Genomic DNA, 574,028 nt, shown 5'->3' with positions numbered 1-574,028 from the left:
CTGCAGAAGCAGGCTCACCACGCTTGACTTGGGGCAGGGCGACATTTAACACGGGCGAGCCGGCCAAAGAGAAAGATGACGTCATCCGCATCTGCTGATTCACGCAGAAAGGGGGGGATTAGGAGGAGCAGACAGTGAAGCCAAGAGCGACGTGGGAATTGTGATTACATTTTACTGGAAAGTAGGCTGCTGAGCTAGACTGCTCAAAAAGGTTACTGGTAGCCAATGAAGAAAGAAGGAGAAGGCAGCTATTTTGTGAAATGAGATTAAAAGAATCTAACAACAACAACAAAAAAGAATCTAATAGAATTGGTTAAGCAGGCAAGTAAAAGGCAGAGTTTTAGCCATGAAAGACTGAGACTGAGTATCCCCTTTTCTTTCTCTTAGTGCACATTTCCCATATCTACCCTGCTTTCAGAAGACAAACTTTAAAATCATCTGAAATCCACTTTTGTCCAAGCAATCATGCTAACACCTTCTTAAAGGTCACAAAATAAAACTTTTTAAACAGCTAATGCACAATATGTGGCAACAGAATTTCTAGAGTAAAATGAGGATCTGTGTTTAACTGCCTGAAATATAAACTTCTACACTGAATAACCACCCATGCTGAATGCCATTGGGACATTTAAGGCATCGAAGAAAAATGAATTAAGGATATACTCACAAGCCATGCCCATTTTCATAGAGCTAAATGCCTAATGTGAAGAAAAAAAGTTTTTTTAACCCATTGCTGCCATATCATTAATTCCGTAATTGTTTCTTCAGTACCTACTATGCTCTACGTGTGAGACAATGAACAAAGTAATCAATTATTTTCTTTTAAGGTTTTATTTATTTATTCATGAGAGACCCAGAGGGAGAGGCAGAGACACAGGCAGAGGGAGAAGCAGGCTCCATGCAGGGAGCCCGATGCAGAACTCGATCCCAGGACCCCGGGATGACGCCCTGGGCCGAAGGCAGATGCTCAACCACTGAGCCACCCAGGTGCCCCAAGGTAATCAATTACTGAACCAAAATGAAGACACTGAGAAGTACGAATGGGCCCATGGGGATAATCACTAATGACAATGGTATAGAAATAATAATAATTAACACTGACTTTGAATAAGTAATTATTATGTGACTGGTTCTCCGCTAAGCACTTTTTTTAAATTATTATTTTTAATTGTGGTTAAAGACACATAACATACATTTGCCATATAAATCATTTTTTTAAGATTTATTTATTTATTTTAGAGATAGAAAGCACGTGAGGGGAGAGGGGAGAGTGAGAGACAGGAGCAGACTCCCCACCGAAAACAGAGTCCAATGTGGGGCTCAATCTCACAACTCTGATATCATGACCTGAGCTGAAATCAAGAGTCAGATGCTTAACTGACTGAGTGACCCAGGCACCTTGCCATCTAAATCTTTTTTTTTTAACATTTTATTTATTTATTTATTCATGAGAGACACAGAGAGAGGGGCAGAGACAGAGGCAGAGAGAGAAGCAGGCTCCCTGCGGTGAGCCCAATGCGAGGACTCAATTGCAGGACTCCAGGATCACGCCCTGGGCCAAAGGCAGGTGCTAAACTGCTGAGCCACCCAGGAGTCCCCATCTAAATCATTTTTAACTGTATGGTACAGTGGCATTCAGTACATTGACATTGTTAGACAACCACTACCACCATCCACTTCCAGACTCTTTTCATGTTGAAAAACTGAAACTCTGTACCTACAAAGCAATAAGTCCCCATTGCCTTCTCTCCTGAACCCCTAACAACCACCATTCTACTTAAGAATTATGATTTCACAAGTATAGCCAATAATATACTTCTTCTATATGAATCCACATATTTGTGGGGTATCTTTTCAACTAAGACAACATTAAAATCAAGAATCAAAAGAAACTCTACCTAGGTTTCTGTATGACAAAGTATTAAAACTGGATTTTAAAAAGGGAAGTATATTAAGTTATTAATATTTTAAAGAACATAAAGGGTTTACTGTAAAATTTTACATATTAATTTCATCTTCCCTATCCTTTGCAAAATTTCTATTTCATGTTTTAAAACTTAACACTATTGTACATGTATAAAATTTATTAATAAATATCCTACTTTGGATATAACAGGCACAAAAACCTTTTTAGCGATGTGGTGTACAACCAAAACGTTTGAGGAACCACTGAAATAAAGGTCTGTGGTCCTGTTGGAAGGAGGGAAGGTGAGAAGTTTGTTTTCAAACATGTGGAAATATACTGAGTTAATGTGTCAAGTAGAAGATCAGGTTGAGACATCCAAAAGGCAAAAGGACACATAAGCCTAGAGTGCAGCTGAGAAATGGAATCTATATTTAGAAGTCATCTGCATAGCAGTGACCAGAAGAGACAGGAGAAGGGATGAGAACCATGAAAAAGACGACAGCAGAGACCTACACAGAGGGGAGTCCCTATATTTAGAAAGTCTAGGAGAAAGGAGATCTAAAGGAGACAGGGAACTAGGAGGAAAGCCAAAAGAATACATAAGATGGATACCATTAAATGAGGCCACAGTGTCAAAAGTTGCAGAAAATTAAGGAACTGAGAAAAGGCCAGTCACTGGATTTGGCCGCCAGGAGGTCATTTCAGTCCTCTGAGAGCACTTTCGGTAATGGGTAGTGTCAGAAGCCTGATTCAGATCTGATTGAATGGTGAGGAAGCAAAGATAAGAAGTGAGTGGTCCACAGGGAAACTTGGTGATAATGGGAATGAAAAGAAAAGCAGAAAAGCGATGGATGGAATGGCTTGGTTGCAAGAATTTTGCCCCTATAGAGATATTTGGCAACATGTGGGAACCCCCCAGACTGCTCCTGGCATCTGGTGAGCAATGGCCAGAGTTGCTGCTAAATAACTTGCAACACACAGGACTGCCCCCTATAACAAAGAATTATCCAGCATAAAACATTGATGGTGCTCAAAATATCAATAGTCAGTCACTGAGAAATCCTGCTCTAAAAGATCAGAGAGGGTCTCAGCACATTTTCATATGGTAAGAAAATATCAAATTTAAGTCACAAAAAAGAGAAAGGATGTAATGACAAAGCAGGGTCTCACAAGAGTGGGAAGGTATATGACTAAGGGCAGAAGCAGGTGGATGAGCCCTGGAAAAGAGAAGACCTTTTCCGTTTGAAACAGGGAATGGGAGCAGAGACCACAGTAAATACAGAGAACTGGAGATCAAAAAGATGAAAGTTGAAGGAACTGATATCGGATGGCCTTGAAGTATCTCCTTAGAAAAGCAGCAAAAATTCTACAGTGATATGGGGATGGAAGTAGGGTCTTCAGAGGGGAAGTCACTTGGAAAAGCCCCTATGTGGGTGAAGCAGTTAGAGGGACATGAAAGATTTACCAAGCATCTATAAGGGTTTGGCAGGAGAAAAAGAAAATCCATCAATTTCCTGAACATTTATGCAAAAAAAGTCATTTATCCTTGGAGCAAAAGATAAAAGAATAAATAGCATTAGGGTTTACTCAAGGTCAATACTGGCCAGATAACTCAGAGGAGGCCAAAACATAATAAAAATCACACTCCTGCTAGATTGGCCTACTTGAGGTCCAAACTAAGGCAATGAAACCTAAACCAGATGAACTGACAAGACAGAAGGGACGCTGGGGACCAGAGCAGAGGCAAATACCAGGTTGGGTGGTAGGAAGAATGAGAGGGAAAGGAGTGATAGGAAGTCAAGGTCAAGAGGGTCTCCAATCTTGCAGGATAAATTGTTTCAGCTTATGATGAGGTCCAAGACCAAGGCCTGCCTACAAACGGCTAGAGACTACTTCTGACATCCAAGGGGGTTGGGGAGGACTCAAGCTTCCTGGACTGCTCCATTCTTAACATATTCCTACCAGCATGTTCTGGTGACCACTTACTTAACAGTATGTCTCTGTTCAGGCACACCAACCACACTGTCATTAGATCCCCCTGTATTAATCCACGGCACCTGCTGGCGATGTGACCATCTGAAGTTAGTGGAGACTGAGTCACCAGAGCTAGCTGGCCCACATGGAAATCAAATCTCTCTGTCATCAACTCTCCTTGAGAGCTGCACATATAAGAAGACACTATCATGATACAGTAGCCCAGGTTGCTCCTTATTACAGGATGGACACCACAGCCTAAAGCTGTCACTACTCTCTACTCCGGTAATAAGTGAATCCAATTTTACAACCAAGACAAAATCAGCTTTCATTTCTTGCCGGTAAACCCTAATTGACTGTACTTGCTGAAGACACCAAGACCGGTAAGCGTTATTTTCGTAGACTGATCATTTTCTTCCAAGATCCACATAAAAGAAACACGGTTTCACTTCACCATCATTTTAGCTGCTACCTTTTAGCACAAGGCCTGTTACAGCGTGCCCTATCATCTTAAAGGGATAATTTAACTTTTAAGGGACTGCAGCAATCAGAAACATGGATTAAATAGAGCAAATGACTCCAGAGAACACACAACATGAGAATTTAACTTATAATAAAAAAATTAAAAAACAAATAAATGAGACTTTAACCTATAAAAGATAAATTTTTTTATAAAACTACTTTAAACAAATGATATAAAATTGAGACATTCTAAATTGATGTTTTAATAAAGGTTCCAATTACATTCCAAAATCAAATAAAATATCCAGACATGCTATTGTCATTTTTCAGAGGGCTGTTAAAGACACCCAGGGAAGAGTTCTCCATGCTGATTAAAAAAAAACAAAAACAAAAAAAAACAAAAAAAACTTAAAATTGTAAAAAGAGCAACCAAATATCTGAATATTAGGTTGTTCAATCACAGAAATCTTGATATTCACCAAATGCTGTGAATTATTCTCCAAATAGAGATTATATCAAATTATCTGCTCTAATGAAAGGAATAGGAGATACAAGTAAGACCAAATAACAAAAGAAACAACCCCAAGATTATTTATATAACTAGATCCCTCCTCCCCAAATATTATATAACTAGGTAATTTCAAGCATCAGGACCAATGTCTGGCCTTTTTGACAATCTATAAAAAATAATTAGGATGGCTCTTATTCTATTACATCCTATTCACAGGGGTCCTGGAAAGTAACATCTAACCAATAATCCATTGATTAAAGGCTTTCTATGTACAGCAGCAGAGAGCATCCAGCAGGGCACCTAATTGAGAGCCCATCAGAGGGTTGTGTGGAAGTTATCACACATATTTGATAATACGAGTGGTAGGAATGAACGCGATCAGTTATAGACAAGGTAGAGAAAGAGGGAAAAAAGATTCAAGGTCAAATTCTCTGAATAAGCAGTTCTCAGATCTCAGAGTTTCTTAAATTAATAGACCATCATACCCCACCCCCAAGAGTGTGATTCAGAATGTTTGCGGTGGGGCCCAAGCAAATAGGCTTTGTAACAAGCACTTCAGATGATGCCAAAGCAGGTGCTGTGTGGACCTGCTTTTGAAAAACACAACCCTAGGGTGCGCCTGGGTGGCTCAGTGGTTGAGCTGAGGCTCAGGTTGTGATCCCAGGCCCTGGGATGGAGTTTCGCATCAGGCTCCTCACAGGGGACCTGCTTCTCCCTCGGCCTGTGTCTCTGCCTCTCTCTGTGCATCTCTTATTAATAAAATTAAATAAATAAATAAATAAATAAATAATAAATAAATAAATAAATAAATCTTTTTAAAAAAACAGAAAGAAAAACACAACCCTAGACCACAAAAAAAGAAAAAATTGATAAACTTGGACTTGATAAAAAATTAAAACTTGCGCTCTACAAAAGATCCCATGAATAGGATAAAAAGACAAGTTACAAACCGAAAGAAAATATTTACATATCTGAAGAAACTCTATGGATGGTACCAGGGTCAATTTCCTGTTTCTGCTCTGTGCCACGGCTACAGAAGATGTTACCTTTGAGGGAAACTGAGTGAAAGGTACACAAGACCTCCTGTACATTTTTGGGCAACTTTCTATGAATTATAATTATCTCAAATCAAAAAAACTTAAAAAAAAAAGGCTATCTGTTTAGCTATCTAGCACTTTAGTAGCAAGCTAGTGGATTATACTACAGCCCCAAATACTACTGGATAGAGCTGAAGTCCAGGAAAGTTGACACTTCATAACTTGTGAATTCTCAACAATGTTAATCTGAATTGGACAGGTATTCTCTCCTGCTCCATAATAATTCAGATGTAAGTGCAAAGGTTGAGGCTGTTGTTGTTGTCGTCATCATTATTACTCTCCAAAGCAGTGTTAGGTACCACAGAAACTGAGTAAGTGACATAACTTCAGATATATAATTACCATTAAGAACTGTTAGCAAAATATTTGCATTTTCTCCTTTTAATCTAATACTGAGTGAATATCATTTTTTAAGACTATAAGATTAGTATTATTCAAAAGCTAAATAAAGTAAGTTTAGAGAAAAGGAGAAAAACTAGCCCTGGAGAACTATTATTGTTTAAATATATAAACTGTACCGGCAAGAGTATTTTCAGTGTCTCTAGAGCTGCACCTACTACTGTGAATAATAATACTAATTAATTGCTGGTACTTATAAGGTACTTCTATGTGTTAGATACTATGCTAAGCTCATCATAAGTGGATCATCTTACCTAACACTCCCAACAACCCATGAAGTAGGTTATCGTTATGAACGATGGGAAAATAAGGAGATTAAATGGCTCATCTGTGACCAGGTGTCTTAAGATGCCAAAGCTCCTGCTACAACCACTGAACATCCAACCCATCACTGCTCCCACATACATCATCACCACCTTACTTATATCCAGAGGGCAGAGGGCTCCCCCAGGACAGCTCTAAAAGTGTGAGAAAAATTAAGGGCTTGGGGTTCTTTGATGAGGTTTTTCAATCTGACACTAAGCATTTTAAGGACCAACTGGAGTAAGTTATAATAGTCACCATAATTCCAATTATTCTGGATGAATTAACACTGAAGAAAGAGGGATGCCTGTGTGGCTTCAGTGGTTGAGTGTTTGCCTTCAGCTCAAGTTGTGATCTTGGGGTCCTGGGATCGAGTCCTGCATCGGGCTCCCTGCATGGAGCCTGCTTCTCTCCTCTGCCTGTGTCTCTGCCTCTCTCTGTGTGTCTCTCATGAATAAATAAATAAAATCTTTTAAAAAAAAATTGAAAACAGAACTGCCGGAAATGAAGGTGTCCTGCTTACAGCCCATTGAGAAGCCTTAACCAATTCAGAGAAGTAGCCATGATAAAATAAGGCAAGCAACAATGGAAATGGCCACAAGTGTCAAGGGAGCAAGGCCACTTCACAGGAATTAGAAATTCATCAACAGAAGTAGCTGTTAATCTAATTCCCAGTTTCACTTTTTTTAAAAAAAGATTTTATTTATTTATTTATGAGAGACAGAGAGAGAGAGAGAGAGAGAGGCAGAGACACAGGCAGAGGGAGAAGCAGGCTCCATGCAGGTAGCCTGATTCGGGACTTGACCCCGGGTCTCCAGGATCCCGCCCTGGGCTGAAGGCAGGCGGCGCTAAACTGCTGAGCCACCGGGGCTGCCCCCCAATTTCACTTTTACCACGTATTTCATTTCTGAAGGCAATTCAAGGATTCCTTTGGAGTGTTTTCTCATTTTTTTTTGGTTTTGTTTTTACAGGAGAGGTCCTGATTTCAAATCTATCCAAAGACTGAAGCAGCAGCTCTTCCTATTTCTAGACTCATAATATCAAACATGTTTCTTGGATCAGCTGCTTCTAAAGTGCTTCGAAGAGCTATAAAGAGTGTAAAATAATTTTCAGTTCCCAATATTAAGAAAATGAATACATTCCAGGCACGATACCATAGACTGTTTCTATTCAGGCCATTAGGAAATCTCTTTATATAATTATTTGTTAGCCAGTGTCAGCTCCAATTATAAATCATATGCTAGTTTTTTGTTTTGTTTTATTTTGTTTTTTTCTAAATCACATTTGCTGAGTCACTGTCAACTGTTTCCTAGTGCGAGAAGTAAGTTAAACAAGAATACTTGAGAAAAAAAAAAACAAAAAAAACAAGAATACTCGAGGCTCGGGACAGGATCTCCCTCCACCGTATAGCACAGAAAGGCCCTGAGCAAGGGTATCGCTGGGACTACTTTGGGAAGGCGAATTGGGAGCTGTTGGTCCCGAACAAAGTAGTGGGCAGAAGGGAAGCTTGGTGTTCTGGGAAGAAGGAGCACCACTCGGGTGATTTCGAGACAACAGAAACAAGAGCAAAATGTAACACATTTAAACCCTGACAGTAAAAGGCTAAGCAACTTAGTCCATGAATATTACCTCTTCAGAGTGGAACTGAAAGGATCATATACCTGTCCTTTGAATAATCTCGCCTAGGGGTAAATTCTGCTGTGCCCACGATGGACCACACACAACCTCTGCTTCAACGAAGGATGGTCAGGGGCTGATCTTACAGGCTCAAATTCTCTCTGGCACCTTCCAGATTTACATAGTTCATAGCACCTTTAAGACTTCCTTCGGTGCATCTGCATTTGGTCTGTTTGCCGTTTCCAAGAAACCCAATATACCAATGAAGATTGGATAATGTGTAATAATAAAACCAAGGCTAAGCTCTAGGTCACCAAATAAATCAAACAGTACCTACGCGTTGTGGTGAGGTTGGGCTCCAGGATCCATTCCCCACTTTTTTTTTTAAAAGATTTTATTTATTTATTCATGAGACACACACAGAGGGGGGTGCGGGGACACAGACACAGGCAGAGGGAGAAGCAGGCTCCATGCAAGGAACCCACTGTGGGACTCGATCCCGGGACTCCAGGATCACACCCTGGGCTGAAGGCGGCGCTAAACCTGAGCCACGGGCTGCCTCCCACTTTTCCCTTTCAGAAACAGAACTCCCTCCACAAGCTTTAGCTGGCACATGATCGGCCAGCTAGTCTACAATTCCCAGCCTCCCTTGCAGCCAGGTGGTAGTGGCTGTTTGGCTCTACCCAAAGGGATCTGAGAAGGAGGTATGTAATTCTGGGTCACCAACTTTAAAAAAGGAAATTGCTTGCCCACTCTATCCCTCCTCCCCAGTCCCAAACCTGCCTACAGGTCGGATGCAGAAGCGGTTCTAGGTGGCCAGCTTCTACTCTGCAGAGGAGGACAATACTATGATGGTAGTACATGATGGAGCCTAGGCCTCTGAATGGCCTCTCTACCAGCGGTTCTCAAACTTCAGTGTGCATCAGAATTTTTTGGTTTGGCCAGCCTTCCACGGTTTCTGATTCACAATCTGCATTTCTAGCAAGTTCCCAGGTGATGTTAACACTGCTGATCTGGTGCAAGAGACTAGGGAGCCTGTCTTGACAACTAATGAACTGGACGTGCTCTTTCACTAAGATGGACACTAGCCACATGTGGTTACTGAGCACTTGAAAGGTAGCTAGTGAGACAAAGGGGCTGAATTTTTAATATGATGTAATTTTAATTAACTTAAATACTAATACTTGATTTAGTTAATGAAAAACTTAAGTATGTTTAGAACATCTTGGGTATGTGAAATGACTTTGTTCAATTGTAAATTCTGTGACATCTAAATACAGATCAAGTATTTCTGATGAAAATTTAGTGTCCAAGCTGAGATGTGCTGTAAGTATAAAATACCCTGAGCTTTGAAGACTTAGTAAGGTAAAAAGAATAGAGCATATTTCATTAGTAATTTTTCTACTGAGTGCATGCTGAGTACATTTTGACTGTATTGCGTCAAATAGGATATGTCATTAAAACAAACTCCAGGGGATCCCTGGGTGGCGCAGCAGTTTGGCGCCTGCCTTTGGCCCAGGGCGCGATCCTGGAGACCCGGGATTGAATCCCACGTCGGGCTCCCGGTGCATGGAGCCTGCTTCTCCCTCTACCTGTGTCTCTGCCTCTCTCTCTCTCTCTGTGTGTGTGACTATCATAAATAAATAAAAAAATTTTTAAAAATAAAAATAAAATAAAACAAACTCCACTTGTTTCTTTTTTCCTATTTTAACATGGCTACTGGGAAATTTAATGTGACACACGTGGTTCACATATTTTTACTGAACGGCTATGATCTAAACTATTATGCGAATGAGACAGAGAAAGCGGGAAAGAGATCATCTATCTTGTTTGGGCAGTTGGTTTTACTTGTGTCTCTTTGTGATAGCTTCTTAGCCTAAACCCTGATGATCCTATGTATAATTTCCAAATTCCTGGTGGTAAATGTACTATGCTACTGTTCCCTTTCCATTTATCCTAATCCTCCTTTCTGGTTTTATTCAACCTCAATTGCACAGAGCTAGATTACTCACCCTCTTGAGAGGAGACACATTCACATCTCTGGGCCACATGAGCTGCCTTCACTCACTCATTCTTCATTTCTAAGCTCTAGTTAAGATGACCACAAATCCATCACCTGCTGCAAAAATTAGACTTTACCATAACTTATCTATCCAAATGGCCCTCCCAGTCTCATCCTCCTGGTTCCTACTACCTGAGGTAGCAACCACCCTGAATCCTGTACTCAACATTCTATTGCTTTCCTTTCTATGTATTATCTCATCTATATGTATTCCTAAAACCTGGAGTAATTATTTTCGTTGTTTTTAAATTTATAGAAAAGGAAACTGTAGGTAGTATTAAAAATTTTTTTCATTTTATATTGGTAAGACTCATCTATGACTCATTATACTTTATTTTGATTGTGGTATGCGTTCCATTGAGTGCATATCCTATAGTTTATTCATCCACTCTCTTACCCACAGATATTTCGGGTTTTCCCAGGTTTTTGATGTTGTATACAGTGCTGCCATAAATACTTCTGCACATATTTCCTGGTGCATATGTGCAAGAATCTCTTTCATATATATACTTAGGAGTAAAATGTTGGAAATACGGTCATGAGATAATGCCAATACTATTTTCTAAGGTACGTGCACCAATCTACTAGCAGGTGTGAGATCCTCTGGATCTCCATCTGTCCTAACATTTGACATTAACATTAATAGATCTTTCAAATTTTCCAACTGAATGGGTATAAAATGACATTTCATTGGGGCTCTCAGTTGTATTTCAAATCACAAATGATGTTGAACATTTTATACATATTTTCTGGCCATATGTACTTTCTTATCTGTATCTATAAAATACCCATGCACACCCTTTCCCATTTTTCTAGTGGCTTGTTCATGCTTTTCTTCTTGATTGGTAGGACTTCCTTGTACATTCTCAAAAATGATCAGTTCATGGCCAATCTTGTTTCATCTATACCCCAATTTCCCCCCCTTCCACAAATTATACTGAAGCAAATCTCAGGCATCATACAATTTCAATAAGCTTCATTAAATGAACAAAATTCTTAATTTTGATATAGTCCAACTTGTCAATCATTCATATTAAATGTTCAGGGAGAGGTATTGTATCTTAAGAAATCTTCTCTGAAGACCGAAAGTATAAAAACACTTAGGAAATCCTTCCCTAACCCCAAGTCTTAAGGTTTTCTTCCTGACATTTAAGACTTTGACCTTCTGGAGTTGATTTTTTTTTCTTTCTGTATATAGTATAAAAGTGCAAGGTGAAGCAGCAAGTGCTAACATACAAGCTGTAGCAAGTTATCCAGAAGATCCAGCTAAGATAATTAACGAAAGTGGCTATGCTAAACAAGAGATTTTCAGTGTAGACAAAACAGCCTTATATTGGATGAAGATGTCATCTAGAACTTTCATAGGTGAAGAGAAGTCAATGCCTACTTTCAAAGCTTCAAAGGACAAGCTGACTTTCTAGTTAAGGGCTAATGCAGCTGGTGATTTTATTAGAAGCCAATGCCCATTGACCATTCTGAAATTCTAGGGCCCTTAAGAATTATGTAACATCTACTCTCCCTGTGCTTTGTAAGTGGAACAAAAAAGCATAGATGACAGCACATCTGTTTATGACACAGTTTACTGAATATTTTAAGCCCACTGCTGAGAACTACTGTTTAGAAAAAAAAGATTCCTTGAGAAATATTACTGCTTACTGACATCACATCTGGTCATCCAAGAGCTCTGATGGAGATATACAATGAAATTAATGTTGTCTTCACGCCTGCTAACAAAACATCCATTCTGCAGTCCATGGATCATGGAGTCATTTCAACTTTCAAGTCTTATTATCTAAGAAATATGTGTCATAAAGCTACAGCTGCCATAGATAGTGATTCCTTTGATGGATCTGGGCAAAGTAAATTGAAACCTTCTAGGAAGGATTCACCAATCTCGATGCCATTCAAAACATTTGTGATTGATGGGAAGAGGTCAAAATATCAACATCAACAAGAGTTTGAAAGAAGTTGACTGCAGTCCTCATGATGATTTTGAGCAGTTCAAGCCTTCAATGAATGAAGTAACCTCAATGTGGTAGAAATACCAAGAGAATTAGAAGTGGAGCCTGAAGATGTAACTGAACTGTACAATCTCATGATAAAACATGAATGGATGAGGAGCTGCTACTTCTGTACGAACAAAGAAAGTAGTTTCTTGAGATGTAATCTACTCCTGGTGAAGATGCTGTGAAGACTGTTGAAATGACAACAAAGAATTTAGATAGAATATTACATGCTTTCAAGCAGCAATGCATGCTACAGAGAAATTATTCATGAAAAGAAGAGTCAGTCGATACAGCAAACTTGTCTTATTTTAAGAAATTGCCACAGCCACTCCAACCTTCAGCAACCAACATCCTGATCAGTCAGTCAGCAGCCATCAGCATCGAGGCAAGATCTTCCCCCAGCAAAAAGATTAGGACTCACTGAAAGCTCAGAATATGGTTAGCATTTTAGCAATAAAGTATTTGTTAATTAAGGTATGTACACTGTCCAATTAATAGACTAGTATACAGAGTAAACATAACTTTCATATGCAGAGGGAAACAAAAAATTTCATCTGACTCCCTTTATCATGATATATGCTCACATTTCCGAGGTATGCCTATATACTACAGAAGTCAAAATTATCCTGAAAGGCTAGGAAACAGTCATTCCATCACCTACTCAAGACATAAGCTCCTACTCAATGGTAGGCACTAGGCTAGATGCTGGAGAAAGGAAGTTTGTAACTGAGGTCCAGGGAGGGAGACATACATATAAAGAAATAACAGCAATTGTACAACATGCACTAGACTCGGTGGAGCACAAGGGAGTGATGAGCTGGGAAAATCATGAGACTGACTGGTGTCTTGGTTCTGTTACCCAGCAGAACCTTCTTCTATAAATAACTTCTCTTCCAAATGTTTATGCTTTCAAAGGGCAAGGAGATCCTTAGAGAACAGAAGATTTACACACTGGTTGGTTATTCTCCACTTGCCCCTCCCCACTCCACATCCACGACCCACCCTTCTCTGCCCTTCTCTTGCCTCCAGGAACTGGAGCCTCTATAAAATGCATTATCCAGAATCCCTTACTCTAGCTCTCCGATGGAGCTGCCTAACAGAAGACACCAGCGAAAGACTAGAGAGGAGAGAGGAGAGTTGACATATTTGTCAACTCCTCTCCCAGGCTCCCGTCTCCCCGCCTGCCCCAGTCCTGCCTGTAGCTGGATCTATGCTTACAGTTCCAGGGGCAGTTCTCACTGGGGCCCAGGAATGCGGCTTCCTCCCTCATTCCTTCTGGCCTGGAGACAGAGTCAGCTCCTACCTCGGCTACCTGTGGAGTGCTTTGCCATCACCTGGGGTCTCCCTGAGTCCTCCCCTCAACTCTTTAAACATTCCTTCAATTAAATGCTCCTCAGGTAAACTCAGACATGCCATCCCTTGCCGGCCAGAACTCTAACTGAAACCACAGTTTTCTGCGACTATGAAATCCAATTTCTAAAAAATATCTGAACAAGGCTCACGTTTTCAAAGAGTCTGAAATCTGGACAACGTCATCAATGTCCAACATTTATCAAATAACTACCTTGGATAGCTCTGATCATGCGCTAGGTATGCCAGTTTTGACTAATGTTTGCATCTCTCCTGGACTTGGTTTGAGATCTTCAAAAAAGGGAATCTTTTTTTTCTTTAAAGATTTTATTTATTTATTCATGAGAAACACAGAGAGAGAGGCAGAGACACAGGCAGAGAAGAAGCAGGCTCCCTGCAGGGAGCCCGATGTGGGACTTGATCCCAGGACCCGGGGATCATGACCTGAGCCAAAGGCAGATGCTCAACCACTGAGCCACCCAGGCGACCCAAAAAAGGGAGTCTTAAGAGCAGTTGTAGGTATTTTAGGAGTGAGTCAGACTTTTTTTTTTTTTTTAATGTAATGGGATGAATTAAGCACCTGACTGAGGGTTCTGAGAACAGAGAATGGTCAGTTCATTGATGTTCCCAGAAAAGCTTTCATCCCAGGGCTATACAACGCCTTTCTGCTCAAATCTGCATTCTAATCATTCAAGCAGCCAAAACACTGCCACCTGTCATAATAACCATCTTGGCATACTATAGATTTGTTTTGTTTAAGAGAAAAACCAAACTGACTTTAACTACACTAGTTTCAAATCTGCAACAGCTCTGATTCATGGAATTAACAAGTAAAAGTGTGTCCTATGATTCTGAGTGGCGTCATTCTGATTCCAGAAAAATCACTCATGATTTACTCAGGCTACAATGACGAATACAAGATAAAAACAATGTTTGTTCCTTAGACCGAGGTAAGCCAAACACATTAGATGAGTCTGTTTCAGCGAAAAATATTGTTCTTGTGTATGCTTTTTAGAAGTCTTCACCATTCTTTTTTCCCTCACCAGATATTCACTTACTGGCCATGGGATGTTTTGTTTTGTTTTGTTTTGTTTGGCATTCATCTTGAGTGCCTGTGCTACAGTATTGTTGTTGTTTTTATGCTGGTATTTATTTTTTGATTTCTATTTATTTCAATGTGACCTTCTTCTCCTTGCCACTCTTCTACCCCTGTTCTTGCGTTCTTTTTTCTTTTTTTTTAGATTTTATTTACTCATGAGACACACACACACAGAGGCAGAGACACAGAGGGAGGAGCAGGATCCCTGCAGAGAGCCCCATGCGGGACTCAATCCCAAGACCCCGGGATCATGACCTGAGCTGAAGGCAGACGCTCAACCACTGGGCCAGGCAGGCATCCCACCCTTGTTCTCTTGATGCACTTTTCTTTCATTCTCTCCCTTCCCTGGTTGTCAGATCACAGCATAACCTCATCTCCCCACAACATTAGCAAAGTGCCCTAAAATTGACAAATGCACTTCCGCTGCTAAAGACAGAGTTCCTCCCTTCGGATGAGGCATTCCCACTGGGACTTGGGTTATCCTTTGGGCATTTGATTAGAAGCAAGTGAGGTTGCCCAGGCAACCGCTCCAAACTGTCCTAGGATCCCTGGCAAGCATGGTTTACGCAGCCTGATGTGAAGGTCACACTAGCCAACCCTGCGACAGTTAAAGTCTCTATGCAATCAACCAAGGGCTCAGGGAACATCCATCAAGATGAGCTCAATAACATTTGCATAATCATAAAATTGTCAGACTCTCAAAGCCATAAGGACCCATGTGAACAATCTATTTCAAAGAGCCAAAGATATTAGCTTTGAAAAGGAATAACAATAGATAAGTGTGGTAAAATCATTAAAAAGAATATATCAAAAACCAACCAGATGGAATCCAATCACTTAGCTGGTAAAAATACTTAAGCTACTCAGTTTTCTCAAATGATTTAAAAACAGTTCTACTCCGAGGCAAGGCAATAAACTGAAAGGCCTGGAAAAAAATCACTCCATACCTTTACTCCTTATAATTTCCTTAGATCAGAAGTGTTTAAGATATTATTCTCAAATAGTGAGACACCCGCATCAGGCTCCCCCTGGGGAGCCTGCTTCTCCCTCTGCCTATGTCTCAGCCTCTGTGTGTGTGTCTCATTAATTAAAAAAAAAAAAAAAGGGCAGCCCCGGTGGCGCAGCGGTTTAGCGCCGCCTGCAGCCCGGGGTGTGATCCTGAAGACCTGGGATCGAGTCCCATGTCGGGCTCCCTGCATGGAGCCTGCTTCTCCCTCTGCCTGTGTCTCTGCCTCTCTGTCTCTCTCATAAATAAATAAATAAAATCTTTAAAAAAAAAAAAAAAAAAAAAAAGAGGGATCCCTGGGTGGCGCAGCGGTTTGGCGCCTGCCTTTGGCCCAGGGCGCGATCCTGGAGACCCGGGATCGAATCCCACGTCGGGCTCCCGGTGCATGGAGCCTGCTTCTCCCTCTGCCTGTGTCTCTGCCTCTCTCTCTCCCTCTATGTGACTATCATAAATAAATAAAAAATTAAAAAAAAAAAAAGAAAAAAAAAGAAAAGAAAAAAAAAGCAAGACTCAATATTGAAAAACATGCCCATACCCACTAAGTTAATGTCACATTTGACTAAATCTTAATCAAAATTCCAATCCACTGGGCAAAATACCTATAGTGCAGAGAAGAAATCCATGTCCCTAAAACACAAAGTGCTCTCACAAAACAACAGGCCAAAACAGGAACATTTCTAAAGAAAAATGGGAAAAGAGCACAAAGGAGCTACAAAATTCAAATGGCTAATGCATTATAGAGAAATGCTCAGCCTGAAAAAAACAAGGATGCAATTTAAAAGAAACCACTTTTTAACATAACAAATTGATGAAGAATCAGAATAAACTTTGGGGATAAGTAACATAGTGACAAGTCTCACAAGCTTTCAACATCTGTTCCACATTGATCTAATAAATTCTAGTACATTAAGATTTATTTTATTTGTTTGTTTATTTTACATGGGGTTCAAACTCATGACCCTGAGACCAAGACCTGAGCTGAGATCAAGAGTCAGAGACTTAATCAACTGAGCGACCCAGGCACCTCTCTACATTTAAATGTTTATCTTAAGTACATAATCAACCAAGTGCCCAATTATATGTACAAAGAAGTTCTTCAGAGTATTGCTTATTGTAGCAAAAAATCAGGACATAATCTACGTGTCCAGCAAATCTCCACAGTCATTCTAAATGATGTAAAAATATAGTCACCAATATGGAAAAACTGGCTCAAATATTTTCTCTGGTTGGGGAAAGCATAAGGAAAGGGAGAGGTTTATAAAGCATCATGTTTCTATTTTTGTAATATATACATGTAATAACTTGTTTATAGGAATATAAATCTAGTGAAGAAAATCTGGGTATTTAACATCAAATGCTATTTATTTCTGGATAATGGGATTATGGGTGATTTTTGCTTTCTGGGTGAGGTTCTGCTTTAAGGTTTTTTTCCGCCATGAACAAATACTACTTCCCATAACAACATTTAGTTTTGAAATGTTAAAAGGACCTGTAATTAATTTTCATACATACCAAGTTTTATTTTTTCAACAAACTTTTACTTTAGGCTAAGATTATTAAACATCTTTGCAGTATCCGAGTCTCTATGAATGAGAGCAAAGACGGTCTTTAAACATGTATGGATTTTAGGGAAATGGATGGACAAGAGATTAAAATGACACCACCAGCATCAATTCCTGGAAGCCAAGCTGGTTACCCAGGAAAGCAGGAGCCTAGGGCTGCTTCTAACATCATCACAGAATCAGAACTTCCTGGGGTTGGACAGGAACACGCTGCAAGCCTCTGGTTTCGACTCCACAAAGGGTGGTGTCTTCGGCCGATGTCTTCCCTCTTCCCCTCTATTCCCAGCGCATCCACACAAAGAGAGGAAAGCCAACAATGCAACGGAGATCATGGGATCCACGCAGGTGCAGGTTTTCAAACACAGAGCTCCAGGGTGGTTTACTCCATGGGGATGATTTGAATGCTGTGTCTGTGGGACGCCCGGTGGGGTTCAGCGGTGGAGCATCTGCCTTCGGCTCAGGGCGTGACCCTGGGGTCCCAGGATCAAGTCCCGCATCGGGCTCCCTGCAGGGGCCTGCTTCTCCCTCGGCCTGTGTCTCTGCCTCTCTCGCTCTGTGTGGCTCTCATGAATAACTAAAATCTTTTAAAAATAAATAAATGCTGTGCCTGTGCGGGGTCACTTGATGTACAGATCTGGGCTCAGGAAAGTAAAATCCATCCATTTATACCTGGTCAGCCAAATAAAAGTATCTAAAGCCTGCTACTTCATGTTTCATCAACTGTGAAACCAGCCCCCTTCCCGCTCCAGAAAACTTGGCCCGTTGACTGAATCGGTTCTCCTGTGAGTATTGCTCACTGATCAAAGCCACACCTTTGCAAACTCAACCCATGTCTCTGTAGAAACAGACTGTTCTTGACTGATGGACACTGTTAACTTTTATTCCTAAACTGAGGCTTAGCCAATATCATTGTGAAGCTATTTAGATGTTTGTGACTCAGGAAAAAATTTTATCACACACACACACAAATCCCTCAAACAGATTTAGGGCCCAATAATCTTAGAATTTCACTTATATTTCCTCAAAATCATGTTCATAGCTTCAGCTCCCCTTGCAGGCTGCTTGTTTTCAGTTTCACTCGGTAATGACACACTCACACACTTACGCAGTACTGTGTGTTTACCAGGTATTTCCTAGCAGTGTTTCCACCTTCCACTAAAATAATCGACAACATCACGCCCGACCAGATTTAGTAAATGTCACTCAAGCCCTACGTAGGGCTCGATCTCACAACCCTAAGATCATGACCTGAGCTGAAATCAAGAGTCAGACACCTAACCGATGGCGCCACCCAGGCGCCCCTCTTCCCCCTCTCTCTCTCTCTTTTTAAGGCATAAGCTAAGTGGCCATCTCCTAGCTGTGCACAGTTGGGATTTCCAGAGACTGTTCTTCAGTGGTCAGGATTTACAGTCGATGGGAACAGTCCAGTTGAAACAGCCAAGGCCCAAGAATGGAGGGGGAAACAAAGAGGTTCTTTAACCACAGACAGTCGTGGAGCAGCCTCAGTGGGCTCAGGAGTCCATTACCTCCGAGCTAAGCCTATAACAGAGCCGGCATCCCAGGGCAGGACCTGGCTTAATGGATCCAGTCCAGTTATCCCACGAGGACAATTTCTTTCAGATGCTTTCACTGCTCAGCCACACTCTTAGCAGCATCCAGTCACTGCATTTCCCCATGTAGTGTCTCAGCAACATGGTAAAAATCCAAAACCAACAGGAAGATCCTACTTCGGGAGATAATCCTAAAGTCAGCAACCTACAGACAGCCTGCATACCCACCTTCTCTTCTGCAAATGCTTTACTTCCAAAAGAAAAAACTACATTTGAATTTCACATTTTTCTTTATAAAATAGAATCAGGACATACACCTGTGAGAAATATTTTATAAGGATTTCAAGTTCCAATTAGGAGTTTGTTCATTTTTTAGCTTTAAGAAAGCTAAAGGAGAAAGTAGAAAGGATCTACTTCCCATTAAGCCAAGGTAGTGAATTAGCATACCAGTACTTGGTTTCTCATGCCTTGGCCAAGGCTGTTTGCATATCCGGGCATTTGGTTACGTGCACACGCAGGTGCCAAGGTGCACAGCAGCTATTCCATCAGGGCTGCAGGAGAGCAGAGGCCCCAACACCAGCTCGCAGATCATGCAGCACGGCTTTGTCCTGGCTCTGGCCCCTTTCCCGGGCACTCAAAACCTGAAAACTATCAGAATTAACTGTATTCTCACATTTCTGCAATCCCTGGAATGCTAGTTAGGACAATGTCCAGAATCTGTTGCCCTGCAATAGCTCTGCTCAGAGAGCGCCGTGGTGATGGTTATTTCAAACTATCTGAGCTCAGCCTATTGAAGATGACATGTCACAATGTCACTAATTGCTTCTGACACGTGAGGTTTACCACTGGAACCTCTGAATATGAAATGGGTCTTGGATTTAATAGCACGTAATTAGTTCCTGTTACATTCCAAAAGGAGGATCTTGCTGGAAAGGGGTCCGATGGGACAGCTTTCAGCAGCAACATGCACTGATTATAAATAATGACTCGCGAAGAACCAGCCATTCAGATGCTGACATAGAACTCGGCTTCACCTCTCCTCCCTGCTAGGGTAATCAGCAATACAGGACCGTTATCCCTGGCTCCTTTTTTGATACTCGGATATCTAAATGTCCCCCTTGACCCCTAAGGCACTAACTGTAGAACCCAAATGGAATGGAACTAATATCCTTGGGCCACATCGTAGGTGTGAAGCATCCCCAGTTCTGAAATTCACTTGGGTTTTGAAGCTCGGCTTTACCACCTACCGTTTTTTATTTTGGGTTAAGTTGTTCAACATTTGTGCTTCACTCTCCTATTCTGTAAAGTGGGGATAAAGATACCCACTGCAAAATGTCCTTGTGAGGATTAAATGTGAATACAGATAATGCAACCAACAATCCTCGAGCCCTAGTATGCATTCAATGAACAGTAGCTGTTAACGCGAGTTCATTTGTCAACCAATAGTCCATTGCTAAGAGTCCAGTTCACATTGGTCTTCCTCTTGAATACAAGCACATGGAAGCATTATATCTGGAATTCTAGAGGCTACAACCAAAAGGGCAGGGAAATAAGACTACACAAGGGGGAAAGGAGAGTAAGAGGCAGCAGGAAAAAAAATAAACAACCAAAAAATTTTGCATGAGGAAAAAATTATGGGAGGAAAGAAGCCAGTGAAGGAGGACGTTGAAAGAGAAGCTGGGGGACGCCTGGGTGGCTCAGTGGTTGAGCATCTGCCTTCGGCTCGGGGAGTGATCCTGGGGTCCTGGAATCGAGTCCCGCATCGGGCTCCCTGCAGGGAGCCTGCTTCTCCCTTGGCCTGTGTCTCTGCCTCTGTGTGTGTGTCTCTCATGAATAAATGAATAAAATCTCTAAAAAAAGACAGAGAAGCAGGGATAAGGAAGAGCCACAAGGTAAGTGTGGAAATATTCAAGAAGCAAAGGAGGAAAGAAGAGAAACACAGGGAAAGGCATTCCCATTACCACACCCCATTACTAACGGGAATACTCCTCTTAGTAGTAGTACTGAGGTATCAGAAATCAGAGCACACATCTCTATACGCCATTTGGTCAATAACAGATTACATATCATTAGCATTCTCCCTTTTTAGAAAATGTTTACCTGTTTGTCTCATTTTGCTCTAGGAGGGACCCACCCTGCAAGACAGGCCAGGCCGACGCTGTCACCCTGGATTTACATTTGAGGGCAAAGAGTCAAGGGGCTGCCTTGTCTATAAATGCATCACTTGGGCATGTCCTACTCTTAAAATCTTTAACATTCTCTAATCTCCTCACTAGAAGCACGGTCTGGTTGGCCTCTGACAGCAGGAACAAATCCTATCCTGTCCTGATCAAAGAAAATGGAAGTCAAAGTTAGTTTGGATTTCAGAAAAGCACCTGCTTTTTAAAAAAACAAAAACAAAACTTTATTTCAAAGCAGTCTGAAACCTAAACTGCCAGCACAGAACATACAACACTCACCCATTCACCCTCCTGAAATTTTGCCAACCACCCCGATGATTTCCATCTACAGCAAAAGGATTCGATCCCGATCACTCATTGTATTTACCGCATCTCTCAGTCTCCTTCCATCTACAACAGTTCCTTGGTCCTTTCTTGAGTTTCACAACTTTTTAAAATAATCTATCTTAAAATAATTTCAAGCACACAAAAAAGTTGCACGAACTCTTGTTTCCCCTTGGCCTGCATACCCAACTGTTTTGTCTTCAGGTGTTTTCCCGAACCATGTGGGCGTCAATGATGGATATGGAGCCCCTTCATTCCTGTGTATTCCAATAAGTACTTGTCCCAACAAGGACACACATAACAATCTCAAGTCTCCCTCAGCTGGGAGAGAGTTCCTCTGTCTTTACCTCTCTCTCACCCTTTTGACAATTTTAAAGAGTCAAAACTCTTTCAGGTGACCTGGGTCACCCTGATTTTGGCCCATCTGGTGTTTCGTCATGCCCATATCTGAACCACGTATTCCCAGCAAGAAGACCCCCAAATGATGCTGTGCTCTCCTGAGCACACCACACCAAGAGGCACAGGATGTCAGATCGTCCCGTCACTGATGGTACCGACCTCGATCACCTGGACTGGTTTGTATCTGCCGGTCTTCACTGTGAAGTCCCCATTTCCTCCTTTGTAATTATGAGTATTTGTGGAAAAATACCAGAAGCCTATGCCAACACCCTGCTCTTCATCAGTCATCCACCCACCCATTGACAACTCCTGTAGTCATCAAGCTTCACTGTGAGGCTCGCCAAATGGTGATTTTTCAATTTTCTTCCCTCCTTCTATGTTTATTTGTTGGCATTCTCCTACAAGGAAGAGTTTTCCCTCCCCCATTCCCATTTATTTACTGATCAATATAGATTTGCTGAATCTTATTTCATCTAATGGTTTATAAATACATTCCTAACATCATTTATTTTGATGCTGCAATTTTCCCAGATTAGATCAGCGAGAGCCCCTTGCATTTGCCTTTTTGGAAAGCAGATTTAGTGAATACAATTTCATTTACCAAGAGGTACGTTAGAGGCCAAAAAAAAAAAAAACAAAAAACAAAAAACTCTTTTTCAATTTGCTTTGGGAGTTGTAAGACAACACAAAGAAATCACTGACGAATGTTAGCCTTTTGTTTTCTTTCCCAATAGCTACTAGCTGACATTCATTTTTAATTATAAACAGACATCCTCTTAGAATCAAACGTCAGATAATTTTCAAAATGAAGTACCTATATTATCCTTTATAAAAAGACTGAACACCTAAAAAACAATCTTCAATATGAAGCACCTTCCTCAAACTTCTCCCTTGGGTCAGGAGACTCCCTGGGTTACCTCATACAGGCTAGAGGTCACACCAGCACCTCGAATGACATGAGATAACGTGTATCGATACACCAGACCAGCACAGATGCTCAGTACTTAGTGGTGTTACATTTTGTCCTTCAACTGGCCTCAGAACTAAACATCCATCCCTCCTGATCTTTGAAGCAATAAACCTCAAGGTTTCATCTTCAAATCTTCTCTCTCCCTCATTCAACTGATAAACTCTGCTTATGCTAGAATCCAGCCTCTCTTTGGACTCCTACTATGAACACTCTCTTTCCCTCACTTCACCCCCCACCTCAGATGCCTCTTCCTAGGTACTAGAAGCATGGCACCCCTAACAGAGACTCTCTTCTCTCCCTGAAGAATAAAGCTGGATCCCTAAGCTTGGGGCTCAGGGTACTTCAGACCCTGCCACCAAACCACGTCTCTTTCTCTCTCTCTCTCAGATTCTATACTACAACCCCACTAAGCTGCAGGCCTGCAATTATTTCTTTACTTATCTACTTAAATCCACTGCAAGACCTCAAGATACAGGCACGCCTGGGGGGCTCGGTTGGTTAAGCGTCTGCCTTCAGCTCAGGTCACAATTCCAGGGTCCTGGGATCAAGCCCCACATGGGGCTCCCTGCTCAGTGGGGAACCTGCTTCTCTCTCTCCCTCTGCCGCTCCCCCTGCTTGTGCATACTCACTCTCTCTGTCAAATTAATTAATTAAGTAAATATTTTTTTGAAGAAAAGACCTCAAAATACAGGGTAGCATTCTGCTTCAACTTGTATCTCGACTGCCCAGCTCTGTACTCAGTAAATGTTTGCTGGGTCCCTTTAATAAATAAAAAGGGACCCATGAAAGGCATTGTTGTCTGTTCATTAAAAGCACTACACATGAAAGCCAATTTTCCTAGAGTTTTATTACTGATTCACATTTGAAGTAGTTACATATTTGTTTTGAAAAGCAGAGTAATTCGGTTATTTGACATACTTCAGCAAAACAGGCAAAAACCTCTTTAGGAGAGCCATTACCTCCATAGCTGATAAGCCCATCAAATAAGTATTTAATTACCATTCTCAATTCCAGAAGTGCCGAGTTGTTTTTCTTTAAGGTTTACTCTGTTTTTCAACTGGTGTTTTGTATCAAGGGTTTATCTGATGGTCCACTTAATGTGTCAACTCAGATGCAGGCTACAGTCTCCAGTTATTCCAACAAACACTAAACTGAGTGTTGCTATGAAGGCATTTTGTAGATGTAATTGAAGTACATAATCAGTTGACTTCAAGTATGGGGGAGATTATCCTAGGTAATCCGGATGGGCCTTCTTTAGTCAATCAAAAGACCTGAAAAGTGGAACTGGGGCTTCCCTGAAGAAGAAATCTCACCTGTGAGCAGCAGCTTTGCCCTCCCGACGTCCATGAGTCCCAGTCCACCCGACCTGACCTCCTGCCCCACGCAGTTCATACATGCCCTAAAGCCTCCTCAATCTCATTAGCTGATTCCTACAATAAATCCTTTCTCTCCTACTGGTTCTATTTCTCTGGCAGAACCCTGACCAATACAGTCTACTTCAGAATAAAGGGGGGAAAGAGCATGCAACAGCTGAACAGTTAACAAGATCTAAATAAGGCTTTCACAGTATTGCTCATTATGGAGTGGGAAGTGTTCAAGTCCTAGAACATCAGATACCCCATATTCAAACATAAGTACAAATACACATAACATATGCCACAGCTTCTGTCCAACTGCATTCATTATACATTCATTTGGCAAATATTTGTTATGAAAGGCACCGGGGAGAGAATGGTGAGCCAGACAGGCATGGTCCCTGCTCTCAGGGAGTTTACAGGCTAGTAGGATAATCAGGCATCAAAATAGTAATTATACAAATACTCATTTAATTACAATTATGATGAGTGCTAGGAAATACAGGATGCTGCTAGCATACTTAATAGGCGAATCTAACCAACTGGGGAGGGCTTTTGGGAAGTCACAAAGAATTATACTGAAGCTAAAACTAGAAGGGCAAGTAGGCAGTAACCAGAGAGAGCATAAAAGGAAGAGCATCCCAGGCCCAGGGAACCCTCTGTACAAAGGCTGCGCACAGGGAAGCATCCAGATTAATTCAAGCACCTGAAAGATGGCCAGCAACTCCAAGCTGTTATGAATTAGGGATGAAGGGCACATGAGATCAAATGGCCACACGAGCGAAAGATGTTGATGTTTACAACAGGAATCACTCCACACTTTAAAGCAGATAGCGACACGACTGGATTTGTGCCTTAATACTTTTCTAGCAGCTGTGTATAATTTGGAAGGAAGCAAACTGGATTTGGGGAGACCAGTTACAAGGGTTTTGCTACAGTCCAGGAAGGAGACAACAGGGCCACGGAAGAGTAGGGTGACAGGGATAGACCGAAATGTTCGGAAGAGGACCCAAAGGACAAGGAGTTGTGTTGGATCACCTACCAAGTTGAAGAGCCAGGGTAGGTGAGAGAGGGCAGGTTTGGGAGAGGAGATCACGGTTCTGTTTTGGGCTTGCACAGCTTTGCAATTCCTACAAGATAGATATCCCCACGAAAATATCCATCTGGAATCCAGAAGATACCGGGTCTAAATATAAATGTGGGGAATTTGCTGCATGGAGTCAGAATGTGATGAGGTCAAACAGGGAAGGAGTACAGAGTGAGAAGGAGACCTTGGATAGAGCCCTGGGACAGAGATTTCAGGTGGGTGAGAAAAAGAGCGTGAACAGGAGCAGTCAAGAAGATCCGTGTTCACAGAGTATGCACTTATTTATACAAAAAACTTCTCCGTGATCTATTCTGGTTCAGCCTCCATGTTCAAAAGCGTATGCATTTTCACAGACAAGGAAATAACCAAGTGTAAGAGTAAGATCTCTGGGAAGAGTAACATTCGAATGGACGTAATTTCCACCTAAAGGTGTTTCACACAACAAATACAACCTCACTGATTACTGTTTGCAACAGTTATTCAGTCTCTGGGTCAAAATGTACTTTCCGAAGTCACTTCTTATTAACACTAATGGCTTGGCCCTTTATGTATATAATTAGTTCAGGCAATTAGTTGTAAGGCTCACATTAGAACACACTGCTTTAATCTTTTGAAACTCGCTATGTGTCACATTATTCTAAAACTGTCTCACTTGAAAGAAAACACTGAACCGATAGAAAGTACTAATTTTTAAAAGTTCTCAGAGTGCCCTGGCACCCAGAAGAGTAACACAAGTTAGTGCAGGCTCGTTGGAGAAAAGAACCCGCTCTAGGAAGGACCACGTTTAAATTAAAACTGCACTTTCTCAGGCCAGGAACGCTTCTTGCCTTAACCCTCCCCATCAGTCTGACACGAGATGTGTCAGAGAAAGCTCTACAGGGTGCTGAGGTGCAGGGAGCAATTTGTAAGGCACCCTTATTATAACTTATGAACACAACCCAGCAGAGGCCCATAGATCCAGCTGTCACAACAGCATGATGTGCAAGTAAAAACTTAATGAATATTTCATGACATTTTTCCTCCTTTGCGTGTTGTTACAGGCAGCCCCCAACTTACCAATGGGATTTGTGCCAAAAGGTTGGTTTTTCGAACCTATCACCTAGAACCTGAAACAATTTTTTTCTTCAAAATTGTGTTCTATGAATAGTGGAGCCCAGGGTATATGCTAACCATTAACAGAGTGTAACTAGAGTTCCTAACCACCATTTATCACAATGCTTTGGTGAAGAAAATACATTGAGCGCAACTTAGTATTCATGGATGGATCTTCCCTCTGCAGCAATCCCAGAATGGACAAAGATGCCACTCCTCACCACAGGAAAAGAACCCAACTGGCTCCAAGCTGGGAAGCTGGGCAGAAGGATAATGCATGGCAGCAGCTGGGAGTCTTGGCTTGTAGCTGCCATGTGACATGTCCAAATCCAAAGACAAGGATGTGCGGGGTACTTAAGAGAATGGTAAGGCAAAGACTCAAGCCCTGGAAGGGCTACGAGGGTAGAGGAGGTTAGGGATTCCCTACCAAAATGACATCAGGCTGTGGTCAGGAAGTAAGCAGCAAGTGCTGGAAGCAACCATGCTCTGGCAGGAGCCCTAAAGGGAATGGTAGTTTGGGGGTCAGGGACAACCTAAAAGATGAGTCCTAAGTAAGGTCAAATATTAATCAAAGACTGAAGACCCTTGGGCTTTCAGGACATAGTGCTATTCAAAGTCTCTGAAGCCATATAAAATCTACGCAGCTACTCCCCTATTTGTACTCAGGCACTTACTTCCTCTGCCCAACCTTCCTAGAATTTACTAGGTTCAAAACCTCCTGGACTTTGTATCTTGGTCTAAGCATATAGTCACGCCCCATCTGAACTTAGCAGCTTGGCTCCAGATAACCATCTTCACTCCACTCCCTGTCCTGGCCTCTGCTCTATCCTAGGAGAGAGACAGTGGTCATTTATATGTCCAGTGTACCTAAGGCATAGTGTGTCTACCTTAGTCTTCCAAAACTGATAACCAAATGTGAAAAGCCATTAAGCCATATTATTCAAAAGATGGCTATCAAATAATATCCTTAGGTTGAATCATCTAACAGTAAAATACTAGTGTGTCCTAATTTCAAATGAAGGTGAGTTTGAAAGCCCTTGTTAACTTTTCTATTTTTAAATTTACTTACACCTTTTACTTTCAATACAGTGTTATATTTACATATAGCAATAATACAGAAAGGGACAAAAGAGGAAAAAATGTGTTATGTCTTAAAAAGTTAAAAAGTCATTTAAGTTGTTTAGTAGGTAGGAAGAAATGGAAGAAGCCTACAGCCTTCAGGTAAAAGCTCAGGAAATTGTTCTCTATAAAATCTGTCCTGACCAACAGGAAAAACCTAAAAATACTACTATGACAGTGGGGGCAGGCGTCTTCAAGGAACTCAACTGGTTCTGCCTGCAGTCTTCACTTTAGAAGCCCCACCTGAATGCTGGGAGATTCAAATCAGCTCACTTTTAAATAAAAGTAAACAATGAAGGATCACCAGATGTTTAAGGAAAAGCTCTAACATGAAAAATAGACCAACAAGTAAGAACAAAGGCAGCAACTTGAAGCAATTAGAGATTATACAAAGAAGAGAAAACATCCTTAGAGGATTAAGAGAAGATACTCTATCTGCAAAACAAGAAAGGTATGGTTAAGGGGGAAAGAAAAGAAATCAAGATATAAAAAATTAGATGGCTGAAAAATAAGCCTGAGGAAATCTTCCAGAAGCTAAGCACAAAGATTAAAAATGAAGAAAAATAAGAAAAGATAAGAAAATTAGAGAACCGTGAATTCTGGAAGCCCAATACTCAAATTAAAAGAATTCCAAAAAAAGAGAGAAAGAGAAAATAGAGAAAAATAAGGGAAGAAAACCATCAATAAAACTAAAGATGTTTCAAATCTTAAGGTTCTAAATTTTCCAGACTGAATTAGCTCACCAAATACCAACAAAAACAGAACAAAACAAAACAAAAACAAAACAAAACAAAACAAAAACAAAAAACACAACAGGATTCAAAAAAAGAACATACTACTAACTGACAGACAAAAAGTACACTGGGTTTAGATTTTTACAAATGAGGTTTTAGAATAGCTTTTGTCTCCTTAACAGAAACACTGAAACCTAAGGAACAATGGACGAATAATGCCTTGAATATTCTGAAGAGAAATTTTCCAACCTAGAATTCTGTGTCTGGTCAAATCTGCAATAAAGAATGAGAATAGTGTAAAAATATTTATAGACATTTAAAGTGTCAAAACTTTGCCTAAGGAAGCTAATAAATGTGAAAAAGAAATGGAGAAGAGTAGGGAATAGAACAATAAAAAAAAAAATACTGGATTAATGCAAAGGAGGCTAACTAGAGAGAAGAGAAAAAAGATGTAGAAATAGATTTAATTCCAAATATATCAGTAATCACCTAAAATGTAAATGGATTAAATATTCAAACTAAAAGACAGATTTTTCAGGCTAAAAAAGAAATCTAACCTTATGTTGCTTACAAGAAATACAATTTAAATACAGAAAAGTTGAATGTAAAAGCCCATATTAAAAAAAAAAAAAGATGGTGTAGCTAGATTAGTATCACACAAAATACACTTAAAGGCAAAGTTATTAATAAAGTCTTTAAAAAGCATTTCTTACTGATAAACAGGTCAATCCACCAGAAAGATAGCACAATCATAAACTGTATGTACCCAATAATAGTGCTTTAAAATTTACAAAGCAAAAATTGATAGAACTAGAAGGAGAAATTGATAAATACAGAATTATGGTGGGAGATTTTAACATAACTCTGTTAGATGGGAGAAAGAAGCAGACAGATTTACTAAGACTATATATCTGCACAATACAATTCAGAAATTTGTATCCAGACTTGATCGTACTCACATTGTTAGAAACAGTTCTTTATATTGTACCTATTAAATGTGGGGGGGGGGGAGTAGGTGGAGGGAGGAAGGTGAGAGGTGAGGGAAAGAGAAGGAGGGAGAGAAAGGGACAGAGAAAAAAGAAAGAGCGAGAGATATGGAGGGAGAGTCCCTGGAAAACACAAGAGAGAATGGGATGACAAGCATGCCCTGCTGAGTACAGAAGGCAACTCAGCTGGAGAAGTTAAAGCCAGAAAGCTGTGGTGATGTCAATAAGCACCTTTAGAGGAAATGTATACCAGATTTCTTATTGTTTAATGTGGAGGGATCTTGTTAAAATATGGATTCCGATACAGATGGTCAGCCTGGTTTCTGTATTTATACTCTGCTTCCAGGTGATGTCAAGCCTGCTAGGCCAAGAATCACAAATTGAGCAGCAGAGACTTAGATAACTGATGAAAAGCTGGGGTTAAATTCATGATAAATACACAGAAGACTAAGCAAAGCACAAACAAAAACCACAATTATCTACTAAAGTGAAACAAAAATTCTATAGAAAGAGAAAAGTAATTATGGTCTGTCTACTCCACGGCTCAGCAATGAAGTGTGTTTTCCTAGTCACAGCAATAGAGGTACTGAATACTGATCTAAACAAAATATAACTCTACTGAAATGATAGATGATGGGAAGTTGGTGGTGGGGCAAAAGTGTTCGGAAAGAAATTGATTCTAATGTTCCCTGGTAAGAAATTAACATGTAATTCTTACAATTTAAAAATAATAAAATAGCAATATATTTAACTTAGAGATATGGAGGTTAACATCAAAACAATTAACTAAAGAAGGTGACAATGGTCGTTTCTGAGGAGGAGGCAAGAGGATGGAGGAGCCTACAAAACTATTGTTATTTTTGGTTAAACTGTAAGGCAGCGCTCAAAAAGAAAAGAGTTCCCAGTAGTCAAAGTCTCAACAATTTGAGAAACAAAGAAAACAATGTTAGAACTGAATTATAACCTATGCAATCAAGTAAAATTTCAAGAGTCTATACTGACATAAATACTTAAATAAATGAGGGAGAAGGGCTAGCTGTTTGTCACAGAAGGAAGACATTTCTCACCATCAGTGAAACACAGTAATAACTGTATTTGGTATCTATCAGCAGATGGACAACGTGTAAAAGGTTGAAGAGAGATAGGATCTGTGCCTACTCTCAAACTATCTCCCCCAAGCTACTTACAAAGGGAAAAACAGTAACTTCACAATGGAGAAACCCAGCAGATAGTAGATCACTTTAGTCCAGTAATAAAGGTCAACATTAACCTGTAAGACATGCTGACACCACACATCTCCTGATACGATGCTTGGAGAAAGGCACAACCCCACTTCTATGGTATTCTTGCCTATTATTCATAACCTTGTCATCATTATCAGAAAACATCAGACCATCATCGACTGGAGGGCACCCTACAAAGTATCTGAGCAAGTACTCTTCAAGGTAATCAGAGATAAGACAGGAGCTGTCACAGATTGGAGACGAAGGAAACAATAACTAAATGCAATGTGAGATGATCCCAGGTTGGATTTTTTTTTACATATTTATTTATTTATTTATTCATGAGAGACACAGGTTGGATCTTTGAACAGAAAAAAGGAACATTTTTTTTTAAATGGTGAAATTCAAATAAGGTCTATAGTTTAGCTAATAGCACTACAGCAATACTATTTTCACCTATATGCTCTAGCGATGTGAGACACTGACATCAGCAGGAACAGATGAAGGCTGACCAAGAAATTTTATACATGTGTAACTTTTCTGTAAGTCTGAGGTTATTTGAAAATACAAAATTAAAACAATAAACAAAAAACATGTTCGTACAGCACAGTGCAGAGGCTGAAAAACTATGGACCACAGGCTACACCTGGCCCACTGCCTGGTTTTGGGAATAAAGTTTTATTGGAACCCAGCCACCTCCATTCATTTACATATTATCCATGGCTGCTTTACTACTACAGCAGCAGAACTGAACAGCTGCAACAGAGATTTTATGGCCTGCAAAGCCTAAAATAATTACCATCTGGCCCTTTTTAAAAAATTTTGTCATCTTCTGCCATATAGTTAAGAGTATAGACCCTGAGTTCAAATCCTGCAATCCATTACTAAATGTGCGACCATGAGAAAGTTACTTAACCTCTCAGTGCCTCAGTTTCTTCACAGATAAGTCTGTAAGGCAGGCATAATAGTTATTGATTTACTGGTGTTATTATGAATTTTTTAAATGAAAAAAATAAAATATGATAAATGTAAAATTAATTAGTAAACGTAAAAAGTCCCTAGAACAAAGTCTACACATTTTAAAAGTATATGCCAATAAAAAGAAGAAAAGGTTTAAAACCAACCTGTGTAGTAACAGTGAAAGTATTCTATTGGACAATGCTTTGTTTCTGATAAAAGCTTGTTACTCATCACATTGGCATATAAGTTCCCTAAACTCAACTTCCATATTTTGATTAATATTCACTAAACATCAAATAGTTGAAAAAGTATTCTCAGTATTAGCCAGAAGTCATCACCTCTTAAATTAGACCTTTAAAAAAAAAGAATTTTATTTACTTACTTACTTACTTACTTACTTACTTATTTATTCATGAGAGACACAGAGAGAGCAAGAGGCAGAGACACAGGCAGAGGGAGAAGCAGGCTCCATGCGGAGAAGCTGATACCGGACTTGATCCCAGGACCCCAGGGTCACAACCTGAGCCAAAAGCAGATGCTCAACCACTGTGCCACTCAGGCATCCCTTAAATTAAGACTTTCTTAAACTAGTTACTACGTAGCTTTAGAAAGGTCTCTGAACATATGATACTTCCTCTTAAGATTCTTTCAAAATATTCCCTCCACTTCCATCTTTTCCAGCCCTCAAACACCTAGGAGCGACAGCTCCAGCCCAGCACACCTGAGGTTCTTACAGATGACTTCCCCTACATACTCATGGCATCCAGATGTTTGCTAATGTACCTCTGCAGGCATCTCCTGGTGGCAGGTGTACCCACAGCTGGAAAAACCAACTGTAGTAGGCTGAAAAATGGCTCTCTGAAGATAGGTTCACTTCCTAATCCCCAGAACTTGTGAATGTTACCTTAGATAGCCAAAGAGAGAATATTATCTCATACAGGAAAAAAATATGGTTACAAACATTGGGGGTGCTTGTCCTGGATTACCTGGGTGGGTTCCAAATGTAACTATATGTATATTTATAAGAGAGGGGCAGAGGGAGTTCTGACACAGACATAAAAGGAGAAGATGGACACGCAGGAAAGAGTGATGTAAAAATGAGCAATGAGTTGGAGAGATGTGGCCACACGCTAAGAAACACCAAAGAATGCTGGTGGCGTGGAAGCTGGAAGACGCAAGGAGTGGAGCTAGGGCCTCTGGAGGGAGAACAGCCCTGCCAACCCCGTGATTTTAGCCCAATGAAAGTGATTTTGGACTTCTGGCCTACAGAATTATGAAGGGATAAGCCTGTGTTGTATTAAGCCACCAAGTCTACTGTAATTTTTTACAGCAGCCATTGGAACCTAATATACCACGGCACTACGCCAGCACACACCTTTATAAGCAGGACCCACCAACTGGATCCATACCATTTTCTCAATGAAAAAAAAGAAAAACCAACTCCTATAAGGGCGAGTTGGTAAAGATGTGCCTTTGGTGGGGCACCCAGGCGGCTCAGTCGGTTAAGCGACTGACTCTTGATTTCAGCTCAGGTCACAATCTCAGGGTCATGAGACCGAGCCCCAGGTCTGGCCTCTGTGCTCATCAGGGAGTCTTCTCTTTCTCTCCCTTTGCCCCTGCCCCCAAAAATAAATAAATCTATTTTTTAAAAAAGAAAGAAAGAAAAGGAAAAGAAAAGAAGAATGATAGTATCACTTGGTATACAGCTTGAACTACTGTTGGCCTCATGGTTTTGTGCTCTTGACTTTCTGTCCCACTGGTCTGTTGTATATAGAAGAAAAGTATCACTACTTGATACGTTTCCTCACATGAAGTTAATGGATCCAGCCTCACCGCTATGTCTTACCTCACGATCCCTGAGTTCTCACTTAATCTATGAGTTCTCACTTTTCTTTGTGCTGACATAGTATACAAAAGCTCTTTACCTAGACAAGAATCCAAAAGGAACTGTTGCTGTTGTTGCCTTCTACCTACTGGAAAACACTATAATTCTTCACACGGGACAAAAATTAGATGGTAACTTTCTCAAAATAGCCAGTAAAGGACAGCCCAGGTGGCTCAGCGGTTTAGTGCCACCTTCAGTCCAAGGTGTGTTCCTAAAGTCCTGGGATCCTAAAGTCTTGAGATCCCACGTGGGGCTCCCTGCATGGAGCCTGCTTCTCCCTCTGCCTGTGTCACTGTCTCTCTCTCTTGTGTCTCTCATGAATAAATAAATAAGATCTTAAAAAAAAAATAGCCAGTAAGGTAAATCCTAATCACATGGCCTTCACTTATTAACAAGAATTATCATGGAAAATTAGAAGCATACTTTGACTAACCAGCACACTGAATAAACTCAAACTGAAGGTTCCATACTGACTCAGTTGTGACTAGTTTTTACAGTTTGAAATAAAACTTTAAAAGATGGCAGCATTAATACTTCTTTGCCCAGCCTTTGATACTTCTATAGCCAAGAGCCAAATGCTTCCAAAGTGTGACAAATGATCATTCTAATTAAAACTGATCAAACACTTAGCTGTGCTGCTTAGTGGCATAATGTCCTTAAGAGGATTAGACAAACAATTGTGGAAATATACAAAGCCACTGTGTTTGTTAATGAATTTCTGATAGAAAGAACGGAACATATGAGTGTTTCAATAAGTGACTGCCTTTAACTTCCCATCTGTCCAAGTGACTGACCTAAAAATCATTTGTATATGAACTTCTACTCTGTCGCTTGTTCTTTTGCTCTCTGCCAGCGTTTTTGATACAATAACTTTACTACAGTCAAATTTATCAGTTGTTTTCCTTTATGATGGGAGTACTCTTTATATCTTTTTTTTTAAAGATTTTATTTATTTATTCATGCAAGACAGAGAGAGAGGCAGAGACACAGGCAGAGGGAGAAGCAGGCTCCCTGCGGGGAGCCCGATGCGGGACTTGATCCAGGGACCTCGGGGTCATGCCCTGAGCCAAAGGCAGACGCTCAACCACTGAGCCATCCAGGGGCCCCTTTTTATGTCTTTTTTTTTTTTTTTAAATCTTCCTTATTTCTTTTTGAGGAGCATTGTTGTTTTATATTTTTTGAGATATACAATCTAGCTGCAACTGTTATTAGAGATCTGGGATGAATTAGAAGGCCAGGTACAATTCTGGAAATGTCTTTCTTCCACCTCCCTCCCTCTCACTGCCATAATCCAGGGCTGCCTACAGGATTAGACCTCTGGAACTGTTCTTCACATCCACCAGTCTTCATCTTGGACACTCTCTGTCCTGATCTAGTTGTCAGGAGCTGTCCCTGCAACCTCTCCCTTTTTAGCACACTTAATTCCCCTATCACTCTCTCAACACAAATCTCACTGTTGGCAAGGAGAAAGTAATATGGACCAATCGGTTTGGAAGCTCCAAGAATGGAGCTTGAAATCTGATGATACAATCTACGGGCTGCAGGACTTTTGCAGTCACTTCACATTTCTATTTCCTCATCTCTGACACTGAGAAGGGCTGGGTCAGAGGCTGGGAAGAAGGTGGGGTGGGTGTGGAGGATTATCCACAACAACACCTTCCAGGCTTATTGGAGAAATAAGAAATAATGTATTGTAAGGCTCTTGCACAGAGCAGACACTAAACAGATAATGGCTACAGAGCAATAAGTAATGAATCAATACAACCAGTAGCCAACTCAGTCACTTCTGAATATTCCCGAAGAAACTCTTACCACGTCAGCTATACTTTCCCATTCACCATATTGTCTTTTTTTTTTTTTTTTAGATTTTATTTATTTATTGGAGAGAGAGAGAGAGAGAGAGAGAGGAGAGAGGCAGAGGGAGAAGCAGGCTCCATGCAGGGAGCCCAATGTGGGACTCGATCCGGGGTCTCCAGGATCACACCCTGGGCTGAAGGCAGGCGCTAATCCGCTGAGCCACCTGGGCTGCCCTCACCACACTGTCTATGTAAACTTTTCCCACAACCTCTCACTCTTCTGTCAGCCTCCTTAGTTTCAAAAGACCCAGGGAACTTCCACATCTGGCCAACATGAACTAACAAGGACCAAATTTATCTTTTTATCTGAAACAACCAAAAAGTGGACAAAAACATATGAAAAAATGGCTTTCAGGATAGCAGCTAGCAACAAGAAGAGGGAGCTCTGGAAGATGGGAAAGTGAGATGCGTCCTAAGATCGTACCAGCTTACTGCCTTGAGAGTTCCGGCCACAGTAGAGGAAGGGAGAAGCCAGGCAGGGACTGGCAGCTTACTGAGTTGAAAGTCCAGAAAATCAAGGCAGCTATGGTTCAAAGGAAAGGAGAGAAGTTCACAGAGAGAGAATTCTGGAGATATGCAGAGAGTTCTTGAGAATTCAGCTGAGTCTTGCTCATGGGTATAAGGAAATTAAGGAGGCTGAAGGAAAAAATGTCAAAAAGGATCAGAGGTTACAGTGCTGTGCCCGCAATCACACAGAATCAAGAACAGTGCCTGGTCCCACCTGCCACATTGGAAAATCTTATGATTCGGGGGACACTGGACAAAGTACATGGCAGGGTCTTACCCAGTTCCAGAGAATAAGTAGCCCTAAATTAAGCACTGTTCTAGTCCTACCTAACCAATCTTAAAACAAGACCTAAAAGAGTCAAGCTACTTCCAAGTAAGTTAACTGCATTATAGAACAAAGGTGAAGAATATTTATAGGAATTCAAAAATATCAAACACAAACAAGAAAAAATTCACAATATTTGGCATCCAATCAAATATTACCAGGCACAAAAAGATGCAGGAAATAAGAACATAAGTCAATCAATCTCAACCCAGAGTTGATACAAATATTAGAATTAACAGGCAAGGACATTAAAACAGCTATCACTGTATTCTATATGTTCAAAAAATTAAATAGAGACATGGAAGATATTTCAAATGACCCAAATATCACTTCTAGAGATCAAAACTTCAAGGTGTAAGATGAAAGATACACTGGACCGGATTATTTTAGACATTTCCAACGAAAAGATCACTAAACTTGAAGACATAGCAATAGTAGCTATCCAAAGTGAAACACAGAGAAAAGGGAATATTTAAAAATGAACAGAGCATCAGTGAGCTGTAAGACATCTACAAGCAGTCTAATATACAGGTAAATATAGACTCCCAAAGGAAAGGAGAATGAAGAAGGGGTAGAAAAAATTTGGGGGGCAGCCCGGGTGGCTCAGCGGTTTAGTGCCACCTTCAGCCCAGGGTGTGAGTCCACATCAGGCTCCCTGCATGGAACCTGCTTCTCCCTCTACCTTGTGTCTCTGCCTCTCTTTCTGTGTGTGTGTGTGTGTGTGTGTGTGTGTGTGTGTGTGTGTGTGTCTCATGAATAAAGAAATAAAATCTTAAAAAAAAAAAAGAAAAAAATTTTGAAGAAATAATGGTATAAATTTTTCAGACTTTCTTGAAAGCTGAAAACCCACAGATCCAAGAAGCTCAATGAACTCCAAGCATAAGAAACATGAGGAAAACCACAACTGTTTCTTCCATGTAAGGACAGGAGATATCTACTGCCTGAAAGATGCCCTCACGAGACCTAATCATGCGGGCACCCTGATCTCAGACGTCCAGGCTCCAGAACTATAAGAAACAAATGTCTGTCATTGTAAGCTATCTAGTGTTTGGTACTTTATTAGAGCACCCTAAACAGAACAAAACAGGATCTACTTCTGCCTACAACGTGACTTGATTTTAGAGTTAGCATCATATCAGAAAAGGCACTGTAAGAACAGCCATGAACCCTAACCAGTGGACAGATTTCTCAGAATGAGGAACAATACCACTGGTCCCATCAGCACTTTCTCCACATCTGTATTCATATTTGCAAACCAACCCGAACGTGTACCCTGTACCAGGTCTGGATGGATGAGTAGCCAGACGAGTGATGTTAAGTATAAGACTGGCCCTGGCTTGGACACCTCCCCGAACCTCTCAGAACCTCAGGTTCACCTACAAAGTGAAAGAGGTAGACCAGAAGATTTCTAAGGTCCTTTCTGTGATTCAGATAATGCTGGAAAGATGAATGTGCTAGTTAAGTCTCAGGTATTGAAACAAGAGAAAATAATGACAGACACTTTGGGCATCTGTTTGTCACAAAATATTCTCAAACTAATCCTCCCAAAACTGTGATTTTGAAGCGTGGCCATTTTTCCCCTCTCGAGTTGTCAATTCTGATTTTATGGAAATCTGCTGTCTACCACCCACCGACTCTCAACACTGCCTACCAATATTTTCTTTAGGCACAGGACTAACCATGATTCTTAACTATCTTCAAATCAGAGAGATGGATTTTAATTCTCAATAAAATAATAATATATGTACAGCATACAATTTTAGGAATGTTCCCCTAAAAGCTTTCCAGAATTCCTGAAGGAAATCCTTCCATTTTAAAAAGACAATCCTAAGGGAGCATGATAAACTGCATAAAATTATCAAGTAACTCCCCCTCCCTCAAAAACACCAGTAACACATCCTGGCACAAAGTACTTTTAGATGTAATACTATCCTCCAAGTTGCATTTTTAAAGTAAAACTTGGGGACAGATGTGAATTAACTTGTCAAAGTCAACGTTCTAACACCACCATCAAAAAGAGATTACTAATTTCATCATACCAGAGGAGGAAAAAGGAAAGAAGTTTGTGGATAGTTTTTTAAAGTATCTCAAGAAACAGAACCTTATGTGCATTTAACTAATAAGTGACTGCTTTCCAAAGAAATGTCAAATGGACTGTTTTAAACCAAAAAGAAGCAATTTAGAAGGCTCTGGCATCTTCAACGTAAAGAAACGCAATAAATAAATAAATAATAAATAAATAAATAAATATTTAAAAATGTAAAGAAACGCATGTTAACTTTTATTTATTTTATTGTTGGCTTTGAAAAATGTTATCTCTAAACCTGGTCATTTCACATTATGTGGCCTTCTTATGAAGAATAGGCATTTTACTCAAAGTGGCTTTTTTAATATATCTCTTACATAGAGAAGCAAATAGTTGTCAGTTAGATATCCTATAATGGACATTTGAAAACAGAAGTTCAGCCCTGATTTATCAAACAGGTGTTTTCCTTTAAAGTTTAAAGGAAGGGATCCCTGGGTAGCTCAGTGGCTGAGCGTCTGCCTTCGGCTTGGGGCATGATCCTGGGTCCTGGGATCGAGTCCCACATCGGGCTCCCCGCAGGGAGCCTGCTTCTCCCTCTGCCTGTGTCTCTGTGTCTCTCATGAATAAATAAATAAAATATCTTAAAAAATAAAAATAAAGTTTAAAGGAAAAACTGTACAAGCTTTTTCTTCAATACTCCCACAGAGTAGAGTGTAAATACAAACTAAATAAACCCGTAATTAGCATTTCTAATAGCAAACAAAAATGTACAGTGTAATTGTATATGAATCAATTAACAGAAATTATATATTCAACATCACTTACTGAATGCCCACTATGTACAAGGCTATGTGATGTGGGAGTTAAAAAGATGAATAGACAGAGCTTTCTATTTCTATGAAAAGCCCTCTAATAGCATTAGTTTTGGGGATTTAACATGTGAAAATAAAAAACAACCCTTAAATGGTTATCAGTCCCAGAGGCTCCCCATGACATCGGAGCATTCACTCAAAGGCAGCTAAAGATTGAAGACTCAATATCTCAGTGAGCCAGGAAACCACAGGACAGAGCCCCAAACCTAGGCAATAAACCAGGCTGTCTTTTTCTAAAAAGGCCCAGAAAAGCACTTAGCAGCAAAATGCAAGCATCCATCCTTGGGAGCAAATCAACAGAAATACTAAATGTGTGCAAAGGGTAGTGGTTGAGGTTTGGGGAAGAACAGCGGAAAGGAGGGAAAAGAATATTTCTTTTTATTTGCTTAAGGCAGAATTTCCAGAATAAAGCCAAAAATTAAAATGCTGCCTTTCCCCGCTGTCACAAGGAACCTCTCACTTGCTTTAAGGAAACTGGGTTTTTGTCTATGTTTGTTTTAACAACCAATTGGGATTAACATTTTTGGTCAAAAAAAATAATATGGGTCATATTTTACTATTTGTTGGAGAACATTTCTACTTAAAAAAAGAGCGGGGGGGGATCCCTGGGTGGCTCAGAGGTTTGACACCTGCCTTTGGCCCAGGGCGCGCGATCTTGGAGTCCCGGGATCGAGTCCCGAATCGGGCTCCCGGTGCACGGAGCCTGCTTCTCCCTCTGCCTGTGTCTCTGCCTCTCTCTCTCTCTCTATAATAAATCAATCAATCAATCAATCAATCTATCTTTAAAAAAGAGAGAGAGAGAGAACATTTCTATACTGAAAATAGCAAAGCCAGACTTAAGAATTCAAAGCATCCAGTGGACACATGTTGACATTCAGTTTCTTCTAAGAAAATTTTAAAAAAAAATTATAAACTGTCATTAAGTAGTAGTTCCTTAACATGAATGTTGTAGTAAATGCCAAGTGAGTTACGTAAGGTTGAAATTTGAAGGAAAGAATTTCAGGGAAAATTCTAGTTGAGTAATTACCCATTAAATGAAAAAGCAGGAAGAGCCAATAAAATTCTCTAAGATCATTTTAGTTCTCATACGTCTTTGATGCTACCTACTACTTCTACCCTGAATACTACTGGTCACATCTGGTGAGTTTGTACTATGGACCAGAAAAGCACAGAGTGTGTGACACAATAACCTGAGGTTTAGGGCTGACATTACAGTGAAGAAAACCCCTGGGTGGTGCATGTGACTATCATGAATAAATAAATAAAAAATCTTTAAAAAAAAAAAAAAGAGGGGCATGGATAAAAATCTAGAAACTGATGACATTTTTAGGGGGTGGGAAGACTAGAAGGACAAATCAGGGGTAGAGGAGGAACCGATAGATCGGTAGGCGAAAGATTGAGAATCATGTCCCTGAGTCAAGAGGAAAGAATTTTTGGGAAGAAAGATGGGCTATCACAAATGTCAAGGACAATGAGATTTTAGAAAGACCATGAAAAGCATTCCGTCCTCATCCTCCTTGGGCCAGAGAAATTTGATTGGGGAGTCATCAACTTTTCTTGACAAAATGCATATATAGAATTTCTGGGATATGACATAGAACTGAAAGAATCACAGGTCAGATCAAATATCATTTATTCATTCATATTGATGTGATTCAAATACAGTAAAATTTCTAGTTGTGTGTGCTTTTTTATACTCTGAAGGGCGCTTTTAAAACTAGCTACCATTTGTTTAGCATTTTTTTGTCTGCCAAGCATTCTCTGAAACATTTGAGATGATTATCCTCTTGGTTAAAGCCTTGCAAATGCTCTTGTAGTTGATACTGTTACTTTTGTTTTGTGGATAAGGAAGCCGCGGGCCAAGGCGGAGGTGACCAGCTCACAAGCTACCTTGTAGTAAGTGACCGAGGTGGATTCAAACCCGGCCTGTCTGGCCCTGAGGCCTGGGCTCCTACCCAGTTTTAGATAATAATTGTTGTGTAACTTCAAGGTATTTTAGAGGCGGAATTAGATCCAACTTTTACTGATGACCAGCCGCCCTGGCCTTGTTGGCTGTTCGTTTGTTCATTCATTCATTCATTCATTCGAGACACGGAGAGAGGCCCAGACACAGGCAGAGGGAGAAGCAGAATCCTCGTGGGGAGCCCCATGTGGGATTGGGTCCCAGGACCCCAGGATCATGCCCTGAACCAAAGGCGCATGCTCAACCCCTGAGCCACCCAGGCACCCCGGCTTTCCTTTTCAGTAAGCCTGGGTTATTCCTACTTCAAGGTCTTGGCACTTGTTCTTTCTCTTTCTATAGGACACCTTTCCCCTCTGGGCTCCTCCTCACCTTTCATGTCAGCTCGAATATCAGAGAGGCCCCCCAGGACTCCCAAGTGATGTGAAATGTGGCCGCCACCCCCTGTGCATCCCAGTCCCAGAACACCTTCCTTATGGGTTTGCTTGTTGTTTCTCGGCTCCTAACTTTCATTGTCCAGCTTTGTTCCTGCTGTATTCCCAGAACCTAGTTCATGATGGGCCCTTCATATTTGTGGGGTGAATGAATGCAGGATGTCTCAAAGAGAGAGGATTTTAAGTCATTGGTGAGATCCTGCAGGTTTGTGGAGATGCTGGAAGTGTCGGTTCATGTCAGTAGTTGTTCCTTTTCTGTTTAACATGTCTTTTTTCCAATAACTTTGAATTGAAAACTAGGTGACATTTTAAAAGAAAGTACGAAAACTTTTTGTTGTATTTAAAGTGATACACGTTCATTGTAGAAAATTTTGCGAACACAGAAAAGCACATTTTAAAATCACCTTTAACATTGTTTCCGGAAGCTGAATTTTAGCATTTGGATATGTTTTTCCAGTTCTTTACCAATCGCTTTCTTTTTCTCAGCAGTGAATCATGATTATTTCTTGTGTCATCGAATATTCTTCTAAACTTAATTTTAAAAATAGACTTAATTTTTTTAGAGTAGTTTTGGGTTCATGGCAAAATTGAGCAGAAAGCATAGGGATTTCCCATATAGCTCCTTCCCTCAGACAAGCCTAGTCTCCACTGTCAACACCCTGTACCAGAATGGCACGTGTTAAAATGGATGAATCACCTTTGACACATCATCATCACCCAAAGTCCATAGTTTACGGTGGGGTTCACTCGGTGTTGTACATTCTGTGGATTTGGACAAATATATAGGGCCATGTGTTTGCCATTAGAGTCTCATACAGAACAGTTTTACTGCCCTAAAAATCGTCTGTGTTTCACCTATTCATCCTCCCTGCCCCCAATATCATCCTCTAGCAACCACTGATCCTTTCACTGTTTCTGTAGCTAAACTCAATTTTTAGTAGGTGCAGAATGTTCCATTTTATGGGCATAGCCATGTTTTACTTAATCCTAGTTGGACAGCGAGGTAGTTTTTCTGCATTATAAATCACCTGATGAGTGGTGGCCTTGTATACAGATTTTTGTTTACAACTCTGATAATTCCCTAAAATGGCCATATTGAGGATTAGAGGATATGAACACTTTCAGGCCTTTCTTAGGTATCCTCTGACAGCCTAATCCTTCAGACGTTTTTTAAAGCCACTTTTTCCCTCTGAACCAAGAATGTATGAAAGGGCTTTAGTAGGAAGAATTATCCTATTAGCTGTGAAAATAGAGACACAATAATAATAGTGGAGGTAGGTACAGCTCACTGTGTGCCAGCCATTGTTTTAAGTGCTTTTCTTGATTTAACTCCTTCGACCCTCACGATAATGCTGTTGCTTAGTACTATTATTAGCTCCATTTTAGAGATGAGAAAATGGATACATGAAGAGGTTAAGTACCTTGCCCAAATGGTTTTCTTCACTGTAAATTTTTTTCTTTTTTTTTTTTTTTTAATTTATTTATTCATGATAGTCACACGGAGAGAGAGAGAGAGGCAGAGACACAGGCAGAGGGAGAAGCAGGCCCCAAGCACCGGGAGCCCGACCTGGGATTCGATCCCGAGTCTCCAGGATCACGCCCTGGGCCAAAGGCAGGCGCCAAACCGTTGCGCCACCCAGGGATCCCTATCCATGCCCCTCTTAACCACAAAACTTCCTCGGATACTTCACAGCCTCCACAGGTACTCACAGCACTAAATCACATTCTTGGTGTCACACTTACCTCATCACACTTGGTATTATACTAAATTATATCCCATCTCCCCTATTGGATGAGCAGGTTCTTGAGAGCAGGATTGACAGCTTAATCATCTTTCTTCCTGAAGACCTAACAAAATCTCTTGACCATAGTCACTGCTATCAGTAACTAAGCAGGTCAGCACATAAAATACTTTTGACAGATTAAGTAACATTAAAACAGAGCCTTACAAATACTGTTGACAATTTTCTTAGCTCTCTCAAATTAGTTTTTGATTATAGCAAGACATTAAAGACATTATGACTGTATTTACATTTTACAAAGTAAGTTTCTAACTGAAAAATAATACAGTTAATTTTCAATTAACATGGTAAAAATAATAACAGATAGCACTTACATAGCACTTACTACGTGACCTGTTCTTAGAAACGTATATGCATTAACTCACTCTACCCTCCTAACAATTCTCTGTGTTAGGCACCATTTTTATATTTCCCATTTTGGGAAACCAAAGCAAAGTAGAACTAGCTTACTTATTCAGAGTCATGGAGCTGGACAAAGCCAAGCCAGGATTTGAACCCAGGCAGCTGTGGCCCTCACCTACGCTTATAACCCTAAGCATCACCTAAACAGCCATCTGTATAAAAATCTAATTTTACATAAGCACTTTTTAACTCATTCAGAACTTTTTACAGAAGCTTGTTATTTATAAGTAATATTTTTTTCTACAATATAAACAAGTATATCTGTATTCACCACATCAAAGTCCTGGCTAAAATATGCATACATAATAGACTAGTGCCAATATCATAGTGCCAGTTTTGCAATATTTTAAATTACCTCATCTTAATTTCTAAATGCTAAAAGATGTTAGCAGTCTAACATGGAATCTGCTCGACTAACTATCCTAGGAAATTTCTATTTCCATAGAGATTTTTCTGTACCCTGAATCAATTTTTAAATTCAAGAAAACTAAGAATTTTCATGAATATGTAATACAAATCACTATTGCTAATGGTACTTAGCATTAAGTATCAGAGAGGACAACTACAATAATGTTATAATCTTGTAAAATGACAATTTAACATATGATATTAGGTTTTTAAAGGTAATATTTAGCCATAATTAATTTATCTCTGGAAAATAATCTCTATTACAAAATCTGCTTAATTCTCAAATGTTGTTACACTTAAAGTTTTTAGGTTAATAAACCCAAAACCAGTGATGGAGAATAATTCTACTATTATAGTGCAAAGCAAGCTTCTAAACAACAAAATTCTTAAAACGTGGTAAGCCCACTGCTTGTATGCCTGATTTCTCAGTCATTAATTTTGGGGGGGGGAGGGGGAGGGTAGAGGGGGAGGGCGAAGGAGTGAGAGAATTCCAAGCAGGCTCCGCACTGGATGTGGATCTCACAATCCTGAGATCATGACCTGAGCCGAAATCAAGAGTCGGACACTTAAAACAACTGCGCCGCCCAGGTGTCCTCTCAGCAGTTAGTTCTTAAGGAAAAACCGTTTCGGTCTTTGCCTCCCCAAAAGTAGAAACATTCAAGAGTGTTCAAAAGTAAAATCCTATTGACTTTAACCATAAGAGTAACCTGCCCAAAGCAGACATTCTTTTTGTCCTTTTTAAGAATGTAAAGCCTTGAACTCCAACGGGATCATCTCCCCGGTCTTCGTGCTTGCTGTTCTCTCTGGCAGGAAAGGATCTGCACCCACATCTTTTCACGACCTGCTCTTTCCTATCCTTGAGGTTCAGTTCAAATATCTTCACCTAGCAAGGCCTTTTGCCCAGTCAGTTCACGCAGACATGCCCATTGTCATAGATTGACCCACAACCCCTCAAAAGGTATGCTGAGTTCCTAAACCCCCCAAAATCTCAGAATATGACCTTATTCATAGATAAGATCGTTGCAGTGTAGTTAAGATGAGGTCATGCTAGAAGAGGGTCAGCTCTTAATCCATCATCACCGGTGTCCTTTTACAAAGAGGAGACACAAGAACACAGAGACACAGGGAAGAAGGCCATGGGAAGAAGGTAAGCAAGACTGAGTTATGCTACTGCAAGCCAAGGGATGCTGGGGGGCTACAGAAGGTAGAAGAGGCAAGGGGGGACCCACCCTGACTTTGGACTTCTAGTCTCCAGGACCAAGACAACAAATTTCTATTGTTTAAGTCACCCAGTCCCTAGTACTCTGCTCTAACAGTGCTAGGGAACATACACCCACCACTACCAACTGCGCTCAGCTCCATCAATCACTTTTATTGTCCTTCCAATTCTTAATAGTATCTAAAATAGCAATTAACTGTCTTTTACCTTTTATTGACTTTTATTGACTGTCTTCCTTTATTAGAATGTCAATTTCATGAGGACTTTTTGAGTCTGTGGCCTTTTCTGACGGCAAAGCAGAGCCTGGCACATAATAGGTGCTCAAGAAATAGATTTTGTGGGACGCCTGGGTGGCTCAGTGGTTGAGCCTCTGTCTGCCTTTGGCTCGGGGCGTGATCTTGGGGTCCTGGGATCGAATCCCGCATCGGGCTCCCTGCATGGAGCCTGCTTCTCCCTCTGTGTCTCTGCCTCTCTCTCTGTCTCTCATGGATAAATAAATAAAATCTTTAAAAAAATGGATTTTGTCAAATAAATTAATGATCCTGAGAAAGATGACAGGATTAAAGAATGTCAGAATGACCATTCACTTCCAATGCTCTGAACCAGTGTAAACTGGCCCTAAAAAAGGAGCTTCTGCTCTGCTGAGGACAAAATCCACAAGGGGCAGCCAAAGAAAGCCTTAAATACATAAGGAGAAGGAGGCCCTGAGTTATAGGGGATAGTGACTGCTGTGGGGTTGCAGGAATGATGAGGTAACAGGGGGCTGAAGGAAGTGATGGGATAGGGAGACCTGGGTGTGCAAAGGGCAGGGGCCAGCTACTCTGTCCCAAAGGGTAACCGAAAGTGGTTTCCCTCTTCTTTGGACTTTAGCCTGTCTCCTTACATCAGATCGGAATGAGCCCCAAAGTGGCAAAGGGATGCTACTGATTACAACAACCAGTTGTTACAACCAGTTGGTTACAACTACTCAACAGTCTTCATCGGAAAAAGTGATGGTCAAGAATTTTTTTTAATTGAAATATAACTGACAAATAATATCTTATTCATGTCAGGTTCACATCATAGTGATCTGATATTTTTATACATTATGAAATGATCCCCACTCATTAGTTAACAACCTCTCGCCATACAAAGTTGTTACAATATTGGTAACCATATTCCCCATGCTGTACATTTCATCCCCCTGACTTAAATATTTTATAACTGAAAGTCTGTGCCTCTTAAAGAAATTTTAAAATGATCTTGGTTTGAATAGACAATATGTTCACAGGTTTAAAAATTCAGACGGTAGTAAGGGGGTATGCTAAATAAGTGTCCTAAGTGTCCTTCCCAGTCCCATCCCAACCATCTGGTTTTCCTCCTCAGAGTCAATCACTATTACCAGTTTCTTGTGTCATCTTCCAGGGAGAGTCTTTACACTAACATGCATAAACACAGATTTATAAACTCATATTGAACACCTATGGCCACAGATCACTCTGTACCTTGGTCTGTCCCGTATTATATCTTAGAGAGCATTTCGTATCAGCAAATATGGAATGATCTCACTCTTTTTAACTTCAGTAATTAATAAAAGTTTGTTATTTGTAGCTACCTAGTTTTATTTCCACTCCTAATTATTTAACCAATCCCATACCGACCGACAGGTATTAGCTTTCCCTAAGTCTTTTGCCGTGACAGACGATGCTGCCAATGGACATCTTTGCGCAAGTTCCTTTTGTGATGTACAGGTAGGTCTACAGAAAAATTTCTTAGATTTCCAGCGGTGAGGAGGTAGGTGAACTTTTAACTTTGCTATCCGCAGATGCTGTACCATTTTGCATCTCTAACGATAACGCATTAACCTGTCAATTACCCCAAAGCCTTGCCACCATAAGGGACTAACAAACATCAAAATCTTTTTTAACTTACTGGGTTAGTTTAAAATTGCATTTCTCTTATGAGTTGAGCATAACTTCATATTTGTCTGTGCCGTCTGTAATTCCTTTTCCATGAACTGCTTGTTCATACCCTTGTCCCCTTTCCTATGAGATTAACAGTCATTTTTCTTTTTGATCTATAGGAGCTCTTTGGATATAGTAAGGAGTTAAACCTTCTTTGTGACCCGTTATAGTTTCTTTCCCATGTGGTAATGCTTCTCTTCTGCCCGTACAGATAATATTTTTCCTTAGACAGAGTTTAATTTATCAACCTTTTATCTCACTCATTTTGTCTTCAAAATATTAAAAAGCCTTTTTCTTTTTCTCTTTCTTTTTTTTTTTTTTTTAAGTGTAGAGACAGATAGCTTCCCTAGTATCTGATCTCCATCAGACGGGATTGGATGAGACTGGAAGGGACGCCTGGGTGGCTCAGGGGCTGAGCATCTGCCTTCAGTTCAGGGTGTGATCCCAGGGTCCTGGGATCGAGTCCCACATCAGGCTCCCTGCGAGGAGCCTGTTTCTCCCTCTGCCTGTGTCTCTGCCTCTCTCTCTGTGTCTCTCGTGAATAAATAAATAAAATCTTAAAAAAAAAAAAAAAAAAAGAAGTGAGACTGGAAGACAAGCTGGGATAGAATATCCATCTACTTCCTTCCCTAACCTTCCTCTTCCATTACCCTGAGCCCTTGCAGATTTTGCTCACTCCTCCTTTGCTTTTATTCATGGAGTTTCACATGAACCCTACATTTGCTTGGCCTACCTTGGAGATCATACTCTTTTTATAGTTCTTGCTTCGATTTGAAGTTTATTGAGATCAAAAAGAATTTCATTAATGTCTTTTCATAATCAACATGCCATTCAAACTGTGCTACTTTTTCTATTCTAGGAAAATTATACAACAAAAACTGCTCAGATTGTTGCCTGATGGGGTGAGAATATGCAAAAGATTGTCTAGCTGCAACAGATAAACAGAAAGCAAAAATGTTATCTTAATTTAAAACAAAAATCAGACTTTATCTCTAGAAATGACATGGAACAATTTTTTTAAATTCTGATGTTCTCTTAGATACTTTTATTCTTTAAACTTTATTTTTTTTATAAATTTTTATTTATTTATGATAGTCACACACAGAGAGAGAGAGAGAGAGAGGCAGAGACACAGGCAGAGGGAGAAGCAGGCTCCATGCACCGGGAGCCCGATGTGGGATTTGATCCCGGGTCTCCAGGATCGCGCCCTGGGCCAAAGGCAGGCGCCAAACCGCTGCGCCACCCAGGGATCCCTATTCTTTAAACTTTAGTAATTGATCATAGTCTCCTACTTATAGCAACATCATATTATATATTTAAAATACCAGAGTAACTTCCTCAAATGAGAATAAAACTTAGGCACTTGGTATAGGAAATGTGAAATAAAGCTATTGCTAAAAATTGAGGCCAGGTTTATTTTAGGTTTGACTTTTTAAAGAAAGATTCTAAAAATATACACTGCTGTTGTTCTCCCTTCTACTTCCACACTCTTTTCAAAAGGTGGATAGGTCTGTCTCAAGAGCTATGGTGAGAATTGCCTCAATATGATGCAAGATAAAAAAGTAGAAGTTAATGTTCTATTCCTGACTCAATTCCCTGTATGCTTTGATTTTCCTCTTATATTAGCATATGGAAGGAGAATGTCAAAGGAAAAGGGATAGAAAAGTATCTAGCAAGGGATAATTTAATTTTTTTCTATCCTTTTCTGCCTATGGAGTTAAAAGACAATGCTATGGGGAGCAAAATAGCAAATAGCAAAAAATTTTAAATAGTGATATTTGTAGTATTCATTCCTCTTATCATACCTTCAGAACAAAGCAATTTCTCTGAAAACCCAAGAAAATAAAAAAATGTATATATATGATTTCACTTTCTACACTGGCCACTCAAGAGGGAGAATGATACAAAAGAAGGTTAAAATTCCACTGCAGAGCTTGCTAGTGGTTCACTCTTTCATTCACTTACCCATAATTTAGGGAAGAACACTATTTCCTGTTATTCCTAATAGAAGTAAATTATCTGGCCCATTATCTTCTAGCTATACTTGTTCATGGGGGCTTGCACCTCATTGGGCAAGTCTCCAGGCCTCAGGTTACACAGCTGGAAAATGGGAGAGGATGGAATAGAAGATTTTTTTTTTTAAGATTTTATTTATTTATTCAGGAGACACAGAGGTTGGGGAGCGAGGAGGCAGAGGTAGAAGCAGACTCCCCGTTGAGCAGGGAGCTGGATGCTGGGCTTGATCCCAGGACGCCAGGGTCATGACCTGAGCAGAAGGCAGATGCTTAACCTACTGAGCCACCCAGGCGTCCCCGGATTAGAAGATTTTTAAAACCTCTTTCAGGTCTAACATCTTATGAATCTAACATAAAGGTCATCCAAGTACCAGCCATTAAGCAAAGATGAGTATTTTTACTGCCTGAGTATTTTTTCCATCTATTTTTAAAATTGACTATAGGTTTTCTTGAGCTGAGAAAAACACAACCCATCATCTCTAAAGGAGAAGATAATTTTTGGTGTATTAATTATGAATTCTTTGTACTCAGTGTCAACACTGGAAAAACAGTCAAATGACCACCTATCTGCCAACGTCTATTTTGAATGTTACTTACTTGAACTCACTTGTACTTAAACTTGTTTACATATTTATTTAAACTTCTTTGAGGTTTATGGGTTAGGTCACACGTGTAACCCTCTCTCTCACTCAGTTATCCCTCAGATAGTACTGGAGAGTAAGCTACTTGGTTTGGCCTCCTTTTGAGCTCTGCTGTTTGACAGCTTACTACAGGTTTTGAGACACTGGCCTGGCTGGCTAGAATTCTCTCACACGGAGTAGGTTTTACTTTCAAGTAAACTGCTAACCCAGTAGCAAAGTCACTGAAACTTTCTACTTCCTAAAATTACTGTAATCCTTACAATTTAAAGATATTCAACATTTATATTGATTTATTTTAATATAAAAACTACACTGGGGCACCTGGGTGGCTCAGCGGTTGAGCATCTGCCTTTGGCTTAGGTCATGATCCTGGGGTCCTGGGATCGAGTCCTGCATCAGGCCTCCCCTACAGGGAGCCTACTTCTCCTTTGGCCTATGTCTCTGCCTCTCTCTCTGTGTCTCTTGTGAAAAAAAACTACCCTAAGGGGCACCTTGAACTCAGGATCCTGAGTTCAAGCAGCACACGGGGGTAGAGATTACCAAAAAAAAGATAAATAAATTTCCAAAACAAAAGAACTGATTTGAAAAACGATACTACTACACAAAGTAAGTGAACCCAAACTCAAAGGGCAGGGTTCATGTAACCCACCAGGAGCCTCCTCTTGAGACCATCATGATTCAATAGTCAAGTCCCTTAATACAGTTGGATCTTTTAGTAACTTATTTTTGTCTATTTTCCATTTTTCCCTTTAAAAATCAATTCAGTACTAAGACACATTCCATGCTCACAAGTCTGACTTCACCCACCCAGCTCTCCCTTCCCTGACCTCTGTCTTTCTTGTTTGACAGCATTTAAGTGTCTTCATGACAAAAGGACTTACCATGAGTTTAAAGCCTTCTGCTTTAAAAAGCCAAAAAAACAGAAGTGCATTTAAAGTAACTGTTCTTGCAGGGACCACATTTTTTTCCCCATAACACTCTCAATTCAAGGAGCTTTTCTAAACATAAATCTGGAAAAAGTTTAAGGAACAAAAGAAAAAATAGATACTTCATGCAAATCCTAAAACCAAAGCCAGATCCACCCCACACACATGCATACATATTCAATAGTGATTTGTTTTCGGTAGATTCTGTTTTGGGTAGACCCGAGGCCAGACAGGTTTATGATCCGGCACTTAATATGCGGTATCTGGCACATAGTAGGTGCTCAATAAAGATGGGCTGAATGAAGAAGAAAGGCATTCTCCGGCCCACGTCACCTTCACACGAAGCCCACAGACTCTGAGCATCTCTCTGTAAAAATGATCAGTGGGGCTTGGTAATGGAATAAATGGGTGCGGAACTGCTGGCACGGTTCATGGAAACTCAGAACCACGCCAGAAGGGCAGGCTACCAATTCTACTGTGAGATGTACATCGTGTCAGTTATCCCTAAAATTAATTTTAGCTCATTATTTTGACCAAGCTACTGAGTCCACTCTGGATTTCAAATCATTAAATATTTATATCTATTAAGGGGATGTAAGGAATGTGTAGCTGAAGCGAGGGATGTGACTAACCATCCCTGAACAACACAGGCTTATGGAGAGAGTCCTCTACTCTCTTAGGAACCTTCTGATAACTTGTGACTATAATGGTAAACAACAAACTTTTTCCTTCGGGAGGTCTGTTTTTCCTCTTTTTCTTTTTTTTTTCTTTAAGATATTGCCACATTTCCATTCAACTGCTGTTGGAAGTACCAGCAAGATGTCAAGATGTTCTCCAAATCACTATGCCAAGGAAAGGGAACTGAGGATTAGATAGATGGTCTTGGAGACGACTATACAGGCCCTAATCATTCTATCAGCCGGTGCGAAATCAGTGAGAAAATAACATTAGAGGGGATGTGAAGATATAGAAGCAAAATCAGAAAAGGAATTTTATTCTTTTTTTTAGGATTTATTTATTTATTGATGAGAGACACAGAGACAGAGAGAGGGGCAGAGACATAGGCAGAGGGAGAAGCAGGCTCCCTGCAGGGAGCCCGATGCGGGACTTGATCCGGAGACTCCAGGATCACGCCCTGGGCCAAAGGCAGGTGCCCAACTGCTGAGCCACCCAGGCGTCCCAGAAAAGGAATTTTAGAATATGATGAGAATATGCTAAAACACCTATCATAATATATACAAATTAAAATGTCAGCTAAAACAGTATTCAATCAAAACGACACTATACATTATTCCAGAATAGCCCTGGAAATAAAAAGCCTTATCCTGTCCCCACAAGAGAGCATAAGCAACTCTATATTATAATGAAGAGAACGTCAAGGGTTTATCTTTTCCAAGGGAGTATGCGTCAGAGAATATAAATGCATGTGCCTTTACTCTGCAACATTAGATGGGAAACAGTATGAGACCAAACATCAGCCCTAAAGGCCCTAGTCCCCAATCAAGTGGCTATTAATATCCTCATTTTAGATGTGCTATGGCTGAGACTCAGAGCGGTGTCCCCCCCCCCCCCCCCCCCCCCCCAGCCAAATTACACACAACTAGGAAACGGTCAGGAAAGATTTGATTCGAACTCTTCTGACTGTGAGGCCGGCACACTCTCAATTCCACGACCCCTACTTCCCGTCAAGTCAAAGCACCCTCGCCCCTTAACCCACTGATGGTTTACCTCCTTTGTACAAGGAAATAAAAAATAACACAAATGCATTTCATGTAGGCTTCCCTCCACATGCACCGGACGCATCATTAGAAAATCACCTTCTTCACTTAGAGTGTCCTAACTGCCCACCAGCTCCATGTTCACGTCCTCAAGCACGAGCTTGAAGACCTATGGCCCTGCTCTGACATGTCTGAATCACACTGAAAGCTCCTCACCGCGACTCCTCTATTTCTTTTAATTAAAGTGAAACATCTTTGACTCCTTCCTCCTCTTCCTATTAAGCCTCGGATTCTTCTCCCAGTGTCTTTTAAAATCCATTCTTTCCTTTTAGTTCCCTCCAAATGGAGAATTCTCATCTCAGTCAGCAGCTTCCAAACCAGGGATCCCACCTTGAATCTCTCCCCCGGCCCCCCACCAGTTCTCTAGATTTCTTTAATAAACTCTTGGAATGGTTCATTGTTGGAAAATGTCCCATGGCTTCTTCCACTTCCACTCACTTCCTCTTCTTCCACTTCCTCTGTCCAAGATGGCTGAGGTTCCGCTTCTCAGCAAGGCCGCTTCCTGCTCATCCTCCCTGGAAGCTGTGGACTCTACACATTACATGTCCACACAGGGGCTGCTTCCTCACCCCTCCACTGACATCTTGTGGGGTTTTGGTACAGGAGACTGCTCTGTCTTGTGATGACTCTATATTGTCCTTATTTTCTTTTTCCTTAGAATTTTAAATTATTACTGATCCATGCATGACCCCCTTGCCTTACTTTTTTTTATAATATGATGATCACCTATGAACTTACTCTAGCTACTAGATCATTACCAATAACTCATACCCACCCACATGTCTTCCCCATGCCATCCCCTGGTCCTCTCAGAAGACAACTGCTGTCCCAGGTTTTAAGTTTATGATTGATGTTTTTAAAACTATTTATTTATTTATTCATGAGAAACACAGAGAGGGGAGAGAGAGAGAGAGAGAGAGAGCGGCAGAGACACAGGCAGAGGGAGAAGCAGGCTCCATGCAGGGAGCCTGACGTGGGACTCGATCCCGGGTCTCCAGGATCACGCCCTGGACTGAAGGCGGCGCTAAACCTCTGAGCCACCCGGGCTGCCCTAAGTTTATGATTTAAAAAAACAAAAACAAAAACATGTATTTCAACACACACCCCTGTATAAATGCTTGTTTGTACCTGATCATTTGTGTTTGCTTATTTCCCTGGCTTGTGTAAATTAGTACAATTCTGGGAAATAATTTGGCAATACCTAGTAAGTCGAATGCTCACACATCCTAAAAATCAAGCACTCTGTTCCTTGGTATTTCCCCAAGAGAAACACTTGCACATATGCCCCAGGAAACATGAATGACCAGAGCAGCACTCTTGGCAAATTTTTTTTTCAAGTGGGGGGAAAAAAAAGCCATTGGCAGAACTGGGAAACATATTGCTATAGACATCATGTACAGCAATGAAAGCCAGTGAACTACAGCTATATACAACATGGATGAATCAGAGTGATGTAATGTTGGGTGGCAAACAAATTCCCAGAAGTCAATGGGTAGTAGACTTTCTTTGCGAGATTAAAAACAAACTTGAAAAAAAGTATTCTATTACTTAACCTTTGCAGTTAAAAAAAAAAAATCTTCTTTGAGAACTCATGCCTTCTCCCCCAAAATTAGACTATAAACTCTTGAAGGCAGAAACATCTTTTTATTCTTATTTATATGTCCCACAGTACCTAGACCAGCGTCTGGAACAGATGGATGCTCGTAAGTATGATTACTGAATGCTACCTAACCAAGGCATTTTAATGAAACAGAAATCTTCTCCTCAAACCAACGGTTTCATAAATAAAGGCACCTAAAACTTTTACCCACTTATGCACTACCCTAATTCTGCGTCTGCAGTGGTACTAGAGATCTCCAACCACAAACCTTTCACCTCTGAAGGACTCTACCCTTCTTCTCTGAGTAGAGTTAACATAGGGGTAAAGCAATCTAGGGACAAGAAAACTTATGAGATCCTGTAAAAGTTCAGCAGAATCACAGCACGCCATACCAAGAAACAGCTGAAAAACCACCATAATTTGAGTTCCCAACAACGAAACCGAAAATATGAGCAAAAACAGGATTTTTAGGTTTTGTAAAAGCAAAGATTTTAAATCGAAAATACCTTGTTTCTACACTGAGGAAAAAAAATGATTTTCTTAGGAGGAAACACAAGAAATCCAGGGGTCCAAGAATAATAGGAATAATATTCTACCAATCAGGGCCTTCCTTATAACTCAATGAAGACCATGCATATTCTCTATAGGTGATTATAGCAGAGTTGCACTGCAGCTTCCCTTCGACCTTGGGAACTCTGCTCACTGAGTTACTGTGAGGTCTTCTGTTTCATTTATTATTAGGCTTTGTATCTGCAATGCTGTAGCATTGGATGGGAATATCAACATTGTGAGCTTGCAGTACCTTAAACTGTAGAAATGCTTCCAAGAAAACAAACGGGGGTGGAGGAGGGAGGAAAAAAAAAAACACAATCAAGAGGAAAACACAAAGTTAATGGTATTAAGGTGGGACATTTTTAAATTTTACCTTTGGCGAAAGACTACCTTCATGAATTAGCTCCGTGATATATGACTATCCGCTAGCAGGCGATTTTTTTTTTTTAATTTGACATTAGATGTCAAAGAGAAACTATTTTCTTATTTAGGAAAAAAAAAATCACAAGTGCATACAACATACAATTCGCTAAAACTAGTTCGGTGATTTTGAAAAGGGGGAGGAAAAAGAGAAGAAAAAAAACCTATGGGACTCTGCATGTCTGGCAGAAAGAAAGACTGTGGCAACCCAGTGGGTTCACTTAGTTTCGTGTCATTTGCTTCATGTCCATTATGTAATGCTTTCTCCAGCTTTGGGTCTCTGTGCTTAAGCTACCGTTCAGGTATGTCACAGGACTGCCACAAATCAGTGTCTGGCCAGAACTTTCAAAAACAGCTCCAAAGGTGTCGTGCAGATGTGTCCTGTCCACAAAGGTGGAGGCTGGAGAGGGAGGGGGAATGTGCTGGTGTCATGACTTCTTGCCGGCTCCCCCCCCCCCCCCCCCCATCCCCGGCGATGCGAGCTGCGGGCCGCTCCGGGCCGACGCAGGGCAGCTCGTCCGGGCTGCGATGCCAGCGCCGTCCCGGCCCGACCCCCCGGAGGCGGCCCGGCGGGGCGGGGGGTGCGGCGGCGGCTGCAGGGGGGCGCGCGGGGGCGGCGGGCGGCGGGCGCGCAGGGGCCCCGCGAGGGCGGACCGCAGAGCACGCGCACCACCGGCCCCGCCGCTCAACTTCCCCGCCGCTGCCGGGGCTCCCGGGCTCCCGGGCTCCCGGGGTCGCGGGGTCGCGGGGTCGCGGGGCGGCGGCGGCGGGCGCGGGCTCGGTCCTCCGCCGACAATTGCACCAGGGCCCCTCCCGGCCCCGGCCTCGATCCCCGGCCGCCCGGCGGAGGCGAAGGGGGAAGGGGGAAGGGAGGGCGGCCGCGGGGACCTTGACCCAGGCGCCCCCTCCCCGCCCAGCCGCGCCGCGCCCGCCCCGCATCGCCGCCCCCGCCCGCCCGCCCCGCGCCGGCCGCCGGGGATCCCCCTCGGGCGCGGCGACGCCTCCCGGGCCCGGAGCCCCCGCCCCCCGCGCCCCTCCGAGCCCTCGGCCCGCCGGACGCGCACAATGCCGCGGGCCCCGGGCGCCGGGACACCTACCTGCAGGGCGGCGGCGGCGGCGGCCCCGGGCGGGAGGCGGCCCCGGGCGGGAGGCGGGCGCGAGCCGAGGCGCGGGCGGGAGGCGGCCGGGAGCCGAGGCGCGGGCGCCGCCTGCGCCGAGCCGCGGACTCCGGCACCGACAGCGGCGGCGGCGGCGCGGCGCCCCCAGTGGTCCTCGGCGCCGCAGCCCCTCCTCCCCACGGGCGGGGCGCGCTGGCGGGGCGGTGCTCCCGGCGCCCGGCTCCCCGCCCCCGGCTCCCGCCCGCCCGCCGCCCAGGCCCCGGCGCCTCCGCCGGCCCCGCCGGCCCCGCTGCTCCCGCGGCGCACCCCTCGCCGCAACCCCCGCACCCGCCGCGCCCCCTGCACCCCCTGCATCCCCCGCACCCCCCCGCCGCACCCTCTGCACCCGCCGCGCCCCCTGCAAACCCCCGCAGCCCCCGCCGCACCCCTGCACCCTCCGCACCCCGCACCCTCCGCGCCCCCCGCACCCCCCTCCATACCCCCGGCACCCTCCGCACCTCCCGCCGCACCCCCCCGCATCCTCCGCGCCCCCCGCACACCCCGTACCCTCCGCGCCCTCCGCACCCGCTGCACCCCCCCGCACCCCCTGCCGCACCCAACGCACCCCCTGCACTCCCCGCACCCGCCGCGCAGGAGCATCGGGCTTCCACCGCCGGACCCCCCCCCGGGGGGTGGGGGCCCTGCGTCCAGCTGACCCAGCTGCGTCACCGGGCCGCCCCCGCGGCTCTCAGGGGCTGGCCCCGGGGGGGGGGGGGGGGGGCGGGGGCCTGGAGCGCATCGGCTCCGAGCGCTGCGGGAGCGGAGCACCCGGGAGCACCCGGAACGGCAGCCCGGAGGCCTCCCCGGAGGCGCCGCCCAGCCCTGTCCAGCCCCCCGCCCTCCCGCCCGGGCCCTGATACCCCGCAGCCCAAACTTCCCAGGCCCACACACTTAGGTTCTGGGGGGCGGGGGGGGGGTGGATCCGTTGCTTAGAGCTCCACTCCCCTGAACTCTCCCACCTTTGGACGGTTCCCAGCCTATGCCCTAGGGCCCATTAATCTGGAGGCAAATTTGCTCCAAGGACGGCGTAATTTAAATATTTGCACAGACGTTTCTTCTGTGAATGGATGACTGAGGAAATGTCAAAAGTATTTCAAGACATTTCTGTCACCACCATCTTCGGGGGGAAAAAATCCAGACAACACTGAATGAGCCGAACAGGAATTAATACAAAAAACCCAGCGCTGGGGCGCCCCATGGGCTGTCTAGGCTTTCAGATTGGATTGGGGGGGCACCTTCAGAAATTGAAGACGCCTGCGTGGCTCATTGGTTAAGCCTCTTGCCTTTGGCTCGGGGCATCATTGGGGGAGGGCCTGGGTTCCAGTCCCGCATCCCTGCTCCCCGCTCTGCCTGTGTCTCTGCCTCTCTCCCTGTGTCTCTTATGAATAAATATAATCTTTAAAGAAAAAGAGACGTTGAAGACACTGCTACCCACTGAGGCAACTAAGTGATGGCATTTCACTGTTCCCATACTGTCCTGTTACGTAAAACGATAGGTGCTGGACCCTGTGACACCTCATAAGGTCACCTGAACTCCTCCCCTGTGAAGAGCGTCCCCTGGAGGGAAGGCTCTGCGCCTCCCTTAAGCACCTTCTTACTCCTTCCATCCACAGACAGGAGCTCCTGAAACCACTGTAGCTAAAAAGAGGGGAAACGTGAAACCCCATGTAGGAGAAAACACAGAAGAGTGAAAGGAGATGAGAGAGCACACACAGGGGGGCCTTAATCTAAAGAAGAGCTTCTCGAAGGTTTTCCCTTCTAGCAGCAGAGAACCATAAACTGTTGAGGGGGGCGAGAGGAACTACCCACCCCGGCTCCCACCTTCAGAATCTTTGCACGCGCTCCACTCTATTCCGTGGTATCTCCGTGTGTCTCACTATTTCAAAAATAAGCTTAAATATCAGGAAAAAGTCTCCTACCTGTCTCATTGATTAATGATCGAATAAGATGCGATGGCACTGTACCCGGGAAAGAGGCAGATTGAGGAGAGCCCCCCGCCGCACCTCCAGGCAGCTTCTCCACTCTGCGCATCACAATATTTTGAAAACTTAGACCGGCTTAGTTATATAAATGTGAGTAACGGGCTTCCTCTGCCGTTTGAGCTACGGCCTGGTGACTGCCCAGACCTTGCCAGGGAGCAATGTTCTCCTGAAGTGCACATTCTTTTTTTTTTTTTTAATTTATATATTCATGATAAACAAGGGGTGGGGGGGAGAGAGGCAGAGACACAGGCAGAGGGAGAAGCAGGCTCTGTGCCAGGAGCCCGACGTGGGACTCGATCCCGGGACTCCAGGACCACACCCGGGCCCAAAGGCAGGGGCTAAACTGCTGAGCCACCCAGGGATCCCCTGAAGCACACAGTCTTGCTCAGAGTTTAGGTCACTGATCGTGTGCTGGCTGAAAGGATCTCTGCTCCCGGATTCATCCCTTTTGTTTGTCTGAGAAACACTTGTCCATGGACCTTTTCAGCGGAGGAAGTTAATGATACTATTAAAATACGATTAATGCTATAGTTTCATCACTCACAAATGAACTGAGCTTCACGTGAATCGCAGTCCCCACCATCGATTCACTTCATGCGACCCCCAGTTCATGTTCATTACACGTGTTCCACGGGTACTCTCCTGGCTGGGGGTTCTCGGGAAGGGTGACGGCCTAATGCTTCATGGAAAGGTGCAACCCCCGGGCATCAAGAGCAAGGAAAAGAAGACATGGGACAGGGGAGCAGGGGAAGCAATCACGTGGTGCTGTGTCCCCAGCCTGGTCGATGCTTCGTGAACCTCGGAAGACACAGTTGCTTGGCCGTGGCAAGTGTGGACCAGCTCTACAGGAAGCTGTGCCGGGAACGTCTCTGAAAGGGAGGACCCAAGAGGAAATCGACCTGCAGCTGCGTCCACTGCCGACCTCCCAGCGGCTGGAACGTGCCCACCGGTGGTTCCCACCCCGGCTCCCTCGCAGGCTACATCATCGACTCCTTTGGCAGCTACTGAGCAGCAGATCGGAGCCGGGCAGCCGCGCTGCGGGAGCTGTGCTGGATGGGGCCAAGCCGGGCTGGGCTGGAAGCTGTGCTTCGCAGAATCCTCTCTTCTGTGCGTTCCAGGCCTGTGTCCCCATGGATTAAGCTGACGTCGCTGGAGACCACGCGGGCCAAAGTGAAGCAGCAGCAGTTCCGCTCTGAAAGCTGCCCCTGGTTAGACATGGCAAGAGACGAACGTCCACATGCAAGAGGGTTCTTGTTTGTTCTCAGTCTCCCGTGCTCTGTGTCCCCTTCTGCCCAATGACTGTGACCGCAGTTGGGCTGACGGACTCTTGACAGACACTTCCAGAGGTGGCAGCTGCAAAGGCCACGAGCTTCTGTGGACTTCCATAGCAGCCCTCCTCGTGGCCCCCCTGCAGCGGCTGGAGGTGCCCAGCTTCCAGATTTCCCCCAAAGCTCGGACTGCTTCGTCTGTGTGAGGGCAGGTGTCTGATCTTGGCGGCCCCTTTCCAGACTTTTACCTCCCCCCACCTCCTTCCACAAACGTGGAGGTCTAATTCCATAGGAAATTCCTTATTCAACACGCTTAGGGTGCTTCTGCTTCCCTGATTGATCCCTGTCTGTCGAGGCTTAAACTTGTGGCTGATCCACACCCCCCCGGGGGGATTGGGGTGGGGGGCTTGCACAGGGTCAGTCACTTGTGGGCAGTTGAGGCAGGGCGAGTAGCTCAGAAACCTGGAGAAACGTGAGGCTGAGAGAACCTGAAGAGGTACCCTAGTGGTGTCTTATACGAGCAGCAAAAATATTCACAGTTTTGCTTTGTATTTGTTCGTTGACAGTATTTAGCCTTGAAAATACTTTTATTATTACTAAATTAACCTACTTTGGTGAATCACTCTCACAAAATGGAATGAACAATGGCTTGCTTTCTTTTTTTTTTTTTTTCTAACCTTTCTTAAGACATCATTTTGGCTCCTTGAGTGGAAAACAATAAATCAAATCTCAGCTGGAAAATTCTGACCAGTGTCTTCCCCCAGCTATGGAAGCATCCTGCCTGAGGTTCCTGCTTTTGTTATAAGCCTGAACATAAAGATTGTCATCCCCGTTGTAACCTACTCTCTGTAAAGTTGATTTTTTGAAACAAATTTACCATTTTACAAGACCAAAAGAACACAGTGAGAAAATCAAAAGGCCACTCTGAAGCAAATCATTCTTCCAGGAAGGGTGCAATGTTAGCTTTTAGGGTGAGGGGCCTTCAAGTACTCGAACCTCTAGCCTGTTTGTCTGTTACAGTTGGCACTGCCTCTGAACATGGGCACACACTTCCCCCAATTTCTCAACGCTCCCTATAAATCACGATGCTGTTGAAACTCTTCTTACCAAGAATATTGCCATCTAAGAACATCTGGCAAGATCAGAAGCCAAACCTCCAGGTACCGAGCTCCATTTGGTCCTATATCCTTCATCCCCACATTGTCATGGTTTGCCCAAATGAGTTGCTGATCCCCCCCAGAGAACAGTGTTACATCTGCTTCAGAGTGAGCCTTTCATTCAGAGGGCCGATCAGAGTGCCTGAAGGATAGAAAGAATTGGGGGGATCCCTGGATGGCTCAGCGGTTTAGTGCCTGCCTTCAGCCCAGGGCATGGTCCTGGAGACCCGGGATCGAGTACCACGTTGGGCTCCCTGCATGGGGCCTGCTTCTCCCTCTGCCTGTGTCTCTGCCTCTCTCTGTCTCTCTCTGTCCCTCTCTGTATCTCTCATGAATAAATAAATAAAATCTTTTAAAAAAAGAATTGGGGTTTTGCTGAACTTATTGGCTGCAGAGGGTTTGGGGGTTTCAATACCTCTTTTATTCATTTAATCCAATAAATATTGATTAAGTATCTGCTATGTGTTAGGCATTATTCTGCGTATTTGAGATACAAGTGAGTCAAACAGAGCCTACTCTCACAGGGCTTACATCCCAGCAGAGAGAGGCAGACAATAAACAATAGACCTAAGAGATAAGGAAATTGCACAGCATTTTAGAAAACCTTATGTGGGGCGCCTGGGTGGCTCAGTCAGTCAAGTGTCCGACTCTTCATTTCGGCCCAGGTCATGATCTCAGGGTCGTGAGATAGGGGACAGCATAGAGTCCTGCCCCAGACTCTGTGCTCTGCAGGGAGTCTGCTTGAGATTCTCTCTCTCCTCCTTCCTCTGCCCCTCCACACCCACCCCATCCCTGGCTTGTACTTGCTCTGTCTCAAAACTAAAAAAAAAAAAAAAAAAAAAAAAAAAAAAGGCAAGCCTCGGGGTGCTCGGTCGGTTAAGTGTCTGCCTTTGGCTCGGTCATGATCCTGGGGTCCTGGGATCGAGCCCCAGGTCGGGTTGGGCTCCCTGCTCAGAAGGGGATCTGCTTCTCACTCTCCCTCTGCTATTCCCCCTGCTTGTGCTCTCTTGCTGTCTCTCTCAAATAAATAAATAAAATCTTTTTAAAAAAGCCTTAAGAAATACAAAAAAATTGTAGAAGGTGAGTGCATTAAGAGAGATGGAGGTGGGCTGCCATGTTGCAATATTAAATAAAGTGCTCAATCTGGACCTCATTGAGAAGGTGGCACTTGAGCAAAGACTTGAAGTTGATGAGGAAGTTAGTCAGGCAGATATATGGGAATAGGAAGTTCCCACGCCAGTCAGAGTGACCAGCCACTGCAAAGCCTACGGAGTAAGGATGCCTGGTGTGTGTTCCAGGAAGGGCAAGGAGGCCAGAGTACCTGGAACAGAATGAGGGCAGGAAGAGTGTGAAAAGAGAAAGGGAATGGGGGCCAAATCATGTAGAAGCTGTAGTTGACAATGAAGATTTGAATTTTATTCTGAGTGAGATGGGCATTGATCACAGGTCCACCGAGTAAAGTGATTTGACCTACGCTATAAAAGATCTCTGGCTGCTATGTCATGAACAGGCTCCTAGATAGAAGGGCAAGAGTGGAAGCAAGGAGGAGTGAGTGAGTGATAACAGGGGTGACTGATAACAGTGGCTCAGGGCCAAGTGGTAGAGTGGAAGGGTAAGAAGACGTCAAATTTAGCCTGTGTTTTAAAGGTAGAGCCACTTGGGTTTTTTGATGGATTTTATTGTACTTGCTGACAAGTGTTTGCATGAATTATGATTGAGGCTTATTTTTATTATACTATTTACTTGGTGAGGTTGTGTTGGGGGGGGGGAATACAGGGCCCTACTGCCTCTAGATACTGGGGAATGGTTATCACTGGCAAAGATTCTCATGCCTGAGAGTGACCGTTACAAGTGTTGATATCATTATTTGCCCAGCAACCCAACAGTACTCCATGGGCCTTTATGAAACAGACATAAGACTTTCATGTAAGCAAACTCAAACCCAGAACATACTTACTTCATCCTCAGGCCTTTTGGGAGGGCCTAGATCCTTAAAATACCCTTGCTATTTCGTGAGTCCTTACACCGACTTACTTGCTTTCCAGAGGAGCTAAGGGAGAAGGAACCCAACCTTCCGAATGGGCAAGAATGCTAAGGGAGCGGTAAGTTCTCTAAGGATAATTAGCATGGTGATGGATGCTGCTAACATAAAGCACTTGATATCTTTCTTCTGATTTCCAAAGAGGGTTATTTCTGTATGTTTACCTCTAAATCTTCTACTACAAAGAATGGGGCATGTACCAAAGGTATGTCATTCTCAGACATGCATTCAAAGACATTGAATCACAGAGAAAATAACTTCCTTCTTTGTCTCCCTCTTTCTTTCCCTCCCTCCCTCCTTCCTTTCTTTTTCTTTTTTTCTTTCTTTCTTTTTGTATGTGGGGGGGGGTGACCTCAGGAAGCAAGGCTTAATTTGATGCTTATATGTTTTTTTATAGGTTTAAAATTTGCAAATCTCTCATTTTAACAAAAAGCAAGCAGAGCCCAGGCTTGGGTCTCTGATCCTAGTAGGATGGTTCCAGAATTTAATGATGTTTTATTTGTTGATCCTCACTGTATTTATTTTTCGAGTTATTTTCTGTTTGTAGATTGTGATACAATTGCGATATAAAGTTTGTTTTTAGAATGCGTTCATTTATATTTTTTAAATGAAGTCCATTCAGAAACATACTAGATAAATAATACCAAAGATGGCAAACCTATATGGCCCCCAAAATCGTTAGAGCAGTAAGAAAACAATTGAACATTGTTAAAACGTGGTAAACTAAAAAGAGCAAAGTCAGAAAGGGCGAACTCCTAAACCCAGTCTTAATCTTTTCCTGCTGTTTGACTTTGAACACATTTTTTAACACATTTTTGAACCTCTAAGCTGCAGGTTCTTCCTTTATAAAAAGAGTTAAAAAGAATTTCCGAATCCTACTAAGGTTGTGATGAGGGTTGTCACAGAAACATGTAAAGTGTGTCCTGCACAGAAGGTTCTGGACAAATATTTAGGTTATCTCTGCCTTTCAAAAGCCCATCCTGCCTTGGAGATGAAACACAAATGTCACGATCTTCATGAAACCTTTCCTAATCCCTGCCAGGTTTGAATGCGACCATTAATCTTCACAGAGCTCCTTCCTTTATTCTTCCCACGTTCTGCTGTTCTTGTTGGTATCCTTTAGACTGGCCTTGTTCCCTCTCCTTGATCATAAGCTCCATGAGGGCAGTTCTTTGCCCAAAGCCTTGTATGTCATGGATGATTAATATATATTTGAGTAGCATTGTTCAATTAGTCACTTACTCAGTGACAAACCTGTGCCCATCGCCTATACCTTAAATCAACCTGTCTGCTGACAGGCACTGAGAAGCCTCTGAGTCCTCAGTGCACAGCCTGAGAACTGCACACACAGAAGGTACTGTCCCTAAGCAGCATCGCTGTCTTACACATCACGCGGCCAACGCCGTCAAGAGTAATACAGAAACATTTAGTTAAAGGAATGACTAAGTTTGTAGTCGGTTTTGGTTATGTTTTTCCTCAACTGATGCTCTCATGAATGAGTCCACAAATTCTGCTTTGTTTGCTTTTAATATTAGGAGTGTGTGCACTGAGAGTGGTAAGGAAACACTAGGGGAAATGGCACATAAAGCATTATATTGTCCTTAGTTTACACTCTCAGAGCTGGTATAAAGATAGGTTTCGGTTGATAACGTCTCTTAAGATTGTGCCATGATATCAGACTAGTTCATGAGTTCTAAGTATTTCCTGCCTGATACACAATAAAGGAAAAAGAGACTACCCAGTAGTGTTAGGTGTCTGGCTAATACCAAAAGCAGCAAAAACTGCTTTGCAAAAAACAAAACAAAACAAAACAAAAAGACAAAAAAAAAAAAAAAACTGCTATGCATTGCTACAAAAATGACATGTGGCAATATTTAGATATAACATTTCAAGTTCACTTTCTTATTTTACTATGTGGCCACTTTGTGAAACATGCAGGTAAGATATTCATTTGATATAAGAGGAAACAGGCACTGGAATGTGACTTGCCTGTGGTCACACTCACTAATGGAGGTTCTAGAACTCTGTTCTTGGCCTCCAGTACTTTCCCACTCCCTGACAAGGCACACTGCCTGCGGATCTAGGCAGGTGTAAATGGAGACCCACACACTGTATGCATAAATATTCAAAAGTTAAAAATCAAACAAACTGCTTAATAAAATGTGTTCTCGGGCAGCCCAGGTGGCTCAGCGGTTTAGCGCCGCCTTTGGCCCAGGGCATGATCCTGGAGACCAGGGATCAAGTCCCACGTCTGTCTCCCTGCATGGAGCCTGCTTCTCCCTCTGCCTGTGTCTCTGCCTCTCTCTGTGTCTCTCATGAATAAATAAATAAATGAAATATAAATAAATAAATAAATAAATAAATAAATAAATAAATAAATAAATAAAGTGTTCTCTTCTCCTACTTCAACCATGATACTTTTGTAATGATCTGGAAGGTATTCCAAATTTTCAAACTCCTTGTAATTCTAATCAGATGCCTTAGCAGTGCAGCAAAGTATGGCCCTGGCTCCTACCTCCATCCTGTACCTCTTCTGTCGCCAACTTCTGGCTTTGTGGCATCTTGGGAGGATCTTTGTGCTCACACATGAGGACAATCCCAATACAGCCCCTACATCCAAGCTCTGCTTAGACTTCCCTCAAACAGTGGCCCTCAGGCACAGGCTGCTGACTGTCCTGAGTGGGATACAGAAGAGGGGCAAAGGCTCCGGTGGGCATGCCACCTGAAGCCTGCACATCTCATGCCTAAAGGGGAGATGCAAAGCTGGAGGAGGACGGGAAGGGACCTCTAAATCACAGGCCTAGAGCAATGGCTCCCTCACTGACACAAGGACAGTTCTCATCTGCACTTAGAATGCTATTTTGACTTCAGCATCTCCTGGGAAGAAAAATCCTTAAGCTATGCCACATAGCTATAAAAACCTCACAATCTTCCTAGTTTATTAATAAGCTCCATTTCATAATCACAGAACTGTAAAAATATTGAAGGTACTCTATACATCTCAACTTGAAAAACAAAAACTATTGCTTTATTTATTTATTTATTTATTTATTTATTTATTTATTTATTTATTTATTTATTTATGATTCTGCCTTTGAATCCATGAGAGACACAGAGAGAGGCAGAGACACAGGCAGAGGGAGCAGCAGGCTCCCTGTGGGGAGCCCGATGTGGGAGTCGATCCCAGGACCCCAGGATCTTGACCTGGCCAAAGGCAGACACTCAACCACTGAGTCACCCAGGTGCCCCCAAAAACTATTGCTTTAAATTGGAGATATGGATAAACAGTGGTAGTCAAATTCTTCAATCTAGGACAGAGAGGGGAGATTGCCAAAAGTAATTCATAAAATACATATTCTATTTTATTTTTCATTTTTTTCCAAAATCTAACTCACAAACTTAACAGATGGAGATCAATTTCCCTTTAGGGAGGTGAGCCTTTGACATCCAAGGGTTAAATATAGGTAGATGAGCAAAACAATATATCATATCCTCCAGGCTTTTCTTAAAGAAGACATCCAGAAATGTGTCAATATAAGGAAGTGTCCTGGCTATGTCTCTCCAAAATTCACCTTCCTTAGGGTTTTCTCATTCCCGTTCCCTGACCTATCCACACTTGACTCCCAGGAAATTTCCACCCTAACATTAAGTTCTTTCCTTTGGTTCCATTTAACACAGCTGGCTCACGCTGACATTTCCAAATTTCTTCACTGAAGAAAGAGCAAGGTAAATGGAAATAATTAACTTAAATATGGCCTTGCTTCCAGAATAAGCTTTCTGGTCCTCAGTTACTTAACTTCATTTTAATACCCACAGGTTATAATTTCCCAGGTAGCTCACATGGTTTGTTTCCCTAAGGGGCCCCTGACTCTCTTGGTGTGTGGGGGAGTGGGGTGGGGGGATCTGCTTACCATCTCATCTTCCTAGCCCCCCCCCAGGAATCATGTAATCATCCATTTAGTCCTGTCCTGGCAATGAATGTGAAATACCCAGATGCATGGTCATGGGTTTCTTTGGAACCTGTTACACAGACTGTTTTCAGCTGGAAAGAAAAATCTCTTGTGAAATTGTGAGGACATCATTGTTTGATAGATAAACCTCAGTGATCAACACTCCATAGCTGAAGAACTCAGAAGAGACTTTTCTCCTTTTCCCAAATACAGAGCCATGAACTCCTCCATTATCAGCCCCCCATGAGGATATACTGACCACAGAACAATGTGCAGGCATCAGCATAACATTAGTGTAGCCCGCATGGGCTCTCAGCTTAAAATAGTTGAGAGAAATACCCTGAATTACTGCAGCCAGGGAGGACATTTAAAGTTATTATGAAAAATGTATAATAGCCCTCTCTTTTTCTGACCAATCAGAACCTGCTTTTAAAGTGGAATACAATTTAGAACTGCACTGATCAGCAGAGTAGCCACTAGTCACATGTAGCTATTCAAATTGTAATTGATACCAGTTAAAATTAAATAAGATTTAAAATTGAGTTCCACAGTTGCACTAGCCACATTTCAATGCTCAGTAGCCATATGTGGCTCGCGGCTACTCTGTTAGCACAGAAGAGAACATTTCCATTAATGTGGCAAGTTCTACAAGATGATGCTGATCCAGAAGATAATCTTGCTGCTAAAGAGGAATAAAATTTAAAACATTTTTCTTGTTCCTGCAATTCTGGGCAGAAAATGAAGCTGAGACTCAGGAGTAAAATAAAAACTGCTTCTTTCATTTACTACATAACAAGTTTTAGGACATTTTCAGCATTTTGGAAGGAAGAACCACCTATTTAACAATCAACAGATAGTAAAGAGAATCTATGCGTAAAGTGAATTTTAAAGGTGCGTGAGTGGAGAGTAAAAATAAATATCCTAATGTTAAAAAAGTGGAGGCTCAATACAGACAAATTTAGGTGAAACCAAGAAGAGAAAATTGGCAGAACCAAGAAAAAGAGATTAGACCACAACAGATATGATCGTCTTAGTAGCCCTATCTGGCTAAGAGACCTAGCAAGTTTTTCGGTGAGAAAAAACTATAAATTTATATCAGAACTCTGGTACCTGTCTTTTATAATTGGCTACCTATAATTGTGCTTAATTACATAGTAAAATTGTGTATGGTGAAAAATGATATGTGCTAGCACAGCGTGTTCTAGCATGGCAAAAAGATCAGATGGCTTGTCTTTATGAACACTGAAGCTAAGAAGAAAGCAGACAAAAAATATAAAGAAATTTTAGAAGCAGATAGACCTACATTTAATGCTACCTAGCTTTAATTATTTTATTTATTTTATGTTCCCTTTAACTATATATTACCTATTTTATATAGTTCAGATACGTAAGATTTGGTTAATTCATCCATCCTTCCAAAGGTTTCTGTCTGGGCAACTGATTCTTTTGAGGACTGGCTATGACTAGCTATGCTTTGGCAGCTGTTGACCATTTAATCTCCTGCACATTTTTTAAACCTATTGCTACAGGATGAGTCAGACACAAATCTGTTCCAGAAGTAGACTGGTCATGATGAAGGACCCAGAATTTGATTCATTGTAAGAAGCAGGGTAGTAGGGGCGCCTGGGTGGCTTAGTTGGTTAAGCATCTGCCTTTGCTCAGGTCATGATCCTAAGGTCCTGGGATGAGCCTCACTTTGGGATCCCAGCTCAATGGGGGAAAGCCTGCTTCTCCCTCTCCCTCTGCCCCTCCCCTTGCTTGTGCTCTCTTTCTCCTTCAAATAAATAAAATCTTGAGGAAAAAAAAAAAAAGAAGCAGGGTAGCATTTTTTGTTTTCTTAAATAATGAAATCAAGAAATACACACAAAAACACATGTACACACACACACACACACACACGATCAATTTTGAAGCCACTCACTCCACCTTATGACATAACATGTTTAATAGCATATGTATCTTCCAGTCCTCTGCCCTCAATTTTAGGTAGACTTCAGCAAAACTACTTTAGGCCCATGGTGAAGCAAAAAGATAAAGTTCAGTTTACATCAGTCTAAGTGCCACAGGGAGATCAGCAGAGTTTGATTAAAATGAGAAAAAAATTATTGTGCTCCTCCCTGCCTCTTCAAGGATGGAGGAGGCCTCTCCCACAAAGCCAAAACAAGAACGAGCTACCAATTCTGTCCATGCCAGCACTTTCTCACTATCCCTTATTTCCCTCCTGTCCTTCATGCCCCTTTTTGTCCAGTTTATATTCCAGGGCCCACCATTATAATTTTGTAACAAAATATTTCCAATTCCTGTGCTGCTTTCCCTGATTTGCTAAATTCCAGCCCTGTAAGAACTCAACTACCCCACATTCTCTTGTTCTGCATCTGAGCAGCTAAATGATGACAGAGAAAATTATACACTGGTTTCAACTTTACCTTTGGAATCTTAGTCCTCAAAAGTGCCCTTTATACAATATGGCTGTCAAACCACTTTCCTTGTAGTTTTTTGTGCCTCAAAAATACTATTTCATGCTTTCTTTTCCATCCTTACATCCACTACCTCATACCATGATAAAACTGTCAGGTGATGATCTTGCTTCATTCTTTGTTGAGAAAAATAGAAGCCATCAAACAGGAACTTCTTGTTTTCCACCTTGAGCTATCCACAATCCTGGATTCCTTCTCCTATCAGAGGCCAATGCCACCTGTGCTTTGAGTCCCAGATGCCCTCCCTAGCTACCTCAAGGACTTTGCTCCTTGAGTTATCAACCACTCCCTCTCTCTGGGATCATTTTCAACAACATACAAATATGTTCTAGTGTTCTAAAAGGCCTCCCTTGATCTGATCACCTCTCCAGCTGCTGAATGCTTTGCTGTTTCCTTTTTGTTTGTTTTGTTTTTTTAAGAAGTATTTTAGGAAAAAAAAAAAAAAAGAAGTATTTTAGGGGTGCCTGAGTGGCTCAGTCAGTTAAACATCTGACTCTTTTTTTCTTTTTAAAGATTTATTTACTTATTCATTCAGAGAGAGCGAGAGAGAGACAGAGACACAGGCAGAGGGAGAAGCAGGCTCCATGCAGGAAGCCCGATGTGGGACTCGACCTCGGGTCTCCAGGATCACACCCCAGGCTGCAGGCGGCGCTAAACCGCTGTGCCACCAGGGCTGCCCTCTTTTTTTTTTTAAGATTTTATTTATTTATTTATTCATCAGAGAGAGAGAGAGAGAGAGAGAGAGAGGTGGAGACGTAGGCAGAGGGAGAAGCAAGCTCCACGCAGGGAGCCCGATGCGGGACTCAATCCCGGGACTCCAAGATCACGCCCTGGGTGGAAGGCAGGTGCTAAACTGCTGAGCCACCCAGGGATCCCTTGCTGTTACCTTTCATAGCTAAATTTCTCTACCTCCTTGCTTCCTATTTTCTACAAAGTCTTCTGCAATCTGGATTGTGCCCTACACTCCACCAAGACACTCCACCAAGATTGCCATTATGAAGTACCATGGGTTGTTCTTAGTAACCTCAATGTGGCCAAATCCAATGCACACCTTTTTATCTACATCTTAGTTGACCTTTTAGCTGCATTTGACAAGTTCATTACTTCTTCTTTGAAGCATTCAATCTTCTTTCTCAATTTCTGGGAGAATTTCTTTCTATCCTTTTGATTCACTTCTCTTAAGTGAATCTTTTACCAACTTTTACCAACTCTTTTACCAACTTCTTTTTTCATTTATTTATTTATTCATGAGAGACACAGACAGAGAGAGAGAAGCAGAGACACAGGCAGAAGGAGAAGCAGGCTCCATGCAGGGAGCCCGATGTGGGACTCGATCCAGGGTCTCCAGGATCACATCCTGGGCTGAAGGCGGCGCTAAGCCGCTGAGCCACCTGGGTTGCCCTCTTTTTTACCAACTTTTAAACATTACAGTTCTCTAAGATTTCATCCACAGCCTAGATGCTTCTCTTTTCTAGGTAATCCCTCCAGTCCAAACTTCTTCTCTGAGCTATAGATATTGTTTTCCAACTTCTGACTTAACATCTCCATCTAATGTTTCCAGTATTTCAAACTTAACCAATGATTTTTGTCCCACCAAACCACTAAGGTTTCCTGTCTCAGCAAATTATACCACGTTCCACTTAATTGCCTAAGCCAGAAATCTCATTTCTCATATCTAATCAATCGTCAAGTCCTGTTGTTTTTCCCATCAAAATATGTCTAAAATGTCAGTATGAAGTTGTCCTTTCTTTCTTCTCTCACCTCACTGGAAATCATACCAAAGCAGAAAGAAAGAAAGAAAGAAAGAAAGAAAGAAAGAAAGAAAGAAAGAAAGAAAGAAAGAAAGAAAGAAAGAAAAGAAAGAAGGAAGTAAGGAAATAAGAAACTCACAAGCTGTATTTCCCATTATATTAAGAAAATAGCTAAAATCTCAAACCATGAAACAAGCAGAATGGTTCCTCCACAGCAAGGAAGATCATGCAGGGCGCACACTTAGCAATAGTGGTAAGAGGGTCTATGGAAGTAAATCTTAGAGACAGCAAAGAATGTTTCTTAAAGGTGACAGGTAGACCTTTATCTCCAAAATTGAAATCCCTTGTTTATAACACTAGGGACAAGGCCCAGATGCTGTGTATGAGAGTACCCTGGACCTAGGTTGGTTCTGAGAAGTAGGGGAAGAGGATCTAAATAAGGAAGTTTAGAGACAAGCTATATTTACAGGAAGCAGTCTGTCTCTTTGGCAGAGCAGAATAAAAAAATGCATTGTGAAAATTCACTGCCTGTCACTATTGACTGAGGAGAAGTAAAGGCTAAACAAAATTACACAAAATCAAGGTTATAGAAAACCTTTCAATGGGGCACTTGGGTGGCTCAGTGGTTAAGCATCTGCCTTTGGCTTGGGCCATGATCCCGGGGTCCTGGGATCAAGTCCCACATCAGGCTCCTCACAGGGAGCCTGCTTTTCCCTCTGCCTATGTCTCTGCCTCTTTCTGTGTGACTCTCATGAATAAATAAATAAATAAATAAATAAATAAATAAATAAATAAAATCTTAAAAAAAATTCAGCTGGCCTGTGACTGATCCTGATCCTTCTTGCAAGTAGCATTAAAAAACTCAGCTGCTTCAGAGATAGGTCATCCAAATGGAATATCTATATTCCACTATCTATAAGACAGTATCTAGGGACACCTGGCTAGCTCAGCGGTTGAGCGTCTGCCTTCGGCTCAGGGCATGGTCCCAGAGTCCTGTGATCGAGTCTCACATTGGGGTCCTTGTTGGGAGCCTGCTTCTCCCTCTGTCTATGTCTCTGCTTCTCTCTGTCTCTCATGAATAAATAAATAAAATCTTTAAAAAATAAAATAAAATAGTATCTATACAAAGTTGCTACACAACAAAAAGAAGAAACAAAGGGTTGATTAAGCATACTTACTAGAAAAATGTTTCCATAGAGTAGATGAAAATTATGATCACACATTTTACCATGAATCTTAAGAATGGAATGAATGAATCTCCTCTATGAGGAAATGCCATAAAGCAGAGATACAAGAGCTCATGGAGCAGATGTTAACATAAGAGGAAGAAATGGAAAAAAAAAATAAGAGGAAGAAATGAGATGATGGACCATATGGAAGAGTAGAAGAGAAAAATGTAACCATCAGGAAAATGGGAGCAAAATGGAAATGAATACATGGGCAAATGAGTCCTGCTGAAAATACAGGAAAGGACATAATTGTATGGAAATGAGAAAGTTAAGCAAAATGAAATGGAAACTCAAAAAATTTTAAAGGATTAGAAAGAAATGATAGATATATAGGCAAGCAAAGGAGAGCCAAATGCATAATTGAAGTGTGAGAAAAACAACGATAAAGAAATAATACTCATAGATACAACTATAGAAAGTTTTCCTAAAATAAAAGAATACTTGAACCTACATCTCGAAAGGACTCAATATATCCAAGAAGAAACTCCCTCAGAACAGACCTAGCTTATTAAAGTTGCTAAATTTCAAAAAAAAAAAAAGGGGGGGGGGAAATATAAAGCTTCTACATAGCAATATTCAATGCTAAAGGATCTTCAAAGGAAATCAGCATCCAAAGATGCTATCTACTTGTTGCTTGAGTGTAAAAGCACAAAACAACATTGTAAGCATGCATATTATTCCTCTGAGTACTACCTAATGATCCTATCAGATTACAAGCATTGTTAAAACAAAATATGGCCTAAGAAACTACTACAGAGGACTGTCAGGGAGCAATGAATATATTTATCTAGGAGTAGAACAGTATAGGGATGAGGGTAATAGAATGAATTATGAATTTCATATGCCTGACAATGCAAAAATGAAAAACTAACAAGAGTCACAAGGGGGAAAGAAAAAGTAAATTGCATATAAATATGCTGATTTCCTTATCTTTAATAGCTCAAAGTCAATGGATAAATACAATATAAAATTATGTAGTAGAGAATAAGTAGTAGGTGGAGAAAATATTCATTGAATCAGTGTTTATGGTAGGAAAACCATTTAGCTATCTAAAACAAAGTAATTTAGTAAGGGTAAAAATAAAAAGATGGGGCAAAGTAAATTAGTCAAATGCAAACAAAAAGAAACAGAGATGGTTATCTTATACCAGAAAAGGTTGGATTCAGGCCAAAAACTATCAAATGAAAAAAGTACAGCCCTTTATAACAATCCAGGGTACAGTTCATAGGAAAAAATAAATAATTTATATCTATTATCAGATAAAATAGCATTGGAATTTTTAAAGCAAAAATAGAAGGTGATGCAATAAGAAATGGAAACACATTAGTGGTGGGAAATGAATCACTTCAGTCCACAGCAGATCAAGAAGACAAAAAACCAGTAAAATTATAGCATACTTATAGCATGAGATAGTCCTCATTGTGAAAACAGAAAATATATCCTCAAGTGTCCATAGGAATTTTATAAAAATTGATTGTATTAATTCATAAAGAAAAGCTCAGTAAATTGCAGAAAGGAAGAAGCTGGACAATGTTGACTGATCACAAGGAAGGAAGAATAAAAATGAAGAGCAAAAGCAGAATACACAAGCTTCTACCACTACTATTACCTAGAAATTTGAAAAGAGGGAGCTCTCTTATACTTGAGTGCTAATAAAATCAAACTAAATTGGATGCTATATAGGAAATAACAACAATGAAAAGCTAAGTCAGAACTACTGAGATTCAGGTAAGGCAGTACACAGAGGTAACTTTATAGTTGCAAGATGCTTCCATTAACAAAGATGAAAGAATATAAATATACCAATTAATAAGTTAGAAAATTGACCACAAATTAATCCTAAATCTTAAAGAAAAAGAAGGGTAGACAGAGATGAATCAAAAATCCATAATTTTAAGAATGTAAAAATAGTAAAACTAATATATATGCAAAAACTATTTTCAAGAAACACATAATAACAATATAACTGTTAATGTTAATAACAAATAGAGAAAGCATAAAAACAAAGAATAAGACACGAAAAGAAAGAACTAACTTCTGTAAAAGAAATCAAGAGAATCATGAGTCTGCTTAACCCTCCCAGAGATGACTTTATAATCTATGAAAAGAAAGCTGACAACAGGGATGCCTAGATGAATGGACATTTGCAAAGAAGTTATAATCCTTGTTTTAGCAACAAGGACTATCTTATTCATGATATTATTTAGGTATCCTATAGCCAGGTAAATGTAATTTGCCAAAATTAATTACAGAAGATACAGGAAATTCAAATAGATCAATTCCCAAAGAAGAAATAATGCAGTGAAAAACCTAATCCTCTTTTCCCTTCTTTTGATAAACAAACAAACAAACAAACATGAAGCCCATAGGCTTCAGAGAGAATTCATAGGAAAACAGAATACTCTTATGCTCTCTAAGATGTTTTAGAGCATTAAAGCAAGGAAGCCCCTCAAATAAATTTAATGAAATGCAATGACTACATTAAAAACACCCACAAATCAACCTCACTTATGACTATGGGTGCAAAATTCCTTTTAAAAAGTTGCAAGTAAAATTCAGTAGTGCAGTAAGATTATAATCTATCAGGCCAATTAAGGTTTATTTAAAAATGAAAGAATAATTTAACATTAGGAAATCTAAGATACAGTAATTCATTATATTAATAAGTGTAATGATAAAAATCATAAAATATCTTTTATAAATGCCATTAAGGTATTACTGGTTTAAGGAAATAAACTTCCTAACAAAATAGGAATAGAAGAAAACTTCTTTAACATGATAAGATATGGTAAAGGTAGCATTTTACTGAATAAATAAATACTAGAAACATCCTCACTAAAGTCAGGTTAGGGATGGCTTAAAGGTTTATATTGATCACTATTTAGCATTCATTTAGAGGTACTAGCTAATGCAATTAGAACAAATGAGATAAAATTGCTACAATTATCATAATTTATAGATGATATGATTGTCTACTTGGAAAACCTGAGGAAAACAATTTATAAACAGTAAAAGAATAAAGTAAGTTCTTAGCTACAAAATTAGTATCCAGCAATAAACATATCTATCACTCCCCCTAATCTGGTCCGAATAGCAAAGCGGTGGAGTTACAATTATTATCATGACAATAGGGCTACCTACCCCTGCAGTCACAAATAAGGTAAATCCCACTCAAACAGCATGGAACATTTTCCCCCCAAGAAAATCTAAGCACTGTTTGAAGGGAGAGGATGGAAGGGATGCCTGGTAGGCAATAAACAAATGTCCACTCAGCCAAAGAAAGAGAAGATATTTTCGCTCTTGACATTAGTAACTGCTATTAATCTCCTGTCATAAGATGGAACAATAACCAATAGTATAGTGGATACTAAACAGATATGTTTAAAGAGAAGCTAGCGAGGACAGTAACAGTGCTGGGATGTGTTTCCTTCTTCCTCCAGCAATATTTAAAATGAAATAATGACTCTCAAACCCTGATAAATCATAAAATGCTATCATTCCTTTCATCTCCTTCCTCCTCTTTCCTGTTCTTTATTTTCTCTTTTTGGCATCTAAAATTATCCAGATGAGTTCTCTAAGAAGGGGACATTAATTCATATGGGCATATGTGTATTAAGGACTTCTGCTACACAGTCATATAAAGAATGCTGAATATATGCTGGACTCTATGAATTCAGGAACTTTTTATATACATCATTTGGTTTATTGCAGATTATGGGATCCCAAATGCCTTACTCATTAACAGAATGCTCATATATTTCAATTACTCTCATTCTCCTTGGATGGTTTAAAATAACATTTTTTTTAAAATAATATTTTTTATTAAAAAAGCCTAACACCTAACTCGTATACTTTTATCCCAAATAGCTTTTACAAAGCCTGTACTTCTGTTGTATTGATTATGTATTCATGACTTTCACATACACAAATTATTACAATTGTACAAAGGTATACTTTGGAGGATTTTTTAAAAAATAAGTAACTTTGGTATTGAGAGATGACTGAGAATTTCTTCAAAATGGATTATTCTTCACTAGATTAAACTTCAATGACTATTGAAGATGGATTTTTTTTTAAAGATTTTATTTATTCCTGAGACACACGCAGAGGAAGAAGCAGGCTCCACGTAGGGAGCCCGATGCAGGACTTGACCCCGGACCCCAGGATCACGCCCTGGGCCGAAGGCAGGCAACAAACCACTGAGCCACCCAAGGATCCCCTGAAGATGGATTGAAAATAGAACCTTTATGATCCACAACTGACTTGACAGTCATACAGCAGTGGAGAGATGACAGGTATCATTTGTGTGTGGGAAGGGCACAGTAGCATGTTTTGATGGATTTCATTGTGACATGTATTTCTAGCAAGTATTACTGGAGTTGGAATGAGAAACTTAAGAGTTCTCCCCCACCCAGATTTACGGAGATATAATTGACATAGAACATTGTGTAAGTTTAAGGTGTACAATATGATATCTGATACATGTACATATTGTGAAATGATCGCCACAATAAGGTTAGTTAACACATCCATCACCTCACATGGTTACAATTTGTGTGTGTGAGGATCTCTACTCTCAGCAGCTTTCAAATATATGATATAGCATTGTTAACAATAGTTACCATTTTAGAGGTTCTATTAAGCATTGATATAATTATTAAGGTAAAACGATTAAAAGAAATCTTGCATTTATAGTAATGATGAAGGAAAATAAAATAAATACATTGAGTTTGTGGAAGCATATAATTTAACTGTTGCTTACATTTTAATGACTCAAACTTTAAACTACAAATATGAAAGTTTCACAGAAAAACATGCATTTGTACTTTATATTTATTTTTTTTATTCATGATAGGCACACAGTGAGAGAGAGAGAGGCATAGACACAGGCAGAGGGAGAAGCAGGCTCCATGCACTGGGAGCCTGACGTGGGATTCGATCCCGGATCTCCAGGATCGCGCCCTGGGCCAAAGGCAGGCGCCAAACCGCTGCGCCACCCAGGGATCCCTGTACTTTATATTTATAACGCAGATAATGCATATACCAATTTAATAAATTAAAATGACTATACTACTGTTTCAAATGCAGAATATAAAAATTACTGCATGCCACAACACATACTGATATGATTCAGACTCAAATAAAAGCTTTTATTTTTAGAATGATGTAGAACACTATTTTCTGTCCCTTGTCCCTTTTATTTTTTTTATTTTTAAGATTTTATTTATTTATTCACGATAGATATATATAGAGAGAGGCAGAGACACAGGCAGAGGGAAAAGCAGGCTCCATGCCAGGAGCCTGACGCGGGACTTGATCCCGGGACTCCAGGATCGCGCTCTGGGCCAAAGGCAGGCGCCAAACCGCTGAGCCACCCAGGGGTCCCCTCCCTTATCCCTTTTAAAGTCAACATAAGAACTAATCATGAAAAATACTTTGGCTTAAGCTAAAATAAGAATATGTTAAAACAATAAATTATTTCTTGAATAGTTGATGCAAACACTTTATTAATATCCAAAAGCTAAGAAAGAATATCAAGTAAAAATAAATCGTTCTCTTTCCTACTGCCAGTGCAATTCCCCTCCCTGGCACAACTGTTGGTACCAGTTTCTTGAGTCTCCAAAGCTGTTCGATATGCAAAGAAGCTAATATAATAATAGAAATTATATAACAGTATCATTATCCTGAAGTTCAATACTGAAGTTTTTGTGTGTGTTTTTTTTTTAAAGATTTTATTTATTTATTCATGAGAGACACAGAGAGAGGCAGAGATGTAGGCAGAGGGAGAAGCAGGCTCCCTGCAGGGAGCTCTTTGTGGGACTTGATCCAGGACCCCGAGTTCACGCCCTTGGCTGAAGGCAGACGCTCAACTGCTGAGCCACCCAGGCATCCCAATACTGAAGTTTTTAAATTGAAGAACACCTCCAGGAGTATTATTAATATTCTATATTAATACCATAGAAATGCTGTATTCTGCACCACAATTTAATTAATTCTCATGAGTCAGCGTCCTCCAGAGAAACAGAACCAATAGTGTGGACATGTAAACAGAAAGAAATTTATTTTAAGGAATTGGCTCATGCAATTATGCAGGCTAACAAGTCCAAAATCTGGGTGATGGGTTGAAAGGGCTGGAGATCAGGGAAGAGGCAATGTTGCAGTTCAAGTCCAAAAGCCATTCTTGTTCAAGGGAGGTCAGTTTTTGTTCTAGTCCAATCTTCAGTGATTGGATAAGAGGCCCACCCACTTTATGGAGGACAATATGCTTTAAGTCAAATCACTTAAAGTCCAGTGATTTAATGAAAATCTCATCCCAAAACATCATCACACAACATCCAGAATAACATATGACCAAATATCTGGGCACTGTGGCCAGCCAAGTTGACATATAAAATTAACTGTCACAGGTGGTTATTGAACTTGTTTACAGTTTTTAGATAATATAACATGTATCCTAATATATGAATTAATTCACAGACATGCATGTAAATCTATAAAATAAATTCCCAGAAGTGGAATTGCTAGCCTGTGGGTGTATGCTTTTAAAATTTTGATAAATACTGCCAAATTGTCTTCCAGGTGCTTGCACCAGTTTATACCTACAAAGGATGAGAGAATGGTTTTCCCAACCCTTTCCAACATATGTGTGTTAGGAAATTATTTGTTCTTGGGTATTTTAATAGGTGTGCTGTGAGTTAGGTAACTAATGAGAAGCCATTGTATGTGTCTTAGCTGGGATGGTGTTCCTCATCACATGCACAGATGCAGGATGCACATGCTAGTGTTATCACAATAATGATAGAATGCAATTTATTTTAGTATTAGCATAATTAACCTAGGATAAGAAACAATCAGTACAGTAATCAATATTATTTATTTAATTATAAATGGTCATTGAAATCATAAATTTCATAATTGTCATATGTTAAGATACCATGTTAACAGAACTCTGGTGACACCAGTTTAAAATGTCTAAAATAATATGCAATAAAATAGTTGATTAGTGACATTCAGTTTTGAGCATTTGTTTTTGTTGAAAATATGTTGTTTCATTTAAAAATAAATCATATGATTTCGTCTCCTATCATGGGGGTTTTAAGTCATGATACATAAAAATCATATTCTTATTTTTCTTAGTTACAAAAAGCTCTTTTCATCAGAAAATGTACTTTCTGTTCACAGAAACAGATGGTATGTAGTATTTGACCTTCTCAGAGAAGATAGAATTGAAAAGTACATGAATAAGAGTATAAACACATGTATTTTGAAATGCTACAGGTGAATACTCAATTTCTAGTTAAAAAAAATTTTTTTTTAAGATTTTATTTATTTATTCATGAGAGACACAGAGAGAGAAGCAGAGACGCAGGCAGAGGGAGAAGCAGGCTCCATGCAGGGAGCCCAATGTGGGACTTGATCCTGGGTCTCCAGGATTACGCCCTGGGCCGAAGGTGGCACCAAACTGCTGAGCCCCCTGGGCTGCCCTAAAAATTTTCTTTTTTTCTTCCTTTCTTTCTTCCTTTCTTTCTTCTTTCTTTTTTTCTTTCTTTCTTCTTTCTTTAAGATTTTATTTATTTATTTATTCATGAGAGACACAGAGAGAGAGAGAGAGAGGCAGAGAGAGAGAAGCAGGCTCCACACAAGGAGCCTGACGTGGGACTCGATCCCGGGACTCCAGGACCAACCCCTGGGCCAAAGGCAGGCACTAAACCACTGAGCCAACCCAGGGATTCCCCCTAAAAATTTTCTTAAATAGAGTACACCTCTCATCAAATGTTGGCCTTGTCTTTAGACAATGGGTCTAAAAGAAGATAGGCAGCTTAGAACCAAGGAAATCATTCATCAAAGTACTCTGCTTTTCATACAGATCTCTTGTGGAAAAGAGGAGAAAAATAAGACAGCAGGGAATAAAGAACTCAAACTCTAGCTATCAAGGTTTCAAACATGTAGCAGACATAATTATCAAGGCTACTTTGTAATTAGTGGGTACACATTGGTTGGCTACCCAGCTCAGAATGATTCTCCAAGTGGCCATATTTGTCCTACTCATCTCTTCCTTCATTTGCAGTAATTGTTCATCCTTTTTATGCTTCAAGGGAGTTTTTTAACCCATCACAGAGTAACCTCCCACCTCCCCAAAAGATATGCATATAGCTAAAAAAGAGTTAATCACAGTACACCCCTTTGACCATTGTGATTGGCCCAAGGCATGAGTGTATGATTTAGTTTATGCCAATAAGTGTCCTTCCCTGATATTTTTCAGGTTGAAGCTAATAGGAGGCACCTCTATTTCTGTTTGGTTGCTAAGCTATGGGGATGATGAGTGTGGTTTCACTGGAGGCCCTGTTTCTAGTTTTATGTGGATGTCAGGTCCCAAGTCATAAAGCTAACAATCAGAAAGAAGCAGATTCAAGATATGGAGAGAGGGAGAGAAGGAGAGAGAGAGAAAAGAAATTTAAATCATCACTTCACATCCATCAGGAGGACTGCTAAAAAACAAACAAACAAACAAACAAACAAACAAAAAAACACATGCTGGGGAGAATGTGGAGAAACTGGAACTCTTATGCACTGTTGGTGGGAACATGAAATGTACAGCCACTACAGAAAATAGTATGGCAGCGCCTCACAAAAATTTAAACATAGAAATACTGTATGATTCAGCAGCCCCACTTCTGGGTATATACCCAAAGGAAGTGAAAACAGGGATGTGTACGGATATTTACATAGCAGCATCATACAAAATAGCTAAAAGGTGGAAGTAACCCAAGTGTCCACGGACGATGAATGGATGAACAAAATGTGGTCTATACATACAATGGAGTATCATTCAGTCTTAAAATGGATGGAAGTCCTGACATGTAGTACAGCATGGATGAACCTGAAGATAATATGTGAAGTGAAATGAGCCAGTCTCAAAAGGACAAATGCTATATGGTGCTACTTATATAAGGTACTTTGTGTAGTCAGATTCATAGAAACACAAAGTAGAATGGTGGTTGCAAGGGGCTCAGGGAAGAGGAAAAAGGGGAATTGTTTAATGACAATAGTTGTAGTTTCACAAGATGAAAAAGTTCTGGAGATTGCACCACGATGTGAATGTACTTAACGATACTAAACTGCACACTTAAAAATGATTAAGGTGCGAACTTTATGTTACTGTTTTTTACCACAAGTAGAAGCTTTTAAAATTTAGCAAACTCTTAAAATCATTAGAAGAAAACATAGGCAAAAATCTAATGGAAGTATGATGTCAAAAAAAGGTAAAAACCATAACAGAAAATGTCTATTCAAAGAATGTGTTTAAAAAAATGTGTTAATGCTGCTTATCTGTTGCTCTTGGCATAATGACTACTTTTTTCATCTTTAACAAACGATTTTTCTGTAATGAACATCACATCATTCCTAGCATAATTAGGAAATCTGATAATTAGGAAAATGAGATACTAGTTTTTTCCCTTCATTCTGTCATTCACCAAAGATTGTAAAAAGTTATGAAATTCAATGTTGGTGAAGATACAGAAATGGGTATTCTTGTACAATGCTCATGGGAGTATCATTTAGGTATAAGCTTTCTGAAAGGCAATTTGGTCATATATATCAAAAGCCTGAAAAATGTGTGTGTTCTTTCATCTATTAATATTGCATGTGAGAATTTATCTTAAAAAAAAAAAAAAAGACCTGTAGCTACAAGCTTTCTCATTGTCAATCTCAGTGTGGTTCATAACACTAAGAAATTGAAAACAAACTAAAAGTCCAACAACAGGACAGTCATTTTAAACAAATTGCAGTCATATTGATAGTAATATACTTTAGAGTCATTTAAAATTGTGCTGTAGAATAATAATAAGCAACATGGAATAATGTTCATTATACAGTGAAATTTAAAAGTAGATTTTAAAATTGTATGAGTGGTATGATATCACTTGTATAAAAAATATCTATATATTACAAATAATATGTAAAACTAGAAAAGACTAAAAAGGCATATGTTAAAACATTAACTGTTTTTTTGTTAATGAGTTATAGATGCTTTCTGGCATAGTGTAGTAAGTGAAATGCTTATGAATCCTCTTAAGTCAGCTAGGTCCAGAAGAATGGTGTAGAATTAAAGAAAAAAATCTAAAATCATAAAATTTGCTAATTTTTACAACATATCCAAAACTTAAAACACCCCAAAGTTCTTTTTCTCCAGTGTTCTCATAAGATACATAACACATATGAAAAAAAGAAAAGAAAATGAAGTCATCTTATTACCTGGCAAAACAAAGTGACTTTACTGACATTTCTGCTAATGGAGGTTAAGGTTTTTTTTTTTTTTTTAAGATTGTATTTATTTATTCATGAGAGACACACAGAGGGGCAGAGACACAGGCAGAGACACACAGCTCCCTGTGGGGAGCCTGATGTGGGACTCGATCCTGGGACCCTGGGATCACAACCTGAGCTGAAGGCAGACGCTCATCCACTGAGCCACCTAGGCGTCCAGGAAGTTAAGATTTAAACATGAGTCTTGTGTTACTAGTAAATAGAAACATGAAAAGATTATAAAGTTATCTGAAAGTAAATTATTTTATTTTCCACTCCATCTCAATAATTGCCGTTTCCATAATTTCTACCCTATTTCCATAATCATCACTTTTTGTTCTAACCCCCTTCTTAATCCTCATTTTAATTCCAATTCTTTTTCTATGAACGCTTTCTCTATAAATGTATATATTATGTGCCCAGTGACACACATTGTTCTGCCCTATAACTATCTAAAACCCACTTTTTAAAAGTGACTCATTTGGACAATGAGAATTAGACCCTACAGATTAATTTTGTGCTATACATGTGATTCTACTTACACAAGTAAGTAGAAACTCTTTGGGGAAAGGTCTTTGACACTTTCCTTTAATGGGAACACTACATGCATAGATTGTTAACAGAGGAGGAAAAAAATTGTCAATCAGTTGGCTCCTTTGGAACTGTCCTAGAATATAAAAATCAATGTGATACCAGATATTACATGAATAGATCTAAACTCTTGTGGACTGAGAAAGATTCAAATAACCCCAACTTTTAAATAGAGCTAGGGATATAACCTTTAAAATGAAAGAGCTGAGGCTAATTCATATTTCAAACTATAACAAAGTTTTACATCATGGATTTCTGAGGTCTATGATTTGATAAAACTCATGTCCTGATTATCAAAAAGGACACCAGAGGACACCAGTTATCATAGTGGACACATTAGCTACCACTTGTCTCAATCTTGCCTTCCCAAGACAGAATCTGGCTCCCACTTATGCTCTTTCTGTTCTCACCCTCTTAGTCTCTGTACCTCCCCGTTTCATGCTAGCTGATCAAGAAACAAAGTGGAGCAGGCAAGAGGGAAGGTCAGGATCTTTTCCATGTGGGGAAAATAAAAAGAGGGGAAGTCATAAAATCTTAATCTTATAAATTATGGCCTTTTTAATAGTAAAAAATTGAGAAGTAATGATCCTTTTTTGGCTCCAGAGAAAAATTGTTGAGAGATTGATGGTACAGGTTGACTTCCCTGAGGAAGCTAATCTCTGAGTCAGAGATTAGCAGGCAGGAGGCTCATGAAGAAGGTTTTAGGGACCATCACCTAGGTAAGGGTCAGGAGAGGTAAAGGGAAGTGAAAAGAACTGGCAAAGGGAGAAACTGAGATGTGATTCTCAATGGCCTTTGTCTTCTGGGATGTTCTTTAGATGGTTCAACTCTTCTAAGGTATCTTGAATTGAGTGGGGCTAGAGGGCCAGGCGTTTATACCTTCACACTGACCAGTGATTAGATGCAGAACACCTTGGGAAGGGAGTGTACCCTTAGGCAAGGGCACTCTCAGAGCTGAAGCAATCCCTAAAGGGGGCAGAGGTGAGGGCTGATTGGTCTGCAGCATTCCTAAAAGTGAGGGGAATAAGCCCTTCAGTTCTGAAAGGGGATTTGGGTAGTGTACCACAGTTTCCACCACAGAAAGAAAATCAGTACCTACCCCAGAGTTTGATATATTATCCAACAAATATTTGCTGAAGAGATGAATTTTGTTTTGTCTTTCAAATTGCTTGCCTCTTCCCAACAGAAAAACAAATGTGGTATTATTAAAGCTTTTACAGACAAACAATTGTCTTTGATGTAAGTTTTTGTCAAGTACAAAGACTGGCAAGAAATCTTTATAATGAAACTATACCTGTGGCCAAGGAAAATGACATTATGTAACAGACATCTGTGAGAGTCTGCTGTAACTCTATGCGCATCTAGTTTTGCATTTTTGTAAGAAATATTTCCATTTTGAAGCAATGTCAAACATACAGAAAACTTACAAAAAGAGTACAAAGAACTTCTGTTATGTGAACAATTTGAGAATAAGTTTCTGACCAGATGCTCCATTACACCTTTTAATACCTTAGTGTGTATCTCACATACAAGGACATTCTCCTATCCAACCATGATACAACCAACGAAAATCAGGAAACTTAACATTGGCACATTATTACCATTGAATCCATAGACTCTGTTCAAGTTTTGCAAATGTTCCATTGTCATTTACAGCAAGAGGGGTCTAGTCCAGACTTCATGTCTCTTTAGAAGTCTTTATTCAGTCTCAAATGGTCCCTCAATCTTTCCTTGACTTTCAGGACCTTATCACTTTTGAAGATTATGGTCAGTAATTTTTAGAATGTTCCTCAGTCTAGTTCTGTCTAATGTTACCTTATGGTCAGGTTTTGCTCCTTTGGCAGACATCTCACAGAAGTGATGAAGTGTTCTCATTTCATACTATCAGGTGGGGGTAGGCTCCACATCCTCAATTTGTCCCACTACTGGGCATTTGCTTTGATCACTTTAAAAGGATGTCCTGGGTAGCCCTGGTGGCCCAGTGGTTTAGCGCTGCCTTCGGCCCAGGGTATGATCCTGGAGATCCGGGATCCAGTCCCATGTCAGGCTTTCTGCATTGGAGCCTGCTTCTCCCTCTGCCTGTGTCTCTGCCATTCTCTCTCTCTGTGTCTGTCATGAATAAATAAATTATTTTTTTTTAAAAAAAAGGATGTCTTCTGGGCCCCAGTATTATTAAGTAGCCTCATTTCCCTTTTGAATCCATATTTTGTAGGGAGATCCTTTGAGATAATGTAAATATCTCATTCTCATCAAGCTTATAACGTATCAGTATGGACTCATGAATTCATATTTTATTCAATGGGCTATAATTTATTACTATTATTTATTTTAATGCTCAAATCATCCCAGATTTATCTAGTGGTATTCACTTCAAGCTGACATCTGTGTCCCTTTGACATGTTCCCTTCCATCATTTTGGGAAGCATTTCTTTAGTTTCTAACACAAGATGTTCTAGGCTTAGTTTGGACTTTCTCTGCCCAAATCCTAGAATGAGCCATTTCTCCAAGCCTCTAGGACCAGCTCTCCACTAATGTTCTGGACCCATCATGAGAATGTAAAAGAAATGCTCAAAGGAGTTTATTAAAGCTGTATAATGGATTATTTCTTGGTCTTTGATTTTAAAAGATACAATACTCTGGGTTTGAAATCCTAAGCTCCAAAGGTACAGATTTCCTAAGAGTTTATTGCAATATCTTCACTGTATAGATATACCTTTAACATATCTAGGAGATAATACAGTTAAAATATTTATATAACCAAGGCCTATAAAGGGTGATAAAATCTGTTTTAAAATGCTTTGTGGTAAGATCTGTGACTGCCAGTTCAGCAGCATGGTTGGTGGACTTTAAGCAGATGACATGGATTTGTGTCTCAGTGGAACCATTTAATATGAAAATAAGCTCTCCCTCACTAGGATGCTGTAAACATTAAATGAGATAGTTCCTGTAAAACTGCCATGTAAACTGAAAAAAAAATCTCTTTTAATATAAAGTTTTATTTAGAAATGATAACAATCACTTCACTGTTAAAACTTCTGAAAGTGAACTCCTTGGTTTTTTCAAGAACAGAAAAACTACTGTGCTAGAAATCTCGAATACCATTAGACTTTCATAATGTGAGACTGTCTTTATACGTCATATTTTTTCATAGGATCTTTAACATACCTCACTCAATTTGCAGTTTTGCTGAAATCTCTCTAATGACTACTATATTGTTGCTTATTAACTTTTTCACATGCTTTGTTAAATTCAGAATATTTTCTTCTTTGAGGTCATCTACAGATAAAGTGTTAAGCTGTTAAAATTACTGAGAATGGACTTCTAACAAAAAAAAAAGTCTGCAGCTTTTTCAAAGGCAAGAGAATGGTTTGTTAGACTATGGGTCGTCTATGGTGGACCTGAGTAATGTCTTACAAAGAAAAAAAAATATTAAAGAATTCTCACTTGTTCTTCAGTGGGAGACTTGTAGAAGAAACAAAATTATGAATTACTGCCAATTTTTCAGTATAAGAATGGCATTGTTTTTTAGAGTCCTCATGTTTTAGAATACATACTGAAATATTTTTAAATGAAATATCAAAGATATTTTTGCTGATGGGAGTGGGTGAGGATATACTTCAGGGGACAGCAAACTTTTTTCTTTGCTAAATCCTAGGAAATAAATATTTTAGGCTTTGCAGGCCACACAATCTCTGTTGTAACTACCAAACTCTGCTATTACAGCATGAAAACAGGCAGAGACTACATGTAAACAAAGAGCATGGCTGTGTTCCAATAAATTTTATTTACAGAAACAGGTGGTAGGCTGGATTTGCCCTGCGGGTCATAGTTTCTCAAGCCCTTGTATAAATGAAATAAGATTTATCATGATTAATAATTATGAAGCTGAGTCATGGGTACATAGGTAGGGGTCATTAAACTATTCTATGTATGTTATATATTTGAAATTTTCTGCAATAAATTATATACAGTAAAAAGTCAAAAAAACTAAAGAAGGGATAAAAATTTGTAGGGGCAGCCCCAGTGGCTCAGTGGTTTAGCGCTGCCTTTGGCCCAGGGCCTGATCCTGGAGACCCAGGATCAAGTCCCATGTCTGGCTCCCTGCAGGGATCCTGCTTCTCCCTCTGCCTGTGTCTCTCTCTGTGTGTGTCTCTCATGAATAAATAAATAAAAATCTTAAAAAAATTTGTATAAGGCACAGAGAATGGGATAACCAGGCTGTGATAAATATTTATATAATATTTAATACACACACTTGTAAGTAGTTTATCTTAATGATCAGATTTACTGGTAAGAATAGAGGGCTATTTCCTATTTTCCTTTTACATAATTAGTCTGATCATTTTTCTAAACGTACTGAATTTGAATATTTATGTCTGTCCTTTAAGAAACTGGTTATTTTTTATAATGGTCTAAATTTAGGCATACTAAGTACATCAAGAGACATTAAAACAGATTTTATATTTAAAAACCATCACAGAAATAAAAGAGAGCCTTCATATCGTATTCTACATCTCTAGGCGGCAATGCTGTTAATAGTTCAAGGTTCAAGCCTCCCCCTACTTCAAGTCCATGGCAGTGATACATATGAAAGAAAAAAATACACAGCTTAAAAAAAACAAAAGACACAACTTTGTTCAGTAAGATACAATATTTCTATGAGGTGGGAACAGAAAAGAAATGCAATGAAGAAATGGGGCTGGAGCCATGGGCCTGCTGGAAGATGTCATGAAGTAGGCAGAAGCAATTGAGAATCTGCATTCTCTCTTGGGGAGTAGAGAATAAAAGTGCCCTAGATGAGATGGAGATGAGGGACAGGTCTGCTGCCTAAAACGAGGTGCTGGGCTGGGTGATTCTAGCTTACTTCTGCTCCCTTATAAGGAAACTTTAAAAAGCTGCTGTTGGCTACTTCTTGGTGCTGTGGCTTGATTTCTTGGCATATGTTCAAAGTTTGAGCCAGTTACTTTTAGTTCTATTTTATAAAGTGGTATAAGAAAAAGGTAAGTTCGGGGGGAAGAAACCCTTGCCAACCTGCAAGAAGAATTTAGAGAAATTTAGAGTCCAGAACTTGGCAAATACGATTCCTTATCTCCAGCCAGTAAGGGAGTCTCAGGTTCAGCCTGAGGGGAAAACATTAAACTAAGGACACTGCTGTAACATCCTGCATTAAGACATCTGAAAGACAAACATTATATGTTCTCATTCACTTGGGGAATATAAATAATAGTGAAAGGGAATTAAGGGAAGGGAGAAGAAATGTGTGGGAAATATCAGAAAGGGAGACAGAACATAAAGACTCCTAACTCTGGGAAACGAACTAGGGGTGGTGGAAGGGGAGGAGGGTGGGGGGTGGGGGTGAATGGGTGATGGGCACTGTGGGGGGCACTTGACAGGATGAGCACTGGGTGTTATTCTGTATGTTGGTAAATTGAACACCAATAAAAAATAAATTTATTTAAAAAAAAAAGACATCTGAAAGAATTAATGTGATGCTTGGTAGAGCCTCTCAATTGGACAGATAGGTTTCTAGAGAGCTTGAGGGCAGGGTCCCTCAGAAGCCTACTGGGTGAAAGTTCCTCATAATGAACTCTAGAATAAGAAGCATGTTCCAAAAAGAATCATAGGGTGGCTCTGTCAAAGAGAACTTACTGAAAACAAACACATAGAAAGTCTATGTTTTTGAGAGAGCTGTATTGATAAACCACCAGCTAAGACTAAAAGAGAATGAGACTGAGATATAAAAAGACCTTTGGGCCAAAAACTTTCTAGAGGCAGGAAGTAGCTGAGAAAGCTTCTTAGCATCAGAAGGGGCATATTGTCTAACTTCAGAAGTGACCAAGGAGGATGACAGAAAACTAAAGAATTCAACCTTTTGGGAAGGTGAAACCAAGAGCAGTAGAAAACAATGGATTGTAGACACTATTAGGGAGCAGAATTAGAGTCTTAATCAAGGAAAATTCTTTCTTCTCAGAATAGGGGTACCTTGCAACATTTTCCCCATGGTATTTTAGGAGTGAATGCTAATGCCTTTTCATCTCTCCCTTTTGACTAGGAGTTAACTGTAGTTATCTTACTATAGGTTCTAAGGAAAAAATATAGAGAAAAATATTAAAAGTTACTACCAAGGAGGAAAAAAATAATTAAATATAAAGGAATGATAAAGAATTAAGCCAGTATCAGATTTCTAATTTGGAAATACAAATGATAGAACACAATGGTTGGGTGTCTGCCTTCAGCTCAGGGCCTGATCCTGGAAACCCGAGATTGAGTCCCACATCGGGCTCCCTGCATGGAGCTTGCTTCTTCCCCAGCCTGGGTCTCTGCCTCTCTCTCTCTGTCTCTCTCATGAATAAATAAATAAAATCTTAAAAAAAAAAAAGAGAGAGACTAAAAAAAATAATAGATCAATGAAGCCACAAGTTTGTCCTCTGAAAAGATAAACACAGTTGATAAACCTTTACCCAGACTCAAGAAGGAAAAAAAGAGAGGACTCAATTAAACAAAATCAGAAATGAGGAGAAATTATAGTTGACGCCTTGGAAATGCAAAGGATTATAAGAGAATATTATGAAAAATTATTTGCCAACAAATTGGACAACCTAAAAGACATTGATAAATTGCTAGAAACATGTAACCTTCCAAAACTGAATAGGGAAGAAATAAAAATTTTGAACAGACTGATTATTAGCAATGAAACAGAATCAGTAATCAAAAAACTTCCAACAAACAGTAGTTCGGGACCAGACGGCTTCACAGGCAAATTCTCCCATTTAACCATCATCCTTGCACTGGGGCCATGTTAAACTTCTCTAGGTCATTCCACTTTTAGTGTATTAAACCATGCTTGCATCCCTGGAATAAATCCTACTTAATCATGGTAAATGATTTTTTAAAATGTATTGTTGGATTCAGTTCACTAATATTTTGTTGGGGATTTTGTGTCTATTCATAAGAGATACTGGCCTGTTGGGGTTGTTTTGTTTTGTTTTGTGGTGTCTTTATCTGGTGTTGCTTTCAGGATAATGCAGGCTTCATAGAATGAATTTGCAAGTTTTCCTTCATCTTCTTTTTTTTTTTTTTTGAAATAGTTTGAGAATGTTTAGTAGGTGCTTGTTTTGGTAGCATCTAAAATAAACATAAGGTGTGATCCTGGAGATCCAGGATGGAGTCCCACATCGGGCTCCCTGCATGGATCCTGCTTCTCCCTCTGCCTGTGTCTCTGCCTCTCTCTCTCTCTCTCTCTCAATCTCTCTCATGAATAAATAAATATTTTTTAAAAAAGGAAAGAGTCACAACATAGAGAGTCCCAAATCTATAATAAACCTCACCCCAATTTTTAGCTGACTCCTTTGGCTGTACTTGTGCAAGACAGATTCCAAGGGGTCACAGTGAAAAACAACAGGTGGAAGGCTGAAAACTATGATAGAAATTTCAGCTATAGCCCACTGCAGAAGAGATGGAGCTGGAAATTTGGATCCAGATAGCTTATGTACCTTCTAAGACAAATATGAACAATCCTGGGGTGCCTGGGTGGCTCAGGTGGTTAAGCATCTGCCTTTGGCTCAGGTCATGATCTCTGGGTCCTATGATCAGCCCCACATCAGGCTTCTTGCTCAGCAGGGGGTCTGCCTCTTTCTCTCAACCTTTCTCCCTCCTACTCCCACTTGTTCTCTCTCAAATAAATAAAATCTTTTAAAAATGAAGTCTTCAAAAGCAGATATAAAAATCTGGAGCCTCTACAATGATTTGTTCCCAATATCCTGTATACAATAGAACATTACTGGGATGCCTAAGTGGCTCAAAGGTCGAGTGTCTGCCTTCAGCTCAAGGTGTGATCCTGGTGTCCTGAGATCGAGTTTCATGTAGGGCTCCCAGAGGGAGCCTGCTTCTCCCTCTGCCTGTGTTTCTGTGTCTCTTATGAATAAATAAAAAATCTTAAAAAAAAAAATTACTAAACACGTGGATGTTTATAGCAGCTTTATTCTGCAAGCTGAAAACAACCAAATGTCCATAAACAGGGGAATGGATAAATTCTAACAATGGACTACTGCTCAGACATGAAAAGGAATGAACCACGGATACACACAACAGCATGGATGTATCTTACAGACACGCTGAGGCTGGGAAACACAAGAGTACCTGTTTGTACGATTCCACATATGTGATGTTCTAGAAAAGGCAGAGCTACTTTTATGAAAACAATCAGAAATAGGATCATCTCTTGTGAGACTGATGGGAGAGGGGTGTGAGGGAACTCGCTGCTCCATTGGAAGGGTCCAGATCTTGAAGGAGGGTGGCTGTCAAGAACCGTGAAGGGTCTGAAGCTTTATCCTACTCACAGGACAGCACGTTGGCATGCCAGTCTTGTGGATGCTGGCAGAAGACGCTTCAGAGATGAAGAACTTTATTATCCACAGCACAATAAGCAGTTTGAGCATCATGTGAGCATTGGTTCCTCTAGTCCCCTAAGCCTTAAATCGGTAACAAAGGGGGTCCCAAATTGATGCTGTGTGTGTAGTAAGCTTCTATCAGAACTGAAGATCCTCAAGCTTTGGGAATCTAAATCTTTTATAAAGGGCAGTGTGCCTGCCCTTTGCTCTGGAAAAAGACATTATCCTTATTATGCTGGAGGGTACAACAAATCTGCCTTTTGCTTTAGAGGGGACACTATCTTCCAAGACAGTTCACTATAAAAACATTCCTGAAAAAAGAGTGCCTCTGCTTGCAAGACATACAGAAACAGTCTCCAACAGTGAATTACAAGAGTACGTGCATTTGTCAAAACTTATTGAATCTTCTACTCATTGCTTACACACTGTACTATAATTTTTCCCTCAAAAATAAAACAGAACAAAAAGACCTGGAAAACAAACAAAAAGAATTAGGTGTGCACAAATTAAGGGGGACAGTAAAAGGGGAATTCTTTTGTTTCGGTGAATCCTTTGGAAGAGGGAGGTTTGGGAGGAGTCAGTGTGGTGGACCTAGATGGCAGCTGAACCCACAGAACACTATTTCTTCAAACTACATAAGAATTAGGCTAATCTACGTAAGGGCAGGGAAGCTATTTTTTTCTTCTTCTTACCATCGTGTCCCCTGGCACTCCATACACAGGTGCTCAATACAGTTGTCAAGCTTGTGCAACCAAGGTCAAAAGGGAACCAATGCTTTTTCTGTCACCTGTATTCCTGGTCTCTTCTGCTCATCACTTCCTCTCATCTCAGGTATACTTTTCTCTCCACTCCACTCTCTCTCGAGGGGCCACACAATGGAATAAAATTCTCTCTCCATGACATGCTCCATTTTTATGACAAAGATTTTCTAGTTCATTCTTAAAGAACTGTGTTTAAATTTTTTATTTTATTTTATTTTTTTGTGCTTATAGTGTGTGAACTTAAGCAAAGGCATGGAGTATCCTGAGTGTATCAGCAACATTTCTTACTTGCTGTGTGTCATGGTGAAGTCATTTAACATCTTTGTGTCTCATAGTATTAATTCCCCAGAACTGTTAGAACTGCTAAATGGGACAATGCCTTAAAGTGCCTAGGACAGTACTGACTTGGTAAGAGTTCATTAGATGTTACCTGTTACTTTTATTTTTTTTTAATTTTTTATTTATTTATGATAGTCACAGAGAGAGAAAGAGAGGCAGAGACACAGGCAGAGGGAGAAGCAGGCTCCACACACCGGGAGCCCGACGTGGGATTCGATCCCGGGTCTCCAGGATCGCGCCCTGGGCCAAAGGCAGGTGCCAAACCGCTGCGCCACCCAGGGTTCCCCTGTTACCTGTTACTTTAAAATATCACTAAGATTTGTAAGTGGACTATGATTTAGCTACTAATACATATATAAAAGACAACAGACGTAAAATGGAAATTAACGTTAGAATCTCTAAAAATCAGCCTAGTCAAGTCAGCAGGGCCTCAATTTGAAGAGATGGCATCTGAACAATTACCAGGGTATTTATAGAAAATACAGATTTGTTTATGGCATCTCTGTAGTAAGAACCCTTACTATAGAGGACCCTTTATGTTGTAATCCAAATAAATAAACATTTTGTGCCTATGTATAAAGTGCACAGCTGGGTTTGAGGTTGCAAAAAAAAAAAAACAGGATTTGATCACAAATAGCTTTCAATCTCGTAGGGGATACAGTATCCTTTTTAGATTTAAAAAAACTTCACACATTCGCCAAGGAAAAACGGCAATAGTAAAAAGCAAACACACACATACATTGGCTTCTTTTCAAACTCACTCTAGCTTAAAAATTTATAAACCATACTATATGCAGTTTTGTAATACTGCTTGCCTTCACTAAATAGTAAGCATTATTCCCATGCTATCCCACAGTTTTGGAAGGATTTGTTGTTGCGTGATATTCAATTGGTGTGTATGAGTTTCTGAATTGTTACAGCTGTTGATATTTAGTGTACTGGTTAAGAATATGGTTTTCCGTGAAGTCTGTGCCCAAAGTGCAGCTTCCTCCTTCACTGGTTTGTGTGATCTTGGGCAAGTTACTTCATTTCTCAAAGCACCTTACCTTTCTTCTTCTTTTTTTAAAAAAATATTTTATTTATTTGACAGAGAGAGCGAGAGCGTGCGCGAGCAAGCACAAATGGGGGTTGGGGAGGATAGAGGGAGAAGCACACTCCTCACTGAGCAGAGAGCCCAATGTGGGACTTGATCCCAGGATCCTGGCATCATGACACTGGCTGAAGGGAGATGCTTAACTGACTGACCCACCTGCCCTCCCTTTTGTTAAAACAAGAACAACAGTACTTCATAGGTTTTGAGATATATGTAGAACAATTAGCTTGATACCTGACAAATAGTAAGGGCTCAATAAATCGAATTTTTTTTTTTTAAGAAGCAGTTTTAAATATTTTGGTTCCCTCACCAATATCCATCCATACTTTTTCTCCATTTTACAGCAATCATGTAATTAGAGGGGAGGGTTGGACACTGATTCACTTACACACATTAGCCTAATCCCATTTCTCCAGCTAGTGATTGTATCAAGTAAACCAAATATGATCTGAAGTGTCCACGACATTTGCGCAATCACATGAATGGATAAGTTATCAACTTGCAGGTCTCATTATAGTCCTATGAAGATCAGTATTATAGTAATAATTTTTCTTCATGTGAACTCCTCTTTCATCAAAGGATAAACCCTATTAAGCATGGTAAATCGTTCTTTAAACATATTATTTGCACTAGTATCTTTAGATTTGTTTACATCCATATTCATGGATAAACTAAGGATATATAAGCTTTCATTTTAATTGCTTTTAAAATTTTGGTATCAGAGTAATATTATTTATGCAAAATGGACGGGTGTACTCACCTTTTTCTTGCTGCATGGAAAAACTTAAAAATCACAGGAAAGTCTGGAAGAATGGATAAAGTGAACAGGGCTTATTTAAGAATCCACAATTCACTGATAACTGCTTCAATTTTTTCTTTGGTTATTGACCTGATTAGGTTTTCTTAATTATTATTGATTGGCTATTCTAAACTGCTGTACTTGACATTTTATAACAAATGTTTAAATAAAATATATAGTTGAGGATGGCGCTTAAGTCTCTTTCCATTACCTGTGTTATTTCTGATTTTCAATTTTAAAAAAATGCATGTTAGGTTGCCTTTTTACTTTTTTTTTCTCATTTACTTCTAATTAGTGTTTATTACTTTTGTTTCTAGTGTTACATGTTTAATTCATCCATTTCCCCTTTTTATGCAACAATCGCTATCAATTTGTCCTTTAGTATAGCTTTAAATATATCACCCTCCAGCTTTCTGCCATTTTGTTTTCAATTCTATTGCATCTTTTGACAAAATAATTTAGAAGAGGGCTTTAAAATTATTTTCCAGATGACTGTGCTTTTATTTTCTGGTTTTGTTACCTTGTGATCAAAGAACACAGCCTCTACAATTTCTGCCCTACAAAATGAACTTCAGGGGAATTATCAGGCTGTAGTGGTTGTTTTCAGCTTTTACAGTCCGCTCAGATGCTGATCCAACGTCCAGCAGATGGGCATCGAATGCTGAGCCATTTCATTCTTCTAAGATTGCTGAGGAGGCAGAGGGTGTCTAGGTTTGGAATAGAAAGTGGTAAGTGATTTCCTTGCAATTTGTCTTCAGGACAAAGAGGCTAAACAAACTTTAGGACAAGTTTGAGGGGTTGTTTTGTTTTTGAATCTTGCTGTAAATATTCTAAATCAGCTGATATGCAGAAGTCAAGAGATGTTTCTGGGTCCCCCACGCTGCCTGTTACTCAATATTGCTATCGATTTGTAAACTATTGCATTTGAGAAAAAAAAATTGTATCTTTTTTAAATAAATGGTATTTTTTTTTTCATTTTTATCTCCCTTTTACTTGGTTATGATAGTTCACAGAACACCTGTTAAAGGTCTCCACCATAATCTACACTATTTATTTATTAAAAAGATTTTAGTTATTTGAGAGAGAGCGAGCATATACAGAGGGGAGGGGCAGAGGGAGAGCAAAAAGCAGGCTTCTCATGGAGCAGGGAGCCCTATATGGGGCTCAATCCCAGGGTCCCAGAATCATGACCTGAGCCGAAGGTAGATGCCCGACTTACTGAGCCAAGCAGGTGCCCCTCTACACTTTTTAAAGGCTTTAGTATTTCTCCATTAAAAAAAAAAAAAGATTTTATTTATTTATTCATGAGACACACAGAGAAAGGCAGAGACATAGGCAGAGGGAGAAGCAGGACCCTGGGATCAAGCCCTGAGCCCAGGGCAGATGCTCAACCACTGAGTCACCCAGCCATCCATGTATTTCTCCAACACTGTATTATTCTGCATATAAACTGTAGAGTTTGTTGTCTTCACTACTAATTGTAATTTTAGTAGTGAATATGCTATTTATACTTTAATTGTACTCTGAAATACTTTAATATTAGCTGTTATGTGACAGACTTTGATTAAAGGTAAGTCTTCTGGAAGAAGCAATCATTTCATTCTGTTTTTAAAATTTAAACAGTTTTGATCTTTTTTTAAAAAAAGATTTTATTTATTCATGAGAGACACAGGGAGAGAGAGAGACAGAGACACAGGCAGAGGGAGAAGCAGGCTCCATGCAGGGAGCCCGATGTGGGACTCAATCCCAGGACTCCAGGATCACACCCTGGGCTGAGCCACCCAGGCATCCCAAACAGTTTGGATCCTAAGTGCTATTCTTATTTCTTTCAATTTTTGTCAAATAGGATTTCATTTTTGTCTTTTTCAAGCTCTGGACAGGAGGAATGTCTGCACGGCTCAATGGTCAAGTATCTGCCTTTGGCTCAGGACATGATCTCGGGGTCCTGGGATCAAGTCTTGCATCCGGCTCTGTGTGGAGAGCCTGCTTATCCCTCTGCCTATAACTCTGCCTCTTTTTTGTGTGTCTCTCATGAATAGATAAAATCTTTTTTTTTAAGATTTATTTACTTAGAGAGAGAGAGAAAGAGAGAGTACAAGCAGGGGAACAGAGGGAAAGGGAGCAGCAAGCAGATTCCCCACTGGGCAGGGAGCCGGATGCGGGACTCAAAACCAAGACCTGGGATCATGACCCGAGTTGAAGGCAGATGACGCTTAACCATATGAGCCACCCAGGCACCCCATAAATAAAATCTTTAAAAAGAAAAGTATTTGGACAGGAGACATTGTTATTTATTTTATTAATCACCTTAACAGATTTCGAAAGATGCTTTTTTTTTTAAATAAGTAGGCTCCATGCCCAGCATGGAGCCCAATATTAGGCTTAAACTCACAACCCTGAGATCAAGACCTGAGTTGAGATCAAATTGGACCCTAAACTGACCAAGACACCCAGGCACCCTTTAAAAGATTCTTAAATTTACATTTAAATTCCAAAGTAAAAAACAGTTAAGCTTTAATTTTTTTTTTTTTTTTAAACAGAAGCTAGAATTTTGCCCTTCATTTTACCTCCTAAGAAAAGACACTGTGATCCTTTCCTGGCCTTCATTAATTTAATCTGGGGTTAATAAATCCCATTTAAATTTTTTGAGATAAATCATTTAATAAATCTGCTTTAAATATAGTTACCTGCATTATCATAATAGTTTTACTGATTTCAATACTTACCAACTTTCTTTTCTTCTTAATTTTGGTTCATTTTGGTAATGCAGTGATTATTTTCAGGTATTTCTTTCTATAAAGGGCAAATAAGTAGTGTGGTGCAGATCACAGAATGTTTTTGTTACCTTCACATGTGGATGACTGGACACATTCTGAACTAGAAAACTGCTCTATTCCAGCTGGCATTGACGTGTAAAAGAGGATCTTCATGTAGACTACAGCCTTTTCCTTAGATGAAGATTCCTCCTATTAAAACTATATATTGTTTAATTTGTTTTCTTTGGGAACACCTATTGTTCAAAGGATAAATCTTTGTAACCAGCCTTTTAAATCTGTACCTTTTCTCACTAAATTCATCTGAAGGTGCTTTTTAAAGTTTATCTTCCACTCTGGTGCTTTTGGTTTATCGTAACATCTTTTAAGTTGCAGAATCCTTTAAAGGAAAGCTTATTACGCACAATATAGCACACTGAGGAAGGCAGCTCTGATCTCTGTTGGCTCAGGAGAACCTGCATACTTCTGAAAACCAGTTTGATATTCACCTTTCTTCATTTGGGGTTCGATTCTCCTTAGCACTATGACTATTTACTGTTTCTGACACAAATCTTAATTTGGCCTCTCCCTTTCTTGGCCCACTCTTACTCTTCTGCCCTCATTATCATAATGTTCTGTTGCACCAGGGTGGGAGCTGAAGCAGCTATTTTCTAATATTTCTTGCTATGCATGTGCTGGAAAAATAAAGCCCTTCATTCTAAATGCCTCAGGATATTTACTGTTCTTTTCTCATGCTGCAGAAGTGTCTGTCCCATTAGCCTCATGCTGATTTTGCTTAATTCACTAACAAAAACTTTAATTCAAGTGTAAGATAAATTTTTTAAAATGTGTAAACTATTTAGAGTACAACTCAAAAAGTTATCGCCACACTAGTGAAGAAAGGCAGGATTACCAGCACACCATCAGGCCCATTTCTGACTTCTCACTCCATTCTGCCTACAGGTATATTTTGCTTGTTTTTGAACAATTTTATAGCGGGAATCATACAGCACATTTTTTGTTGGCTTATCAACATCATGTTTATAAGATTCATCCAAATTGTTACATGTAGCAAGTTAGCTCACATCCTTGTCCTTGTTTGAGCAGTAGCTCACTCTATGCGTTCTGTTGGCACTGGAGTTGTTTCCACTTTGAGGTTATTATGAATAATGCTAAGAATATTCTTCTATATATGTTTGTGTACCCAAATGTTACCTTGGTTGGATACATGCTTAGATGTAGAATTACTGAGTTGAGGGTGAATGTATGTTTTAATGTTAGTAGGTTTCTGTCAAACATTTCCAAAATGGTTGGGCCAATTTACACTACCACCAGCACAGTTTATGAACAATAGCCAGTTCTTGTCTGCTCCACATTCTCATCAGCACTTGGTATTGTCGATATTTTAATTTTTGCTGTTAGTAACAGTGTAAGGGTATCTGACTATAGTTTTAATGTGCATTTCCTTAATGACTCATGTGGCTAAACATTTAATAGATTTAAAAATTAACTTATGTTACTTATTAAAGTAAAAAAGAATGTTTTAGTGTTTCTTTAAAAAAGATAAGGAATTTACCCAATTCTCCCTTCTTTTGCCCCAAAAAACAATACACAAACACACACACACACACACACACACACACACACACACACAAACTGTGATCCCTTCTCCGCCTTCTGTGTGAAATGCTGGTTCAAATCTCTTGTCCATTTAGTTTCTCATTTCTCAGTGAGGACAGGTTTAGCTAGACCAACTGGAGAAATGGCAGACTCTGAGGATTGCTTCAGCTCTTTTTCAATCCACTCAAGTGCGGATGCTTATCCAGCAGGTAGCCAGAAATGTTAAACCCATTTCATTTCTCCAAGGAAACCCAAGGAAGTCCATCAGATGTAGGCTTATTGTAGACGAGCATAATAAATTTCCTTGCAGTAAGACCAAAGTTCTTAGTTTTGAAAAACAGTTAGAAAGAATATCTTTTCAAAAAGAATCTTGCTCTAAGTACTCTACATCTGCTAATAGGTAGAGGCTAAGAGATCTTTTTGGGTTGTTTTGCTGCTCTTGTCATTATTCTCCCCTTTTATGACTACCACTCCCTACCCCTGGGTGAATGCCAGCGGTGGTTCTCTGAGTTAAGGAAAAGCTCCAGGATAGTTACACCTTCAGTGCCACTAGTGAAGAATCCAGAAAGCCTCTTCTGATGGGACTCTTTAACAGCTGCCTCAAGTGTAAGTACAGCCTTCTTATACATAAGGTAATAAGCAATGTTAGATGATGGGAGCACTAAGGTGTCATCTTGCCTTACTAACAAAGTTACTTATGCAGAATTTGAATTCGCTATTAAAAAAAAATTATCCTTATGGCTTTACCTAGTAAGAATCCTTCTAGTTTCCACTATTTTTACCTAAGTCTCTATGAATAACATTATTATTTTTTTATTTGAATGTTTCATGGGTATTTTTGTAGAAAACTGGCATAGGAGTATTGCAGATGTTTGTTACTTATACTGCCTTTAACTTTTTTATTTTCTAGATGAAAAAACAGGTCCAAAAAGGCAATGCTGCTATCATGTATGAAACTTTGGGGGGAACTGAAGGTTAGCAATATCAGTATGATCTAGAAGACATGATACATTCCTATATTATAAGTAACTGAAAGCTATTAAGTAGAAGTACATTGCTAATCTTTCAGGATGACATAAAGGAAATCTACTTTCATTTTTTCTTCCTCCCACACTTTGAGTTACAGCAGTGAAGAAAGACTGGGCTAGGTAAAAAATGAGCCTATATCACAGTGCTTAGGATCTCCAAATTCAGGGTAAAAGTGAAAGGAAATAAGCCCTGCTAGGAGTTTCTGGTGTAAAGATTAAGCCAAGATAGTATCTAAATGGTAGATGGGCCCAGGCAGGAGTTTGTGATAGTAAAACAAAGATGTGTGCTACCTCCCCAAGTATGTTCTTTTTTTGCCACTGTTGGTCCAATTTTGGCATTGCCAATGCAGGTCAGCCAGTTCCAGTTTTCAGCAATCACTGCAGATTCTTCCTAAAGTCAGTCCTATAAGTAACAAATCATGATCTCCTTCTACACTGTCCCCCAAGCGTCACATTCTTAAGTTACTAATGTACTAATGTGAAAGAGGAAAGAAGTCTCTTGTGCCAAAGGATCAATGATATAAGAATGTAAAAACTATTTTCTAGTGCCAAAACACAATATAACAGACTTTGTCAAGGATGAAAGGAAAAAAAAATTAAATGATGTATTTTTGTATACCAGATCTTCCAGTAAATGAAGATGACTTTAATTAGATGACTTTAAAGTAGATGACTTTAATTCTTCTTTTAGCATTAAACGAAAAAAGAACAAGCCCCAAACCCTCTAAGAACTCTGTACTAATGAACGCTGTGACCTGTGTTTTACTGATGCTGAAAATTGATGATAATATATGAGCAAGAAAATCAGTTAGCAGCAACAGCATTCACCTACAAAATCAGGCAGGAAAATGAAAAGAGCATAGATTCATATGAGTTTCTGTGAGTATGCACTTTGGTTATCCGATTGTGCTCAACAATTTTTCCAATTTCTATAGGAAACAGTACTTGTTTTTTGATATGGGTCCTGAGTTTTGCATTTCAAATACAAATGATTTTCCTAAAACAGTCTCCTGATGTCCTCCCTTCGCCACTTCTGCAGCAATATTGTCAGAAAGGCGGTCTCCAGGGTTCTGCAATGGTTGTAGCCTTAGTTAGCTTGAAGGTTAGCTAGCTTACATGGACCTTGACATCTGGATATTGACTGCAATTCATCTAAGACAGTCATAGGGACTCCCTTTCCTGTGGTAGATAACCAGGCTAATGGATTTTCACAGGGCCTGGCAACTTTGTCAAAGTTTAGTATTAGGGACCTCCATATTCTACTGAGGACAAGTCTTTTCTACCTCAAATAAAGTCAAAACATGGTCATTATAATGAACGAACTGCAACTCCATATGTTACTAAATGTTTCTATCTGATCCCCTAGCAATACCATACCTTCAGTTCCCAGGATCCATGTGTCCTTGAGTTACTGTTTCTAGAAAAGGAAATAATGCAATCCATTTATTAGAATTCAGATATTAAAATGAAACTTATCTAATAAGGATGACCTTTATGTTTTCTCTCTTTACTGAAATCTTATATTTCAGTCAAGAGTTCAGTTTCATAGTTGCTATGATTTTAATAGAGCTTACCATCCACATATGGAAATAAATAAAATTTGCATGTGGCTATACCCCAGGATGAGAAGGCCATATATATATTTCATTTGTTCTTGACTTTACTGAGTTTTAGTTTTATGCAAATAATTAATAAGTTACTGAAAATTAAACTGTACCTATAAATGAAGAGATTTGCGGATGTACCAAAAAAGCATTCATTTTGTAAGAATATTCACTTTAGGATTCAAAAGCTGATGAAAATTCATTATAACTCATTTCAAGATAAATGTAAATAAAAAATAAAATTAGGTAGACACTGAGTGGCAAAAAAGCAAATTACCATCCTATACAAACATCAAAGTATATTTACTAACATGAAAAAGGTGGCCTGTCATCTTGCTATTTCTAAAACTGCTTGTGTTTCGCTTTCTTACTATAATTCATATTTACTGATACTAAAAGCAAATGCTTAATCGTAAAACGTGCTTAAGATAAAAAGACTTAGGAACTTCTCAATGTCTTACTTCTACAATAGTTCAATTTAAGGTCCAACATATGGACTCTCTTAAGGCCAGCATACTGCAAAGTCAATGCATTGACAACCCTATCAAAATCACTTAGGGAGAAGGGAGAAACTCAGCCCCAAATCTGCAGACTCAGTGTATCTGTATTTTAAACAGATTTTTGTGAACACTAAAGTTTAGAACCACTGCTTTAGACAATAACAAATCCTATCATTTCATGCTCAATGCCTTAAGTCATATTGGAATGCTACTGTTCATTGAGTGACGGTGTTTATCACCACCTAGTGGTAATATCTTTTATTTCTATTTTCTGTCTGTTCATTGATCTCATGTAGGTTCCAATTAAGAGAACAACATTCAGAGAATGTGAAAATTTTACAGTAATTTCCTTACAGAAAAGCTACAGTAATTAGCTTTTTATCTATGGTGGGATTAGAAAAGGATAAAAAAGAAAACCACACCACTACCATTGAATAGAACAATATATACTGTGGAAGAATCTCTCCTAAAATACATTTGTTGTAGTATCAGTGCCCCGTTAGTAGTGTAGCTCTAAAAACACATTTCACAGTGCAAACTATGGTATTCTTTTGTAGATACAGAGGTGATGTATATTAGCATATCAAAGGTTCTAAGAAGTTTCATGACCAAAAAAAATCTGCAATAATAACATTTTCTAAATATATTTGACCATGAAAACTCCTTCCCTAAAGAACACTTACTGATTCCTCTCAAGACACTAGTATTTCAAGGAACAGAACTTAGGACATAAAGCTCTAGAAACAGCAAATCTGGTAACTGCTTTCAGCATCTGTGATCTACCATAAAAGACCTGACAATGACTTCACATGAAAGTTTTGATCAGGATTTTTTTTTTTGATGCTATTTATATTGGAACCACATATCTGAGAAATAAGTTTATTGATCTGAATTGTTTAACTTTTTCTTTTTTTCAAATTAAAGAAATACACACCTAATAAAAACCCCTCTATGCCAGCCATTTTAGTAACTGACATATGCAGAGCATCTAGGTGTCTATATGTTATGTTCTTATATCCAGAATGCATTTGAGAAGTAAACATTTAAGTGAAAAGATGAGCACTAGATTATTAGATGCTATTTTCTTAGGTTCTAAACCTCTTCATTTTAAGAAAAATGTGCCATTTTAGTTTTTAAAAATAAACTTTTAAGGTTCAACTACAAGCGACAACTGGGACACGCTGCTGGAAAACACAATAGAACGGTGCCATCATAAAAGCAGTGTTTTGTAGGCAGAGAATACAAATCACTGTAGAATTTACTATGAAGGAATCAAGGAGATAAATCTACCTAAGACACCTTACTGAAACCACAACTGTTTGCTGAAACTGGCTCTCTGACATTAAATGCAGAATGGAGAAATTGGGAATATTTCATCCAAATAGAAAATTTGGAGGGCAGGAGGGCATATGGTAGCTATCACCTGAAAGATTTAACTTCTTCTATATGGCACAGTGAAAAACTTAAAGACTAATAGGTAAAAAGTGTGGGGAAATCAGATTTTGTCAATTAGGAGGATAATCAAAGATGTAATGGCCTCAGCTATGCGTTAAAAGAGCTCCCTATTTTTACACCATTTAGATTAACCAGCTGCTAGATATATTTCTGGGGGGAATTCAAGCATTTCTTGAGTGGTACAGCCTGATAACCTGTAGGGCACAATTTGGTTCCAATCCGTGAAAATGGAACTATGTGCGCAATAAATGAGTGTAGGACGAATAAATCTACCTGTTGGTAATTAATCCTCAACTCTCTTCACTTAGGTTTTTCATTTTGAATGAGTACATTTACTTTCTTTTCAAAATATGCCCTTTGGTTCATAAAGATTCCATTCTCATTCACTAAGTCCTGCCTGGGAAGATGAGATTAGAAATTTTCTCATCTAAATTTACTAAATATTTTGATTCAAAAAAAGGATTTCAATTTTTCAATGGAGAGATGTCAAGCTGCAATACTCTATTATGCTCAGTGAATTTAATCTTTCATTATTTTTAGTTTAACTCAGGAGGTGAGAGGCATAATGAGGAGGTAATTCAGTGGTTTTCATAATTACATACCATTCATAATATCCTTAAGATGCTGAGTTTCTGATTTAGATATACCTTTTCTGATCCATATTATTTACCTTAACAGCGGCTAAAAATATTTTCTTGGATTTTCAAAATACAAGCAGAGTAGGATCCCCAACTTTTAATATTTTTTTGAAATGACTATTCTATCATAATCTGTTCTGAAATTACTTGCATGTCACATTTTGCAGTGACCATTATATCCTGTATTTATAAGGGAAAATGTTCACCCTCCCGCCAAGCCACTGACATTTATTTAAACTTATTATCAACAACCTAAAACTTTTTATTACCTTTGCCCTATAATCTTCAAAGAACTTTGTAATCACCAACAAATTTTGGTAGAACTATAAAAATATAGTATAAAATATTTCTACTGATGTCTTTTGGCTCTTACCTCAGATTAAGTGTAAGTATGTAGCCAATCTGCATGTGTAGGTTTAGCAGCAATTTACCATATTTTATTGAATCTAAGATGCAGCTGATTGAAGGAAGTACTTTTATTTTACATTCCATTAAGAAATGAAAATAGATTGTCAATTACATTATGGCACACCATCGATACCAAGATGTTTACAATTTCAGAAGTATAAAAATATGCATCTCAAAATCAATGAAATATGTCATTTAGTCAAATTAACACTGTCGATTATGTTTTATTCTCTTCTTTCACATAAATAAGGCATGATTTAGTCAAGCAAAGAAAACTTTATTTCTGCTACATATAACAACATATTGCTCTAAGAAACAACTATTAGTTTTAGCACTGACGTATGAATTCAAAAATACATGTCAACAATCCGTGCTCCCCAGACAAAACAATGTTGTGCACAGACTATAAGGTATATGAAAAAAAAAAGCTGTCAACTGTCCACAGGGAGTGCGTCCAGTCACATTTTCAGTCAGTCAGCTGAGGATTATGTCAGTATTTAGTCTTTGTTCTGTAGAAAGAACACAACAGAAGTATGAAAATCATCACCTGAAAGGAAACAGCTGTTGTATATATAGTATTCCTAAAATGTTAGGAATTTCCTTTATTTCAAAAATAAAGGAAAAAGAAGCAAGGTTATCTGCTTACTAAATCATAGATGCCCCCAAATAAACAAAACCAAACTTACTCAGAAGTATGATGCAAGCAGGTACTGAATTTCTGGAGGGAAAATGCTGTGAATTAATACAAAAATCAGGATACTCTGAAATACTAAAATTTTTAATCTCTTCAAATAGAAAGAGAAACCTAGTTTGTACAATAAACCCAGTTCAAAATAGAACTCAATTACTTTCAAAGTTATATTCTTAGACCGGTTTCTTTTCCTATTTCATCAATGTAGCTCACTTAACCCTTAGGCCTGTTTTTCAGAGACAAAAGAAACCAGCCTTTACGAATGGTGCCGATGTTCCTTGAAATCAAGGGAACAAGTAAAAAAATACTGCCCTTCTCAAAGAACTTCAATGGCCATTATCATGTAAAATTTGGGAAACTTTCATACTATTTTATTGAACTTTAAGACAACACATTTATTTAATATACCAGCAAAGGAGGAGAATCTCATGGAGTCCACAGTAAATAGAAAATCTACAGCAAAAATAAATCTAAAAACCATGCTGTAATTTAGTGGAAGACATCCAAAACCAATACAGCTAGTTTTGACTTACCATTTTCAGCTAACCTAAACCTACTTTATTTTTGCTCTGAATAGGTACAACGATTCAATAAAGGGAAAAAGGATAGATTTTGTGAATAGTCATTCTGAAGAATATGCACTTCCTCTAATGTAGGGAACAGGGATTAATGTACATCACTTTTCTAGGAGAAAACGTGGTATTATAAAGCTTCATTCTCACAGCACCAGCTGGCCACATTTTGTATCATTAAACTTTTAGTTTCTGACTATTTTGATAAGGTGACAACTCAAAGATTTCACTAAAATCACCAATGCAGGTTTCAGCTCACAGCTGCAAAACATTTATTTATTTATTTATTTTTATATATTTATATATTTATTTAGATCTTATTTATTTATCATGAGAGAGACAGAGAGAGAGACAGAGGCATAGGCAGAGGGAGAAGCAGGCTCCATGCAGGAACCCGATGTGGGACTCGATCCCAGGACTCCAGGATCACGCACGCCCTGGGCCAAAGGCAGACGCTCAACTGCTGAGCCACCCAGGCGTCCCCATTATTTTATTTTATAAGGAATTCTGCTGATTCATTTTTTTCTTACTAGCCCTATTAAAAAAAAAAATCAGCCTCAGAAAGGTGAAGAGATCTGCCCAATCATCCAAGCATCAGAACTAAAATTCCAAGCCAGATCTTCTGATTTTGAAGTTGAATATTTTTTTACTGTATAACCACTAGGAAAGGCTCAATCACAGGGGTAATTCATATATTTTCTCCATAAGAACTTAGAATTACTGTCCTTTCTTAAGGACAAAGGTTTTTTGAATAAAAGAATTGTTAGGTATATATCAAAATATTCATAGATACCAACACACACATTTTTGTGTGCTATTTTAGAAGATAGCTTGTCTAACCAGAATTCAAGTCTTAACATTCTATTTGTAAAAATGAAAAGACAGCTTTGTTTTAAGAAGGACTTGCTAATTCTTTTTCACTGGTATTTTAATAATTCTACATTGTATAGGGTAATGAGAATGAATTTTGTAATTAAAGAAAACATCGCAAGACATCTCTAAATTAGGATTATTCATAATGGCCCAATGGACCTTTCCTATCGCCAATTGCCTTCTAGAAGGAGAAACTAGTTACCTGACTTACTGTAATAGAAAAACGGTCATCAGCAGTAAGGGTTACGACAATTCACTCTGGTACTTGCTACTCGCCATAAGTGGTCAGAAAGAAAACTAAGGTAAAAGAAATTTGCTTTCAAGTCAGTAACTTTAAGGTCAATCTAAAGTGCTTGCCAACCACTATCATTTTGGCCAACAGTGGAAGCTGGTGTATGTGGGAACAGGGACACTGAAATTCAGTCCCTGAAACTCAGAATACATTTCCAGAATAAGAAAAGCAAAAGAGTTGAATACTTCTACTTTAAAGAATGTTTCCCTAAGGCATGGAGATGAGTCGGCTATCACAGAAAAAGAAATATAAGTTTCATTTCTGGAAATGAAAAGAAAATGGAATTCATATTGCGTATGTACCATTATAACAGACAAGAGATTTTAGTAAACTGTCAGGGTTCCTTTTTAATACATATACGCACAAGAGAATACTTTCTTTTTTTTAATATTTTTATTTATTTATTCATGAGAGAGAGAGAGAGAGGCAGAGACAGGCAGAGGGAGAAGCAGGATCCATGCAAGGAGCCTGATGTGGGACTTGATCCCAGGTCTCGAGGATCAGGCCCTGGGCTGAAGGCGGTGCTAAACCGCTGAGCCACCTGGGCTGCCCAAGAGAATACTTTCTGAATATGTGGTTTTAATGCACAAACTCACAAATACAAGTCCAGATGAACACTAGTGTTTAGGTTCAAAAGGTCCATCGAGACATATTATTTGATACTGCTTTTTAAGCATTTCACTAGTGAGATGTCAAACACTCTTAATAGAGATTATTACAAATTACCTTAATTTATAACTCAAGATGTTAATCCTTCAAGTTAAAAATCTTTAGAACTATTTCAATTTTAAAGTTATGTAAGCAAAAATAAATAAATAAATAAAGTTATGTAAGCATATGGTAAAAAGTCCAATTCTTAACATTTAAGACATTCACAAACAAGAAAACCCATTATTTAATTTTCTACATTAAAATTTGATTTTACTTTGTTTTCCTTTGTTCGTTTGTTTTTTGTTTTTCCTTCTACAAAGTAAAATCAAATTTTAATGTAGAAAATTAAATAATGGGTTTTCTTGTTTGTGAATGTCTTAAATGTTAAGAATTGGACTTTTTACCATATGCTTACATAACTTTATTTATTTATTTATTTTTGCTTACATAACTTTAAAATTGAAAAACGTTTTCCTGGTAAACATGGTAAACATTCATTTTAAGTGTAAAAAGTTCAAGTTTAAAAAATATACTGTGAAATTAACCCAACCTATGGTTTTATTAGCTAAGTTTTAAGTCATAATGCTTTTAATTGACAACTTCCAAATCCCTAAAAAGAAACTTGATACATATTCCTCTTGCTATAATATTTAGCCAGTGTGTTTTTAAAATTTAGACTAAAAAGGGCTTACCTCAAGAATCAGTAAGTTCTCTGTCGTTTGTTAGATTCTTCTCTTGGGGAATCCGCCAGCATAACTTTAAGTCTGACTCCATTTAGGATCTTCCCATGTAAAGTAGTAATGGCATCATTGGCGCTTATTCTATCTGCATACTTGGCATACCCCACATTTTTTCCTGACACAAGGTAAACTTCAATCAGGTTACCAAAACGACTGAAACAAAGTGAAAAAAAAAAAAAAATCAAATGAAATGGATAAAAATACAACTGCTTAGGTCCAAAAACTGGGGTCCATTCTGGACTCCTTTTCCATTCCTCTCCCCACATTCAATCTTCAAGTCAATTTTCCTTCTCAAACACGTCCTCTATTAAAGTTCTCTTCATTCTCAGGTCCCTTTCCTCATTCAGCCAGTCATTATCTTTTCCTCGGAATGCTCTACTATCCTCCTTGCTTGTTTCCTTGCTCTCTGGGCTTGTCCCTCTGTAATTTATTCCCTACCCTGTCTTTGTAGTGACCTTTCTAAAACAGATATGATCATTTCCTCCCTAAAAATCCCTTCCAGGGTAAGGACAAACTCCCTAACATAGCTTGTGGGCCTTTCCTGACATGAGCCTTTTCCTCTCCTGCCTCACCCTCCCTCTCCCAGTCTCTCAAATTCCATATTCTAACCATTTCCTTTCACATTCTCTCTTGTAGGAATAACCACCCACATGCCCTCCTTTCTACTCTAAGTTATTTTTATCTGTCAGGTCTCTCCATTATATATTGCTTCTTAGGTATTTCATAGCCTGAACATTCTTTTTCATGACACCAACCTCTAGTGATGTTTTCCTATTCACTTGTTTATCTCCTACATGAGACTAACCATCAGAGGACAAGGACTCTTGTTTAATATACATATTACAATTTCCCTTGCACTTAGCATGGTGACTGCCTGGCACAAAGGAAATGTTAAAGAAACAAACTACACAAATCAGTTAAATAGGGATCCCTGGGTGGCGCAGCGGTTTGGCGCCTGCCTTTGGCCCAGGGCGCGAATCTGGAGACCCGGGATCGAATCCCACATCGGGCTCCCGGTGCATGGAGCCTGCTTCTCCCTCTGCCTATGTCTCTGCCTCTCTCTTTTTCTCTCTCTGTATCATAAATAAATAAAAATTAAAAAAAAAAAACCAAATCAGTTAAATAAAAGTCAAAATATCTGAACTACTGATGTTTTGTGTAGCTCTTCAATGAGCTTCCTATTTTTTTTTAATTCACGAACACTTGTTATGAGGCAAATAGGAAAAAGACTGAAAAGTTAAGATTAAAGGAGTTCTATTAAAAACACAAAAATAAGCAAGAGCTTTCCTTTTTCTAGATTTATTGTGTACTCTTCCTTACAATCAAGTAATTGTCTACTCTATATAATCCTTGAAGATCCAGCAGAGAGCTGACAAAATAGAAGATGTTTAATAAACTGTTCAGTTGAATTAAAACCACAAAGGAAATGATATGTAAAAAGAATTCTAGAGGATAGGTCTACACAGATGCATTTTCATCAAGAAACAAATGATTTGTCCATTTTATGCATGCAACTTTTTAAAACAATACTTTATGTTTTATGTCTTCAAAACAAAATAACAGGAAATTCTGTGTGGAGACTTAGAATACATAAATAATAAAGAAGAGAAGGAAATGATCATGCATTTTAAAAGATGATATAAATAAGGAATTTTTAAACTACAGAACAAATCATTCCTATCTGATAAGTACTGGATATAGGAAGTTTCAAGATTGTAAGAGGGCTTAAATAAACTATATTATAAAACAGAATTTTGTGGAATTGAAATCTTACCAGAATATATCCTCTAATACATCTAAAGGTAAAGGATGAGGATTAAACACGATAAAAAGTCTTTCTTTCACAGGAGTTTCAGGAGGGGCTTTTTTTTTGCATGATGGAAGTACAACATCTGTCTGGATTTGAGGCAACTGTGATCCAGAATTTCCTCCAAATTGCTGTTGAAGAGTTAGGTACAAAATAAGAAAAAGAAAAACTGCACTTTAAGGATTTTAAGCCAAGAGGTAAAGAGATCTATATCATGGCTTCTATGTGATCTTGTACTGTAGCTCTGAAAATTTTCTTATAGGCTAATAAACAAAGGCCACATTTATATTATCCTACTGATGTCTTACAGAGGTTAAATTTTTGCCTACTTACCAGAAATTGCTGCTGACTTGGGTTATTCCACACCATTGATGCAAGCTGTGCCGCTACCATCTGCGTTGCCATTTTTCTAAGGAGACTAAAGATAAAAACTGGTAATTTACAGAAAACTTGAAATGTTCAGTCTCTTACCCACAACTTGTTTTATGTGACTTCCTCACCTAAGAGGTCGACTGGTTTCTATTCTTATTCTTCAAGTTATATCACATACACCCAAAGCCCTGCTTTACACCCTCTGGAGATGGTACTTACTCTGTTGCGTTATTTCCATCATCAATGAAGGAAACACCTATCCGATTCCCAGGAGGGTACTGAAACCCATGTAACTTGTATTTTGCATAAATAGCTGATGCTACATTAAAATACTGAACCACTCCATGACCTAAAACAAAGTAAAGAATATCAGGAATTAAAAAGAAAACAGAGAGGATACCTAAAGCCTAGAAAGTGAAACAACATAAAAATAGCCTGGTATCACACAATTAATTAGTAAATACAGTCAAATGGGTCAGAAAACAAAGTTTTCTATACATATGTGCAACAGCTATGTTCCTACAGAGTCTAAAAGATAACATATTTTAAGGAAAATATAATTATTAAAGTAAGGTCTAATGTATTTAATTTTAGGATATTGGTATTTCTTATATGATAGATATACCTAAAACCAGTGTTACTTAAATTTTTGTTCTTTCGAATCTGCTTTGAAGTGCTAAAATTTTCCCTATCATACAGAGCAGGAAATGATATGAGAATATATAGTCTAATAAGAACAGAGTCATCTGGTTTGTTGCGGTGCAAGATAAAGGAAAAGTGGCACATATTAAAAACAAAAGGTAGGGAACAGAGGCTCTCAGATAGGAAATCATGAATTTCACATTCCTTTGGAGAGCTTTCAGTTAAGGAAACAGATTTCAATTTAGGAGGGTGATGCTGAAGCAGGGGGGTAATTTTACACTAGAGTCCATATATGGATAGCCCATGAGCTAAAAAACTAAAAAGTTCATAATATGTAACCAATTTGGGGTTTTACATGTATTTATATACATATACATATACACACAATATAATACTATATAAAATATATAACCCATATATATAATATATCCCACTAGGGGAAAAACACTAAAATTTCATGTTATTCGCCAAACCCAAGCACTCCAACATCTTAATGAAATTAAAACTCTGAAAGCAAATGAACATATAAAACTAATTCAGATAGAACTCTATGATGATAACTCTACTAATAAAAGGTGTCCCAATAACACATATATTTATTTATTAGATGCAACAAACAGAGAAACAATATAGAAGATAAAGGAACAAATACATTTCAACATACCAGGTAAAAAGGGAAAGAAATACAAAACAAATAGAATTAAACATAACAATGAATCCACCCCAAAATACAAAATGTGTGCCTTAAAGCCAGCATAAAGAATGATAGTCTAAGGTTGGATTGGGGTTGGAGATGGTCCAAAGTAGGCTCAGATGGGCAACCTTGCTAAAAGACCAGTGCTGGGTAGAATAATAGTAGGTGAGTGTTTGTGTCTGTGGGAAGAGTGGCACCCCTCTAGGCCTATCAGCCCATATGACCTGACTCACTTTCCTACTTCTCCTTATAGCCATGACACCCTAAAAGGACTAAATCAAGTGTATCAATAGTACTAGAACAGATGCCAAGTATGACTCTTCTAGAACACTCCTCACCTCCAATTCTTTAAAACAAACCAATAAGCTCCCAAGATTTACTGAGTGCCTATTATGTGCCAGGACTTGCAGTAGGTATTCCACATACAGTATTTCTAGTTCTTATCTAACCCTGGCATAGAAGGTATTAATAATGCCCTTTTACAGATGCAGAGAGACTCAGGATAAGCAAGATCTCAGAGCTACGTACCAGTGCTGGGATTTGTACCTGAGACTATTGCAAAATGGAATGCCAACCATTTTCCATTATGCCACAATAACTCCATTTGTAAAAAGCCTTAAAAAAAAAAAACCTTAAAAAATTACAAAGATGGTTAAGCCAACACTAGATACTAGGTTTAACCAATTAACCAGTTAATAAGTTCAAATAGCTGATATTAGAGCATTGCTTCAATGTTTTAAGATTTTTATTTGTTTGAGAGAGAGCACAAGTGGAGGGGGGGTTTGCAGAGGGAGGGCTTGATCCCAGGACCCTGAGATCATGACCTGAGCCAAAGATAGACACTTAATCACCTGAGCCACACAGCTACCCCAGCTTAGCATCAATTAAGACTGGAAAGAAGCAGAGAGAGGGGAAGAACAATCAAATGCTTGAAATAAAGGGAAGAAATTTAATTTTGAGGCATAACGTTTAAAAAAAAAAAAAAAAAAAAGAGGGCAGCCCCAGTGGCGCAGCGGTTTAGCGCCACCTGCAGCCCGGGGTGTGATCCTGGAGACCTGGGATCGAGTCCCACATCGGGCTCCCTGCATGGAAGCCTGCTTCTCCCTCTGCCTGTGTCTCTGCCTCTCCCTCTCTCTGTGTGTTTCTCTATGAATAAATAAACAAAATCTTTAAAAAAATAAAAATAAATAAAAAATAAAGAGACAGACTTTAGGATGAGGAGGAAACTTTATGGGTTTTAGAACTTTGCCTAGTATTAATCATGAGTACTGAGACCTCCAACCTAGGGTATTTTGGTTGTAGAACTAGAAACAGAAAATGCTCTATTCTATGGGAGTTAATACATTTTTAAAAAATAAATGACTTTGTGAAAAGGAGATGTATCCTCAAGGGTTTATTTCTTAAGGTATCACTGTAATTTGAAAGTTTAAGTGGGAGAAAAGAAAACATAAAATTGTCAAAGAAATAGTATCTGACATAAAAAGTGCCACTGGAGAAAAGACATTTTAATCAAACACAGTATATTAAAAAATAATAGACATTACTGTACCATAATTAGAATAAGGATCTCGTTGAACTTCACAGTATTCCAATCCTGGTACTATATCAAAAATACTGAAAAGCTGCTCTTCAGTGAAAGGAACTCTTGATACAACTGACAGACGTTTGGAGATGGCTTCTTGGCCTCTGTTGTCATTCTTGTCAAAACTTGAAAAGTCAGATTGTTGTTCTCCAACAATGTAGGAAAAAAGTGCATCTTTTAATTTCTATACATTCAAGAATTCATTTAACATTTCAGGTATGAGTACATAAGCTGAGCTGTCATTGAGTCCACAGCATTGGACCAAGGCACTGTATTTTGTAGTATCCTCTTGGTCATTAGTACTATCAAAAGGGACCAATAGTGAGAAAACAGATAACTTTTCCCACTCTCCTGCCTTCGACACAGAAATACAAGCAGAAATGTGTAGTCTAACTTCAGAGGAATATGTTTAGTATGCAAAACTGCAAAATATGGCAAGTGTTTCACCTATAAGAAAGTTTGTGCCAAATAACACAGGCCTTACTTTCATCACTCATTTCTCCCTTTGGCTAACTTCTACTTTTGTCATTCCTCTCTTTTCTAGCCCTAATTTTAAAGCAGCAGTACTTTAGGTATAAAATCTTAAGACTCATACTGAGGGGATATCAGCATATGTTTTTCATACTGTTTGGTCAGCTACAGAGGCAGAAGCTCACTCAAAAAAGGTGGCAGTGATGTGGTTTAATATTTAGATAATACATAACTAACCATAAAAGACGGTAACTGGAAACTATTTCCAATTATAGTTATAATTGTGATAGTTACAATTATAATAAAACTTTAATTACAACTATAATACAGTTGTAACGCTATGTTACACGGTGTTAAATACTAGGTATGCAAGTGTTAAATATTAGGACCATGAGGAGTCATGACAAATTTCTCAAGAAACCCCACATTAACTTTTCTTCACTGAGATTTTACAGACTACTGATAAAAGAATATTTTACAAAATCCCAATCAGATTGTATATACTACTTATACTATTAAAATAAAGGACAGCTTACTCACCAAATGGAAACATATTTACTCTAGGTTCATGTCCCAGTGTCTCCTGCCTCATGTTACTGTAATAGTCTTGTTCCGAGGATTCAGAGGCTTTATTTTTAGGTTCAGCCAAGATTGCCCTAAAACCTGAAAAAGAGAATCCATGACTTTCAAACTTCATAGCAAATTTATCATACCTGCCAATATACTTTATTGATAGTGCCTGACTTAGCTTTATAACCGTAATTGTATAAAATAAAACGTACACAAAAGCCATCTGTACCAGACCTACTTCTTCGCTTTTTGGAAAACAGCAAAGAATAAATAAAAAGAGCAAGAATCTCAAATTATGGGTCAATGTAGACATGAAAGATCAGCAATTCTATCTTATCCTGTCCAAACTCCCCCTATTACAAATAACATCATGTTTCCTTCTCTCCGGCTCAACATCAAAATCCTACAGGGCTTTTCATATTCAACTTGTGAGCAAGAGTCTTCCTTTGAAACACACTTACAAGATGTTATTTTTTATTCTAGTTTCTCTGCCTTTGTTTCTAAGTCAGATTCTCTTCAATTAATTACAGTTCTTTAACTGGTCTCTTTGCCTCTGGATCAAAGGTGTTAAGTAGGGTTTCAAGGATGAGCTTCAAAAGGTGGGAAAGTTCCATGAACTCTCTGAAACTTTAAACAAAAATGCTTATGTCTATGTGTACATGGGCATATTTCAAAGAAGGTTCATGGCTTTCATCATATTATTCAGTGGCTACCAAAAGGAAAAAACCAGTCACTTTGAATTCTTTCTCTGGAAATCCATCCCTGATACTATTTTTCTTCTTTCAAACAATCTACAGGGGAATCTTAACTAAGTTTGAACTCTTCATAACCTCCCATACATGGTGTCAATGTACTTAGTTAACTTTGCCTCCTAATTTCTCAACAGGATTATTATGCTTTATTCAGACTGCTGCCTTCACAATATTAAGCAAAGACATGTTTATTCCTAGCTCTGTGCCTTTGCTTACACTGCTCTCAGCTTTTGTCTGGCCTACTCTTTATCAGATGTAAATCTTACCTCTAGAGGTATTCTCATGCTCTCAGAGCAGTTGTTTCTCACCACTATTGGACCATACCAAATATTTTTTAATATTTTCTCATTTGGCAAATTTTTATGGAGACTATTATAGATGGCAGTATCTTTGATAAAGATCTCAATATATCTTTACAGAGGTCCTATAACTACTAGGTACTAGGAATGACAGAAACAGATAAATAAAACATACTCTCTGCTTTCAAAGAACCTTTTAAAAGTCTTCTATTATCCTTAACGATTTTTTTGCCTATTAGATCTTGGCTACCCAATATAATTAAATTCCTTAAAAGCTATATATTTATTCCCTTTGTATCCTTTTACTTAACATATTGCTGAGTATACCATAGGTACTCAATTAATGCTGGCTGAGTGAGAAACATAGAAGGATCTGAAAGGAAATTTTGGTATGTACCTTAAGGTTATTTAAGAATTCCACTGATTAGCAGTAATTCTTTCCAGTATGTATAGATCTTTATAATATCCTAAAATCTACTAATTTAATTATTTCTTATTTGTAAAGGTCAATGTAACCAGGAGTATGACAACAAAGGATATTTTCCTTAGCTTCTTTAAAATTCTTATTCTTCACTATGTACACCAGCAACAGCAAAAGATCCGTTTAATGTCATTCTAGGTAAAAACTAACCCAATAAATATTTCATTACCTATGTGGGCAAATATTACATGAAGTCCCATCCTTAACCTTTATGTTTATTAGTATATACTTAATTTTGTTTAAGGTTTAGGTTATATATAAACACACATAACAGAAAATTTGAGTTTTTTTAGTATAAAAAATATTTTTTAAAAAGGCCTGAAAAGGTCAGTTTTTTTAATACTTAAAAATTTTAAATTACTATAGAAATAATAACCAAAATGTGGCAATAGTATTTTCACTTACTAAGTTAATATAGTTGCTCATATTTCTCTTCAAGACAGTGCCTCAATAAAAGCTTAACCACAGCCCCAAAACTAATTATCCTAGATATATACATATGTGTGTGTATATATATATATATGTATTAAAACTCCCATTGCTAGGATTAAATTAGCAGGTATGGTTATTAGCAAAAACCAGCATTAGATTCAGTTATTTAGAATAATTAAAAGTTTTCAAAAAGTCTTTAACATGTTAAATGAACACATCCTTACTTCGGTCACAGTTTTCTATTGCTTGGGCAGCTTGTGATGGTTTTAAGTATCGAACATAGCCCAACCTTTACTTTCTCCAGTTACTTTGTTCTTAATAATGCTGCAATACTCGATATCTCCATACACCTATGAGAGTTAAAAGAATGATCTTAGAGGAGTCAAAAATCAGTAACTGAATAGATTATTTCAGAACTTCAAGTTTATTTGTGCCCCTTATTTGCAAAACTAGAAATCAGAATTAGAATTTATAGCCATTTTTAATAATAGAATCAAAATGTCCACAAACTAATGAGAAAAAGAACCATAATAATGATATAAGCAAATAATAACCACCAAAATAATAATTTCCATCTTCACTTTCTGAGCATCTGCTTTACATATATTACCTTATTGCTACAACAATCCTTCAAGGATATACATGTGTGTGTGTCTATATATACATATATGTATGTATACACACCCCAATATCCATATTATATATATGTGCATATATATATTATATTATTTATTTCACAGACAAGGAAAATGAGTCTTAGAGAAATCAGTAATTTGCCTATGTCATGGAGGGAGAGTAAGAGTGTGTACATAGTTTGGAAAGATCCAAAGTCTTGCTCAGTGGCGATCACAAGCTGGAACTGAACCTTCTATATTCAAATCTTGGCTCAGTCCCTTATTCACTGGACAGTTTAGTTATCCTCTCTGTGGCTATCTCTTTACCAGTTAAATGGGGCTAAAAGCTGTACCTTCTTCAAAAGGTTATTGTTAAGAGTTAAATGAACTAAGAGACCTAAAGGGTCTGGAACACATTAAACATTAGCTACAGCTCCCTGCCTTCTAACAGGACATAACTGATTATGTATTCTTCCAAAAAGGAGCCTCTCAAAGTATATCACTAAAACACATCAGCTTTCTCAGAAAGTCAATTCTATGTAAAAAATAAGGGTAAAAGTTTACTTTTTTTAAAAAAAGATTTTATTTATGTATTTGACAGAGAGAGCACATAAGCAGGCAGAACAGCAGGCAGAGGGAGAGGGAAAAAGGCTCCTCACTGAGAGAGAGCCGAATGTGGGGCTCCATCCTAGGACCCTGGGATCATGACCTGAACTGTAGGCAGATGCTTAAACGATTGCGCCACCCAGGCAACCCTAAAAGTTTATTTTTAATGTTGGTACAAATATAGCATATAAATTCTTAGCGCTATTTTTTTTTAAGACTTATAAGTATTTAGAGAGGGACAGTGTATGTGGGGGCAGGCAGCGAGAGAGGAAGATATAATCTTAAGCAGGCTTCTCACTGAGTGCAGGGCAGCATCTCACAATCCTGAGATCACAACCTGAGCCAAAATCAAGTCAGGCACTTAACTGACTGAGCCACCCAGGTGCCACCTTAGTGTTTATTATTTATTTTATAAAATTCTCATGTAACCAATTAGCAACTTAATTATTATACATTTGGATAAAAATGTCATACTTGTTCAAGCAGAAAAAGATAAAGATTTATAAGATAAAAACTTTCTTACTATTGGAGGAAGTATGGAATATATATTTTTGGTAGCTGTTACTTTTGAGATATTTTGTATTTTATATTTTACTCAACTCTTACTTCAGGTAGGACAGAGATTTTGAAAATTACTTTTTACTATTTGTTTCTTTTCTTTCTTGCATGTTGCCCACCTGATTCCTAGTATTGGGAAACATTGAGAAAGGAGAAAATTTCCAACTCAAATTTAAGAACTGCTTTTAATAATTTTTGTGAAAGTATATCACTGCATATACAAGTGAATGGCTAAAAGGATTTAAAGTTATCTTCAAATTTCATGGACTACACATATATATTCTTACTACTTGCTTCAGTGCTGTAGTTTTTTTCTTTAAATAGAGAACTCTTTCAAAGGCTTATTTTTAGGACAAAAATTCTATAAAGGATGAGCCTTTCTGCGAATAAGTGCATCAATATGCTACAGTTTTATAATAAATATTAGGGAATATAGTTCACATACTCAGGCTTCCTTGACTCACCTCAACATGAGAGCAACAGAGTGGTAAGAGGGTACTTTAAAATTGTAAAGACCAAGAGCAGGTTCTGGATTCAGACAGCCTGGATTTAAATCTTGGTTCACCATCTATCAGGTATGTGACCTAATTTAAAACTCTGGGTTTTATACTTTATTTTCCTGAATCTGTGTTTTCATTATATGGAAGAAAATGCCATCACTGATATTTTCCAGTTTTTGGTTTCTAAAAAGTTAGTTTATTCTAGGCTTAATATTTTAGAACTGGATGGAAGTAGAAAACTTAAAAGCAGTTATTTAATTCTCTACCACCAATATAACTTAAACAACACTTAAGATTTAGTAACTTATACAACCAATTTAGGATTAGAAGTTATCACAGATGCTGCTGATGAGTAAACATAAGTACCTTAAATTTTTCCCGCAGATCTTCTTCTGTGTAGGACTTTGGTATCATTACAAATATTCTTGTGAGTTCTTCATCTTCAACATCACGGTGACTTCCAGATGATCTGGACTGAGCAATGAAAACCTAAGAAACAAACAAAATCCAAAAAAATAAAAGAATCAGTTAACTGTTTTCCTATTCCTTAAGTATACTTACTTCATTATTAGTATGAGATTCATGTTAGGTTAAATGCAGTGTAATAGGGTTTTGTCAAAAGTTTTTTTAAAGCAATCTTTACTGCAATGACTTTTTATATGCGATGATACCAATGTCTGCATTGGTTTTTCCAAATGTATTTTTACATTTGCCTTTTTGTTTACCAAGAGGCAAGTCAGTGCATTGATAAAGAATGTACAGTTGAGTACAGTGTCCAATAAATGCCAATTACAGTTGATTAATAGTGTTATTTAAATATCACATATTTTAAAGATGTTTGTTTATTTGAGAGAGAGCGAGAGAGCGCAAAAGTAGGGAGGAGGGGCAGAGGGAGAGAGAGAAGCAAGACTCCCCACAGAGCAGGGAGCCAGACTGAGGGGCTAGATCCCAGGACCTGAGATCCTGACCTGAGCTGAAGGCAGACGCTTAACCCCATGAACCACCCAAACACCCTAAATATCACGTTTTTACTGATTTTGTCTAGCTGTTCCGTCAGATACTAAGAGAGGAGTATAAAAACTTGACTGCGAATTTGTCTTTCTCCTTTCAGTTCCATCAATAATGCTTCATGTATTTTGAAGCTATATTATTGGCTGCATAAACATTTGGGAGTTATGCACTTTTGACTGATATTTTTATTACTGTGAAATTACCCCATCTCTGTCAATACTCCTTGTGTTGAAGACCATTTCATATGATATCACACCAGCTTTTTCTATCCTTTAACTTTCAACCACTTTGTATCTTTATACTTCACATGTCTCTCTTATATAGTATTTAGCTTGGTCTTTCTTTTTTTATAAAGCTTGATAATCTCTGCCTTTAACTGGCACGTTTAGTCTACTTATGTTTAAACATAATTATTTATATAGTTAAGTCTAGAATGTCATATTTTTAATTGTTTTCTTTCTAATATTAACTCTTAAAAAAAGGTAACATAACCATATTCTGGACCATCTCAGTGACCATCCAAATGATCTACATAAGCACATACTCATATGTGCTTTTCTACTATTGGCAATTCAGTTTTACTGAAACATCATCTGTGACATTAGATTACTTACATTATTATTATTACTTGGATTATGATATTGGGTTATTATTACTTTATAAATTTTTTCTGAAGATTTTTATTTATTTACTCATGAGAGACAGAGAGAGAGAGAGAGGCAGAGACACATGCAGGGAGCCCAATGTGGGACTTGATCCTGGGTCTCCGGGATCATGCCCTGAGCCAAAGGCAGATAGATGCTCAACCACTAAACCGCCCAGGCATCTCATTTTGGTTTTATATTATCCTAGAAGAATGTTAAAATCTCTAACTAGGATTATAGATTTGTTCATAGAGCTCTAAGGATAAGAGTTTTAATGGCTAGTTTTTTTAACTTGAAGACCTGTAATAAAATTAATCCACATGAAGCCCTTAAGGTTGCTTTTTTGCATCTTCTACTTTAAAGGGGGGGGAAGGCCTATATACTATTCCACTATGAGAAAATCTGAACTTATGGAATTTCAGAGTAGCAACTCAAAGGACAAATAACAGTTACTCCTTCAATAAACTTACATTATATGCCAAGTAATGTATAAAGTATGAGTACTGAGAAATACAGAAATGACCCACTAGAAAGTCAGTCTAGTGGACATATCAGTAATGAGTGATCAACGGAAAAATAAAACAGGAAACCTTTAAGAATATAGGAAGACGCTAGGTGGAAAAAGTTCAAGTAAGATTTGAGACTGGAGGGGTCATCATATCACAAATTTCTAAATTTTAGAAGACTAGAATATTTCAAATTTCCAATAAGGCAAGCAGTGTCTGAGCAGAACACATATATAATAATTAACCACTTAATGGGCAGTTTTTCCTAAGACTTTTGTTTAGACTATAAACTCTAAATAAGAGTCATTCTTGCAAAGCTAAAAACCAAGACTTTACCCCTTTCCTCAAGATAATGTAGTTGGTCACAGAATAACTCTTACTTAGCCAATCTTTTTTCGCTGTAGGCCTAGGGCTATAATTTTCTTTTTTGTCTTATAAATCCTTTGGAACTTTGCAAAAGCAAACTACAAGAAAAAAGTTGAAGCTGAATTAATTTAACTAGAAATACAGAAAAGACAAAAACAGAAAGAAACAAAACTATATTCCAGGGGAAGACAGACCAAGCTGAACTTGCTAAAGAATAAATTTATGTTTTTCTAGGACCTGTAATGTAACAAACCTCTGGCTGAGAGGTGTGGACCAAGATGTGAAAAACAACTTAAACTTGTTTTGGGGAATAACTTCTCTGCAGCTACAAGGGAGGGTACATTTCGGCACTGGCACTTTTACTTCTCTCGTAAGAATTTAATCAAGGAAAGCGGATTATACAGGTTTGAGATTTGGGGCATTTTGGGGGTTGTCCACAGATCTCTGTGGTTCTACTCAAAGCATAAAAAACTCTCTCCCCTAATTCAACTGGAAGGAGATACAAATTATCTATCTAGGGTAGGAGTCAACAAACTACAGCTTCCTGTTTTTCCACAGCCCAGGATCTGAGACTTACTTTATATTTTTAAAGGGCTGTTAAAAACAAAGAATATGTGGCTCACTATGCCTAAAATTTACTATTTGGACTTTAAGAGAAAAAGTTTGTCAGGACGCCTGGGTGGCTCAGCGGTTGAGCATCTGCCTTTGACTCAGGGCAGGATCTGACTCCCAGGATGGAGTCCCCCATCGGGCTCCCTGCACGGAGCCTGCTTCTCCCTCTACCTGTGTCTCTTATGAACAAATAAATTAAAAATCTTAAAAAAAAAAAAAAAGGTTTGACAACCCCTGATGGAGCATACACTGTGGCCTGACAATTTATTTGGCTGGTGATCAGTTCTGCTGCATTTCAGAGTGCTGGGGAGGTGGAAGTAAAGGGAATGTCTATGGCCTACTGCATTTTTGGCACACTCCTCTGCTCCTTCTCTTTTGTGGATGGAAATACAGAGAAGACCTCCAGAGATAGAAATATCTTTCAGTCTTTCATTTATGTAACTCAGCATAAATATTCTTACCAGTTTTCTATAAGTCAATGGGAGAGAAAAAAAAAAAAGAGGGGGGAGGGGAAAGTCGAGGGAGGGAAAAGAGAATTTTGTGGAAATCTCCAACAGAATTAGAAACACGGCAACTATCTCTACAGGACAGGTGACAGTAGGTGCTCGGGAACTGAGTTCACAGTCAGTTAAGGGATGACCTGTTGGCTACGGCTGACCGTAAGGTATGTCCAGGGCCTGCCTACCTTCGGCCAACCGCTGTGCTAGAACATAGATGGACCCAAACAACCCTCCAGATCACCCCTTCCTGCCACGCATGGGGTATCTTAATTTCACACAAGTGCAGAAACAATATAAATACCTTCAGGGGGAGTGAACTAAGAGGATACGCGGGGGTGCTTAGTAATAGCACAACTAACACTACCATCACAGTGATTTGGCTCTTCTTCTTTATTTTTAATATTTTATTTATTTATTCATGAGAGACACACACAGAGAGAGAAGCAGAGACACAGGCAATGGGAGAAGCAGGCCCCATGCAGGGAGCCCGACGCAGGACTCGATCCCGGGTCTCCAGGGTCACGCCCTGGGTCGCAGGCGGCGCTAACTGCTGAGCCACCCGGGCTGCCTTTTTTGTTTTGTTTTGTTTTGTTTATGTATTTGAGAGAGAGGGAGGGAGAGGGAGGGAACCTGCAGGGGGAGCGGCGGCAGCAGCTGCCTGTGCCTTGAGAGCAAAGCCGCGGAGTGACAAGCCGCAACGCGGGGGGAGTTGGGGGGTACAAAGGCCGCAGGTTCAGGCACCGCCGCCCCCGCCCTCCGTGCACGAGCGCCCAACACCAGAGAGGCCACAGTTTCGTGCACTTTGAGCACGTTACGAAGCTTCGTAGCAACGTGGGAAAAAAAAAGCAGAGTAACCGTTTTTTTTTTCTTCCCTTCCCCAACCCGGTAGACGGGGTTCCGAGAGCGCAGGGTCGGCGGCGGGCCCCGGAGGCCGCGGCTCCCCGGCGGCGTCGCGGGCGACCGTGCTCCCCCCTCCCCCCGCCCAGGGCCGCGCAGCCCGCGGCAGGCCCCTCCCCCCGGGCACCTGCACCTTGATGGGCTTGGTGTCGTTGGGGCTGAGGCACTGGCCGTGCATCTCCTCCATGGCCCTGCAGGCCTGCGAGCTGCGGGCAAACTTGACGAAGGCGATGCCCTTGGACTCCTTGGTGTGCTTGTCCCGCACCACCCAGATGTCCTGGATCTCGCCGAAGGGCGAGAAGCGCTCCCGCAGCACCGACTCGGGCGTGTACTTGCTGATGACCAGGAAGATGCGGCTGTTGGGCGGCTCGTCCAGGCTGTCCACGCCCGGCCGGAAGCCTCCGCCGCTCGCACAGCTGCCTGCCTCGTCCATGGCGCTCCACGCGGCGCGGGAGCCCGCCCCGGGCCCCCCGCAGGTCCCCCGGCCGCCGCCGCCGCCGCCCACCGGCCGTTGCGGGGCCGCCGCTCGGCTTCCGGAGGACGCGAGACGCGGGCGCCTGGCCTCTCCCGCCGCCCCGCCCACCCGCTTCCGGGGAGCGCCCTGCAGCGCCCCCTAGCGGCCCGGGGCGGGGAGGCCGGCCCCACCCGGGGGGCGGGGGGTCGGGGGGTGGGGGGGGGTCGGGGGGGGGGTCGGGGGGTGGGAGGCCCGCGGCCGCTAGGCTCAAACGTCAGGTGCGCCGTCCTCCTTCCCGGTGGCCACGAACAGCCCCATCTAGCGCACAGGCTTCCCAAGGCTGGCTTCGCCCCCACGCCTCGACCCAAGCATGCCTCCCCTAAGACCTGCCATCTTGGCCAGAAGCTCAATAGAAGACCACTATAGGATAAAGTGAAAAGCCCTAGAGTCTTAAAGTTATAAAGAACTTCTGAGGTCATCCAATTTCAGCCTCGTTGGCCGAGATTGAGATGAGGAAATCGAAGTCCTTGGGATAGCCAAAGGCAGTAGTAGACATACAAACAGAGCCCAAACCAGAACCAACTCCATCCCCTGATGGGCTCCACGCCCACAAGCACCCCTGGGGGTGTTGAGGGCTGAAAGGGTGGACTGCTCAGCTACAGGACTAGGAGAAATCTTAATGGCAGGCAAAGTGCGAATGTGTGCTGACCTCTAAGGGTTCTTGTTGAAGGGACACGAAGAGAGGTCAGTGGGAAACTAGCAGAAGTCCAGAAACAAGATCTGGATTATTTTTTAATTTAAATATTTTATTTATTTTATTTATTTATTCATGAGAGACACAGAGAGAGGCAGAGACACAGGCAGAGGGAGAAGCAGGCTCCCTGCAAGGAGCCAGATGTGGGACTTGATCCCAAGGACACCCCCACCCCCCAAGCTGAAAGCAGACACTCAATCGCTGAGTCCCCCAGGCATCCCAAGATCTGGATTTTTGTAGTGGAGTTGGAATGAATTGAAAATAATGAAATAGAAAGTGGTGCAGGAGTAGAGCAATTTGAATGTTCAAGTCCAGGCTGCTGAGATCTGGGTTGCTTTGAACTCAAACAGATAAATACTATTTATTGGGAGCCAACTGCATGCTACCCTCTGTGCGAGGGGCTAGACACACAATGAAGAAAAGGAAAAAACATGATCCCTGTTCTCGGAGAGCTTTCTTTCTATTGTGGAAAACTTACACGTAAATATATAAGGCAAGATAATGTCGGATTGTGTTAAATTTTTTTTGTCACTGAATTGTGTGAGTTTGGACAAGTCACTTCATATTTCCAACTTTAGTTTCCTCAATTACAAGTAGAAATAATATTACTCACCAAATGGGGTAGTTGGTAAGCTTAATTCATTCATTTAAGCACCAAATGTTTTTGACTGTCTACTATGTGTTGGGCACTGTGCTGTACTCAAGTGATAGAGTATTAAACAAAATTGTCACTTTCTTTTATGAAGTTAATGGATTGGGCTTGTATAGGTAGGATTTTATGAGATAATATATAGAGAGAGCTCATAGCTTAGGGATCAAATGAGTAATATGTGTACGATTGCACAATGGAGATGAATTTTCTTGTTCCCTTTGACTAGGGAATCCACTCCCTCACTTTTTGATATTGTATACTTATATGATAGCAACTAAAAGTCAGGGATTGTGGGTTCTCACTCTGGCTTTTGCACAAGATTGTTAAAATTTCTCTTTGCATTACATTCTGTATCTGTAAAATAAGGACTCTGTTTACCCTGGAGCTTAGCAAGTCAGGAAGTATCTTGTTTTAACTTTCCATTTCTCTTCATCTTAATCAGACCAATCAAAGTGAATGAAAACAATGTGGCAGTGTTAATAATTTTATTGATGTGAGAATCTGCAGATTCTAGCAACACTATTTGCACACCAGTGCCATCTGGTGGAAAAATGTATATTTTTCTTGAAACGTACTGACTGAGCAATTTCTATTTTGTAAAACAAAATTACTGATAGGTATCCTGAAAATTTGAGGCTGATATTTAGAGCAGTTAATTTTTTTCTTAAGGAAAAGATAGAAGATTGCATAAAACAAAACCAGGAACAGAAATATTGGGAAATGCTAGGAAAGTAATATTTCTTTATCACTCCATCATGTGAAATACCACATATGCAAGGAAAATAAGAAATTTACTTTCTTTATGACTTATCTATTTTAAACAGATTCCTTGAGATATGATTCATATATTATACAATTCACCCATTTAAAATGTTCAGTTAAATGGTTTTTAGTACCTTCACAGCATTGTGCAACCATTACCACAATTTTTTATCACTCAATAATGACAGTTTTGCCTGTATGTTTCAAATCATATAAAATCACATTTGAACATGAATCACATGTAGCCAAGACAGCTGAAAATTCTGATATCTGAAACAATGATTATTAATTGGTGTTATATTAGATAAAAGATGTGCTGTGCATTGCAAATTAAATTTTTTCTAGGCTTTACAACATGTAGCCTATAAGGCACAATTATTAGAATGACAAACACTTATTTCACACAAAATCCAGTTTTCCCTTGACGTTTTTCTTCCAAAATTCTTATGAATTTCTTTAAAAAAAGACAAGATGATATTGTAACTTATTTTTGAAATGCAAGGAGAAAATAGTAAATTCTTGTCATTGTCTTCCAAAATTTCTCAAACTATGATATAATTACAATGATATTTACTGGTTATCAATATTAATACATTATATTTAAGAAAAATGTTTGCATTAAGTAAAAATGTTATTTTAACTTAAAAAATTTTTAAAAACATTTTATTTATTTATTTGACAGAGAGAGAGGGAGTACAAGCAAGGGGAGGGGCAAAGGGAGAGGGAAAAGCAGGCTCCCTATAAAGCAGGGAGCCTGATCTGGGGTTGGAGCCCAATTGGGGGCTCTATTCTGAGCTCCATCCCAGGACCCTGAGAATATGACCTGAGCCAAAGGCAGACATTTAACCAACCAAGCCACCCCGGCACCCCTTGCCTTATTTGAAAAAAAATTTTTTTAAAGAATGGGTTTTTTAAAAAAATTAATTAATTAATTTAAGATTTTATTTATTTATTCATGACAGAGAGAGAGAGAGAGAGGCAGAGACACAGGAGGAGGGAGAAGCTGGCTCCATGCCGGGAGCCTGACGTGGGACTCGACCCCGGGTCTCCAGGGTCATGCCCTGGGCTGAAGGTAGGTGCTAAATCACTGAGCCACCCAGAGATCCCCCGTTTGAAATTTTTAAATAGGTTTTACTACTGATATTTATTAGTGACCAATTAGTAATTTTCAGATTGTTCTGTATGAATGAGGTCCAGCATCTCCATTTTTCCCAGTTGTAAGGCTACTAGTTACTGATTACGTATTCATGCACCTATGCTGGAATGTGGTAGGTACTTGCATAATGGTAGTTTCCTTCTTGTTCTTCTTGAGTTTTGCACATCTTTGAGTTTGAGAATATTATTTAACACCTAGCCCCCAACGCCCTCTAGAACTGGTCCTTTTCATTCAACTTTTAAAAAAATTATTTATTTATTGGAGAGAGAGACACAGAGAGAGACACACACACCCACATAGAGAGAGAGAGAGACAGAGAACAAGCAGGGGGAGCAGTAGAGGGAGACAGAGAAGCAGACTCCCCACTGGGCAGGAAGCTGGATTTGGGGCTGAATCCCAAGACTCTGGGATCATGACCTGAGCTGACTCTTAACCCACTGAGCCACCCAGGGACCTCCCTTTTCCTCCAAGTTGATGACATATATATTTTAAATACCTTGATTGAAGAACAGATTCATAGGGGCCGCACAGAATAGTTTCATTCAACCATCTGGTACTTTTGGCTGTTTAAATTAAAAAGAAATTTAATTAATTAAAATGAACTATAATTAAAATAATAAAAAAAATTCCGTCGCTCAGTTGCATTGGCCGCACTTTGAGAACTCAAAGCCACGTGTGGCTAGTAGACTGTGCCCGTGCAGAACATGTCAATCACGGCAGAAAAGTCTACTGGACAGAGCTCTGGAGAACATGAATATGGTAAACCTCCCACTGACCTAAAACACAATATTTTCCCGATTTTAAGTTATTTGTTGAACTATTTAAAAATTATTTTAATATTCTTATTTCTGTCTCCTTACAACTCACACCTCACTGAAGTCGGCATGTAACCACGGGTAAGCTACTTTTCCCTTCTCACGTTTTCCTAAATACAATTTTAACTTTGACCTTGTCTTAGTTAATTTTAACGTAGACCTTTGCCTACCTTCAATACGCTCTCATCTTCTTGTAGCCTTTTCAGTCTTTCCCTCCATAATTCCCTTCCTTTGTCCTTCAGTTCTAATTCTCTTTGCTTTTTGTCATACTTCATGCGGCCTTTTTTTTCTTTCTTTTTTCTTTTTTTTTTTGGCAATAAGCAAGCAGCTTGCAACCTTGCTATGTTTCTGCTATTGTATTCCTTAAAAATGTAGTTCATTTTAATGCTTTAACGTATTTAAATCTCGTCCCAGCTGGATTGTAACTCGGAAAATTGGAGATCCGGTTCGGTTTTCGTCCCAGTTTCTTGGCGCGGCGCCTTGCTCATCTTAAGTATTTGTTTTATTCTTTTGTTGACACGACATGATTGCCGCAATCAAATGCTAATGCGCCATTCATAAAACGCTGAGTTGCTGCCTCAACCAAGAACTGGGACAGGCGGTCAATATACAGAGATTAACTCAGCTCTTCCGTTGTGCACAAGTTAAACAAAAGACGGGCTGGCGGCCTCTGCTTCGTTCAAAGGACGCTCACGTCAGCGTCGGCCCACGACTGCGCAGTAAGTACCAGTCTGTAAGCTCCTGCGAGAGTTGCGGCCTCGCGGGATCTGGGAGCCAATCAGCGGTGGGGATGGAACCTGGCCGGCCATTGGCCGACGTCCACCGGAAGCATGTGCCACGCTGGGCCTGGAGTACAGGTGTTTGAGGCGCAGGTGTGAGGCAGCCAACCTCAGGCTTGCAGCCCGGGTTCTGGCCCCGCAGAGGGTCGGGTGGCTGCTAAAGGTTCTCCCGGGAGGCGGTGGGAGGAGCTGCTGACCTGCCGGTAGGTGTGGGACTGGCTGGGAAGGAGTGGGCCCTGCAGCCACGTGATCTAAGCCTTGGTTATGCGCCTGCGCAGTTTGGGCTAAGGAGGATGGATGCACCTGACCTGAACCTCACTCAGTAAGAAGTTCCCCTTAGCCCCAGCCTGGTGGCGGGCATCAGTGGTCCCTAAGTGCCGTGTAAGACTGTTTCTAGTGAGGGAGCCTGTCTGCCGTGCTTACGAGGATTCAGGGGAGAGCCTCGCACTCACGACTGGCAGAAGTCGGCCTCCACGTCGGAGTGGTGGCATGGAGGACTCCAAGACTGGCAGTTTGGAAAGCTGGATTCTTACTCCAGTTTGGGAATGGGTTGCAGCCGATTGGAACAGGGAAAGGCCGTGGGCATTTGTGGGGATGCGTAGACATTTACCCAGTGTCACGTCGTTCTGATGCATTCCACTTCCGTACTTTTTATGCTACAACAGCAGAACCCCACCTTATCGTTTAGCCTGTGCGGTATTCATCCTCAAATTATTCTAATGAGTTCTTCTTCCCACTTTTATTATTTCAGTGACGTGGGCTTTGTAAATGTTGAATGTTTTATTGGTGATTTTATTAATGGTTTATTAATGTTTTCATGGCGAAAATTGGAAACCACAGTGGTGGGTACTAATATTTAGAAGTATTATGCTTACTCCCCTTTAAGCATCTGCAGTGTGTCATACATTCTGTTCAACCCAGGGCTACTTAGATCATTGTTAAAAGGGAATAGTTAAAAATAAAGGAGGTTTAAAATTGCTCCTTCTCTTATCTTTCACCATCTCTCTCCACTTCTCACCAATTTGTGACTTTAAGCTACTTAACTTCTGTGTGCCTCATTTTCCTCATCTGTAAAAATAGAGTTCTTAACAGTATCTGTCTCATATGGCTGCTGTGAGGAATAAGTACATTAATAATATATAAAGCATTTAGCTATGCCTGGTCCACTTATCCTATTTATCGTTCTTAGAAGAGTGATCATTCTCATACCAGGTGTCTTGTCTTTGCCTATTTCAGGAAGATATATAATTTTTTTTAATAAATTTTTATTTATTGAGATAAAACTAGCATGTAACATTATATAGATTTTAGGTGTACAAAATTATATTTCTCCTTAATAAGCAAATATTACAAGAGTGCCAAATTATTATAGGACAAAATAGATTTCCTTAATATCTTTCCTAGTCTTCCTGCCCTCCTCTCTTGCTACCATTGCTGAATCTATTGCTTTTTTTTTAAGATTTTATTTATTTATTTATGAGAAATTTATTTATTTATGAGATCTCAGAGAGAGAGAGAGAGAGAGGGAGAGAGGCAGAGACACAGGCAGAGGGAGAAGCAGGCTCCATGCAGGGAGCCTGATGTGGGACTGGATCCTGGGACCCCGGGATCACACCCTGGGCCGAAAGCAGGTACTAAACTGCTGAGCCAGGGATCCCTGGGTGGTGCAGTGGTTTAGCGCATGCCTTTGGCCCAGGGCGCGATCCTGGAGACCCAGGATCGAATCCCACGTCGGGCTCCCGGTGTATGGAGCCTGCTTCTCCCTCTGCCTATGTCTCTGCCTCTCTCTCTCTCTGTGTGACTATCATAAATAAATAAAAATTAAAAATAAATAAATAAATAAACTGCTGAGCCACCCAGGGATCCCCAATTACTGCTTTTTTTTTTTTAAGATTTTATTTATTTATTAGAGACAGAGAGAGAGAGAGAGAGAGAGAGAGGCAGAGACACAGGCAGAGGGAGAAGCAGGCTCCATGCAGGGAGCCTGATGTGGGACTCGATCCCGGGACTCCAAGATCATGCCGTGGGCCGAAGGCAGGTGCCAAACCTCTGAGCCACCCAGGGATTCCCAATATTGGAGTTTGAACAGTGACAATGGACACTTCCTTATAAGTAACTTGCATGTGAAATCTATATGATGGAAGGTTTTTTTTTTCTTTAAAAGAAAAGGTCTAGTTTCCTGAATTATCAGCAACATTCAATAGGTATAGGAATCAATCTTATTTTTTTGCTTTATATAAAAATTGGAAATGATTACTTAGCTAGTACTTAGATGACTTTTTGTATTATATGATATGACTTTATGATTATTGTGAATGCGTTTTGCTAAAAGGCCATAAATTTGTATCAGTGACTTAAGTTTCCTTTATGGCTTCTGTTCAAAGGTTCAGTGACTTCTCTACCTATACAGAGAATTGATAGAACTTGTATAACTAGAAATTTAATGCAGTGTTTGAAGTTTGCAATTTAAAAGTAAGCTTCTCCAGGATAAAGCGAGTTTTCTTATTCTGCTTTTTATCAGACTTAAAACATTGATTAATAGCTTAGTTGTTAGTCTGCCCAAAGAAAATTTATGCCTTCCCTTTAGTAAATTATTGACACTGTTTTGGGTTTCCACATAGATTTATAGAAACTGGGGGATACCAATCTTGCAGGTTAGTGTATAGGAAGTACTAGCCTCTTTCCAATTAATAGCTAGCTTTAGTTATACCATACTGTGTTTTTTAGTATTGTCAGAATAACACAAACAGGCAACATGGCAGAGAAGTAGGGGTCCTCAACTCACCTGGCCCCATGAACTTACCTAGATAGCTTTCAAACCATCCTGAACACCAATGAATTCGACCTGAGACTTAAAGAGAGAACTGCTGGAATGCTATAGAGAGAAGGGTTTTCGCTTCTAACAAGCCCACTCATACAGCCACTCTGCACTGAGCAAAATGACTAGAAAGAAGAACTCACCACAAAAGAAAGAATGAGAAACAGTACTCTCTGCCACAGAGTTACAGAATTTGGATTACAATTCGATGTCAGAAAGCCAATTCAGAAGCACAACTATAAAGCTACTGGTGGCTCTGGAAAAAAGCATAAAGGAATCAAGAGACTTGATGACTCTAGAATTTAAATCTAATCAGGCTGAAATAAAAAATCAATTAAATGAGATGCAATCCAAACTGGAGGTCCTAATGACAAGGGTTAGTGAGGTAGAAGAAAGAGTGAGTGACATAGAAGACAAGTTGATGGCAAGGAAGGAAGCTGAGGAAAAAAAGAGAAAAAACAATTAAAAGACCATAAGGAAAGGTTAAGGGAAATGATAGGCTCAGAAGGAAAAATCTACGTATAATTGGGGTTCCAGAGAGTGCTGAGAGGGCCAGAGGGCCAGAAAGCATATTTGAACAAATCATAGCTGAGAACTTCCCTATTTTGGGGAGGGAAACAGGCATTCAGATCCACGAGAAAAGGGGTTCCCCCCACCCAAAAAAAAAAAATCAATAAAAACCAGTCAACACCTCAACATTTAATAATGAAACTTGCAAATTCCAAAGATAAAGAGAAAATCCTTAAAGGAGCAAGAGACAAGAGATCCCTAACTTACATGGGGAGAAATATTAGATTAATAGCAAACCTCTCCACAGAGACCTGGCAGGCCAAAAAGAGCTGGCAGGATATATTCAGGGTACTAAATGAGAAGAACATGCAGCCAAGAATACTTTATCCAGCAAGGCTCTCATTCAGAATGAAAGAAGGAGAGATAAAGAGCTTCCAAGATAGGCAGAAACTGAAAGGATATGTGACCAGCAAACCAGCTCTGCAAGAAATATTAAGGGAAACCCTGTAAAAGAAAGAGGAAGCCCAAAGAAATAATCCACAAACACAGGGACCGAATAGATATTACAATGACACTAAATTCATATCTTTCAATAGTAACTCTGAACATGAATGGGCTAAGTTATCCTATCAAAAGATGCAGGGTTTCAGACTGGATAAAAAAGCAAGACCTATCTATTTGTCCACAAGAGACTCATTTTAGACTTAAGGACACCTACAGCCTGAAAATGAAAAGTTGGAGAACCATTTACCATTCAAATGGTCCTCAAAAGAAAACTGTTGTAACAATCATCATATCGGATAAGTTAAATTTTATCCCCAAGACTATAGTAAGAGATGAAGAGGGACACTATATCATATTTAAAGGATCTATACAACAAGAGGACCTAACAATCATGAATATTTATGCCCCTAATGTGGGAGCTGCCAAGTATATCAATTAATTAATAACCAAAGTAAAGACATACTTAGATAATAATACACTAATACTGGGAGACTTCAACACAGCACTTTCTGCAAATGACAGATATTCTAAGTACAACATCTCCAAAGAAACCAGAGCTTTAAATGATACACTGGACCAGATGGATTTCACAGATATATACAGAACTTTGCATCCAAACACAACTGAATACACATTCTTCTCAAGTGCCCATGGAACTTTCTACAGAATAGACCACATACTGGGTCACAAATCAGGTCTCAGTTGATACCAAAAGATTGGGATTGCCCCCTGCATATTTTCAGACCATAATTCTTTGAAACTAGAACTCAATTACAAGAAGAAATTTGGAAGAGACTCAAACACGTGGAGGTTAAAGAGCATCATGCTAAAAGATGAATGGATCAACCAGGAAATTAGAGAAGAATTAAAAATATTCATGGAAACTAATGAAAATGAAGATACAAGTGTTCAAAATCTTTGCAATACAGCAAAAACAGTCCTAAGAGGGAAATACATCGCAATGCAATTTTCAAAAAATTGGAAAAAACTCAGATACACAAGGTAACCTCACACCCAAAGGAACTGGAGAAAGAACAGCAAATAAAACCTACACCAAGCAGAAGAAGCTAGTTAATAAAGATTTGAGCAGAACTCAATGAAATAGAGACCAGAAGAACTGTAGAACAGATCAACAAAACCAGAAGTTGGTTCTTTTTTTTTTTTTTTTTTTTTTTTTAACAAAACCGGGAGTTGGTTCTTTGAAAGAATTAATACGGTAGATAATCCATTAGCCAGCCTTATTAAAAAGAAAAAAAACTCAAATTGATAAAAATCACGAATGAAAAAGGAGAGATTGGGCACCCCGGGTGGCTCAGCGGTTTAGCACCTGATCCTGGAGACCCAGAATCGAGTCCCATGTCAGGCTCCCTGCATGGAACCTGCTTCTCCTTCTCCCTGTGTCTCTGCCTCTCTCTGTCTCTCATGAATAAATAAAATCTTAAAAAAAAAAAAAGAAAAAGGAGAGATCACAACCAATACCAAGGAAATACAAGTGATTTTAAAAACATATTATGAGCAGCTATATGCCAATAAATTTGGCAATCTAGAAGAGATGGACACATTTCTGGAAAACCACAAACTACCAAAACTGGAACAGGATGAAATAGAGAACCTGAACAGGCCAATAACTAGTGAGGAAACTGAAGCAGTCATCAAAAACCTCCCAAGAAAAAAAAACCAAACAAAAGAAAAAAACCTCCTAAGACAAAAAAGTCAAGGGCCAGATGGCTTCCCAGGGGAAGTCTATCAAATGTTTAAAGAAGAAACAATACCTATTCTACTAAAGCTGTTCTGAAAGAAAGAAAGGGATGGAATACTTCCAAACTCGTTTTATGAGGCTAGCATCACCTTAATTCCAAAACCAGACAAAGACCCCACCAAAAAGGAGAATTATAGACAAATATCCCTGATAAACACAGATGCAAAAATTCTCAACAAGATACTCGCCAATAGGATCCAACAGTACCTTAAGAAGATTATTCACCATGACCAAGTGGGATTTATCCCCGGCATGCAAGGCTGGTTCAACACTCGTAAAGCAACCAACGTGATAGGTCACATCAACGAGAGAAAAAAACCTACAGAATGGGAGGAGATATTTACAAATGACATATCAGATAAAGGGCTAGTATCCAAGATCTATAAAGAGCTTATTATACTCAACAGCAAAGAAACAAACAATCCAATCATAAAATGAGCAAAAGACATGAACAGAAATTTCACAGAGGAAGACAGACATGACCAACAAGCACATGAGAAAATGCTCCGCATCACTTGCCATCAGGGAAATATAATCAAAACCACAATGAAATACACCTTACACCAGTGAGAATGGGGAAAATTAACAAGACAGGAAACAATAAATGTTGGAGAGGATGTGGAGAAAGAGGAACCCTCTTGCACTGTTGGTGGGAATGTGAACTGGTGCAGCCACTCTGGAAAACTGTGTGGAGGTTCCTCAAAGAGTTAAAAATAGAGTTACCCTATGACCCAGTAATTGCACTACGGGGTATTTACCCCAAAGATACAGATGCAGTGAAAAACCGAGACACCTGCACCCCAATGTTTATAGTAGCAATGTTCACAATAGCCAAATTGTGGAAGGGGCCTCCATTCTTCGAAAGATAAATGGATAAATATGTGGTCTATGTACACAATGGACTATTACTCAGCCATTAGAAACGACGAATACCCACTATTTGCTTCAACGTGGTTGGAACTGGAGGGTATTATGCTGAGTGAAGTAAGTCAATTGGAGAAGGACAAACATTATATGGTTTCATTCATTCAGGGAATATAATAAATAGTGAAAGGGATTAAAGGGGAAAGGAGAGAAAATAAGTGGGAAATATCAGTGAGAGAGACAGAACATGAGAGATACCTAACTGGGAAAAGAACAAGGGGTGGTGGAACAAGGGGCAGGGAGATGGGGTGACTGGGTGATGGGCACTGAGGAGGGTACTTGATGGGATGAGCACTGGGTGTTATACTATATGTTGGCAAATCGAACTCCAATAAAAAAAATACACACACACACACACACACACACACACACACACCAACCCAGAATCTTCACCATTAGGAGAAGTGGAAAAAAAAAAAGAATAACACAAATATTTTCTACTTCTCAGTAGAGTTATAGAGGTAAAACTATTCTTCCAACTGTACTGTCAGAGATTGAGGTATTTTCATGATTTCTATAATAATAATACGATCTCATATTGAAATCCATCCCCACACCCACCTCCCCTGCTCCGGTTTTTCAAATGAAAAGAGCAGGTAAACAAAACCCAGTTACTACATTCATTAACACTTTGAACTACATTTTTTTCAATAAGTTGAAATTATTTTCATGTTTATATAATTTTAGATGGAGGAGGCATTTATTTAGTTATGCAACAAAATTTTTGGTAGTTTTAACCAAAATATCTTTGTACAAATTTTATTGTGTATATCTATCACCATAGAATAAAATATTCCCTACTTAGAACAGTATTTTCCCCTACATTAGTGTTAAACACACACACTAGCTGACTGAACTTAATGATGTTATTTGATTGCTTTGAGATAATGCTTAATCTAATATGATAGATGTGTTTATAGCTGAGAATATAAAATAAATGAGAAATTATGTGTTACATATAGCATGCTGTGGCCTCATTCTTTTGCTTGATATTTAATTTTAAAGTTCTATTATTGTAGGCCTATGAGTACTTATAAAAATAACACATTTAAGTGCCTTTCTATTTTGTTCTATCCTTATTTTTAAACCAAGTTAGACTTACAGTTTTGCATCATTTTTTGCACATGCACTTTTTGGAAGTGGAAAGAAAAACTGGAATATAATTGACCTAGATAAATTACTATAGTTGTTTGAAGGCTGAAGCAAAACCAGGCTTATACCATAAGTTTCTGAAGTAGCTATAGCTCAAAATCTAAAATAAAATTGATAGGGATGCCTGGGTGGCTCAGTGGTTGAACATCTGCCTTTGGCTCAGGGCGTGATCTGGGTCCAGGGATCAGGTCCTGCTTCAGGTTCCCTGTGAGGAGCCTGCTTCTTCCTCTGCCTGTGCCTCTGCCTCTCTTTATGTGTCTCATGAATAAATAAATAAAATCTTAAAAAATAAACTTGATAGATGAGATGATTAAGTCTTTATAAAGTTGGATGCTATAATATTTTTGTGTTTTTGAGCACTCAGACTTTAAAGGATGCATCCTTTAAATTATCTTTTTGTTTAATATCAAAATTAGTATTGGAGCATCTGGGTGGCTTAGTCAGTTAAGCATCTGCCTTCAGCTCAGGTCATGATGTTAGAGTCCTGGGATTGAGCCCCTGCTCAGGAGGGAGTCTGCTTCATTTTCTCCCTCTGTGTGCTCTCTCTCAAATAAATAAAATACTTTAAAAACATATCATTGAGGGAGGAGCAAGATGGCGGAAGAGTAGGGTCTCCAAATCACCTGTCTCCACCAAATTACCTAGAAAACCTTCAAATTATCCTGAAAATCTATTAATTCGGCCTGAGATTTAAAGAGAGACCAGCTGGAATGCAACAGTGAGAAGAGTTCGCGCATCTATCCAGGTAGGAAGACGGGGAAAAAGAAATAAAGAAACAAAGGCCTCCAAGGGGGAGGGGCCCCGCGAGGAGCCGGGCTGAGGCCGGGGCGAGTGTCCCCAGGACAGGAGAGCCCCGTCCCGGAGGAGCAGGAGCTGCACCGACCTTCCCGGGGGAAAGGGGCCCGCAGGGAGGTGGAGCAGGACCCAGGAGGGCGGGGATGCCCTCGGGTTCCCTGAGACAGTAACAGAGCAACTGCGCGCCCAGGAGAGTGCGCCGAGCTCCCTAAGGGCTGCAGCGTGCACGGCGGGACCGGCGGGACCCGGAGCAGCTCGGAGGGGCTCGGGCGGCGGCTCCGCGGAGGGGGCTGCGCGGCCCCGGGAGCAGCTCGGAGGGGCTCGGGCAGAGGAAGAGGCTCCGTGCAGAGGGGGCTGCGCGGTTCCAGGAGCAGCTCAGAAGGGCTCGGGCGGCGGCTCCGCGGAGGGGGTTGCGCGGCCCGGGAGCGCGAATCCAACAGCGCAGACCCCGGAGCACAGGGCGCCGGGACACAGCCCAGGATCCGGCCTCCCCCGGGACAGGCAGAGGCCGGGAGGGCCCAGGACAGCAAGGACGCTCCTGCCCCAGCTGAGCAGATCAGCGGCCCCGCCCCGGAGCCTCCAGGCCCTGCAGACGGAGAGCTCTGGAGTTCCTGCCGGAGCTGAATCCAGGTTTCCAGAGCTGGCCCCGCCACTGGGGCTGTTCCTCCTGCGGCCTCACGGGGATAAACAACCCCCACTGAGCCCTGCACCAGGCAGGGGCACAGCAGCTCCCCCAACTGCTAACACCTGAAAACCAGCACAACAGGCCCCTCCCCCAGAACACCAGCAAGACTGACAACTTCCAGGAGAAGCCAAGGGACTTAAAGTACACAGAATCAGAAGATACTCCCCCGTGGTTCTTTTTTTGTTTTGTTTTGCTTGTTGATTTGTTTCCTTCCCCCACCCCCCTTTTTTTCTCCTTTCTTTTTCTTTCTCTTTTTCTTCTTTTTTTTTTTTTCGTTTTTTTTTCTTCCCTTTTTTTTCTCTTTCTCTTTTCTTTCCTTCTTTCTCTCCTCTCTTTTTCTCTTTTTCCCAATACAACTTGCTTTTGGCCACTCTGCACTGAGCAAAATGACTAGAAGGAAAACCTCACCTCAAAAGAAAGAATCAGAAACAGTCCTCTCTCCCACAGAGTTACAAAATCTGGATTACAATTCAATGTCAGAAAGCCAATTCAGAAGCACTATTATACAGCTACTGGTGGCTCTAGAAAAAAGCATAAAGGACTCAAGAGACTTCATGACTGCAGAATTTAGAGCTAATCAGGCAGAAATTAAAAATCAATTGAATGAGATGCAATCCAAACTAGAAGTCCTAACGACGAGGGTTAACGAGGTGGAAGAACGAGTGAGTGACATAGAAGACAAGTTGATAGCAAAGAGGGAAACTGAGGAAAAAAGAGACAAACAATTAAAAGACCATGAAGATAGATTAAGGGAAATAAACGACAGCCTGAGAAAGAAAAACCTACGTTTAATTGGGGTTCCCGAGGGTGCCGAAAGGGCCAGAGGGCCAGAATATGTATTTGAACAAATTCTAGCTGAAAACTTTCCTAATCTGGGAAGAGAAACAGGCATTCAGATCCAGGAAATAGAGAGATCCCCCCCTAAAATCAATAAAAACCGTTCAACACCTTGACCTTTAATAGTGAAGCTTGCAAATTCCAAAGATAAAGAGAAGATCCTTAAAGCAGCAAGAGACAAGAAATCCCTGACTTTTATGGGGAGGAGTATTAGGGTAACAGCAGACCTCTCCACAGAGACCTGGCAGGCCAGAAAGGGCTGGCAGGATATATTCAGGGTCCTAAATGAGAAGAACATGCAACCAAGAATACTTTATCCAGCAAGGCTCTCATTCAAAATGGAAGGAGAGATAAAGAGCTTCCAAGACAGGCAGCAACTAAAAGAATATGTGACCTCCAAACCAGCTCTGCAAGAAATTTTAAGGGGGACTCTTAAAATTCCCCTTTAAGAAGAAGTTCAGTGGAACAGTACACAAAAACAAGGACTGAATAGATATCATGATGACACTAAACTCATATCTCTCAATAGTAACTCTGAATGTGAACGGGCTTAATGACCCCATCAAAAGGCGCAGGGTTTCAGACTGGATAAAAAAGCAGGACCCATCTATTTGCTGTCTACAAGAGACTCATTTTAGACAGAAGGACACCTACAGCCTGAAAATAAAAGGTTGGAGAACCATTTACCATTCGAATGGTCCTCAAAAGAAAGCAGGGGTAGCCATCCTTATATCAGATAAACTAAAATTTACCCCAAAGACTGTAGTGAGAGATGAAGAGGGACACTATATCATACTTAAAGGATCTATTCAACAAGAGGACTTAACAATCCTCAATATATATGCCCCGAATGTGGGAGCTGCCAAATATATAAATCAATTATTAACCAAAGTGAAGAAATACTTAGATAATAATACACTTACACTTGGTGACTTCAATCTAGCTCTTTCTATACTCGATAGGTCTTCTAAGCACAACATCTCCAAAGAAACGAGAGCTTTAAATGATACACTGGACCAGATGGATTTCACAGATATCTACAGAACTTTACATCCAAACTCACTGAATACACATTCTTCTCAAGCGCACATGGAACTTTCTCCAGAATAGACCACATATTGGGTCACAAATCGGGTCTGAACCGATACCAAAAGATTGGGATTGTCCCCTGCATATTCTCAGACCATAATGCCTTGAAATTAGAACTAAATCACAAGAAGTTTGGAAGGACCTCAAACACGTGGAGGTTAAGGACCATCCTGCTAAAAGATAAAAGGGTCAACCAGGAAATTAAGGAAGAATTAAAAAGATTCATGGAAACTAATGAGAATGAAGATACAACCGTTCAAAATCTTTGGGATGCAGCAAAAGCAGTCCTAAGGGGGAAATACATCGCAATACAAGCATCCATTCAAAAACTGGGAAGAACTCAAATACAAAAGCTAACCTTACACATAAAGGAGCTAGAGAAAAAAGAGCAAATAGATCCTACACCCAAGAGAAGAAGGGAGTTAATAAAGATTCGAGCAGAACTCAACGAAATCGAGACCAGAAGAACTGTGGAACAGATCAACAGAACCAGGAGTTGGTTCTTTGAAAGAATTAATAAGATAGATAAACCATTAGCCAGCCTTATTAAAAAGAAGAGAGAGAAGACTCAAATTAATAAAATCATGAATGAGAAAGGAGAGATCACTACAGACACCAAGGAAATACAAACGATTTTAAAAACATATTATGAACAGCTATATGCCAATAAATTAGGCAATCTAGAAGAAATGGACGCATTCCTGGAAAGCCACAAACTACCAAAACTGGAACAGGAAGAAATAGAAAACCTGAACAGGCCAATAACCAGGGAGGAAATTGAAGCAGTCATCAAAAACCTCCCAAGACACAAGAGTCCAGGGCCAGATGGCTTCCCAGGGAAATTTTATCAAACGTTTAAAGAAGAAACCATACCTATTCTCCTAAAGCTGTTTGGAAAGATAGAAAGAGATGGAGTACTTCCAAATTCGTTCTATGAGGCCAGCATCACCTTAATTCCAAAACCAGACAGAGACCCCACCAAAAAGGAGAATTTCAGACCAATATCCCTGATGAACATGGATGCAAAAATTCTCAACAAGATACTGGCCAATAGGATCCAACAGTACATTAAGAAAATTATTCACCATGACCAAGTAGGATTTATCCCTGGGACACAAGGCTGGTTCAACACCCGTAAAACAATCAATGTGATTCATCATATCAGCAAGAAAAAACCAAGAACCATATGATCCTCTCATTGGATGCAGAGAAAGCATTTGACAAAATACAGCATCCATTCCTGATCAAAACTCTTCAGAGTGTAGGGATAGAGGGAACATTCCTCGACATCTTAAAAGCCATCTATGAAAAGCCCACAGCAAATATCATTCTCAATGGGGAAGCATTGGGAGCCTTTCCCCTAAGATCAGGAACAAGACAGGGATGTCCACTCTCACCACTGCTGTTCAACATAGTACTAGAAGTCCTAGCCTCAGCAATCAGACAACAAAAAGACATTAAAGGCATTCAAATTGGCAAAGAAGAAGTCAAACTCTCCCTCTTCGCCGATGACATGATACTCTACATAGAAAACCCAAAAGTCTCCACCCCAAGATTGCTAGAACTCATACAGCAATTCGGTAGCGTGGCAGGATACAAAATCAATGCCCAGAAGTCAGTGGCATTTCTATACACTAACAATGAGACTGAAGAAAGAGAAATTAAGGAGTCAATCCCATTTACAATTGCACCCAAAAGCATAAGATACCTAGGAATAAACCTAACCAAAGATGTAAAGGATCTATACCCTCAAAACTATAGAACACTTCTGAAAGAAATTGAGGAAGACACAAAGAGATGGAAAAATATTCCATGCTCATGGATTGGCAGAATTAATATTGTGAAAATGTCAATGTTACCCAGGGCAATATACACGTTTAATGCAATCCCTATCAAAATACCATGGACTTTCTTCAGAGAGTTAGAACAAATTATTTTAAGATTTGTGTGGAATCAGAAAAGACCCCGAATAGCCAGGGGAATTTTAAAAAAGAAAACCATATCTGGGGGCATCACAATGCCAGATTTCAGGTTGTACTACAAAGCTGTGGTCATCAAGACAGTGTGGTACTGGCACAAAAACAGACACATAGATCAGTGGAACAGAATAGAGAATCCAGAAGGGGACCCTGAACTTTATGGGCAACTAATATTCGATAAAGGAGGAAAGACTATCCATTGGAAGAAATACAGTCTCTTCAATAAATGGTGCTGGGAAAATTGGACATCCACATGCAGAAGAATGAAACTAGACCACTCTCTTTCACCATACACAAAGATAAACTCAAAATGGATGAAAGATCTAAATGTGAGACAAGATTCCATCAAAATCCTAGAGAAGAGGGATCCCTGGGTGGCACAGCGGTTTGGCGCCTGCCTTTGGCCCAGGGTGCGATCCTGGAGACCCAGGATCGAATCCCACGTCAGGCTCCCGGTGCATTGAGCCTGCTTCTCCCTCTGCCTGTGTCTCTGCCTCTCTCTCCCTCTCTCTGTATGACTATCATAAATAAATTAAAAAAAAAAATCCTAGAGAAGAACACAGGCAACACCCTTTTTGAACTCGGCCATAGTAACTTCTTGCAAGATACATCCACGAAGGCAAAAGAAACAAAAGCAAAAATGAACTATTGGGACTTCATCAAGATAAGAAGCTTTTGCACAGCAAAGGATACAGTCAACAAAACTCAAAGACAACCTACAGAATGGGAGAAGATATTTGCAAATGACATATCAGATAAAGGGCTAGTTTCCAAGATCTATAAAGAACTTATTAAACTCAACACCAAAGAAACAAACAATCCAATCATGAAATGGGCAAAAGACATGAACAGAAATCTCACAGAGGAAGACATAGACATGGCCAACATGCATATGAGAAAATGCTCCGCATCACTTGCCATCAGGGAAATACAAATCAAAACCACAATGAGATACCACCTCACACCAGTGAGAATGGGGCAAATTAACAAGGCAGGAAACAACAAATGTTGGAGAGGATGTGGAGAAAAGGGAACCCTCATACACTGTTGGTGGGAATGTGAACTGGTGCAGCCACTCTGGAAAACTGTGTGGAGGTTCCTCAAACAGTTAAAAATATACCTGCTCTACGACCCAGCAATTGCACTGTTGGGGATTTACCCCAAAGATACAAATGCAATGAAACGCCGGGACACCTGCACCCCGATGTTTATAGCAGCAATGGCCACGATAGCCAAACTGTGGAAGGAGCCTCGGTGTCCAACGAAAGATGAATGGATAAAGAAGATGTGGTTTATGTATACAATGGAATATTACTCAGCTATTAGAAATGACAAATACCCACCATTTGCTTCCACGTGGATGGAACTGGAGGGTATTATGCTGAGTGAAGTAAGTCAGTCGGAGAAGGACAAACATTATATGTTCTCATTCATTTGGGGAATATAAATAGTAGTGAAAGGGAATATAAGGGAAGGGAGAAGAAATGTGTGGGAAATATCAGAAAGGGAGACAGAACGTAAAGACTGCTAACTCTGGGAAACGAACTAGGGGTGGTAGAAGGGGAGGAGGGCGGGGGGTGGGAGTGAATGGGTGACGGGCACTGGGGGTTATTCTGTATGTTAGTAAATTGAACACCAATAAAAAATAAATTAAAAAAATAAAATAAAAATAAAAACATATCATTAGTAGTCATTTCAAAGTGATGGATTTTTTCCAGCTTTGCAAATCTGATATATATATATATATATAAATATATATATATATATATTTATATATATATATTTTTTTTGGTCTGTGGTTTAATGTTTCGTTGCAGAACAAAATGGGAGATGTTGAAGCAGTCAAGAAGATCTTTACTGAAAACTGTGTTCAGTGCCACACAGTAGAAAAAGGTGGAAAACATAAGACAGGTCCAAGTCTCTGGGACCTTTTTGGAAGAAAACAGGACAAGCACCAGGATATTCTTTTTCTGATGCTAACAAAAACAAAGGTAAAACCTAGGCAGTTGTGGGAAAGAACTAGAAACTTTGTAGCAAAGAGCAAAAGCACATGATTTGATATTTTAATAACTTTCTAGTTTACATTAAAAATGAAATTCTCATGTTTGTATACTGAGATATTGATTTATATAATAAAATCTATGTGTAAATAACTGGTCTCTTTTTGATCAGAGGAATTAGCAATTCTCTGTGGCATAGGTTTTTACCTATATAAGGTATGTCATTTTGTGCAATACACTTATGTTGAAAAAGCATGAGCTAAATTAAAAAGTTCAAATCATATTTTAATGGCATAATGGTAGTTTTCTATTTGTAGTAGTGATTCTTAGCAGAGTAGGGGGATTCTTTTTAAGATTTTATATATTCATTAGAGACACAAAGAGAGAGGCAGAGAGACATAGGCAGAGAGAGAAGCAGGCTCCTTGCAGAGAACCCAATGGGGACTCGATCGCAGGTGCCCCGGGATCACACCCTGAGCCGAAGGCAGATGCCTGAGCCACCCAGGTATCCCAGAGTAGGGGAATGTTATGTAAATAGTTTGAAAACATATATTCAATGATTTCTTTGTTTGTGGAAGGTAGATAGATGGCAGTTAAAATGAGAAAGCATTTTAGGGTTGAAAATAAAAATGGTTGGAAAAAACTATAATATCTTTGCAAAGAAAATTTTTTTAAGACTTTATTTATTTATTTGTGAGAGAGACAGAGAGAGAGAGGCAGAGACAGAAACAGGCTCCATACAGGAAGCCTGATGTGGGACTTGATCCGGGACTCCAGGATCACGCCCTGAGCCAAAGGCAGATGCTTAACCACTGAGCCACCCAGGCATCCCTTTACAAAGAAATTACTCCTGGGTATACATATACATACATACATACATATCATTAGCACTCACCTCAAAAATAGGTTACAACTCTAAATAGATTGCAATTCTATTTTGAACTGTTTTTGGAGGCCCAGCATTTCCTACTGTTCTGAATTTCAGATCGATCACTACAATACTACTATTTGGAAAGGTTTTTGTTTTGTTTTTGTTTCTTTTTATTCTTTTTATTGAGGTGAAGTTCACACATTAGCCATGTTACAGTGTATGAGTCAGTAACATTTAATGTGTTCACAGTATTGTATAATCAACACCTTTCTGTAGTTTCAAAACTTTGTCATTACTCCAGAACAACCTCCGTACCCATTAAATAATCACTCCCCATTTCCTCCTCCCCTTAACTCCTTGCAACATCTAATCAGCTTCCTATTTGTGTGGATTTGTCTATTCTGCATATTTCGTAAAAAGGAATAATAAAATATGAGCTTTTGTGTGTGACTTCTTTCACTTAGCATGTTTTCAAGGTTCATTGAAGTTGTAGTATGTATCAGTACTTCATTCCTTTTTATGGCTAATCATTCAGTTGAATGTATATACAACAATTTGTTTATCCATTTATCAGTTGATGAACATTTGGATTGTTTCCACCTTTCGCCTACTGTGAATAGTGCTGCTCTGAATATTTGGGAATAAGCATTTGAATCCCTGTTTTCAGGTCTTGTGGGTATATATATATATTTTTTTTCTATATATCTATATAATACATATATATTTAGATATAGATATCTCTGTATCTCTCTCTATATATATTGGGTCATTTGTTAAATCTACATATAACTTTTTGAGGAAAGCCAAATTGTTTTCTACAGTAGTTGTACCATTTTACATTCCCATCAGTCATGTAGGATTCCTATTTCTCTGTATCCTCTGCAAAGCTTGTTGTTTTCTTTTTCTTTTTAAAATTACTATCCTAGTGGGTGTGATCTTAGCTGTTTGGAATTCCTTTCTATATGCTGCTTGATTCATGCATCATTGAATAAAGTCAGTTTAATGATCCTTAACGATCACTTAAGGATCCAAACGATCCTTAAATTCACTTTGTTGAGATTTTTTTATTTAACAACTTGTTGACCATTTGTATATTTGGAAAAATGTCTATTCCTGTCCTCTGCCTATTTTTTATTTGAATTGTTGGTCTTCTTTATTGTTGAGTTTAAGAGTTCTTTATGTATTCTGGACACTACACCCTCATCAAATATGTGATTTTCAAATATTTTCTCTTATCTGTAGTTAGTCTTCATTTGCTTGATAATGTACTTTGATGCACAGAAGTTTTTAATTTGTATAAAGTCTATATTTTTGTTGATTTTGGGGGGGGAGTATCAAATCTAAGAATCCATCATCAAATCTGAGGTCATAAAAATTTACTCCTATGTTTTCTTCAAATAGTGTTATAGTTTTGGCTCTTATATTTAGGCTTTTGACCCATTTTCACTTAATTTTTTATAGAGAGGGAATAGTCCTACTTCATTCTTTTGCCTATGGTTATCCATCACTTCTTGGCCTTTTGGCTAAGATCAAGTGCATGTGGTTATCCAGTTATCCCAGGCCCATTTCTTGAAAAAACCATTCTTTCCCAGTTGAATGGTCCTAATACCCTTCTTGAAATTCATTTGGATATTTGTTAGGGTTTACTTCTGGATATTCAGTTCTATTCTATTGGTCTGTATATCTATCCTTATAACAGTACCCACTATTTTTATTACTGTAGTTTTGTAATAAGTTTTGAAATTAGGAGGTATGAGCCCTTCATCTGTTTTTCTTTTTCAGTATTGTTTTGGCTATTCAGGGCCCTTTGCAATTCTGTAAATTTGGGAATAACCTTTCCCATTTCTGCAAAAACGTCTTTGGAATTTTGATAGAGATTGCATTGTATCTATAGATTGGGTTTGGGAAGTATTGCCATTTTAGCAACATGAATGTTCCAATCTATGAACATAGGATGCTTTTCCATTTATTTAGGTCTCCTTTCATTTCTTTGAGCAATGCTTTGTAATTTTCAGGGTACAAGTCTTTCACTTCCTTGGTTAAATTTTGCCTAAGTATTTTATTCTTTTATATACAATTATAAATAGAAGTGTTTCAAATTGCTTATTGCTTGTATATAGCATAACTGATTTTTGTATGTTGATCTTATGCCCTGAAGCTTTGTTGTATTAATTTATTAGTTCTGGTAGATTCTTTGTGTAGATCCTTGGGGATATTCTATATGTAGAATAATATAATCTGTGAATAGATACAGTTTTACTTCTTCCTTTCCAGGTGGATGGCTTTTACTTCTCCCCCCCCCCCCCCCCCATTGCTCTGGCTAGGACTTTTAATGGAATTCTGAGTAGAATTGGTGAAAATGAGCATCTTTGTCTTGTTCCTGATCTTAGAGGAAAAGTTTTCAGCTTTTCACCTTGGGTATTAGTAGCTGGGGGTTTCCAAACATTCCTGTTTTCTTGTTAAGTGACTTACCTTTTATTCTTAGTTTAGTGAGTGTTTATATCAGGAAAGGGTGTTGGAATTTGTCAAATTTTTTCCTGCATCTTTTGAAATAATCATGTATTCTTTTTCATTTTGCTCTATTAATATGTTAAGTTGATTGATTTTCTTATGTTGAACCATCCTTCTATTCCTGGGATAAGTCTCATTTGGTCATAGTATGTAATTCTTTTCATGTGACTTGGATTTAGTTTGCTAGTATTTTGTTGAGGATGTTTCCATTTATAGTGATAAGAGATATTGGTTTGTAGTTCTCTTGTGGTGTCTTTGTCTGGTTTTGGTGTCTGGAGAATTAGATTATTATTATTATTGCAGCTTCATACGTGATTTGAATTTGGTATTTTAAAAAGTTTCTTAGTGAGTTTTATAATGCTGTATAGTGCTTATTTAAATGAGCTTTGTGGAGTATATTGTAAGAGAAGGCTTTTAATGAAGGGCTTTGGCATTTTGTGCATAATTTTTTTAGTGCAAATGTAGCTTGCATTTTGTCAGAAGAGGGATTCTGCTTATTTTAATATTTAATATTAATATTTTAATAATAATTTAATATTTCTAGGAAGGTAGTGTTTTGGGTTGCTCTCAGCCTATCCATAGTGATGTTATTGACTAGAAATGTCTGGAGACACTCCCCTGGGCCTATACTACTTGTAGTAAGCCACCACAGACATTTCCCCAACCAAAACTAGTGTTGTGGCTGGACCAGACCTTGTGGTTCTTATTATGATTGCAAGACATACCTCAGCAGCAACTGTCAGGGAACTTTGAAAGACATGATTTATTACTCACAAGTCCTGGATGTTACATGGTATGCCTGTGACCACACAGTGTGGTTGAGAGGAAAGAGAGAGAGTGAGAGTGAGCTAGTGAGCAGGCCTAGTGTTTTACTTTTATTGGAGTCAAGGGTGGGGTGCTTAAGATTTCACAGGTTCATTCTTTAATGGTGAATTTAAAACATAATTAAATTATGTTTTAAATATTTAAATTCCCATAATTAATGCGAATTAAAGCATGGGAAGGGAAAAACAAACAGTTCTCAAATGTAGTTATCTAGGTCTACCAGAGCATTCTTAAAAAGGGAGGCGGGGAACTTCATGAGTGAGGAAACCTGGCTCTATCTACTCACGTAACTGGCAGTGTGTTTATTCAGACTGGATGTGTTTGAAGTAGATGCCTTGGCAAACAAAAGCTTAATGTCAGACATTTATATTATAGTTGAAAAAGCTAATTGTCAGATGCCCATTCTACAGATAGGTAAGATATAGTGAAATTCTTGTCGTCTAGAATATTGGGGAAAGGGAAATGTATATAGTCAAATGATTTGGTTAAAACAAAATTAGCACATGTAGAATTTTCACAAATTTTTGTGTGAAAATAAGACACTTTTTGTCTTTCTGAAATGTTGAGAGCAAACAGTTTGGCAGGATGAAGAGCTAGTAAAGCCCTTGGTCCCTAGACTTCTCTTGGGTTTCCAAGCAAACCAAGATGGAATGGGGTGGGGAATATATGGTAAGCATTTGATAACTGTATTAGTTTCCTAGGGCTGCTGTTATAAAATATCATAAATTCAGTGGCTTAAAATAACAGAAGTTATGGTTTTACAGTTCTGGAGGATAGAAGTGGAAAATCAAGGTATTGGCAGGACTGCGTTCTCATTTCTTGTTTCTTCCTAGTTTCTGGTAGTTTGTCAGTTATCTTGGTGTTTTGGGCCTTCAGCTGCATAACTCCAATCTCTGTCATTTCATCATCCCTGTCTCTGTCTTCACATGACTGTCTTATAAAGGGACCAATCATATTAGATTGGGAGCCCATCCTACTACAGTGAGACCTCATTTCAACTTAACTAATCACATCTGCAATGGCCCTATTTCCACACAGAGACACATTCTGAGGTACTAGGAGTTAGGACTTCAATGTATCTTAATTGAGAGAACATCCCTAATAAAGAACTATATATATATATATATATATATATATATATATATATATATATATAATACATAGATAATCAATAAAATGCTTATATTAAAATAAAATAGAATAAAATTTAATCCTTGGTAAAGCATGCTTTAAAATCTTTTTAAACCTCAATGTCATTGTTATGAACACAATATAATTCTGTTTAGTATGTGCAAAAATCCTGTTAATAGATATTCTATAGTAAAGAATTTGTCTGGTCTTTGTCCTAGGTTTCTAGGAGGGAATCTCTAAAACCTTAGAATTTCCCAAGTGATAAGAATGTTTCTTTTATTTTAAGTTTGGGCCCTGGGACCACCACCTGAGTTTATGCTTGTGAGATGACTTATGGTAGGCTCCCAGATAGTTTCAGGATGGAGGTGGCCAACGTTGAAAGGCCAACTATGTAATTAGAGAGTTGGAGCTTTGGGCTATGTGACATATCAGTCCAACCTTAGGGTTAGGGGATAGGAGCTGGAGAATGAGTTCCATCACATGGCTCATGATTCAATAGGCAGTCTTATGTAATAAAACACCAATAAAAACTCTAGCCATGTTAATTGGAAACTCTGGTTAAGCTTCCTGGTTGGTGAGCACAAGGTGTACTAGAAGATTCTCTAGGGACAGGATCCAGAAGCTCTGTGTTTGGGACTTTCCCAGACTTTATCATATGGATCTCTTTATCTTGCTGGTCCTGATTTGTATCCTTCATATTAAAACTGTAAGGATAGTGCTTTCCTGAGTTCTTTAAATTGTTTTAGCAAATTATCAGACTTGAGGGGGTCCTGGGAACCCTCAAATTTATAGCCAGTTGGTTAGAATTTGAGGTGGTCTAGGACCCCAAACTTGTAGCTGGTGTCTGAAATGAGGCAGAATTACTGGGGTCTGTGGAATCTGTTCAAATTCAGGAAGTTAGTGTCAGATTCTAATTGCATGTATTGCAATAGGATTTCTAGTTGATAGACTATTGAATAAATCAACCTGAAACTTGGATTTATTATTTGAATTTATATGGTTCTTTAGTTTTTAAAGTAATATTTTTCTATAGTGTCATTTTATTATTTATTGACACATTACAAGAGCAGTTAGCTTTTGAGTTCTAACTTGTAGACTATTTATAACCTGATATTTGTTTCTCTAACTGCTAATATTTAGAGGATTTTATTGTTGACATCATTGGAAATAATATTAAAACTGATTACAAATCTTTTATTGTAGGTTGTTGTCAAATATTAAAAGCTGTATAGAAGGCTTGGCTTTAACATTATTCAAGAATTAGTAATAAAATTTCCTTAAGTCAGATAATTTAAGTAATCTTTGTGACTGGTGTGGGGATATAATATTACTATTTGTTTTACTGATTACATAATAATAAGTAGCAGAATGAAATTGAATCCCTATATACATCACTCATAAAAATTAACTTGAAATGAATTAGAGACCTAATTAAATTAAATATAAGACTTGAAACTCTAAGACTTCTAGAAGAAAACATAGGGAAAAAGTTCCTTGACATTGGTCTTTGTAATAATCTGGACATTGACACCAAAAGCACAAGCAACAAGAACAACAGGCATTAAGTGGGATTACATCAAACTAAAAAGCTTCTGCACAGCAAAATAAATAGTCAACAAAATGAAAAAGCAACCTATGGAATGGGAGAAAATATTTGCAAATTTTGTATCTGGTAAAGGGTTGATATTCAACATATATAAAGAATGGATGTAACACAATAGCAAAAAAACCCAAAACAACAAAACAATTAAAAAATAGGCAGAAGAACTGAATACTTTCCCACAGAAGACTTATAATTGGACAACAGGTACATAAAAAAAGTGTTCAACATCACTAATTGTCAGGGAAATGCAAATGAAACCACAGTGAGATATCACCTGATGCCTATTAGATTGCTATCAACAGAAAGACAAGAAATTGTCTTGTGTCTTGTGTCAAGTGTTGGCAAAGCTGTAGAGAAAAAGAAACACTTATGAACTGGTGGTAGAAATGCAAATTGGTGCAGCTACCATGGAGAACAATGTGGAGATTCATTAAAAATTAAAAGTAACTGTCATGCAGTCTAGTAATCTCATCTCTGGGTATGTATCCAAAGGAAATAAAAACAGGATCTGGGAGAGATATCTACATCCTATGTTCATTACAGCATTATTTGCAATAGCCAAGCTATGGAAACAACCTATGTGTTTGTCAACAGATGAGTGGAGAAAGATGTGGTAAATGTATATATGATAGAATGTTCAACTCTGAGAAAGAAGGAAGTTTAGCCATTTGCAAAAATTTGGATGAACCTTGAATGCATTTATGCTGAGTGAAGTAAGTTGGAGAAAAAAATATAATGTCACTTACATGTAGAATCTTAAAAAGTCAAATTCAGGAAGTTTTAGGAAGCTGGCAGAGTGAGAGGATCCTGAGCTCACCTCATCCTATGGACACACTGAGATAATATAGTGAGATCTCTGCAACTAACTCTGAAAACTGGCAGAAGGGACCTTCCACAGCCAATCACAAAAAGAAGTTCACATCAAAAAGAGTAGAAGGGGTGGGAACACAATTTGGAATCAAACCCCCAACACACAATAGGAGGGACATCATAAGCACAGAGAACCAAGAAAATCAGAATCCACACCAGGCACAGGGGGCTTGAACTGGAATAGAAATCCCCATAACATCTGGCTTGAAAATCAATGGGGCTTAACATCAGGAACTTCAACTTCAACAAAAAGGTATAGAATATAAAAGAACCAGTCAGAGGTGAAGAATTCAATAATTGAAATAAAAAATATGCTAGAGGAAATCAAGATTAGAGGAGGAAGAGGAACTACCAGTGATATGGAAGACAAGGTAATGGAAAGCCATCAAGCTGAACAACAAAAAAATAAAAGAAAAATAAAAGATGAGAACAGGTTAAGGGACCTCTACAACATTACCAAGCATTTTTTATTATGGGGATCCCAGAAGGAGGAGAGAGAAAGGGGGCAGGAAACTTATTTGAAGAGATAATAGCTGAAAACTTCCCTAATTTGGGGAAGGAAACAGACATCCAGATCCAAGAAGCACAGAGACCCCTCCCTAACAAGATGAACCCAAGGAGTCTACACCAAAACACATAATTAAAATGGCAAAAAGTACTGATAAAGAGAATTTTAAAACAGAAAAAAAGAAATGAAAACAGTTACATGTAAGGGAAACCCGATAAGACTATCAGCTGATTTTTCAGCAGAAACTTTGCAGGCCAGAAGGGAGTGAAATGTATTCAAAGAGTTGAGGGAAAAAACTTTATAACCAGAAATATTCTGCCCAGAAAGGTTATCATTCAGAACAGAAGGAGAGATAGAATTTCCCAAGCAAAAATTAAAGCAGTTCATCATCACTAAACGGGTCTTATAAGAGATATTAAAGGAAATTCTTTAACTGAGAAGGAAAGGCCATAATTCAAAGTAAGAAAATTATGAAAGGAAAAAAAATTTCACAGGTAAAAGGAAATATAGTTTATGTAGTAGATTAATCACTTTTAAAGCCAATATGGCTTGGGACACCTGGGTGGCTCAGCGGTTGAGCATCTGCCTTCAGCTCAGGATGTGATTCCAGGATCCGGGATTGAGTTCCACATTGGGCTCCCTATGAAGAGCCTGCTTCTCCCTCTACCTATGTCTCTGCCTTTCTTTCTCTGTGTCTCTCATGAATAAATACATATTAAAAAAAATAAAGCCAGTATAGCAGTTAAAGCTCAAAAGTAGTAAACTCAGTTAAATCTACAAAAACTAGTGAAGGGATGCACAAAATAGAAAGATAAAATATGGTATCATGTATATAAAACATGGAGGGGGGAGTAAAAATGTACTGTTTTTAGAATGTGTTTAGGACCATCAACTCAATATAGATTGCTATACATATAAGCTGTGATGTATAACTCTAATGGTAACCACAAATTGAAAACTTGTAATAATAAATAATAAAAAATAATTTAAAAATAAATAATAAAGAGAAAGGAATCTAAGGACTCTAAGTGTAAAAATAATAATAAATAATACTACATAATAAAGAGAAAGGAATCTAAGTGTAACACCAAAGAAAGCCATCAAACTGTAAGGGAAGAGAGCAAGAGAAGGAAAGAATAGAGAAGACCTATAAAAACACCCCAGAAAACAATTAACAAAATGGTAATAAGTATATATAACTTATCCTTAATTACTTTAAATATAAATGGACTAAATGTTCCAATCAAAAGGATAGGGTGACTGAATGAGTAAAAGGAATAAAGACCCATTTATATGTTACCTACAAGAGATTCACTTCAGATGTAAGGACACACATAGACTGAAAGTGGAGGGATGGAAAAGATATTCTGTGCAGATGGAAATCAAAAGGTAGAAGGCTTCTTTTAAAAACGGAATGTCTAAAAAAAATGGAATGTCTGTGTTTTCTTCTTCAATCATGGCTCCCTTGACCCTCCAGAGTGTCAATTTGAACTTAGGGAGACTTTCACAGCCAGCTTATATACACTCTCCTCTTTTTGGGCCAGAGGACTATGACTTGCTACTTAGGATATGTCACCTACTTTGGAGAACTTGTTTTCTTTTGAGATCATTAGTGATAGGTGTCCTCTTACTCTGGTCCAGGCTTTATGATTTTGGCAGTGTTCTAATTATATCAAGTTTGGAGTATAGGTGCTCCCTGAATATTTTATCAAAAATGGAGTTAGCATTTCTGTTTCTCTGTGTCCGTATTCTTTTTGACTGGTTTTAGAAAAGAAAAAAAGAAAGAGACAACCGTTCTCTCATTGTAAAACTGGATTCCTGAAATCATAGACTTTTGACAGAAATTTGGACAGAGGCAACATCCTATGATTGGAAGAAAAAATAAGAAATTCTTGACTTTAAGTCATCTTGTCTCCTAGGACAAATTCTCTGTTTGGATCATTTACTCATCTGCAATGTGAGGGGTTAGATTAATTTCTAAGATCTCTTCTAGAAGGAACTCTGTGATTCTAGGAGGGTGGGGGTACGGCTTTGGTTGGCAGTTTATTGGTGTACCTTGGATCATGCTGAACAGCATGTGAGTATTAGATTTCTATAGGGAACCTGGAGAGTAGAGCACCAAAGACTAATTTTAGAATTTTCTTGTAGGTCAGAAACTGTAAGTATTCCCAGTTATGGTGGCCTTCCTATTGAATCTAAGAGTAATCTTTTGTTCACATATGTGGGTCACATCAGAAAGTAAGCCTTACAAATATAACTACACAAACTTAAAACTTACTTTCACCTTTATAGGTATTATCTGGGGAGAGGAAACTCTGATGGAATATTTGGAGAACCCAAAGAAATATATCCCTGGAACTAAAATGGTCTTTGCTGGTCTTAGAAAGAAGAGTGGGAGAAAAAAGCTTATTCAATATTTGAAACAGGCAACATCTTGCAACTTAGAAAATATTAGTTATAAGCCAAAATTTTCCAATATCAAATATTGCATGTTTAAGTAAGTCATATTTGATCTTTTTTGATCAGCCTGTAGTAAGTTTAACATTTAAAAAAAAGGTTTAAATTTTTGATTGTGTGTAATCTACTAATCAGATGCCTTTCTGAGTTTGGACTGACTTTTGTCTGCTCAATAAGGTCAGCATGGAGGAGGAGAGGAAAGAGAACTAAAATCGATTGTGCTTCAGTAGTCCCTACAGGCACAAAATATTTTATAAGCCTAGAAGCTGCTATTGATGATGAAAATAAATTCCACATACTTATTTCTCTGTAACTGAAATGTAAATATGGCAGAACTTAGCTTTAGTTTTCAGTAAGCTATGTTTGGTTATACATTTGCCTTTATTATAACTTTATTGTATTTATTGTTATAGCTTTATTATAAGTAACTTTAAGAAAAAAATAAAGTCAATAATTGATCTTATCTTAGGAATATTATTGGAACAAAAGGTAATTTTTTGACCATGAGTGATATAAAATAAAACCTAGAGAGAAGGAGAAAAGTATGTTCTACATTAATAAGCATTTATGTCACATAACATATAGCATTTTTACATTAATCCTTTTATGGTACCTTTCTAATCCAGAGTAATGGAAGGCTGGACTGCACGGAGAGGTACCATGTACCCTGAGAAAGAGGAAGAAGAAAAAAATAACCCTTACCATTAATTGGAAAGACCTCCTACCTCACAGTAAGTAGCTATGAGGCATGGCATAGCAAGTCCACCACAGGGCCTGTGTGGAAGAGAATAGTGGTTCTGTGTGGTGTGAGGTGGCCCCTGAAATAGCTATGCAGTCCTACAAGCACTCCATTACCCAAGTGTATGGCCTAGTGCAAGAAAGAGAAGGTCTTTCCTTACCAAAGAGTTGGGTAATGGACTGGTCAGGAGTCATTATGGGTGAGAATAGGATATCCATTATCTAATTTCCACTTCACAACAACACCCCATAAGGTACATTTTTACCTTCTCATTGAGACTTGTGCCAGAACCAGCATTTGGATCTTCTGCCTCAATTCCTGGTGACGTTTTACCATATACTAGGGATAATATGTTAGTTAACTTATGCTACTACTTAGAAGTCACCCTAACCCCAAATTTTCAAAGTGAAGGGAATATTGAAAAAGCTGTGATTTTCAGAAGGTTTTATTAAGTCCACTCAGGGCTTAGACTTAATTTTAATGCTTCTGGCAAGTGGGAGCTCAGTGCCACTACTGAATAGAAGAGTGTGTCCCTGGGGACCAAGGTACACTTGACCAAGTTGAGCTTATTATTCTCTCCTTGGAGAAATTCTTTGATGAGGACCGAGACATCTGTAGGGACTCCAAGAGTGTGTTAGGGATGTTACCAGTCTCAGAGCTGAGTTGGGTTTGCAAGGATATAGAATTTGGTAACATACCTCATATTTTAATTTACATGGGACAGAGAACTCTGTAAGAAAGAACTTGAACTTAATTCATATTTGTAATTATAGGTCATTTTTATACAACTCTGACAGATAGGTTTGGTGGCTTTGACAAAAAGCCACATTGCAGGGAAGAGCAAGAAGGAAGCTCTTGTGTTTGGAGTTTAAATACTTTTTGCCCTAGGAGAAGCAGGAAGAAGATAATGTGAGGAGAACTGAGATGGTAAAGGTCAGTTGGGTGGAAATAAAGAAGTATTAAGTAGATTTTTTGCATTTAAAAAATCAAACAATGATAAGATGTTGAGTGTTGCTTTACATTTGTGTTTATCTTTGTAAGAGCAAAATAAATACCTCTTTGCTTGTAGTGATGTTTCTGGCATTAGAAAAAAGTTTGGGGACCCCTGGATGGCTCAGTGGTTGAGTGTCTGCCTTTGGCCCAGGACGTGATCCTGGAGTCCTGGGATCGAGTCCCATGTGGAGCCTGCTTCTCCCTCTGCCTGTGTCTCTGCCTCTCTCTCTGTGTCTCTCATGAGTAAATAAATTTTAAAATCTTTAAAAAAAGAAAGAAAGAAAAAGTTTTGGAGAAAATTTGCAAATAAATGCAGTAATTAAGATTCTGTAGTATGATAGGCTTTATTATTGAATTAATGTATGGGGTCTCTGAGAGGCTTAAATCCATCTTTGGGTCAATTTATATGAAGGGATTCTGGGCACTGTGTAATTTTATCTTGTGTCATCAACTGTGTTTGCCAGATTTCTGTATGGTTCTTGGTTAGGACTAGTCACGTGAGACATCTGCCTGATTCTAGAAAGCAGCAGAGTTAGGGAAAAGCCTTCACATTTGTAAGGTCAGTGCAGGGCGCCAGGTGCAACCCACACTTGTCGCTCATCTGTTGACAGTAGCCTTCATGTTGTTGGGCAGCAGCTGGGCCCTCAGTTTCTCCATCGCCTACCAGATCTCTTTTAGTTTGAGTCTTGGGCCATCCATGTAATAAAGGTCTGGAATGATGAGAAACAGACGAAACGATACCAATTTGTCATCACAAGTTTGTCCTTCCTGTGTCTACTTTGCTTCTGCTCCTTCCTATTTGCCCTACTGACCTATAGTAACTTTAGGCCCATCACCAAATGCAGAGTCAAACCTTCCACAGCCTTCCCCAGTTCTCCTTTGTGCACTTAGCAACTTTGCTCTGATCCTTGAGGTGCTCCCTTCGGGACCTGTGTTCCTCTTCTCCTCAAATTGTGTAAGGTCTCCTTTAGTAATCCCCTCATTCCCATCGCTCACAGTGGTCCAGCATTCCTGGTCAAACCCTAACTGATACGGGTAGTGTGTCTGTGCAACACACCCCCTTATGATAACAAGAACTTCAAAGGGGATTACTCTCTAGGTACTCTCCAACCTAAATTTGAGGTACTTTGATGAGCAAAAGAAAATATAATGAACTTGACAACCTGTAAGGTGGTCAAGTTACTGGAGTTTACCATTGTCTACTAAACTTGAATTAAAGATTAAATAGAAGAAAGATTCACATTAATCAGAGAACAGATTGCTATGAAATCTTTAAGAAGTATCCTTGTTTTATTTTTTTAAGATTTTTAATATAATTTTTTTTTTTAATTTTTTTTATTTATTTATGATAGTCACAGAGAGAGAGAGAGGCAGAGACACAGGCAGAGGGAGAAGCAGGCTCCATGCACCGGGAGCCTGACGTGGGATTCGATCCCGGGTCTCCAGGATCGCGCCCTGGGCCAAAGGCAGGCGCTAAACCACTGCGCCACCCAGGGATCCCTATTTTTTTAAGATTTTTATTTATTTATTCGTGAGACACACACACAGAGAGAGAGAGAGAGAGAGACGCAGAGACACAGGCAGAGGAAGAAGCAGGCTCCACGCAGGGAGCCTGACGTGGGACTCGATCCAGGGTCTCCAGAATCAGGCCCTGGGCTGAAGGCAGTGTTAAACCGCTGAGCCACCTGGGCTGCCCAGTATCCTTGTTTTATAGGACCATTAACAGGAACTGAGAAACTTCAGTAGAAAGGAAATGTTAATGCTGATTGCATATCAACAAAAATATATTTGGAAAGTATTACAGTTGGATGATTATATATGATTTATCACTTTTAGCATAGGCAATTCTAAAATATGTCTTGGTAAGGATCTGAAAGAATGAGTGTCATTTCATTTCATTAGAGTAAGAATGTGAGATCAGTTATCTTGGCAATTATTTGTGTGTTTCAGAAGGAACAGGGAACTCTTCAGAAAGCAGGGAACATTGTTACTTGCTGTGTTCTTAAAATTCTTTATACTAGCAAGTGAAGTACTTTCCAGATGAAGACCTCTAGTCAGTGGTTCTTGTGGAAAACAACATGTTATTTAGTTCAAGAAGAATAATTTTTTAATTGAACTCTCGTGTCCCACAAGATGTTGTGTATAATATAGCATGATTTTTAAGAGTATTTGCTTATTCTCCCTCAACATCACATTTTTCTAAAATATTAACATAGGGAAGAATTAACAATCAAATTTTCTTCTCTAGATTTTTCACTCAGTGATCATTATCATCAACTCGTGAGTTCAAAATCACATTTTCTTCAGTCCGAATTCTTCATTCTCCACAAAGCAGGGACTCATTTAAGCACAGAATATTATGGTTGTAGAGACAGGTAGGACTGGGGCACCACCATAGGGGTGGGGTGTTGCATGAGGGCATAAGGGCTGGTGACAGGCACTAAGAAAGCAGAGGAAAGGCTGCAGAAAGGGGCACTATTTATTACATTTGGAGGATTGGGCCAGATCTCTCATTTTCAAATATACTTCATGTACAGAACCATTTGTTTCTCTTCACCGAAGCCATAAATTCATTAGGCTTATCTCCTGTTGTTCAAGCCATTGTAGGTGACGATTTCACTCACCAAATATTTGATCCCTACTTAATATGGATCACCTTTTTGTAGCTCCAAATAAGCAGTTTCCATGTTACACTCTATCTGGTGCTAAGGACAGGGTTACAGAGCAGCATCCTACTTCTAGGTAGCAATTTCTGTATTAGTCAACTGTGCTATAGTAAGAAAATCTCATGGACTTGGGACAACAAAAACATTTATTGCTTATTCACAGAGCATGTAGCCTGTGGTCAGCTGTGGCTCTGTTCTAAGTATCTTCTCATTCTGGGACCCATGTTAAAGAGGAAGCACCTATATGGGACATTCCTATTCTCGTGGCAGAGGGAGAGATCAAAAGCCCTAGAAGAAGCTCCTGATGATTCTTCATAAAGCTTCTGCTCAGCTATGGTATATGTTATGAGTGCTCACATTCCAGTGACCAAAACATATTAAGTGGCCAAGCCCAATGCCAATGAGGTGGGGAGGTATGCTCTCCCTGCAGGAGGAATGTCAAGTCAAATAACAGTAATATGTCATCCTATTAGAAGGAAGAGGGTAGTGAATAATGGCAACGAAGATACCATCTACCGTAAACATGTGCAAGCATTTCCTTTGCTCATATTTTCACTTCAGACCGTCGCTCTGTTGGACCCAGCCTCTTTGCTCTTTAATTTACTTATTGCCTGGGCCAATCACACCCTAGGTGCTAGCTTTGCTCTATTTTTTAAATTTGTTTTTTATTGCGGTATAATTGACACCTATCAGTTTCAAGAGTAAAACACAATGATTCAATATATGTTGCAAAATGAACACTATTAGTGAGACTAGTTAGCATCCATCACCATGTGTAGTTACAAAAACTTCTTTCTTATGATGAGAATATTTGTTTATTCTCTCAACATCTTTCAAATATTCAATGCAGCATTATTAAACTATAGTCATCATGCTATACATTTCATCCCCATGACTTATTTTAAAACTGGAAGTTTGTACCTTTTGACCCTGTTCACCCATTCCCCCATCTCTGGCAACCACCAACCTGTTTGCTATGAGTTTTTGTTTGTTGTTTGTTTTTTAAAATTCCACATTGTAAGTGAGATCATAACGGTATTTGTCTGACTTATTTCACTTAGCATAATGCCATCCAATTCTATCCATGTTGTTGTAAATGGCAAGATTTCATTTTTTTTCGGGCAGCCCAGGTGGCGCAGCGGTTTAGCGCCGCCTGCAGCCAGGGTGTGATCCTGGGGACCCTGGATGGGTCCCGCATCAGGCTCCCTGCACGGGGCCTGCTTCTCCCTCTGCCCGTGTCTCTGCCTCTCTCTCTCTCTGTGTCTCTGTAAATAAATAAATAAAATCTTAAAAAAAAAGATTTCATTTTTTTCTATGGCTGGATGATACTCCATTGTATGTATATACCACAATTTTTTATCCATTCATTCATCAATGGGCCCTTTGGTTCTTCTGTATCTTGGCTATTGTGACTAGTTCTGCAATGAAGATGGGGATGCATCTTTTCAAGTTTGTGTTTTTACCTTCTTTGAGTAAATACCAGAATTGGAGTTGCTGGGTCATATAGTAGTTCTTTTTTTTTTTTTTTAAAGATTTTATTTATTTGAGAGAGAGAGAGAGTGTGTGCAAAAGCCATAGGGAGGGGGGCAATGGGAGAGGGTGAGAAGATGACTCTCCACTGAACGTGGAGCCCGATGATGGGGCTTGATCCTAGGATCCTGAGATCACAACCTGAGCCAAAGTCAGACACTAAAGTGACTGAGCCACCCAGGTGCCTCTTGATAGTTCTATCTTTAATTTTTTAAGGTACCTCCATACTGTTTTCCATAGTGACTGCACTAATTTACATCCCATCAACAGTGCGGAAGAGTTCCTTTTCCTTCACATCCTTGCCGTTTGTTATTTCTTGTACATTAATAGCCATCCTAATAAGTGTGAGGTGATATCTAATTATAGATTTGATTTGCATTTCCCTGATAATTAATGATGTTGAGCACCTTCTCATATGCCTGTTGACCATCTCTGTGTCTTTGGGAAAATATCTTCTGCCCATTTTTAAAAACTGGATTTTTTATGGGGTTTTATGTTTTGTTTTGTTTTTTTTTTGCTATATGAACTCTTTATAAATTTTGATGGTTAGCCCCTTATTAGTTATATGATTTGCAAATATTGTCTTCCACTCAGTAAGTTGCTGTTTCATTTTTTTTTATCGTTTCCTTTGCTGTACAGAAGATCTTTAATTTGATATAGTCAGACTTGTTCATTTTTGCTTTTCTTGCTTTTGCTTTTCGTGTTAGGATAAAAAAAAATCATCGTTAAGACCTATGTCAAGGAGCTTTCCATCTATGTTTTCTTCTAGGAGTTTCATGGTTTCAGATTTTGCATTCAAGTCTTTAATCCATTTTTTAGTTAATTTTTGTGTTTGGTATAAGATAGTTGTCAAGCTTCATTCTTTTACATGTGGCTGTCCAGTTTTCCCAACACCATTTATCAAAGAAACTGTCCTTCCCTACAGGTATTCTTGGCTCATTTGTCACAAATTAATTCACCATATATGCATGGGTTTATTTCTCAGCTCTCTGTTTTGTTCTGTTGATCTATACTTCTGTTTTTATGCCAATATCATACTTTTAAAATTATGGTAGCTTTGCAATATAGTTTGAAATCAGGGAACATGATGCCTCCAGCTTTGTTTTTCCTTTTTCAAGATTGCTTTGGCTATTCAGGGTCTTTTGTAATTCTGTACAAATTTTAGGATTATTTATTTGTCCTATTTCTGTGAAAATGCCATTGGAATTTTGATAGGGATTGCATTGGATTTGTAGATTACTTTGGGTAGTGTGGATATTTTAACAATACTGATTCTTTCAGTCCTTGAGCATGGAATGTTCTTCCACTTATTTGTATTTTCTTTAATTTTTTTTCATTAATGTCTTGTAGTTTTCAATATATAGGTCTTTTACTTTCTTGGTTAAATTTTTTCCTAGGTATTTTCTTCTTTTTGATGCTATTGTAAATGTAGTCGTTTTCTTAATTTTTCTTTCTAATAATTCATTATTAGTGTATATAGGTACAGCAGATTTTTGTGTACTGATTTTATATCCTGCAACTATATTAAATTTATTAGTTCTAATAGTTTTTTGATGGAGTATTTACGGTTTTATGTATAATATTATTGTATCTGCAATTAATGACAGTTTTATTTCTTCCTTTCCAATTTTGCTGCATTTTATTCCTTTTTCTTGTCTGTTTGCTCTGGTTACGAATTCAAAAATACTGTGTTCAATAGAAGTGGCAAGAGTGGGCATCCTTGTCTTATTCAAATCTTAGAGAAAAAGCTTTCAGCTTTTCACCTTTGAGTATGATGTTAGCTGTGTAATTGTCATATATGGCCTTTGTTATGTTGAGATACATTCCCTCTATCCCCACTTTGTTGAGAGTTTTTGTCATAAATGGATGTTGATTTTTGTTAAGTGCTTTTTCTGCATCTACTGAGATGATTATGTGGTTTTTATCCTTCATTTTGTTAATGTGGTGTATCACATTGACTAGTTTATGGATATTGAACCATTCTTGCATCCCGGGAATAAATCCACTTGATTATGGTATATGATCCTTTTAACGTATTGCTGCATTTAGTTTGCACCCTTCTTTTATATTAGTTCTTTAAGTAAAAACCAAAGCATTCACTTGTGAAATTTCCCCCATTTTTTTCTTCTTTTTGTTCTGATATTAGTAATTCTACACTTTGAATATTAATATTAATTGTGGATTATTATTGAATACAAACAGTATCATTTGGCATTTAAGAATATTTGTATTTTTTTATATAGATTTCATTGGTTGTTATACTCAATCAATGGTATCTTATGTTGTTATCACTTGTACTTTAATGTAAATATTTTATCTCCCTAGCTAGACTGTAAATGTTCTTTGAAGAAAGGGATATCCTTACATTATATCTTCAATGTCTGACTCAGCACTGATAATTTAAGAAATTTTAGCAAATTACCTTATAAAGATCAGGGTATTTTTAAAATATTGAATCTGCCCATATTCTACTAAGTTTGAGTTTCTAAATGTAGAGAAAATAGTTTGAAATAGTTAAAAGCCAATCAATTTATTTTATCAGCAAATCATTCTTCAACAAGATACTTTGATTATTGCTAATTTTTCTTCTGAGATAAAATATGTATTGATTTTAAGAAGAAAACAATAAGGCATTTATGGCGTGATATTGTAGTGTATTTTCCTCTCTCTTTTTTAAACTTTTTATTGGGTAAATTTGACATCAACATTGTGTAAATTAAAGGGGTACATCATATTACTTTGATATATTTATATATGATGGTTGTGGTTGTAATACTTATCATATTACATACTTATAGTACAACATTATTGTCTATGTTCAACAAACTGTGCATTATATCTCTGTGGCTATTTTAGTATGTGTTACAAGTTTGTACCCTTAAATACCATCAATCTTATCCTCTTCCTGCTTCCCTGGTAACTACTATTTTACACATACTCTCTCTCCCTTTTTTTTTTTTTAATTTTTGGTATATGTTTGACTTTTTTATATTCCACATATAAGTGATATAATACAGTACTTGTCTGGTTTATCATATGAAGCTTATTTTTCTACCTTCATTGGTCATCATTGTTCAGCTGGGTATCTTTGAAATTTTAAAAATTTGCCTTCTAGGTACTTAGTATTCTTTAATATAATTATGAATGCAAGTGGCTTATTGCTCAGAGTGGTTTCAGTTTCTAAATTAAAAAAAAGATAAAAGAATAAGGAAATGTGATTTAATGTAAACAAATTTTAAATGGAGAATTGAATGTATTATATTAGGTTGAACAAATACCAAATATTTATAGCAGGTATCTGACCAAAATGTGTGGAACCATGACAGATTACACTGGAAGACAGAACACAGCTTCATAATATGAAAGCAGGTAAAACTTCATAGAAGATGTGACTTTCAAATAGTTCTTTTTTTAAATTTTTATTTATTTATGATAGTCACACACAGAGAGAGACAGAGACATAGGCAGAGGGAGAAGCGGACTCCATGCCCCAGGGAGCCCGACGTGGGATTTGATCCCTGGTCTCCAGGATCGCGCCCTGGGCCAAAGGCAGGCGCTAAACTGCTGCGCCACCCAAGGATCCCAACTTTCAAATAGTTCTTAATGGAAAATAGAAGTTTGAGAGCCAGGAAAGGGGAGAAAGGCATTGAGGAGAAAGCCCAGAAGAGAGAAGGGATCTGTATGCTTTGAGAATTTTCGGCAGGGAGTAGCAGACGATAAGGAAAAGGAAAAGAAGAGATGGAAAATAGCAGTGATGAAGGGTCTTCCTCTTCCATTAGTTTCTCAGGGCTGTTGTAACAAATTACCACAAACCTGGTGGCTTAAGAAAACAGAAACTTATTCTCTGATAGTTCCAGAGACCAGGAACTCCAAATTCCAGGTGTTGGGGAAGTTAATTTTTTTCTGGATGCTCTGAATTCATTCCATGTCTCTTTCCTAGCTTGTGGTGGACGGCCAGCAATCCTTGGTATTCTTTGGCTTGTAGGTTCATCACTCCAACCTCTATATACTTCTGTCTTCACATGACTTTCTCCTCTATGTGTCTCAGTCTTCTCCTCTGTGTCTTAGAAGGAAAAGTGTCATGGGATTTAGGACCTACTCTGAGTTTAGGATGATCTTATCTTGAGATCCTTAATTAAATCTGCAAAGACTCTCTTTCCAAATAAGATCACATTCACAGTTTCTGGGAGGACGTATCTTTTGAAGGTTTACCATTCAACCCACTGCACATCTTTGACAAGGACTTAATCCTATAAATAAAAATTTATAGGCTAGTCTGTGCCATTTATTACACTTGTGGAAGACAACACTGTTTGGTAGAGAATGGATAAATGAAGACTTGAATTAAGTTGAGTGAGTTTGGAGAAAAGCTAGATTCAAAAAGAGATTTCTGAGGTAAGATAATCCTCACATTGAGTGTTTAAGATGGAGAAGAATGAGAGTGATCTTGAAAATGATAAATTTGAGGTGTCTGTGAGACATATAGGAGCAAATGCTTTGTAGCAGTTGGAAATGTGGGTTGGGGATTTAGGAGGGAGCTTGTGTGATTAACTGTTAAATCAGTGGCTCCCAATAAACCACATCTGTAAATATTCCATTCTTGTCACTCCTCTGACTGCATTTGTCTATGATTGGCTTTGGCCAATGGGACATTAACAAATATGATGCAAGCTTGGTAAGCCTTTGTACAGAAGGGCAGCATGGCAGCAGTACCTTTTATATGATGGAGAAAGTAACTTTCACCTTATGCTAATCTAATTTACCCTTTGTGGCATATATTCATCTACCCAGTTACTTTGTAAATTTATTATTGTCTTGTCAGTTACTGTGGGTTACAAATTTGTACTAGATTAAGATGAAATCACTACTAGGATAGAGAATAACAATTTAAAACATAGACACATGTTAAGATTCTACACAAATAAAATGGGGGAAGAAAGTGCTTACAAAATTTAAAACCAAGTAAGACACCTGTGATGCTTAATTTTGTGTCCTCTTGAGTAGGCAACAGGGTACCCAGATTAAACATTGTTTTGTGGTGTCTGTGAGGGTATTTCTAGATGAGATTAGCATTTGAATGAAAGACTCAGTAGAATGCCCTCTCCTGTGGGATTGGACACCAACCATTCATTCCACTGACATCCTAAATAGGACAAAACGTGGAAAAAAGGGAAGTCAGCCCTTACCAGTTGAGCTGGAACACCCCATCTCATCTTCTTCTGCCCTTGGACTGGGATTTATATTATCACTCCCCTTGTTCTCAGGTCTTTGGACTTGCACTGAATTATACCACTAGCTTTTCCGGATTTCCAATTTATAGACAGCATAGCATGGGACTTAGCCTCTATAATCATGTAAGTCCCTCATAAGAAATCTCTATATGTATGTATGTATGTATGTATGAATATGGACATAATACTTTTTGGTTTTATTGGTTCTGTTTCTCTGGAAAACCTCAGATATACAGCTCCTCAGGTTTTGGATTTGGCATAGACCATGACCAACTTCTGATACTAAATTCCTATAAAGATAAAATATAAATATCTCCATAGAACTTACAGTTTAGAGACTTTTAATCTTTTTGGAATTGGAATAACCTTTTTTTTTTTGTTTGATCCCATGGACCTCTATTTCCTAAAATAATAATATGCCAATTTTAATTTTTTTGAAGTGAATGTTTCATTTTGAAAATTGCATCAACATATCTGATAATGCCTATTGTTGATATAGTAAAAATCTGTTTTTGGAGATGGAATGATTAGGAGACAGAAATTCATTGGGCTTCAAGATAATGGTTTTAAGTTGTGGGATGTTCAGAAGGATGGGATGAAACCAGAAGCAGATCAGCGGTTGTGCTAAGCAGATGACTTTGGAGGAGTTATGTGTCTGCTTTATTTATTTATTTATTTTTTTTATGTGTCTGCTTTAGATCTCAGTTTCCATGTGTGCAAAATGAGAGTGGATTATTAAATGATCTCTAAAGTTCCATCTCATTCTAAAATGTAATAGATCCCCTTTGGAATGACAAAAGTTATCTTGCATGTAAGCCAGTGCTTTGACAGAAAGAATGATCAATCAGTAAGGAATCAAAAAGGAAACCCTTGATCTTAAAAACTACAAGCGAGAAGGCCCCTATACCTTCTCTATTCTTCAGTGAGAGGCTACTTGGGCAATATTTCTGGCTTGGTGGAAGGGAAGAAGGGGTAGATACAGAGGGAGTCTGTAGAGCTTCTTCCTTGAGCTGATTGATTTGTCATCACAGTATCATACTTTTTCAGGGTTAGTGCCCTACAATAGGGTTCTGTTGGCTGCAAATGTAGAATCTGTTACAGACAGTTTTGGTGGAATTTACAGAATTACACAGAGAGGAGGGCATAATTGCAGAAAATTGTTTGAGCTTATAGCATCCATTATTTTGTAAGGGGATGTCTTCAAGTTTCCATATTGGGCCAGATATTTTCCATTTGTCCCTCCATAGCTTATATAGATCCCTCTTTGTACCTGATACTCTCTACCTAGGAAGGGTAACCTATATGGATTCTTTCAACAAGCTCCAGCACACCTTCTAGCTTCTAGTTGGGTCTAGCTTCTAGTTGGGATAGGAGGGAGAGAGAATGAGTTCAAGCTATTTATTCCTGATGCCTCTCCTTTGAGGTCAATTTGAGCTGTTGATATCCTTTGACAGGCTGTCACTGCTCCTCTGAAAGCAGTTATTACTATATAAGCCTCTTTTCTTTTGGGTCCTGGTGACCTTCCCATCATGTCTAGCAGTGGTGACTTCTCTGTTGCTGCTAGTCCCAAGTGTCTTCACTATCCCAGTAGTTTGCTTATATTCCACCTTATAATCAGTCTCCTTGTAAATTAACACTCTTGAATTACTTTGAGTGTGCTCTGTTTTCTCTTGGGACCATGACTAATGCATACCATTCTAAAAATTGAAAATTAAGAGGAAATGACAATTGGGACCACATCAACACACATCTTACTATGCAGCCTTCCATCGCAGCCCTTTGGACTATCTTATGAGTATTCCCTGTCACCTTCTCACTTTCTTCTTCAACCATTGACTCCTTCAGTGACCTCAAAAACCAAGTAGGGAATAAGGCTACAGCAAATTCAAAACCAAGCCAGAAATGCTTAATTCATTTTCCCACCCTTCCTAGTATTTTCTACTCCATCTGCTCTTGGTGCTATAGACTGTGAGATCCTCAATTTCAAAGGCAGAGGTTTTATCTTAGTCTCCTTTTGCTCCCAGAGCCTGGAACATGATAAATGCTAAACAACTGCTTTTATAATGACTATATGGCAGATGGGATTAAGGAAATAACTATTTATTAAACCTGTTTCCAAGCAGACTAGGGCTGGTCTACTTCTCTCCCTTCTTTGAGGATACTCAGTGCTTTTCTTACCTCATGCACAACATTGCTGCTGATTTATGACAAGTCATGGGCTGGTAAATTTTTTTTATAACAGCTTTATTGAGATATAATCCACATACCATACATTTCACCTGTTTAAAGTGTACAATTCAATGGATTTTAGTATATCCACAGAATTGTGTTACCAGCACAATTAATTTTAGAATATTATTTATCTCAAAAAGAGACTCTATACCTCTTAGTAGTCATCTGCCACTTCTCTATGTCCCCTCCCCTCATCTCCTGGCAACCACTAATATATTCTCTGTGTCTTTGGATTTGTCTGTTGTGGACATTTCATATAAATGAAGTCATACAAAACATGGTCCTTCGTGAGTGGCTTCTTTGACTTAATGTTTTTAAGGTTCATTCAAGTTGTAGCATATGTCATTATATGTATAATTCCTTTTAATTATGGCCAAATAATATTCCACTTTATGTATATACCACATTTTATTTATCCATTCATCAGTTGATGGACAATTGAATTATTTTCACTGAATGTTGGTGAATGTTTAACAACTAGCAATCTGGAAAAAAAAATCCCAATTTGTAGCATTTGTTGATTTCCATCATGTAAATACTTCCATCCTGACTGACTGCAAGCTACGTAATAATCACTGAACACGGAGTTGGAAAGAGATGCTAAATAGGCTCTTGTAAGCCCCTGCAAGCCAGGTCCAGCATACCACTTTGACCATCTTTACTGATGTTCCATTCAAGTTACCGGAGATGTGATCACATGCAATGAGGTTTCCATACACTATTACTTTGCAATGATAACAATAATAATATAGAAGTAATACAGCAGCTGACATTTATTGAGCACTTTCTTTGTATCAGGCACTGTGCTAATCATTTTTAAAATTTTAATTCTTTTTTTAAAAGATTTATTATTTATTTGTTTGTTTATTTATTTATTTATTTATTTATTCATGAGAGACACAGAGAGAAAGAGGCAGAGACACAGGCAGAGGGAGAAACAGGCTCCATGCAGGGAGCCCGACGTGGGACTCTATCCCAGGTCTCCAGGATCATGCGCTGGGCTGAAGGCAGGCACTAAACCACTGAGCCACCCAGGGATCCCCTAAAAATTTAATTCTTGATCACCACTATTTCCTTAGCAGCTTACATCTCCAAACTATCAATATTCTGTGCTTGATTCACTGTCTCCTAGGTGGTCTTTCTCATGTTTCTTAAAAACTCCAAATATATTACGTCCCACATCTCTGGCATTTGCTTCCTCTACCTTGTGCATTATTTTTCGCAGATATCAATGTAACTCATTCCCTCATTTCCATCAATTTTCTGCTCAGATGTCTCCTCTGAAAGGCCTTTCACTACCTCATCCCTTTATTTAATCCTTTGCCAAGTTTTGTTTTTCTTCACAGCACTTATCACTCTTATTCTATATATTTATTTTCTTATTTGTGTATTGGTTGTCTCCCCACCATAATGTAAGCTCCATGAAAGCAGAGTCTCTGTTTTGTTCACAGTTGCATTTTCAGTGCGACAGCCATGTTCTTAATTAGGCTAACTAAGCTGGGAAATTTGGAATTTTTGAATTGGAGGCTTTCTTCCTCCTATCTGCAACTCTGGTGCTGTTAGAGGAGTGTTTAGAGAACATTCTGCTCCCTCCCTGCATCTCTGTTACTAGCCTAAATCCTGGCATCTATAGGACTCTGCTGACACAGGTGGAAGACAATCCAGTGACGTAGCTAAGAGTGTGCCTCGCTCTGGAGCCAAATGGATCTGCACCCCAGCTCTAGCACCCACTGACTGTGCACCATGGTTATGATACTCAACTTCTCAGTGTTTCTCTATCTTTCAAATGGGAAAAGACTCCCTAACTCATAAGTCTGTTGTGAAGATAAACTAATATCTTAATTTAAAGTGATCAGTGCTGGCGTGCTTGGTTAAGGTGTCCAACTCTTGAATTCAGCTCAAGTCATGATCTCAGGATCTTGAGATCCAGCCCCGAGTCTGTCTCCAGCACAGAATCTGTTTGAGATTCTCTCCAGCTCTTCTTGCCTCTCCCCCTGTTGCAAATAAATAAATAAAATCTTTTAAAAAAAAAAAACATAAAATGATCAGTGCTGGGGTGCCTGGCTGGCTCAGTAGGTAGAGCATGCTGATCTCAGGGTTTTGAATTCAATCCCATGTTGGGTGTGGAGTCTACTTAAAAAAAAAAAAAAGATCAGTACATAGCAAGTACTTGATACACCTGTGTGCTCAGCTCTGAGGCCATCTGGCAGTAATCTTCATTTACTGTGCAAGTCAGCTGTGTGGCCTGCCATGTGGAAGCACTATAAAATTCACTGCTTGCTTCCTCTCTAGCGCTTTGCTATTACTGCCACTGCTGGCATTCTGTAAGAGCATGTCTAGATTGTCCTGCTGTCCCAAGGTACTGGATAGTTCCCAGTCTGCTTTTGTTTCTCACAAAAGGAGACCCTTGAGCATCAAGAAAGGGTTATCAGTCTGCTGTTCTTTCCTGGAAAATCACCTACATTTAACCACTAGGTTTGGAAAAGGCTCAAGGGAAACTTGATGTTCTTCTCAGTCTAACTAGCTGAGACAAGCCAGATCTGGAGCATCCCTAAGTCTGGAGAAAGAAAAGCTTCCCACAGAGGAGAAATCCTTACCCACAAGACCTAGGATGTTGGTAGGAGGGGAAGCATTGGTGGCCTTGCCAGACATAGTGGATAAAGAAGGAAGAGATGGAAAGTCATTCATGAAAAGAAGAGAAACCACCCAATTTACAGGACTGGCTTGGAAGGAAGCCCCCCGAGGCCCTTAAATCCACCCTGCTATTTGCTCCTGCTAGGCAAGGTCACCCTAATCCAAGGAACCGTGTTTTAATCCCTCCACCCCCTCCAGATACCACCTTTCCCCACTCCCCCAGGCGCATGCATTTGGTTAAAGTCATAAGCTAGATGGGAAAATTCATTTGCTAATTTCGGGGAAATCCAGTTCCATTAATATTTACTGAACGCCCACAGGAGCTGGGCAGTCTTCGCGGGCAGTCCCAGGAATCCTAGGAACCGACAATCCACAGTCACATCCCAGAACATAATCCTCCCTGTCTCTGAGCATCCTCATTTCCTCGGAGTCGGCTTCGGGGTCTGATCCCCCGCAAGGCACCAACACTTCCTCGGACTTGGGCTCCCCTGGGGCCTCCTGGAAACGCTGGAGGATTAAGGGGCGGGGAATTGGGAGGGCTGGGGAGGTAAGGGAGGGAGGAGGGGGAAGGAACTCGGTGCGTTTCACCCCTTTAATCGTGTTCGATCGGGAGTCGGCCGCGTTCCCAGGCGCCGATCGCGCGGCCCGGAGACTCTTCCAGGGACCGCCTGGCCCCCCGGGCGGCGGACTCGGGCTGGCCGGGCGCCCGCGCCTCCCGCCGCCGCGCCCTCCTCCCGCGGGCTCCGAGCCTGTCGGGGCGTGTCCCGCCCCACCTCCCGAGTCTCGGCGGTCCACTCGCCGGGCGGCGGCGGCGGGAAGAGCGCGGGCTCGGGGCGCGGGACTGGAGCCGCGGGCGCCGCGGCAGCTCAGTGGGCGCACCTGCGCGGAGCGGGAGCCGCAGGACGCGGGCGCGGCTCCGGCCAACCCCTCCCGGCCTCGCAGCAGGTCCCCCCGCCCGCAGAGCCGCGCCGAGCTGGGAGAGCTGCGGGGAGGGCATGTGCAGGGCCAGCTAGAGGGCTGGGGCAGGGGCGCAGCTGGTCCGAGAGTAGGGTGGCCCTGAAAGCTGTCTGGGACCATGACAGCCCCCCACCTGGACTTTGGGGAGGTGGAAACTTTCCTGGACAGACACCCAGAGTTGTTCGAAGACTACTTGATGCGGAAGGGGAAGCAGGAGACGGTGGAGAAGTGGCTGCAGAGGCACAGTGGGGGTCAGGGGGCTGTAGGCCCAAGGCCCGCGGTGGCCGGTACCGGTACCGGCGGCGGGGCGCACGGCGGTGGCACTGGACCAAACGGCTCTGCCAACAGCCAGCCCGCTCCGGGTGGCGGGGACGGTGGCGGGGTCCCCCTGAGTCCCAGCTGGGCCAGTGGCAGCCGGGCCGATGGAAGCCTGCAGCGGAGAGCTTCTCAGAAGGAGCTGAGGAAGAGTTTTGCTCGCTCCAAGGCTATCCACGTGAACAGGACCTACGATGAGCAGGTGACCTCCCGGGCCCAGGAGCCCCTGAGCAGTGTGCGGCGGAGGGCGCTTCTCCGGAAGGCCAGCTCCCTGCCCCCCACCACGGCCCACATTCTCAGTGCCCTGCTGGAATCGAGGGTGAATCTGCCTCAGTACCCCCCTACGGCCATGGACTACAAGTGCCACCTCAAAAAGCACAATGAGCGTCAGTTCTTCCTGGAACTGGTCAAAGATATCTCCAATGACCTTGACCTTACCAGCCTGAGCTACAAGATCCTCATCTTTGTCTGCCTCATGGTGGATGCTGACCGCTGCTCTCTCTTCCTGGTGGAAGGGGCAGCTGCTGGCAAGAAGAGCTTGGTCTCCAAATTCTTTGATGTGCACGCAGGAACCCCACTGCTGCCCTGCAGCAGCACAGAGAACTCAAACGAGGTGCAGGTCCCCTGGGGCAAAGGCATCATTGGCTATGTCGGGGAGCATGGAGAAACGGTCAACATTCCCGATGCCTACCAGGTAGGACTTTGCATTGCCCCCCTTCCAGAGCCCTGCTGGCCTGTAACCTAAGCCTTCTGTTCCCCTTTGGCATCCAGGAACACATTAATTTGGATTCTTTACAATACTAATCTTGCTACTTAAATTCTTTCCAAGTTTAGACCAGAGTGTTATACACCATCTTTGATATAATGGTCTTTTCCTAACACACAGTGGCTTGTGAACAGTTCATATATCACAAGGACTACATTTTGCACTCAATAATATCACATTTCTCTGTCAAGATTCCTTGTCTTTAAGAATATCAGTGTATGGTTTCAGAATGCATTTGTGAGGTGCTCAAAAAAAAAAAAAAAAAACTCCAGAATACTAGTGTCAGTCTGAAGAAAATGGGATGTTGGTGTCTCTGATGTATTTTGGGACTGTAATAAATTTCATTCTCATTCAAAGTTGGACAGGAAACAAAGTACCAAACTACTTTCACATCTCTTTAGTTTAAAATTGCATACATTTCAAGGTAGGGAAGAAGAAGAACAGAGGAGGAAAATCAGAGGAACAAAGGGCCTCTGACCCATTTGTGCCTTTCTAATTGTTTCTGTTATTGAATTTAGAAAGGTTGGACAAGTAGAGGGATTATTTATCTTAAGGTTTGAGTGTAGCATTATCTGCAGTCAGCTTTTGACAGGACTGAGCAAGTAGGTTTTTTTGTGAAACAAACAAAAATTGATAATTTTTTAGCAAATCCAAAGGCAATCAGCAGGGTAAACATGCTAGTTTCAAGTGGACAAGGAAACCCAACTTGCTGTTTTCTGGTATTTTTCTAAGCCTTTCATTTTCACGGCGATTTGAACTTGCTATTAGATGCCAGATCCGAAAGCCAGTCAGTTCTAATTTCTTCAGTATCTATTCACTGAACATGATGAAACTGGATGTGTTTTCTATGAGACTTCTTTAGGGTTCATAAGAATTGAAAGTTCTTATCCTTGATAATGAAAGTTTCATGGTCATTTGATGAGCACTTCTTCCAGTATCTAATAGAATTACCTGTTTCTCTGAGTTTGGTTGCTGTTGATCAGAATAGCAAAAGTAGGTGGGAAAGACACTGAGGGTAAAATTTTCTGTATTTCAGCTGTAAGTTGACAATTTATGTAGAAAATTGAGTTTCAGATTTTTGTAAGGTGCCTGTCAGTATAACAATTTCATAGGGATGCCTGTCAAAATACCATTTCATTAAATTTTTGTTATTGATTATTATTGAGGTGCATTATTCATTATATTCTCCTTGAGGACTGATAGTTTTAGGTCAAGCAACCAATGAATGAATTTTCATAAGTGTCTGTTTCTCTACGATCTTGGAAAGCCATAGGAAGAAATGGAAACATTTAAAAATTGGTATGTTGGGGATCCCTGGGTGGCGCAGCGGTTTAGTGCCTGCCTTTGGCCCAGGGCACGATCCTGGAGACCCGGTATCGAATCCCACATCGGGCTCCCAGTGCATGGAGCCCGCTTCTCCCTCTGCCTGTGTCTCTGCCTCTCTCTATCTCTGTGACTATCATAAAAAAAAAAAAATGTAGGAGTTCTTTATAAAAAAAATAATAAATTAAAAAAAATAAAAATTGGTATGTTGAAGATTCTTTCAAAAGTTGAACAATCACAAAGTCTTTTCCATTACTTCCATATTCTTATTGTGTACTTGGGCTAAAAATAAATAAATAAATAAATAAATAAATAAATAAATAAATAAATAAATAAATAAAATCCCTTCCTAGTTGGATGGCACTTGTTAAAGCCCAGAATTGCAATCTATTCTCTTCATTGCCTTCACTTTTCTTGTTCTTCCCCAGTTGATATTCTCTCATTTCTACAGCCTTTATTTCTTGCTCTCCTCTTTTGACTCCCAGCTTGTATTTAACATTGTCCACATAACCATCTTTTCTCCCAGAGTAGAATTCCCAGCTTTCTCAGCAGTTGACTTGTCTTCCTGCTGCCTGGAACTGTGGCTAGAGGTGTTATCAGAGTTACAGATTTTCGGGTTTGCAGCAGCTGGTATTTCTTCTGGGCCGTACTAGTACTCTGAAGACAGAGTGTAAAGCAAAGTTGCCTTTGATATTTGAAAGCTGACAATTTGAAAGGAGAGTCCCCAGGGTGGCGTTAAGTGCTTTAAGAAGACGAGGTTTTTGGGAGGACTGGCATGAGGCAGGTGGGGGACGGTGTAGTATAGGCTGAGAGTTTGAGATCTGTTTGGGTCATGTCTTGTCTTCATTTCGACCTGGTCAGAAAGTTTCTCTTTTGTTTCATCACTGGCTTCTACTATATATTTCTATGTTTTTAACTATATTTCTATGTTTCTGCATTTTTTTGATGCTACTCTTCTTAAAAAAAGAACTGTTTTTTTTCTTTATTATGATACACCATAATACGCAGTCACCATTAGTGTGACCTTGGGAGAATTTCTTAATCTGTGAGTCTCAATTTCCTCATCTGCAATATGGGAATAATAACATCTACATGGCAAAGATAAGATAATTGTTTGGAAAATAAAATGAAGATTGCATTACAGCCCCTAAAACAGTACCTGCCACATTGCAGCTGCTCAGGAAATGGTAACAATTTGTGATGATATGATGATGATTAGTCTGCTAGAATTGTTTTATCCTTACCTCATTTTCAATTGCTTTTCTCCTTATCTGGGACTGAGGGGTGGACTCAGCACATTTTGACCAACCTGCTCTTTACCTGAGCCATGTTCCACCCTTAAATTATGTTCGAATTGTCTTTACATTCAAGGAAGACAGAAATATCTATCCCTTCTACCCTTTTTTTTTTATTTTTTAAAAATTTTTTTATTTATTTATGATAGTCACAGAGAGAGAGAGAGAGGCAGAGACATAGGCAGAGGGAGAAGCAGGCTCCATGCACCGGGAGCCCGATGTGGGATTCGATCCTGGGTCTCCAGGATTGCGCCCTGGGCCAAAGGCAGGCGCCAAACCACTGTGCCACCCAGGGATCCCCTCTACCCTTCTACCCTTTACTTCAGATTCCTCTAAATGTGATTGGTAACACTTGACCCTATCTTATCCGATCAAAAGTCTTATGCTTTTAGGAACTTATTCAATAGAAACTTTTTACAGAGTTATACTAATGTTGCATTCTTCCTAAATTCTAGCATTTCCCCCATCCTTTCCGTTTTCTGACTCTTATAGGTTTCTCTTAATGAAAACTGACAACCTTTCAAATATATGTTCTTTTATCAGTGTCGTCGTAATTCTGATCATATATAAACATTCTGAAGTTTCTTTGTAAAAATATAACCATCCTCTCTGATTCTTCATTGCCTACTATGTTTTTAAGGTGTTTCTTGCTCAGATTCAACTGTCATTTTTTTTTCTTCTTCAGGAAATGAAATTTTGATCATACAGAGTTTCAAAATTTAATCATTTGAAAATTAGGCTGATGATCCTCTTGGGTTCAGGATGTGGGTGAGAGAAAGGCCTTAAAGATACTTATGAAACTATGATAATAACCATGACATTCTGGAGTCAGGGGTAGACTATTTAATGAAATACTAAAGTTGATAGCAAAAAAAAAAAAAACCCTTAGTTTATTTCATCATTTTACATACTTTCCTCAATTTGTCCAAAAAAACAGACTTGGAATCAGAAGAAAAAAAAGTGCAAGTGGAAAAAAATTCATTTTAGGTATCCAGTATGGATCACAGTGACTGCAATTTACCTTTTTTCCTTGACAGTTATAAGTTATTAAACAGCCCACTTTAATATAGTAATGAAAAAATTGCCCTCTTGGGTTCAGGATATGGGTGAGAGAAAGGCCTTAAGAAAGGCCTTAAAGATACTTATGAAACTATGATAATAACCATGACATTCTGGAGTCAGGGGTAGACTATTTAATGAAATACTAAAGTTGATAGCAAAAAAAAAAAAACCCTTAGTTTATTTCATCATTTTTCATACTTTCCTCAATTTGTCCAAAAAAACAGACTTGGAATCAGAAGAAAAAAAAATTGCAAGTGGAAAAAAATTCATTTTAGGTATCCAGTATGGATCACAGTGACTGCAATTTACCTTTTTTCCTTGACAGTTATAAGTTATTAAACAGCCCACTTTAATATAGTAATGAAAAAATTGCCCTCAAGAGGTTGAAAGTAAGAGCACTCAAGTAACAGGTGTTCTCTTTGAGATTATTCTAAGCATTCAGAATATAGCACTTTAAACATTAATAAAAAGTGTGAGATGACATTTTTGTTAGTGTTGATAATGATGATACAGGTGTTAGATGGGCTTTGGGTCTGAAAAGCAGTCAGGATGTTTTGTTAGGTAAACTGGGAGGAGGAAAGGAGATGACGCAGAAGGGTTACAGGTGTGCCAGGCTTTCAGAAAACCTGATCTGTTTACACTACAGATTCATTTATTCATTAGTTCCAACAAGCATACACTGAGCGCCCATTGTACCTAAGGCCTGGGTAGGGGGATTGTGGGTTTATACAAAGGTGAGAGGATGTGCTTTTTGCCCTCCAAACACTTATATTGGAGGGGCATATACTATACACAAACAAGTACATACCAAGTGCTATACTTAATAAATATTGCAAACTAAATGATTAGTCTCAGAGAGGAACGGAGTCCTATTATAACTGGCCTCATGATGGAAGACTTCATGGAGGAGGTGCCATTCAAGCTGAAAAAAGGATTAGATTTCACTGTTGGAGACGATTGCGGGTTTCAGTGTCATGATCCAGGTGTAGCAAAATGGCTTCAGCAGAGGCACAGTAATGAGCAAGCACAAAATGTGTATAGGGCACAGTGAGTGGTTTAATCTGCCAAGGTATTGCCCATGCTATAGAATGAATATGCAAAAGTAAGATGAAGGTAAAAGAAGAAAGAACCTTGAATCCTTGACTAAAGAATTTGGATTTTACTAACAGTCAGTTAGCCAATGACTAACAGTTACAGGGAGCCCTTAAGAACATTTTAGTAGGATCATAGTGGTGTTTTGGGTACCCTGGTGCAGTAGCTGAATGGATTGTACAGGGGGAGGCTCAAAGCCGTGGAACTAACTAGTAGTCCATTACGATGGTCTAGTGGAGCCATGATGAAGAACTGAACTAAAGAACAGTGGGAATGGGCAGCAGGGGACTAATGGAAGATGTTCTGCAGGTTTGGATTTGGGCTAGGAGGAAGGGAAGTTAATAATACTCTGGGTAATATGGAGAAGAGTGATGTTGTTATCGATAACAGGAAAATAAGCTTGGTGAATAAAGATTCTACATAGAGCCAGCTACATAATTCGTGGAGTGTGGTGCACAATGGTAAAACAGGAGCCTGGTTGGCGGTGAAGTTAATCTCTTCCTAAAACTGTGCCAGCCTCAACCCCCAGCAGCCATGTAATCCCCTAGTGATTTCAACCTCCATCCTAAGCAGCTCTGTACCTGGATTTCAGGTAGGCAGGAAACCCCCATTGAGTTCCCTGCCTAACTGGTCATAATGCTGCCAGTTCTGGGTAAGGATGATCACAGCCTTGCTCCTCTCTGTGATGGCATGGTCATGCACCTGACCCTCCCCACACTCCTACCCAGATCCCAAGCAGGAGCAGAGGCCAATGGTATAGGTAGGGGTGTGGGCCTCTTGGGGGTGTGGGCTTCTCACTCAACCGAGGTGACGTGGTTGTAGCTCCCAGTCTTGAGGGAAGAGTGATGAGATTGGAGGCCAAGGGAGGCCCAGGATACTGTGAGCATGGGTAAATAATCAAGAACTTGTTCTGGGCAGGCACTGGGAGCGAAGACTGAGTGTGAGCCAAGGCTTCAAACTTTGGGGTCATATGCCATTGTTCCATTGGACTTCACTTGGCACAAATTCAAAGATAAAATTATTAAGAGTTTCATACAGCACAGCATTAAACCTCAAGCAGGAGGCCCCTATGCAACGGCACCAGTCACGTGTCTGTGAAGCTGGACCTGAGTCTGAGTCATTCTGGGTGTTAGGTGGAGAAGTTCAATTTTATTTCAGCTAGTGTCTACTGCTTCCTTTCACATGGCCTCAGCTCCATCCTAATTAAATTATGTGCCATTTTCAATGCCTGGATTGTGCTTTTCTGTTTCTGTGCTTTTCATCTTTTCTGCCAGGACTACTCTTTCTCCATATTTTCTCTGTCAAATCTTGCTTTGCCTTTCCTAATATAAGAAGAGAGAGATGATTGCTTATCTTTGAAGAGACGGAAAACAAGCAAACAAAAATTATACACAAAGTTGTGTTTAAGAATGCATTCTATTATACTAACATTTATAATTATTAAATACAAATATAAATAATGATATTTTATAATTTGCTTTCATTCAATTTCATTTTAGAATAATCTCCATTGAAATAACTAGATTTAAAGATGTTTGACTTCAGAAAGGATTAATTTCATATACCTAGAAAATTCAGTGAGGACTATGCTTCCTTCCCTAATGAGCCGGTGCTGACAAACATGGGTCTCTGGTCCTGTAATTGAGTTGCTGAGATTTGCTTAAAAGGCAGATGTTGATCCCACCTCAACACTAGTATTAAAAGGAGTTACATGCGTTCTTGTTTCAGCCTTGCACATAATGTTTTAAAAATTCCGTAAGCCCACAAACATGTTCACTAGCCCAGAACCAGAATTGGTTTTGTGCTTGAAGCAGGAAACATTCGCTGTTTCAGCCCCTCTTCCTGACAGACACATGATCATGATAAACACAGTGACAAATTGCATTTGCTGCTTTGTACATGAGGATAGATTACAGAGAAGTACAGTTCCTACAGAATCATGGGGAGGTAATTTAAGGTTAACTTAATTTTTTCCCAACCCATAAGCTAAATGTTTACTACTCTGACCAATTTATTTTGGTTCCTAAGGTTTGGGTCACCTGTTTATTTACAACACTGGGCTTAATTTGGAAGTTAGTGTTTCATGTTTAATATAGTGTTGAAAAGTCATATGAAGCTTTCCTCTGAAATAGCTTTGAGTTGTTTTACAGAAAAGTCAACAAGATCTTGACATCCACTACTTACTACTTCAGTTACTTATTTTAAGGGTGGTGCTTTGCAATATAACGACATTCTTTTGGAAAGTGGAATTTGAATCATAAAAGAAGCCGTTTAGTCATGAAAGGGTGAGTTGGGTTTCTAATATTTTAGGAGAAACTTGGTTCCTGGCCATTTATAGCCATTCAGGCTAAATTTATTTTTATTTATTTTGGGGATTAAAATAGTAAAGAAAGTTTCCTAGTATTAAAAAAAGTGTATTTTTTATAATTCCAATGGTTTCTTATTAATTGGTTGGTTTCAATGATTGAATAGTGGTTTTTATATATTAATAATAAATTCTGTTTCCTATCATAACATATAGTTTTAGGCTGTTGCAAATTTAGTACAAGAAATTTTTTTTTAAGATTTTATTTATTCATTCATGAGGGACACAGAGAGAAAGAGACAGAGAGAGAGAGAGAGAGAGGCAGAGACAGGCAGAGGGAGAAGCAGGCTCCATGCAGGGAGCCTGACGGGACTTGATCCCAGGTCTCCAAGATCACACTCTGGGCTGAAGGCGGCACTAAATCACTGAGCCACCTGGGCTGCCCAAGAAATCTTTTTTATCTAAATGATAAAATGAGGAAGCTTTGAGAGCTTTTTAAGGGTGTCCATTTTTTAAGAATTAAAATATGATGATAGAAGGGAAACTGAAGCTCCACTGTGGATTAACAATAACTATATTTATGGAGCACTAATTATGAGCCAGGCATTAGCTCATTAGCAAGCATTGTCTCTTTTAATCCTCTCTACAATTCCCATAGGCAGCTATTAACCACCATCATTTTACAGAAGGAGAAACTGAGGCTTGGAAGGGTTGAGTAAGACCTTTGGACTGCAGAGCCTCCATGTCCACCATCCTCAGTGTGGCCTCTACTGACCACTAACTATGGTATGCACACTCACATCTGTCCCTTTGCCTTCTTTTCTCTGCCAGTTTAAATCCTCTCACCTCTCAAAGCCCCACTTCATGAAGTTTTTGCTAATCTCTGCCCCATCCCACCCAAACTAGATAGGATTTCTCCCTCTTTGATCTTCTGTAATGCTTTCTATTTTTATAGTATCATAACTATTTGGATACTACATGACCTTTTGACCATGAATTCCCCAAGATTAGGATCATGACTTCTTCATTTCACATTCTGCAATACTTCATATATGGATTAATGTAAATCTATTCAACTAAGTAGTTACATGGATATACCCTTTATGTGGTCATTTCAACCACCTCCAAGTACAAAGTTCAGCCTGTGCAGGCCATATAGATAGCTAAGCCAGGAATTCATCCCCTGAGCACATCTCTTACTCTTTAAACTTGATTTTGTAGATTTTTTTTTTAAATAGGGCTTACGAAGCCCAGATAACTGGTCAATTATCTGAATTGCTTGAATCTGCATTAATCAAATCTTCATATAATTGCTGGGTTCCTATCTCCTCACCCCCTTAATTTTTATTTTTACTTTATTCCATGTGGAAACCATGGAGAAAGTAGACTGCTGCTAGCCAAATACTAAACTAGCAGCAGCCCACTACCATCTTCTTGGCCAAAGCATAGGATGGAGTATGTCTATTCTGGCTAACTGAATTTTCTAGTTTTCTGTGATTACCCCATTCATGCAGTACAACTTTTTAAAGATAAAACATTCCTTCAAGGATAAGGTCTTACGGATGTTAGAACTTTTCTCTGAAAGTCTTTTCAGACATGAGAGATTATATTTATCAACCTTGTAATTATTTATTTTTCAGGAACATTGCACTTTCAAATTTATCGATGACATTTCTTATGTTTCACATACTCTCAGAAGGTCTCAAAAATTCAACTTCTGAGATGGTTGAATTTGCAAACTACTCATTCCAAGATGTAGTTATTAGATGTCCAGAGAGCATGTCCAAGCAAGAGCTATCTCTTTCCCTTGTATTCCCTATAGTTATAATCATCAATAAACTGGGCTGGTTGCTATACCACTTCTCCATCCCTCCTTCCAGCTGAAATGACAAAGTGTCCAATAGTAAACAATACAACTGCCCTTGTTATATAGAAGTGAACCTCCATCCCTACATCTGAAGAGGTGGGTGCAACCACCCAGTGTCACTCCGTGTTTGAACCCAGGGTGAGTTGAAACCAGGATGGCAAAGAGAGTCTTCCCTGGCACAGTGATTCATAGGAGTCAGCCTTCTGGCTCAGAACAGAATAGTGAATGGTGACAAGAGCATCTGGAGAACCAAAGGGGGGCTATCCAGAGTCATGAGGATATTTAATAGTTTACTCACCATGAATGTAAGTGTGTGCAGAGACCAGGTCAGGTGGAAATATCTCTTTGATTTGAACACTGAATTTCATCAGTGTATAGAAAATAGTGATTGAAATCTGTTGAAAATGAGTTCAGAAATGCCTCATTGGTGTTTGGCTATCTTGTTCTGTCCAAGTAATTTTGTTTATTCCCAATATGCTATTTCCCTGAAGAAACTCCATAGGAGGCAGCCTGGGCCAATCACACCTAACAGGGAAGAAGTGACTTTGGTCTAGTTAATGGAACTTTTTCCCTAAACAACCTGATTAATAAGCTTATTTGTTTGAGAATTGAATTCATCAATTACTAATCTCATTAAATGGTAAAAGCCATCAGCATGGTATAGAGCATGCTCTAGACTTAGAGATAGGAATCTTGAGGTCAATTCCCAGTTCTGCCTTAGAGTTTTCAGCTATAATAAAGGGATAGTATTTCCAGACATGTCTATCCCACAGTATTTTGTAAGGACGTATTTATTAAATCCAATATTAGATTCTAATGAGATAATGAGAAAGAATATTCAAAAGGATAAAGTAAGCAATGTAAGACCTTATCATGTTTTTAAATGCATAGTCAAGCAAGCTTTATTCATAGGGCCTGGCCCTGGAAAGGTCCTTGTGCATGAAACGAGAACTTTGATTTTAAATGTAGTAGTACCTGTATTGAACAAATTTTCTTATTTTCCATATTCTTGATGTTATGGTTCTTGGGGCCCTGATCCTGCAAAGACTGACCCTCTCAAGGGTAGCTAATTCCTAGAGATAATGAATGACTCCCCTGCAATTGCACCTGTGATATACAAACCAACCAACCCAAAGAGCGCACATCCCCAACAATCTGCTTGATCAAACTCACACACCAAGCCAGAATCCCCCTGTTTATGTCACCCCAGGGCCAAGTCTCAGACCACTCTTATAGTCCAGAGCCTGCTGAAATTATTCAAACTATATGATAATAGACTGATTCAGGGACTCTACCTGCCTCTGCCATTTCTTCCTAAGAGAACCCTAGTAAGGGCTGACTCTGGTCTTTACCCATGTGGCCCTGCATGATGTGCCATGCCTCCTGTGTTTTAAGGATCTGTGAGTATAACCTTTCTCCTTCAAGACAATCATTTCCATGTCTGTGTTTCTTACCATACTGGATTAAAACTAGTCTCAGGCACACTTTAGGATAGTACCATACATATATGATGCCTTATACATAGGTAATGATTACTTTAAACTGTAAAGTAACCAAATGCTTTAAATGAATTTTATACTGTCAGTATTTACTGGCCATAATACATATTGTGCATTTGACAAGTGTAGTTATGTTAATTTTTTACAACTGATGAATATGCCTATTTTTCTAGTATAACATGTAATCCCAAAAGTATGTATTGGGTTTTTGTGCTATAAAGTCTCCAGATTGACCATTTGCACTTTTATTCTTGAAATCCTAAAGATTAAAAATTTTTTAAAAATTTTAAAAAAGATTTATTTGGGAGAGAGCGAGCATGAGCAGGGCAGAGGGAGAAGTAGATTCCCCAAGTAGTGGGGAGCCCAACATGGGGCTTGATCCCAGGACCTGGAGATCATGACCTGAGTTGAAGGCAGACACTTAACCACCTGAGACACCCAGGTACCCCCTTAAAAGATTTTTTAAAATGACAGTATTTGGATCTAGTACTTGTAAACTAAATAAATTGTGGTAGCCAACGTTAAAGGCTAAATGAATACTAAATCATGGTGCTTGTAATCAAGCTCTAATAATTTATTAGGCTAGGTGGAATCTATGACACAAATTTATTTTAAATGTATTGACTATTCACCAAATAGAAGATAGGCTTTCTTTATTTTATGTTTTTCTGTTTGGATATGTTGTTAATGTTTTGCTGTGCATTATCCTTATACTTAAGCTACTGATATTTATCAAATTGTCAGAATGTCTTAACCTTTACTTTTTTCAATTTAAGGAAATTAGATGTTATTCCTTTTTCATTTAAATGGCTGTATACAGTTTAATAACCTAATAGTTTTTATGAGTATTTGGCAACTTAATGTGCATGATTACATATTTAAAGTTTTAATAACAGCTGTAATGGACTTAAGAACTGTAGGCTTGGGACATTGTAGGAAAGATTATCTCAGGGTTGCTAAGGAAACCATTCTAAGTTGTTCTGCATAAATTCCTCTGGAAAGATGAAGCTGTAATCCCATCTCTAATGGCCACCTTTATAGAGTATATACGTTTCTTACGTAGATGCTTCTTTTTGCTTCTAGAGAACCACTAAATGATAGGATATATGCTTCTTGCATCTGTTAAGGCTGGTTCCTTTTTCTGTCTTCTGTGAGACTGGGGTCAGATTCTTCCCTCACTTCCTCTTCTCTGAGCACTGGCTTTGAAAGTCCAGGGTAGCCATTGCATCCCCTTTTTATTATAGCCCAGAGATTAGCATACAGAGAAGCAAGGAAGAGAGTGACAGTGAATGTGCCAAGCATTGGCCAAGCAGGCCAAGAAGCACAGAATCTCTGGAGAAGAGGGTGATAAGCACAGCTCGGGTCCAAGGAATCTTTCCCCTCTCTCTTTTCATCCATTTCTTAAATGAGGAAACAGAGAGGCAGCTTCTGGATTTGGTCCCTTTATGTTTTCCATGCCTGCTGTGAGTCCCATTGAATAGTCAGAAAGGAATTGGCACTCAGGGGAGTGCCTACTAATTTAAAATAGAAAGGGCAGGCAAACATTTTTCCACCTCTGAATTAACCAAATTGAGATGATCTGCTATGTTAAATTAAAGAACAAAAAGGTCAGCTGGGGAAAGAGAAGCCACTGTCACCACAGGGATGTTTCATACCTAAGACCTTGAGTTTCTGTTGAAGAAACAACCAACTTTATTCTTAGAGATAGCTTTGAAGAATAAAGCATTTATGTATGTAGCGATATAACAAAATTAATCATTTCTTGTGGCAACTTTGTAAGGCTGTATAACTTAATGCAAAATTATATGGAAATCATTTGATGAAAATGTATGGAAAGATATGAAGGTATAAAATGAAATAGACATGCTTTCTCTTTAGCAAGTGAAGGTACAGTTTGCTTCCAAACCACCTCCTCTCTTTACTCTTGATTGTTGATCTGACCCTTCTCCTTGAATGCTAACTTAGCATTTAACTACGGTATCGGACATATAGTAAGTAGGTCCTTTTTGGTGAATCATGTTTGAATGAATGGAAGAGCCCTATTGTAGTCTTCATTTTGTCTCAAGAGTGACATGCCCTGATGAGACCATTATGTAGCTAAGAGTGTCTCAACATTGGCACTATTGACATTTTGGACATTTTGGAATGCCTGGCCTCTACCCACCAGATGTTTGCTCGGTTGTGACAATTAATAATGTCTCTAGACACTGTCAAATGTTCCCTGGGTTCATAAGTCTCCTCCCCACCTTTTGGAAATCACTGATAAAAGACAGTTTGGCAATAAGTATGTATTGCCTTAAAAATAGTCCTAACTTCTGATTTAGCAATTCCAGATCATTCTAAGAAAATTTTTATGGGTATGTGCAAAGATTTGTGTATATTTGTGATAGTGTTATTTATAAAAGTGTAAGCTTATCAATCCAAGCATCCAGCTAAATGTTTGGATAAATAGATTATATTATATCATAAAATGGAACATTTAATCAGAGAAAGTTGCCCACAAAATATTAAGTGAATGAAGCATATTTATAAAACAGTAGCATCCCGGTTTTCTTAACAATAATAACAATAACAAAAGCATGAGAGAGGGGGCTGGATTCAGAATCAGACAGATCAAATTTGATTCCCAGTCCCAACCCCTCAAGAGTTGTATCATATTTTATTTCTACAATTGTTAGTTTCTGCAGCCCTAAAATGGGGATAATGATAGCTATCTTAAAAGGCTGTTGTCAGGATTAAGTGATATTATATATCAAAAATGTTCAACATGCTGTTTGTTACGTTATGAGGACTCAGTAAAACGTTCTGGGAATAATGCATGGGGAAAGGCTGGAAGATGATTCACCAGAACATTAATAGAGATGAGTTTCTTTTTGTCTTTGTCTTTTCTTTCATGTATTTTTCAAAAATTTCCACAAATATATTTACTAATAGAGTGCCTGTAGCTGCTTTAAAGGATACACCTGGCAAGCTCAGTGGCTCTTCCTTTTTTTTTTTTTTTTTTTTAGATTTTATTTATTTATTCATGAGAGACACACAGAGAGGCAGAGACATACGCAGAGGGAATGCAGGACTCGATCCCAGGACTCCGGGACCACGCCCTGAGCCAAAGGCAGACACTCAACCACTGAGCCACCCAGGCGTCTCTCAGTGGCTCTTTCTGATGAATGGGTAGCTGTCCTCCAAGAGGGCATTCTTTCCTGCTTGGGCCTCCACACCTGCAACATGGGGATTCAACATGTGATCAGCAGATGAGGGGAGACAGAAATGGATGAATGACATGGGAGGATTTGTGGGTAAGGTCTGGAAGTGGCACACATTATTTCCCATTTCATTGTCTTTCCAGACTCCAGAACTCAGGCATGTAGCCATACCCAACTGCAGGGAGGCTGGCAAATATAGCGTAGGCCCACCCCAAAGTGGATCCCAGCCCAAGAGCCATCCAGTCATGGCATGCAGCTTAAAGTGTAAGACCTTCAAGTAGTGAGCCATCCTTTCCAGCAGGTCTTCCTAGTTTTCATAGGCTGGGGCTCATGAGCAGGATTAATTTCTCAGAATAAGATTTGAGAGAGAAAACCAGCTGGGCTTTGGAAAAGGGACCTGGAAGAAATGGGGAGAAGATTCTTGCTGTTTTAGTTTCCATTGTTGAGAATGGATTAGAGAAGAGGACTCTGTAGGCAGGACATTTGCTGAGGAGATTGTTGTCTCTAATCTCAAAGTTTTGTAGGTTACAAAGGATGGAGCTAGACCTGGCTACATAATTTGTGGGACCCAGTGAAAAATCAAAATGAGGTTCTAGTCATCCTTCCAGGCCAGCCACCCCCACCTACACCAGATAGACAATCCCAAAAGGCTGCAGCCTCTGTGCCAGAACATGCATCATACCTGGATCAGGGGTGGGTGAGAGGCCACTCCAGAGTTGCTTTACTGAGCATGCTATGGAACTGTAACCTGCAGTGGAAACAGCCAGAGCCTTGTGCCACCCTGAGACACTGCAGGCTCCTGATTTTCCTCATACCCATACCCACAACTTCACCAGGAATGGTGGGCAACCGCAGAATGTGGGCACCCTCCTGTCTCAACCCTCATCAACCTGACCCTGTTATAACCCTGGGTAGAAACAGGTAGAGGTCATGGGGCTGGGGCAAAACATAAATTCAACTTAAATTTCAAGTGTGTGTATAGACCCTTCTTAGGATGGGGCTCAGTGTGACTACATTGGATGCATACCCATAAAGCCGTTCCAGGGTGGTGCCTATACGATGGTTTTATCTGTAAGAATAATGAGGGTGGCAAACTCTCCATAGAAGTTTATTATTTTTCTACCTATTTCCATAACACTTCACCCATATTACTCTTGCTGTTTATTCTATTTTTGGTAATTTTAATTTTGGCTCACCTGTCTTTCTGTCCATTAAACTGTGAGCTCTTTGAGGGCAGATGCTATGACTTTCTCAGCTTTATAGCACTCCCTGTGTGCGGCACAGTGCCTAGCATGTAAGTAGTTAGGAACTCAAAAATATTTGTTATGTGAATAAGTGAGGAAAAGGAAGGTAGTCAAGAATTGGTCACTAAGGCAAGTGGCCTAGGTACTAGTACTACGTTATAAGGTCATATTAAGACCAGGGGTTTAGCTGAGAATGTTGAGGTAGACCACTTTATAGGCCAAGGGTCCTTTCATTTTCTCATACATGAGGTTAGATTCCTAGGTCAGGTGGTCATGTAGAAGGCTCCGGTGGTCCAGGCTGTGAATGTTAGAGATGTGAAGGTGCAGGGAACTGAGCAATTCAACTATTACCAGTAGAGAAGAGGAATTGGCAAAGCTGAGAGGATGAAGCAAGAGAAAAAAAAAAAAAGTATCAGCCATGACAACATAACAGGCCTAGGGCCTTGGGAAAACAGTGATTAGCAAAGGACATGTATTCTTATTTTCATATGGTTATTTGGATGGCAGTAATGTCGTCTTTTAGACAAGGCAGATTGATTCACTAGGGAAAGTGTAAAAGGTCAGACTGGGAGCTCTCTGCTTTAGGGCTGGAAATATAAACCAAATTAGTGTATACAGAGAGCCTAGTACCAAGCCTTTGATGAAAGTAAATGCACCACCACCACCACTACTTCTGTCTTCCCCCAAAGAACCACCAGTACTCTCCTTTCTCTATCTGTACTTGTTTCCTAGGAGCATCCTCTGAGACGATCAGATTCTTTTTTAGACTCCAGATATTTTTATCTGGATTGTCTAAATCGTTACCCTAGGAAATAGTCCTTTGAGAAGGATGCAACTCTTCTAAAGTCACCCATGACCAGTTGTGCTGAATGGTTAAATGACATCTAGACAGTGATCACAATCACCATCGTTCATGTTCCGGAACTCATTGGAACAATAGCATCAACAGACACATTTACCTAACCTATTTCAGACTCCCCTTAACTGTTGGCTTGCCTCAACCTCTCCCCTTTCCTCTCTCCATTTCTTTGTCCCGAACTTTCCATTTCCTCTTTTCTGGCGTTCCACACCTGCCTTCCTTTTGAGTAATTGCTTCCCCTCTGTCCTCCCAACTTCCCTCTCTTTTCCTCTTGCTTTTCCTGTCCCCTTCCCCCCACTTCCTGTCCTTCATCTTGCCCCTGCCCCTTTGCCTTATTCTTGCTTCTCATTTCTCTGTCTGCTTCTGGCCCTCCCTGACACTACTGACCTTAACATAAAATGGATAGGATGTGAAAATAAGTATTTGTTCTCAGTTTTTAATCTCCCAAGCAACTTTTTAAATCTCACAGGATTCCCTCAGAAAACAACTGAGTTTCCTTTTCACTTCCCTGTGGCCTGCAATTGTATTTTTCTTTTTCATTTTAAGATCAGATACATAAAATATTTGTTTTTCTTTTAAGACACACAATTTTAATACATTCCAAACTCTTACACCATGTGCTCCTTGGTTGTAATTTATTTTCTGAGGGTCAATACCTTGCAATATGAAAAAGATCTTGCCCTTCAAGTACATTCTAAGTAGAACAACTGACAGGGAAATTGGTATTTAAACATTTGGTATATAACATCCAGGGTTTTTTTTTTTTCCAGGTGTTTATTAGAACAATGAGAAATATTACTTTTTTGGTATATCTCTTCATTTAGTATCTACCAGGAATTTTTAGCAATGGACACAGAAGTTACTATGCCGGCAATTCCCAGGCTGATTGCTTGGTTGAGGTCCTGTTTCTGTTAACCTAACATTCCTGTTAGTTAATGTCTCCTGCAGCATTCTTCTTTCCCTTTAGTACACAGAAAATAAATATTTTCCATCCTCCTGAATCCACCAAGAAGTATGTAGGATCTAATCACCTCTGTTATTATATTGCTTCTCCCCTATTGTATTAATGCTCTAAAACTTGCCTAGTCATTTGTAAAATTCAGCCACCAGACTTGCTGCTGCCCTTCCATGACAGTCCATCAAAGAGGAAGTTAACCAAATTTTATAAGCCACATGGCCCTGTGTCTAGAGCTAATGTTTTCTCTTGACTGAAAACCTTAACACCTGCATCTTGCTTTATTATTTCTAGCAGAAGGGAATGCCTGACTTGTATGTGAAAGTATTTTTTTAATCACTCCAGCTTTATAAAAGGTATTTTTCCCTTCCTTGATAAAGGAGTACATTTATTTTGAATGCATTTGTAAGTCTCAAATTCTCTGTAAATGTACAAAGCTAAAGAATAGGCCAGAGACTTGCCAAAGCAAGCCTGGAGGCATTTTCCTGAGGCCACAGGGATGTAAGTGTTAGAGTTAGGATGATTGTGTTCTTCTGTCACTGTTTCTCTCATTCTTGGGCTCTGAGAAGACCCTGCTTATCAATAACATCTCTCTTTACTGCCCTGAACTGGCTGAGATGAAAGATAAGACAGAAGAGGAAATGGAACATCAAAATATCACATTTATAACTTGTTGAGCAGATACTGGTGTATGGGCTTATATTTAAAGGCTTAAAATACCTTCAGAATTAAATAGACCTATTCTCTCAGATACAGACAATTCTAGATGCCTACACTCTTCTCCACATAAGGGCCTATCCCTTTGAAACTTACGGCATTGAGGAACAAGAATAGGGGAATGATTTCTGTGGGTAACCTGACTCTAGAAAATTAAGGGGTGCTGGGCTGGGCTGGGCTGTGCATACCCAGTTAGTCTCCCTAGCATACTAATCAGGTAACTTATCCTGCCTTCATAGGAAAGAGTAAGGGGTGGGCCTAAAGGCTGGAAAGTTAAGGGAAATCTATTCTTATGGAATCCAGAAAAGGGGAAGATGCATTCCTCCTCTTTTTTTTTTTTTTAAGATTTATTTATTTATTTATTCATGATAGACACAGAGAGAGAGAGAGAGGCAGAGACACAGGCAGAGGGAGAAGCAGGCTCCATGCCAGGAGCCTGACGCGGGACTCGATCCCGGGACCCCAGGATCGCGCCCTGAGCCAAAGGCAGGTGCCAAACTGCTGAGCCACCCAGAGATCCCCCATTCCTCCTCTTACATAAGCCATGCCACCTCTCAAATAGATTATTTTATCTGAAACCTTGAGAGAACACTTTCTTTTACTGTCCCATCCCCCAAACATGCTCCTTTCCCTGCCTTATCTTACCCAATCCAGAAACCTGGACATTGTTTCTGATTCCTTCCTTTTATTCACCCACCAAATTAAATCCATCAGAAAGTTCTTCTGATTTACTCTTTAAAGGAAATCTCAGGTCTGTCCACTTTTCTCCATCTTTGCTGCCACAACCCCAGTCCAAGTCACCATTGTATTTCACCTAGATTGTTGAATCTTCCTTTAATGTATCTAATTCTGCTCATATTCATTTTCCACATAGAATGTTTATGAGGTTACAAGGAGTCCGTCCTCATTAGCAGTGGCTAGGAGGATGGGACCAATAGGAAAATAGGGCCACTTTGAAGACAATGAACCATAGAAGGCCTGTGAGCAGGAGAGGGACACAGATCTGGGCTGCTCTGCACTTATCACCTGTGGGAATTTGGGCAGAAAGCCTACTCTCTGTGACTTTAGAATCTTCATATATAACATGAGAAGGCTAGGAAAATGATTTCTAAGATTTCCAGTTCTAAATTTTCATGTTAATTATGGAAAGGAAGAGGAAAAGCCCTATAAAACACCTCTGCCCAAGAGTTGTATGATTAGTATCTTCGTAGCATGGTATGTGTAGTGTTGAATGGCTATGTGTCTGAGTCACTCAATAGTTATTAGTGGCTGCTCCAGAATGTTGTAGGAGTGGCTGCCATTCGGCTGGTGGTGTAAACTAGGGGAATTGTACTAAAGCTCTATTTGAGTAGCAACACATTGTCTTTTTTTGTGTGTGTGTATATTTTTTTTTATTGGAGTTTGATTTGTCAACATATATAACACCCAGTGCTCATCCCATCAAGTGCCCCCCTCAGTGCCCATCACCCAGTCACCCCATCCCCCCCACGCACCTTCCCTTCTACTACCCCCACATTGTCTTTATTTATCTTTGGGAAAGTTGGGAATAAGTTATTCCTTGGTATCGCCAGTGGATGATATCTTTAAGAAAGAAAGAATTTGGGTTCAGGTTTGCTTTTGGGTCTTCCCATCAACTGCATTAAAGGATATAGCCAACTATTAGGTCATAGGAAAAAAAAAAAACATAGGGTTTGAGCCCTGATTATTTGGAGCCACAATTTGTTTTCTTTTTTAAAAGATTTTATTTATTTATTTATGAAAGACACACAGAGAGAAGCAGAGACCTAGGCAGAGGTCCCTGTGGGGAGCCTGATGCGGGACTCAATCCCAGGACTCCTGGGATCACAACCTGAGCCAAAAGCAGATGCTCAACCACTGAGCCACCCAGGCATCCCTCACAATTTGTATTCTTAAGCACATGACCTGCTGCCTCTGTTGTGCTGTATGTACAATAAATAACGAGCTATTCAGCATCTTTTCACAACACTCTTTACTGAAGTTGAGAGACAACTTTGACATGGACTACACAGTTGATGTTTCTGGAAGCTGAGTTGTGAGCATGCAACACAGATAGTTCCTTTAAAAAGAAAAGCCGGGATCCCTGGGTGGCTCAGCGGTTTAGCACCTGCCTTCAGCCTAGGTTGTGATCCTGAGGACCCGGGATTGAGTCCCGCGTTGGGCTTCTGGCATGGAGCCTGCTTCTCCCTCTGCCTGTGTCTCTCCCCCCCGCCCCGTGTCTTTCATGAATAAATGGATAAAATCTTTAAAAAAAAAAGAAAAAGAAAAGCCTTTCATTTTTCATCACAAGTTGTCAATACCAAAATCCGTTAAGGAAATCTATTTGCATCATTAGAAATTAACTAGAGGAAATTGTCAACAAATTTCCCACACTCTTTGGACATATTGATAATCTGCAAGGCAGAGATAGAGTTGTTCTTTGTAGATCTTATAGTTGTGTATATCCATTTTAAAGTAGGAGATGTACATGTCTCTGAGTAAAGACCTGGAGTTCCAGAATATATAAGCAAGGAAATTAACCTGGAATAAATTGTACATTTCTCTGTACTGTGAAACTTTTTGGATGCTATAGGTGAACTGTATGTAGGGCATCGAAGTTATAGCCATGACAGTGACTTATTGGCCCAACAGCTCTTTGCTGTTTGGCTAGAGGGAAGTCCTTTGTTGCTTTACTCATGGACTGGTTTGATTTCTCGGGACAGACACCCACTGAAGCAATCAAATATAATAAGTGGGGTGAGGGATAATATCCCAGAAATAACATCTGGGGAAATATCCCAGAACACAATACAGGAAATAAACAAGTCTTGTGAGGACAGGATTTGGCAAATGGAGAGCTCCTAATGCTCCTAGTCTGAATCCTGTTCTGTATTCTGGATGTGGTGACATGTTTATGTAGCATTTTATGATTTATATAATACTTTATACTGTATCAGTTCATCCTCACTTCTATGAAAGGTAGGAATCATTCCCATTTAGAAGGTGAAGAAATTGAGGCTTAGAGAAGTTAAATGGCCTAGAATTTTGGAAGTAAATAGTAGCAGGACTGGGACAGGGAATTCAGGACTTGGCATCACATTCAGCATTTTTTGCACTTCCATGAACTTCCTTTATGACCATGATCATGAGAGGTTTAACTCAAGGGGATATATTGGGAAATCATACATTATACTTATATACCAACTTTCAGCTTTTGGAAATTAAAGTAAAATCAGGATTCAAGCTTCACTTTCTTGGGTCATTTCATCATTTTTATGACATGGGTTGTACCTGAGAAAAGGTATTTACAATTCGCCATGTGCCTCGTCCTCATGAAGCATGAGGTTTTAAGCTTTCGGAAAGCATACTTGATTTCTTCTGTGCTTTCCTTCTGCAGAGGTCAACCTTTGCTAATATATTTAATCAACAGACTGGGGAAAAAGTGGCTACCCTGTTGAATTTGGTGAATGGCAGTGTTAACTTTGTTCTGGTATGTTAAGTTGAACATAAACTACTGTTTATTACCACTGACAGATCTCTTTCTGGTCGTGGAGCTGCATTTCACAACAATATGGGCCGTGGCCCTGACTGCGAACAGCTAACTGTTAAAAGTAGCGTAGCTTGATGAAAGGAGCCCATGTTTTATTTATTTTTTTTATTTTTTTATTTTTTAAATTTTTATTTATTTATGATAGTCACAGAGAGAGAGAGAGAGAGAGTGAGAGAGGCAGAGACACAGGCAGAAGGAGAAGCAGGCTCCATGCACCGGGAGCCCGACGTGGGATTCGATCCCGGGTCTCCAGGATTGCGCCCTGGGCCAAAGGCGGGCGCCAAACCGCTGCGCCACCCAGGGATCCCAGGAGCCCATGTTTTAAACTCAGGCATCTCTGAGTCAGCACTCTTGCTCAGTTATTGGTAAATTACATTAGGTAAGTTTACTTACCTTCTTTTAGCCTCAGGTTCCTTGTGTGCATAACAGGGTCAATAATACTCACTTTGCATGGCTGTTGTGATTATATAAAACGCCTGGCACAGATACCAGGCCCATGGTAGGCTCTTGGTAAATGATAGCTATCATTTTTATTATCTGGAGAATCAGTTTCATAATTATGTCAATTCCTTTATAATTTAAACAGATTGCAAACTTCATTTAAAGGCTAACTTACACATCCAATGCTGGAGTAATTGGTATACATTGTCTACTTGATGCTTGTCTACCTACTGGCTTAGAAAACCAAGTGAAAGCCAAAGTCATGGACTCTGTTGCTGCAAAGCTGGATTGTGTAGTTGCTTTCTCTTCAAGGCAAATTTTAATGTCAGTAGACTCCTGACCTGTCTTTATATGCACACACACACACACACACACACACACACAATACTTAGCACTGCAGGTTTGGCTAGTATCTTGAATTTAGTATAAAAGGAGGGCCCAGTGGAGAAATTTCCTAAGGAATTCATGCTATTTATAAGGCATCAGTGTGAATCATCTGCCCATGACAGATACTGTCCGTGAGGAAAATAGCATTGGTTCTCATCAAAAAGTCATTTATTAAATTCCACTTCGCAAACGTGTACTGAATACCTAATATCAGCCAGGGATGATTGTCATAGTATAAGGCCACATTGCCCAAACCATAACCAGAAATGGTCTTTATGGACAATATTGGTTAGAATCTATGCTTGAAGGCTTATAATTCATTTTTATACTATAAGAGGAAAGGAAAGAAAAACATAATATCTTCCCCTTCAGCATCTTAAATGAATCCCTGACTATCCACACCCAAGGGGGCCAGTATCCCCTCATCTTGGGAAATTGTTTCAGGCCTTGCCTCCCCCCAGATGCTCTGATCTTCCCAGTCTTTTTCTTAGAAGCCATATATCTTGATTGTTTCTCTCTTGCTTGCTCCTCTGATTGACTTTTTTTTTTTTTATATATATGCTCTTCTCTGTTTTCTGATTTGGCCTTCTGTTCAAATGCTACCTACATTTGCCATTGTCTTCCACCTTTTGACCTCATGAATAGCACATCCTTACATCTAGCCAAGACATCCAATGTACCACACATTGATCCAGATCCAGTGTCCTCAGCCCTCAATTGCCTGTTAGAGGAGGCAGGAATAGAATTTAGGCTCACCGTCATGACCTGTTAAAAGTACTTACTTTTCCTTGGACATTTATTAAGAAACCTTGACCAAGATGTATTGAATTTTGCAGGACCACAGAAGAGTATTTTAGTTCTGGTAATTCCTTCTTGTGATGACTTTAAGGAGATTATTATATCTCAGATCACTGCTGCAGCAAGTACACCTCTAAGTCAGTTATTTGCAAAAATATGATTATCAGGATTATTTCTCATCTGTTTTTATCTCAGTTGAGTTTAAGGAGTTTATGGCTAGGAAATTTACAAACCATCATGATTCTGTTTCATGGAAGAGGCCAGTCTGAGAAGATGGTGTCAGATGTTAAGAATGCCCTGTGGTGGGCAGCCAGCTCAGCAGTTTAGTGCCACCTTCGGCCCAGGGCATGATCCTGGAGATCCGGGACCAAGTCTCACGTCGGGTTTCCCTGTATGGAGCCTGCTTCTCCCTCTGCCTGTGTCTCTGCCTCTCTCTCTCTCTCTCTCTCTCTCTCTCTGCGTGTGTGTGTGTCTCTCATGAATAAATAAATAAAATCTTAAGAAAAAAAATGCCCTGTGGGTGGATGATCTGAGATGGCAGGTCAAGGAAATTACGCAGGTTTTTGTTGCACTGCATGTCACTCTAAGTCTCACAATTGGAGTCAATCCTGTTGAATTACTAAAGGCCTTAAAACCTCTATCAAGATCAAATTTAGAAGCGCAAGGTGAAATACAACAGGGAAAATTTTTATTCCAACCATAAGTCTTTGTGGATCTGGACCAAAGTTGGTTCAAATTTCTGTAATTAAGGTTCAGACAACGTGATATATAAAATCTGAGTATTCGGTGTGTTGTACGGTTTTGAAAAATCAAGCAGTCCTGTGTTAATACCCAGGCTGAGTCGCTTATTGCCCATGGCCTTGGGTGAATTGATTAATTGCTCATTCCCTTGTTTTCATACATGTAAAATACCTACTGTGCAATTCCCAAGGTGTTCTTTCCAGTTGACAAAAGCAGAGCCATCAGAGGCATTAGAGACTTCTGTCACTGATGTTTTGGAGATGAGTATTATGCTTGCTACCTCTGCGGTTCGATGTTGGTTAATTATTTGATTTTCTGTCTCTTGTTGCCTACTACAATGATTTAGTGCAAGGTAGATACAAAGCAGTTTTGTAACAAGAAGTCATGTTTTGGTTACAGCCCTCTTTCCCCAACTGTTGTTTTTTAAAAACTTCTCTGTGATACAATAATTTTAGAGAGTTCATGGCAGGGAATCTTATATACTTTCAGGATCTTAAAATCAATTTTACCATTCTGAATGTTACTTAAAATAATCACATACCGAGGTCCATTTCAGAAAGAATGGAAGGCAGATAATATAAAACTGACTTCCTACATTTTAGTATCTTCCAATACTCATTCAAGTTTATTAATTTTGATTGGCCACCTACCCTTTAAAATTGTATATAGTGAAAGTTTGTTAGATGTTTTATAGTACAAAATATATAAAACATATAACTAGTATGGATTTAATTATATGTATTTTTAGAATTATTGCATAGACACAATTTATTTGGTGTGTGAAGTCAACTGAGCTGTACAATACCCTTTTCTTATTTTCATATGAGAAAACGACCCCCATATACTAGTTGTCCCCTTTGCTACACAAGACAGCATGCTCATCACTTAGACCTCTACAGAAACAGGAAAAAGGAATAGTAACATTTATAGAGTTTCTTTTTTTTTTTATAGATTTTATTTATTTATTTGCGAGAGAGGGAGACAGAGCATGAACAAGGGGGAGGAGACACAGGCAGAAGGAGAAGTGGGCTCCCCATGGGGAGCCTGATGTGGGAGGGACTCCATCCCAGGATCCTGGGATCACCACTTGAGCCAAAGGCTTAACCAAGTGGGCTACCCAGGTAGCCCATATGCAGTTTCTTTAAAAATTTTTGAAAAGCAAGGAAAAACTTTTTAAAAATAGAATTACATATACTTTAAAAAAATTAACTAATTTTTAAAATAATCTCTACACCCAACATGAGGCTTGAACTCAGACCCTGAGATTAGGAGTCCCATACACTGCTGACTAAGCCAGCCAGGCACCCCAGGAAAAACTTCTAAATGTGGGAAAGTTCTGTGATCATGTAAAGTTTCTAGCAGATGAAATATGGATCTTATGACAAATTTAGGCTCAAGGAAGCCCTTTAATTCACAGGCAATTCAGCTAAATATATTGTAACATTTAAGGGGATAATGCATGAGGGACGCGTGGGTGGTTTAGCGATTATGCCTGCCTTCTGCCCAGGGCATAATCCTGGAGACCCGGGATCGAGTCCCATGTTGGGCTCCCTGCAGGGAACCTGCTTTTCCCTCTGCCTGTGTCTCTGCCTCTCTCTCTCTCTCTTTCTTTGTCTCTCATGAATAAATAAATAAAATCTTTAAAAAGAAAAAGGGGGGGATAATGCTTGAAATCTTGTCTTTTTTTATAGAAAGGATATGGAGAAAGTGTAAAACTGGACAGGCAGGCAGTCCTTCAAAAAGGGAATTAAGTTCTTTGGTACTTTGACAATGACATTTGTCATACAAGTATAATGGGAAAATTGGAGAGCTGTTGCCATGTGGACTTAACGTAAATATTGGGTTCTGCCACTTTTGAAAAAAAAAATTATTTTTGCCTGTGAAAACAGCTCACTGTAGCTTTTATCCAGCTCTAGGTCATTTGGAGAAAGGACGCAGTTAAAAAAATATGTCTGACTGCTCATAAATATCTATATTTGTTGATTAGATTATTAACATTACTTGTCAGCAGCATCAACGTCATAAAAGTTAACAGGGACAAAGCACTGTGGAAGTGACTGTAGAGAGGGAAGGTTATCATTTTTAGCAGATCATCTATAATACATGGTGATGTCAACACACAGCACAAGAATGAGAACAGTGAACAAACTACAGTGTGTCTGTGGTTCTCTGAATGAACATTCAGTTTTAGTATGAATAATCGGAGCAAAGTTTTAATTTAGTGGTTTAGCCACAGTGTCCGCATGACCTTATTGAGAACTGGGTTGTTAACTGCCCCTGTAGGTTTCCAGAGCGCACCCCCTGGAACTCTGCAAGTTAAAGTCACAGAATGTGTGCTTGAACATACTGGCAATGATAAGAGCTTTTCATTGTATTTCCATTGCCTTTCTTCGAAACTGTGACATGTATCATATATCCAGAGGGGAAAGGAAAATAAATATGTCATAAAGACATATTTATAAAGAATAATTATAAACTGGATGTTCTTCTGTTTCTACCATGTTAAAACAAAAAACATAGGCATTAGCACAGAAGTCTTCTGCTGCCCCTTCACAATTATGCTGTCCTCCTTCCTGAACCTCACCCCTATTATCACTGTTCTGAGTACTGTACGATTATCCCCTTACTTTTGTTTTTGTGCTTTGCCACTTATGTATGTGTTCCTTTAAACATGTAATTTTGTTTTATCTACTTTTGAACTTTGTATTAGTCTTGAAAACATAATGTTTATCTATGTATATTCTTCTGTTTCTTGCTTTTTCTACCCAGCGTTATGTTTTCAAGACTGATTAATATTGAAATGCATAGTAATAATATCCAGTGCTGTATGATATGCCTTTGAATAAAAACACCACACTTTATACCTGTTCTACCATTAATAGACTTTTGAGTTCCTTCTAGGTTGTTGTTTTTCCTGCTATAAACATTTGTACACGTCTCCTGGTTTACTTGTGTGATATGCTGAATAGTGGCTTCCCAGAGATGTCCACATCCTAATCCTCTGAACCTGTGACTGTGTTACCTTATGGGACAAGAGGGACTTTCAAGATGTGGTTAACCTAAGGATCTTGATATGGGGAGATTATTCTGGATTATCAGGCTAGGCCCAATACACAGTCCTAAGAGAAGGAGGCGGTGGGGGGGGGTCAGAGTTAGACATTAGAAGGTGCTGTGCTGCTTGGAAGTGCATTTGAAGATGGGGGATTAGGCCATAAACCAAGGGGTGCAGAGAGCCTCCAGTGCTAGAAAAGTCAAGGTAATTAATTCTCCCCTAGAGCCACTAGAAGGAATGCAGCCGGGCTGACCTTGATTTTAGGACTTCTGGCCTCCTGAGCTATAAGAGAATAAATTTGTGTTGTTTTAAGTTGCTGAATTTGTGGTAATTTGTTACAGTAGCAATAGGAAACTAATATTGGCTATCTCCAGTAAGTACTAAATTGTATAAAAGCAATATTGAAAGAGCTTGGGTACTTTTCTAAAAGTTCATCCATTCTGTCATTTAGATACCCAGTTGTCTGAATATATTCAACATTAGCTACCCCATCTGCCACTCTTAAGTCTACTTGGGAGTCTCTCAAAAGCATTAAGTTGCTATTGTCTTTTAGCGGATTGAAATATTCTGTTTTTGTGAAATATGTGTATTAATTCCCCTTTTTGTTCTTTGAAAGCCCTATTTTCATCAAAATCATGAAGTTGGACACTTCTTTGATATTTGGATGGTAATACTAGCTTGATAAATGATCTCTCTCTCTCTCTCTCTCTCTTTTTTTAGATTTTATTTGTTTATTCATGAGAGACACAGAGAGGCAGAGACACAGGCAGAAGGAGAAGCAGGTTCCCTGTGGGAAGCCCGAAGTGGGACTCGATTCTGGGACCCCGGGATCACACCCTGAGCCAAAGGCAGATGCTTAACCACTGAGCCATGCAGGCGTCCCAATAGATAACCTCTTATAGTACATTACCTATTTCAGGCAAAAATATGAACACTGGGTTATTGTGTTGTTGGAACTTATCAAAGAAATTCGTATTTCCATTCTTGAACATGACATCTGATTCTTCCATAATTTCTTTAGGTTTAGCTTTTGATAAAGCTTGTTCATGGGTGGCTCAGTCAGTTAAGTGTCTGCCTTTAGCTCAGGTGATGATCCCAGGGTCCTGGGATGGAGTCCCATGTGGGGTTCCCCGCTCAATGGGGAGCCTGCTTTTCTGTTTCCCTCTTCTCCTCCCCCCTGCTTGTGTTCTCTCTCACTCTCTCTCTCTCCCTCTCTCAAATAAATAAATAAAACCTTTAAAAAAAAAAGCTTGTTTTACTGGCAGATTATGTGAGTTAGTATACTCTTCTACCGTATAAGGGTACTTCTATTCTCTGGTAAGAACAAGATCAACTTTAATAACACAATATTTTTCCTTTAGTTGAATATCTTTTTTTGACATTTATCTACAAACACTTTGCAGTTGTCAATGATATTATAAAATGTTGGGCATTTTTTCTCCTTTGTATTCACTTAGTGTCATATTCAAGTATGTTACTATGAGAAGTATGACAGCTCCTCCTTTGACAAGACAAGGTCACAGATAATTTTTTCTACCCTTGTAGGGTTCTTGATGGAACTGACTGTTTCTGGAGTTTTGGTTTCATTTTCACAAAGACAGCAGACTCTTAATTAGTCATTTCTTTGCTATCCAATATTCATCTTAATGATCTTGATCTTCTGTATCCTCCTTTCAAGGCGAATATATATTGAGCCGATACCACCATTGCCACAAACTTGGGCACTGCCAATGGAGCCCACTGTCCCACACAGCCAGCCAGGGCCCTCATTTGCCTCCTAGCCAGGAAAAGAAGAAGCCAATTACAGTGGGCAGTAGGGCACGCACATGGTTCACAGTGAACCCTCTGAATCACAACCTCCTTAATGGTTGTATGTATTGCAAGTATCTTTCCCTTCTCTATTGCTTGCTTTTCATTATTTTTTTAAATATTTATTTATTTATTTATTTTAGAGAAAGAACATGAATGGGGGAGGGGCAAAGGGGGAAGAAAAGGGAAAGAATCTCAAGCAGACTCCATGCTGAGCCTGGAGCCCAGATGCATGAGGCTCCACCTCATGACCCTGAGATCATGACCCGAGCCAAAACCTGGAGTCTGACGCCTAACTGACTGAGCCACCCAGGAGCCCTGCTTGCTCACCATGCTTAATGGTGAGTTTATAGTCTGAATTTTAATGTAATTTATCCATCTTCTCATTAAATTTTCCATTATTTGTTTCTTATTTAAGAAACAAAAGGCTATAGAGAAAATGATTTGATATCGTCTCTGGCAATTTTTATAACTTGGTGTTTTATATCAAGTATTTTTATGTTAGAGTGTAGGATAGGGATACAGCTTCATTTTTTTTTTTTTTTGGTTGTTTGGATAAACAATCGACCTTGTGTCATTTATTGATTAGACCAACTTTTCTCATGATCCTTAATGTCTGCTTTGTCATAAATTCATTTTCCGTATTATTATTATTAGGTGCTCTATTCTTCTTTTGGTCTATTAGTCTATAACTGCACCAATATCACACTGCCTTGATCTCCACAGGTTATAGTAAGTTTTGATATCTTGTAGGGAGAATCTCCCAACCCCACCTCACATCTTGTTCTAAGAAGCATCTTGGCTTTTGTTGGTCTTCCTTTCTTTCCTGTAATTCTGTAATCAGCTTGTTGAATTTCTGTTAGAATTGTGCTGAAGTTAAAGATCAGTTTGGAGAGAACTATGATATACTTTATGATGTTTAATCATCCTACCTGATAATATGATAGATCTTCCTATTCACTCTTCTTAATTGTCTTTTAATGAAGTTTTTTCGTTTTCTCTATAGAAAGCTTAACATTCTTTACTTTATCATAGATATTTAAAAATGTTTATTGCTATTTTAAATTGTATATTTTAAAAATTTACTTTTTAGCTAATTGCTGTGGGTATCTAGAAATGTAATTTACTTTTGTGTATTGATTTTGAATCTAACATCTCGTATTAATTTAAATTTTTACTTAAATTTTTTTTGCCCACATGACATAGATAAAAAATGTAAATTTTAAGGGAAAAGAAATTAGTTTTTATTAAACTTCTACTATGTGCCAAATAGTTGACACGTTTCACTTAATGCACACAACTATTTTATTACTTATTTCCTCAGCAAACATTTATTTAGTAATCTCAATGTGTTAAGCTCTGTTTTTCTTTGAGATTTTCTGTGTAAGCAATCATATCATATACAAATAATGGAAGTTTTTGTTTCTTTTCAATCCTTTACCTTTTATTTCTTTTTGTTGCTTTCCTGTGCAAGGATCTCCAGTACAATATAGAATAAGGTTGATGAAAACAGACATCCTTATCTTGGACCTGAGCTTATAGAGGATTTGAAAGTCTCTTTGTTAGGGACTTTTGAAATGCCCTTTTCTGGGTTAAGAAAGTGCCTTCCATTCCCAGTTTGTTAGGGAGGTTTTGTCTCTTCTTTTAAATCACAAATGGATGTGTGTTATCCAATTTTTTGACATCTATTAAGATATGATTTTTTTCACCTTAAATTGTTGATGTGCTGAAATATTTTAATTCATCTTCTCATGATAAACCAATCTAGAATCCCTCATAAGCACCAACTTGGTCTTAGTAACTTATCCTATTTATACATTGTCTGATTTGTATTTATAAAAATGTTTATTTTCAGATTGCATCTATTCACTCATAAGGGAGATTGGCCTACATTTTTCTTTTCTTATAATATCCTTGTCTGGTTTTGAAAACTGTTATATTACAAAGGACTCTTTTTCCATTGTATGGAATAATTTGTGTGAGATTAGAATTTCCCAATGCTTGAATGGTAGAATTTCCTAGAAATCCATCTGAATCCTATTTGTGTGTATTTGTGTGTGTGTGTATGTGTGTGTGTGTATGCCTATGCCCATGTGCACACTTAAAGGGATTATTTTAAACTGATTCAATTTCTTAAAAGCTTATATGGCTCTTTATGTTCTCTTTTTTTTAAGAATTGGTTTTTGTTAATTATATGTATATTTTTATCTAAGTTCTCAAATTCATAGGCACAAAGTTGTTCAAAATATTTTATCTGTTTAATCTCTGTAGTAACTATAGGTTTACCTCCTTTTTATTTATTATTTTTAATGCCTTTATCTTTTTCCCTTTGATTATTTTCTCTAGATTTGTATATTTTATTACTTTTTTTTATCTTTATTGACCCTCTTCATTATATTATTTTCTTTTTCATTAACTTCTGCTCTTATTTTTATTATTTTCTCCCATCTTTCTGAGTTTAGTTTACTGTTCTTTTTTTTCTAATTCCTTGTGGTTGGTTATTCACTTTATTAAGTTAAACTTTTCTTTCTTTTCTAATGTAAGCATTTGAGACTAAAACTTTAACAATCTTTATAACTCTGTCCCTACAGTTTTAGTACATAGTATTTATGACATCACCCTGGTATTTTTCTAAATATTTTCTAAAAAGTTTATAATCCCATTTGGTTTTTCTGATTGATAAGTTGTTCAGCAATGTATGTTAAATTTTCAAAAAAAAATAAATAAATTTTCAAATATCTATTTCTCTATTTTATTTTTTCTAACTAAAGTGCATTGTCGTTAACTGATATGTTCTGCATGATACCAGTTGTTTGACTTGATGATTTCAAATTGGCTAGCTTGATGACCTAGCTTGTAGTAAGGTTTCCTAAATGTTTGATGTCAGTGTGACCAATAATATGAAGTGTCCTGTGGTTGGGTGCAGTGTGTAACCGGATGTGTCAGATTACTCGTATATAATCATGTTGATGGGTTAGTTATGGTGGGAGAAACATGCGCATAAGATGTTCTTTCTTTTGAAGTAAACAGAAGGACTGGGACACTATGAAGTTTTAAAGTTGAACTTTCCATTGATATTAGAAGTCTATTATTGCTTTGTCCCCAGGGCCTGTGGGAGTCTTGTAGATTTGGGCCGGCTAGGATTTTCATGGGTTCTGCTTTTGTTGTTCCATCCTATGCATATCTTAAACCAGGGAAGAATTGTAATTGGTTAAGCTGTTTACTCATTTTATTAAAACATCTCAGAAGTGAATGGTCCTTGACCCTGTTGCCTCTATGAGAGTGAGTGATAGGTGATATGTCCAATCTTTCTAACTGGGCTGAACCCAGGCCTGAAAAATATGATGAATGGTATACATGGTTGGCTCTGCCAAGGGCTTGATCTAGTTTGGCTATTACAGTGTTCTGCCATTTGGCCAACGAAAGGTCTGGAACAAGGCAGCAGGCAGGACAGCAGTTTCAGGAGGGGTTAACTCACCCTATCCAAGATGGAATAACTTAGACAAGCCTGCCAAGAATCAGTCTGACTCAATTCTCCAGTGTATTTTTCTAGAAAGCTCCTATTTATAAGCATTTCTTAGAAAGCATCTTGGTGTTTTATCCAGGAAAAGACACCCTGAGTGCTGAGTCCACTCCTGTGTCTACCCAGATTATTTATGAATGATTTGTGCTGATGGAAACAAACCTCAGAGAGACCTGGCCACATAGCAACACCTTCAGTTTGATACATGGCTCTTCACCTTATACTTGGAGGGCTGGTGATTCATACCCCACTGTTTCGTGGAGCACATGGCCATATAACGTCTGGAGGGTGTCCAAGTACTCTCAGCCCTGCTGTTTATTTGCAACCAAGCTAGGATGAGCACCAGTGAAATGGAGAGCCTGGTCTGGACAGGAACAGAGGATTTCAAGAGCACAGTGGCTTATAGAAGAAATGGAATGTATATGGAAACAACCAGCCCTAGGGATCCACCTGGAAGGTCAGTGGGGAAGTAGTGATGTGCTGTTTCCAAGTCTTCTTCCCAGTGGATGATGCCTGGTCTTTTCTAATCTGGGCTTCCAGTGGTTGAACACACTTTTGTGGCTGGAAGATTTGTTCTTAAGCATTTTTTTTCAAACTTAACATCTACTGGTTTGTTGAGAATTTTGTTTTGTGAACCAATATTAGGCTGCTAATTTTTGGTTTCTGGTATTTCTCCTTTTGGAAAATCAAGATGTTTTCTAGCATTATATACACTGTGCCACATAAGATGTGACATTTAGCAATTAAATGTGAAGAGGGTTAGATTCTAAAAGTGTTGAAAGATCATCTATATCAGAACATTGCCCAACTATAGTGTTTTGGCAATCCTTTTGTTCTTAGTTCTCCATGATTTTCAGAAAATATCAGATTATTTTGACATCCTGTGTAGCAATTCAATTGAACTGAATTTTTATGGTAAAGAATTTCATAGCCAGGACAATAATGGCTTAAAAAATAATAGAGCCATTCAGACCAATGCTATATCCTGCTAAAGGTGTAGGGTGCTGGGGCCTTTGGGTGGCTCAACTTGGTTAAGCCTACAACTCTTGATTTCAGTTCAGGTCCTGATCTCAGGGTTGTGAGATTGAGCCCACTTAAGATTCTCACTCTCCCCCTCTCTCTTTTGTTGCTCCTCCCCCTTCCTCTCTTAAAAAAAATATAGAGTGCTATACTATTTTTTACATATTTATATTATTAACGAGACTTGGCCCCCCTCCATCTTGATAGCTGTTATTTGGTATATCTTGCCTAACTATTTTACTAGCAATCAGATAGTATAACGACTTCTCTCTTTTTGGAAGGCATTTTTGAAGTTATAGTGCTGTCCCTGATGGTAACTCCAATACCCCAAGGTAACAATGCTAATTAATACTGCCTTTATAAACTTCTTTTCTCCATGTCATTTTTCTCATGTCATAATAAAACATAAAACATAATAAACACTTCAAACATGTATAATAACAACCTGTAACATTTTTTTAGTGGTAGTGTAGATACTCTTTAATATAATCAATTTCTTACTGAATATTTAGATATTTCTCAATTTGTCCTTATCATAAATTCGTAGAAATGAAATTACTGTATTGTAAAGTATAAAAATTTTGGGATGCCTGGGTGGCTCAGTGGTCAAGCATCTGCCTTTGGCTCAGATCATGATCCTGGGATTCTAGGATCAAGTCCTTCATTGGGCTACCTGCAGGGAACCTGCTTCTCCCCCTGCCTATGTCTCTGCCTCTCTCTCTGTGTCTCTCATGAATAAATAAATACATCTTTTTAAAAAAAGTATAAAAATTTTAAAGATTTTTGTTACTTATTGCCAAATTGTCTTCCATATATATTGTACTACTTTGTATTCTCACCAGCAATGATAAAAGTAGATTTTCATAAAAACTTTCAACAAAATATCTTGTATTTCAACATCTTAAATTTTTAATCTTTGCCAATTTTATAGAAAAACTGCAACTGCTGTGATTTGACAATTTCACATCCTTATTGCCCATCAAGAACTTGTCTTTTCGGGATCCCTGGGTGGCTCAGAGATTTAGCACCTGCCTTTAGCCCAGGGCGCGATCCTGGAGTCCCCGGGATCGAGTCCCGCGTCGGGCTCCCGGCATGGAGCCTGCTTCTCCCTCTGTCTGTGTCTCTGCCTCTCTCTCTCTCTCTCTATGTCTATCAAGAATAAATAAATAAAATCTTTAAAAAAATAATTTTTCTTTTGTTAATTTTTTTTCCTATCTGTTACTCTTTTTTTCTCATTGATTTGTCAGAAATCTATATGTGAAGGATTTAACACCTTGTCAGCCATCTACATTTGAAAATATTTTTCAATTTTATTTAACTTTTGTTTGTATTATTTTTCAAGTACTGAAATTTAAAATTAATATTACCAAATCTATCAGTCTTTTTTTTTCTTTTTTGTGCTTCCTTCTTTTGGATGTATGGGTTGAAAGACATTCTTCTCATGAGATCAGACAAATATTCAATTATATTTCTGCTATTGTTTTATTATATTATCTTTGACATTTAAATTTTTTTAAGATTTTATTTATTTATTCATAGAGAGAGAGAGAGAGAGAGAGGCAGAGACACAGGCAGAGGGAGAAGCAGACTCCATGCAGAGAGCCTGACGTGGGACTCGATCCAGGGTCTCCAGGATCATGCCCTGGGCTGCAGGCGGCGCTAAACCGCTGCGCCACCGGGGCTGCCCTGACATTTAAATTTTTAAATAACATAAATGTTTTAATATAATTTTCAAGTAATGTGTATGATGATTTAGTTTGTTGTTTGCCATGTCATTATTCATTCTTCTACTGAAAACTTTTGACCATTTGTACTTCTGATAAGAATTATAACTGAAATAGAATAAATAAAAGCAGTGGAATTAAGCTTACTTTTATTGCCTGTTTTCATTAATGGTTTGGTGGAAAAGAAGGCCAACATCTGATTATAAAGCCATTGACTTTTCTGAGTACAGATTTAGGATTCACTTGATAATATGTGGTATATATGCATCTCATAATATTGGTTATTATAATTAATATTCAAACTTTTTTTCCTTCTTGTATTTAACATGAAAATAAATGTATCTTGGCAGGGTTTGAGTAGGTCTGTCATACTTTTGCAATTCACCAGATGAGTCTATTTAACTTCTTGCTCAGGTAGAAATTAATTTTGATGTGGGATGTGAAATAAGAATCTTATTTATTTTTCCCAAATATATAACTAATTGAATAATCTATACTTTTCTAATTGATTTAAAATACTACTCTTATTCAAAAACATTTATTGAATGTTTAATGAAAAAACGTTTATTCACATACACGTATACACATATGCACATATATTTAGCTTTCTATTCTCTTTCCTCAAGTTTTCTGTTTTTAGAACAGTATCTCACTGTTTTCATTATTGTAGCTTTGACATATATTTTAATATCAGGTAGTCACTGTATTTTTGTCACATTCTCATAAGAATGAATGATTTAAATATTTTTAAAAACATTTAAATGTTTGAAAACTTTCAGGACTTTTTAAAGTGAACTTTAAAATTACTTTTTAATATTAAACTTTTATCAAACATAAATAGTAATTTCCACATATTAACAATAAAATCTAAGTAATATATGTAATTAAAAAATAAATACTATAAGACCAGAAATTACAGTATTTGGTATAAACGTGGGAAAGGTCAGGACATGACTGATAAGGTTGCTTGCAAATGAGTTACATTTTGGGCCACTTTTCAGGCTGTCTTAATGGGCTACAGTTTGAAGAGTACAGGGGGGTTTCTTTTGGGCGTGGTCTTAGTTTTTTCTTTTTTAAAGATTTTATTTATTTGACAGAGAAAGAGTGCAAGTGAGCACAAGCAGGGGGCGTGGCAGAAAGAGAGGAAGAAGCAGTCTCCCTACAAAGCAGGGAGCCTGACATGGGGCTCCATCCCAGGATTCAGGACCCTAGGATCATGACCTGAGCCAAAGGCAGATGCTTAACTGATGGGGCCCAGCCAGGCGCCTCCTTTGTTAGTTTTAACAAATGATGAGACCAAGTCTCTAGTGTATCACTGTGACATTCATACTCCCAACCTTGACCTGGCTTTTCATGCGCTACTTGTTTGGTGTCTGAACCACAACTCCATGCTGACCATCCCTTCTGCATATTTGCAGACCTCTTGACCTTCCCGGTTCTCCCTAATAGCCTTGCCTCCCTGATTCACTCCAAATTTTAGATGTCCACTTTGTGATAGGAAGGAAGGTGTCATTTACCAAAGAGAGCTGACCTGTATGTATTTACAAACTGCTTCACCACTCACCATACCACTGGAGGTTCATAAAAAAAAAAGTGAAGCCTCAAAAACATATGTGTATTTTTGGTAATATTTTGTGCTATTCAAAACTCTAAAAGATTTTTGTAAAGGGATTCAGAGAGACAAGATTTTTGTTTGCTATAAGGCAATGACATAGTAATAGATGGCTAATTCTTTGGACTCCTAATTCAATGCTTGCTGAGAAAAAGTGAAAAATTTTCATTGTTCTTAATGTGTATTTGTAGAATGTCATTGCCCTATAGCAAACAAAAATCTTGTCTCTCTGAATCCCTTTACAAAAATCTTTTAGAGTTTTGAATAGCACAAAATATTACCAAGCATTTTCTGGAACATAAGTGATATTTATGCTAAGTCATAAATGTAAAGGAGTTTTATTAATGAGAATTAAATGAGTGTAACTAATTTATATACCAATAAAAGCAATTTTTTAAAAGCCTTGGACAGTTTGGCAGTCTATCAGTTTGAGTTTCAATGGATTATTCCTTTTATAGGTTCATATTTCCATTAGCTGCTCTACATTGCAGCTCCATAAGGCATTTTAAAAATATGTAGCTGAAATGTAGGACTGAACTTGGTCTCCAAACCTTTCTTTGCAGGAGTGTGAGATAGTAGGGTGCTGGAGAAGGTATGCAGACCTGGTATGTTAAGCCTTCTGGGAAAGTGGATGGAAAACATAACAAAACAAAATAGAAGCTAACAAATATACTTATCCTGAAAGCTCTAAAGCAGTGTTTACAATCTATTCCCCTCAGACCCCTGGAGGCCTTGGATTTATTGAGGGACCTCTAATTCAGTGGTTCTTAACCCTGACCTACAGCCAAAAGTCAGATCTCCTGTTCAGTCTCTCCTCCCACCTATATAATTTAATTGGTCAGGGTGGGGCTAGGACATCAGTAGTTACCTAAAGCTCCCCAAGTGATTCCAATGTTAGCAAGGATTGCCAATCAGTGTCCTATTCCTATGAATATGTAATAGTGTCTGAAGAAGGAAGAAATACCATATATACACATATATCTTATATCACATTTTCCTATAATTTACACATTAACTCAGATACAAATTCATTAAACATTTCATGGAATTAAGGGGCTTTTTGCATTTACATGTTTCCTCATATGTATGTTCCAAAAGCAGGATTATCATCATGTGGACATTCTCAGGCTTGAAAAGTTTGATCATTTTGACTATAAAGAACCGAGGTAGGGTTAAAATTGTGGTTAAAACAATCACTCTTAGAGTTTAAATGGTGGTCAAGACCAGTTCTTCGCTTAATCGTGAACACTGGAAAATTTTACTATAAAGTGCTGGGGAGAGAAGCCTTAAATACAGAGAGGATGAAAGAGATCTTATGTGACCCATCCTTGCCATGAGTCAGAGACCTGGATAAGATTCTTAGCTCTGGCTCCTGCCTCAGGGCACTTGAGTGGCTTCTCTGAGAAAGTGAAAAGAAGAATTGGACTCTTCTGCTTTGATGCTCCTTCTGTGGCTCTAAATTGTGTCTGTTTGGGGCTGGCTAGGATTCCTGAGTGCAGTGAACATAGATAGCTCTTTTCTTAAGGACCTTGAAAACTCAGACTACAGATGTTCATTCTTTCTGCAGCTTCAGTAGGTCTTGTTGGTAGGATCCATTTTCTGGGTGTGCTGTGTTTCTGGGCATCACATTCAACTGAGGAGCTTGCAGAATAGGCTGCAAATGCCAAGATCCTGAATCAGAAATATACCAAATTACTGTTCTCTTTGTAGGGGGCACAGCTCAATTCCATTGCTAAATAGGAAAAATTGCTTTGGGCTTATGATTTTGTCTTTTTAAATATTAAAAATCATAGCTGAGTGTCACATGCAAAAAATAGATCTGTACAAAAGGCACTAAGATCCCTGCACTTCTTTTTGTAAGAGCAGTTATGCTTAAAATATTTGAGATAGGAAAAATATTATGACATAAAAATACTTGAAGCAAGAAGAGTCTACCACATTCATAAGAAACTCATTCCAGATTTTAACAACCTTATTAAAGAAGCCTTTACTTTAATTTATTGGAAATCTCTCCTGTTGTAGATCATTTCTTGTTCTTTTGTCCTAAGGGAGATGAGTAAAAATTGGACACCATTCTCCATGTGACATTTCATTATAGATCTAGAGGCATTTGTTAGTTTCCTATTCAAGTTGCTATTTTCTGCAATAAATAGGCCCAGTGTTTATCTTATTGGTCCTGTTTCCTCCTTAGTTGGTCTCCTTTGAAGCTTTGTTATTGAGTGGGGTGAACTTCTGAAGACCTCAGAATAAAAGTTATTGATCAGAGTTTCTCATCCTTACCTAAACCACCTCTACTTTCTATTCCAAGTACTTTTCCTGAAATTAAAAAAAAAAATATATATATATATATACATATACACACATATATAATTTATCTCTCAAACTACTTTGGGGACAATACTACCATGTGGATGGCTCATAGTCAACTAAACTTCAAAATGTATACAGGGGAACTCATATTCCCACCTCAGAATCTGTCCTTCCCTGTGTTTCTCACTCATGAATCACTCTGCTACTCACCCAGGTACCTGTACCCAATACCTGGAGTCATTTTTCACTCCTCTAACTTTAACAACCTTTCATCAAATTAATCAGCAAGATCCTATTGATTTTACCTCCTAAATATCTTTCAACTCAGTCCATTCTCATCACCTTCCACTATCATCAACTACCATCTTAGTCTAGAGATGGTTTATTTCTCACCTAGATCTCTTGCTTCAATCCATTCTTTACATTAAGCCAGAGTGGTATTTCTAAAATGAAGAATCAGTTATATTATTCCCATCCACTTTCTTAAAACCCTCTGGTGCCCTCCATTTAATTCTAAACCTGGTATGGTCACTAGGTATCCCTTCATGAGTCTCCAGCTGGTCTTTCTTGTCCCATTTTGGACTCTACCCTTGAGAGCTATACTCAGCTTCTTTTAGTTCCTCAAACTTACCAGTTTTCTATTGATTTTGCATTTTGGATACTATTTTCTCTTCCTGAGATAGTGATCCTTTGGATGTCAGCTTAAACATTTCACTTTCTTTGGGGGATTTTTTTTTTTTTTTTTTACCTTACACTAGATGTAGCCTCCAGCTGTGTTTTCCAAATTGTTCCCCTACTTCTACATTCATTTGTGGTCATTGCTTGGCAAGTGAAATCTATTTTTTGCTGCCTTCTGTTATTAAACTTTCCTTCCATGTATGACATCAGAGTAATATATTTCTTTATCTAATTATTTCCCTAGTTTTCCTCATATCCTACAATTAATATATACCTCAATTTTGCGCTCAACTTTAATTTTTTAAGATTAGAAAATTAATCTAGAGATTAATATACATTAGGAAAGTATACAATTTTATCAGCTCTTCTGACCTCCCATTAGATGGGTTATATCGTTTTTGAGTTAATTTGTGAGAATTATCCCATTAGTAGTGTAATGAAGACTTGGAAAAAGGTTATCTTCAGATGAATTAGTTTTTTTAAAAAACCACTAAAACAATGAAATAAATCTTACTTTACAGCTTTTAAATTGGAAGATTAACACCACATATATCAACATTATTTTTTCTTCTTGAGCTCAAAGTTTATCAGATTAGCGCAGAGTTGGGAGGGTGGTGGAGATTAATTACATTTTGGTGCCTCCAGTCATGTGGAAGTATCTCCGTGTCTATTGTTCTCATGTGGCTTTGGATAGTTTGACAATACCCCACAGTCTTGGTGGTAGGTCTACACAAAGCTGGACTTTGGTGGATTCTCTTCTCCACAGAAGCAAACTATCACAAAAGTAAGAACAGATGGGCCATACCTACTCCAGAGTGGATTTTCAAGTCCAGTCTAACACAATCCACCCCAACTGACATGCAACCACTAGAATATGTGATTCTTTCTTTGTTTTTTTCCCCCCCATGTTAAGGCTCTCCCTATCAATGAATTTTATGATCTCACTAGTGACTAATCTCCTTTATCATTCAGAACAGTTATTTTCATATGAAAATCACGTATAAGCATTAACAAAATGCCAATGCCTAATAGTCATTGATTCAGTTTGGAGTGGAGCCTATGCTTTGGTATTTTGAAAACCTTCTGAGGGTGGAAAACTGATTAGGTCACAAGATGGACCTTACCTTGCTTAAACTGATTTATCAACCTCCTTGACTTTCTTTATATGTAGACTTTCACCTTCATTTGAATCTCTTCCATTCCAGTAAATGGCACTCTGTCCATAGTTTCTCAAATTTTTTTTGTTTCAACTTTTTATTTAAATTCTAGTTAGTTAACATATAGTTTCAGGAGTAGAATTTAGTGATTCATCACTTACATGTAACACCCCATGCTCATCACAACAAGTGCCCTCCTTAATCCCCATCACCCATTTAACCCATTCCCGGCCCACATCCCCCCATCAACCCTCAGTTTGTTCTCTGTGGTTAAGAGTCTGTTTCATGATTTGCCTCTCTTTCTCCCCTCCATGTTCATCTGTTTCATTTCTTAAATACCACATATTAGTGACATAGTTTCTCAAATTAAAACCAGAGATAAACTCTTCTTTTTCTAGTCCCCCATCCTCAACTAATCCATTAGGAAGTACTGTAGATGAAATTTGCAACCTACCTGTCTTACCTTCATTGCTTTTCTCTTAACCCAGACCATATGAGTGTGTTCATGTTAATATAAGTAGCTTTAGTTTATTCATTAAAATTGTTGTATAGTACGTTATCAGGATAAGAGATGATAATTTGTTTACTTCTCTATTAACCAACATTGAAATGGTTTTTAATTTTTTCTTTCCATAATTGATGTTACAGTCAACATTTGTGTGTCTTCTTATGTACATGTGCAAAAGTATCTCTAAATACACACCAAGGAGTGAAATGTGGGGCCTTAAGGCCTTTCCAGCTTTTCTATATTTTGCATAATTGCAGTACAATCTTAAAAAAAATCCTCCTATTACTCAAAACAACTATTATGGAGCACCTACAATATATGGCAGTATGAAGCAAGAAGCAAGAGGGACAAAATCTCTGCTAATTTAGATCTTATATACTAATGGAGGGAGAACAAGTGAAGTAATAAGATGATTTCAGTGAATGCTAAGTGCTGGATTATGAGTTATATCATCCTCTGCTTCAAGATCTTCAGTGACATTCCCCTGTGTTTAGGGTTAATGTTATAACTCCTTTCCAAGCCTGTAAGACTTGGTACCATTTGGCCCCTACCTTCCTCTCCTTTTTTCCCTTTGACTCCCTGTGCTTTTGCCACACTGACCTTGGAGTTTGGGGAACTTACTAAGCCTTTTCCTTCTTCAGGACCTTCACGGGTATTGTTTTAGCATCTTGGAAAGTTCTTCCCAACTTTCTTTGATTGGCTAATTCTTACTCATGATGCAAGTCATAGCTTACTTGTTCTATTTTCAGATAGACCATAGAAATAGATTGCTCCTATTAAGTCTCTCACATGGCACCCTGCTCTTTTCCTAGTATCACTTACTATAATACATGATTATACATTTATATGTCATCTGCCTCACCTACTAGATTGTAAGTTCTGTGAAGGCAGGGATGATGCCTGTTTTGTTTCCTGCTGTGTCCCCCACCTCACAGCTTGACATAATGGTTTCTTGGTGAATTTTTAAAAATACTAATACAAATTAGTGTTTCTCTGAAAGTTTGGTTGCAAGCTCATTTTGAGCAGGAGATCTGTTTTCTTTTTTAAATTTAAATTCAGTTTTCCCACATATAGTATAACACCCAGTGCTCATCCCATCAAGTGCCTTCCTTATTGCCCATCACCCAGTTACCCCTTATCTCCACCCACCTCCCCTTCCACAACCCTTTGTTTGTTTCCCAGAGTTAGGAGTCTCTCATGGTTTGTCTCCCTCTCTAATTTTTCCCCACTCAGTTCCCTTCCTTTCCTTTATAATTCCTTTCACTATTTCTTATATTCCACGTATGAATGAGACCATATGATGATTGCCCTTCTCTGACTGACTTATTTCACTCAGCATAATGTCCTCCAGTTCCATCCACGTCGAAGCAAATGGTAGCTAGTCATCCTTTCTGATGGCTGAGTAATATTCCATTTTATACACACACACACACACACACACACATACACCATATCTTCTTTATCCATTCATCTGTTGATAAACATCATGGCTCCTTCCACAGTTTGGGTATTGGGGACATTGTTGCTATGAACATTGGCGTGCAAGTGTCCTGGCATTTCACTACCTCTGTATCTTTGAGGTAAATACTCAGTAACACAAGTGCTGGGTCTTAGGGTAGCTCTATTTTTAACTTCTTGAGGAATCTCCACACTGTTTTCTAGAGTGGCTCTACCAGTTCACATTCCCACCAACAGTGCAAGAGGGTTCCCCTTTCTCCACATCCTTGCCGACATTTGTTGTTTCCTGTCCTGTTAATTTTAGCCATTCTCATGGATGTGAAGTGGTATCTCATTGTGGTTTTGACCTGTATTTCCCTGATGGCAAGTGATGTGGAGCATTTTCTCATGTGCTCATTGGCCATGTGTATGTCTTCTTTGGAGATATATCAGTTCATGTCTTCTGCCCATTTCATGACTAGATTGTTTGTTTCTTGGGTGTTGAGTTTGATAAGTTCTTTATAGATCTTGGATACTAGCCAAGATCTGATACATCATTTATCTGATACGTCATTTGGAAATATCTTCTCCCATTCTGTAGGTTGTCTTTTAGTTTTGTTGATTGTTTTCTTCACTGTGCAGAAGCCTTTTATCTTGATGAAGTCCTGATGGTTCATTTTTGCTTTTGTTTCTCTTGCCTTTATAGTTGTGTCTAGCAAGAAGTTGCTGTGGCCAAGTTAAAAAAGATTGTTGCCTGTGTTCTCCTCTAGTATTTTGATGGATTCTTGTCTCACAGTTAGATTTTTCAACCATTTTGAGTTTATCTTTGTGTATAGTGTAAGAGATTGGTCCAGTTTCATTCTTCTGTATGTAGCTGTCCAATTTTCCCAACACTACTTATTGAAGAGACTGTCTTTTTTCCAGTAGATATTCTTTCCTGCTTTGTTGAAGATGAGTTGAGCATAGAGTTGAGGGCCCATTTCTTGGTTCTCTATTCTGTTCCATTGATCTATATGTCTGTTTTTGTGCCAGTACCATACTGTCTTGATGATCACAGTTTTGTAATACAGCTTGAAATCAGGCATTGTTTATGCCCCTGGCATTGATTTTTCTTTTTCAACATTCTCCTGGCTATTTGGGGTCTTTTCTGATTCCATACAAATCTTAAGATGATTTGCTCCAACTCTGAAGAAAATCCATGGTATTTTGATAGGGATTGCATTGAATGTGTAAATTGCCCTGGGTAACATAGACATTTTCCCTATATTTATTCTTCCAATCCATGAGCATGGAATGTTTTTTCATCTCTTTACATCTTCCTTAATTTCTTTCAGAAGTGTTCTGTAGTTTTTAGGGTAGAGATCCTTTACCTCTTTGGTTAGGTTTATTCCTAGGTATCTTATGCTTTTGGGTGTAATTATAAATGGGATTGATTCCTTAATTTCTGTTTCTTCAGTCTCATTGTTAGTATATAGAAATGCCACTGATTTCTGGGCATTAATTTTGTGTCCTGCCATATTGCTGAATTACTGTATGAGTTCTAGTAATCTTGGGGTGGAGTCCTTTGGGTTTTCTATGTACAGTATAATGTCATCTGCAAAGAGGGAGAGTTTGATTTCTTCTTTGCCTTTGAATGCCTTTTATTTCTTTTGTTGCCTGATTGCTGAGGCTAGGCTTCTAGTACTAGGTTGAATAGCAGTGGTGAGAGTGGACATCCCTGTCGTGTTCCTGATCTTAGGAGAAAGGCTCTCAGTTTTTCCTGGTTGATAATGATATTCACTGTAGGCTTTTCATAAATGGCTTTTACAATATTAAGGAATGTTCCCTCTATCCCTCTATCTGAGTTTTAATCAGGAATGGATGTTGTATTTTGTCAAATGCTGTCTGCATTTATTGAGAGGATCATATGGTTTTAGTTTTTCTCTTATTGACGTGATCTATCACGTTGATTGTTTTATGAATGTTGAACCACCTTACATCCTGAGGGTAAATCCCACTTGGTTGTGGTGAATAATCCTCTGTTGGCTAGTATCTTGGTGAAAAATTTTGCATCCATGTTCATCAGGAATATTGGTCTATAATCCTCCTTTTTGGTGGGGTCTTTGTCTGGTTTTGGGATCAAGGTAATGCTGGCCTCATATAATGAGTTTGGAAGTATTCCCTCCCTTTCTATCCTTTGAAATAGCTTTAGTAGAATAGGTATTATTTCTTCTTTAAATGTTTGGTAGAATTCCCCTGGGAAGCCATCTGTCCCTGGACTTTGGTGTCTTGGGAGGTTTTTGATGACTGCTTCAATTTCCTCCCTGGTTATTGGCCTGCTTAGGTTTTCTATTTCTTCGTGTTCCAGTTTTGGTAATTTGGGGTTTCCAGAAATGCATCCATTTATTCTAGATTGCCTAATTAGTTGGCATAATATGTTCTTAAAATTGTTCGTATTTCCTTGGTATTGGTTATGATCTTTCCTCTTTTGTTCATGATTTTATTTTGAGTCTTTTTTCTTTTTACTAAGGCTGACTAGGGGTTTATCTATCTTAATAATTCTTTCAAAGAACCAGCTCCTGGTTTTGTTGATCTTTTCTACAGTTCTTCTGGTCTCTATTTCATTGGGTTCTGCTCTAATCTATATTATCTCTCTTCTGCTTGATTTAGGCTTTACTTTTCTTTTTCTAATTCCTTTAGGTGTGAGGTTAGCTTGTGTATTTGAGTTTTTTCCAATTTTTTGAGGGAGGCTTGTATTGCGATTTATTTCCCTCTTAGGGCTGTTTTTTGCTGTATCCCAATGATTTTGCATGGTTTTATTTTCATTTTCATTAATTTCCATGAATCTTTTTAATTCTTTTCAAATGTCCTGGTTGAGTCATTCATCTTTTAGTAGGATGCTCTTTAACCTCCATGTGTTTGAGTTTCTTTCAAATTTCTTCTTGTGATTGAGTTCTTAGCTTCAAAGTATTGTGGTCTAAAAATATGCAGGGGGCAATCCCAATCTCTTGATATTGGTTGAGACCTGATTTGTGACCCAATATATGTGGTCTACTCTGGAGAAAGTTCCATGGGCACTTGAGAAGAATGTGTATTCAGTTGCATTAGGATGGAATGTTCTGTATATATCTGTGAAATCTGTTTGGTCCAGTGTATCATTCAAGGCCCTTGTTCCTTTGGAGATGTTCTGCTTAGAATATCTGTCTTTTGGTAAGAGTGCTGTGTTGAAGTCTCCTACTATTAACGTATTGTTATCTAAGTATGTCTTAACTTTGGTTATTAATTGATTGATATACTTGGCTACTCCCACATTAGGAGCTTAAATATTCATAATTGTTAGGTCTTCTTGTTGGATAGACACTTTAAGTATTATATAGTGTCCCTCTTCATCTCTTGTTATAGTCTTTGATATAAGCTCTAATTTATCTGATATGAGGATTGCTACCCCAGCTTTCTTTTGAGGACCATTTGAATGGTAAATGGTTCTCCACTCCTTCATTTTCAGTCTGGAGGTGTCCCTTAGGTCTAAAATGAGTCTCTCTCTCTCTCTCTCTCTCTCTCTAAGATTTTATTTATTTGTTTATTTATGAGAGACACACAGAGAGAGGCAGATACACAAGCAGAGGGAGAAGCGGGCTCCAGGGAGCCCAATGTGGGACTTGATCCTGGGACTCCAAGATCACACCCTGAGCCAAAGGCAGATGCTTAACCGCTGAGCCACCCAGGTGTCCCTAAAATGAGTCTCTTGTAGACAGTGTATAGATGGATCTTGATTTTTTATCCAGTCCGATACCCTCCATCTTTTGATGGTATCATTTAGCCCATTCACGTTCAGAGTAACTTTTGAAAGATATGAATTTATTCATAGTATTACCTACATAGTCCCTGTTTTTGTGGATTGTTTCTTTGGGCTCCCTCTTTCTTTTACAGGGCCCCTCTTAATATTTCTTGCAGAGCCAGTTTGGTGGTCACATATTCTTTCAGTTTCTGTCTATCTTTATAAGATAGAAGCTTGTATCTCTCCTTCTTGAAGAAGCTTCTCCTTAAAGCTCTTTATCTCTCCTTCTATTCTGAATGACAGCCTTGCTGGATGAAGTATTCTTGGCTGTGTGTTTTTCTCATTTAGTGTTAGTACCCTGTGTATATGCCAGCCTATTCTGGCCTGCCAGGTTTCTGTGAATAGGTCTGCTGTTAATCTGATATCTCTCCCCATATAAGGTTAAGAATCTCTTATCTCGAGCTACTTTAAGGATTTTCTCTTTATCTTTGAAATTTGCAGGTTTCACTATTAAATGTCGAGGTGTTGAACGTTTTTTATTGATTTGGGGGGGTCCTCTCTATCTCTTGGATCTGAATGTCTGTTTCCTTCTCCAGATTAAGGGAGCTCTCAGCTGTGATTTGTTCAAATATATTTTGTGGTCCCCTCTCATTCCCTCTCACACAACCTCTTCTGGAATCCCAATAAGATGAATATTATTCCTTCTCAAGCTATCATTTATTTCCCTAAGGCTTTCCTCGTGGGTTCTTAATTGTTTTTCTCTTTTTTTCCTCAGCTTCCTTCCATTCCATCAACTTGTCTTCTATGTCACTCTGTCTTCCACCTTATTAACTCTAGCAGTTAGAGCATCCAGTTTAGACTGCATTTCAGTTAAAGTATTTTTAATTTTGGCCTGATTAGATCTCAATTCTGCAGTAAGAGAATCTCTAGAGTCCTTTATGCTTTTTTCCAGAGCCACCAGTAATTTTATAATTGTACTTCTGAATTGAATTTCTGACATTGTATTTAAATACACATTCAGCAATTCTGTGGCAGAGGTGTTACTTCTGGTTCTTTCTTTTGTAGTGAATTCTTTCTTCTAGTCATTTTGTCCAGTGCAAAGTGGCTATATGAACCTGCAGAGTCAAAAATATCAACCACGACCTAAGTAAAATACATCCTAGATGATTCGGAAGAGATCAGAGACAAGAAAATAAAAAGAACAGAGCAAAATGAAAGGACCACTAAAGTGAAAAACAACTTTTACAACAAATAGAATAAAAAAAACAAAAAACAAAGAAAAAAAGTGGAGGGTGGTGATCCCTCATTCCTGGAGCTTTCCAGTGCCGCTTGGTCTATAAACTTGCCCTTCCCGGTTCTTCCAGCAGTTCTTCTGGGGGAGAGATCTGCTGTGCTGATTCTTGGTGTCTGTGCCTGGGTGGAGATGCCCTGCCTCTTGTCAGGTGACCCGACTCAGTGTGAGTTGTTTATCCGTTGAGGCCTTTGTTCCCTACAGGCCCTGCTTCTCCCAGGTGAAAGACAAAGAGAAGGAAAAAAAATGACACAAGCCAGATCTCTAGCTCCAGAGCCAAGAGCTCCCCAAGTACCAAACTGCAGTCTCCCAGTCCACACTGGCCTAGATGCTCCTGAGGACAGGTGCAGGTGCACTGATCTGTACAAATTGAAGGGCACCCAGCATCAGGAGAGTTCTCACTGTCCTATGCCTTCCTGGGGTCTACCTCTCCCAAAGGGAATGGAGGAAAGTTGCCTCCATCTGTTGCTGGACTCTAGGGTAAAGAGAGCCCCAGCACTGGCCTGCATAACAAGCCAGCTTCTCCCAAATGCCCCAGAAGTTTGTGGCATTCCAGCTCCTTACCGAAATCTGACTGCAGTTTGTGGTGAGCTTTCTCCCAGGGACCCCTATTCTTATTGTGTCTCCAGGAATATTGAGGCTTCACTGCCCCTCCTGCCATTCTGCCCTATTTCCCTGCTGAGCACTTTTCAGTCAGGGAAAACTTGGGTGCGGATTTTTAAAGTTCTCTCTTGTCCAGGACTCAGCTTTTGTGCCCCAACTTTCTGCTGCTCAGCTTTCGCACAGCTTGTCACAGCTCCCCTTTCCAGCCTGTTTGCCCGGCTTGCCCTGGCTCTCTTCCCCAACCTTTTTTTCTTCACCTTCTTACCTTGTCAGAGCGACCACTTTTCTCTCTGTGGCATTCCAGCTGTTCTCTCTTTACATCTCATGTCGAATTTGTAGGTTTTCAGACTGCTTTGAAAGTTATCTAGGTAAGTTTGTGTGGGACCAGATGAATTGAGGACCCCTACTCTTCCGCCATCTTGCCTCCTCCCGAGACCTAGTTTTGTTTGGATTTTTTTATTTCCCTCTCTCCTTCAGGGCTCTTCCCTCCCTAACTAAGGATTTAGAGTAGCTTCCATGAGTCCCAAGACCAGAACTTACTATGGAGTTTAAGCTCCTGTTCTTGTGATACTGAAGATAACACAGATTTTATCAGAAGGCCAATAATATTTGGTTTTGAGGCTCTGTCCACAACCAGTATCTCTGGACTCTTAGATGAAATTCATATCTCTAGATGGTGGTAGACAGGAGGGCTTTGTCATTTTTTAAGCCTCTTTTAAGAAAATATCAAAGTCATTGGGAGAAGCTTCACTTCACTCAGTCCCTTATTGAAGCAGTGAGCCTGGATCTCCTTATTATCTTCCTTGGAACATTTTTAGCCCTTGTTACCTTTTCAGGAGCCAGTCTCTTCTTTCTCTCTCTTTTTCCTTCATCCATCCATCTTTCCCTCTCTCCCTCCCTCCCTCCCTCCCTTCCATCCCTCTCTTTCTTTCTTACCATTTGGAAAGAAGTTGAAGGTGTTGTGACATTTCGCACTAAAATGCCGTAGCATGTATATCCTTAAAAAAGAACGTGAAATCCTTGTTCATAGAGGAAAGTTGATGTTGATTTGAAAGCTTATGTTGATAAAATTATATTTCCTAATATAATGTCCATGTTCAACTTTCTTTAATTGTAACCCAACACCTAGAAATTGCATAACAATTTTAAAAAGGGAATCACACATTTTATTTAGATCCCAGGTCTCCTAATTCTTCTTAAGAGCAACCAGCACTGCTCCCATGGCCCTATTTTATTTTTATTTCAAATTTTTTTGCCTCTCACAATATTGACATATTTAAAGAGTGCAGGTCAGGCTTCTGATAGAATTACCGATAATCTGCATTTTTCTTAAGTTTCTTTTCCTGAATGGTCAGATTCATTTTACACTTTTGACAAGAATGCTATATATTTTTGTTGATGTATTCTCATCACATTACATCACATCAGAAGCCTGTGATATTTTGTCTCATTAGTGGTAATGCTAAGTTTGATCACTTGTTTCAGGTGATGTCCACCAGATCTCCTCATGATAAAGACATCTTTTTCTCTTTGAATTTAATAGGGAATCTTTGGGGTGATACTCTGATACTATGTGGATATTCTGTTTAACAACAATAGTGGCTTAGCATCCATTGGTGATCCTTGCTTGTATATATTATTATACTGGTAGTTGCAGAATAGATACTTATGTAATTTACCATTCCTTCTATATATTTTAAGAGGACATCCTATAAAGAAGTCTTTTGTCTCCTCCTTCCCCACCACACTATTTTGTTTTCATTTCCGTATTTTAAAAGTATCATAAGAGGCTCATAGGTTCTTTTTTCATGGGACATTTTGACTAGAAGTAAAGTAGTGCTTTTCTGCATATTTTTTCATTGTGCTTAACATGAATTTTTTAGGCCTTTTTCTTATATGATACTTCATAATCAATTGTCTATGTGAAATAACATATTTTAATAAGTAGCACAGTGTGGAGTTCCATTAAAAACACTTGCCCCTGAGGGGTGCCTGGGAGGCTCATTTGGTTAACCATCCAACTCTTGATTTGGGCTCAGGTCACAATCTCAAGGTTGTGAGATAGAGCCCCACATTGTGCTCCACAGTGGTCCCTGCGATAGGCATGGAACATGCTTAAAATTCTCTTTTTCCTTCTCCTTTTGCCTTTCCCCTTGCTTTGAGTGTGCGCTCCCTCTCTCTCTCTCAAAAACAAACAAACAAACAAACAAAATCAAAACAAAACAACAAAAAGACACTTGCCCTTTCCCCAACTTTAAGAGATTGTTGTAGTCAAGTTTAAGTTCTTTCATCATTTACTATGGTTAACAACTGTGGTAGCAGTTTTTTTCATTTATCCTTCTTTGGTGACTTCAACATGAAATCAAATCTGGTATTGTTATTAAAAATTCATTGGGTAAAATTCCTAGTCATAAAATATCATATACAAAATTACACTTTTCTTCCTTTCTCCCTGATGACAATGCATATGCATTGAGTGCCCTCTCTGTCTTATTTTTAGGATCGAAGATTCAATGATGAAATTGACAAGCTAACTGGATACAAGACAAAATCACTATTGTGCATGCCTATCCGAAGCAGTGATGGTGAGATTATTGGTGTGGCCCAAGCGATAAATAAGATTCCTGAAGGTGCTCCATTTACTGAAGATGATGAAAAAGTAAGATTTCATGCCTTTTGTGACTTGTACTCTCCTTGGTCATTGATTGCTATTCTCCCAGAAAAGGACAAGAGTTGTGTGAATAGTTGTTGCATTAACCCATTCATGGATCAAAGAGCTTTTTCTATTGTTACACAAAATGTAGTGGAAGTTTTGGATATTTTGTAGAATGTGTTACAATTGAAAATAATCACTTCATCTTTTTCTTAGTTTACTTTTCATTGCAACCCTCGGTAGTATTCTTTCCCTGGTCTTTATCTTCTTTATAAGCAAGCTTTTTAATTGAGGATCACACCACCACCACACACGGCCCAAGGGAAGTTAGGGGCATGAGGAAGGTGACTGACTGGGTTTCAGAAACCTAGTACTTGCTTCTTGTGTTTCCTTTTTTTTTTTTTTTTTTTTTTAAGATTTTACTTATTTATTTGAGAGTTAGACTGAGTGAGAGAGAGAGAGAAAGAGAGAGAGAGAAGGAGCAGGGGGAAGGTGAGAGAAGAAGTAAACTCCTTGCTGAGCAGGGAGCCTGAAACGGGCTCCATCCTGGGACTCTGGGATCATGACGTGAACTGAAGGCAGACACTTAACCAACTGAGCCATGCAGGTGCCTGCTTTTGTGTTTTTATAACTACTATGAAGAATTGTTTACTTAGTTCTTATATAAGAATCTCAATAAAATGAATGTTATTTAGTTATAATTCCAAATTACTAGTACACTAGTACAAATTACTAGAACATTATTTTTGTCCCTGAAGAACTGTTGACTTTGGTAGAAGTAATGTACTTTTGTTCTGAAATCCTAAGTTCTTTCATCAGTAGTTTATTCACCGGCTCATATTAAAAGAGAGATTCTTTATAAAGCTGAAGTTTTTTCTGTCTTTGAAGCTCTTCATATTGAATAACATATGGTGGAATATTTATGAAATTTGTGGTAAAAGCAAATCTCAAATTAGTTTGATGACTGCCATACACCTATTTGATTAAAAAAGGCACTTTATAATTTAACCTTCTGGATGTGAGATTGCTATTTGCTAGTGCTAATTACTAATGCATTAAATAAATGCAAATGTTCTGGTACTAAAGGTCAGCATAAAATATGATTATAAGGAAACAAGATTTTTAAGTGAAGAGAGTCCTTTACTGAGGTCATATCTGTAGTTGAATTTGAATAACTCAAACCCCAGAAAATGTTTATAAACCCTTAGAGTGTGACAGGACCTCAGACAATTTCTTACCAATTCAGGGAAAACTACAGTGTGAAGGCACTTGTGTTGGGGCTGTAGAAGCCCAAAGATAAATCCCAAGTGTGTTATGCCATCCTGGAGCCAAACAAAGCAGAAGGCAAGATCATCAATAAGATGACCTAGAACGTGCTATCAATGCCTAGGAAAGGGAGGGTTAATCTCACTTGAAGAATGCAAAGAGGCTTCTTGGAAGAATGTAAAGAGGCTATAGCATTTGATCTGATCTCTCAAGAAAGCATAGGCTTCTATAAGACAGAGTCAGGTCAGAAGGTGAGGGCACTTAGGGATGTATGAATATAGGCTGCCTCACTTACTCTGCAAATATTTCCATAAAATGTACCAATAAAGCAAAAATGTTGTTTTGCGCATTTTGTCCCAAAGGTGATAGGGTCTTATAATAATGTGCCTCTTACAAGGATTCAGATAAAAGGACTAGGGTTTTGTGTTTTTCCAAACATAAAACTACCTGCCCATGATATCTCCCAAAGTTTAGTTTATGGATAGTAGTCCTGCCATCACTCTGCCTCCTTCATTTGAAAGGATCCTGTTATATATTTGATTATCATCTCTGATTATGCTTATGTTAGATTGGTTTTCTGGACTTATCTCAGTGGATTTATACTTGTGGCCTAGGGCTTTATGGATCTGAATGATTTATAGGAGAGGTCTGCACAGGGCTTTGTCTTGAACAGCATCAGTGTTTAGCTCTACTGAGAATGTGGGCTGGGACAGAGGTCCAACCCCACTAAGGACAAATGGGCCAGCTTTGGGTGAGATGCTTAATCTGTGACTCTCAGTTTTTTCCCCCGTCAACTATACTATTCACCATTTACAGCATGAGAATTAAAAATCGTAAGTTACAAATAGTTTTGTAAAAATATAAGAAACTAAGTAAATATAAAACATAAATTTTATTTTTAAGTTATCATTCTCCCAAGAATTTTAAATGTTCTTCTATATTTGTCACTTAGCCTCAGGCAACTTATTTCTTAGATTCAGCATCATTTGGGTATCACATTTGCTCCATGTGTTACATTTTTCTCCTTCGTAATTATCTCATGTGCCCACAGTAGAATTTTATTTTTTAGCCTCTATAATTCCCTCAACTGATTTAAAAACCCTACTCTAGTCTTACTTCTTGGATGAAGTTTTACCAGTTTAGGCAAGTTGATTATGTTCATGCAGGTGGCACTAGATGGTGAGTATTTTATCTCAACCTCTGTATCTGGTTATTGTTCTTTCCTGCAAGGATCCTATATATTATAAACAAAACAGAAGTGCTGAGGAAGAAAAGCAGAAAACAAAATCTTAGAAATGCTTAATGGGAAATAACATGATCTAGATACTTCTTTTAAATAAGCTAAGACATTGTGGCATAATGGCTGCATATAGGCCATAGCAGCAGTCTACCCTGGTTGAAACCCCATCTCTGCCATAGCCTATGTAATCTTGGGAAAGTTGCTTAGCTTTTCTGTGCTCCAATTTCCTCCTCTTGGAAAAGAGATGATAATAATAATACTTATAAGGCTATAAGAGGATTATATGAGAGAATACAGGGAAAGAACTTGGAAGAGTGTCTATAGTAAGTCCTTATAAAAAATTAGCTCTTGTTGACAGCACATTAGTACATGTGAGATATAGTCTAGTCTCAGTTTTAAAACTACCTCTATGTAAGCTGTCCTAAGTTTTAATTAAGGACAGCCTATGTATCAGTTCCACTATTGGAGTTACAAGGAAATGGGAGATATACTTCTTTATAAATTCACATTTCTCTTGTGTGATTGTTAATGCACACAATATTATACTTGGCACAAGTGAGAAAAAAGGTCTTGGCACAAGACTATGCTTATGCTAATTTGCATTCTACTTTTAAGAGTTATTTCTTACATATATGTCCACATGTGAATGTAGTCTACATTTGCCATTATTAGGGATTATAAAGTTTTTTTTTCTTTTTCTTTCTCTACCTAGCCTAGTTTGCTTAGTCATTGTCCTATTACTGGAAATTTAGGTTATTTCCAGTTTTTCACTAATTCAAATAGCCCCTGAATGAACATCTTGAACAAATTACCTTTTTCTTTTGTGTTATTTCCTTGGGGTATATTCCAAAGACTGAAATTACTGAGACAGAGGGCAAGAAAAGTTTTATAGCTCTCATTCCAAGAGACAGATAGCTTTCGGGAATACTGAGCCTATTTACAATAGTAGTAGCACGCCTATACCTCTTTTTTGCAGAGCCCTGCCAACTTTGTTCAGTTCCCATTTGAAAACTCAAATTAGTTTTCCTCAGTCTGCCGGGCAGGCTTCAGACAACCTCCTCCCACACTCACCAGTATAAACTTAAGCGACAGAAGTTTCAGTGTTGCCTGCAAGTGAGGAAATAAGAAAGGGAAATGGAAGCCCAGTAATCAGTGCTAGGTAGGGGGATCCAGATCAGATGGCCTTTGAGGCAGGTTCAAGTCTTTGACCTGCTAATTATTAGCTGAGTGACCTTGGGCAAGCTGTTCAATTTTTCTTAGCCTCAGAATCTCTGTAATAGTATTGTTGTGAGGGATAAAATAGATATAGCACTTACCAGTAAATGAAATTCATGAAATCTTGTCATCTCTTTCAAAGTAAAACTAAAATAATTTGAACCTTATTTGTTATTTTACTTCATATACATAACTGCTATGTCATCATTCATATGGGTAGTGATAAATTTATTGCATTTTTAGCATAATATGATTTGTATGTCCTGATATCTTATAATGTCAACTTCTGGAGACCATCAGCTGTATTTTATTTGGTGTAATTCCAAACATTTTGCAATATGAGAATCAGTAAGTGATTTGCCTGGGATAAAATGACAATCAAATGTGGTGTATTCATTTCTGGGCTATTTATATATCTAACATAATTGTGCATGGGATCATATTAGATTTCTTGAAAATTCTGTGCCTATATTTCAGTGGCTGGGCTGTATCTCATAAAGTTGATGGAAAAGCCTGGAAAAGTCATCAAAATACTTTCTCACCAACCCTTTCCTCATCCAATGCAAGGATCTTTTACCTGCCAGATGGTCATCCAGATCCTGCCTAAAAATTTCACTTTTAATGACTTTAAAATCATCATACTCTTTAATGTTCTTACATAATAGCAGTAATTTTATCAGCGGTGGTTAGAGTTTTGTGTGAAATAACAGTCTACCATAGGCACATATTAATAATTTAGATTACATACTGACAAATTACTAGTTCTGTAATTCACTTTGGAAGCACACAGAAAGGCAGATCACACAAAGGAGCTGACTGGAATTTCCTGGTTCACTTCATGGGTTTCTAGCAAATGTCCCTGTTCTTCAGTGATATGCATAAGCTAGCTGATTTAGGTGGTATGCCTATGCTCCTTGTATCCAATTAATTTGTCATTTTGTTATTCTTGGGTAAGTAGAGAGAGAGGCATTATTTTGCAGAATAAAATGAGACCTGGATGAGAGCAAACACTGGTAATCTGTCAAAATGCAGGGGCAGGCCAGATGAAACCTGGAATATGGAAATGAACATGGGCCCTTATCTGCCCTTTCAGTTTGCCTATACCTGGTCCTCAAAGGGGCCATTTCTTATTGCAGTGTTGCATAAAGACTATGTCTGTTGCATTCACTTTCCAACAGCCAACATATAAGCAGTTGTGGCTTGAAGTTCTTCAGCTCATCTCTACAGGGTTTCTTTAGTGTGTGGTCACCTCTCTCCAGCTCATAATTCAGAATGTTCAGCCATCCTGCCATTCTCCTTTGTGCCAGCATGTTCAGACACCCTGTAGAGCTGGGATGCAGCCAGATGAGCTTGGCTGCTGGGACTGGCCACATTCCAGAATTTGTTATGGGTGACGCTGCCCTGCCAATTGATGTTGAGGATGGTCACACGGATGATGCTTAATGAGACTTGCAGAAGCTGGAGTTTTGTTATTTGCAACAGGCCTGAGACTTACAGCCAAGTAAAGGGAAGGATGTGATAAGCTCTTGGCTTTACATTTTTAAGCTGTTCCTGATTGTGCAAAGGCGAATGTTTCAGATCCTGGTGAGATGTTAAGGGTGCAAAAGGTATCATAATTCATTTTGATGAAGGGGAGGGATATTGAATATCCTATCATGCTGATAGGGGTGACAAATTGGGGCCCAGAAGACTGAATGTGGCATAGAGGTGTGTGACTTGCATGGAATTTGACTGGCATAGGATTGATTTTTTTTTAAAAGTCTTTAGACTTGGCTGCAAGCTTTAGTTCTACCATAATATCCAATCCCCAAACAACTAGTCAGTTCCCCCAAATAACTAGTCAGTTTAATAAAATCAGCTAAATGGAAGCAAGAGTGACAGGTTTTTTTTTTTTTTCTGTCATCTTCTGTAGAGTTAGTTTGTACACAAAGGTACTTTTCAAAAGTATTTTTCAAATAGTTATTATTTTTTTTCAGTCTCGTCGTATACATGACTAGTGGTATTGCAGTTCCACCAGGCAAGTTTATATGTTTTCTATTAATGCTCAGTTGTTTTTTGGATACTCAACTGCTAAATGAGCAGTGGATTAACATATTTTAAGAAGTGGCCTTTGTGTTCTTATCTCATTTTTCCCCTTTTCTACCTATATTCCAATTAAGTTAGATTCTCAAACCTCTGGCAATAAAATTATAATTAAAAATCAGTGTTTGGGGCACCTGGGTGGCTTAGTTGGTTAAGCATCTGACTCTTGATTTTAGCTTAGGTCATGATCTCAGGGTCATGAAATTAAGCCCTTTGTCAGGCTTGGGCTCAGTGTGGAGTTTGCTTGAGATTCTCTCTCCCTCTCCCTTCCCCTCCCCCCAGGGTCTCTCTCTCTCACTCTAAAAAAAAAAAAAAAAAGAAAATAATAATAATACTAAAAATCAGTGTTTAGCAAAAAGGTTTTAGAAGTCCTGGCAGATGGCTCTTGATTTCAAATTATACTTGATCAATAAAATTTCAGTCCTAGAAAAATTTGGATTAAATCTCATAACTCGTTGATTGCAATACTTTATCTACATTTAAACTGTCTAGTCACTGCACTATTTGCCTTTTAACAGCCATTACCCAGGTTTCATATGATCACTGTGAAACGACAAGAGCTTTAGAGACTTATTTGTTCATGTTCTATGTATCCCCTGGACCCTGGACTCTATCTGCCTGAGAAATTCAGAAATAAACGAGATCTACCCAACACAGTCCCTGTCAGAACTCAGGTTAAACTTCAGGAGATTTTTCGTATTGGAGAAATATTGTTGTGGACTTCTAGCTCTATTCTCTGCCTCTTCCTTAGGCAGTCTAACTGTGGCAGAAGAAGGCAAGTCTACCTATTGGGACCATCCAAGGGGTTAACATTTGACAAAAAATGGTCACTCTGTCCCAGGTTTGGTATTGTGCTTAACTTATATTCACAAAAGTCTAATTACACAAAAGGCTCTTCTTTCTTATCCCTTTCTAAGGTTTAAATCCGAGTCTGACATATCAGATTTAAGTAGGAACTATTCTAAAAGAGATTATTGTTTGTTTTGAATAGTGGTTCCTGATATTTTATAGTGTAACATTTTTCTCAGATGTCCCCAATGACTGTTGTTAGATTTTTACTAATGGTTAATTTAGAAAATATATAGTGACCAGGGACGCCTGGGTAGCTCAGCAGTTGAGTGTCTCCCTTTGGCTCAGGGCATGATCCCCAGTCCAGGGATCGAGTCCTGCATCAGGCTCCCTGTGGGGAGCCTGCTTCTCCCTCTACCTATGTCTCTGTGTCTCTTATGAATAAATAAATAGAATTTTTTAAAAGAAAATATATAGTGACCAAAAATTAGGAAGTTAAAAAAAATCAGTAATACAACAATTGACAAAATGAAGACCAGTGCCTACATGGTGGATTTTATATTTCAGATGCAAATAATGCTTGGTATGCATGTAAATTTACAGTTCTCTTGCAAAAATTCTGATGTCATCAGATGTCTGATAATGCTAGCATTTGTAATTTCCTGCTTTCTTAGTTTCTCTTTTTTATATTTCTAAGAGTTACCAAGGAAATGATAAGTGCTTAGACGCAGCATCCTCCTTTCTGTCTCTTTCCATATACTTTGCAAAACCTTAGAGGGTAGTTTGCATTTAGCCAGCATATGAAATAGCAGGAACATGAAATAAATGAACTAAATAATTTACATGGCAATAACTGTTCCGTGCATAATGGAGAGAATTTTGAATGATCATTGATCTGAACATTTTTAGCAGCTGAATAGTGTTCCATTGTGTGGAGGAACCATTCACTCATTCACTACTGACTGAGTTTTGGGGGTTTTTTAAAAAAGATTTTATTATTTTATTGTTTTATTTAAGAGAGAGAGTAAGGGAGAGGGAGAGAAAATTTGAAGCAGATTAGCACTGCTAATCAGAGCCTAATGTGGGGCTCAATCCCATAATCGCGAGATCATGACCTGAGCAGAAATCAAGAGTCGGATGCCTAACCCAATGAGCCACTGAGGTGCCCCTGAGTTTCTTCTTCGTAGACACGACTGTGTTTGAGGTACTGTTCCCAGTACTGGAGTTAAACTGATGAACAAGGCAGACAAAAATTCTTCCTCTCTCCAACTTTAATTTTTGTGGTAGAGACAGACAATAAACAAAGTAAATATGTAAGTGTATAGCATAACCTTAGGTAGTGATTCTGTATATAGTTTTTATAAGTTAGATAATTCTACAATTTTTTCTGTAGCTTTTACTTATATGAGTGTGCTTTATTAAGTCTAAGTGATATCAGAAGGGCTCACAATAAAATAGTGTTTTTACGTAGGGAGTGAGATTTGATCCAAAGCTCCTTCTCAAATAACTATGATACACTGTGATGGACTCTTCAGTCGAACTCCACGTGTTCGTATAAAATGTGTCTCCTGCTACACTGCCTTAGGTGCTGAACTTGAAATACAAGAAAGTGTTGTCTTTTTACTGTGCTTATCTCAAGTATCTTTGTGCTGCATCTGCTCATGAGTATCACGCTAGAATCATGGTATCAAACTACCATCAACTACACTGGAGACGTTAAGAGACCTTAAACCTGACACTGGCAGGCTGTAGATATATAGGACTGGACAGACAGGACTCTGGGGCATCTGGGAGGGAAAGGTCAGGGCCTGAGAAGAGTTCAGTACATTCTGATTTTCAGGGACCAATAATACATCTGTGGCTTTTACCAGCTTGGCAGGACATGAAATACTCTTATTAGTCAAGCCACTTCTAAAAGTGCAAAATGACGAAAAACTGTCACACAAACTCTATCTCTGATTTATCTGTGGCTTGGACACGGGAGAACGATATGCAGTCACAGACAAGAAATAAATAAGCACTTGTTGGCAGGAAGAGTTATTTCTAAAGAACTAGAACAGGATGTTGTAGATTCTTGGTTAGTTAAGACTTCAAATTAAGGCAGATTAATACTATGTCTTTTGAATAACTAGTTTAGTGGTATTGTCTGAATAAAACAGCAAGGTTTCTTTCTTTTTTTTTAAGATTTTATTTATTTATTCATGACAGACACACACAGAGAGAGAGAGAGAGAGAGAGAGGCAGAGACACAGGCAGAGGGAGAAGCAGGCTCTAGGCAGGGAGCCTGATGTGGGACTTGATCCCAGGACCCCAGGATCACACCCCGGGCCAAAGGCAGGCACCAAACCGCTAAGCCACCCAGGGATCTCCCAGCAAGGTTTCTTTTTTTCACCTTAGAGGCTGAAATACTTGACTGGAAATTTTTTTTTTTTATTTTTCCTAATGCTGCTTTGTTTTTGTTTTTGTTTTTTGTTTTGTTTTGTTTTGTTTTTCTTTTTTTTTTTATTGGTGTTCAATTTACCAACATACAGAATAACCCCCAGTGCCCGTCACCCAATCACTCCCACCCCCCGCCCTCCTCCCCTTCTACCACCCCTAGTTCGTTTCCCAGAGTTAGCAGTCTTTACGTTCTGTCTCCCTTTCTGATATTTCCCACACATTTCTTCTCCCTTCCCTTATATTCCCTTTCACTATTATTTATATTCCCCAAATGAATGAGAACATATAATGTTTGTCCTTCTCCGACTGACTTACTTCACTCAGCATAATACCCTCCAGTTCCATCCACGTTGAAGCAAATGGTGGGTATTTGTCATTTCTAATAGCTGAGTAATATTCCATTGTATACATATACCACATCTTCTTTATCCATTCATCTTTCGATGGACACCGAGGCTCCTTCCACAATTTGGCTATTGTGGCCATTGCTGCTATAAACATCGGGGTGCAGGTGTCCCGGCGTTTCATTGCATCTGAATCTTTGGGGTAAATCCCCAACAGTGCAATTGCTGGGTCGTAGGGCAGGTATATTTTTAACTGTTTGAGGAACCTCCACACAGTTTTCCAGAGTGGCTGCACCAGTTCACATTCCCACCAACAGTGTAAGAGGGTTCCCTTTTCTCCGCATCCTCTCCAACATTTGTTGTTTCCTGCCTTGTTAATTTGCCCCATTCTCACTGGTGTGAGGTGGTATCTCATTGTGGTTTTGATTTGTATTTCCCTGATGGCAAGTGATGCAGAGCATTTTCTCATATGCATGTTGGCCATTGGACTGGAAATTTTGAAAGCTTAAGTCAAATTCTTTTTTGATTTAAAGTAAAATTTAGGATTATTATCATTATAAGTAATATGGGGCACCTGGGTGGCTCAGCTGGTTAAGTGTCTGCCTTCAGCTCAGGTTATGATCCCCGGGTGCTGGGATCGAGCCCCCTAGTCAGGCTCCCTGCTGGGGTGGGGGTTGGGGAGTCTGCTTCTCCCTTTCCCGTTCTCCCTACTTGCTCTCTCTCTCTCTTTCTCTATGTCAATAAATAAATAAAATCTTTTTTAAAAGAAGAGTAATGCAAGCCTAATAGAGAAAATTTGCAAAGTACAAAAATAAAGGGAAACCTAAAATCACCCATAATCCTAACTTTCAGAGATAATTGTGTTAATATTCTTGGTGTATTTCCTTATATTCATTTATTTTTGCCTATAAATGAAGATATCTGTCCAAATTTGTATCACATAGTGTACCTGGTATTTTATCATGCTTTAAACAATTCCTCAAAGGGGTAATTCATATGCTTGCATTATGTTCTACCGTGTAATTATATAATAGTTTATTTAATCTTTTTTTCCCCCCTCAGCATTTAGGTTGTTTTCAAAATCTTGTGCTGGGCGCCTGGGTGGCTTAGTTAGTTGAGTGGCCCCCTCTTGATTTTGGCTCAGGTCATGATCTCAGTGTCCTGGGATGGAGCTCTGCATGGGCTTCACACTCAGTGGGGAGCTTGCTTGGGGATTCTTTCGCTCCCTCTCCCTTTACTCTTGCCCCTGCTCATGTGTGATCTCTATCTTTCTCTCTCTCAAATAAATAAATCTTTTTAAAAAAATCATGTTCTAATAAAATTACAACAAATACATTTCTTTATAAATAAAACTTAGATTCTTTCTTAGGATAGCGATATTAGGTTGCTGTTTTATAAGTCAAAAATATTGGTAATTTTCTATGGTTCAAACTGACAGGGTTACTGGGTCAAGGAGCTTGAACATTAGTAATTTTTTACAACAACCTTATTGTGGTACAATTTCATGTCATGCAATTCATTTACTTAAAGCATACACTTAAGTGGCTTTTAGTATATTTGTAGAGATGTGTAACTGTCACCACACCCAATTTGAGAAAATTTTCATCATCCCAAAAGAAACCCCATACCCATTAACAGTCATTCTCATTTGCCCCAGCCCTCTCAGTCTTAGGCAACCACCAATGTACTTCCTGTCCTTATGGCTTTGCCTATTTTGGGAAATTCATATAAAGGGAATAATACAAAATCAGTGACAGGCTTCTTTCACTTAGCATAACATTTTCAAGACTCATCTGTGTTGCAGCTTGTATCAGCAAGTTCCTTCATCTCTTTTTGTGGCTGAATAATACTCCGTTATATGGATACACCACATTTCATTTATCCATTCCTCAGTTGATAGACATTTAGGGTATTTGACTAGTATGAATAATGCTGCTATGAGCATGCTGGTTTTCATATTTCTTGGATATGTACCTAGGAGTGGAATTGCTGGGTCATCTGGTGGCTCTAATGTTCAACCTTTTGAAGAACTACCAGTCTCTTTTCCAAAATGGCTGCACTATTTTACATTTCTACCAGCAATGTATGAATGTTCTAATTTTTCCACATCCTTGCCAATACTTCTTATTATCAGTCTTTTTGACTACAACCATCCTAGTGGTTTTGAAGTGGTATTTCACTGAGGTTTTGATTAGCCTTATCCTGATGGCTAATGATAGTGAACACTTTTTCATGTGGTTCTTGGTGGAAAATTTATTTTTAAGGCTCGTGATAAATTTGACCATTTTTCTCTCCAGAAAATGGTGTTACTTTATGATGCCAGTAGCCATATATCAACTCATTGAAACTTTAGCAGCTTCAAAGTTATAATTTTTAAAAATTGCATTCTTTTAATTTCTAATTTCACTTTATTTCCACTCCTTTGATGTATTGTGTGTGTGTGTATGCATTCCACAAGGAACTAATTAACCATTGATCTAAGTTAATCATTTTTTTAATTAGAAAAAAGATTAGGGCACCTGGGTGTTTCAGTCAGTTAAGTGTCCAACTCTTCAGCTCAGGTCACAATCTCATGGGTTGTGAGATCAAGCCCTGCGTGGGGCTCTGTGCTCAGTGAGGAGTCTGCTTGAAGATTCTCTCCCTCTGCTCCTCCCCTTACTCACATGTTCATACTGTCTCTCTCAAATAAATAAATAAATCTTAAAAAAAAAAAAAGAAAGAAAGACTAGCATGAAGCAAACTGACCTAAGCCAGTTGGGCCACGCACAACTATTAGGTTGCTCATAATAGTACCTAGGTACATCATAATAGTTGCCAAAAAGTTTTCAGTAAGTAGGAGTTGACTACTAACCTATTAATTTATTCCTTGGTTTTAATGAAAGGAGATCTCAGACCAAATTCTGCTTCATATAAAGACATTTATTTAAACATAAACTTACTGACAAGTCAGGTCATATAGTACAGACACTGTTCAGTAAGGTGTACGAAGTCCAGGTTCTCTTAATTTTAGTTGATCAAAACACCACTCACAATATCTTAGAAACAGAATCTGGTTGCTCTTATGGACATCAGGCAACCAGAATCCTTTGACTGAATGGCAGGATTGGACAGCCTCAGGATCCATTCCTATGGATACAAGTTTAGAACTTGCTAGATTTTTATACCTTATTAATACAAAGGTTGGCGGGGGGGACGTCTCTAGAATACTGTTACCAATATACATATCCTGGATACCACTAATTTCAGTAATTACTGTCCATGTCTGATATCCATTGTACTGATTAATAAGCTATTAATTTCACCAGTGAAAGTCCATTTTAACATTAGCAAAGCACCATGCTGTTGATGGCAGATAAAACCCTCTGGAGCCCTTGTAATAGCCACATTTGGAGTATGGCTTTCTGATTATCCCTGGAGGGTGAATTCTTGATAGGACAGCTGTGGGTTCCTCAATGACATATTAAGCCTGCCCTGCTTCATGTGCACATATAATTTCACATTATCTTTGCTAGAGAAAAAGCAAATTTTAGACTTCAAGATCATGGAACATCTCTCAGTCTTTGTTTTTTTCTTAGAAAGAAAACAAGAAAATAAAGAAAACCATTTATTGCCTATTCTGTGATAAGTACTCTGCATACATTATCTCATTTAATCCCCAACAACCCTGTGGAGATCCTCATTTTATGGATGGGAAAACTAAATGTGGGAGATTTTAATAATGTGTCCAGTATCTCTTGGTTTGTAAGTAACAGAGCTGGGCATCATCTCTATTTGTCCCTGTTCTTATAGCATGTTGGAATGCTTGGCAGATGTTTATTTTCCTATTACGTCATCTTCACTTTGGAGACTCATGAATACACCTGATGTACATGCATAATTGGTTAAATAAAATGTGAGATTCTGCATATTTAATAAATTTCAGGGAGAGTATATGACTGAGTAAAACATAATTTCTAAATTATATTTCTGGAGGCATTCTGGCCTTTTATAAATATCTGTAACCAAGTTTGAGTTTTATGTCCATAAGAAAAATAAAAACACTACAGACTGAAGAGTTAGGAATTATTAAAAAATAATGATGGCTTTGTATACATACAACTATTAAGTAGATGATTTAATATTTTCCTTTTATTCCATTTTTGTGTTTCACTGACAAATAAAACATTTTACATTTATGGTTTTTAATGTATTTTTCCCTCCTGGGGATGAAAAGGAGGTGAGGATAAGTCTAACTGTAGTTTTCTTGTGCTTTCTGCAAGTCAGAATTTACAAATAGTGTTCAGTATCACTGAGCAGAGAAATGAGGTGTTCCACTGAATTATCTCCACCTTAGAGGATTTTTTTTAATATTTAGCAAAATTATGGAGTATGCTGCTTAAATGAAGCTATATTATATTCCTTGGAGAATTTTAAATAGAGTATAAATAAGGTGACTTGGTAGCATACTTCATAATTTTAATTTTAAATAATATATTGATTTTAAAAATATACTTGGATACTTATTTTTTCCTTTTTTTTATATTGGAGGTAGAAATGAAGCCATTTATTTTTGTCATTTTCCATTATTTCCCTTTATTTCTCCCACATGTGCCCTGGATAATATCCTGGCTAGATATGATTGTAGGCTATTTTCACTAGCAGATTCTGATTCCATTGCCAATCAGCAACAATAGGAACATTGTCCCTACCCCCCTTCATATTCTGCACACTCCATTTAGAAATGAGAAAAAGTCTCAAAGGTTGGCATTACTATATTACCAAAGCAGGCAGCAAAGTCCCTCTGGGAAGGCCCTGAGCTGGAGTGAGAGCATGTTAAGAGGGGGGAGGAAGTAATGAACACTTTTGAAAAATGAGGTTATGTAAGTTAGAGCTGCCTAGAGATGCTCTGAAGGTCTATTAGACACAGTTCTTGAAAGGGGGTTTAAATGAAACTAAATGCAATAACAAAACTCTCTCACTGGAGAGGATTTAAAATGATTCCTCAGAATTAATTGACACTATCAGAAGGCTGGAACATGCTTGTCTGCCTGGGAAGTGTGTTTGGTGTTTTGGAAGAATCACCTTCTATGGCATATAATAAGTGACTGGGAGATCAATACCTTTTCTGTAAAGGTGCCATCTAGTTGATAGCACTGGCTAATGAAGTCCACCATGGCATCTGTGAAGCCTTAACTCCATCTTCAGTGCTTGATTATTTGATATACTTCACTTCCCAAACCTATCCATATCTGTGTTCTTTCTTTCTGTCTCTTAAAAAAAAACAGCATTTCTAGTTAATTTTGCAAATCCTTTAAAACTGACCTCAATTTTGTTTGTCAGGATTTCTCAATGATGCCTCTGGTTTAATGTAACTGAAATTTGTTCTAGGCATTTTGTCCAATTTTCTATTTCTAAACCCAGAATAAGCATTCAGTGTAAGCTGTGAATCATTCTCCCCTGTCATGAAGACAGAGAATCACAGTCCTCGGATGAACCTTTAAGTGTCCATTGCTCCTTTTCGTGTTTGGCTGTAGATTTATTTTAAGATCTCAACTTAGCAATTTGGCACAGTACTTCCATGATTTGGATAGTCAGACATAATGGGAGTTTGCTGTTACTATTCTCTTTAACCTTTTACTCTAGATCCAGAATGACCTCGTTTTAAGATTTGGTTCTGATACTTGTGGTTTGTTGCCAAGAGAGTTTCCATTGCTTTAGCTCTGAAGACTCATCCAGTTGAAAACAAAACTGTAGAAATTATGGCAAACCTCTGGTTTGCAGCATGGATTTCTTAAGTAGAAGAAAACTGGAAACCCAACTGTTTCATCCTTTCTTGTCTTCAAACTGTTGCCAGAGGGAAGATTATGCACAGATCATTGGATTAAGCAAGGGTTATTGTTCACCCTGCCATCCACAGAGTAATAAGTCATTCTCCATGAAATTATATCTTCACTAGGACCAGTATAGAAAAAATAGTTCTATTTGTGTTGGAAGTACATGGTCAGATCCATTCACCTGGAAGATGATCCTTCACAATTATTCCCAGAAAAATACTTTGGAAAAATACTCTCTGCTCTTCATGGTTCAATGATGTAAAGTGTTTGTACTGAACTTGTTATGGGCTCTAAAGGCAGATCGCTTATCCTACAGATAGACCTGTGGTCTGTGCTATATTTAGTACGACAGTCAACTGGAAGATGGCACGATACCTGCCAGTTCATTCCATTTACTCTCTTAGAAGTTATCAGCAGCATCTATCATTACAATAATGCCAAAATTTACATTTGCAGATATTTTAATATTCACACATATTTAATCCATTTGATTCTCTCAATATTCTTATGAGATAGGTAAGACAGTTGTTGAATTTTTTATTACAGATGAGGTAACTGCAGTCTGATTCATCTAGCAAGAAATTAATAAAGGAATTGGGACGTCAACGTGCTTTCCTCTCCTTGCATTTTTTGTAAACAGTGCATTGACTATTCCCACTACTTAGAAAGAGGAGAACTCAGAGTAAAGAGTACACATTGGGTTAATTGTAGAAATTATGCCATTTAATATGCCACAGCGTACAGCAAATGAATCAGTAGGAGATGGAAGGTCATAACAATGAAATCACAGTTCTTCATGTCTGATGAACAATGAGTTGTTAAAGAGGTAAAAACAACAGAAGAATCTTATCTGATAAATCCTCATGGAAAATTATTAAGAACCATCTGCTTTTAATGTGTAAAACTCATAGAAAGCAAAGATACCTGAGAAATTATTTTCTTCAAACTTTCATTTTATAACTTAGAGAGAGAAAGTTCAGATATTTCAAATGATTTGCCCCAGATTACACACTTTGAAAATGACAGAGCTAAGAGTTGAATCTGTATCTTTTTAAAATATTTTTTATTTGTCTATTTGAGAGAGAACAAGAGACATTACAGAGGGAGAGGGAGAAGCAGACTCCCTGCTGGGCAGAGAGCCAGATGCAGAACTGGATCCCAGGACCCTGTGATCATGACCTGAGCAGAAGGCAGACACTTAACCAACTGAGCCAACTAGGTGCCCCTTAAATCTATATCTTCAGACTTCAGTGTTCCTGAGCTTTACTCTGTGCCATGCTGATGTTTTGCTGCCTATGGGCAGAGGATCAGACAACAGTGATGGTCCCATTAAACTCTGTTACCCTGGTGGGGACATCACGTGAGTACCCTCATTTTATGGGTAGGAAAATCCTGATTGAAGAGCATTTCCAGAAGCAATTAGTATGTCAGTAGTGTAATGTCTCCCAAGTGCTCCTTGCCTGTCTTCTCACAGATGTAGGAGCCTATAGTGTTTCTGCTTTCACAATGAAAAGGATTTGTGGAGAATCATTTCTACATTTGAGCTGCAAGTACTGAGAATGAAAAAAAAAAAAAAAAGAATCTCTATTTTCCAGCCAATATTGAAGTAAAGTACATATTGTCATGTTCTATAACAATCTCAGTCATACTAGAATCACAGCAAAATTCTTACATGAGATTCTAGACTGGCACAGTTTTGACAGTCTTAAGCTGATATTTGGATAGAGCAATGTTATATTATGTCAAACTGAGGAATCTTCAGAACTTTGGTATGAAGTCAGTAATTGGCTTGGCTTAAGAACTTTAAAAGGGGCTACAATTATTGAACTATATACTGAGATTATTGATTTTTTGATAGTTACAATGTATTTAAGAATAAAAGGAATCTCTGGAATAAAACTATAGGGAACGTACTCTTAAAATGGTAAGAAATAGAAAATATTGGTTAAAATGGGTTTTGAGTAAGTAAGAGGCACAGGTTTATTGGAAAGGCAAATAGTATGAATGATGGGAATATTTTAGTAACTTCTCTTTATCATCTCACTAGATAAAACATTTTGTTTCCAGCATTTTTGATGCAGGTATTTTGACAGAATTTAAGTCAGAAGACACCCTGGAATCTTTCTACTTTTAGCCCCCATCCCAATTCTGGGCAATTTTTACTTTCCACTTTATTAATCTATATACTGTTAGTGAACTTTTAAACTTTGGGTTTGTATTGCTTTTTTTTGGAATGAATTTTTTTTGGCTGTATCTTATTGTTTTGATATATTGCTGGGTTTGGTTACCACTTGATAAATGGGATTGGTCTATAGGTTTTTCATACTATTTTTTTAAAGATTTTATTTTTACGTAATCTCTACACCCAATGTGAGGCTCAAACTCACAACCCTGAGATCAAGAGTCAAGCACTCTACTGACTGAGCCAGCCAGGTGCCCTTTTATATTATTTCTAATTCTACTTTTTTTATTGACTATTTAGGCATATTATTTTAAATTTAGTAAAAGGTAAAATATTATTTAGTCTATCATAATTGGGAAGTGCCAGAGAATTATCAGATACTCCCCCAAAAGCATTATTATAAGTAAGTTTTACACTAAATGTAATGTGATTACTTACAGAAGAGTTAGAAATTTGATTAGGGTCTCCTGTGCAGTCTGAAGCTGACAATGAGAGATTTTATTATGACCCAAATGTCCTTCCCTCACCTCTCTAGTATGTACCCAACTGAAAAGGAAACTCGGGAAACTTATAGGAAGAAGATAATGCTTTTCCTTTCGGTAGATGTTTTGCAGCATTTAAATATTCATGGCATCATAAAAATCTAGGAGAGTCCTATCTTGACTGGCCAAGAAGATAAGTTGGATGACCCTTTCTACAGTTTGTTTTATGGAAACAATGCATATATTTTCATTTCCAAATGTAAGACTATCTATTTTAAATATTTTTCTGTTTTTTTTAAGATTTTATTTATTTATTCATGAGAAACACACACAGAGAGAGAAGGCAGAGACACAGGCAGAGAGAGAAGCAGGCTCCATTCAGGGAGCCCGATATGGGACTCGATTCTGGGACTCCAAGATCATGCCCTGGGCCGAAGGCAGGCCCTCAACCGTTGAGCCACCTGGGCATCCCATATTTTAAATATTTTTTCAAACTATCCTCTCAAACTTTCAACTCTGAAAATCACTGCTGTAAATTTCTACAGTAAAAATCTTAAGTTGTATTTTTGATCAACCACATGACTTAAAAGGAAAAAATGTCGCCATTGTAACTTTAAAGGTGAAATTACAATGTCTGAGATGCAGAAAACTCAAGACACAAGTGAGTTCTCATTAACTGTTATTTGATTGGAATAATTCATGTTTCCTTCTTGAGATGAATGCATGGTTACTAACCATATGTAGTTTGTACTAGGTCAAGTTACCTTCATCTGCACCTACCTCCATTGGTGCTGGGATATAGTACACCAGAGAAAGAATGTCTGTTTTGCTTATAAATATAATATAATTTTACATAATTTTTAAAGCTGAAATTATAGTAGTATATATTTTAGCTTGGAACAAAATGTCACACAGTTGATTTTCTCTCTCTTTCTTTCCCCTCCCTCCTTCTCCATCTTATTCCTTAAAGGATTTGAGACAACTGATGGGAAATATTGGAATATGAAGAAAAGACTCATTGCCCGATGAAGCAATGAGCTGGAAGTTCTCTAGGGTTCTTTTTTCTATGCAGATTTTGGGAAACATAGGACTATAAGCTGTGCTTGGATGCAGTGGTAATTTCTGACTACATTCAGTCTTGACCAGAATGTGTCATTGATCCACCATCTTTCTGGCATGGAGTGGAGCTGGAATATTCTAGTGTCTCCTAGTATTGAGAGAGATCCTCCTAGGTCAGATTGAAGGAATCTCAGACCAGGAGCAGTGACTTATTGAGAATGCACAGAACAGATAACACTATTCAAGGAGATAAAACATTTTTGTGATCTGCCAACCAGGAAAGCTGCTCTCTCAAAGTGGGGAAATTCATCGACATAATGAAGAACCGTGTTTTTTTTTTTCTTTAAAGATTTTATTTATTTATTCATGAGAGAGAGATTGAGAAAGAGAGAGAGAGAGAGAGAGAGGCAGAGACACAGACAGAGGGAGAAGCAGGCCCCATGCAGGGAGCCCGATGTGGGACTCAATCCTGGGACTCTGGGATCACACCCTGACTCAAAGGCAGACGCTCAACCCCTGAGCCACCCAGGTGCCCTGAAGAACCTTGTTAATATTACTGTTAGGATTTTGGCTCTAGTGGATCAGTTAGTTGATCCATTTATCCACCATGTAAATGGCATAAATCCCTGATTTGTGCATGAAGGAATTCATAGGAAAAAAAACCCATCCTCTGTTTTACAGAGGAAATGAGCTTTCATTTCCTTTTTTATTTATAGCTTGCTTTGGGGTGTGATAGGAAGATTTAGCTCTGGGGAGAGAATTACTCTGAACTTCATTCATTCTGTGCTATGGAAAATAGCTTTTTCTCATGACCACATCAAGGATTGATACTGCTTTAGGAAACAGCTTTTTGCATCTCCAGTGAACTGCGTATCTTTGTTGAAGCAGAGTGAATTGCTCGTATTGTCATTCTTATGTATTTTATGTTGTAATAGAGGCACTAAGGCTATTGATTGCTTTAGACTCTGATGGATGCTGAGGATCATATAACTAGCATGTTGCCCAAAACAAGTGAATCAGACTCTGAGCTCACCAAAGTTCAGCAGGCAAGCCTATTTTCCCATCCTTTCTATCATACTGAAATTTTGCAAGCAGAAGTGATGTATTTTTATGTACAGAAAATACACTATCCGTGGTGTAGCTGAAAGACTTTGGTTGGTTTGAGCAAGGAAAAAATAATGGGGCAACTGAAGACCTCAAGAAGATTTCAGAGTCTCTAACTTCAGTATATCTCTTGCCCACACACTTGTTGTAAGAATGGGCTTTTTCCACAGCTGCTCTCTGTGAACCCTAGCTTGACTTGCCCCTTGATGTCCAGCACTAATTCTTGTCTTAATCCCAGAGCCACAGACATGGGCTCCCACACGGGAATAGACTTAGACAATTCAGACTCTGTGGCTAGTGCCACTATAGAATTTGTAGGCGCCAGTGCAAAATGAAAATGCTTTGGCCCCTGTTAAAAAGGCATTAAGAATTTTAAGCCTGTGACAATAGAAAACGTTAAACCAAGCTCAGGATTCCTCTAAGTATAGGGTGCTGTGTGACTGCACAGATTGCATGCGTAAGAAGCTGACCTAGCTCATTGGTCTGGAAATACAGAGAAAGAGGGATCTTCTTTCAATCTACAGAGTTTAGAAAGCAGTAATAGAATGGATATAAGTTTTGTTTATAACATCCCAGAAAATTAACCTTAAGGAAACCATTGAAGTTCCAAGGTGGTGATGATAGCTTACGTTCCTTTATATAGTAGGAGCAAACTCCTTTTTCTCACAAGTTTCACTGGGTAGTTTGAAGAGTTATTTGTGCCAGCCTCAAGGTCATGGAGGCATTGAGAGGTGACTCCTGATGGTTCAGTTTGGGTACAGGTGACATTGTCAAATGCCTGGGATAATCATCGAAGGCTAAAAGTCAGTGTTTTGTTTATGGCTCCAGACCTGTTTTGCTTTAATTAGAGCTTTAGAGGGAAGATTCTCACAAAACTTAGAAGAGATGAGAAAACGTCACCTCAAAAGATTTGGTATGTGGCAGTGGTGGCACCCAGTGATCTTCTCTTAACTCACTAGAAATTATGTTTGTAGTTACTCTTCTCACTAGAGATTAAATTTACACAGGTGATCAGCTTTTCATGGATGGTCTGTGACAATGGAGGAAAAAACATTAACTTCTCTGAGGGAATGTTCTAGAGCCATTGAAAAGCTAGTAAAAGAATATTGCCTGGTTCTTTTTGCAATAACACACAGTATTAAGCAAAAAATAAAAACATGTAATAAATGATAAAAATTAAAACACAACAGAGAAATTTCTCTTTTTTTAAGATTGTATTTTATTTGAGAGAGTGAGAGAGAGAACAGGAGCAGGGCTGGGAGTGAGGCAAAGGGAGAGGGAAAAGCAGACTTCGCATGAAGCAGGGAGCCTGATGATGTGGCTCCATTTCAGGATCCTGAGATCATGACCTGAGCCAAAGGCACTTAACTGACTGAGCCACCCAGGCACCCCCACAACAGAGAAATTTCTTCTCAAGTTCTATAATAAGAAAGTAAACCTTATATTTTTTTAAATTAAAGTCAATTTGCCAAAATATAACACCCAGTTAGACCTTACCTTTTTAATGCAATAGTTACACATAGAATATTAATTTCTAAATAAAATAATTCTAGACAAGTCTATCTTCTTTTTTTTTCCCTTCCATTTTCTATTCAACTAGCAGTTAAATAAAACATTTATTTCTGATGAGAAAAAATAGCTCATGCAGGGATATAAAAGTAACATTTACAGAGTGGTTCACTGTGTTGGACTCCTTTATATGTAGCATCTCTATTTTATGTGACTACCCAGGTTGCTATGTATCATTACACGTAGAGATAAGGAAAGTTTGGTTCAAAGAATAAACATTTCACTAACGGATGTTCCTTGGAATAGTGATTCTGTAAGTTATTCTGCGTTAGTGGAATACTTGGGAAAATAATTGATTTTATCCAGCATTAGGGAAGATGAGGGAACTTGGAGTATGTAATTGACACTTCTGAGGCCCTTGGTCTCTACCCTTTTCCCTCTTCTTCCCCATGAGGTTTATCGAGGGTTCTGTGGCCCTCAGTACTGACTGTAGGAAAAGCTGCTCTCAGAAAACAGTGAAGAAAATAGTATGCTCTATAGCATCGTAGACATCTGTAAGCTGGTGGGGCTGTACTTAGGGGCCAGAGGGTCTTCATGGAATCTCTGAGATTTTACTAGGTAAGCAGATTTACCTGTTGATACCAATGTTTGTTTGCAAACATATTCAGAGGGTGTAGTTTTAGGAATGTTTGTTGAAAAAAATTGGATACTACATATTATATTCAGCTTTCAAAGTTAATATTCTAATTTCTAGGCTTTGAATCCATTATCAATTATAGTTCTTTCAGTAAAATCAGTGTTATTTTAAAATTATTGTGTAGTCTGTAAATCTGAAAGATATGACTGCATAGGGATCCCTGGGTGGCGCAGCGGTTTGGCGCCTGCCTTTGGCCCAGGGCGCGATCCTGGAGACCGGGGATCGAATCCCACGTCGGGCTCCCGGTGCATGGAGCCTGCTTCTCCCTCTGCCTGTGTCTCTGCCTCTCTCTCTCTCTCTGTGGCTATCATAAAATAAAAAAAATAAATAAATAAGAATAAAAAATTAAAAAAAAAAGATATGACTGCATAGATGAGGTCAAAAAGAGAATCACAATCATATATAAGAAGGCTTCTTATGCTCAGGACTAATAATTGGCTAGTTAAACCCCAAATTCATTGAAATAATTATATGCCTCTTAAACATTTTATATTAATTTAAAATATGAATGCACATGCATGGATAATCTTATCTTTTTGGGCGAGTGTTTTCTTTCTTTCTTTCTTTCTTTCTTTCTTTCTTTCTTTCTTTCTTTCTTTCTTTCTTTCTTTCTTTCTTTGTGTTGTCTTCTTTCCTTCTAACTAGAGGAACACTTTGTTTTCCTTATTGAACGACAACCATAATGCATTATCCATGATTGACCATTTAATCTGATTTAAAATGGAGCTTGAGTTAAGAGGAACTTGTGAAGAGATCTAAAGAAATTGAGAATCCTTATCAGCGTTTATGATTTTTCTCCAGTTTTTTTTTACAGCTGTCTTATCCACATCTAACTTGAGAGCTTTTATTGATGACACAATTTTATCAAACTCTGGATTTTAACTTAATTTTCCTAGAAAAGATAAAATAATTATTTTTTCATGCTTTTCTTTGTTTATGTTATGAAAAACATATTTAAACTGACAATAAGAAGTGCAAGTGACACAAATGGGTTTGGGGACAGACACAATTGACACTTGGTAAGCAAACACAGCTAGTGGGAGCAGGTATGGGCAGGAGTATTGGTTTTCTGGCCACAACCTTGCAGCATGCCGTAGATATGTCCATGTCACCTTCCATGTTGAGACATTCAGGGAAGTGCAGATTCTAGCTCCTACCATTAATCTAAAACTCACTCTCAATTCCTTTGTCTTCTTCTTAGCCATGTAACATAAACTAGTTTGGGAACAAACTATGGCAATTCATTAATAAGGTTTAGTAATGTCAAAATTCAGTACTTTAAATGATTATTTTCTCAAAAAAAAGGTACACTATTCATTTCATCTTCCATTCCTACTTCACATGTAGACATTTCTATAGACTTGTTGAAGAAAGCAAGAGCTGCTTTAACGACTATAGCCTGAAATGCTAATAATAGGCATAGAACAATGTCAAGTATCAGAAGCCATATAGGACCACTACTGAAAATCAAATATGTACTTTATTTCAGTTTATCAAATACCAGTAGATTTATTAGTTTGTTAGAACAACTAGAGTGTGTATCACAAAAGGGCTTTATTTGTGCAGCTAGGAGGTACCTGAGAGAAGTTGGAAGGCTCTGAGTAAGAGTATTTGAATTTCTACTTTATGAACTGCAATGTGGTATGATAATAACTAAATTGGAACACAGAATGCCTAGGTAATGTGCCAAGACCATAAAGCCAGTCAGCTTAGGAACCAGGTAGTAGACCTCAGGCAATATACTGCCAACCATCATACCTCTCCCTCTGCTCTACAAGGCGAGCCAGGGGCTTTGGCATAAAGTATTCTTGGATTCAGACGTTGGCTCTGTGACTCAGTAGTTGTATAAACTTTGCAAATTAACTTATACCTTTGTTTCCTCTTGATTAACAGGGAGAGCATTAGTATAATCTCATGGGATTTTTTGGCAAGGTTTATGTGAAGTGGTATCTACTTATCATAATGCTTATTTATGTCTAATAAGAACTTAATAAGTGGTAGGCTTTATTATATTATTATTATTATGCCTGTGAGGGATTTAAGAATTAGATAGATTACTATCTAAACTCCAAGGAGCTTTCGATTTAATTGGGGACTGAACTATATAAGTAGGTGCAAATTAATGTAGAATCAGCAATTAAAGAATAAAGAATAAAACTGCGTAATTTGAAAATGCTCAAAGGAGACAGAGGTATAACCTTGCTTTGCTTTCTTTCTGGGTTTGCTTTGGCTCAATTAAAAATGTACATGTAATATATACAAATATGGAGCCATTATCTTGTACACCTGTAACAAACATGTTATAACTTAATTATATTCAAATATTAAAAGTGTACATATGCCCTTCCTACATACCTGCAGCAATATGCTACTAATTTCACATGAAAATTATTAATTCCAAATTTTTATATATGAATTAACTTTTTTTTTTGCCCTGCTGTTACTTTTTAGATTAGCAAGCGATTTCATGCATTTTTGTTATGCATCATTTTTACTCTTCCATTCAGCACCAAACTAAAATCAGCACAGTATTAAGACACTCTCAGATTATAGTAGATCTTTTCTAGTGATTGGTGGATTTCAATTTTATATATGAACTACTTCTTTGCCTAAGCTCTCCAACAATTGCGTAGCTACTAAGTAAAAGAATTTCCAAGAAGGAAATGTGAGTACCAATGTATTAAAGGGAAGATATGTTGCTAATTTGTTTCACTAATTGATGCCACTTTGGGAGTTGGCTTTGTCATGCACTTCTGATTAAGAGTCCCTCTTCAGCTTCAGAATTCTTTATCACTTGTCTAAGCTGTCAATGTCAGTTGCCTTGCTTAGTTGACTGAGACAATCAGATTGCACAGACTGGATGACCAAACTTGTTTATGTTATGGTTATAACCAATGAACTAACGATTCTTAGCTTTTGATCTGTCTTGCGCTGAAACTAGACATTCACTGGTGCCATGTATTTAAAAATAAGAAAGGCTAAGGAACTTAGAACATATGAAAATGTTTTTTTAGCCCATCAAATAACAAAACCCTAATGAATTTGTTGCATTTTTTAAGTAACTAATTCATCACAGTAAATAACAGGAGTCCTCAAAGTGGCTTCTTGCATGTCTGTAGAAAACCTGGGGTGTGTTTTCTTTGTAATCATTATAGCTACGTTCTTTCCGTTTTTGTAATATGTTCTTCATCTTCATTCCGCCTTGCAGTCTCAGAGTTTTTTAGTTTATTTTAGAGCCACTTAGGTTAGATTCGTTTTTTAGAGTAAATGCTGATGAAAATAAGCGCCAATAATAGCCCATTGCTTAGAGTGCCATCTTGTGGCCTTGATCCATTACTGATCCATTATATGAGCAGGGACTGCAGGCCCTCAGCTGGGGCCTGATGAGTGCAGGGATTATATTGTTTTCAGCTAACTGGTTGAGAAAACTGAGGTAAACATAAACCATAGTTATAATGAGCACTGACTATCCCTGAAAACAAATTAAAAATTAAAACAAATCATCTCTGAATTATTTGATGGAAGCAAAGGGAAAATGTGATTTGTTCTATGAAGGTTTGATTGATAATTTAATTTTCATGATCACTTGCATGGTACAAATAGAGTAGGTCTACACTTCAATTCTTTCTTCTTTTCTGGCGGGGCAGGGGGGTGCTATGAAGAAGTTACATTTGACTAGTACTTTTTAGAGGGCAAAAAATTTGGTACCTGAAATTTCATCTTGTTAAATTGTAAAATACTTAACTAATTTCTTGTCTCTGTTTGATTCTTCTCTTCTCTTCACGTTAGCATATGAACCTTTTTTCTTTTGCTAATGTTCCTTTAGAGGAAGTCATGGATACATTTGAATGAATGTGGATCAGTACAGCCCTGAATAAAAAATAAAGGTGCTGGGGCACCTGGGTAGCTCAGTTAGTTAAGCATCCAACTCTTGATTTCAGCTCAGGTCATGATCTTAGGGTCTTGAGATCAAGCCCCACATTGTTAGGCTTCCTGCTCAGCCTGCTTATATGCTCTCTCTCTCTCTCTCTCTCTCTCAGTATGTCATAAATAAATAAATAAATAAATAAATAAATAAATAAATAAATAAATCCTAAAAAAAGGTACTATATGTTCTACTGGCCTGCATTTTGTCCTCAAATATTCTTATTTTTATTTCTTACATTCCTAATCTGAAGGCTTTTATAGGTGTTCCCATGACTGCAGTGTTAGGAAGTTGAATCTTCATAGCATGTTCCAGCTTTGGGCAAAAATATATGTCATTTTGTAAAGCATATGAAGAAGTAGAGAAGAATGTATAGTGTTTGGGTATTATTTTTCATGATGAAAATGGGCTTGGAATGAGAGTTATGGCACAGAAAACTGCACAAAAAGTCTGTATTATTCATTAAGAACATTCAAGGAGAAAACAAAAGAAATTGATTGAAAACAATTCAGTTTGATTAATAAGTGTGTAATTTGTACTTATTTAAATTCCACTGAAGAGCAATTCTCTTCCAGTTGTGATGAGCATAACTGAGGTTGTTACATGATGAACAAATGGTTCAGAAAGGTACATACTCTTTTTCTGCGGGATATACTTTTGGCTGCATAGGTCTATGGCAATTTTCCTTTCCTCAAGGTTAACAGAGAAGTTAATACCCAGCCATTTCAGATTCAGCTAAGAGCAAGAAACTCACTATTTTATACCAAAGTCACTACCTGAAGAAACAAGTATTCCTTACTTTAAGAAGAAAATGAATCACTAGAGAAGGATATTCTACAATTTTAAAGTATTTTATTTACGAACCTAACTTTTGCAAAATATCTCTAGCAAAATAGCTTAGTAAATAATTGTCATGGATTGATTGTATTCTCCTCAAAAAGATAAGTTGAAGTCCTAACCTTTAGTTCCTTAGGATGTGACCTTATTTGGAAATAGGGTCTTTTCAGAGGTAATCAATTTTAAAAAAACGTCATTAGGGTAGGCCCTAATTCAATAGGACTGGCATCCTTAGAAAAAGGGAAAATTTGGACACAGAAACAGACATGCCCAGAGAATAGACAGAGTGAAGAGACACAGGGAAAATGCTATGTGAAAACAGGGGCTATGCTGATATAAGCCAAGAATTTCTGAGGCCCCCATAAACAGAAGAGGAAGGATCCTTCCTCTGTTTCACAGGGATATGGACCTTTAAACACCTTCATTAACTGTGAGATAATATATTTCTGTTGTTCTAAGTCACCAAATTTGTGGTGCTTTGTTACAGCAGTCTCAGGAAACTAATGCAATCATAATATTGAACTAGTACTTACAACATTGCCCTGTGAGCACTTATAAGAATTGTCATATTTACACCCAATAATAACCTTCAGAAGTCTATTATTATCTTCCCAATATACTAACAGATGAGGATACTAACTTACTGAAGTGAAATCATTTGCCTAAGATCACAGTAAGTGAGTGAGATGGGATTTGAAGCCAAGTCAGTTTAACTCTAGAGTCTGGTGTGTGTGTGTGTGTGTGTGTGTGTGTGTGCATGTTTAGGAATCTGGCTCTCCTTACTGGATTGTTTAGGGCTTCAGCGACTTTCATACCACTCTCATGTCTCATCTAGAACTATTCACCTCCATTTGGAGAAGAGTTACTCTTGGCATTCACTGACAACCCCATCCTCAGCTTTCAAGGGTGTGAGTAAGATTCCATTTCTCTGACAATAAAGGGTTGGTAATATTCTCTTGTCTCTTTGTAATTTGAAATTTATAACCTTATTGGCCTCTTCTCCCACACCTCTCCATTTCTTTCTGCCTCTTTCCATCACCCAAATCAATGTAGTTTAATATGTGTAACGGAGTGAAAAATCTACATTGAGTCAATTTTCTGCTTCAAAAGAATTTCTTTTAAAAAAATCCAACCAATGTCTTTGTCAAAGACTAAATAAACCTGCATTGAACTGGGTATATCAGAGATAACAAAAACTAGGGTAGCACTTAAAACCCAAAATGTCATCAGTGAAACTAATCCTGTTATTCTGAGAGCAGAATTGTGTTTGAAATCTCAGACTGAGCACCTTTTTGGTTAATAATTATTTCTGTTACAGTTTAATTCCACACAATGATCCCCAAAACCAAGAAATAAATTTAATTTATATCAGTGCCATGGGTTGATGCAGTTAAAAAGGAATTCTAGTTAGACTAATAGTTAAGCAAAATAGACAACTGATTATACATTAGTCGTATGATATCAAAGCTAAAGCCATCAAATTAGATTTCTGTGGAGTTATTAGAGACACAAAGAGAGAATTAGAGCTCTGAGATTGTTTTTGACTGTTAACCTCTAAAACTTCTCCTTGTCTGATATTCTTGTTGTTGACTTAGGATGTCAACTTCCACTCAGTCTTTCACATTAAAGCAGTAGGTTTTAAAGCTTTTGACTCTAACCCATATGGCCAGGGGAAGAGTCTCCAGGAGGCAGGGATGGTAGGCACTGTCAGCTGCTTCAGGGACAGTAAAAGGGTGACTGGGAGACCTGATACTTAGGGAATTGGTATTTACTGAAGCAAATGTCTTTACTGTTGTTTGATCAAATGGTCATCTAGGGAATATCCAGCCATGCAAGAGTAACAGAGCTGTCAGAGGGAGAAGAGTCACTGGCTTCTAGAAGACTGGTCAGCTGAATAGCAGGAAAACCCCACTGCTTGGTGGGTGCTGCACGCTCCAACAAACACCACTGTGCAGACAAACCATCCATTAGCAAGGCCTCAGGCAACTCCCCCAACGGCCCCCATGCACGCTGAGGACTGAGCCGGCTGTCTTACCACTGTACAAGAATAGCAACCCTCTGCAGTAGATTTCCTTTCACTTTTTCTTTCAAGTTGGGTTTCTTTTTCTTTTCTCTAACACAATGTTTCTAGAATAGGGAAGCAGAGTCCGTAGTTTTACCTATTTGTAGATTAGAACTCAGACAGGTTTGGTGACTTGCCCAAGGCCCCATAGCTAGTAAATGGCTGTACTGGTGAGGCTGGGAATAGTCTAAAGTCACAGCAATGATTGTGCCCCCACTGATCCTTTCTGTTTTAGGAGGCTTTTCACAAAGCCCTGGATTTCCATCCTGCTATCTTGCCTGACTACACTAAATTAAACTAAATGTTTAAAACACAGATGGGTCCTGAGTTCAGGAATGTCAGGTAGGGACACCCTTTATTGATTGGTTATCAACTGTCCATAATGAGAGAAACAATAAGGGAGAAGAGAAGGGGAAAGAGACAGATTTTATAATAAGTTTCGTTGTTTAAGGTCACCAGGATATTTCTCTTTTTGTCTATTCATAAAATGGCAAGAAAAGACAGTAACAGCAGTCACTCATTTCAGAGCTGGTAGGTAACACTTGGACAATTCAAAGAGAGAATCCTAGAAAATAGGAATCTCTAAGAAATTCTGGGGAAAAAAGCAGCTATAAAACAGGCAATGTGACTATTGAGTGATGACTTTCCATTGTGCCCTGCTGGAACTAGAACCATCTAGATGCCAGTGGGATTCTCATAGGAAAGCAAATAACATATGTCACTTTGTTGTACATCTTCCTAATTTAGATGAAAGCAATATTAGCAGTAGGATGTAAAAGCTAAATCCATCAAAACCAGGTATCCATCATAGCTAAACAGAGCTATCAAGAGAGATTTAGGAATCTCAAGGTAATAGTGACAGGCAATGTCACTGAAATGGAAAAGTTACTTTAAGAAAATGTCTGTAGACCAAGACTAGAAGATGATTATGTGAAGAATCCACATATTGAAGTGTATATAGAAAAAGAAGAGCCAAAGGAGGGATGGTCTGGAACATGGGAAGAAAATAAGGAGAGAAGGAGACCAGAAAGATTCAAAACTATCAGAGACTCTCTAAGATTAAGGACTGATGATTTGAAATATGCCTTGGGATTTGGTGGGAAGGGAATACTAAACTGGTGGGGAGAAAGCCAAATTAAATTAGGGTGAACAATAAGTGGAAATGAATGGAGTGGCCACGTCAGGGTAGAGCCATCTTTTAAGATGTTTGTTCCTGATGGGAAGGCAGAGAGAGACAGAGAGAAAGAGAGAAGTGGAAAGATAAGCTGAATTAACAGAAGGCTATTTTATAGTGAGGAGAAATGAACGTTGGGGAAAGAGCCTGAGGAGGAGGGAGAGCTGATAAAATGAAGCTTTGGAAAAGGTGGGTGGGCGAAGGGTCCAGTGTAGATGAGGGGTGGTTGGCCCTGCACAGAAGGAGAGACGTCCCTGGGATAAAGGTAAGAAATGAGGACCAGCATCACAGCAGGTAATTTTAGAGGTTGGATCTCCTGCCAGATTTCTTTGTGGCTGGGGAGCCAGTTGTCACTGAACGAGGGTAAGGTAGAGGTTAGTGAGGGCCTCACAGAGAGAAGAAAAGCTTTGGATTGCTACTGTGGTCAGAGAGAGGGGGTGTGGTGTGCCTAGTGAAATAGCTGAGATGATGGCTGGGGAAATGCCTCAGCTAAGACAGTGATGGGCTAGAACTGAGAGGAGAAGGCAGTCTGGGAGGAGAGGTGTGAGGCAGGGCACACAGGTTCCGCCAGCCGTCAGATGCATGTGCTGTGATCCAGGACACTCAAGGAGAGCTCAGAGGCAGTGTTTCTCAGGACACCTGGGTGGCTTAGGGTTTGAGCATCTGCCTTCGGCCCAGGGCATGATCCCAGGGTTCTGGGATCAAGTCCCACGTCAGGCTCCCTGCATGGAACCTGCTTCTCCCTCTGCCTATGTCTCTGCCTCTCTCTGTATCTCTCATGAATAAATAAGTAAAATCTTTTTAAAAATTAAAAAGGCAGTGTTTTTCAAACTTCGGGTCCCAACCCACTAGTTGGGCTGTGAAATCAGTTGAGCCTTGAACAGAGCATTATTGTAAATGAAATAAAATAAAGCAAAAAACAGCATGCATGGACCATAGTCAGTGTAAGTATTGTTTTGTGATGTTTCAGTTATAGATGTGAATGTGTGCAGAGTTGCTAATGACTGATCTGTAAAGGGTGTCCCTACCTGACATTCCTGAACTCAGGACCCATCTGTGTTTTAAACATTTAGTTTAATTTAGTGTAGTCAGGCAAGATAGCAGGATGGAAATCCAGGGCTTTGTGAAAAGCCTCCTAAAACAGAAAGGATCAGTGGGGGCACAATCATTGCTGTGACTTTAGACTATTCCCAGCCTCACCAGTACAGCCATTTACTAGCTATGGGGCCTTGGGCAAGTCACCAAACCTGTCTGAGTTCTAATCTACAAATAGGTAAAACTACGGACTCTGCTTCCCTATTCTAGAAACATTGTGTTAGAGAAAAGAAAAAGAAACCCAACTTGAAAGAAAAAGTGAAAGGAAATCTACTGCAGAGGGTTGCTATTCTTGTACAGTGGTAAGACAGCCGGCTCAGTCCTCAGCGTGCATGGGGGCCGTTGGGGGAGTTGCCTGAGGCCTTGCTAATGGATGGTTTGTCTGCACAGTGGTGTTTGTTGGAGCGTGCAGCACCCACCAAGCAGTGGGGTTTTCCTGCTATTCAGCTGACCAGTCTTCTAGAAGCCAGTGACTCTTCTCCCTCTGACAGCTCTGTTACTCTTGCATGGCTGGATATTCCCTAGATGACCATTTGATCAAACAACAGTAAAGACATTTGCTTCAGTAAATACCAATTCCCTAAGTATCAGGTCTCCCAGTCACCCTTTTACTGTCCCTGAAGCAGCTGACAGTGCCTACCATCCCTGCCTCCTGGAGACTCTTCCCCTGGCTGTCATCACTCCATGCTGTATGGCTCACTCTGATTCACCACCCAGCTCAGCATTCCTTGTTGTACCTGCTTTCGCTCACCTCCTCTACCTGGTCCTTGAAGTGGTGGTACACCCAAAGGTGCTATCTTTTGCTCTCTTTCTGTCCTTCACTCTGTCCCTTCAGAGTCTCATTAGTGCATTCTCATCATCATGTGGAATGTAGGTCACTATGCTTCTTTCATTTCTGAAGCTCCAAGGTTGCACAGGTCATTTCTACTTGGGTCTTCCACTGCCTTCTCAAATGCTACATATCTCAAACCATACCCACTACCTATCTACACTGGTACCCTGACTTTAATATTCCTCTTGGGTTGTCTTAGTTATTTAATGAAATCACCATTCTTTTAGCAACCAGGCTAGAGACCTTGCCATCATCCTTGATTCTACTCCTTCCTTTAACTTCATGTCCAATATCCAGTTGTTTGTCAAATTTTATCAGTTTTGCTTACAAAAGACTCTGGGATCTATAACCTTTAAAAGTAATAGTTTGTATCTCCACATTCTTGATTCCTGCTGTCTCTCTGGAGTATTCTTGCTGGAGTTAGATTTTTGCAGTCCTAATGTGACCATGCCACTCACTTCAAGTCTTTGAAGACTCTCTATTTCTTCCAACATACAATGCAAACCCTTTAGAATGACACTTGAATCATTTCAGTTGAAATCATTTCAACTACTTCTTGAGTCTCATTCCTAGACACATTGACCAAACATTGTTTGCACCAAGTCACATTGGAATTCTTGCCAGTTACAGGATCCAAAATGCGTCTTCCCACCTCCTGATCTTTGCTTTTTTCAATTTTCTTCAATCCAGAATTCAAAGTCACTGACATTTATCAAAAATTCACTATAAAACTGCTCAATAAATGTTTGTTGGATTGAAATATGATTAGCTGCTCCCCTGAACATAAATACGAAAGCAGAGATCGAATGTTTTTCATCTTTATGTTTCCAGCAATTAGCAGAGTACCAGAAATATAGTAGGTACTCAAGAAGTATTTACTTTGAAACAAAAGCTAAAGAATTACTAGTCTGCATGGTTATATGTATTTTTAATATCCATATTTTCCCGAGACACAAAGTTATAAAATAAACAGTTAAATCAAATCAGCATTCTTTACTACCCATTAGCCTGAATTGTTATTCACTAGGGAGAGAATAGCTATTTACAAGATTGGTACTGACGTAAATAGTTGCAAATCCCTCTTTTAGTCACTAAGATCTGATTGAATGTTTATAGTAATGAGCTTGCTTATAACTTTTCTCTACATGAGCTTTTACCCATAGAGGACCCTCAGGTTTTAGTATCATATATTATAGGTAGCATATCTGCTCTCTGCTTTCTAGTAGCGAAGGTTCCCGATACAATGTACACAAAATACTGAGTGTTTAAATCTAGATTATAATTAACAATGAAATTCTGGCTATGATGCAAACACCAGAGTGTTTAATACTTGAACAGTTGTTCCATCCTGTATGAATTTACGTGGATGTGGATGAATAAAGTATCTTCACCTGAATAATTTGTTTTTTGAAATAGCTACGTCATAAAGTTTCCTATTTATTTAGTTTTATATATAATAATTCTTTTGACCTCCTCAATCAGTCAGCATTGATTAGGAGAGGACCACAATTCTAAATCTTTTTTAGTTTGTTATAGAAAAAACAATTTCTTCCTTAGGATAAATCTGTGATACAGAATAAATTGGAGTCGATCAAAGAAAATCTACCAAATGAGAGAAATATTTGTCTTCTTTTTTTTTCTTTTTTGAAATATTTGCCTTCTGAAGTGGGTTTGCCTGAGTGAATTATTTTATTATTTTGGGAACCACAAAGAAATTTTATTAATGTTGGCATAAAAGTAAATGTATAAGCCTTGATTTTTTTTAGGAGACAAAATAATCTCTTACAGTTAAGGGTTAGAATAAATATGGTCTCTCTGTCTTTTTACTCAATGGACCAAGTCTATGTAGAATGACTAAAAATTAGCACCTTGTATGATTCAGTCACCACTATCCCCTTTGAGAGATTATGGGAGAGTGGTTAAAGACCATGCAGACTATGGTTTGAAACCTGGTTTCACTATATAATAACTTTGTGACCTTGGGCAAATGGGTTTGTCTCTCTCAGCCTCAACTTCCTCATCCATAAAATAGGTATTTATTCATTCAACAAATATTTATTGGGCAAGTCCTATGTGCAAACTCATATTCTAGGAATCTGGGAAATAATAGTGAATACCACAGGCAAAAATCTTGATCTTCATGGAATTTACTTCTAGTAAGCCAATAATAATAGTACCTACATCCATGATTAGGGAATTAGCTGATACAATGCAAGTATACTGCTTAGCACAAAGTCCAGCACCTAGTATATCTAGTAAACTAGACAAAGTGACTGGTCTAGTTTGACAGCTACACAGAAGACATGCTGGGAGGGTGTGTGTGGGCTGGGGAGAGTGTAGGTTGGGGTCAGATTGTAGAGGCTGAGGTTTATTGAAGATTTACTATTCGTCAGGCCCTGTACTAGGTGCTTCTAACTTACAACAATCCAGTGAGGCAGGTACTTCCCCAGCACCTAGTCCAGTCTCAAGGGATAGGGCTGGATGGTGGAGGCTATTGGAAACATCTGAAGCTTGTGTTACAGAATGGCTCTAGCTCCCAACCAGCCACCTTTCCCTATCCCTAACTTGTATTTGTGGCTGGCTAGGTACTCTCTTGAAAGTTACCCTATGCTTGTGCTTTAAGGTAAAAACTATCTTAGTTATTATGTTTCTGAAAACAGATTTTGAGAGAAGAGCAGAGAACAGGGCAATAATAATGCATTGGATATTTCTCTGGACTTGGTCTTTTACCTTTAGGTAGACAAGGGGAGATGGACACTTTGGGTAGCTGGACTCTGGCCCAAGTGGACCTCTTAACTTCACTCAACTTGAGCTCATCTTTCAAAGTTGGGAAAATAACTTCCTTTCTTTTTGGTCAATTTTTATATTTGAAGTAGTTACTAGAGGATTTTCAAGATCTATTCCTACTCTGACATTTCATGATTATCCATGTAGGAGGAGATAGGTCACAGAATCATAATACATATTTGTGGGCATCTGGAATGCAAGGTTACACCCACACATACTCATGCACGTTTCTGTTTAGTGATTCCCCTTCATAGAGAGCTCATCCTGAAATGGCAGAAATAGTGGCATAGCCAGGGGAAAAAATGATGAAATCAAGCAGGAACCCATATAAATTTAGTGGAAGATTATTTGATAGTCTCAAAGAAAGCAGTAGATTTTACTTTATTTTTCTGTGTTTGCGATAATTAAAGCGCATAGATATAGAAAGCTTATGGTTAAATTTTATTTATTTTTCCCACATAAGGCATAGGGAGCTGGAATCATTCCCACCATCCCAAACAGCTTCCCTATTTAGTTTTTAAAATTCTTGTAGGCAACTTTTTTCTATTCAAAATGAAAACCCTGCCCTTTGGGAAGTAACAGTTTAAAAGCTTTAAAAAATTAGATACTATATTAACTAAATTCCAGTTCAAATCTGAAAATTTCTGGATTTTTTTCCAGCTTTTTCTCTCCCTTGCATCTATTTGTGTTTATTTTTATGATAGAGTGTACCTTAGTTTACTTAATAAATATGTTCCTAAAATAGGAATCAAACCATATTTAAAATGCAGTAAGGATTTGCTGTTTAAATTGCTTCTATTGTAAATGTATTTTGCACTGTAAGCTATTTGACCCTAATTTATCTTTGATGTATGCTTGGATTTTAATCTATTAGGTTTGTCTAAATCAGGGCACATCAATTAACCATGGATCTATTCCTATTTATTGCTCTCATAAAATCTAAAGCTATCACTTTAAAATTTTTAAATCAAGAATCTCCTGTGGTTGGTGTAAGTTACTACTAACAGCAATGTAGAGTTTTTCTTTATTTACAATGTATTTTATATCCAAGATAGTATACTATATATATAAATTCTGTATATAATTAAATGGCCTCGTTAAGTTTAACTGAAGGATTGAGTATCTTCATTTTAATGATTGTATATCTACAAGCCATGACTAGAGGGTATTGATATATTTGTGGTCATTTATTCACTGAACAAATATTTAATGCCTACCATGTGCCAGACACTGGGTTAAAAACACTGGGGAATGTGAAGTATAATATATGATCTCCTTTAGGAACTAACAATTTATTAGGAGAAATAGATATAAAGAATTACATGATATAAGACGAATTTCAATATGAGACAACAACATAAAGTAGCATCTCCCAAACTGTGTTATATGAGATAATTTTATGTCAGAGACATGAAGAAACATTTTTTACATTAATGGTTATATTTTTATTCTGTATATATTTACAATTACCTTCAATTTATATAAAGTGTTATTGGCTTTCCATTATTGTCATTATCTAAAATTTCCTATAAAATTAAATGTATTAAGTAAAAATACAGCAGTTAGTGTTAAGAAAATGTTGCAGATGAAAACAAAGCAGGTAGTATGTGGATATGGAAAAATAGTCAAGGATACAAAGAATACTGAGATTTGGGAGATGGATGAGAAATGTTTACAGTGATTTTGTAACAAGGAGTATTAGCAGCAATGCAGCCTGTGCTGGACGGAGGCAAGGTCTGGGAGGCTAGAGCGGGGGAGGGCAGGCTCCCCAGAGAGGGAAAGACTGGACTGGATAGAGAGGAGGGAAAACAAAGCTGAGGGTCTCACAGTGCTAAAAGAATGTGGAAGCCAAAATTCACTTTATATTGAGGGACAGGGAAAGAGCGTAAAGTGGGGTTTCTGTGTAGAGGAGGAAACGTAGGCTTGAAGGAAGATGGTACAGGGCATTGAATGTTATGCTGAGAAATGTGAGTTCTGTTTGCTATTTATCTATAGATGCAAGCATCTTATTCCACATGGGGCCAGCATCCAGGAGGGATCACTGGGAAGGCTCTGAAAAGCCTTCTGGATCATGTAATTATGTCTCAGCAGGAGATTCTCAGCATTGTCATTATTGAAGGGTTTGCTGTCTAGGATTAATAACTTCTTCGCCACTGATTATGGTTCTATAGCATTTAGTAGCTTGAAAAGCCCTCTAGTTAGAAGGTGACATTAGGATATGGATCCATTTAAAGTGGGGCAGGGTAGGTATGTAGGGCAGGACTAGAATGGCATCGAAATATGGAATGCTGGGCAGCCCAAGAAAGCTTTATCTCAATAGTTTTGCTTAGGACTAACTTGTCTTCTCCATGTAGCAATGTTGGTATTCGCAAAAGAGTTGCAATAGCACGTTACTGAATTTGTCATTATGTGTTTCCTTTTTTCTTTTACTCGTGGCAGCTTTTCTGTTTGAGACAATCGTACATAACTATGGCAAGTCTCAAGTTCTTGGCATAATTTCCTTTAGTTCTCACAGCCTTGGAGTTCATCTTCCACAATCTGCAAATTCTCCTAAGTTTATTGCATAGTATGTTTAAATTAAAATTTGGCTTTAAAAATAAGCATGAAATGACTCTAATGTTTTGTAATGAAATTCGACTTGGGAAAAAAATCATAAATAATGAAAACTATTACTAATTTTGCTATTCAGTTGAAAATTTTTTGTTCCAAATGAGTTCCAAAGGGGTACCTTTAACTTCTTGGTAGCACAGTGGTATCAAAGTAGAACTGCTTTCAAAATTGTTTTTAGTCCTCGATGGTGAGTGAGAAGGAGCACTCTGGGTTCTAATCTCTCCTTCAGCTGTAGCAAATCTGCTTTATTTTTTATATCTGTTCTCTACTTTGAAATTCTAAAATAAAGATGAAAAAGATCACGAAGACTGGAAGCTATGAGGTATTTCTCCAGTGGTCCAGAGATCAAAGCAGTAATGACAGTAATTGCTCATCACACCTGTCAGGGGGTGTTGGGATAATTACTAAACTTTCTGTGATACATAGATTGGCAAGGTTATTGCTGTTTTGGGCAGGGGTCAAGAATTGGCTACTTAGAAAATAGAGTTTTTACTCAATTATTCTATTAAAAGTACATTGTAATGATTTACTCTAATCATAAACATCACCCAGTATTCCTAATCCCTAATAATTTGAAGACATTACAATTGGAGTAAAATTTAGAGCAATAAAATACGTATATAACCTTCTTGCTAATACTTGATAAACTTGTATCTCTACTCTTACCTACCAAAGTCCAACCATCTACTTGATTTAACTTTTGGATATCTAATTGATACATCAAATTTAATATGGTCCAAACCCAAACTTTGTATTCTCCTCACTTGTTTTCCCCCAAGTCTTCCTATTTCAATAAATGACCTTACCATCTACCTAGTTCTTCAAACCCTAAACCTTTTTCTACTGCTCAAACCCAATCAATCCATTAGCAAGTCCTGTTGGCTCAAAATATATCCAATCTCTCCATCTTTACAGTTACTGTCCTAGTGATGATCCAAGCCACCATCATTTTTTGCCCAGAGTATTGAGATAGCCTCTTACCGGGTCCTCCTGATTCTGCTAATGCTATGTAACAATCTATTCTCCATACAGTAGCCAGAGAGATCTTTTAAAAATGTATATCATATCATTGTACCCTTCTAGCTAAAACCTGCCCCCTCCTTCTCACTCTGTCCAGATTCTCAGCCCTGGCTTACAAGGTTCTGCACAATTGGGCTCCAGTCTTCCTTTGAGACACTTCTACTGCTGTCCTCCACATCCTGTACTCTTCAGCAACAGGGATTTTTCTGTTCCTGGCACATGCCAAACTCACTCCAGACTTGGAGATGTTGTATCTCCTCAGTCCTCTTCTTGAGAACCCTTGGTCCCCTGATCAGTTTCTTGTCCCTCAGATGCCCCTTCCATGGGGGAGATCTTTCTTAAATTAGTCCTACATTTCCTTGCTTGTTTGTTTATTGTCTGTCTCTACCTCCACTCCTCTGGAACTTAAGCTACATGAAACCAGCAACCTTATCTTTGAGGGAACCATTCATTCCCAATAATTAACACAATGCCTGGCATATGATAGAGACTCAATAAATTTTGTTGTTATCCAGTTTATGAATTCAATATTTTTTCTTCCTTTTATTTAATGAACTTAAGGAGAGAAAACTTTAGCTCTTCCTCTGAGATTCTGTTTGCCCTTACTATTGCATCAATCCCTATTCCACTGTAAAATGAAATTATATAGAAACAGGAAAAATATAGCCCTTTGTTCTCCTGAACCCAGCTCTGAGTGTTGCTCAGTTTAGGGAATTATGTCCTTTCCTAATAGCTTGATTCTGTTGCAATTCACCAGAGGTTTTAGCATTTCTCCTCTAATAGCTGTTCTTTCCATTTCTTTCATGAGGCAGAAATCAGAAGAGGGAGATTAATTATTCCCATGTGTACAAGAATATTTCGTGATTGCCGCTTTAAAACTACAAGAGAATAATTTACTCCTCTCAAACCTTGTCTTACTTCCCTTTATAGATACAGATTTGTTGGTCTGGCTTTTCTCTCTACCTCCAAAATAAAATATGTTTATCTAACAATTAGGTAAAGTTGCACAAACATTTAAAGTAGAGATAGAATGACAGTAGTTTCACGAGGGCTTATGTTCATTTGGGGAGGCACTTGTGCTGCCCACTCCCATTCCTCCTTCCATTTAACCAAACCCTGTTAACCAAGCCTTTGCATGTATTGCTGGGAAAAAGCATGCCGCAATACTTTATGTATTGTAGGGTTCTAGTTATTATTAAAATGCATGCAAAAAAAAACCAGGAAGGGAAAACAACAATACGCAGGTCCTAAATAAGTGGTTTTGGAATTATGGATATTTTTGTTTTCTTTATATCTTTTAACATTTTCTAAGTTTTAAGATAATAACATGTTAATTTTATTATTTCTATTACTCTCATAATCAGAAAAAAAGAATATTCTTCAAAAGAGAGAATTATTGGAGCTAAAACCCCAAGGTGGGCCATAAGCACCCAGGCCACTGGTCACCTTTCCATGTGACTGTCACTGATCTTCCAAATCTTATTGCTAATACCTGGAGGATCATGTGGCTCACTGGGCTCTGTGTTATTTTCTGTTTCAGAAAACCTGGTTTTGGATTCATACCTGGTTTGAAGTATAATTCTTTTCCAGACAAAACTGTTTTAAAGACCACATTGTATTACATAATGGAATTTCATTTCTTCTTGAGCAACATCACCCAGGAGAAGTTTTTTTGTTTTGTTTTGCTATTGTTGTTTTTAGGATTAAAAAAAATTACTTCCATTTAATAGATAATATTAGGTTCCATGAAAAGAAACACTATTGAAGTTAACAGTTCTAACAATTGGAGACCTGAGACTATTGAAAATAAAGACTTAAGTTTGCTCTCCTTTATCCTTTTTTGTTGGAAGAAATAGCATGTGTTACATACAATATTGGGTTTTCAAGAAAGGAGGAAGAATTTTTACAGTTATGGTTTTAGGTACTAGGAAAAGCCAGTAAAGTTGCTGACATACTTTTCCAAGTACCTTGCTCCTTCAGATCTGATGTATAAAACAGCAGCTTGTTCGAAATGCGACTCTCAGACGCACCGCAGACTGCTGTTTAACAGATCCCCAAGCCATCTTGCACACACAAATTGACAAGCATTGTCCTAGTATACTTTGGGGATTTCCAGGTCCAGACTGCTTCATTTATTGCCCTTCCTCCTTTTCTTCTCTCCAACCCCACATTAGTAACTCATAGAGGAGTCCATAAAGCAGGAGCTCTTAAGCTAGGGTCCGTGAACTCCTATGAAGAGTTGTAGGTGGTTATTTGTGAACCCCCTGAAATTCCACATAAAAATTATATGTGCCTATGCATGTTCAACTTTCATTAAATTCTCATGAAGTGGGAAAAAAATAAAAAGCTAGCCATTCCAGGCTGCAAAATCATAGATACCATATTCTACTCTGAAAGACGGAGTAGGATAATTCTTATAATTACAGAACTTTTATCCTGGGAAAAGTCTAGCAGAAAAAAAATGGTAAGTCTTTCCTATTGTTTTAATAAAAAGAATCAAACTGACCAGAGAGTTAATCACAGAGATGAGGAAATTTTTTTTTTTTTTTTTGAGATGAGGAATATTTGGAAGTAGCTTCCTTGTTTCCCAAATTGAATTCCACTCTACTGGTTCGGATGTGTTTAGATTAGGAGAAAATTGCCTGTAGGTCCTGCATACTTTTTTTTTTTTTTTTTAAGATTTCATTTATTGAGAGAGAGACAGAGACAGGGAGCATGAGTAGGGTGAGAGGCAGAGGGAAGCAAACTCTCCACTCAGCAGGGAGCCCAATATGGGGCTCAATTCCAGGACCCCTGGGATCATGACCTGAGCTGAAGGCAGATGCTTAACTTACTGAGCCACCCAGGCGCTCCAGGTCCTGCATACTTTACAGTAAAGAAGATAAACTTTTTCCTAATATGAATTTTGTATCTTAAGTCTATCTTTTTTATTATTTTGAATCTCCAGGTCAGTGCCCCTTAGCTTTGGCTGCATATTAGATTCACCCCACACTAAACCAATCATATCAGAATCTCAGAACCTCTGCGGAGAAAACCAGGCTTGCTGGGTTTTGTTTTTGTTTATTTCTTCATTATGTTTTGTTTTAATTCTTTTTGGATGGTCTTAAAGTGTAGCCAGGTTAAGAACCATTTGCATAGAGCTATGTGTTTTGATAAATTCCAGAGTGGCTTTCTTGGAGAATCGTGTATTTCATATCTGGAGACACTGATTCCATTTCCTCTGGACAATGAAGTCCTCTTTTCTTTTGGAATATCATTATATATGTGCTCTGCTATGCTCTCTTTCTTCATCATGTCAGACCTAGGCTGATATGTACAGAAGTTATTCAGGATCAATATAGTGTAACTGATAAAAAGAAAGATACCAACGGTATGATGGCATGCTGCCATATGTTATGGAAGAGAGAGGGGCTTTTATTTACAAAAACTTGAGAGCTCTCTGGAAGAAGTCACAAGAAACTAGTAATAGTGGCTGCCTCCAGGGAAGGGAAGGGGTAACAGAGAAACATGTACTATTAGCACATGTTGCTTATTCAAAAATACACGAAGAATTAAGAAATAAATCATACTTTTGGGATCACAAAAAAAATAAGTTGTTCAGATCTGGAACTGATTTCAAGAACTATTGAATCTTCTAGTTTTTATCTGTTGCTCTAATTGTCAGTCCATCTCAGAAAAGTTTCCTGAGTTTTTATTTTATGAATGACTTTTCAAACATGAAAGATCTGAAAAGGACCTTCCACTTGAGCTCCTTTATGAAGGATACTTGATTAAAAAATGATGGAAATGAATAATTGTACTATAACTAATTTAATTATAGGTAACTTATTTTTTCCATTTTGGAGTACTTGGCTGACACTATAGTTATAAGTCAACAGTTTCTGACATTTTTAAAGCCTAAGAACAAATAAGAATCTATAGGATTCAGGATTCCAAAGAGAATAGGAAAGAGTCTATAGACTGAGTGTGATTTATAGTCACTAGTAATGCTTTCATCAAACAAACAAAAAAAAGGAAGTGAAATCCTATGATCCTGTTTATAAATGATTCTCCTAAGACACATTCACAAATTGATGCAGAATTTTACATATTCACATTTTTCCATGTTGTACTTCAAGCATTTCTAGCATTATTAGATTTTTGCAGCAAGGACTTTGAAAAATAACGTAAGAGTTTACTTGTATATTCCTTTTCTAAAGGAGATTGCTGACAATCTGAACACTAAACCTCACTTTTGGGAATTTCATGAGAATTAGTGGGATTTGTGTTCAGCTCACATTTACCTCTTTGGAATGGATTCATCAAAGGTTCATTTAATCGCTGTTTCCTTCACGATCATGAGACTGCATGCCTGAGAATTATAAATTAGCTTTAACATCATTTGGGGGATGGGAAATGGGGAATGGAACTGCAGAATAATTGAAATATGATGAAGATATTTTTGAAGTAGCAGGTTGTACTCAACATTAATGAAAAAAATTGGAACTGATTATTTTCCTAGTATTGATGCTTCAGTGTTCTCTATAAATATTCAGAAGGGTGTATTGTAACTTGTATGATACTAACTTTTCTAACCTCTTTCTAGCTAAGAGACTTCTCAGTTGTCTCCTAGTAAATATGTATAAACAAGTGATTTTCTGTTTGAAATGGAAAGTGTGGGGCACTTGGGTGGCACAGTCATTTAAGCATCTGACTCTTGGTTTTGGCTCAGGTCACAATCTCAGGGTCCTGAGGTTGAACCCAAGTGGGGTTCTGTGCTCAGTGCAGAGTCTACTTAAACTTCTCTCTCTTTCCTCCTCTCCACTCCCACCTCGCCCTCTCTCTCAAATAAATAAATAAATCTTTGAAAAAAAGAAATGGAAAATTCATGTATGTTATAGTAATGCTTTAATCTTTATAGAAGATTGCTTAATTGGAGGACCCTCAAGAAGGGGCTGTGTGAAAAAATGGCTCTTCTTCCTAATGTGCTTTGACATCAGATTTTTTTCCCCTGGTAGAGGCTACAGTTTTGTGACAGCTCACACCTTTGTCTGATATTTCCTTCTTTTTCTAGCTTGAAAAAAAAAAAAAAAAAGTCCTACATCTAAGTTCATGAATTATCTGCCCATTTAATTTAAGTCATTTTGATAGACTTTCCTCTTAATTTAAGCCAAACTAATATAATCAAGGACATTTGGCAACAAATTTTGAAATATTTTTTTCTCTTTTGGAGAAGACAGGTGATTCTGCGTTGTGAAGGTTACCTAGTCATTCTAAATCAGCCCAAGTGTATGAGTGCCTAAAATGTTCCAGGGAAAACAGTGCCAGGCATTCCAGAGAAAACAGTGAACACATGTGCCAGTGAATCACATGTAAAAGGAAAAATAGAAAAATAGAAAATGAATAACTATAATATAGTGCGGTAAGCACAATACGTAGGGTGGAATGAAACTACAGAGAGGTGACAAAAATCTCTGAGAGAGTCAGAGAGGGCACCATTGAGGAGAAATATCAGATATTAGTATCATCTGTTCAGGTACAAGTAACAGAAACTGATTCAGGATAACAAGGCAAAATTGAAGAAAAGACAGAGATCAAGTTACTAGAAGGATATAGGTTTCTGACAGATTTAAAAAAGAGGGAGAAAAGAGGAGTGCTGACAAACCAAGCCTTGGAAAGGACCTAAATTGGGGCATTCTGGGCTTCTAAGTAAAAGAATCTAAAGGATGGTTGCTAAAGGGATTTGCTGAGGAATGAATCAACTCTAGATGTTTTCTGTCCTTGTGTCACTCCTCTCAAGATTTACAAGAGATGTAGCATTATCTGCAACAGCCAAACTTGGAAACAGCACGAGTGTCCATCAATGATGAATGGAGAAAGAAGATGGGATATTTCTTGGCTATGAAAAAGAATGAAATCTTGCAAGGATATGGATAGAGCTACAGAGTATAATGCCAAGGGAAATAAATCAGTCAGGGAAAGACAAATACCATATGATTTCACTCATATCTGGAATTTAAAAAGATGAGCAAAGGAATAAAGAGAGACAAACCAAAAAACTAACTCTGAACTCTTAGAGAACAAACTGATGGTTACCAGACAGGAGGTAGGTGGGGGAATGGGTGAAATAGGTGATGAGAATTCAGAATACACTTCTTTGATGAGCACTGAATAATGTATAGGATTGTTGGATCTACCTTTCATACAGATCAATGATGAAGGTTGTTGCAGTTACACACTTGACAGAAAAATTTTTGAGGGGTATATTTTCCATATGCTCTCACCCAGGGTTTCTTATGCCCTCAGGTAAAACAGTTTCTCCTTGTCTCTGTCTAGAGGATGTGAGAAAGAGGTGGGGCTCAGATGCTTATTTTAATTCTTTGTATACTAGAAGCCTACTTTTCTTTTCCATATCATCTTCTTTCCTTTAAAGTCTAGGTTAATTCATGCAAATAACCTCAGAAATTATATTCTGAGCATTTCATTGAGAACATCTGACAACATATCCTAAATACATGTAGGTAATAAACAAATGACATTAACTTCTAAATGTTTAAAGGATGCTATTAAAAATGGCTCTCTCAACCAATGGTGCTGGGAAACTGGATATTTACATGCAAAAAAAAAATGAATTTGGGCCCTTGCCTTATACTGTACACAAAATTAATTCAAAATGGATTAGAGATATAAATATAAGACCCCAAACTATAAAATTCTGTAGAAGAAAACATGAGGGGGAAAAAGTCATGGCATTAGATTTGACAATGATTTCTTGGATATGACAAAAGCACAGGCAACAAAAGCAGAAATAGACAAATGGTGCTATATCATACTTTAAAAACTTATTTGCATCAAAGGACACAACTAACAGAGTGAAAAGGCAACCTACCAAATGGTAGAAAATATTTATAAAGTGTAAATCTGATAATGGATTGATTTCCAGAATATATAAAAAACTCCTACAACTCAACAACAAAATAATCTGATTTTAAAAAAGGGCAACGAACTTGAATGGACATTTCTCTGAAGATAATATACAAATGGCCAATAAGTATATGAAAAGATGCTCAACATCACTAATCATTAGAGAAATGCAAATCAAAACCACTGTGAGATATAGCCTGAAACCTACCTGAATGACTATCAAAAACAAAACAAAACAAAACCCCAGAAAATAACAGATATTAGTGAAGATATGCAGAAACTGGATCCTGTGCCTTCTTGTTCAGATTGTAAAATGGTACAACCACTATGGAAAACATTATGGTGGTTCCTCAAAAATTTTGAAATAGGACTACTATGTGATCCAGCATTTCCACTTCTGGGTATGTATCCAAAAGAATCAGAGGCAGAATTTTGAAGAGATATTTGTATACCCACGTTCAGAGCAGCATTACCACAGTAGCCAAGAAGTTGGGAGCAACCCAAATGTTCACCAACATATGAATAGAAAAACAAAATGCAGTATATACATACAATGGAATATTATACAGCCTTCAAAAAGAAGGAATCCTAACACATACTACCACGTGGATGAACCTTGAAGACATTATAGTGAGTGAAATATATCCAGTCACAAAAATACAAACTCTGTGTGATGCCACTTATATGAGGCACCCAGAGCAGTCACATTTTATAGAAATAAAGTAGAATGAATGGTGGTTGCAAATAGCTGATGGGGGAGGGGAAAAAGAGGAGTTGTTCTAATGGAGTTATTTTTATTTTTTTTATTTTTATTTTTTATAGTAAATTTATTTTTTATTGGTGTTCAATTTACCAACATACAGAATAACACTTTCATTTTTGCAAGATGGAAAGATTCTGGAGATCTCTTCTACAATAAAGTGAATGTATTTAATAGTACTGACCTATACAGTTTAAAAATGGTGAAGATGGTAAATTTTGTGTGTTCCAGGATGCTTTTTAAATTATCATGGTCATTTGGGGCAGTCATAATATGACTCAGAGCGCTCCCTTTCTTAGGAAAAAAAAATCTGGATTCCTATACCTGAAATATTCCAGGAAAAATTGCCCTGCTGTTATAAAACACATGCATCAAGGAAAGTGTTTGAGGGATTTAGGTATTTGTTGGTGGGAGAATCCTTTGGTGGGAGGGTTAGAAAAAAGCATAGGGTCAGATTTGGTAGAAGCTTGGCTTTGCCCTTTCCCAGGTGGGAAGTTTAGGGGTGTGCTGTGAAACATCACGGGCTTTAGAATCCGCAAAATAGAAGCTAAACTGTGCTCTTGTTAGAGATTTGCAGCACAAGGTAGGAGAAGTTCTGCCCAACATTCTGTTTAATTCAGTGATTCCTAACTTATTTGGCAGAACCCTTATTAATATCACATGGAAGACATGTTGAGGTAATTTCTTGATGATTATTATTTGCAAAGAGAATTGCTCATATTTAAGAAATAATTTTAATGCATCAGAATGTTTATTTTCTAAATGAAATTGATAATGGTATTAGCTAGGAGCACAGCGGGCTAATAAGGCAAATGATTATAAATAGGACTTGCATCCTTCATTCAAGCAGCTGCTGAAATCTCACCTCCGTTAGTAAGCTTTTCTAGAATAAATAAAATAGCATAAATTCCCAGGACCCCATTCTGTCTTGATTATCATATCATTTCATATACTTGTATTCAAGTACAGTTCCAGTATAATCAAGGTTGTCTTTTGACCCAGTGTTTTTGAGGAAACATAGCCCAACAACAAATAGGTAATTTCAGTTAATTTGGGTATTATTTCATCTTGCAAGAAAACACTAAGTTGAAGAGTATATTCTTAATTGCATACTCTCTTAGACTCAGACTGACATAGAAAAAACTCTTTCTTTGGAAAAAAAAAACCTGTTTTTATTATGGAAAACTTAAAACTTCTATAGATTAGACTAAATAGTATAATAACCCTATCTCAAGTGTCATAGCTACTCTTGGCCAGTCCTGCTTCATTGTATCTTTACACCATTCCCCACCCACCACCCATTCCCTCTTCCCATCTTATTCTGAAGCACACTTCAAAGACCATTCAATTTTATCTATAAATGTTTCAATCATAGCTCTCTAAAAGAGAGGGATTCATTCTTTTAGAAAACATAAAAATATCATTTGCAAATATCTTCTTCCACTCATTACGTTGTCTTTTTGTTTTGTTGATGGTTTCTTTCACCGTGCAAAAGCTTTTTATTTGGGTAGAGTCCCAGTAGTTTAATTTTGCTGTTGTTTCCCTTGCCAAATGAGGTGTATTTAGAAAAACATATCTATAGGTGATCTCAAAGAGATTATGGCCTGTGTTTCCTTCTAGGAATTTTATGGTTTCAGGCCTCACATTTAGGTCCTTAATCCATTTTGAGTTTATTTTGTATATGTTTTAAGAGAGTGGTCCAGTTTCATTCTTTGTCATGTAACTGTCCAGTTTTCCCAACACCATTTGTTGAAGAGACTGTTTTCTTCCTATTGTATATTCTTACCACCTGTGTTGTAAATTACTTGAACACATAAGTATGGGTTTATTTCTGGACTCTCTTTCTTGATCCATAGATCTATGTGGCTATTTTTATGGTAGTATCATACTGTTTTGATTACTATAGCTCTTGTATCTCTTGAAATCTGGAATTGTGATACCTCTAGTTTTGTTCTTCTTTTTCAAGGTTGCTTTGGCTATTCAAGGTCTTTTGTGGGGAAGATATTTGCAAATGCTATATCCAATAAGGGGTTAATATCCAAAATTTAGAAAGAATTTGCACAACTCAACACCAAAAACACCAAAACAAAACAAAACAAATAATCCAATTAAAAATGAGCAGAAGATTTTTCCAAAGAAGACATATAGATGGCCAACAGACACATGAAGAGGTCCTCAACATTACTCATCATTATGAATGGATAAAGAAGATGTGATCTATATATACAATGGAATATTACTCAGCCATTAGAAATGACGAATACCCACCATTTGCTTCAATGTGGATAGAACTGGAGGGTATTATGCTGAGTGAAGTAAGTCAGTCGGAGAAGGACAAACATATGGTTTCATTCATACGGGGAGTATAAGAAATGGTGAAAGGGAATAAAGGGGAAAGGAGAGAAAATGAGTGGGAAATATCAGAGAGGGAGACAGAATATGAGAGACTCCTAATTCTGGGAAACAAACAAGGGGTATGGGAAGGGGAGGTGGCCAGGAGGACGGGGTGATTGGGTGACAGGCACTGAGGGGGGCACTTGACGGGATGAGCACTGGGTGTTATGCTATATGTTGGCAAATCGAACTACAATTAAAAAATATACAAAAAACTCCATTAATCATCATTAGAGACATGCAAATCAAAACCACAGTGAGATAACACTTCTCACCCATCAAAATGTCTAAAATCAAAAACACAGGAAACAAGTGTTGGCAAGGATGTGAAGAAAAAGGAACCCTCATACACTGTTGGTGGGAATGCAAACTGGTGCAGCCACTGTGGAAAACAATATGATGGTTCCTCAAAAAATTAAAAATAGAATTACCATATGAACCAGTAATTCCCTTACTGGGTATTTAGCCAAAGAAAATTAAAACACTAATTTGAAAAGATATATATATTCCTATGTTTATTACAGCATTATTTACAATAGCCAAGATATGGAAGCAGCCCAAGTGTCCATCGATAGGTGAATGGATAAAGAAGATGTGATATATACATACAATGAAATATTAGTCATAAAACAGAATGAAATCTTTCCTTTTGCAACAACATGGGTAGAGCTAGGGAGTATAATGCTAAGGGAAATAAGTCAGTCAGAGGAAGACAAATGTATTATTTTACTCATATGTGGGGTTTAAGAAACAAAACAAAGAAAAGAGACAAACAAAAACAACAGACTCTTAACTATAGAGAACAAACTGATAGTTGCTAGAGGAGAGATGAGGGAGGATGAGTAAAACAGGTGAAGGGGATTAAGAGTACACTTATCATGATGAGCCCTGAGTGATGCATAGAATCATTATATTGTACACCTGAAATTAATATAATACTGTATGTAATTTATACTTGAATTTAAAAATAAATTAAAAAATAAAAAAATATAATACTATTATTACTAAAAAATTGCCATATTCATTTGTCCTCAGACAATTTTTTTATCAGTTCGTTAATCTGTTCAAACTAAGGTCCACATGTTAGGATTGGCTGATATGTCTTTAAGTATTTTTAAAGTATAGATTCCCTCTCTATATCTCTTTTCCCCTTGCAGTTTGTTTGCTAAAGTGGTGACTAAGGTGACCAACTTGTCCTGGTTTGCCCATAATTTTCCCTGTGTTAACACTGAAAATACTACATTGTGGCAAGTCTCTCAAACTGAGGATGTTTGTCCTACAAAGTTCCCCACTATATGGATTTTACTGATTGCATCTCCATGGCAAACATGTTCACCTGTCCTCTCTGTTTTTGCGAATTGGTAGTCTAGTGTCTTGGTTAAATTCAGGTTAAAACTTCCTTCCTCTCCTCACCCCCCTCTTTTCTCTCTTTCTCTCTTTCTCTCTTGGCAGAATTGGCTTGTGCGTTACAGTGTTGTACACTTACATGGAGAGGTATATAATTTCTGTTTCTCTTTTGTGATGTTAGCAGTTGATAAACAATGTCTAGATTAACAAAACATCTTAAGAATTCTTTCCCATCTCTTGTTTCTCTCCCTGTTGCAGATGTTCCTGGTTGCGTACCCCTTTAGGCTCAGGCTGCCATAAAAAAACACCATGGACTGAATGCCTTAAAAGATAGAAATTTATTTTCTCACAGTTCCACAGGCTAGAAGTCTAAGGTCAAGATGGTGACAGGGTTGTTTCCTTTGAGGTTGCCTTCCTTAGTATATAAGTGGCCATTTTCTTCCTGCATCTCCCTACAGTCTTCCTTCTTCCTTCTGTCTGTGTCCTCATCTCTTCTTCCTCTGACACCAGTCATTGGATTAAAGCCCAACCGTATGACCTCATTTTATGTTAATTACCTCTTTAAAGATTAACCATAGTTACCTTCTGAGATCCTGGGCATTGAGACTTCAACTTATAAATTTTGAGGGAGGGACACAATTCAGCCCATAATGCATACCAAACCCTACTTATTTCTCTTCCTCCTTTCTAACAGGAATCACCCCTATGCTTGACTACCATGAGTTTCAGGGAAAGGGAGTTTCAGGGAAACGCTTCATCCTGAGCGCTGGAGGGTGAATTATGGTTGATCTACGCTGTACGATGGTCCTATTTTCCTTGCCAGGAAATGGTTTAAGCGCGGATATAACATGCTATTCTGGCAATGAGATGTGAGAGAGTCAGCTGGGAATCTTCTGCAAAGGGGTTTACCTCACTGATTAAAAAGGTGACACATGAGAAGGAACAGAGCTTCTTCTACCAATGTGAGTGACGTAGGCTGAGCTGGCTGGTTGACAAAACATTTAAATTGACAGGGGTGACAGAGCACAAGGATGGAAGTTCTAGAAGAGACTGGACTCTGAATTAATCAATTCTGCTTCCTTGCTTTGGAATTTCTATGTGTGATGATAAGTCTTCCTTTTGTTTAAAGGGAGCTTTTAGCTTGGATTTCTGTTCCTGCTTTCACAGGCATTCTTAGTGGCATATCCCCTAAATTCTGTCTCTCACACATTCAACAACTTCCAAGCCCAGCTCCTATTACTCTTCACTTCTCCCCTCCAAACTTCCTCTCCCCTTCCTTTTCATCATAATAGTGATTTTTTTTTCCCTTTCCTCTCTAAGTTTTCCAACTTTATGCTAAAGCCCTAGTGATTGTGCTAAAGTGATTTAGCTTTATGCTAAAGCCCTAGTGATTGTGCTAAAGTCCCATGCTAAAGTCCTAAAGTCCTTTGGGTGGTCAGGATGCTTTTCAGAAAAAAAAAAAAAATCTACACTCCTTGTTTTATTTCCTGGACGCAGTCCTTGTACTGTGTGAGAGGTAAATCTGCTTCCTGGCTGGGCTCGACAGGATCTTCTCTTCATCTTAGAACTCAAAGCAAAGCTAAAGTGTTCTTTTTGCTTGCTCCATTGCAGCTTTGAAAGAAAAAGATGGAAGGCAATTTTAGATCATTTTTGTAAACAAATTTTGTAAGAAAAGCACTCTACCTTCTTGTCAATGAAGCTTTTACTTTATTATTAGATTGGTCGTTTAATCAATTATTTGTCTTTTATGTCTCCCTCCAGGTTGACTTATATCACCAAGTGCATAAAGGTAGAGTGGCCAGCTTAGCATATAAATTAGGACACTTCTGCAAATCAAAGGAAATAGGTCAGAGAGGCATAAGCCAGATCTCCCAATCCAACTGTGATGTACATTTACTCCAGTGAGGGTACTGTTGAGACTTTCATGGCTTTCCTCTATAGAAATGTGTAAAGAGATGCCTCACAAATATTTTAGGGACATGGTAATTAGCTCTAACGGCCCCCTTAGCAGTCCAAACTCTCAGAAAATTGCAACTCCTAGGAATGTCAGAGAGGTGTTAAAGATACAAAACAATTTAGTAAAGGTATTCCTTAATTTTTAAAACTCTGGGAATAAATAAAGTGCCAGTCCAAGGCACTTTTCAGATATTCACCTATCCATGGGAGAGCATCTGAAATGGATCAACTTCAGGAACATGTCCTTCTCAGCATGTTTTCACAGTAGGGGAGATCCATGGGCAGTAGAGCAGTGATTAAGGAGTGAGTTACAGAAGGCTTTGTTTAAATTGCACCAAGGTCATGGAGATGGCTTTCTGTCTGTGGCTTCGAACTATGGAAGTAGAATGACACTTTTTTCTAGAAATGGAATGAAAAATAGATCCAAGTGTCACTAGCAGAATGTGAAATGATAGGCTATGGCTCTGACATTGTCACACAAATGCCAAAATACAACCAAGCTCAAAATAGACCAGGCATAGAAAACATTAGCAGTATGTTCAGGGAGAGCAAGAAGAAAAAGTAAACAGGTAAAAGAATAATCTTTATTATGGCTTGAAACTCACTAATAATTTTCAAACTTCCATCTGCCTAGGAAAATGTGCACTTGCCTTTTTTTCTGTCAACACCTCACACCCCTCAGATAACATTCCACCTATCTTTTTCTGTGGTTTCTTATAATAGTAGGTTAAGATATGTACATAGATATCACAAAAAAACTGAATTGCCCAAAGACTGCTAGGGGAAAATAAAGGAAAATTATATAAAGGTAAGACAATGTATGTTGACAAGTGATTTTACATTCCAAGACACGAAATGGAGAAGATTGATAGCTAATTAGCTATTTCAGTCTTTCTGCTATCTGCTTGAGATTAGGGAATTGGGACTGAGATCCTTATTACTTTCCAAACTGATGTTAATTGTCTTACTAAATGTCCACATTTCTGATAGGGGTTATGGTCAGGGCCAGAACTCAAACCCAGATCTTCTGGCTTTTCATCTCAAGCTCATTCCATTAGCATGCCCCTGAGTAGCAGCCCTCTCTCCTTGCCACCCACTCCCCACATCTGCTTCTGGTTACCCCTTTCCCTGAGGCAAGGACCAGGCTTTGGGGTGGTAGGGATGAGGCAGGGGCCCAGCTTTGAGTGTGGAAGGAGTAGAGGAGCAACTGGTTCCTGAGGTCTCTTAAGTGCAGACTACTGATTTGTTGTGTCATGCCTGTGAACACATGCAACCTTGTACATGCCATAGGCTAAGGTGGCAGGTCAAGGTAATCAGTCCTTACATAAATAGCAAAAGCACTGCCTTGAAAATGTTATACCTAAATCAACACAGTAAAACAGTGCCTCACAGTAGTGTTCACTATAGCTGAGCTACTCTTTTCTGGACCTAAGCAAATTTGTAACTATTCTAGCCCAGTGATTCCCAACATAGGGACTCCTGACCCCTAGCTGTCTAAGAAGTAAGTAGTTGGTGGTAAGTTGGGGCAGTGGAAAGTGGTTGGTAAGAGGTGGGATCCATGAATAATTTAAATAATACAAAAAGATTAACAGCATGTTTAATTATCAAGGACAAGTCTCTATAGATTAAATAAAACAAGGTTTTTAAATGTCTTTTGGTGGAAATTTTATCAATATTCTTGTCAGGAGATCGGATTCACACTTCAATATGTATCTGATGAATAAAACAGTAAGAAACAAATTATTAATAATGCCAATGATACTCATAATAGGAAATAATAACAAAAGGTGTTCTTTTTTAAGATTTTGTTTATTTATTCATGAGAGACACAGAGAGAGAGAGGCAGAGACACAGGCAGAGGGAAAAGCAGGCTCCATGCAGGAGCCTGATGTGGGACTCGATCCTGGGTCTCCAGGATCATGCCCTGGGCCGAAGGCAGGCGCTAAACCGCTGAGCCACTCAGGGATCCCCATAAAAGGTGTTCTTGATGGTGAAGAGCATGGGAATCAGTGGATTAGCCCATGGCTGACTATGAGTCCCAAGGGGAGATAAGCCTGGCTAAAAAGTCACAGTGCAGGACTCTCTTTGATGTGCAAGTTCTAGAACTTTCAGTTAAGTTTCACAGACCAGTAAGAATCCAATGCTCTGTGGATCATTACAAGGTCCCAGTTGGTTCATGGATTCTCTTTTGGATTTGGGGCAAGTAATCCGAGGGACCAACCATTTATGTTTTACTTAGGCTTCCCAAAATGATCCTGGACCTTGTATTAGTCAATGCGCATGAAGAAGCTTCTTAATGAATACTTGTGGAATGAACTTTCCTACCCTTTCTACTCTTCTCTGCAACTCATTTCCAGGTAGAGGGAGGATTGGGCCCCAGAATTCAGTAAATCTTTAGTATTATACTTTTAACTGATTGTTGCTTCTGCTTTGACCTGAGCTTCCCTAGGATAGATACTGGGACTTATGCCAAAACTGTATTTGTTGTCTTCCCTGATTTGGCTTTAGTTCATTCGTTGACTACTCATCCAGGTATTAGATATGGCTGTAGATTACCTGCAAGGTAGACATTGTGCAGCTGCTAATATAAGCTTGCCTGATGCTTGGATGCAAGCCTTTCACTCTAAGCATATATGAGTTGTCTACTGCATGTACTGAGGAACTTATTCAAACAGTAAATTTGCCTCTAATACATCTCAAATTTATCAGAAAAATTAGCTTCAGAAACACTAGTCATTTTATGACTAGTAGCACAAATATATAATAATTTTGTGAGATAGCTGTTGAATTGCACATAATTAATTGATCAATTTAAACCTCAAAGAATAAGTCTCAAATTGAGCAAAGAGAAATTTAAAGTATTAACTGCCAAACCACATACATAGACTGACAAAGTGAACAGCCCACTCGTATTCTATCAAACTTGTAAATGGTGATTCATTCCTATTTCTTGTCACGAGTGTATTTTGTTGTTTATAATCATATTTATCCTAGAACTTTGGTTTATTAAGTAAATAACTTGTACAAAAGTGGGTTATTGTTCCAATAGCAATTACCTATTTACAAATCTTATTGCTGTCTTTAGATTCCCACATAAAAGCAGGCTGGAGGAAAAGTGTACCACTGTACACTTTGATATCTGCACTGAGAGTTTAATGTGAGATGGGGGAAGCTTTCTAAAATTCTCAACAGAATTTATTCAACTGCAAAACTAACTCTCTCCTCACACCCCCACATCCACCCACATACAACCTTCTGAAGTAATTAATTGAGATTAAATGTAAAAGAAACCCAGGAGCATCAGGCATACATATGTTAAATAAAGAGAAAGCAAATCACTTAAGCTGCTCATAGGAATTATGAACTGAAGCAAGAATCTTGTCCTTGTGTAGATGAAACTTCAAGTTCATCCTAGCAGGTTTTAAAATACTGATGCCATTCTTTGGAATACAGTTTTAAGATAAGGTTATTTAAAGTCTAGCAGTCTTCATTTCTCAAAGTTAATACAGTTACCAAGTATCCATTTTGTTTTGATCTTACTGACCTCTAATCAGTGTTCCTGAACATTTTGCTCAGCAAATCAAGAGTCTCAGTGAACTAAAGAATGATCTCTCTGAATACAGTCTCCAAACCACAGAGAGTGGAGCATTAGCAGGAAAGCAGTGTATGGAGTTGACACTTGTAGTCTGGAACTCATTGTTCCTGGGAAGAGGACAGAGAAGATGGGTGGCCATGAGAGAACCCAGGCTGGTTACACTGGCAGTTGGGTCACCTACTCTTCCCCATCTCCAACATTCAGATTTCTTTGAAAACACCAGGAAGTCCCTCGAAGAAAAAAAAATTCCTTTTGCTGTAGGCTATATTTTTTCAATTCATCCCTCCACATTGACCTAAAGGAACACAGCTTAGATTTTCAGAGTTCTCAAATGCCTTTATTTTGAGAGACATAAAAATTTAAAACATAACTTCAAGATTATTTCTAGATTATTTTGTTATTTGCTTTTGAGAGAGAGCAAGCAGGGGAAGGGCCAAAAGGAGAGGGAGAGAGAGAATCTTAAGCTGGCTCTACTCCCAGCATGGAGCCTGACAACACAGGGCTTACTCTCACAACTCCAAGATCATGACCAGAGCCTAAATGAAGAGTTGGGACACTTAACTGACTGAGCCACCCAGCTGCATGCCAACCCCCTTGTTTTTTCTTTTTTAGATTATTCTGTTATTTGGAACAAAGTTAATTCTTCAGTTTCAGTCAGGATCAGAACTTATACTGGAACTGGAGATATTGAATCTATATTATAATTTTCTACAATTTATTCTTAGAATCACAGAAAATAAAATCTTGACATTCTGTCAAATGATTGTCATGTAGCTTTGTAAGTATTCGTTAGATGATATTTACTAAGTGGTATTTCCTCATCATATGTTCTTCTAAAAAATTAATCAACTTTAGTTTTTAGAGCAGTTTTCAATTCATAGCAAAGCTGAGTGGAAAATATAAGGAGTTTCCATGTACCCTTGTCACCAGAAAGGTACATTTGTTATAACTGATAAACATAAATTGGCACACTATTTCACCTAGAGCCTGTAGTTTATATTAGGGTTCACTCTTTGTGTCGTCCATTCTAACAAATGTCCAATGGCATGTTTCTACCCTCGTGATATCATACAGAAGTTTCATTGCCCTAAAAATCCCCTGTCCTCCACCTGTTCATCCCTCCCTTGCCTGCACTCCTGGCAACCATTGATCTTTTTACTATTTCCATAGTTTTGCCTTTTCTAGAATCCCATGTAGTTGAAATCATATTAAATAGCTTTTCAGCTATTTCAGGGATTTCAGAATGGCTTCTTTCACATAATAATGTTCATATAAAGTTCCTCCAGTCTTCTTAGGACCTGATAGCTCATTTATTTTTATCACATATACCACAGTTTTCATATCCATTTACTTTTTGAAGGACATCTTGGTTGCAAGTTGGGCAGTTATCAATAAAGCTGTCATAAACATCCATGTGCAGGTTTTTCTGGAGACATGTTTTCATTTAATTTGAGCATATACCAAGGAGCGGGATTGCTGGATCATATGGTAATAGTTCTTACATTTTTAAAAAATCCACCATAATAATATATGATGAAACTTTTACTGTAGCATTTTAAATTATAACTCCAGACCTTTAAGCTATTCCTTTACTTTCCAAAATTAGTTACTATTAGTTTTTCTTTTTCAAAGGTAGAGAGACTAATGCAAAGATAGAGATACTTAAATTGCTATTTTATTGTCCCAGTTTACCAATAACCTGATATGTTATCAGCAAAGACTTATTAGAATATGAAAATGTGGTTTTTCTGGAACTCCTCTTTCTGAATATGTAAGTTTCTGTGCCTTTTTTAAAGATTTTATTCATAAGTGATCTCTACATCCAACATGGGGCTTGACCTAAAGTTGTTCACTCTCAGTACCTTAGTTATCCACCTGCTTCTTGGGGTTGTATCCACTGAACTACAATGCAAACACTGAGGGAGATATTGAATTATATATCAGTGAATCAAACTGTTGCTCTTACTGAAGCCTTAAATTGATTCTCTTAGACACAGTCTACTTCTTAGACCATAAGAGAGTTTCTAACAAGAAAATATGAAACTAATATTCTGCTACAAACTTTTCCCTAAACTATCATGAAACCAAGAAGAAAAGAATGAGTTGCTTTTCTTCTTGATTTCATGATAGACTCCTAACTCTGGGAAACAAACTAGAGGTGGTAGGGGAGGAAGGCGGGAGGTGGGGGTGACTGGGTGGCGGGCACTGAGGGGGGCACTTGACGGGATGAGCACTGGGTGTTGTTCTGTATGTTGGCAAATTGAACACCAATGAAAATAAATTTATTATTAAAAAAAAGAATGAGTTGCTTTTAAGTTTTAAAAAAGAAATACAGATGATAAATCAAGCATCCTTTTTTTCCCCCTAGAAAATGAAAAAGACATTTCTGAAGTTAGCTTGAAGCTGTTTATTATATATATAGAAGCTGTGTATGATATGTAGGCAAAATTAAATTAGTGCTGTATAACATAATTTACACAAATAATGCTTCTAGTGATAAAAATTATTTGTTTGTTTTGGTTTCTGTTATCTTCATTAACTTTGTAAATTGACATAGATTCATAGAGAATTTTTGCTGCTCCCTTATTCTTTCTCAAAGCAGGAAAAGTTGGTATGATCTAAAATTTGGTTCTTTATCCCCTACAACCCACCCTGTCCTCCTAAACTTCCTGCTTGTTGGGTGTCATGAGAAGACTGGCATTCCATCCTTTCTCAGTAATGAAACATACCTAAAAGAAAGCTTGACAGCAGATGGAACATGAAGAAACTCATTAAACCATAAAGCATATATATATATATGCTTTCATCAATTCATGAATTATTTTTTTAATATTTTATTTATTTATTCATGAGACACACACATACACACACACAGGCGAGAGAGAAGCAGGCTCCACGCAGGGAGCCCAATGTGGGACTCGATCCCAGGACTCCAGGGTCACGCCCTGGGCTAAAGACAGGTGGTAAACTACTGAGCCACCCAGGCATCCCAATGAATTATTTTTTGAGAAAATTTTGTGTCAGACCTTGTGCTCTGTTTCAGAGGAATGGGGAAACGGATAAAATATTGACTCTGGCATCAAGGAGTTCACTCTCTGTCTGTGGATTTGACATTGGATCTTATAAATTCCTTGAGCTGACAGCCACATCTAAGTTTCATGGTCAATGGGTAAGCATTAGAGCAGTCACGAAATCAATCTCACTTGGTAGAGCAAGTCTGCTAGATATATTTATAAGGGAAATTTCTGCCCTTTAAGACTAAAAGGAGTAGTATCATTGCTTTTAGTTCAGACAGAACTCTACTTGGTAGTCAGCATTTTTTGTAGCGTCAGCTTGAACCAGGGTCTGATTTGATTATGGTTATGCATGCTTTAACTTATTGATGTAAATCCAAAATACAATTTGGGTATTCATATATGATCGGATAACAATTGATTTTAGTAAGTGAAGATAAGAATTTAAACCAACGGCCCATATTCTGAATTTTTCTGTTAAAGGAAAAGAAAAAGAAGAAGGGGGGCATATAGCTTTTTTCTTTAAGCAAACACAAGTACTGTTTCACTTGGTCACTTGTTAAATAATGACTCACGCTTTAGAGTAGAGCAGATCTCTTATCTCTTGTCCTAGTTAATGTATGTATTTGTGTGTGACATTTTCTAAATATTCTTTTAGATATTATTTTACAGACTATGTTATTTATCAAGTCATTCTTTTATTATTTAACGTATATGTCTTAGCACATAGTTGTGCTATGTGGTAGGTGTTATCCAAGATGTTCAGAAACTCAACATGATGCTCTTAAGAATCCTGGAATATTTCTAGGGATAGATTTCAAATTTTATGAAATTTCAAATAAGTGAGGTAACACTGAGAATTTTGTCTGAAAGGGAAGTTAGTGATAATTTTCCCAAGAATTTTATAAACTACCTGTGTACACTTGTTATTTTGAGTCCACAGCATCTTGGTAATAGGAGCCCTGATTTTTCCCCTAGAAAGCTATCCTATTTTTGGTCTTTGTTTCTACCCCAAGCTCAGTCATGGACATATGGCTCAGATCGTGCCTATCAGGTGATTGGTTTTCTTTGGCCTCAAGTGTTGGTTCAGTGATGATTGTGTAATCCAATTTGGTAAATGAGGACTAGGTCCAGCATTTTTGTACGAACTATCAGGGAAAAGAAGCTCTCCCTGTACTGCTCAAGTTTCATCTTAAATGATGATCTAGAGTTACTGTGGTGCTTGAGAATAAAGCCCACATAAAGGAGAATGATGATAACAGGTGAATAAGGACAGCATTTTATGACCTCATTTGAGGTTTAATTCAGCATCTTCTGGAGCTAGTTTTACCCCAGTACTTTTTTTTGGATGAACAGATATGTTTATTTCTGCTTATGCCAGATCTGCTTATGGGAGCTTGCTCACTTGTAACAGAAATTGTTGAAAGTACGCTGTGAAAACATATATTGGGATCTTACCTTGTATCTAGGCCCTGTGCCAAGTGGCAGAAGGAAAAAAGATGAGTAAGCCATTGTCTCTGCCCTCAAACAATTCATATTCTATCCAAGGTTATAGATATTGGTACAAGTAAACTATAATATAAAAGCGCTGTACTAGCAGTATGTACAAAGAACTATAAAAGCATGATGGAGTACTGGTTATCTGTTTGGTGAAGTGGAAAGAGTGGAAGAAAATGGTAGTTCAAAAGGAAAGGTCCAGGAAGATTTCATCAAGATGATATTTGATCTGGGCCTTGTATAACAAGTACAGTTCAAAAAATGAACAAAGTGGACAAGAGCATTCTAGAATGAGGGAATAATGATGGAAAAAGACAAAGTATGAAACGTTATTATGCATAATAATGAGTAACCTACTGTAGCTAGCATACAAGGAATGTGGAGGGAGAAGAGTGTTGGAAGATGAGTCTAGAAAAATATGTTGGGGCCAGATTATGAAGGGCTTTGAATACCAGGTCCTCTAGGCAGTAAGAAGACATGGGAGAGCCTTGAGGGTAGCTTGAATTGGGGTGAAGGTGAGGGTGTGAAAAATGATGTGATGATGAAGAGAAACAGACAATACTTAAGAGACAACTAACAGGTAAAATCAGCAAGGCTTTATGATGTGTTAGGTATGGGGCTTAGGCTTTTGTATTCAATCCTTATTTGAAAGGAAGTGCTTTGCTAGGACACCATCCTCTCAGAAGAGAAGTAAATTGTTGAGAATGGTCAATTGTTAGTTCTATCTTGAATAAGGCATTTGACATACTTTTGAGATATCTAAGTGAAAATGTTGAGTAAGCAGTTGGATCTAGGACTCCAAAGAAACTCTGGATTAGAAATACAGGTTTGGAGCTCATAGGCATGTAGATAGTAATTTAACCTAATATTGTAGATAAGATTTCCTAGAAAGGAGTGAGTGGGATAGGAAATCCTGGGATCAACCCTAGAGGAACACTAATAAGCGATGTTCAAATGGGGAAAAAAATGCAAAAGAAAATGAGAAGGAGCAAAGTCTTGTAAGGTTAGCAAATATAAAATATTTTATTATTCTTAAAAGATTTTATTTATTTATTCATCACACACACACACACACACACACACACACACACAGAGAGAGAGAGAGAGGCAGAGACACAGGCAGAGGGAGAAGCAGGTTTCATGCAGAGAGCCTGATGTGGGACTCAATCCCAGGACTCCAGGATCATGCCCTGAGCTGAAGGCAGACACCCAACCCCGGAGCCACCCAGGCATCCCTAAAATATTTTAATAGTACTCACTTGAGACAACTTATTTTTCCATTCCAACTTCCTATCTGTCATTCTTTCCTATTTTGGGGGCCACATTTTCGGGACCTACTTAGGGAAGAAGTCAAGGATGAATTTAGTTTGAGTTTAGTAAGATACATTTACATGGTTTTCAATGCTTTTTGTGTAGTTAAGTTGTTGCAAGGCTTATGTTCTAAGAATCACTTCCCTGAATACTCTTTCACCCACTATCCCAGCTCACTCAGCATCTTGGCACAAAGGTTCAAGGCTACCGGACACACTGTAATATGAATGTTTTCTATAGCATGTGGCCCTGGAAGTATGCACAGTGGAGGAGAAACAAGTCTTGAAATGTATGGAGACAGAAGCTAGTCTTTGGAAAATTTTAATCATCAGATGTGTAAAATTTGGTTTTCATAGATGCCTAGTCAAAGCAGAAGTTCTCTCCTATCAGTAGCATATTCAATAATGCAGCATCTACAATGATAAACACATCAGGCTGACCAGCTGTTTGGCTGGCTTGCTTTTTCTTTTTCACTTAATTTGCTTGCTTGCTTGCTTGCTTTCTTAGTGTTAGGTGAGAATTATGCAAAATAGAATTGATCAGAATTGCTGCATTGGTAAGATACAAACCTGTATTAGCATTGCAAATAGGAAATAAGTCTCTGGGTGAAGTTTGCATTTTAACCATCAATAATACATTAAAAAATTATTGATTGATCATGCTAGAGAAGACAACTATTTTTCTATGGGTCTATAGAAATATAATACTTAAGAATTGTTATCACATGCAGAGGCAATCAAAAAGCATACTGTCAAAAATTTAGGAAAATTAATGTAAATATGCTGTTGGGGGCATGCCATAAAGTTTGTGGTATTTGTCAAGTTTTTAAAATTTGTAATATATTTTGATTTCTTTCCTCAGTCTAAATAAATATTCATTTTATAACTAATTTTGTTTACTCTTTTTAAAAAGATTTTATCATTTATTTTGAGAGAGAAAGTACACAGGAGTAGCGGAGAGGGGCAGAGGGAAAGGGAAGGGCAGAGCAGGAAGCCTGACCTGGGCTTGACCCCAGGACTCTGAGATCATGACCTGAGCCGAAGACATATGTTTAACCAACCAACCCACTCAGGGACCCCTAATTTTATTTTCATAAATTTTTTCCTATTTATGTATTTATTTACTTATTTATTTTTAAGTAGGTACCATACCCAGCATGGAGCCCAGTGCTGGCCCTGAACTCAGGATCCTGAGATCAAGGCCTGAGCTGAGATCAAGAGTCCGATGCCTGACTGACTGAACCACCCAGACATCCCTTGTATTTTTTTTCTTAAAGAGCTCCCTTCCAAAATGTACATGTTTCAGGCCTTACAAAATGTGAATTTGCCCTTGGTGAGACATAAGCACATTTGAGTAAACCTGTCAGATTATTTTCTTTTTTTTTTGTCAGATTACTTTCTTAAGATAAATTTCTAGGAATGGAATTGTAAAAACAAGTGGCCAATTCTTTTTCTTTTTTTTCTTTTTAGATTTTTTTTTTTTTTTTTGGAAATTTATTCATTCATGAGAGATACAGAGAGAGAGGGAGCGAGAGAGAGAGGCAGAGACAGAGGGAGAAGCAGGCTTCTCGCAGAGTGCCCAATGCGGGACTCGATCCCAGGACCTGGGATCATGCCCTGAGCCAAAGACTCAATCACTGAGCCACCCAGGCATCCCCAGCCTGTTCTTACAAGCATTTGATATATTTTGCAAAACTGTTCTTCAGGAATGCTACCCCAGTTCATCTCCTTCAAGAGATGCCTATTTCTCACATTCTTATTAGCCCTGGCTATTAGTTTTAATTGTAATATTTGTCAATATAGTAGGGAAAATGTGGCAATTAATTGTTATCTTAGCTTAAACTTATTTGATAATTCATATATTAAACATTTTTCACATATTTTAAGTTACTTGTGGGAGTTTTTGGATCATTTTTATGAGGTTTTTTTTTCTGATTGTTTTGAGAGAATTCTTTTCCTATTTAGGGTATTTACACTTACCATAAACATTGCAAATCACTTTTCCCAGTTCATTTTGCCCTTAAGTATTAATTTATACCTTGAGATACAAATGTTTTCATCTACAAAAGTATTCAAAGTTTCTCATGTAATCTCCACATTTGATGTTATGATTGGAAAAGATTTTCGCAATTAAGGATTGCATATATAAGTATTTATATTTCCCCTATGACTTCTATAATCCTATTTTTTAGCCTATAATTAATCTCTCTGGGATTTTTTTTAAAAAGATCTTCTAATTTTTAGGTTTTTTCCCCCAAAATAGTTTGTCACAATGCGATTCGTTGATTAAACCATCTTTTTTCCATTGATTTAAAATGCCACCTTTGTCAATACTCATTTGTTATACATACTGGTTCTGGACCTCTGTTCCATTATTCTGTATGATTATTATGTCCCCAGTGCTACTCTATTTTGTTCATCATAGCTTTACTTACTTCTTATTTCTCTTATTCCTTTTAATGCTGGTTAGTGTTGTACATTTCTCATTTCATTTGAAATTTGGATTACTTTTGTTTTTGAATTCCAAATATATCATTTCACTTTCCACTAGAATAAAATTTATAGAGTAATTTAGAGGGAAAATTGCTCTCTTTTTAATATTGGGTCCCTTCATTTAGAAATATGACACGTTCTTCCATTTTTAAAATATTTTAACAGCCTTCGAGCTTATTAAAAATTTCTTAGGCAATAGGTAGTAGATTTCATTAAATGATTTTTTAGAATACTAGGGTGATCATATCTTTTCCTTTACAAGTTAATATGAAAGTTTGTAATAACTGATTTTGCAATATTAAACCATTAGTTCAATGGACAGAGATTCTTGACCATGTCCATTTTTTTATATTTGGGTAAATTCAGTTTCAATATATATATTGTTATATATTATGTATGTATGTATGTATGATTTTCTAATGTTTTATTGAGGATCTTGCTCATCCATTTTCATAGGGGACTTAATAGGTTTATTTTTGTGCTATTTTTATTAGAATGTACTATCAGAAAAAAATTTTTAAAAAATAGAATGTACTATCAGAATTATTGTACCTTCAAAAAATATTTGAGGGTTTTCCACCTTTCTCTGGATTCTAGTATAGTTTGAATAACATAGTAATTACCTTGTTTTTGGTTTGAAAGACTGCCTATGAAACCATTTAGACATGGCACCTTTTCTGGGAATGATTCTATTACAACTCTGCTTATCACTTATTTCCGTGGTAAGTTTTTTACTCAAATTTTCTCATTCTTATTGATTCAATTTTGTTAATTTATAGTTTCCTTAAAAAGCACAAATTACCATCAGATTTTCAAATGTTTAAGTTTAGGGTTATGCAAAGAAGTCTGTTATAATTCTTTAAAAAAATTTTCTGTAGCTATGATTATATTTTCTTTATCGCTTCTGTTTTAGTACATTTGTGGGTTTTTTCCTCTGATTAAAGTAGCTAGTAATTTATTTGTCTTATTGGCTTTTCCCTACAAGCACCATTTCTGGAGTAATTTGTCAGTTTTACTGGTTGTTTCTCATTTATTATTTTCATCTTTTATTTTTAGTAATTCTTGCTTTCTGCCTTCTTTGAACTTGTATTTTTATTCTTTCTGCTTACTGTATATGTAATTTAACTCTTAAAATAAATATTTGAACCATGAAAAGAAACAACACCTAAAGCAATTGATGAGACCATACTGCTGACAGACTGAATCTAGATGAAGAATGAAAAGTGTGGATAGGAGCAATAAAGCATTTTGGCTTTGAAGATAGCTTCGTAGCTTGTTAGCTAGACTGTTCTAAGATATATAATGAGAAACCTTACTGAATTACTGATAAACCCCATAGAAAGCTATCATCTCACCTCTTTGAATTGCTACCTAGCACTGGTAATAAAACCAAATCTTGGAGACATTGTGGGTTTGGTTCCTGACTACCACAATAAAGTGAACCAAACAAACGTTTTGGTTTCCCAGTGCATACAAGCCTTATGTTTACATTATACCATAGACTATTAAGTATTCAATAGCATTATGTGTAAAAAAACAATGTTCATACTTTAATGAACAACTACTTTAATGCTAAAAAATTGGTAACCATCATCTGAGCTTACGGCAAGTCCTAATCATTTTGCTAGTGGAGGGTCTTGCCTCCATGTTGATGGCTGCTGACTAATCAGGGTGCTGGTCGCTGAAGGTTGGGGTGGCTGTGGCAATTTTTGAAGTAAGACAACAGTGAAGCTTGCTATATTTGTTGACTCTTCTTTTTTCAAATGATTTTTCTGTAGCATCCAATGCTATTTGATAGCACTTTACCCACAGTAGAGCTTCTTTCAAAATTGGAATCAATCCTTTCAAACCCTGATGTTGCTTTATCAACTAAATTTATGTAACATTTTATCTAAATCCTTTGTTGTCAATCTAACAATCTTCACATTATCTTCACCAGGAGTAGATTCCATCTCAAGAAATTACTTCCTTTGCTCATCCATAAGAAGCAACTCCTCCAAGTGCCTGCATGGCTCAGTTGGTTAGACGACTGACTCTTGATTTCTGCTCAGATAATGATCTCGGGGTCCTGGGATTGAGTCTTGAGTTGGGCTCCATGCTTAGCAGGGAGTCAGCTTGAGGATTCTCTTGCTGCCCCTCCTCCAACTTATCCTCTCTCTTTCAAATAAATGAATGTTTTTTTAAAAAGCAAGTCCTCAGGCAGCCCCGGTGGTGCAGGGGTTTAGCACAGCCTGCAGCCTGGGGTGTGATCCTGGAGACCTGGGATCGAGTCCCACGTCGGGCTCCCTGCATGGAGCCTGCTTCTCTCTCTGCCTGTGTTTCTGCCTCTCTTTCGCTCTCTCTGAATAAATAAATAAATAAATCTTAAAAAAAAAAAAAAAAGCAAGTCCTCAACCATACAAGTTTTATCATGAGTTTGTAATAGTTCAATCACATCTTCAGGCTCCACTTCTAATTTTAGTTCTCTTCTTGTTTCTATCACATCTACAGCTACTTCCTCTACTGAAGTCTTGAGCCCCTCAGAGTCATCCATGAGGGTTGGAACCAACTTCTTTCAAACTCCTGTTAATGTTGATATTTTGACCTCTTCCCATGAATCACAAATGTTCTCAATAGCATCTAGAATGGTGAATCCTTTCCAGAAAGCTTTTCATTTACTTGGCCCAGATCCATCAAAGGAATCCCTATGTATGACAGCTTCTGGCCTTATGACATACATTTCTTAAATAACAAGACTTGAAAGTTGAAATAACTCCTTGATTTATGGGCTACAGAATGGATGTTGTGTTAGCAGGCATGAAAACAACATTAATTCCATTGTACCTTTCTGTGAGAATATTTGTATGACCAGGTACACTGTCAATGAGCAATAATCCTTTTGAAAAGAATCTTTTTGGGGATCCTGGGTGGCTCAGCAGTTTAGCGCCTGCCTTTGACCCAGGGCACGATCCTGGAGTCCTGGGATCGAGTCCCATGTCGGGCTCCTGGCATGGAGCCTGCTTCTCCCTCTGCCTGTGTCTTCTACCCCCCCCCCCCATGTCTATCATGAATGACTAAATAAATTAATCTTTAAAGAAAAAAGAATCTTTTCCTCTGAGCAGTGGGTCTCAATAGGGGACTTAAAATATTCAGTAAACCATGTTGTAAACAGATGTGCTGTCATCCAGGCTTTGTTGTTCCACTGACAGAGTACAGGCAGGGTACATTGAACATAATTCTTAAGGGCCCTAGGATTTTTGGAATGGTCAGTGAGCATTAGCTTCAACTTAAAATGACTAGCTGCATTAGCCTCTAGCAAGAGTATCAGCCTGTCCTTTGAAGCTTTGAAGCCAGGCATTGACTTTTCTTCTTTGGCTATGTAAGTCCTAGATGGCATCTTCTTCTAATAGAAGGCTATTTTCATCTACATTGAACATCTGTTATTTAGGGTAGCACTTTCATTAATGATATTAGTTAGATCTTCTGGAGAACCTGCAGCTTCTACACCAGCACTTGCTGCTTCACTTCGCACTTTCGTGCTGTGGAGATGGCTTCTTTCCTTAAACCCCATGAACCAACTCTGTTAGCTTCCAATTTTTCTTCTGCAGCTTCCTCACCTCTCTCAGCCTTCATGGCATCAAAGAGAGTTAGGGCCTTTCTCTGAATTAGGCTTTTGCTTAAAGGAATCTTGTGGCCAGTTGGAACTTCTATCCAGACCACTAAAACTTTCTCCATATCAGCAATAAGGCTGTTTTGCTTTCTTATCATTCATATGTTCACTGGAGTAGCACTTTTAATTTCCTTCAGGAACTTTTTCTTTGCATTTACAACTTGGAAAAATGCTTGGTGCAGAAGGCCTACCTTTTGGCCTCTCAGATTTCAACATGCCTTCCCTTACTGAGTTTAATCATTTCTAGGTTTTGATTTAAAGTGAGAGATATGCAACTCTTCCTTTCACTTGAACACTTAGAGGCCACTATAGGGTTATTAATTGGCCCAATATCAATATTGTTGTGTCTCAGAAAATAGGGATGCCCAAGGAAAGGGAGAAAGACTGGGGACTGGCTGGTTGGTGGAGTAATCAGAACATACATTTACTGATTGAGTTTGTTGTCTCATACAGACATGATTTGTGGCACCCTGAAACAATTATAATAACACCAAAGATCACCGATCACATAACAAATATAATGATGAAAAAGGTTGAGAGAATTACCAAAAATGTGACACAGAGACATGAGCAAATGCTTTTGGAAATATGGTACTGATAGACTTGCTGGATGTTGGGTTGCCACAAATCTTCAATTTGTAAAACATACAATATTTGCAAAGTGCAATAAAGTGAAGCACAATAAAATGAGATATGCCTATAATTGATTAGCCCTTCACAAAGTTTTGTTTGTTTTTAGGCTATACTTTAAGCTCTACCCTCAATGTTGTCTATTAAAAATGTTTTAAATGTAGTAGGTACCAATTCAGTGTTTTACTTGCATAGGCACGACTTACAGATTTGATCAAGGCTTTTATAATAATAATTTTAGGGTCCCATTACATTAATTAAATATTAATGCTTTAAGCATATTTTTCATAGCCTTCTCTGTTTCTTCTCCACTGGAGAATATTACTGGAAATTAAAAAATAGTATGGTTTATTATCCATGTCATTGGTATTGCATTTTGATGATAAATTATTTTTGGAAATGAAAAAAAGATACATAAGTAGAAGAATCCCCTCTGGGTCTCATGTATTCCTCTGAATAGCAATTTTATATTTCCTCACTATTTTTCCTGAGATTATTACATATCTTCCACAAGCATCTATAAAATACCGAGCCATAGTCTTAAATATTCAAGATACTTTCTGATGAGCTTCTAATGAGATTTTTTAAAAAATACTGTATGTAGTGTAAAAATGCTCACACAATAGTAGTTTGAAAAAAATAGTTTTCAATATGTATAAGGCATTTATAATATTTATTTCTTCCATTCTTTAATTGTCACAACAGGGCACATTGGGACAGTCAGTGTGACTTTTAAATTTATGACTTTTCTGTATGGGAAAGCAAAGATTAATGAGTTCTTGGCAATTTGTGAGGATGAGAATGTCTTGGCTGCCTTTACAATTATCTAGAGATATTGAGGGATGGCAAAGCTGCCCCACAGAAGCTCAAGGGTATGGAATGGAGACCTCAAAAGCTACTAAATTGCTATTATAATGTTTATGCAAATGTATAGACCGCAATCAAAGTTGCTTCAAGAGTTTGAAACTGGGTAAATAGAACATTAATGGTACATTTGACACAGAGCATTTTGGAATCTCTCTTTCTTCAGGAAAGGAGATTGAAATGATAAGTTTGGTTTTGGAATGCTGAGTTTGAGGTTTATATGGACCTCTGAGTTGAAATGTCCTATAGACTAGAGCACAGAGAAAAGGTCAGCACCAGAAAATCATCCCAGAGGTTACTATTGAGGACACAGGTAAAAGGAAGAGACTTTGACACCTGTCTAGTTAATATTGTTGAATTCAGAGTGAAGTTCAATTTAGGATCGGAAATGCTAAATTAGACTGTGAGGTAAAGGAAGCAAATGTTCCCAGAGCTCAACTTGGTAGATAAGAATGAGAAGCTCTGAAACCTAAATCTGAAAAATAGTAGTAGGTGGCTGAGAAGTAATGTGACTAGGGACATGGGAGAGTGATTTCAGAGCCAAAGGGGATTAGAGATGGAGCAACATTCAAGAATGAGGCAGGAGAAATAAGTAAGCAAAAGAAGGAAGTTTCTCAGCTGCTTAAATATCTGGCCCTACAAAATTTGCTACATTTTCTAGCTGACTCTTGCTCAAAGGTTAATTCTTGTACGGCCAAGAATACTTTATTTTGTAGGATTTCTTTTTTTAAAGACTTATTTATTTGAGAGAGAGAAAAAGAGGCAGGGGGAGGGGCAGAAGGAAAGGGGGAGAGAATCTCAAGCAGACTCCCCACTGAGTGTGAAGCCCAGTGTGGGACTCCAACTCACCACCCCGAGATCACTACCTGAGCCCAAACCAAGAGTCAGATGCTCAACCAAATGAGCCACCCAGGTGCCCCTGTAGGATTCCTATATTATGAGAATAAATAAACCCGTAGAAGAAGAATGTGGAAAGAGAAGATTAGAAGACCAAAGACTGAATCTGGGAATATAACTTGAATAGAAGTGTCAAAAACACAGAAAGAAATAGGAGTATAGAGTGTATGGAAGCCAAAGTTTTACTATCCAGTTGGTGATTAAGTGGTAGAAGCTTTAAAGAGGAAAAAGACATAAATTAGTTGGTGAGTATTGTGATCTGGTGATTGGGAGGTCATAGACAAGCTTCCAGTGAGCCATTCCTATAGACTAAAGATTGTAAGCCAGATGACAGGAGTAAGGACCTGAAGGTAAGCAGATAGAAATAGCAATACCAAATGAAAGGGAAGGTGTTTCCCATTGAGGGAGAAGGGAAGATCCGGATATAGGAGATAGAAACAATGATGGTAGAGAGGAAGGGCCTCCAAATCCCACAGAAATGACAGAAATGAAAAACCCTAGGAAAAGGCTTATCTCCACAGACAAAACATGCCTTTTTCCTAGGGCCTGGACAAAAGGATACTGTCCTGGGTACACTGATATTGAGAACAAGGTTCAAAGTAGATGAGGAAATGTATTAAAATCTTTGATTAATCCTAAAGTTCTCTGAAATCAGAATAGAAACAAGTAAAAAGTCTAGTTAAGCTTTATGCAAAAATAACATGTAATGAACAAACTACAGACTGGGAGAAAATTTCTGCAAAACATATATCTGATAAAGGGCAGGTATACAAAATTTATAAAGAACTCCCAAAACACGATAAGCAACAAGCAATTTGATTTAAAAATGACAAAAGATCTGAACAGACATCTCACCAGAAGATACTCATGGCAAATACACATGAAAAGATGCTCAACATTCTATATCATCAGGGAACTTCAAATTTAAACAATAATGAGATATCATGAAACACCTATTAGAATGTTTAAAATTCAGGGCACCTGGGTGGTTCAGTTGATTAAGCATATGCCTTTGGATTTTGGCTCAGGTAATGATCTCAATGTCATGAGATAAAGTCCTGTGTTGCGCTCAGAGCTGGGCATGGAGCCTACTAAGGATTCTCTCTCCCTCTCCCTCTGCCCCTCTCCACTTCTCTCTCTCTCTCTCTCTCAAAACAAAACAAAACAAAACAAAAAGAATGTTTAAAATTCAAGACACTGACAACAGCATTTGCTAACAAGGATATAGAGCACCAGGAACTGCCATTCATTGCTGGTGGAAATTCAAAATGGTATAGGCACTTTGGAAGATAGTTTGTCAATTTCTCACAAAACTAAAATACTCTTTCCATACAATCCAGCAATCATACTCCTGGATATTAAGCCAGATGAGTTGAAAACATGTCCACACAAAAACCTGCACATGAGTGTTTATAGCAGCTTTATTCATCATTGCCAAAACTTGGAAGCAACCAAGATGTCCCTCAATAGGTAAATGGGTAAACAAACTGTGGTACACCCATATAATGGACATTGCTAAGCGAAGGAAGCCAACCTGAAAAGACTATATACTGTATGATTCCAGCTATATGACATTCCTGAAAAGACAAAATTATGGATCAATGAAAAGATCATTGGCTACCAAAGGTTTGGGAAGAGGGAGGGATGAATAGACAACACAGAATTTTTAGGTCAGTGAAATTATTCTGTGTGACACTGTGATGGTAGATACATGTCATTATACATTCATCAAAACCAATTGAATATGCAACATAAAGAGTGAACCCTAATTTAGACTATAGACTTTAATATATCAGTATTGGCTCATTAATTGTAACAAATGTACCACACTAGTGTAAGATGTTAATGCTGGGGGAAACTGTGTGTGTTGGGGGAGGGAAGGAGGCTTATGGGAAACCTCCACATTTCCCACTCAACTTTTTTGTGACCCTTAAGCTACTCTTAAAAATTTTTTTAATTAAAAAAAAAGACTGAAAAAAACAAATGGAGTACTGATACATGCAACAACATGAATGAACCTTGAAAACAGTATGCTAAATGAAAGCAGACAGACACAAAAGGTTGCATATTATATGAGTCCATCTTTATGACATATCCACTACTTTAAGAACAAGGAGCTATAAAAAAAGAAGGAACTAGATAAAAGAGATGGTGGAAGGAAGGATCTTGCTACTATAAGGAGGAAATAGTATGAATATGTTCCATGTTTAAAGAAAAACTAATGTGTTTCTTATTAGAAAATAGCCTAAGAGGAATTTTTCTGTTCATACAATGATTATGATTTAATAAGACTTTTCTAGCATCAAGGTGTTGATACCAAGACTAAAATACTATGTAGTGTAGCTTCCTGCATTTATACCCATGCTCAGTAATTGGAGAAATCATAATGACCTTAATAGCTAAAATTCAAGAATGGCTGGATCAAACTATAGCTCAAACTGACTTCTTACATGAACTCTAAGTTACAAAAATGAATGGAGCAAATAGGCAGGATAAGATGTAGGTCAACCTGCTTATAAAAATAACTTTGACGGAGTTATATAAGTAGATATTGTTGTAAAAAATTTTTATAGCATGAGAGGGAGTAGGCCCAGGTTTACTGAGTCATAATATCTATTTATCTTAGACAAAGCAATCATAGCTTGTAGGGCTGTTGGACTGTATCAAATAAATGACAATTGCTAATTATCAAGTAAGATTCATGATGCAAAAATGGAAGATGGTTATTATTCTTAGACTAAAAAGAGTGCTTACTAAGCAGTAAGAAATAGAATGTCCAATAAAAGATAAGCAAAAGACACAAATAGGCCATATAAAAAAAAGATATAATCAACAAATATGAAATGAAATTATCATCAATATCACTAGTAATCAAATAAATGTAAGTTAATGCAAAAATGAGTGCTGATTTAATCTGTCAGAGAAGATTTAAAAAGAATAATAATACCCAATGTTGTACAAGTAGAGGTAAATTAATTCTCTAATGACTGTTAGTAGGAGTATAAATTGGTAGAGAATTTTTGAAGGAGGAGTTGGCAGTAGCTATTAAGATTTTTTTAATGCACATTTTATTCAACCAAAATTTCTCTTCTAGGAATCTGTCCAACAGAAGTGTTGTCCAAGTGCACAAAGATGTATTTATTATATGTGCTGCCGAAGCGAGCACCAAAGATGTATTTATAAGAAAGTTCATGGAAGCATTATTTGTAATAGAGAAAAATTGGAAACAACATGAATGTCAGTTAATGGGTACTTTCACCTCCTAGAATATTCAGCAAAGATTAAAAAGAATTAAGTAGATATCTTTGAATGAATATGTAAAATTTTCTAAGATATAATGCCAAGTGAAAAGGAAGATGTAAAACATAACCTATAGTGTGATTCCATTTATGTTTACAAATACTCTCAAAACTAGATATTTTATGTAGGCAGTTAATAAAAAAAGGTCCAGAAAAATATACTGCAAATGCCTCTTAAGGTTGTTCTTTGGGAGGGAAGTGGTTAGCAGGATAGGAAATGAAGAGACATCTGTAGTTATTTTATTGTATACACTTCTATACTTTCGGATTTTTTTTAACAAAAAGTAAAAATTTGTGTAATGTAAAAAAAATTGGGTAATGTTAAGAGTTATTTAAAAATGTACATACATAGTAATGAATTAATATTAGTAAAGCATTTGGAATATATCCTGGTACAGAGAAAGGGCTATGTAAATGTGTGTTAAGTTAAATAAGTTCAAATATTAGGGCTTTATCCCAAGAAAGTAATGATGAGATGTGCAAAGGTTTAATAAAATAATAAAAGATTTAATAAAATAATAAAAATAAGAGGATATTTAACCCTAAGATTGTTTACGTTAGAAATGCCCTAAATGGAGACAGAACATAAAGACTCCTAACTCTAGGGGTGGTGGAAGGGGAGGAGGGCAGGGGGTGGGGGTGAATGAGTGATGGGCACTGAGGGGGGCACTTGACGGGATGAGCACTGGGTGTTATTCTGTATGTTGGTAAATTGAACACCAATAAAAAATTAATTTATTTAAAAAAAAAGAAATGCCCTAAATGTCCAGCAGTACATTGACTAAGTAAAAAAAATATTAATCCATACACTGAATGGGATTTTTGAATGATAAATTTTTAATAGCTATATTGAGATATATTTTACATGTCATAAAATGCACCCGTTTCTATGAGCAATTCAGTGATTTTTAGTAACTTTATGAGTGGTGCGGCCATCAGCATAAATCTGTCTTAGAGGGGATCCCTGGGTGGCTCAGCGGTTTCGCGCCTGCCTTTGGCCCAGGGCGCGATCCTGGAGTCCCGGGATCGAGTCCCGTGTCGGGCTCCTGGCATGGAGCCTGTTTCTCCCTCTGCCTGTGTCTCTGCCTCTCTCTCTCTCTCTCATAAATAAATAAAAATAAATCTTTAAAAAAAATCTGTCTTAGAGTACACCCCCAATAAGATCCTTTATCCCATTTACAGTTAATCTCATTAACTGTACTAGCCCAAGCAACCAATAATCTATTTTCTTTCTCTATAAATTTTCTTTTTCTGGACTATACAATGGATTATTTTGCATTGGTCATAGTAAATGATAGCTGGTTATAAAAAGTGGAAAAAGTAGATAAAATAATACATATAGGATTAGCCTATTCGAGTTTATATGAAGGGAAAGAAAGGAAAATTTGAATGGCAATCTCCAAAATGTTAATAGTGGTTACCCTTGAGTGGTAGAAACATGAGTAGTTTTTTTTTTTTTTTTCTGAAATCTTATGATCCAAAAAAGACGATACAAATTATCTTGGAAAGGGACATGGCTTCTGAAATGCGTTCTTTTCAGTTTTCCCTTCAATAGAGTGTCTGTGAATAAGAGGGTGGGAATTTGGAAGTGCCTTGGGATATGAGATGATCGTTTTTCTAAAGTCTCCCAGGTCAGGATTGGGAGCATGCAGAAATCAAGTTATCAGGTAATATGGATGATTCAAGTGCTCAGCAGTCCAAAGCCTGCAAAAAGTCCAGGAGAGTAGGCCCTCATGCTGCAAGGCTACCTGCCAGGAATCGGCCCCAGCCTGCCTCCCTTGGATAAGCTTGGCCTCTTAGGGATCTTTTAGCCAATACTGTCCTCAGGAAGAAAGGTGAGAATAATGGAAAGGTGTTCATTCCAATTCCCTTGGGGTCCCAGCTTTGAGGTCCAAGGGCTGAAACAGAAGCATCTACTTGCCCATCTCTTAAGAAGGAAAAGCAGAAGAGTAAGTTTCTCTGTCTCCTTTCTTTGCTGCCTTGCTTGCTCTTCCTCATCTTTTGTGAATGAAATGCACCCCCCCCCCCATCTCTTTAGAGTGTTAATTCTTGAAGCAAACAATTTCCAAAAATATGTTTAGGATCAATCTATTCCATGCCAATGTTCTTTCAAACAAAGTTGGATACTTTGTGTATTTTGGGAAAACTTTTCTTCAAAGAGGGCACAGCACTGATAAGAGAAAGGCATGCTCTAGCCAAGAGTATATACTTTGATGTGAGGTGACAGGATTCATTTATGATTCTGATTCTTGATATAAAAATCTGACCTATTGTCTTTATTGAATTTGCATAGAAACAAAATCACAGGGCAGCCCGGGTGGCTCAGCGGTTTAGCGCCACCTTCAGCCCAGGGCCTGATCCTGGAGACCTGGGATCGAGTTCCATGTCAGGCTCCCTGCATGGAGCCTGCTTCTTTCTCCCTCTACCTGTGTCTCTGCCTCTCTCTCTTTCTCTCTCTCTCTCATGAATAAATTTTTTTAAAAATTGCAGTGAACCAAACTCTGGAAGCAGGAATTTTCTCTGGAAACTACAAAACTTCAGACTCATTTTTTTACTATTTAAAATATTCTATTTTTAAAATATATGGAAGGGGGCAGCCTGGGTGGCTCAGCGTTTTAGCACCGCCTTCGGCCCAGGGTGTGATCCTGGAGACCTGGGATCGAGTCTCAAGTTGGGCTCCCTGCATGGAGCCTGCTTCTCCTCTGCCTGTGTCTCTGCCTCTCTCTCTCTCTGTGCCTCTCGTGAATAAATAAATAAAATATATGGAAGGTGTTTCATTATGTGAAAATAATGTGACTGATTCCATATTTTGATTCCTTATTTTCTGAATTACTCTACTTGAAGAGTTTGTTTAGTGTTTGAGTGACAACATGCCCACTTTCAAATCGGTGGGGCCCACCCAGCTCAGTGAGGTTTTGCCTTATAGCTCCTGCTAGAGGGCGGAAGGGACCTGTGAGTGCAAATCGCAGGGTCTGCTCTGAGACAGGCTGTATTGCATGATGGTGGGAAGACCTCCTCTCACCCATTACTTTAGTGAGAGTGACGTGGCTCTTCAAGCTCTTTGCCTTCAAGAGTGGAATCCATACAGGGGATGGCCTGAGGCCCCTCACAGAATCTCCAGTGTAGACCTCCAGTAACCTCTAATTATGTACCATTGGACCAGCTTATCCTGCGAAGCTTTAATAACCTTTCTCTGTCTGTAAGTTTGAAAAGTCTCAGTACCTACTGTCTTTCTTTAGGACATTGATGGAAGGTCCCAGGGCTCACATTTTATGCTTATTAGTGATACTTTTCATGAGTTTCTAGGGCTAAAGGGATGTTCCTATGCTGTTTAATGATTTTCAGTTTAACTCCCTTTCCGAGTGGGATGTTGTAAAGATTAATTAGCCAATGTTCATAAAGTGCTTTCAAGCTGAAAAGTACTGCACACGGGTGTACAGACTCATTAGCTTCTTAGCTTCTTAGTCATTAAGGTTTTTTTTAGACCTTTTGGCGTTCAGAAACTAGATGATGAAGGCCAAATTAGTATTTTTTTTTTTTTGGAGGAGGAGGGGGACATCAAGAAGGGCATGATAGAGTAGTATCTCTCTTTCTTTGTTTAAAAAAGACATCTTTTGTACTGGAACTAAAAAAAAAGATATAATTTTTAAAATTTTTCATTATCTCCTATTTGCATACCGATACTGCTTCTGCTTCTTCTTACTCCCCCCTTTCAAAATGCATTTGCCTGATTTTCCTGGACATTTACTTGGAAATTCATTGAATCATATTGTCATGTAGGTGTCCATAATGAAATAGACTTTCTCTGGCCTCAGAGTGTTGAATTGTTGTACCAGTGAGTGACACAGGGTAGATCATTCCCTTTGTAAATCAAGATTCCCGCCCCCCTCAGTTTTCAATGTATCTGTTATAAAGCTGTTATATGGTCTCTATCTTCAGTCATCTTTGACCAATATATTTAGAATTCTATATGATTCAGTTAAGCCTTTGATTAAGGCTAGAAAAGTACAGACTGGCCACCAAAGACAGAAAGAGGTCCTAGAAGAAGCTAGAAGACAAAGGTGGAAAATCTACAAAAAATGAGATTGACAGCTGACTTTTTAGCAGCATCAGCTGCACATGATGAGGGATATCTTCTAAGGGCAAGGAGAAATAGCTATCAATCTTGAATTGTATACCAAACCTAATTACCTTTTAAGATTGATGATAAAATAAGGATATTTTTTTACAAAACAGAAATAACGCGTTTACCACCAATGCTAAAGGGTATTCTAAAGGATTCAAAAAGAGAGAATTATTCCAGAAGGAAGAAAGGACATGCTAGAAGGAATGAAGAGGAAAAAATTGGAAAACATGTGAGTGAATCTAAATAAACATTCACTAATAATAGTAGCAACAATAATAATAATGTCTAGTTTGCAGCAACAAAACGAAATATAAGCAAAAAAGTAACATATATAACAGGAAAGTTAAAGTATTTCCACATCCTTTTCTTATTTGGAGGGGAGCTAAAGATGTTCAGTTTAGATTTTATTAAATATGTACATGGACTTTCTGGTTTTAATCACTAAAATAAGGCAATAAAAAGTAGTAGAGGAGCAATCAATGCAGCAAGACAATAAAATAAATAGCAACTAACTCAGTAAAAAGGGAATAAAGACATTTAACATGGATCTTAGTAATTGTTCCTGGGGCTCTTACTTTACAATTACAAATAAATACTCAGTAACTATGGTGGGGAATTCATATCAATACATCTAAAAGACCAACAAAAAATGAAATAGTCTTAATGATAAGTGAATAGCTGGTTCTGGCTTGGAATGGAAATGTTCAGTAATAGCATCATCTCAATGACAAAAGACATGGGTTATAGGAGAAGAACCTCAAATATAGGAAACACAGATGCTTAATAATGGACAGTAAGTCAGCCAGACCTCTGCCCCAAAGACAGATACTATCTTAATTATACTTTATAGTAAACAAGTCTCTTCTTTGCTCTGAAGAAGACACTGTATTCCAAGGCTGTTTATTATACAAACATTTTTAAAAGCTAGAGCAGTGCCTTTGTTTGTAAGCTATGCAGAAATGTGAGAGACCCATAGAGAGATATCTCCCAAAAACTTTGGATGAGTTTCTAAAGCCTCAGTTTTCCCATCAAAAATAAAATAAATGGCATGGTATAGAATCAGATGACAGAGTGCGTATAAAATGCTTAACATCATGTCCAAGGACTGTGTCAGTATCAATTACTACTAAAAATGATTATTTCTTGAATAAAATGTGAGCATATTTATTGAATTCTTTGTTTTCTCCAGCAAGTAGAATGTTACACTCATGGGTGTTTCTACTTATTAGTATCACCAAATATTAGAACTAAAAAAGATGAGAGAGATTAGCCAGTGAAATGTGGCATTTTATAGATAAGGAAATAGGTTCAGAAAGGTTAAACGACTTGTTGGCTTTCACACAGAACAGCCATGTAAAGGACAATAGTCATCTAATTTAAAATTCACATTCTTTTTAATTATACACAATGCTTGGAGCTCAATAAATATTGGTATTACAAATGAATTGAAACAAGCCTATGATATATTAGAAAACATTTCACATATTCATTTGATCTCTCCTACCTACCTGCTTAACCTATAAACTATATTAAACGTGGCCTCTGAAGGCAAATAAATACAGGAAGGGAGGAAGAAAGGAGGGGGGAGGGAAGAAGGGAAAAAGGAAGGAAAGAAAGAAGGAAGGAAAAGAAGGAAAGTAAAATAACCCGTATCTCCTTCTCCCCCCCACCTCCATCATAGTCACTGTCTCCACAGCAGGTAAAAAACAGGAAACTACAAGAAAAGTGCTTTCTATGTGTGTAGGTGATGTTGAAAGTGATCCCATTCTGGCTAAAGGCAGAGAAATTCTGGCAGATTATCTGGCAGCTTTATGTCAACAGCTTTATCCGGGCTTATCAACAAACTTCCTAAGGCATGAGGAGGAGGAGTAAGGAAGGGGAATGAGGGAGTGACAGAAATAGCATCTCGTTCTAGAAGGCAGCATGTTGTAAGGAATGATCTTCAGTTGTAGAATAAGATGACCTGAGTTCCTGCGTGAGTTTGAGCAAGTTACTGAATTTCCTGATCTCTGAAATGTAAAGTCTCTCCATGAGAAGTTGATATGCTTTTCAAATGAAGAAATGAAGCAAGAGTGTCTGGCACCTAGTAGGTCCTCATTAAATAGGAGTTTGAATCAAATTCAGTGAAGGAATTTATCCTGGAAAGATGTATAAAAAATCAACTCACTGATTTTATACCTCTGCTTAATACCAATCCCATTGTTTCTCTCTTTTCTGAAAGAGTGGTGTCACAGTGTTAGCTTACACAGCACTGTGCAATACTTTCTGGGACCCGAGGTCAGAGTTGAGGATGCCCAGGTAGCCAAAACAAGATTTGAATAGGAAAGAAATGACAGGCAGTGTGGATTGTCCTTCATCTTCTGTCTTTCTCAAGCCCTCTGTAAAATCACCTCCCACTCTAGGTAATTGTGTTCTGGGTGTCCCAGGGCTCTCATGATGTCCACAGTTCTCGTCCCTCACCTATGGTGAACACTGCACTTCCCTCTTCTGGGCATGTGGGAGCTGCTGTGTTTTGCACCTGCTCGGTTCACAGTACCTCTTCACAGGACATTGTAGTGTGGTATGTGTGTGTGTAAGAGAGAGACAGACAGACAGAGACAGAAAAGGAGACAGAGGGAGGGAGAAAGACTATGGTACAAAACATGCCCTTTTCCTTCTGCTTTGAGAAATCCCAAAGCAATATTACTTGTCACAATGTTCTATGTTGTGAAGAGTTTAGGGAAATTGCTCCTTCGGTTTTTACTTGGGGCATTCTATTTCTCTTTGGAATCAGAGATTCTGGAGATGAATTTGGGTGAGTGTCAGGCAGTACTGAAAATAAGTGATGATGAAGTGTTGAGAAAGTCTTTGTTAGGATCAAGCCTGCCACACGTAGCTATTTCTTTCCATAAAAGTGCTCTCTTAAAGGATCCCCAGCCTTTCCTCAAACAAGCTTCTGTAGGATCATCCCACACATTTGCATACATCCAATTCTGTCAGCAGAACAAGCGCAATTTGAGCTCTTTTATACGAGGCTACTAGGCCTTCTGGGCCCTAAATTCCTACCAGGCCAATCTACCGGGCATACTGAAATTTGTAGCTGACAGAGTGTTGGGGTGAAGGTAAGATCCCTGCTACAGATACACATGTACAAAGAAATTGACTCATAGCCTACTGGCCTCCACATGTGAGTGTGGACACCTGCCTTCAATTCTAGATATATGAGTTCATTCATTTATTCCTTTTTCACTGATCAAAGAAGGGATATACAGATGATTTACAGTTCCCGTATCATAGTCATCATTGTCTGTTGCTTCACTGTAGATGCTCATAAATGTGACTGTCCTTAGTTAAAGCTTGATCAAGACCATCTTATCGCTAACTCTGAAAACTATCCCTTCTAAAGTTAAGATACTAGTATCCATAATTCCATACTCAATTTCTGTGGTTGAAAAGAAAATATTATGGTCAGACCAATGCAGGGAAGATGGAATTTGGTGCAGTAATGTTTTAATGTTCTTAACACTCTCTTTACCCTTAGGTTATGCAGATGTATCTTCCATTTTGTGGAATTGCCATATCTAATGCTCAGCTCTTTGCTGCCTCAAGGAAAGAATATGAACGAAGCAGGGTAAGTAGAAAGAAATGTTATTGACAACTCTCAAAGCTTTCTGACTTTCAAGTGTCTGTGAGTCATCATGTCTTTTAAAAACAGCAGATGATCTTTGAATAATCTAGGAGTCCTTTTTATTTGTTTAATCCTTCAAGTTTATGATAGAAGATACCTTTGAAGCAGTAATTCCAAATGGAAGTGGATACAAATTCTCTGTTGTCTGAGGGAAATAGTACTGGCTTCTTTTAAAAATGAAACTAATTTCACATCTATACTGTAAGGTAGATAGAAGAGGTACTCTTATAGCTTTAAAACAATAACACACTTTAGTAAAAAAAAAAAAATAACACACTTTAGTAATATTTTTATAATTTAGTTTAAGAAGCAAGGTATGCTACAAATAATTTCACTCACCTCATGAATTATGCTTTTGAATTAAAAGTTTTTCTGGAAGAGCATCACAAGATAACTAGACAATAATGCAAACACTTTTATAGGATTATTAAGAGACACAGACAAAGAGGGACTTTCACCAGCTATAGAGGTAAATACTAAAGAAAGACTAAAAAAATGCTAAACTATCAAATAGATATTAAATAATATTAGGCTCATAATACAATAGATACAGGTAGGTATAGATAGGTACAGTAGATAATATGCAAACAAAAAATATAGTATCAGGTAGTGATAAGTGCTATAAAAAATGAAATGAGATGAAGAAGAGATAGAGATTGATCATGGAAGGATAGTTTGGAAAGATATTTCAAAGTATGATCAAGTTCTCTTTAAGATGCTATTTGAACAGAGACCTGAATGAAATAAAGGAGCAAAGCTACACAAAGATCAGGGAAGACCATTCCAAATAGTGGAAATGTCAAGTACAAAAACACAGGAGTCCATGTGCCTGGAGAGCAGAGAAGAAGAACTCAAATAGCCAAAGCAATCCTAAGAAAGAAGGACAAAGCTGTAGGCATCACACTCCCTGATTTCAAACTATATTACAAAGCTATTATAATCCAAACAGTATGGTACTAGCACTAAAAACATATACCAATGGAATAGAATTGAGAGCCCAGAAATAAACCCATGCTTGTACAGTCAATATATATCTGACAGGGAGCCAAGCATACCTAATGGAGAAAAGATATTTTTTTCATAAATGGTGTTGAGAAAACTGGGTATTCAAATGAGCAAGACTGAAATTGGACCCATGTTTTACACCACTCACAAAAATTAACTTGAAATGGATTAAAGTTATAACTGTAAGACATGAGACTGAAACTTCTAGAAGAAAGCATAGGGGAAAAGCTTCAACGATTTTTTTTGGATCTGATACAAACTCCCAAGAACAAACTAGTGGGACCATATCAAATGAAAAATCTTTTGCACAGCAAAGGAAACCATCAACAAAATGAAGAAGCCACCTATGGAATGGGAGAAGATATTTGCAAGTTGTAATTATATGAGGAGATGGATGTGTTAACTCACCTTGTTGTAGTAATCATTTCACAGCACGTGCATGTGTCAAATTATCATATTTTATACCTTAAACTTACACAACGGTATATGTCAATCAGATCTTAATAGAGCTAGGAACAAAAGAAATAATACGACTGGGACTAGAGCAGTGAGAAGTGAGAGATTGCCCCCAACATTAGTGGTGAAATATATGAAGCTTATTGATGTGGAAAATGAGTGAAAATGACTTTTGGCTTGTACAGCTGGCAAGTAAGTAGTTGGGTACAGGAGTCTAAAGTTTTGGTGAGATGTCAGGACTTAGACTCATATTTGGAACTGTGAATACATAGATGGTATTTAAAAGTAGAGTACCAGATTGATCAATCTGGGGGAGAATATGTGGGTGTGAGAAGGGAAGAGGTCCAAGGATGAACCCAGGAGCAAAAGAAGGTAGTAGAAGAAGGAGGGGGCCAAATATAAGGGAAGTCAAGAAATGGAATATTCAGTTTTGTGAAGAGCCTCCAATGTCTGTTGAATTGCCTATCATCCTAGATTTTCTTCTCTTTTTTCTCCCATTGTGGAGCTAGTCTGTATTGTTATTTGTGAAACTTTTATCACTTGTTAGGAAAGCAGCAATTTTTAATTAGAAACAGTAAAATTACTATGATGTGATTTGTCAGTGCAAGACTCAAGGCACAATTAGTTTTTCCTTTGAGATAAATGTTCTTGTATATGGGTCCCAGAGGCCCTATCCACAGAGTCACAACAAATTGAAAAGTTAAATAATTGTTCAGTTAATATGATCCATCTGAAGAAATAGTCTGGATGATTAAGGAAATAATGTTTTCCCCCTTAATAACAGGGAATTGTGTTGGTAATTATTCAGACAATTGCCTCATTTTTAATGTTATATTTAAATATGAAATTATTGCACATTGACTTCCTACAGCAATTTGCTGTCCAGATGCCAGACAGCCAGGATATGCTCAAACTTTTTTCACCTCCTGGTGTTTCTCTGCTCCATGATCAGAGAGCCACCCAGGGCCCTTAGCTGTACTCACAAGCTCTCTTTAGAGAAAATGCTACCAAGGATATTTGCTCCTCTTTTAGATGCTCAGTGAACTAGACTCATTTCATGGATCCCTTAACTCATTCAAATGCTTTTCTACCTGAATAGACTCTGAGAAGAAATTTTCACATGTTTCTAACAGTTTCAGGACAAATCAAATTCATTACTGAAGTTGAAAATTGGTCATAACCCTGGGATGATCATCAACACCATTTATCTGAATAGATGTGAATATGAAACCCCACAAAATCCTTTTGTGAGAGGTCAGACCTGAGAGTGTACATCTTATTAAGTCCTATTGAACAAAGCACCCTCTGGCCAATTCACTGGCTATGTAATTTTCTGATTGCTCCCTGCTAGAAGCATAATATCTACTACCTGTACATAGCCCACTATTCTGAAATCTCTGGAAAGAGCCATGTAATTAAAAATGCCAAGTAAATATTGTCTCAATGCAAAAATTGCAAGCCAACTTAGCTGGATAAAATGACAGGATTATTACAATTTGATTTTTAAGTGAGTGTGCAGTTTTCAAGTTAGAATTCTAAGGGTTTTTTTTCTTTAATTTGTGTGCTTTTCATTCTGTTGTTTTAACAGAAATTTTAATGGTATTTTCTTTCCTCAGATATATTTTAGTATTTGTGTTTTCCTGAATAGGTGAGATGAAGCAATACTTTTTGTGTAGAGGGATTAATGGGGAGTTTATATTTTTTTGGAAGGCTCTGAAGCTTAATTAGCATTCACCCCTATAATTCTTACAGAGCTCTATGAGAAATATGTATTAGGGAAAATAAGTCTCAAGTTCGACCATGAACCTATTTCTTCCTGAGGGTGAGGAAGAGCTGCTTTGTAATTTTCTGAAATAAATGTGCTTTGGATAGAATCCATAATTTATAAAATGTTGGGTTTATACCTAGTCACATTGCAGAAAAACTACTGTGGAGTGGGAGTGAGGGAGAAGCCTAGAGCTATAGTGGACTAAATGGAATTGTGCAGTCATTAGCTACTCAGGAGATAGCCCTATAGCTATATGTGGGATTTATATGGGATTGTATGGATTGGCACTATTCTCAAGTTGTGTTTTTCAGTTCAAAACTGTGTTGTAAAACAATATGTCAAAATAATCATCAATGTTTTAAAAATTAGCCACACTAAAATACTTATATTTTATTATAGCAAAGACTAAATGGACTATTGAGAGGGAAAAAATGTTTTTATTCAGTCCTATACCCACCTAAATATATCCATTTCATCTTTCCTAGGCTTTGCTAGAGGTTGTTAATGACCTCTTTGAAGAACAGACTGACCTGGAGAAAATTGTCAAGAAAATAATGCATCGGGCCCAAACTCTGTTGAAATGTGAACGCTGTTCTGTTTTACTCCTCGAAGACATTGAATCACCAGTAAGTCATTTTTTTACCTGTTACATAGAGTTGAAGACTGTATTAAGGGACTAAAAGTTTACTTTATTTGTAATTTATTTTGTGAAATCATTGCTTGAACCACTCTTCATGACTCTTCTCACCATGAGGTCACTTTTTCTAAAATTAAAGTTTTTAAAATTTCTTTTACATGTATTTTCAGTATTGTTTTGCTGTCACCTTAGAAACATAGACTCTTGCTTTGATGGGGACATTAGAGAGCTATCCCAGCCCTGAGTATTCACAGATGAGAGAACTGAGGGATAAGACAGTTTGTCCACTGTCACCCAGCTGAATAGACATTAGCTCAAGTGCCAGGCTCCCATCATATTTACCCGCATGAGGAAGGCCCTTGGCATCTGTGGGTGAAGATGGCAGTCCAGACAGTGCTCCACAGCTCTCTTACGAGGAGGAAGCAGACAAATGCTGGAGAAGCAGTGCCCTTTGCTTTGGGAGCTCAGCCAGATAGTACTTGAGCTGAGTGGAGTGGCAAGCCTCTGCTGGGCTCTGCTTTGCAGCGAAGGTTTGAAGTGCAGTTTCCAAGTTCTTTTTCTGCTGCTTTAGAGCTGGGGACGCTTCCACAGGTGGAGGAGGCTCCTTGCCTCTTCACCACAGGGGTCCCTTTGACTCCCAAGGCAGGCATCCAGCTAGTTCAAGACCTCCGATCTGTAGCACCTTGGCTTTCAGGTTTCTGTTAAGCCCTTCACCTCTTTGGGGGAAGTCCTTGGGTAAATGCACAACAGTACTGAAAATAATGATCATCATCAGTCTAACTCCTTGAAAGTTAAATGTCTAAACCCTTAGCAGCAAGTTAATATATTTACTGTGAACTGTCTTCAAACACCAAGAATTGTCTAGCTCCTTAAGGACTATTTTAATATGGCAGAGGAGGGTATTTCACTGTACTTTACTTAGATAAGATTATTGTCTTTGCCTTAGGTTTGTTTTCCTCAAAGAGTAAGAACCTTAGGGTAAATTTTGGAGATTTAATAATAGGTATCATAAAACTTACAACATGAAGTTTTTAAAAATCTATAAAGGTTTAAAATGTTTAGGAGTGTTTGCCCCTATTTTAGCAGAGGTTGGCATTATTTCTACTTCAGCAGGTGTGGTTTAAATAAGCAAAGCTTTGCCATTATCCTGTGATTATGTAAAACTCAGTGGAACCCTGGGAGGAATCCCCCTGCCCTGCAATAGCCCCTATTTGTGGAATGCTTCTGGATGTTGTATGAAGTACTAGAGTTCATTTCATTCTCCCTCATCCTTATGAAATAGGTATTGTTATCATTCTCACTTTATGGAGGAAATGAGGCTCAGAGAGTTGAGTGACTTGCTAGAGTCACCCCCATGGCCTGACTCTAAAGCCCCAGAGAGGAATGGGGAGGGGTGGAGGTGCTCACTGGTGCGGGCAGGCTGTAGGCACTCACTAAGCAAGGGTGCGAAGAGGCAGCTGTTGGGGCTTCAGCTGCCAGGATCCCTGATCCCAGGTTCCTGTGAGGGCAAGTGGCTGGAGGGCCAGGTGGAATCAGAACCGGGACGAGTGGGCTGTTTGCTTAGTTGTAAACAGATATAAAAATAATTTGAACCAGTTCAGGATAGCCATACTTGATAATCTTTTAATAGGGACTAGTTTTTATCCTGTGACGTTCCTCTTTGGCACATCAAATGAAAAAGTACAGATGACAGAAGTGGATATGGAAGGTGGGAGCAGAGCTGTAGAGAAGAGTAGGAACAATATCACCTAATGGTATAAAGTACATGAGTGCTTGGAGTGGGGGAAATAGAAACCACTATCTAGAGTGGGTGATACCAGCATTAAAGATGTTGACATATTACTGAAAGCTAAAAAGACCTTTTTGCTAGCACAGCTGAAAATTCTAAGATGGTATAGTGGTGTTAGAGCAGAAAATTCCAGGCCAGTCTTCCCTGTCTCTTCTCTTTGCCTATGAGTGAGGATGAGCTCCTCTCACCTAGAGGGCTGAGGTCTAGAGGTAAAAGTCAGCCATGTGCAGGGACATCTGGGTGGCTAAGTGGTTGAGCATCTGCCTAAGGCTCAGGTTATGATTCCAGGGTCTGGGGATCGAGTCCCAGTGTAGGACCCCCAGTGGGGAACCTGCTTCCCCCTATGTCTGTGTCTCTCATGAATAGATAAATAAAATCTTAAAAAAAAAAAAAAGTCAGCCATGTGCAAAAAAAGGAGCCCAATCTGCTTGGTACCATTTTAGAAGCTGTAAAGAGTTTTTGGCAAGACCAGTGCCTTGCTGTGGGAAGGCTGAGGGTGGGAGTGAGGTTAAATACATGTGGGTCACCATGTAGGAAAACCATCAGTGCCATGCTCTCCTTTAGCACACTTCCCACTAAAGATTTCTCAAAACATCAGACTTATCCTGACTGTGTAGTAGCAGTTGTAGGAAGGAGACCAGACACAGTCATGCCAAGTATGGGAGGAGAAACCAAATGAACAGGATATGAGAAGCTGAAATCTGGTGCTGCACAGTTCAACAAACAGAAGCAAGGACTGTACACTCAGGGCTCCTGAGGTGTGCCTCTCCCAACAAGTATCCTGGTGGCGAGGAATATTTTAACTTTAATATGCGAAATTTATACATTTCCTTTTTGATTTGTGCTTTAAGAATTCTGTTTGAAAATTTTTTATCTGCCTCCATCTTATAATGACATTCTCTTATATTTTCTTTAACCCATCTGGTCTTTAAGGTCTTTGTATCCATCCAGAATTTATTTTTTGCATAGGGTATAAGACTGGATATGTGTAATCAATGGTGTCAGAACCATTTCCCCCAACTATGTAATGCCACTTCTGTATTATTGAGTTTCCCTATATACCTGGCTCTGTTTCTGAGCTCACTAATCTATTTCTATACCAGTACCATACTGTCTCAGTTTCTATAATTTGATAATACACTTTGATATCTGATAGAACAAGCCCTCAATGCTGTTCTCCTTTAAAATTGGCCTGCTTATTATTGGCCTATTGCTCTCTCATAGAAATTTTAAGAGCCATTTATCAAGTTCCATGAGAAATTCTGTATAGACTTTAATTGAAATTGCTTTAATTTATACATCAATTTGAGCAATCTCTGCAATAATAGAATAAATAAGGGAAAATGGCTTAAATAATAGGAACACATATGTTACGTGAGATGAAGTCTGTAGGAGGTGGTTCTGGGATGGTGGAGTAGCCCAGTGATGCAATCAAGAACCTGGCTCTGTCCACTTTCTGTTTGTGTCTCACTGCTTGGCTGCCTTTCATCCTTGTGGTCCAGGAAGCTGGCACAGCTCTAGGTAGTGTGTCCTCATGGAACTGTGCCCCAGGAGAGGAAGAAAGGAAAACTTTTGTTCATATGTCTCTCTTTTTCTCAGGGAAGAAAGTCTTTTCCAAAAGAGTTCTTTTCTAGCTGACTTTCCCTCAGGATCCATTGGTCAAGAATGAGATATTGCTCAAATCATTCATATTCTTAATATTTTTCTCATCTTCACCTCTCATTCTTGATACAAGTGGGTTCAAGTGTTCAGTGTAACTGAGATTTATCAGTATATTCTTATCCAATTCTGTAAGTCATTGATTTAGTTTTGTTAATATTTGTCATGTGTTTCTGAGTTTGAGATAGGAGCTCATTTTGTTTTTGTTTTGTTTTGTTTTTTATATTTATTTTTTATTGGTGTTCAATTTGCCGACATATAGAATAACACCCAGTGCTCATCCCGTCAAGTGGCCCCCTCAGTGCCCGTCACCCAGTCACCCCTACCCCCCGCCCACCTCCCCTTCCACCACCCCTAGTTTGTTTCCCAGAGTTAGGAGTCTCTCATGTTCTGTCTCCCTTTCTGATATTTCCCACTCATTTTTTTCTCCTTTCCCCTTTATCCCCTTTCACTATTTTTTATATTCCCCAAATGAATGAGACCATATAATGTTTGTCCTTCTCCGATTGACTTATTTCACTCAGCACAATACCCTCCAGTTCCATCCACGTCAAAGCAAATGGTGTGTATTTGTCATTTCTAATGGCTGAGGAATATTCCATTGTATACATAAACCACATCTTTTTTATCCATTCATCTTTCGATGGACACCGAGGCTCCTTCCACAGTTTGGCTATTTGGACATTGCTGCTAGAAACATGGGGGTGCAGGTGTAGGAGCTCATTTTGATGGAAGTGTTTTGTTTGTGTCTTTTTATTATTATTATTATTCTCTCTTGTACTCTTCCCTCCCTATTTAATAGTTTGTGCCATTCCTAGGCCCCTAGTCAAGAACCAGGTCTTAAGTTGGGTCTCCTGCTATGTAGTAATATAACACTAAGCCAGAGCAGCATGGTTCAGTTTCTGAGGGTGAAGCTACATCACCTCTTTCAAGGGAACATTTTTAGTCCCCAAACCCCAGTAGAAGGTGAAATTCTGATCATTGCCACCTGCCTGTTTCTGGACTTGGAGGAGCACAGTAAGCCTATGTCTTCAAGCTTGACTCTCTAGAGATCTTTTCCTTTTTATATTCTCTGCTATCCTGCCTTTCTCTCTCTCTCTCTTTCTCTCTCTCTGTTTTTTAACCTCTAGATGTCTTTAAGATTTTGTCTTTCTGTATTTTATCAATCTTTGCTCTGTTTTTGGAAGAGAACGGATGTGTCAAAACATTAACTTATAGCATCATCTCAACTAGCATTCCATATGCTACTTTTTACAATTGGCAGGGGATGGGGGGGTGGGGAGGCATCATTTCAGGAAAAAAAATCTGCTGGAAGTTTCCTTCCTTTAAAAATAACTTTTGCTTTTTTCTATTTTATTAGAATCATTCCTTGAGACAAAACATCTGATTATTGCCTTGTGATTTGAATATTTAAAAAGCTGGTTACTGCAGATGTATGGTATTTCCTGGCCTTTCTTCATCTGAGGGGAAGAGAAAGAAAAGAAACTTGAAATCTAGTTACTGAAGCTTTGATTCATCAAACTCTTAATTCAGTTATTAGAGACTGCCTTCATGGTCTTTAAACTGAACAGGCAGGTGTTAACTGATCTGTTCACTCAGTGGATGCCAAAAATAGAAACAAGGAATGCCTTTCCAGCCTCTCTCCTGCCAAAATTAATATCTTACCCTCTTGTGCTTCCTTTAAGTATTTCAATCAATTTTAAGTGACTATCAATTGTATCTTCTACTAGACTGAAAAAATAGAAAGATTGTTCCATAGCTAGCTACTCTTGATCTTAGGAAATATTTAGTCCCTTGGACTGAATATTCCCTGCATAATGTTACTACATTCCATGGACCTAAGCAATTCCTATCCCTTCTGTGAGCTGCTTTCTAGCTCACGTATTTACTAATATCTCTATTTCTTTCTGTACTTCACCAAGGAAAGCAAGAATGTAGACATTTTCATGGTAAAGTCCTAAGGCACTGTCTTAGCACTAGTGTTTACATATGTTCTCCTTTCTTCTTTTTTTTTTAGAAGTCCAAGATTTTTGTTTTATTTTATTTTATTTTTTTAAATTGTGGTTTAAAATTTTTTTTTTATTGGAGTTCAAACTGCCAACATATAGCATAACACCCAGTGCTCATCCCGCCAAGTGCCCCCTCAGTGCCCATCACCGAGTCACCCCAAACCCCCACCCACCTCCTCTTCCACTACCCCTTGTTCATTTCCCAGAGTTAGGTGTCTCTCATGTTCTCCTTTCACGGCTCATCCTAATGGCTGGCAGCTATTGCCTCATGCAGAACTCCATCAAGGACTTCCTAACTCAGCTTATAACCATGATGCTAGTTTCTGGAGCTCACTTCCTAAACCATAAAGCAGGAGCTACACTTACTTTTTTTTTTAATATTTATTTATTTATTTATGATAGACATAGAGAGGGAGAGAGAGAGAGGCAGAGACACAGGAGGAGGGAGAGGCAGGCTCCACGCCGGGAGCCCGATGTGGGACTCTATCCCGGGACTCCAGGATCACGCCCTGGGCCAAAGGCAGGTGCTAAACCGCTGAGCCACCCAGGGATCCCCTACACTTACTTTTTAATATGTTCCTTAACTTCTTGGTTCTTATGTAAATACACATACAATTAAGCTATTAAATTAGATGATGATCTTCCTGAATCCAACACTTGAGAGGAAGAGATGGAGGTAATTTTATCTGATCGTTCTGGAAAAGCCTATAATTCAATCCACTTCATCCTAAGGGATGGCAAAATTGCTCCAGGCTTTCTTTTCTATTTCACTTTCTTTCCATTTCCTCACTTTTCTTTAACTTGCTTTCTTCCTTTAAGAAAATCAGTGTAAATTCTTTTTGATTTTTGATCCAAGTGCGTTTTCTAGAGTACAAAGTGGCAACTATCTTAAAAAAACTCTAATGATTATCCAAACAATCATTGTTTTATATATATGTATATATATTAATGATGTGAGTATATGTACATATCATTAGTTATTAATATATATTTGTTATATAACTCACTTTATTAATAATTTTATATCAATATATTAACTCATATCATTAATCATTTATATTGTTAAATATGTGTGCATGTGTATATATATATATCTCCAACTTCTGAACTTCAGTCCCTACTGCCTATCTCCACCACATCCTGCCCCAAATCTTTACCACTTCTGAAATTTCCTGTTTCAGTTAATAGAATCTCCTGTTTCAGTTAATAGAATCATCATCATGTAGTAAGTAATTCAAGCTAAAAACCACATATTACAGTAGCTTCTAAGTGTTTCTTACCATTTACATGCAATCTTTGTAAGTTCTGTTGCTTTTATGTTGAAACAATTTCTAGCCCCTTCCTCCCACCTCTTCTACCACTGTCTTTACTTGTCTTTTCTAATCTCGTAGCTTCACATTTTCCTCAACTCATTTCTTCAGTTGCAAACAAGGCAATCTTCCTGTCCATCAATTCTTAATACTCCTTCTAGTTCTCTTGTAGAGCATCATCTGCTTCTTCCTTGATTCAGAATATGTGATAACTGTCTGTTGCCCACACAATAAAGTTCAAACTGCCCAACATACACGGTTCACCACTTATGCTCCCAACTTAACTTTCGGCTGTCCTTTCTGGTCTTCAGCCTCATTCTATCCCTTTCTTCCTCCTCTATCCTACCTCCCTATGATCAGCTTCTGCATGTATTTGCTTCTATATCTTTGTACGTATTATTCTTGTGGAAAAAAGATGCACCAGATAGTTAGGAAATAATTTCATCCAGGCTATTGCAATAGGGAGACCATTCATTTCTAAGGAACATCTCAAAGAAAAGGAAAGATGGAAGCAGGTCTTATTTTGCTAGGCAGGGTGGTCTTTTGATTCAATTCTGGAACAAAGTGATAGGAGGGACTTCTTCATTATTACTGTTTTTTGGGGGAACCGGGCTCAAGTAAAGTTCAACAGTGTCAACTCTGTACTGGCTATTCTCTGCAAATCCCACCTGCCCCCAACTGTCTGTGAATTTTCTCTCTTTAACTCAGAACCCTTGAAGGCACTTGGGCTTTCTTGCCTACTGGCTTTCAGATGAGTTTGACAAACAAGAGGGGTTAGCAGATTTTTAAAAGTTTTATTTTAGATTTATTTATTTATTTTAAAGATATAGAGAACACAAGCAGGAAGGGCAGAGAGAGAGAAAAAGAGGGAGAGAATATCAAGCAGACTCCACGCTGAGGGCAGGGCCCTACTTGGGGTTCAGTACCATGACCCCAAGATCATGACCCTGAGCCAAAACCAAGAGTCAGATGCTTAACTGACTGCACCACCCAGGCATCCCAGCAAAAGATTTAAAGACTTAAGGAGAGAGAAATTGGGGATAGTATTCCTCTTGTTCTTTTCTGCCAGTTGTAGAGGTGGCTGGATTTTTCCAAGAATACCTACGATAGTTCTGATGCCTCTAGGACACCAATAAATTTATTTTCCCCTTCTTGCCATCCTTCCTTCTGTCTCTTGCTCTTTGTGACCTTTAGACATGCTCCTTTAGACTGCAGCCTTTCCAAAGTTGCTAGTTCCTGGGTACCTCACCATTTCTTATTGATTTCTTTTAAGTGTGGTTTCTGCCCACACTTCTGTAACTAGTCCCTTTTTTGAATTAGGTTCAGTTAAACCCTTTCGAGTGTTTTCTCTGTTTTTGGCCAAAACTCTGACCTACTTGTCCCTCAACCTGGAAAACTTCCCCCACTATCCAGCCTAGAACATGCCTGCCCACCCTTGAAGACATAATTCACAAAAAGGCTTCTTCAACACCCTCTTCTGTGTGCCTGTAGAATTTTGAATATATATTGTGATGAAATTATACTTTTGTGAACTGTTTACCCCCTCACTATTTTGAGTCCCTCAAAGACAGGACGTGATTTATGCCCCTTGGTATTTCCAGAGCCCATTACAATGCCTGAACACTAATCATTTGATAAATGTTGATTGAGTGAATCAACGATTAGAGTAAATTACTCATCAGTGTAAGTGAGAAATTTATCAAGAAGGATAGCAGTAGATGATCATTTAGTTCAGTCTTTTTCCCAGTAGAATAATCCTCTTGTAGAAAAATACAGATTAAGAAAACTAATGGAAAAAAAAAAAAGAAAACTAATGGAAAAAATGGTGATTATTAGATCATTCTTATTTTCTTTTTGGTGGCAGGAGTAGATAGTCCTGAGCACAGTTTTTGTTTTTTTAAGTTGTTTTTAAATTAAAAAAAAAAAAAACACAGAGAGAAACCAGACCAACTAGTGCTTGATAAATAGCCAAATCAAAAGACTTCTGTCCATGGAGCTTTTCCAAAGAACAGGCAGAGATGCTTGGGGATATTTTGTTTACTTCACTGTGGCATGTGTACTGCCTTCCCTAGGGTGCAATAATCAGGGCTGATCAACAGCCAGAGGAGCTTGGAACCACTTGTTCAGTTTCATTGACCTATAAACCACTTCTGAGATTTCTCTCGTTAGATTCTTTTTTACTTTGTATGTGAATGTCGGCATTTATTTATTTAATATAGGTTCATTTGGTATATCTATTATAAAATCAGACTTGGATTTAGAGAATAAATTTTTAAAAATTAATGAGGCTGAGAACTATTCAATTGGTCCAAGTCAAGAATAAAGCATAAATTTTATTCTTCTTTTATGCTTTTGTCTGTTTTTTATTGGTCATAGTCTCCACAGTGACACTATATATCCCATTAAATTGCACTGAAATATTTTAGCTGTTTCATTTTTAAACCCAGGTGTCTGACTATAAATAATTTTCTACTTGAATGCATTATATTTTTAATAAATATTTTAAAAACATAAATTGTTTGAGGCATGGCTGCCTAGAGTTTGGCTTTTCAAACAAAGATACTTTTAAGGGTGAAAAGAGGCACTTTTAATAATTGTCTCAGGATGATAGGCTTAATTAAAGTGAGACAATCCATGACAACTGGGACATATGCATGTCCTCAAGTATATCCCCCAGCCCTTACTGTGGTGCCTAAAATTTCCATCATTACAGTCTTGTTTCAGATGTAAAGATTCTGACTCTAGGAATATGCCTTCTGAATTATAGATAAATTACATAGGAATATGAATACATTAATCTATTATCAGTCATTAAAATTTAGCAAAAAATAACTGGTTAACTTGGTCCAGAGATGGCTCTAGACCAGGAGTCAGCAAACTCTTCTATGAAGGGCCAGCTAGGAAATACTTCAGGCTTTGTGGCCCATATGGTCTCTGTTGGAGCTACTCAACTCTACTGCTAGAGCAAAAGACAGCCACAGGTGACATTTAATTAATGAGTAGGCTCTGTTAAAATGAAACTTTATGAAAACAGGTGGTGGGGCAGATTTGGCCCATAGTCTCCTTTGCCCATCTCTGCTCTAGAGGAATGAGAGGCAAGCAGATCAGTCTGCATTTCCAGAAATGTATTACTTCTCCACTGTTCCTTCTTGCTGGCCTCAACATGGACCAAGTCCCATGGGCATGTTGTCTTTAAGGGCCTAATATTCTGATGACTTTGAGGGTTCATTGGTGGTGAGTCTAATCTCAAATTGCCCTAAATTCAGAAAATCTATAGGAGATGCCACCAGAAGCCCTGGGTTCCCAGCTATATGGTCTAGACTAGGATTTCTGTGATAAATCCATTCTAAAATGGACTTGCAGCCCTTCATAGGTCACCTGGAATCAGACTAACTTTCTACACCTAAGGCTTTTTCTGACCCTTAAGTTTAAAGTTTTTTCCCCTTTAAAATATTATTTAAAAGTTAGAGACCTTATTTATTATTTTTTGATATCTCTCTTTGCTATCCAGTGTACACTACTATGCCTTAGATAATCAATATTAGCCAAAGACAGTCAACATTATTCTCATTTTTTCTGCTAAAGACACAAGAACCTGTGACTTATCACACAAAATACAAAATAAGGGAACATAATCTATAACACTGCCCTTACTTCTGACACTAATTATAAGTTCAAAGGTTTCCAAGATCACCCTCAGTCTCAATAATTTGCTAAAAGGGCTCACAGAACTTACAGAAAGCTGTTATACTCATGGTTATGATTTATTATGGGGAAACATAGATTAAAATCAGCCAAAGGAGAACTATATGGGCAAGGTCCAGGAAGATTCCAAATGTGGAACTTCTAGTTGTCCTCTGTCACCATAGAGTCATGGGTAGCATTAACTTCTCTCAGCAATGATATGTGACAATGTACATGATGAAGTATTACCAACCAGGAAAAGTCACCCAAGACTTGGCATCCAGAGATCTTTATTGACGCTTAATCACCAAAATTTACAATAGCTAACCTCAGTCTCCATTCCCTCCAGAGGTCAAGTGATACCACATGACCCAAAGGTGCACCCCACCCCCGAACCACATTGTTGTGTGGCTCAAATTACATTGTTCTATCTGGCTGGCCCAAGGTCCTCAGGTCAACAAAGATATTTTTTCAAGACTGGACATTCCAGGGGCTTAGAGCTTACCTCTCAGGAGCTAAGAGTAAAGGCCAGAGAACTTTCTTTGCTAAAGTTAATTCTTTATTACACACAAGGTCAACACTGTGGTTCAAGAACCCAGCATCAGACTTTGGCCGGGATATCATAGACTGGTTTATTGGGGGATATAACTAGTACTCTCCATGATAGAGAGTGATAAAGCTAAAGGATAATCCTTGACTTTCCCTTGACTCATTAAATTGAATTTAGAAAACAAAAACAATAAAATAAAACAAAATATTTGACCCTGTTTTTCTTTATAGCGTATGGTTTATATTGAAATAAAAAGTTCTAACATTTTAGAAAAAAAGTGTTTTTTCCTTTTAGTGGTTTTAAAAGGTCCTCTTTTACATATGAGGAGTTCAAACACATTTCATCAAGAGATTATTTATCTACTTCTCATTCTAGATCTATAAATTTTATAGCTTTAGAATTCCAGAATTTTCGATTCCATTTCTTTTCTTTCTTTCTTTCTTTCTTTTTTTTTTTTGATTCCATTTCTTATAAGCACTATCCTTGAGCAGGTTTTTTAAAAAAATTTAAACATTCTTTGAAGATTTTTATTCTCTTTTAATCTCTGGATATTATATTTCCTAGGTTTGTCTTCCTAAGATGTGGAAAGCAGAAGTTCACTTATTATTTTAGGAAGTGGTAGTTTTGAGGAGCCAGGGCAGATGAAGCTCCCTACCACACAGTAAACATCATGCATTCAGAGATTTTTTTTCCCTTTACTTTTCCACATGTAGCCCCAGGCCCTGTGCTACTTGATGTGTACAGGCACTCAGTATCTCTCTGTTGTGTGAAAAAAAACAATTTTCAAAAAGTTAGAAACCTAACCCTTGCAGAAATCTAAAGCAAGCATGTACCAAAATCTTGTTTAACTCATCAAAGAGAGAAATCAAGTGAGGTGGTAAAGTAAATTCTAAAATAGGTACTGAAAGAATGCTAGGATAAGATTGCTAGGTTAGATTTCTAAAATGGTTGCTATCATCCAGGACAATAAAATTGTTAACTATGGGCTTACCTTTACTACTGCACAGAAATCATTTGTATTTCTACTCACATAAAATTCATTTGCATTTCCACCTTGAATAAAATTCATTTGTGTGGTGTCAAGCTGTTCTTTGTGGCCTCAATGCCTGTACTCACCTTGCTTGTTTTGAACTTTTACCTAGTTCTTGCCCATTCTGGGTACCCATCCCCTCATGATGACTTTCCCATTTTACCCCTTCCTCTCCATGTTGACCCAGTTACATTCAGATTACCAAAGAGCAGGCTTCTCAAGTGGCACAAGCTACCTTAGCCCTGACCCCAATACAGGTACTTACCATGGGTCCTTGCTCTGCTCTTTCCCTGCCTGCAGTGACCAAACTTTGGGCTTTGGGTGACTTTATGTGGTCCTGTGAGCATACCATGCTCCCCTCTCTAGGAATTTTTTTTTTCCTCTCTAGGATTTGTGATGAATTCTTTAATTTCTCCAAATATAATTTTGGTGGATGTGTCCGAGTGATCCTTAATGACCCCACAAGGGGGGCTTACTCCCTCATATGCAACCCAATTTGCATTACTATCAGTTTTTCAGAAAGTAATATCTATCCTTTTAGAGTTGTAAAGTACTCCAATAAAAAGTAAAAGAGAAACCAAATGAAATATTGTTGGGGAGTTTAATCTCATCTGTCAGGTTAGAAAAATAAAAGCATCTCCTGTTCGAGGGGTGCCTGGGTGGCTCAGTCAGTTAAGCATCTGACTCTTGATTTGGGCTCCAGTCATGATCTCAGAATCATGAGATCCAGCCCTCTGTTGGGCTCTGCACACTGGGCACATACCCTGCGTAAGTTTCTCTCTCCCTCTCCCCCTCCCACTTGCACTCTTTCTCTCTCTCTCTCTAAAAAAAGAAAAAAAAAGTTTTGATTTCCAAATGCAGAAACAATAGTTTATTGGTATTTTGATTAGTTTTATATTAAGCCAAGTATTTTACTTCAAGCTACTTTTAGCCTGTGTTTATTTAAATTCAGGCATTAATGGGTATTCAAAAAATATTTATAGAATTGATAAATAAAGGCAGAGTTTATCTGACTATTCTGACTTTGAAGGAATCACATCCAGATAATTTGGTGTCACAATCTTGCTCCTGTTTATAAAAGCAGTGGTAGTGGGGAAACTGGGGCTATAGAATCAGACTGACATGGTTCAAATCGCAATTCTGTGGTGTGTTGGTTGTATGGTTTCCAGAAAACCACTTAACCCCTCTGAGCCTTAATTTCCCTTCAATAAAGTGGGCATAATAATATTTACCATGCCAGGATATTTTAGTCATTGATACCTATATAAAGGATTGGTCATAATGTATGTGAAATGCCTCATACATATTTGGAGCAAAAAGGGAGAATATGGTTGTCTTAGTTCAGGCTACTATAAGAAATTAATATACAATGGATGGCTTAAAGAACATATATTTCTCACAATGCTGGAGACTGGGAAGTCCAAGATCAAGGCACTAGCAAATCTGATGCCTAGTGCGGGCACTTTTCCTGACTTGTAGATGGCCATCTTCTCATTGTATCCCCAAATAGCAAAGAAAAGGAGAAGAAGCAAGCTCTCTCTGCCTCTTCTTATAAAAGCATCAGTTCCTTATGGGGGGCTTCACCCTCATGACCTAATCACCTCTCAAAGACCCCATCTCCAAATACTATCACATTGAAAATTAGGGTTTCAGCTAATGAATTTGGGGGGACTACAAACATATAGTCCATAGCAACAGCATAAACATGATAAAAATAGGGAAAGAATTTTCTGTCATCTAACAAAATAATGGAAATAAATCACAAATGATGAGAGATCAAAGTAGAGCTAGAGGACTAACTCCCCCTTTTAAAATCTGTGACAATTTTGTATTATGCAACATAAATGAAATGCTACTACTTTTTACCTTATTATTGTTTTAACTTTAAAAATTATTTGGAGTATAGTTCAAGGGATTTATTATTTGGTGATAGCTTATAGTTTCTTTGTGGCTTGATAGCCTTTTGAGGCCCAAGAATATTGCAAGTGGATGAGGATTCCTCAGTGATTGGTTTCTGTTTAAATCCTCAATTAAGATTAGTGTTCTGGTTATCTTTTCTGTGTAACAAACCCAAAGTTTAGAGGCTTAAATCAATCATATTATGCCCACAGATCTGTGGATCAGAAATTTGGAGAGAGTACCACAAGGAGGATGGCCTGACTCTTTTCAGGATATCTGAGGCCTCACACTGTTGGAAAAACATAGTCAGGGATGACTTAAGGGCTGGGAACTGGAATCATCTGCAGATTTGTTCACTCATATGTCTGACTCCTAGACTGGAAGGACTTAAAGACTGGCTGCTGACCAGAGCATCTACACATGGCCTTTCTATGTGGTTTGCCTCCCTTTCAGCAGAGTGGCCTTAGGGCAGTTGAACCTCTTACATGGTGTCTTGGGGCCACAGACACAAGTATTTCATCAGATGACGCAGAGGGTGTATTGCCTTTTATGACAATCTCAGAAGGTACATCATGTCCATTCTATATACTCTATTGGTCAAAGTGGTCAGAAACCCATTTAGATTCAAGGGGGTGGGAATATAGACCCTACCACTTGGTAGGAGGGTGGCAGGGTCGTATTGTAGTGAAGAGTGTGGGATAGGAGATATTGTTGTGACCATCTTTAGAAAACAAATTTGGCCACAATGAATGATTTTGTAGAGGCTTAGTTCACACTGGAATATGAAATGAAATGTGTGCTCTAGTTGTCAAGGGCATTTTCTTGCAGTTGGTCTACTGTGACTCCCCTGCATTTGGCTAGTCACACACAATTTTCTTTGTGATGGGCTTCTCTTTTCTTTTATCCTTTTCCTAATGTTGCATTTTCTTAGTTTGGGTTCATTACCTCACTGATAAAGCTGTTTTAATATTTAATCTATTCCCAGTTTCCAAATCATTTTCTCAGGTGCCCATCAATTCCTCATAAGTGGTTAATTTAAAAGGCCTTTGAAGCATGACTGCATCCAGCTAAGGCAAATATAAATGTCAACCTTGGAAGCATCCAGTGACATTCAGATGACTCCTTTCAGTGTAAGGGCCTCATTTTTCTATCATGTGGTATAGTTTGTCAAAAGAGGACCAGAAATGGTGCTTTTCCTACTCAACATTTTTAATGTTGTTGAAAGAACTGGCACTCTAGAATCAAGCAGACATGCTTTGATCCCAGGTGCCCCATTTAGTTGTGTGAAATTGAGCAAGTTTCTTAAAAATTATGGGTTAGTTTCCTCATCTATACACTGAGAATAAAAATCCCTGCTTTATAGAGCTGTACTAAGGAACTTAAATAGTCCAAGAAGCTTCTGATGTAGAGCCTGGAGTATAATAAGAACTCAATAGCTAATAATAAGAAAAACTATCTTTACACTTTCTGTGTCCAAACTTTTCTTTCAGAGTAGTAAGCTTGATCGTGTTCTTGCACTGAATATTCTGGTTTCACAAGATGAGTGAGGGAGGAAGTATCCACACCAGGGATGATCCTTGAAGAAGATGGTTTTCTCTTCTTTACCCTTGGAGCAGGAAGTGGGAGGGCAGGTGTCAACAAAATGTTCACCTGAGAACAATGATAAACCAGGGAAGACGACTGGGGTCAATGGAGGGCATCCTTTTCAAGGTTTTGTCTCTACCTTCTTCTCCAAAGGACAATAAAAATTTTTAAATGTTTTCAAATGAGATGTCCCTTGGCAAGATTGCCACAAAATAGTATACTCCTCATTGTAAATACATAACACAATAAATTTTCCCCCCAATGTTTGTTTGTTTTTGTTTCTTAAATTCCACATATGAGTGGGAAAAAGGAGAGGCAAACCAAGAAACAGACTCATAGCTATAGAGAACATACTGATGGTTACCAGAGGGAGGGGGTGGAGGATGGGTAAATAGGTGATGGGGATTAAGGAGGGCACTTGTGATGAACACTGGCTATTGTATGGAAGTGTCGAATCATTAAATTCTATACCTGAAACTAATACTACGCTATATGTTAATTAACTGGAATTTAAAGAAAAACTTGAAAAATATATGCATATTTAGTAAAATGTATTAAAACGTTGGCAATGTATGCTATGTTGGAAGTAAAATCCAAAATGAGAGTTGATGGTGGGCACAGGATCTCTAAGTGTGTGTAGACTTTGGGATTGAGGCCGCCATCTGGGCAGAAGTTGAAACAGATATGGTGAGAAAGCAATACAAGAAGCAGGGAGGAAGAGAAGGAGGGAGAGAGGGAGACAGAGAGGTGGGAGGCAAGAATGAGAGAAGAGATGTAAGTCATAGACCCCTCTTGGCTCATTTCCTTCCCATGAGTTCTGCAAGAAACTTTTGTTCCTTAAAATCAGTCTCACTTTATATAGGCTGGCTCAAATGGCTTCTGTTTCTTGCAACCGAAGGGTATAGTGAGTTGATTTCTCTGTCTCCATTTCTGAGCCCACCAAATGCATTGTTGGACTAAGTGCTGTTTAATGATTTTTTTGGCTCCCTGATTTCTTATATTTCTTTTATTTCACCATGCCTAACATGGCACCTTGTACACCATGGATGTCTAGTAGATATCTATCAACATAAAAAAAACGTGGGGTAGAATTTTCTTCCTCTGTCCCTTGAGATTTCTCCACTTAAAATTGCACTTTAATTTCCAATTATTATAATAATTATTGTAAAGATGAAAAGTGTTAATTGCATTATTTTAACCTACAAGAAAGCTCTAATTGACTTGAATTTATGTCTTTCTGTGTGGCAGGTGGTGAAGTTTACCAAATCCTTTGAATTGATGTCCCCAAAGTGCAGCGCTGATGCTGAGAACAGGTAGGGCTTGTAAGTTTCAGGTTTGTCTTTTGCTCCTTGTCTTCAGTCTGTGGTGTTGGCAGCATCGTGTAATTCTTTAAGGATAGGAGTTCTTTCTTTAGATCAGCAAGTGCAGACAAATATCATCACTCTTCTGTATTTCATGGCTTAAAGAAAAACTGCTGCCTTTGTATGTCAACTATATTTCAATAGTAAATATTTTCAAGAAACTATAGATTAAAAATACATGTGTCTACGTTGCAGGATAAAACTACACGTGAATAAAGTAAATTTTGAGATATTCCCCCAACTACACAGACAGCCTAATTTTCGGCTTTATTCTGGCCCTTTGCTTCTCTTCCTCCCTTTTGCTTGCTCATATTTGGCCATTAATATATACCCTTGGGAAAGAGTGAGTTTCCAGTAACTCATTTTTTGTGCCATTGGTGTCTTTGAAGTAAAGGTGAGAGTTGGGGACAATCAGTGAATTTCTGTTACCTTTGCAGTTCTTTGAATGCTGGTTGGGCTGCTACAAAAGTAGACTCTGTTTACTTTGATCACTTCTAGAGGAAGGGCTAAAAAATAGTGAAACTGACCAAAATACAAAAATATGGGAAAGACAAGTAAAATACTTATGGTGGCATGATGATGATGATAATGATATTAATACTGATACCAATGCAGCAAGATAATCAGCTTCCAATAGTTGAATGCTAAGTGTGCCAGGTTCTATCTAAAGGCTTTATATACATTTAATCCTATGAAGTCAGCATCATTACCCCTGCGTATCAGAAAAAAACAAGGTTTAGTGAGTTTAAGTGACTTGTTACAAGTCCTGCAGGCAGTAAGTGGTAGCCACATCCAAGGACAGGGTCACCTAGATAGAACTCTCCCAACCTCTGAACTTTGATCCCATTGCCACACATAATTTCCATCCTGGCAGTTAATCTCATACAGTGAATGCCTCTTGGGTTAATATTCCCCAAATTTGGCCCTATCAATCAGAATCAAGCTTGGGGAACTTGATAAAAACAATTCCCAGAACCTGCACTGAGAGATTTTGATTCAATATGTTGAAATTGAAGTCCTAAAGATCTATATATTCAAAGGGCTCCCTGGGTACTACCTGCTTCAAGATGTAATATTCAAGGGTAATTTGATTTTATATATCCATCATTGCCTTAAGTTCAGGAAATAGAAATCAGCACATTAAAATCGACACTTCATTTAGTTGCTTTAATTTTTATCCAGTGCCTGAAATTTAAAAGAGGCCTTTGCTACATTATAGGGCTTTCTTGAAAAGGCAAAATTATAGGAACAGAAAGCAGATCAGTAGTTTCCAGGAGCCAGAGATGAAGAGAGGGATATACGATGAAGGGGCCCAGGGGAATTTGGGGATGTGATGGAATCGTTCGATTATCTTGCTGTGGTGGTGGTTGTATGACTACATTTATCAAAATTTACAGAACCATACACTAAAAAGGGTAAATTTTACTGTCTGTAAATTATACCTTAAGATAGGGGGAAAAGAGGCCTTTCATAGGAGGTTTTCATTTTCATACAAATATATTTATGTCCACATCTATATCTAATGTAAGTGAATCTATACCCAAAAGTAATATATTTAGACATAGAGAGTTACTAGTGGTGTACTGAGCAGGTTTCCCAAAGTTTTCATGTAAAGTAACGTGAAATGCACTAGAAAAAAACATGTATTCACACTTACTCCTTGAGCTAGTCACAGCCTCACGTAAGCCCTCCCTCATGTATGAAGGGGGCAAGTTTTATGGAGTTAATGAAATGCAACCTTTGAAATTCTAATGCTTCAATATTGTTCTTTTTTATGCTACGGAATGTATCCTCTTGGTTAATACAGAGTTAAATATTTCTGATCTTTTGATTATTTTTAATGATGAAAGAACTTCCATGTCAAAACAGAATGACCCAAGGCCCAGTGTGCCCTTGGCAAACTTTCTGATAATAAAGAAAGAAGGAAAGAAAGAAAGGTCCCGATTTTCTTTAAAGAGACATTTGAAAAGTGCCTTTGAACTTTGACATTATGAAATAGTACTCTCCATCATTCTATTTGTGGCCTTTAAATTAATGTAGAATGTTCATTTATCTCAGAAGACCTTTCCTGAATTGTCTAGTAATTTCCCTCTTGTAGATGTGGGTTCCTTCAGTCATTTATTGGAAGTTGAAGGAATAAAGACAAGTGGCCTAAGCATTTACTTTGCCAGAGGCTGTGGAAGAGACATTGAAACAGGCTAGGAGTCTACAAATCACAGTGTACACTCAGCACATTGTAAATCTTTCCTTTAACCTTTCATCACTAAACATCTTCACTGTAGATAATGTCCATTAGATACCTTAGTCCTCTGGACATCATTCAGAGTTATAATAGGATAGCTTTTGAAGATAATGTCTACGGCTTCATGCAACAGTGTTTCAGGGTACAGTTTAATTCTGGTGAATTCTGGCTTAAGGCTTCCTAATTTTTATAGACAGTCCTTCAAGATTTAAAAAAAAAAAAAGTTATGTTGCTGGCTCATCATTTTTGCATGTTACCCTATAGGGCTAACTCCTTTGTCATGGCCACACTCCTCTTGGTCTTCATGTAATTAATACTAAGCAGTTTGACAGTAAGAAATGATTTGATGCATTTCTCTCCATGAGGGATGTACCTCCTCTGGGGCACCCTTGACAACTCCTCCAGTGATAAAATTCTCACTGTGTTACCATGGGCTTTTTTCTACTGATAGCGTTTTCTAATTGTTAGAAGAGCCTTTTACATTCCTTTAACTTCCACCTATTTGTCCTGAATTTGTCCATTAAAGATAGTTGTTCTTTCATTAATTTTATTCCTTTATTCAATAGCAATTTGTTGAATACCTACTCTGTGCTGGGAACTATATAGGTAATGGGGCTACAGAGATTTTTTAAAAACCAGCAGTCTGCCTTCAAGGATCTCAAGGCCAAGGAACAGAGGTAGGAGTAGGTTAAGAATATACTATAGCCATAACTAGATTTCACCAGGCCTCCAAACCTTGGCTGTAAGTAAAGTCACAGTAAGAGTGATAATTTATATTTGGCTGCTTGGTCATTTCTGCTTTGAAGTCTAAGACCCTCCAGCCCTTTGCAAAGGTCACTCTTAAAGTAGTTCTGGGAGTCTCCAGGATTTAAACAAACAAAAACAAAATAATTTTTTGCTGACTCATCATTTTCCCAAGTGTCCTCTCCTAAAACCTCTCCCCCTAGATATAACAGAGCAGCATCTGCTGGGCATGGGCCTCCTCACACACTCCAGAATTCATTGCACTGTCTCAGAGGCACTGGTGGCCTTTTCAAATCTGAGCAAGGCTGGGTAATGAGTACATAAGTGGGAAGAGGGCTCACTTTCCCTACCATGTGTTATAGTTTGTTGTTTGACCCCTAAACTGCCTTGCATACACTCCATTTTTTTTTCCAAATCTTTCAATTCCTAAAGCTTTTATCTGTAGCCCTTCTTTTTCCATAGGACTTGAACTAAGTCTATGGGAACAGGCTTAGGAACCAGAACCTGGATTGAGGGCCAGCCATTAAATTGCTCTCTTGGTTTTCCCACCTTACTTCCATGTTGGCCATCAGGTTTAGAGCCTCAAAACCTCCACCTCACAGTCCATTTCCCTCTGTGCAATTATCTTGTGCAAATAAATGCCTTCTCATGTACAGATGTGTCTCAGTTTAGGCTCATATGTCCCATTATTAAGTAAATCAGTGCCTGCAAACCAATTCAATACTTTCTATAAAAGGTTTATTGCCAGGTGGTATTTTAATAGAGAACTCATCTGGATAAAAATGGAAGGTGATATTCAGGGAAAACTCTTAGATGTTGTGAAACTTCAGTTAGGTCCTGTAGGAAAATGGAAAGTTAGTGACACCGCTACCTTCCAGGAAGAGGAAACATTGTAAACAGAGGCACAGAGGTGAGAAAGCTAACAAGGCATGTTTCAGGATCTTTAATTTGGGCTGTGAGCTATTGTCACAAAGGTCATCATAATTGATGGTGGTGACCCTTAACTCCCCATAAGGACACCCAGCTAATTGGAATGCCAACTGACTGGGGCAAGGATCTTTTTGGGTCTTGAAATGCTTAAACTCTTTTGATTGGCCTGGAGACTGGCTACATGTTTACTCATAGGAGTTAACCACAGACAGTGACATACTGAGATTTGTGTCTTGAGAACTCACCTGGGCATTAGAATGGGAGAAGGACTAGAGGAATGGCAGACTAAAGCCACCAAGGGATTACTGCCTCACCCCAGTGGCACTGGCTCAATACTGGAAGACTGCCATGGATCCGCTGTGCTTTACATCTGCTTTTCTTAGATGATTTTTATACTTCATGTCTCCAGACTCTTTACCACTATTTACACTCTCCCCTGGATATGCCCCAGCTTGCCTGAGTCTTTCTTAAAGTGATGTTTTCTAGAATGGGACATACTTTCCAATTTTTTTCACAATCAGAACAGATCAGAAAGAGATATGTACCTCAGTTTTTCAGAACACAGTACTGTTAATGCATTGTTTATTTATAGTCATCTTGTGTTATCAATGCTGACTTATTTTTAAAAATGGTTTTATCAAAAAAAAATAAAAATGGTTTTATCTGATTCATGTGATACTCCACCTCCTCAGATCTTGCTGTTAGAACCTTTCCTATGGGGCAGCCCGGGTGGCTCAGCGGTTTGGCACCGCCTTCGGCCCAGGGCGTAATCCTGGAAACCTGAGATCAAGTCCCATGTCAGGCTCCCTGCATGGAGCCTGCTTCTCCCTCTGCCTGTGTCTCTGCCTCTCTCTCTCTGTGTGTGTCTCTCATGAATAAATAAATAAAATCTTAAAAAAAAAATAGAACCTTTCCTATGAAGCCTAATTTAAGAATATTTAGTGAACCAGCCTGAATAAACTTTCTTGGATCTCTTCAAACTTTGAGAACCTCTTTTCTATCCTCAGTGGGAACAGGTAGTTTGAATAATCATGTGTACCTTAGAAATGGAAAACGCACATTTATGGACATCTTAATAGAAATTTTCATTTAGTTTGAAATATATTTGGCCAAATTTTGTTGATGTATCTCCTAGGTATAAGTTTGGATGCTGCTTTGGAAATTATACTTTCTCAGCTGTGCTACATAAGATATTTTTTTAAAGCCAAATGTCTGTAATTTCTAGAAGATAACAACTGACTAAAGGGGAATTTTTTCACATTTAATGGAATATAGTGGAAATGTTGTTATTTAAAATCTGAGTTCTGTGGCCACTTTGGCCTTCTGAGAATAAGGGTGTAGTGGGGACAGAATTTATTTTAGTGGGAAGCAATCCTTTTTTTTTTTTAAAAACTTAATCTTTATGCTGTAGTTTTCATTTGTTGTGACTGGAAGGAGAGGAGAAAAATAAAGCTAGCAATCTCAGAGCAGCTAAATGGCAAGATGCTTGGTTTAAGGAGCCTTTTGGTATGCAGGTCAGCCTGGAGAGTGAGAGCTAAAATGTTCTGTCTGAAAAGATGAGGACAAATGGTAGGCAGAATAATGGTTCCCCAAAGATACCCAGATCCTAATCCATAGAACCTGTGAATGTTACATGGCAAAATGGACTTTGCAGATCTGTGTAAGAATCTTGAGATGGGGAGAATTATCTTGGATTTTTCTGAAGGGTTCAGTGCAACCCTAAGGGTTCTTATAAGTAGAGGAAATGTGACAAGAGCAGAGATCAGAATGATGCAGATTGAGAAAGACTTGACCTACCCTTGCTGGCTTTAAAGATGGAGGAATGGGGGAGACAAGGAATGTGGGCAAGTTGTATAGTTAGAAAAGGCAAGGAGATGGATTCTCCCCTAGAGAATGGTATAAATTGTAAGATAAGAACTTTGTGCTATTTAAAGCCACTTGAGTTTGTGGGAATGTGTTATAACAGCAGTAAGAAACTAATACAGGGGTTTGACTTTAGTAAGAGTCCAGGAAGAAGAAAATTCAGGAACAAAATGAAGGAGTCAAGAGAGGTGAACCAAGTCTTCAAGAATCAAGGAGGTGGAGAAACATGAGTAGAGGCTGAAACTTGTGGGGAAAACATGGCCTGTGAAAAATTCCCAGGGATGAGACAGGCAATGGATTTGTCTGAACTGTCTGTTGTGCTCAGTGTTAAGATATGACACCCATTTTATCCTTTGCTTGCTGTCCTCAGTTTCTACTGGAGCTCTGGTGTTCCATCCAAAGGCTCTTCTGTGTAGTCACTCCTACCTTGCAAAACCCAGACATTATACTGTTACAGGCCACTTCTGAGGATATGAAGATAGAAAAAATAAGATATCTTTGAACACTCAGAGATACGTAATGTTAGAAATTTGTTCTCTTTTAAATGTTATTTCAATAAAACCTACTTCCTCAGTACAGTGAGTTGAATAGTGTCCCCTCAAAATTTGTATCCATCTGGAACCTTAGAAGGGGACCTTATTTGGGGGCACTTGTATGGCTCAGGCAGTTGAGCATCTGACTTTTGGTTTCAGCTCAGGTCATGACCTCAGAGTTGTGATATCCGGCCACTGAGCATGGGTCTGCTTGTGATGCTTTCCCTTCCCTCTTCCTCCCCCTTTTCTCCTCCCCCTGCTTCTTCTTTCTCTCTCAAATAAATAAGTAAATAAATAATTTTTTTAAAGATGGGATATTACTTGGAAATAGAATCTTAACAGATGCAATTAATTAAGGATCTTATGGTGGAGTCGTGTTGGATATAGGGTGGACCATAAATCCAATGACTGGTGAGGATGTATAGGGACATATGGGAGAAAAACCATGTGAAGACCAAAGCTGAGATTGGAATGATATATACAAGTCCAGAAACAGTAGGAACTACCAGAAAGTGGGAAAAGGCAAGGTAAGAATCTCCCCTAGAGCCTTTAGAAGGAGGATGGCTCTGCCAATACCTTGATTTGGGTCTTTGGCTTCTAGAATTGTGAGAGAATAAGTCTCTGTTGGAAACCATCAAGTTTGTAGAAATCTGGTATGGCAGCCCTAGGAGACTAATACACTCATTAAATAAGGAATATGGAATAGCTAATGTCTACTAAATGTCTCTTCTAGCAAAAAAATTCCAGGAAGCAATGAGTCTGTGAGTCAACTATTGTGCATTATAGTGATTTTTTTTTATCTAATTAGGGAAAGAGAATTGACTGTCATTGAAAGACTCATATGTCACACTTATGTTGTTTAAGCTAATTTCATGAATGTCTAATGCATTAAACTTTATTGTCCTCATTTGTAAAATGAGGAACCTAAGGTTCAGAGAGGTTAAGCAATTTGCACATATTTGCAGGTTACTAAGTGTTGAATTTTTAGTCTGAGAGCAGTGCTACCAGCAGTACTCCCTGCCTTCCTGCAGGCTTCTGCCTGGAAGAAATTCTCTTGGCCATCTAATGCTTTACTCTATTAAGACTCAGGCCTTAATTGGGTTTGGATGCTGTTTAATATGTCTCTAACAAGATTATACTATGATCTGGCATTGAAATGAACAGTTATTGTTTCACAGGAAAACATGGAAACAAGAAATGGAGTGTAAATTTGATATTAGTAATGAAAATGTGTATTATTGGGAAGCTAGCCATAGTCTAGATGTTCTTGCAAAGCAATAACTGAGGTACAAACTCACAAGGAGATGAAGCTAGACCATGTTTTGTTACTGAAATACATACTAAAGGATAATTTACCAATGCCAAGTCATGCAACTGAAGACAAGAGAAAATGCCAAAGCATTCACAATAAACGAAAGAAATCCCAAAGTAGTAAGAGGTTGATGTAACTAACTTCATGCATGATACAAGACTATTATTAAAGTGTGGATTATCAGTTTGTCAGAAACTTCCAATGTATTGGAGGCTGTTGAATTTCCAGGGACAAGTGATTCAATTAAATAAAAAAGGAAACTATGAACTTAATCAAATAGGGAATGCCAAGAAAATCCCAGTGTCCTTTGACATGCCTGTCAATGCCAAGGATGCTAAAATGACCAACATCGAGAACATAGATTATAAAATGTAGCATTTCAACATAATGCCAAGTGTAATATCAAATGGTTAAAACATGTGACATTTAATTTTAAACAACAAAATCAAACTAAATGTGGGAAACAGAATTTCAGCCCCTGAGGCCTTCATCTTCTGTTGTCATATCCACGAATGTGTTACATTACTTGACCAAAGAAACTTGCATATGTGATCTATCAATTGATGTTAAAATAGGAAAATTATTCCGGAAAATCTAGGTGGCCCAATCTAATCACAAGCCCTTAAAAACGTAAGAGCTTTCTTCCAGTTGACGACAGAAAAAGAAGTCAGAGAAATGCAGCCAATAGGGGAAGTCAGAGATTTAAAGCACAGGCCGGATTTGACACATATTACTTGCCTTAAATATAGAGGAGGCCACATGTCAAGGAAACCACGACCTCAGTGCTACGATTACAAGGAGTTGAATTTTTCCAACAACAACGAGCTTGATTCTTCCCCAGAGCCCCCAGAGGAGGATGCAGTTCTGTCGACACCTTGATTTTGGTCTTGTGAGATCCTAAACAGCAAATCCAGCTATGCCATTACAAACTTCTGATCTCCTGAATTGTGAGATAATGAAAGGGTATTGTTCTAAGCTGCTAATTGGGTAGTAGTTTGTTATGCAGAAATAGCAAACTAAGGTACTGTTCGTGCATGAGTTTGAATTCGATCGCAGATGAGAATGAAATTGAACTCAATGATATGAAAACAGACTCATAGATAAATGGCAGCTGAGCTGGTGCAATGAGCAATGAATAGCCATGTAGAATGGTTGACCAGGAGCCCTGCATAACCTTCCAAGTTATGTTAGGTCTTGATGTGGTTTTAGATACATAGCTGCACAGTTAAAGAATTGCTGGTGGCATGACTGGACAACAGCAAGCCCCTAAAATATCTGGCAACAAACCAACTAAAGATCACTTAAGGAAAGAATATGAATGTGGTTTTGTCTAAAAACTTTCCAGTGACACTTCTTAACATGTTCAATAGGACGCCAGCATCAAAACTTGCTGGAGGGTGCTAGTAGTTTAGAACAGTTTCCTGGAGATGATAATGGAACCCTCTTCTGAAAAATGCTGGGTCCTCAATATCCTGATAACTCAAACATTGGTGACTCCATATTGAAAATTGATTCAGAAGAGTGACACTGAATTTGAGGCAACTTTAGAAAAGTCTTAGTCAATTTATTTTACTTTTAATTTTTCCTTTTATATGTAATCAACTAGCATAGTTTAAATTTTCCTTCAAGAATGGTGTATTACAAAACTTATGTCTAATCTAAAAAGATCTTTTAAATAAGATTAAAACAGTGTAAGTGGTAAGACGAATTGCCTCATGGCATTTTTTTTTTTTTTTTTTTTACTGGTTCAAAAATAACAATGCATCTTACAATTAGTAGTATTGTAGATTCCATCAAATAATATGACCTTTCACACATTGTTTTTCCTGTGGTTTTTCTACCCCCTCAGCTCACTTACATCTACCCCTGAGAGTACAAGTATCTCAACTTTGAGAAACACCTTTGGGGACATTTAGGGTTTCTTTCAGTTTTTAGATTGGACAGCCTGGTGATTTTTCTCAACATTAGTTTTCTGCGTTATATTTTTTAGGTCAAAATATTGAAACTTATGTTTAAATACCTTACTGATTTTTTTCCTTTCCTTACTATTCTGTGTGGAATCTAGTTTTGTAAACAAATTATCTCTCCCAGCAGTGATTTGCAACCATTCTTTACTTTTCTTTAACTCTTTCCTTTAGGCTTGCAGCCCCCATGGCCCAAATCTGGCCATTTTAAAAGGGGAACTAGCTTCCATAAGATGTGACTATTATGAGACAAAAGTACAGGATGAGCTCTCAAGTTGATTCATGAATCTGTAAATAAGACTCCCAGAGATGTTCTTTGTTCTTGTCCAGCAGCAATGATATATTCAGGAATAAACCTGGAATAGACTACCTTAGCTGAAAAGACTAAGTATGATAACTGAGGATTTTATTTATTCACTTTATTGTGATTATATCCTGCAATCATACTGTACATTTTATAATCTTGAGATGTACCTGGCCCAGGTGAAATGATCTCTAGCACCTATCCAGATTATGAATATGATTCTAGGCGTATGCTTCCAGAAACTGTGATGTAACTCACCCTCACTTGGCCATACCACTCACCCTGATGAGGATTTTAGGGATCAGAAATTCTACTCCTACCTGGAAGAAAGTTGCTAAATATCTTCACCATGAATCCTAACTGTGCCAATTTCTTTGGGTATCAGTTAGATGGTGACTTTTAACCGTTTTTGATTATGATCTACAACAAAAGATATATTTTATATCCAAATCTAGTTAATGTATATAAACACACACAAAAATGCACATACTTATCAAAAGCAAATTTTATGAAAATATACTATGCATGTATATTCTGATGTATTTTATTCTTTAAAAAAACCTGCTGCCCTAACTCACAAATTTATTTCATGATTCACTAATTTGCTGTGACCCACAGTTTGAAAAACACAGCTTTAGATTCATAAGCCTTGTTTGATTAATACATGGAGTATGTGTGGCCTCAATCGATGCCTATATTTGTTTTTTTAAATATGCTGGTTTTATGAAATATAAAACCTAAACTTTCAAGAACATTTTCACTCAAATAGATGCTGTGCTTCAAATTTGACACCTTGGGGAGTGTTTTGTTTGTGTAAGTTTGTGTACCACTAGTTAGTACAAGTAAATGAAATGTGTTACATAATCTGTTGATAAGGTTGACAGTTTCTATGATCACTTTGAATATGCCATTCAGTGGCCTCCTGGCCTCCAGGGGTTCTGATCATGGAGCTCTTACTTAATCTTACTGAGAATCACTTGTATGTGATGAATCACATCTCTTTTGTTGCTTTCAAGAATCTTTCTGTGTCACTGGTTTTCAACAGTTTAGTCAGGATGTGTACAGGTGTGGGTCCCTTTGAGTTTATCCTACTTAGAATTTGTTGAGCCTCCTGAATATACAAATTAATATTTCTTTTAATCAAACATGCTAAGTTTTTAGCCATTAATTCTTCAAATATTCTTTCTGTCCCTTTTTCCCTTTCCTGTCTTTTGGAGACTCCCATAATGTGTATGTTCATATACTCAATGATATTTCACAGGTCTCTGATTTAATTTCCTTCATTCTTTGTTTTTCTGCTTCTCAAATCAGATATTCTCAAATAACCTATCTTCCAGTTTGGTGATTCTTTCTTCTGGTTTCTCAATCTTTCTGTTGAACCCTCCTAGTGAATTTTTCATTTCAGTGGTTGTACTTTTCAATCCTAGAACTTCTTTTTCATTCATTTTTTATAATTTTTTTATAATTTCCAACTCTTTGTTGATATTCTGTATTTGATGAGACATTGTTCTCTTATTTTCCTTTAGTTCCTTAGATTTGGTTCCTATTTGGTATTTTGAATGTATTTATAATAGCTCAATTAAAGTCTTTGTTTAGTAAGTCCCAAATCTGGACTTACTCATGGGCAGTTTCTGTTGATTGCTTTTTCTCCTGTGTATTTTCCCCTTTCTTTGTATGTCACATTTATTTTCTGTTGAAAGCAGAATAGATTAAGTGATATAGTGTGGAAACTCTGGAGATTAGATCCACTTCCCACTCACTCCATCTAAGGTTTGTTGTTGTTTCTCTTTGTTGCTATTATTGTTGCTGCTGATATTTATTGTTTAGTGACTTTCCTGAACTATTCTTTGTTGTGTACGGCAACTGAATTCTCTGCTTGGTTAGCTTCTTCTTGACTAATGACTGTACAGATTTCCTTAAAAGCCTTCAGCCAATAAACCTTCCAGCCTTGCTGAGGAGATCTGTATGCATGTGGGTGATACCTTCAATTCTCTGATGGCAAGTTCATGTAGCTTTCACTTTCTGCTTACACAGAGCTTCAAGGTCACCCAGAGGAAAGGGATTAGGACCTTCTTGGGTCTTTATTGAACATACACACAACTCTGCAAATGACTGTGCCTTCTAGATTTCCAGTAATATGTCAGAGCTTTTCAAAACCCCATAGAAATATCTCATTTCCATGCTGCTGCTTTTAAGTTGTCTCTTCCACTTCTTAGTAGCTGCAACTGTTATCCCTGCCTACAGCAGTTGCAGTGTTTTTTTGTTTTTGTTTTTGTTTTTTAGCAGTTGCAGTGTTAAACAATTACTGCTGTTTTTTTCCCCACAAATACCCCCAAGGTGAAGGCTGTTGTCAGTGAGCAAGCCCCAAGTCAGGTCGAATAAAGACAAGCTGTGTGGAGCTGCCAAACAGGGTCAAATAATGACAATTCTCTGGGGATAGGACTTTTAGGGAGCTCCAAATATGTTTTTCCTTTGCCAGTGACTGCTAGGCTGCTGGTTTTCACAGCTAACATGATTATGTAGCTCTTGGTTTTCATAGCTACCCTAGAATTGAGGGGAGGGAGATGAGAATAAAGTCCATTAAAATGCCCCAAAACTTGCTGTTCTTAAGAGATTCAACTGTTTTTCTCGAATAAACACTCCTCAGATTTTTGCAAGCCTTTCCTTAATTTGCAGAGTTCTCAAAAGTTGATTTTGACAATTTTTGCTAGTGTTCTTACTACTTTTAAGGAAGAACAAATTTTCAGTGGCCCTTATTCTGTCAAATTGGAAGACTGTCCTCTTCTTTTACCTTCTTTTTTTTTTTTTTAAAGATTTTATTCATGAAAGACACACACACAGAGAGGGAGAGAGAGGCAGACACACAGGCAGAGGGAGAAACAGGCTCCATGCAGGGAGCCTGATGTGGGACTTTATCCCAGGACTCTGAGATCACGCCCTGAGCGGAAGGCAGATGCTCAACTGCTGGGCCACCCAGGCGTCCCCTTTTTACCTTCTTTTTAATCTCTGTTAACTAGAGTGATAGGAAATGGTAAACAAACTCACACACTGATGTAAGACAAAACATTTCCACAGTATGTGATGAATATATTCTTTTTTCCTACTTTCTTCCTCAAGAATTTCTTTCTTCTTCAGGTTCTTTTTAAAAAGCATGTGGAAAAAAAAAAAAAAGCATGTGCTAGGAAGCCTGTGATGGGTGTTTTGTATGAATAAAAAGATGGTACCTGTTCTGATTTCAAGAAAATGAAGAAAACCTTTAAAATGTTAAAAATTAAAACAAAACTATCACCATCACCACCACCAGTCATCTTGCTAGGTCGCTTCCCTTAAAACAAAAATTTTAGGACATTCTTCTTGACTACTGTCTAGCAAATTCAGGGCTGCTGAACCTCATCATGCCAATATTTAATGTTGCTAATTGAAAAAGAGAGATGCAGATGGCCCAGGAGACTTTTTATCCCCTTTCCATTGCTTAGCAAGGAAGTGGCTCAGGAGACCTGAGTTAGCTCAGCAGAGGACAAGACTAGTACCAGAGAATGAACTCTGAGGCTCCCCCTTGGTATAAAAGCTAGTTCTTTAGCAGGAAGCTCTACTATTATGGAATTAGCTATATATTTCCTGATTCTTTTCCCTAAAATATAGAGTGTTATGAGATTGGAGTGTTTCCACTGAAACATTTTATACCTGACCTAAGAATACCTCTCAGGGAAACATGTCACTTTAATAATTCTGGGCTTGCATGTTTTGCCACCAAATAACCCTATTTTATAAATACCCTCCATGATACTAGTGGTGTATGTAACAATTTGCACGGTGCTAATTATAAGAATTAAACATCAATGAAAGAGGAAACATTTGTAAAATGCAGTTGTATGTCTTCCAAAATCTTCAGAAATTCAAGGACACATATTTCTCAAGTATTTAACTGTTACCTCTTAAACATATGTAATTTCTGTCTTGTCTTTTTCCTGCCTTTGAACATGGAGACTCAGATGAAAAACAAACCCTCTCATTACCCCTATTTATTTTGGACCAAAGAACTTGTCATTCTAGAAAAACTGTCACAGAGGAGAAGAAAGCTATAAAAATGTTCCAGGAACAACAAGGCACATGAATAAGTACTGAGATCAAACATGATAAAGTAGCCTATGTAGGTCAGCTGTCTCTTAGATTGATGCTATGCAGTAAACAGAATTATGGCAACTCGAAAGCCTCATGATTGGTTTTTATATTTGACTCTTACTTTTGTAGGTCTCTTATTAACATGCTTGAGTTAATATTTTAATACATTGAGTCCACTTCTCCTTTCTTGCTATGTAGACATATGCCTGGGACTTGTTTGGAAGGTATGCCCTCAAAAATGGAAGAGCAGATGGATGCAGTTTGCCACAGCACCCTCAAGAGAGACGTAGGGCTACTTGAAACATCTAACAGGATAGGAATTTTAACCGTGTGCTCTATTATCAACAATTTTGCCAGCCAGCACATTTTCTCTCCAGCATGTCTCCAAATATGACAATGATGCCACAGTCAAAAACAGTTAACATCTCTCCTGCACCAGGAAGGAAGCAGTTAAACAGAGTATGACTCACCTTAGTGTTTGTTATTAATAAAAGAAAAATCTTTGTGATATGAGGAACTAATATTTATTGAGAGCTTTTTATGTGCCATGCATTCATCAACATTATATTGTTATATCCTCCAAATATCCCTGTAAAATGAATTTTATTTCACCTATTTTCCATTATGGAAACTAAGAGTTATTAAAATTTTATCTGTAGTCTCACAACTAGGAAATGTAGGGCCAAGATATGAAAAACCCTTCCAGATTTGCTTGGCTGTGAAAGCAAGCAGTTGTCACTATATGATGCTAAATTGTAGACATCAACCACTCACAGTGATGCCATCTGACACCCATCCAAGAGTCACAAGACTTCCCCAAAGTGACACCAACTCCTGTGGGTGATTAAATCTCATCTAAATCTCATCATTCTAATTGTACAACTTGAAGAAATGAAGGAGATAAAATGTGTTCTTTGATCACCATGTCTTAATTTCTAATAACACAGAATGCTTAAAACAAGAGAAATAAGAGTGTGATGAAGTGCCCTCAGGCAAGGCCTTAAAGGAAATCCATTAATGGGTCATGATAAGGTTTTGGAACTTCTGCAATTTAGAGCACCTTCTCACCTACCACACTGGGAGAATTGACAGGCCAGCTCTGCTTGCTAATTACACTCTCTCCCATTACTTTTTATGACTAAAAGATTTGTTTGGTAACCTTCAAAGACATACTGAAGCCAGTAGGGGATTATTCATGTCCCAGTTCTGGGTATTCAAGACTCTTCCTGCTGGGGTGCTGGCTTTGAGTCCCACTGGTATTGACTTAGTTCCTTAATCTCCTAATTAAAAGACAACTTCAAATAATGCTGCACAGCTCGAGGCTTCAGGAAGGACCCAGGGATAGATAGGTTTACCTGAAAAGAAAAAGTAAGGGATAGAGTTTCTCTTTGTGAACCAAAGCTCAGAACAACCTCTAGTCAGTAAAACAAAATGGCAAATAGTATCAGGCACAACCTATAGATCAAAAATCAGTTTTTGTTTGCAAAGCAGAAAAAAAGAAGCATCTGTCCTAGAGTTCTTGGAGTCCTGTCCTGCCTCTTTGCCTTTCTGAATCCTGCCCCCACTGGATAATACTCAAGCTAACAGAGGGCAATTGACAATCATTCCTTCACAATGAGAAAATAGATGTGCCTATGTTGACACTTCTGCTTCCAACCTAATGATATATTTTTAGTTAATGGTCACAGTTTTCTTCAATGATTGTTATAGGACATCAAGGAGAATATATTAGTGTAATCTTAAAAATATTAAATGTGAGATACCTGAAGATGACGAGGAAGAAATGTCCAGAAAGTACTTGGAGATATATATATATTGGAAGTCACAGTGGGCTGCTGTTGTAGATGTGAAGATCGTCAGTATATACTTGGTTTGGATACAAAGTATGTGCATGGAGCCACAGTTTGTTGGTTAGCCTCTTCCATTGTACCCTTATTGATCATTTCCACCATGTATCCTCAGTTTTAGCTCTAATATTTATCATATCAATACAGAAAACCTCACACTTCTAAAGCTTTACTCATATTGTGTCTGGATTGTTTTTACCTTCTTTTTCTGCCAGATGAACTTTCACTTCCACAAAGACCAGCTATACCAATTTCCTTTTGGGAAGTGATTTTCCTAATACTATTCCCAACCTAAACAAAACTGACCCTTCTTTTTTCTGTTCCCATAATGCCTTGTACATTTTTTCTGTTAGGGCACTTACCACAAAACATTGTCATTGTTTATGAGCTCCCCAGGGGTGTGGCCCCTTTAGCATCTTCCTATACCTCTTTTATATAGGTAGAGACAGGGCTGAGTTGACCATCCATATATAGATGGGTTGCCATTGCCAACTTCTTTAAGCAAAAAGGAAAGGACCTTTATTGATGTGTTCATGCAAGATTTGCCCCACAACTGTCCAGCACTTAGTAGGGGACATGATCATTCTTGAATGATCAACACATGGTTATTCTTAAAAGAGCAAAGCCTTGGGAGTCTCTAATGAAGACTAAACTCTAGAGTTGAGAACAAAAATGTCAATTAAGACACAGTCTAGTGATTAACATTATTTTATTCAGGTATTTTGTCTTCTAATTTAGAGACCCATTTTGAGAATTAATCTTTAAAAAAGTCTTAAGTGTATTTTCATATAGTTTTCTCTGTTTGAATCTTTAGCTAATATAGGTTTTTCAGACAATTGAAGATGGTGAAGTTACTTGTCCAGAGGTGTTTTATTTTGCCTTGTTTTTTTTTGTTGTTTTTTTTTTTTTTACTTGTATTGATTCTTTCCTTCACTACTCTGCAACTTGTCCTCAGGTTTATATCTTACCTCACTGTCCCTCACTTCAGGGGCAGCCACATTTCAGGAATTATGTCTTATCTATAATATGGCAATTCTCTTTTATCCTTCCACTGTCAATATATTTGAACTCATGAAGCTCTCTTTGAAGTCAGTGTGAGTCTCATATTTGGAAGCAAGATACTGATGAGAAAGAAGACTCTAAACTGCAGCCCTTAGGAAACTCACTTAAAAACCTGCACTTCCTATGCACCTGGCTTTAGTAAAATACAAGTAAAGGATTTCTTTACCATTTTCATGTTATTTTAAACAAGTCTTGATCTCAGGAAGGTCTACTTTTTAAAGAGTTAAAATAAACTAAATGGCTAATTTTTACTTTTTAAGGAAGTGTCACTGAAGTTACGTGACAACTGTATTTATTTTCCTTTTCTCAGACTCTTATTTCAAAGATTTTCATTTTTCTTTGAGCCAGAATTTATTTTAACATCCCCACCTTAAGCGTCAAAATAGTGTTATGACTTGAACATGAGAGGCTATTAAACATGGACAGATATTAAAACATATAAAATTTGGAAGGATTTTAATGGTTTCTCAAAACTTTTGATTTTCAACAACAAATGAATACTGTATAGAATTTTAAGCTATTTTCCCCCTCTCTGTGGTGCTCCGATACACAGTAAATGTCTTGGCAAAATATACACAAACCCAGCGACAGTCACCCCCAGACATCCACTTGCCTGAGATGATTAGTAAGTGTCTTTTTCTTTTTGCTGAAAGAAGGGTCAGCCCAGCCCTATTCCCTGCCTAGAACAGAGAAGGGTATGGGAGAAGCTGAGGGGCTATTTAATGAGGAAACTTCTGGTAATGTAGATGCAAACAATATGGCCTTGGGAACTAGGGGGCAAAATACTGTACAGAGTGTGGGGGAAAGGATTCTTCCTTTACTCCATGAAACTTACACACCCTCGAGTGTCTGATCTCCCTCAAGCGGCTTCCAAGGTTTTGACAAGGGGCCTTCAGCGAAAGAAGTAGTCTCCCTAGAGGGGTAGAGTGAGGGGTGAAGAGAAGACTTGGAGGTTTCTGTGGTCTTGCAGTTATGCCATGGCAGCTAAGATCCACTGAACTGACATGATCTCATTTGCACCCACAAACTACAAAATAATCAAATTATTGATGTGTTTCCAAACTGCAGTAACTCCTTATCTTGGTTCTGGCCCAAACTGAAAATCTTAGTGCTGGATTTGATATCTTTGGTCAGATTTAGGGGGCTCTAGAAAGTTGGTTAATTCAATTTTGGAAATTAATTTAAACTTCCAACAACCTATTAAAAAAATAAGACCTGTTAGAAACTATCAACCCTGACTTTTCTGGTAAGAACAGGATCTAGAACAAAGGTGATGGTCATCCCACCCCCATGCTGCTCAGACCCCATGGAGAAGACTCTTCTGGACTGGCTATTAATCAGCAGGGATACATTAAGATTGGGACAATGAGAATAAGGAGGGCATGCCAGAGGAGGAGTAGCTGAAGGGATTAGAGCTGGTCAGAAAAGAATGATCTTAGGTGGAAGACTATGGGAAACATGTTAATTGCTGCCAAATATTTCAAGGGCTGTCAGCTAATGAGATCCATGATCCACAGACCATAGGACTGGGAACAAAGGATGATTATTGGGAAGTAAGTTGAGCTGCCACAAATGGAATGGGATATTTTAGTAGGTAATGACTTCTCTATCACTAAAGGCATTCAATTTGATATTAGATGTCCATTCATCAGAGAGACTGAAACAGGGCCATTGTCAGCTCATATAGTGTCTCTGTGAGAATAGAAAAAGTACTTCCTCTAGATGGATGCAACGCTAAGCCAACATGCACAAACAGGCTAGATTTCAGCCTCCGTTCATTCCTTTTGCAAGGTGCCCCTACATAGGGCAGAACCTGCATAACCACACACGGCTGTGTCCATGATCTTAACATGTTCTGCCCCAACAGGGGCCTTTATGAAAGAACTGATCCTTTAAGCCAGATGTGTCCCTCAAAAAACAGAAATAATTTGGGCCCTTTCGTTTATGATTAAATTCACGACACTTCATCACTGAAATATACAAAGGGTACTGTCACATGCGGAATTTACTTTAGAAGCTATTAAAATGTCGATACTTTTAAAAAATGCTTACTGTGGGCTAGATAATATGTTAAGTACTTGTATAAATTATCACCTTAATCTGCACAATAACTAAGTAGTCGTACTATACTCGTTTTATAGAGGAAGTGTAAGCAGCTTGTCTAAGATCATTTTCCTTGGTAGTGGCAAATCTTCTTAATCATAAAACCAAATCATCCTTTTGAAAAAAAGCAAGTTTTTGAAAGCTCTAACTCCACATCATGATTTTGCATTTCAGTAAAATTTTAAGATTTAGAAGGTTGAATTGGTGCAAAAGCCAGAATGTGATATAAATACTGCGAGTGACAATCATCCTTCCTGACCATCTTTCTGGACCAAGCATGAGCTTGGTTTAATGTGCCCTGGGCCTTAGGTTAATGTACATGGGCAACATTAAACTGAAGGAACGGAGAGGTGGCTTTCAGAAAATCTGCTTGCACTATTGCAACATTAGTTCATTAAAATCTCCTCTTCCCTCGCCTTACCCCGATCACAACAGCTGTGGTGGTTGCTTCCCCCCAGCACTTCTTTTGCATTCATGATCGGTACAGTGGACTTGGCAACTAGTCAACACAGCCATGAGACACATTTTTCATGTGAAATTTGAAATGGGCGCTGAAATTGTTCATTGTGTGTCAGTGTGTTTATTTTCACCTCCCCAACTAGGTGGCAACCACCATGAGGGGAGTGACTATGGTTCATACTTTCTAGAAACCACCTCAACTCTGCTTACTACACACAAAGCCTTGCACAGAGTTGAGTATCTTACATTGTCCTACAATTTTAGAGTGATTGCAGTACATATGCAGCCTGAACTAAACCCATTCTAAGCGTGTTTAGATTTAGAATGAATCATCCAGGAGCCCCTGCTCTGTAAGTGTTTTCATCATCTTCCTTGCAAATTGGACCTACGGCTCTAGATGATCAAATCCAATGTCTTTTCCTTCCTCTTCCTTTGACTGCATGCAGTCTCAGACTGAAGTGTTTATGATCTGCAATATCTCCCTGAAACTCTCTGTGATGCGGACTGCCACTCCCTTCTTTAGGTGAAAACCTGTTGTTCTTGCTCAACTCCTACCCATTGACTCCTTCTCTGAGAGGCAAGAAGACAAACAGAATAATCTAGGGCTCTGCAGTCACACTTAGCTAAAAGTTCTATCTCCACTTAGGAAAATTATTTAGCATCTCTGAGCCTCAGTTTTCTGATCTGTAAAATGTAGAGAATTGTACTCATTTTGTAGGATTAATGTGAGGATAAAACAAATTAATTAGATAAAGCACCCAGCCAGGCCCTTGGCCTACCTTGGGTGCTGATAAATTTGCTTTCCCTTTTTTTTCTTTCTTCCCTATCCCCTGCCCCTTTATTTAGCCTTTCTTCTTCTTCCTTCCCCTAGATACAGATTTCCCTCTGTATTCGCTCCCTGGGTGATCTCACCCATTGTATTCTCCCTGAAGACAATCCCAACTCCACAGATTTTTCAGTGCTAAAGACTCAATTGGGTTTTGTTCCTGGATTTTCAACAATAAATAACGTGTTCCAGGTTCACAAATGTCTGTTATCTCTCCTCATCTCCCTCTTTTCAAAGAAACTTGCTTCTAATAGTGCCACAGGCATACAGGAGCAAAACGTAAGCCACACTGTCTGCCCACCACCCAGCTCTGCAGAGTACTCTGCAGGACCTCTTAAGAGACCAGCATCGTCACCTCCCACCTTGCTGGTCTGCATTTCATCTCTCTTAGCCAGTCTTGCTCCTTGTCCCTGGATTGAGCGTCTCCAAGTCATAGCTCCAATCATGTCACCTCCCTGCCCAGTACTCTCCAACAGCTCCCCGTTGCCTGTGACTAAGTTTTGGTCAAAGCTTTGATCAAAGCCTCCACCTTTAAGCCTTGACCTTTTCTTTTTAATTCCCCACAACATGAATACTGTGCTTCCACCAAAGAGGATTACTCAGTGTTCCAAGAACACAGCCTGTACTCTGTCTATGTCTCTGTTCCTACTGTTTCCTCCTCCTCTGGTGTTCTCCTCCTCACCACCCCCGGTCTCTCTTTGCCAAACTCTTGCCCATCCTGAAAGACTCAGCTTAAAGGTTTTCACACTTGTTGATGTAGTCCCTTCCTTCAGGTGTTCACCAGTGGCCCTCTGCCTCTCTTCTGCCCCAACCATTTCTTCCCTGGTCCCCCACGGTCTGGCTGGCGGCAGCTCTTCTGCCCAGTGCACTCTAGCTCAGCATTTTCCACACTCTTCTATCCCAGATCACTTTTTAAAAATTGTAGAATGGAATAAAGTACACAAGACGGCGCAGAGCAAGTTGACAGACCAATTAATCACTGTATGAAATGAGCAGCATCCAGTCACACTCTTTTATAAACTTAGAAATGGCTTCATCAAGTTGGCTCCTCCTATCAGTTACGTTATCATGTTTCCTCCTATATTTTGCTTTCATTGCAGCACAACATAAAATGTCCCTTCTTTCGGTCTAATGTCACAAAGAAGACAAAACATGCAATTTGTGTTGCCTCTTTGTTTGTTGTAGAAAATAAAGGCCTCCTCTTATCTTTGAAGTCCTCAGTCTCCTTATTACTTTGCTTAAGGCACCGTCTGAGAAATACATGACTCTGATTTTTAGTGCAACTTCCACTTCTCAGCCAGAGATTGAGAGAGAATAAATGGATGTGTTAGCAGTGTTTAATATATGCAGGAAGGGATGAATAACATCCCAAATAAATGTTACATTCACCAGACCCAGAGCAGCCATCGTTACAGATGACATCCACTGACAGTGCTAGAGAATGCCTGCACCTCCCACTTCTTCATGCATCTGGTGGCCTCTCCGTGCCACGAATTCTCGGGATGGCGCAAATTCCACACTGCAGCACAGTGCTGCATAGTAACAATGACCATTAACTGTGTTTAGTGTTATTCTTGCATATAAGGCAGTTCAGATTAAAAAGTCAATAGACTCCTTCTTAACTATTCTTGCTGTGGTACACTCACTTATGTGTGCTGGAATCTAGGGTTCCACAGAATGTAGTTTGGAAAACATTGCCCTAGTTATACTTGCATTACTTATGTAATTCCAGTTATCATCTGCCAAGCCACGAATCTCACATCTTCTACCAAAATTTTCCTTGACATCACTAATTTGAACAGTATTCGGTTTTGCATTTCCATAGCTCCTGGCAGTGCTCCATATGTAGTTGGGGGAGAAATGATAGAAGGGAAGGAGGGAGAGAGTATGGAATCTGACTAATTCTTATGCCATTTCTGTAAAGGTGATGATTGTAGTGAAAGCTATACAAGGGGAAGTTCACAAAACCATTTTGCATAAAATTCCTGTCCAAATCAAATATGGATATAATTTAAATTATTAGTGCAAGGGGTCAGTAGAATGAAAACAGGTTTTCCAGTAAGATTTTGTAAGTAGGAAATGTATTTTTGTTAAAGTCTGAGACATACCACAAAAGTAGTTAGTGATTATTGAGATTACACATGGGCTAGGTCTGCTGTTTTGCTGCATTTAAAATTTTATAAACTAATATATTTGCTGATTTTTCCCCACTCTGAGGTTTAATTTTTCCCTATGTCAAACACCAGTCCGCTCAGTTAAGGGATGTGGGCTGAGTAAGTCAGTGGAACTTATTATTTATTAACCTCCTATTGTCAATTCCGGTCATCACTTGACTACTGACTTTATGTCTGTCTGCTTTGGCCTAAATACAACCTAGAGCTGTTCTCTGGATCATGGAAAATCTAATATTTCTTCCAATAGATTTGATTATTTTACATTACAGCAGACAAGTTTTTTTTAAGTAGCTACTGATAATTACCTCGCTTTTCTGTGACTCAAGTCACTTATCCCTTCTTTAGGGGGATAGATAATCCTATTATGATTATAGTTTTATGAGATTTACTTTCAAGCAAACTTACATTTCTCTATTTTCTCACTGCCTGCTTTGGTTTTGATAGTTTCAAAGAAAGCATGGAGAAATCATCATATTCCGACTGGCTCATTAATAACAGTGTTGCCGAGCTAGTGGCTTCCACAGGCCTTCCAGTGAACATCAGCGATGCCTACCAGGATCCTCGCTTTGATGCCGAGGTAAGAGGAATTCTCTGGTTGCAGTCTTAAGGTTCACTTGTCACACTGGTGATGGTTTGCTCATTGAAGCATAAGAAGGACATCATATATATCGACAGGTTTTTTTTTTTGTTTTTTTTTTTTTGCATCTTTCCCCTGTGATCAGACTTAGCATTGCCTGCTGTTGAATAACAGGAAAACCTCCTCTCTACTCTCATTTGTGGCAAAATGGGTATCTGTTATGTATTTGTTTGATGCTCTTTTACAATTGGATACATTTTATATTAAATGTACCCATATACAAGTACCCATGCATTAAATCACGAACACTTTCTATTAAACATAGTTTGTATTAAACTATGAAGTAGTTATTAATAAAAATGTGTATATAACATCATTATTTCCCAATAGATGCTAAAACAACTACTGTGTCTTTTAAAATTGTTCCCAAGAAATGGTAAATTGGTTTGTGTTATTGTTTAATGTTAATTTTGCAGGCACATTGTGCTATATATATACACAGAATATAGTAAAGTGGTATAGGTTCTGACTTGCAGATGTTTAAATTCTAAGTAGCTACAATATCACACAGATAAATTTACATGAATTTATAAAATCTGTGTGTGTGTGTGTATTCAATAATTTACATGTTTCCTATTCTAGACTGCCAAGCTAAGATCTAAAGAGTAGCAGGAGTTTTTTGGCAAGGAAGGTGAGGAGATGTGTTCCAGGCAAAGCTGAGAGAGCACAGGGGCTGGGGTGGAGAAGTGGGGAGCTGAGAAGGGTTAATGCTGCTGAAAGCTCCAGGGAGATGAGGCTGGAAAGGGAAGCAGAGGCCAGATTGCTCCAAGACTTTGAACACCATGATAAGAAGTTTGAGTATTTGTCCTAGGCAATGGGGAGCCAGTAGTTGGGTTTTAAATCAGGGAAATGCAGAAGTTGTATTTTAGAAAGATCACACCACCTCTGTGACTATAGCACAGAGGACAGATTAGCAATAATAGCTGAACATTTAAGTGGAAATGACATCTCTGGAGATGGACAGGGATCCCTTCAGCCCCAGTCTCCGGACTCCACAGTTCTCTTCCTCAGGCCTGCTCTCTGCTGTCCCATGTCTGGGGTAGGACATGATGTGACAGGAGGCTGCAATCTAAACTTAACTTCGAACTTCAGTCATGTCATCTTTGCGGATCTCTGCAGGAAAATTTTTATTCTCCAAAACTCACCATCTCTCTGTAGCTGCCTGGAGCTTTATTCCCCCCAGGCCATGTCCTCTAATAGTTTCTATTAATTCTTGAGCATGGAGCTCAGCTGCTCCTACCTTGCAAATCCTTTCACACACTCCCAGTCTGGGTTGGGTATCTCTGCAGCATCTCCCTCGGCTGTCCCAACCCTGAGCCCCTTGTAGCTCTCTTCAGTTCTGATGCATTATTTCTGAGCTTTGACTTATCTTCCTTGGAAAGTACACAGTCTGGAGCTTCTTTAACTGTCCTCCTTTGTGGGAAAATATCACCAACTTGGTTCTGTGGTTGGCAGAGCAAAAATTATTTCTAGAGGTCAATATTTGTATACTTTAGCATTACGATTGAGTTAGGACTGATTTGGCAAACTTGTGTTTGCCATGTTTCTTTCTTCCTTGCTTTTAGAGAAAGAATACTGAAGAACAAATATCTAGACGGTTTTATGAAGGAATGCTCTCAGTATCCTATTATTAACATCAGTAAGAGCTGAACAAGCTGAAAGGCTTGCTATGCAGAAAAATCATTCATTGCCAATTCCTTGTTGCCAAGTCATCATATTAGATTAGATGTCAAGGGATCATGGTTGATTCTTATCTCAAATTTCAGCGCTAAATTTGGTATGGATTACTGTTATTCTGCTCTTAGCTTTGGACCATGAAGTCCAATTTTGGGGAAAAGAAAGAATCAACAAATTACACCACTTAAAAATGTTGGTTACTAAGCCATATGTAAAAATATAACAAAACATGAGGCAGTGAACACCTGCCACCCAGTTTAAGCATCTGTACCTTGGAGAATGACATGCTGGGTCATAGGTTTCAACATCTTTGCCTTTATCAGGGAAGGAAAAATTCTCGTCCAATCATTGCTCTTTTTTTTCTTATGAAAAACAACACAATATCTCAAGAATACTTCTTACTCGTACAATTTAGTGATCTTGAATAAACCATATACTTATGTCTACAGACTCTTACCACATCTCTTCCTGATTAGTGAGACAGCCATTCCACATTTTCCCTGCGCTCACAGCCCATTCCAATAAAGCAGAGTGCTCCACTGATCTATAAAAAGAACAATGTGGACTCGTGAGCAAAAATCCAGCAGTTATTTCTATGGGCTCGGGCATAAAAATTTCATGCTTTTAGCCAGTAGTTAGAAGCAATGATGTCTGAAGACAGTAAACTATGGTAGGTTAAGCAGTGACTATTTTGTGAAATCACTTTCTACCCTCTGATAAAATAAAGCATGTACTTAGAGCAACGTTATTTCTTGGTTTTCCACCTAAAATGCTTTCAATCTGCTATATACCGAGTACTAGATTTCAAGTGCAAATCTGAAGATGCATTATATATGATTTTTACATGGTCACTTTGCATGGTATTGGAATTTATTTATTTATTTATTTATTTATTTATTTATTTATTTTTAAGATTTTTATATATTTATTCATGAGAGACACAGAGAAAGGCAGAGACACAGGCAGAGGGAGAAGCAGGTTCCCTGCAGGGAGCCCGATGTGGGACTCAATCCCAGGACCCCAGGGTCATGACCTGAGCCAAAGCCAGATGTGCAACTACTGAGCCACCCGGGTGCCCTGATACTGGAATTCAAAGTTACTTTATGTTTCCCTTCTCATGCTAAGGGGAAAAATTAGAAAGGAATTAATCAATGCAGATGGAGGTGAGAGAGAGAATTCTGCCTAAATGCAGGCACTTAAGTAGATATTTCCTGCGAATGTGTGTGTATGTTGTAGTATGTGTGTGTGTGTATGTGTACACACATTATGTATTACTCCGGGGAAAGCAAAATTATTTATCTGCTTAGGTCTTCTCCCTTCTCAAGTATATTTTGCCTCAGTGACAGGAGTCAACTGTTTGTTAATAATGAATGAGACTCCAGACTAAGCCGCCATGCTAAGAGACTAAGAGGCTCCAACCTTCTCCCCATGAAGCCTGATGTAAGATGGTGTAGATCATAAGATAAAGACAACCATTTAAGATAATATTTTTTATTAATGTTTTAAGTATTTTCCTCAAGATAAAAAAATATGAGAAAATGAAATTGTGGGCAGCCCGGGTGGCTCAGCAGTTTAGCGCCGCCTTCAGCTCAGGGCGTGATCCTGGTAAACTCCAGGATTTTGGTAAACTCCAAAATCTCCAGGATAGAGTCCCACGTCAGGCTCCCTGCATGGAGCCTGCTTCTCCCTCTGCCTGTGTCTCTGCCTCTCTCTGTGTGTGTGTGTGTGTGTGTGTGTGTCTCATGAATAAATAAATAAAATCTTTAAAAAAGAAAAAAAGAAAATGAAATTGCATCATTCTTGCACTAAAAGTAATTCTGGAATCATCCTAGAAATAGAGGGTAACTTTTAGAACTGTGTTGTCTTCCTGCAAAGGTTTGAGTCCTCTCTTCTTGGTCTGCTATGGATCTGTAATTTTTATCGGTGGTCATAGCTGAGTATTTATTTATTACTGATAGAATATAAAGAAATTTTTTCAGTCCAGGATTAATTGAGTATCTCCCAGAGTTTTCTCCACTGGAAAAAGTGCTTGCTTTTTGGTTCTCTACACTCACTAACTTCCTTGAATAGTTTGAAGCTGGTTAACAAGAATGAATTTGCAGAGTGGTAGCACAGGTAATCCCTTTCAAAGCATTTCCTACTTTTCTTACAGATTTTCTCAACATATGTCTATACAATAAACTTAAATCTGCCAGAAATACATTTTCCTGAATAATGGTATCTACCCTCAGTTTCTCAATGGTTCAGTGGCTAATTCTGGCAACCTGAATTCTCTTTACTGAACATGAAGAAGGACCCAAATTCATCAGACAGTGTAGTGTCTGGGATAGAACACCCAAAAATGAATTGGCTTTATTCTGGGGTTTCATACTATAGGTGTGTCAACTTTCAGTTAATAGGAATATTAGTGATTTCCTTAATTTACAGATAAGGAAACAGAGAGCTGGAGTGTCTTGTCTAAGGCGACACAGCTTCCTCAAGATAGGGCACAGAACTAACTGGACTTTCTGATTCCTAATTCAATTCCCTAACTGGCTTCCTATGTGGACCAGCTGCAGAGGGGCTCTCTGGGCAATGGAGCCCACTCCATCTTTCCTCTGTCCACAAAGGCACATGAACGTTGGCCAACAGACCTACCTTTTTGTCCTGTCTGCTCCACTCACCTGTTATGTCATCTTGGGCATACTACTTGCATATGTATTGTAACATGTAGAATTCTATATAAATATTTTGTAAATGATGCAATCTTATATAAATGTCGGTGAAGATATTCATCTGATTAAGAACTAGTTTCTTCTTTTGGGGTGGGGACAGGTTGGCAGAAGCAGGTCCTTATCTCTAAATGCAGGGCCTTTTTACAGAGCTGCAGACCAGCAGACCTTGATTATAGATAAGCCAACTTCAGTTCTCTTCATCCACAGACACAATGGGGAAGGAAGAGGAAAGTCTCTAGCCAAAGAGGGGAGTTAAAAGTGAGTGTTGACAGTAAAGAAGAGATGGTGGCACTAATCTGATAACCTGTAGCTCTTCAAGTCAGCCAGGTCTCTGCTTGTCTTCTCAGTAACAGATGTTAGTTACAAAGGTGGTGAAAGCTGGATGCATGTCCCATGGCCTTGGGCTGCCATGGAGAGATGATCACCATATCCTTTCCTAAAGGAGCCAGCAATATGCAGACTTGGCTCTTCACAAGAATGGCCAGACATCCAGGGGCCAGATTACTAAGGCACATTAAGGATGATCAGATTTCAGGAGCCAGCCACACTGTCCAGGTCCAAACAATCCACCAATCTTTAAAACATAGCTGAAAAGCCAGTGACACTGGTATATCTCAAACACAGCCCTGTTGCCTGCATTCAAACCACAGTATCAGTTAAGGCAATAGGTAAACTCCAAAATCTCCATGGCTTGACATAAAAGGAATTTAGTTTTTTGCTTATGCTAAGCCCAGATGGACACTCCTGATCATTGGCACTGCATAGGGAGGTGTTCCTTTCCCCATCAATAAAATTGTTTAGCAACCTGTGATGAATGACTCATCTAGTAAACCATCTTGTAGAGTCTTCAGATCACTAACTGAGTGCCAACCCCAATACGTCTTCTCATGTGTATTTGGTGGTTTCTTCTCCAATTTAGACCAACATGAGAAGCTTGTCAGTTTGGGGATTCATGATGCCAGTGGCATTCTGTTAATAAGAGAGAATTTACTCTACCAAGCTTTGCCTTAGCTGTTCAATTAAAGTGGAAACTAGATTTCCAATTTCAGTGTCTTTCCTACCTTATAATAACTCCAGGGAAGTCCTTAAAAATTCTGCCCAAAGATATGCAGCAAGAGAATGACCCTTACTTTGAAATCTCAGTTTTGAAACTGTTGGTCTTCCTTTTAATAAAAACTACAAAAGGATGTGTTTCATGTGATAGAAAGCCCATCCCAGGTGCTGCCAGGAGCCTGCTGTGAAGGCTATGGGGCAAGTAATCATAGTTGTCTACCTGCTGAGTATTCTCTTTGTGATTGTATTAAATATTTAATGGAGTTCCCTCCCTGTGGGAACAGAGCAACTTAGAGGGCAAGGCACAGTGATTACTTGCCTTCTGTCTGCCTGTTTGAGTTGACTCCTAGGAGCGGCACCTGCTGAGCTTGATAGTCTGCATGGTTTTAAGGCCAAACTGCTTGGTTTATGGGTGGAAAATGATGATGGAATAGTTATGTAAGATACCCATAGAGCCAGAACTAAATTTCTGAGCTTTAAATTCTACAACCTTATGAAGATCGCTATATATTTATTCTGTTACATCCTCCATGGAAAGAATGGAAGACAGAAGACAGAAAAGATATACCTGATTATTTTATTTATAGCAGCTCAAAAAACCCTCATGTTCACAGGTTATTGTGTAGATGGGTTTTGTAGTTTTGCTCATCATTTGCTCCTTGGAAAGAGGAGGCCCACACTCGGCTCCTGAAGACACGGACAGAACACCATGTGTATTAATTTTCTATCACTCCATAACAAGACACCGCAAATTCAGCAGCTTAAAACAAACATCCGCTTCTTATCTCACAATTCCCATAGGTTGGAAATCTGGGCACGGCAGAGCTGCATTCTCCACTCTGGGGTCTCAGATGGCTAAAACCAAGATGTTGGCCAGGTGGCATTCTCATGTGGATTTTGGCACTTTTCAGAGCTTATTCAGGTGATGATAGAATTGAGTTCCTTGAAGTTGTAGACTAAAGTTTCCATTTTCTTACTGACTGCTATTAAAAGGTCTCTCTCAGCTCTTACACACTGCCCTTAGGTGCTAGTCATATGGCCCTCTCACAACACAGTACCTCACTTGCTCAATGCCAACAGGACGTTGGCCATGACTGAGGCTTCCGTGATGTCAGGAGTGACTCACGTAATCACAAGAGTGGCTCTCCCATCACCTCTGCCACATAATGTAGCCTAATCAAGGAAGTGATGATCCTGTCATAGTTACAAGTCCTGCCCACACTCAAGGGGGAGGATGGTACCAGACTTGTACAAAGTGGAGGGTGGCAGGTCGGAATCTTAGAGGCCATCTTTAGAATTCGACCTACCACTCTATGATAATGACTACAATTGCATCCACACAAAATGTCTCTATCCCATAGGACCTTCCGTATGTCCTGCTATGGAAAAATATCCACGAGGAGAAAAACCACAAAGAAGTATGTATAGAATAATGTATAGAATAATATATGTGCATATATATACACCTATGTACATATATTTTTCTAATAGAGCTCCTAAATCTAACATGTCCAAAACAGAGCTCACAATCTTTTTTTCTCCCAAGCCTGCTCCTCTTTCTGTTTCCCTGTCTCTATTAAGGCAACACAATCCTTCTTGATGCTTATGACAAAAATTTTATAGGCATCATCCTCTCATTTACACATCTAACTCATCAGGAAGTCCAATTGGCTCTACTTGCAAAATTTATCCAGAATCTGACCACTTCTCACCGCTCAACTGCTACCAACCAGGTCCAGCCACCCTCATCTCTGGACTATTTTCCATGGCCAGAGCCTCTTAATCTCTGCCCCTCTATATGCTATTCCCTATAGAATAGCCAGATACTCTTAATTTTTAAGTCATATCATGTCACAACTCTGCGCACAAACTCTTCAAAGCCTCCTTATGTCACTAGAGTAAAAATCAAACTCACAATTCTCTTAGAGCTTTACAATGCCCTACACATCTGGCATCTCCTTATCTGGCCCCAGCGCTGACTTCTACTTCTCCAGCCACACTGGTCCGTTTATTCCTAGACTATGCTGCTCACATTTCTACTGCAGGGCCTTTGCGCTGGCCGTTCTCTCAGCTGAAATACTCTTCCCCCAATATCTGTGTGGCTTAAATCCTCACTTCTTTAAAGTCATCTTTCAAATATTAGCTGTTAGTATGGCCTGACAACCTTGATATTAATTCCCTTTATCCTGCTCTATTTTTTCTCTGTAATTCCTAATACCTTCTAACATGTAATCTGTTTCTGTATTTTTGTTGTATTTTTTGCCAGCTGTCTTCTCTCACTAGAATGTAAGCTCAACAAAGGTGAGGATTTTGTCGGTTTTGCTCACTGATGTCTCCCCAACAACTAGAACAATGGTTAGAAATTAATAGTCATTACTATTCAACATTGTTGAATATTTTATCTATGTTGTTTATGAACATATCTCTGTTTTTGAAAAATCATAAATTGATGCATGAGCATATTATATATCTATAGGAAAAGATCAGGAAGGGCTTATACTAAACTGTTAATAGTTGCCATGTTTAGCGATGGCAAGATTAGAGATTTTGATTTTATATTTACTTAAAAATTTCAGAAGTATTTGTATTATTTTCATCATCAGGCAAAATTTAAAGATATTTTTTAAATTTTAGACCTTTTATATCTTATGTGAAATTACATTTTGCTAGGCTATTACAAACTCTCTAGAAACTGTAAATTACTGCTTAGAACGAGAATTGAAATAATGCAAATTCTAAGTAAATTAATTTGCCTTGCCTTATCTTTGGGGAATTTAGATGATTATTTTCTATTGCCCTAGCCAGCATACAGTGCTGCTTGGATTTTATACTAAGATCCTTCTTTGCCTGAGACATCCCAACAGCATGTACAGCACGTGCATTTGCAGATGACCTGCTGCTGTATCAGGTGGCTTCTTAGAGTGCATACTCTATTTATAAATATGGTCACCAGAAACAGTTATTCTGGTCTTGCTTTTAGCTGGCATTGTGCTTATGAATTCAACTCCCGATAATTAGTTGCACTCAAATGCATTATCGGTGGAGCTTTCTGCTCTTCTTTTCATACCAGATTCTAAAGAATACCTTAAAACAAATATACTAATGCACAACAACGCATTATTTAGTCATTATAAGGTATAATGTTCTACTGCTTAATTTAGTATTTCCTCCCATTTGTATAGTTATGGAAGAGAATTTTCAGAGTCATTATGTGCAGGGTTTCTACTCTGCCTGCAGCAGGGATGAACAATTGGACACGATATATAAATAAGAAAGGTTCAGAAAGGGGGGAATGGCAGAAAATAACTAAAAAGTAGGGCAGGCCTTATGCACGGATGATTTGTTACAAATTTAGGAGCAATGGGAAACCCATCAGGACCCAGATCCCTTTGGCCATGGGTGGCTGAAGCTCAGAGTTACACAGTTAAATCTAAGGTGTCATGACCCTAAGTCCATCACAATTCAATCCTATGCAGTTTTTCCATATAAAATTCTTTCTCTGATTTTTTTTTTGTTATTAAAGTCCATTGAAGACAACTCAATAGTTCTTGCCCTTGTCATGTAGCACTTAAAGATAATGGGGCTCCAGGCTCTAAGATCCTTTGACTTATAGCATTAAAGCCCATTTCGCCTGTCAGTGCTTCATAGCAAAGCACTCCCGCAATCTGGGATGCTGAGTGCTAGCCCAGCAGGACAATTCATTGTCTCTTTCCTATAGTGCCTTCTGGTCTATCAGCTATGCTAGAGTTACAAAGGGAAATGTGCAAAATTGAAACCTTTAAGAGATAGAGCTCCATGGATCTGCTGAAAAGCATTTGCTACCACTAATCTCTCAGTCGCTGATACTTAGTGTAAACCAGTTTGAGATCCCTTCCAGGAGGTAGGGTTGGGTAGAGAGGACTGGACAGTGGAAAACAACAATTACAGATGACCAGGAAAGCGAGGAAGGTTAGGAGGAATAAGATACAGAATGGGGTAGCTGTGGGAGTGAAGACAAGTTGGGGTCCCGTGGAACAGACTCTGCTGCATAGGTGGTGAAGACAATGCCTCAGTTCTAAGCCCAAAGGTCAGTTATTTTTTCTTAGGAGAAAAAATAAATTTCTTTTGTCAGAAATTTAAAGATTCATTGTAGATATGTTCTAGAAGCCATCAGGATTGATTCTCTGTGTAGGTAAGTTAAGGAAAAAGAAACTGCCTCTCTACTATTTCAGAAAAATCAAGCCACTGACTAGAACATCTCCTTCCGCTTGTCCTAGTACCAGAATTTCTCTCTAGTATATTGATATTTGGGAGATGAAGTATGGCTTTAAATTATTGCTAGGGTGCCTGGGTAGCTCAGTTGGTTAAGCATCTTCCCTTGGCTCGAGTCATGATCCTGGGGTCCTTGGATGGAGCCCCGAGTCATCGGGCTCCCTTCCCTATTCAGCAGGGGGTCTGCTTCTCCCTCTGCCCCTCCCCTCACTCATGCTCTCTCTCTCATTCACTCTCTCTCAAATAAATAAATAAAATCTTTAAAATATATATATTTTTGCTAAAATTGTACATATCTTTGTAGGGAAAGGAAACACATTGGATATTAAAGAATAGTGTTAGAGTACCACTGATTCATTTAACCACATTTTCATTGACCACCTTTGAGAGGCTAGAAAATGTGACAAGCGTGTTTGGGTGGCTCCAAGTAGGTCCATTAACTGAAAAGATCCAATGAAGACAAAGGCGAGACAGAATTTTTAGCTATATGCATCTTCAATTGGAAAGAAGTAGGCACTCCTCGATAATATGTTTATTTTAACTGTTAGCCTCCTAGAAAGGCTGCTTAGTCTCACATGGTCTAACATTTGAGACTCTAAAATGTGGGTTTTAAACTAAGAATGATCAAGCAGGAACCTTGTGGAACAGTGGGGCAGATATTTGGGGGCAGCTCTTCCTCTCAATATTAGTAATATTTACATTTGCAAAACACCTTACAAATTTTGAAACCCTTTCACACACATATTCTTTCAAAACAATATTCTTTCTTATTTTCTTTCAACATATCTTATTTTCCAATTTGGAAAATAAGAAAAAGCACAAAGGACAAAAGATGAGAATCTGCTATAATGCCAAAATCTAGAGACAGCGGGTGTTAACGTCCTGGTGTGCCCCAGATAAATATCGATGGCAAAAATTGAGACAAAGAGAGTTTCGGTGTCTTGGTTGGGGCCAATAGACATTTTTGATCTCCATTGACATATGATCTGAAGACCTGGGGTTATCCAACTAACGAAGATGATTCTTTCCTTCATACTTTGTTATTCCTCTTCACCCCTCTTTGGGATTCTCCCCTGATGGGCCTCATCTCTTTTCCTTCGGCCCCTGCAGAGAATGAGATATGCTTCCAGTCTTTGCCATTTCATATGGTCATATTAACTAACTCGGATTAGTTTCACTTTTCCAGAAACAACAGCATTGCCACAGATAGACAAGTGGGGGGATTGCCTTAATGATGCTAAAATTAAAAAAAAAAAATTCACTCCTATAATACTCTGCTATCCTTCCTCCTCCCTCTCTCCCGTCGGGCTGGGCTCATCACGCATGCTGACCATTACCAGCTCTCTCTTCCCTGTTTTCATAGCCAGTTAGTGCCAGCTTCACTTCTTCCCTCTGCACAGTGGCGATGATTTAAAGACATTCTCCACATTCTCTGTTGCCCCTCCTGTCCTCTCGCACGCAGCCCACACAAGCCCCCAGCTTTGGACCAGTGTAGCTCCGCTCTCTCGGAGTAGCCCTCCTCTCCTCCAGAACTAACCACTTGACTTCTGTTCTTCATCCCATCCCTTCCTGCCTTGACTGTCTTTGCCTTCAGTTATCCTCCTGTGTTGCTAAATCCAATAACCACTTTTTGGTGCTTATCCCACTCAACTCTTCTGCAAAATTTGACACTGTTGTTCCACTTTAGTCCTATTTAGAAAATAACTTTTCCCTTGCATACAAGGAATTTATTATCTAAAATGTGGAAAGCAGAAACAGTCATTTAAAAACTCCCAGGGGCAGAATTCTTTCACAGTGTATACACATATCAAACCATCATGTTATACACATTGAAAGTGTTATAATTTTGTCAATCCTATCTCCATAAAGCTGGGGGACGGGGGGAGAAGTGTACCAGAGCTGAGCAGGGATGGAGGAACAGGGAGGATGTGAGGGGCAGTGAAGCTGCTCTGGATACCATAATGGTAGATGCATGCCATTATGCAGTTGTCAAAACCCATGGAGTGTCCCCACACTATTATCACTTAGTACATTAAAATCTTCCACATTGGGACGTCTGGATGACTCTGGTTGAGCACCTGCCTTCAGCCCAGGGTGTGATCCCGAAGTCCTGGGATCAAGTTCCCCCTCGGGCTCCCTGCATGGAGCCTGCTTATACCTCTGCCTGTGTCTCTGCCTCTCTCTATGTCTCTCATTAATAAATAAATTAAATCTTTAAAAAAAAAAGAAAATCTTCCACATTAACAAATATTCCTCCATAGCATGATTTAAATTAGATGGATGATGATATTGCATTGTATAGATGTGCTATGCTTTACTTAACCAACTCCTTCCAGTTGAGTACTCAGGTTATTTCTAATATATCATTATCATTAGCAATGCTATCTATGGTTTACCCCTTTATATGTAAACTTTTGTGTGAGCTATAATAATTACCATAAAATAAATTTCTAGGCACAGGAATTGGTGGGTCAAAGGGTATTTCTACATTTTGGACTCTGGATACACATCAATAAATCTGTTTCCAGAAAGGTTGTAGCAACATGTCCACACATTAGAAATGCACAAACTTTGAGGTATGAGCTTTGGAGTTCTTTTCCATCCCTGTCACTGACCCCAGCTTCCTCTTTCTACCCAAAATACCATGTGTCCCCCACCCCAGCTCAGTTCAATTTTCATCCTCTTTTGTCTTTTCCTTGGACAAGTTCTTCCGTGGTGCTTTTACTCAGTTCAAACCAGAGGCTGATGACTCCAAGATGAGTGCCTCAGCTCCTCGTTCTCTCCCACTGCCATCTCCACTGTAACTTGAACTCGGAATAATATCCCTCAAACGTCCTGTGTTCCCCACATCGGGGAACTCCAGCCACTCTTACTCAAACCAGACATCCATGTTATCTTCAACAAGGATGAGAAAACCTCCCCTAGAATACCCTTACCTCCCCAGAATAGAACATTCTTTGGTGGAACTACAGTAATTTTTGGTAAACCAAATTCTCTCGTGTTTCACTGGTAAACAGCCTGAGGTTTGTTTTTCTCACCACCAGCCTCTCAAGCTCTCTCCTTGTTTCACCCACTCATTGCACGTTCCTTGTCTTCTTGCACTGTGACCTCTTTCCTCAGCTGCTGCAGATCTCCTGGGAGAGGTTAGAGCGGAGGTACAGCTGTCCCGGAGTCGGCAGAGGCAACCGAGCCTCCCCTCAGTGCTGGCCCAGGACTATGCACGCCTGTGTATGACCCTCAGCAAAACCAAGCAGGCCCGAACATTCTAGTACTGCTCTGGCTGGCCCAAATCTGTGGCCTATACCTCCCAGATGTCTGTAAAATCAACCTCCTCCTCTTCTCGCACTCTAGCTTGGTGTAAATCAGACCTTAGCCTGAGGGAGAGAAAGAAAACTACTTTGTTTCTTTTGGAAGATAACTGATGGACCTGTCTGTTATTGTCTGACTTCCTTTAAAGAAGTCTCTCCACGTTCAAAGCAGTTAATCTCTCTGAGTCTTACCTAAGAGGGAGGAAGTTAACAGTACCTACCTGCAGGGTTGTTTTAATAAATATATGAGATGATGCATGTGAAGGTGCTGAATCAGGTGCCTGACAGGAAGTGCATATCCAGTGAATGTGAGCTCAGCATCATCGGGCCATCCCTGTCCTTGAAGACTCACTCGTAAGGATCTAAATCCGCTCTTGATTTCTCTAAACAGAGTCAGTTGCTGGCTTTTCCATAGTATTTTGAACACGCTTTATTTGGACACTCATTTTATCTTGACTATTTCTATTTTTACTACACTGTGAGCTCCTCATGCAGCTGTTTAAATTCATTTTTATATCCTCAAAGCCCAACAGTGTGTCTGGTGCATAGGAGGTAGTAAATAAATAGTTGTTGGAAGAGTCTTGACTTTAGCTCACACAATTCTCACAAATCATTTTCAGTTTGATTGCAAATATAAATGTGAAAGCGCAAACAATAAAGATTCTAGGAAAAGAATGGGAGGATGTCTTCGTGAAATAGGAGTAGGGAGAGATTTCTTGAACAAAACTAAAAAAGGGCTTTTTTTTTTTTTTCCAAAAAGGACTTTTAAAAAAGAGATTTACTTACCAGCATCAAGAATAGAAGATATCTGGAAAATTAATTTCTCAGAGGAAAACCAAAACAATCCAAACATAAAATTTAAGTGTGTAAATTAACTTCCAATTTCAAATGTTTAAAATATATAGCTCTTAAGTCCTAAAATGAACATTTAAAAATCTAAAAGTACCTTTTTACCCCCAATAACTATGATCTAAAACTTTGATATCTTTTTTTTCCTATTGTATTTGGATGGCAAGTTGACCTTTCTCACTAGAAATCAAAGTCATATGAACTCACCAACACTCTATCAGTCATTAGTAGTTCTTATCTAACAGTTAGATATGGACCACTGGCTTTAATATCCAGTAGAGCTTATTACTGAATGATGGTTTTTGATCCTGGTACTTATACCTTCATATTTTAAATATATCATCTGACAGTCCCCTAGAGTACAGAAAGAAGATCTCAGAACCCCTACCTTGGGCAGCCCCTGTGGCTTAGTGGTTTAGCGCCGCCTTCAGCCCGGGGTGTGATCCTGGAGACCCGGGATCAAGTCCCACATCGGGCTCCCTGCATGGAGCCTGCTTCTCCCTTTGCCTGTGTCTCTGCTTCTCTCTCTGTCTCCGTGTCTCTCATGAATAAATAAATAAAATCTTTAAAAAAAAACCCTACATTTATCATATATTTTTGCAACTCCAAATTTTTATATATTATTTTATAATATATATAGTAAATTAGTGATGTTTAAAATATAGAGTATTGGAGCACCTACATAGCTCAGTCAGTTAAGTGTCCAACTCTTGATTTTGGCTCAGGTCATGATCTCAGGATCATGAGATCGAGCCCTGCGGTGTGGAGCCTGCTAAAGATTCTCTCTCCCTCTTCCCCCCAATTCCCCCACCCGTTTGAGTGTGCATATACTCTAAAAGCTATATATATATATATAGAGAGAGAGAGAGAATTAAAAGTACATATACATATGTATATATATATGGCAGCATTATAGGCTCAAAGCACTTTTACTAACACATGTGCCCAAAGAGAAATATTGACTACTGGTTTAATTAAAATGTTTTAAATACTCAGGGCAAAAACAGTTGCCAGATTTTTGTCTGGTGGTATGAGCATGATTAAGAGTTTTACATCTAGCTTTCTGCAGCTGCAGGGATTGGGGGAGGTAGTGTTGGTTGTTTGATCAATTCATATTTGGTTGGGGCTTGAACTCCTTGTGATGCTTTAAATTAAAAGAGACAAGTGACTGTATGCATTTAAAAATAGATTATAAAGTATCTTTTTAAAAGTTATTTTTAAATGTCTATTATGAAGAGTGGCAAGCTGTAAGTCAGAAATGGGTAAATAATGTTTAATTTTAATTAACTATTTTCTTATACCCTAGGCTGACCAGATATCGGGATTTCATATAAGATCTGTTCTCTGTGTCCCTATTTGGAATAGCAACCACCAAATAATTGGTAAGACATTATGTAAATAATTCAATTTTTTTTTCTTTTTTCTTTTTTTTATTTGAGAGAGAGTGGGGTTAGAGGGCGGGGGGCGGGCAATGGAGGGATGGAAGGAGAGAGAGAGAAATTTAAGTAGACTCCATGCTGAGCGTGGAGCCTGACGCAAGGCTCAGTCATGGCCCTGAGATCACAACCTGAGCTGAAACCAAGAGTCGGATGCTTTACCAACTGTGCCACTCAGGCACCCCAGTGCAAACTTCTTTTTTAAAAGAAAGAGACAAATTACTTTAAAATACACCCTATCTTTTTTACCTGCTTACCCCTTTTACACTTGATCTTAGCAAAAAAAGCCAAGAAGCATTACCTGCTCCACTCTTTTATGTCCAAGACTCCTCAACTTATGTCTCATTCTCTTAAATCATCTCCTAAGTGCAGACTCCTGATGAGTCTCAGAGTCCTGATGAATCAACATGAACCAGAACAATGAACAAATGTTTATCCTTTTAACCAAGGACCAGTAATTTTGAATTTGGAGGGGATCTCAGAAATCAACTAACAGAACTCTCTTATCTTACCTTGTGGAAATTGAGGTGAGGTGGGGGGAATCTCAGGAAGACCAGGGTAAAGTCACAGAATGTTAGCAGCAGGATCAGGATTAAAAATCAGGCCTCCTCACTGCTATACCGATGTTCCTACTACATCTTATGTTTACATCTGTGGTGTACAAGATGCAAGGGAAGAAGAATGTACATTATTAGACACATACTGAGCATGTATCTTTCTGTCTGGATGATTCTGAAATAGGTTACACTTGACTCAGAATAATGGAACTGGGGGCCAAAGCAGCTTTCAAGATTTTCCCCCTCCTTTACTCCTTTCCCTCCCCTCAAAATCTCAGTCAGGAAAGTATCAAACCCAAGAAAGATGTCAGTGGTTAAAGTAGAGAGCTCATAAAGAGTGGAGGCATTAGTGAAGACTATTGAAACATAATTAAAACGTGGTGCTTTTTATTTTCTATGAGACATAAGGTAACCAGTGTATCTATTTGCCTCTCTTTGCTTCCCCCCAACATTGCCTGTTAAACTGTAAGACACTGCTACTTATCAAAGGATTTAGTATTCTGTAAATATTGTCAGGACTTGAACTGTAACAATTCTTTTCATCAGTTCGCTTAATTTGCAGACAAATATTGGTACATTAATGAATATCAAGAATGTTCTTAGATTTGGGAATTTGAGGCCCTAGTACAAAGCATTGAATTGCATCATGTATACAGGTTTTTTGTTTTGTTTTGTTTTGTTTATTTATTCATGAGAGACACAGAGAGAGAGGCAGAGACATAGGCAGAGGAAGAAGCCCGATGCAGGACTCCTACCCAGGACCCCAGAATCAAGGCCCAAGCCAAAGGTGGACGCTCAGCCACTGAGCCACCCAGGCATCCCACATCATGTATAGATTTTTAAACATACTTAAGTTTTAAAAGAAGAGAAAGTGCATAAGAAACACCATGTGCTATCTGTTGATGTCCAATGGCAATCTCAAATACGGTCCTAGCTTTCATTCCCAGCAGTAAACATCTGTAATTCTTTCAGAATTAAGGCTGCAGTTTGCCTATTACATGCTAAAAGATTTGTGTTCCGTTAAATATGTCTTCTAGCCTATGATGACTTACCTCTCTAAAGGGAAGTTAGAGGTCTTAAAAAATACAGGCATGCTTTAGAAGCTTTAGAATTACAGCTCGTTTTTTGTTTGTACTAAATGGGGCCACAGGGGAATGTTTCTCAAGATTGTTCAGTTTTTGTGGTTAGAATTGTATGTTTTGAGAATCTTGCCCCAAAACATCTGGTACAATGCTGGAAATGAACTTTGGAAAGAAGTACGTATGAATTAAGTTTGTTAAAACTGTATGTACCCCATCAGTAGCGGGCAGCAGAGCTAACTTTGCTTTGAAGGTTAGCTGCCTCATAATCCCCAGCATTCCTTGAATGTTCACTCTGTGTGGCACAATATGCTTTAAAACATTCAAACACGGTCTCATTTAATCTTCATAACCCTCTGAGCTAGTCAACATCTTTATTCTTTTTTAATTCATGAGAGACACAGAGAGAAAGGCAGAGACATAGGCAGAGAGAAAAGCAGGCTCCCTGCGTGGAGCCGGATGTGGGATTCAATCCCAGGACCCCAGGATCACGACCTGAGCCAAAGGTGGATGCTCGACCACTAAGCCACCCAGATGCCCGCTAGCCAATATTTTAATCCCCATTATTTCAGTGCTAAAAATGTTAGGTAACTTGTTCAAGATAACAGCTGATGGTGGAGTTGAAATGTGAACTGAGACAGTATGACACCAGAGCCCACGTTATTAATCACGATGCCATCCTGCCTCATTCAAGTACTGTGTTCAGGATGTTAAAAACATAAAAAAGTATATATAATATATATATAATATATGTGTGTATAATATATATATACACCTATACACATATGTGTGTATTCACACAGTTATTAATACCCAGCGAGCTATGTAATGCATATATGTGCATATGCATGTGTACGTGTGTCAGATATACCAGAGGTACTGTGCACAGTCATCTTGAAAACCGCTTTAAGGAATCAGACTGATTGTTGATAAAACTCCAATCCTCCCTGTGACGTGGTTTGGATATCACAGCCTTGAAGACAGACTGCATCGCTGTGCACCTCAGGTCTGCCCTCGCAGAGACAGCAGGCACTGGGGACTGGAGCTTGAACTGAGGGAGGTTGTCACCTTGGGGAGGTATCGAGGCAGCGGGGCTTTGTTATGTTCTAATACAGAGGCCAGTGCTAAAAATGACCACGTAAACCAAATTCTTCCCACAGGAGTGGCTCAAGTGTTAAATAAACTTGACGGGAAAGCTTTTGATGATGCAGATCAACGACTTTTTGAGGTAAGAAAATAAATTTGTGAACCAAAGGTTAGAGCTGAGTCACCAATGGTCTCCTGGTCGCAGCTTGCCAAAATCTGTCAGAAGAAAATCTATAGTTGTGAGACCTCCAGCAACTCTGCGGCCTGTACAGCCGTTGCCTCCCATGTTTTCAAGCTTCCCATTATTCTAGTCTGCCCTCTAGCTGGAAAGATTGGCCTTGAACAGGCATCCTTGCAAACTTTGCACCCACAAAGGTAGCCAACATGGAAACCCCACAATTACTTTTCTCTAGCCCAGAATACCTCACAGCTTCTTTACTAACTGGTTCTAAGTCTACCTTCCTTCCTCTTAACATTTACCTCATGAGTAAGCTCATTTGGTTTCCACACCAAAATATTTTATAGCCTAGCCACTAAAAGAGGGTGCTTTAGTTAAATGGAATGGAATACTAAAATCAGTCCACAACCCAAATAAATTAAGAACATATTTGGTAAGACTGTAAATATGTTTTTAAATTTATAAAATTGTTTCTCCACAATGACATTAAATTATTAATTTTTCTCATGTGCAATGTGAGCTATAAAGTTGTTACATGACAGTAGTAATTAAGAATCTTAATGTGCATATTTCCCTAAGGCCTGCCTTTGTGTACAATAAAATTATATTTTCAGACCCATTTCTGATGACTGCCTGCTTTCAAATTAGATTATACCAGTGAGTTATTGCAATCTTTAATTATCAGGCTTTCTCTTTTCTAGGCTTTTGTCATCTTCTGTGGCCTGGGCATCAACAACACAATTATGTATGATCAAGTGAAGAAGTCCTGGGCCAAGCAGTCCGTGGCTCTTGACGTAAGTCAGTATTTATGTCCGAATCATATGCTAAAAAGCCCTAATTATATGAGAGGAAAAAAGTCCTTGTTATGAGGCTTAATTTCTCAATTTTTAATTACCTATTCATTGGGCTTTCATTATTTTAGAGTCATGTGTTTGAATTTGATGAAAGCCACAGACCCTCTCTAGAACAATGCGCAGATGCACATAATTTTGCATACAATTTTGGGGAGATCACAGATTCCTTGAAGGCCATCCATAGGTTGTATAGTTAGATATAGATTTTACGTGTTACATTTATTAAAAGCGATGAAGCAAAAAGAATTTTTTACGATTTTAAATGCATTATGAACTTATTTTGAATATGTACAGGTAGTCTGGAAATTCACAACTTTTGTCACCATAAAGGAAAACTTCACTACGAAGATATGTGACCCAGGTGGGGAAAGCTGCTCCTGTCATCATTCAGCTCCCCTGCCACAAACATGCACACCTCCCACCGAGAACTCCAACCTATTTCCCAGACCTAAACTGCACTTCCCCTCAGACTAAGCCCTAAAGCAATAGTTCTCCCCTGAACCCTAGCTTGTTTTGACCCGAGACCTGTTGTTTTCTTCAACTTCTGGTCTGTAGCTATTATCAAAGATTCTTTTCATGTCTGTGAAATACTAAGTAGGGCAGATAAAATATCACATAACATATGACATCATCTAGAACTGCGTAGTATAATACAAAATATCCTGTGTACCAAACAAGAAATCGGTAGAAACAAAACCAAGGGATAGGATAAGCCAGCAACATAGGGATCCCTGCAGTACTCTGATTTAAGGTTTAAAGACATAAAATTAGTTCTCTACCTACAGACTCTTCTACCCTTAACTGGACCATGAACTCCAGAAGCGCAAGGATTTTATCTTTTTTATAATCTTATTCCTGGTGCCTACCAAGGCACTTAGCACAGAGAAGGCATTTATTAAGTGGTCTTTGGATGGATGGAGGGAGGGAGGAAGGAAAGAATGGAAGAAAGGGATTCCCCTGCCTAATGAAAGGGATTTTTTTTTCTGGCTCTTCCTCTGAGTCCTGCTTCCTTTATATGTAATATCTTTATAATAAGGAATAAAAATAGTATCTGCAGGATGAATTAATAAACAGGTGAACTGTAAATATGCACCCACTAAGAATCACTAATGAAGTGTTAAGATCTGTGTGCAGAATTTTCACATCCTTGCTCTGTCATTCACCTCAATTGTGAGAATTAAATGAGATGATACATGGGAAGATTTTAATACCCCATCAATAAAGTTACAGAAATAATCTTACATTATTATTTGCAGTAATATGTTTATTACCAGAAATCATTGTAGATTGTGAGAAAGAGCAGAAGACAGGAATTTGGAACAGGAATGTTGTCATGACTCTTTCACCATCTTCAAATTTTGACCTCCAGAGAGTTGCCTCAGCCAGCTGTAGTTTCTGCAACTGTAAAAAGGACATACTAGACACAGTCCAATACAAACTCTAGTTCATACTATCATGTTATACTTCACATGCACAGAACATCTCCCATATACCCACATTCACACTCCTCACCCGCCTCCTTGTGCATCTTCAGCCTATTGAGAAGGGAGTGAAATCAGTGGGTTGAGCGCAAGCTGCTATTCACCAATGAGAGGCAGTACTCTCACTGGCATCATGGCCTAGTCCCCACCTGCCCCAAGGAGCCACATTTCCTGTACCTAGGAAGTGCTAATATAGCCGCAGTCAACTCACCATGAACTCTCCTTTGGGTTCATAGTGAGCACTCTCTTGTTTGTGTAACTCAGATACCTTCTGTTCTCACACACAAAAATTATTACTGCACTTCCAAATTTCTAGCCCAAGTCTGGGCCTTGTGGCAATCTCAGTCTTTCAGAAGTTGCTTGTATGTGTGGTTGTATGTTCTTTGTGCTTGCCCAGTCACAACTCTGGTGCCACCATCTTGGTTTTGCCCCACCCCCTCGGCTCAACCCCTACCTCACTGGATACCAACTCTGACCTCTAATGGTGGAGGTGGGGGGGACATCCAACCCACTTCCTCACCCAAGAATCCATGTGCAAGAGTATCGGGAAAGATTTCTTATCACGGGGCTTTATGAAGATAAAAGATGATTTGTTGAGAGCTAAGCTACTAAACCCAAACTCTGGAATGAGGTCTACATATCCTATAGTATACATTAACTTTTGAATGAATATATATATATTTTTTAATTTATGTATTTATAAATACTATAGATGCATGTGAATAATATAATTTTATGTAAATATTTTTATTTATGTATTTATAACTAGCCTATTCCAGTAAAGGATTTAAGCTACTTTATAGGAATATAAATAATCCATGGGAACCCTGGGTGGCGCAGCGGTTTGGCGCCTGCCTTTGGCCCAGGGCGCGATCCTGGAGACCCGGGATCGAATCCCACGTCGGGCTCCTGGTGCATGGAGCCTGCTTCTCCCTCTGCCTATGTCTCTGCCTCTCTCTCTCTCTCTCTCTCTCTCTCTGTGACTATCATAAATAAATAAAAAATTATTTAAAAAAATAATAATCCAGCAAATGTTTTAAGGTAAAATAATAATGATGATACTAATATTAACAGCAGCCACAATAACTGAGGAGAGAAAGAGAGGACACACAAGCCAGAAGGGACAGAACCACATGCATTGCTATCCTTATGTCATCTCGGTCCTTCCTCCCCAAGGACCTGGGATGACCATCTTCTCTTTCTCCAGTGTGGCTAAGGGAAGATTCCCTACTTGGACCTGGACAGGTTCCTCATGTTGTCTCATTTTTACTTACTCTCTTCAGTTTTTTTCTGCTTCATCTTGCACAATATCTTTGTCTAAATGTAGCTTTCCCATTCCTATCACCTTTTTGCAGTGTGTTTTTTTTTTCAGGTAGCAACAAGAGTGAAGGGAAATAATCCATCCCACAGCCCCCAGTGATAATAACCACCCTAGAAGCCTTTCCCTCCCCCAGAAAGTGAGCACGCATATTTCATGGCCTAGAGAGGTAATGTGAATACATTTCTTCCTGCATGTTCAGGAGACTCTTGGGAGACAGCACAACATTCTCTTGTCTTTTAAAAATCCTTTCTCCCAGGCAGTTTTATTTTTATTTTAGGGGATTTTATTTATTTATTTGAGAGAGAGAGCCCGAAGCGGGGAAGGAACAGAGGGAGAGGGACAAACAGACTCCCCACTGAGCAAGGAGCCCAAATGCGGGGCTCCATCCCAGGACCCCAAGATCATGACCTGAGCCAAAGGCAGACAACTGAGCCACCCAGGTGCCCCACCAGGCATTTTTAATAAAAAATACCACCTTGGTGCATTATCTGAAAGTATTTTCCCTGTTCTCTGAGAAGGCTACTTCTTATGCTTGCTGAAATACTCAGAGCTCACTTGTACACTATGAAGGCACATCTTGCTCTGCATCGATATCCCCTGCAGAAGGAGGCTGCTGGCTTTATTTCAGCCAGAGGCAATGTGGGGAGAAGATTTAGAACTTTGTCTTTGGCATGGGTCTGATCAGTCTAGTTAGGACTGAATCAGATTCAGTTGCTTTGGATCTTGGACAAGCTATTGAACTTCTCATTCTCAGTTTTTTCATGTCAAATGGGCTTGATAACAGTTTTAACAGTTAAATAAAACAATGCAGGGAAAGTGCTTAGGGTGTGTTTGTTTACAGTAAGCACTTCATAAAAGCTAGCTGTTCTGTTAGCTGGAGCACTCACTGCCCCTTCATCTGCATTGAATCCTGCATGCTCAGCCTAAGAGTTACTATAAAACTGTGCTGACTGAGGGGCCAGGGAAGAGGTATAATTTTTTTGTTTCTTTTAATGAGGAAGATCATTTCCTGCTTGAAATTTGAGCTGAAAACAGATCCCTAATTTCCTAGATACTCAGCATGCCTTGTGTTCCACCGCTGAGCATCCCAGCAGTGTTGCAGCTGCTGTGCTCCAGTGTGCCACAGCTCACCCCTGCTCCCTACCGCTCACTTAACGCAGGCCCATTGTCTGTTGCTCCGGTTGTCGTCCTGTATGTCTCTACAGAAAAGTCCAGGGGATGTAATCCAAAATTTCCCAGCTCAAAAGTAGTTATGCAGGTCTTCAAAAGCTATACATCACCAAGAGCAAAGCCTCCCCAAAACTCCTGCCAGGCTAGGGGTACCTTCCCTGTTGCCAGATACCAGTAACTTCAGTTCATTTTAATCTAATCCACAAATGCAAAAAAGAGCAATGTGAACGTAAGATAGAAGAACCTTCTTCTTTTCTGGCCTTTATGGAATGAAGTGGCTGATACATTGTCTGGATTTTGTTTAACAATTGAATTATAGGGACTTTTGGGTGGCTCAGTGGTTGAGTATCTGTCTGGCTCAGGGCGTGATCCCAGTCCCACATCAGACTGCCTGTGCGGAGCCTGCCCCTCCCTCTGTCTATGTCTCTGCCTCTCTCTGTGTGTCTCTCATGAATAAATAAATAAAATCTTTTTAAAAAATTTTAATTATAAAACACTATGATTTTGATGATAGCTTTTTAAAATTTCTCTTAATTTAGTTATAGAATTCTATTGTTAAAGTTCTTTTTCCCAAATATATAAAACTAATATTCTAAGACTCTTAGAGAGCAGAAATGCTCTCAAAGCTGAATAAAGGAACAAAGAAAGAAATTTACTATCATTTTTAATACTTTAATTTTATTATCCTGATTTCCATTCTGCCAGAGTGCCAGGAACTTCGCAGGAAGTGTACTCATGTATGTTCACATTTTCTGAGTATAAAAAAGAATCCTATGCTAAAAGGGGGAAACGTCATCTGTAAGTCCAGAATACAGAAAAAATACAATATGAATGTAAATCAGAATATTACTTCTTTGAAAAAAAAAAGAATATTACTTCTTTGTGTTGAACACCAAGAATTGTCCTTTGGGGTGTCTTTCATAGAAAATGCAAAAGAAGCCTTGCCTGATACTGATGAGAAATTTTCCAGAAAATATAAGTCAGTGTATTAAGGAACATCATATACCCTTCTATGATCAGAGGAGCGGAGGGATGAGGGTCAAACAGTGGGTGCAGAAAGGGGATGTGTATTCAGGAGCCAAGCCCCATTTATTCTACTTCCCCAAAGCTTCTCCCATCCATTTTCTCCCTTCGCATCGCCACAGCAGTGTCCCACTTATGGGCTTCATTACCTCTTGACTGAGCAATTGTAACAGCCATCTATCTGTTCTTCCCAGACCATATTTCAGATTGCATCACTCACCCACTCACAGATCCTAAATTACTCCCCCATTACCTATCAGAGTACAAACTTCCTGGCCTTTGGGGCCCTTTGAAAGCTCACACCACACTGTCTTCCTACCCCTAGTAATCATTTTCTTTTCAGAGTATTCTGTGCTACTTACAAACTCAGCTACATCATAGTCTACAAATCAGCCACCTGCACCTCTGCCATCTGAGCTTTAACATCCTCTCCACTTCAGTAATTCTCTGTTCCGATGATTCTCTCTCCCCTCAAAGTTGTTCCGTCATTCTAATGTCATCTTTCCTGTAAGTCTCCTAATCCTATGCTTACTTGTTCCTCTCTTTGTTCCTAGATTATGGTTCATTGTGAGTTTGTTTTCCTCTGCTAGAACGTGTGTACATTAAAGTATGTGATCATGTCCCATCTATTCTTTATTCCTTTCGGTGGTTTATATAGTGGTACTCAACCAAAGCATATTGAATAAATGAATGCATGCAGCCACAGATGAGTGTTTTGGTCTGCTGTGTCAACAGTCCAAATGGGAAAAGCGTGGGCCGTGCTGGAAGAGCCAGCCATCACCAGTAGCAGTCTTGCTGGCCTCAGACTTGCATAGCACACCACTGAATTCCATTCCCTTTTTCCTTTATAGGTCGTGAGTGCCAAGTGATTCTATTTATTTATTTTGGGGGAGAGCTCATCCCAGATACCATCTCCCCTGGGCTGTTTCCTTAGATGATGATTGAGGGGCTAACCTGGCCTGAAGATAAGAAGGAGAGAAATGAAAGAGATGATTCAGCCATATGGATTCTCCTAAGCTCCAAGAATATTTTCTCTCTCACTGGGCAGTTGACACAACTAGAGTCATAGGATGCCCACAGAATGCCACTTTGTTCTTTTTCATCCCTCTTCCTCATAGACCTCCCCTCTTGACCAATCTTCTGTGCTCTTGGATGAACTCCCCGGCTCTCCTCCGTGGCTCTTCTGACATACTCAGGTGTTAGGGAGCCTCTGAGCTCCTCCTCTTCCCTGGGACTAAAAGCCTATGGTAGAAGAGGGTCCCAGTGAGCTTCTCTCCTCTTCTTCACTTCACCTGCCCCCTAAGACAGGTATAGGGAGCAAGAGGGAAGTAGGATCAAAAGCAAACTCTTACACAACTGGTGCTGTCCTAATCTGGTTTCAAGGCCCTCTATGTCAAGGAGCACCAACATTCTCTTTTTATTATGAGTTGCTTTCATGAATTCTTCAGAGAATTCCAGGGCCTGGGAATCTCCTGTTGACAGTCCCTGACATGGGTTTACCAATCCTGACTGACAGGTATAATCCTCTCTCAGGCCCTGGTTTCCAGTGACCCATACAGACTCCCCCTCTGCTCAGCTCATCTCACTCCTTCAGGAAGTCCTCTTTTTTAAGATCTATTTTTGGTTTTCCCTTTTATTTATTGTGGTCAAATAAACACAACATAAAGTTTACCATTTTTAAATGTACAGTTCACTGGCATTTAGTGCATTAGCAGTGTTGTACAATCATCACCATTATCCATCTCCAGAACTGTTTGTTCTCCCCAAAATAAAACTGTGCCCATGAAACACTAACTCCTTATTCCCCTCTTCAGCCCTTGGCAACCACTCTTCTACTTTATGTCTATGAACTTGACTCCACTAGATATGTAAGCATGTAAGCAGAATCATTTGGTATTTGTCCCTTTGTGGCTGCCTTATTTCATTTAGCATAATGTCTTTAAGATTCATTCATGTTGTATCTTGTATCAGAATCTCATTTTTTAAGGCTGAATGATATTCCACTACAAATATATACCATATTTTGTTCATCCATTCATTGCTTCAATGGTCAGAGTCCCTTTAAACCTGGTTATCCTTCATGAGTCCCTTTGGCCTATGGGCAGTCACATGTCTTGAATTTTGGACCATTAGGTTGCACAAAGTAGCCCTCTCCTCTTGCCTACTAACCTTCAGATTTTTAATCATGAATAAGTAACTAGTCTGTTCCCACACCACACTCTGGGGACATACACATTAGGTTCTACATGTGGTTTTCTGGAAGGAACCCTCAAAAAAACCCTATATAAAAGATTTTCAATATTCCTCTCATGAATTGTTTCCCTTTGTCTCATACTATGCAGAGATGGGGAATGAGCACCTTACCTTGAAGGTAGCAGAAGTAGTTTGGGGCATCTTCTTTCCAAGTCCTGTATTGGTAGCCTAGCTAGCCTAGCACATCCCTTTAGAATGTAGTATCTGCTGTTCTCAACTATAAAGTTAGACAGAAACAGTCCCATTTAAACATGCTATTATCTACCAAAATGAGTTTCCAGACCAGGTTACTGTCCAGTAAAGATCCAGTGATTATCTAAATGATAAATGTCTACCCTTGGAAGATCCTTGTTTATTTTCACATTCAAATCACAAGGCCAAATGCAACACTCAGCAGCAGTGGAATTGTTCCCATTTGGAAAATCTTCTTTACTGAAAACTTGTTGCATCATGTCAACACTTCTTTTGTAGCAAGGAGTAAAAGGAAACCCAAATTAACTACTTCCCTGAAATGGTTGCATCGTCAAGAGATCCCCATTGTAGACACTACTACCTCTTAAGCTGCTTTTAAAACAAACAACCTTTGGAAGCTGTTCTTTGCGAAAATTCTCGGCTCTTACTGAGCTAATTAATAAATTATGATCAAATAATTAGTGGCTTTCTAAAAGGCCCTAAGAGAATAATCATGCCAACATTCTTGAACTTCTCCTTTAGATGTAAGGTACAGGAAAGACCAATTAAACAGATAGTGTGGGCTCCCACTTTTCACTTGCTTCTTTATGTTGCCCAGAGAAAGGGCTAATGATGACATGCCGGTTGGGTTTTCTGGGTATTTTAGTACAGCTCACAAATTAGAATCAACAGGGGAGCTTTTCAAAAATGCTGATTCCTGAGCCTTTTCCCAGATCAATTGAATCACAATCTCTGGACGTAGGGACTGAGTGTGTTTATAAAACCTTCTCCTGGTGATTCTAATGCACAGTGCAAGTTAAGAATCACTTGTATAGAGGGAGCCATTTGGGAGATAATTTCTCCAAGTCTTTCTTTCACAAAAGGCAAGCACAGTATTGGACATTAGTGCTTCCTTTATAAAGTTTTGTTGAAGTAGATTAAAGATAGGAGATGAAATGAGGTGAGGTTTCATCTCCTCCTTGCTTTAAATACCCATTCATCCTGTGATCCCTTCTAATGGTTTCCCTTCTCACCTGTCTTCTGAGAAGTCATCTAGAAGATTATCAGTGAACACTTATGCTTAGTTCTCATTCTCTGTCCTTATCCTTTCTTGTTTGTCCACGCTGTTAACTATTCCTCCGATCAGAACAAAAATAACCAGTCCACTGTGGTTTTTAGCCTGAAAATAACTACTTTATTTCATGGCCATAGGAGAGACCAGGATGCAGAGCAGAGATGGATGAACCTTAAAAAAAAAAAAAAAAAAAAAAAAGGAATAGGGCAGCAATTTTAGTATTAAACTACTCACCAGGATATTTACTAGAATTTTACACATAACTGTTATATATTCCATTTTCTTTAGTAAAGGGAAAAACAGTTTCTATTCCAGTGCTTAAAATACCTGACACACAGTAGGTAGTCAATAAATATTTGCTTAATTATGTTATTTGTTTATTTAGGAATGAATGAACCTAGTTTCAAACCTAATTATATACGGAATTGGTATCTAGCATTTGGTAACTTGCCAATAGCTTCTGTAAGCATTCATCTTTGCAAATTTAGGATATAGTATTATGAAATATCTGTGAAGGCTGTGATTGCCAGTTTATAATTTTGTAAATGAATTCTGCAAATTCTAGGCAGCTGCCCCTGTGGGGCATTTCTTTGAGCTAGCAATGAGGAAGTATATATGGTTTTGGGTTCTGTTTTGTTTTTTTTTTTAATCTCAATAATATCTGCAGTAGTTAATTATGGTCACAGAAGTATTTTTAAAAATCTTTTTGTTTATACTAAAAAAAATTTTTTTGTTTAGAAACAGATCAGTCATAATTCTAAATTTTCCTACTTTCTGTAGTTTCTACTATATCCTCGTTTCGTTTCTGTGGCCCTATATGTGTGTCTTTTCTGGCCTTTCATCATTTATTTCCTCTGTTGACCCCTCTTTCTAATATTCTTCAAAGCTGAGTCATCTGACCTATTTGCTCCTATTTTCTGTACATACTTTTTCCCTGAGCAATTTCAGCTGCTCACCTGGCTTCAGCTGCCATCTCCAACCAGGTGACCTCCAACATGTATTCCTAGTTCACACTTTCTCAAGACGAGTTAAGATGGCAGAGGAGTAGGAGGACCCTGAGCTTGTCCAGGCCCTCGAACACAGCTGGATAGTTACCAAATTATCCTGAACACCTGAGAAGTCAATTGGAAGTCTGAAAGAATAAAAACTGCAAGCCTACAGGGGCCCCTGGGTGGCTCAGTGGGTTAAGTGTCTTCCTTTGGCTTAAGTCCTGATCAAGGGTCCTGGGATCAAGCCCCATGTTGGGATCCCTGCTCAGCAGGGACTCTGCTTCTCCCTCAGCCCCTCCCCCTGCTCATTCTCTCTCTCAAAGAAATAAAACCTTTTTTTAAAAAAACCTGCAAGTCTGCAAGTAGAAAAGCGACCACCTTTTGGAAGGTAGGAGGTGCATTAGTTCTCTTGGGGGAGACATAGCCGGGGATGCCTTGGCAGGGAGGGAGCCTGCTTATTACAGAGGCTACCGCAGAGTATTAGAAATGCAAAATCTCAACTTTTAAGTTCACTACAATGGGGGACTGCCTGGCGTAAAGGTGCTCAGGTGGCAAAGAGGGACAGGGTGGCAGGAGTGACAGGGTGGTCTGAGGATCCCCTGGGTCCCAGAACAATGGGCGGCTCCGAGGTGCTGAGCCGTTCCCAGGCACAGGCCAAGCCTGCAGACAGCCGCAGGTCTTGGTGCCAGCTTCCTGCTATGAACTGCGAACCACACAGTTGTGGGGCCACGTTCCTGGGATAGGCTGGCAAGCCTGGTGAGACCCTCCCCGGGAGGAACAGTGTGGGTCCCCCCACCTTGGGCGCCCCTGAAGTTCGGAATGTGGAAACTCGGTCACATACTTGAGCCTAAAAAGGCTCAGCCATGGGCAGGTGAAGGCAGGGTTCAGACAGAGCAGGGAAACAAGTACAGTGACTGACTGCACTTCTGGGAGGGCTCCCTGAAGAGGAGGGGTCCCCAACTTTCTGCTTTGAGGCCAGAGAGCAGGGTGCAGCCGGTTCATCCTGCTCATCAGTCCTGAAAGCCTTCAGGGAGCAAAACAGCACCACCTAGTGGAGGCTGGAGCCTTGTACACACACACACACACACACACACACACACACACACCCCATACCCCCCCACACCCCCACCTCACTATGACCTGGAGACGCATTTCTGCTGAACCGAGTCTTCCTGAGAATCAGCGCAGCAGGCCCTTCCCCTAGAAGAACAGCACAACTAGCTCCCATCAAATTTACTGATCATATGGTGCTGTAAAGCTTCAGCTCTAGGGGAAATAGCATCCTTTTTACTTTTATTCTTTCTTTTATTTTTATTATTTTTCATATATTTTCTTAAATTTTCCAATTCCTTTTGACTTGCTTAAATTATTTTTTGATTTATATATTTTTTTATTTATATATTTTTTAATTTATATATATATACATATATATATACTTTTCATATATATTTTTTGTCTACTTTCATTTTATCTTATTTTTTATTTTGGGATCTAGGTTCTTTTAAGAAGCAGATCAAAATCCACCCAAGATCAGTTTTTTGTTGTTGTCATTGTTCTGTTTTGTTTTTTCTTGTTTTTTGTTTGTTTTTCTTGATTTGGGGGATTTTCCTCCCTTTTTCTTTTTTCTTTTTTCCTTTTTTTTTTTTTTTTTTTTTTGCTTTATTTTGTTGTTTGTTTTGCTGTTCTTTTTTCTTTCTTCTTTTCTTTTCTGGACAAAATGATGAGATGAAGGAATTCACCCCAAATTAAAGAACATGAGGTAGAACTCATGGCCAGGATTTAACCAACATAAGCATAAGATGTCTGAACTAGAATTTAAAACAACAATTATAAGGATACTGATTGGGCTTGAAAAAAGCATAGAAGACACTAGAGAATCCCTTAACACAGAGATAAAGGAACTAAAATCTAGCTAGGCTGAAATTAGAAATGCTATAACCAAGATGCAAATACAAATGGAGGCCATAAAAATGAGGATGGGCGAATCAGAGAAGCGAATCAGTGATATAGAAGATAAAATCATGGAAAATAATGAAGCTGAAAAGAAGAGGGAAAGAAAGGTAATGGACCACAAGTTCTTAGAGAACTCAGAGACTCAGTAAAATGTATTAACATTCATATCATAGGAGTCCCAAAGGATGAAGAGAGAGATAAAGGAGCAGAAGGTTTATTTGAACAAATTATAGCTGAAATCTTTCCTAATCTGGGGAAGAACACAGACATCAAAATCCAAGAAGCACAGAGAACCCCCATTAAATTCAACAAAAGCCAACCACTGCCAAGGCATATCATAGTCAAATTTTCAAAATATAGAAAAGAAAAGAATATTGAAAGAAGCAACGGAAAAAAAGATCCTTAACCTGCAAGGGAAGACAGATCAAGTTTACAGCAGATCTGTCCACAGAGACTTGACAGACCAGAAGAGAGTGGCAGGAAATATTTAATGTACTGAATGGAAAAAATATGCAGCTAAGAATTCTTCATCCAGCAAGACTGTCATTCAAAATAGGAGAGATAAAGAGTTTCCCGGACAAACAAAAACAGAAGGAGTAGGTAACCACTAAACCAGCCCTGCAAGAAACTTTAAGGGAGACTCTTTGAGTGGAAAGAAAAAGACCAAAAGCAACAAAAACTAGAAAAGACTAGAGAATATCACCAGAAATACCAACTCTACAGGTAACACAGTGGCACTGAATTCGTATCTCTCAATAATCACTCTGAATGTAAATGGACTAAATGCACCAATCAAAAGACAGGGTACCAGAATGGATGAAAAAAAAATCCATCTGTATGCTGACTACAAGAGATTCATGTTAGACCTAAAGACACCTGCAGATTGAAAGTGAGGGGATGGAGAACCATCTATCATGCTAATGAATGTCAAAAGTAAGCTGGATTGGCCATACTTATATCAGACAAACTGATTTTTAAAATGAAGACTGTAACAAGAGATGAAAAAGGGCATTATTTCATAATTAAGGGCCTATCCATCAAGAAGATCTAACAATTGTAAATATTCATGCCCCCACCTTGGGAGCACCCAAATATATAAGTCCATTAAAAATAAACATAAAGAAACTCATTGATGATAATACAGTAATAGTAAGGGACTTTAATGCCTCACTTACTAAGCAGGAAATCGACAAGGAAACAATGGCTTTGAATGACACACTGGACCAGATGGACTTAACAGAGATATTCAGAACATTTCATCCTAAAGCAGCAGAACACACATTCTTCTTGAGTGCACATGGAATATTCTCCAGAATAGATCACACTCTGGGTCACAAATCAACCTTCAACAAGTACAAAAGATCAAGATCAGACCACAACACTTTGAAGTCAATCACAAGAAGAAATTTGGAAAGACCTTAAATATATGGAGGTTAAAGAACATCCTACTAAATAATGAATCAGTTAGCCAGGAAATTAAAGAAGAATTTTTTTTAATGCATGGAAGCAAATGAAAATGAAAGCATGACAGCTCAAAACCATTGGGATGCAGCAAAGGCAGTCCTAAGAAGGAAGTATATTGCACTATAGGCCTACCTCAAGAAGCAAGAAAAGTCTCAAATATACATCCTAATCTTACACCTAAAGGAGCTAGAAAAGGAACAGCAAATACAACATAAAGCCAGAAGAAAGAAAATAATAAAGATTAGAGCAGAAATAAATAGTAGAAACAAATAAAAAAAAAAACAGTATAACAGACAAACAAAACTAAGAGCTCGTCCTTCAAAAGAATTAATGAAAGCATTAAACCCTTAGCCATACTTGTCAAAAAGCAAAGAGAAAGGGCCCAAATGACAAAATCGCAAATGATAGAGGAGAGATCATCACCAACAGCGAGTTCACACTTTCCTCTCTCTTTGAAGCTTTAGAATTTTATTCTGGCTAACTCTTGGTTCTTGTATGTACCTCCAAAAGTTCAGACTTAGCAAATCTAGCAATTAAAATCTCCATTAAAAAACAAATACGTTATTAACAGAATACTGATATGATGTTTTCATTTACAGTAATTTATCTTTAACTTCTTGCCCTGGCTTTTCACATCCAGACCCTTGCCAGTCCTGGTCAGTTTTGTTCCTACAATATCTCCATTTTCAAGGTTCAGATTTCTATTTTCTCTTCCCTGTATTAATTCTACTTATTCAAGCTGATTTCTTGGCTCTGGTTTCTTCTTTCCTCACCCATAGTACACTCAACATACAGGTTTATTTTCCTAAAATGCAATTACTGATCATATCTGCCTCTAAAGACATCAGTGGCTCCCCATCACCTGCAAATTTAAGTAATAGAAGAAGTAGAGGATTTTTATGAGAAGAAATCAAAATCAGTAGTAACCAGTGCCTAGAACTAACTACCTTATCATTTGGGTTGGCAACATTTTTTTCTTTCAACCCTTTTAAGATATTACTGTCTTCTGGTTTCCACTGTTACTAGTGAAAAATCTGCCATCATTCTTGATGTTCTCTTAAATGTAATGTAACTTTATTTCTCACTGATTATAACATTTTCATTTTATTCTGGGTTTTAGGCATATTTCTTATAAACTACATACATCTGAATACAGTATTTAAATTCAACTTGAGAACCTTTGCTGTTGATGAAAGATTTGGTTTTACATGTTATTTTTCTCCCTGAGTTTTTACTTTCTTAATTTTTGCTTTTTCTGAGTTTTACTACGTGGGTTATATTTTGCTTGATTTTTTTTTTACCCCAATGAAGTGGGTACTTTGTCTTCTACAAAAGCATTTTTTAATCAATATTTCTCTAATTAATAAGGACAAAAAGAAAGCAGTATCTTTTAACCTGTCACTATGTAGGAAAATGAATTGTATACTTTTACCTGCAGTTTTGTTTGTTTTTGTTATGTATTTATTTTGTTTATGTATTACAGTATTTTAATTACATGACCATGAGCAAACTATTACATTTACACACTGCAGTTATTTTTTCAAAAGTGCTACTCATATATTTCAGTACTACTATAGCTATTTATAATACTTATTTAGACATAGATTTTGTTTTGGTATCCTAGTTGTGTCTATCAAACCACTCAAAACTTAATAGCTTTAAAACAGCAATTTTGTTATTTCTAAGAAATATATCTTGATATGTCACAAGTGCAGAAAGTGTTCCCTCATGCCTCTTCCCAGAGACACTACCACCCCTAGAGATAACCACTGCTCTGATTTTTCCATCGTAGATTGATTTTACCCATTCTAGTACTTCACATACATTAAATTATACAATATGAAATCTTTTGTTTAATGCTTCTTCAAACACCATAATACATTTGAAAGTCACCCATATTGGGTATGTATATAAGTTTGTTCCTTTTAACTAATTAGTATTTCATTGAGGAATTATACCACAATTTGTTTATCCATTCTCCCATTGATCAATACACAGACTATTTCCAATTTGGAGTGATATGAATAAATCTGCTATGAACATTTTTGTAAAAATTATTTTTGTAAATATATGCTTTTATTTCTCTTGGGCTAATACCTGGTATTAGAATTACTAAATCCAAAGGCCAGTGTATATTTAGATTTTTTACAGATTTATTTATTTTAGAGAGAGAGACAGAAAGAGAGTGCCAGTGAGGGGAGGGGCAGAGGGAGAGAATCCTCAAACTGACTCCCCACTGAGCACAGAGCCCAAAACAGGGCTCCATCTCACAATCCATGAGGTCACAACCTGAGCCAAAACCAAGAGTTAGACGCTTAACCAACCGAACCACCAAGGCACCTGTATATTAGTTTTATATGAAAATGTCAGATACATTTTTCTTCCAATGTGATGTACCATTCATTGTACTTTCCTGCCCAGTAACTATGAAAGTTTTCATTGTTTCACAGTCTCATCAAGATTTAGTGCCATGATTGTTTTTAATTCTAGCCATTTCAGTAAATATGTAATGTATTTTATTGTAGTTTTAATTTTAATTTCCCTGATGACTAATAATGTTGTATATTTTTTCATGTGTTTATTTACCATTCACATATCTTTTGTGAACTCCCAAATTTCTGCCCATTGTTAATTGAATTGCTTGCCTTTGTATTACTGAGTGGTAGTTCTGTATATCCTGGATATTGATTGTTGGTCAGATATATATGTACTGTAAATGTTTTCTCCAAATTTGTATCTCACTCATTCATTTTCTTCATAGTGTGTTTTGATGAGCAGATGTTTTTAGTTTTGATAAAGTCTACTTTGTCATTTCTTTTAGTTTTAAGGTTATTGCTTTCTGTGATATAAGATATATTTGCATTCCCACAGATCAAGAATATATTTCCTACATTTTCATCTAAAAGCTTTATGGTTTTAGCTTTTACATTTGGCTCTATGGTCCATCTTAATAATTTTCATATGTGGTAGCAGTTAAGGTTCATTTTATTATATGTCCCATTTATTTAAAAAGTTTTTTCTCCATTGGATCACTTTGGCACCTTTGCTGAAAAACAAATGACTATCTACGTGTCAGTCCATTTCTGGCCTGTTCTTTTCTAACGATTTATCATCCTGAATTCTTGCATTAAAAAAAAAAAAACTTTTTAAACTCCAATTAGGATAAATTCTGCTATTATAATTTGGATTTCCTTAAAGTTTTTCCATATGTTAACCAACCCCATTTGCATGTTATTGGGTGTGTATTCAATCACTGAATAAGTATTTGTTGAGCTACTTTGTAGTGGATAATGTTCTAGGTATTGAGGATTCAGCAGTGAGCAAACAAGTAATATTCCTATTCTCATGTGCCTTATATTCTAGTGGGAAAAGACAAGCAGTAGATAAGTAAACAAATAAGCAAGATAAATTCATGATAATATGTCATAAAGAAAACAAAGCAAGATGCTTTAATAAAGAGTAATTGGTAAAAGGTACTATTAGAGATACATCCAGGAGAAAGTGACAGTTGACCTTTGTTATCTCATTCTTTATTTTTAAAATTTCATCCAGACCTATTTTGCTTATATAGTTTTCTGCTCCAGCTTCTTATTGAAGACACTAAGCATAAGATTTCTGAAAGGCAATAGCCCTTGCATGAGATATTATCAGGGGTATATTCTTTCTGAGTTTTCAGGAAGATGTCTCCTTTTGTTTGACTTCAGTATTTACCAAATTACAAGACTTTGTGATTGGCCTTAGGCCTCTCTTACTGTCCACTTACATACTGTTGTATCCCCCAAGAGGGCCAGAGTGAGCCCTTCAAAGCATGGGACCTGGGCTGGGGACTTGGTCTTCCAGGGTCTCAGTAATACAGACAAAGGCCGAGTACTTTGTGTTTCTGGTCCTATTCTCCCTGAGTGTGACTCTTCTTTCTAGATCCCTTTGCATTGTCTCCACAGATCTCAGTCTCCAGTTCTACAGTCCTAGCCAAGCTACCATTCTCTCTTCCATATCCACTCTTGCCCACCTCCAGTCCATCCTCTATACAGCAACCAGGGTCATATTCTACATGTAATGGGGATCCCTTTATATGTTCAAGAACAAGCAAAGCTACATAATGTAACAAGGGAATGAATGCCTCAAAAGTTGGAGTGGTGGTCCCCTCTAGGTTGGGGTATAATTGAGAAGGGGCTTCCAAGTGATGGGAAAACTAACCACATCATGTCAGTCTCTTACCTAAAAACCCTCAGTGTCTTCCCATTGACTATGTCTTTATTAGCTCACAAGGCCCTGGATGGCCTGGCTTCTGCCTAGCACTCCTACCTCATTTCAGGTCACCTCTGCCTCACTCACATTATCCTTAGAAGCAATTTCACCTTCTGCCCAGAATATCTTCCCTCTACCTGTTGGCCTGGCTAGTTTCTTTTTATTTCCCAGGTCTCGCCTTAAATATCATCTAACCAACTTTCTTGCTGCCTCCCACACTCGGCCCACCTCCATTCTCTTTCGGCATTTTGCTAATTGACTCTGAAACAATTATTCCAATGCATATGTTTGCCTGGTTAGTACACTCCTGTACTACTGAAACATAAGTTTTATTAAAACAGGGACCATGTGCACAGTGCTTGGCCCAAATTAAGTCCTCAGTAGATATTTCTTGGTTGAATGAATGGCTCATGATCTAGACACCCCAATTGCATCAATGCTCTTCCCTGACTTAGTCCCTCAAGTCTCGTCTGATCTCTATGGCTACCAGCCTTGGCTCAGACAGATTAAAAATTGCTCTTTTTACTCTTACTTTTGAACTTCCCTTTGTGCCATGGCAACCAGTCACTCCCATGGTCCTAGTTAGTTGACAGTGGCTCGAACTAGGCCTGGCCCCATACTGTATCAGACATAAAATTCTCCATGGTTTCTGCATAGCCACTGCAAATATGCAATGTATCTTTCTCCCAAATCAGCAACCACAATAGCCTTGTTGATTACGTAAAACCCATTAGGGAGGAGGGGTGTGTGTGTGTGTGTGTGTGTGTGTGTGGCTATGTAGAAGTATGCCATTAAGAGAAATCAGACTACTAATAGTTCCAGATATGTAAATTATACATTTGAAAAGCCGTTGGCACGTATTATAGTTGTTTTAGACACAATAATAACCAATCCAAGTTGCTCAGTTAGTCCAGAAAAATGAAACCTTTTTCATTAAGTATTAATGGCTGAGATCTTTAATGAGAGACTACTAAAAACTTTTATAATTTGGAAGGATTATTACCACATACAACTTTTTCAAAAGAATAGGGTGTTTCTTTCACCCTAAGGACAGTGAAATAAGTTAAGTAAGCAATTCCTTAAAGTTATGTAACAGAAAAAAGCCAATCATAATCTTTCACTTATAGATAATTTTCTTCTACAGGTATCAGATATGCTTAGTCAAATCAACAATATTTAGTGAGCATATACTATATGTACTATATATGCTGAATATAAAGAATATTTAATGAGTATATACTGTAATCCCACTTATTTGGAGATCCTGCCTAATTCAAATACAACTCTTTGAAACTAGAAGAGAATCAGGAAATAAGGGAAAGTCTAATAAACACCATAAAATTCACATACTAGAACTCATACATTGGACTCATTTGCTCCAATTTCAAACACAATTCTAACACAACTTGCTATTTGATTGCCTAATCCATTGTGATACTCGTTAGAGCTCATCACAAAATATGTTTTATTCTGTCCCTTTTGAGCTTATGGTAGGGTAACACTTTTACAGTCTCTTGAAGTTAAGAGCCATGGGACTTGTTCTGGCCAGTGGAATGTGAATGGAAAATGCAGGCATTTCCCACCTTTTACTGATGAGGAAACTGAGACTCGGATGGGTTAAGCCATTAAGTCAAAGTTACAGAGCCAGTAGAGCCAGGATTATGAGCTCTGGTTGACTTATGTGATGACATGATTTTAAACAGGATCTTGACCAAATTGCTTTTGTAAGCCAAAATGAAACTAATTTCACATTATTTTTGTATTTCCATTTTCAACATAATTAAGAAATAAAAAGAAATATAGTTACAGGAAGTGTAATTAGCACAATAAAGCTAAGGAAACATTTCAAATGAAGCTATTTAGATCACCCTGGGATTTGGGAGAAGATCCAGATGAACTTTATTTCTTTCTCCTCTACTCACTTGTAAGTCCAACTGGTAACATTCACTCCAATCCAGACATTTTTAACCTGGAATCCATTGGTGGGATTTAGATCAGTGGTTCTCAAGGGACCTTGAGACCAGCAACATCAGCATCCCCTAGGAACATGTTAGAAATACAAAATACTCTGGCCCCACTCCAGACCTGCTGAACTGGGAACTGTGGAGGCAGGGCCCAACCATCTGTGCTCTGATACATGCTAAAGTATGAGAACCACTGAACTAATGAATGACTTGTGTGTATGAGAACTTCTAATGTATAAGAACATAGCTGAAATATTATCTAACTGTAGGTACCAGCATTTTATAGGAAAATCCTTGACAAGCCCTCTTGAGGGTAGTAAAGATATGAGGGAATAGATTTTGACTGCCTCCAACAACCAAAATGTGTGAAAAACGTTCTGTGTAAGAAAAGGGAGAGAATTTTGTTATTTTACATTTGAAATGGAGGGAGAAGGGAGAAAAGGTAAAAGGGAAGGATACATTGGATGGTAGCCAGAAAAATGAAGAGAGGCTGAAACTTGAGGTTAAGAATCAGTGAAATGCCCCATTGGTGGAAGAACCAAGAGATATTTTGAGAATGGTGAGGCTGGCATTTGGTTTGAAGTCATGTAACTCCATCGTTTGTTTTTCATGAAGAAAAAGAGACATAGAGGAAAGGAGAAGGAAGAGGAAGAGAGAAAGAGAGAAGGAGGGAAGGGGAGAGAAAAGGAAGGAGGAAAGAACAAGAAGAGAAAATCTTCTTCATGATCTACTGAACTCATGAATGCTTGACATGAGTAAATATTTATGTGAAAAATTGAAGAGGGGGTTGAATTTCACATTTCTGTATGATGGCTCAGTGGTTGAGCGTCTGCCTTTTGCTCAGGTCATGATCCCAGGGTCCAGGGATTCAGTCCCACATCGGGTTCCCCACAGGGAGCCTGCTTCTCCCTCTGCCTATTTCTCTGCCTCTCTCATGAATAAATAAATAACATCTAAAAAACAAAAACAAAAAACATAGGAACATTTGCTTGAACCTGCCAACAATTTGCAGATACTTTGAAAAAAGCTTTGAATTTCCATAGTATTGTATGGTTTTAAGGGTTCAAGCCAATCTCACCTAAATTTTGAAAGACAAGCTTTAGTTAACACTTGAAATCCATTACATACTATGGATGACATAGAGTAGCAAGTCCCAGTTGAAGGTTGATGTTGTTTTGTTTATTTAATACTGCTTAACCAACTATCCTAAAATTTAGTGACTTAAAACACACAACATTTTTCTCATGATCTTATGAGTCCAGAATTCCAAAAGGGCTGGAATAGATAGTTCATCTCTGATCCATGTAGTATTAGCTGGGATGATGGAGGCTGGAAGGTATATTTCAAGATGGCTTCTTCACTCACTCACATGTGTGGCTTCATGGTTCTCCTTGGCCTCTCTCTCCTTGCAGATGGCGTTTCATCCATTCCTCATGTGGCTGGAGCTTTTCACAGGGTAAATAGACTTTATACAGGGCTACAAGAAAGAAAGTTTCAAGGGCTAGGCAATAGAAACTTCCAGTCACTTAAAGCCTGGGCCCAGCACAACCAGCACAGCATCAGTATCACATATTATTATTAGTGAAGCAGTCAGAAACCCTACCTAGAGTCAAGAGGAAAGGACGTAGCCTCTACCTCTCATGGGAAGAGTGTCAAAGAACGTGTGGCCTTCTTTATCTACTGCAGATAATAATTTGCATGTAGCTGCAGAGTACCTGTTAAGTTTTAGGATTTATGTATACAAAATATGTTTTCCTCTGGCAAGTGTACCTGTACCAGTATTTATCAACTTGTAGGCAAAGGGTGAAAGATAGTTTGGGTAACTACCAAATGAATGTCAGTGTTGTCCTTATATGCTAGCTAATGAGTAGCATTTATAATTATGAAAGTATTTTGTTTAATTTTATTTTTAAATTTTTATTTATTTATTTGTCAGAGAGAGAGAGAGAGCACAAGCAAAGGAAGTGGCAGGCAGAGGGAGAGGGAGAAGCAGGCAGCCTAATGCAGGGCTCGATCCCAAGACCCTGGGATCCTGACCTGAGCCAAAGGCAGACACTTAACCAACTGAGTCACCCAGGTGCCCCCATTATGAAAGTATTTTAAAGGCTTGCTTTTCAAAATTCTGTTGAAATTTGGAGTGTTGTTACCAATATTAACTTTTTAATTTGGTAAAGACATAGAATAATCAGGTTAAACCTTTGCTTTGGGTGAATAAATGATGAATGCATATCTCATCCTAAATTGAGGGCTTTCTCAAACCAATGGAGATATTGACTCCCTACCTTTGAGTGAAACAAATGCAAAAATGGCATGTCTGTTCTGTCAAGAAGACTAATTAATAAAGAATCCAGCCAAGATGAGCAGGTCTCACACTAACCTAAAAGTCTAAACTTCTAATATGTGCACATTGTTGTCAAGGCAGCTCTTTGAAAAACCTCTACTCACATCCCACTGAACACAATTTGATAGATGCCTTAATATTCTTTGTTTCTATATAAAATAGAAGGCTTGATATTTCAAAACTAAGATGATTCTTTTAAGCACACTAATGGACCCAGTAGGAATTTTATACTTTCTTGTAGTCACAGTTTCTTATACTCTATACTAATTTATCCTGCTGGCCAAGTGGAGAACTTTTAGCCTCTTACGTGAGAAGGTCATAATTTCTTATATTACGGAGGGCCAGCAGCTGGCTACAGAGCTAATAAGCTTATTGTTAGTACAAATTATACCTAATACAAAATGAAATTGGAAATCAAAATTATATTCATGTTTTAGGTACAAACCTAATCATTTAAATTTAGACATCTATGATTTTGTCAAAATATATCTTTGCAGCTCTTTCATCAAGAGAGCCTTGGACTGAATGAGTTTGATCCAGAGGATCATTTCTTATATTTTGATGTTTTCAGACTGCACATACATAGCACAAATGCCACCACTCTTTCTACCCAATATCTATTGAAGATATCAGTAATCAGTCACAGCACACCTTCCCACTGAGCTCTTCCATAAGACTCAAGAACTATTTTCAGCACCATGCTTCATACAACTACTAGCAGTCAAATAAAATTGAGGACCCGAGTAAAATTTATTTGGCAGGATGGAGAAATGAATCCCAAAATATCTATCACGATAGCTTACACATAGTAGGCACCACATAAATATGTGTTGATATGAACTACAGATGTGGCCCTTCTTTACTGCATAAGCAGGAGCAAGAGCAGCTGATCTGAAAGTCAGGCTAACGATTATTTTATTACCCCAGATTCAGCAGGTATCTTCATTCTACTTTAAATTCAAAAAGATCAACTCTGTTTTAGTTTTTAAAAAAATTTTTTTTATTACAAGGGTACCTGGGTGGCTCAGTTGGTTGAGCATCTGACTCTGGATTTTGGCTCAGATCATGATCTCAGGGTCCTGGGATGGAGCCCTGAGGAGGGCCTGCAGGGAATCTGCTTGTCCATCTATCCCTCTGTTTACCCTTTCTCTCTGTCTCTGTCTCTCTCAACTAAGTAAATAAATCTTTTTTAAAATACATTTTTTATGACAGGTGCAATCCGAAATTCATGGTAATAGATCACATAGCAGACTCAGGTATCTGAAGTCCCTTTGTGAACATTTCATGCCATTAAAAAGCAGGCAGTTTCTCAAGTATTTGACAGTAAAAACTGATGATCTCTCTGTTTCTACACATTCATTCAGTTGAAGTATCTGTGAAGCTGGTCGTCCTCTTGTTAAGAAATCCCAGAATATGGTTCTCCCCTCAGATGGCACTTCCGTCAAGTCACTCCGAGTAAATTGGCTTTCTATTCCTTGGCTGGAGGTCTACTGCTGATAGCAAAGCATATTTCTTTGGAGCTCATCAACATAAATTATTTGGGACTTTACTTTGTATTGGCTTAACTCTGAAAGCAGTTTAGTTTCCATGTGCCACCAGGTGCCACTTTGCCACCAGAGCCATAAACATTTCAGTAAATATTTATGTAGTTCCTTTGCTACCTGAGACAGCCAGTCTGGGGCCTCAGCGAGGTCTGTGTTCCTCCTCCCTGTTATGTAGTTCTTTACATTTGCTTGCCTCTCAGCCAGTATCTCTAATGGTCCATTTCTCATTTCAGGAGCAAATGACAACAGATCTACAATAAATTAACATTCAAAGCTATTGATGTGAGAGATTTGCTGTCAACTACTCAGGGGCAGTTCCTGGGAATTCAAGGCCAGCATTGGCTCTGGTTTTGAATTGCAGGTGGCAGAGAGCAAGGCTTGATACAACAGTTGTGTTTGATAGCTCTGCTCATTGTTTTTCTTTTGAAATGTAGTTAATTGTGTTTTCCCACTGTAGAAGCTCTACACAAAACATGAGTTTGTCACTGTTGTTCATGGGTCCGAGGATTGCCTTATCTTGCTTTTCTTGCTTTTTTGTTTTGTTTTGTTTTGTTTTGCTAGAAGCAAGTTCAGTCCAAAAGTTAATTGAAGTTGGTAGGGTTTCGCACATAGTAATTTATTTTTGGAACTATTAAGATTTCTCAAGTTAGAGTTCACCAACAAAATTGAGTCACTAGTTTTTACCTTAAATTTTTTCTAATTTAATTCAGACACAAAAGATAAAGCTATCTGGGATAGAATTTTTTTGTGAAAGTTTAGTATTTGTCACCTGTTATGTGGATCAATTGTTTACTTTTGTACAAGTTTATACAAATTTTATTTAACTGTCAAAAAAATTGGCAAGTGTGTATGTTATGGTTAAACTCATAACCTAACAATGTTCCTCATGGAGAAAATGTTTATACAGTTAAGATTTGTAAATGTTTCTTTCTTAAAACTATTACAGTGCATTCAATTAAAGCATTTTTACTCAAAGATATTATTACTCAAGAATGGATACCTAGATTCTTGATATGAAATATACAGTTTGTGGAATTCTTATAAAGTTAATAGAATCTGGAATCAAGGAAAAAGTGTTCACTTATCCAGGAAGGTCTGACAATAGTAGTTAACAAAATATAATTCTTGGGGCACCTATGTGGCTCAGTCAGTTAAGTGGCCAACTCTTGGTTTCCACTCAAGTTATAATCTCAGGATCATGAGATCGAGCCCCGCCTCTGGCTACACACTTAGTAAGAATCTGCTTCAAATTCTCTTTCCCTCTCCCTCTGCCCAACCCCCAACCCCTCCTTGTGCTCTCTCTCTAAAATAAAATAAATAAATAAATAAAATAAAAAATAAAATAAAATAAAATAAATACATAAATCTTTAAAAATATATATTTCCTCATTTGCAAAAACATGGATGGAACTCAAGGGTATTATGCTAAATAAGTCAGTCAGAGAAAGACAAATACCATATGATTTCACTTATATGTGGAATATTTTTTAAAAAACTAAAAACAAATGAACAAAAACCCAAACATTTTCTTAAATATTAAGAACAAATTTGTGGTTGCCAGAAGGAAGGGAGTGGGGGAATGGACAAAATAGGTGAAGGGGACTAAGAGGTACAAACCTCCAGTTATAAAATAAAAAAGTCACAGAGATGAAAAGTATACTATAAAGAATATAGTCAATAATATTGTAATTACATTGTATAGTAACTGTACTTATTGTGGTGAGCATGGAGTAATGTGTAGAATTGTTGAATCAATATGTTGTACACCTGAAACTAATATAACATTGTATGTCAAGTATACTTCAATAATCAATTTTTTTAAAAAAGAAAAATCTCCAGAAGATGTCTATATATATGTATATGTACACACATATATATACACACATATATACATATGAATGAATATATATAATTCTTTAAGTTATATTCTCAACTATAAAAATTTGATCTTTAGTTTTGCTATGCTAAAAGTAATCAGGAATTACTTTTTGTGTTTTATTTCCTTCAGTGACATCCATCCATAGATTTGTCACAAGATCTTAGATTAATGAGGTTTTTTGGCATTGCTAAAAAATATTCCAGATTCAAGGCATTTGATAGGTTTGCCAAATAAAATACTGGGGGGAAAAGTCATTGGGAGATGTTGTGGGGTGAGCGTAAGGGAGGAACATGAATATTTTGGAATGTGGCTTAGAGTTTTCATATTTGTTTCTAGCCTTTTTAATTTGGAGAGAGTAGAAGTAGGGTTTCTGGGTACAAACACAAGACACCCAGTTAAATTTGAATTTCAGATCAACACCAAATAATATTTTTAGTATCAATATGTCCCAATTTTGCAAATATCGATGGTTGATCTGAAATTCAAATTTAACTGGGTATCCTGTATTTTTGTTTGCTAAATCTGGCAACCCTACCTATATGGCTTAGTTTATGCTCTAAGACATGTTATGATTTTACTGAGGAAAAGATAGCAATTAAAGCCACTCATAATATAAGCAATGAAGCATGTGGGAAATGGAGAGATTCTTTTAAGATCATTTTATTTTTTATTTCTTGATTCAGCAAGTATTTACTGAGTGCCAACTAAATATCAGGCACACTCCTCAGAACAGAATATATATTGGTGACGAAAACCAGATCTGATCCTTCAAAGTACTTACAGTCTAATGGGGGAGGCAGGTGATAAGCTAACTAATTACTCCAATGGTGGTAAGTGGTGCGAAGTGAACAAAAAGTCTTAATCTGTAATAATCTGCTTCACTGATTCAAATAGTTTCAAGTTTCAATTAAGTGGAATTAATAGCTCTTTTTTTTTTTAAGTAATAAAGGATGTGGGAAAATTTGATTTAAACAAGGTGAGTGGGTGGTATGCCTTAAATACTAAAAACCTGGCTAAGCACCACCTGGTGGCAGAGATTTTGAATTTCAGCTTGAATTTTTGTGGAATTTTATTTCCTAAAGATAAGTTTTGAAGATTAAATGTGCAAAAAGAGACTTGTAAGTTATAAGACATTTTAATAAAATGACATCCAAATTAAAATTACCATAGTAAAACTGAACCAAAAGAACAAAATCTGGAGTGGGTGGATCAGTCGGTTGGGCATCTGTTCCGAGTTGGGCTCCCTGCTCAGTGGGAAACCTGCTTCTCCCTCTCCCTCTACCCCTCCCCTTCCCCCTCCCCTGCTTGTGCTCTCTCTCACTCTCTCTCTTAAATAAATAAATACAATCTTTAAAAAAAAGAATGCTTAAAAAAAAACAAAATCTATTCAGTTATTTTTGCATTGAATATGCCAGCAAATAATTATGAGCCAATGAAGATAATAATAGGATGACACAATACTCTTCCAAATATTTATATAACAGAACTGTAATTGAATATTAATACAAGAGCTGTAAGTTGATTATTAGCGTGCCAAGTATTTCACATGTATTATCCCATTTAACCTTGCCAAGAATTGTGTGAAGTACAGGACCACACCACAGAATTTCCCCAGTAGAAAATACCGTGATTTTTAATAACCAAACTTAATAGACATATTTTTCTCAATTCAACATTTTTAAAAAGATTTTATTTAATTATTTGAGAGAGAGAGAGAGAGAGAATGAGCATGGGGGAGGGAGAAAGAGAGAAGGAGAAGCAGACTCCCCACGAAATAGGGGGCCAGATGGAGGGCTCTGTCCAGGACCATGGGATCATGACCTGAGCTGAAGGCAGATGCTTAACTGGCTGAGCCACCCAGGCACCCAATACAGCATTTTGGTGCCTTTGTCTATATTGGGGAAAATATATTTATGTCTCCAAAACTGTATAATTTTTTTAAACAAAATGAGGTATGGGAAAAATTTTGATTTACATTCCAAATAAACTTGATCTAAAGAACATCCAAAACATGTGTAGACATGTTGAGAACCACACAGAATCTAACAATGAGGCTGCACACCTCAATTGTTGCTGCTGCTGAGAAAGGCGAGTTGTCCTGATGTGTCGCCATCACGCCACTAACATTTAGCTCTAGTTTTTGCTTTGTAATACTTCACAATGAGCCCCCTCCCAAAGCTGAAAAAGTGATGAGAAAACTATGGGAAAAGAAGTGAGTGATCAGAGTGCTTACAATGAGAGAGAAGACGCTACTAAAATATAAAGCAATGTTTTGTTAAGACTGTTTTGGTTATTATCAGAAAATAAATACTTGAAGCAATCTATAACCTAACATTTTTTGTTTTGTGCTTACATATTAATTTTACTGTGTTTTCTTTAAATTTTAGGAAGTGTTTGTAGGTTTTATAATGCATTAAAATTTTTTTCAATTAAAAATAACGGAAAATAGGCTCCCTGTTGGTTTTGGGGTAGAACCTGCTTTCCAAGAGTTGATGTTAAGCAAGAGACACCTATTTAGTGTCAATATTATACCATTTTACAAAGAGACTAAGACATTTGTCCAAACTCCCTAGCTGGGAAGGGGTAGAGCCCTGGTGGCTGGTTCCAGGGGCTGTGTTCTATACCCTATTGACGCTGGTTCCACTGTGGCCCTGCTCCTGTCCCACGGATGGTGCATACTTCACATCAGCATTTCTCAAAACTCTTGGTCACTAGATTATTAGGTTGGGATGTTACTAGATTAATAATATATCACCCAAAAGGGAGTTGTGTGGATAGATTTGGGAAATGCTGCATTTAACAAAATAAAACATGTTACTCTACTATTCAGAACCAAATATGCAATGCCGTTCTCTAAGATTGGTTGCTGAAGAGGAAGTTAACATTTCCTAGACTTATTTGTTTGAAATTTGTGTAAAGAATGAGATTGCTAGCATAAAATATATAACATGTATAAATTATGTGTGTGCATATATATATGTATATATATGCCTTGTAACATACTAATACTGACTTAAGCAAATGTGTGTTTGTCTTACATAACAAAAAGTCTGAGGCAGGGCAGTCCAGGGCCAGACTCATTTCTCTTTCCCATTCTGCTCTACTATCCATAAAAGTCATTCACACTCACAGTTGTCTCCTCACAGATACAAGATTTTGCTGCACCTCCAAGCCTTACAGCTGATTTTCAGGGAAGAAGAAAGAGAACAGCCCCCAACACCCCCACTCATATTTCATTGACCAGAGGAGCACCCCTAGCTGCAGGGAGCTTGAATTCAAGTTTTTACATTTAAGTCTCTGAATCAGTAAGTTACAATGTGGTGACAAACCACAAAGCTTGATTTCATGTTCACATGACACATCATCAGCTGAGGGTTGGCTGTGGCTGTGCTCTTCGATTTGGGACCCAGACTGAGAGAGCAGCTACATGCTTCCCATGGGGGAAGGATACAGAGGACGGCAGAACCATGGGACGGCTCTTAAAGACTGCTCAGAATGCTGTCACTTTCCCTCACGCTGCATTGGCTCAAGCTGGTCATATACTAAGGCTGGCAGTAGGACAGAGAAATATAATCCTCCTCCTACAAAAAACATCACAGATGGTTGGGCATGTATTATCCCATGCCCAGGAAAGATCAATATAATCTTTCTTATATAATAAAAGCAGACAACTGAGAATAGACTAGAAATGGAAGTTGAGTCAGCCATCTATAGTGTCTGCCACAGTTCACACACACACACACACACACACACACTCACACACTCACACACACCACCCACAACCTTTTTATTTATTTATGTTCCAGAGCATTTTACAGGACAAGTATTCATGTCCTTTGGGAACTGTGGCCTTGAGCCACATCATATCCCTTTAATAAAATAACTACCTATAAAAACATCCTGGTATAAAATACTTAGCCTCAAATGTGGGCTACAGTTCCATCCAGCATTATAATAGATTCCATTGCAATTGCACAGATAGCAGTCTGTGTCACAGTTATTGGAAATTTCATGTACAGTAAAATTCCCTGTGGAAAAGACAGTCTCTTCAATAAATGGTGTTGGGAAAACTGGACAGCTACATGCTAAAGAGTGAAACTGGACCACTGTCTTATACCATATACAACTATAAATTCAAATTGGATTAAAGATTTGAATGTAAGATCTGAAGCCATAAAACTCCTAGAAGAAAACATAGGCAGTAAGCTCTTTGACATCAGTCTTAGCACTATTTTTTTTTTTTTTGGACCAGTCTCCTTAGGCAAGGGCAACAAAAGTGAAAATAAACAAATGGGACTGCATTCAGCTAGAAAGCTTCTGCACAGCAAAGGAAACCATCAACAAAAAGGCCGCCTACTGAGTGGAAGAAGATATTTACAAATCATACATATGATAAGGGGTTAATATCTAAAATATATAAAGAACCCATGTAATTTAATATCAAAAAAACAACCAGAGGACTTGAATGGACATTTTTCCAAAGAAGACATACAGATGGCCAATAGGCACATGAAAAGATGCTTATCATCACTCATCATCAGGGAAATGCACATCAAAACCACAATGAGATACCACCTCACACCTGTCAGAATGGCTAGTATCAAAGAGACAGAGTAAGAAGGGTTGGTGAGGATGTGGAGAAAAGGGAGCCCTTGTACACTGTTGGTGGGAGTGTAAACTGGCACAGGTACTACGGAAGACAGTATGGACATTCCTCAAAAAGTTAAAACTAATAAAACTATTAATCCAGCAATTCCACTTCAGTTATCTGAAGAAAACAAAAACTCTAATTTAAAAAGATATGTGCAAAAAATAAAATAAAATAATAAAATAAAATAAAATAAAATAAAAAAGATATGTGCACCCTGATGTTTATTGCAGCATTATTTAAAATAGTCAAGATATGAAAGCAATCTGTGTCCATCAGTAGATGAGTGGATAAAGAAGATATGGGGTATACACACACACACACACACACACACACACACAGAAATATTACTCAGCCATCACAAAAAAATGAAATCTTGCCATTTGCAACAACATGGATGGATCTAGAGGGTATTATGCCAAGTGAGATAAGTCAGGCAGAGAAAGACAAATACTGTATGGTTCTGCTCATATGGGGAATCTAAAAACAAAACAAAACAACAAATGAAACAAAATGGAAACAGACTCAGAGATACAGGAAACAAACTATTGGTCCCCAGAAAAAGGAAAGGGTTGGGGAATGCAGATGAAATAGGTGAAGGGGATTAAGAGGTACAAACTTGCAGTTAGAAAATAAATATGTCACGGGGATGTGATGTACAGCCTAAGAAATACAGTTGATAATATTGTGATAACTATATGGTGACAAATGGTAACTAGACTTATCATGGGGATCATTTTGTTATGCATAAAAGTATCAGATCACTATGATGTATACCTGAAACTAATAGGATATTGATGCCAATTATACTTAAGTAAAAAAAATCCTTTATTGTCAAGGTGATATAATGAACTATATTTATTTATAAGCCAGGAGAATTTCAGAAAATAGTCATGTCTAGTTATTAAAGATTTTTTTTTCCTTTTCTTCTGAATCAGGTGCTGTCATACCATGCAACATGTTCAAAAGCTGAAGTTGACAAGTTTAAGGTAAGGAAGCAAGGGGTGCCCTGCTAGGACATAATGTTAAACTTCACATGGCTTTCTGACCCATTGTCACTTGCCTCTGTAGAATCATTCCTGCCCACTAGGTGTTAGGGAGTAGAACTGGGCAAAGGTGTATTTGAATCTTTCAATCTTAGAGGGGAAAAGAGACTTAAAAATAACTGAGTAGCCCCTTTATGATCATTTAAATGATTCAGTATTTATATCTTTTCATTTGTTAGGTAAGTAGGATATTAGCAAAAAATCTGCACAATATTGTGAGAATCAGTTTGCATGGCTTTGGCATTCGTTTTTCCTCCAACTTTCTGTTCACTTAAAATCAGTATATTTTCATCTGTAAAAATAAGTGAAGAGATTAGGACAATAATAGCTAACATTTGCCAAATACTTACTATGGACCAGACACAAGGTAAAGCATTTTACCTATATAATTTGAATCTCATAATCCCGTGAAGTACCTACTGTTTTGCAGATGAGTCCGTTGAGACATGGAGATGTTAAGTTAGGCCAGGGTCAAATGATGGTAAGAGGCATAGCCAGGCAGTCTGGCCCTGGAACTGGAGTTCCTAACGACCGTGTTTGCTGATGTTCAGTGGGACCATCTTCCAGCTCTGACATACGACAAGTCTATGAATGAGTCTTAGATATTTTTATCTTTTTTTAACGATTCTATTTTTAAGTAATCTCTACACCCAACATGGGGCTCAAACTCACAACCCTAAGATCAAGAGTCACACGTTTCACCAACTGAGTCAGCCAGGTGCCCCTAGATATTCTTTTTCACCTCAGTCACCACCGCTCTCTTAAAGGCAGCCCAGAATTCTTGTTCCTCTCCCTGTACTTCTAACCCATCATGGTCAAAATATGAGAGTGTGGGAGACCTGATTTTCCTCCCTTTTGAAAGCTTTGGCCTCTGCCTTTTTAAGTTTTTATGGAATCTCAGAATTATCAGGTTCACCACCACAACCCTAAGAAAGATAGTGTTTTGTATCATGATATTTCTATGTAGTAACACTTGGTGATGGCTCTTCTTCTAAGGGCTTCGTTTACGTGCAGATACGTTCATCTTCCCAGGAAGGATGGCTCAGGGCCCTTTGGATCTGATCACTGAATCACATCATTAGCTTTGAGTCACACTAATAAGGAAAGGAAACAAAGGAAGACTCCAAACTCAGAGTAGGGATAAAGGAACTGCTCAGAAGGGCAGGGAGCAGCACACTTAGTGAGGGCTGCGTGGGCTGTATCCAGGGATGTGTTCCACTGGCTTGATGAGAGGCTTAGGAAAAGACCTGCAGTGGTGACCCATATCAGGAGGGACATGTTGCCAGTAAGAGGTGGCAGCTAACAGCAGAAGAAGGAGTCAGAACAACCCAAACCGTGGCAGCCAGGAGCCCCATGTTAGAGATATAAACCTCCTACATCCCAGCTAGAATGTGAATGCCACTGGGGCAGTGCTTTTGTATGTTTTGTTCCCTGCTCTATCTGTGCAGTTCTGGGAACATGGGAAGACTTAGTAAATATTTGTTGAATGGATGCATGCATGAATGAATGAATAAATCCAAAAAGTTCAGTGTTCAGAAATTCAAAACAACTATTCATTAAGAAAACATTAAAACCATGGTTACATGTGATTAATTTTTAGATCCTCTATATGTTTTATAAATATGTCCATCAAAAATATGTAAAGCTCTTATACTTTAATAAAGTTTAGTTACCTAGAAATCTAATTTAGGGCAATATATTACCACAAATATTTTGCTGTTCTTGCTGTTTTATACTTTTACTATAAGTATCATTATCATCGTTTCTAAAAGAAAGAAGGGACCAGCAGGGAGAAAGACAGCAAAGCTCACAGTGTGACAAATGTGACTGCAGGAGCTATTTGATGGGACATATGCAGACCCACAGCAGGCCAAAATCAATAGCTGTGTACCCTCTAAAGGTACTGCCCTTTGTTCAGCCTTGATTCTTAATTCCTTAGAGTAAGGAAAACACCACTGTCTTGCAATATGCCATGCTTTTCTATTGTTGGCTCACAAACATACTTACTAAAAATATGAAGTATTTAAATTTGAGAACAAAGGGTTATTTCGTGTTAAAATTATCAAGAGTATTAACGAATTTACTCCAGATTTTATCCTGAAAGATACTGGTAAGTATCTTATACTGTAATTGAGATATAGTAGATAATTTTAACCTAATGGCTTTTTTCCCTGATATATAAAGTAAACAAAACATTCTCACAATTGGTAGCTGATGTCTTATAACTGCAGCAATAACATTAAAATGTAGTGAGCTTAAAATAATCCTGCACGTAGACACTGAAAAGTATTTACTGAAGTTTCACACTGGAGTATGTGCAATGGAAGTTTCCTAATGGTAACTAAATAGTAAATAAATGCTTTGTTTTGACCCATATGTACAGATAAACCATGCTTACATTCAAATATATTGCAAACTTTGCCACTTACAATAATTTTTAACAGAGATAGTAAAGAAAACAGATATCAATAGAGATTTGAAATCTGGAACCAGAGTTATCCATAAAAGTTTATCATTTAAGGATGGCTGAGTCAATGTATTGGATTATGTGCAGCTGGGATCAATGATTCAGAGATTAAGTCAGACTTTGGAAGGAAATATCATCATCTAGTGCTGACGAGAATCTGGTGGTCAAATACATGCTTACACAGGCCAGACTCCAGTTGCAGCCCAAGCTGTACCACATCTGGGATTCAGATATGTTGAGAACACCAGTGAGAAGTCGTTGACACACAATTGAGTAGGAGACCTCCTAGTTAAGAACTCTTCCTAGTGGAAATTGAGGCCACAGGCCTCAGTGTCTAGATGATTCCAAGTTCAGCATGAGATTTGTCTCTTGGATTTTTCCCTTACCCCAGCCTCCTATGGATTGATGTTCTGAGCTAAAATTGTGAATGGACACAAAAGGTGTGGCCCTTAGTACAGTTTCAGTGCAATGAATGATCCCAAGATCATGAGGGTTCCAGAGTACCAACAGAATGCAACAGAAAGAGGCAACCTAACAGAAGTAAGCTTCATATTGACCAGAGGGAAAGCACCTTCTATCAAAATGACCAGCAGAAGCTGAAGAAATAAATGCAGGCTGAGTGGTCACATGTTACGGACAAGTAAGGTATACCCTGAGAATTCTTGGAAATAAGTAGAGAGATGGAGATCCCACAGTATTGGAGAGTACAATACACAACCATTAATTACTTTCAACTTACTACCACTTATACTTGTACTCTTGTGCCATCAATGGGATGGTTTCAAGGAACACAGATTTGATAAACCTATAGTCAAGCTTTAAAAATCATTAATGCTAGGTTAATATCACTTTACCTTTTTTCATATCTTGTCTTCCTATTTCACACCTATCCATGTTTGGTGATTTCTTTTCCTGTCATAGAATACCATAGGAGAGGGAAAAGATGTTTTTATTTTTGTTTTGTTGTATTCTATTAACTCCTGTTGGGAAAAGTCTCCTTCATGGGTGTGTGGTGGTGGGTGGGCGAATGGTGGTCAGAATGTGGAAACCGTTCTTCTAGAAGTATTCCTGGATTATCTAGCCATTAAAACTGGATGAGACAGCAACATATAATTGCTAACCAAAGAATGTCAGAACCTAAGCTTATTTTTGTGGTCCTGATGTATTATTTATACCTTGGGAAATGGTCCTTTTTTGGAGGGCCACCTATCACAAAAAGATCATAGAACTTCCTGGAACTAATGAATTAACTTTTTTAAAAGTCTGGCTGGTTGAGGTTATAATGTCAATAATTTATCCTTTATGGGCTGCTTGCCCTGTGCATTGAATGAGGAAACCAGGATCTAAAGAGTGGTTTTTATCCTCATTAACATTTACTGATCTTCCTTGAACTTGAAATAAGAAAGGTGTGCCCAGAAAATTTGTGCAGATTTTAATGCCTGTTTATATCTCTTCTGCTCTGCACTAACGGAAAGAATGTATAAAGACCATATTGACAATTAGATCTCTTTGAAGATGACTGGTTTAAAGGCTTTTAATAACCTGAAGATGCCAGCTGTGATAACATAAGAAAATGAGTTTAGTACACCAATTATATGCTCCTGCAATTTTATGCACTTTCCTAAGATTCCAATGCGGTGGCCAGACCAAACAGTTACCACTATATATGCCAGTTTACCAATTAAAATCAACTCATGGACACTCTCATGTTATATTGCCACCTTTTATCATCCCTTCTTTCAATTCCAAACTGCATGGGTTATGGCTGCAATCAGAGATGAACTCGTTTACGGGACTATTTAACTGCCTCAGTAATTAAACACTGATAACTCATGTTGGGTGTTTAGGTTTGGACTACCTCTTGCGTATTTCAAGTTATCAATGTTAATGCCTAGACCACAAATTAACATCCTGGTAAAGTAAATAAAATAAAGTGCCAAGGAATAGGTACCCCCTGTGGCCTTTACATAGCAAAGTAAGAATGGCTACATCAAAAATAAGACCCTACAACCTCCTCTGTAAGATGGAGGGCAGGGGACAGACTGGGCAATGAGATGTGATGTACTAGGCTTTTATTATTTTTTTTAAGTAATGACGCTTGAGGAGACATCTTCGATCCATGAAATATTCAGGTGTTATCATAAGCAGCTATGTCCTCAGAACTGCCCTGCCAGCTGTTCGGGTAGATGTGTCTGTCATAGGTCCTGCACAAGGGTCCCTGAGCAAGGAGGCAGGAGTTGGGACTCACTCCCACGTGGCTGGTCAAGTGATGGGATACCTCTTAGTAACTGATCTCCCAGTGGGCGCACCTTTCTGCTAATCACACAAAGACAACATGTGCTGGCCACTGCCCCACCAACTCTGTTTCCAAAGCTGTGGAAAAGTCCAATTCTTGCAGTGGCTTCTTGCAGAGGAAAGTGTCCTATGTAGACATAGGGTAACACCATGGCACTTACCCAAACCCAAGGCATGAGACAACTGCCTTGGAGGGTCGAGGTAGGGCAGGGCACCGGGTGGCAGAGGCGTGGGGAAATCATGTTGCCCACCACAATCAGCAGGAAGCACCTTCCAGCTCTTCTTGGGCAGGCTGGGTACTCCCACAGAGATGCCTCCAGAGTCCAGGAGGTAATGCAGGACCTCCAGGGGCCAGGGAGGGAAAGGGGCTTTCTCTTGTTTCTCTAGCCTCAGCCCTCACAGTCTTCCTGAAATGCTGCCTTTGGAAACCTCAACAACCAACCACTTTCCAGTTCACCTCTGCTTCTTTCTACGGTTGTTTCAAAGATGACCTCGCAGTGGTATAAATGGAATTTGGGGATCATCTTACACCTAACCTATTCTGTTTCCTCTCTTGTCCCCATCTCTTGATTTGAGGGCTTTGTTTTTCCTTTAAATAGTATCTATGCCAAGTTTAATTTCTGAGGTTTTTTTTTTTTTTTTAATCATCAGGGAGTTATTGAAGCTTCAGCAGGAAACTGGCTGCAGGGAAAACAGCAGAATCAGCATCTGAAAGGGCATGTCTTCCTCCTGTGGCAGCCAGCTGAGCCACTTAGGACACATCCATAAACACGTGGAGTACTTTGTGTCCAAATGTCCTCATGTTCTTGCAGGTTCCTCTTTATGAATTATGTCTCAATGAAATGTTAGGTCAGAAAAAAGATGGTTACATTTTGTCACTCTTGAGTGTTGAACACACTGGGGAGGAAAGTGGTGTGAGGGGAACCGGGGCTGAAGTCCATCCTGGCCTTTCCTACTGCTGAACTTGGTGGCTATGAGTTGAGGGCTCCTCAAGAACTCACCTGGCCAAGATACACCCTGTGGTGACCCTGGCCTCCTCTCCAGTCAGCTTAAACAGCCATCATTTGCCACTTGTTTTCATTTGGAAACAAAACAGGGACACTGTTCCAAAAGATCACGATGACTGTTGACACTCCCTGGGAGGAAGGATGCACCTGGAAGGCATTCTCCCACCTTCTTGCTTCCACACATTAACACAGCTGGTCTACTGCACTCCTTGAGTGGCACACGTGAAGGCCCAGGGAGTCTGACCCTGGCAGAATGAAATAAAAGGCAGTTCATTTTTGGTTTTAGAGCAGTGATGAGTCCTAAAGGTCCAGGGAAGACAGGAGTGGAGGACAATCATGTGGCCCAGTTAGAGCGCTGACTCTTGAATGGTGAAGGGAACTATAGAGGCCAAAGTGGTCAGACCTTTCCAGAACACGAGGGCATCTGAGACTGTATCAGTCTCCTTCTTTCTGGTCTTTCTCTAGTTAGAGCCGTCTATGACTACAGGTAAGGAATTGGGAAATAAAGAACTGATGCACCCTCACTTCGGTGATACCGGTTTGGTTTAGCAGTCATAATAGTTGGTTTTCTCTCCGTATCTCCTTCGGTATACATAGGAACTAGAAACTCCTGACTGTTACGCTTCCCTCACCTTCCTCTCCAGAGCCACACTTTGGATATAATTATCCGGTCACCTTTGCGTCCTCACACCTGCTCACTCCCATGTGCTCTTCTCTCCATCATGATTTCAGAATGTCTCCCATGCTCCCACCATCCTCATAGTCACCACCACCAGCTCAGATCCTCATTCTTTCTCATGCAGACATTTGTTATGCATGCTCTCCTAGCTGGTCTCCCTGGTTCCCTTTCTCTCTGACTTTTTTTTTTTTTTAAGTAAGCTCTTATGCCCAACATAAGACCTGCTCCCAAATTCATCCTGTGCATAGTGGCTAGATCAACAGTACTCCTCTGTTGGTGCCAGGTTCCTTTTCACAAAGCTCAACATCTTCCATAAGCCTCTAGATTCCATCATTTCAAATTCTTCAGTTGGACATTAAAATGAGTGAAGGCGGGGATCCCTGGGTGGCGCAGCGGTTTGGCGCCTGCCTTTGGCCCAGGGCGTGATCCTGGAGACCCAGGATCGAATCCCACGTCAGGCTCCCGGTGCATGGAGCCTGCTTCTCCCTCTGCCTGTGTCTCTGCCTCTCTCTCTCTCTCTGTGTGTGACTATCATAAATAAATAAGATTTAAAAAAAATTTAAAATGAGTGAAGGGAAGTGGGAGATACAGGCTTCCAGTTATAGAATGAATGAGTCATGGAAATAAAAGGTACAGCATAGGGAATATAGTCAATGATACTGTAACAGCATATGGTGACAGATGGAAGCGTAGCATAATGTATAGAGAAGTTGAGTCACTGTGTTGAACACCTTAAACTGATGTAGCATGGTGTCAGTTGTACCCTCCATCAAGTCATTCTCACCATAATTCAGGCAAAAATGATCTGCTCGTTTGCCATTTTTTCATTATATTTATCAGTTTCCACCTTATAATATAAATCTTTGTGCACCTGTCCATTCACCAGATTGAACCAGGAGCATCTTTAGGAGCGAATCCTTGTCTTACTCATTTTTTGTAACCCTTGGATTTCCTAAAGTCATGTCTTGCACCTGGGGGCTGATGAAATTTCTACAAAATGCATTGAACTGTTTGCAGTTTTGATGGCAGAGGTGCTTACAACATGTGAGTAGAATTTTGAAGCAAGGATCTATGACAATAAGAGAGTCTGCAAATTTTATCTCAATACTTAAGTTCTTGGTTGCTAGTTTCCTAAGAAGTCTGAACTATATGACAATAAAGGGATTCATTTTCTTTGTTTAGGATATTTTCTTTGGAGTGTTCAGTAATGACAATATCTACCCTTCCCTACTGTGGGCAAAGGCCTCTTGTCATTAATTCTTAGTTGATTTGGCAATTTCTGTAATACAAGTACACTTTGGAGATGTTGAGGGTTTGTTTCCAGAGTAGTGCAACAAAGCAAATACCAACATAAAGTGAGTCAAATGAATTTTTGGCTTCCCAATGTATATAAAAGTCATGTTTACACTATAGTCTATTAAGTGTGCAATAGTATGATGTCTAAAAAAATAATGTACATATCTTAATTAACAAACATTTTATTGCTAAAAAAGGGTAACCATCATCTGAGCTTTGAGCAAGTCCTAGTCACTCATCACAGATATATAATAACATATATAAAATATAATAATAATGTAAAATTTTATAATATCTTGACAATTATTAGAATGTGACACAGAGACACAAATGAGCAAATGCTTTTGGAAAAATGGCACTGATATACTCACTCAACACAGAGCTGCCACAACCCTTCAATTTGTTTAATCCAAAATATCTGCAAATCACAATATAGCAAAGTGCCATAAAATGAGGCATGCCTGTATTAGGTAAGATTCTTCACTCTGTATCTATCCTGCTACCACCATCCTGATGACTAAATCAGTTAAAATTATTACTTCCTTGAATCTCAGGATGACTTTCTAATTCTTTTTATTTGTATGGTCCTGAATTCTGTACCTTGTACCTATTTAAAATTATGTGCTGCTTTGGGTAGTTCTGCATGGTTTCTCACAATTGACAATGGATCCATCCAAAAATCTTTAAAATGTGCATAAATCATGACTGAATTGATCTCAAGGCCCAATATGAAACACCAAGTTAGGAGAGAATGTCTCAGTTGCCAGAGCTGTCCCTTTTTTTTTTTTTTTAAGATTTTATTTATTTATTCATGAGAGACACACACACACACACACACACACAGAGGCAGAGACACAGGCAGAGGGAGAAGCAGGCTCCATACAGGGAGCCCGACTTGGGACTTGATCCCGGGACTCCAGGATCACTCCCTGGGCCAAAGGCAGGCACTGAACCCCTGAGGGATCCCCCGAGGATTTTTTTATTTTTTTTTTAATTTTTATTTATTTATGATAGTCACACACACAGAGAGAGAGAGAGAGGCAGAGACACAGGCAGAGGGAGAAGCAGGCTCCATGCACCGGGAGCCCGACGTGGGACTCGATCCCAGGTCTCCAGGATCGCGCCCTGGGCCAAAGGCAGGCACTAAACTGCTGCGCCACCCAGGGATCCCTCTGTCCCTTTTTAAAGCGATCTTTGTAAGGCCCCAGACATAGAAGACGATAGAGCATGCATGTAAATAGACAAAACAGCCACCAGACCACTGGGTTCATTTAAAATTTCTAGGCCTCAGGTTTCCTCATCTGCACAACAAAGCCATTTTCAGCTAATAAAATGCTATAATTTTATGAGCCTATAAAATGTATCTCCAGGAGGGAAGGGGAAAATAAAACGCAAAGCAACATAAAGTTGACAAAACATCTTGGGGTTCTTCTAATTTCTAAATACCCAGAGCTTCAAATTTAAGCTCTCTTTAAAAATTTGGACATTTGGTGGAAGACTTGGCTCAGCTTGATGTAATTACATATTATAAGTGATTTCTAAAGCCCACTGTGGCTATATCATATTTGAAGGGTAACATTATACAGTAACACTCGTGAGAAAGATAAGTGATTATTTAGGTAGGACAAGAATTTTAACCTCATCAGTATAAAACGTATACACTAAGGCTACCTAGAAATCTTTAAATAATCATAACGCCTTAAATAATACAACTTAGCAGTGTATAAAAACGTTTTCCTACTCATTGTCTTACTTGAACCTCACAACATCTTGGTGAGGGCAGGGTCATGATAGCTCTCCCATTTACATACATACAAAGTGACCAAGAACTAAAGAGCCAACAAGAAAAATGCACATGCTTGGCTTTGATTTTTCCTCTCCAGTGTTCTGTTTTGACCTTGAAAACAAGGCTTCCCTTCAAGTACTGAATAGGGAAATGTAAGCAATATCATGGAATTTTATCCTAACATCATTTCTTTTGAGTTCACTGTTATTCTTGAAACCTCTGTGGTGTTTTGACAGTTTGGGGGCTAAATAAGTGTGAATGGTGATGATGCCTGAGTAAAACAGAATTTGGGGCTGAACTTAATATAGATACTTAAAAAGAGGCTTTTCGTGGTAATCAATTAGGCAATCGATATATGATGCAATTTTATTAGAAACTTCTTTTTTGTGTTGTGGCTGTGCCATCTGTGTGACTTTTTGCCCTGGGCTTTCAGACTGCTTAGAAACCTAAGGAAATTGGAAATGGCAAACATTATGAAGATATTGCATCATTCTGAGCAAATGGGTATATGATCCATTATTCTGACATCTTGCTTGTCTTCCTTACAGTCTGATTGGCTATCTAGCTGTATAGAAATCTCTCGACATCTGGAAAGCTCAAAGGAAAGAGAGCAGTCCTACTTTATTATTCTGTGCTCTCCAGGCCTGCCAGGTACCTTGTAAGAAAGATAACTAGGGTATGAGATTGTGAACATCAGTTTGAGGATAAAGCACTTGTCAGGAGATAAAGTCTTATGTGTAAGGCATGAGAACGCACAAACTAGAGACTATTTGGGGGAAGTACGAAGTGAAGAATGTGAAACTGGGTTTCCATTTGTGTAACGTTTCCTGTAGTGATGCATGGTATTGGAGACATCCTGGACAGTAATCTGTCTATCTGAAATATGACAGCTCTAACATAAGACTCTACGGTAAATTTTTAAGGATTTTTGAAAGTTATCATTCTGAATTAACCTCTGTATATAGCCTCAATTTGTATGTGAGAATTTGTGTGGGATGGGTGCATGTGTGAGTGTGTGTGTGTGTGTGTGTGTACACACTTTATCTTAAAAGGGTAGTCAAGTGATTTAGTGTTTCAACTCTGGCGTTAGAAAGGGATGGCAATTCATTGTCTCCCAAGAGACATGCAATGGAAAAATCTGTGAGAAAAACAGGATCTGAGATGAAACACTTTGGCCACTGGGTGCCATCCTTGCTCCACGCAAGGATTTGCTGAGCCACATTTCTAGGAAGATGGTTAAAACCTGAAAGACAGTAATTTAAAAGTAATTTCAAGATACCATAATGTTTGTGTGTGCACATGACCTGGAATATGTTAGTGACACAGCAACTGATTCATCTGCTGAGGCACGAGGTGCAAGGACTTGGGAAATCTCCCCTCTGGTTCAGCCTCACCAACAAAGGCTGGGTAAAGCCCTCTTGCTGGCTGTATCCCAGTGAGCCAGCCAGTGCGTACACGAGAGGCACCGTGGAGGTGCTGGGAGTTGATGGTGAGGTGGTATGGTAGGAATCCAGAGGTCCGATGCTCCATTAATTATTTTTATTGTTGCATATTCTGCAGTAGACATGTAACAGGACTTGAAACCAACCGTCGGTGTAGCTGTGCTCTATCCCTTCCAATGCATTCCTTTCATTACCAGAGCTGGTGGAGCCATTGAGCACTCTTCTTCCCTTTCCTAGGAATGCTGGTGATGCATGTTGGTGGAACAGGAACTCTGTTTCGGGTGCTTTTTCTCTCCCTGGAAGCAATTCACGGCATTTACAAAGACAACGCCTTAGCCAGAACATCTATGTCAATGACACAATCTCTGGGCAGGATTTCGCTGTCTTTGGATGTGCCATGAATATACATAAAACTTAGAAATTAAACTCAGCTTTATGAACAGTAATAGCCACAGAGACTGTTCTAAGACTGTCAAGTAGTACAGGCCGATATTTTAAGCTAGGGCCTCCAACATGTGGTTGAGACTAAAAGGAATTAAGGTATGAACAAGTAAGAATTTCAATAAAAATTGAAAATCTGTTACAATCACACTGTAACAGGAAACTCTAGAATCTTTCCTATAAGACCCCATTGTAGAAGGGATCCAAGCTCCAAATAGATTTTACCCCACAGCCCCAGGCTGGGGGCTGTGCAGCTGGCCTCACAGTTGGCCCGAGAGGCTGGCCTGGAGCGGGGCCTACAGGTACCTCTAGAGTACTTCTGTAATCAAACCGACACACCCGTGAAAGGGGAAAGTGTGAGAAGGCCTGGGAGGACTTTGAAAAGAAGAGCAGCCTTTTTTCAACCTATCCAGCGATGAAACGGTTTAAATGCCATCCTGCTGTTAAGCATCCACAGGTGGATGGACTTTAAAATACATTTTCTGGGCTTACTGTCGGTTAACATGATATCAATCATTATATACTTTTAAATATTGCTACTCGCTAGGAGTAGTGGTGTTATAACTACAGCATTCCTTCTGACTGGACCTGCTGTCACAGCTCTTACTTCATCAGATGTTAACAGAAGCCTTTCAAGGAGGCATCAGTGGCTTTATCCCATTTACAGATTAGGCACCTGATAGAGATCACACACTGCCAATTTGAAGGCACTACTTCTTGCCACTGAGGTCCTTTTTGGGGACTCTCCTACCCGATATGTGCTCCGTTCACTCAGTGTGACGGTCACCTGAAAAATAACAAACATTTAGTGAAAATTTTACTAGGTGCCAATTCTCTTTTCAGCGCCTTACCTGTATTACGGATTAAGAAATCGAGATATAGATAAACATGCTGAATTTATAAGGTTCCCTTTTGATATAGACATGGAACCCTTTTTGTTTTAGGTCCTTCTGGTCCTGGTTTGGCCCTGTCCTTATGGTCTGATTAATGAACCCTTCTGAAATCTAAGGCTTAGTTCCTTAATAGATGAAGGAGTTTAGATTTCAACAGACTCTGCTAAGGGCATGTTTGTTTGTTTGTTTTTAAGTTTACATAGTAGGAAGGCAATCCAGGCCTATTCATGATCCAGATGTGTTTCTCAGACTTCAGCATCCTAGAATATCAACTTCAAGGGACAGGTTGTGGGATCCAAAAGCAACTTTTTCCCCTCCAAGGGTAAATCGCAAACAGTTCTCATGCTGAATGATCCCATTCCTCCGTACTAGGTTCATTTTCCTAACATATATTATAATTCATCTTGGGCCTTTCCAAAAACAGGAGGGAGTCCTGTGAAAACCAAGCTCTGTGGTGGTTTTTGCAGGAACAGGTGGCCATCCTCACCACTGGGCTTAAATTTGTCAAACAACTCCGTGAAACACTGAAGCTGGATTTTAAAGAAGGACACTTAGTTCTCTTCCCCTCACGACCAGCAGGAAAGCCCTAGAATTCAGAAAAGAAAGAGAAGAGGGAGAGAGGCTTTCTGTGACTACGTTGCTCTAATATGAAAAATCAAGACTCACCCTCTTTTTTTTTTTTAATGAAACCATCCATTTTCCTTTATTTACTTAAACTTTTTTAAACTCATCCTCCCTTTAAAACCACGGAGAAACTTATTCTTCTGCCTAAAATATCTTTCAAACCAATCAGTGATCTCTTTGAAAACAACTTTCTTCTGGTTCTCTGAGGAGTCTTGTGTGAGAGCAAAGGCTGATTATTTTTTATAACTCCCCCCCTTAAAAACCAACGGTCCAAGTATTGTGTTGCTAGGAATGTCCCTGTCTTCATTGGCTGTGATCACCGTGTCTGTCTCCACATGGGCTCTTTCTCCCATTGCGGGGTGATTCACTTATGAGAAGGCAGGATGGAGTGGTTGCAGGGTCCCAGAGGTAAAAATCCCCTCCCTCTGTATGAGATATGTAAGCTCAACATTCCTCCTGAGAAGGGTTACAAATAGGAGTACACCATGTACTGTACCAAAAGGATAACATGCCCCCACAGAATGTGCTCCTGCAAAGCCAACTGCTACAGGCAGATCCGCCTGGCCTCTCCCACAGCTGGCTGCCGCAAGCACCCAACCGGCCCCTTGAGCCAAATGTGCAGAGCCACCTCAGTGCAGCTTTGAGCCCTGGATATGCTCACTGCAGCCTGGCTTTCCTTACTAAGGGGCAAATATGGCCTGTGTCAAGGCCTAAATTCCTCATCTTTCAGCCCACCCCTCCAGAAAGGACTGTTTCCAAGTTCCAGTTTGAAGAATCTCAGGGAAGTTTTCCATTTGGTCCCGGGGGGCCCATCCCTGGACCAACCAACTGTGACAGGGACATTGTCGTAGAAGAATATGTTAGCTCCAAGGTGGAAAAACATGGTTTTTCCAACCAAAAAGATGGTTGGAGTGGGACACATGGTTTCCTTGAAAGGAGAGGGAGCCACCCCTGGGTGGCTCAGTCGGTTAAGCATCCGATTCTTGATTCCAGCTCAGGTCATGATCTCAGAGTCATGAGATTGAGCCCCAAGTCGGGCTCCACACTCAGCATAATAAATAAATAAATAAATATTTATTTATTTATTATTTCTCTCATAAATAAATAAATAAAATCTTTATTTTATTTTATTCTCATAAATATTTATTCTCATAAATATTTATTCTCTCTCTCATAAATAAATAAATAAAATCTTTAAAAGGAAGGAAGGAAGGAGAGGGATACCAGGCAGATAGTAACATGGCTGTCCTTCACAGGTGAGGTGTACAGGCACAGGACTTTGTGACTTTGGCACCTATCCAACCTACTGTGGCCTCTCTTACAGAAAGCACACTTCCTGGAGCACAGGTGAAATGCTCACAATTGCTCCCTTCATAATTCCTAATTGTAGACACTGGGTGGCACCCCCGGTGACCTGTCAGCCATAGGGTTTTCCTCAGTGACTTTGTCTACATTGCATTATTGAAAAGAATGCTTTATTATATCCTTAAAGCATTTCTATTTCCACCACTAATCCCACTGAGGGTCACCCTGATTTGGCTCTCAGACTCACCCCAAATTTTATAAGGCAAATAAATATAACTTCCAGGAATATGCTAATTAAATCGGCCCAGGAATTCCTCATTTACAGTTGTCTCATCTGATCATATCCCAGCAGCCTCTTTGTCTTGCTCTCGAGTCCCAGAGGCACTGATGCTGAACCAGGAAAAGCCCCTTTCCGCTGGATCAACCAGTAACCCACAGCTTTCTTCTCGGGTAGTCATTTCTTTGTGAACAACATAGGACTTACTCGAGAACTGAGCAGATGGAGGAAGCCAAAACAGCCCCCCATCTGATGTTTGAAACTCACAGTAGAAGCTCAATTCCTAATCTACTTCCATCCTCATTAGAATTCAATTAGTAGAAGGACATTCTTTCCTAGAGGCTCTTTGGCAGATTTGTGTACGAACAGTTAACCCCGTGTTCGCAAAAGCAGTTACTTGTATCCAACAGCTCTCTCTGGCTGCAGAGAGAATCCCAAAGCCCTTTAGACAAGACTTTGCTTATCCTCCCACCAGGATGCAAATATTTTAAGTGGACAGAGGGGAGATAAAATGCAGTCAGAACTGTGCTGACACTGACTACATCCTGCGGCTGCTGAAGTTTCGGACCTAAAGGTCAGGGGAGGAAGGTGAAGGAGAGGACACTAGAGACAAAGAGACAAAGAAAAACGTGAAAGGCTTCCTTGACATTGTTTCCAATTATTTCCCTGGATAAAGGAGTTCAGACTTTAAAATGTATCAACACATAACTATAAAAAGTATGGAGAAATCCATCTGTATTCCTAAGACACGTAGAACTGCTCATCCCACCGTGAAAAGCAGGATATTTGAGGGTAAAACAACCTTGAGTTGTTTTGTGTTTTTTCTTTCCCTTTTTTTCTGCAGTATTCCCGTAACCCTTCTTCAGATGCCTAAATGTAGACTCAGGGAGATTTATTTTTCTTCTAATGGGGTATGTTATAGTTGTCACTCAGCCTTGAAATAGTTTTCCTCTCCAGTGGAACATCAGGCCAGTAATATATTTGCATAGCTATTCCCACCTGTCATTCTTCTGCCAGCCTAATGCGTCAGCATTGCACAGGACCCCCAGCCAGCCAATGGCAAGCTTTTAAGCTGCTGCATTTATGGGACATATTTTCTAAATATCCGTAGTCACCCAGCAACAGGAAAAGGTATTTCATTGGCTCTCTTGCTGTCAGCTAGAAAGGAGGACAATCCAGATGGACTTGAGCTGTGAAGATCAAGAAGGCACTGGAAGGGGTGTTGGGGGGAGCAGATGTTTGAACACAGGAGCCTCTTGGTGGCCAATGTGATATTCTAGAAGGATTGTGTAGGGCATGATGTTTTCATCATGATGGTTTCAATCCCCTCCCCCCCCCAGATTAAAAAAAAATCAAACATTAACGAATAGCACTGTAACAGGGCAGGTATGACATCTGCAGTGTCACAGGATGCAGAAAAGATCAGTCCTGGCTCCCAGTCTTCTCTGCCTGATTAAAGGGAGTGTTGCTGAATTTGGAACCCCAGTTAGAAATAAATTAGAGCTTTTTGGTGTGGAAACAATTAAGCCTTCCTCCACTAGAGGTAGGATGCCATCTATAGTGGGTATTCTAAATGCAAATCAATCCCTTAAGTTACTTTATCAATATCTAATCTTGTGAATTATCCTGCCCTTAAAAAGTTCTACCTAACTCTGCAGGCTGTTCCCTGCCCTACTCCCCAAGAAAACCCAAGAGAGAGCCACAGAGCTAGTCAGGGTGGCCTGGGCCTTGAATGATGGGCTAACTCGCCATGTCCTCTGACTTCTCCTTCAGCTGTTTCCCCTGCAGTCTGTCTATAAAGGAAAACAAGGCTTCCTCTTTCTGAATTTAACTCTTTTTACTATAGAGAAGAAAATTAATACCGACTGGGTGTATATGTGAAATCAAAACAATTAGGGAATGCTCCGTAAACCAGACAAGGAAAAAAACAAAACTTAAACTGACAACAGCACCCAGTCATTGCTGAGAATCCAGCCCCATCACTTCAAGCTGTATAACTAAAAACAGTTAAACTCAAGGATTTGATGCCAGGAGCACATCCATGTCTCATCACTGGTCTAATGCAGAGCAGGCAATTTGCGGTACGAGCTCACTCAGCGTAAACTCTTTCCTGCAGTTTCACCTGAGCTCCTGTTCTTACCAGCCTAATGCAGCAAAATGGAAGGAAGGTGCTGTCTGCTTTTCCAGAGAGTTAGATTGGAAATTAGCCATGATTACTAGTAATTATAATTAACAGCGGGCAACGTATTAACTGTAGATCCAATACTATTACATGCATGTTAATTCTGTAGACTCATATTAATAAATTAGTATGTGAATTATCATTTCTGTGTATCTCTAATGGGTATAAAAAAGGATGCAGGCCAATTTGCTTTAGCTAGACTCTAAGCTACTTGAAAATTGCTTTATCTTCAGTGCCTAATGCAATGCCTGGTATATGGCAGGTGCTCAAGAAATATTTCTGAGCACCTGTATATCAATACATTGATGACGAAATTGATGAGTCAATAAATGACACAAAACTTGTGAATCCACCTGAGTTTCACAAATGACAAGACTCAGAAAGTTGTAAAACACTTCGATTTTCTTTTAAGTGTCTGGATTTATGCATCTCATGGAAACTAAACGCAGGACACCTGAGTTGTAATCTTGTTCCGTCTCAAGCCTAGGAGATAGATGTTATTATTACCTCATTTTATAGATGAAGAGACTGAAGGCTAAGAGGTAACGTGACTCTCCTAAATTCACAGAATTAGCTTAAGTCACAAGAATAAGAATTGAACCTGAGTCTAATCCAAAGCCCCTGTTCTTACCATTATTCAAGTCTGCCTGCACACCTATGTGTTTCTTAAGTGCAGAAATATGAACCCCTGGAGCAGACCATGCTGCCTTCCTGGACAGCATCACCACTTCTTCTGTTTCAAAGCACAGAGCAGAACATTGAGGACAAAAGGCTTACGAGAGTAAGATGCCATTTTGGAGATGACACACAATAAACAAAGAATCAAGATGCAGGGAAAAAAAAGAAAAGAAAAGCCTAGAACTTTCTGTGCACTAAACAGGTCATCAAGCTCAGACTAGAGTCCCAGCCCGTTCCCTGTGGTGGGCTCTGTGGACGTGGGGAAACATTGGTCTGGGCCCAGTTTTGCCACCATCACCATCACAAAACCTGGGTTCAAGGCCCAGCTCTGCCTCACATTTCCAGCAGGACTGTAGGCAGTGCCCACAAGGGAGTTAGGCCCTTTGAACCTCCCTTTTCACAGTCAGAAAAGCAGGATAATAGGAACCACCCTAAGGGGTAGTGTGAAGATGACATGTGATGACAATATGGAAAGAACTGTATTTATCTGCACGTTGCAGATGCTCAATAAATATTAAATGTCTTTTCTCTTTCTCCTATAACTTTAAATGAAAAGGCTGAAGAATCACATTTGTTTAGAAGATTATAAAAGGCATCCATAAAATTATCCAGCTTTTTTCTCTAGACGTTATAATCAGCAAATGTTGGTTCCTTATTTAAGGAGGAGGCGACATGCATTTTCTATTCCAGTAAGACTTTAGAAAACCTCAGAGACAAGGTGAAAATTTGAGGTAGAAATTTACGTGAGACCAGGCTTTCCAAGGCTCCAGGTACCAGGCTATTGCCCTGACTCTCATTTCCCCAGTGAACTGCACTAATGATGGATATTTCAGGGATTTTTATTACCTACTAGCTCAAGTGCGAGACAGGCTACCATAAGTCATAGAGAAAGTCTTGGAAGGTTTACCTACAACAGAGGTTCTCACTATTTTTCGTGAGGAAGAGAAATTCTTCACTTACCTGAAGTCGTGATATAGCAGATATAGGCTTTCAGGGAAGGTTCTGGGTAAAACAGGCAGCCTGTTCCTTCCCACTGAACGTGGCAATTATGAAAGAGAAGAAAGTGTGATAGGGAGTGGACCAGTGACACCGGCAGATCAACATGTCAGCTAAGACTTCAAGATCAATTAGTGATCCAGATCTGACCCCAGAGAAAACGCCTTTCTCTGACACATTAGAGCTCTGGAGAGATTGTTTTCTCTCACTCACTCTGACTCTGTGCACTAGAGAGGGGATCGTTAGGGAGCGTAAGTGGCAGGCCTATGTCAGAGGTTCTGAGCCCTGACTGACATTAGACTTATCCAGGGAAGAGAGCCTTTAAAAACAGCACCACTACCCAAGTATCACACCAGACCGATTGAAAAGAAGTGGGCAGAGGGCTGGCATTGGTATATTGTTTTTAAAGCTCTCAGATGAGTCTATCACAAGTGAGGAATGAAAAGCACAGCACCAGCTAATATTTTCCAAACTGCTGTCTCATTAGACCATCCTTCCGCAGAATAATTGACCACACATCCACCAAAAGTGTTCTGGTAAATACTCGTTTAAATAAAGCTAAAATGGTGACTTCACTGCACCATTTCTGAGACCTTAAGCCCTTGTGGGCATTGTGCCTCAACTTTGCCCAGGCACTTGTGACCACACCTTTTTCAAAGCCCACCTGCCAATGGCTTATGTAACACACAATACCAGTCGGAGCATATCCCGGCCTGGGTCCACATGTCCTCAAAGAAAAGAAAGGTACAGAGAGAACTAAGAAGAAAATGGGCAGAGGCATCTGCCAGCAGCCACATTCTGTGATCTGAAATGCCAAGGATATCCAGATCCTGGCATTGATATTATTCTGAGGTTGAGCCTTTAATGATCACGCTCATCATTCAATAATAGTTGCAATAAAGACTTGTCTCAGAAATTTCCAAAGATCAAGTCACTTTAATTACAGTAATGTATATTTCAAAGCTGCTCCATTTTTATTGTATTCTACCCTGAAAAGACAACGCGTTGCTGTTTTGAGTTGTAAATTGCCTCAAAGAAGGGGAGCTCCTAAAGATTCATTTTGCCTTAGAATACCCAGAGATGCTCAGAGAGCAGGTCTTTACCTCCAACCAGGGATCTTGGAAAGGAGGTGGAAATAAAATGAAACTGACAATGATATTGAGCTTGAGAATGTGCAGGAATTAACGATGTACTAACTATCTAACTGCCTAAAATAAAAATGGGTAGTCAGTGATTTGTATTTTACTGGGCAGAGGTGGCAAGGTTTCTTATGTGCAGCTGAGATTATGTACTGTTGTAAATGAAACCTAAACTCCAGTTTTCAGGATCAGAGAAGGGAGCTCTCTGAGCCTGCATCTTCCCTTCTCGTCAGGACATTCTCAGAATTATCTGACCTATTCCTTTTCCCAACCAGCTCATCATTTTTCCATTTGTAGTTGGGAATGCATAACAATCAGCAATTTCTAAGTCACAGTAAAACGGTGACCATATTCTATGCCAAATAGCCAAGAGCCATAGAATTTATTCAAATTAGGAGTAATGAAAATAATAGCAATGACAATTATTAGTCTAGCAGCTATCATTTATTGAGCACCTACTATGTGCCAGGCACCATACATGCGTTATCTTAATTTAAGCATCAGTATAACTCCGTGAGATTAGTGATTTGGGCTCTCTTGACCTGATGTAGAGTTATAGCTCAGGGACATAAAATAACTTGCTCAAGTCAGCATTGAAGCTAGGATTGAAACTACTGTCCATTAAAGAAAAAAAAAAAAAGGAAGAAAGAAAGAAACTGTGGTCTATAATTCTTTTTGCAGTAAGCCCTTGTCTTAAATGTATGGTATACCTTTTTCCATAAGTTATGGGAAATGACAATATGGAGGAGAAAATGATACATGTTTATAACCTTATATGTGAACAGTGTCAGTATACTGAGACTTCAGTCTCTGAATATAAATATTTTTATAGCATTTTTCAACTTTTAGAAGACAATTTGGCATCCTATAACTGCAGTCCTTATTTGCAAAACGATTTATGGGGCTTAAAATAGCAGATTAGTAGACATGCATATATTTATATTTATTTAGATAAAGTTACATGAACATATGCCAACTTTTATTTTGTCTAGTGAGCATTCTTTGATGTCTTTATTATGGGAAAATGGCTTTCCAGACCCATCTCTGTGGCACATCAACTCCTGGTTCTTTAGGGAGCTATAATCATTGGATTTGCTTTACCTGGCCACATTCCTTTAATGAGCCCCTTCATGACACATTTATTGATAAGAAAGATGGTTAGGGGAAGGACCACTGTCTGTAGCCATGGAAAATAACAAAGCAAACTAGCTTCTTAATCCCACAAACACTACCCAGAAAAAGAAGAAGAATTCTGACATACTGAAATTGTCTTAACTATGAATCTAATGTTTCTGACCTCTGAGAAGGAAGTATAAAAAAGAACAACCACCAAAACCCAACAAAACAAAACAAAAAGGGAAATTAAAAAGATGAACTCCTATATTTCCAGCAAAAATAATGTTAGATGGTTGCCAAAATATTTGGAAATATATGTGGGAAAGTAGTCCACTCTGGCCTATCCTGGCAATGGCATACTCTGCATTTGACTCAAAGAAAATAGCTTTTGGCATTTATCCACATTATTTTTCACCACTTGATTCAGAAGCAGAACATTCCTAGTTCAGGCAAAAAGCTATTTTGATATTTTATTTTTATTCCCCAGAAAACAGTTTCCAATGCCAAAGAATAATTTTATCAATATAAATAATCTACCTTCAGGTGTTTTATATCATATTCAATGACAAACTATGCAATGGAACATTTTGTGCTTTGACAGCCCATGAAATCCATTATCTCTCTTCATAGATCTTTCATTCAGAAAAAAATTTGAATTCAGAGGATTTATGATCCGATCAGAAATATTTGAAAAAAAGCAGCTTTTGAAATCAATATCAGGATTTACTAGTAAAAACCTAGAGTCAGTGGGTGAAATGTTATTGTAATCATTTATCCTTTGTGACCTTTAAAAGAATAAAAAAAAAATAACTGCTGTCTCATGCCCATAGTTTATAACCAGCAACACTAGGCGAGAACAAGAAGCTTTTTTTCATTCACCCAGTGGTTCATGACTTTTCCAAGAATTACCCGTATGCTGTTGCTACAGGGAAGAGGGCACTGCATGATCTTGGTATTTAATAAGGCATGAATAGGTAAGACAAAAAAGAGGCTTTATTCAACTGGTGTTGGTGTGTCTTTATAAAAGTAACTGGAATGATGAGAAATATGATCTATTTTCAGAATATGCATTTACAGTCTTGTCTACTCTCTTTCTTACATGGGTTAGCATGCTTTTCTTCTATATGGGTCCATAAAATGGACTCAATCCAAACTTTTTTTTTTTTTTTATTTACCTATTCGTGAGAGACACACAGAGAGAGGCAGAGACATAGGCAGAGGGGGAAGCAGGCTCCTTGCCGGCAGCCCAATGTGGGACTTGATCCTGGTACCCTGGAATCATGCCCTGAGCTTAAGGCAGATGCTCAACCACTGAGCCACCCAGGCATCCCTGGACACAATCTAAAACTTCCATTTAAATATCAGAAAGGGAGACAGAACGTAAAGACTGCTAACTCTGGGAAACGAACTAGGGGTGTTGGAAGGGGAGGAGGGCGGGGGGTGGGAGTGAATGGGTGACGGGCACTGGGGGTTATTCTGTATGTTAGTAAATTGAACACCAATAAAAAAAATAAATAAATAAATAAAACTTCCATTTAATCCAATTGTTATCATAAAGGAAAACTATTTCCTCCCCGTGGTAATTACAATTTTAAGAATATTCTCTCTTGAATAAATCATATTTTTTATCATTTATTAGATTTAATTAAAATGCTTCCTTGTGCTAGAATTTTCTGTCTTTGGTTTTCTTTTTGTTTCAAAGACTTTTTTTATTTATTTGACAGATAGAGACACAGAGAGAGAGAGATCACAAGCAGGGGGAAAGGACAGAGGGAGAACCAGACTCCCCACTGAGCAGGGAACCCGACTCAGGACTCAATCCCAGGACCCTGGGATCATGACCTGAGCTGAGCCGAATGCAGACATTTAACTGGCTGAGCCACCCAGGCGCCCTAGAATTTTCTTGGTACAGAAGTATAAATATGATCATTATGTTAAAATGCATCGTCTAAAATGCCACAAACTCAAAGTTACAGACTGTGACTCTTTAGAGTCTTGTTTAAGGGAGAGGTTGAGCAGAGCGCCCTGAAAGTTGGTAAATTCTGCCTCAGTTCGGCAGGGGGACTCGGTAGGGGCAGCAGGGTCTGGTAGGATCATGAGATCCTGCTCCTGGCTCTGACACCAACGGGTGCTGTCACCGTTGGGCCTGGACAATCCTAGAAAATTCCCAGTGCTACCCTTAGCCTACCTAGGAGGGAAGTGTGGGCACTTAGATGAAGGGAGGGCTGGAGGCCTGGCTCCCAGGAGCTCAGTGCCCAAAGGGAATGATTGCAAAGCAGAGCCCTCAACAAGGTCAGAGCCGATTTAGTTCCCAGAGTGGAGAAGTTTAGAAATGGGAGTCAAATAGTCAAAACAGAACACAACTGAGGGAACACGCAGTACTATTTCAGGAGCAGTGAAGCAAGACCCTGATAAAGTCTCTGGTGCTGCTCCAGCTTCTCAATCTCCTCGTCCTCCTCCACTGGTGAGAATTCTTCCCCACTGCTTCTTTCACCATCACCCCAGTAAGCCTTTAGAACATTCCTACTCCCACCTCTAACCAGCTGCGATCATGAAATGTTTTCCTTCCCTTCCCTGGGTTTACCCCACTCACCTCTATCCCCGAAACCTCCATCTTACTGTCAAAGTTTTATACTTTTTCTTGTAGACGGTTATGAGATCCCCCCGGCAGTCACTATCTCTCTTATTTCAGTTGTCCTTATTTGACACCAGTAGTAGATAATTCCAGTTAATCTCTTAGCATTTCCATTTTTTAAAAAAAGATCGATTTATTTATTTATTTGTTTGTTTGTTTGACAGAGAGAGAGCGCACAAGCAGGGGGAGCGACAGACGGAGAGCCAGACTCCCTGCTCAGCATACAGGGCTTGATCCCGGGACCCTGGGATCATGACCTGAGCCGAAGGCAGACACTTGACCAGCTGAGCTACCCAAGCGCCCCTTACTATTTGCACTTAGATTTAGCTCTCCGTATTGTCAGTCTCCTCGCTCGCCACCTTTATCCTGTCCTCTTTATCTGCCACCCTCTCAGAATCTCTGAGGAGTCTCCGCTCATTTGGTGACAAGCTCTGAATCCTCACCTAGCCACGAATGTCCTTCCTCCACACTAGCAAGTGAAGCCCGTATTTGCCGGGCTTAGGAATCCAGCTGCAGCACTTTTGTCTCAGATGTTCATAAACGTTGTCTTTTGCTTTCGATGTTGCATCGAGAAATCAAACACCAGTGTGACTTCTTTTCCTTTTAAAATTACTCATTGATAATGTTTAGCAGCTTGTAGACTTCGTTTCCCTTCTACCTTAGCTTTCAGCACTGTATCAGACTATGCCTGGATGTGAGGCATTTTTCATTGTTTCTATAGACTTCCATTTTTCATCAATTTAGGCAAATGGCCTATATTAGTTGTTTATTTCCTCTCTTCAGTAAGTTGCTTTTTCCTCTCCTGGAATTCCTCCTGTTTGCTCATTTTTGTATTGGATCTATCCTCTAAGTATTTTGCCTTTTTTCCCCAAATTTCTAGATTTCCAAATGTTTCTATTTTCTTTGTGCTTTGATGAATTTCTTCACTTGATTTTTCAACTCACTACTTTGGATCTAAATAGGATCTATCTTCTTCAGTTTATCTACTGAATTTATTTTTAAGAAAAATTTTTGGTTCCATTTTCCTGCAGTAATCCTTAGATGGGTTGGTGATGATAGTGATATGCAAATTGTCTTCTGTCTCTCTTAGCAACTCTATTTCTCTCTAGTGGCTGGTTGCCTTCCTATGCATTGTTATCTTCCTTTGTTCATTGAGGTCGGGTCCAACTCCTGGGAGACTTCAGTGGCAGTGCCCAAGGAGCACGGGAGGGGAGAGATGCCCCCCTAAGTAGGCAGTGAGCCAACAGAGCAGGTGTCAACCTCTACACGGCAGAAGACAACTTCAGCAGAAGACACCTTGGCTTCCTGGTTTCCTAACTCGGTGTCAGGAATGATGCCATTCCTGTCTCTCACTGGTAGAGGACTCAGCCCACCTGAGAAGCTTGCAGGGGAGAAGCTGGGGGGTGGGTGGGCAAGAAGAACAGGTCTACTCAGTTGTACCGTTGCTGCCCCCCACCAAGAAGGACCACTGGGGGCTGAGTCTTCCTCAAATTCCCAGAGCTCTCCAGTGGCTGCCCAGGCTCTCAGCTGGCCCAGAGAAGCCAGCATCCAACACCACCAGCCTTCTGACCAGAACACTGACAAAGTCTGCATTTCTCTGGTACCCTCACACCCTGCAAGACTTCCCAACGTGGCGTCTCACCAGCATCCCTCCGGGAATACTTAGAAAATAAAGTCTCCAGAACCTGCATCCTAGACTTCCTGAAGCAGAATTTCAAGTCAGGGCCTAGAAGTCTGGATTTATAAGCTACCCATTTGAATCTGGAATGAAACTAAGTATTAAAACCACTTATTTAAGGTAAAAGCTGGTGCTTTGTGCCTAGGGGTGCTAGGAGCCCATCCTAGTGTTGATAGGGGCCGTGGATGCTCTCTTGAGAGTTCTGGCCATTGTTCTTTTATGCTCAAGGGTGCCAGGTCTCCCAAAGACCTGAGATACACTCAGTCTCTTTTTCCTTCTCAATATGTCAGTTTCTCTCTCTCTCTCTTTTTTTTTTAAGATTTTATTTATTTATTCAGGAGAGACACACAGAGAGAGGCAGAGACACAGGCAGATGGAGAAGCAGGCTCTATGCAGGGAGCCCAATGTGGGGCTCAATCCCAGGATCACGCCCTGAGCCAAAGGCAGACCCTCAACCACTGAGCCACCCAAGCATCCCTTTTTTTCCCCCTCCCTCTTCTTATACTGTGGGGTTTTTTTTGGGGGGGGGGCGGTGTCACATACAGAGTCTGCTATAGTTTGGAAGCAAATAGTCATGGATGGAAACAATTATCCTTTATTGTGGACACCAGACCTAAAAAAGCCAGAGCAATACAAAACAAAGAGGGTCTACAAAGGAAAGGGTCATTATAGCAACTCTCATTAGGTTCTGTAGAGGAAAGAACCAGGCCAGAGGTTTCTTGGAGCTCTCCTGTGCCGGCTGTAGCTCAGCTCTGGCCCTGTGGCGCCTTCCACCCATGTAGTTCCCTAGTTCTCGGGCTTGAACTCGGGAGCTGCAAACCACATGATGGGCCCCATCGATCTGCTCCCCGAGGGCGGGTGGGACGGGGTGGGGTACAAGCACCCCTCACATTCCACTGCGTCCGGCCAAGCCTGAAGTCGGTGGGCAGGGAGGGACTGCCACCCATGGGAGGCGCGGGTCACCAGGCCGTGCAAGGCACATGGAGCCTTCTCGGGTGGAGAGAAGCGAATGATCAAGAATAATGATGCCGGTCATCACAGTCACCGCGCACCCCTTTCGGGACTGATCCCCATAAAGAGGCGCGAGCAGGGGGGTGGCCTGACAGCCCGTGACCCACCAACGTCTCCTGGGCCGGGCCCGCTGCGCCTCTTGGCCGGTGGGTCTCCTGGCAGGTACGCGGCCGGCGGGAGGCAGGGAAGGTTCTCCGTCCTCCGGAGGTACGCGGGCGCGCGGGAGGGGAACCCGCAGGCCGGAGCACCCCTTGGGCTGCCCACCCAGCTGCCGGGGGTCCCCCCAGCTGCAGCGCCCCGCCCGCCTCTCCTCCCCCAGGCTCCCCGGCTTTCTCCATTCCCTCCCGGACGCGGGGAGCTACCGCTGCTCGCCGGCCTCAGCCTGGGGAGCGGCCCGGGCCCCCCTCCTCTGGCCTCCCCCCCCCCCCCCCCCCGCCCAGCCGGCAGCGCGCCGCAGCCCCTGCACCTCAACCGCCGTGCGGGGCGGGCCGCCGTGGTCCCAGGGACCGGAGCCCCTGAGGCTGACGGACAAGGACGGCCGCAGGGGACGCCGTCCCAGGCCCGAGACCCCTGGCCCCCGGCCCCGGCCTCTGCAGAAGCTCGGATCCCTCCGCTGCCTTTATGAGGAAGCGGGACACGAACGCCCGGGCTGAGGCTGGCCCCTGGCGCCTCGCCGGCCTGTGGGGACCGGGCTTTCCTGCGACCCAAGGCCCCGCTCCTGTCGCCCTCCCGACGGCCCTTCCCGGGAGGAGCGTGTTCCCGCTGCGCCTGTGGAGCTTGGCCGGCGGCGCCCGGAAGGCCTCGAGGGGCGGTGACAGGAAGGCCGCAAGGGGCGGAGCCCGGAAGGCGGCGAGGGGCTGTGACAGGAAGGCGGTGAGGGGCGGTGACAGGAAGGCCGCGAGGGGCGGTGACAGGAAGGCCGCAAGGGGCGGAGCCCGGAAGGCCGCGAGGGGCGGTGACAGGAAGGCCGCGAGGGCGGCGACAGGAAGGCCGCGAGGGGCGGTGACAGGAAGGCCGCAAGGGGCGGAGCCCGGAAGGCCGCGAGGGGCGGTGACAGGAAGGCCGCGAGGGCGGCGACAGGAAGGCCGCGAGGGGCGGTGACAGGAAGGCCGCAAGGGGCGGAGCCCGGAAGGCCGCGAGGGGCAGCGACAGGAAGGCCGCGAGGGCGGTGACAGGAAGGCCGCAAGGGGCGGAGCCCGGAAGGCCGCGAGGGGCGGTGACAGGAAGGCCGCGAGGGCGGCGACAGGAAGGCCGCGAGGGGCGGTGACAGGAAGGCCGCGAGGGGCAGCGACAGGAAGGCCGCGAGGGCGGCGACCGGGGGGCGGTGACAGGAAGGCGGCGAGGGGCGGTGACAGGAAGGCGGCGAGGGGCGGTGACAGGAAGGCGGCGAGGGGCGGTGACAGGAAGGCGGCGAGGGGCAGTGACAGGAAGGCGGCGAGGGGCGGCGCCCGGAAGGCCGCGAGGAGCACCGCCGGGCGCAGAAGCAGAGCCGCGTGGCTCCCGCGCCTCAGGGAGGGTAAGGGGGTCGGGAGCCGGCCCTGGCCTGGGGCCCGGCCCACACGGAGCCCTCGCTGGGGACCCGGGGACCGAGGAGCGGAAGCCAGGCCCCCTCCACTCCCACAGACCAGGCCTGTGGTAAATGCCGCGGAAGAGGAGAGAACAACATCCCGGGAGAACCGGCGGGAGAGGCTGCAGGCGGGCAGGGGCAGCGGGCAGGGCCCGGAAGGACGCACAGGTGGGGACGGCCGTCGAGGCCGTCGAGGTGGGCACACCGGGCCCTCCGGGCAGGAGAGGTCTCCCCGGCCTTTCCCCGACGGCGCCGCCCTGGGAGGCCGGATGACAGGAGCACGGGCGGCGAGGGCCCGCTCCCCGGGGTGTGAGGCTGAGGACTGACGCGGTCGCCTCCCGGGGGGAAGGGCCAGGCCCAGGCCCACAGGCTCCCGCCTCCCCTGCGCCTTCCCCTTGGAGGTGTTTAACTCGGACGCGATGAATCGTATTTCCCGCCGATGTGTCTTGGACACGCTGGCACCGAACGTATCTCTTTGCAGAAGTGAATGGGGTACAAGCTGCTGGGGCGGGAGAGCCGCCCTAGGATGTGTCCTCTAAGGGGGGGGACTGGAGTCGTGATCAGGATAGCTTTGAAAGGCACCACCGCTCTTGAGCCTGACACAAGCATTTATTTTGAATTTTTGGAAATTTAGTACTCAAGTCATCTGCAAAATGATAATCATCTATTGTGAAGGGAATTGTGTCCCCTCCACCCCCCTACCCAACCCTCCCCCCCTGAAATAAGTATGTTGAAACCCAAGCCAAGGGCTCCTGGGTGGCTCAGTCCCTGAAGATCTGCCTTTGGCTCAGATCAGGATCCCAGTGTCCCAGGATTGAGCCCACACCAGGCTCCCAGCTGGTGGGGGGGGGGGACTCTGCACCGCACCTCCAGCCTTTGCAATCTCTCTCTCTCTTACTCACTTTCTCTCTCGCAAATACATAAAAAAATAAAATCTTTTGAAAAAAAGAAAGAAACCCAACTCAGTACATTAGAATGTGACCGTGTTTAGAGACAGGGCCTTTAAAAAGTGACTCGGGCTAAGTGAGATAGATCATAAGGGGAACCCCAATCCAAAATGACTGGTGTCCTTAAAGAAAAGGAAGAGGCGTAAGGGATGCCCACATACTGAGGAAAGGCCATGTGCAAGCCAAGGAAAGAGGCACAGGAGAAACCAAACTTGCCAACACCTCACTGTCGGGCTCGCGGCCCCTGGTACTGCGAGGAAGTATTTCTAGTGTTTAAGTTGCCCAGTCTGTGGTACTTGCTGTGGCGGCCCCAGCGGGCTCTACACCACCATATACCGAGGGCCTACTGTGAGCCTGGCACTGTGCTAAGCGTTTTAGTTTTATCCCACTTAACACTTTTAATGACTCTGAGAGTTATTTTTACATTCCTTTTTCAGAAGAAGTAAATGCCCAAGCCCAGAGCTCCAGGAAGTGATGAAACTCAGATTCAAAGACATACCCATTGGCCCTAGACAGGATGCGGGCATACCACCAACCCACCTTTGCTAAGTACTAGCCATGAAAGAAGAACTGGCCTATAAGAATTGCTGGCATTCGAGACTCTTAATCTTTTCCTTATGGAACTTATAAATGATGAGAGACAGGCTTACAGAGATAAATACATACATACATACTGCACAGACGAGAACATCTGGAGTTAAGAATGCCATGGCAACGTCACTGTGAATGTAAGCTAGGAGAGCGCTCAGATGACTGTGAGGATGGCATAGGGTAATGATTACAAACAGAGGAGACGGGGGGCACATCCAGCAATTTTCTAGTTAGGTAACCTTGGGGAAGTTACTTACGTTCTTTTTTTTTTTTTTTTTTTTTTTTTTTGTTACTTACGTTCTTAACTTCAGTTTCCTCATTCATGCTAGGTAGGGGCTAAGTTGGGACAAGTAATAGAACATTACCCATCAAGTTGTTAGAGGATTAAATGAGATACTATAAAAAACACTTTGCATGATGCTTGGTACACAATACATCTCAAAATTGCATCATGGTGATAAAATATTCTTCTAATACGTTTGCTGCTAGAAACAAACAAAAATAGCCAACCTGTTCACAAATGGTTGAGATCTTAATTGTTTAAATTAAAAATATTAATGTTAAATCTACAAATATTTTCACTGACCCTTATATGTGGGTGTCTAAATATAATATCACTTCCAAAATATTTGTTGTCCTATCCAGCACATTAAGCTTGAGTCAGGTAGCAGTGCACAGCACCAACACAGTTGGGCAAAATGAAAATGTTCATCAGTGTGGGAGGACAGTCTGACAGAAAGGTGGGACACAAAGGACTAATAAAATATCTGACAGAATTCAAAAAGCATTAAAAATAAAGTGCGTGTGTGCATGCGTGTGCATGACACTGTGTGCATGGATGTACATGTGAGTGTGCTCTCAGGAGCACCTCCATCCATCTGAGAATAAACCCAAGTACGAGTCAAGACAGGGAATTGTGGCTGAGGAATCAGCCCCGCACCCCGGTTTCCTCACTTGACAGATTGCCTCTTTATTGCAGGTGATTGCTTTATGCACCCCTAAGAGTAGAAACTTCTTTTAGAATGCTTCATGTGGTTTTATTGAAGCACAACCAATATAAATATTTACTGGATCTATAAGTAAAAGTATATAAATTTTTATCTAGCTGCATAGAGGAACCAGGAGAAACATGTGGAAAGTTGAGTTTATTTTTCTCCACAAAGTGACCCAACTACAACCTGAGGCAACAGCAGAGAAATGCTTAGTGTCAGGGGTGACAACGAGGCTCTACTGTACTTCTAAATGCACCGGACGGGAAATAGTTTCTACTGAATACATGAATATTTATATTCTGATCGGCTCACTGGAAAGTGATGATTGAGTGGTCACCCACATATGTCCCTGGTAACAGCTTGGATTCCTAACCCCAACTAGCAGGCCAAGAAGAGTATGGAATTCAGAGTATGGAGCAGGGGAAGAGAATAGGATCAGGCCTGTAACGTAAGTGGAAAACCCAAACATCTCCTGGTCACTGACTCACACCCTCCTCTTCACTGCCGGTATGGCCCACTCTTGCCATTAGGTTCTGATTTTGACCCTAGCATTCAAGTTTTGCCCGGTCCTGGCTCTGTTCTCATGGTGGGGTGTGGAACTTTGTAAGAGAGCATTGGGACCCATCATCCCAGCACACACAAGGCAGGGGCACATGGACTTCTACCAAAACCATAAAGAGAGGAAGTTGAGATTCCAGTTCTCTTCGACCCCCCAGCATTATCCTTCTCTACCATTCATAGGTCTCCAGGCTCCACGTTCCTTGGTGTCTTCTGTCCCTTAGGTGAAATGGTTCAGCATTAGTGTTTGCTTGTTCCTGTAAATTCTTATGAGTGGAAATTCTTGGATAAGCCTGTAATTTCAAACTACAGAAACAAGGGACCATGATATTCCTTTGTCTTTAGTGGTTTGTTGACAAAGTGCAGAACCGCCCCACCTGGTCCCTATTACTGGTTTCTAAACCCTGGCCCATCCCCAGAGGCTGACGTCCCAGACAGCCTCATTCTGAAAATATCACCTAGTGGTGATATTTCAGGCAGACAAAAGAGAGAGTTCACATGGAATTGAAGATCTTCTAGCCCCCTCTCCCCCGCCAATCCTGGCATGAAGGCAATTATCCATTCAACCCATGTTGAGGTCATATTTGTGCATAAAGTTGCAGTTCTTTCTTTGCATTATTCCCGCCAAAAGTCCGGAATTTCTGACAGTCTTTTTCAAGTTTCTATTTGTGAAATCAACATCTAAGCCTGCTCACTAAATCCAAACCTTTGAAACAAATTACAGCATGCCAAGACTAATAGCAGAAGTTAATCATGTTGGGTGCATTGTTTTATTTTCTAAGATGCCTAGATTGTTCTAAAACTAATATAGAGTGGCTACTGGTTGGAGTAGATGGTATTTAAGCTATAAGAAGCTGATTTTGAAGTGTCCTTTTCTTTGAAGTGGAAACGATGTTGATTAAATCTGTATTTTTTGATATAGATTACAAAACCTCTTGTAATGTGTAATTTCCTATTTCTCCTTGAGGATTCAACAGGTGGACTTAGGGACCTGGGTAAACTGCCAGTGAGTGTAGAGTGTATCTTCACTCATTACACTATAGTAGAGTCCCTGTTATGTGTCCTATAAGGTACCACGGAGTGTGCAAGCAGCATCAGTGGCTGTGCCTTCCCTCTCTTGGGTGATACTGCAGCAGAGAAGGGCAGCAAAGACTCAGGCAGCACTCACAGTGCAGCAACTTGAGACTGAGGTGAGCAAGAGGGTATTAAGGTCCAACCAAGTATATGAATCAGAGAAGCGGTATACAAAAGCAATGGTGGTTCTAGCGGGGCCGAGATGAAAGGCAGCAATTTCTTGGGCTTGAAAGACCATGCTGGATGGACAGCACCTGCTTTAGGGTATTCATATCTCATACCTCTAAACTTTATTTTTTTTCCACCTCTAAACTTTAAAGGCTAATGCGATCAACCCAACCTTGACTGACTGCAGATACCCTCCATCCCCACTACTAGGACACGGGAAGAAGTTCATGGTAACCTCATGGGGTCACCATGTTGCACTCACACATCCACTGCAAGGACTTATCTCCTTCTTGGATAGATGAAGCAGGCTCTCTGGCTACTCTGAGCCATGGCTGATGAGCTCAGATTGGAGCCTGGAGACTGGGGCCACAGGTTTGCAGGTCCCTCTGTGTGTCTCCTACTATAAGTAGGAGCCCCATGATGTATACCTGGAGAGTGCATTAGGTTCACTCAAAATTAGAAGGCTACTTGACTCACTTATTTTACCTGAACTTGGATTTCCGCACATGTGTATGTCTATACGATGAAGGATTCACAGAGGTGATCGGCAAAAAGTTCCACAAGCTCAAAAATCCACTAGAGGCTGTTGTGGCATGGCTTGGGGAGAACTAGTAAAATAACTTGCAGTGAGATGATCAGGTCTTCATTTACCCATTCAGTGAATATTTAGTGAGTGTCTTCCAGGTGCCAGGCACAGGCCTGTGAAATTGTACTGGGCACTTAGGACACAAAAGTAAACAAGGCAGACACAATCCCTACCTTCCTGTAGCAGGCCTTTAACAAGTAATAACATAACATGTTACTAATGATGCAGGAATGTCATCATCTAGCTTCCCACCCAAGTTCAGGTGAGCAGAGCTCCCCTACCAGCACTCCTGCAGGTACCTGGGACCCTACCCCTACCCCTCTTTCTTGGCTTTATCGGTGTCCTTAGGTATTATGTGTCTGAGGATGTAGCAGAGGTGTTGTTGCGCAGACAAGTGTCACTCCCAGTGAGTGGTCAGTAGATGAGGTGCCAACACTGAGAAGCTAAAGTCTTCAGCAGTCTCCCACGGGACAAGTAGCTGGTGAGTCCCTGAGTGCAAACTCTGGGAGGTATCCACTTGAGCGAAGGCAGGACAGTCCATGCATGGATCCTGATTCAGCAACCATGTGGCTCCTGGGAGCTCAAACAAAGCTTCCATGGTGGTCCTCTGCTAGGTGCATCTACTTCCTAGGTAGACGCACCGGGACCAGCTGCTATGCTCCCAGAGACTCTCTCCTTCCTCCCTTACCCTATTCTGTGACCTCTATGAGGTCCTTCACCTTCTCTCATCTCCCCCAGGAGCTCCTTTGGTTCTTTCAAAATAGATCCCGGTGGTCCACTGACTCAGAGCCCCAGTCAACAGAGAACAGTCCTTTTCCCAGAGGCCTTAGAGGGCTGCTTGATCTTCATATATTCCCAGAGAAGGAAGGAAAGGTTTGCTGCTGGGAGCACACAGCAAGGGAAGAACAAAGACATTGTGTTTCCATTAGAAAAGAGTCCCCAGTCTGTCACCTGGCCCAACAAAAACTGTGACCAGAGCTTTGAAGGTCAGCTGCTGGGAGCTCTGGCCACAGAGGACAGAGACAGATTACTGCCCAGGGACAAGGGAGCGGGCTGGCACGGACCCTGAGGGGAGTCAGTCCTAGAATTGCAGGCCAGCCACCTTCTGGGCTGTGCTCCAGGACCGCAGATGGGAGCCGGGCCCGCTGCTGCGTCACAGGCTCTAAAGGCCGATTAGGGCAAGTCCTGAATCAGGGCCTTCTCATCAGCCCGGGGCCCCGGAGGCCCGTGTCTCCTGGTACGGTGCCATCTGCAGATGAGAGGGGCCCTCTACCCAGCACGTACTGTTCTCTGCCTGCAGGAGGCCGTGATTTCTAATGCTGCTGGTGAGCTCGGACTCCTGTCCTCAGCTGTGTCTCTTGGCCTCCTGTACACGCCCCTCCCCTTGTTGCCTCTGAACTTGGTGCTTCCAACTTGTCACGAGCCATTCTGTTTGCTCCTCTTTCTCCCTGCTAGATGAGCGTCTCAGGAACGGGGTCTGCATCTTTTCTTAGGTTTCAATACAAGCTTTGTGACCTCGCAGAACTTTTCATCATAGTAACTATTTTCAACATTTTAGATTATTCCAAATAGGCTTTCTTTTTTTTTAAGATTTTATTTATTTATTCATGAGAGACACAAGACAGAGAGAGAGAGAGACAGAGACACAGGCAGAGGCAGAGGGAGAAGCAGGCTCCAAGCAGGGAGCCTGACGTGGGACTCGATCCTGGGTCTCCAGGATCACACCCTGGGTCAAAGGCAGGCGCTCAACCGCTGAGCCACCCAGGGATCCCCTCGTAGGCTTTCTAAAGCTGAAGTTTATCAACGATTTAGAATGAAGGCAGCGATGCTAAACTAGACCCCCTTCATCAAACTGTCCCAGGGATTCTGACGGTGCCCCGTGTTCCCCCCTCTCAGCCCTTCCCACACCGTACTGTCCTTGCCTGTTGGCCTCGTTGTGTTCCCCGACGTGAGCACAGGAACCCTATCGATTTCAGGAACATATCCGTAGGGCAGTGCCGTGCCTGTCTCAGGGCTGGGCACCCAGTACCGGCATGTTGAATGAAACGGGATTAAATTCGGGGGGGTCCCCTAAGGGGATTCGGAGAGTCGGCTCCTGGGCCTAGTCTCTGAAACTCCTGTCCACTCCTTCCCTCGCTGAGGCTTCCACCAGCACAGAAATTACTAGCAAGTATAGCAACGGCAGGCCAGCAGCCGTGGCTGCGTAGGCACCGGAGGCAGTATTTCCTACTCCGAGCACTGTGGCTGTGACCCCACAGGGGACCCCGCGGCACCATCTCATTACTCCTCATGGAGGCCGCACAACCTGGTATATCCCTGTGTCCATGGAGAGGCTCCGTCTCGGGCTTCCCTCGGCTTCTGGCCCGCGGCCACCTAGCAAGGAGGTGGGGGTAGGACTAGAGCCCCTATCTGTTGGCAGAGGGTTCTGGACAGCTACAGGTACATTTAATAAGTAGCCTCAAAAAACCAGTTATTAGAATTTAAACCACGCGTGTTAGAAACATCAGTGTACAAACCCCTTGAGAGCCAAACCTGTTTCTCGGAGGACTGTATTGTGAGGTTGATGTTTTTCAGTTGTCGGCAGTATTTTCCCCCCACATTTTCTTATGAACATGTTCAGACATAGAAAAGGTCAAACGAATTGAATGGCAAGGGGGCGCCTGTCTCGGTGGTTGAGCAGCTGCCTTCAGCTCAGGGTGTGATCCTGGGGTCCTGGGATAGACTCCCCGCATCCGGCTCCCCGCAGGGAGCCCGCCCCTCTCTGCCTGTGTCTCTGCAGAATAAATACATAAATGTCTCCCAGAATAAATACATAAAAATCTTTAAAAAAAAAAAATTGCATAGCACACCCTCATCAATCAGTGGCTTCTCACTTCCATCCGGGAGCCCCTTATACTCTGCCTTCCATCCCCCAAATTTGCACACCAACCAAAGCCGCCCCAGCTCTGAACAATTCACTGCTGTGCTTATTGAAGGGATCCTGTTTACAACAATGGTTCTTAGCGAGCGTCAGAATCACCTGGAGGGCTTGTTAAACATAAATGGAGTTTTCGGATTCGGAATTTGCATTTCTAACAAGTTCTCAGGTGGTGATATAGCTGGTCTGGAGTTCACACCTTGAGAATTACTGGCTTGGGAAAATTTTCCCTAAAAACCACAAGAGACATTTCTCTGTAGACCCAGAGATAGCACAGCTGTGTCTCTATGGGTTTCCTTAGCCCTTTAAAAAAAAAAATCTTATGAACTCTAAATTATCTAACATACAGGATTAGCTTACAGATGAATTTCTGGCTCTCCTACAAATGTCTTGACGCTACGACATGCATTTTGTCTAGTAACTACACTTCTGATCATGATTTATATTCCTATCCTTGGTTTTTCTTTGATTTCTCTTTCTGGACTCTTTATTTTCTTTTATTCCGTGTTATTGCATGGATTTTAAAAATCCGGGCAGCCCCGGTGGCGCAGCGGTTTAGCGCCGCCTGCAGCCCAGGGCGTGATCCTGGAGATCCTGGAGATTCTGGATCGAGTCCCACGTCGGGCTCTTTGCGTGGAGCCTGTTTCTCCCTCTGCCTGTGTCTCTGCCTCTCTCTCGCACTCTCTCTGAATGAATAAATAAAGAATCTTTAAAAAAAATCCACATTAAACATTTTTTGGAACAAAGCAGGTTATGTATGTACCACTACCTCTGGCAACAACAAAACAACACTTTGATATACCCTATTGTCTAGACTTTAATAAGAAAGCAGCGAACTTTTCTAACAAACATTTTTTAAAAGAAAAAATTACTTCATAGTGCTCACGTCACACAGGGACCATTGGCCTAATTTTAAATTAAAGATTTAACACAACATCATCTCTTAGTGCTAATTCTCTTTCACCTCATCCACCACCTTTAGGACCGCTGTAATGTGCAAGATGGATTAATATTGTACTCTGAGTTTTTAACAATCTTCTTTTATGAATAGACTACAGAAAATCTGGAAATATATAAACAAATACTGCATCAGTTGACCTGGGATACCTTCATGTGTTTAAGAAGAAACATTTGATACCTTTAAAAAAAAACATATTATTGCTTTTAATTTTATCTTAAATGTTATATACTACAAAAAGAAAATCTCTTTAAAAATGACTGGTTTCTGTTGAAATGCAGTATTTAAGTTTTTCAGTGCTACTGTGAAGAATTTATGTTTCATTGATAAATATAAATAAGAAGGGCACATCCGAAATATAAAAGAGTCAGTCTTAAAAAGACATCACATAAAAGAAAATGTCTACGTTTCAAAAGGAACAGTCAGTCCGATGTTTCCTTTACTTTTCCTTCTCACCATGACAAGAAAAATCTCTGGGAATCGCACCTCCTGAGGCTTACAGTGGTTGTTGCATGAAAGATGACAAAGGCAGTGCCTGAGATCAATAGGAAACAGGTAGAGTTAAGATAGTTTCACTAGAACAGCTCAAACAGAAATAAAAGGAAGGCCCTAAGATTTTTAACTTCCAATGAAATTTTTGGAAAATCACATGTCAAGAGACGATAGAAGTTCCATTCTCCTATCAAGAGAGTCAAAGTAATAGGTCTCCTCAAGCCTAGAAAACCAACATGAATTAAACAGTAATTGAGAATAATTAAAGGTTAGAAAGAAAAGGGACGTACTGTACCCAGGAGTCATAGTTCTTTAAACTCTCCTCACTTTTCAAACAAGTGATTATTGACTACTAATCTTCCTTTCTTTTATGCACTTAAAAAAGACAAATACATAAAATGCCCTTTGACTTGATTAGCTGTGTACCGGGAAGCTTTGCCCCTGTTCAGGTGAAGCTCAAGTAGTCACGTGTACCAAGATTCTGGGAGGAAACAGGCCTCAGCAGGTACATAACAGCCCTTGAATGTGCGTAAGGATCACCTGCACTTTGTTAAGCTGCAGAATCCATGTGAAACCACAGAGGAGTTGGAAAAAAGCTATGGACCCATCCCCCCAATCACGAATAATCACTTCACATGCACACAAGTTCAGGCACCTGCTTCCTGCTCTAATGGGTATACTTGAAAAACCCAAGAGTATAAAGTGACTGTAAATATTACGGTGATTTATATAACTGCGGAGAAGGAAAACATCACTGTAGAATGAGATAGAAATGAATGAATGGAAATGAACTTGCAAAGAAGATGGGGTTTGAATTTCAATTGGCACAGGGTAAGGAAGAAGTCAAACCCATTATGGGGCTGGCCGGGTGGGGGTGGGGGCATGGGCAGGGAGTAGACTAACCTGAAACAGAGGGAGTGATGAGATGACTAACTGCCCAGCCTGATGCTTCCGTAGACAACTGGAAGATGGGAACACTGGAAGGGCGAAGTTTACGGTGAGCCCTGAATGCCGAGCTAGGGAATTATACTTCACTCAGCAGGCCACGTTGAACACTTAGAGGTATTCGAAGAGGGAGTTACATGACAAAAAATGGTGTTGACTGAGTCAAAGGGATAAAGTCTACGTTTTATCACACAAACAAGTTAAAATATGCTATGTTTATATTTTAATCTGAGACAGGATAGGGCCTTTAACTCTTCTTTTAAAAATATTTCTTGACGATTCTTAGATGTTTATATTCTCTCTTATGTTCTAAATTGTACCGTTCTCACATATAAATTAAGCCCATGAGCCGCAGTGTTTGATCATCTCGTTATTTTATGTCTGGCCCCAGGAACACGCCTCGGATCTTCACAACACTGCTACACAGACCCCCAGCTGGCTTCACAGCCCTTTGTGGCTTCTGGTGGTGCTTTGTAGACAAGCGAGTGGGTTTCTCCTACAAATGTGCTAGGCAGCCAGCACCTTCTCCGTCAGCTGAACAGTGTGTTCCTGGAGCTTTGTGACGGTCTTTCCTTTGAATTTTGTACTTTCCTCACACGTTTCACATGTTGTGGGCTCCCAAATATCCCAACCTTCCTGTTTGAAAGTCAATTTAGGAAAGCAACATTGCCCTGGGATTAATAAGAAATCATTTCCTCTTTTCCTGAACAAGAAGAGAAATTTGTTAAAATGTCACTCTCACCACTGGAAATGTGACTGTATACTATCTAAACTACTAGCTACTTCTAGAACTATTAGTCCCTCTAAAATCTGATTGCCTGTGTATGTTTTATGCATTTCTCAACTGTGTCCCAAATGTCTAGAGAAACATTTCCAGGTTTCTGACAAAAAGCTGGTTGAGCTGATTCTGTGCTCCGTCTAATCAAAACAAAGCTAACAACTGGGGGCCATTCTAAAGGCAGTTGTGAGCTTAGAGACTTCCCAAATGAATTCCTATAGGACCAAAATATTGTCCTCTCAAATGGATCCATGCTGTTCATCATGAAAAATGGATGGATAGTAATCTGGACCTAAATCTCAAACACCACCCCTGGTGCACCCAAGTTAGCTTCCATAAAACAGGGATAGGGGACCCCTTGGTTTGGCATTAGCCCATTTTTAGAGGCAGTGTAATGGTCAGGAACCAGATGCTCCGGGTTCAGATCTGTCTCTGCCAATGCCCACTATGCGAATTTGAACAGATTGTCTATCATCTGTCCTACTTGCGTCATCTGTAAAATGGGATTAAAAACGTTCCCTACCTCTTATTGTCCTCAGGAGGAGCAAATGAGTCAACATGCAAAAGGTACTAGAACAGTGCCTGGCTGTAGTAAGAACTATAAAAGTGCGGCAAAATAAAGAAGTTTGCAATCCCTTCCACATCCCCACAGCCTAGTCTCCTGTCAGCATTAATTCCAGGATCCTACAGCACCCAACTTCTGCTCTTGTCCAAAGGGGTTAGTGAATGAGTGGACTGGATTGGCAACAAGTCATTTTGCCTTTGAGAGACTTGGGCTGGACCCACCACCCACTTTGTTGTTTCTTCCCATTTTCTGAACATCACAAAATGTAATATTCATGTGTCAGGGGATCTAGGATTGTATTTTAACATTTTATGGCCTCTTTGTAAAGCTACCTTTTCAATTTTAGAGGAGGCAGTTTTATGACTCCCTTTGATAACCACTTAACTATTAAGACCCAAACAAAGAAGAGGAATGGTCAAAGGATATCAGGTACTCCCAGCCAGCTAGAGTCCCACTTCTTGAACATTATTCAAATTAGCTCCAGGACTCATAATTCTGTGTTTTCATTTATTGCTGTAGTAAAGTAAATGGTTCTTTTATCCAAATGTTATTTCCTGGCTATTAATTCAGTAGTTATTTTGGATTGTAGCACTCCTCTTTGATTTAGGGATATGGTGCCTTATAAATATTTAAAAGTTGAAGACTGACACTTGGAGAAATTGACTTTGATTTGTTTTGTTAATATACTATGTCTAGAGTAATTATAGGTTTGGAAGATGTGGTCCCATTCTCTACTTACCAGAAGATATGCCGAGCTTGTAGTTCTGTAACAAGGAAATTTGACAACAGAAGGCTCTTTCCAAATCTTCTGCAGACAAGATCTCCATGCACACCTCCACAGAACACACAGTACTCTCAATTCTTCATAATTTCCTCCAGAAACTTCTCTTGAGCCCAGGAATGTGGATGAAAACTATATATACTTCTCAAAATAGCTGAAACCGGCTATTTCTGAAAGGCCAGGGATTTTCTCTACATCTACAAGTGCCAGCAAGGGTTTACGACAGGGCTCGGGGTGATCTATAGACTGGTATGATTTAACCATGGATCAATCAACCTATTAGGGGAAAAAAGACAAGGTCAATAAGTATGGGTCTTGGTGAACCAGAGGTCACCCTACATTTTTCAACCTAATGTTCTTATTTCCTTTCCATTAACATTTCATAATGAAAAAATACCCATATTCTTTAATTTTTAAGATAATTAAGTGAATTTAGTGCCTTTGAAGAGTAGACGATTTATAATGGCATCAGAGACTACACTATTAATAATCCACAAGACAGGGGCCACCTGGAGAGCAGCACAGCCTCCCCTGCCATATAAGCTCCTGGGAAACCAGCTGTGAGGGGGTTGGACTTCCTCTGCCAACTCAGAACCAGACTCTTCTGAGAGCAGAAACACTTGTGCCTTTTGAGAGGAGGCTTCTACTCTCTTGGAAGGTGGTTTTCCAGTTGTATTTTGGTTTGAACTGGAACAGACTACAAGCTCAGATATTCAGATACTTCACCACACCTGAAACGTGTGGTGGAAGTAGAGTTGTTCTAGGGTTCTGGGGTCAGGCCCACACACAAGGAAACAAAGGGACTGAAAAACCAAAGACTGGCTTACCTCTGAGTTCTCCAAGCTGATCAGTTAAGGCATCATTTAGTAAACATAATTTCAGTGATTTTTGGATAACGATGGTAGAGTAAACGGACTCATTTTCTTTTGTTCCTTCCTCAGGCCCCACTAAAACACCATGAAGAAAAAAATTTTTAGGGCATAAACAAAGAAATTGGGAGAGAACTTAACAATAACAAAATTTTGAAAGCTAGAAAACAGATGGATGAATATTAAGTAATTTAGCAAACCCGAAAAAGCCAAAATAAGCCAGCAATGGGAAAAGCTGCAAGGCAAACAAATTTATACCACAAAGCCCCTCCCAGGTAGCTCCAGAACTGGCTAATTAAGTACCTTTGGAAGTGGGGATGATGGTAGGACTACGTACAGGAAAACAGAGAATCTAAGAGACGTGACATCTTTGCCTCACACCTCCACTTCATAAACACTGGGAGCTGTGTGTAGCTTAAGAGTGTGTAACAGCGGCTCTTCGGGTGTGGGAGACACCAGCACAGAGCTTGAGGTAGGAGTACAGGCTGCAAACGGGTTGAATGAAGAGCTAGAAACCCAGGCTGAGGGACTTCCCCCATCATCTTCCCAGGCAGGCTCAACCCCCAAGATTCTTCTCTGGAGAATCTAAGTAGCTAAGAGCAAAGCCCTAAAGATACCCACATTTGGCGGCTTTCCCAAGGAACCAGGCCAGGGAGATTCCCCCTCCAGAGAAGGCTGCAGAAGCTTTAACAGGACCTATAGAGCCCGACTTGTAAACATAATCTGAAAATCAAAGATGACCACACAGCTGAGGAAAAACTCTAACACCCTAAAGCCTCTAATAGGTGAAAATGATTCCTTGACAGATAAGCTGATTAAAAGAAAGACTAAACTATCAGCAGATGAATGGATAAAGAAAATGTATTGTGGTTGACCCTTGAACAACATGAGGGTTAGGGGTGCCAATCCCCACGCAGTCCAAAATCTGCATAAAACTTTTGAATCACCAAAAGTGTAACTACTTGTAGCCTGTTATTGACCAGAAGCCTTACAATAACATAAACAATCAATTAACACATATTTTGTGTATTGTATATATTAGTTACAGTATTCTTTTTTTTTTTTAAGATTTTATTTATTTACTCATGAGAGACACAGAGAGAGAGAGAGAGGCAGAGACATAGGCAGAGGGAGAAGCAGGCTCCCTGCGAGGAGCCGGATGTGGGACTCAATCCTGGATCCTGGAATCATGCCCTGGGCCAAAGGCAGATGCTTAACCGCTGAGCCACCCAGGCATCCGTAGTTACAGTATTCTTACAATGAAGTAAGCTAGAGAACATAAAACATTAAGAAAATCATAAGAAAGAGAAAACACACTTATAGACCTGTGCCATATTTATTGAAAAGAAGCTGCATATAAATGGACCCGACAGCTCAAACCCATGGGTCGTTCAAGGGTCAACGGCATACACACACGATGGAATATTATGCAGCCTTATAATAGAAGGCAATACTGTCATATGGTCCAACACGAATGAATCTTGAGGACATTATGCTAAGTGAAATAAGCCCATTACAAACACACAAGTACTACATGATTTCACTTATATGAGATCTCTAAAGTAATTACACTCATAGAGACAGAAAGGACAAGGGTGGTTGCCAGAGGCGAAGGGAAGAGGAGAATGAGGGGCAGCCCCGGTGGCCCAGTGGTTTAGCACTGCCTTCGGCCCAGGATGTGATCCTGGAGACCCAGCATCGAGTTAGGCTCCCTGCATGCAGACTGCTTCTCCCTCTGCCTTGCCTATGTCTCTGCCTCTCTCTCTCTGTGAGTCTGTCATGAATAAATAAATAAATAAATAAATAAATAAATAAATAAATAAATAAATAATCTTTTTTAAAATTTTTATTTATTTATGATAGTCACACAGAGAGAGAGAGAGAGAGAGAGGCAGAGACACAGGCAGAAGGAGAAGCAGGCTCCATGCACCGGGAGCCCGATATGGGATTCGATCCCGGGTCTCCAGGATCGCGCCCTGGGCCAAAGGCAGGTGCTAAACTGCTGCGCCACCCAGGGATCCCAATAAATAATCTTAAAAAAAAAAAAAAAAGGAAGAGGAGAATGAGGAGTTGGCCATTGGGTGCAGAATTTCAGCCACACAAGGTGAAAAAGTTCTAGATCCCTATCGTACAACTGTACCGCATTTATATATTTGTTCATTGTTCTGTGTCATAAGGAATAACCAGTGTTTAGACTTTAGCCTAGAGATACAAATTCTTATGGAGGAGCATGGAGTTGGGAAGGAAGGATTGCTTATATGGTTTCTAGAATGCTTAGGGTGATCAGAGTCAGATTTCACTGCTCAGCCAAAATAGTCCCAGGGCGAAGATTACTCCTTGAGTAATTTACACCCAGTGAGTAGACCAGAAATAATGAATCCAGAATGTCTCCAATGATCTGAAAGGTAGAAATTACTCCCTTACCAAGAATGGCCCAAAGGATATGGTAAACCCAATGAGATCAGCATGAAAATGATTTCCCAAAAATTGTTTTCTTCCCTTTAAGTTTATGTGGGGCAACTGATGGACAGCTGCCCAAAGTGAGTGTTTTGAAAATCCTGAATATGGGGCACCTCGGTGGCACAGTGGTTGAGTGGCTGCCTTTGGTTCAGGGCGTGATCCCAGGGTCCTGGGATCGAGTCCCACGTGAACTCCCTGCATGGAGCCTGCTTCTCCCTCTGTCCCTCTGCCTATGTCTCTGCCTCTCTCTGTGTGTCTCTCATGAATAAACAAATAAAATCTTTTTAAAAATCCTGAATATGCACAACCAGTATTGTAATTATGTTGTGATGTTTATATAGAATGAAATGAAACGATGTTGTAAATTTATTCTTTTAGTGAAACATATGCTTATGCTGATCCTCCAAACATCTCATTGTATTAAGAAAACATTTGGGGCCAGAGATGTGCTATCCGATCCCTTCCATCCTTCTGAACATATAGAACACATGTGTAACAAAGTGCATGTGCACAGCTACAGGATGTAGGGATTCAAGAAACAAGGCAAAGGGGTGTATTCCTATGTCCTCTGAACAGCAGCAATTAAAATTCACAGCTGCTGGCTGCCCAGATGTTTCTTGGTTTAGTGCTCTGTAATACGTATCAGAATATATTGTATGAGTGCAGTTTCAGTAAACTAGACAGCTTTGTATTCTAAATTCTGCAGACTAGATCCAGGGTGTATATTTTTTCTTCAGATTACCTTCCCTTTCCCCCCACCCCCACCCTCTTCATTTGCTTGGGGCATTTGCAGTTCAGAAACAAAAGACATTTCCAGCTCAGAGTTTAGCTGTATCGGAGTGTAAATGCAGGTCAGGTTTGATTTATGTGGCACATCTGATAAGCAGGAAAGGAGAGTGAGATGAGGGGTTTGGAAAAAGCTGGTGAACTTGGCTTGACTTATGTCTTCCGTTTTGTAGGCAGCCAACATCCCTCCGGTGTCAGAACTTGCCATCGATGACATACATTTTGACGACTTCTCTCTTGACGTTGACGCCATGATCACAGCTGCCCTTCGCATGTTCATGGAGCTGGGGATGGTGCAGAAATTTAAAATTGACTATGAGGTAAGATGTTCTGTCTTGGGTGATCCCAGGAGCGCACCTGGGACAACGTGGTAGCCAGGGTCCCCAAATGCAGTTTGAGGACGATGACACTCAACCTGCAGACCTCATGAGATTACTGTGAGAATCATGAGAGGTTTGTGGGAGGACTTTGGGTGGTGAAGATTACTCAGACATGAGGCATCGGTTGAATAACAGCCCACTGGAGACACATACAGCCACCTGATACAGCCTTTCCCTTCCCATTTCAGACACTGTGTAGGTGGCTTTTGACGGTGAGGAAAAACTATCGAATGGTTCTGTACCACAACTGGAGACATGCCTTCAACGTGTGCCAACTGATGTTTGCAATGCTAACAGTAAGTGTGTTCGGTGGTGGTGGAAGGTCATCTGTCATTTGCATGAACCTGTAGGCCTTCTCCTTCACATTTCCATTTCTCTGACAAATTGCCACGTGATTTATTTTATCCTGGAACCTACCTTCCCTGGTTATGGGAGTATATATTTCACAACAATTTCTGAGCATTAACGCTGTAAAATACCCGACACCCTGAAGCAGGTGTAGTCTTGGAATGATTGCTTGAGCTTCTTCTCAGTGTATTATCTTGTGAAACCAGTTCTTTTTACAAAAGAAATGTTTGGATTTTCAAAGTCATCTTCTTGCAGACGTTATGGGTGTGAGTAACAGAACAGAGAGATCACTGGGTAAAACCCTCTAGGCTGGTGGAAAGCCATGGTAGGGGCATGTGAACATGACCCACAAGAACGTGAAAATCCTGAGACAGTGCTTACATATGAGGATGCCCAGGGAGGCCAAGGGAAGGAAGTTGTAAGAGTAAATGTTGTTAGGGTTTAAGGTCACCCTAGGCTTAAAGTCTCTGTTCTAGGGGGCTGGCGCCCAGGGAAGGTGGTAGCCTGGTTTCTGGAGATATTTAGAGCCACTGGCCAGAGGTAAGCCTTGGAATTTAAACTAAAAGCTAAATAAATAAATAAATAAATACAAATGTGGCAAAGATTTGCAACAAAATCTTCTCTTCTTCTCCATTTACTGGCAAGAAATAAGGTTTGTTTTGGCCTTATTTGCACTTATACTGTTAAACTGTCACCAAGTAAAATGTTTTCCAGCTCAAATATATTGGCTTCTCTGGCCTCTTGGTTTTATATACATCCACATATGTGTGTACACAGATGTATGTACACAAATGTGCATGTATATTTGTATGTATAAACACATTCACTACATAAAATAGAGAACACAAGTTTTAAAATATTCTAACATAAATCTAAATACCTTACATCTTTGCACCCACACTAAAATTTAAACCCAAAATAGGGAACTCCAAGTGATAGACCTTTTCCTTTGGCCTAATGAACAAATATTGTTTTACTCCTTCCTTATGAAATGTTCTATCCCGTTCTCTGCCTGTGGAAATTTTATTCATCCTTGAAGGCATTGATCTAATGCCAGCCCCCCTCCAAATTCTTGCCTATCCCCACAAGCATCAATAATTACTTCTATCTCTGCACTATGTCTGGTACATGTCTGTCTTTCTGCTGTGTATCTTAAGTCACAGATCTCTCATTTAGCTATAGAGTCAGCAGCTTGAGGCTAAAGAGATAATTTCTTATTCTTTCAACAACATTCACTTGCTTGCCCAACACTTATTTACTGAGGACCTCACTAGCACTTGCGTGCCATTGTACACTTGGTAGGTTTTCAACAGATGTGTGTTAGGTTAACTTGACCTCAAATGTGCATATAGCATAAAAAGATGTCTTCACTTTTATACTGGAGGACTTGTGTTCTGGGTTCTCAGCTGCTTAAGGAGCAAGCTGATTGGCCTGGAAAAACTGGACTGACCCTATCCTTCTGGCACAAACCCCATGAAAGCAGTCGGCCAGTCAAAAGAGGGAGGAAGATGCTTTGAACTATTAGCCTTAATTGTTCAAGTGCCAAAATTGTTTAAAAAAAAAAAACAAAGTCACTTTCATCTTGCTTTTCCCTATCAGATCTCAGTAGACAAGGAATAATTTTCTGTGTGCAGAGTTTATGTGTCTGGCTCACAGAAGATGTTCAATAAAGAAATATTAACCTGTTATTTGGGAGAACCTATGGATTTATGGTGAATTGCTAAAAATAAGTCAGTAGGAGCCTTGTTCGATGAAGGGGAAGAGGAATGGCCTTGTGTAAGTTGAGATGTCAAAGACTTCTATGACAAGCCTTAACATAGTCGGGATGGGGCAAGTTAGCAAGAGCAGTAGGTAAGGGAGGACATTTAGGAGTAAAAAGAAATATATACCCAGTTTTCTTCAGTATATGTTTCCAAAACACAGACCATCGTGATCGTTTTCAGGAACTGGAAGAGAGCAGAGCTCTCAAACGCTGTTACTACAATGGCAGTATTCATACTGCCAGAGTATTTCAAGGGTATAGTTATTTTTACAAGTCTGCTCAGCAACCTTGAAGAGTAGCCCTATATGAGAAGGTTTGGGTTTTGTTTTTGTATTAATGCTAGCTCTAAAAGAGGAGAATTCTCCGTTAAAGTTCCCACCCTGACTTGGAAAAGAATACATTGGTGAATGTTATTTTTTCTCCCTCACTTGAATTGAGAAACCACATCTGGAAAAGATATTATTTCCTGCTCATTAAATTTTGCTGAACTTGACTAAGGCTTACAATAGGTTGAAAATGTCTACTTTTGTCCCTAACACAAGCAGTCTCTTTGACTTGACCGTGGGCAACCTGGTTAATGAGAATTTTTTAAACTAAGAAAATAATCACAGAGATGAAAAAAGACTACTCGATCAGTGAAGAAAAAATGAATTTAATTTACTCACAAGTTCTAATTTCTGGAATACAACCTCAGCTTACAGCAAAAACGATAACTTACCCATTTCCATGAATGGGCATTAGTGCTTCAGGCACCCCCAGACTAGTAAGGGCTTTCACTGCTTTGTTCACATTAGTGATTATATTCCCGTTCTAGTTATACGTATTTCCATGTATTGAATTAGAAACAAAATTTTGTCTTAATATTTAAAAAAATATATTATCGTAGACCAACCACTGGATTCACTCAGTCTGAGTCACAAAGCCAAGAAAGCATGGCACACGTAGGCTGTTTTCCTCTAGATGGCGCTCCAAGGCAAAGTTTCTCAGCCAGTTGCCAGGAAAGAAGGAAAAAAACCTTACCAGCCTTCCCTGAAAGTACTTCTTTCTTCTAGGACAAGAGATAATGAGGCACACACTCCCACAGTCTTTTCTTAAAAGAGGCACCAACAAAGCCAGTGTGTCCAAAAAAAGCCCCTCCTTATCAGGTTGGATTGTATTATGACCGCCTTGCCCACAGAGCTGTTAGGAATAATACAACACTCTCCGTGTGCCTTACATCTGTGGGTATATGCATCTTTCTAAGCCTATTGTCTGAGTGAGAAGGTAATAGTTGTGTGTCATTGCTGAGCAAATTATGACAGCACCATGTACAACAGGACAAGCAAACAGTGAATACACTAGCTTCCAAACCTTTAACCCTAAAATCATTTTGAACGTGGAAAATACACCTATTGACTCAGAATTGTGTTTTGCATAAGCATTCAACCTCATGTCTAGGTAACAAGTCGGTTTTGTTCCTTTACGGGGAAAAAAAGAATGAACTGCTTTGAAGAATAGGCAATTTGATATAAAACAGTGGAAATCTAGTTCACTGGAAGCCCTACTAATGACTTATTAATTTTTTGCATGCCTCTGGCTTAAAGTTCCCAAATTTTGAAATGAAAGCTTCAATAGTATTCTTTGCTTCTAAAGAGATATTTAGGTAGCTAAAATTTACCAAATATTTTGAGTTCCTTGGGTAAATACAGCATGTAGTGCCAGTTACTATTTCTGGTTAAAACAAAGAAGAAAAACCTGCAGATCAAGAATAATTATGCAAATTCTCTTTATTTATGGAAGCTTGTAGAAAAAATATTCCATTAAGCACATACGTAATGAAAGGTGAAGAACACATCCCTTATATTCACAATGCAGACCAGATAGAGAAAACGACTGTGCTTTTGTTTGTATTCTGTAAAATAAAAGGTATGTGGTGGTGCCAAGGTTGCAGAGACATTTTTCGGTTTTATAAATGATGTATGAGTTCTGACAGATTCTCCAAGGGGGGAGAAAAAAAGGTTTCCTTAAGAGTCAGTGTTCTTTACTATCCCATAAATGTACTCATTAGCACTTTGGGCCATGCCCTGCATCCTGTAAGGGCTCAGAAGAGATTCATTTGAATGAGTGGATTTAGTTGAGGGTAATATTATTCATGTTGCCGAGTGTCCAGTTTTTTAAAAAGCTATAAAACGATGAACAACTATCGCTGCTAGAAATCTTGTTTTTTCTTCATATCACACTAAGGTTCAGCTAGGGTTCATATGGAATATTATGATCCTGCAGAATTCACTGGATATGAAAAGAGAAGAACACATGATCACATTAAAATTTATGGTGGTGCTGGCGGCGTGGCGCTGGTGGGGGATTGCAGTTAAACACTAATAATAACCAAGTATCACAGCAAACACATTGACACCCCCCTGACATTTACTGGGGGCTTCTTAAATCTTAAATGTGGAGGTAGCGTGTTTAAGTCCATATTTGTGTTGTCAACAAGGTTATTTTCAGAGATAAGCCAAGTCATTTTATTGATAATTCAAACTAGAGAGCAGAAGGGACGTTTAGGGAGAAAAATCCATCCTATTCACCAGCTTGAGGATAATGCGCTGTCTGCTGTCTGCTGTTTTCAGAGAAGTCCTTGATTTTTTGAGATGGAAAATTCATTCTGGAAAGAGATCTGAGAAGCACAATTAGAATACTCCCTCCCATCCCTGCCACCACCACCACCACCACCACCACCTGCCCCCGTCGGCCCCTGCCCTGGCCTCCCAAGAAGGATAGAACCAATTAAATGTTTTTAGAACCAATTAAATTTCTGAATAAAATATTTTCACTAAGCAACCAGAATCCTTATCTCAACAGAAATCAAAGTTTATTTTGTAGATTGTCACATTGGGAGGTCCAAAGAGATCTACATGTTTTGTTCTGTAACTGACTATAACAAAGTAACAAACAATAACCATGCTTATAATCATCAAACATCATTTTCCCATAGTTCCTTTTCCATATAAGTAGTAACTACTTATATGTACTTGAAAATAAATGGCAGCATTATCATAGCAATGCAATAAAATCTGCATGTTAGAAAAGCCGGTTCTTTAATCTTTGCGTAGGTATGTCTTAACTTCCAGTGTAACATTAAAGATGGCAAATTTTCAATTCAGGAAAGGAGTGATTTTCAATGTATTTGCAGAATATCAGTACTGGGCACTATAAATTAACTGTGGAGCTAATCAATTTGAATACTGTGTTTAAATTACATTTAAGAGTCCTGCCTTTTAATCATTTAAGAAGGTTTCTATTTTTCTTCTCTCTGGCCACCCCTGAGAGCCCCAATTAGGCACTCCATGCTTCTAGTTGACATTCCCTTTATCCACATTTATTTTATAAAAGGAAAAAGGCAAAGCCGCACATAATTAAGAACCTGGTGCGCTAATAACCAAACATACAATTGGGCAGAAGGATAATCCAATCCATTTCCTCACACAGGAGAGTAACCTCCATAACTCACTTTAAGCGCTGCCATTCATGAGTTATGGGTCATTCCCTTCCTAGTGAAAATAAATTCTCCCGCACCATCAGCCAGAGCTGGGTATTTTTCTTAGGACATGTAAATTGTAAAAGTGTATGAACATAATCATGTCCGGCATTTCAGGGAGTGGATAAGCTCCTGCTCATGGACACAGGCCTGTAAGGAAATGAATGTGGTTTCAGGGCTCGAGCTGCCTAGTTACAATATAGGATTTTTGATTAAAGGGAATTTATTCTTGAGATTTTTACGGTGTTGGTAAACTGCTTAATCTGTCGCTTTGTGTTTTATGACACCAGCCGAGTCCTCCAGGTCAGGGAGACCCAGCAGCAGAGCCACGGTCGTTTATCACAGCCTCCATTCTCCTCGGTTTATAACTTAGTGATGGCACTTTCTCAGGGCTGGAAACTGGCACTTCAAGGTGTCAGGTTGGGAGCTTTAAAAAGTTTTAATTCTTCATGAGTCCCATGTCTAATTTTGACTCAATGAGGACTAATAAAAATTTGGGTAAGCTTTGAAGAGCCCTCATATTCTTGAAATTCATCAACCCGGCTTCTTGCACTTGGAGAGGTCTGTCTCTGCACAATTAATGTTCGCCAAGTGATCTGCCTCGTTTTCTGCGCTCACAAACCACATGCTGTATTATATTCAGTTCACTAGTAATTTATCATAAAATATAAACTACCGTGAACAAAAAAATCTTTGCCCTCAAAAAATCGCAAAGCACATATATTTTTAGTGTTGAAAGCTAAGTCCTTAAGAATAAAATGTGCTTTTCCTTGTTTCTTTTTGAAATACAATGTGTGCATACATACAGATATATATTTCTTGTATTATCTAAATTGAAGTAGAAACTTCATCTTTTTCCTGTCTTATTAAGAGAACTCTCCTGAAATTGTCCTTACACCATTTGTATATCTTTTTACACATGTTATCAAAACATAAGAGCAGAGATATTTGGCCAGTTTTTATTTGACCACATTAGGACTTATTGAGAATGAAGTTAAGAGTGTTGATACATGCTGGAAGTTTGCTTTGAAAGACTCCAGCACACAGACAAACAAAACAATGCATGTGAACAGATAGATGAAACAAGACCAGCAAACCATGGATCCTGTTGAAGTTAGATGATGAACACATGGGGTTCGTTATAGTATTCCACTCTTGGTATGCTTTTAACTTTCCAAAATAATTGTAAAATTATGATTATAGGTAGATTAAAAATTAAGTCTTGGAAGTGGTTAAAAAGTAACTCCATAAAATTTATTAAAATCAACCCAAATTTTTGTTCATGTATCAAATATTTATTCAACATACGCAATTACAACCAGACAGACCACTAAGTTTTGCTGTGTCATCTTTCTCAGGCTTACATGGGCAAACATTTGCGACATTATTTGAGGTTGAGAGTCACAGTATATCCAAAATTTGACTTAAGTTTTACTGTTTGATGACAAGTGCCTTAGAGGCTTCTGGCTGTAACAGAAAGTATTTAAGTGTAGACTGTAAGGTTTTCCCCACTCAGTTTGGTAAGGGAAGGGTCATTATAGACTTAAATCAGGATTTGGCTGCATTCGTCTTGAGAAAGAAAAGCAAATTTGATCCAAACCACCTTACTCCCATGGATAATTAGTCAAACTACAATTGTTTGTGTTACATTAGATGCTCTGGTGAAGGGGACATGTAAACATAGTGCTGGATGGTGGTCCCCTAACAGCTGGAAAAGTTCTGGTCCTTGGACCTCAAAAATAGGGCTGATGTGCCTCTTTTTCAGCTCAGCACACCCAAATACTAGCAGATAAATATTAATATAAATCCCAAAGGGGTATGACCATTAAATATAGATGCTCTGGTTTGTGCAGTAGAGGATCCCCCACCCCCAGTAGAAGATTAGAGCTGTGGATACCTGTTCTTTTCGTCATTACACTTTCATCACACATTAGCCCTGATTGGCAAAGATAGGATCCTATTTTAAAAAGAAGATAGGACATGGCATCAGGTACTGTAAATTTATTCATGAGCACTCTTGGTTAGCAACTGAAATCTGCTTCCATCCTAAAACTTGAGAAAATCCTCTGCCAACTCATCGCTTTGGAGTAGTTGAATAGGTTGATATCCGTCAGCCTGCTCCTTGGATTTGTGTGTTGAGAGGTAGCCATTCCATCTTGAAGCAAACTAAACAGAGTCCCAAAAAGAAACATACTGGGCTTGCTGCCCATGCCCATGGAGTCCAAACATGTGCCTTAATAGCTCTCACTGCTCTGATCACCCACACTGGGCTACGTGCTCAACTGGGAGTGTGACTGAAGGCACCCTTCTCATAGAACCTTTGGTTCACGCTCGCAGTTCTAAGTTTCACAGAGAGACATGAGCATGTTGTATGTGGCATTTACAATGATGAAACCCTCAGTGTACACTTTGGCTAAAGTAAATTTGACTTTAATAATGCATCAAACAAAGGCCCCAGACAGTGACCCTGCAACACTCTGCACACCAGAAATGAAGATACCCAGAAACTAAATGCTTCTTCTCTAAATGCTACATTCAGCCCCAAGCTCACATCACTTCCAAGTTGAAGTCATCTATAGGTCAGTTGAGACATGACACAGATTAGGGATGTGGTGTACAGAGTCTTCTAGAGGGGCACTTCCTTGAGAAACCATGTTCTTCTAAACCCCTTGGAATGGTGTGAGCAGTCTTCTTTGCTCTTCTTATCCAGAAAAGAGAGAAAGAGGAAGGGGAGAAGAAAGTCTCCACAAAAACAAATCGTGTTCTCCCTCAACCTTAGCCAATCCACTGATTGGCTTTAGCGCCTGGCTGTCAGCATCCGTGGAGGAACATTGGGAGCCAAGAACCTTCAGTTTGGAATTTCTGTGACCATTAGGAATTCCTAGTACATCACTGCATTCCGTCTCTCTTACCCTGCCATCTGCTAGATCTTGAAATCAAGAGGATGAACTCAGGAAATCCCTCATCATTCAGTACCTCCAACACCTAGGTTCAGAAACAAACGTGAAGGCAGACTTTCTGGCATCACATTCTCAGATTCCTATGCCAGAGCTGAATACACAGCCAGGGGCTTGCAGTCCATAATCTACCTTCTCCAGAAACAGAGCAGGGGTGGCTGACCTCTTCCCACATCACTCTTTTCTACAAAGCACAGCCAGTGTTGTGATGGTTTCTCGCTAGAAAAGGGAAGTTCGTGGCACTGCTCTGGCTGGCACACAGCATGGCCAGACCAAACATGCCACAAGGGCCTGGCTTCCTCATGCCTAGAACAGCGTAAATGCTTAATGAACATTTGCTCAATGAATCAGCGGATGAATGGACACTTTTCAGGATGTGAGTGCTTTCCTAGTGCCTAAAATGGAGTAAATGCTTAATGAATAAATAAATGACACTTCTGAGGTTGTCACTATTTTATTCCAAGCTAGGACACTTTGATGAAATATGAGCTTATTACTAAAATAAAAAAGAGGGGATCCCTGGGTGGTTCTGTGGTTTGACACCTGCCTTTGGCCCAGGGCACAATCCTGGAGTCCCGGGATCGAGTCCCACATCGGGTTCCCGACATGGAGCCTGCTTCTCCCTCTGCCTGTGTCTCTGCCTCTCTCTCTCTCTCTCTCTGTCTATCATAAATGAATAAATAAAATCTTTTAAAAAAAAGAATTTACATATACACATATTATATATATGTTATATATTCTAATAAATATGTTTTTATGGAAACTTTGAACACAAAGAAAAATTCTTAAGTCACCTGTGATCCCACTATTGGTAACATTTTGATGGACATCCTGACAGTCATTTTTTTATGCATATGTCGAGTAAAGTTGGGATGTTACATACAAACCAGTGTATCTTTCTTTTCTCTCCAGACTTCATTTGTAAATCACTATTTATTATCAGTTACATCTTGATGCACCAGAGGTGTTTGGGCTCAAGAGGTCCAGTGGCTCTGCAGTATCAACCTATTACTACTCAAGAATAACATCCTTTGTGGAATAAAGGACACACCCACTGATTCTTTAAAGCCATGTCATCTAACACTCTATGATCACAAAAGTATTTAAAAGCTGCATATCTGAAGCCACACCCTCACCTTAGTGGCTAAATAGCATAGTGGCTGAATAGCATAGTGTGGAGAACCTCAGGAGCCAGGTTACCTGAGCTCTAATCCACCTCTGCCACATTCTAACAATGCAGTTTAGTGGCTCCATGTCTTCATCTATACAATGAGGAAGATAAGAACAGTATCTCCTTTAGAGCGTTCCTATAAGAATTAAATGAGTTAATGTATTTGAAGTATTTAGAACAGTGCCCGGTATACACTAAGCCACAATAGAAATGTTAACTATTGTTAGAATTATCCCAAGCCTCTTCTCAGATACGAAATAATTCTCCACGATACCAGTTGCTTGACACATCAAAGCACTTAATAACATTTGTTAAATGAATGAAGCCTCGTTTGCACCATCTGTATTGTGTTGATATTATGGCTCTTGTTTTCTAGACCTTTTTTGGATTCTACAGAGCCACAAAGCACCAGTCATGTTTCTCTGTCTATGATTTTCTCCATTCACTAGTATTGTATGGGGTCAGCTTGGAAATGGTAGTATATCCTAGCTGGTTTAAATTTTATGTTGACCAGATGATAGCAAATTACTGGGTAGCCTAGGGTGCCCTGTGAATCAATCTAATGTCTGGGTTCTTTGGATTCTGGTGGTTATATGCTCTGGCCTGGGAGTAGGATTATCCCAGCATATGTTAAAGGCCAAGAAAGGACTATCACTGGAAGCCTGATCAGAGGGTAGTCACAGGCTTTTCTGGAAAGGGTGATATGAGAACTATGCCTATATGCGTTGACCGTCTTTGCTTAGATATATTGTATTCATTGCTTTATGCTTTTTATATGGACTATGAGGGAATATAGGTGAGAAAATAGATAAATGTAAAGGTCAATAAAACCCCTAATTATTGGGTCAGGAACAGAAAAGATAAAATTGTATTTGAAAATAAAAGAATAAAATAGAGACAGACATGGGATAAATACATTGAAATACACTTTCCCCGACACTGTGTTTTCTTTTGAAAGTGTCTCGTCCTCAGCAGTTGACTTTTTCTCCTCCATGTGGGCAAGTGTAGGTCTGAATGGAGAGGGCTTGAAGGAAGATGGATGTGTGGGGGAGGGGCAAGCGGACACTTAATGGCAGGTGGACACTTTTCAAGCCTGATGATTCTCAGAAACAATTTACCAGACAGCTTTAAATCACAGTCAAGAGAGAGGTGCTGCTTCAGTAATTCAGGTACATATGAGAGAGGTAAATATGTACTGCATGACTGTGAGTGTGCTGTACTTCAGGGATTCTTTTCTTTCTTTCTTTTTTTTTTTTTTTAGGGATTCTTTATTCTGAGGATCTAGAGGTGGGCTCCATGGTCTTTGAACACCGTAAAGTTACAGAATAATTTCTGGGAAGAGGGGCCAAGATTCTTACCAAATTCTCAAAAGTAAAAAAAAAAAAAAAATTCTCGGAAGTATCTATGATCCAAATAGTTTAAGATCTAGATGTGGATTCCCAGGAAAGAGGTGAGGGAGGCAGAGGGAGGAGATGGGCTGTATAGTACATTATAGTAAAGTATATTCCATCATATTATATAACAGGTGATAACTGATGGCTTAAAACTAACTCAGGATTTTGATCTTGTGTCTATTAGAGGCATTAGGTTTCAACTTCTAATTAAATTTCTAGTCTAATTATCTTATTTTAACATTATCCCTATTTTTACTATTCTAATTTATCAGCTCATTCTAATCAATAACATTTTCACAGGCAAAACCTCTGTAGATTTTAGTGCAGTTCTATTGTTTTTTTTTTTTTATAGCATTGATTTCAACAGTATTCTGGATAATTATTTCATACTTGATAGACATTCAGGATTTACTTATTATTAGCAAGATCCAAACCCAACAAAGTTGACTTATAGTTTCAAGATGACAGAGATGATGGATACGGACCTTTATACTCCTCCTTTTGAAATCACTCCAAAAATAGCAAGAAGAACAAAAAAGGGATACGCATTCCATATATTATGGAACCATGGTATATGAAGGCAGAAAATGGAGAGGGGATGGCTCATAGCTTACCAGAGAATAGGAAGATCTAACCCAAGTGTGTTTGAGGTGAGGGGCCAGAGGAAGTGGTACACATGAGAAACATCCCCCTGGGAACCTGCTAAGGCTCAGGAACTGGAGGCATCAGAAAAAAATTTTAAAATGGGGTGAAGTGGAATGAGGGGGTGATGAAAACTCTGAGTCCCCACATCTCCACCGTTCTCCATGTAGTCAGAAGGCTTCTTCTCAAATATGCAGAAAACCAGAATATTTGCTGGAGAGAATAAACCTGAGACTTGGGGACACCAGCAAAAGAAAAGTTAGGGTGAGGTACACCCTGAAAATGAGAAAACGAAGTGGAAGTCTACATTTTCAAAGATGAGAAGATACAATTCTCTTTTCTCAAAATGCCAACACACGTTTACACCATTTCCAAGCAAGAGATTGGGAAGTCCAGAGAAAATGAGTCTAGAAACGGACATTTAGGGATCTCCAACAAAAGAGCAGCTGGCTATCTGCTCACCGTGCGGCAAGGCCCAGCAATCTACAGACACCATTCCCACGCACTGGTGGGTGGTGAGCATTTTACTCTTACATGAGTAAACACTCAAGGATATCAGGCATTTGCGGGAAACCAGCAAACACAGAGAAAAGGAGTTCGGAGGAAATAGGCAATCAACGAGCAGAAGAGAATTTCAGAGGAATTATAATTATTATCTTAAAAAGATGAGATGATACTGTATCTATGAAAGAAGAATAGCATGCTATGAGAAAAGAAGCAACGGGTAAGAAAATGCTTATAAATTGAAAATATTACTCCTGGAAAGTAAAAGGGAAAAGTCAATATGGGCAAATGGGAAAGAAAAGGCAAGAATATAAAGAAATCAATACAGGAAGTCCAATGTCCAACCAACTGGAGTTCCATTCCAATAGGACCCAAAAAGTAGTGAAAGGAAATTATTTTTTAAAAAAAATAAGATTACAAAACGTACTGAAGAAAATGAGCCTCCAGGCTGTTAAGCCTCACCAAGCAAAACGATGGGAAAAAAATCCCAAACTAAACCATATCTTTGTGAAATTGCCAAAACCCAGAGATAGAGGATTCTGAGAGAGAAAAATCAAAGAGTATCTGCTGTTAGGAATAAGAATCGGATATACTTCTCAAAAACAGCTTCAAAAGTTAGAAAACAATAGAGCAGTCTTTCAAAATTCTGAGTGGAAATGTTGCAACCTCGAATGTAGGGGAAGCTAACAACCAAATAGAAGAATAAAGACATTTTCAATCATGCAAAGCCTCAAAAGTTAATGCACAGTTAACACCCTTTCTCACGGGCAGATGTGCTCCTGTGAAATGAGGGAGGAAATGAAGAAGAGAGGGTGGGATGCAGGAGGCTGGAGGTCAACCCCAGGGGAGGAAAGCTGGCTGCCCGCAGAGAATCCAGACCAAAGAGCAGGAGCAGGCTGCAGCAGGGAGTCCCCAGGACAGGAAGGCATGGAAGAAATGGTGTGGCCCCCTTGGGGGGCTGTGTAGGATGTGAGAAGACTTGGATGTTCAAAGAAATCTGAACTCCAGGAAATAAAAACATTTACATCAGAAAGGAAACAAGCCTCACATAACGAGTTGGCTCAGTAGTGAATATTTATAGAGTGTGGGTCTGGATTGCATCGTAGGTGTGAGAGGAGGGAGGGAAGGAAGAGAAGATCATTCTCACCCGTCACAAGACATCAGTGTTTAAGGGTGAACTCTGGCACCTGGGTGCTGGGAATTTGCCCACCTCTGCCACTTACTAGCTGTGAGCCCTTGGGCGCATGACTTAGTTTCTCTGGGCCCCAATTCCCTGCTCTCTACCTGGGATAAGGGTGGTTCCTACCTCACAGGGCTGTGCTGACAATGCCGTGGGTTAAACGGTTGTAGAGCTCTTAGGACAGTGTCAGCACAGAGGAAGACTACATAAGCACTTGATGGATGGCCAAGTGCTAATAATATGGACACACTATGTAGAGATATGGTAGAAATTAACTACCAAATTAGGGGAAGATGAGGTGCCTTTGGGAATCAGGAAAGCGGGAGGATGAGAGACTACGGTTTTTGATCCTAAGCCTCTTACCATGATTTGATTTTTGTGTTTTAACTATCCAGGTCATACTTCAAGTAAAGCAAACTTAACTTAAAATGAACAGCCAACCCCAAATTTTAAAATGAAGGGGCACACACAGCTTTGATACGGGCTTTTTCAGTTCTCTCCACCCCACCCCCGACAATTTACTAACATTCCTGTGTTCATGTGTATTTCTCTTTTTATTTCTAAATGTAGCAGGGGACCCAACTTAATTTTAAAAAGTAAAATTGTCAATACAGACACTTACTATTCAGTTATTTCTGCAATAAAAATGTAACTAATCAAAAAACAAAGTTTCCATTGCTCTAAAAGAAGTGACTTAACCTTAACGGATTCTATCATCTAGTGGTCCTCAGTTTGGGGAAAAATGTACATGAAAAAGAAAGCAATTTGAACCCCACTTTCCCCTCCTCCTGCCTGCCGATACAGATTTTAATAAATACTGAAATGGGAGACTTAACTAAGAAAAAGGGGGAAGACAGGCTTGGGGTCAAGAAAATGCACAGGCTTGTGTTTCCAGAGGCTCACTTCCTCCTCTTCTAAACTAACCGAAGGACAGTAGGAACCAACGAACCTTGGTTCTGTAATTACATCACTGCTCTCCAAAGATCTCACATGGAGCCTTGTACGTTCCATGAGCGTGCCCCAGAAGCTAATAAAAAAAAAGGATTCTATGTAAAAAGATTCTCCATGTGATCCTCAATCTGTGTTGCCTAATCCTCTGCCAAATCCTAGTTTTCAAGACGTACCCTGCCTTATTATCTGTATGAATTTAATCTGTCCTCCAAGCTAATATGAATTAAGGTCTTCACAAGAGAACGTCTAGAATATTTTCATGTAGCAATTTGAGTACCTCTAAATTGCTTCTTTTAACCCATATATAACATGTTTTCTCTTGCCCGCCTTCGTTTTGAGTGGGATCTGATGGATTATAGCATTCACTTCTAAATTCACAGTCTTCTTTCCTCCTTCCTACCACGAGATACTCATTGTTGCCATGTAGACTCACAAAACACATTTTGCTCTGAGCCTCTGCCAAACTGTCACTGTATCTGGATAGGGCGGCCTCTTCTCTAAGAAGGGAATAGTCTGAACTTTGTCCTGGTGTGCCAGTGTGGGCCCCCGTGACAGCCAGCTAATTCATCACTGTGGGGACCTTAAGCTGTGCAACTGACCACCCAACTGACTGTCATCTAAGGGGGTGGCAGTTAATCATCTCCTTAAATGATGTGGGTATGAAAACAGAGCTGATTGTTGCTCAGCGGACGGACCTTATCCATCCTCCCTGCCCCAAAGAGTGACTGTTGCCATTTTTCCCCTCTTCCCAGACCGCAGGGTTTCAAGAGATTCTGACCGAGGTGGAAATTTTAGCGGTGATTGTGGGATGCCTGTGTCATGACCTCGACCACAGGGGAACCAACAATGCCTTCCAAGCTAAGTAAGTGTTCTAATTGTTGTTATTTTAATGCATTTGCCTTTCTGTTTGGAGCCAAAGGTGACGAGTGCTAAAGAGTAAAGCATTAATTTCTGGCATCCGAGGCCAAGGCCACGCAGGCTTGGGTGTGCATGTCATGGGCTCATCCATCTTTATAATTCCCTATTCTTCTTTTAATTGCAAATTTGCCCTTCATGTCATGCTTGTTGATTTGGTCTGTCTCTGTTGACCTCAGTCAGATAACAAAGCTCAGATTTTAAAGGGCCTATTTTTTTTTCCCTCCCAGAATATTTGCCTTCACGGCATTATAAGCATCTTGGACTTGCTACTCTCAAAATCAGCTTTTGAGACTATTAAAATAAAAGTGGTCTTAGGAAATTTTATGAAGCGAAATATCTTTCTTCACCCAATAGAATCTCTTGCAGGCTCTTTAATAGTGGGTATAGTATAAACTGCAGTGAAATAAAGCGACATGAGGAATACGGTCTCTGCTGCTCTCGTCCCTCCTCCCACAGAAAGATGGGGAACAAAGGTGGCATCAGGACTGGGGATGTGCAACACATGATGTGCACAGACGGAATAATCTGCCCCTAAGCAAGTGTGACGGGTCAAGATAACCATTGCTCACTGGCTAACGCTGTGGCCAAGGTTATAGAATTTATGGGTGCTGGAAATAAGACCAAAACCCCAATCTCCCAACTGATATTAAGGGCCCAGTTTTAACGGTCCTTATACTGTTTGTAAACAAAATGATATGTGGGTTCAGACTCTAGAGCAAAAAGTTTGGGGATGGAGAAGTTAAGGAAGGCTTCAACAAAGAGGCAAGATGAACCATCAGATGACCGATTTCAAAGCCCCTAAACGGGTCTCTCTCCCTCCATAATCTGAATGTCAATGGCCCACTGTGTTTCAACAGCACACCACTCACTTTGTTCCTTGAACATCTACCTAGGGAGGCCTTGGAGTCCTGGCAGCCTGCTTTTATTCCTGATCCAGCAGATGAATTTTTATTTTATACACTTCTCTAGGCAGCCTGGATCCTATTATAGCTCATCCCTTGAACCCTCTCTTCTCAGTATCCTATGATTTCTTGACTCTCTTAACCTCTTATGACATCTACTCTGCAAAAACTCAGCCCCAGCTCAATCAAACGTTTCGATTTCTTGCAACTCCACCTAGACTTTTAAAGGCTTTGGGAGAAAATGTCACAGTTGTGAGAGTCTGAGACATAGAAATATATATTGTCCCAACTCAGCTGGCGGCTCTGTGTTCCCCACTGATCTTTCTGCATCCCTGGCCAGCTCTGTCCCCCCTCACTCTTAGCAGTTATATGTACCGAACGGTTCTCCCTTCCTAAACCACCTCCTGTCCGCCACCACCCCCGCACCACTCAGCAGATCACCTTGCCTCCTCCTTCACCGAGAAAATTGAGGCCATCAATTGAGCACTCCCTCAATTTCCTCCCCTGCCATGTAGAAACTTATCTGTCTGGCCCCATCCTTTCATCCTTCCCTCCTATCTCAGCCAAGGGGCCGTGCTGCCTCCTGTCTGAAGCTAATCCCTCCACCTCAGCTTGGGATGCCTTCCTTGCCCCTCCTGCAGGACCCCACTCCATCAATCTCCCTCTCTCTGCCTTGTGCCTCCTCCTCTTTCCTACTAGTGCTCAGCGTCCTGTTAATGGGAACCATTCTCCCCCATCTTGAAGAAGCCCACCTCAGTCCCCACTTCTCCCTCCAGCTTCTGCTCTCTTTCTCTCCCTTCCTTCCCAGTCAGTCCTCTTGGAGAGTTGTCTGTTCATTGTCTTCACTTCCTCAGCCCCTGCCTTCCACATGGGTTCCAGTTCTGCCTTACCAGGTGAGGCCACCAATGGGCCCCTTTCCCAAAGCCAATGGACACTTCTTGTCCATCTTTGTTGGCCCTGCTTGCCTAAAGGCACGTTTTGCCACTCCCTCCTTCTGAGAGTCCCCCTCTCACCTCAGAATCAGTCTTTCCCTATCCCTTTTCCTCTATCTCAGTGAATGGCGGCACCTGAAATCCACAAGACACCCAGAGCTGCTTCTCCTTAGCACCCCTCAAAGTCCACATCTCTGCCTTCTTACTGGAACTGCTGCTTCTTTGCATCCGTTCTGAATTGCTACCACAAGCAGCCCAACTTCCCTCTTCTGGTCTTCCCCCTCCTGGCACTCCAGAATAATCTTTGTAATTCACAAAGCTCACTAGATCACTCTCCTGCCTGAAAGACATTCACTGACCTCCTGTGACTTTCAGGATAATATTCAAATTGCTTAGTGTAGCCCTCAAAGCTCCTTTTCTATCTGGCTCCTGCCCATTGTCCTGGCCCAGCGCACACTCCTCCCTCCCCTCCATCTTTGCATCAGCATTCCAGACACTGGGGCTATTGGAGTGCTCAAGGGGGGGGGGGGCAGTTAGTTACAGCTCTCTGTGCCCTGGTATGCTGCTTCCCTTACCTGGAATGCCTTTCTTCTCCTTTCCTCAAAATTCCTCTGGGTTTTATCCCCGGGGTACCATCCCCTGGTTGATTTGCTATGCTCACATATGCCCTATGCTTTTACAGAAGTATGCATCTCACTACATTTTAATTGCTGATTTACAGGTGTGCCTTTCCTTTTTCTTGAGTACCTGTGATGTATAGCAATAACAGGAGCATAAGAAACACACAAAGAATGTTTGATGAGTGAATGAATGATGAATGGATAAATGGATGAGATTTTGTTTTAACGGATTTAACTATTTTAATACAGCTTTTCAATAAGGTTTCCTGATTTCTTAAGCAAGTATAATCTTTTATAGGTTATTATAAAACATAGTTTTTATACACATAGTTTGATGTTGTACTAAAGACAATAGTGTCCCTGGGGCCTACTGAAGCATAAACAGAGTGTACTTTCATTATAGGGTCTGACAATTCCTTATGTTTGGCTTTCTGTGTCTGCATTTCATTATTTTTTTAGGATGCCTCTCTCTGGTAGGTCAATGGCATCATTGTCAGTGTATCTTCCTTTAGCATGCTCTCTCTAGCCCTCTACCATTTTGCCACTTAGGCGTAAATAAGAGATAAGTGTATTCGAATTATAGTCATAAAACAAGGCTGGGCACCTTGAGGGTTCTTTTTAAGAGCCAAGTGCCCAATATTTATCCTGAGATACCACTGTGCCTTCCCAGAGAAAGCCTGTGTGTCACATTGAGAGTGGTGGCCCTTCTTGCGTTGACTTCTCAGCTCTTTGGACCAAGAATACACACCTGATTAAAACCCAGCTAATCATATTTTATCTGCCAGGAATTTGGAGTTGGATTACCATGATATTGAGTCAGCTTGAGATCCAGGCTGCAGATCCACAGAGACTTGGGAGCTGTAGGCTGCCATTTTGGGAAAGTCATGATGACCGTAGCACGTAGCAAACAGAAACAAGAAAGGGAATCTGCAGAGAAGAGAAGAAGAAGTAGATATTCGGGGAGAAACAGAAAGAAGAGATTGTACAACCTTAGAGAAAGACAAAAAGCAGACTTGATCCCCGCTTTCCACATCTCTCCTCCCTTTCCAGGAGACCCAGCCACACTTGTGATAATTGGGTGCTGTCAGAGTTCCTTTTATCCTTTAATCAACCTTCTCTTCAGTGAAGCTGCTTCTAACTGATTTCTGTTCTTTGCAACTAACAGTCCCTGAGACGGAGAGAACTACCATGTGTTTGTTGTTTCCTACCTCCAGTGCTCACCAATATCCGTGTAGGGTAAATATTTTTGTCTCCATTTTATGGAGAGGGCCTGAGCCTCAGGAAAGTAATTAACTTGCCCAAATTCATATACCCAGAATGGTATTCGGACCCGGGCTATCTGATTCCAAAAGCCATTCCTTAACCACTGCATCATCCTGTCTTTTGTGACTTTGTAATGTTTACTTGAGGCCTTTGAGCTTCCAGTTTGTTGACTTGCCATATATGTGAGCTCTGGGAAACTGAAATATGCTTTGACATCAGCAAATCAAGACATGGAACCATAAAATATAGAACTGAACTAGACCTTGGTAGTCATGTTTCAACACCTTAATTTTACAAAGATGGAAACTAAGGTCCCCAAGTCTCAAGTGATTGATGTGAGATTAAACAACTTTCAACATATGAGATAGTATTAGTTAATGATACTAGAAGTCTTTTTTTTTTTTTTTTGCATCCTCATGCCACATGGTCAAATCTACCTGTTCCAAGACAGTCTGACGTGTTTCCTTGAGACAATTAATCTTGTATACAATTTACCAGCTCACGTGTTGTCCCTCAGCCCTACTTCTACCTAAGAGAGTCACTTCTGAACTTAGGATACCAAATGCCCTCACCACCCACCCTCAGTTAAAATTTCCTTCAACAGGAATACGGGAAGAGAACTTCTGACATCATGGGGAAGGAATTAGTTTTTTATTGATTAAAAAAAGACTTTTTCAGTAAGTGTGCCACTGTTTAGAAAAGCCTTATGAAGAAATCTAATCCTTATTTCCTTTGTTTTTCCACAATAATTGAGTACTATTCTTGTGCAAACCTCCGTGCTAGGCACTGGGGGAGAAATAAAGAAGTATAACAAACAGCCCCTTCCCTTAAAGTATTCACAGTATAATTCCAACCTTTCAAGTGATTTGGAAATGGGATTTAAATGCACCAATTATTATGTGGCAAAGCATACAGTACCTTTTATTCATATATAAGGCCATAAAAGAAACAGGAGACATTTAGCAGGGGACAAATTACTATATAAAATGCAAAATGCCTCTACAATAAAAAGTTGTGACTTTAGTTATAGCACAATATGATTTATTCTCTTAGCCTTTCTGATGAGTGAACCTTTGCATTTTCATATTTTATTCTTAATTTTTAAGTATTGGAGCACGTGCAACGAATGATCAATAGGTAGAGAGGGCCGCCATCCCACCATGCTTGGCAATTGCTCTGTGAACACCTCTCTCCTGTTTTCTCCAGGGACAGCCTTTCCCACTCATCCCCCTCTCCATTACAGCTGCCCCCGATGATTAAATATCAGTACCAAGCAGCTTTGTAGTATATTCTCCTAGGAGACTTCTTCTATTCATTTCTAGCATAATCTCTTATACTCATTTATTGGGAATGAAAACCCATCTTGTCGCTTTCGGCCAGGTCCCAGAAGTGAAATCCTGGGGCACATTAATCTGCCGTGACAGCCTAATCCCATTCCTCACTACCTCCCAGCAATTCTCAATTTCCTAATTACCTTTCATAGTTTTCCTTCTAAAACTTTCCCATAAGCCACGGCCACACACTCCCATTACATCTCTCTTCCAAAGAATATGCATACCTAGCAAACTTATGCACATTTTTGCACATTTATTTTTTGGTTCCTGTGCAAAGTGCTGAGTGGCCTGTAGAGAAAGAATTTTCACTTTGACTTTTCTTTTTAATAAGTCTCCCTTGGTGTGTCACCTGTCCAAAAATGGAAAACTTTAGTATGTCGTTGGGATGACCTAATCAATAATGAGCATCATGAATAACCATATGTATAAATATTCCTGTGCTTGTGGAATTTGGATATATAATGTGGATATCCGCAAGTTGGAGATATATATAACTTCACAATTTGGATATGTGATATTTTCATACTTAACAGTATGTGCCCCACAGCTCTTCTGTGATGGATATACTTCCTACAGACAATTAAAGTGAGGGCTGGCACTAAAGTTCATTTTTTCCACATGCAATTGATTTGGGTATCTTTCTCATATTTTACATGAAAAACTGGAAGTATACCTTTACACAAAATATATTACATGAAAGACATGGCCTCTTTCAAAAAATGGTTTTATGCTAAAAGTAAAATTGGTTAATATTGCATATTACATTCCCCACCTGCAAAATCACCATATATTTTCACATATCGATACCATTGGGAAATCTGACAATAATAAAACAGTTTAACTTTTTAAACCCAGCATTTTCCAAATGTATTTGACCATGGGACCTTTTTCATTTCTGCCTATATGCCATTTAATATTCCAAAGAACTAGTATTCTGTAGCCTACTTTTTGATAAGGTATATCCTAAGAGATACATTTTAATTTTTGCCATTTACATCAAGTTTAGTGTCTGTGGGCTTCATTCCTGCGGCCCTAGGAGGTTCATAGCATGTTTGAGTGCAGTGGCGGGTATAGGCAACATCCTCAGTGAGACTTGACCTGAGAGCAAAAGCACCAAGGGGTTTTGCAGTCTTAGAAAAACTAACAAAGACCAAATCTAATAGTGTAAACAAAGGATCCATATGGAAATGGAAACATTCTTGCTTCTATTTTACTCTAGAAAACTGAAAGTAGGTTTAGTACCATACTTTGTTCTATGAACGCCTAAAAACGACACCTTGCTTGCAGAAAGGGGAGCATTTTTAGGGCAAGTCTAATAAGAGAATGTCTCCTACACAATTATAGGGGACTGTGAGCTTCCTGAGGGTAGAAGTTCTTATTTATCTTTGTATTCCACATGCCCATAGCCTGGCTTTGTAAGAATCATCATTACTTGTTGGGTGAGCGAATGAATGAATCACAATGTCTTCCTGCACTTTTGTAGCTTTAGTGTGGTTCAGCTGCAAAATCTACATATATTTGTGATTAACTCAGTACTGTGTGAGGGTAATATTTGTTATAAAGTGCCCCCTGGTTAAGGGAGGAAACTTCCTACTCATCCTGAAAAAAGACAGTATAAAGTAATTTGTGATCATCCAGCTGATTTAACTTTTGTGAGGTCTGCTAAACCAACATGATAAAGGATGAAATAATATTTTGTACTGTGACCTTATCTTATATCAGTGACTCTGTTATCAGGTTTCACACCACTAAGTGAGGGGCATCTGGGCATGGCTATTTAATAGAAACAAATCACAGGAATCTGAGCCTGTGGTTAGCAGTTGGTATACAAGTAGAATTCTGCATTAAATTTTGAAATCTTTTTTCATTGATGATAACCAGCTTGGCAAAAATGGAGACTCAGTAGCAGAAATGAGAAAGTTATCTTTCTCATGATGTAGTGAGAAGAAACTTACAAACTTGGATTCCAGTCCAGAACTGGTACCTGTCAGCTGTGTGACCTTGGAAAAGTTGTGTAACTTTTCTGAGCCTTGGTTTCCTCATCTATAAAATGAGAAAAATAACACCTATTTCATGGTTGTTGTTAGGACAAAAATGAAATGATGTATTAAATTGTTAATATATTGCCTAGTGTATAATAGGTAAGTTCTCATGATAGTTATTATTATTAATGACATTATCACAAAATGTGCTAACACATTTATTACTGAACCTTCTAATTCAAACTCTCATTTCTAGCCATACCACTGTAAACTTATTAGCCAAGCAGCTAATATTTTTTAAGCAACTATTCCATGCACCAGGCAATTGGATATGATTCGCACATAAAACATCCTAGAATTTCAAAAACCAAAATAAAGGCATACAGTGTACACCTTGACAAATGTATTTTAATAAAAATGAACTCTGATAGAAAACAGTAACTATAATTAAATATTAATTAATCACTGATTACTAAGATTAGCCTACAAATTTGCACTTATTAAATGGTATAGATTAAGGTAAGACTTAAAGAAATAACACATACCCAATGAAAATCTAGCTCCCTCCTTACCAACTCTATTCATAATAATCCCTATGGAACCCTGTGTTTCCCCCAACATGTGGTCAGCTCTGAGGCTGTCCAAGGAACACAGGTCCCTGGACTCCTGATCTGGCTGTGATCTTGGGCTGCTTCACAGTGGAGGTGGAGGGCAGCTTATGATCAAAATCCTTCACATTGCACATAAATGCAGTTCTTGCTCTTCTTATGAGCAAGACAGACTGTGTGCTGTCAATCCCTAGCGTTTCCAAATAAAAGCCAAATTGCTTTTAATGTCCCAACTCCCTGGAATGAGTAAGAAAGAATACAAGGACCTGGATGGGTCATTAGTCAGAGTCTCAGCACTGCCTTTTAAACTATAGGATTCTCTGGATCTCTCTTGACTCTTGAGATGTTCTAATTCCTAATCCACAAGAGCTGGAAATGAGCACACTTGGACATTTCCAATGAACACGTTGCTGAACTAATATTGTTGAGGAATTAACAATAAGCAAAATTTACGGATAACTCAAAATAATTTTTTCAAGTATCAATTAACATTTTCCATTCTTAAATGGAAATATATATGGATTTTAATTGATTTAGTACACTGCAGTCTACTACATGTCATGCATTATGATAGGCACTTTCAAATATTTTATTTTATTTTGTTTTCATAAATAACAGGAGGTAGATAGCATTATCATAATTTTAGAGACAAAGAAGCTGAGTCTTAAAGCACCCAAGAAATTATCCAAAGCTATTGCCAAGAGCTGGGGTCTGGTTCCAAATCCAGGGAACCTTCCAGAGTTCTAACCTGAGATATAATGGGACTCTGGGCTGGGAAACCATAGTAAAAATTTGTCAGCCATGTATGTAAAGTGGTTAAATGGGCTGTGCCTAATATTCCCAAGAGCTTTTCCCATGGAGAGTCAAATACATTTAGTATAAGACAATTAGTTGTTCTGGACACTCAGAAGATACATAAGGTTTATTCACAAAGTGTACCCTGATCCCCTGAGCTAGAATTTATATCTTCGGTCCTCAGATCATCCGCAGCCCTTTGATTGGACCTGGAACACTGTCTATGGCATTTGTGTTATGTGCATTATTTTCCCTTATGACCACACCTCATCTTCCTTAGCAACGTGGACTGCGTCTTATTTACTGTTGTATCATCCATAGACTCTAGTCCAACACACAGAAGGTTTTTGAAATAATTTACTTCACCGATGAGTGAACTACACAGTTTCCTGAGAATGTATATGCTAATGTTCCTTTGCCAAAGCAGGAGAAGCAATTTGATCCAAAGAGCTGGGGTGGGAGGATCACTGACAGGTGGAAGGTCCTGGTCACTCACCCTTCTGTCCTCTTTCAGGAGCGGCTCTGCTCTGGCCCAGCTCTACGGAACTTCTGCTACCTTGGAGCATCACCATTTTAACCACGCTGTGATGATCCTGCAAAGTGAGGTACAGACCTAATGTTATGTTCATGCTCTTGACAGACAAACCAATAAAACAATGTTTGCTACCTCTCTCTTTGTGGTGCCACAGGTAAATACAGAGAAGAGGACAAGTGTTGTTAGGCCAAACTATTTTCTTGGTGGCTTTGTAAAATTCTTTCAGATGCCTGACCAAGAACCTTATTCAAATTCTTCCCGAGCTGATTCATTTGGGTTTCATTATTGGTAAGGAGACTTCTCAGACTCACTTCACAGAGGGGACCACTTACAGTTTGTCACCAGAGCACAGGCTTACCTTGCTGGAGGAGTATAGAGCGACTTGATGGAAATAGCGAGTGGCCCAACATTCTCACTTTGTGAAATTCAAAGCCATTTTAAAAGATGGTAGAAGTAGAAACAGGGTGAGAAAATTACACTTTATTAGCACAATCGAGAAAGCTATAAAAGATAAAAGAGCCCCAAATCGCTGGTGGGAGCAATCAGAAAGTGAGAATTGCAGCTAAACTTGGGACCCAGGGCTAAAGCCATATGCCTTATTTTGTTTCATGTGGCAATGTAGGAGCTGGAAATAGTTGGACTTTTGTACTTTTAGCTCTCCATGGAGAAAAAGAAAAAAACACTAACGGACTCTGGCTGAGGCATCTGAGTTTTAAATGGCCAGGAAAGGATCTGTTTAATTTTCTGCAGGCGTACAGAATTTTTTTTTTTTTTAGGCCAAGAAGGGATCATCTGTTCCCCATTATTTGTCAGTTCTCTAGCTGTGCCATTAATTATTATTATTATCATCATTAAGGCCCTGCTTCGCTGGAATAGCATCATTAAATATGGAGGGTTTTTTTTTTTTTTTTTTTTCCTCCAGCCTATCTGGAGAAAGCATGTCTTTTGCAATATCATGAAAGCCTTCTTCGACCCCATAAAGGAGAGTCAGCACTCCGGAACCTGATGCGGCTGGGGAAGAGCAAACCCACTGGGGGAGATGTATTTTCAGTTGGGAATGAAACATCAAGGGTTAGGCTCTCAGTAACTCTGACAGAATCCAGCAGCCCAGCCTCCAAGGCTCTGGAATTTTCCTATGCAAGCCATGTTTTTAGCTGAGCCCTGTGAAGAAGGAGGGGTCAGGAGGAGGTTGGGTGCAGATGGTCTTTTCTGTATGGGCAATATGATGGGTTGACATCGGAACCCAGAAACTCCTACCTTTGTGATAACAGGGATTATAATAAACAGGGCGTTAGTGTTTTCTCGGAAGGTCATTTGTTTGTCTCTTGGGAAAAACAAACCCTGCTAACTCAGAATTTGTCTTCACACAAGCAAAACGCATTGGCTGGCCTCCACTGCACGGTTGTCTCTGGAAAACGCAGAACAATAATAACAGAACTATGCCCTGAGCAACTGGCCTGTGGGTCGTGGCCTAGAGCTTTCCCCGCATCCCCTCCTGTCCTGCCCTTCAGAAAGGCAAAAATGCACATGGCATTACACCCCCGCTTTTCAAATGAGGCAGAGGCCAGAGCATAGTTGCTCCAGACCTTTCTCCCTCCACGGTCGGTTTTCTTTCCATTAATACTAGTCCTCCCTAAACAAGGAGTAGAAGCAATATTTCAGGGAAAAAATCTGTCTCGGGGACCAAAGGCGTGAGGCATTGTAGAAGGCCAATTTGCATATAAACAATACATTGATTGCAAATTAGCTGGGTTTTTAAAATTATTTTTATTAAAGCTTATCAGGCTAGCTTTATCACCTCTATCAGCTATAAATTGTGTCCGTTGTGTTACTGTAAGTCCTTTAAAATTGGTAAAATGCACTCTCTCACAAAATGATCAAGGTCCTCAAATTCAGACCAACTCCCTCCTGAATTCCACATAGTTTTGACTGTCACTTACTCCAAAAGGCTATATTTCTTTCACTGAGAGATTCTAGATATGTGTCTACATCCAGGTGACGAGCTTCTCCAGAGATCTACCCACTTTCTCCCAGGCCCCAGCACACCAGCCTGTGATTGATCCATGGGGCAAGGCTCAGGCAAAGAAACCTGGGCAGAATTATGGTGTGGCCTACCTTTAGTTATTTGTCTTCTTCCTAATGGCTGAATTAAGGGTCTGGGAGAGTTCATTTGAAAATTATTATTAATATTGGACGTTGTCCCAGGTGGAACCAATATACTCTAGTCTTTAAGGAACGGAGGGTTCACCCAATGAGATAAATTAACTAAGGGAAGGAGATTATCATCTGGTGCCTGGTAAGAACTAATTTACTAATTGATATTCTGGTTCCCTGAAAGAATTAATTTACCTCTAGGCAGAGAAGAGTTTATTCTCCGGCCGCGATTCTGCGCCTTCTTTGGGCACTGTCTTCTGGCTCTAAACGCTGCCTTGAGACCCCTCCAGTTCCCCGGCCACATGTTTATGAGTTCATAATTCATGCTAAGAAAACTCGATAGATGAAAAGTCCCTGACTCTCAAGCAAATTAAGTGAATTGTCGGTCACTTTACACAAGGATTTTTTTTTCACTATGCTAAAAACATTGCAGAACTGTATATTGTAGCTGAAACAAATTTTGATGAAAAGAAGGGTATTTTCCAAAGGCATGGAGTTATACAGATGCAAGTTTTCCTAAGGAAATATCTTAACATCCCAAGAACCATGCCAAGAACAGTATCTCCTACATCCTAGCCACTCAGTAATTACGTACTGGACTTCTTCTACACATACCTCATTAGGATGTATCTTCACAATTTAACACAGGATTTCTCAAGCTCGGCTGAGTTGACCAGATAAATCTTTGTTGTGGGGGCTCTCCTGTGCATTGTAAGAGATTTAGCAGCATCCCAGGCCTCTATCCATCAATGGCATGCCCATCCAGTGTGACCATCAAAAATGTCTCTAAACATTGCTAGAAGTCTCCATTGCCAAAATCATCCTCAGTTGAGAACCACTGGTCTATGGGGTTTTTTTCTCCTCCTTAAAGCCATTTGTTGCCATAGCAAGTGCTTCCAAAATGCCAACTTAAGTCTTTATTAGTAAAACTAGTATTCATTTTCGGGTCAGAAAGATTCCCAAATGTCTTGTCAACTTCTGCACTCCGCTATTCCACAGGAAGTGGCAGTCAAACGGAGTTGTTGGCACAGGCATATCCACAGTGAGACAAATTTAAATGTTTTCAGAGTTTTCTATTTAAGACTAACAAAGTCTGGTAAAGATTAATGAAGTGCCCCCCTGGTAGTCCTCCCTCAAAATGATTGCATTTTCTGGCTTTGCTGTGTTTGTCAGAAAATCCGTTTGTATTTGCACAAAATTTCATTAATTTTTAAAATGATTTTATCATGTGCCCATACTTTTTTTTTAAATATAGGAGATACATATAATCAACAACCTCAGATTTAATGTTGTCTTTTGTGACTTTTTTACTTTCTCATTACAGGGTCACAACATCTTTGCTAATTTGTCCTCCAAGGAATACAGTGACCTTATGCAGCTTTTGAAGCAGTCAATATTAGCAACAGACCTCACGCTGTACTTTGAGTAGGTATTGGCATTTGATCTATTTGACAAATGGATATCTAAAATTTCATCCTGTAATTAATTTTCAGGTCCATATTTGGGGGTTGCCTGTTATCCTAGCACTAATGTCAATGTGTAAATGAGCTAAACTTTCTGTTGTTGTTTTTCCCTTATCTAAATGAATTTCATTAAGGTGGTATCTGTAAGACAAGAAAATTGAGGCTAGCATTATGAGATTTATAGCTTTCTTTTATTTTATGAACTTTGAGATTTTTGACTCTGAAGCTAAATGATGGCCGTTTTTATTTCAGAGACTGGTTGAAATTGCTATATTGGACTGTTATTTCTAGTCAGATCCATAAGGGCATTGATGATGCTAATGAAAGATTTGTTGCTGAAAGGTTGACTTGAAATCCAAGCCCTCATTTCTTGCCTCTCCTCTAGATGTCTTTCTCAGAAGTGCTATCCCCTTTACCCCAAAGTTCAAGCCTCTATCTGGGCTGGAAATTCCATCCCTCTTATATCCTCTGAGACCTGCTCCATCGGGTACCACTTATCCTGGCAGCGTGGAAGTCTCTTCCTTCACCAATATGCATAGTTTCCTCTTTAAAGACTAACTTTCCTTCCTTAAAAAAACTCTTTCACTTGATCCCATGGAGATCTTTCATTGCTTTTCGATTTACCTTTCTCTCACTGCCTACCTTTTCAAATGAATGGGACATGTTAGGACCTTTATTTTCCTAACACCTGGTTACACTTTGAAGACCGATGTGCACCTTCACATTCAGCCAAAATTGTTCTGTTAGAGGTCGCCAGAGACTTTCTTGTCCTCAAATTCAATGTCCTTTACTCATTTCTGATATTATCTAGCTTCGTTGAGACCTCTGAAGATTTACAGGCTTCTCACTGTCAATTTCTGCCCTCTTTTCCCTAACATCTGACTGCTTTTCTCTCTCATTTTCTGGGTTCTCTGTAGGTTTCTTTTCTTCTTGTTTCCATAAATGAGTTCTCAAACCCATGTTCCTCTCTCTCTACTCATATCTGTTCCCTTCATCTCATCTCCATATAACCCTATATAGGTATGAAGAAGGCTCTGGAATTCTTCAGTCTAACCCTCTCTCACATCCTATCCAATTTCGACCTCAAAAACCTTCAGAGGCTTCATTGCTTTCAAAGCAACCTCAAAACTTGGTTCAGCTTCCAAGGCCCTCCATAATCTGCCCGCAAACTTTTTTCCTTCTTATCTCCACTTCTCTCCTGCATGATTTGTCTGCTCCAACCAGACTGGTCTACATATTATCCCTTGAAAACATCTCATGAGGTGCCCCTGTGCCCTAATCACACTGTTTCTGCATGAAATCCTGTCCCTGCACTTCCCCATCCAGCAGAACTTTCCTTTACAGTCCATCTGCTCCATCACCTTTTCTAGGAAGCCTGTTTCACTCGCTTTGAAATATCACAATGCACTCTGGCATTGTGTCAGTTAGAATTAGATTCAATTGTAAGGAACAGAAACCCTAAAATAATAGTGACTTACTTCTCTGTCATGTAAAAGAAATCTGGAGAACCACCATCTAAAGTTGGTAGAGCAGTCACATTAAGTCATCAGGGACCCAGTGCTCCTTTTATCTTTCTGAGCTGCCGTTTTTGGCACATGGTTTCCACCCTAGTCCAAGGTAGCTGCTCAAGCTCCAACCATAATGTCCACATTTCAGCTAGCAGAAAGAAAGAAGGGACAAAGAAAAAGGGAGCTAAAAGGTGATGCAAGCCATCTCTTAGGTAAGTTTTCTGGAAGCTCCAGAGAACCCTTCCACTTACATTTCATTGATCAGAATTTAGCCATTTGGCTATACCTAGGTTGAAGGAAGTTTGGGAAAGAAAGTCTTTATTCTGGGTAGCCATGTGCCCTGCTGACAAAAAGTAAGGGTTTTATTATTAATAAAGGAAGGAAGGATATTAGAGTAGGCAACTAATAATCTGTGCTGTAGGTATTGTTGGATTCTGCTGAATGACTTAGTCCATGGTATTGTGGAAAGAGTAAAGGCTTTGGAGGTATGTTGGTTTGGATTAAAATTGCATTCTGGCAGTTAAACCAGGTAGGTTGAGTCCAAGTGTCTATGTCCTCTTCTTCCTGAAACTCCACTGAAATGATACCAAATACATTTAAAAGAACAATAAAGGCATAAATCTTCAAGGAGAGAGAGATTGAGGGCACATAACTGATAGGAGATGCCAATACATTAGTGGAAAAGAGAAGGCTGACCAACAAAAGGTAACTGATCTAGCAGAGTAGAAGTGAAAGGTAGGACCTACAGAGGGGAACAGCTCTGAGAAGCAAAACAATCTGCCCTGTAAGCACTTGTTTGGAGCCCAGAGACAAAACATGCCACGGAAAGGGGATGTGACACTCAAAGCTTAAGTAAGATGAAGAGATTGATAGCAAGTCAGCTTATAGAACACTCAGAGACCCACGAAGTCCTTCCCCAAAGTAACCAGTAAGCTTCCTTTCCTCTACCCCTGGAGACAGCCACAGGCTGATTCCCTGAGAAATTAAAGCGCAGACTCTGGACTGAGGAAAATATGAGATGGGAATGAGATACAGAGCTCAGAAGAGGGAATGAAATGAAATGGAACAAATCTCTGGATTGAGAACCCATAGCCCAGTCACCCAGAAGCTAGGAGTTCAAAAACCACATACCCAGGGTTGTCAGATTTAGCAAATAGAAATAGAAGAACCCCCATGAAATTTGAATTTCATATCAGCAATGAATAATTTTTAGTATAAATATGTCCCATGTAATGTGTGTGGGGGATGCATATAAGCAACTCCTGCCCAGCCTTTTAATGCCTTACTATACAAATGGATACTGGGAATCACAGAAAATTTTGTGAAAGCCTCCCATATGAAATACTGAAGCCAAAGAAAATAGGAAAAAACGATATTCAGAGCAAACAGGAAGAAGAAGAAAGCAAAACCCAAAAACTGTTGTTAATATCCTTAGACAGCTAAGATATTACATCCATGAAACAAGAACAGGATGCTTTAAAAAATAATAGGAGCCACCATAGAAGAAGAAAAAGAAAAAAAAGAAAAGAAAAGAAAAAGAAAAAGCTCTTGAAATTAAGAATATTATGGCCACACTAAAAAATGAAATGAAAGCACTGGGAAATATCTCAAAGGACAAAAGGAAGCAATATGGAAAACACTGTTGTGTTTCATTATGTGCTCTTCAGGACTGTTTAATTTGTTAACTACATGCATGTATTACCTTGATAAGTACAAATTTAATTAATTTTTGATAAGTATCTTAAAAAGCAAAAATTCCGGTTCTGCCACTACCTGGCTGTGTGTCACCAGACAAATTACTCACCTTTTGAGCCTCTTTTCTTCATGTGTAACATGGAGATTACAATACCTATGTTACCTGTCTTACATCTCATAAGTGCCTTGTATTTCTGATAAATGGTGATATCATTGCCTTATAGCTCATTTATTTTACATGCTTTGTGGCCCTCTTGATTGACTTAACTATCCTGATCATCCATCTTTTTCTGAAGTGATGCTCCTTGATTTGGGATTTATGAAGGCTTGTATCCCTTCAATGTTTTTATTTCCTGTCTCTGACACTTGCAGGATTTTGTGTTATTTTTTCTCAAAGTCGAAGCATTTTCCCAAGCCAGGTTTCCAAGTAACTTCTAAAGAGGAAAAAAATCTCACCAGTTGGAGTCCATTTATCAAGGCCTGTTAGGGATGTGTCGAATCACTGAGTGACCGCTGGGACGCAGCCAAGGAAGTTGGTTTCAACTCGTTTTCTCATTACTCTGTTCTTATCTTAATGCTGCAGCCCCTGCTGTTTGCTGACTCCCAAAGAAGCCGGCTTGTTCTCTTTTTGTCAGCATTATTGTCTTCTGAGGTTCCAAATAGCTGCTCATTCCCTAATCTAGACCTTCAGGAGGCTGATTCACTTGCTTGTCTAAAGTTGCATTAAAGTGTTGCCATATTTTTAGCCAAAACAATCCCTAGGGTTAATGAGGGGGAACAGCAGCCACTACCAACTGTCACCTCGATGCTTTTATTTCACAAATATACAATTGTGGAACTGGAAAGGATGCTAGTCATGATGTAATCCAATTCATCTCCTTTATTTTGTAGATCAGGGTCTGAGCTCAGAAAGGTTAAATAGTGTAGCTTGGGTCACATAACCAATTAGTGGCTAAACTGAAACCCATGCCTTCTCTTTCAGGGGTTTTTCCACAATCACTGTGTTCCTTCTCTAATGGAAGAATCAAGAAATAGTTGTTATTTGAGTTGGAGATACATTATATGGAATATTGACCTTCCCAGATGTGTATTAATCAGTTCAACTTGAAACCAGCATGGGGTCCCCTGTGCCCTCTCCCAAAGTGGAGCTGGAAACAAGGGCCTGTGTGCAGTCAGCATAGTTTTGGAAGTGACATCAGGAATAGGAGTGGGGGACTGGGCTGGTGAAATGGGAGGCAGGAAAGCTATTGTGAGGACACATTGCTTTGTTTGTCATCACTGTGGTCAGCTGGGCTTGATCCTGCAGAGACTGTCTGAAAAGTTTTGATGCTGCACCTCAAAATTATCCACTTGCCTCCATCCTCCATCAGCCAAGGTTATTCCACGAGTGTTAATTCCCAGGACTTGGACTTCCAGGATGTATGCACCTGAGGGCTGGAGGTTACTCTAGCAATTACCAACCCCACATGGGGAGTCAGAGCAGTCCCCCCCCCCACCACCACCACCAGCAGAAAGTAAGCAAGGCAACAGGCAGCCTGGGCAGGAGCTTGGTGCAGCAATGGCTGGAGAAAGGTGGGCCAAGAGGGTGTGGGTGGTCTGGCACTTCTCTCTTAGGGTCGGAGGATCACTGGTTCTCCTGCCCCAGCTACTCAAATCAAAAGTCAAGAAGTGCCTGGGTGGCTCAATCAGTTAAGGGTCCAACTCATGATCTCAACTCAAGTCTTGATCTCAGGGTCATGACTTCAAGCCCCACATTGGGCTCTATGCTGGGTGGAACCTACTTTAAAGAAAAAAGAATTCATGATACCATTGAGGTCAACCAAAAAGGAAGCTCACTGCCTTCCTCCCCCAGGAAAGGGGAAAAAGCACTGTAGAAAGGGCCAGTGCAGGCAGGGAGACACTCTTTTGGACTTTTGGAGAGGAGTTTATAAGGATCTTCCCCCAGGCAAGATCTCCTGCCATGGGCCAAAAGAGGAAAATAAGCTTCCTGGAAATGTGGAACCCCTTTAAAAACAACCACAGAAACTGGTAAATTTAATTTCTAATGGCTTTGGGAATCCTTGGGATTCTATACTACAACTGATAGATAAAGCACAGATTTAATAAATAAATAAATAAATAAATAAATAAACCAAAACCAAAACCTTAGTGTGAATTTCTAGGCTTCACAACCCAAGTCTGGGGGTTAATTCTTTAGTCTGATTTTCCAATTCACTGAAAACATTTTCCAGGTTCTGCTGAGTGATTTTCTGAAATTGATTTCCATGCCTATTTCTGAGTCCCTGCAGTGAATAAGGCTTTGATAATTAAATAGTAATTTCAGCGTCTCAAGCAGGACTTAGATGTACCCTATCGGTAACCAGCCATGCAACTTTGAGGGAGTCACTCACTTAATCTCTCTTTGCCTTGGTTTCTTGTCAGCAGCATGGAGGCAGGCATATCAGCCATATCAACCCCCTAAGGTCCTTGTGGTGGTCAAAGTAGATTACCTATTTGAAAGATAATCTGGCATTTAAATAATTAAGATTTCAATAACCTAAATAATGTAAATTTAAATCATTTAAGTTTGATAACTTTGATGATTTAAAGTACCTTATAAAGAAAGCCAGAAAACTTAATAGAAATTACACCATAAAAGATGAGGCTTGTTGGGGGGAGGGGGTAGGCAGAGGAAGAGGTCCAAAATTATAAGCATTAAAATTTCAAAGCAAAGTCACAAATCCCTGTCCTTTTGTTTGCATGTAAGTCAACAAAGTTGATTATTAATAAAAGCAACAACTAGTATTTCCTGAGTGCTTACTTAGGAGCTTTATATTCACATTACCCTTCCTTAATAAATAGAGCACTCCTGTTAGAACGGGCACTGTTATTGACCTCATAATACACAGGAAGAAACTGATGTTTGGAGAGAGAGTCAGTAAATTGCTCACAGTGTTAAATGGTAAAGCTGAGATTTGAACCAGGAAGTTGGACTCTCTTTAATCCCTGTGGCATTCTCTCTGCTGTTCCAGAGCTATGGAACTGAGGCCAATCCTGGGAACACTCAGGCATCAGGGGCAGCAGTCACTTGAGTATGCCCTCATGGAGGCCGATCCCAAGCATACTAGGTAACCAGCAGATAGCAGTTCCACTGCAGGCCCACCATCAGGAGGGAGGAGGAGTGGAGGCTCCAGGTTAGAGCTGCTCAGGAGCCTGTCTGGTGGGGCTGAGACTCCAATCTCTTTTTTGCACTTGAGCTAAGCTAGGGCATCAGAAGTTGGCAATTCTTTCTTTAGCTGTAAGACAGTCAACAGTTTAGTATCCCTCCCCAAAGGCTGATCACATGACACTATCTCTCATCCAGCAGGTGCCTGCACTGTGTTCCGTCCGTACTGTTCTAGCATTACAGTAGCTCCCTGTATCACCACTAGGATGGCAGCCCTATGAATGCCGACATCTCACTCTGGGAGGCCCAAAACCTGACACGCTGCCTGACATATTGAGTTCTCAAAATATTAACTTTTTGGAATCAAATTCTCATGTCAACTTCCAAGGTAGATGTTACTGTCCCCATCTTATAAGTAGATCAGGATACATGGGCTTCAAGAGGGTGAGTAATTTGCCCAAAGTCATCAAGTTGTCTGTGTTCCCATCTCCCATGCCACATTGCCACAGATCATTATATAAACTGAGGATTATCCAATACTTTGCGCTTTATAAATCCATTTGGATGCTCCATGCTTTTCCAGCTGGCTCTCTAAATGAATCAGAGGATCTTCAAACTGAAAATTTTCCATTTCCCTTTGTGCTCTACAAACATTCATCAGCAATTATGGAAAATGCCCGGTCTAATGGTATCTTTGTCTTTGTCTTTCCAAGTGGAGGCAATAACTAACATTTTTCAAAAGCATCTGATAATGACAGTGAAATGTACTACATTATCTTAGATTGGTAGAGGAGTTATAGTTTGACTATCCTTTTAAAATTAGATTAATATCTAGAACAATTTATTTTTTTAAATACAATAGGAACTCAACAAATATTCACTCATTCATCATTAAACAAATGTTTATTAAAAGCCCACTGTGTTTAGTGTTTGCAACTTCCACTGTTGCCTGCACTCAATTGAGCAAAGAAAGAAGAAAGATAAATTAATGCAGAGTTGGGTATAATGACTTGGAAGGCTTAACCCATTCTTATATCTTAACAGAGCCTAATGAATTAACCCACTGAAATTATTCTACTGTTAGAACAGGCCCCACCTTAGGTTGACAGAAGAAATATTTTGGCACTTCTTGGTGCATTTCAAAGCACTTTTATGTATATTCATTCCCATGCCCCCAACCACATGATATTGCAACTAAATACAACATGAGAACCTCATCCACTAGCACTTATTTTTTTAAAAGATTTATTTATTTATTTATTTATTTATTTATTTATTTATTTATTTATTTATTTATGATAGACACAGAGAGAAAAAGAGAGAGAGGCAGAGACACAGGCAGAGGGAGAAGCAGGCTCCATGCCAGGAGCCCGACACAGGACTCAATCCCGGGACTCCAGGATTGTGCCCTGGGCCAAAGGCAGGCGCCAAACTGCTGAGCCACCCAGGGATCCCCCACTAGCACTTGGCACTTATTGAAGTGCCTTTAGGCACTTCTCCAGGCACTGTGCTAGTTTCTGGGGGTGCACAGGCAGGTAAGGCACAACTCTTAGCTCAGGGGCTCTGTGCCCATGGGGAAGAGAGACAACCAGTAAAACCACAGTGCAATGAGTGCTATGGCCAAAGTAAATGCAGGAGCAACTAGGTCACGTGCCATCTAGCAATGTCTTATACCATCTCTTGGACTGCTGATTATGCTTGGACTGAACTGACTCTTAGGACCTGTGTTGTCCAGTCCTTGGCCATTCTCAACATTCAGTCACTCAAGCCGTTCCATTTCCTGGATCCCTCCAATTTTATTCATGTCAACAGAAGCCTGGCATCTGACAAATAACTTCATTCAGGTTCTTAGCTGACCTTTGTGTTATCAGTGCTAGTCTAAAGCTGGGAGACCATTCAGTTTCAAAATTAAACATATGATTTTTTTCCTTCAGTCATAATTACTAGAGTTAACATCTGCATATTAATTTTCTATTCTTCCCTGGTGCTCTAACACCCAAATTCCAGAAACCTCTCCAGAGTCTAAATTTAGCAATCAACTGCAGACGAGTGATTTGTCTGTTGAACTAGCTGTAAGGATACCAAAAGAACAAATCTCTTTCCCCCTGCACCCCCTGACCCGGCCCCACTGCATACACTCCTGCCACCCCTGCCTGAGAACTCTGGGGTTGTCATTGCTGAAGAGCATAATGATGATTTGTCAATTTGGCAGTAAAACCTTCCTAACATTCATGGACTTTTAGTAGATTTGGAACAGTGAGATGAACAGATAAAGAATATGTGTGCATATATACACATATAGATACACAAATTTACTCCCCCAATTTTTTTGATTAAAATGTACACAGAAATGGTGATTTCTCGCTTTATAATCTATAAAGGGTATCTTCGGCAAGATAGATTACAAGCCAGAAAGAGTTTTAGTGTAGTGATGGGTGACTGGTAACCAATCTTCAGAATTATTTTTGAGGGTAATTTTAGCAGTTCTGTTCAAATGATGCTTCTTTTAAAGACTGCTATTTTTCTCAATGGAGCGTATGTCAGGAGAGCGGGATGAAAGCCTCATAAAAACATGCGTGATTATAAATGAGATTTTCCAGTAAGTTGCCTTTCAGTCGCCGAGGTATTTGCCATTGTCCTTGAAAACCTAGGTTCGCAGTGCTTTGCTTGAGAAGTTAATGATACAGTTCCTCAGGACATAAGAGCCTGGATCCAGGGAGTATTATATAACTTTGTAGCTTTTAAGATGTTCCTTTTAGGGGTCCTGTGTTTTTAAGAGGGTTCCTATGTCTACGAGCTTCACATATGCTCCTACTGTTGGGTCTGTATGATCTGTACACCCATACACATAGAGATGCCAAAAGGAGCAGCTATGTGGGCAAATTCATTTCTCAAAAGTCTAATGGATCTCACATTGCTGTTTTGTAACCATTATCACTAAGGAGGAGGTCAGAATTATGCCACCTGGAGCCGTGAGCCTCCAACTGGGCCTGGGCCACTTGCAGCTTTTCTGTGGAGCATCCCCCTGTTGATGATGGAAACGCCTCTGTCTGGTGCCTGCCTTGGTACTTGGTACATGGCACTTCCTTGCCATGGCAGCCTGCAAAGCCATTACCTCACACCAGGGCTATGGGCCACTGCTGTCCCTATTCCCTCAATACGCTGGGCTCTCTAGCCCCAGGGTTCACGCCACACACAGTTTACAAAGATGATCTCAGAGGCCAGAACTGGGAGGCTAGGGGCTTAGAATCCACCTAGATCTGCTCACAACCACCAGGGGACCCTGGAAAAATCACTTCATCTTCCCTCACCTTGAGTTTCCTCACCTATAGAATGAGAGAAACAATTGATGTTTCTCAAAGGTACCCTGTACCTCTAACAGTCTATTATTATAAAGAAAACTCAAACATAGGAAATAAATAACTGTGACCCAACATTTTATATATATATGTGTACGTGTGCGAGTGTATAGGCATATGCATGTGTGCATGTGTGTGCATAGAGACAAGAGAGAGAGGCAGAGAGAAAATGCACACAAATTCACAAGGAGACATGTACAAGAATGTTCATAGCAGCATTATATGTAATATGTAATAGCAAAAAAACCCCCACCCATAAATAATCTAAACCTTCATCATCAGGAAATAAGTAAATAAATAGTACATAATAATATATGGAATAACCACATAGCAGTAAAATGAAATGGCCTAGAACTCTACACTCACAAACACTGAGCAAGAAAAGCAAGTTGCTAAAGAATACATACACTACAATGATGACATTCATAAAGTTTTAAAATATACAGAGCAATGGTTTGCATGATTTACCTAGGAAAATTGCAAGGATCTATGTGAAAATGATGTATGTGAAATTTAGAAAATGGACATCTTGTGGTGGAAGGGAGGGAGGGAGGAACAAGAGTGCAGAGTCGCTCAGGGGCCTCGACAGGATGGGTAAAGCTTTATTATTTTTTTTTAAGATTTATTTATTTATTCATGAGAGAGAGAAGCAGAGAGAGAAGCAGGTTCCTCACAGGGAGCCCGATGTGGGACTCGATTGCAGGACCCAGGATCACACCCTGAGCCAAAAGCAGATGCTCAACCCCTGAGCCCCCCAGGCGTCCCCAGATGGGTAAAGTGTTATTTCTAGGCTGGATAGTGAAGAGGTAGATACATTCTCTACGGCTGATATGTAATTTATATACCTTTTAAGACATAGGAAGCATGCATAGTAAATTAGTTATGTGACTTTTGCATGCCATTACTTCAAAAACTTTTTGCAGCCTTATGGAAATGATTAACCCCATCTCTTGATCTTTCAAGATGGTTAATTTTCAGGAACTTAAATTGTAAATACACTTTTTTTAAAAACCTTAAAATATCTATTTGACTATTTGTGTGACCAAATATATTACCAGGTGTATGATATACACAGTTTCACCAGTGACTAACTTGACAAAACTATAGTGTGCAGAAAGTCCTACTGCTTTCTGAAGTCAGAGTCAAACCATGGGAGGTCAGAATAAATATCAAGAAATAGCCACACTTTTGTCAGTGGAGGAAAAATAAAATTAGTATGTCACATTTCTCTGTGCCCTACGGAGTCTTCCCACCCCTTTTCTATCCACATCCCCTAGGGACAGTGGATAATCCCTTTTGTCCCGATACAATGGAATCTAGTTTTGTTAAAATGTGATGTGAAGCCTATAACCGATTTTGGGTCTAGTTGATTTAAGACTTTCACACCAGCAACTCTAGCTATTAAAGTGTCCAGAGCTGGGAAATTTATCCTTATGGTTTTCTGTTCAGTTGCCCTATCACAGATTTGCATTTTTTTTTACAATTCTTTTCTGCATTGAGTTAGCCACGTAGGTGATGTTTCCATTTTGCATCAGAGATATTATGCCTTATACTTTGAAAATACTCTCAGCGATAAAATAATATTAATGGAAGGAGGGTCAGAACATCAGATGGGAATGATGTTCTTAAGCTTTCCACAGCTTGTTTGTTGTCCTCTTGGTCTAGTAGGAATCTAGTCTTCAAGAATCTAACGGAGCTTTTCTTGGATAGATTTTATGTTGTTTTCTTATCTCAACCTCTCCAAACGGCAACCATGAATACTCCAGTGCAACTAGAATCGAGGGAAAACCAGTGGCTGGAGAGTTATTTTTAAAAATGAAGAAGTTTCTGAGGTCATCATTTTCATTCATTCATCACTTCAAATATTTATCAAGCTACTACTACACATCAGGCACTGTTGTACACACTGGGGATTCAAGAGTGAAGAGAAAGGGGCCAGGCCCTTATCCTCATGGAGTTGGCCTTCTAGTGATTTCTTAGAATAACTCAGAGGATGGAAATCACATCAGGTGCATATGATGACAGACATGATGATGATGGGCAAGCTCTTTCAGAAAGCCTTTCATGATCTTCCATGACCCGCCAAGCTAAGCTTGGTGCCTTCCTCTGTGCCCCCCTGGACACCCAGGGCATGTCTTAGCCACTTGGGGCAACTGATATCTCAGCAGGTTACTTTTGGGTTCCAGCAGTGCCCCTCACCAGCTCTGCAACCTTGGGCCAGTTAACCCAGCCCTTTGAGCTTAATAACTAGCTAAGCCTTACTGAGTACCTACTACGTGCCAGGCTCTCTAAGTGTTTTACATAAATCATTTTATCTAATCCTTCTCCCCACCCTACAAGGTAGATCCCATTATGACTACTACTACTGATTAGATCACCGAAGCTGAATAAGAAGGTTAAGGAACCTACTTGAGGTCAATCATGTGGGCACTAAGTGACAGAACCCATAATAAGGGCCCAATAAATGTTCACCTCATAGTGGGGGGTGGGGGGGTGGGCCCGGGGGACAGCAAGTGAGACAAGTGATGCACATGCAGTGTCAGATCCTGCTTAAAACCTTGATACTTTGTTCATCATGGATTTTTCTTGCATTTATGTTGTTTTTTAAAAAGACTGTATTAAAATATTGTTTATCTTGACAATTGAGCTTTTGGGCACCCACTTAAATTTTGTGCCCAAAGCAACTGCCTCTCTCACCTCACTCTAGTCCCAGTATCATTAGTATTATCATCGGTATCAGGTTGGAAGGGGAGTTACCTATTTATTTGTTGATTGACCCTGCTAAATTCAGAGATGTTTAGAGATTGCACCCATGTCTTGGGTCCATAAAGTCTTATTAAGAGTTGGCATAGGGTAGGTGTTCAAGGAGTAGTTGTGGAACCAAACTTCCTGCTCCACAATAATTCAAAGGAAGGCTAGCCTCCCTTCCGTGAGAACAGAACTAGCTGACCTCTTCGATCTCATGTAGGACGATTATGTGTGTCCTTGTTGGCAGTGATCCTATCAATATCATTAACCACAGCTGTCAGGTATTGAGTATCTATTAGGGCCAAACACTTCGCACACCTCATCTCAAATTCTCACCACAAAGCTGGAAACTGAGGCTCAGGCCATGGAATCGCTTGCCTGGGGCCACACGGCTGGTAAGCTAGTAAGCGACAGTCAGCATTTGGCCCAGGTCAGTGTGAGTCCAGACTTGGTTCTTTCCATTTTACCACCTCCCTTTCTCTTTCAGTTCACAGTCCGTCACTGAACAGGCTATGGCATGACCATGGCCATAGAGAAGGGAGCAGGCACGTGAAGGCGATGGTGAAGTTATACAAAGAAAAGGCACATGCCTGAGCACACAAAGGGGAGGGGAGTTGGCGGGCCCTTCAGTGTCACTGTGCAATGCCATCCCTGCCCATTGCTCAGAGATTGTTGGGGAGGTTTTCCCGTACAGTGGTGTGGCCTTGACCTATATCCACTTGAAGGGATGGATCCAAGACCTGTCTGTGTGTCTCAAATAAGTGAGCCACAGACTTGCCTTCCTGGCCTGCCTCCTTTCAAATCATATGAAAATAATTAGTCCAATCAGATGACAAGAAGTCTATGCGGTTGGGCAGTTGGTGATGGCACCCCAGATCAGACACAAGGAACTGTGCGCCCAGCATTTGTCCCCAAACCACAGTGACTCAGCACTAAGTGTCTGAGGTCCTGCTCTGATCTCCGCCGTGAATGACATGGTTGTATTTTCCAAAGTGCATTTCTTAAAATAGCAGTACTATGGAATTCTGCGGTTAAGGAAGGTGAGACAGGCTTTTCTATCTCGGGATTTCTCGGAGCCTTCAGAAAGCTGATATGGGTGGTGAATCTCCAAGAGAGGTATACCAGAGGCAGCATTTCTCCAACCCGCTTGGCCGGGGAATCCTTGTACGTGGAGTACCTCTGTGTGGGATGCACTTTGAGAAACTGTGTGTCAGGATCTTTTAAATAGTTATCTCCTGAGGAAGCGTTGAGAAAGTGAAACCTTGGGAAGGGATTCTTAAGGAATCAAACTGGTAATGTCTTATTTTCCTTTTGCATTATAAAAGTGAAAAGTCCTATAACTAGATGAAAGTTTTGAAAATAAAAATAAATCCCCCTTATTTTCCTAACTTTAGAATATGCCTTGCTTGTCTTTTCCGTATCTGTACATCTCCGAATGTGCATCCGTATGTGTGTGTGTGTAGCCAGCACTGAAAATGTGCAGAGCCTATGCTAACTGCTTTGCATTTAATCCTCACAATAACCGTGAGAGGCAGCAAATATGATCCCTGTGTTAGAGATTTGGAAATGGAGGCTCAGAGGGGTTGAGTCCCTTCCCAGGGTTGCACAGCAGATGGGTGACTTAAACACAGTTGTTTCTGACTCCACAGACTATGTGTTTAAGCCCTGAAATGCTGAAAATGTTATTTTCTAACCTAGAAAAAAGTCTTTGCCTTGAATTTACTACCAGGGAGTTTATCTTATCTCAGATCCTCATACAGCTCAGTTCTATGTTGAATGATAAAAGAACATTCCAGAATTGTTCCCGCTTTTTATTTGTCCTTGCTTCCCTCCTCTGACTTGCAGTGAGTGTCACAAGGGCTTCACGGCAGGCAATCCTACATGCGAGGCCACATTGTCTTCTGCTTTATGGCTCGATAATCTCCTCTGGTGTAAATACACTCAGAACTGATTGTGGCTTTTTCTTGAAGCCTCAACATTTTTTAAAAAGTGATTTATTTTGATATGCTTTAGCCTCATGATTTCAAATATTAAGTTACTTGGTTCAGGTGATCTTATATTTTCCCACAAATGTGTTTATGTCGCCCCGCAGACTGAGAAATTTCATTCCAGATTTTCCTCTCTCTTCCTTCATTTGATTTTGTGCAGGAGGAGGACTGAGTTCTTTGAACTTGTCAGCAAAGGAGAATATGATTGGAACATCAAAAGCCATCGTGATATATTTCGGTAAGAAGAAGCTCTTGTTTATGTGTTTCTTCATTATTTGAAGATTTAGCCATGCTTTGCTGACAGCGCTAAGGGCACGCACGTGATTTCTAAAGTAACGGATCTTAGCTTCCATTCAAAACATTTGGAGAGTGGTCCAATGATCAGAGAAAAGATAGACGGCATGTCTTTTCATCTTCTGATTCATTATCTTTTTTGCCTCCTCTCCATAAATTTGCCTTCAGAATTAGAAAATGGTGTTCAAATTGGTTTCAAGTTTCAGCAAGCTGTGGGGCAGCGGGGTGGGAGGGTAGAGGTTGAGGGGAGGGGGGATTTTGGAACCTTAGAAAACAGTGTTACCCAAAACAAAGTAGACAGTTAACCTTTGGGGTATTCTTAGAGACAGCAGGCATTGTAGATAGAAAACCAATTGGAACAATTTTGGTGGCAGAAATAAGGAGTGTGTTCTAGACATTTCCACTGGATTTCTTCCCAGCCGTTAACAAAAGACAGCAGCAAACCACCGCCCTCCTGTGGCACCATCTGAGCCCCCTGACTGGGCACGACTCCTCTTTCTCTCCTATCCTGTCCCTACCTCACCCACCCCCAGACCTTCTGCTGCCTTATTCCTGTTCCAAAGCTGCTGAGCATTCCTGGGAAAGCTTGTGAGGCCTGGACTGAGGCTCGCTGTGTGCGTCCCACAGCCAGGTGACGACTAGAATCACCCAGAGCAGGACCCCTGTCCCGACAGCCCCAGAGCTGCGGTGCAAGCTCCCGCCTTAGGCTTTGGTAGGCAGGGCTGCCCCCCTGTCCTGCTGCCCCTGACCGCTCTGCTCCCTTTCTCGTCGGGAGAGACACACAGAGAGACAGAGACACGGGCAGAGGGAGACACAGGCTCCCAGGACTCCAGATCTCGCCCTGAGCCCAAGGCACACAGACACCCAATCACGGAGCCACCCAGGTGCTCGCAATGTATTTCTTTTTCATTCCACGAGTAATCATAGGAATGTATTTTTCTGTAACAAATGAAACATGACAGATAAGCCCCCAGACCCCCCCTCCCCCGGGCTGCACTCCCAATTCCCCGATGACGCACAACTATACACCCTGTTATCAATCTGTTGCATCCTCTGCAACCACCTCCGAAGCATTTATATACACGCATAGCCTAAGGAGAAAATACTGTTGAGTGTGGATTTGTTGGTTTTAACATCCGCTATGTATTTATACATCGATCTGAAGCTGTTCACTCAGCTCCAGGCCTTGAAGCTTTTTCCACGTCCGTACATCATCAGCTTTTACTGTTGCATAGTATTCCCAAGTGTGGATTTACCACAGAGTAGTTAGCTGTTCCTCCGCTGAAGAATTCAGTCTATCAAGCGTGATTTCTGCTCCTCTGGAGAGTCACCAGGCACCTCCCAAGGATCAAATTCTAGGGCCTTCGCTCTCCTTCTGGATCTCACCACAGCCCCTAATTGCACTGGACTTTCTGGTCTGGAAGCTCTCCCCTGCCTTGGGTTCTGCAAAGCCCTGCTCCTCAAGACTTTCTACTTTCCTCCGACCCTTGCTTCTCCTCTCCGTCTTTCTTCAGCCCTTCCCCTCCCCACCTTACTCCTGAAATGTAAGGACCTCCAAGGACCTGTTTTGGGTTTTCCTCTCTTGTTCCCGGTGGCTTTCACTACCACCTCCTCTCCATGGACTCCTGCCCCATGTCTCCAGCCTGGCCTCTCTTCTGAGCACGACTCCTAACGTGCCAGTGCACATTCCATGTCTCCACCTGGGTGTTTTACTACAGGGGTTTTCAAACTTGTTTCGGCAGGATACCCCAGATGTAAGAAAAATCTTATCTGGAAGCCCAGAGTGTTAAACAGAGGTGCTCTGGGAGCTCTCCACGGCCCCCCAGCTTTGCCTTCCCTCCCCCATTTCATGGTTAGACTCTGACCTGTACACTGAGGGGCAGGGGATGTTCCAGGGGACCACTGTCTTAGAGAACTTAAAAACAGCAATAAAAAACCAACTAGGGGTACATGGGTGGCTCAGTGGTTGAGCGTCTGCCTTTGGCTCAGGGTGTGATCCCAGGGTCCTGGGATTGAGTCCCCCATTGGGCTCCCTGTGGGGAGCCTGCTTCTCCCTCTGCCTAAGTCTCTGCCCGCCTCTCTCTCTGTTTTTCATGAATAAATACATAAAGTCTTTAAAAAATAAAAACAATACCAACTACAAGTCGGTCTGCTTTTCATCATCACCACGTGCCACATGCCTGCAGTCTAAACAGTGTCAGTGATAAGATACTTCTCCCTGAGAAAAATCTTTTGTTGGTGTAAGTTCTAAACAGTGGCTGAGATTACTGCTGAGTATCAAAATAATTGATAGGAAAGCTTCAAAGCACCACGCTATTACCGCTCCTTTAGTTGCATACATATCGTACCCGAACGCTAACTGCGGAGTGCGCGGTCACCCGTGAGCCCCTGACGCAGGTGCACGCGGGGCACACTGCAGGTGTGAGCCCCTAACGCTGCAGAGCCTTTAGTGCTTGCTCCGGGTGCAGTTCATGTCTTCGAGCCCACGGAGCTTCACCTTCCTGCCTTCAAGCAGTATATCCAGAAGAAACAATGATAGCACAGTGACGGCAGGAGGAAAGAACCAGAACTTGACTTGCTTCATCTCCGTCATTTTGTGTTGACCATCTGGGCTTCCTGTGAGTGGTTGAGATTTAAAACAGTGAAACAGAGGGCAAAGTGTGAAGTGTGCTTCTTGTCTGGTTAAGTGCAAAATTCAGTTCTTGCACGAACTATTTTATGAGCTACAAATACATATCTTTTTAATTAATCTTGATTCATTTTCATTGCTAATTGTTTTAAAACCGGAGGACAAATCAAGAAAATACCAATGAATACAAGGTTATTGTTGAAATGATTTGGCACATACAAGAGGGGGTGATAAAAATGATCTGCCGTGAGCATCGGAGACTCTGGACGCAGCCCCCCGGAACAGAGCCGGCCGGGCCCTCGGTGCTCCAGCCGCTCACCCAGCGCCCAGTGCTGCACACCCCACTGCAAACGCACTAGCATTAGGCGGACCTGCGGAGTAACTTCCTCCCTCCTCTCTCACTCTAGAAAAGGCCTTTCACTTCTAGGGGCCTGATCGAAGCAGTCAGGTGTGAACTACTCCTTCGCCTCCTTTGGTTCTTCCTTGGGAATCTCGCAGCCTTCCCCTTGCCCTTCCTGCCCTTCCGCGTGTCAGGCCCTGAGCCACTCATTCCGACTGGTCTCCCACTTCCCTTCTCTCCTTCTCCAGACTCTTCATACCCACCAGCTAACGTTCTGCCTGGAATTTTCAGCCAGGTGGCCCCTGAGCCCCAACCCTAAGAGGCTCTCCAGGGCCAGTTGGATGAAAGTTTCAGACTCCACCCCCGCCCCATCCTCCCTCAGGCTGTTTTCAGTCCCCTTAGCAGTATGAACGCTCTGCTCCACTGTAGGGTCTTCACTGAAAACAGAGACTACTTCCCTCAGACTTTATGGATTCCAGCTCCAGCTCTAATACTTCCTCACTGTGTAAACTTTCTAACCTGTCTGATCAAGGAATGCAAAACACTATGTGCTTTATAAAATGGGAGTAATAATAGTATCCCTACCTCGTATGCAGACTGGGTCACTCTGTAGCGCTTGGTCAGCTAATGGTACCTACTAGAATGACCACTATCTGAGCACCTAGTCAGATACTCAACACACTTGTTAACTGACTGATTGATGGTGATAAGAATTTGAGAAGCAAGCCTCGAATTATCAAGCAGATGGAATCTAAGCAGTTGTCCAAGTTAGGGTATAAGTAGGCAACCTCACAGAGATTATTTCCCATCTAGGAGAGAGATTGCAAAGTCCGATGCATTACCTACAGTCTTGTCTCCCTCTGGTACCAGCAGAACCTAAAATGAGAAGCCTCAGAGTGTAGCAAGAGGGGGTCTGGAAGCTTTGTGATAAACACACAATCCTGAATCCTTACTGGCTTTGGGAAAGTTACTTAACCTCTCCATTTACCTCCCCATAAAATGGGAATAAGGGCCCCTCCCTCAGAGGGTTTAGAAGATTCATTTGGTTAGTAGTTAGTGGGTCAAGCACTTCGTACAGAGGCAGGCACACAGCAGAGTGCTTGTCACAGAAGATCAACTCCGAAGAATGCACCAGGGCATTGCTCCGCATAGATGTGCTTCGGGTTAGATGCTGCCTCACTCCTGGAGGGGGCTGCTGATGCGGTGGGCCTGGTGGTGCTTGAATGACCTATTGTTACCTGCCGCTCTGCCCTGTGCTCTGGGGGGGTTTCCTGGGGAAGTTGTGCAAACCCCACTACCATCTAGGCACACTCTGCCATCTGGGAAGCAGACACGTTTCCAAGGCACTGGAGTCCGGCAGGGTATGAAATGTTAACACCCGACACCAGGACAGCCCTGTGACCTCCAGCAACACCCCCCTTTCTTCCAAAAGGAGCCAGCCAAGATGTGGCCTCTCAGCTCCAATCCTTCTTCGCCTGTCATCACTGGCGTTAGTACAAAGAAAGCACATTTTGGACAAAGGGCGTGCCTTGCTTTTCCCACCTCCCATCACATCAGATTATGAGCACCAGAGCTATCGACAATTTAAATTGTTCCCCACGTTTTTATATCCATGGTTCAGGGTGAATTCTAATCAAACCCCAGAGAAACCTGCCCCCCAAAGCCTGCTTCCCCTCCTGCTATGCTTTCTTATGTACTCAAATTAATGAAAGCTGTAGCTGAATGTGTTTCTTCTTCATTATGCTTGTGAAACATGGTTGCAGCCAGGGAATACACTGGAGCCAACAGGGTGGCTCTCGCAGTAAATCCTAGCTCCGGGGAGCCGGCGAGCATGAAGGCGCTCCGGGGCGGCGGGGGGGGGGGGGGGGGGGGGGGGGGGGGGGCGGGGGGGTCTCGCCCCTCTGCTGCGGGTGCCCTCCATGCCCCTCCATCAGCGCAAAGTCGGTGCAGAGGTTTGGCAGCTATTCGGTGCTGATTCTCCAGGAATAGAGAGCATCGTCCATTAGAGATTATTTTAAGCAGGGCTTGCTTAGCTCAGGTAGAGAGAGTCGTGCTCTGTCCTTCCTCGATCGGCTACAGACTCAACAAAAGGGCACCCAGGGTGTGCGTGGAGCTTTGTCTTCCTGAGCGGTGTGGCCACAGGAGGGACAGGCTGGACATGGGACTGTGAACACTGCTTTCCCTTGTTGAGCAAAAGACATGTGAGAGTTGGCCTGAGTCCCATTTTATTTATTTATGTATCTAGGATGGGTTTGTTTAGGAATGCGACAAAAGATTATTCAGGCTGTTTTGTTTGGTTCTGTTTTTCAGATCAATGTTAATGACAGCCTGTGACCTTGGAGCCGTGACCAAACCGTGGGAGATCTCCAGACAGGCAAGTGGTGATTAATGGCAGGGCTCTGCAGAGGAGGGACTGGGGGGCAGGGGGGGGGCAATATTCCCAGAACCCCAACTCCCAGGCCCTGAAGCCCTAGGCAATTTGCATCAGTATTAACCTGGTGTAAAAAATAGCAGGAGGCTTGAGAGAGACATAGTTTATCGCACAGCCATGCTTTAACGGGCTTCCACGGAGTCATAATATTCCTGATTCTGTAAGGTTTTCTTAATACTCTCAATCCAAATAACAAGTTGACCGCTTCCTAAGGCGAGAGTTCCAAAAACAGTGTTTTTAAATAGGTAATCAAGTTTTAGCACAAGGTCCTCTTTTTTCTCACCTTAAAAAAAAAAAAAAGGGAAAAAGAAACAAAGGAAGTCAAAGGGAAATTTTATTTTTCTTTTTTTTTTAATATTTTATTTATTCATGAGAGACACAGAGAGAGAGAGAGAGGCAGAGACACAGGCAGAGGGAGAAACAGGCTCCATGCAGAGAGCCCGATGCAGGATTCGATCCTGAGTCTCCAGGATCAGACCCTGGGCTGAAAGTGGCGCTAACCCACTGAGCCACCCGGGCCACCCTTATTTTTCTTTTTAAAGGCAAGCAGATCACTTTAGCCAAAGTGTGCAATAACTCAACTTAATTTGCACGAAAAATCATGCCTTTACCACCTGTCTGGTTTCACTACCCAAAGTGTTAGTTTAGAACAAGAATAGTTTTCAAGCCAGTAATCACACAGTTTAAGATTCTTGATTACTGGGCAGCCCTGGTGGTGCAGCGGTTTAGCGCCGCCTGCAGCCTGGAGAGTGATCCTGGAGACCCAGGATGGAGTCCCACATCGGGCTTCCTGCATGGAGCCTGCTTCTCCCTCTGCCTGGGTCTCTGCCCCTCTCTCTTACTCTCTCTGAATGAATAAATAAATAAATCTAAAAAAAAAATTCTTGATTACTGATAGTATTTGGAGATTAATATCTTTTTAATTTTTATGAGACACCTACTGTATAGGGTATGAAATAGTAACTTGGTATCTTAAGTCTCAATATTTTAGGGAAAATAAAATAGATTTCATATAGCAGTAAATAATAATAATAATACTTACTATTAAGTATTATTAATAATACTTATTAAGTATTATTATTACTATTTATTGTTATGACTAAGTATCTAATATCCAAATATCTAATTTCAAAGCCCCCTCCCCCCCACTTTGACTTAGGTATAGTTACTCTAAGTAGGCTGAATAATAGCAACCCAAAGATATCAGCCCCTAAATTCTGGAACTTCTAAATGTTGGAAAAAGGGTCTTTGCAGATGTCATTAAGTTAAGGACCATCATTATCATTATCACCATCATTATCCTGGATTAGGGTGAGCCCTAAATTCAATGACAGGCATCCTTAGAAGAGACACAGGGAGATGACACACTCAGAAGAAGAGAAGGGGATGTAAAGACAAGGCAGAGAGTAGAGCGATGCAGCCACAAGCAAAGGGAAGGTGGCAGCCACCAGAAACTGGAAAGGGGCAGAGGACACATTCTCCCCTAGAGGCTTCAGAGTGAGCTTGGCCTTGGCAACACCGTGATTTCTGTTCAGTGAACTGATGTTGAGCAGCTGACCTCCAGAACCATGAGAGAATAGATTCCTATTGTTTTTTTTTTTAATTTTAAAAATTTTTTTTAATTTATTTACGATAGTCACAGAGAGAGAGAGAGAGAGAGAGAGAGAGAGAGGCAGAGACACAGGCAGAGGGAGAAGCAGGCTCCATGTATTGGGAGCCCGATGTGGGGCTCAATCCCGGGTCTCCAGGATTGCACCCTGGGCCAAAGGCAGGCGCTAAACCGCTGCGCCACCCAGGGATCCCCTAGATTCCTATTGTTTTAAGACACCACATTTGTGGTCATGTCTGGCAACCCTGGGAAACCAATACAGTTGTTACCCCTATCTCACAAATGGGGGAAGTGAAGCCTAGAAAGAATAAGTAGCTTGTAAGTGGTGCGGCTAGGTATTCAAATCCTAGCAGATTAAACTCCAAAGCCTCCATTCTTTACAGTGCTTTACACTACCTTACACCAGATACATCAATCAGTATTTTTAAATGATGCCCATGTATCAGCAGAATGAGCTATTATCCCTCAGCCTCAGTTGCTAAAACCAACATATTGTTCATGAACATGTGCATCCAGGGTCAGCTGGTACTGCTCCTGATTTTGGACTGGGGCTGAAGAAGCATTACCATCTGGATCATTCTGACAGGGGCCCTACCGTGTCTTGCACTGGCAAGTAAATGCCCTTTCCCAGAAATTCATTGGCCTAGAACTTGTCACAAGAGTCTACTCAACCAGGAAGTATTATCCTTTAGTGTGCCCAGAACGTAGAAAGCCAGAAAGTTAGTGAAAACGTGACTACCACCATTTGCCCTTCTAATCACCAAAAGTGTGATTCACTCTCCTTCCTGCAGGCAAAATATACTCATCTTTTCCTCAAGGGAAATGACCCAAATGTCCCATTCATCATGGTATCAAGCTCAAAGTCCAGGATCTCTGGTCCAGATGCAAATTAAAGACCTACACACACACCCCAAACACAACATCTGACATACACCCAAACCACGAAATACTCCTCATAAGACTCCCATTCAGGAAGGGGAAGAGATGGCCAACATTTGGCAGTTAGAGAGCCACAGTAATTCCAAAATCCCACTGGGCATTCACTGTGAAGCCATCCACTCTGTAGCAGGCTCTGATTCCCTGGGAGATGCTCCCCTGTCATCCTTATCCATGGCCTATCCATGATCTATCCTGGGAAATCATCCCTTTTCCATTGTCCTTGGCTATATCCAAAGGCCAGGCAGTTTTTCTAACCTGTTTCCCACTCAAAGAAGATTGAAGACTCAAGACTTATTTTAGGTTTTAAGTAGTCCCAGTCCTTTTTTTTTTTTTAATTTATTTTTTATTTATGATAGGCACACAGTGAGAGAGAGAGAGAGGCAGAGATACAGGCAGAGAGAGAAGCAGGCTCCATGCACCGGGAGCCCGACGTGGGATTCGATCCCGGGTCTCCAGGATCGTGCCCTGGGCCAAAGGCAGGCTCCAAACCGCTGTGCCACCCAGGGATCCCAGTAGTCCCAGTCCTATGGGATTTTTGGCACCATAGGTCTCTTAGATATTAGGATATTAGTCAGCTTCTTATGTCTTTGATTCTAGTCATTTCCATTTGCCAATAACTACATCCATAGTTGTATTCTAGATAGATTTCTTTAAAAAAAAAAAAAGATTTTTTAACTTATTCATGAGAGACACACAGAGAGAGAGGTAGAGACACAGGCCCAGGGAAAAGCAGGCTCCATGCAGGGAGCCCGATGTGGGACTCAATTCCAGGTCTCCAGGATCATGCCCTGGGCCGAAGGCGGCGCTAAACCGCTGAGCCACCCGGGCTGCCCAGATAGATTTCTTAATTCTGCTCTATCTCTTTGCTTCCTTGTTTTCAAGAACAAAGAAAAGTAACATGTGTACTTCTTTCTTCCTCTTTCATGACCCAATTGCTAGAATTTGGGACCTAACAGATGCCAGTGAAAGAACCATGTAGCAAAATCATTTCTCTGGGCCGTTCTGTACAATTGAAGGGATATCCTGTGTACCGCCCAATTCGTTCAGAGGTCTTAACTGTGAGGGCACTGGCCACACCTTTGATTCTTGTTGCAAAGCTGAGTTGTTTTTTGTGGGGTTTTTTTTAGATTTTATTTTTAAGTACTCTTTACACCCAGGATGGGGTTGAACTCACAACCCTGAGATCAAGAGTCACACGCTCCACTGACTGACCAGCCAGGCACCCTGCAAGGCTGAGTCTTGATCAGCCTTAGTCATTCAAAATGTATCTCAATTTTTATTTTTACAGTTTGGAGTCAAAAGCAGCTTCATCTTCCATCCCTGAAAATGAAGACTGAATTTGTGACTCTCTCTATTCCTTTTCATTCCTGATTATATAAACCTGCCATCAATTCTTTTCTGAGCTCACTTCTTATAATACTTAGCAAAACTGTCAACAGCAATCATCACATGCTTCTAACATTTGTTTTCCAATCTCTTCCCCTAAGGCTGTAAATTCATTAGATACATTATTTGCTTTATTTCAGTGAGAATTGTACAAAATATTTTGCCACTGTGTAACATGGGCCATCATCCTCACAGCCTCCCACAACATTTCCTCACTGTCTTATACCTGGTCCCCACACTGTTGGCACCACATATTTCAGGATCTTCTTATATTTTTCTTCCTTTTTTAAAATTTCTTTTTCTTTTAACATCAACACCTCATTTCCATACTAGTTTTTGTGTTAGGCCAAACTTCAGTAGGCTTTGTCGCAGTAACAAATACATTCTCAAATTTCAGTTGCTTAAGTCAAAGAAAAGCCTATTTCTTTGCTCCTATCACATTCCAGTACAGATTGGGCAGTTTTCCTACAAAGTTCTCTTCTAATAAATAGCTCTCCTCCAAGTGATCCTCAGTTTTCGTTTTAGTGCAACACATTTGAAATTATAGACAGCAGGGTAAGTGGGGAGAACTTGCATGGTTGAGTAGCTTATTTGTACATCTCTGCCCACTCTTCACTTCCCCCATGTGCGAAGGCTCCCCTATAGTAAAGTTTGGAAACAGAGAAGAGGTAGGTATCTTCCAAGTCTGGGGGAAAGGTATAGGTAGTGGGGGTGGCCAGTCTGATTGGGATGGAAAGAAGCGGAAGAGTGGAGAGTGGCAGAAAGTTCAGGGGACCAGGGAAAAAATAGAGAAGATTGGAAAGAGAATGGGATGAGGTCTGATGTGTCAGGACTTTCAGAAACCCCAGTGAGATGAGTGTCAACAACTAATGGAGCAGTAGCCCACTTAGAAGCAAGAAAAGGACAGGATAAAGAGTTTCTGCATTGATATTTTAGACCAATTTGGGAGGCCCACTGGCCACTTGAAGGTGGCTTCTTAGGCTTCTTAGGCTTTGATGTAAGTAATACTTTATTTTTAGGATGTGCAGAAACCCAGGAGTTCAGGGAAATAAAACACAAAACCATGATTTTCCAAACATTTCCATCAAAAATCTTGTCACACCTCTAAACTGGAGATCTCATTTGTGTTTGTCTCTAAATTGAATAGGTTAAAATGTTTTCAAAAACATACTCACTTCTATGGTTTTAGGAAATATTTGGACAAAAACAATGGAACCTTCTTTCAAAAATATAAAAATATTTCTAATTTCCTAGATGTTGATTTTTTTAACATTTCCTTGCAGATTTTGGTGCCTATTCCATTTTTCCTTCTTCACAAACATGACTCTAAGCATGTGGGTTTCCCCAGTGATCCCCCAAGGCCTGATTAGCATCTCAATTTCCTTCTTTAATAAAAAATTCAATCAGGAGCCACTTAATGTTCCTGATTGGGTTTTTAAGTACAAATGAAACAGTGGTACAAGTTGAGCCGTGAAAGAAGCACAGGGGAGATACCCAGGACCACTTTAGAAAGATCAAGGACAGGATTTTGTTTTAATTTCTTCGCTTTCCAGGGGCTATAGACCTACACAGGACTCCTACCTTGGGGTGGCCTGGTGTGCACATTTGTATTCTTTAGTGCGTAAGACCCACCTCAGAGCAATCTGAGAGAGTGTTCTGGGAGCTGAATAAATGAGGGCAGGCCCTTAGGGGACCATTTCTTTTTTAAAGGAAGGCCAGAGACAGAGAGAGAGGTCTGGAGTGCTAATGTGAAAGGTAGTAGCTGAGACTAGAGAGAGAGAAGTGAATCAGACCCTAGAAAAATTGAGCCAGTTCCAACTAGTTTTATGCTATTGAATGTCTAAAAGGTACTCATATTCCTTATTAGAAATGTTGAAAATCTGAACTGACTATATATTCTATTTTTTAAATAAATGAGCTATATACCTGCTATTCTCGGGGGTGGGGGAGTGTGTGTAAGAGACAGAGAGACAGAGAGATGTTTTTATGTTTTATCAATGGTTATGATTAATAGTTGACAGAATTTCTTGAGAGAGAATGCTTAGGTAAATTATCTTGATTCTATCCACTTGACCAAAATTAAACCATTCTAGCCTTTTCCACACCTTAGAACTTCATCTTATAAGAGCCTGGAATAGAGGAAAAACGAGTCTGGGAATCTAGATCTTCTTGCCATCAAATTTTCTGGGATTTTTTCCCCCTGCTCTTCCAAATTTTGTAAATCTAGCGAGTTCATCTCAGAGATTTCCTATATGCACACTAGAGGGTTGTTGAAAATACCTGTTTAACACTTCTCTGTTATATCATTATGCTTCACATAAGCTATCATAAGCACAGGGCTTGGAGAAGCGTCTCTTTAGCCTAACAATGATCAATTATTATTACAAGTATATTATAAAATATATTACAAGTATATTATAAAACAAAAATTACTCTTAGGTACTATTTGCTTTATTTTTCTGCAATAAGAACATTTCCTACTTTGAAGGTGCCAACCCAGTACCTCACCCTGAATATGGAATCTGTACTGTCAGAGATGATCTCCTAGCATGCATCTGAAAATACCTTGCACAAGTTCTTCTAATTAAAAGGAAATCAGTTTCATTGATTAAAGTCTGTAATAACTTGAAACAGAAAAGGTTAACATACTTCTTCAAACGCTGTTTAAATGATTATCTGTGTTGAAAATAATCTTATGATAAATTATACATAACCATAAATTAAGTATCTGTATGTTTTAGGTGGCCGAACTTGTAACCAGTGAGTTCTTTGAGCAAGGAGATCGGGAGAGAGCAGAACTCAAACTCACTCCTTCAGTAAGTCCATCTTTTTATTATGACATATTTACCCTTTGGAATGACATTTTCAAAAGTAACTCCAAATCACAACTTGAAAGTGGGAAAGACTGAAAGTGGAGTTAAGGAAGCATTCCTGAAAGTTTAAAACTTTAATAAACTTCGAGATCCCTGGGTGGCTCAGCGGTTTGGTGCCTGCCTTTGGCCCAGGGCAGGATCCTGGAGTCCCAGGATTGAGTCCCACATTGGGCTCCCTGCATGGAGCCTGCTTCTCCCTCTGCCTGGGTCTCTGCCTCCCTCTCTCTCTCTCATAAATAAATAAATAAATAAATAAATAAATAAATAAATAAATAAATCTTTAAAAAGAAAAAAAAAAAAAAGCTAACTGCCTGCCAAAGAGTAAGGTTCTGGCTAATTGCAGGATTAAAAAAAAAAAACTTTAATAAACTTCAACATTCAATACTCTTATTCCCAGGTTTTCCTGAGCTCTCACAGTGGGACAGGTAGGCACAAGGGAGGATGTGCAGAGTGGCATTTGAGTAGCTCAAAGCCCAGTGCTGGTGCTTCTTATGTGATCAGTAGCTACTATGGAATAGAAATACAGACAAAAGTTGAAGGCCAGCTGTCCAGCCTTGAGCAGCGAGAATGAACAGCTGCAGTAAACAATGGATGTCCTGGATTTTATTTTCCGATTTCAAACTTTCCAAAACCTCAAATCCAAATCATTACAAATCTCTGTTTCATTTCTTTGTTTGAGAATGAAAGGTTTCACTTGGGGAACTAGGTTCTGTTGACTGAAATGCTATTTTTATTGGACTCATCCATTCAATTATTAGTTGAGAATGCTTACTGTAGGCTCAGGATAATGTTGTTTTTGCTCAAACAAGACCAAAGACATAAATGCTTCCATCACCACCCACAAGGAGGGAGTGACTTCTTTATATTTGTAAGGTATGGTTAGTTAAAAACACACCATCCATGGGATCCCTGGGTGGCGCAGCGGTTTGGCGCCTGCTTTTGGCCCAGGGCACGATCCTGGAGACCCGGGATCGAATCCCACATCGGGCTCCCGGTGCATGGAGCCTGCTTCTCCCTCTGCCTGTGTCTCTGCCTCTCTCTCTCTCTCTGTGAGACTATCATAAATAAATAAAAATTAAAAAAAAAAAACACACACCATCCAACAACTCAAAGAGTGGTGCAAAGTATTGTAAAGCTGGCCCAGCGCAGTAGATTCAGTGCAGCTCAGTTGTCAATTGTCAAGAATGTCTGTTTATGAGGATTTAAGTCAACCGAGTATTGAACATTTAGAGGTATTTATATGATCTTCAAGCTTTAGGACGCCTTTCTTCGCTGACATTTAAAAGCAAGGAAATGCAGCAGAACTAGCTCCTGGATAAACAGCTTCACCTACTTCAAGTCACACCTCACAGCCTTGCTAATTTTGACTATTCCTAATTTGTTGTTTACCTATAAAAGGTGAGATGACTGCATAGGTTAGAACACTCACCCAGTGTTTCAGTTTCCTAAGCAACATCTATTTATATTGTTTCCAGAACCTCCTTTTATTCTTTTTTGGTGGTATCACCAGATTTGGCTATAAAAATAAAGATACTAGATTGGGAAACATAATTAATTTGTAAAACCTCATATAACCCACATTTCTCTCAGCTACATACCTATTTTCAAATTAAAGCTTTCCTCCACTTAAAAAAAAAAAAAACTGTTTCAGAGGCGTCCTCTGAAGGGTTGATAAAGCAGCAATACCACAGGTCATTTAATTAAATGAAAAAAAAAATATGAGTCAGTTGCCAGCACTGGCGAGCTGGCAGGTGCAGTGACGCAGCACTAAGGAGCCTTTGTCTGGAGGCTCAGGTAAGGCTTTCTCTGAAGACGGAAATGAAATTAATTTTGCAGGTGGAAGCATAGCACTAAATGCTAGTCTCCCCTCACAAAAGGCTACTTAACATTGCTGATGACAGTCTCCTGGCTGCTGTGGCAGGGCTATTTCTCATTAGTCCTTTTCCAGAAATGTCTGGAAATGCATCCACCCAGAGGTGACACCAGCTGTGTCTGTGATTCCTTGATATTTAGGAAGAAAATTGTCTGGGAGCCCCCACCAGGTGTGATGATCCTAAAGGTCATTAGAGTAACCAAAGAGTTAATAGTGGAAGCAGTGAGTCGGTTAATAAAACATGCTTGAGCACCTCCAGGTATCTAGCATGAAGCTGGGCACCGTGCATCCAGCCATGAGCAAAGCACCATCTTCCCTGCCCTTCCCCAAAGCTTGTCAACTGATGGGAAATATAGACATTAAATAAACAGTCACCTGGGGCACCTGGGTGGCTCAGCCAGTTAAACGTCTGCCTTTGGCTCAGGTTGTGATCCCGGGGTCCTGGGCTCAAGTCCGGCATTGGGCTCACTGCTCTGTGGGGAGCCTGCTTCTTCCTCTGCTCCCTCTCACCACCCCTCCCCCTGCCCCTGGCTCATGCTTGCTCTCTCACACGCGGTCTCTCCTTCTCAAATGAATAAATAAAATCTTCAAAAATAAAAAAAATCACTCATAATCAACTACAAGATGCACAGTGCTGTCACAGGAAAGCACAGGACAATGTACTATCTCACACTTCTACTCAAAAACATTTATTGAGAAGTAACTAGTCTGGAAATAAACTCCTATAGTTATGGTCAACAGGGTGATGCAGTGATTTTCAACAGGATGCTAAGACAATTTCAATTGCAGGGAGGGCGGTGTATGGGGTGCTAGTCTTTTCAAACAGTGCAGGGACAGTAAGCTATCCACTGCAAATGAGTTAAATTAGACCCCTGCTTCCCACCAAACCTCAAAATAACCTCACAGTGGATCATAGACCTAAATGTAAGAGCTAAAACTATAATACTCTTAGGAGAAAACAAGGTGTAAATCTGGATTGGATCTGGCAATGATGTCTTAGCTATGACACCAAAAGCCCAAGAGATACAAAAGCGCAAAAAAAAAAAAAAAAAAAAGATAAATTTGACCTCATTAAAACTTAACACTTTGCATCTTAAAGGACACTATCAAGAAAATGAAAAAACAGCCTACAGGATGGAAGAAATTATTTGTGAATCATATGTGATAAGGGCCTGACATCTGAAATATATAGAGAACTATTAACAACTCCCAGAAAGACAACCCAATTTTTTAAAAAGGATAAGGGTCTGAATACATGTTTCTTCAAAGAATATGTACAGATGGCCAATAAGCACATGGAGAAAGATGCTCAAAATCATTAGTCATCAGGGAAATGCAAACTGAACCACAGTGAGATACCACTTCAAGGGGCTAGCTATGATTAAAAAGACAGTCAATGGCCAGTGCTGAGGAGGATGTGGAGAAATTGGAACCTCATACACTGCTGGTGGGAATATAAAATGGTGCAGCTGCTTTGGAAAACAGTTTGGCAACTCATGAAAACATTAAATGTTAGACCGGGCACATGGCCCAGCAGTTCTGCCTCTAGGTATATCCCCAGGAGAAAGGAAAATGTACAGCCACATGGAAACCTGAACGTGAATGTTCACGGCAGCAGTACTCATAATAGCCCGAAAGTGGAAACAACCCAACTGCCCATCAACTGGGGAATGGATAAATAAAATGTAGTATAACTGTATGGTGGAGCAGCATTTGGTCACAAAGAGGAATGAAGTGCTGATGAATGCTCCAGGAATGAAACCGGAAAGCATCACGCTCGGTGACAGAAGCTGGTCACAAAAAACCATGTACCGGACGCTTCCATTGGTAAGAATGTGCAGAAAAGCTAAATCTATACAAACAGAAAAGAGATTTGCGGCCACCAAAGCCTGGGGATTTGGGGAGAATGAGGAGTGACTGCTAATTGGTATGAGATTTCTTGTTGGGGTGATTAAAATGTTCTAAAATAGACTGTAGTAACGGTCGCACACAACTAATTGTGAATATACTAAAATCCACTGAATTAAAAAAAAAATCCATTCTGTGCACCAGAAACAGCAAGAAAGTAAAAAAAAAAAAAAAAAAAAAAAAAAGTCAGATAACATAGAGAGCTCGAGAGTAGGTAAGAGAATACTACTGTTAAAGGACCACGTCGGCCAAAGACTCCTGCCAGGTTACAAGGCTTGCTCCTTCCCTTCCCCGGCCCGGCCCGTGTCCGTCTTCTCCAGATCCCAGTCCCCTTTCCTGGTGTTTCGCATTTCACGTTGCAAGACCAGGACGAGCAGAGTCTGGGGCAGTCAGCGACCTCCCTCCTGATTTCGAGATGCCTCCCTGGGCAGCACCCTCCTGTCTCCTCCTGCGCCTGGGCAGCTCATGATTTCTGTGCCCCCCCCTCCACCCGCATCCCTACGCTTTTCCAGCACCTCCCGACCAAGGGGACACCTTAGACCTGCCCTCACACCCTCTGCGAATGCCAGAGTGCTGTGGGTGCTGCCCGTTATCTCTGGGGACAGCAGGCCAAGCCGCCTGCAAGACAGCATGCAGGGAAGGGTCGCTCCTCAGACCCTGGCCTGGCGCCCTGGTAGCAGAGAGAGGACCAGAACTGGCAGCGGGTGTTCAAGAATCTGTGTTGGCCCCAATCCCAACCGATTGGTTCCCTTTTCATGTCTGCCCCACGGACAGGTCACTAATTTTCCTCGAAAAGATATACCTAAATTTTTTAGACATTATAATACCATGAAGTTTAAAGGCTGGGAATGAGGAGAGCTTGGGTACCTATCACATCATCCATCCAATGATAGATTTTTAAAAAATTAGGATTTTATTAATAACAGAATCTTATTGAAAAACACACAGAGTTGTCAAACCAACACCCCCCTCCCCCGGAAAAATTAATACAAATAGTTTCTATTTAAAATGAAACTGCTTTAAAAATCTTTTCTAATCTATCCCACCTTCTGTCACTATAAAAATAAAAGCCTGCATTATTTTTGTGGCAATAAAACGTATCCCCTTCCCCTTGACTTGTACCCAATTCCCAGTGACCTGATGACTTGATTTAGTGGCCATTACCTATATCTGAAGGCAGATTTTGGCCCCAAGGAGTTGCGTGCTATAAAGTTCAAATAAATTCACTCACAAATCTCATAAAAAAAAGAGGTGAAAATACTTTATTTCTCATCATAGATAGAGGAAAAGAAAGTACATGTAAAGGTTGATTGTGATTTGTGAAGTGTTCAGTTGGTAAAAATTGGATCATTGTGGCAAAGTGTTTGACAAAGCACTGTAAAATACTTGAGTGTAATAAAGCAAGCTTCTCCTCCCCCATTCTAGGCTATTTTTGACCGGAACCGGAAAGATGAACTGCCTCGGTTGCAATTGGAGTGGATTGATAGCATCTGCATGCCTCTGTATCAGGTAATCATGATTTGGGAGGGTCTGCGTGTCCTGAGCCACGAGAGAAGAGCGTGTGTACTTTCAGAAGGTTTAGTTAGCATACCCTTCCCGGGCATGGGTATTGCTGGCCCATGGCCCCACGGGCTGCAGCCAAGTCTTTTCTCAGATTTCTGACCACCTCTTAGGAAAAGTTGGTGCTAGGAGGCCAGAGACCTGAGTTCGCCTTCTAGGACATGATGGCCACAGGCCTCGATGCCCTCATCTATATAGCAGGGTCAGTAAGGTTTTAGCTCAGTGTTTCCCAAGCCGCGCCCATGGAACACAAGTATCCAGCAGTAGCCTAATAGTTCCTCAAAGAGAGCTCTCAGCCCCAACTACCAGGGAGCCTGCTAGAGCTCAGAGTCCTTCGGTAAAGAATCATATTTAATCTTGATTAATTCCAAATTTCTCTAACATTTGGCTGTGGAAATCTTTTTCTTTTCTTTCTTTCTTTCTTTCTTTTTGTACCGTTTCTTTTACTTCTATTCATATCATGTGAGATAGAAGAGTTCCACGAAACTAGGAGACATGGTTCTCTGTTCTGAGCCACAGGGTTTTCAAAGAACCTTCCATCTTAAAACCCAGCCTTTCTCTGAGATGCATGTGACAAATGCTGACCACTGAATTCTGCTGAGCGGGGTGCACTAATGGTTTCCAGCTCTGCCGCCTGGGGTTCGGGACCCTGCTCCTGGCAAGGAGACAAGTGTCACGGGCTTTTGAATGTTCACACTCCACTTTTTGAGTATAGATTAGGGTTGGCATCAGTTAACACTAACAGTTTAGTGTACATTGGCTTTTAATTCTACTACTAAGCATTTGCTTTCATGTGTAAAACCTGGCGAGTTCTTTACCCCCTACCTCGCTCCATCAGACTGAGCTGCTTTTCTAACTTCAAAGTGAGAAACACATGCAGAGAAAGCAAAACCACTTTAGTTTCTCACTCTGTGTAACTCCATTAAAAACACAGTATTGTTTTTTAAGGACCTCACAACCATTAAGTTTCAGGCTTATCTATCTACCACTTCATTTTCAGCACTTTTAGGAGCTGCTGAGCCCTGTCACATTATGCTAAAAAAAAAAAAAAAACCTAGATTACTGTCTTGAAGATGGAAATGTAACTTTTTAGTGACTATAAACACCAAAAATAAATTTATTTGTTTTATGTTAGGCATTAAATACATGATAGCATAAAAATGAGACAAAGTTTTAAAATAATCTAAAATAGATCATTTTAGTTATAAATGGCACATAATGTGCTTTTGTTTAATAATGAAAGATTAGGCGAAAAAATCAAGAGTGATGTATTCTTTATTATAAGAGGATCCTTAACTCCCTTTTCTTCCCACTGGCTCCTCCCACCCTTGTTCCTCTGGTATCTTGGCTTATGCTGGGCCCCCAAGTATAAAGCCCATAGCTGTTGGGTCACATGTATCTTGCTTTGCTAAATTCACCCTGACTACTCATATTGAATAATTTATAATTTATTCAGTTTCCTATGCACAGTTATGCACTAAATGGGATGAATTCTTGCCATTAATAAATTCCTTTTACTGTGGGTAAAGCTTAGGAGGATGAAGACTTGTAACTGTGGGACTGATAAATTTTTGCTATTAGTTTGCAAAGCTATTTTGGAGCGGAACCCTCTGGCACTGTTGGTGGGAATGCAAGCTGGTGCAGCCACTCTGGAAGTCAGTGTGGAGGTACCTCAAGAAGTTAAAAATAAAGCTACCCTACGACCCAGCAATTGACTACTGGGTATTTACCCCAAAGATACAGATGTAGTGAAACAACAGGACACCTGCCCCCCAGTGTTCATAGCAGCAATGTCCCCAATACCCAAACTGTGGAAGGAGCCATGATGTCCTTCAACAGATGATGGATAAAGAAGATGTGGTCTATATACAATGGGATATTACTCAGCCATCAGAAAGGATGAATACCCACCATTTACATTGATGTGGATGGAACTGAGGGTATTATCACAGAAAGATAATTATCATATGGTCTCACTCATATGTGGAATATAAGAAACAGTGAAAGGGACCATGGGGCAAGGGGAAAACTGAGTGGAGAAAAATTAAAAAGGAAGACAATCCATGAGAGACTCCTAACTCTGGGAAACAAACAAAGGGTTGCAGAAGGGGACGTGCATGGGGGGATGGGATAACTGGGTGACAGGCACTTGATGGGGTGAGCACTGGGTGTTAGACTATATGTTGGCAAATTGAATTTAAATTAAAAAAAAAAAAAAAAGCTACTTTGGAATGGACCCAAAGTCCGTACATCCTTCCTGTGTGATTAGTGACAGTAAATGCTGGAAAGGATTCTCATGTGCTTTTCCATGCTAATTTCATTGTTTTGGTACTGATTCACAATCATTTGGGCTTATTTGATACTTCCTATTAAATACTTTGAAATCTTCAGGTTGAAAAGGAAGCCACTTCAATTTAAACTGAAAAATAGCACTTACAAATTTTAGTTGTAAATTCTTTAAAATCTTTGAAACCAATATTTCCAAAAGCCCTCAAACTGAAACTTTGTTGAAGTATTTTAACTGTCCTTCTCTGAGAGTCCCTATTTTGTTCCATCTCACGCAGTTGGGGGCTTAGGGGTTGTCCATTATTTAACTGGGTAATTTGACATTAACTGTTGTGCTCCAGGAGTGAAATGGAATGAGCCAGTGGGCAGGAATCACCAGTAGTGCAAAGATACAAAGCCTTGACAAAATAACTCACCAAGCAAGGGAAGTCATTGATGTGACATTGGTCATTGAGGCAAAATGTCTGCAAGAACTCAGGCTGTTGCTGAAAGGCCAGTTTGGGGTTTTGAACATGAAACTGCAATAATAGAGAGTCTGAGGGGTTAAAAAGCAAATGAGAAAGTACACAGGTGACAGGCATCCCAAAAAGGGATTGATCTGAAATGACATGGTCTGAATTATAGAGCGTAAGAATCCAGGGTGGCCTTGCTGGCTCAGTCTGGGCATAGGGCAAAAGGATACAGGATAGTACGTATGAGACAGAGAATGTTCCTTTTCCCGGCCAGGGCTCTGACCCCAAGGTGGAGTGGTCTGGGTGGCAAGAAACCTCGTGTAGAGCCTGAGGCAAACAAATACTTATGGAGAGAGGTGGAATCCCTGTGCCAGGGGGAGCAGCGTGGAGAGATGCCCCCTAGTGAGGGTGGAGGCTAACCGGAGCCCTGGGGCTGGAGGACTGAATTTGGAAGCAGGGGTGGAGATGCAGCTGAGCAGTAGGTACAAATATGGTTTTAGGACAGATTTTTTTTTCTTTTGATTTTTTATTTAAATTCAATTTAATTAACATATAGTGTATTTTTAGTTTCAGAGATAGAATTTAGTGATTCATCAGTTGCATATAACACCCAGTGCTCATTACGTCTAGTGCCCTCCTTAATGCCCATCAGTTACCCCCTCCCCCCACCCACCTCTCCACCAGCAGCCCTCACTTTGTTTCCTAGAGGTAAGAGTCTCATGGTTTGTCTCCCTGTGTTGTTGTCTTATTTTATTTTTCCTTCCCTTCCTCTATGTTCATCTATTTTGTTTCTTCAATTCCACATGTGAGCAAAATCATATGGTATTTGTCTTCCTCTGACTGACTTATTTCACCCAACATAATACCATCCACATCATTGCAAATGGCAAGATTTCATCCTTTTTGATGGCTGATTCCATTGTGTGTGTGTGTGTGTGTGTGTGTGTGTGTGTCCCACAAATTCTTTATCCATTCATCTGCCAATGGACAGCTGGGCTCTTTCCATACTTTGGCTATTGTACACATTGCTGCTATAGACATTGGGGTGCAGGTGTCCTTTCAATTACTCTGTTTGTATCCTTTGGATAAATACCTAGTAGTGCAATTGCTGCATTGTAGGGTAGTTCTATTTTTAATTTTTTTGAGGAAACTCCACACTGTTTTCCAGAGTGGCTGCCCTGCCCCAGTTTGCAGCAATCCCACCAACAGTGTGAGAGGGTCCCCTTCCTCCTCATCCTCACTGTATCTGTTGTTTCTTGATTTGTTCATCTTGGCCATTCTGACTGGTGAGAGGTGGCATGTCATTCTGGTTTCAATTTGTATTCTCCTGACGCTGAGGGACGTGGAGCATCTTTTCATGCGTCTGTTGGCCATGTGTATGTCTTCCTTGGGGAAATGTCTGTTCATGTCTTCTGCCCATTTCTTGACTGGATTATTTGTTTTTTGGGTGTGCAGTTTGATAAGTTCTTTATAGATTCTGGATACCACCCCTTTATCTGATAAGACATTTGCAAATACCTTCTCCCATTCTGTAGATTGTTTTTGACTTCATTGACTTTCACAGGTTAAATTGGTTTCACTTCATGGTTTTGAAAAGGTTGTGCTTATCAAATACGAAATCAGATCGAGCACTTTCCTCTTTCACCCCAGTTTGCTGAGTTTTGTCCCTCCTCCAAGCCAAGTGGTAGATTACTACTAGTTTCAGGCACCTGAAGGGCTACTTATTTGTGTGCCTAGGTGGGAACTCACACAAACTACATTTTGGATACCCATTGCATTTAAAATTGAACCTCATCCCTGAGACAACTTCAATCTCCAGTCAATCTGCCCCTGTGTTGAAGGAAAACCATGCTAATTCCTCCAATCCTCTTAAAATCTATTCATTAGGAAGTTAACTCAGTAATCTACTGTCTGACTGGAAGTGACTGTCAGAAAATAGATAAAAACATGTCAACAAAGCAGTGCGTAGGGAGGGAACATGCAGTGAACCCTCCCCGATCCATGAGTAGTTACAGGGTAGGGAGCTATGACACACTGGGCTACATATATCTACAAGTGAGTATATAATTCTCCAGAACTTGCCTCATCTTTTTAATCTGATGGTTCCAAACTCTTCTTTAAAGAGAACAGTAAATGGTCCTAACAGGCAGAAGTCATGATTTATCTGTGACAGCATTTTAATCAGGAAGCGTATAGGAAGTCCAGAGTGGGCCGCGAACCATCAGAGCGTGTGCCCCAAGAGAAGACTAAAGCCCGGTTAGTTAGCTCTGTCCTAGCAGGGTATCTTGAAGGAACACATTGACATCTGATTCCTGTGCTTTCTGCTGTCTTTGCACCCTGCTGGGGATCCATTAGCCTGCTGCTCAACATCTTTGAAGGGAGAAAAAATAGAAAGAAAGAAAGAAGAAAAAGGGGAGAAAAAAAAAAAAAGACACCATCAAACTTTGAAGTCATTGCCGCACCAGCCTTAGGGGTAAACAGAAAACCTGATGTGCCAGCCTCACACTGAGCTTCCCTTCGCAATATCAAGCTAAGTGTTTGCCCCTTGTAGTCATTCTCGACTTAATCAAACCTCAATGTACCTAGAATTTCAATGATGCATAGAGGCGGTATAAATCTTCTATGGTTAAGGATGGAGGGATTCATTTTTATTATGAACCCAACGATGTTTTCAGCCCGTCCCAAACAGGCTCTTGATTTTGGAGTGGATTCTTTTTCAGATACTGTCAAAGGCCTTGGACAGGATCTAGCCAGAATCATTCCCTGTCTCCGTTAAAGGAGGAAAAAGTCCTGCAAGAGTATTGCCTCTTCATAAAAATGCCATGGGGCTGCTGCAACGGGCAGAGAGGCTGATGTCATGATCACAATAGCTTTTGACTTTGTTTCTGCCTTCCATTGGAACGGTAGTTCTGGAAAGTAGACTCACCTGATGCAATTATTAGCAAGCTCTCTGAGAGAAGAGCGAAAATACAATTAAAATACAATTAAAACCAGGCAGCCCCGGTGGTGCAGCGGTTTAGCGCTGCCTGCAGCCCAGCGTGATCCTGGGGACCCTGGATCGAGTCCCATGTCGGGCTCTCTGTGTAGCCTGCTTCTCCCTCTGCCTGTGTCTCTGCCTCTCTCTGTATATGTCTCTCATGCGTAAATAAATAACATCTTTAAAAAATAAAAATAACTTTTAAAAATAAATAAATAAAATACAATTAAAACCATGAAGATTGGGCATTAGAATTGACAAACTGGAAAAGAGGAGGTAAAGCGCTAAGACGGTTTTTCTGGTCTTTTAAAAAAGTTCTTTAAAAATGACTTAGGGGATCCCCAGGTGGGTCAGCGGTTTGGCGCCTGCCTTTGGCCCAGGGTGTGACCCTGGAGACTTGGGATCCAGTCCTGGATCGAGTCCCGGGATCGAGTCCCTCATCGGGCTCCGTGCATGGAGCCTGCTTCTCCCTCTGCCTGTGGCTCTGCCTCTGTGTGTGTGTGTGTGTGTCTCATGAATAAATAAAATCTTAAAAAAAAAAAAAAAGCCTTAGTAATTCCCCCAGATGGCCCGTGCCTCGTGTCCACCTTTTTAAAAAAAGAACCAGTGATGAGCTACGAGTGACTGGTTAGAATATAACATCATCTCCGGGATCCCTGGGTGGCGCAGCGGTTTGGCGCCTGCCTTTGGCCCAGGGCGCGATCCTGGAGTCCCGGGATCGAATCCCACATCGGGCTCCCGGTGCATGGAGCCTGCTTCTCCCTCTGCCTGTGTCTCTGCCTCTCTCTCTCTCTCTCTGTTTCTCTCTCTGTGACTATCATAAATAAATAAAAATTAAAAAAAAAAAAACAAAAACAAAACAACATCTTCTCCTCCTAAAAATCCTACGAGCAGTACAATGTGGGTGCGGAGAACGCTCCCTCCCCTCGGGTGCTCTATAGAAAGGGCCCCACCCGGGTCGGTTTCTGACCCTTTCTCCAGGCTCTGAGCCCTGGGCACTGAGCACTGGTGGCGGAGAGGAGCAAACAGTGGGGGCCAGGCCCCCCTCGTCTTTGCAGAGAATGACGTCATGCGCAAGCCCGAGACTGCGGAGGGAGGGAGCCTGTCCGCATCCCCTCCTGCAACCTGGCGGACAGCAGCGCCGCCCCTCCAGGGCTGCTACGGGGGCGCCGCGCCGGCCGGGGGCTGCCCGGGGACTGTCTGCGGGGCCCTCAGGGTCACCGCCAGGGGGCTGCTCGGGGACGGTCCGCGGGGCCGTCGGGGTCGCCGCCAGGGGGCTGCTCGGGGCCGGGCTCGTGGGGCGGCGTCAGTCTCTAGGGGGGCACTTGGAGCAGGCCTGGGACCTCGCTCTGGCCACCGAGCCCGCCGAGACTCCTGAGCCTCCCGAGCCTCCCGAGCTCCCCAGCTCCTCGAGCCCCTCGAGCCCCCCAGCCCCCTGAGCTCCCCGAGCACCCCCCTCCGCCACCCCCCCCAGCTCCCCGAGCCCCCCAGCTCCCCGAGCCCCTCGAGCTCCCTGAGCCCCCCAGCAGCCTGAGCTCCCCGAGTCCTCCAGCTCCCCGAGCCCCTCGAGCTCCCTGAGCCCCCCAGCAGCCTGAGCTCCCCGAGTCCTCCAGCTCCCCAAGCTCCTCGAGCTCCCCAGCCTCCCCCAGCCCCCCCCCCCCCCCCCCCCCGCCCCAGCTCCCCAGCCCCTCAAGCCCCCTCAGCCCCTGGAGTTCCCCGAGCCCCCTGCCCTGGCAGCAGTTCCCCCTGGGCTCCCACCAGCACCCGGTCTGGGTCAGAGCTAGGCCACCGCGGGACCACCCTGAACCCCTAGCTGCCTGCCCCCCACCCTGCTGCCCACGCTGCTCTTTCTGGCCTAGTAAGCTGTCTGGGGGCAGTGCCAACTTGTTCTAGGAAAATTCTGTCATTTTCCTGATTTGGGCTCTGAGATTCAAGAGACAAGCCCCCCACCCCCTTGACCCTCAGGCTTTGTACTCCCCAGAAACAGGGAGGGTGCCAAGACACTCCCTTTTCAATTTCCCTTTCTCACCACCCTCTCCCCTTTCTGTCTCTCTCCATTCTCTCTTTCTCCTTTTTTTTTTTTTTTTTAAGATTTTATTTATTTATTCACGAGAGACAGAGGGAGAGGCAGAGACACAGGCAGAGGGAGAAGCAGGCTCCGTGTGGGGAACCAGATGTGGGACTCGATCCCAGAACCCCCATCACACCCTGAGCCCAAGGCAGCCGCTCAACTACTGGGCCCCCCAGGCGTCCCTCCCTCTTTCTCTTCTCTTTCTCCCTCCTCCTCCTCCCCTGCCCCCATCTCCAGCCCCGACAACAGAAAGTTTTTAGATCTCGTGTTTCTTGCCTGATGGGAATGGCCCTTACAGGGCCTCCCCTGTGCTGTCTGCACTAGAGCTTTGTGGTCTGACTCGATGATGTGACTTGGCCAGATTTGGTTCTCAATAGGTGAAGGAGAATTCTGGAATTTAGAACCCCCCCCCCCCTCACCACACAAAGCTGCCATTCAGGGTTATACCGTCTCCAGGCTGAATGATGACAGCTTGCTGTTTCTAACGGGAGCCACAGTTTGTCTGCAGGAGGGAAGCCTACCGGAGTTAGTGGGTGGGGAGCCCCAGGCGTGGCGGCTCCAGCAGAACAAAAACACACTGATTTAATATTTTCAAAATATTGCCCTTGTCACATACATTATACCTAGATCTGAGTGCTGATAGTAAAACCTGTTTACCTCCAAGCTGGCCATGAACTGTTAGTCAAATACAAATGGAAGAGAAATGTAAACATTTGCAAGTGTCAGTTTATGTAGTTTCTAGGCCCCTCCACTATGGCCTGTCCTCCGAACTTCTGCCAAAGTGGTCTTCCTTTAAAAATATATATATATATTGGATCATGGCACCCCCTGCTTAAAAACCTTAGCCTATACCACCATGTGTGAGATCCCTTCCAGATTTCCCGCCGTGGTGTCTCAGGGCCACCTTTTCTGAGGCCCCCTGCCTGTTGGCTTCATCTGCTGGCACCCTACGCAATTCCTCACCCACATACCCTTTGTCCCAAAGCACAGGACCCACAGACCCCTTGTCCCTCTTGCTTTGCCTTTGCTCTGCTTCCTTCCTGCTCCTCTCTGCCTGGAAAACCTTTACCCCCCATCGATGTCTCTGTAGCATTCCATGTGTCTCTTCGTGACCACGGCAACAGGCTGTCTCGTGTGTCTGGTGACTGGCTGGCTGGCTTCCTTCCCCATTAGACCAGTTTCTTGGGACCCTCATCTTCGTGGTACCCGCATAGTGCCTAGCACATTCACACTGCTTCGTAAACATCTGTGGGACCAATGAATGAAGAAACAGAGGAATGCATGATGGGTGCAGCACCACAGAATTAACCAGAAGCAGTGGGACATGTGCAGTAGGGTTATAACATCATGTTAAATTATCATCTATAAATATATAAAGCCTTTCATCAGAGTGTGCACCGTTCTCTTCCTGCCCATAATCTGAAGTATATGGCCTATGATATCTTTTTAGATATCATAAAGCAGTTTAGTTCTCATCATGGTTGAATTGGCTCTTAATTCTAATATAAAAAGGCCAGTTTATAGCCATGAATTTTTCAGGGCTTTGGGTTTTTCAACTAGGAAATACGTGAAATTTTCTTTTATCCAACATTGGCAGAAAATACAGTCTAGTGATTTTAATATTCACATTAAGAGAGTCAGCACACGTACATAAGGATTTCAAGAACTGATGTACATTGTATACATGTGGTTTCATAAAATTATAATACAATAAATATGCTAAATCTATTATAATTAAAATGTAATCTTTCTTTGACTTAGAAGACTTTCCAGATCCTACATTTCCTAAGAGTTACCCCTAAGAAGCATCAGCTAATCATGTGCTGTGTAGAGGGAAGTGCTGAGCAGGGGACAGGCCTTACGAACAGAGCAGATTCAGGCTCATGTCACTGCGGGCACCGGGCATGGCGTGTGTCAGGTAAAGGCATCCCACACCCTTGGCTACGTCTTAGAGCTCTTCCTGAATACGTGATATGCCAGGATGTTTGATTTTAGAATTTTCCACTTCCAAAATGAGTTTGACTTGATAAAGTAACCAGCTCTATGTACATTTTCTTGTAAATAAAATGGATTTTGTCTCATTTCATGCAACTCTAAAAAAAACAAAAAACAAAAAACACCTGTTTTTTATACAGTAGCACTTAATGTATTCCTGTTCATGTGCATTTTGTGAGTTCAAAACTGCCATCATGAATCCATATTAAAATGCTGGAATCTGGTATACATATTTCCTAATAAGACTTTTGAAAGTAGAATTTAAGATAAGATCTACTTCTTATCCAGCTGACCAGCATAAATAACTCTTTTTAAAAGTGTTTCTGCTTGGGAATCATGAAACTAAAAATGACTTAACTGAAGTCCATACAAGACTTGGAATGTTGTCTTATGTTGCTTCCTAGGGCCACTAGAAAGCATATTTTAAATATTTTTCTAAAGATGAGAGAGAGAGAGAGAGAGAGAGAGAGAAGGAGTGGGGGGAGGGGCAGAGGGAGGAGCAGACCCCCCTGAGCAGGGCCCAAGAACCCAGGGCTTGATCCCAGGATTCTGGAATTATAACCTGAGCTGAAGGCAGATACTTAACCAACCGAGCCACCCACGTGCCCCTAGACAGCATATTTTAAAAGCCAATTTACCCTTTTTCATGGCTCTCTCTTCTTTGAATCTCTTCAAGAAAAGAAGAGAGAGAGGGAGAGATGGAACGTGGAAGAGAGAGAGAGAGGGAAAATTGCATTTTTCCACCAGGAAATGAATCAAGGCCTCTTTTAAATATTATTTTTTTGCACTGCAAGTGCCTCTCCGAAATTTCTGCAATTTAATGTGCATTTGGAAGGTCAGCATTGCTTGAGCTCATGGGAAGTGAGGCATGAGATAAACATAAAGCATTCTTATTATGCTATTGCCAAACGGAATCTTCTGTACTACTCGAAATGTTTCCTAAGAGAATTCAAGGAGGCACTCTCTGGATGCCCAGCCATCACAACTCTTATATTTAATTATCTGAGCTGCAGCCATAAAAATATTAAATAAATCACTCAAGGCGCATTGCCTCACCTAGCAAGCAGATGCTAGATGGCAACGTGACCAGAGAGAGCCAGGCGCTCTCATGTACCAACCGATCTGGCAGCCCAACAGCTGACTTTTGTAGCCAGGGTCTAAAACGAGAGCAAAGACTTCTAACAGACTGAGCGCTTGGAAAAGAAATTCAGCATTAGAGTCCTGACAGGCATGCGGTATCCTTATGCACATTTTTTTCAGAAAGCAGACATCTATTGAATACTTACTGCTCTTACAAGGTGCTTTTACAGACACAGTTTAGTTTGACCCTAACTGTGAAAGAAGAACATACTTCATTTGGGATCCTATAATGTCTAATGGTCTGAGTTTTAACATATGAGGAAAGTGAAACCTAAAGAAGCTAATGGACATAATTCGAGTGAAGCAGTTAATACAGAATAGAGCCAGAAGTTCAGTCCCAAGTCCTGTCTTCATCTGCTGCTTTTTCTCACTATACTGCTCTGAGGAAGTACAAGGTGCTTCCATTCTGGCCAGGAATGCGTTACCTTTGTAAATCTGCCATTTACAAAACGAAACCCTGAATCCTTCAGAGGGGAGGATACCAGGACCAGAGTAGAGACTCTAGGGAGACCAATTCCTAGAAGACCAAATGGGCTAATGGATTCTGTTTAGCTGGTTACTATAGAAAATTCTCTCAGAAATATGTTAAGCTGTTCTTGACCTAACACTTTACCTTGCAAAGTGGGTTGACCTTGCCAATAGAAGATGGCAGACTGGCCTCACTAGTATATCTCCCCCTCCTTCTGAGAATTCCATTCACGTAATTATAACAGACGTTTTTAAAAAGTATAAATTTTCGGGATGCCTGGGTGGCGCAGCGGTTTGGCGCCTGCCTTTGGCCCAGGGCGCGATCCTGGAGACCCGGGATCGAATCCCACATCGGGCTCCCGGTGCATGGAGCCTGCTTCTCCCTCTGCCTGTGTCTCTGCCTCTCTCCCTCTCTCTGTGACTATCATAAATAAATTTAAAAAAAATTTTTTAAAAAGTATAAATTTTCTTGGGTATTGAAAAGAGGGTGAAAACTTTTTGAGGAACATCATAGAAAAAAACCTAGATTTCCTTGAACAGACTGTTAGTATAAGTAAGGATGTTAAGGACTCTGCTAGCAAGGACTCAGACGGAAATAAGGATCATGGTAGAGAAAACATATCATCTTCCAGAATACTTGAATCATCAAGAGAAGGTTGTTAGGAGAAGTAAGAATCTCACATTCTCTTCTTTTGGTGCCATTTTATGCTGTTGTCCACACATAAACACAAATTTACCCAGAGACACTAGTTGTATTGTGCTTTGGTCACTTGGCGTAATGTTCTAACGTGTGTCCACATTCCTAACATAATTTTCATGTTATCCTTCAAAACAGCAGCCTGGTGTTCCAGTCAGTTGACTTGTCATAGTTTATTCAGTCATCACCTACTTGCTTTTTCCTTTTTGCTAAAAGAAGTAATTCTGAGGTGAGCACCTTTGTTCAATATTTCAGTGACTTATTCAATACTATTAAGCGTGATTCAAAATAATGAAGTTGTATTTCTTTAATAAAAAGAGAAAACTAAACTCTCAAGGACAACAGAATGTGAGAGGACGTAAGATCTCCCCAGATATTAAAAAATTGGTAAGGAACTAACATCCCAGAACGTCTGCTGACAAAAGTGAGTGGATCTGTCTTTGAAGAGGAGCTCCTGAGGGGCTCGGGACTCGGAACCAAGAGGGGGTATGTTGGTTTTCGAGGGCCGTCTAACACAGTACAACAAACTGGGTGGCTCACACAACAGAAATCTCTTCTCTCATAGTTCTGGAGGCTCCAAGTCCAAAATTGACTCCTTCTGGAGGTTCTGAGAGAGAATCTCTTCCATGCCTCTCTCACTTAGCTTCTGGTGGTTGCCAGCAATCCCTGGTATTCCTTGGCTTCTGGAAATTGGCGTCACTCCAATTTCTGCCTCTGTCTTCCCATGACATTCTCCCCTGTGTCTGTGTGTCCCCGTGTCTTCAGATGGCCTATCTTATGAGGACGCCGGCCATTGGATTTGGCTCTTCCAATCCACCATGACTTCATCTTAACCTGATTAGATAGATCTGCAAAGATCCTATTTCCAAATTAGGTCCTGTCCCCAGGTACGAGGGGTCAGGACTTCAGCATATCTCTGGGGGGTTGGGGGTGGTGGTGGCACAATTTGATCCACAACAACGAGGTTGAGGCATAAGCCTGGAAACAAACAGAAAGGTCAGAAGTTGGTTAAGCGGAGTCTCGGGAACCTCACTACCTGCTCGGCCAAGGTTCACAGGCCCTGTAGTGGCTGCCAAGCCAGGAAACCAGAGAGCCCTTCCTGCAGAGTGCTCAGCAGGAGGGAGAGGTCGGGGCTGAAATCCAGGGTCCCTGGAACGCCTGGCTGGACCCCAGGTGCCCTCCTCCCCTGCACCCGGGAGGCCAACCGCTGGACGTCCCCAGAAGCAGAAAAGTGGGATTCTTCCGAGAGAGACGGGGGCCTCAGGGAAAAGATCCACATGCACTTGCACTTGGGATGTTCTCAGTGAGAGTCCACTCTCCGCAGGATGATGGCCTCTGCGGCCAGGTCAGAGGTCAGAGGTCAGCACCCGGCCACAGCTTCTGCGGCTCCGGCCCACTGCCTGGATGGCAGGTGACTATGCGACAGAAGGGCCACAGCCTGTTTCAGGAGAGCCTCCAACAGGAAGGAATGGAAGCAAATAAAAACACGGAGGAGGAAAGGAATTCCGAGCACACAGTAAACACAGAAGACCCCCGTAGAAACCCTGATTATCCTCCCCAGACAAACAGGTTATGAAACCAGACCCGGGGCCGGTCATTGTTTTCTAGTTGCCGCATCACGATTCGTGTCCTTCTCTGGGTCCTCTGTCCCCACTCGGACCCTGTCCTCAGCAGCCCCGCCCCAGGCCCCCTTGGGTCCCATCCGCCAACTAAACACGGCGGCGGGGGGCTCTCCCTAAGGCAGGTTGGCCCGTGGGCCCCTCAGCCCCTCCCCGACACCCAAGGGAAGGTCTGAGCCGGGTCCACCTGCCTGTGCTCACCGTCTCCCTCCTCCTCCGTCCACTCGCTCCTGCTGTAACCAGGCCACCAGCCCTGTCCCAAACTGCCCCTCCACTGAGGTGACACGCGTGCAGGCTCGCCGGTGCCTTGGCTCGCGCAGCCCTCGCCCGCCCTCGGCCAGCAGACCCTAGGCTTACTTTAGGAACCTGCCCGGATGACAGGCTCCCGGTCTAAAACCTCTGTTTGCCCCCAGGAGGTAGAGACCATGGGGGGGGGGGTGCCTCGGCTTTTCCCCATTTGCGCAGTGCACTCACCTGCATCCCTGCATCTCCAGCCCAGCGGACCCCCATTCGGGACCACAGGGCATTAGCCTTTCCATCTTTATTTCACGGCTGAGGGACCAGGGAGGTTTCTACTTGCTCTTCACAATCGCCCCGTGAATCAGGGGGAGTTTCAGCAGAGGAGCCACTGCCTCCGAGAAGCGAAGGGAGGGACAAACTAACAGAACCATAAAATAACCGAAGAGGACAAGTAATTCTCCAAGTCTTTGCCTTAATATGTCGTCCATAAGCTTAGGACTAAAGATGCTCTGATGGGCCAAAAACTACAAGGGAAAGAGCAACAGAGACCTACAGAGAAGGACGAGGCTGGGGGAAGGGAAAGGACACTGGGCGCTGAGTGTTTTTACAAGCATCCTCCTTCAAATCCGCCCTCCACACTCATAAAACCTAAAGCTTGCCATCCTTGGATTTTTTTTTTTTTTAAGATTTATTTATTTGAGAGAGAGTGAGAGAGAGCACGAGGGAGAGGGCAGAGAGAGAAAGAGAAGCAGGCTCCCCACCAAGCACAGAGCCAGATGTGGGGCTGGATTCCAGGCCCCTGGGACCATGACCTGAGCTGAAGGCAGCTGTTTAACCACCTGAGCCACCAGGCGCCCCTCCTGGGACTTGTTTTTGTGGTGAGCACCCCAGGGCTGTAGGCTGGACTGACAGGAGCTCCACTCTGCTCCCTTCGAAGGGTCCTTGGCCTCACAAAGTGACTCTCTTCTTGAAGCAAGGGGAAGGTAGTTTATATCAACCCTTCCAAGAGTCTGAGCCTCCGAGGCCGTGAGGTTTGTTTCGAGGTAAGGCCTGTGCGCACCCCCTCGCAGGTGGCCGCAGAAGCCCCAGCTTTGGAAGCCGAGATCCTCTACACTCTGCCCTTTACTATCTGTGTCTTGTTGGGTAAGACAGAAACGCTCCAGCCTCAGCTTTCACATCTGGAAAAGGGGGATAAATAGTGGTGCCTGGCTTGCTATCACTGAGAGGATTAACTCAGATAATGCCTGGGAAGTCAGACTGGCGCCTGGCACGCAGTAAGTGCTCGGAGTGTCAGCATAGACTCTAACGTCTTAGGGAGCGAGGCGGTTTGGCTGTCCTTATCCAAACTTACAAACACTGGCTACCGAAGCTCAGATGATAATAATAATAATGACTCACATTTACAGAGGGCTTTAACGGACCAGGCCTTAACTTGACACAAACCTCATGGCCTCGGAGGGTCACCATGCACGGGGATAACATGCTGTTGTGATACAAAAATTCTTAAAAAAAAAAAAAAAAAAGATTTTATTTATTTATTCATGAGAGACACACAGAGAGAAGCAGAGACACCGGCAGAGGGAGAAGCAGGCTCCATGCAGGGAGCCCGAAGTGGGACTCGATTCCGGGCCCCCAGGATCATGACCTGAGCCGAAGGTAGACACTCAACCACGGAGCCACCCAGGCACCCTGATACGAAGATTCTTGACGAGAAGTGAGTTTGCAAATAATCTGCAGGTTGGGAAAGCTGAACCCTGAAAGGTCACTTGTGACCCAGTTGAATGGTGTGGCAAAGCTGGTTTAGGACCGAGACTCTGGAGCTTCAGTTACGGTTTGTCCCAATGGCACCTGCCATCTATGGGGGAAATCTGAAACATATCACGTCCGCGTTTTCGAAGCTATCGTGAGGGGACGAAACTTGAGAGGGAAGGAGCGCTGCAGCTGTCCCCGAGCAGAAAGCAGCTTGAGCCAGGGAGTTTGTTTTGAAGGCCAGCACGGTGAACCAGGACGAACCAGGACGCCTCGGAGAGCGGGGGAAATGGAATGAAAAGTCAGCAAACAAGGTAGAAAAGACAGCCCTGCGAGGGCCTGAGAAACCGAACAGAAAATCTGAAGGAAGATAAATGGATAATTTAACAGCCATTCAGTTTTTAAGAAAGACAAAGAACCAGCTACATTGCATCAGAAAAGGCCTAGAAATGATGATGGATGGGGCCCTTCACACGAGTGGAGAACACAACAGAATCACAGTTGCCTGCCCAATTCCCAGCTGAGGGCAAATTTGAGGAACTAAATAAGGATATGAGACTGATACGGATTGAAGAGTTTTTCAAAATCTATTTAATGGCCAGGCAGGGGACATTGATCGCTTCTCAGAGGAAACGTTTAGGATCAATGAGGTAGTGGGCCCTTATCTGTGATGTGGGTGGGGGAGTGGGCCGGGGGAGGGGTTATAACATTCGTCGCATAGCGGATACATAACAGCTTCGCCAGTACCGAAATAATTTTCGAATTACAGTGGTGAAACACTGAATTATTTCAATCTCCATAAACTAAGCATTTCTCTTCTTTATCCTTGTATCCGCAGGCCTTCTTTCATTATTAGCATTTAGGTAGGTGACTTGTTACTTAATAATTCTAACACATGATGGAAGATGGCTAGTTCCTTTATCTGTCCACGATAAAATTTTTAAATAAGATATTTTACTGTTAAACAGTTTATACACATCCAGGGAACAGAATTCAAAAGGCACAAAAGTATTAGAGCAAAGTGATCCTTCCTCACACTCCTGTCCCCCAGTCACCTCTCTTGGGGGCCACCATCTTTAACACCCTTCTTGGGCATGCATCTAGAGACAATCTATAGAAAACCATAAATACAGTGGGTTTTTCCATTGTTTTTTTATTTTTTTATTTTTTTTAAAGATTTTATTTATTTATTCATGGAAGACACAGAGAGAGAGAGAGAGGCAGAGACACAGACCGAGGGAGAAGCAGGCTCCATGCAGGGAGCCTGACATGGGACTCGATCCCGGGTCTACCAGGATCAGGCCCTGGGCTGAAGGCAGCGCTAAACCGCTGAGCCACCCGGGCTGCCCTCCATTGTTTTAAAAAAAAAAAAAAAAAAAAAAACATTTTATTTATTCAAAAGAAAGGCAGAGACATAGGCAGAGGCTCCCTGCAGGGAGCCGGATGCGGGACTCGAACCCAGGACCTCGGATCATGACCTGAACCAAAGGCAGACATTCAACCACTGAGCCACCCGGGTGCCCCTACACTGTTTTTTTTTTTTTTTTTAAGATTTAATTTATTTATTCATGATAGACAGGGAGAGAGAGAGAGGGGCAGAGACACAGGCAGAGGGAGAAGCAGGCTCCATGCAGGGAGCCTGATGTGGGACTCGATCCTGGGCCTCCAGGATCATGACCTGAACCAAAGGCAGGAGCTACACCGCTGAGCTACCCAGGGATCCCCCCCACACACACTGTTTTTATACATAATGCTTATATTATACACTGCTTTCTACTACAGCATATACGCAGGTATACACACTCTGCTCATATATATGGGTATGTATGTATTTGCACATAGATATGAGCATAAGTATAGCCCACTCCATACCTTGCTTTAGCACACTTAATATAGTTTTGAGGTTTTCCTTTTCAGCGCCCATACAGCAACAGCCTCCATCTTTTCAAAGTCCATAGGGTATTAGAGTTTAAAGATGAAGAATATAGGATTTAACCAATAATTAATTAATTATTTAGGGACACTGATGGCATTTCTCATAGTTGGCTACTGTTAACCGTGTGCAATAAATATCCTTGTAAATGGATCCTCTACCCACTTTATTTGTAGGTTAAATACTCAGAAGTGGAATTACTGGCCATTTGGCATATGGACATTTGATAACTTGGTAGCTATTGCCAGATTTCCCTCTGTGGAGTGTGAGCCAATTTATATTCTCACCAGCAATATGTGAGATGCCTCTCTCTCCACACCCCTACCAATATACTATGTTATCAGACTTCTTGAATTTTGCCATTATGGTAGTATAAAATTTATCTCATGATAGTTTTTTTTTCTCATGATAGTTTTAATTTGCATTCTCCATATCATAAATGAGTCTAATTATATTTTTAGTATAGACTTACTAGGAGCAATTTGTATTTTTTTTCTGTAAATGCTTCATATTTTTGCCATTCCTCTATTAGGCTGGTGGTCTTTTCTTTTTGATTTGTAGGTACTCACTATATATTAAAGAAATAGACCTTTATCTGTGGCAAAAGTGGCAAGTATTTTCCCCAGGTTGTCGTTTATCTTTTCCCTTTGTTTATGCTACACAGAATACATTGATTTTATGTAGTCAAATTCATGACTCTTTTCCTTTGTGGCTTCTGGATTTTTATGTCATACGTAGAATGATTTTTCCATTGCAAAAGGATAAAATTTAAGAATTTTTCTCAGAACATATTTTAGTATTTTATGGGGTTTTTTTCTTGATATTTGTACCTTTGATTCATCTGGTTGTACTTGATTTTGTTAGATGTGAAGTGTGAGGTCAGAATCCAACTTCAGATTCTCAGATGGTTCCTGAGTTTTCCCATCAGGTTTTAACTAGTCCTTTTCCTTAGCATTTAAAAAGTCATCTCTATCATATGCTAAATTTCTTTAAACTTAGTTCTGTTCTTAGTCTACTATTCTGTTCTATCGACCTGTCCACCTCATCACGCTACTTGAAGTCTTTTATAATATATTTTAATGATAAGCCTAATTTCACCTTCAGCATTACTCCCGCAGTATTTTTCTAAGGATTCTTATTTATCTTTCCATGTAAGCTTTAGAATTTAGTTTAAAAACAAACCTAGTTTGTCATTTTATTGGGATGCTTATTTAGTTTTAAATGATCAGTGTTTGGAAGGTAAATTACTGTAAAACTTCCCAACGTTGAAAAATAGGAAATTCTTGCCCACCAGGAAGTTCCTATTCATGAAATTATGATGTTTCCATCCTTAAACTGCACTTCAACAATGTAATAAAAAATATCCAGTGTCTTGGTCCTGCTGCCCCCACAAACTTTTCCCATAAATTTTTAGAAAGTTAGCAATGTAATTAAAGAAGAGCCACAATGATATACCCTCAACCAGGTCTTCAAGTGGACAGACTGGCCTCTTTCTTTGGACAAAGAGAAGGCCAGCTAATGAAGCAACATCTTCCTCATATGCCCAGTGGTATGTGTAAAAGATTCCTTTTCTTGGCTTCTTATCCTTTCTCTCCAAACTCTCACTTTCTTCATTATCTTACAAAATTAAGAAAAAGACAGTTCCTTACCATATGGAGGGAGACCACCAAAATAATAGAGGACTTTTGTCTCAAGGGTCTTGCAGTTTTCATGGATGCTTTGGATCAGGGCCTCTGTAGATGTGGGACACGGCGGTGGGGGGGGGGGGGGGGGGAGGTGCATGGGCTTTAGGACTCCTCCCTGTCTCAAACCCGAGCCTATGTGGTACTGAGCATGAGGACCACTGTTAAAGCCTCACAGGAAGTGTTCCATAATCGTTTGCATGGTGCTTACTAAGCAGTTCATCAGTACCAATAACAAGTGTTTTGACTCTTCTCAGATGCTCAAATATAAGCTAAAAACTAGCAGAGCAAACGTTATAGAGTATTCTAGAACCCATTCTTGAAGGCCCCCTAGCACCTTTCTCAGAACACCCTTCATGCCAAGGGCATGGAATTGCAATTCCGTATTTATACAACCCTCTCCCACATAGGCAGCCTGTCCATTCTGTTTGCAGAACCCTAGGACTCAAGGTGCACGAGAAGTACACACACAATGTAGAGCAAACAAATGCCCGTAGCTCAACAAACTGAAAATGTTTAAATGGTCCTTCTTACACATTGAACCTGGCCAAAATCATAGAGCCTAAATATTCCTATAAAATCTCAGATGGCATAATTTTACCGGAAAACATTCTGGTGCATGGAGAGGTGGACTGTTACCATGTGGCTGTGTTTTAGTTACATGTTCCAACCCCCTCTTCCAGGAAGCCCCATTCATCAACGGCTGTGGCTTCTGGGTCAGCAGCCATTCCTTCCAAGTCAGATGTTGCCTACACAGTGAACATGATTGATTAGCTACCCATGTGCTCTAAAAACCCAACCAACAGGATAACCTAGGACAGTATCCTGGAGGGGCTCATTATAACAGAAGAGACGGTTCTCCTTGCTCCCATTTACGTGAGCTGTCTTTGGGCCTGCCTGTTATTTACTACTTAAAACCCTTGTTTTATTTTCCCAGGGCAGGACAGAGTAGATGAGTCACAGATAAAAGATTCATTGTCTACACCTAATGTTTGGGAGCCGGTGTTTCTTCATTATTCAGTGACGCTGTCTCCCTCCTGTGGATTTGTCCTGAAACAGTGTCCCAAGCACCAGAACAAAAGAGTCGCTCCGCTCTCCTGACGCTGCAGTTAGGTGAGACAGACACCTGTCATTACCAGCGTCCCAGTGAGACCCCCTCATGGGAAGATACCACGGGCTTTAGGCAGGCAGGCCCCGACGGACATTCCAGCTCATTCCCTGGTATTTTAACCATGCCCACTTTGGATCATTTAACTTCATTTCCCCCAATCTAAGGTTCCTTATCTGTCAAAACGGGATCAACAATACCAATCTCCCAGCACCGTTGTGCAGTGTAACCAGCTCACATAGGGAGAGGTCTTCGAGGGAGCCTGGAACATGGGACACATTCAGTCCTCAGTTCATTTTGGCAAGATGGGTTTTCCTGTCTATCACAGCCGGCGGCTGGCAGCCCACAGAATAGATTCCGCCCCCAGACATGTTTTATTTAGTTGAACACTGTTTTTAAAACTGTAAAATGTCCAGTTTGCCATAGGCCCCGCCACTCTCAGCTGTCCGTGCAGCCTATTTCGTTCATTAACTGCACTGGCCTGTCCCCTGTAGACATTTGAGGTTAAGACTCTTGCCCTATATAATGGAAATAACAACCTTAGGAGACTAAAATTCCTGCCTCATTAATTCAGAATGTTAATGTCATTTGTAAATATCCTTTTCCACAGAGCAATCCCTTGAGCGTATGAATACAGTAAGCAAAACAAGTAACCTGAGAGGTCAGGAAGGGAATGGAAATGGAGGAGAGAGGGAGAGAAAGAAGGCTGCTATTGAGCACGGTGGCATTTCACTTTTACAGGGACCTGCTTCACATCTTGGAAAGAAAAGGATCTCTCTAAGTTATTACTAGTACTATAATCAGCTTCCAGGATATTAGACATCGCTGCTACAAACATCAGTGCTATAACTTGGCCAGACATGCCCTTAGGATTCTGGTTATAGATCTGAAGCATTCCTACATTGGATCCTAATGGGCTCCTGTGCCCTCATAAGAGGCATTACCTCCGTGGCTTTCTCATCTTTACTGCTTTTTGGGTGACTAACTGGCTCCAATTTACAACTGGCTCCATTTACATCTTACCGTCTCAAATATCACTAAAAATTTTCAGAAAGAGCGGACGATATTTTTTTGGCATTTGCAAAATTTGGACACAGCCAATCTGCTACTGCTGAGTAGTAACTGATCTACGAAGGAGCTATCACATACATAGGAAAAGAGTTTACTCAAACAGAGAAAGCATCTCACCCGATACGACAAACATGGAGTAATAGTGGATTCCCAGTAAGGAGAAGGTAACAGTCAGTCGCTATTTGTCCTTTCTCCCAGAGCTCACCTAGCCCCGCAGGGAAAATCCAGGCTACGTGGATGTTGACCCCCGACTCCTCTGAGTCATCTTCCTTCCTTGGAAGCTGAAACCCCATAGGCCTGATGACTTCGCCACCTGAGGGAGTTGGCATACACTGTTAGCCTTTTCTGAGTCCCCATAACCTGGCAGGCTAACAATGAGCAACCTTTTAAAGGGTCGGTTTGGCAGACTCCCGGGGTTCAAAGAGGAGAGAGAGAACTGCTTAGCTGGTCTCTGCCCAGGGAGTATCAGCAGCAACTTTGTGTGCTGAGGAAGCTGAAACTTCCTTGTGCCAGCCACCAGTTCAAAATCTGGTGAGAGGTTTCAATCTCAAGTAATTCTGGGGGTGACAGAGAAAAATAAGTGACAACAGCCAAAGACTACTTGGAGCTCAGAAAACTCACTCAAATTAGTCTGAGCAGAAATGGGAATTGATTGGCTCAGGTAACTGGGGAGCGGAGAGGCACAGCTGGTTGGGTGGCATAGAGCTAGAGCCAGGGCATTTGAAGGAAACCATAGACGTGTCCCCTTTTCTCTGCCTCCGATGTATGTTTTGGCTTCATTCTCTACCGGGCTTTCCTCACGCGTCCTGGCAGCTCTAATGTCATGAGTCTATTATAGGTTTTATCACAGCAAAAGAAACATGAAAAGGAAAACCTCATTTCCAGCAGTTCTAGGTTGCCTTGGCCTGAGCCACAGCCCCACTCCTATACCAATCGCTGGGACACTCTTGTTGGTCAGGCCTGAAGTGCGTACCTACTCAGAGCACATGGAATGGGTTCTATTAGCAGAGGAACAGTAAAGGGACAGTGTATCACTTCTGCTGTCTCTTACAGTTCCCTCATAACCCACTGGCATAAGAAGTTAACTCATAATTCCCCGAAACAAGTAATCAGCTGGAATTCTTGGACACTTGCACGGTGTGACAGAAAGTAGAGAGACCTACAGCATGACATCCATTCTCTCCATTAGGGCTGCTAGTAACAGCGATCTGAAATCATAAAAGCCTAAACAAACTAGAGATTTCTTTTTCTGTCTGATTCAAAACATATCCAGAGAAATCCACTCTGTACTGCTATGGTAAGGTAGTTCCATAGCCACCAAAGACCCAGGCTCTGTTTATCTTTCCTTAGCACATGGCTGCCATATTCAAGATCGCCTCATCGTCACAAAGTGGCCACTGTAGCTCCAGCCATCATGTTACTATTCCAGCACCAAGGAGATAAGACCAAGATGTCTTCCAGCTGAATAAACTCCCATAATAAACTAAGCTCGGGGGAGGCTAAAAATGCATATTGGGAAGGCAACTAGCGATCTCTGTTAGATTGGAGAGTCCCGGCAGAGTAGATGCCTCTGTCCCCAAACGGGACGGGAGTCCTAAGGCTGTCGTGCCCTTTGAACTCCATGGCATCCTAGCCTGGGAAGAAGCCAGTAGTACGCGGTGCCCGGCGTAGTTCTGTGTTGTAACATAGGTAGATGGTTATCATTAACTCTCTGACTTTGGCGAATTACACACTTAAGATTTATTTTAAGGCTGGTCTCTTTAATGTGAATGTTTAAAAACATTTATTCAAAGAAGTCTTGGCTGGCTTCTGTGCTCCCCATTATTGTTTGAGTATTTGTTTTTCGAAGCAAGTTTTAAGATCTGCTGGAAGCCTCCTGTGGTAGTTAATACATTATCTTAAGCAATTTAATGCAAATTAATTTTTACACAACCTTGAGTTTCAAAGGCCATTGAACTGGGGAGAGAAAGAGTGAGGTTTAGGAGGAATCTGTTTGTGCCTCCCATCTGGACCCCACAGCCAGCTCCATCTGCTCTCACATGTCGTAACTAACACTTCGGCTACTCCCCTGCCAAACACACACACCATGTGGAGTTCGGCTCTTTTTTTTTTTTTTTTTTTTTTTTCCTTAGGAAAATGTTAGAAAGATACATAGCAAGATGTGAATTTCAGGCTTTCTAGAAAACTTGATGGGATTATTTGGGCATTTCAAAATTCTGCTTTTGTACCATGACCCAAGTTTTCCATTGGCTTGTATGGGTTATTTTGTTTTTTCTCTTTTGTTTCTGGCTTCCATTCTCTTTTAATGCCACAATTCTCTTTTTCTGGTGGAGTCTTCCAGCACGTGCATATCACACGGGAGCCACTGAAAGGCTCAGGGCAGAGAGTGGTGAGCTGGGACCTGTGGCTACGAGGTGGATAGTCGGGGGGGAGGGGAGGCCAGCACCCCCCGTGGGAGAGGAGCAGGTTAGAGCAGTTGAGAAGATGACGGTAATCTAAACCAGGGTTGTGGACGTGGCAAGAAACTGACACACAAGGACACTTGGGAAGCGGGACTGACGGAACCTGGTGATGGTTTGAATGTGGGGGGAGCGGGAGATGTCATGGGTGACTCAGAGGTTTCGGGGCTCAACAGGTAGGCGGAGGTGATAATGCTCAGTTCCCTGAGAGTAAACTGAAGGAGGAGGGTTTGGAGGAAGGTGACAAGTTCAGCTCTGGACCAGCCGGTCGCTGTCCCTGGCCTTTATGGGGCGACATACGAGTGGAAGGCTGGCAAGCCGACGTGCTTCTTAGCCAACTGCAGCACTGCCGCCTGGCGTGCAAAATTCAGGAACATGGTGCTTGAATCAGGAATAATCTTAACCTTTGGGAACCAAGAAATGAAACAGTCCAACAATTTAAAAGTCTGGATTTGGAACACCTGGGTGGCTCGGCAGTTGAGCACCTGCCTTTGGCTCAGGGCGTGATCCTGGGGTCCTGGGATCGAGTCCTGCATGGGGCTCCCTGCGTGGAGCCTGCTTCCCCCTCTGCCTGTGTCTCTGCCTCCCTCTCTCTGTCTCTCGTAAATAAATAAATACAACCTTTTAAAAAGTAAGTAAAATGAAAGTTTGGATTTGCTCCCACAGTTGGCCACTTCCCTCTGAAGGCACACACCTTAAGGAGAAGCCTCCTTTGTTCCCCCAGAGATACTCTGGCCTGTCCCAGGAGTTCAGGGGAGTCTCAGGGCCTGCCGCGCTTGCATGCTCCTTGCCCCTCCCGTGGAAGGTCTGAGCAGAGGTGACACCAGCTGGTCCTGTCATCAGTGCTTTTCTATTTCAAGATACCAACCTTCAATTGGGCTTCTTGACATTTTCACTCAGCAAGTAAATAGTCATGGTAGTGAAGTAATCATAACTTCCCAACGGGGATATTGCTTCAAACAGATAGTGGAGATGGGCTCCAAGTCTGATTTTATTTTATTTTTTCCAAGTCTGATTTTATAGTTTATCCAAAAATTGATATTAAATACTTTTTTTTTTAAGATTTTACTTATTTATTTGAGAGAGAGAGCAAGCGAGCACAAGCAGGGGGAGCAGCAGAAGGAGAGGGAGAAGCAGGCCCCACTGAGTGGGGAGCCCCATGCAGGGCTTGATCCCAGGACCCTGGGATCATGACCTGAGCCAAAGAGAGACACTTAACCCTCCCAGCCACCCAGGCGCCCCAAAGAAATACTCTAAATTCATTCTTTTCTACCATGTGTTGTACCTCTTAGTTTCTGAATATTTCTCTTGGGTAAGGTGGGAGTGGGGAAAGGCAGAAAATAGTGTCTTATTGCCAGCACTCTGGAAATACACAATTCAACCATAGGAAGTAAAAACCACCTTCTCTTTTCGGCCTTTTAGTTTATTTTTTAAAAGATTTTATTAATTTATGCATGAGAGACAGAGAGGCAGAGACACAGGCAGAGGGAGAAGCAGGCCCCATGCAGGGACCCCGACGTGGGACTCGATCCCGGGTCTCCAGGATCAGGCCCTGGGCTGAAGGCAGGCGCTAAACCCCTGAGCCACCCGGGCTGCCCTCTTTTCGGCCTTTTAAAAAAATAAATGAATAGCCAGCTCAGATAACTCCCCCAAAGTTTTGAAAAGGTTGGACATTTTTAAGTTCAAAGACAAATGTGGTTTTAATTTGCTGGTGCTCCTTTATGCCCCCTTCCAACAACAGAGGATAGAAGTAATGACTTTTTCTACGAACATGGCTTTCTCTTTGTTTATTCCCTTGTCCCACATCTGCCCCATGGATCCAGCAGTTGAAGTCCAAGAAGTGATTGCGGTCAGCTAATAAGCACACACTGGGCCAGATGATAGCAGATGTGGATCATGATAGCAGGGAGAGAGCAGGGCCAGACTCTGACTCCTCGCAGCTTGGCGAACTGATAAAAAAAACATGGTCTCAGGAATAATGGTAATAAGAGAGAATCCTATATTCATTTCCCAAGAGGGTCATTCCGGCATTGTTTTTATAGCAGGATTCTATAGCAGGTCACGACGTCCTGACCCCACTGACAGCCACTGGCAGCAGCTGTCGGAGCCGTACCCTCTCCTCCTGCCCCTGCTCTGTGGGCAAAGCAGAGGAAAGGCTCTCGGTCCCCAGGGTCACTGTGGGAGGAGCTGGAGACGCAAAGATGAAAGGCCTTGTTTCCACTCTCCGTGGGAGCCCATGGGATAGTACCCCAAGCAGAGCTTAGAACCAGGGATGAGGGACCTCTAACTGCCGGCCGTGATAAAGCGACAGGGGAGAAAGCATGAAACCACAGTGTGGTTGAAACAGTCAGTGTGCAGCACAATATGGGGATTCCGGAGAGAGGGGAGCAAATGAGGTGAGCCCTACAACTGTCTTAGCTAACTACGAGACAGCTTCCACGGAGGGAAACACGGGCAGAGCCCCAGCGGTCTCACTGAGCGGGGGTCTGGGGAGGCCAAGCAGGCTGGAGGTCCCAGGGCAGAGGACCAGAGAAGAGGCAGCTACCAGAGAGAGAGAGAGAGCGAGAGAGCGAGCGTGTGCGCTCCAGAGATCTGCAGCGTGAGCTCCAGTGCTGTTCACCACATGCATATGGGGCCCTGGTCAGGCTGAGGAACAAGTACAACAATCCCCAGAGCTCACATAGGCTGGGGAACAATCCATGCTCCCGCCAGCCAGAATATTAAAGAGAAACCTTGAAACATCGGAGGAACCGTGTGTACAGTTCCTTTATGTTGTCTCAGTAGTGGACCCAAATCAACCCCAGACTAAAGGCTGCTCTGGACCAACCTAGCAAAGCTGAAAAGCAAGCCTCAAAAGGACCAGACTATTTCCAAGTAGCCTAGCTGCATCCCAGAACAAGACTGAAAAACGTTTAAAGAAATGCCAAAATAAATAGATGAACAAGTAAAAATCCAGCATGCAACAGCATCCGATTCACAATGGCTGATATCCAGTCAAGAATTACCAAGCATGCAAACAAGCAAGAAAACCTGGCCCAAAATAATGAGAAAAAATGAATCAGTCAGTATAGACTCAGAAATAATATAGATCATAGAATTGACAGAGAAGGACATGAAGACATTTATGTCTTATATGTTCAAAAGGATAGAGAAAAGATCAAGCATGATAAGCAGAGTCATGGAAGATATAAAAATCATCCAAATCAAACTTCTAGGAATGAAAACTACAACTTTTCAGAGGAAAATGACAATAGAGTGCATTCACAGCAGATTAAGGTCTGCAGAAGAAACTCTCAGGGTCATAGCAGTCGAAAATTAGAATTTGGTCCCTCTCCTCTCCCTATACTTCAAGTGCTAATTTCTACACAGTACATTTGGGCTCGCTCAAGCATCATAATGATGTTGTTCCACAAAGTTTTGATTTCACTCCGTCTCTAAAACATACAAAATGGTAGAGGAATCAACTTAATTATGCACATACACATACATACATTGTCTAGAGTGCATTATATGTATACATATACATGTTATATGCATACATATATATGTATATATTTATATATATATGCTTACACATGCATAAAAGGTTTCTTGAAGGATACCCAAGAAATCAATAACTTTGGTTGCCTCTAGGGAAAGAAACTAAGTGTCTGAGGCAGGCGTGAAGGGAGATTTTACATTGTACCTCTTTTGCCCTTCATATACATTGGACTATGTGAACCTATTATTTATTCAAAACATAAATAAATGGGGCAGCCCTAGTGGTGCAGCGGTTTAGCGCCGCCTGCAGCCCGGGGTGTGATCCTGGAGACCCGGGATCGAGTCCCACGTCGGGCTCCCTGCATGGAGCCTGCTTCTCCCTCTGTCTGTGTCTCTGCCTCTCTCTCTCTCTCTGTGTCTCTATAAATAAATAAATAAATAAATAAATAAATAAATAAATAAATAAATAAATATCTAAAAAAAAACATAAAGTGTGGAATAAACCGTACCTGCTGGTCAAGGGGACTCAGCCACAGAGTGAATGGAACCAGGAAGGAAGTGGGGTCCTGTGACCACTTGGATGACTAGATGCCCAGGGCTGTGTTCCGGAGAGGGCACGTACCAAGGTGCTATCTGTGGTGGACCTGGCAGGATCTGGGAGCCCCCGTGATAGCCATACAGTTGCCCCAAGAGATAATAAGCAGCACATCCCAAGTTGGGTTTTTTGGCCAGTCCCAACCCTGACCTACGTACGCCTGCAACAGCACACGAGGCATCAGTCCCACGCTGCTCAAGTAGATTCCGGCTTCGAGGCCCATTAGGTAGACATTACGAGGATATAGATTTCAGCTCCAGATAAGGAACGACATTCTAAAATCAGAACAACCCAGGAGTTCATCGCCTCTGGACACGTTTAAAACACGTTGTAGTTTTCATTGAGTTCCGTTGCATTTATACGGAGAGTGACTAGACAGGTGATAACTGTCCCCTTCTCTTTTGCTAAGTGAAGAGCAAGTCAAACAAGACTCGTGAACAAGTAGCATTTGCACAGAACTCATCAGGTGTCTCTGATGAGAAGCTTTTAGGCATATCCATATCTTTCTAAATAGCGTGAGCAATTATCTTACTGACAGCACAGGATGGGATTTTTGCTTCCTTTACCTAGACCCGGCACCTGCCAGAGGAAAACGATATTCTAATACGGCAATTCCGTGTTTAATTAAAGAGAATATGAAACAAAGAGAAGGAATTCTGAGAAATATGTACCGCACCCCTCCACACCCCCAGAAAGTTTTTTTTATTCACCACAAAGGTAGCAAGAGGGAGAACAAAGAGCTAGATAAAGGAAAGAAATCTCTGTTTGGGACTAAGCCAAATAAACTTAAATGGTTTAAGGAATAAATTGGTGGAGTAATTCGAATCATGGGCAGGTGCTATGAATGTAATTTAGTAAATGCTCGGGAACCTGCCAAAGAAGAGAAAAATGTGTTGCTTTTGAGATCATTTCCCAGCAGCTTCATAAAAGAAAACTGATTACAGGAATTTAATAAGTAAAACAGAGCCAGAAATATAGTAATCAAATGAGTTTTTAATTACATTTCAGGCAGAAAAAAATTCCAATTTGTGCTCCTGGGATTAAAAAAAAAATAAGTTCTAGAGAAATGCTTTTGTAGCAGGAAAATAACATAAACACTAATTTCCATAGGAATTATAGTAGTCAGTTTAATTAAAAGGCTTGATCAGAGTGAAAAGGAGCCAGTGCCAAACTATACTAAATAAAACCGTGGCATCGTTGCTACCCCACATGGTTGTCCAAATAAAAACATTGTGTATGGAGCAGAAAGCAGTAACCTGCATTTTTCTCGTGAAAATAAAGGGGATTTTGATCACTACCTGAGTTATTATGTTGCTATGTTTTGTTTTCATATGGAATAGCTAATAAATCTGGTTTAAAATTAAATGCTGGTTGGTGTGATAAATACCACTTTTAAGAGAGAGAATATGCTCCGTTTAAGAGCCATCAGTGTGAGGGGACACCACTTTAGCCAAGTTGGCGGGCTCACGGCTCAGTAGGATCCCTGGTCACTTCTGGGCTTTTCAACACCCGCTTAACTAACATCTCGTTGCATTTAAGTCATATCCTTTCATACTCTGGAGTGAGGGTTATTTGAGGGGATAAATCAGGTCTCACCGGTGATCTGCACTCTACCCTCCACACGAAGGCCTGTTCTTTGTGCTGGGAGGCTTTGCTGTTGAGCAGCCCCTAACCACAAGTCCTGCGTGGAGAAGGCTGTTCAGGAGGTAGGCTGAAATTGCAGTGGATTTGGGGTGAATGGGACACACCTGCAAGGTGTCTACACGGAGGGGCGGGTATGTTTGGCTACAGAACGCAGACCCAAGGCATGAAGTGGGCCGACTCCCTTTCCATGGGCTAACACCGCCACAGCTCCATGGTCCCTGCTCTATTCATTACTGGGTTCCATGACAGAGGCCACCCAGGTTTTATAAGGCTGGAAGTGTATGCCATTAGAGAGTAGGGGACTCTGTTTTTTTAAATAACAAAATTAAGTAAAAGAGAAAATATTTAGGAGAGTCCTGCAAGTAGGGCGTGGAATCCTTCATTAGCCTCATGGTGAGCTGCCTCACCTGCACCCCCTCTTCCCTCCTCCCCTGGCTGCAGCCTGGCCCCTTCCTGCCCACTGCCTTCCCTCGGGCCCATCTCCCTACGTGTTCACATCCCCATCTGTACATTTAGCACAGCTCAGCTCCCCCATCTTTGGTGTGAAAAATGAACACCTCTCGGGATGTTAACAAGCCTTATTCAGGTGAGTCCACCCGGAACCATCCGTGGTGGACAGATGTAGCTTGGTAAAAACTTAACCTCGTGGTTTATTGGGGCACCTGGGTGGCTCCGTGGTTGAGCATCTGCCTTTGGCTCAGGTCATTATCCTGGGGTCCTGGGATCGAATCCCGCATCAGGGTGTCTGCTTCTCTGTGTCTCTCATGAATAAATAAAATCTCAAAAAAAAAAAAAAAAAGTTCCTGGTCTATTGGGATGTGGAGGTCTCCACGGTGGGCAACAATATACACACTCATAGGTGGAGCTGGATATTCTGTGCCCTACGTGTCCCAGATTTGTGTGATGTGGATTGAACACAGGGTCACCAGCTACCTGGCCGCCCCCGGGGGCGGGACGCAGCCGCCGTCTCACTCCGTCTTCCCCGCGGGTCCCCGGGAGGAGCCCGTCGGCCCGGACAGCCCTGGCGGCCCGCTCCCCCGGCTCCCCCCCCTCCGCTCCCTCCCCCCCGCTCCCCCGCTCCCACCCTCCCCCCGCTCCCCCCGCTCCCCCGCCCCGGGGAGGCCCGGCCTCTGCTCCACCTGTTTCCTTTTGTTTGCTCCAGGCCTTGGTGAAGGTCAACGCGAAGCTGAAGCCCATGCTGGACTCGGTGGCGGCGAACCGCGGCCAGTGGGAAGCGCTGCACCGGGAGGGGCTGCGGGCGGCCGCCCCGCCCCCCTCCCCCGCCGCCCCCCGGCCCTGAGGCTCCCGCGTCGCCCCCGGCTCCTGCGGCTGCGGGCGGGCACGGAGGGGGGCGGGGGGGCAGCAGGGGCGGGGGCAGCGCGCCCGGCCCCCCTCCGCCCCCCTCCACTCCCCCTACCCCCGGGCCCGGCTCGCCCCGCCCAGCGCCCCGGGGGCTGCGGGGGGCGAGGCCGAGACCCGGCGCCGGGACGACGAGCCGGTCCTGCAGCCCCTCGGCCGCCCCCGCAGCCCCCCGCCCCCCGCATCCAGCCGGAGCGCCGCGGGCCGCGGGCCGGGAGGCCGTCTGTGCCCTGCAGAGGTATCTTCTCTTGTATCCTAGAGCTTCTAAGGACGGAGCAGAGGCCTTCAGAATCGCCTGAGACAGAAACCCTAGTATCCTCACAAGTACCAGTCATTCCTAGGTCTCCCCCCAAAAGGCCCACAGTAGGGAGACCGCAGACGCGTTTCTGTGACTGGCGTTGATCCGTTTGTGACACTGCAATTGGGGTCCCCCTTCCCAGTTTTTTAAAGACTGAACCTTGGCTGTAGACCAAGTCTTCTCCCAGGAGGAATGGGTTACTAGACCTTCATTAAAGGAGGCGTGAAAGGAGGCCCACAGCCGGCTTTACCACCAGTGACACAGCACTTGGGAGCTACTCCCAACGGCAGGGGCCTCCCGGGGACACAGCAGAAGCACCGAGACCTGGAGTCCTCTTAGGGATAAGATTTTGTACACCACTTAAGGTTCCCACCCAAACCAACCTAAAACCCAATGCAGTGGCCCCCAATGTTTGATTTTTCCTTAAGTATAGGAAACAATAGTCTGGCCAGAGGACAAATACTCTCCGGCAAGCTTGGTTTCTAACAAGAATAAACTGTATTAGATTGATGCAGTGACTACAGAACCACCTTGCTCCCCATTTTACATGAGAGATTGAGGCCGTGGTTTGACTCGTCCAAAGAACACTGGACTAGAAGCTACACTTCCCACCCTGGCTCTGGCACGACTGATAGCGTGACTTTGGACAAGTCACCTAACTCCTCCCGGCCTGCTGAATGACATTACGTTAGGACAAGATTTTCAAACATATTTGAACCTTAGAACTCTTTGTGCAAATAGATCTTACAAGGGATGTCCAAGATATAAACATCTAAAAGCTAAAAATTCGCTGTTTGAAGCCAAGCTTGGGGGGGCGGGTCCAGAACCCTTCTAAATTCTCCTCTGGTTGGTTCCATGCATGGTGGTCTGGAAAGGGGCTCTGAGGAGTTGGAAGATCCCTGGAACCTTGAAGTCCATTCCAGCTCTGCAAAATCCAAAGTTCGCAAGCCATTTTTGTTCTTGTTGTTACCAGTCAGTATCAGTTCTTACCTGGACTATTCAAATATTAAAGAAACAGGGGCCACGTTCCACAGAGAGCCCTGCTTCCCTGGCACACGGTAGGCACCCCGGAGGGGCTTAAGGAATGGGTAAATGAAGGTACCAAGACGAAGTGAGGGAAGAGCAGGTATTGGTAAGGAAGGCTAAGAGCCTATATGGCGAGAAAGCAAGTGAAGGAAAATTACAAACCAGGCAGAGGGGGAGAAAAAGAGGAAGACGAGGACGAGAAGCAAAAGACACCCAAAAAAGAAAAGATACTGAGGCGGCTGTAGGATGACGGCCAAAGGCAAAGTCAAGGGTCAATCCAAACAAAGAAAAGTGGCGCTTCTAACCCCCCACCTGAGGATACAGCATCCTGTCACCAACTGCTTAGGAGAGAGGAGGGGGGAGCGGAGCCCGAACCAGAAGTTTCCTGGCTCCCCTCCACAGCTGCCTCTGCGGGGGAGGCGGGAGGAACCGGGGGAGAAAACGAGTACAGGGAAAATTGCCATCCGCAGAGCAGGTAAGAGGAGGTTGTTCAGATTTATGGGTTTTATTAAGCCAGTTTTCTGAATCACTCTGCTATAAAGGAAAATAGCTTCTGCGGCGCGGTCTGGCGTCCTTCAGGTGAGGAACAAAGCGCCGCGGAGTTAGGGACAGACCCTGGTCGGGCGCGGAAGCACTGCAGGTGTTCCTGGCTGTTGGGCCACATCACGTTTATGTCACGAGCGGGAATTGAAAATCAGTCCGTGTGAGGCAGAGATGAACCCACATCTGTTATCCTCCCCAACAATAAATAAATAAATAGCCCCGACAGACGGATGCCAGGCTATCTGGAGCAAAATTTTAGAGCTATGTGCTTTATGACAAAGCTAGACCCGGGGTCCGACGGAGGCTGCAGGCAGCGCGACACTGCGGCCGCCCTGAGCGTTGATGCTACATGTTGCTAAGGGGAACATAATTTATAGCACAAACCCTACGGCTTCCACTAGGGTTGAGCTTTCGTCTCATTTTCTTGCCTTTTTATTGGCTTCACTGCACGGTTGCCAATAGCAACACCCACTGGTAGCAAGGGGAGTTCAACACCATCGCAATCTGCCATACACTGGAGCCCTGACAATGTCAACCATCAATCAAGTAGCTGTTTGTAATTGCCTCCATCTATTTTTCCTGTCTCGAGGTATCTTTCCTATTGTGGGTCAAAATTCAGAAACTGCTGACTAATGCCATGGGTCTGTTCCTCAGAGACCATGAGGCAGTGGAAAAGGACAGCAGCGCCCTCCCTGTGCAACCCCAGGGGTGAGAGGTTGAACACTTGCAAGTTTGAGATATTTTTAATCCCTTTTCTAAATAATGCATAATTTTCCAAGACTCTGAGGTGTGGTTATCCAACTACTCTGCGTTTTTACAGTAAACATTTTCTCAGTCCTTATTATTGTTTATTTCCTACTGGAGGAAGGCATTTGAAAAGTGAGCCTTCTTATAAAACCTCCAACTGACCAGATCATGTTTGCTTCCTCTCTTGGTCATTAATGGCTGAAATGATGACTTCATCCTACTTTCTCCGTGTGATGGATTTTTTCAGACATGCTATTTATTTTCTTATTAATCAATATGTAGATTATACATACACAACCCCCAGTGTGGCTCACGATCCTGGCCAAGAGGGACAGTGTGCAGACCATAAAGGGCACCACACAATGCAGAGCAGAGGGGGGCTCCCCCCTGACTTGGCCACCAGCTGGACCTGTTCTCTTGGGACCCTTCAGGTCGTGGGTTTTCCAACTGTAAAAGAAAGATGCTGGCTTTTATTCAGTTCCCTTCTACACTGGAGGACCAAGCTGTATTTAATTTTTAAAGTGTTTTCCACATAATTGTCTTACTTACTCTTCTTAAATAAAACAGGACCAAACCTAAAGGAGGTCGTCTTCTAAAGACAGAATAAAAAGTTACATATATGGGTTAAATATAAAACAGCCTTACTACAGATAGATCTGAGCCTGCCTCTAGTGATCATGAAAAATATGGTCATCAGGACAATTTTTTTTAAATACACCCTTTTACTTCATAAAGGACAATTTTAGATTATCTCACATCTAGATATCCCACAAATGGCAGTCACTATAATTTAGAAGTCAATTTATGAAATGAGTCAAATGCAATTAAAATTGTATGTGTTTATTTCTAAAATCTGAGTGGTCTATACATTTATAGGTATTTTATATTTACATACACATTGGGTTGGATTAGAAATCATCTTTAAAATTTTGTTAGCATAATAACATTATCTAATATTAACACTACAGGAATTCAGTTGCTTTTTTTCAGGTATCAAAATTTATCATACTTTATCCACTTACCTTAGGTCATTAAACAGAGTCTGCTCAATTTACTTTGCCGTACAATTATTTTAAAATCCATTTCTCCTGCTGACTCTTAATGAATTGCAGAAAGATAAAATACAGTCTCGTCCCCAGAAATAGTGTCAAACAACTTCCTTCAAGCAGGACAAAAATCTAAACACATGGGGGGAAGATTTAAATCTAAAGAAAAATGTCTGGGCTGGAAAAAATAAAAATTCAGAGGATTCATTAAACAACAGAACAAAACCTAATTCGGGACCCTGAAAACTCTGGCAGTGTCAGTGCAGGGAGGTTTCATTATCTGCTTCGGAGCAAGTCTCTGAAACAGTTGTTCTCCTGCTTGCTGTAAAGATCTCCCCAAATTCAAATGCAGCAGGAAATGTAAAGGGTGAGCCTAGCCACGAGCAGGCCAGAATTTCCTAAGTGAGCAGTAATAGAATCAAACACAGAGATGGCAGAAACAAAATGAAGCATGTCCAGGGAACGTCATGAGGAGCACACAGTTCAGCAGTGCCTGGTGTCCTGCTTACACTATTTGTTACCACCTTTTTCCTCAGCTAGTAATTTGGGGTTACCTCTTCTCTGATTTAATTTTGAACGTTCTCGCATATTTAGCACATCTCTCAACAAGGCTAAAGATCAGTTTATCTGTGTAGCATATATATATATATCTATATATATATATATATCTCCAATGTTGTTGAATGAATACACTGGCCCAGAAATATGTTAAGTAAATGAAGTATTTGCTGTGTCAAAAATGTGCTATTCGAAGCTATCATCTTTGTGTTCACTTTCTGTGTGTATATATATTATTATTAGGATCTCAGTGTTTTCTTTAGATTTAGATCAAATCACATTTAGATGAATGAGAGAGAGAGAGAAAGGGGTGGGGAGAAGGGAGAAGAAAGAAACAGCATAGTTTAGAAATGAGAGACTAGGTTTTGTTAAGTCTCATTCCCAGGGGGGGAAATTGCTTTTGCCACTTTATTTCGATATACAATAGTCTAAAAAGGATCCCCTCTGGATTTGCTTCCTAATTATTACTGTTTGACACAAAAGAAGGGAAATATGTCTTCAGTTGAGTTGTTTAAAGTGACTCTCTTTGTGCATATTTGACAGGCTGATGTTTCATTGTAAGAATACTACCTTACAGATTGCGTGGCCATTTCCCAAGCAACTAATTCATGAGTTTGAAACAGTCTGCTTTTAGAAACCTAAATATCTTTGTTTTTAATAAAATGTTTAAAGTTTCACTAAGCCTCTGGAATAATCTTTCTCTCTCTGAAGAAGGGTGATTTAATGACTGGAAGAGGCAAGCATGCATCTGAATACTGACGATTTAAATTTTGACTGTCAATATAGCCCATATGAGAAGGATACTGAGACCATCCTGTCTATGGAGCATTTTAAAGATGACAAAAGGTTCTTCGAATTATTGAAGATTTTCTGGAGGGAGAAGAATCTGCAGGCGAATGTGGGTTCGTGCGTCCGTTACAGATTGCTCGAATTTGCATGGGCAATTACACAGGGGGATCACATCAATGCAGGGCTGCCAGCCACACTGATGCCACACAATTACACAACGGCTTCGGTGCTTAAACTTTAAAATTCTTACACCATTGTGCCTGTTCTATTAGAACAAACTGCAGCAAATGATCCAAAGCCAATTCAAATGACTGGAGAGGAGGTGCCCAGGGGGAGCGAGCGAAGAGGTGCAGTATGGCCCCTACTGGCCAGCCGAAGCAATTGCCAGTCCCCACGTGCTGGCTGCAGCAGCCACAGGCTGCTTTTTGTGCTTTGCAGCCCAGGATTTTCCAATGGGGCCAAGGGTAAGAGTCACCTAATTCACAGAAGGGCTGTGAGGATTAATGAGGGAAGTTAGGCAAAGCAGGACCTGGTTCCGGTACAGAAAGTACTGCATAAACACGAGGCTTAGAGTAGCTCTTTGGATGGTTGGCTGCTTCCTTTAAATGCCAGTATCCACAGTTGTTCCTTCTCTACTAATTCCACTTATAAAACTATAATGCTATTGTGTTCTCCCTGATAAGTTAATTTAGATAATAACACTGTAAGCACTCAAATATAAGCTACTTGATAAAAAAAAAAAAGGTATATCCAAGAAGGAAATCTAACTAAAATATTAATAAAGCTGGGGATCCCTGGGTGGCTCAGCAGTTTAGCGCTGCCTTCAGCTCAGGGCTGATCCTGGAGACCTGGGATCGAGTCCCACGTCGGGCTCCCTGCATGGAGCCTGCTTCTCCTTCTGCCTGTGTCTCTGCCTCTCTCTCTCTCTCTGTCTCTCATGAATAAATAAATAAAATCTTTTAAAAAATAAAATATTAATAAAGCTGAAACTACCAGCAAAAAGAGAGTTCACAATGAGACTAAATGGCTTACTATCTGAGCATAAATGTCCCCAAGTGTTAATTTGGTATGCAACCTTTCCAAAAGTATTAAAAGACTGAACAGATGCTCCTAAAAGTCAATTCCATTGCCAATTTGGCAGTAACTTATTCTTTTTCCCTGTTTATTGTTGAGAGGAAACAAGGCAACTGAGCCCCTGAAACTGGCCATCCTGAAGAAAATGTCCTGCAATGACAGGAAAACAGAAACAACACCTGGCAAATGGTTTTGCAGAAGGTCTTCCCGTTATCAAGGAAGATGTCTGCCCAGAGCTGTGTAGTTGAAATGTTCAGAAATGACCACTTTACCAACAGGAAAGGATCACACTTGCAGGATAAATAAGAAATCCTACCTTCCAACTGTTCTACAAGCCAATAGTGAATAGATTATACATACAAACAGAACAGGATTTGATCATCTCACATTCTGGCAGGCAGAAACAGAAACATAAACATATGAGGAACCAAGCGTCACGCTTTTAGCTCCTACACATTTTGCAAATGAAATTCTTCTACATGGTAAACATCCCTTCCTTATGCAGCAAAATCCATCGAGTCCAACACCATTTTCTCAAAGCCTGGTTTCTTTCAACAAGGCACTAAATCATTTTATTGAAACCACCAAATGTTTTCTTATTGTTCAGAATGGTACGATACATTTACCTTTTGATACATGCTCCAGTTTTCAAGATTGTTGGAAACAAAATGAGCCTTTATGACATTTTATAATATTCCATCCCGTTTACTGCTTTCCAGAATTTCTATCATTAATTAATGGGCCTTCTTTTCGCCCCACCTCAAAAAAAAAAAAAAACTAATCTATTCCCCAACTGCCTATCAGACACTAAATAAAAGTCAGTCTATCACAGCAGCAGTGATGGTCATGCCAATTTCACAGTGTGATTTGTGCACTCATTTCGTTTTGAAAATGACCCTGCCCTCCATCTGTCTAAACCGAATGTCCTGGGCTTTTTTCAAGCCAGTCCTCGGGAGCAGCAGCACATGCAGTAAGGGGGAAGACACAGAGCAGCCTCCCTCCTGCCCCCCTCAGGTGCCACACCCACAGATGGGTGCCAACACAAAGAGGGGACCCCAACTGATGCCTGAAGGGATCAGGAAAATTTGGGGCAAAGCAGATAGTCCTTCTGTTTTTCAGCTTCCAAGAAGCCATCCAAAGGTGAATGCTTTACATGATACAACTCTGAAAAAAAGACTGACAGACCAAAGATAAAAAGGTAGTTTCCTGGGATCCCTGGGTGACTCAGCGGTTTGGCACCCGCCTTTGACCCAGGGTGTGATCCTGGGGTCCCGGGATGGAGTCCCGCGTCCGGCTCCTGGCATGGAGCCTGCTTCTCCCTCTGCCTGTGTCTCTGTCCCTCTCTCTCTCTCTCTGTGTCTATCAGGAATAAATAAAATCTAAAAAAAAAAAAAAAGGTAGTTTCCCATTTCTATATTTTTCTGTTATCTTACATTGATTTAACAGTAACTTACCCAAAGTTACAGTTCATACCTAAGGATTTTAAAATACTGAGCCTGAGTTCCCAAGGGGCAAATGTAGGCAGGCAGCCCAAAGGTGAAGATCCTCCCACACTCACCCCACAGTCATTGGGCAGCACTCACCAGCCTCTGTCAACCCACATACCTGCTGAGGCCAAGGCCCTAAACGGGTGCACGCAGAGGCTGCGTTGAAAGAAGCGTCTGAGCTACAGCAGTCCTCACTGGCTTTTCTCAGGGTATCCTAGGTGTGCGAGAGCCCTCACCCAACCCTCCGAAATGTGTGCGGTCCGTTCCCCTCTCCGTATTCATGCGGCGGCAAGTTCCTTTTCTGGCCCCATGCGGAAGCTCACAGCTCTGCCAATGTCTCAGCAAGAGGGAAGACTGAACATACATAAAGTCTACTGTTTTCTGGTGTGAACAATGAGAAACCTGCAGAAGTCTCCTCCTAGATACACGGCGTGACTAGAAGCTACACCACCTCCACCCACTAATTACTTCCTAACGTGTGTTCACAGCTCCAATTCGGATCTGAAACTCCGAACTTCTGCTGCCCGCACCGACTCGGTTGGTTGGCTGAATGGAGCAAAATGACACGAATGTTCCATTCTACAACTTGGCCCCACACACTGGGCTCCTCCAAACTCCTCTCTGGGGGTCACATACACAACGAGTTGTTTACCAGTCACTATTTCTTACCAAAACTAGGTGTCAGATACCATGCACAGCGGCTAACTCCCTGGCTGTGCGGCCTTCAGCAAATAACCCACACCTTCCCTGAACGCAGATTCTTTACCTGTAATATACAAAATAGGAGCGGATATGAAGATTAGAAAAAAAAAATGTACCGTAATGACATAATAAAGTGCCCACGTGGGCAGCCCCGGTGGCGCAGCGGTTAGCGCCGGCTTGGCCCAGGGCGTGTCCCCGGAGACCCGGGGTCGAGTCCCTCGCGGAGCCTGCTCCTCCCTCGGCCTGGGTCTCTGTCTCTCTCTCTCTCTCTATGTCTCTTATGAATAAATAAATAAAATCTTTAAAAAAATTTAAAAAACAAAACAAAACGGGGACTAGAGACACTTGGACCTAAAACCGGATGTCCCAGATAGCAAGAAAACAGTCACAAAACCATTTCCTACCGTCACCTGTGAAAACGACAAAAATAAGGACTTTTGGTCTCATATCGAACGACACAGGCGGCGGCCCCCAAATCTTCCCGAATATCGGGGCGGGGGGCGGGGGGCGGGGGGGGAAGGGCAACCAAGCCTCCTCTCCCGGGCTCTGGGTCGGTCCCGCGAGACTGCGCCCCAGCATGCAGCGCGGCCACGCACGGGCTACGCCGCACCTGGAGTGGTGCATGCCGGGAAGTGGAGTTTTCGTCTCTGAGCAACGTGGACGCGTTTCTTTAGTCTTCCGTGACTAACGGCCTTAGAGGCCTAAAGTCTTGGGGGACGGCAGTAGTAACTGAGAGGCCACCTTCACTGATGGCTTTTAAATCCTAAGAGGCTTATTCAGTTACAAAGTACCTCCCGGCCCGCAGCGGTCCGTTTCCGGGCGGCTGGTTGCCATGGCAACCAGCACGCCCCAGCGCCGCGGCGGCGGGCATGGCCGGGCTGGGCGGCGCGCACGTCCCCGATGGCGAGTTCACCGCCGTCGTGTACCGGCTCCTCCGCGACGCCCGCTACGCCGAGGCGGTGCAGCTGCTGGGCGCCGAGCTGCAGCGGAGCCCGAGGAGCCGCGCCGGCCTGTCGCTGCTCGGCTACTGCTACTACCGCCTGCAGGAGTTCGCGCTGGCCGCCGAGTGCTATGAGCAGCTGGGCCAGCTGCACCCGGAGCTCGAGCAGTACCGCCTGTACCAGGCCCAGGCCCTGTACAAGGCCTGCCTCTACCCGGAGGCCACCCGCGTGGCCTTCCTGCTGCTGGACAACCCCGCCTACCGCGGCCGGGTCCTCCGCCTGCAGGCCGCCATCAAGTACAGCGAGGGCGACCTGCCCGGGGCCAAGAGCCTGGTGGAGCAGCTGCTGAGCGCGGAAGGCGGGGACGACAGCGGGGGCGACGGCGAGCCCGACGGCCAGGTCAACCTGGGCTGTTTGCTCTACAAGGAGGGACAGTACGAAGCCGCGTGCTCCAAGTTCTTCGCGGCGCTGCAGGCCTCGGGCTACCGGCCCGACCTGTCCTACAACCTGGCCTTGGCCTATTACAGCCGCCGGCAGTACGCCTCGGCGCTGAAGCATATCGCCGACATCATCGAACATGGTATCCGCAGGCACCCGGAGCTCGGTGTGGGCATGACCACCGAGGGCATTGATGTCCGAAGCGTTGGCAACACCTTAGTGCTTCACCAGACCGCCCTGGTCGAGGCCTTCAACCTCAAGGCCGCCATAGAGTACCAACTGAGAAACTATGAGGTGGCCCAGGAAACCCTCACGGACATGCCACCGAGGTCAGAAGAAGAGTTGGACCCCGTGACCCTGCACAACCAGGCGCTGATGAACATGGACACCAGGCCTACGGAAGGGTTTGAAAAGCTACAGTTTCTGCTCCAGCAGAACCCCTTCCCCCCAGAGACCTTTGGCAACCTGCTGCTGCTCTACTGTAAGTATGAGTATTTTGACCTGGCGGCGGATGTCCTGGCAGAGAATGCCCATTTGACCTACAGGCTTCTCACCCCCTATCTCTATGACTTCTTGGATGCCATGATCACCTGCCAGACGGCTCCGGAAGAGGCTTTCGTTAAGCTTGACGGGCTGGCAGGGATGCTGACCGAACAGCTCCGGAGACTCACCAAACAAGTACAGGAAGCAAGACACAATAGAGACGATGAAGCTGTCAAGAAGGCAGTGAATGAGTATGATGACACCCTGGAGAAGTACATCCCCGTGTTGATGGCCCAGGCAAAGATCTACTGGAACCTTGAGAATTATCCAATGGTGGAAAAGATCTTCCGCAAATCTGTGGAATTCTGTAATGACCACGATGTGTGGAAGCTGAACGTGGCTCACGTCCTGTTCATGCAGGAAAACAAATACAAAGAAGCCATCGGTTTCTATGAGCCCATAGTCAAGAAGCATTATGACAACATCTTGAACGTCAGTGCTATCGTGCTGGCTAACCTGTGTGTTTCGTACATTATGACAAGTCAGAATGAAGAAGCTGAGGAGTTGATGAGAAAGATTGAGAAGGAGGAAAAGCAGCTGTCCTACAATGACCCCGATAAGAAAATCTACCATCTCTGCATTGTGAATTTGGTGATAGGGACACTCTATTGTGCCAAAGGAAATTATGACTTTGGTATTTCTCGGGTTATCAAAAGCCTGGAACCTTATCATAAGAAACTGGGAACCGACACCTGGTATTATGCCAAAAGATGCTTCCTGTCCTTATTAGAAAACATGTCGAAACACATGATTGTGCTCTGTGACGGTGTTATTCAAGAATGTGTCCAGTTTCTAGAACAATGTGAACTTTATGGCAGAAACATACCTGCTGTTATTGAACAACCCCTGGAAGAAGAAAGAATGCACCCTGGAAAGAATACAGTCACATACGAGTCCAGACAGTTAAAGGCTTTGATTTATGAGATTATAGGATGGAATATGTAGTAATGTCTCCTAATGGCATTTATCAATCAATCTGTATTGGTTATCTGTATTTGGTCTTCCGTGTGTGTTTATCTTTGGCATCTTTACGTGTTACATAATGAGCCTGTACACTTGAAACTATAATAAATATTCCATTTAAGGAGCCTTTCCATTTAATTGAGTAAGGAGCACACAGTATGATCTAGCTCACTTTGGAAATCTCTCTGCCAGTAATCACCAGGTTTTGCCCTCAAGCAACAGTTGCTAGAGTGACATGTTTGCATATGCAAGTAACCCTCCATAGTAGTTTATATCCTAATTTTAGACTAAGAAAGAATGTATCATGAGCCAATGAACTGTTAGACTGAGTATGTTTGCATTCCTGGTGACTGCTAGGTCCAGGATGGTCCATGGCTGGACCTTTCTTCAATCAGCAACAAAGATTGTTTATGCCATCCCGGGATAGACGTCTGTCTAATAATACCAATTGTGACCTTAACCATATACGTCCATTCCATCTTTTTAGTTCTGTAAACTCTGGATCTCAACTGAGTCAAGTTTGGGCCTTGGCCTAAGCTCTTGTGGAAGTACAAGTACTAAATGGATGAGAATTATCTTCTTGGTTCTTTTCAGGTTATGAGGTTTGGTCTGTGGCAGAATTTTTCTTCCATAATTTGGTTGATTGGTTGATCTTAGATTTTATACAGTATTTCCCCTCATCTTCCATTTTTGGTTTTCCAGGACTGATTATGCCTCGTTGTGAATAGTGACAATCAAATATAAAAGCTTTCTAATGTGTTCAGCATAGGGAACAGGAAGCACCGAACTGACAATGAAAAGACTAAGGTATGAGTTCCAGACCATCCAGTCAAGTTTTACCTTCAGAAATTCATTTACCCCTTGACTGCCCACATTCATTTGAACTATTAAATGCTTTTTACAATTACTTCTGGCTCTAACATCTGATGCTGTACAACCACACAGAAGAAAGTTGACTACATTATGACCTGGATATTTAAACAAGTCATTCAGGAAACAAAGTCTATAATTACTTTTCAAACAAATGCTTTCTGGTATTTGGGCTTACAGTAAATGTTAATCCATTAGGTAAATATTTGTTATTTTTTGTTGGATGCTACAACATTTGATCACTACTAAGAAATTTGGATTTTGGCCTTTTTCTACTTGGATCTTTTTCTTTTTTTTAAACTACATAGTTATTTATTTGATTTTTAAAAAAAGATTTTATTTATTTATTCATAAGAGACACAAAGAGAAAGAGAGGCAGAGACACAGGCAGAGGGAGAAGCAGGCTCCATGCAGGAAGCCTGATGTGGGACTCGATCCCAGGTCTCCAGAATCACAGCTGGGCTGAAGGCAGGCACTAAACCACTGAGCCACCCGGGCTGCCCAGATCTTTTTCTTATGACTCTCAATATGAATATATAAAAGGCAGTCATAAATAAATAAATAAATAAATAAATAAATAAATAAATGGCAGTCCTTATTTTCTTCTATAGGTTGTGCAGAAATTAAGAATTTTGTAAATATTTATAAATTATTTAATCCTCTTACTCTTTTAGTTTTATCCATTAATTTATCAATTTGGTGGGAAGGGGAGATTTGCTTTTAATTCTTCCCAAAAAATGTTACACCACAAATGATATGTAAATGATATATACTCCAGGAGTTTTATTAACAGGCTATTATAATATGCATTTTTAAATCAATTATTCTTAAAATAATTAGAGCTTTTCCTGCCCAAGGTGAAGGTCTCCAGCTGCCAGTCTGCCAGTAGTCTGGAAACAGAGGAACAGGTGAGGTGAAGATGAAGCAGAGATGTAGCTATGTGATTTACTTCACAACCCACCTTGGATCCCCTTCATGTCCAAATCTCAGTAGTTAATCAAATGTCTGCTGCCATTAACAGAAGAGAAGTAATGGATAACAGAGTGGAAGTAGCAGATGCCAGAGCTACTTCTGTAACTAACTCACCAAATCAAATCATCAGTCCTTGCATCCTTGTTTTATTTAATACAAGGAGGAGAGGTCATGCAGACTTTCCAAAAGGACAAAGCCACGATGAACAGGAAGGCAATCTCCAGTGTATTAAAGCTTTCTCTTGGAGTGTTTTCTTTTTCTGCCTTCAAAGGGTCTATTTAAGAGATAGTAGTGTTTACTGCTACAGAGTGTATCACAAGATAAGAAATGAAAAATCTATCTGCCTTACTGCCCTCCTTTTCTTTCTCTTCTTTATCTTTTATTTTCTCCCCTTTGTCAATTATAGGGACACTTCCCTGATGGCTGGCAGTTGAAACCACAAGCAGGTATAAAAGATGCAACCAACCTTTTAGCAGTAAGTATCAGTAAGTAGCACTGCGATTATCAAAGTGACTTTAGAAACCATTTAACCATGCATTTTTGCAAATTAAGATAACACTTATCAATAAAAAGTGACTCTCAAATTGGTAAAGCCAGAGAAAATTTTAAGAGGACTTTCCAAAAGCACTGGATCTATATAATTTGCAGAATGCAACGAGTTTTATTTGTATACTTGCAGTAATCCTTATCTTTTTCTCTTTGACCTCAATAGAAAAAAAGTGACTGAAGTTTTAAAGATTGTATTTTTTTGATGTTCTGTAACATTGGGAATTAAATATAGAGGAGACTTACTTTTCTGTAGTCATATAATCATTTTATATTGAAAAATAGAGCCAGGCATTAGCCAGAGGTAATTAATTAGTCATAGGTATAGTGTGGTCTGGTTTCAATATTCTCCTTGGGGGGCGAGGGAAGAGTATGAGTCCTTATAAAGTGATTGCTTTACATTTGAATCCACAAGAAATCAGCGTTCTTTTGGTGGTTTAATAAAATCAGCTCCCCTGGATTTGGGCCTATCGCATATTGAAATGCTGTCTACAACATCATAATGTGTCTATATTAAAAAAGGAATTGCCCTCATAGGGAAAAATGCTCAGAAAATAGAGAGTTCTGTGTATTTCTAGAATGAAAGATAGGCATTTGTTAGTTTAAACAGGACCTGCCCATAACTTGATTGTAAATATTATTAGGTGGACATGTAAACTGAGTCCAAGTCCTTGCTTGAAAGTGAAATTTGCACATTTGTGAAATTAAACACATTATCAATGACTAGATCCCCCCATTCAAAGTAAGAAGTGGCTAAAATTGTACTGTGTAAATAAGACCTTCATAACGTGCATGGGAAAGCATTTATTGCTATTATTATGTTTCCAGTTAGTTTAGCACAGAGACAAATCCTTAAATTAAAGACACATTTACTAGAGGTTTTACCAGCACTGTGGCAGCTGCTGTAAAAAGTGTATCCACAGAGTCTTGAAGAACTTCTTAATAAGGACTCACCAGGAGGGGCAGCCCCAGTGGCTCAGCGGTTTAGCGCCCCCTTCAGCCCAGGGCATGATCCTAGAGACCCAGGATCCAGTTCCACCTTCAGGCTCCCTGCATGGAGCCTGCTTCTCCCTCTGCCTTTGTCTCTGCCTCTCTCTCTCAATTTCTCTGTGTGTCTCTAATAAATAAAACCTTTAAAAAAAAAAAAAGAAAGAAAGAAAGAAAAAGACTCCCCAGGAAACTAGTGGCTGTTTAGTTTTTCTGTCTCTGCCACCTAAGGTCAGAGGCTATTCTGTGAAGACTCAACCTGAGTTACTCCAAATTTGACAAAGGCATGCCCCAGAGCTTATGGAAAGAAGAATATACACTATGGGAAATAAAACACTTTTGGTCCATCATTAAGTCAGGAAATACTATATTTAGAGTAAGAGATGATCACACTCTAAATATTATAAAGCAAAAGAAAGCTTCAGGAATTGAATCCTAACAAATGCTTTTCTACAAAAGATCCCATTACAAAAGCGATACCACATACCCACATATGTTAAGGAGTGCTTCTGTTTCGTGTTATCTACTAGAAAGATAAAACTTTTCCTGTAGATAATACAGCATTTTTCTGTATCAGTCTCTTGTTCTTGCACTGATTCATTACATTTAAATGTTTTGAGGGACGCCTGGGTGGCTCAGCAGTTTAGCACCTGCCTTCGGCCCAGGGTGTGATCCTGGAGTCCCAGGATCGAGTCCCACATGGGGTTCCCTGCATGAGCCCTCCTTCTCACTCTGCCTATGTCTCTCCTCTCTGTATGTCTCTCTGAAAAAATAACTAAATATTTAAAAATAAATAAACTTTTTGACAGTGTGCCAAAGAACAAAGGCGAGTTCTGCATGACTTGACCAAGATGCTGCAATTAGTTATTAGCCCTTTTCAGAAACTAAGGAGACTATCTTTCTGACAAGGGATGTAAAACTGATAGGATGTAAGATTGGCAAAATTGTAAAATTATTCTAGAAATAACCATATGGAATCTAAAATGGAAAATCATAAATGCATTCTTCTGTGACATTTGTAGATATGACTTAGATTTTTTAAATTACAAATTGGGTATTATGATAAAAATTTGGAATGCATCTGCAACAGTGAGCCCAGGGCTTGGACTAGTTCATCTCTTAAATCATAAAACTGAGTCTCTCAGAGAATAATATGACTTGGGCAGCCCCGGTGGCTCAGCGGTTTAAGCTCCGCCTTCAGTCCAGGGCATGATCCTGCAGACCCGGGATCAAGTCCCACATCAGGCTCCCTGCATGGAGCCTGCTTCTCCCTCTGCCTGTGTCTCTGCCTCTCTCTTCTCTCTGTGTGTGTCTCTCATGAATAAATAAATAAAATCTTAAAAAAAAAAAAAAAGAATAATATGACTTGCCCTAATCACAGAGCCAAAGCCAAGATCTGAATCCAGGGCTACAGGCTCCATTCCAGTGCTCTTTCTACTTAACCACAGTCCACCTCTTAGGCTTTTTTTTCCCCCCATATTATTCTAATACTATCAATGCTAAGTATTTCTTTTTCCAGAGCTATGACTTTTACTACTTCTGTTGCTGCTGATTATTTAATTGGTGGTGTAATAAGCTTTTCCCAAAGTACACTCAGTGAACATATTCCTGCACCAGCCTAAATTATATTCTGGTTTTCAAAAGTGTGCTGGAGGGGTCTTGAGTGGGTGCCATATGTTGTTTGCAGCAGGCACAGATTTAGCTGTGGTACAATCTGGGCCGGGCACAAAGATTACTGACCCACCTGTTTCATCAGCTCTTTTTTAAAAATCACTTTTTATGATCCTTCTTCAAGTTAGCGATTTTCTTCTCTCCATCATGGTCTCTAGCCACCAAACACAGTAAAAACAGCTGTCAGAAGGCTTCTCTGCACCTCAAGTGCAAAGGGCCATGTATGAGGTACTTATTCAGAAATCACAGTAGAGGGCCAGCTGCTTCCTCAGGTATTTACAGAGTGTTACCAGAGACTTCTGAGGCTCCATAAAGCTTTACCTTTACTTGCAAAATCTATTTGAGCCAAGACTTTTAAGGGCTTGCTTACACTCTCCCACAAGATTGCTTACTCAGATTAGCTCAGATTTGAGAGAGGAAAATTAAAAGCAAGCTAAGAACGAGAGAACAGATTATGTCCCTGTTATCTACCTCCTTTTCTCCCTTTGTACTAATACCTCTCAGTTCTCACTGTATATCAGAATCAGCCAGTAAACTTTTCAAAAATAGAGATGCCTAGACCCTAACCCCTAAAGATGTGGTTTCAACTTATGGGGACGGCAGTGGAAGGGAGGGGTCAGTCTCTGCCTCTTTCTCGCTCTCATGAATAAATAAATAAAATCTTTTTTAAAAATTAAGTGTATTCTTAATTCTCTTCACCTATTTCATTTATTCCCCACATTTCCTCTGGCAACCATCAGTCTGTTCTCTATATTTAAGAGTCTTTTTGTCTCTTTTTTTTGCTTTGTTCATTTGTTTTATTTCTTAAATTCCACATAAGAATAAAATTATATGGTATTTGTCTTTCTCTGACTGACTCATTTCACTTAGCATTATACCCTCTAGATCCATCCATGTTGTAGTGAAATCTTATTTTATTTCCACTTTTATTTTTAAAAAATATTTATTTATTTATTTGACAAAGCACATGAGGTAGGGAGGGCAGAAAGAGATGGAGAAAGAAGCGTCAGCAAACACCGCACTCAGCATGGAGCCCAATGTCGGCTCGATCTCATGACTGAGATCAGAACATGAGCTGAAACTAAGAGTTGGGACTCAACCAACTGCACCACTCAGGCACCCCAAAATCTTTTTTTTTATTTAATATCATGCACTCAAGCATTCCTAAGAAATCTTTGGCTTTCACAGAAGGAATTAGAAAAATACTGAAGTTATCTAGGAGCTATTTGATAGTGAAACTTTTTTAAAGAAGGTTTCCAGAATTTAAGAGTCTTTAAAAAAAAAAAAAAAAAGATTTATTTATTCATGAGAGACACAAGACAGAGAGAGAGAGGCAGAGACACAGGCACAGAGAGAAGCAGGCTCCTCATAGGGAGCCTGATGTGGGACTAATACTAGAATCCAAGATCACGCCCTGAGCTGAAGGCAGGCGCTTAACCGCTGAGCGACCCACGCATCCCTTTTTTTTCAAAGATTCGTTATTACTTATGGTCATCACCTGTTAGTTTATTACACTTGAAAAGTCACTCTATATATGCATTATCATAACCATGCTCATAAATGGTTTTGATTGGCTTTGGATGCATCCAAATTTGTCTTCCTAATATGGACCACATTCATCTGGTTTCCCTATAAATATGGATCCCTCCAAACTGGTCTCCAATCCCATGTGTACATTTATACATGCTCATACATCTTTTAAAATTTATACTGAAAATACAGTAATATTTAGTGGCTATGGTAATTTATAATCCAATATCCATTTCCTACCTCTACTCTGTTCCCACCTCCCAGATATTTGGTCTAAATTTATGACTCTCAAATACTTTGCTGCACATTAGAATCACCTGGGGAGCTTTCAGAACTCTCCACACCCCAGGCTACATCCCAGGATCTCTAGAGTTGGACCCAGGTATCAGTATTTTTCTCAACTTTCGAAATGCAGCCAAGGTTGAAAATCACTGGTCTAAGTCTATTGTTGTAATCCCCTTTTCCATAATTAATTTCAGGATAAGCATATGGCCCAATCTTTACCAAGGTGTCAGAAGTCTTTTGAAGGGCTTCTGAGAAAGCTTTCTTTAAAAAAAAATTAAAAATTAAAATAAAAAAATAAGGACTGTCTTCCTCTGGGCATGGTTGATCTGAATCTACTGCCACCATCCTATGACTATGCCAGAAACTAACCTAATTTTGAAGGGGTCTTTGAAGATACCAACGTAAAAAAAGAACTAGAGTCTGATTATTATCTTTGAGCCACTATATTATTTTCCTTACAACCTAACCTACCTCTGGGTCTCCTATAGAAAGGAAAAAATAAATTATCTTGTTTAAACTTGCTTGAGCCAGACTTTTTTGTCACTTGTGCCTAAAAGCACCCAGACCACACTCATCATATTTAGGTCACACAATTTTGAGTGTTGTCCACATGATGAATGTTTATGCACATTGCCAACACTTTAGTCATCCAGTCTTCCTTGAGACCCAGCATCACTCTTTAGATTCCAGTGAATAGGAAACATTTAATTGACCTTTGTAAAGATATTGCCTGAAAATTTGCCTTTGCTCACACAGTCTTCTGAAAATTGTAGCAGCTACTCATGAGATTGGTAATGCTATTCTTGGGAGAGCATTCACTTATGTAGAAGTAAATGCAGAATTAAATTGTTCTACCCAAGTAAGTTGCCCTAAGTCCAAGGCTTGCTCACTGTTTCTTGGCAGAACCACAAGCCGAACACCAATGCATACTGTAACTCATACAGAAAATATATTTCTCAATTTTAGAACTGCCTCCACATTCATATAAGGTTATTTCAGTAAAAGCTCAATAAATAATAGAATAAAAATGAAAACAATGGCAGCATTTATTCATGTATAGTAAACCTAAGTGTTAAAGTGAGGCAACCTAATCTTTTTTCCAGTGAGAAATGCTAATCCATGTACTGCTCTATTTCAGCCTTAGCCCTTTCCAGTCATAAACCTGGTTATAGGAAAAGCTTCATAAAAAATAAATACTTTAGTTTTTGATAATCCCCACAGCACGGCATTCCATCTATCAGGCCCAACTTATTCTGAGTTGTTGGCTTACATCAGTTCCCTAGAAGAAAGACGAAGAAAATTCAAATTCAAACCGGATGGTCCATATCACAAGGGGGCATTGGGACAGTTGATTTACTCATATAATCTCTTTAAACATCTACCAGGAGAGGTTCTCAGACAGAATTTATTGCCTCCTCCTGCCATCTTTGGACCTACAAAAAGCAAAGCAAAATCCTTCTATGAAACCTGAAACTCTAGTCACTGGTTTCCTGGCTGATGTCATTTCAAAGGCATGGTGTAGCCCTGTGATAGCTACAGCGGAAATCTGCCTCTCTATGGGGTTTCCATCTGTTTGCCATCAGAAGGGACCTTTCTGGGGAGCCATGGTAAATGCAGAGCACCCATTCCTCCCTGTGGGTTCTGGAGTTTTGAATTAATGTTTTTAAGACCAATTGTTGTTATGATTGACGACTGAATTATGCTTAAATTTTCCCAGAAGAAGATGGAATATATAATTACATTGCTGTAACTTTAGTTTTCATTTATGTGGGTTCTCATAGGTTATTTTTATAAATTTTCCATATGATCCTGAAACTACTTTGCAAATGTTACCAAAATAAGAATTCAGTCACTGAAATTCTTTCCTTTGGAATAAGAGTTTTCTATATAACTTTATGTAGTGAACATCTTATAAAACAGCTGGCATTTGAAGCAACTCTTTCTGAGCTCATCAGGTCTAAAGTTGCTGCAAAATACAAATTTTGCGTCAGAAGGCTTTTTATTTACTTTTCATTAAGGGTCAACAGAAATGATACGCTAAATTAAAGCAAAGAAAATAGATTATAACGACAAGAGGTTTCAAAACTGAGATCTTATATGGATTGGCTTCAATATAAATAATCCCCTATAAGTAACTGGGGCTTCACCATGGTACCAAGCTATAACTAGCTGGGGATTGAGTGTTTTCATCCAGCAACAAATGTATAATGGTCGCTTTTATTACTGAAGAAACAAAGCTTGAATTAATAACACAGGAATGTTTAATAAGGGAAAAGATTTCATGAAGATCAGCCTTTTTCTCATCCCCATCCTCCCCTACAGGTCTTCCAGCTTTCACAATGCCCAGACAAAAACAGACTCCCCATTATATTCCTCAAGGAATAATTTATTAAATGCATTTTTATAAATTGGACTTTCTCTGTTTATGTGCCATTTCCTCAGAGAAGGCTGACTCTAAGGATAAAATAGAAATAACATCACTTTTCAATATTCCTAAAGTCCCCATTCCTAGAAAAAGACAAGAATACAAAGGTCTTTTTATTCCGTCAATTACCTGTTTCAGTATGGTTTTCTTGGAGCTCAGTATCAAATGAGGCACGGTCCCCAGTGGGCGATAGAGAGGCAACGTTTTCCTCACCTCACTGGGGAAAAGGAAATATGAATATTGAGCCAAAGGACTTTGAGAGAATGGAAAGGGGAATGGAGGAAGATTCATGATAGAGGGTATGGTGTGAGGGAGAGACCAGGCGAAGAAAGACAATAAAAAAACTTGCCTTCGATGGAAAGATGAAATTGAGCCCATGATATTTACATGACTTAACATGAAGTATATTTACCTCAATATTTCCTAAAGCATGGCAGATGCATGAGATAATCAAAAGAAATGAATTTAGTTGGCATACAGAAGAACATTTTTTAAGAGCCATATATTTATTTTATTGTATTTGTAGACACACATACACACGACACATCAAACCTGAAATGTCATCAATGCTATTGCATGAGATGAGGCTAAAATTTAAAAAATGACTTGATTGAAAGAAAAATGCTAATTTTTTTTTTTTTTTTTTTTTTTTGTATGATAGTCACAGAGAGAGAGAGAGGCAGAGACATAGGCAGAGGGAGAAGCAGGCTCCATGCACCGGGAGCCTGACGTGGGACTCGATCCCGGGTCTCCAGGATCGCGACCTGGGCCAAAGGCAGGCGCCAAACCGCTGCGCCACCCAGGGATCCCAAAAAATGCTAAATAATAAGACACTGTAAGTACTTAGCTGTGGCAAAAAGCATGTCAGTAGTACTTGAATGACAAGAGTTTAAGAGCTTAGTTTAGACAAATGGAGCACAGAACTCCACGTGAGAGTGTTGAAGAACCCTACACATCACCGAGCAAAAGTGAGAATTTTTTACTTAGATTCAGTAAGTATCTGTCAAGGGCTTCTATTTTCAGAAAAGCTAACTTCACACTTTAATACGGAGATTTCTGCCACCTACTGTGTAGAATGTTGCCTAACAAACTTATGACCAAAAAAGTTTAAACATTCTAGATGCCTGTTTCCTTGATTGAAAAGCTGAGACTTTTGACTAGGTGTTCACATTTCCTTATAATTCTAATCTGTTCCCATCCTAAGATTTTTCCCCCCATTTCCCACAAACCTAACAGGTTTCGACTTTTTGGTGGATAATGAATCCCACCAGTAGAGGGGGCCTCACTCTGCTTGAAAAGTGCTCTGAAAGGTTGAAAAAGTGGTTACTCCACTTAGAACAGGATCGCCCCTCCATTTGCGTAAGACCCTGTGACTTTTCTCTGAGTTAGTAATTGCTATCTTATGGAGCAGTCTGGCAGCAGACGTGCTGGCACACTACAGTCTCAGATCCAGTCTTAAGTTTTCCGTAAGGATCCGGTGAGCCACTGTACAACACAACACTAGGTAAAATAGTGAATGTTCTCATTGTTACATTTTTCATGATGTGTCTACATAGTAAGTAGTTCTGGGCTGACTAGGCAGGGAACTAGTTGTATTCATTTTGAGTTGAATTCCAAGTCTTGAGTTGGAGGAATTTTTAAGAGCATCTCTTCCAACTCCCTCATATCACAAAATGAAGGACAGACACTCAAAGAACTTATGTCCCATAGAAAGATATTAGTGTGGAAACAGAAACTATGCAGCATATATAAAAACAAAACAAAACAAAAACAGTCATTTTCAGCCTGTTTAGTCCTGACTGCCCCTAGGAGCTGCGTGGCAGGTCATTTAACTGTTGGGTCTCAGTTTCCTTTTCTGTCAAATAAAGGCACAGAACCAGGTAACAGCCAAGATCACTTCGGTTCTATTTTACTAGGCTCTGTTTCTAAATGATTATTGCTTTGGTTTCCATTTGCAGGCAATTCTAAGGCTTCTTGTTTGCTTTACTGTTCATTCATCTTCATTAAGTTTGTAAATATGTTTACCTTTATGAGTATAAAAGGAATTAAAATCAACTACAGAACAAAAAGTTAAAACTCCATTGTGAATGCAACCATCAAAAATATAATCTAGACAATAAGAGAATGTAGAAAAGTGAAAACAAGTTGGAGTATCAAGGCTGTAGAGCTATGATCCGTCTTTTAAGAAAAAAATGTTTATGACCATTGTATAATAAACCTAATTCAAAAGGATGAAAAAGTCCATCTAAAAGGCAAAGTTGAGGTTAACAAGTATCAAGCAGAGCCAGCTAGAGATTTTAGGAGGTGGAATGAAAGCAATCAGCAGACCCTCAAGCACTCACCCCCAGGTCCCCCACTCCTGGTATACTTCAGCCTTGCAATAAAGCTTCCCATTTTTCAGGATATTAAATTCGAGTTCAGGGAAAGCCAGACATCATGTAATCACAGTTTGGAATTACAGTGTATATCTAATAAAAGCCCACAGAACTTGCAAAAAAAAAAAAATCAGAATCTTTTAAAGAGCTATGTGTTTGCTAGGAAGAAGGGAGGTGGGAAAGAAATCAGGTGTAAGGGGAACCTTTTCACAGAACCAAGGCAGCTCCAGACCAGGCACAGATACTGGCAAACAGCCTAAAATAGGGACCCCCCCCCCAAAAAAAAGAAAGGAAGAGGAATAGGGAAACAGTCTTCACCACAGACTGACAATACCTTTGTTCAGATTGGACACTAGGGAGGCCCACCCCACACTTTTCCCCTGCTGGCATCACTGCTCTGTGGAGAAGGCCAAGTTCTTTCTCTGTTTGCTATGTAAAATGAATGCAGAAAAGTTGTGATGATTCACCCAATTAATTCAATCACATTTGGGTTAATTCTACTAGAGACAGGGCCAACTTCATGGGTGGCTGTGTGATGACACAAGGCTCTGCACACAGAAGGATCCCCATGCTTGGTTTAATCCTCTGCTGTCGCTGTTTTAAAATTCATAATAACTTATGAAGAGGACCCTGCATTTTCCTCTTGCACTTTGTTCAAAAGTGCAAAAGGGCTTCAAAACTGATGTCACCATTTTTGGCTGGGTATTTTTATGAGGCTGCTCATATTACTGCATACTTTATTCACATTGCTCCCTCCATGATCAACATTTTTGACATGCCTAATCATGGCCTGTGTCTTCCTATATGTTTCATACACAGCCTGTGGACCTTTTTCATGAGGATTCATCCTCTTGCCTCAAAACCTCCAAGTCAGAGCCTGTGTCTTTTTTCAGAGCCTTTTGTCTCTTCCCCAAGTGTCCAGAATCCATACTGTTTATATGTGGGTGCTCTACAAATACACTACTCTCCTAGAACCAACATGAAAAGCAGTTGAGTCCTTTCTGAAACTCTACCTGGAGTCTTAAAAGGTTAGTGTAAACTCCTGCTCCACTGAGCATTACATGTTGTCCTTAATATGGCCTGCATGTGGCAAACAAGAAAGAAGCCCAGTGTGCTACCGAATCTTGCTCAAGCTTCTGTTGACTCTTAACACTTGGTCTTCTGCAGGTCAGAGTTTGCTTTAAGGCTGAAAGTGGTTCCTTCAAGTGGCTAAAATACAATGATTTAAGGATAACTCTGGATTCCAAAAATCCACATGTTACAGCAAGAACTGGCAACCCTCCCACCCCATCCACACACAAAAGGCCTGAGGAGGACCAGGGTGGCCCTAGGATAATAGAGCTCCCTTGATATCCCAGCAATCTTCCCCTCCCAAAACTGAGGGCAGAGAAGAAAAGAAAAGAAACAAAACACTGTTGTGCACAAAAATGGAGGTTATTGCCTCCAGGGGAAGGGGAAAGAGGAAGAAGGTGGTAGAGGAGGAAACACATCTTGTGAATTTGGGAAAGATTTCTCAATATCAATTTACATCATATCATCCCTGAAAAGTAATGTGGACACTGGGTGAGACTGGCAAACACAACATAAGGGGTGAAGGAATTAGCATTCTTATAGGTCACCATGGTAGAAATAATGAAAACTGAATCTGACCAGTAGACTTCAGGCCTACTACCATTCTCCATGCAACAAGGAGCCCTCCTCTGTGGCTGTTTTGTGAGGTTTAAACAACAGGGGCATCATTAACCATTTTGTGACAACCCAAATGGTTTTTGCAGACCAAATGGCAGGGAATAGATGGAAGTGGAGTTTTCACAAAGGAAATGGGTGTATACCTGAGGGCTAATGAGCTGTTTATAACCCAGGTTGGGAGTGGGAATCTATCATGGGTTTTTTTTCCTGTGAGAAGGTCTACATCTTTACAGTGTATCCCCTTTGAGATTCAGGGCAAAGCCTCAGTTAGCTGAAGTCCTGCCTTTTCCTCTGCTGTTGAAGGTGTGGAAAAGTTTTTCCTTCATCTCTTCTAGGTTCTTTGGCTGGTCTAACAATTAAATTGATGTAAGACAGATTAAAAGGGGAAAAAATTTAACTATGTATGGGAGAGCCCTAAAAATATGAGACTCAAAGACAGGTCAGCTATTTGAGGCTTATATGCCATCCTGAACTAAGGAATATAGGATAGGGGCCTGGGGCTTGAGAGGGCAGTTCTCAGGAAGATAAAAAGAGCAGATGTAATTAGATGTTTGCCATGCCATACAGATAGGTCAGATAAAAAGTCATCTCCAGTAATAGCTCTTTCTGGGCCAGGCCCCCATCTTAATTCTTTTAGGCAGTTAAGGGAGAGGCAAAAGTTCTTCCTGAGTCTGTTGGGTCTTCATCACTTTCAGCTCAAAATAATCCACATGCCAAGGGGGCACATTTTGGAGTGGCATATTCTGCTTCCCTTCACTATGTGATTCTTTTCAAAACCATGGAGCCTTGGGTGGACTCAAGGACAGAGTGTCAATCTCTGGTCCAGGGAAGAGACATAACATTATCAAGTAGACCAGAGCTGAGAGGGCTCAAGATAGCAGGTAAACTGAGGTTCTCTCCTTCTTCCATCAGTGCCTTCTGAAAGAGAGACGTGTTGAGATTGGACACTCGAGAAACCAAAAGAAACTGGCCCACTGTCAAGGCCTAATAGGGAAACTGCACCATTTCTGTTCACCTTCAAAAGGAATTCGGGGGAGGGGGGGATGGAATTCTGCTTCAAATCACCATCCAGTTTCTAAAACACTGATGAGAAAGATTGCCTTAACATTTCCCTCAGCTTGACTAGCTTTTGGAAATGTAAGTATCAAGGGAGAAAGTGCCTCCATCTCCCAGTTCCTGTGGGAGAGTAAATGCCTAACTTCTGTGGGCACTAGGCTCTAAGTTATAAAACTACAACTTGTAAAGATATGAAATTTTACTTTCTCTTAGGTCAAACCAGTTAGCAAACAGATGGCCTAGGATCATTCTCTCAATCCCAAAGCTTGAAAAGTCTACCACCCTTTGTTGCAGTGGAGTTGAGTTCTGGCCTCTCTTCCCTAGCGCAACAGCCTTGAATAAAGTCTTCCTTGTATGTTTAACTTTGGCCTATGAATGTTTGCTTTGACACCAACAACATAAATACTGTCAACCAAAATGTGTTGTGTTTCTGCAAACTCTGACTGCTTTGCAGACGAAAGATCGATGAGGCAAAGTGCCTTTTGTTTTGTGCATCTCCCTGGGGGACCCTGGGAAGGTGCATCTGGGTCAAAGCCGACATAGGAAGGAAGGAAGGATGTCACCTATCCCTATTTTTCATAACCAGGACATCTTCAGAGAGCAGGAAGAGGTTAGCTGGCACTGGTCTGCTGCTGCCCGAAGTACAGCCTTACTGGATTTAACAGAGCCTGATGGAACACTCACCTCATACCAGGCACTGCTCTAAGTGCTTTATGAATAATAATCATCTAATTCTTACAATAACCCCGTGAAGCAAATTTTGTTAATAGCCCCATGTTTTCGGGTAAGGCACATCTCTGGCACCACAGAAAGTTTAAGTAAACTTGCTCAAACTCACAGTTGGCAAGCTGATAAGCCTGCCATTTTGGTTTCAACAGTTAGGTTTTAATGCCAAATTCTGCAGCTAGAACCAAAGGGCACAAAATCCCAAGGCCCACTGAAACCTGAACAGAAAACCAGGTCTGTTTTAAAGAAGTCTCCACGTCTCTACTGGAAAGCAATTCTCTATTTCAGAAGGAAAGTGGCCCATGACAGCCCCTACAGCATGTACCCACCATATCCTCTATCCTGTAGGACAGGACTATTCTATACCAGTACTCCACCATTTCCTAAGGTTAGAGGGATTCCTATATAAAAAGTTCTATAGATCCTTTCTGCAAATCTGCTTTCACAATGAGCACAAGCCAGGCAGTTCCAGGAGAAAAGCCTGTTTTTCTGCAAAGGGTTGTACAGAGGTGGCAGTGTCTGAGAACAAGGGAACAATATCCACGCTTTTTTCCTCCCTGCAGTTTTGAAGTTCAGAATGACCTTGGCTCATCTCTGCAGTATATGCTTAAAATGAAGTGGAGGCTTTGACCGCCATCAAGGGCAAACCAAATTTGCATTCAATGTGCAGGGTAGCTTTTCTCTTCTCCCCTTTGCCCCTTTGCAACCTACTTGACTCCCTTGCTGCTTCCAAAAGTGCGAGAGAAGGAAGTCCTTTGGCAGTTGAAACGATGCTTGCGCAAAAGAAATAAAACAAAGTGAAGTTGTAGCTTCACTTCAACTGCGCAAAATAAAGGTCCCTTCCATAGGTGCCTGAGACATCCCCCACCCTCTGGCAGAACCCCAGGAGGTCTCTGCCTGGCCAGCCCCAGCCACCCACTCATGCCCCCCCTCCCCAGGTGGCAGGAGAACTGGGCTGTGGCATCTAGCTCACCACATCATCACACTCTGAACCTTCCCTTTTCCATCTGTGAGAAGTGACTCACAATATCTGTGCTTTGTACTCTCCAGGGCTATTATGAGGCTCAAATGAGATAATGTATGTAAAGCGCTTTGTAAACTGTAAAATGCTCTACAAATGTAAGGGATTATTATAAACCACAATACAGCGATGTTTTATGCTTTTATAAAACTACTGGCTGGAACTGCAGGAAGGGGAATCCCTCTGGTGATTTTTATTTTGGAAACAGGAGGCCTTGGGTTTGCTTCCTTGCCAGCAATTGGATTCCTGGCAGCAGCTGTTTATTCCATTTCGCTGGGCGACGCACATATGGCCGCCGCGCGCCTCCTGCGGAGCTGACAATATGTACTGCTTTGTTTGAGCACATCAAGGAAAAGCGTCTCTTCGCCTCCCTCGCTATTTCCAACTTGCCAAGTCTAACACCTAGGAAAGAAAATAGAGACTTTCAAGTCGTACTTCACCACGGCTGCATTTGGGGTTTTTTGGATGAGATTCTTTTTTTTTTTTTTTCCTCCTTAGCAACCAGAAATTTACAGGCGGACTCTCACCGTAAAAACAGCCTTCCCTTGAGCTGTTTGATGCTTTTATAAAGCTTTGCCGTGGTTAAAATGAACATGATATTAATATTTGGCCTGGGACTGGGTCTGGACCAGCTGAAAGGGATTAAGTTACGAACAGGGTCTTTCCACCCCCCACCCCACCCCCACCCCCGCGTCTGTCCAGGGACGCTAGGCAGGGGGGTGCGCTGGGTGTCTGGGGGGCGCCGGGGAGCACAGTGCCCGCCGCTCTGCACAAATACCTGCCCTGGCGCCTTGTTGCAGGTAGCCACTCGCTGCCAGCTGAGGTGTTTTGAGACGACTCTACGTCTAAGAACTACTACTTGCTTGTAAATGTCAAGAGGAATTATGAACGTTTGTAGAAAAAGTAACTGTTTGACTAATTTCCGGTTCCAGGGAGCAAATGCACTACCCTATGTATTTAGAACCTGGTGCTGACAGCCAGGCCGTGGCAAGCTTCAAGGTTATAGGATCATAAATGGGATTAGATAACCCAGACAGTGTGGCTCAGGCTCTAGCACTTTTAAGATATTATTAAAACCTCAGAAAAAGGGCAAACGATTTTGAAGGGAAAGTAAGACATAACAGATCCTCAACAAAGAGAAAATGGAGTCCTGGAGATGGTACTAGGGACTTGTTAATCCCCAGGAGCCTTTCTAGAGTACATGCTAGAATAAATAAATATTTTAGAACATAAGATATAAAAAAGCAGGTCATGATTTATAGTGTAGAATGATTTTTCTATTAGATTTGAGCCATGGAAAAAAGAAAAAGAAAAGAACAAGGAAAGTGTATTGAGAAAACCAAAATTGACAGCAAGAATTTGCAACTCCAGATAGCAGAAATCAGTGCACCACCTGGAAGGCTGTGCATTTTAAATTATCTGTTTCTTTTTAATTGACCAGATTAATTATTTCCACCTTGCCACTTGGCAGGTAGGTCACTGTTCCTTTTCACAACATTAATGAACCCATTCACTTTTTCTCCATGTAATTAAGACTGTGAGTTACAGATCACATTCTTAAATTGGCTTAGTGTACAACCAACTCAGTCTTTATTTAACAAAATATATGACATCAAGTATTTCTCACTGAAAACGTGCTGAGTTTCTACTGAGTTTTCTTCTAGTTGTTGTGAGAGTGGTGACTTTGTTCTTTTTATTTTGGGGGAAGAAATACAGACCTATAAAAGTTATAGGTGGTTATATCCAGGGTGGTGTTTCATTCTTAATGTACTCACAGTCTGGAGACCTAAAGGACAGCTGATGGATTAATGTTCAAGTATTTCTATTGCCACAAAAATTCTGACCAAGGCCTTTCATGAGCTATTTGAAAAGAAATAACTTTGGGTATACTGTTAAAGTTACTTAAGTGAAATATATTGCCCTCTTCTGTTAGCTTTATTTCTAGGCCATTTAGGAAAACCTAGGAACATTCAGAGTTACTCAGTGCATTGAATACAGTAGCAGAACAGTAGAGAAAGCTTTGTTTGTGGTGTCTATGGCCCTCAAGAGAGCAAGCTTTAATTTAAGCCAACCCAACCTGTCTCCCAAAGCATTTGGCTTTATTCAGAACTTCTGGATCTCAACCTGCTTCCCAGAGGAACTAAATTTAGAACGAAAGTGTAAGGTGCTTTAATTTTTCCAGGACCCGAATGGGATTTTCTCCATGAAAATGAGTCTGGTGGGGCACCTAATCAAGAGGAAAACTGTTGGACAGAACTCTCAGTGGTGGTCATCTTTGTTGCTGGCAAAAGACTAGCAACACAAATCTGAAATATTAGTAATACAAGCGCATTGTTTTTACAAACTGAAAGCTTGTGAGAAATTCTGTTTGCATTGTCTGAATACAATGGGGCCAGGATCAAAGATAAAACTGATATTTTTCTAATTCTTTACTCCATTTCTTTGTACAAATGGGATCTTTTGGTCACATGCAATAAGCTCTACTAATCACTGTGACAAAACTGCTCAGGTTTGTGGCATAATTTACTTTCTAATTTTTTTAACGGAACCCATATTTTGCAATCTTTTGTCCCACAGTTGTAGAACTTTATGGTGTTCTTTTACTACTGAGATTTCAGGTGGTTAACTGCTGTATTTCCTTCCAACCCAAATGCAAGTGCAGTAATGATCTCCATGTGCTACGATAAAGGCACGTTGGCCTGTGGTTATGTTTTAAATAAGTGCCTAAACACACATACTCACACAGAGTCACAAAGTCAGCAGGAATGGCATTTCATCTTGGTCTCACTGTGGGCAGACTGTGGTTGTGACAAGAAACACACAAAGCTAATTGCAACATGGCTTAGCAAAGCTCTGTCTTTTGCACTAAAAGGGAAAGCTTAAATGCATTTTATCCACTGTTGTGTTGGCTTGAAACAGCATGCAGTCTTTATATGAATAGGGCATTTCAATTCATCTCATATGAGAGTGTAGGAATAGAGGTGATGGGAAGAGAAACATATCAATTTCAGGAACTGGAGTCCTTACACACCACTATTGGGAGTCTTCTTTGGGGCCTGTACCCAAATTGTTTTGTGCTGGATAAAGCCAAATACTGGGGCACTAGAAAGCACAAGAATAAAAGAGAAATGTGCTTAGAGAAAAGAGGCTTTCAACTACCAGGAAGCTAACCAAACTAGGAAGCCACCTCAATATATTACCAGTCCTGGCTGGCCAATTTCACCACAGGGACAGAGTCATTCCAAGTGACAGCAAGTCCATCTCTTTGCTTTCCCCTCCAGGAATAGGCTGCCAAGAAGCAAAAACATCTGCCTTGGGGAAATCTTGGGCATTGTAAAAGTTCTCTGCTCCCCCTTTAACCAGATTTTACTTCTGTGTTGGCACAAGAGGGCTGCCAGACATAGCACTTGGGAAACCTGCATACTGTGATGTAATCAGCTGCTCTCACTTCTGGCTCAGTCCTCTGGAGCCATATCTTTACTAACACCTCCCTTTCTTGCCTCCCTCTTTCCCCTTCCCATTTCAGGAGGGCATCTAGATTAGGAGCCTTTAGGACAAAGGGGAAGAAAAATTGGAGCCAGGACTACATTAGGTCTTGAGAGCTTATCCCACTGTATAAAACACTGGATGTGTCACTTAAAAATAATAATCATGATGGATCTACCCAGTGATTGTGATACTGGTTTTCAGTTTTCCCCTGAAAAAGGAAGAAAGACAACACAGGCGCCTTTGTGACCTTCTGCTCGGAAGTAACATGTGTCACTCTGATAAGATCTCATTAGCCAAAAAAAGTTTTATGACCAAGTATGACATCAATAGGGGGAGGAAGTATAATTTCTGCCCTAGAGAGAAGCAAAAAATATTTTGAACAATATTACAATCACAGGCCTATTATCAAACATACTTGAAGCCAAAAGTCTAGAAATTAATGAAAATGCAAAAGGAAAGGTATAGGGAATGAGAGACAAGATCTTGGTCAAACTTGAGTAGCTAAAGAGAGTTGGATGTCTGATTATAACGAAGGCTGAGGAAAGGTCCAAGTCTGATGACTTACTTGGGAGTATTTTATAAATGATCTGGATAGAATCTGACAGAACTGGCCATCTAGAACTTAGACCTAAGGTGTTCTGAAGAAGTGAAATTCAAGTAAAGTATTTGCATCCATGTGGTTGCAGAATGAGAAAAGCTACTAATTGTCTGTTAGTATTGGGAGAAAATCATGGCCTTTCCCGACAAACACAATTCATCACTATGGTTCCCTCTATAACAAGGGACATGGATGCCCACATGGTGTCACCCCGCAGTTCGGTGGCAGATGTGGCCCTGAAAAGACAGGGTAGCCTAGAAAAAAGAAACATCCTAATTTTAATGGGACCAATCCCAAGACACAGGCAACTCTGACAGCTAGGATGTCTTGGACCATGACCTTCTATTGGTTACATAATTTGGAGAATTGACCTCACTTCTACTCAGCCAGAAGCCTGGTGAAGGAATTCCTTTCAAGATCAAATGAGAAGAGCTAAAAGGTCCCTACCTATTTGCTTAAGCCTCACTCGGCTAGTGAACAGCTCTGAACAGGCTGCATCTCCTTTGTCCACCATCACTCCTGTCCCTCACCTGGCTCATGAGGCAGATGTTTTCACACCTGCTTCCACATGTGCCCAGATTGCAGTGAGTGCAGTCCATTCATGAACCAGCCTGAACTGTTTTCCTCTGCCTCTGAGTTTTTGGCTTTGCCTAGACACAAATGTGTGCTCCAGAAAAATCCTACTGGGGCCCAACTGCAGGCTCTCACACAGATCCACTGATCCTTGGGCAGCAGCCTGAGTGAGGGGCAGAGGGGCGCAGAGGTTCTCAGTTATGACTCTGTGAACTTTCACACCCAGAAGTGCTCAGTTCAGCTGCCTCTTCACTAACAAGGAGGTGGAACCCTCATTGCAGGCTTTTCACAAAATAGCACCTGCTGTTAACTGGAAGCCATGTAGCGAGCCTGTGCTGACATGCCCTCAGTGGCTCTTTGCCCTCTCCCCATCTGAGACATGAGGATGATTAATTGAAAACATCCCTGTTAGAAACCCACCATCTTGCAGTGCCTGACTATTCCTTTACATGCATTAATCTCACCTCCACGGATTAATGTCAGATTCCTTATGGGGGTAACTGGTTTTGAGAAGGAGGTCTAAAGCTGCCCTGAGTAAAGACGAAGCTCATGAGATGTAAGGGGTATGAAATAACTGGATCACATACCAGACCAGAGGAATGGCTTCAAGATGAACTGTTTCTAAGGCTAACTGAAGGACTCTGGCCCCTCAGGATGAGGGGACACACGATGGTGGATATGTAGCAACACCAGCTACCCCTATGCTGTGGAAAGCCAGAGGGGTCCACTGTTTTTATCCTTTAAATATTTATCTATTCAGTACTCGTCTTCTGGAAAGAGTTCAACTCCACTGGCCACAAGAGTGGAAACGTGTACAGTTTGGCCCAATCAAAGTAACCCATACACTTATTTTTAAAACATGGACAGATAATCCAACTGAGACTAATTGGAATCCTTCCCTGAGATTTTTAAACAATAACTTGCCTCTTGGATCAGTGAAACTGATGGCACCACATTTGGTCACCTTGGCAGGAAGACTGTGAGCATGGTATTTCCTTAACGGACAAGGGCAGGGATCAGTGAAGTGAGCACAGAATTAATATGTCCAGTACAGGTCTGAAGAGAGAAGGAAAGAAGCAGCATCTTATTCTTATTTGCTTCCCCAATGCCTATATGGTACTACATATATGTTCAATGAATGGATAAATGCGTGAATGAACATATGAGGCAATAAATGAAATTAATGAAGCAGAAGCAAGTGCTACTCTGAAGACAATTAGTCTAACACCAGGACAAGAAGGAATCGGGACACTGCTCAGCAGCCCACCTGGACTAGAGCTGTTCCTGGCACACTCTTGTGTTCTGGACCCCAGACCTGCCCCTCACAGGCTGCCTTCTCAGAGCGTGAGCAAGTAAAAACCCTGTGTGCCAGATGTTTCACCCAGAACCTCCCTCTGGCTATGAAAATTCTCCCCATGCCAACGATGGGGCTTGACCCAAGAGGCCTCTGGAACAGGAGAGGACTTTAGTTGCACTCTCTAATTAATCTTGGGTTTGGCGAGAGTGGCTGAGAGCATCAAAAACCTCTCATCAAACAGATGCTTCTCCTGAGCTCTAATAACTAACAACGCTGTCAACTGTGTTAAGGAACAAGAAGCCATAAAATTGTTTAACAGTCCAGCGCCTTTGTCAGAGAGACGTGGAAAGGAAGGCACTGGATTTGCACACAGAATGGGGGAGTTTAAGTTTGAGTGATCTGGAACAAGTCACTTGTTTTCCTTTAAAATAGCCCTCGTTTTCCTTTAAAATAAGGATAATCACTTCTGTCCTCCTCACATCTCTATGTGGTTGTAGTGAAGATCACTTGAGACATTTATGAAGAGTTTTTGTAAATGTGTGAAACGTGAATGTGAGAGATTACTACTAGTGTCACCACACAATGAACAAAAAGTGGACTGGTGCTGGGAAAATCTGGAAGTAAAATGGTCAGTTAGGGGGCTGCAGGTCACCACCTACAGGCAATGCTAACTTGAAACAAGGCAGAAGGAAATGGGAATGAGAAAAGGGGGCAGGAATGCTCCATTGATTTTCTGCCCAAATGAAGCATTTAAGTTGTTTAATAAATAAATAAAGTATAATCAGCAATTCTTTGTAAAGAAATCATCTTACTTATCAAAACATTACCTGTTACAGTAAATTACCTGTCTCTAAATTCTGAATTTCTCTAATTTTATAACACCAGTGAGCTTAGTATGTATTTTATTATTGCATTTATCACCCTGATTTAATGTATTTGTTAAATTTTTCATCTCCTCTTTTAGACTTGAATCCCTGCAGGGCAAGGGCCATGTTTTATTAATATCTGAAATCCCTCTTGGTGCCTAGCACACTGTTTAATGCATAATAAACGTGTACTGTTTGATGGATGAATGATTAATCATATCACTGTGGATTAATTACTGCAAATCATCATCATAATCTTTCAAGGCAGGTATTTTCATTTCCATTTTGCAGATGAAGAAACTAAGACTCAGAGAGGTTAAGTAAATAAGTTACCCAAGGTCCCATAGCTGGTAGAGTCTGGATTCAAATGGCCTGCTCTTGAGCCCACACCACCTCTGCCTCTTTCCTCAGTGCCCAGCTAATAGTAACAGGTCTGGAGGACTGTGTCCTTGTTATTTTGCATGTGTCTTCCAGTTGCTGAACTCCTATCCAACCCTGTACTTGCCTTGGTTAGACACATTTTACTTTGACGAGAAGAGAAATAGCCCTTGGGAGTGAGGCCCTGCCATGAAGACCATGGGAAGGACTGAGTTTATAAGTCCTTTTCTGAAAATGATCAGCTTCTTCTGAAGCAAGATTCTCGAGGATAAAGCCTGATACAAACTTTTTAAAAAATTATTTATTTCTTAGAGAGAAAAATGCGTGTTACTCAGAGTAGCAGGGGAGTAGCAGGGGGTGAGAGACAAGCAGATGCCTCACTGAGCATGGGCATTGATCCCAGGACTCTGAAATCATTATCTAAGCTGAAACCAAGAGTCAGCTGCTCCACCAACTGAGCCACCCAGGCGTCCTGAGCCTGATACAAACTCTTAAACAAAACTAAGGGAAGTGCACACTGCAATGAACCTGAGGAAACCTGGTGTGTCCCCACTTTGTCCTGTGGGCCTTCACTGTTTCAGGACGAGGAAAGAATGGAGAATGAAAAGGATCAGGACCATATATCTGTCCAGCTAGGAAGGCGGCTAGCAAAGACTATCCAGATACAAAACAAGGTTTCTAGCACCACTAGTATTCTAGGATGTACAGTTCTTAAAGGCTCCTTGTCATTGATAAGGGATACCAAGGTACTGTTACATGTTATGTCCCTGCTTTGTTTTGTTTTGTTCACATATCATAAGCACATTTGACCTGCCTGGTCCAGCAAATACACTGATGTGCAAATACGTGGTCTAATAGAAGATCCAGAATTCACAGTGCTATTTGTAGAACACCATTAAAAACTGCCCCATTTCGGGGTCCCTGGGAGGCTCAGTTGGTGGAGTGTCCAACTCTTGATTTTGGCTCAGGTTATGATCTCAGGGTTGTGGGATCGGGTTCCGTGTGGGGCTCCATGCTAGGCATGCAATTTGAGATTCTCTTTCTCCCCCTACCCCTCCCTGCACCCCCTCTCTTTAAAAAAATTGCTCCATTTCATTGTAAATTCCATCATTCAAACCAGTGACAATTTTATTGAGACAAGTGTTACCAGGCACTAGAGATGAAGGGATATTTAACTAAACTCAGAGAGGACAGTATCGTATAAAATGTAAATGTATAAGAGGGTATAAAATATAAAATGTATAAAATGTAAATGTCTCCTTCTTGAACAGCTACCCATCCCACTCCCTCCCCAGAGGGACATTGTTGACAGTTTCTGATGTATCCTTCCAGAAATGTTCCCGCATCTGTATAAACTTATTTAGAATGTGTATATCCTTTTTCAAAAACCAAAAAACAGTAAGGCATTCATATTATAGAAATCACTTTGTACTTCGGTATACCAAGAAAACACAGACTATAAACAACAGAAACTACTTATTATTAAGTGGTTTTGAATGAGATAATAAGTGAATTTTGAATGAATAAATATGAATGACACACACTGTATGCTTTGATATGGTCCTGAAATGATCATAGTTATAAACTATACAAAGACCTTGCTCTTATTTCCCAATTAGTCCCACTTTCTGGTTGTTGAAAGGCACCCTGCCCTGTCAGTCAAGTAGTCAAGTAGGAGCATTTGAGCACCAACCTCCACCCCACTTCCTCCTCCAGAAATCCCAAACCAACCAGCCTGGGCAAGAGAAGAAGTAGGTGTGGATTCTCACTGACAACCTAATAAGCACATACCTCTAAAATCTCACTAATTTAACTGAAATGAGCCCAAGCTACATAGACTCTCACTGAGACTAAAAACATTTTTTTCAAATAATGTTCAGGCCAAGTGACCCTACTTAAGGAAACAGCAAGATTCATAGCTATTTATTCAGTCCTGTGCATATACAGATATTTAAAAGCCCTTTACATCAGTTTCCTATTAATTACCTTAGCAAACACCTGGGCTCCTGGAACAAAGATCATCTTCATTCCTAGCCAGTTAGTGGAATGAAGGAATGAAGTCTGACCACATTCCTGAGCTGGAGCTCTCAGGGTCTTGAACCCCTTTGCTCCTCTGCTTCAGTCCCTCCACTGAGTTCCACAGTAGGATGGGGAAGGGGCTGGAAGAAGTGTTAGCCTAGGGAGGGTGCTGACCTGCAATTGGTCCCTTTCAGGTTGCAAGGAGCCATGGAAATCACTAGAATCTCAACTGACCTCTGGGACCTCAGGGTGGGAAGCCCAAACAAGACTTAACTTCATGGTCTCCTTATCTTCGCCCTTCCCACAAGGGAGCTCCTGACTCTGCCCTGACTCCCCACACAGTCCCTACCATGACATCCTGCTGGCCAAGCAGCTAGGCACACAGATTTGTTCCCAGCAAGAGTAGACCTCTGCACCACCTTCCAGAGACTATCCCAAGATGCCCATCTCCACCACCCCATGCCACCCAGGGACAAAGATCTTAACCAATTCAAAGGCCTGAGGGGAGAGGGGACCTGATATCTGAAAGGCTCATCCTCCCTGCCCCAATGAGATCTGTGGGAGTGGGATTAGAATAGCTCAACTTTTCTCCACAAAGGAATCAGGCACACAAGCATTCATATTCCAACCCCTTCACTCAATAGACTTACAACTGATGAGGCTCCTTGACTTCTCTGAGCTTTACCTTCACAAACAACAAAATGGGAAGGACACCATCTACTTTATAGGACAGTTGTAAGAACTAAGCTACACAAAGTGTTATGGTTCCCAGTGGTAGATTGTAATGCTAACAACTGTTCTCATAGCGTGGCCTTCATCTTTATGATGGGACCACCAACCTTGGTTAACCAAGTCTCTCATCACTGATAAAAATCATTCTTATAATTTATGTGTACCAAGTAAGAAGAAGATATACTGTCTGTACTCCAATTGTGGACATGTTTGGTTTCTCTTTGCATAAAACACAAGACTAGTTGGGGGTTTCATATGGTTTTTGTCTTGTGCAGACATGCACAAGCAGTATTGCCTAAAGCAACAGCAGTACTTGGTGTTGGATAAGCCCATGTGTTAAATGATGTGACAGTTGACCAAGTCATGCCTTGAACTTTGAAACCCATGAGGAGCCCTAAAGCAACCTGAAGATCTCTGAGTTTGTCTGAGCTAACCAGTCCATCACTCTTGGTGCACTTTTTCAAGGTATGAAATCAAAGGTGAGTCTCTCCCTGCCCTTCCTTGAAAACAGAGAGCCACCCACATACCTACAAGAGGAACTGACCACACAAGGAGGTATGTGATAAGTGCCAAAGAGTGGCACAGCAATACTCCTACAACAAACACAGAGAATTTAGAATTAGCCCTTCCCCACCATGACTTCTGTGTTCTGAGCTGACCCTGTGCTGAGCTTTAGACCTTGAGGTCAGTTCTCTATAACCTTGTCTTTGTCCCTCACTAGAAAGACAATCAAGTTCCTCAAGGGCTTTCCTGATGGCCCCTAGCGTAACGTTTGGAACATAGTATAGTACCTGCTCAATTAATGATAAAATAAATTCATACTTAAGGCTATCAGTTGCCTGATTCATAGACCAGGCATGCATATGGGATAGGTGCCTGCTCTGGGCAATTTCAATGCTATTGTTATCGCTGCCTTTGATAGTTCTTTGCAGAAACAGAACATAAACATCTGGCAGGGTGTAGATGGGGAGAGAAGTGGGAAGCTTGTTTGTTTAAAGGAAGCTCAAAGGCTTATAGAGACAGAATTGAGTCCCGATGCAACTACCAACAGATGTTCTGCAATCACTCCTGGCTGCTGGAGACACGGAGAGCTCAAGTTCCCAGGTGGCTGCAGACCTGCCTGAATGTGACAAGGAAGGCCATTCATTAGAGACCCCAAACCATTGCCAGAGGCCAGTTTCAGGGTTCCCATCTGGGTCTGCCTTTCTGGGTATACCACCTGGGCCATGAGGCCGGGAAGATTACCTTGATGGCCACATCAATTTGGCAGAAACAAAAAGGCACTGAGGTATCAGGCAAGCTGCTATTAGTGCCTGTGTTTGTGATCTTCTGGCACATGCAACCCACACTGGCTGGCTTTCCAGCTTCCCCTGGCACTCAGGCCTAGCATTTCAGAAAGTTCTGGCAGCAGAACCTATGAAATAGTAACTTTAAAAAATATGGAGAAAGCTAATGTCGCATTGACAAAGCTCACCTGGGGCCACCTCCATCTGTCGGCCCCTCTCTTTATGGATCTCCATTTTACTTTCTCTTTAGTGGTCAGAGCCTATGCTGTCCTTTCCATGCCCTCACTGGGGAGAGGCCTGTGGATGGTCTTCCACTGTCCCCTAGTTTATGACTCCTTCCTCCTTATAGTTTGACAGCTGGGCAAGACAGCTGATGCATTTCCCATAAGAGTTGTCAGCTAAGACTAGAGTGGAGAGGAAACGGTTTAGAATGCAGTGTACATACCAAACTCCCTACCACAGATGGGCAGAGGGGTCTGGGCAAAGCATGAGATGGTCATAATGGGGCAGCAGGAGTGGTCTCAGGTCTCCTTCTGCAGCCCAAGGCAGATTGAACAGACAGTTGTGGGATTTGGGCCTTTCAGCTACCCTCTGGGCTTCAGCTGGGGTTCCTTAGTTGCAAGCAACAGAAATGACGTATGTTAAGTTTTATTTATTTCTTTTAAATTTTTTTTTGTATGTTAAGTTTTAAAAAAGGAAGTGGCTGAAAGGGTACTGGGTAGCTCACAAAACAGAAGAGATAGTCTTAGTAAGGGCAGGAAAAAGGGAAGGTCTTGGGATCAACATAATAACCAATAAGAACATTAAATAATTTCTTCAGAACATTTTTTTTTGATTACTTATTTAATCCAGAACGAGGGAGGACCAGAAGGAGAGAAGAGAGAATCTCGAGCAGAATCCTGAGCACAGAGCCTGATGCAGGGCTCCATTTCACAACCCTGAGATCGTGACTTGAGCCGAAATCAAGTCAGATGCTTAACTGACTGAGCCATCCAGGTGCCCTCAGAACATTTTTGTATGAGTCTCAAGCTGTTCTACATTCCTGGTGAATCTGACCGACTATGCTTGCTTGGATCAAGTGACCCACACAAAGCCAGTCACATTGGCCTCATTTGACTGACAAGGAGCTAACTTGTGAGAGGAGCTAGAATGAGGAGACCCACTGAGACCTCACAGAGCACACAAGGAAGGCTTGTTCCCAAAGGGAAATAAGGGCTCTGCCAGGAGAAAGTTGGCCAACTACTTGGTGGCCAAAAGCAACAGGTGTCCACCACTCAAGCCCACAGAATCCCTTTCTCTTCACTGCACACTTGCTGTACCTTGTCACCGACTGGAATTTACTGTGATAAAAATGGTGGGAAAGTTAAGGGAGCCAAGGACAGGAGAGGGCCTGATTACTATTGGCAAGTCCAGTAGGCCTTTACAGGGGACTCTTGGAACTGTTTCTACTTCCTTGAAAATCTGAATAGTTCATTCATCCAAGCCAGAAACCTGGGAGATGCTAAATGCCTCCATTTTCTTTCTTCTTTCCCCCAAATCAAATTGGGCATCAATTTCTTTCATTTTATTCCCTGAACATTTCTCATCTCTACACAACCTTTTAGTCCTCCAGCCTTTTGTCTGCCCAGGACCAGAGCCTTCTAACTCACACCCTTGCCTCCAGGTTGCTCCCTCTAATACTCTCCCAAGCTGCAGCCGGAGGGATCTCTTGGGAACCCAAATCTGATCATGTCTCTCCCTCCCAGAGGCTTCCACTGCATTCAGGAAAGCCGTGGCACACACACAGGGCCCCTTGATTAGTCTCCAGCTTGCTTCTTCAGACTTTCTGCAAGTTCCTTTCTTTACAACTTTCATGGAAAGTTTCTTGAAGCACCATTAGTGCTAATTGCTTGCTTTGAAGAGATTATATATAAAAGAGCTATCTTCTCCCAATGCCTAGATTTTGAGGGACTGAATTGTGGCCTTCAAAATTCGTTATGTTGAATTGCATTTGGAGAAAGGAGGTAATAAATGTTAGGTGAGATCATAAGGGTAGGACCCTAATATAATAGGATTGGTGTCCTTTTTTTTTTTTAAGATTTTATTTGACAGAGAGAGAGAGACAGCACAAGCAGGGGGAGAAGCAGGCAGAGGAAGAGGGAGAAGCAGGCTCCTCGCTGAGCAAGGAACCCAATGCAGGGTTTGATCCCAGGACGCTGAGACCACGCATGACTGAGCCAAAGGCAGATTCTTAACTACAGAGCCACCTAGGTTCCCCCAGATTGATGTCTTTATAAAATGAGGGAGACCAGATCACGGTGAGATCTCAGTGAGAAGGAAGAAGTCTGCAAGCCAGGAAGAGAGCTCTCAACATAAATCCACACTGCCAGACTTTGACCTGGGACTTCTAGCCTCCAGAATTATGAGAAAGAAATTTCTGTTATTTAAGCCACCTAGTCCATGGGATTATGTTATGGTAGCCAGAGCTAAGACAAGGAGCAAACTGTGGGAAAGTCTGCATAAACCTTGGCATCTCTTTGAAGTCTTCTTTTTTTTTTTAATAATAAATTTCGGTATTTTTGCATTCTGCCTTAATGATAGTCTTAATTGCTTTGATATAAATATATTGTTTTAAATCACATGCACAGTGAATCGGGCTTTATCAATTGCTGACTTCTAGTATCCCCAGCCCACCATACCCCACCTTGCCACCCAAGGGGTTTAGAACCCAGTTGCAAAGCCGACATCAGCTATTTCTCCTTAAAGCTTTGGCACACTTTGCTCTCTGCTA

General features: G+C 40.1%; 4 protein-coding genes, 7 long non-coding RNA genes and 1 pseudogene across 13 annotated transcripts; 4 read left to right on the top strand and 8 right to left on the bottom strand.

The window, feature by feature from the left end:
• The first annotated feature begins 55,969 nt into the window (after nucleotides 1-55,969).
• LOC119877908 (basic proline-rich protein-like) lies at nucleotides 55,970-56,716 on the top strand. The gene has a single exon (XM_038585091.1). It carries the CDS (start codon nucleotides 55,970-55,972, stop codon nucleotides 56,714-56,716), a length of 747 nt encoding a protein of 248 aa, XP_038441019.1.
• A 47,743-nt stretch (nucleotides 56,717-104,459) lies between these two features.
• RBM45 (RNA binding motif protein 45) lies at nucleotides 104,460-123,449 on the bottom strand. Its single transcript, XM_038584966.1, is given in 11 exon segments — nucleotides 104,460-104,712; nucleotides 107,975-108,175; nucleotides 109,797-109,960; nucleotides 110,163-110,247; nucleotides 110,421-110,550; nucleotides 113,087-113,272; nucleotides 114,131-114,253; nucleotides 116,349-116,411; nucleotides 116,414-116,474; nucleotides 118,769-118,891; nucleotides 123,072-123,449. Coding segments are annotated over 10 exon segments (1,428 nt in total). The 5' UTR covers nucleotides 123,372-123,449; the 3' UTR covers nucleotides 104,460-104,712; nucleotides 107,975-107,982.
• Nucleotides 123,450-127,099: 3,650 nt separating this feature from the next.
• Nucleotides 127,100-159,417, top strand: LOC100688700. Its single transcript, XR_005384784.1, has 4 exons — nucleotides 127,100-128,513; nucleotides 154,765-154,869; nucleotides 158,119-158,245; nucleotides 158,700-159,417. It is a non-coding gene; the product is annotated as an uncharacterized LOC100688700 (long non-coding RNA).
• Nucleotides 159,418-171,238: 11,821 nt separating this feature from the next.
• On the top strand, nucleotides 171,239-532,653 carry PDE11A (phosphodiesterase 11A). The gene is made up of 20 exons (XM_038585090.1): nucleotides 171,239-172,129; nucleotides 222,518-222,676; nucleotides 303,488-303,577; nucleotides 307,349-307,489; nucleotides 324,263-324,327; nucleotides 347,305-347,437; nucleotides 362,656-362,731; nucleotides 365,582-365,649; nucleotides 366,387-366,479; nucleotides 397,002-397,052; nucleotides 441,264-441,410; nucleotides 441,659-441,766; nucleotides 456,649-456,758; nucleotides 465,765-465,855; nucleotides 469,264-469,364; nucleotides 484,006-484,083; nucleotides 489,419-489,482; nucleotides 496,215-496,289; nucleotides 501,553-501,636; nucleotides 532,516-532,653. The coding sequence occupies exons 1-20, from the start codon at nucleotides 171,239-171,241 to the stop codon at nucleotides 532,651-532,653; spliced, it is 2,763 nt and encodes a 920-aa protein (XP_038441018.1).
• LOC111094216 lies at nucleotides 185,696-187,936 on the bottom strand. The gene is made up of 4 exons (XR_005384787.1): nucleotides 187,044-187,936; nucleotides 186,530-186,595; nucleotides 186,119-186,244; nucleotides 185,696-185,862 (listed from the first exon to the last, which is right to left on the bottom strand). It is a non-coding gene; the product is annotated as an uncharacterized LOC111094216 (long non-coding RNA).
• Nucleotides 197,534-200,208, bottom strand: LOC102151140 (annotated as a pseudogene).
• On the bottom strand, nucleotides 436,930-438,288 carry LOC119867843. The gene is made up of 3 exons (XR_005384789.1): nucleotides 438,148-438,288; nucleotides 437,803-437,922; nucleotides 436,930-437,251 (listed from the first exon to the last, which is right to left on the bottom strand). It is a non-coding gene; the product is annotated as an uncharacterized LOC119867843 (long non-coding RNA).
• LOC102152241 lies at nucleotides 506,490-510,693 on the bottom strand. Of its 3 annotated transcripts, XR_005384779.1 has the most exons (3): nucleotides 510,445-510,693; nucleotides 509,921-509,975; nucleotides 506,490-506,795 (listed from the first exon to the last, which is right to left on the bottom strand). It is a non-coding gene; the product is annotated as an uncharacterized LOC102152241 (long non-coding RNA). The 3 variants fall into 3 exon arrangements; XR_005384780.1 differs by lacking the exons at nucleotides 509,921-509,975; nucleotides 510,445-510,693 and adding an exon at nucleotides 507,352-507,381; XR_005384781.1 differs by lacking the exons at nucleotides 509,921-509,975; nucleotides 510,445-510,693 and adding an exon at nucleotides 507,008-507,345.
• On the bottom strand, nucleotides 514,056-516,186 carry LOC111094214. The gene is made up of 2 exons (XR_005384788.1): nucleotides 515,867-516,186; nucleotides 514,056-514,751 (listed from the first exon to the last, which is right to left on the bottom strand). It is a non-coding gene; the product is annotated as an uncharacterized LOC111094214 (long non-coding RNA).
• A 1,056-nt stretch (nucleotides 532,654-533,709) lies between the features above and the next one.
• On the bottom strand, nucleotides 533,710-538,557 carry LOC119867842. The gene is made up of 2 exons (XR_005384783.1): nucleotides 535,876-538,557; nucleotides 533,710-535,773 (listed from the first exon to the last, which is right to left on the bottom strand). It is a non-coding gene; the product is annotated as an uncharacterized LOC119867842 (long non-coding RNA).
• Nucleotides 538,558-539,322: 765 nt separating this feature from the next.
• LOC119867841 lies at nucleotides 539,323-541,506 on the bottom strand. The gene is made up of 2 exons (XR_005384782.1): nucleotides 541,387-541,506; nucleotides 539,323-541,046 (listed from the first exon to the last, which is right to left on the bottom strand). It is a non-coding gene; the product is annotated as an uncharacterized LOC119867841 (long non-coding RNA).
• Nucleotides 541,507-541,612: 106 nt separating this feature from the next.
• On the top strand, nucleotides 541,613-544,009 carry TTC30A (tetratricopeptide repeat domain 30A). Its single transcript, XM_038584951.1, has one exon. The coding sequence runs from the start codon at nucleotides 541,852-541,854 to the stop codon at nucleotides 543,847-543,849; it is 1,998 nt and encodes a 665-aa protein (XP_038440879.1). The 5' UTR covers nucleotides 541,613-541,851; the 3' UTR covers nucleotides 543,850-544,009.
• Nucleotides 544,010-574,028: the final 30,019 nt, after the last annotated feature.

This window comes from Canis lupus, chromosome 36 (assembly GCF_011100685.1).
Source record: "Canis lupus familiaris isolate Mischka breed German Shepherd chromosome 36, alternate assembly UU_Cfam_GSD_1.0, whole genome shotgun sequence".
Taxonomy (NCBI): domain Eukaryota; kingdom Metazoa; phylum Chordata; class Mammalia; order Carnivora; family Canidae; genus Canis; species Canis lupus.
Note: the sequence above shows the minus strand (reverse complement) of the source record. Positions and strands in the feature narration are given on the sequence as shown.

Bases quoted from the DNA above. Each gene is read 5' to 3' on its own strand.
- PDE11A (XM_038585090.1), top strand. From the start codon at position 171,239: ATGACAGCCCCCCACCTGGACTTTGGGGAGGTGGAAACTTTCCTGGAC. The intron at 347,438-362,655 runs GTAAGAGGAATT...CTTATACCCTAG, and splicing joins ATCCTCGCTTTGATGCCGAG to GCTGACCAGATATCGGGATT. The intron at 397,053-441,263 runs GTAAGGAAGCAA...TCCGTTTTGTAG, and splicing joins CTGAAGTTGACAAGTTTAAG to GCAGCCAACATCCCTCCGGT.
- LOC119877908 (XM_038585091.1), top strand. From the start codon at position 55,970: ATGCCGCGGGCCCCGGGCGCCGGGACACCTACCTGCAGGGCGGCGGCG.
- TTC30A (XM_038584951.1), top strand. From the start codon at position 541,852: ATGGCCGGGCTGGGCGGCGCGCACGTCCCCGATGGCGAGTTCACCGCC.